General features: G+C 46.4%; 1 protein-coding gene and 1 pseudogene across 2 annotated transcripts; one reads left to right on the forward strand and one right to left on the reverse strand.

Annotated features, from left to right (window-relative positions):
- Positions 1-17,963: 17,963 nt before the first annotated feature.
- Positions 17,964-18,441, forward strand: LOC146811972 (small ribosomal subunit protein uS11 pseudogene; annotated as a pseudogene).
- Positions 18,442-75,218: 56,777 nt separating this feature from the next.
- LOC146811973 (uncharacterized) lies at positions 75,219-486,045 on the reverse strand. 2 transcript variants are annotated; one of them, XM_085618947.1, is made up of 8 exons: positions 485,617-486,045; positions 354,372-354,704; positions 334,142-334,441; positions 319,590-319,883; positions 317,986-318,069; positions 244,212-244,580; positions 94,842-95,207; positions 75,219-81,821 (listed from the first exon to the last, which is right to left on the reverse strand). In XM_085618947.1, exons 1-8 carry the CDS (start codon positions 485,681-485,683, stop codon positions 81,730-81,732), a joined length of 1,905 nt encoding a protein of 634 aa, XP_085475073.1. In that variant the 5' UTR covers positions 485,684-486,045; the 3' UTR covers positions 75,219-81,729. The 2 variants fall into 2 exon arrangements, with proteins under 2 accessions (XP_085475073.1, XP_085475072.1); XM_085618946.1 differs by lacking the exon at positions 485,617-486,045 and adding an exon at positions 473,650-473,980 and having other exon boundaries at positions 75,220-81,821.
- Positions 486,046-487,587: the final 1,542 nt, after the last annotated feature.

Genomic DNA, 487,587 nt, shown 5'->3' on the forward strand with positions numbered 1-487,587 from the left:
AGGCCCGCAAATACAAGGGTTCGCCCTCCTGTAACGAAAGCTAGAAGGAAGTTGGCACGGAAACTGCAAATACAAAGGCAGAGTTTATTAACCCTTAAGGGTGGTCCTACAACCTACACAACACTCTTCAGTATTGTATAGAGTAGCACAAAGAACTTGCGTACACGGTCCCCTTTTATACACAACAGAGGGGTTCATAAGTGGGTGGATACAACATAGAGCAAAATTCATTACCATTTATGGACATTTTCGATACAGGATCAATATATGGGCGGAGTTAACAATTTCCTGAGCCCGCGAAAACATGGTCAAGCAAGGACTAACTAATAACAGATGTGGTCAAGTCTGGGCATGCGCCAGACGGACAAAGGAGCTATTTATAGACTGTTACTAGGCAGATTACAAGAGCAACTAGCGAAAAGGTAGGACTCTTCTCATGCAAAGCACGTGGAGACATGACAATACAAAATGGACTCCGGACATTAGTCAACATAAGACAAGAAACACGTTTTAACTGTAGAGAATTCATGTCTTCAGTGAATGCTTAATCATATCGCTGTTTTAGTTTTCAACAATACAATGAATCTACGTGGAATGTATTTACACCGCTAGTGAAGCTTTGACGTGTCTGACGCCCTACCGTGCCTAATCCCGGAGCCCACGCCGGTGAGAACTCTCCAAGTAGACACCCTTGTCGTTTATTTATACAAACATGGGTAGCTATTGACGGGCACATTTATTACACATGCACACCAAGCCATTCAAAGGGGATTCGACTAAAATTAGACCAAAACTATGCAAGAAACCCCCCTCACGGTTAATAAAACACACATCCACCGCCGGATGTGTAATACTTTTTATTTTACTGTCTGGAAAGGAGACGAACCTCACTTGAGAGTCACAGCGCGCTCCTGGCTGAGCCCAATGCTGTGTTACACCCACCAGTGCCCGCTGAGTGCCACGCACCTCTGTGTTGTATTCCACCAGCTAGTGCGTATGCTATGACACTCTCTAGCCCATGTGCACTGTAACACCACCCTGTGAATATGTCATGCCACACTTGCCTTCGCACGGGTTATATTGCCCCATCTAACGTGCCTTCCTCGATGCCTATGTTATAATGCACAGCGCTATGCCATACATATTACAATCTGGGATCCATATCTTTGTCACAGTGTATATGCAATGGTACACTCCCCAGCACATATTTTATATCACAACTTTAGAGACTAGTTAGGTTACACAACACTGCCCTGTGCATATTATACTCCAAGGTGCATATCGCATAGCACGCGCTAGTGCCTGTGCTATCTTGTGCTCTCTAATGAATCTGTCATTGCGCACAATGTATTGCATATTATATTTCACGCCCCGTTCATCCTATATCACACTTTTTGGTGCATAGTTTATTCCATACACTATATCTAGTTTTCATTTTCAATCATGCTCTCAGGACTATATTCTATATAACACTGCGTTCACCTACCCTTTTCACGGGCATTACATTTTGCGATGGGGGTGGAGGGTCAGGGGGTGTTTCTGCCAAGTGAGCCTGGAGTCACAGTCACAAACATCCTCTTCTTCCTGAATCAAAGTGAGATTATGCTGCATACTTGTTCATATTTTAAGTAGTTCGCACAGACACACATTTTAAAAACAATACATTTCCTAATACCCGCCTTCTCTGAACAGTTAGCTTTCTGCCCGATCCACCTCCTCCCTATCCTTTGTTGTCTGAATCCATGGACTAGCCTCCTCCCTCCTGCCATGCATGCTCTGATGTGCTGCCACTGCCCTCCATTTAGTATGATGTACCAGTCCACTCCTCCTGCCCTCCATTGCCCAATTATATGCCCCATCATTGACCTCCTGCTTAGCCTCTGTGCTTAGCTTGCTGCCCCTATTCTCCTTACCCCTGCCCTGCGATGTCTTTGTGCATGCCCCTGCTCCATCCTTTTTGCCCACCATGTTCCATGGACCTGCCACTCCTATCTACTCTGAGTGTTCTGTTGAGCTGCCACTCCCCTCCCACCTACCTAGCATTGTCAGATGACTGTAACCTGTCCCTGCCACCTCCACCCTGCCTGTCCACATTCCATGCCCCTATCCCCTTCCTCCTGTCCTCCATGGTCCATTTTACAGCCACACCCTTCTGCCTTCCCTGGTCTGTTGTGCTGCAACTGCTCATCCTGCCTGCCCCGTGTGGTCTGTTGTGAGGCCCCTTCCCCTGAACTCTCTTGTCTGTGCCCAGATCCTGACCCTCCCTTCTATCCTCCATGGTCCTTTGTGCATGCCCCTGCACCCTCCTTCTTGTCCATCATAGCCATTGTGCTGCCACTAACCCTCCCGCTTGCCATGCATGGTCTTCTGTGCTGCCACGGCCCCTCCCACCTTCCCTGTGTGGTCAGCTAGCTGCACCTGACCCCCTCCCACCTTCCCTCCATGGTCTGTGTTTATGCTGTCATAGTCTCACTGCTGCTCTCCATTGGTCGTCTTGCTGCTAGTGCCCATCCTGCCTGACCACCTTGGTCATCTTGCTTCTTCTGCCATGCCCCCTTGCCCCCAGCCCTCTGTTTCCATGTGCAGTCCCCTATTCCCTCCCTCCTGGCTTGTCTGTTCCATTGCAATGCCCCTTATCCGTCCCTCCTGCCCTTTATGGTCTGTTATGCTGCAGCTTTCTCTCCTGTCTGTCCATTATGGTCAGCTAGCTACCATTGCCTCTTTCCCCTCTGTTCTCTGTTGTCCATGTGCCTGGTTCTGTCCCTTCCCTATTGCTTTCTATGGATTGTTGTGCTGCACTCACGCCTGCATGCCCCGTGTGGTGTATTGTGCTGCTGCAAACCCTGATGCCTGCCCTGTAGGGTCAGTTTGGTACACCTCTCCATGTCCCTCCTGTCCTCTGTTATCCGAGTCCATGTCCCTACCCCAATTCCTCCTGCCTTCCATGATCCAATGTACCATACTTGCGAACATTTTGAACTTGGTAAGAGGTAGATTTTGAAAAAAAATGAGGTATTGATTTTCCCCTTTGAGTTACATTGAAAAAGAGGAGATTGTAGACAGGAGACAGATCAAATAAAGCCCATTTGAGCTTAAAAACATTGGACGTTTCCTGGCTGAATCGGGTCTATTGGCATGTATGGTTGTACTACCACTGCCTCTTCCTTCTGCCCACAATGGTCTATTATATTGTCACAGCCTCTCTTGCCAGTCCTGTATTGTTGATTTGTTGCCCCTGCCCTCCTTTCCACTGCCCTCCATAGTCTGTTGTGCTGCCACTGCCCTTCCTGCCTGCCCAGTGTGGTCAAATTGTTGCCTCTGCACCCTCCTACCTGCCTTCAATTTTCAGAGTCTGTGCCCCTGGCCTCTGCCTCTCAACAGTATCCTAATGAACAACTAGATTGCTAACATTCTATATTTATTACAAAGGTGTGGAACGCCTGACGCCATCTTGATGTAAGCAAAACTGTAATACCTAGAGCATTTCCTTTAGAAATTACATATAAGAGAGGGTCTTATTTGCATCAAAATTATGGTTAGTGCTCTAAAAAACTAAAATGAGGACATATTTTCTGAGTTTTCAAATAGCGACAAAGCACTTTTAAATTATTTGTTATCTTTATGTTTTTTTATCCAGTTGACCACTTGATTAAATGTTGCACTTAGGGGAGAGGATGTGGTGTTACTTCCAGAGCTGCAGACTTTGCAACTGGGGAACCAGGTTGGAGTGTCTGCTTCAGCTCGGCATTCTGTGATTCTGGTCAAATCACTTAATCTCCCCAGGTCTACAACCAAAATGAATTTGTTCTTGTGTGATGTAAACAATCCTCATATAAAGCACTCCAATACCTGACAAGTCTGCACTATATAAAACTGCAAAAACACAAAAAATAAAAAGTGTTTTGCACACTTCTGTCATTGGGCTACATGTGGGCTACATCTGGGTGATATTTGTGCTACATTTGGGCTCTTTTGTCTCTGGTGGCCATCTTGGGAGACTTACTTGTTATGAAGTTTCCTAATTTCCTCATTTACTGCAGTCTCCTCAGTAGGAAATACTTTCAGTTTTTTACTTTGGTTCCATCAATAAGGAATTCAGATGTGTCACACATGTTATGTTATGTTATGTTATGTTATTTATATTTTTATAGCGCACAGCTGCCCCAGCAAAGGGGCGTCCTGGCGCTATGACAGATGCTACAACATAACACACGATAAAAGAAAAGGAAATTAACCAGACACGGGAAACAATAAAGTTTTAATCGCCTGCCTGAAGGCGAGCAGGTCTTCAAGAGCTCGGATGTGTACCGGGAGCGAGTTCCACAAACCTGCCGCGAGCACCCTAAAGGAGCGGCCACCCATTCTACTCAATTTAAAGCGCGGACAGACCGCCAGGTGAAGCCTCTCCGATCTCAAGGATCTCAAAGGAACATAGGGCGTGAGTAGGTTAGCAAGTGCCGGCGGCGAAGAGGATTTCAAAATTTTAAAGGTCAGGCACAGCGCTTTGAACTGAATTCGCTGTCTGACCGGGAGCCAATGTAAGGCCGCGATGGTACCAGACACTGAGCAATGTCTAGGGAGGCCCACAATGGCCCGGGCCGCGGCATTTTGCACCCTTTGGAGCCTAGAGGCCTCCTCTTGATTCACCCCTAACAGCAGTGAACTACCGTAGTCCAGCCGAGATAGTATAGAGGCCTGGACCACAAGCTGTCTGGTGGGGGGATCAAAGTACTTTAAGACCGGCCTTATTCCCCGCAGAATGCCATAGCACGTGGCATCCACCTTCTTAGTGTGGTCCTTGAAGGTGAGCGCAGAGTCCAACCAGATGCCTAAATTTCTCACTCCAGAAGCTGGAATTGGAGTGACACCCAACTCTGATGGCCACCACTGGTTACCCCATAGCTCAGCATGCTTCCCTAATACCAACACCTCTGTTTTGGTGGCATTTAACTGAAGGCAGTTGGTGCGAAGCCAGCTTGCTACTGCCAACAAACCCGCTCGAAATTTGGGGGCCTCCACCTCAGGGTCTCCACTAAGTGTCACCGCTAGCTGTGTGTCGTCCGCATATGAGGCCATCGTAAGACCCCACTGTTTAACGACACCAGCCAACGGTTTCACATAGAGGTTGAACATAGTAGGGCTCAACGAGGATCCCTGTGGTACCCCCAGCTCCAGGGCATAAGTGGCGGATTGGCCAGGTGGTATGGCCACTTTAAAAGAACGATCTGATAGAAAAGACCGAAACCACTGGAGAGCGAGATCAGTCACTCCCGCCTCCTGTAAGCGTTGGATCAGTAAATGGTGGGACACAGTATCGAAGGCAGCGCTTAGATCTAATAGTAAAAGCGCTGCAGTGCGACCTGAGTCCAAAACCTGGCGTAGATGTTCCGTGATGTAAAGTAATGCCGTCTCGGTACTGTGTCCCGACCGGAAGCCGTTCTGACTGGAATCCAATATCTGGTTGCGAGCCAGATGCTCAGACAGAACAGAGTTGACGTGGGCTTCTGTTACTTTGGCAATCCAAGGCAGCAGGGATATGGGTCGATAATTCTCTGGCAGCCGGGGGTCAGAGTTGGCTTTTTTAAGTATAGGAGTAACCACTGCCTGTTTCCAAGCCGTGGGTACCATTCCGTTGGACAATGACATATTGATAAGATTCAATATGGGGTCACGGCAGAGTGGGGAAAGTGTATTATTAAAGGCTGGCTTTAACGGGTCCGAGGGAGAACCTGACTTGACCCTGAGGCTAAGCCTATCAAAGGTCTCAATAGTCAGTTCAGGTAGCATTGCAAGGGTCTCATATCCCAACGTATCGGGGACAGTAACCTCTCGGTTCTGGTGGAGTGTGTCAAAACTTTGATAGATTGTTTCCACTTTCTCCACAAAAAAGGAGGCCAGCTTATCACAGTGGGAATCTGTGCAAATCACCTCTGAGGTGGATCTGTTTTTCATAAGATCCTTCAGTATCTTAAAAATCAGTTTTGATGGGTGAGGGCTGGTGGCAAATTCTTGAGCGTAAAATGCAGCTCGTGTTCTGCAAATAGCTCTCTGATAGAGCTTCAGCTCAGTAAAATACCGAGTTTTCAGAGCAGGGCTGTAGGATCTTCTCCATTCCCTCTCTGTTTTTCGGCAGGCTTTTTTTAGTTCTGCGAGTGACTCATTATACCAAGGACTAGATGTTTTTGTCCGGCCTTTCGACCACCGTAAAGGTATGAGAGAGTCCAAGGCATCGGTGATCCAGGCGCAGAATTGTTGGTAACCTTGTTCCACGTTAAGAAAGATGCTCAGAGGTTTCTGTTCCAGTATGCTATAAAACTCTTCAAGCCTAAGCTTGTGCCAAGGCCTTTTTAGAATGGGTCTGTCAACAGCTTTAAAAGGCTTATCGTGTACCGGACAAAAGGCTTCTATAAGCAGATGATCAGTCCACCCCATCAGCTTCGGATCTGACAACCTTACCCCCTCAAGTGTGGAAAAAAAGGGGTCCAAAATATGGCCCCCTGAGTGGGTTGGAAGGGTGACGAGCTGAGTGAGTTGAAGAGCTTCCAGGTTCGCCAGCAGAGTGCTCACCGTAGTGGATGACCCATTATCAAAATGGATGTTAAGGTCCCCCACGATGTTGAAATTGGCACAATCAAGTGCTATAGGACCGATCATATCAGCCAGTGCGGACCTGAAGACAGAATCATTGCCCGGAGGACGGTAAATAAGCATACCACTGAAAGTGAATTGGTGGGAAAAAGCAACTTTGAAAATAGCACTTTCACATGCAGGTAGTCCCGACGGTTTCCAATCAGCTGGAAAACAGGATTTGACTGCCATAGCAATACCACCTCCTCTTGTGGTTCTATTTGAAGTGAAGACGGTATAATTCTGAGGGAATGCAAGATTCAATATGGCAGAATCCGAATCCTGCAGCCAGGTTTCTGTCATTAGTAAGACATCGGGGTCCTCTTTCTCTAGCAAATCATAAATGGACAAGTGATGTTTTACCAGCGACCTAATGTTTAAGCACCAAATACGAAGATCTCGAGATACAACACACGTTCGCGTGACAGGAATAGCATCCTCCAGGGAACGGATTTTAGTAGGGCTCTTGAGAGACCAGCCTTTGCAGGCACAGCTATAAGGGCCGAATAGAGGGTCCACAGGCTTGCAGGCACTTCCTCTGGACAATCGCCTTATGGACAGCAGCTCGGACCGTGTGTAAGACACCATACCTACCAGAATCGGCGATACAACACCACGACGAGGAACCGAGCCTGCCCAGCCTCGCGCTGCCTCCACGCGGACGAGCGCAGACGGGCAGGACTCTGGCACGACTCCGGCTAAGCGACGGCGTCCACACCTGCGCGTCCCGCTGCGCGGGAGAGGGGAGCTTTAAATAGGCTCACCAATCCTAGCGCGAGCGCGAGGACGCTCCAAGATGGCGCCCGAAGTTGCAATTACAGCCCTACCCAAAATGGCGCCCACAGTGAACCACCCCCGAGATCCAGGCCCGCCAAAACGGCAGTGAGGGAGCCAATTATGTGCGGAATGAGGAGGGGGCAAGACCCAGCTAAAAACAAGGGAGAAGTGCAGCAAGGTAAATTAAAACAAAATAGACAAAAACGGGATTTTAAAAAGCGAAGCGCCAGCAGCAGCGCTAGCAACAGCAGGTGCGCAGTAAAGTAAGCATCTGTCAAGGCCGCCTCAGAACTGAGTCCGCCTTAAATAGGCTCACCAATCCTAGCGCGAGCGCGAGGACGCTCCAAGATGGCGCCCGAAGTTGCAATTACAGCCCTACCCAAAATGGCGCCCACAGTGAACCACCCCCGAGATCCAGGCCCGCGAAAACGGCAGTGAGGGAGCCAATTATGTGCGGAATGAGGAGGGGGCAAGACCCAGCTAAAAACAAGGGAGAAGTGCAGCAAGGTAAATTAAAACAAAATAGACAAAAACGGGATTTTAAAAAGCGAAGCGCCAGCAGCAGCGCTAGCAACAGCAGGTGCGCAGTAAAGTAAGCATCTGTCAAGGCCGCCTCAGAACTGAGTCCGCATTAAATAGGCTCACCAATCCTAGCGCGAGCGCGAGGACGCTCCAAGATGGCGCCCGAAGTTGCAATTACAGCCCTACCCAAAATGGCGCCCACAGTGAACCACCCCCGAGATCCAGGCCCGCCAAAACGGCAGTGAGGGAGCCAATTATGTGCGGAATGAGGAGGGGGCAAGACCCAGCTAAAAACAAGGGAGAAGTGCAGCAAGGTAAATTAAAACAAAATAGACAAAAACGGGATTTTAAAAAGCGAAGCGCCAGCAGCAGCGCTAGCAACAGCAGGTGCGCAGTAAAGTAAGCATCTGTCTGTCATTTGCCATAAATTCTGAATGTTAGCACTCTAGTTGTTCATTAGATCACTGTAGTAAAGCTACTGCTCACCAGGGACGTTTGCTGCTGGTATTCAAAGTGCATGTTTCAGTCTGGATGTCAGAATTATTTTATGAAATAGAAGAGGATTTGAGAAGTCAAAATGTGCCCTAATTTTTCTTTCTGCAGCACTAATCATAATTTCTATGGCAAAATGAACCCCTCCTTTTGCTCCTTTGCAAATTAAATGTTTTAAGTATTACCACTTTATTCCAATCAAGATGGCTTCAGGTGTGCCATACTTTTGCCATAAGTAAGACTGTTAACGCTCTAGTTGTTCTTTAGAACACTCTGGAACATTCTGTCATTGTGCTATACTTGGGCTACATCTGGGTGATATTTGTGCTACATTTGGGCTCTTTTGTCTCTGGTGGCCATCTTGGGAGACTTATTTGTTATGAAATTTCCTAATTTCCTCATTTACTACAGTCTCCTCAGTAGGAAATACTTTCAGTTTTTTACTTTGATTCCATCAAGAAGGCATTCAGATGTGTCACACATTTGCCATAAATTCCGAATGTTAGCACTCTAGTTGCTCATTAGATCACTGTAGTAAAGCTACTGCTCACCAGGGAAGTCTGCTGCTGGTATTGAAAGTGCATGTTTCAGTCTGCATGTCAGAATTTTTTAATGAAATAGAAGAGGATGTGAGAAGTCACTCAAAATGTGCCCTAATTTTTCTTTCTGCAGCACTAATCATACTTTCTATGGCAAAATGAACCCCCTCATTGTGTTCCTTTTTAAATTAAACATTTTAAAGTTACCACTTTATTCCAATCAAGATGGCTTCGGGTGTGCAATACATTTGTCATAAGTAGGACTGTTAGCGCTCTAGTTGTTCTTTAGAACACTCTGGGAAGCTGCAGTGGAACACAAAGGATTCAACTGACAGTCTCTGCCCTTGTTGGATGTACATGCTTTACTGAGAATGTCAGACTTCATTCTCACATGATTGAGAAAGATAATGTGAATTTACAGAAAATATGCTCTCAGTTTAGCTTATAGATCACCTTCCATACCTCTGTGGGAAAAGCATGAGAAAATAGTTTTCTCTCAAACATGATTCATGATATCTCAGCAGAAGGCTTTTTCACATAGTAAAATCACCTTAGAACACACCACAATTCCTAAAATGAGAATGGTACCATCAACAAATGATTTATAGTGTAAATAAAGTCTTAAAATCTTCTATTAACTGCAATGCTTTTCAATGAGGTGCTATCATGTATATTGGTCCCAAGATGGCTGCCAACCCTTCTTGGATGAGATGTGTAGTTAGGCTCCGCCCAGATATATATGTGAGTTTACTTTTGATTTTCTCAGGAACTACTGAACGGATTTACACCATTTAACCAAAAGGCACGACTCTGAACCAAGGGCTACCTTTTTGCCAAATTTGGTGTAATTCCGTTGAGCAGTTCAGGCTGTAGCTGCATTTACTGAAGACATTCGGCTTATTAGGATAATCATCATATATGTAAATTTTCATCATCTCTTCCACCTCCTTGTTTAAGCTTTTCTGATAGGTGACATTGGCAATAGCTTTCTTACCAGGAATACAAAATGACACACATAAAGAACAGAGTAAAGGACCACACTGAACACAAACGCAGCAGGAAAACAGAACTGCTACAATAATACAGAGACCAGTTAAAACTTTCCATCCCCATGTAGTGATCAATGCCCAAAACCATCCAGAAAAGGTCCAAGTGCCATTTTCTGTATGGATCTCAGCTGCAATTTTATGCAATTTATTAATAGCGTTATAGACTGATGGCGTGTGGTCAGGAATAAATACACAACAACTACTTCCAATAATCCTACATGCTCCACCTCTGTCGGCTAACATAACATCTAATACCATACGATTCTGTAACGCAACAATTCTAGTGATTTGCAATTCTTCCGTAAGATTCCCAAGAGCAGCAGCAGCTTGATTCGTTACAGCCTCTACAACTCTTGTTAATCGTCGAACCTTCCTACTATTTAGGGCAGCTCCAACAAAGAAAAACAATCGTAAGTTAAAATCAACATACTGCTGTAAGCTAGTGTCAGTTTGGTCAACATCATCAATAGATTGAGTACGTTTATACCTATTTACAGTTACATTATTCAACAACTTCAAATCTTTATGATAGGATGCAGGCGCTAAGAATACAGGGGGTAATAAGAATGCTACATAACATACTCCGGACCAGCCGGCTGGTAAGCGATAATAACCTTTATTCCCACATACGAAGTACGTATTATGGGAAGCTAAGAAAGTACTATTATTTAATCCATCTATGTTCAAAACAATAATACAGTCACTAACACCAACAGGAATATGACCCACACTCTGAACACACAGGTCCGCTTGAGCTTGTGCCACTTGAATTACAAATTTTTCATTTCCGATAATGTCTCTAGTGTTCTTGAAGATGTAGGGGATTGATTCATTATCTGGTCGATATTCTTCCCACTCCCATATTGTCCCATTCGCTTGGGGATAGCCTTCTTTATCTTGATGACATTCTTTATTAAGTCTAAAGAGTAGTTGTCCCACTGTAGGTTTCCGTGTGGCAAAAAGCAAAGTGTACCATGCTCTACAAGAGCCATTATGAGAGAAAGGAAGAGGTATAAACGGAGTTCCTCCTTTCTTCTGATGAGCTGGCATCATACCACATATCCAACAGTTCGTAGCATTTGTAGCAACATGGGTATGATGCAACATCTGGATAAAAGTATTATTCAAATAAGACTGACGATGCTTCAATTCTTGATACGGAAGGGTGTAAAAGTAGTGCTCCTCAGGCACTGGAGTAGTCAAAACAAACAACTCACGGGCAGGAGTCACATCCTCAACAAACCACGTGGTTATACCAACAATAGCTACAATGATAATAAAACTTGTCGCACAAAAAATCTTCTTCTTCTCCATTTTGTAGTAAAAGTCAATATCTTCCTGAAACTAAAAGGGTTGTCAGAACTCTTCCCCTTAGGCAGCCGTTGATTTCTTCACCAGCGGGCCAAGACGGGTGTCACTACACTAATGCAGGGCTGATCCCCCATCCTTGCCTCATTGGCTCTCCATTTCACTAACCTAAGGGCCGTTCTGACAATGTGTCCTGATACAGAAAGAAATCACTTCCTCGGTCTGAGATGATATCTTCTACCTCCAGGAATCGCTTGGTCCGGGAAGAGCTCCTCAGTGTCGTTCGGTTCCACAGCACGGCTTGTCTCTGCAGTCAGGATTTCTCAATGGTCGGTCGATACAGCAGGCTCCACTAATCCAGGTGGCACTTTACGACAGTGCAAGGAGTGGATCCAGTTCTTCCGATTGGCGACCCGCACAGCTGTCCTCGTCGCGAGCAAGACTTGCTCAGGACCAACCCATCTCGGCTCCAGACTGTTCGTCCTTTCAAACACCTTGATCATAACATAGTCTCCAGGCCGGAGGTTATGTCCTTCACCTGTGGACCGATCAGGGAGCGCTTCTCGAACCTGTTGATGAATAGAAACCAAATTATCCGTTAACTGTGCCAGATAATCATTCATTATTACACAACGTACATCATACACTGACTTCGGTTTCGGTGGACCCCAAATATTCATTGGGTGTCCGAACACGATCTCATATGGCGTGAGACCGGTCCGAGAATGCGGTATCGATCTAATTGACAATAATGCCAGCGGTAAAGGGTCTAGCCAAGTCAAAGAAGTCGAAGCTTGGATCTTAGCGATCTTAAGCTTCAAAGTACCGTTATATTTCTCAACCAATCCCGCAGACTGAGGGTGAAACACTGCATGAAATTTCTGGGTAATTCCCAGTCCTTTCCTGACATACTTGATAACGTCTGCTATAAAATGAGGTCCGTTATCACTCCACAACAATCTACAAACACCATATCGAGGGAAGAACTCCTTCAATAACATCTTGGCTGTAGTCATTGCAGTATTGTCTTTCGTAGGGTATGCCTCAACCCATTTACTGAAGGCACAAACCACTACTAGAACATACTTCAGATTATTACAGCACTCAAGCTGAATGTAATCCATCTGCAAAACCTCAAAGGGTGCAGTAGGTGTTGCAAATCCTCCTGCTGGAGTTCGTGTACCCTTTCCTGGGTTATACTTCAGGCCTCTTTGCCGTGCTAGCGATCTCCGGATGCTCCCAAACTCGTGTGAGTAATTTTACAATTGCGGAAGCTCCGACATGCGCTAGTCCATGTGCCATCTGAACCATAGGTTGTAAAAAAGCTGTGGGTAACTTCCATTTATCCATCTGCTTATTTCTCCAACACCCTTCATCATCTAATTCTCCATCATTGGACCATTGCTCCCGTTCCTTATCGGAAGCGGTCCTCTGTATCTCCAGCACTTCTCTCCTAGCATCGTGCCATCTTTCTGCCTGTGACTTCACAACATACATTGCAGTAGAGTCAGGCTGCATTGCAGTCTCTCGTGCCACCCGGTCTGCCAAAGCATTCCCTTCTCCAACTTTATCAACCACCTTTTTATGGGCACTACATTTAACTATAGCAATCTTCTTTGGATATGTTAATGCAGTCAAAAGGTTGTGAACTAACTCTCCATACATTATCTGCGCTTCATGTGACGTTAGAAACCCTCTCTCCTTCCAGAGTAGGCCAAAATCGTGCGCTACTCCGAAGGCATAGCGGCTATCTGTATAAACATTCACACACAATCCTGCACTGAGCTCACATGCTCGTGTTAATGCTATCAGTTCCGCTGCTTGAGCTGATTTCTGCGGTATGCGTGCTGTCTCCACTATTGTTTGTAATGTGGTAATTGCATACGCTGCTGAAGTCGTACCATCTGGTAGCTTCAGGCATGATCCGTCCACCCATAGTTCTCCATCTACATCTGTAAAGGGCGTATCCTGGAGATCAATACGACCCTTTGTCTGTTCCTCAGTCACAAGAATACAGTCATGTGCCTTTCGTGCTTCAGACTGAGTTTCCGGGAACGGTAACAATGTGGCTGGATTTAACGTTGCACACCTCTTCAACGTAATATGAGGAGCCAAAAGCGTCAACTCATATCCCGTTGAACGAGCACTGGTCAAATGCTGCGTCTTTGTCTGATTAAGCAGGGCGTCAACAGCATGGGGAACTAATACCAACAGCTTATGAGATAACACAATTCCCTCACTTTGGCGTATTGACACAGCTGTCACCGCAACCGAGCGAAAACAACCAGACAATGCTCGGGCAACAGGATCAAGTACGGCCGAGAAATATGCACAAGGGCGCTGCTTGTCGCCGTGCATCTGCACTAAAACTGATAATGCACATCCATCTCTCTCATGTACAAATAATGTAAAAGGCTTCGTATAATCAGGGGTACCTAACACTGGTGCTGTGCAAAGGGCTTGTCGCAATTGCTGAAAGGCAATTTCACAACTATTTGACCAGGGAAGAGGAACTGGGGTATCTTTTGTCAAAAGTGCTAACAATGGCTTAACTATATGTGAAAACCCCAATATCCATTGCCTACAAAAAGAAGCAAGACCCAAAAATGCACGCACGCCCTTCTGTGTGGAAGGTACTGGCGTGTCCAAAATTGCTTGAATACGATCTGGTGTGAGTGCACGCCCCTCCTTAGACAAAAGGTGACCCAAGTAAGTCACCTTTGGTCTACAGAATTGCAATTTCTTCTTCGACACTTTGTGATTGTGAGATGCCAAAAAGGAAAGCAAGGATAATGTGCACTTCTCACATAGCTCAGGAGTGTCGGCCGCCAACAAGATGTCGTCGACATATTGTCTAAGGGCTACACCATCAGACAGAGCAAAGGAATCCAATTGTCTTTTCAATGCTTGACTGTAAATGCTAGGACTCTCTGTATAACCCTGAGGGACTCTACAAAATCTGTAGGACCGATTATTCAAAGTGAAGCCGAAAAGGTACCGGCTATCAGGATGAATAGGAATAGAAAAGAAAGCATTTTTCAAATCGATAACCGCGAATGTGGTCGCCGTTGGCAGGACCAAAGTAAGCAATGTCGTGATATCAGAAACCACTGGATACTGAGGTATCACTATCTTATTCACCTCCCTTAAGTCAATAATAAAACGATAAACCCTAATATCGGTATCTTTCTTCAAAATGGGTTAAATAGGACTGTTGCAGACATTGTATGGAACTTCCTCCACTACTCCCACCTTGATCAAATCCTGCACAATCTGTATGAGTGCCTCCTCCCCCTCTTGGGAAATACGATATTGAGGGAGGCGTGGCAACACAGCACCCTCCTTGACACTAATGTGGACAGGCGGAATCACCATCTGTCCCACATCAATATCTGAAGTGGCCCACAAAGTACGAGGGAGAGAAGCTAATGCAGTATCCTCTGCAACCACACACATCCGTTCTGTCATAGGGTGATTATCGTTTAAGATCACACGTACTCCAGTAGGGGAGCAGCGGATCGTAGCTCTGAAGTGCTTAAGCATATCAAGACCCATAATGTTGTCAGACGTGTTCGGGGCAAGCAAAAACGGACAGGGTGCAGAAAGTTGGTCAACATGAAATGCAAGGGGTTGGGATAGAGGGCTTCGAGAGAGTGTACCATCAAACCCTACCGATGTAACCATTAAGCCAGATGGGGGAGCCCTCGGAACCAATTGTTTGGACAGCGCACTGCGAGTAGCTCCTGTATCAACTAGGAACCGATCAGTAGAACCCAGAACATTTGCTGTAACATAAGGACCCTTCTGATCAACTGGCACTTCAACTGATTCCAACCCCCACCCAACGCAATCCCTGACGAGGTGCATATAATACCGGACAATCCCTGGCCCAATGACCCAACTGTTTGCAATACCCACATTGATTTCTATTAACATCCGACCGACCCGGAGGGGGACCATAAAATCCTCCTCTACCTCTCTCAACACCCCGACGAGGCAGACCATACACTTGCGCTAACATCACCTTAGTTTTCAAATCTTTCGATTTCTTCTCCTCATGCCCCTTCGCTTCTTGTTCCTGACGCTCATAATACTGAGCCATAGTCAGGAGGGATGCCGGAGACAAGGTGGACCAAGAACTTTCACTCGCTTTTAACCAAGCTGCTATTCCCGGTAATAAATTCGCCACATATTTATCAACAAAAAGATGTCGACCCGTATCATCCGTGAGTGACTGACCACTGAAATCATGAAATGTTTCCTCAAAACGCGTAAAGAAGTCTGAAACTGGTTCATCAACCTTCTGTTTACACGAGGCTAACATATTCCAGTCAATCTTTTTAGGGGGAATAATCGTTTTCAACTTAGTCAAGATAGCAGCAGGAAGATCTAAAATAAGCTGGGGCGGTTTTTGCGCGGGCTTTCTCTCCCTATCCTCATCCTCAATCTCAGACCATTTGGCCTTAAAAACGGCTTGATCATCCACCTTCCGCACAGATCGCCACATATCCGGTGGTAAAATGAGCCCAAAGAACAAATCTATATCTGCTAAAGTCATAGTACAAGAATTCAAGGCCCCTTCGACCTCTTCATAAAAGGCCGCTGGATTCTTGCGGGGGTCAGGCTATGCATTCTTCAATGCCATAACATCAGTCCTATGCCAGGGAGTATAAACCCAATTATACACAAAATATCCCCTAGCAGCAGGGGAAGACATGTCTGAACTAGTTCCCGCTCCTTTAGGAGGAACATACAAAGGTGCCGCCTCTCGCATGGGTTTAGCATGCACTAGTTCACTCTTATCTGAATGGGAGGTAGACGACTGTTTCCCGCCGACATGTGGATTCGATTGCTCCTCCTCCCCTGTCTTTTGGCGCGCTTTCTCTTTAAGTTCAAACATCGCGTCTCACAATGCAAACAGCCGCCGAACCGCATCGGGTACCTTAGAGGGAGAAAAGACACCGTTACGTAATGCTTTAGAATCTAATACTATATCATCAGGCTCAAAAACATCAGAATATTTCCGAAAGGCAGTAACCACTTCATCAGAAAAAGTTTCAACAAAATATAACTTTTCCCTATCCTGCCAACTTTTCAAAAATTACCAATGATTCAGGAAGAGATAGCTTGCCCTTAAGCGCACGAAAAGAAATTTTCCGAAGCTCACCCATACGATCAGTTGATAACATGGACCGCGTGTCTACCTTATCCGAAACCGATCCAGAATCCTGTGACCTCGGGGCAGACGCGCCAACATAAGGGGGCGGAGAGCGATCTAATAAATGAAAATCATCTTCAAGATTAGTAAGGACAGGATAAAGTGGCTGGCGGACAGCATATTGACCCGATACTTGCAACCTACGCTCTTTCTCTTGTCTCTCCGCCAGTTCTCTTTCCTCCCGACGCTTCGCTTCCTGCGCTCTCACATGTTCATTTTTCCGTTGCTCTTTATCAATCAGCGCTTTCTCACGTTTCTCTCGCTCACGCACTTCCTTCACCCATAACCGCACACATTCAAACATGTCTTGCCTAGCACGCCGTTTACACATACACTGTTCCACATACTCAATCTTACGCATATCAAACGATCCATACAAAGGCCATCGTAACTCAGGATCCTTTTTGGTGTATTTCCTCCACACTGTGCTGTACATTATAGAGGAAAGACCATGCTTCACATACATATACCTATTAGGAGTCCCCTCTGGGGGGGCTGGAGCAGATTCCTCAAGATTTAACCGGTTTCCAAAGCAGCAGCACCACTTACGGAGTGCGCTAAAAGCAGGCATGCTCAAAAATAATGCAAAATATGCAGTATTATCAAAAATGGCACTTAAACGTTGCGCCGTTCAAATTTAAACGACTCCGGAGAAATATCTCCACATTACCTGCCTATATGTGTTGCAACGCATATATTCCACAGTAATCAATACAAAATATGACCGGTCATCACAAATCAAACTCAAATAGCCAACCCAGGCTTCAAAATTTGGAGCAAGTACCGTACAACGGTTCTTACCAATCAAGAGCGTCCAGATTCCAACTGCCAAGTTCCAAAATTCGCCCAAACGGCTATCACGCGGCAAACCGACAGAAGAGGTCTCAGTCGAGGACCGGCGCCACCCAGATGGTCAGCTCGGAAGGGAAGGAAGAAAAACCTCGGGATGCCAGGACTAAAAGACGCCGCTGGCAGTGATCACATCCCCGGCCAAATTCCTCACCTTCGTCACGACCAATCCTTCAAGCATCCGAGTCGCCGATGAGCCACACGTGACGGGCGCCAATTGATGAGTACAGGCCCCAGCTAGGCCCGCAAATACAAGGGTTCGCCCTCCTGTAACGAAAGCTAGAAGGAAGTTGGCACGGAAACTGCAAATACAAAGGCAGAGTTTATTAACCCTTAAGGGTGGTCCTACAACCTACACAACACTCTTCAGTATTGTATAGAGTAGCGACCACAAGTAGGTAATATATATAGATATATATATATGCCATTTTGACAAACCACAAGTGAAGTTATAGTATACCCCCACCATTCCCTATGTTATGTTGCTCATCAAACTCTTTGGGGGCTCTTGATACGTGGATTACTGAGGCCCTTAAATTTTTTGTTCAATAGAAATATACATTTATTTGCTGACTCGCTAGCAGAAAAATGGCTCCTCGTAAGGGCAAGGAAAAGAATGAAGAGCAGGTCATCAGCCTGGGACCTCACGTTGCGGAGGGTGAAAATGTGTTTGGAGTGTGCCATATATTCGCTTCCTTCAACGACACTTTCGTCCATGTCACCGATCTGTCTGGCAAGGAAACAATATGTTGTGTGACTGGTGGAATGAAAGTGAAGTCTGACAGAGATGAATCCTCCCCTTATGCCGCCATGTTGGCAGCTCAGGATGTGGCCCAGCGATGCAAGGAGCTTGGCATCACCGCCCTTCCTATTAAGTCACGTGCAACAGGTGGAAACAGGACCAAGACACCAGGACCAGGTGCCCAGTCAGCCCTAAGAGCCCTGGCCCGTTCTGGAAGGAAGATCGGTCGTATCGAGGATGTGACCCCAATTCTCTCCGACAACACTCGCAGAAAGGGCAGTCGCCGTGGTCGGCGTCTGTAAATTTAGTTTGTCAAATAAAAAATATATATATATAAAGCCACAAAAAAAAAAGAAATATAGATTTATTCACATTACACTTGATTCAATATGTAGATTAGTATTTTGTGTATATCAATGTACCATTTCAAGATAGCGCCTGTCTGATATAACAAGAATCTTCACATAAACCTTCTTTTCCTTTTGCAATATATTGAGTATGGGCTTTCGCAATTCTGTCATGTGATCAAGGCTGCTTGATGGCTAAAATGCATCAGAGTTGTTTGCTTGCAAAAAGATTTACGCTGCAAGATCCAGCCCTGAACAAGCGTATTCTTTGTTTGTATTGGCGTGTGTGCTGCCGGTGTGGTCCCCTGGCTTCACACTCCACTCCACCACAGTTCGAGAGTCTGTTGTCAGGAGTCTGTCTGGAGCAATGTGCATTTGTGTGTGTGTGTGCCTGTATACATATTTTTTTTAATAAATGCTTAAAAATATTTTTTACTTTATATTATTTTCAAAATAATTTACTGTTTTAAATAAATTTCTTTAAAGTCAGTATTACCTCCTTTTCAGGCGATATTCTCATCCACAAAATGTTTGACAGAATTTTCTTGCAATTTACATTATCATCAAGTATTGAACACGTGGTCTGGTGGTCGATAGACTCTTGGACGGGAGGACTCGAGTATAGTGTAGCCATAGCTCTGCTGAAAACCTCCCGCTGCTCGTGGTCAGTTCTTTCCTAAACCATCTCTGACTCTGCTTCCCATGTAGTACTCTTCTTCTCAGTGTAGTGCAGTCCTTGCCCTGCAGTAAACTTCTCAATATGGCAGCTGTGCCTTTCTTTTGTTCTTCACGCGCAGCTCACCTTAAAACCTGAGCATGGTGCTGGAAAACTGGCGTCACACTTCATATTTTACTTGTTATCTCTCTGATCTCTGTCTGGGTTTTGTGTTTTGTTTCCAGAGGCAGTACTGTGCTCCATACCACAGGGCAAGCACCAGAATCAACTGCAGCAGGCTGCAGGCAGAGGTGATAACTGCTGCATCTCTGCCCCTTGGCAAGGCAGAGACTTCTCCTGGCCTCAAGCTACATTCAATGAATGCATGTGCCTCTGCAGCAGCAGGGCGTGTTGATGCACTTTACTTTATATATGGCGTTGTGCTGCAGTGTTACCGTGGATACGAGGGCAGTTCAATAAGGACTTCAAAAATAAATTAATTACTTTTGATGATTCCATACCGCTGTTGTGCCATTTCTAAGCGCTCTAAATAAATTGTTAGTTACCCAATTTATGATATGTAGTTCATGACCTTAGGAAAGATGCAAGACTGAGTGTGCTAATTCAGACTTGTGACCTGGCAACACTGCTTTGTTCGAGCAGTGACTGTTGGCTAATGTAAAACTCATTAAGCTACCCCAAGTTTATTTGAAATTATACGTCATATCAGCCCATCAAATGATAGAGAAAATTTACGTTACCTAAGCAGCAGGCTTTTTCGATGGGAAGTCGAGTCCATTTATCCCTAAATCTTGGCATCGTAATAATTGAGGGAGAACGGAACACTTGTTATTTGTAATCTGTACGTACATCCTTTGGGATTCCCCCACAGCATTTTAAGTGACACCATCTGTATTTTAGAAAATGGATGACTAAGGAACTACTCCATCTGATGCATTCTACCAGCCAAAAGAAACCCCTGCTTCTGCATCTATTTCCGCAGGGTTGGGATTGGAATGCAATGGCTGTCAAAGCCATTCAAAGTACTTCACTTGTTTTTCACTTCCGGATCTGCTCCCCTATTAAGTCTGCGTTTTCATCCTGTACATCGATCAAGGAGTCTGAGACAAGAAGCTGGAGAGGGTATTGTCTGCAGATGTTGACTGCTACAGAATGCTCTCCTCTTGGCTCATTGCCTTCCACATTCAAGGAACGACTGGACAACAACGCCCGCAACAGCAAGGAACTCTTCAACATCGTCAAAGAGCTCTCGAACCCCAGCGCCGGAAACAACGACATCACGCCCTCGCAAGACCTCTGCAACTCACTCGCCTCGTTCTTCCACAGCATGATCGCAGACATACACAACAGTTTCAGCACACAGCCAACGCCCCCCACCACCACCCTCTGCGCCTGGACCCCAGTCAACACCGAAGACACCATCTGCACGATGAACTCCATCCACTCAGGATCTCCAACCGACCCCTGCCCTCACCACATCTTCAACAAAGCCGACTCCGTCATCGCACCCCACCTGCGGGACATCATCAACGCCTCCTTCGACACCGCCACCTTCCCAGAGAGCTGGAAGCACGCCGAACTCAGCGCCCTACTGAAGAAACCATCAGCGGACCCCACCGACCTCAAAAACTACCGCCCCATCTCGCTCCTTCCTTTTCCGACCAAAGTCATCGAGAAAACCATCAACAGACAACTGCCCGCCTTCCTCGAGACGAACGGATCCCTGGACCACTCGCAGTCCGGCTTCCAGGCCAACAACAGCACCGAGACCGCCCTCATCGCAGCCACCGACGACATCCGAGCTTTGCTCGACAACGGGGAAACAACGGCCCTCATCCTCCTGGACCTCTCCGCGGTGTTCAACACGGTCTGCCACCGCACCCTAGTGCAGCGCCTCAACAACATCGGTATCCAGGAGAAGGCACTGGAATGGATCATCTCCTTCCTCGCCGGAAGAACACAGAGAGTCCGCCTACCCCCATTCAGATCCGAGGCCACCGAAGTCATCTGCGGCGTACCACAAGGATCATCACTCAGCTCCACCCTCTTCAACGTCTACATGAGCCCCCTCGCAGCCATCGCACGCCAACTCAACCTCAACATCATCTCCTACGCCGACAACACCCAGCTGATCCTCTCCCTCACCAACGACCCCGCCACCGCCAGAACCAACCTACATGAAGGGATGAAAGACGTAGCCGAGTGGATGACGAACAGCCGCCTGAAACTGAACTCAGATAAGACGGAAGTCCTCATCCTGGGATCATCACCCTCCACCTGGGACGACTCATGGTGGCCCCCTGCCCTTGGCAGCGCACCCAAACCAACAGACCACGCACGCAACCTGGGCTTCGTCCTGGACTCCTCCCTCTCCATGACCAGACAAGTCAACGCCGTCTCCGCATCATGCTTCAACATCCTACGCATGCTACGTAAGATCCTCCGGTGGATCCCCACCGAAACCAGGAAGACGGTCACCCAGTCCCTCGTCACCAGCCGACTGGACTACGGCAACTCCCTCTACGCCGGAACCACAGCCAAACTCCAGAAACGACTCCAGCGCATCCAGAACGCCTCAGCACGCCTCATCCTGGACATTCCCCGACACAGCCACATTTCCGTACACCTGAGAAACCTGCACTGGCTCCCCGTAAGCAAGAGAATCACGTTCCGACTCCTCACCCACGCACACAAAGCTCTCCACAACCAAGGCCCAAGATACCTCAACGACGACCGCGTGACCTTCTACACTCCCATCCGCCAGCTTCGATCAACCAGCCACGCCCTCGCCGCCGTCCCCCGCATCCGAAGAGCCACAACAGGAGGAAGATCCTTCTCCTACCTGGCTGCCAAGACGTGGAACTCCCTCCCCATCCACCTCCGCCTGACCCAAGACCACCTCTCCTTCAGGAAGCAACTCAAGACCTGGCTGTTCGAGCAGTAGCGGACCCCCCTCCCCCAAGCGCCTTGAGACCCTCCGGGTGAGTAGCACGCTATACAAATGCTTGATTGATTGATTGATTGATAGGCCGAAGAACAGTGCAAACAGGATAGTCTAGGTGGAATCACCCTGCATGTCTCTTCCTGGTAAAGAACCTGAGTGCACATCGATTGAACATTTCCGTCCCTGTAAACAGTAGTCCAACTCGTATAACATCTCCTGGTGGCACAAAAATACAAGTCTGCCTATGTCATCGGGAGCATCTTTATCCATTTTTGGTCAAAGTTGATTTTGCCTGCTAAAAGGCCTATTGTGAGCTTATACTAACATGGAGGGGCTTGAAGCCAGCCTATATTGGCTTTATTGGCACTCTCTATTTCCTGCTTCTTATTTGATGTTTTTCCTATCAAACTTCTATTTGTTCCTCCTATCAAGCTTTACCTCCTTATTATATGCTTCATGGCCTGGTAATCAAAACATTTTGGTGCCGATCACGATCCGGTAAAAAAATTGCCCGTACGACTCGTATCCGGTCTTTTAACCGTACGAATCGTACAAGTGCCGTACAAACTGGCAATTACGATTCGCATGGTAAAAAGTCCATACGAATCGCATTGGGAATCATTCCCCACACGTCCTCGGGTCAGAAAATGTGTCCGACACGTCCTCGGACGATTTACCGTACAATCGTGAAAAGTCAAGTCCGACCGAGGAATCACGATCCCACCCGTGCGTCCGAACTCTCAACCGTATGGTAAAAACACCGTCCGCACCGAACTCCCATTGCAACCATGGAGATATGTGCCCGCATACGCGCCAAACACTCCCCCCAGCACCCATACGTTCGAGTCGTACCCCCGTTCAATGTACACCCCCCCTGGATGTACACCCGTGTACGTGTCGAACCCCCACCCGTGTATGTACACCCCAGTACGTTCGAGTCCTACCCCCACCCCTGTACGTGTCGTACCACCGTCTAAGTACACCCCAGTACGTTCGAGTCGTACCCCCACCCCTGTACGTGTCGTACCATCGTGTACCCACACCCCAGTACGTTCGAGTCCTACCCCCACCCCTGTACGTGTCGTACCACCGTCTAAGTACACCCCAGTACGTTCGAGTCGTACCCCCACCCCTGTACGTGTCGTACCACCGTGTACCCACACCCCAGTACGTTCGAGTCGTACCCCCACCCCTGTACGTGTCATACCCCCGTGTACCTACACCCCAGTAGGTTCGAGTCCTACCCCCACCCCTGTACGTGTCGTACCACCGTGCACCCACACCCCAGTACGTTCGAGTCGTACCCCCACCCCTGTACGTGTCATACCACCGTGTACCCACACCCCAGTACGTTCGAGTCGTACCCCCACCCCTGTACGTGTCATACCACTGTGTACCCACACCCCAGTACGTTCGAGTCCTACCCCCACCCCTGTACGTGTCGTACCACCGTGTACCCACACCCCAGTACGTTCGAGTCCTACCCCCACCCCTGTACGTGTCGTACCACCGTGTACCCACACACCAGTACGTTCGAGTCCTACCCCCACCCCTGTACGTGTCATACCCCCGTGTACCTACACCCCAGTACGTTCGAGTCGTACCCCCACCCCTGTACGTGTTGTACCATCGTGTACCCACACCCCAGTACGTTCGAGTCGTACCCCCACCCCTGCACGTGTCGTACCACCGTGTACCCACACCCCAGTACGTTCGAGTCGTACCCCCACCCCTGTACGTGTCATACCACCGTGTACCCACACCCCAGTACGTTCGAGTCGTACCCCCACCCCTGTACGTGTCATACCACCGTGTACCCACACCCCAGTACGTTCGAGTCCTACCCCCACCCCTGTACGTGTCGTACCACCGTGTACCCACACCCCAGTACGTTCGAGTCCTACCCCCACCCCTGTACGTGTCGTACCATCGTGTACCCACACCCCAGTACGTTCGAGTCGTACCCCCACCCCTGTACGTGTCATACCACCGTGTACCCACACCCCAGTACGTTCGAGTCGTACCCCCACCCCTGTACATGTCATACCACCGTGTACCCACACCCCAGTACGTTCGAGTCCTACCCCCACCACTGTACGTGTCGTACCACCGTGTACCCACACCCCAGTACATTCGAGTCCTACCCCCACCCCTGTACGTGTCGTACCACCATGTACCCACACCCCAGTACGTTCGACTCGTACCCCCACCCCTGTACATGTCATACCCCCGTGTACCTACACCCCAGTACGTTCGAGTCGTACCCCCACCCCTCCCTGTACGTGTCGTACCATCGTGTACCCACACCCCAGTACGTTCGAGTCGTACCGCCACCCCTGTACGTGTCGTACCATCGTGTACCCACACCCCAGTACGTTCGAGTCGTACCCCCACCCCTGTACGTGTCGTACCACCGTCTAAGTACACCCCAGTACGTTCGAGTCCTACCCCCACCCCTGTACGTGTCATACCCCCGTGTACCTACACCCCAGTATGTTCGAGTCCTTCCCCCACCCCTGTACGTGTCGTACCATCGTGTACCCACACCCCAGTACGTTCGAGTCCTACCCCCACCCCTGTACGTGTCATACCCCCGTGTACCTACACCCCAGTACGTTCGAGTCGTACCCCCACCCCTGTACGTGTCGTACCATCGTGTACCCACACCCCAGTACGTTCGAGTCCTACCCCCACCCCTGTGCGTGTCGTACCACCGTCTAAGTACACCCCAGTACGTTCGAGTCGTACCCCCACCCCTGTACGTGTCGTACCACCGTGTACCCACACCCCAGTACGTTCGAGTCGTACCCCCACCCCTGCACGTGTCGTACCATCGTGTACCCACACCCCAGTACGTTCGAGTCCTACCCCCACCCCTGTACGTGTCATACCCCCGTGTACCTACACCCCAGTACGTTCGAGTCATACCCCCACCCCTGTACGTGTCGTACCATCGTGTACCCACACCCCAGTACGTTCGAGTCCTACCCCCACCCCTGTACGTGTCGTACCACCGTCTAAGTACACCCCAGTACGTTCGAGTCGTACCCCCACCCCTGTACGTGTCGTATCACCGTGTACCCACACCCCAGTACGTTCGAGTTGTACTCCCACCCCTGTACGTGTCATACCACCGTCAATGTACACCCCAGTACGTTCCGGTCCTACCCCCAACACAACCTCCTAAGTACGGAGCGCACCCCAGGCCCCAACATCACAACCGCATGTACGAGTCGTACCAACCCACACACAAGGACAGCACCGTACAACCAAATGGCCCATGTACACACCGTACACACGCTCAAAACGCACGTACACAACCAGGACAAAACAAAACAACACAAGAATACACCATACGAATGGCACAAAGCCACTAAACATGGCCAACAAACACTACAAAAACACCTTCACTGACCTGCAACTGCCAAAGACAAACAGAGGCCCAAAACACCACCACTACTTATAACACACCCACCCAAACTTCAAACAATGCCACACCCACCCATGGACCAATAAAAAGGGCCCACACACACAAACCATGAGCCTTTGCAACAGACTCACTGCTGCCAGACACCACAGCACCATACTACAAGCTTCACCACACCTTACACTTGCACACCTTCACACAACCACCTTCACAAACACACCCTCATCACATTCACACACACACACCCACAACCATCCACACCCCCCCCAACATCCACACCCCCCCCCACCATCCACACCCACACCCCTCACCATGCCCACTACCAAGAATCCAAAGTTCAGTAACCGAGAGTTGGAGGTCCTTGTTGATGAAATCCTCAGAGTCGAGCCACAGATCTTTGGAACATTGGTCAGAAACACCAGCCTGGCAGCAAAAACAGCCATGTGGCAGACTATCGTCGATGCTGTGAATGCTGTTGCGGACACCAGAAGGACCAGGCAGGAATGCCAGAACAGGTGGTACGATCTGCGGAGGAGGGTCCGAGCCAAGAGGCAGGAGGAACACGACCAGGCCAACGCCACAGGAGGAGGGCCCTCCCGCAGACCCGTACACTACCAGCCCTGGGAAGAGAGGGTGATGGCCATACTGCCGGTGGAGGCAGTCGAAGGATTAGAGGGACTCCGAGACCCGGGTGAGTACACAAACAACGCACCTCACATGGGGGGAACGGCATCCACAACCAAAATCACTAACAGGCACGCAACCACCACAAGCCATCGCATGACTCAACCACACTCCATGAGCACGCACATGCCACTGCTGCCACCATGCCCCATGCACCCAGCTGGACAATGTCAAGTCACAGGCCACAGAAGACACCAACACATGACACGGTAACCCGGATGGCGGGAGGCTGGGCCCCAAAAATCACATAGTGCAACTCCGAAGCAGACAACAATGCCCTCTGCCCATATGGCCTAGGTCACAGCCAGACAAACAGTGTGTCCCAACACAGGAATGACTTGCCAGCAAATGGCGGACGCCTTGCATCAACACATGGGGGTGAAGGCACTGTTTTGCACATGACAGCAGCTAATGAACAGCCAACATTGTGAAAGAGTGGCAGCACACACCACCACAGCAGCAGCGCACAGACACACATCACACCCAATGGGTGCCTGGAGATCAGAAACAAACTCACATCAACAAGCCAAGGGCCACTCAAAGATCTGCTAACAGTGTGTGCCCAGGAAGCTGGGCTGAGGTGACAGAGGGTGACACACGGAGGGAGGGAGAGGGGGACACAGAGGGAGGGAGAGGGGGACAGAGAGGGAGGGAGAGGGGGACAGAGAGGGAGGGAGAGGGGGACAGAGAGGGAGGGAGACGGACAGAGGGAGGAGGCTGACACACGGAGGGAGGGAGAGGGGGACACAGAGGGAGGGAGAGGGGGACAGAGAGGGAGGGAGAGGGGGACAGAGAGGGAGGGAGAGGGGGACAGAGAGGGAGGGAGACGGACAGAGGGAGGAGGCTGACACACAGAGGGAGGGAGAGGGGGACACAGAGGGAGGGAGAGGGGGACAGAGAGGGAGGGAGACGGACAGAGGGAGGAGGCTGACACACGGAGGGAGGGAGAGGGGGACACAGAGGGAGGGAGAGGGGGACAGAGAGGGAGGGAGACGGACAGAGGGAGGAGGCTGACACACGGAGGGAGGGAGAGGGGGACACAGAGGGAGCGAGACACAGGGAGAGCAAATCAGCCGTGTGGCGTGTGCGAATGTCTGCTCGTCAGCAGGTAGACTGCGTGCATGTAGACAAGGGTGGCCAGTCCCAGAACCCCCCTCTTCACCATGGCAAAACACAGGGCCATGTCACAACCTGTTCACGAGCACAACAACAGCTACCTGGATCATATAAGTGTGTGGATCCACTCCATGTGCACATGTACAGTGCTACACGGAAGGCGCCAATGCATGGCTCGCCACACCTGCCCACTCCACTGCTGACTGCAGTCACACTTGACACAGCAAGTAAGACCGTGCCACACATAGTGAAAAGGGCAAAAGTGGTGCACAAGGGACACACCCATGCACAAGTGCACTGTGAGTGGAATGCAAGACAGATCCCAATTCCAAGAGGAAAAGTGCCAACTTTGACACTGATGAAACATGGATGTTGCATGGACCAAAATTAACATTGTCTCTCTCACACACAGGTCAACGTCGTGGTGCACCCCCCCAACACTGGGGGGAAGACTCACAGGACCCGGATCTGCAGGAGCCCGATCCCACCGGCAGCGACCACTCTCACCACTCTGTGGACGACCCCGACCGACCTGGCCCCTCTGGTGTCCAAGCACCTGCAGCACCTGCGTCAGGTACAACTGTGCCAACCACCACCCCCACTCCTGCCACATCCCAGGAGACACCCAGGATCCCTGCCCCAACACCACAATGCAGCCAGGCTCTCCAGGAGGGACACGGTGTCCCGGGCACCCAGGAGGAGGCAGGCGACAACGCCAATGCCACCCCTCAGGGGTCCCGGAGACCCGATGTGCCCACAAGGGCAGGCCAGGCGCAAGTGGGCAGGGGTGGTGGGAGTGGAGGACGGCGGAGGCGCGAGCCTGACCAGTTGGCTGGGGATCCGGTATTTTCCCATGTCCGTAACATCCTGGACTCATACCGGCAGGACACCACGGGCATGGCCCAGGTTGTGTCCGTCCTCGAGGGGATCAAGGCCCAGCAGGCCCAGCAACATGCGGAGCTACATGCCTGTCTACTGGTACACCAACGGAGGATGGAGGACAGACAGGCTGAGCAAGTGACGGCATTCCAGGGGATTCACGCTACACTCCGTCGGATGGCCGACAACATGGCCGATCCTCCCTGTGCCAGAAGGCGGAGAACATCACCACCCACAGGGAGGGATCAGGAGGAGGAGGAGGAAACATCCGATGGAGCATCCCAGACGTCGTCACGGCCTGCTGCTGAGGTTCCCCGCAGGAGGGCGGGTCGTCCACGGAAAGGACCGTGAGGGTCGGCGCTACATCACCATCTCCCAGGACACCTGGCCTGGCACCTGGCCCACTGGAGCAACAGCATCACAGCATCAAGAGACATTCTCTGCCACATGGCCCTGCTGGTCACTGGCTGACCAATGTTGACAAAGACTGTGGCATGGACTCTGAGGATTTCCAATGGCAAGGACACCAACTCCCCTACTGAACTTTGGATTCCAAAATCCCGGAAAGCCCCTCACTTTGTCCCCCCCCCAATAATAAATCACACTATGAAGAGTAGATGCCTGCTGGTAGCATTATTACCTAACATGTGTCTTGTAAAGTCAAAACATGCCTGAGTCATCTTTTGTCTTCAACCATCCACACCCTGGGGCCTGAGTCTGGCACAGGACACATGGGTCACAGTGTATTAGGCAAGACAGACATGGAGCACCATACACACCCGTGATGGGCACAACCAGCTGAGGGGGTTGCCGAACAACCGTGCTGACACATACATTGAGTACACCAACAGTCATGCGCAGAGGTCAGGGATCCAGTCCAGTGTCCTGGGGGGCACCCAGGTATGTGTAGACAGGTGGCAGAACCATGTCCTGCAAGCTTGAGTCCGGTGGATGCAGAGAATGGGGGCCTGGCCAACGTTGGATGCATGGGGATGGCACATGTCACAATACCCACACAGTCATGGACATCATGCCCAATACACAGTCTCAGCCCACACACACAGCTTGCATCTTGCCACTCGACACATTGACACATAGCCACAATCAGGGAATACCATGCCAGACATGCAGGATGCACCATGGCAACACACCAGCATTGACTGAGAAGAGGCACCTTGGAGGCATAGGGACACCTTTATTAGTCATGTATTCGGGATTGCAGAGGCAACTCGAAGTACACATGAACACATCATGTGGAGTAACATGTGGGTCCAACACTGGCACCCCCCTTCTGCAGCACAAATGCGTGTTCGCCATGGAACTGGCACACAAGCATCGGCTAACAGCTAAATACCCACAGCTGCACACGGAGAGCCTGCCATACACCATAGATCCGCTGATGTTGAAGTCCCACACCATGTCAAGCCAATGCTAACCGTATGTGGCCGAGGGCAGTGTCACACACATTGATGCCATCATCACAATCCCCTATCCCATCACTGATGACTGTCAACCAGGCAGACCATCTATTCAGGTGTACACAGCTGCATGTCGTGTCCCATGGGGATGCGACATGGCTGCAGAGGAACCAAACATCGACAGGGGCAGTGTGCATACATCGTGAACAACTGCCACACCCAATACACCCCAGATGCATCCCTTACCCCATGGAGACTTCCAAACGTGTCCGTGCCTGTAACGCTGAGTCAGCCCACGATGTCATGTCCATGAGGAATAGCAGTGCCACAACAATGCAAGCAGCAGACGGCATGCGCAGGTACCTGGGGAAGAGAGACACACAAGAAGTCAGCCACAAAAAGCACAGCCACTTGCATGTGCATTTACTCGACACATGTATGGATGACAACATGCTAGGTCACAATTATGACTGGGGAAGTACAACCATCACTGGCACCATCACTCCAGTGACACACCCACACACACCTCTGACTCACGTGCCATACATGCAGGTGGAGACACACATCACAACGCATGCCACACGGGGACCAATGCGTGCACACTCAGACACTGGTACTCACCACTAAGCAAAGAAGTCGCGTATGAGCCGAGTCCGGATGTCCTCTTGCGGCTCCACATCCTCCACATCACTAGCCCCATTGCCAAGCCCTTCGTCCTCCACGGGTGGATGGTCCTCGTCATGTTGATCCAGGATGAGTGGCACAGCTCTTTCAACTGCCATGTTGTGCAGCATGCAGCAGACCATGAAGATCTTGCAGACCTTCGCCGGGGCATATGGGAGTGCGCCGCCGGTCTTGTGGAGGCACCTGAATCGGCTCTTCAGCATGCCAAACGTCCTCTCTATCACTCGCCTTGTCCGGCCATGGGCGGTGTTGTAGCGGAGCTGGGCCGGCGTGATGGGGTTGCGGAGAGGTGTCAGCAGCCAAGGCATGTTGGGATAGCCAGCGTCCCCTACATGGGAAGCACATGGTCATCGTTAGAAGTGGTGAAGCGGTCGTGCTGGTAGGCTATACAGAATACAGGACAGACAGACTGTACCCACCAACAACACATGCCCGTTCGTTGCGCAGCTGCATCATCATATCAGGCATCCCGCTACATCTCATGATGTAGGCATCGTGTGCTGATCCTGGAAAACGAGCACAGACATGTGAAATCACCATGTTGGACTGACACACCACAAGGGCATTGATGGAGTGGTAGTGCTTTCGATTGCGGTACGCCACCTCCCGTGCGTGTGGTGGTACCAAAGCTACATGTGTCCCATCTATGGACCCAATGACATGGGGCATCCCTCCCAGGGCATAGAATCCATGCTTGACCTCAGTCATCTGTTCAGGGGTTGGGAACTTGATGAAGTCATCCAGGTGAATCAACATGGCCTCTAAGAAATCATGCAGCACACGGCAGAACATGCTCTGGGACATGCCACCAACATTAGCTATGGTATATTGAAAGGTACCTGTGGCAAGAAAATGTAGGGCAGCCATTACCTTCAGCTAGGGTGTCAGTGCCGTAGGATACCTGTGCTGCGGTTGCAGGTGTGGTGCCAGTCTCGCCGTCAACTCCAGAATCAACGGTTGGGTGAAGCGGTAGAGCCGGATGCTGTCATTCTCCTGCATGGCAGCCAAGTCTGGAATTCTTCGGGCAAGAGGCGGCGCTCTGCAGTAATTTGGAAGTGAAAAGGAAGAGTGAGTGCACTACGACAACAAATCATGTGTACTGAGCACATGTTAATCTGTCAATACACACATGCTACATAGGGAGTCAGGTATGTGCTACATGGCCAGGACACGTATGGATGCAAGGTGACACTCCTACCAAGACCCAGCTACACACGGAGATTGAGAACCTCCCCATGCCACGCCATGGGAATAGCTGTGTCCCAGTGCAAGTGACCAGCCAGACGCAACACAGGAGTGACATACGCCCACACATCAGCAGCAGTAGGATGCCGATTGCAGAGACTGGTAGCGGAACACTGGAGCCACAGGTCACATGACATTACACTAGGACAGCCCACACACCTTGCCATGAAGGTGCACATGTCATGACTCACCACACATTCCTTGTGAGGATGCTGACATGTCCTTGTCACGCTACTCCGTGTCCCATGCATACATGTGCACCTCACATCCGATACCACATGTGGCATGGTGTGCGGAACAGTGTGCAATGACAATCTACACACAGACACATGTTGGTTGCTGCAACGGCTGCAGCTTTTGAGGGTGCTCCAACATCAACCTGATGGGAAGCCCCCACACATACATGACATAGTCACATTGTGCACCGTGGGTAGTGACAAGTCAGGTGTCATAACCCCTGTACCGGGCATCAGGGGACACTTCCGTGTGTTGGTGTCCGTGCCATGCCAGTGACGCTCACCCCAAGTGCGCAGTACGACATGCACACATGTCAAAGGAGTCAAGGGCATGCCTGGCACACATAGCACCATCACACAGTACATCTGTACACATCTCATCATACATCTGGTGCCTTCTCGACTCAGGAGTAATGTTCCACATCACAGGCCGTCACACCTGTGCCCCACACATGTAGTGATGCACAGACGATGCCTTGATGTCAATTAATGGACAAGTATGTCCATCCATGGACAAGTATGTCCGCCCTATCCCTACCTGTGTGCCGCCTGTCACCACTGTGATGTGTGAAAACCGCTGTACTGCTGCCAAGAGGGCCTGTGTACGTTCCCATATCACTATGGGAGTGCTGCCGTATGTGTACCCATCGTGATGGCGAGCGTACAGGCATGTGTACGGCCCGTACCACTACGAGTACGCATACGCGAGGACACCCATAGTGGTACGGGCCGTACACACGCCTGTACGCTCCCTATCACTATGGGTGTCCTCACGTATGCGTACTCGTAGTGATAGGGAGCGTACAGGCGTGTGTACGGCCCGTACCACTATGGGTGTCCCCGCGTATGCGTACTCGTAGTGGTACGGGCCGTACACACGCCTGTACGCTCCCTATCACTATGGGTGTCCTCACGTATGCGTACTCGTAGTGATAGGGAGCCTACAGGCGTGTGTACGGCCCGTACCACTATGGGTGTCCCAGCGTATGCGTACTCGTAGTGGTACGGGCCGTACACACGCCTGTACGCTCCCTATCACTATGGGTGTCCTCACGTATGCGTACTCGTAGTGATAGGGAGCGTACAGGCGTGTGTACGGCCCTTACCACTACGAGTACGCATACGCGAGGCCACCCATAGTGATAGTGAACGTAGGCACGCGTGTACGGGCCGTTGCAATGCATTTGGGGTGCCCTAGCGCCCCGGAACGCACCGTACCTGTTGTGAAGCTCCAAATTACATAGGGGACACATGAGGGACAAGTATTAAGGCCTACATGCATGCTGGTTGTCATGGAGACCAAGTTCAAAATTCGATTTTCTTCTGGAAGGTGAACAGCAGAAGTCAGTTGGAATTAATCTACTTTGTTGCAATGTGTTTGTGGAGCTGACATCATGCAGGAGAATGAAACCGATAGAGTACACACAGACTGCTAGGTTTGAAGGGATTGGTGGAAACATAGGATGCAAATGTGAGTGACCAATCACTCTGTACTCCTGTGCATGAGACCGGGCAGAAGGGCACATATAAGGCAGCCAGGTCCCATGAGGGAGTACTTGCCTGCACATCTTTGAATTCGTCGACCCAGCTGCTGCTACTGATTCCCTGGAACCATGTCAAGGGCTGTGGAGAGGACACAGCCATTCACCCTGGAGGAGAACATGGCATTGCTGGATGTGATCCTCCCACAGTACCCCATGCTGTATGGGTGACCAGGGTATCAGGTGAGTGCATAGGCCACTGGCACAGACTGTCCCTATGTTGTGACTGTGACTTCTGGCATTGTGTCCTGGTGTGACACACATGCCATGTACTGTAGGGGGGGTCCCAGGGGGGGATGCCTGATGTCTCCCAGCAGTGCCCTGAGACAGGAGGGGTGGGTCGGGAGTGCTCCCAGCAGTGCCCTGAGACAGGAGGGGTGTGTGCCTATCACTACCAGCAGTGCCCTGAGACAGGAGGAGTGTGTGCTTATCACTACCAGCAGTGCCCTGAGACAGGAGGGGTGTGTGCCTATCACTACCAGCAGTGCCCTGAGACAGGAGGGGTGTGTGCCTATCACTACCAGCAGTGCCCTGAGACAGGAGGGGTGGGTGTGGAGTCCTCACAGCAGTGCCCTGAGACAGGAGGGGTGGATGCAGAGTCCTCCCAGCAGTGCCCTGAGACAGGAGGGGTGGGTGTGGAGTCCTCACAGCAGTGCCCTGAGACAGGAGGGGTGGATGCAGAGTCCTCACAGCAGTGCCCTGAGACAGGAGGGGTGGGTGTGGAGTCCTCACAGCAGTGCCCTGAGACAGGAGGGGTGGGTGTGGAGTCCTCACAGCAGTGCCCTGAGACAGGAGGGGTGGGTGTGGAGTCCTCACAGCAGTGCCCTGAGACAGGAGGGGTGGGTGTGGAGTCCTCACAGCAGTGCCCTGAGACAGGAGGGGTGTGTGCCTATCACTACCAGCAGTGCCCTGAGACAGGAGGGGTGGGTGTGGAGTCCTCCCAGCAGTGCCCTGAGACAGGAGGGGTGGATGCAGAGTCCTCCCAGCAGTGCCCTGAGACAGGAGGGGTGGGTGTGGAGTCCTCACAGCAGTGCCCTGAGACAGGAGGGGTGTGTGCCTATCACTACCAGCAGTGCCCTGAGACAGGAGGGGTGTGTGCCTATCACTACCAGCAGTGCCCTGAGACAGGAGGGGTGTGTGCCTATCACTACCAGCAGTGCCCTGAGACAGGAGGGGTGGATGCAGAGTCCTCACAGCAGTGCCCTGAGACAGGAGGGGTGGGTGTGATGCACAGTGTGAGCCTTGATCATTGATTGTGACATTGCCATCATTCCACCTGTGTACCCACAATGGCACGTACTGCTTTTTCCCTCACCAGAGGATCATGTCCCTATGACAAAGGTGCAATGCGTTGGCTGCATGACATGCCTTGTTGTAACCAGCTAATTTGTTCTCATATGTCTCTCTGTGACATGTGGCTGGTGTATTGATGTGGTGTCACTTGTTCTTCCTCACAGGTAGGCGCCACTGCCAAGGAGCAGATCTGGCTGACCGCCGTCAGTGCCGTGAGGGGTGTGGATGGTCGGAGGCGGAGCCTGTCCCAGGTGAGGAAACGCTGGCAGGATATCCGGTGCTGGACGCGGAGGATTGCACGGGTCCTGCTGGGGGACTCACCTGAGAGCCACAAGAACCGCGGGCGCCGCCGTCTGAGCCACCTCCACAGGCGTGTGCTGCCGGTGGTCTTTCCAGACTTGGAGAGGCGCTTACAGGAGATGCAGCAGCCGGAAGGGGGTAGGTACATGTGTGTTTGTTGTGTGTCACTGGCATTTGTAAGGGCACAGTAGCATGAATTCACTGCCAGGGTTTAAAGGTGCTGTGCAGATCCAGTTTGCCCCAGTATAGCGCTGCGCCCCTGCCACCCTTCCCCTCCTTGCAATGTGTTCCCTGGTCTGTGTGTAGTCACTCCTTCACAAGGTAATGTAGGCTGGCGCTTTGTCCATGAGAACTATGCCTGTAGCATCATGTGTGGGGGTGGTGTGTAACAGGTTTTGGGACCTTGGCTGTGCCCTGTCCAGTTCACTGCATGTGGGTTCCATGTCAGTTGGCACTGATGCTGAGTCCAGACATGGGAGTTAGTCTCTCAAGTGTCATGCCTTACAGCGCGCATGTCCTATGTAGTGGCCTGTGACATGATGTGCATGAGTGTGCGATACGCATAGTGCAGGGATGGTGGCGTGTGTTGCAGTCATTACCATTCAGGAGCATGGAGTTGCGTGGCCACTACTGTCCCCTGGGGCACCTTTTCCTCAGTGTTGTATGTGTCATCACAAAACGTGGACACTCTCAGTGTCTACAGCGTAGGTTGTGCTCTGTGCCATTGTCCCCTGGCACCATGTATACAGGTGTCCACTGTGCAGCCTGACCTGAATGTCCTTCTTCATACTCACAGTTGCCAGTGCCTGTGTGTCTTGTTATACTCATCTGAGGATGGGCACTGGTACCTCATTATTTGTACAGGCGCACCTTGGGTGTTTTGCGTCCAATCTTGCATTTTGCCTGCCCCTGTGTTTATCACCCAGACTATGAGATGTTGGTGCCACCTGTGTCTCAACAATTTGCCTCGTGTAGGGGGTGGTTGGGGCGGGCAAAGCCTATATGTCAAATCCTGATTTCTACTTGCTGGGTCTGGGCAGTGTGTGATGTTTGTCTGGACACACACGCAAGGTGCAGTGACCCAGTCATGTTGGGCATGTTTTCAGCATTTCCTATGCAGCATGTGTCTCAAGTTCATGGATATGGTCCCTGGTCATCCGTATTTTCGCCAACGCTGTGTGGTGCAGATGCAGTGCTGGATTGTCCCCAGGGCCTGGGTGCTATGTCAGACTCCGTTTCCTGTCTTTTGCTATTGTCTCATGCTCTCCATGGTATTTCAGTGGCATGGTGGCTCAACCAACTGTGTGTTTCATGCCCTACATCGGTACCTTGTTTAGTAGATGTTAGGGATCTTCCTTTTCAGGCTATGCAATGTTACCTATGTAGATTGGACTCATGTGACAGATGTGTACAGGTGTCTGATTAATTTCTGTCTCTCCACCCTGCCCACAGCATCGTCGGGGGACACAGAGGGAGACATGGACACAGCCCAGGCGGAGGGACCGAGCACCAGTGCCAGCCGTGACATCGGGGCTGGCACATCGAGTGGGACAGAGGCGGAGGATAGTGCGGCCGAGGACCTGTCGACTGGCACATCAGAATACGAAGCTGACAGGTCCGAGGAGGATGTCTCCGAGTGGGCGGAGGCTGCACCAGCAGCTGACAGCGGAACAACACCTCGCACCGCCCCCTCAGTTCCCATCAGCCGCCTCCCACTTGCTCGTGTCCCTTCCCAGCGTGCCCGGTCACCGCATGTCTCCTTCATGCCAGGCACCGCACCCCCTGCCCCTGTCTCCACTGCTGCCGCCAATGCCGAGTCTGTGGACATCCAGCGGCAGCTGCAGGTTAGTCAGGCTGCGATCCTTAATGTCCTCCATGCCCACGGCCAAACCCTCACCAACATCGAGGCATACTTGGAGGGCATTCATTCATCGCAGGCTGACCAACGCAACTTGCTGAGGTCCATAGACTCAACACTGACTGCAGCAGTGGGTCTCCTGCAGCGAGACCTCCCCCCACCTACCCCTGCCCCATCCACACTTCCCACTCCCATGCCTGTCCCACGTACACCCAGACGTCGGCATGCACCCACATCAACAGACACAGGCACCACACCAGCAGGGAAGGTCCACCGCACTCCTCCTGACACGCACACACAGGGTGAGGTAGGCACACCCACTGGGTCGGGGGGCAAACGTGTGACACGTAGCCATAGTGGGAGTCCGCATTCCACCCAGTCCACTCCCTCCAAATCCCCTCCCCTCAGCTCTCCTGGCCACATCTCCCCCAAGGACTCCTTCATGGCCGCTCGGTCCCTGAGCCCCACAGTGACACCACCACGCAAGCGGTCAAGGAAGTCCTCGGTCAGGGTGGTTGATTCTCCCCCCCTGTCTCCACCCTCCCCCGGTGGCGCTGCGACCCATCCCTCTGACCCCCCCCCCTCCTTGGGGCCTGTGGTTCCTTCGGGTGCAGGGGACTCCCTGGAGGACCTTGCAAAGGTGTGTAGTGCCATCCTGGCCTCCGCCTTTGGCCCTGCCCCACCCCCTGTGGTGGAGTCCTCCATCCCTGCACCCACAACGCCTCCCCTTTGCCCTGATGTCCCTGCGGTGCTTCCCCCCCCCCATGATGCCCTCACCCCTGCGGAAGACGATGGCATGTAACTGTGCAGGCAAGGTAGGGGACACGCATCCCACTGTGTCCCCCATCCAGCTGAGACTCATTGACTGCCCTATGGGCTTTGTGAATATTGAACTGCCTGCGATCCACGGACATTGTGCTCATGCTGAATAAAGCTTAAGTTTCTTTTCATTATCACACTACTGCTATGCTGGTATTGGTGTTGGTGGGGCTGCTACATGGTTTTGGGTGGTGTTTATGTGTTGGGTGTGTGGGATATGTAGTAGTGTGCTGCTCATTGGGGGGACCCTGGGATCTGTGTGCCATCACAAGGTGTTAGCTAACTTTCTTTGTTCATGTAAGCAGTTGCTGCATGGTGCAATTGTCCCAGGGTGTATTCCTTCCTCTGTGTACCCTGATATCTTCCCTGCAGGGTGTTCCCAATGTTTAGCGCAGAGCTGTGTCTACATGAGCTGTGTGTGTGACGGAGCCCTTCTACTTTGGCCATGCATGCAGGGCCATGTCTCCACCTGCAACATTCGTGGCATCCTTGGTGATCACTGTACTTGTGTGTGGAGTCTGTTGACATGAGTTCATGGGGACATGTTCCCTTGTAGGCAGTATGCATGTGTGTACTTCCAGCCTCACACACATGTGTTACACCCCTCCTGTCTCAGGGCACTGCTGGGGGGACTCCACACCCACCCCTCCTGTCTCAGGGCACTGCTGTGAGGACTCCACACCCACCCCTCCTGTCTCAGGGCACTGCTGGGAGTGATAGGCACACACCCCTTCTGTCTCAGGGCACTGCTGGTAGTGATAGGCACCCACCCCTCCTGTCTCAGGGCACTGCTGGGAGGACTCCACACCCACCCCTCCTGTCTCAGGGCACTGCTGTGAGGACTCCACACCCACCCCTCCTGTCTCAGGGCACTGCTGGGAGTGATAGGCACACACCCCTTCTGTCTCAGGGCACTGCTGGTAGTGATAGGCACACACCCCTCCTGTCTCAGGGCACTGCTGGGGGGACTCCACACCCACCCCTCCTGTCTCAGGGCACTGCTGTGAGGACTCCACACCCACCCCTCCTGTCTCAGGGCACTGCTGGGAGTGATAGGCACACACCCCTTCTGTCTCAGGGCACTGCTGGTAGTGATAGGCACCCACCCCTCCTGTCTCAGGGCACTGCTGGGAGGACTCCACACCCACCCCTCCTGTCTCAGGGCACTGCCGTGAGGACTCCACACCCACCCCTCCTGTCTCAGGGCACTGCTGGGAGTGATAGGCACACACCCCTTCTGTCTCAGGGCACTGCTGGTAGTGATAGGCACACACCCCTCCTGTCTCAGGGCACTGCTGGGAGGACTCCACACCCACCCCTCCTGTCTCAGGGCACTGCTGGGAGGACTCCACACCCACCCCTCCTGTCTCAGGGCACTGCTGGGAGGACTCTGCACACACACCTCCTATTTCTGGATATGTACGCTTGGAACATACACGGTGGGGGTACGCTCCATGCATTCGAGGTGAGGGTACGAGTCGTACTTACACTGGTGGGGTGGGTGTACGCTCCATACGTACAGGGTGAGGGTTCGAGTCGTACTTACACGGGTGGGGGCACGGTCCGTACGTCCGCGGGTGCGGGTATGAGTCGTACTTACACTGGTGGGGTGGGGGTAGGCTCCATGCATACGCGGGTGAGGGTACGAGTCGTACTTACACTGGTGTGGTGGGGGTACGGTCCGTACATCCGCGGGTGAGGGTACGAGTCGTACTTACACTGGTGTGGTGGGGGTACGCTCCATGCATACGGGGTGAGGGTACGAGTCGTACTTACACTGGTGTGGTGGGGGTACGGTCCGTTCGTCCACGGGTGACGGGACGAGTCGTACTTACACTGGTGTGGTGGGGGTACGCTCCATGCATACGGGGTGAGGGTACGAGTCATACTTACACTGGTGGGGTGGGGTACGCTCCATGCATATGGGGTGAGGGTACGAGTTGTACTTACACGGGTGGGGGTACGGTCCGTACGTCCGCGGGTGCGGGTACGAGTCGTACTTACACTGGTGGGGTGGGTGTACGCTCCATACGTACGGGGTGAGGGTACGAATCGTACTTACACGGGTGGGGGTACGGTCCATACGTCCGCGGGTGCGGGTACGAGTCGTACTTACACTGGTGGGGTGGGTGTACGCTCCATACGTACGCGGGTGGGGGTAGGGTCCGTACATATCCGTCCCCATGCTATGTGATGCTTGTGCGGGCCGTACCCAGGCCTTTGCCACGTGGGTGCGATCCGTCCCGCCATTGTTGGGGTGACGTGGGTGTGGGCGTGGTACGTCTCGTACCCACGCTCTTCAGGCGTGGGTACGGGACGTACCGGTCTGGTTGTGTTGCCGGTTCGCGTGGTGACGGACTTCCGTTGTGGCGGTCGCTGGCTTAGCTGGACACGCCCCCACCACCTCGTAGTGACCAGGGCATGGGTGTCAGGTATGTCCTGGGCATGTGTGGTGTGTGACTTTGGTGGGGGTTTTGTGGCCTGCCCTGGTCCTGCCACCCCCACCCCACCCCACTTTCCCCCCTCCCTTAGTTATTCTGACCTTCTGCGGCGTCTGCGGCGGAACCTGTAGAGGAGGTGGACTGCTATGAGGGCCGGGATGACACGTAGGTTCGGGTCCATGTCTGTCCGTCGCGTACGGGTCCTCCTTGTTTGCGTCGTCCTGTGTGTCCGTCGCGTACTGGTCCTCCTTGATCGCGTCGTCCTGTCTGTCCGTCGCGTACTGGTACTCCTTGATCGCGTCGTCCTGTCGCGTACTGGTCCTCCTTGTTCGCGTCATCCTGTCTGTCTGTCGCGTACTGGTGGTCCTTGTTCGCGTCGTCCTGATTTCCCGGCAGTTTTTGGCAGCCGGAAAATATTCACCGTGCGGGATGACGTCGGTGCGAATCGTAATTCCTGGGTCGTGAATGGCTGGCTGCGAGCGTCCCGATGTCAGGTCGGCGCTTTCCCGGATCGCATTGGTAGGTTTATTTTGTTCGGTCGGGCTTTTTTACGAATTGTACGGAAATGGTGTTCCCGTGCGAAACGTAATTCCTTGTTTGTAAATTTTGACGACCGGGTACGCGTCGGACGGAGAATATGCTCCGTCCGACGGTTCGTACCCGGTTTTTACCGGATCGTGATCGGCACCTTTGTGTATGCACTTCATGAGAGCACATGTGTTTTCCATCTCTCTCCCTTATGTGATTCCCTTTCACTCGCTGTTACCTCTTTTTCCCACTCCTGCCCTCCATATTGCTTAACCTTCCTGCACCCTCCTCTCTTGCCCTTTGCTTCTCCTCACTACCCCCACACAACCCCATCACCTACCCTTCCCCTGTGTGCTTCTCCCTCTTGCTCTACATTGCTCACTAGCTCGTTGCTGCTGCTCTCCACCCTGCCCTCCATGTTGCTTTCCCCGACACACAGTCTCTTGTTGTCCATATCTTCTCCTCCCCTACTCTCTTGAAAGTTGTTTTCCATCCCCTGAATGTTGACCCCACCACCCTGTTACTTTTACAGCACTCTAGCCCTTCATGTTGCTTGCCCTGCGATCCCGCAATTGGAAGGGAAAAAAAAGTGCTCGTCTAAATTTGTAGATACACACTTAAAAAATAATACAAACGTCCTGTCACTGAAGCTTTTTTCCCTCTATAGCAATGTTGCACAGCATCATGGATGCTGTATAGCATGGCTACCTACCATCCAGAAGGAGTGACCAGCTGGCTTTGCCACTGCTAGTGTAACGTTTTAGGCCACATCACTTTGCATTCTAGGGCTTGCAGACCCGGAATTAAAGTGTGAAAATAGAAACTGCTTATCGCAGGTTGCAAAGTGAAAATGAAGTCAAAACACGATAAAGGCACCTCATGTCAGATGGCTTCATTTGGCAATTCTGGTTGTGGGATTTCTTGTTTACGTATGGAAATTTCCTTCCTCCCTCCCTCCCTCCCTCCCAAATGCCCCTCACACTACCCCCTTTCTCTCTCTTTTTCTTATGCTCTCTCTCTCGCACCACACTCTCGCCCTTTCTCGCAATAAACCAGCATTTCTCATATTAGTTCACTTCAGGTCTTTCAGCAAGTGTTAAAAAATCCAAATCGCAAACTCACACTTTCCTCCTCTTCTTTTGGTCTCTTCTGCATACACAAACACAGCTTCTTTATACATCCATAACCTTCTCTCCCCTTCTTTCTCTGACACTATTTCGGGTACTCCATCTAAACTTCCTTCACCTCTTCACACACAAACTACCTATCCCTTTCAATCTTACTTTCTATTTTATACACCTTTTCACCATACCACATAAAACCACTACACAAATACATTACACACCACACAATTCCAACCCACACATTTCCACAACTAACAATTCCAATTCAAACCACATAATTCCATAAAAAGAATACATACATGCACTTCACAACAAACATTTTTTTTTTAAAGCAATATAATTTCATCAATAGCTCTAACTTTCACATATGCGAGAACGATTGCATTGCAAATGCTTGTTTGTTAATGGGACCAAAATGATGCCTGCTCCAACCTTTCCATACCTGGGAATGCTTTTTGTTAGGTGTTGCAATGGCTGCTAATTTTGCCAGATGTGTAGAGGCACTTTTTAAGTTTACAAAGAATCTAGGATGTAAACATCTTCGGGAACTAGTAGAAGTGTACACAGCTAAATGTTTAGCAATAGCAATTTATAGATCTGATCTTTAGGGGATTAAGGTTTACCTCACTATACAGAGAGTTAAAAATTGGTGCCTCAAGAGATTGTTTGCAGTTCCTCAAAGCACTGCTATCCATTTGTGCATTGTGGAATTGTGCCTTGATTATGTCACAGAATTTATTAAAATTGGGGCTGTCCATATGGACTAAGCAAGCCTGTAACTGAATTTAATTGGAAAGTGCTTATGGATTGCATGAATTTGGATAAGGCGACCAAGATCTCTTGGTTGGTATATTACGAGTGTATGTAGTAGTCTGGGTATATCTGAATATTATAGCACTCCAGAGGTGCTTTACCATCATTTAAACAAACTGACGGATCCCTTCTGGACTTGGAGTAGACAGAATAATGGCTATATAGACAATACCAAAAGCACAGTAACAGAGCATAGCCTGCTGAAGGAGAAACCAGGCATGGGAATGTATCTTATCTAGGTTAGGAATAATTATAATCAGGCTCTGTTGACAAGATTGAACCAGGGGCCAGATGTATGACTGTTTTTTGCGGTTGTAAATGGGAAATCAGCCTGTTTGCGGCCGCAAAATATGTCTGCCCTATATACAAACCCTATTTTGTGAGTCGGTAACCTGAGACGGTCGATGCCCGTCTTTCTTGCTGCATGCCCCGCTGTCCTGCAGTACTGAGGGGGGACCAGAACCACAAGTCTCAACCTCCAATGCGGCTGCTGCCGCCCACGGCATGTACTACGATCCAAAGTGACAAATCTCTGACCAGTTGGGCAGAAAACGAGTAAACTTGGGTGTTTTTTGTTACATGTCCTGTAAAACTCCTAACAATGGGTAAGCGCGGGGCATGGCTTGGCGCGCGGCGAGATGGCAGCACTGTAGTGCGGCTCTGCCGGTCGCCACACTAATCCTTCAATTTATCCTGTGCTGCTGGAGCCCTTCCGCAAGCCCGGCGCGGCGAAACTCACTGTGTATACCCGGTGAGCAGTCTATATATCGACTTTTTAATATCGAGGGACAGAAATATCGAGTCAAAAATATCGAATGTACAAAATATCGAAATAGATAATATCGATGTGAAAAATATCGTTTTTTTTTTTTACTTATATGTCGATGTAAGTAATATCGTTAGTAATAATATCGACATGTGAAAATATCGTCATTGTATGTTTAGTAAATATTTTGAAGTTGTTTGTATAAATAGTTAAAATGTATATAATATGAGAAATATTTATATTGTTTTAGGGGCGGGATGTTGGGTTATAGGGGATAAGGGTGGGGAGTGTTTTAAAAAAGTTAAATAATTTTTTTAATATATTGTAAAATTTAATTCGAAAATTTTATTTAAAATGTGAAATGTATATTTATTTTAGGAGCGGGATGTTGGTTTATAGGGGATAAGGGTGGGAAGTGTTTTAAAAATGTTTATATATTGTTTAATTAAAAAAAAAAAAATTTAGAAATTGTAAATTAAATTTAGAATTTTAAAAATAATTTTAGGAGCGGGATGTTGGTTTATAGGGGATAAGGGTGGGAAGTGTTTTAAAAATGTTTATATATTTGTTAATTTAAAAAAAAAATATTTAGAAATTGTAAATTAAATTTAGAATTGTAAAAAAATTTTTAGGAGCGGGATGTTGGTTCATAGGGGATAAGGGTGGGAAGTGTTTTAAAAATGTTTATATATTTTTAAAAATTTGTAAAAAATTTTTTAGAAATTGTAAATGAAATTTAGAATTTTACAAATAATTTTAGGAGCGGGATGTTGGTTTATAGGGGATAAGGGTGGGAAGTGTTTAAAAAATGTTTATATATTTGTTAATTTTGTATTAAAATTATTTCGAAATTGTAAATTAAATTTCGAATTTTACAAATATTTTTAGGAGCGGGATGTTGGTTTATAGGGGATAAGGGTGGGAAGTGTTTAAAAAATGTTTATATATTTGTTAATTTTGTATTAAAATTATTTCGAAATTGTAAATTAAATTTCGAATTTTACAAATATTTTTAGGAGCGGGATGTTGGTTTATAGGGGATAAGGGTGGGAAGTGTTTTAAAAATGTTTATATAATGTTTAATTTTTTACAAAAATTATTTAGAAATTGTAAATTAAATTTCTAAATTTACAAATAATTTTAGGAGCTGGATGTTGGTTGATAGGGGATAAGGGTGGGAAGTGTTTTAAAAATGTTTATATATTTGTTAATTTTTAATAAAAATTATTTTGAAATTGTAAATTAAATTTAGAATTTTACAAATAATTTTAGGAGCGGAATGTTGGGTTATAGGGGATAAGGTTGGGAAGTTAATTTAAAATGTTTATATATTTTTAAATTTAAAAAAATAATTATTTAGAAAATTTAAATATAATTTAGAATTTTACTAATCCCATAATTAAATATAGATTTCAGTCAGAATAGTAAATTAATTAAGAATTAAGTTCAGTGTCCAGCACTCATCTTAATTAAATATAGAGTGGAGTGGGAATAGTAAATTAATTAAGTTCAGTGTCCAGCACCTACTCTAATTTAATATAGGTTGGAGTGAGAATAGTAAATTAATTATGTTCAGTGTCCAGCACTTATCTTAATTAAATATAGACTAGAGTGGGAATAGTAAATTAATTAAGTTCAGTGTCCAGCATCTACCCTAATTAAATATAGATTGGAGTGAGAATAGTAAATTAATTAAGTTCAGTGTCCAGCACTTATCTTAATTAAATATAGATTGGAGTGGGAATAGTAAATTAATTAAGTTCTGTGTCCAGCACATACTCTAATAAAATATAGGTTGCAGTGAGAATAGTAAATTAATTAAGTTCTGTGTCCAGCACTTATCTTAATTAAATATAGACTGGAGTGGGAATAGTTAATTAATTAAGTTCAGTGTCCAGCACCTACTCTAATGTAATATAGGTTGGAGTGAGAATAGTAAATTAATTAAGTTCAGTGTCCAGCACTTATCTTAATTAAATATAGACTGGAGTGGGAATAGTAAATTAATTCAGTTCAGTGTCCAGCACATACTGTAATTAAATATAGGTTGGAGTGAGAATAGTAAATTTATTAAGTTCAGTGTCCAGCACTTATCTTCATTTAATATAGACTGGAGTGGGAATAGTAAATTATTTTAGTTCAGTGTCCAGCACTTATCTTAATTTAATATAGACTGGAGTGGGAATAGTAAATTATTTTAATTCAGTGTCCAGCACCTACGCTAATTTAATATAGGTTGGAGTGAGAATAGTAAATTAATTAAGTTCAGTGTCCAGCAGTTATCTTAATTAATTATAGACTGGAGTGGGAATAGTAAATTAATTAAGTTCAGTGTCCAGCACCTACTCTAATTTAATATAGGTTGGAGTGAGAATAGTAAATTAATTATGTTCAGTGTCCAGCACTTATCTTAATTAAATATAGACTAGAGTGGGAATAGTAAATTAATTAAGTTCAGTGTCCAGCATCTACCCTAATTAAATATAGATTGGAGTGAGAATAGTAAATTAATTAAGTTCAGTGTCCAGCACTTATCTTAATTAAATATAGATTGGAGTGGGAATAGTAAATTAATTAAGTTCTGTGTCCAGCACATACTCTAAGAAAATATAGGTTGGAGTGAGAATAGTAAATTAATTAAGTTCAGTGTCCAGCACTTATCTTAATTAAATATAGACTGGAGTGGGAATAGTTAATTAATTAAGTTCAGTGTCCAGCACCTACTCTAATGTAATATAGACTGGAGTGGGAATAGTTAATTAATTAAGTTCAGTGTCCAGCACCTACTCTAATGTAATATAGGTTGGAGTGAGAATAGTAAATTAATTAAGTTCAGTGTCCAGCACTTATCTTAATTAAATATAGACTGGAGTGGGAATAGTAAATTAATTCAGTTCAGTGTCCAGCACATACTCTAATTAAATATAGGTTGGAGTGAGAATAGTAAATTAATTAAGTTCAGTGTCCAGCACATACTGTAATTAAATATAGGTTGGAGTGAGAATAGTAAATTAATTATGTTCAGTGTCCAGCACTTATCTTAATTAAATATAGACTAGAGTGGGAATAGTAAATTAATTAAGTTCAGTGTCCAGCATCTATCCTAATTAAATATAGATTGGAGTGAGAATAGTAAATTAATTAAGTTCAGTGTCCAGCACTTATCTTAATTAAATATAGATTGGAGTGGGAATAGTAAATTAATTAAGGTCTGTGTCCAGCACATACTGTCAACTCAGTGAATTGTGGTGTACCAGAAACTCACCTCAGAACCCAGAACCCAGTATCCGGCTAGTATTAGTGTCCCATTCGTTATCCGAGATTAGGCTCAGAGATCCCAATGAAAAGACAACCCAGAACAAGCGACTCAGTATACTCTCAGGAATGGTGGGAATCGAAAATACCTGTTCGTATATTATTCTCACATCAGTCCACAACAAGAATCAACAGAGACACGGTGAAAATAAAAAGAGTTTATTTTTATAGACCACGTGTCCTAAGATGCAGTACTTTGGCTAATACAAGCAGACAAATGATTAAAATCAAAACCATCAGCATCGTTACAATACCATAGAATATAAAAGGGGTGATCATATTATAATGACAGTGGTTAATACCACCTTCCCTTTACTAAGAAGCTAATATTATTATTATGCTAATAGAAGGTCTCTTAGGCTTGAATAGGGGACCCCATACCTCAAAGATCAGCTTAGTGAAATCACATCACAGGAGCATCAGAAGTCTTCTCGCAGGAAGGCTCGTCTTCGGTCTGAATAATAAACATGATGTCTGTGTTATTAAAAGCACCAACTTTCAGGTATTTACAGCTGCCTGTGTGTTATGTCTAAATAGTGGGTCGATCAACCTAGAGTAGAAAACATGCATTGTCTAACAAACCAGACTGTTTTGTCACGCCATGTACAGACCAAGGTCGCTGCGCAGAGCTCGGGATGGTAACAACAGATTGCTTCCGTGTGAGGCAAAGATCGAGTCAGCAGTTTGTTTAAGCAATAACATGTAAACGCAGTGTCGTGCGCAAAAGCGGCAAGATGGCTTTCTAACATCTAACGCGGTTATGCTAACTTAACAATGTATGTACGTATTAAGGGAGTTCTCACTACATGCCCCCTTGATCGAAGCACTATACAGTAGGCAAGAAAAAAGAGAATGCAAAGTTCAGTTTCGACAGAGCAGAACAAGGCGTATTCAATTAATAAACAATTTATAGTTCAGGCAAAAGCTAAAAACATGAAAACCGAAAAGGGGAGAAAAAAACAAAAAACCACAAACGTGTGATGGGAAAAATTTAAAAATGTTGCTGTGGACAGCAGTCCAAAGGCACGGGAGAAAAAACCTAGAGGACCACAGTTCACTCAATCCATGAACGTATATGCAGCATACGTGGCCACTGCTTCCAACAAGAAATCGTTTGCAGAGCCACGAAAAGTTTCAGCCATCCAATTAATCAAAGAAAAGGAACATACATGTTCTTCAATGAGCGGAGCCTCTAGCACAATCAGAGGGCAACCGAATTGTTCCTCCAGATAGCTCATATTCAAGAAATCATAGGCTGCTCTTGCGATGTCCCAATTACCCAGGATACCATGCGCCGCACCACAGGCCATAATCCGAACACCAGAACAGGCAAACTCGTGAGACACTAAGGGCCTCATCAGTCGATCATAATCCGGCAACTGAGACACCGTGTTGGTTAAGCACAAATCCAAAGGCCATTCAAAGGGACAATCTAGGCAGTGAAAGACTGGCTGTACGCAGGTGAAGTAGGAATACCGGAAGGATAATCCATACGCCAGGCTCAAAGTCGCCAATGTCAGCGTACCATAATATTCAAGCATCCTGTCACGGAGAAGATGCAGACGGGACAGGTTGTCGTGTGGCACAGAAAGAGCAGCCATTTCGCAGTATGAAAAGTAAAAGCAGCACTCCTGCCACAAGCGCCAGAATCAGCGGGACACCTCCAAAGATGCTCGAGAAAATAGAATGAAAAAATGCCGGAATCACACCAAAAATAGTTTGGAAAGAGGTCACGAGGCCCGAGCCCACAAGCTTAAAAAAATGAGCCAGGCCGGTCGTGGACGAGGCATTGAAAATTGTTTGGATCAAAGCACCAAAATGTAGGGGGAGGTCAGTATTCAAAAGCGCCTGTACCTCAGTACGCGTATTTGCAACGTGAAGGACAAATGTTTCACGGGAGGAAGTCAATGGCACCTCCTTTTGGGACAATAGCGCCCTTATTCTGCTCATCTTGTTGAACTCTGCCTTCAAGGTCGGAATCGAAGGCCAGATGGAAACATCCAGCCGCCCATGCGGGGGTGGAAATAGAACATTATTGCAGCAGACAACCCTCTGCGATACAGTCACTATGTAAGGGATTCCCACTAACATCCCGCAGCAAGCTTCATTGTTCAAAATTAAATAACTACCGTTTGCAAGCAGCGTGAAAGATGGCGTAATCACTGGCACTGGGATACCTTTCAGGACGCAGGCCAAATTTGGAGCTTGTACATTGCATGCACCGTGTAACTGAATGTGCCTACATACTACAGAGTGATCAGGTGTCGTTGTACATTCCTCACCCGTCAGATAAACCTCAGTACCGTCCCTTGTACATCTATACATAAAAGGGAGGGACCAAACCTCATGTATGAAAGCGGTGCCCAGCTGTTCATATCTACCCAGAGCATAGTGTTTCATACAGGACGTAAACTTGAAAAGCGCGAACGGGAGAGTGATCAACCCATGTAATAACCACACGGCTGTATCCAATTCCGCTACAGAGAAAGGTAAAGGTTCTAATTTTTCAATATGTAACAATGAATATGTAGCATCTTTCATGGACATGAACTGCTGTTTTTCAGTAAGGTTAAAGGGAAGAAATAAACATGTTGTATTCAAATAGTCCCAGGGGACCTTCCCTGCCTTTAACGTTTGTAATGTCCATGCAAACTGCATAACAGACCGCAACTGGTTTTGACCATGATACAATACAGACACATCATCATGCACAATATCAACAATTGAAGAAACAATATTGTCCAATGTATAAATACGGGAAGAAAGAGTGCTAATGCTGTTATCAATAACTGCTAATACCTTTTCCATATTAGCCTGATCAATAGCTCTCAATCGTGACGCTGCCTCTATTTGCGACAGTTTCCATACTTCGTTGTAAATAGCATACGCCCACCTTTTGGATCTGCCACCCACAGGACCTTTAACAAAATCATTCAAATCTATTTTGTCATGTAATCTTGATAAATGAACTTTGACAGATGCCAAGGTGGAATGTCGCAGCCAGGATTGACATAACTTTCCTACAGAGTATGTAGTTACGGTATGTGACGACTCAAACCGAGGGTCCACTCGTTGCTGAGTATACCCCGGTTTCAGACCTAGAAAACGACGTTGACATGTATCTGAACTGCTTTGCCAAACTAACCATCCATCACTACTAAATTTCGAAATATTGAAAGATGTATTAGAAATCAATGACTGCAAAGCAGGAAGGGACAGATCTGTGTGGTTATCCCAATTGGGGTAAGCACCCAGATCCGGCACAGAAGGTGACTTTAGTTGTTTAGAAGTGTCCAATCCGAAACAGGTGGTTCGGAAGATGGTTGAATTTAAAAACAACATATGATTTGGTACAAGACAGGCACGATGCAAAGCTTCAGTTCCCTGAACCTGCCACGGTTTGGAACCCCAAACCGATTTAAGATCAATAGTAGCCTTCCATAGATCATAACATTTGATTGACAACTCGTCCATAAAGGACTTAGAATAAAGTAACTTGGTGTGTGTGAGTCTAACCTTTGTGGCAGACTCAGGCATAACCTTAAAATAAAAGGAAGCCGGGTTGGAAACACTGAAATCAGCAAAATAAGTATACTTATCAACTAATGTAGGTGAACTGCCGAAAGAGGGAGTGGGACAGTGTTCCCATTGGGTAAAATTTTCAAAATTATGAAAAGTGTTTGCTTTATGCAGAAAGTGATTGCCATAATGTTGAAAACAATATTGTTCCGCATAATTAGCCGCATTTTCATATAAATCTTCAGCATCAAAAGCGGCATAATATATCAAATCTGAAAACAGTGCTTCAATGGCGTGAACATCCCAATCATCAGAACGTATGTTTTGCTTAACCACATCACCCATAGAAACACGAAATACATTAGGTACAATATTTTCTTTAGGTGTTTGGAGTAATATCTGTAGTGGAAACAAAAAGAGATGGAATATATACGTTAGTTATTTATTTGAGTAAAGATAAATTAGTGTTTTAGTTTAATTTGGCAGTTTAGTTAGAAAATAATATTTACTTACGTTTTTAGAATAGTAGTAGGATGTAGGTTTCTTCTGTTTAGCAGAGTTTCTTCTTCGTTCAATGCTTTGGTTTAAGGCACAGTAGAAGACTTGTTTTAATTGGTTTATATAGTGGTTTTAAATTGTTTCTTGAATGTTATTGGTTGTTTTCTGTATGTGGCCTTTCTATTGGATGGTTTGAATTTTTTTTAGTTAATTGGTTTCCTTTTATGGAAAATGCTAAGTAAGAGTATATTTAGTTTTAAAGGAGGAGAGTTTTAAATCATTATATATAAAAAGATTGTTTATAATGTGTAGTGAATGTTTTTTAACCCCTTGCATGCCCGCCCCTTTCCCCGCCCAGTGCCGCGCTTTGCATTAGCGGGCGGAGTTCATGACGAGCTGGACTCGTCATGGGCACAGCGCCACCGCAGCCCATGACGAGTCCAGCTCGTCATGGGCACTGAAGGGGTTAAATGTGTTCGAAATGCCAATGTGATAATTATTTCAGTGTTTTTTTATTATGTTGTTAAATATTGAGATCGCTATAAATGTTATGTTTATGTTTAAGTAGAATCTCATTTGAAAAATGTATGTTTTGGGAAAATATTGTCTTTATGTTGTTTAAAATATTGGTTTTATTAGTGTTAGAATTGTCGATATATTTTAAAAAAACGATATTATTGATGTCTATATTTTGGTTATCGATATTTGTGACATGTGTCATATTTATTTACTCATGTCGATATTTAGTATTGCGATATTTATGTGTGCGATTTTTGTGTGATCGATATAATTGTATTTGGATATTGTAGTGTCGATATTAGTGTCGTTTTTTAAATAAGTATACAATGTCGATATTTTTGATGTCGATATATTTGATGCGATATTTGTGTAGTTCGATAATGTGTCTGTCGATAATATGTCAGAGATCCGTATACCCAGAGACCACACCGGTTGCGATACTGACCGGGCGCAGCTGTCCCATCACCCCGATTTGAGACGACCTCCGGAGACTGTGCGCAGGAAAAATGGCGGCGGACTGAGGAAGAAGACGGCTGTGGGGGCGCTACGTGGAACGCTGGACGATTGCTACGCTGTATTGCCTGCGATTTGAGGCCATTGGTGAGCGGTGTGACCTCCGTTGGGGTCACCGGGGCTGTGTCGCTCCTTTACCGCGCCGACGCCGAGGTGCGTTGCCGGGTGCGGGGGCTGGCGGATGCAACTAGCTCCACTGCCGGGAGCGGGTTGCACAAGAGCGCCTGGCTCGTTGAGGTGCACCGGGCCGCGCGGTGAAGATCGTCTGCCGGAGCTCGGCGGTGGAACATCAGGAGAACTCAGCCGGCAGCGTTGTCAAGGTGAGGGGCTAACAAAGAAATCTCAGCGGCTTGCTTCCCCCCCACCGCTATTACTTTGAATATCTGGGCCTGGGAGCTGCATTACATACCTGGGACCTCGTGGGGTGCCTAGAGCCGATTGTCATCGGTCTCCAGTGCCTGTTGCTCATACGTTATCCCCCCAAACTTTGTCAAGTATAAAGTGCAAGGTGCTGGTGGCGGCGCATTCTTCGCAGGAGGCTGGGTGTTCCTCAGGAGACGGAGACGCGGAGGTCAGATCTGCTGGTGCCATTTGGAGCTGCTAGGGGTGCGGCGGTAGGAGTGTGGCTGACTGCAGCGCGCATGGGTGGACCCGGACCTCGAAACTATTGAGTGTGCGATAGTGGAAGCGAGCGGACTCTCTTTGGCGACAGACCGCCCATAGACGCGATTCCTGGGTGCGCTGCGGCGTTTCCTATTTGGTGGACTGACTGTGGACCACGCTGGGGTAGCAGACTGTTTCTGGTAAATGGACTGCGTGCGCTGCCTCTTTGCTCTGTAAATCTGTAGTTACTTTGTGGGCTTGCTGTATGTGCGGACTACCAGGCTGCACAACACAACAAAAACAATTGAAAAAAGAGACAAAGCTTGCTAATTTAAAATAAAAACATGGGAAAACCTGACAAACATCAACCTCGCTTAAACTTTGAGTCACGCAAGTCTGGCAAGGGGGCGCAGAATGCACCGTCGGACTCAGAAATGGACGCCACTGAGCAGGTCCCTACAGCGTTGGAGAAGACATTGGCGGCGATTCAGACAAGCTTACAATCTATCGACAGTAAAATCGAGGCGCTTAATGGCCGCATGGACAGCATATCAGCTAAATTAGATAAACAGGTGGCGCGGATGGAGGCGGCGGAGCAAAGGATTTCGGATGCAGAGGATGGTTTACAGCACGTGGCTGCCAAAACAAAGGACATTGAAAAAATACTGGCGCTCAATAAAGATAAGAATGAGGATATTGAAGCGCGCTCGAGGCGTAACAATATACGCATCCTAGGCTTGCCGGAGTCAACAAATGTGGGGCGACTAGACGAATACATTGAAACCCATCTGTGGGAAGTATGTGGGCCGGAAACCCTCTCCAACATGCTGGTAGTGGAGCGTGCGCACAGATCTCTGGCCCGCCTCCGGGTGCTCCGCCACGACCCATTATTGCGTGGCTTCTCAACTTTAGGGACAGAGATGCGGTGCTACGTGTGGCCCGCCAGAAAGAGAAGATACACCTTCAAGGGAATTAACTCTCGTTCTATCCAAACTTTACAGCTTTGGTCCAGGCCACGAGAAAAGAGTTCCAAGGTGTAAAGAAAATGCTGCTGCAGGAGCAAGTGCCGTACGCTATGTTGTATCCTGCGCACTTGTGAATTGGAGAGGATAGCGCGGCGAAGATCTTTAGTAACCCGAAACTAGCTATGGACTACTTGCGGACTCTGCGGCGCCACAAACGGGCACCGGGACATACTTCTGATGTAGAGTAGTAATGTTGTATTCTGTGTTCCGCTTGGTTTCTTTTCTTCCCTGTCATCCTGGTTTGCGGACTAGTGGAGGTATGAGCAATGCCATGTTTATTTAATGGGTACTAGGGAAACCCTAATTGTTCAACATTCATGGGGCAATAGTGAAAATTACGATGATTGCGATAATGACGACGAGGATTATTTGCAGTGTGTGGTTGCAGGCGAACGATTGGCCTCCACTGGGGAAACATGGGGAGGTGCCATTCACTGCGGTACACTATGCGATACTGTGCGGGAGGATATTCTGTTGATCCAGTTTGCTGATGCTGAGTGAATAATGGGTGGGTGTTCTGGGTGTTTAAATAGTGTTAAGGTCAATATGTTTTATGAGGGCTCGGGAGGGTGTACCAGCGGCGGTATAATTGTTGGCAGCCCTCTCCCTCTAGTAAGGGAGAGAGAAGTGCGCCACTACGATTCCCCCCATGGGAATACCCCATCTTGATTTGGGTGTGCGAAGTTTCTTGTTGGATGGGGAAGTTACAGCAGGGATTGTCTTTGGCGTATTGGGGTTGCCAAAGTGGGTGGGGGGAGGGGGAGGGTACTGGCCTCTTGTTGGGGTTGTTGAAATTTTGTATGTAATGGAAACAGACACAGATCGGCCCGGGTTGTTGGGATGTTTGTCAATGCCAGAGATTCAGTGCAGATAGACGCGGGGCAGCAGGGGCAATGGGTGAGAGATACAACTGTGTCACATGGAATATTCGAGGACTAAATACTCCGAAAAAAGTTAGACAAGTGTTAGCGTACCTAGATAGGCATAAAATTCATATTGCTTTGTTGCAGGAAACACATTTATCCACGCAGAGAGAGACCAATATTGCACGAAAGTGGGCAGGGTACCGGTTAGCGTCTTCATTTTCTACATACGTCAGAGGGGTTTTCACTCTGATAAAGAAAGGCATACCATTTTCCCCAATACGGTCACAGACTGACAGCAAAGGCTGATGGGCTCTAGTGCAGGGCAAGTTGGGAAATACATTGATTATGCTTATTAATGTCTATGGTCCGGTGGTGGACGAACCGCAACCTTATGTACAAATGCTGGGAGTGCTCCGAACGTGGCCGGATGTGGCGACACTATGGGGGGGTGATTTTAATACGCACCTCAACCCGATCCTAGATAAGTCCAATCCCCAAGGGGCACGTACTGTCAGAGTCGCGCAGTGTGTGCGTAATGCTATGGTAGAAATGGGCTTTGTGGACGTGTGGAGGTTGCACAATGCTGCCGAGAGAGTGGGTACACATGTGACACCGACGCTTCAAAGCTGATCCAGATTAGACTATTGGTTACTGAATGAAGGTGCTAACAGATGGGCTATAAATGTGTACAATTTACCGCGCACGCTTTCAGGTCATAACCCACTAATGCTAGAAATCCAAATACCAACTAACACGCACTTTCCATTTACCTGGAGATTCAGAGCTGATGCGTTACTTGATCCTATGTACGAAGACACCATAAGGCAGGCAATTACACAATATTTCGCACAGAATGTCGGGTCAGTGGATAGCCCAGCTATCTTGTGGGAGGCATTCAAGGTCAAAATCCGGGGGGTTTGCATGAGTACATCTTCAGGGATTTTGAGGGACCTCAGAGGTCAGCTGGCGTAGCTTGAGGCGCAGTTGAGTGAACTTGAGACGCAGTATATCGCAGATCCGGCGACCACCCCTCTCGACAAGATTCATGCTTTGTTGAAAGAGTACGATGAATTAGCGGGCTCCGAGATACGATACAAATCAAGGCGACAAGTGGCTAGAGCCTATGGAGAGGCTGGGCGCCCAGGCAAGAGGCTGGCCGAGACCATTCGATTTAGAGCTCACTACCATCATATTCATAAGATAGTAGATGGAAATGGGGAGGAACACTATCAACTTCGGGATATAGTGGAGCAGTTTAGAACTTTTTATGGTAAACTATACGCCTCTAGAGGCACCTGTGAGGAAGCGGCTCTGTCCGAATATCTAGAGGGAGTCGCGTGTGTGTGGCTGGTGGATGGACACCGTGAATACCTCGGACGGCCCATAGAGGAGTCGGATATTAAGGAGGCCATTAAATCTCTACCTAATAACAAAGCCCCTGGTCCAGACGGGCTCACTTCGGAATTTTATAAACAATACATGGACATCGTCGCCCCATATCTCTTAGAGGTGTACGCGGAAGCTCATGAGTCAGGGATACTACCGCCCTCACTCCGGCAAGCGCTTATTATCACACTTCTAAAAAAGGATAAGGACCCGGCAATGTGCGAATCGTATCGCCCCTTGTCACTGATAAACTTAGATGCAAAAATACTGGCAAAAATATTGGCCACTAGACTGCAACCATTGCTTCTGGTCATGGTGCTGCCGGACCAGGTTGGTTTTGTTCCAGGGCGCTCCACTTCCAATAACCTTCGCACGATATTTGCCATGTATCACATTTTAAACCCTGACCTTCAAGCTGCTGCGGTTATGCTTGACGCCGCTAAGGCCTTTGATTCCATTGAATGGGGATATATGTTTCATATACTACGGAGAATGGGTCTTCCTAATGTTTTCTTACGCTGGCTGCAAATACTTTATACATGTCGGCGAGAGTGAGAGTTGGTGGCCTTACTTCAGACCCTCTATGTATAGACCGAGGCACAAAGGCAGGGATGCCCATTATCGCCTTTCCTGTTTGCTCTTGTGCTTGAGCCGCTTGCCTGTATAGTTCGTCAGCGTCACAGACAGACAGCGCTTAATTTTAATCAACGACCGGTTGAGATCTCTATGTACGCTGACGATATGGTCCTTTTTATATGGGAGCCGCAGACCCACCTTTCGCAGGTGTTGCGAGAGTACATTAGGTTTGGTCTGTTTTCTGGTCCCATGATTAATTGGGAAAAATCAGTTATTATTCCATTAACATTATGCACGCGCCCCCATCCGCCTTAGAATATCCTTTGATCTGGACGACTGAACCAGTTAAATATTTAGGGGCTTTGGGTATATCGAGACCCTGAGGTAGTTATCAAGGAGAACTACGGTAGAGCGTTGCATCATTTGGAAGAGCAGGTGGAAAGGTGGGTGCATCTCCCTTTATCTTTGGCAGATAGGGTCGCAGTGCTCAAAAGGGTAGTCCTGCCTCGTTTTTTGTATTTGTTCTGTAACATTCCACTTCCCTTAACCAGACATTTCTTTGCTACGATCAGGACACAACTGTTAAAATTAGTGTGGGGAGGGAAACAGGTGAGAATCAGCTGGGCCACGTTGACGCTTCCGTACGCCATGGGGGGGTTTGGTGCACCCGATCTATATATTTAATATTTATGTGCGCAGGCTCAAAACGCTTATTACTGGTTTCGGCCACATGACTTTACCCCTCACTTAGCAGTGGAGGATGGGGATGCACATCCCATACCACTGTCGGGAATACTTACTCATGTAAACAGGGGTACACCTAAGCAAGAGATTAATTCAATAGATGCGACGGTGGGCGCGTGGCAGGCGATCGTCGGATGGCAGGAAAGCTCCCTCTATACGCGCCGGCATTGCCACTCGCTGGTCAAGCGGCGTTGTCTGTAATGAAAGAGACTGGTCCCATCAGGGCGTTAAAAGAAGTAGGAATAACGCATATGCGCGACGTATACTCAGAGGGCAAGTGCGCGATAGATACTGAATTAGAGTTTATCAGCAATCCCACGCCGCTATTCATATACACTACACACCGCCTAAGGCGTGCCCAAAAAGTCATTATCCGGAGCTCCCGGCCAAACCGCAGACTCTCCTCTCTCTGCAGTTGTTGCTGGTAACTCCCACAAAGAAGAAATTAATCACAAAACTGTATAAATCGATACAGGAGGAAGCACAGAGAGGGGTGGATGGTGGTCTGGAGCGTTAAAATTCCGCCTTAGAAACACCTCTAACAGTGAAAGACTGGGAACAAATATGCAATCTGACAGGGGCACTCTCGCCCAACGGCAATTTAAGAATTCTACAACTGAAATTTATACACCAGGTTTACCATACTCCTCTTAAATTGTACAAAATGGGACTTCAAGATTCAGCGCAGTGTAAGAGGTGTGGACGCGGCGACGCAGACTTCTGCCATCTTGCGTGGGATTGCGTAGCAGTGTACACATATTGGAAAGAGATACTCAGTCATATAGATAAGATGACAGGCGCTGAGATACAGTGCATGCCGACGGCGTGCTTGCTTTGCTACGTACCACAGTTGAAGGGGGTGTTGGGCAGATTTGTGCGTGTCGCTCTTTTGTTAGCCAAAAGGCGAGTTACTATGACTTGGGAGGGCCGCCTCAGCCCTCGGATTGCAGACTGGATTAAAGATTAAATATATTGTAGGGAAACTCTTGCAACCTACACGGAGGAGCTACCTGCTACATCTAGGCCTAAGGATATTTGGGAACCACTTAGGCAATATTTGCTGGTTTATACCACTGCTGATGTTACCTTATCTTAAAATACCCATTGTAGGTTGCTCTGTTCACTGTGCTTGTAAAATTTGTTTGCACGACAATGATTTGACTGTAGATGGAGGGTCAGATGTGTACTGTAAAGCAATTGCATTGGGCCTGCATCTATCACCCGGGATTGTTTTATTTTCTCTTGATTTATGCGCCCTGCGAGGCGAAAATGTGTGCTGTTTTCATTGACTTATTTTGAAATTCAATAAAAAAACTTTTTAAAAAAAACAATGGGTAAGCGCACCACCAACGCAATTCATCCTGCACCACAGCCCATACCCCCTCCTCTTCCGCAGACTTCTATTGATAGGATGCTCCAGAGGGCCATTGGGGTGGTGGCCACAGAGATAGAACTCACAGAACGTCGGCTGTCACTAACCCCGACCTTCGACAAGCCCATTCTGATACGGTGTCGCCTTCCAGCTATAGTGCACTGGAAAGATCTCTGGTGTTATCACCACAAGCACCCGTTGCGGACACAGGAACAATACCCAAAGTAATCACACGGAGGAGAGGTGACAACAAGGGCACAGCCAAGACCAGCAAAACTAAACAGCCTATAAAGGCAGGGGCTAAGCGTAAAAAGTCCAACGACGAAACACCAGTCAATATGGGAACTGTGAATGACCAGGTCTCGATTGAGGGGCCCAGCTCGCAATCGGACATGTCCCTCCCAGCCTGGGTGGCTCCCCTGATGGAAGTTTTAAGAGGTCAAATTAGAGATATTGTGAGAGATTAATTTGTTCCAGTGCTTGCTCGACTTGATATACTGTCCAACTCATGTACTACCAATGAAGGAAAATCTCCTACCAATCCTCTACCGGCTAGAGAGAGCAGAACTGACTCGGTTGGCCCCTTAACCTCTGGCATTGCTGAGACCTTGGAAAGGACAAACGCACCCTGTGTGGCGACTCTCTCATCCTCGGATCCGGCTATTAACACCCTAGCTGCTGGTCTCAAGCTAGGGGGCACCATGAAAAACAGTCTAGCCAAAGATGGGCCCCTGAGACAGGGGGTGGGACTGGGGTTGTTCTGCCAACAATCAATCTTCCCCCAGCTTCAATCGCTTATGTTATTGTCCTTGCAGGAGTCCCAGATGCAAAGGAGGGCCAGAAGGAAACTCAGTTTGAGCTCAAAAACAAATGTCTGCACTGGCTTGTTAGACACTGCCAATATACTTACTCAAATGCCAATTAAATTCTCATGACTTGCAGGGTAGATTAGGTGGGTAACAGTCCTAAAGATCTTCGTGAGGATTGTGTTATAATCAATTTTAGAAATCCACGCTTTGAACAACATCTCCTCCAATCGAACCACTATCCCCATGTGTCAGGCACCGCAATTAGACTTCTTCCGCTTACATATTTTTACATCTCAAAATCTATGACCCAAACCTGGGCTGACACCAGATTCCTGCAGAATGACTGGCACCAGAATCAGTCAACGCTGGGACAGGGACCACATTTCAACGGAGACCACACATTTTCAACCTACCCCTGGCAAACAGATTTGGGGTTTTAGAAGAAGTCGATTGACTTGGGGCTGGGAGGGATCCTTGGATGGTAGGAGCGAGAGAATTCTCAGTGGAAATGGCTGCGGATGCTATAACTGTAGTACCTAGGCCCACTAATCAAGATCTTGATACAAACCCTGTGGATGTCTATCCTGGCGCTGTTGCACATCCCAAATAGCTAAGCGGCATATTAGTGACTTCAAGCCCTAAGTACAGCCCACTGGCACCGGAGAATGATTCTCTTATCTCCACACTCTCTAATGCCCCTACCCTGCCCTCTGGTACCCTAGAAACTCTTAGCAATCCAGACAACAGGACCAATCTAGCGGCTTCTACAGATACATTGAGTAAGTGCCACTTAGTGCCATCCGAGTTAGTTGTTTTCAATAGTACACAAGGTCCAGGGAGGTAACCCAGTTAACCCAAATGCTCCGAATAAACTCAAGATACTATCCTAGAACGTAGCAGGTCTCAAAAGTAAGCTTGGTTGCCCGGACTGGGGGGGTTTCATGGATACCTTTGATATATGCATGTTCCAGGAATCCTGGGCAACGGAGGAAGCTACATGTCTGGGGTTTGCTTCATTTGTAATACCAGCTATTTCCAGGGGATGGGGCAGACCCTCTTGTGGGCTATGTACCTGGGTACGCTCCCACCTAGGTTGTACAGTCACCCCTGTGGTGTACGGCTCACCCGATATACTGTCCATTATGCTGACATTTGCAGTGGATTTTAAAATAGCTTTAATCAATGTCTATTTGAGGCCGGTGAGGACTGGCCAAGAATCCTCGACCCTAGATCAACTTGATTGTTTGATCTCTAGTTTTTCAAACAATGCTTTGGTGGTTCTGGGGGGTGACCTCAATTGCCAATTTGAGCCTATGAAAGATCTCAATGGCACACCTGTCACAGAGGAGGATGAATAGTGGGCTATCCCTGAGTCCAACACCCCCCCGATTAGGGCTTGGACACCGCTGGCTCTTCAAATCAAAACAGTTACCCTAAAGCACTCTCTGCGTGCATGCAATGGTTGAACCAGTTCTGATTCTCCCGGGAAGCACACCTACAACAGAGTTGGCCACTTTTCTAGCATAAATTACATCCTAGTAGAAACCAGGATGTGGGGCAGGGTTGTGGATTTGGCTGTCAGGCCACGCCACAATAGCGACCATAAAGCATTAACACTCGAAATGTCTTTGCCAAGCATCGGGGGAATCCCCGACCTAGCTTCAGTAACTGATAATAGATTGACACTCACAAATGACAGGCGAAAAGTCAGGTGAGCATGGATAGAACAATCGCCAAAAAAACTGGCCCTTCTATTTGAAGCCATTATACCCAGTTTTGCGATTTTGGCAGAGTTTGTAAGATCAGCAGGTATCGCTGCATCTCTTGCTGATGTTTTCAAGATTAACGAGTCTATAACTGCAAAGCTGGTGGATAAGTTTGGCCAGTGTGTACCTGGGGGTGTGGGACGAAGCTGAAGCAGACATGGTTTAGTGGTAGCTGTTGGCTGGCAAAGAAAGCCCTGATCGAGGCCATAAAATCTAAGTGCAACCTTAAAGTTAAAACAGCAAGGACCTCCTAAAAAAACCACCATTGCATTTGCTAAAGGTGCATGGGAAATGGATCAATGGGAATGTCTGACACTAGCCCTCGTGGCGAAAGACATGAAAACATTTTGGAACATTGTATCCACAGGGAATATGTGACGTTACAACGCATGCCATTACATAGTATGCCGTTGCAACGCAAACCTTTACTCCGACTTTCTGTCGGGGGGTGCTGGAAGTTGGAATAGAATAATTTTCCATTCCAACTCCAGTGTGTGCAATAGTAGGGAAGGTGTTGGAGTTAAATCCAACACCTTGTACCCACTGCTGCACACCTTTTGCGTTGCAACGACATGCGATGTAATGGCATGCGTTATAATGGTTGTGTTGTGAAGGTTGTTTCCCATCCACAGGTAGTAGCAATGGCAAGACGGCTTTAGAGCCAAACATAGCGGCTGATCACTGGAAGGAGCATTTTCTGGCTCTTTACGCTTCACATGTGATTGAGACTTGTAGCCAGACGCTAGCTATCCTGCCACCCTTGGATCCCAATCCAGTTGCCCCGAAGATACCAATGCCCTTAATAGAATAATTACCGGTAAAGCAGCTGGACAAGATACCAGGGGATCTTTTTCAGGCTGAACCCAACATCTGGGGCCCCTATTTACGGGTAGTTTATAATGCCATTTTGCTAGGGATACCACTCTCTGCTACTTGGGCAGGAGCTGAGATCCTCCCGGTACACAAAAAGGGAGCTCCTCTATTACCCACTAACTACAGACCGATCAGTCTGATTGACGTATCACAAAAAGTCTTTGCTAGGATCCTATTAGATCGGCTGCAATCCTGGCTGGTGGAACATAAGATCCCGAGTCCCTTGCAAGCTGGTTTTAGAGAAAAAACATCAACAGTAGACCAGATTTTTAGGCTCTATCTCCTCTATTGAAAATCTGTGTATTTAGAAGGCGGTAGCTTGTATCTGGTCTTCGTGGACCTTAAAAGTGACTTTGACCTGGCTCCCAGAGATGCTCTCTGGGTGGTGTTGAACGAACTAGGAAAACACCACTTCTCTTGAACACACTGAGAAGGCTACATACTGATAACTATGCCCAAATAAGGTGTGGGAAAAAGGGGGAACTCATGTTGCCAATCCCCATCATTAGGGGAGTTAGACAGGTCTGTGTGCTCGCCCCTACCTTGTTCTGCATTTACATCGCTAGACTGTTAGATGCGCTGAGCGTATTGAAGGACATAGATGCCCATAAGCTAGCACACAAGCGAATTCCGGCAATAATGTTTGCCGACAACACCTTACTCCTCTCTAAGTACCCTATGGGCATCCAGAGAATACTTGATGGGTTCTGTGAGTTCTGTAGGCACAGGGGGTTTGGGTTCAACATAGAAAAGACAAAATATATGGTCTTCAACCCTGGTAGATCAACTCGCCCCAACCCGCATATGAATGGCACTCCCTTGGAGCGGGTATCCGTATTTGACTACTTGGGCTTTACTTTAACCGAAAACATGGCGTGGGGGCCACAAACGGACAAGTCAAGCCTTAAATTGGCTCAGACCGCTGGTGGGCTGGCCAAGTTTTATAGAAACTCTATTCACAAGCCTGTAAGCCCAGTTATAGAGATCTATAAAACTCAACTCAGGAGTGCTGCCTTGTACGGGGCTGAACTCTGAAGGCACTGTCACCCCAGGTCTATTATCAAAACAGAGAACAGTTTTCTTAGGCAACTATTCAGTGTACTGGCGAGCTGGCCACTAGTACCACTGCGTCTGGATTTAGGGGTGAGAGGAAATTGGGTGCAGACCTTTATTATTTTGGCAATGCCTATGGGCGACTCCCGAACTGGCCGAGTACAGGTCTGAGCTCCAAGAACTTTTGGGACTCCCTGGCATAGGTAAGCTGGCTTGGTTTTCACATATCAGGGAAGCTCTTAGTACCATTGGCAGAGACAACCTATGGTACAACCCTGAGTCAGCCTGTGCGGCAATCACGCCCACACTGTTAGTTAGAAGTTATAGGGGGCAAACTTGCCAAACTCCATGAAAATTCCGCCACTGGATACCTCACTGTAAATTTCCTGGCAGTCAAGGACATGTACTCTATAGAGCCATGCCTAGATGAAATACGACTGGCACTAGCCAGGAAATTGTACATGCATTTTCGGCATGGATCTCTCCCCCTGCGCACATTCACTAATAAATGGTCCAGTAGCGCCACTCTGGGGTGTCCAGCTTGTTGTTCGGTAGTGGAGACTGAACTCCATGTTGTTGGACTTGGCCCTTTTCCCGAAATTTTTCGCTTTTTCTGGGAAATCGCATAATGTGTGAATGCAAAGCTTGAATGCTGTGTGATAGTGCACGCAGACTGAGTTTTCCCCATTTTAAAACATAGAACTTAAAACGGATGCCATAGCTGTGTGGTTGCGCAGTTTGACTGAGCTGGGTTAGCAGTCTAGTGGTTATTTCCTAGCAACCCCAGCTTTTGGAGGGAAGCCTGGCACCCAGGGTGCTCTACCCCTCCCCCTAGGCCAGTTGAAGCCAGTTTCCCCAGACGCTTCTAGAAGCTTCTGGCGCTGTCTGGAAGGTGGAGTGAGGGGCGTATAAAGGGCGGAGCTGGGTTGCCATGTGCTCAGTCAGAGGGTGGACCTGAGAGAGAGGGGACCTGCTGCCAGGGGTTACCGCCACATGGGCCTGTGTGCTGGGCCCTGAGCCTACCTACCCCCCCTCCACTGTCCCCAGGGTGAGGGAAAGCTATAGTTGGGGCAAAGCAGACCTGGAGAAACCTCCGCAGGAGTTTTAGGCGGTAGGGTTAGTCAGGGACTTATGCCTCTGAAAGTGACAGGGTTTAGGTGCTGCCTTTCAAGTGAGTGAGGGATCCTGAACTACCCACTGATCTGGCCCGGCGAGAGGAGAATCCAGGGACGACAGGCAGAGACGAATTAGTCCGCCTTCAGCCACCAACACAACTTCCCCCGCCCCTCCAGAAACCCTCAACCAAGGGGCAGGAACCAGAGAGCGCTATTTACAAGCTGCTTACAGAGAGAGAGCGCTATATCCAAGCTGCCCCTGGAAGGAGAGCGCTATATCCAAGCTGCCCCGGGAAGGAGAGCGCTGTATTTGGTGGGCGCTACATTTCTAATGGACTGTGCCCTGCTGGTGAGTGTGGGAATCCCAGCTGCCTGCTACCCAGCGCCTGGGAAGCGCTATATCCACGGCCCCCATAGCGTTGGGGAGGAGAGGAGAACTGATTTATTTGGAAATTCCCGCGTCTCCAGGGAAAGCGGGTGCCCACCCCGCGGTATTGCCGCCCTGGTGCTGATTTGAAACTCACAGCGGGTGCCTACCCCGCTGCATGCATATTTGATTAGCGGGGGCCTACCCCGCGCCGTGCACCCTTATCACGGGTGCCTACCCCGCGTTTGAGTTGCCAGGAGGGCGAGTGTACTCTAACTGAAGGCGGGAGCCCACCCCGCACTTCAAATCCTGGAGGAGCCGCCACGCTGCCTGCGGTGACCCGGAAGGTCTGCGGAGTGCCTGGCGGGGGTGGAGCCGAAGCCGGAAGTGATTGCCCAGTCGAGCGGGGCTCCCGGGAGTCTGGGAGAGCCCCGCGGTTGTAGCTGAGAGGTGGAAGGTCAGGGGCCCGAGGCGCATTGTCGGCGCCTGCCCCCACCGCCCGGGTGAAGTCCGGTGAGGAACTGGCATCGGCGGGGGCTCCTGGGAGCGGAGGAGAGCCCCACGTGAAGCCTGCACTGCACTGAGCCTCGCAGGCTCAAGAACGAAGACCCGGGTCCCAGGAGGGAGCCCGGGCGAAGTCGGAGGACGCGCTGCTGTGGTCGGGGGTTCCTTGGGGCTGAGGAGAGCTCCGCATGCTGCGCCTACGGCAACAGAGGCCCGAAGCCTGCCCCGGGAGCTGGTGAGTGGGGCTTGGGCGTTACTTGGTGGGGGTGTGTCGGGGCACATTGCCGGTGCCCGCCCCAGAGACAGGGACTCCGACGCTTCCCAGCGGCACCGCCGAAGCGGGCCGCTGCAACGGTGGGCGCTGTGATACTCTTGGGGCCCAGAAGGGGCTCCGCCGTGGCCCGTTTTAGTTCCTGGGACACCACTGCACCGAGGGGGCAAGACTGTTGTTGAGTCCAGGAGAGGGACGCCTACCTAGCCCATAACTGGTGGACCTACTTCTGCATGGTTACAACGTTGGGGGGACATGTAAAAGGTGACTCCTGCTCATGGGGTTGTGGCCACTGCTGTTGTTGTCATGCCCCAGGGGATGCTCTATGTCTATGCCTCCATGCCCATATGTTCCCCTGCTCATACTGTGGTGTTGGTTTGATGATGCAGGGACGTTTTCTTTCTAGACCTTATGTGTAGGTCCCATGCGAATGGTGTGCCCTGTATAGTCATGCTGGGGCTTGCCAAATGTCCGGGAGGCTCCGGGATTGTGGGATAGCCTATATTGATGCCCAGAGGTATTGTTGTGACCCTGGATGGCCCCAATGCCCATTGTGGGAAGCGTGATAGGTCTCCCCGGCTGCGGATTAGTAACTAATGCTTTTGTGCCTAATGAGATGCATATTGTTTTTATGCCATGATGTCTCCGAAATGCATGTGGTTATAGGGCGAAGGGGTTCTTTTCCCTAGGGCCCCAGCGTTGGTGGTCTGCATGACGTGTTCCTCATTCGAAGTAAGCCAAATGGTTACATGTTTCTGTCACAGGTGATTGCCTAATGTTTTCCCCTTACAGCTTTCCTGCCTCAGGGGATGCCCAGGATGTTCATGTATATTGTGATGCCATGAGGTTTCCGTTACAGTTGTTCCGGCCTAATGTCTAACGTCATGCCCTGATGTATTTTATTGCAGGATTAATGTGGATGGACTTTACCTTTATTCCTCTCACGTACATTTATTTTATCTGTGCTTCGCAATGGTTCTGGCAGCGGCCCGATTGTCCCTGCCATGTATATAATTCCCCCCTGTAAATTTGAACCGAGCGCCAGTTGGCGCAGTGTAGAGATTACCTGACACCTTGTGGTTTTGACAATACAAAAGTTCTTTTTACCTAAACTGGTGTAGTGTCTCTTTTTGTAGTGTGCCTTGTGTGTCGCCTGTGTGTACTGCGTGGATGCTTTGCACATTTCCTCCGGAGTTTGGCCCGCCCGCTCTGCACCACGCTACCCGTTTCCAACACATGTATTCTTCTTTTCTCCGGGATATCACAAAACCAGACACAGATGGTTGATCCAATTGTGTAGGAATCTTGGTACACGCCACTGCAAAGAAGTATTCAGGCTCCTAAAATATAACATCGAACTCCAAATTGTCTATGCTGTTTCCCGTTTTTTAAGCTCTATGTTCGTGGGCACGGATGAAATTTCTTAAAGATGAAACATTGACCCTTAAGTGATTGAGTTTCTCACTGTTTTAACGTTAATGATCTTTTTAATCTAAACATTTTTTACCATGACCTTTTAGCCTTTTTACCTGTTTTGTATAGATTGAATACATTTGTGCATGTTCTTTTATGGTACACCAACTGAAATAAAGAATAAAGAACGGGATGGAGTCTGTAACCTATTACCGACTCGCAAAATAAGGTTTGTCAATCAATATTAGGAACGGGCGTGCCAAGAACGTACCTTCCTAATAGCGAGTCACACTTCAATGTACGATTGTTTTGCGACCGAAATTGTGGTTGCAAAACATTTGCAGTTTACCACCTCCTTAAAGTAGGTGGTAAGCCACTTGCAAACCGAAAGGGTTACCCAGGGGACCACTTTCGCCTTTGTCACTGGTAGCGAAAATATTTTTTAAGATCAGGCAGTGGTCCCACGGGCCACTGCCTACTCTTAAAAAATGAAAAAGAAACGTTTCATTTTACTTTTTTAAATGCAAACCGTTTTCCTTTGAGAAAAACAGGTTGTATTTTTTAAAAAACTGCTATATTCAAAAAGCAGTCTCAGACATGGTGGTCTGCTGACCCCAGCAGGTCACCATCCCTGGGAGTGCTAGCTATTCCCAATGGGGTCACAAATTACACCTGTCTCATTAATATTCATGAGACAGGCAATTTGCAACCCAATTAGGAATCGCAAACAGTGTCTGAGACACTGTTGTAAATTCCAATTTGCGAGCCGCAAATTGCGAGTCTTAAAACGACTCAAGTTGGGACTCGCAAATTAGAAGGGTTGTACATCTGGCCCTAAGTACCTTGCAGTTTATGTTGCCCTTTCCAGAACCAGTTAGCAATGCAATAAGCCTAGTTGTGTGCCCTTGTGATGGTCCCTCTGCACAGTTTACTTTGCACTTTATGTTGTTTTGCAAATATTATATATTATATAGATATCATTTTTTTTATTTTATGACCACTTTTAAAGAAGACTAAATTTGGATAATATAGGCCAGCCATGTTTTACTTACAATCGCTGCCTTCTTTGAGAGTTTTCCTGACTGTGATGAATTTTATTCAGCAGGCAATTAAACATAAGAAAAACTTGGGCACCCCAAATAAACCCTTTGATGTAGTTTAAAAATGATGCATTTATTATAATTTTAACTTGTTTTTCAACTTGTGATTTTGCTAAATAAACTCGTAGTACTGTCTTGCATGCAATGCATTATGCGTAGGGTGGATTTACCATATTTTCTGCAGGGCGCAGTCACATATGTGAACAAAAGAGGTCCCCTTTTGGCCACATGGTACTGCAAACTGAAACATGGCTAGGTAAAAAAATTACCATTTATAATACCAATAACTCAAACAGTGCTGGTGCCTTGCTCACCAGGGACCTCTAGGAGCAGCTTGCAGTACTGCACCGAGACATGCAGTCCTGGTGCCTTGCTCACTAGGGACCTCTAGGAGCAGCTTGCGGTACTGCACCTAGACATGCAGTGCTGGTGCCTTGCTCACTGGGGACCTCTAGGAGCAGATTTCGGTACTGCACCCGAACATGCAGTGCTGATGCCTTGCTCACTAGGGACCTCTAGGAGCAGCTTGCAGTACTGCACCAAGACATGCAGTGCTGGTGCCTTGCTCGCTAGGGACCTCTACGAGCAGCTTGCGGTACTGCACTGTGACATACAATGCTGGTTCCTGGGTCACTACGCAAGCATTTGTAATGCCCTAGGTCTCACATTACTGAAAGTATGAAAGTATGAGCTAATGGAGTTATTATTATTATTTGCAACGCCAATACTTCAAACTATCAGTAATGCATTGCAAATGCTTGTTTGAAGACATAGGTCAAGAGGTCTGCATCCTTCCTTTCTCGTCTTGGTCACATGAACTGAGTGTGGGAGTACCTCAAGGCGCTGCTTTAAGCCTCACTTTATTTAATATCTACCTTCCTCCTCTTGCCTTACTCGCTGAGGCCCTGGGAGCAAAAATAGTCTCTTATGCTGATGACACCCAGCTTTCGTTCTTCTGGGAGCAGGATGCAGATCTCCCGGGTGAAAACATTGAATGTATGATGTTACTACGCATACATTCTCCGATTTATAGCCTTGCATGAAATTGAGTGTTATTAGTACCAGACAACAGGTTGTTTGTTCCAGGATATCAGAAATCTCAGTAAAAGCAACTCTTTTTAATAGCTTTCCTTACATTAGGCCAGTCGGTTCAGCTCTGCCGAGGTCTGACATGCAAGTTGCATCTTTTTGACACCGATTATCACTCGCCATTCCATAAAATACAGTCCCCTGATTTCAGGGATGCCATTCACCCGCCTGCAAATATAAATTGCTTACTTGCATGTAAACCTTATAGAACATGAGCGACTTTTAATAGGGGGCACTGCAGGGACACATTTCTTCTTCCTTGCACTGTTGCGAAGTATATGCATCAATATAAACCACCTTTCAACGTACAAAGTGCAGTCGCTTTCTGCCAATAGCAGCATGAACTAGCCAGTTGCTCGCCACAACAGCAGCAAAGAATAAGGGACATAATTGATTCTGAATAATACATTTGAACAAGCCCAATATTAGCAATCCACCGGATTTCCCATATGACTAACGGGTAAGGTGCATCTCCCCCCGTATGTCGCTAACTATTCATTACCGTCCGAGCAAGCAGCTGGGGGTTCAAAGTGCTTGAGAGTGGAGTGTTCTCTGCCGCCATGTTGTGCCTCCTCCACCAAGACGCTTCACAATCAGCGCCATTGTTTCCACATGCAATCATCTACCATCTTCATGTGCTGGCACAACACCCACCAACCAGGTCCGCATACCTTTATTTCTTACCTCACAAGCTTCATTTTGACGGCTAAATTGGTGAAGAAATAGCAGCAAAACTGTCAGACGTGGAGAGTTCCCGCCCAGCGAGCGGAACAAAATAAATTGAGTGCGGAAGGGACAAGGCCACAATAGCACTAGCCTCCCCGGCACGAATAGTTGAATTGTGAGAAGGTTTTCAAACTGGAAGTGACGTTCACACGACGAACCTGCGTTGAAGGTCTGCTGATGACTTGAAAGAAACAAGTATATGCAATGCAATAGGACTCGCATTTACGCGAGACCTATTACATTGGTAATGGGACTGCGGGTGGGCAAAAAGGCACGAACAGGAGTGGGGGGCTGAGAAGTCACGGACTGCAGGAGGAGAGGGGGAGACACGGGAAGGAATTAGTGTTGAAAGTAAAACGGTCAGTAACCATGGATGGATACAAATGAAGACATGCTCGTCATAAGGAGGGACTAACAAGCCTAAAACCAATCGGAAGGCAGCATTTAAGACCTAAGCCAATGAAAAAGATGGGCAGAGAGTGGGCAGAGCTTCCATGAAGCTTCCACGTTATACTGAATACTGCATGCCTCGCAAAGCGAGCAGCGCATGCGCTGCAATGCTAGGCTTGACCTAAAAAGAGACTTCTATTTAAGACCCTTTTCTGGTTCATAAGGCCCTTAACCAGACAGGCACCGGATGTCTTAGGGCTAAGATTAGTTTCTATACTCATTCCACATGTCTTCGCTCTGTCAATGCTTTTTTGGCTAGAATCCCTAGAATCCAATGATTTAGGGCCAGAGCAGATCCTTCGCTTTACTAGGGCCATCTGCCTAGAATAAACTGCCTCCTGAACTTCAGACCACCTCGGTTACCACTGTGTTCAGAAAGAAACTAAAGATATGGATTTTTAATCTAGCTTAAATCTGCTTTGGTCGCTGGTGTAGTGATTACAGACGTGCAGAGTGCCAGGAAACTCTCCGGAGTAACAGTGCGCTATGCAAAGGCCCTTTCATTTATTCATTCAACTACAGACCACTTAAGCGTTTTGCTAGTATAGGGATTCAAAGATTCAGTAAAGGTCCTGGATTAAAGAAGTTGTTTTCATTGGCCATCAGGAACATGATTTATTGTTTCCGGATGGGCATTCCATCACAAATTTGACAGATATTAGGATGTAATTTATTTATAATTAGGTAGACAGGAAATCCATCACATTTGTGACAGAGAATCCATCGCCAAGTTCTACATCAGGCTCCAAGATTTAAATAGGACATTTTCCTTTTACAAAAGGATTATGCATCTTGATTTTCAGCAATGAAGTGTACAACCTTTTAACTCCCCAGCAGCAATAGTACTAGATAGTTTTCGTATAATCTGGACCAGAAAACTCCAGGGGTAATAGTGTGCTTTAGAATGCTTCAATCAAATAATCTATTACAAAGTTTTATTGAGCTGCTTTTGGTCCAGGGATACTTTATTCTACACATTTATTTGAGAACATATTCCTTCTTTTTCCCCAATCAATTCACAAGCACCAACAATGTATACTTCACAGTCTCAAGTTGAATTTAAAAAAGTAAGGGTTAAAAAAAAGGAAAACGGTATGTATTTATTTGTTCAGTTGAAAAATTTCATTACACAAGATAAAACATCAGAATATATGTCTGTGAATGTGAGGATTATAGATGTATTTTGCAACATACATACAAAAGCCAAATACATATTTCCAAATGTCTGTACAGCTGCCAGGTAGCCCCATGCCATGTGTGATATCTTTAGTGAGTCTGGGCTTTGAAGTCAATATAACTTTACTTTCCGGGATTTCTTAGCTCAGATCTACAGTGTTAAACGTGAAACTACAAGAGCTAGAATGCAGCATGCGAATAGATAAAAAGGATTATGTTACTTACTCTATAGTAATCGGTTTGTTGCATGTAGTGCTATAGATTTACATGTTCTGCTTACTTCTGCCATCTAGTGTTCGGCTCAGACACTTGCAAGTTGTTCTTCTTTGAAGAAGTCTTTAGAGTCACATTGTCTCTGTGACTTCCTCTGGTCATGGATGTGCATGGGTACCAACTCCATTGTTAGATTGTTTTATGCCCAATGGGTGAGAGTAGGAATGGAGTAGTGAGTGGGAAAAGAATAATGTTTATGTGTGTTGAAAGTGAAATATGTTAAAGTGAACTATATTTGTAACAAACACTGGCTTTCCGGGAAGAGAGAGGACGCATGTGAATCTGCAGCACTACATACAACAAACATATCCCTTCAGGCTAAGTAACATAATCAGTTCATAGTATGTGTGGCTGTGGATACACATGCTCTGCATCAACTGCATTGGAGTACAACCCTAGGTGGTGGCTAACCAGTGGATGGTGCTGAGGCCTGGAACAGGGTGCTGAGTAGAGTTTGCCCAACCCTGGCTTGGTGTTTTGAAAGGATGCCTACACAATAAAGTTTTGAAAATGTGTGTGAAGGGGAGCATGTGCCAGCTTTGCAAATATCTACTTTGAGGATGTTCCCTTGAAAATTCATAGTAGCGCCATGTTTGCGGGTGGAGTACAGTCTGGGGTAGGCTTTAGCGTAACAGGGTTGAACACATTTGTCAATCCACATTGTGATCGCTGCCTTAGAAATGACATGGCCTTTATGAGGATGTGAAAAAGTTAGAAATAGTTGGTGTATTTTACAGAAGAATTAGGGCTTATCTATACCACATAATTGCTCAACATCAAATGTGTGGAGTGCTCTTTAAGCTACCAAGTCATGACAAGAAGACTGGGAGCTTGATTGTCTGATTGAGATATAATAAGTAGACTACCTTAGGTAAGAATTTAGGACTGGTTCTAAGAACCGCTCTGTCATTGTGGACCTGTTCCTACAGTGTGAGGGCCTGTAGTTCTTGCAAAATTGCAAAAGGCATAAATGCATAGTCTCAAAAAGAGGTCCCATAAGTCTGGTAAGTACAATATTGAGATTCCAGACTGGGATTGGAAACCCCCTTGGTAAAATAATACATTTAAGGCCCTCCATAAATGTTTGAACTACAGGGATTTTGTAGAGGGAATAGTGTTCCCTGTTCTGCATATATACAGCAATGGTGGTTAGGTGTAGCCTAATTGATGTGTAGGCCAACCCCCACTTTTAGTATAGGAGGTAAAAAATAATGTTTTGTATCATAGGGGCAAGAGGGTTTATGTGGTTTGAAGTACAATAGTGGACATAATGCTTACACTTAGCAGCATACCAGGAGCAGCAATGGGCCCACAGACTTCTCTAAGTATGTCGATATGCTCTTGAGGAAAACCAAGGTATCCAAACTCTAGGACCTCAGAAGCCAAATTGCCAGGTTGAGCTGTCTGTGGACTGGGTGTCTGACTTTGCTGTGATTTCGTGTGAGAAGGTCTGGGCTGTTGGTGTGCTTCTAGTGAGGGGCACTGGACATTTCAAAAAGGGATGGGAACCCTAGTTGTTTGGCCCAAGATGAAGCCACCAAGATGAGGGAGAGGAATGTTTGCTTCAGGTTCCTGACCATGAACGGTATTAGTGGGAGAGGCGGAAAAGTGTAGGCAAAGATCCCTGACCAGTTCATGCACAGAGCATTGCCGATGGGCAAGATGTGTGGAAATCTGGAAGTGAAGTCTGGGCATTTTGTGTTTTGTATATGGCTAAAAGGTCTATGTCTAGGGTTCCCAATCTATGGAAGAAAGGTAGAAGGGCTTGTGGGTGGAGTTTTCATTTGTGGACTTGTTGCTCGGTCTGCTTAGCAGATCTGCAAAGTTGCTGCCCCCTCCGAGAAGATACTCTGCTAGGAGTTTAACTTAGTGATGAATGGCCCAGCATCCGATTTGCTGTGCTAGGCTTACAGCTGAGGGAAATGTGTGCCTCCTTGTTCTGAAGATAGAATATTGCGATCATGTTGTCTGTGCACACAAGGACTACCTTGCCTTGAATTTGTTGATTGTGAGATGATGGCTAACAGTTCTAAGTCATTGATGTGGCAACCCCATTGATGGTGGTGATCACAGACCTTGAACTGTCATGTCGTTGAGGTGTGCTCCCCAGCCAACTAGAGATGCGTCTGTGATAATGGTCACCAGCGGAACTGGGTTTGCGGAGGGCCTGCTCTGCAACAGATTGTTCTGTTACTCCACTGCAGAGATTGAGAAGTGCTAGCCCTTACCAACACTAGATACTCTAGCTGATCCTCCACTTGTGACAACTGGCTTGAGAGGCACTCCTGAAGGGGTAGCATATGAATACTGGCATTGGGCACTATGGCAATGCATGAAGCCATCATTCGTAGCAGATGCATAACTATGCAGACTGGAAGTGGGAGGAGTGGCTAAAAAAAGAGGTAGAAGATTTTGGAATGATTACACCCTTTGATAGCTGGGCAAAGCTTTGCTTACAACTGAGATAAGGACTGACCCTAGGAAGGGTTAGATTTGGAGTGGTTCCAACTGAGATAGTGTGCATTTCACTGTGAACCCTAGGCTGTGTTGGGGGGGAGATTGCAGCCAGGGAGTGGGTTAAACATTGCTGTCTGCTTGCTGTTGTTATCAGCCAGTTGTCTAGGTAGGGAAAGACGCAAGTTCCTCCCTTCTTAAAGTGAACGGCTACCGCCACTAAACACCTAATGAAGACCCTTGGTGCTGATATGGCACTGGTTCTATGGCTATTTTGAGTAGGAGCTCCTAAACCTCCCCTTGCAGTAACGTGATATGTTCTGGGCTGAGGGTGTGGGTGTAAGGTGGGATGTTTGGTGAGGTTGAGATGTGCTTTAGGCAGCAGCCATGCTCGATGACGGATTGGAACCATCGGCATCTGGTGATCTCCTCCCAAGGGGGAAGAAATCCCTGAAGTCTCCTCCACGACAGGTGTTGTGAAATCGAGAGAGATGTGGGGCAAATCAGTTTTTAGAAGAAGAGGCTTCTACTTCTGCCTCTGCCTCGGCTTTTGGAACTATTTCCCCTAAAGCAGCTCCAGTAAAAGCCTCTGCCATCATGCTTGTGATAACCCTGCCGCTGGTAGGACTGACTTGGTTCTGGGGTAGTTGCCTTGGTCCCACCTCTATTTTGTTGTTTCCAATAGCAAACTCTGCCAGAAGGGATCTGGAGAGCTGCCATCGCGTTAGCAGACTTCGTGTCCTTGATTTCTTCAAGCACCATGTCCACCTGAGGGCTGAACAGGCAGCATTTAAGACCTAAGCCAATGAAAAAGATGGGCAGAGAGTGGGCAGAGCTTCCATGAAGCTTCCACGTTATACTGAATACTGCATGCCTCGCAAAGCGAGCAGCGCATGCGCTGCAATGCTAGGCTTGACCTAAAAAGAGACTTCTATTTAAGACCCTTTTCTGGTTCATAAGGCCCTTAACCAGACAGGCACCGGATGTCTTAGGGCTAAGATTAGTTTCTATACTCATTCCACATGTCTTCGCTCTGTCAATGCTTTTTTGGCTAGAATCCCTAGAATCCAATGATTTAGGGCCAGAGCAGATCCTTCTCTTTACTAGGGCCATCTGCCTAGAATAAACTGCCTCCTGAACTTCAGACCACCTCGGTTACCACTGTGTTCAGAAAGAAACTAAAGATATGGATTTTTAATCTATCTTAAATCTGCTTTGGTCGCCGGTGTATTGATTACAGACGTGCAGAGTGCCAGGAAACTCTCCGGAGTAACAGTGCGCTATGCAAAGGCCCTTTCATTTATTCATTCAACTACAGACCACTTAAGCGTTTTGCTAGTATAGGGATTCAAAGATTCAGTAAAGGTCCTGGATTAAAGAAGTTGTTTTCATTGGCCATCAGGAACATGATTTATTGTTTCCGGATGGGCATTCCATCACAAATTTGACAGATATTAGGATGTAATTTATTTATAATTAGGCAGACAGGAAATCCATCACATTTGTGACAGAGAATCCATCGCCAAGTTCTACATCATGCTCCAAGATTTAAATAGGACATTTTCCTTTTACAAAAGGATTATGCATCTTGATTTTCAGCAATGAAGTGTACAACCTTTTAACTCCCCAGCAGCAATAGTACTAGATAGTTTTCGTATAATCTGGACCAGAAAACTCCAGGGGTAATAGTGTGCTTTAGAATGCTTCAATCAAATAATCTATTACAAAGTTTTATTGAGCTGCTTTTGGTCCAGGGATACTTTATTCTACACATTTATTTGAGAACATATTCCTTCTTTTTCCCCAATCAATTCACAAGCACCAACAATGTATACTTCACAGTCTCAAGTTGAATTTAAAAAAGTAAGGGTTAAAAAAAAGGAAAACGGTATTTATTTGTTCAGTTGAAAAATTTTATTACACAAGATAAAACATCAGAATATATGTCTGTGAATGTGAGGATTATAGATGTATTTTGCAACATACATACAAAAGCCAAATACATATTTCCAAATGTCTGTACAGCTGCCAGGTAGCCCCATGCCATGTGTGATATCTTTAGTGAGTCTGGGCTTTGAAGTCAATATAACTTTACTTTCCGGGATTTCTTAGCTCAGATCTACAGTGTTAAACGTGAAACTACAAGAGCTAGAATGCAGCATGCGGATAGATAAAAAGGATTATGTTACTTACTCTATAGTAATCGGTTTGTTGCATGTAGTGCTATAGATTTACATGTTCTGCTTACTTCTGCCATCTAGTGTTCGGCTCAGACACTTGCAAGTTGTTCTTCTTTGAAGAAGTCTTTAGAGTCACATTGTCTCTGTGACTTCCTCTGGTCATGGATGTGCATGGGTACCAACTCCATTGTTAGATTGTTTTATGCCCAATGGGTGAGAGTAGGAATGGAGTAGTGAGTGGGAAAAGAATAATGTTTTTGTGTGTTGAAAGTGAAATATGTTAAAGTGAACTATATTTGTAACAAACACTGGCTTTCCGGGAAGAGAGAGGACGCATATGAATCTGCAGCACTACATACAACAAACATATCCCTTCAGGCTAAGTAACATAATCAGTTCATAGTATGTGTGGCTGTGGATACACATGCTCTGCATCAACTGCATTGGAGTACAACCCTAGGTGGTGGCTAACCAGTGGATGGTGCTGAGGCCTGGAACAGGGTACTGAGTAGAGTTTGCCCAACCCTGGCTTGGTGTTTTGAAAGGATGCCTACACAATAAAGTTTTGAAAATGTGTGTGAAGGGGAGCATGTGCCAGCTTTGCAAATATCTACTTTGAGGATGTTCCCTTGAAAATTCATAGTAGCGCCATGTTTGCGGGTGGAGTACAGTCTGGGGTAGGCTTTAGCGTAACAGGGTTGAACACATTTGTCAATCCACATTGTGATCGCTGCCTTAGAAATGACATGGCCTTTATGAGGATGTGAAAAAGTTAGAAATAGTTGGTGTATTTTACAGAAGAATTAGGGCTTATCTATACCACATAATTGCTCAACATCAAATGTGTGGAGTGCTCTTTAAGCTACCAAGTCATGGCAAGAAGACTGGGAGCTTGATTGTCTGATTGAGATATAATAAGTAGACTACCTTAGGTAAGAATTTAGGACTGGTTCTAAGAACCGCTCTGTCATTGTGGACCTGTTCCTACAGTGTGAGGGCCTGTAGTTCTTGCAAAATTGCAAAAGGCATAAATGCATAGTCTCAAAAAGAGGTCCCATAAGTCTGGTAAGTACAATATTGAGATTCCAGCCTGGGATTGGAAACCCCCTTGGTAAAATAATACATTTAAGGCCCTCCATAAATGTTTGAACTACAGGGATTTTGTAGAGGGAATAGTGTTCCCTGTTCTGCATATATACAGCAATGGTGGTTAGGTGTAGCCTAATTGATGTGTAGGCCAACCCCCACTTTTAGTATAGGAGGTAAAAAATAATGTTTTGTATCATAGGGGCAAGAGGGTTTATGTGGTTTGAAGTACAATAGTGGACATAATGCTTACACTTAGCAGCATACCAGGAGCAGCAATGGGCCCACAGACTTCTCTAAGTATGTCGATATGCTCTTGAGGAAAACCAAGGTATCCAAACTCTAGGACCTCAGAAGCCAAATTGCCAGGTTGAGCTGTCTGTGGACTGGGTGTCTGACTTTGCTGTGATTTCGTGTGAGAAGGTCTGGGCTGTTGGTGTGCTTCTAGTGAGGGGCACTGGACATTTCAAAAAGGGATGGGAACCCTAGTTGTTTGGCCCAAGATGGAGCCACCAAGATGAGGGAGAGGAATGTTTGCTTCAGGTTCCTGACCATGAACGGTATTAGTGGGAGAGGCGGAAAAGTGTAGGCAAAGATCCCTGACCAGTTCATGCACAGAGCATTGCCGATGGGCAAGATGTGTGGAAATCTGGAAGTGAAGTCTGGGCATTTTGTGTTTTGTATATGGCTAAAAGGTCTATGTCTAGGGTTCCCAATCTATGGAAGAAAGGTAGAAGGGCTTGTGGGTGGAGTTTTCATTTGTGGACTTGTTGCTCGGTCTGCTTAGCAGATCTGCAAAGTTGCTGCCCCCTCCGAGAAGATACTCTGCTAGGAGTTTAACTTAGTGATGAATGGCCCAGCATCCGATTTGCTGTGCTAGGCTTACAGCTGAGGGAAATGTGTGCCTCCTTGTTCTGAAGATAGAATATTGCGATCATGTTGTCTGTGCACACAAGGACTACCTTGCCTTGAATTTGTTGATTGTGAGATGATGGCTAACAGTTCTAAGTCATTGATGTGGCAACCCCATTGATGGTGGTGATCACAGACCTTGAACTGTCATGTCGTTGAGGTGTGCTCCCCAGCCAACTAGAGATGCGTCTGTGATAATGGTCACCAGCGGAACTGGGTTTGCGGAGGGCCTGCTCTGCAACAGATTGTTCTGTTACTCCACTGCAGAGATCGAGAAGTGCTAGCCCTTACCAACACTAGATACTCTAGCTGATCCTCCACTTGTGACAACTGGCTTGAGAGGCACTCTTGAAGGGGTAGCATATGAATACTGGCATGGGGCACTATGGCAATGCATGAAGCCATCATTCGTAGCAGATGCATAACTATGCAGACTGGAAGTGGGAGGAGTGGCTAAAAAAAGAGGTAGAAGATTTTGGAATGCTTACACCCTTTGATAGCTGGGCAAAGCTTTGCTTACAACTGAGATAAGGACTGACCCTAGGAAGGGTTAGATTTGGAGTGGTTCCAACTGAGATAGTGTGCATTTCACTGTGAACCCTAGGCTGTGTTGGGGGGGAGATTGCAGCCAGGGAGTGGGTTAAACATTGCTGTCTGCTTGCTGTTGTTATCAGCCAGTTGTCTAGGTAGGGAAAGACGCAAGTTCCTCCCTTCTTAAAGTGAACGGCTACCTCCACTAAACACCTAATGAAGACCCTTGGTGCTGATATGGCACTGGTTCTATGGCTATTTTGAGTAGGAGCTCCTAAACCTCCCCTTGCAGTAACGTGATATGTTCTGGGCTGAGGGTGTGGGTGTAAGGTGGGCTGTTTGGTGAGGTTGAGATGTGCTTTAGGCAACAGCCATGCTCGATGACGGATTGGAACCATCGGCATCTGGTGATCTCCTCCCAAGGGGGAAGAAATCCCTGAAGTCTCCTCCACGACAGGTGTTGTGAAATCGAGAGAGATGTGGGGCAAATCAGTTTTTAGAAGAAGAGGCTTCTACTTCTGCCTCTGCCTCGGCTTTTGGAACTATTTCCCCTAAAGCAGCTCCAGTAAAAGCCTCTGCCATCATGCTTGTGATAACCCTGCCGCTGGTAGGACTGACTTGGTTCTGGGGTAGTTGCCTTGGACCCACCTCTATTTTGTTGTTTCCAATAGCAAACTCTGCCAGAAGGGATCTGGAGAGCTGCCATCGAGTTAGCAGACTTGATTTCTTCAAGCACCATGTCCACCTGAGGGCTGAACAGGTGGTCCCCAGCAAACAGCAGGTTGACAAGGTGCTGTTGCACCTCTGGCTTGAACACAGATACACGGAAACAGGGATGTCACTGGAGAACGATGGAGGTGTTCACTCATCTGGCTGCTGTATCAGCCAACTCTAAGGCACACCTAATAGTATCATTGGAGATGACTTTCCCTTCTCCGAGTTCTTTCCCCCTCTCAAGATATTGTTCAAGGAGGTGCTGAAGGGGCCCCTTGATCTCCTACCAATGAGCCATATCATAACGGAAGAAGAGGCCTACACAACTGGTGATGCACCAATGTGTAGCCATACCCACTGCTGCTCTCTTCCCCACAGCATCAACCTGATTGCTCTCCTTGTCATGAGGCGGAGGGTCACTCAAGGCCTGGACTGTTGCCTTTTTCATAGCAGTAGTGACAACTAGGGAGTTTGGGTGGATGTAACCGCTGGTGCAGAGTAGGTGGAAGGGGGCGGGCTTGTCCTTTTTTCTATAAGAGGTGTGACTACCCAGGATTTTATAGGATCCTTAAAAATCTCAGGGGTAGATTTGTATCATGCCCATGAGCTTGGGGCGGTATTGTACAAAACGCTTTGCCTTTGAGAGCATTTTCACTCAAAAATCATTATCCTTGGAGGGTGATGTATAGGTCTACTTTATGGTAGGCTCCACAAGTTGAATAATGCTGTGGTACACTGTCGTATCATCTGGCGAGGAGGCCCTGACTGGGACGTGTTCTAGATCTGGTTCTGTCTGAGGGTCCATATCATAATCCTCCCAAGGATCTTCTGAGGGGTACAGGGTAGACTGGGACAAAGTCCTCAGCTGGGGAATGAGGGGCTAGGACTACCCCTGCTGGACTATGACTCTGATGACCCCCTGAGGAGAAGTAATTGGAGGTGATGGTAGAGGTGGTGGGTGAAGGAGGTGAAAGTGAAGGTGGAGGTGGGGTTGAGTTGGAGGAGGAGGAAGAGCAGCAGCTTTTTCCGTAGGTCTCTTGGGAAGCAAGAGAGGTACAGGAGTGTCTGGTGGTGGGATTTCCTAGAAAGCAAGCCTGCACTTCTTTGGCAGCATCTTCTCTGAGAAAGAGATTTTGCCTGTGCGAGGGTAGATGATGATACTACTATGTCTTTCATTCAGCTTACGCAGCAGTCTCTTGAAGATTGCCTTTAACTCAAAGTTATGAGTGAGTGGCTTTGGAGCCGATGGTGCTGTCGGTCTCAACAATGGCTACTTTGGCACAGATGGCACTTTCTGCTTTGATGGTTGAGCAAGCCATGAGGGTTCAGTGCCAATGGGAGCACTCGAACTCGAGGCAGGCAGAGGATTGAGGCCTCTAGAAGGGTCTGTCCGCAACTCAGAGGCCTTGCTTCGTGTTTACCAGCACTCTGATGCGATGACACACCAAAGGGTAGCAGCGGCTTAGGCTCAAGGCTGGATGCCCATCCCCTTGCAGGGCAGTGCTCGGCTTTGATGTGCAATCGTTTTTGGATGCCCTATCTTCAAAACTTCATCCTCCTCTGGCTCTGAGACTTCGGAGTAAATGATTTCTGGACAGGGCCAGCGTGCTGGGAGGTCGGGTGACTCACCTGAGACCTCTTCTTTGGCGTGAAGAGGGTCAGCCTTACTCTAGATGTCTGGCATTACCGAGGAGGATTTCGGCATTCTGCTGTGGGCCCACCATGTGTCTAGTAACTGATGCAGAGTTTTTTGTGCTGCAGAAGATAGAACAGGAGTCGCACCACCTCTTATAGTGCTCTGGTGAGATGCAAAGATTGTAAACGGTATGTCGAGATCATCTTCATTCTCCATTTGTAGACTGGAGCACTTGGTGGCCCAGAAGTCCTTGAAAGCCGAGCGGCTAAGTTGCTCGACGGCAATGTATTTCAAGGAATGGAACATGCCCTGTGAGAAGGAAGAAGCAAGTCAGAGTATTCTCACAACAGGATGGAAGGTAACAAACTCCGAGGCCATGATGGTGTTTCATGACCGAACCAGCGGAGTAAAATATTCTGCAGTGGGTGCCCATGAGCATCTACAACCAGAGGAGGAGTCACTGAGACATCGTGACTCAAAAGAATTCTTCAAAGAAAAACAACTTGCAAACGTCTGAGCCCAACACTAAATGGCAGGAGTATGCAGAACATGGGTAATTACAGCCACACATACTAAAAACAATGGAACTGGCTGAACGTGTCACACATGAATGGGGGAAGCAATGTATAATACAATTCAATACATGGAAAGCCGCACAGACAAAACAAACAGATACAAGAAGCAAGTAGGGTTTGGAAGAGACCTGAGTGCATGGAAAAACACAGTACATAGACCAGAAATCGACAGGAGTTACAAAGATAATCTTACACTATCCTCAGGGTCTGCACGCCCATGGGACACTTATTGAAGGCAATCTTGGATTTCCCAGGGAGGGCGTCCTGTAATATTGTTTCAGTGTCTGCAGAAGTCTCTGCTAAACTCATCAGGCCTCCTGCTCTCACAGGACTCTCTGGGTCCCAGCCAATCTCCCCCATCAATGGGAATCTTACAGAGTTTTCACAAGGAGGGGCAGGAAAGGGGTGGGAGATGAGGTTGGTGGGGATCTCAGTACAGCTACTGTGTTTTGTCCATGTCATAGACCTGACTCCTCCTGGGTAACCCCATTGGTGGACTCGAAGCCCCAGTCTGATGACAGACAGAAGTCTGGCTTCCTCTCCTTGGCACCTGCCGAGAAGAAACAACAGACTTACAAATCAAGTTACAAATCAGTACAACTGTAGGGTACTTTCGACCTACTGTTAGGAATGAAAAAGTAACCCACTACATGACCACACATTTCCTATACCCTCTTGATCAATAAAGTACCCCAATTTGCTCCAAGTTGTGACTTTCAGTCAGTCTCGATTAATTAGCCAACAGGACCAAAGGCCCAATTAGCGGCTATGAATTCTAATGACGATGTAACCGGAGTTAAAATGATAAAAAGCACAGCTTACAAGTTTTTTACTCGGACATTTCATCAAAATGGGTGAAAAAGTGGCTTGCAAATGAGAAATTACATGTGTCAATTGATACAGAAGAACTCATTCCTGATGTTATTGCAGGTATTCAGACAAAATATCAAGTCAGTAATACTGACTGACAAAATGATCAAGTAGGAAATATAGTAACACAGAAATATCGCGAGCGAGAATATGTATTTTAAGGTAAGTAATATCGATGTTACAAATATTGTTGTTAATTATATCGATTTTTTATTATTTGTGTGTATTTTAATATATATGTGTTTTAAAATATTTGTTTAAATAGTGTTAGCTTTTTAATATGGTTTGCAGATTATATTGTTTTTTGTTAATTTATTACCGTAGCCAGTTGCGAGGTTTATGGAGGAATGGCGTGGGCAGTAAATTAATTAATAACTTTTGAAAATAATATTAATGTTAAATGTATAATAAAAAGATTTGTAGCTACGTTTTAGGTGTGGGTTTTGTATGGGTGTAGGGTGGGAAGTAAATTAATTATAGTCAATTAACAAATATTTTTAAATGTATACCAATTATTTAATTGATAATTATTTATGTTAATTCTATCATTAATACTTTTTGTTTTTAAGTTTTAGGTGTGGGTTGTAGGTTTTGTAGGGGATAGGGTGGGAAGTAAATGAATTATAATTAATTTAGAATTAATTTAGAATTATTAATTTTTTTAATGATAATTATTTCTGTAAATAGTATTTTTTTTAAGTTTGAGGTGTGGGTTCTGTGTTTTGTAGAGGTATAGGGTGGGAAATTGATTATAATTTAATAATAATTAATTTATTATTTATAATTATTTAATTGATAACCATTTAGGTTCATTGTATAAATACTTTTTTTCAATCTAAATCTAATCTAAATTTAACATGCAGGTTTTAGGTTTTTTTTTTTTTTTTTTTTGGAAAACCTTTATTTCAAAAATCAGGACACAGCTATTCAGCCGACAGCCCGAAGGTTCGGCAGCATTGAGAGTTAGATACAGTGATGTGTCCCCAGTACAGTGCAAAGAGTAGTGCAAAGGTCCAATTTTGAGTAAACACAGAAAAAACTCACAACAAACCCCAGCAAGGCAAAAACATTGAAAGCTCATGGTGAAAGCCCCCAGGGGAGGCCGGACCCCACTCATCTACTAATTACAAGACAGTGTACGGAGGAAGAAGGGGGACAGCAGAGGCCCAAAACGGTTCCTAAAACCAGACTGTGCTGGAAAGAGGGTCAGGGGGAAAGCTGTTCCTCGGGAGGTTCCAGATCCGGGGCAAGACATATTCCCCCCCTGTATTGGTTCCACCGCCCCCAGATGGCATGCCACTTCCGGGGGCGACCTCTGGAGCAATAGACCGTCTTCTCCCTAAACATGCTCCAGTCCATGTTCTCTTTCCACGCGGTCAGTGTAGGTGGTCCCGAGGAGCCCCACAATCGCGCGATATCCCTTTTAGCGACCATGTTACCCAGGGTCACCCATTGGGTCTGCGCCTCATCGAGGTCAGTGGGCCCCCAGACGTTCAGGAGGCAACACCGCGCCTCCGGCTGCACAGCAAGGCCCGTCACCTCCCCCATAACTGCATGGACTCTCCGCCAGAATTCCACAATGACACCACATTCCCAAATGATGTGCAGGAAAGTACCCACCATACCACATCCCCTCCTGCACAGGCCGTCCTCCGAGAATCCCATGTGGACCAGCCTTGGCCCCGTCACATACACCCAGTGCAGTATTTTAAGCTGCACCAGCCTCAGACGCGACGGGATCGCAACCTCCTTAGGAGAAGAAACCGCTGACTGCCAGTCCTCATTATCCAACTCAAGGCCATCCCTAGTCCACTGTTCTCTCAGCCCCAAAAGCATGTCTGCCCGGACGTTAATCAATTTCTTATATATGAGCGAGATCGTGCTCTCGGGCATATGACCATCAAGGACCCGGTCCTCAAGGGGAGAGGACTCCGGCACCTTCTCACCCTCCACGAGGACAGATCGGAGGGCGTGGCGCAGCTGGATATACCTGAAATACTCGGAGGGCCCCAGCTCATACTCAGTCTGCAACTCCTCGAAGGACTTCACCCTCCCCTTATGCAGCACATCTCCCACCTTGGATATACCTATCAGGTCCCACTTATCAAAGCCCTTCGTATGCCAGAGTCTTCCCAATCTCTCCGATTCGAACAATGGGGAAGCGAGGGTGAGCCTATCCTTCCAGCCCAGCGAGTCAGTCGCCATCTTCCATACACGCACCGCCACACCTGTGGGCCCCGTGAGGGACGAGTCTAGGGACCGCGAATACAACGCCCTGTAGTAGTTGCCACCACGCAGCAACCACCTGTCCATGGCATACCCAGGGCTGAGGGCGGGGCCATAAAACCCATGGTTGATCGCACTCAACTGCGTGGCCCAATAGTACCGTCGGATGTCTGGAAGCGCAATGCCCCCATCGTACCATGGGAGCGTCAACTTTGAAATAGCTATTCGCGGCCGCCCATCCCACAGCAACGTCCGTTGGAGGCCTTCGACCTCCCGAAAGTATTTGGCCGGCACCCAGTCCAAAGTGTTCTGGAGGGCGTAGAGGAAGCGGGGAAGAGACATCATTTTGAACAGGGCCGCACGCCCAACAAGGGAGAGCGGCAGCCTCCGCCAACCTTCAACATCTCGCCTCAAGCGTGCCAGGGGGGGGAGCAGATTCTTCTCATAGCGCACAGCAGGGTCCATGGATATAAAGATCCCCAAATACACGAAACCCTGCTGGGCGACCTGTATCGAACATGTTCTAGGGATCGGTGGGACCTCGCCACTAAGAACGTACAAGTACGATTTGCCCCAATTAATAACGAGCCCCGAGTTCCTACTGAACGATGCGAGTACGTCACAAACCACTATAAGTGACTTCTTAGGTGAGGCGAGATACAACAGGATATCATCGGCATAGAGCGAGATACGGTCCTCGTGATCAGGCGACCACCGAAGGCCCCGTATATCCGGGTGCCAACGTATCCACGCAGCCAACGGTTCAAGGGCGAGGGCGAACAACAGAGGCGACAGGGGGCAACCCTGCCGAGTACCCCTACCAAGCTGAAACGGAGAAGATGCCCGACCATTCACCACCACATTCGCTAGCGGCCCCTCGTACAGCAACCTAACCCAACTCACAAAACCGCGACCAAAACCAAAGGCCATCGTGGCATCAAGAGATGCCACAATAGCCGGTTCACGCAGCGTGCCCGCCCTGGCGATGACGCCATGAAGACGCCTAAGGTTTAGTGCCGTGTTTCGATGCGGGATGAAGCCGGATTGATCCGGGTGTACCAAGTCGCCAAGTACCCTAATCAAACGGGTCGCCAGGACTTTAGCCAGAATTTTCGGCTCAGCGTTGAGGAGTGAAATGGGCCGATAGGAGGCGCACCTATCTCGGGGCTTACCCTCTTTATGTATGACCACGATCGACGCCAGCCGCTGATCCATCGGAAGGATCCCATCCCCCCGCGCCTCCAAAAACATGGCGCGCAGGTGAGGGGCGACCCTATCCGGGAACAGCTTGTACAGATCTATCGGCAAACCGTTCGGTCCAGAGGCCTTACCCGAGTGTAACGCGCGAATAGCCCCCGCCACCTCGTCGACCGTTATATCACCATCCAAATCGTCCCTATCTATGTCAGAGAGGCAGGGCAACTCGATATCACGGAGGAGATCAGCCGAGTCCTCGGGCGGTCTGTCCGACACAGAGGAATAAACCCTACGAAAGTACTCCGCGAAACACTTCACAATCCCCTCAGGTTCCACAATCGCCTCCCCCCTCTCTCCCATCAACTCCGGCACCACTCTATTGACCCGTTCTTTCCTGTCCAACCACGCCAGGAGTTTCCCTGCCTTATCACCAACATCATACAGGCGGCCCTGTTGTTCCCTACTGAGGGTCTTAGCGGCGTCCGTCACCAGGTCTCTATACTCCGTCTGCTTCAAGCAAAGCTCATGCAGCGAGGACTCTGTAACCCCCTCCTCCATAGCCCCCTCAAGGGCCGCGATCTCCTCCTCTACCTGCCGTACCTCGCCATCCCTCCGGCTCTTGGCAGCCACCACCAGGGAGAGGGCTTCCCCCCGAAGCACGGTCTTAAAAGCTTCCCACAGCGACACCGCCGAGTCCACAGTTCCCAGATTGTCCTTGAAGTAGTTATCTACCTTCTTTACCAGGGCGCTGCGCATCTTGGGGTCTCGGAAATACCATGGGTTAATGGGGGCCACCCTCCCTCCTCCCTCCCGACCTAGATCCAGCCGGATCCACACTGGCGAGTGGTCAGAGATACCGCGTACCATGTGCCTCGCCTCGGACACCAACGAGGCATGTGCGGCCAGAGTGAGCAGATAGTCAATCCTGGAGAGGCTACCATGCGCACCGGAGTGAAACGTGTATTGACTCTGTGTGGGGTGCCGGAGCCTCCAGCAGTCTATAAGACCAAGCGTGTCCAGGAAATCCGGAAGCCATTTCTGAGCCCCCCCTGTATCCCTGGGCGGGTATCTATCCAACAGTCCGGAGCCCACAGCGTTGAAATCCCCTCCCACTACCAGCATACCCCCCCGGGAGAGTCAGCAAAGCCCTGCCCAGATCAGCAAAGGTGGAGGCCTGCAGGGCCGGCGGGACATAAACCGAAACCAAAACCAGAGTCCTTCCTTCCCACCGCCCCGCCACCGCCACAAACCTCCCCCTATCGTCAACAATGGTGGAGTCCACCTCAAAAGGCAACGATGCTCTAACCAGGATGCCCACACCCCTGGACCCAGAAGAGAATCCCGAGTGTGCAATGAATTTATACCCCTTCCTATTCAAGGCATAGCACGTATTACCTATGAGATGCGTCTCCTGCAGCAGGGCAACATCTGGCATTGAGCGTTTCAAAAATTGCAAAACAATCCCCCTCTTGATGCGATCCCCCAAACCATTAACATTCCAGCTTATAACACTTAAGCCTCTACCCCCCATCCTCAAACGGAAAGAGGCCCACCCCACACCCGAGGAGCCACCATGGAACAGCCCTGAGGATAATCATCATGCCTTGCAGAAACAAACCCCCCAACAACAAACTCCAAATCCCCGAAACTCCCCCCACCCTGCACCCCTGCTGCAGCTTACAAAGCCCCCCCAACTTGCAGTGTGCCTGTTGCCCTACAAAACCAAAAGTCTACAAAAAGTACCCTAAGGGAGGAAAAGAGCACCCCTCGTCCCCCCGCAACCCTCCACAGTTACTGCACTCTGTTCAAGTTCCCAAATATAGTCAAATCGAGTCAGGCCGGCTCTGAGATATCAGCCCTGTCCATCCCGGCCACTGTCTCCATGCTCGGCTGTGTCGTCCCCCTTCCGTCGCCGGGGCAAAGCATCCAGCCATTCGTCGGCCATAACAGGAGAGTCAAAAAAGAATGTCCGATCTTCGTGCACCACCCTTAGTCTGGCAGGGAAAAGCATGGCATACTTCAGATCCAGTTCCCGAAGCCTCCGCTTCACCCCCAGGAAGCTCTGTCTCTGTCTCTGCACCTGCTGGGTGAAGTCCGGATAAAAATTAACCGACGCATTCTGGAAGGGAACTGGGCCCGTCACCCTCGATGCTTGCAGGATAGCGTCCCGATCTCGAAAATGAAAGAGCCGGGCGACAATCGGCCGCGGCGGGGCACCCGCCTTGGGCCGCCCGCCCGGCACCCTATGGGCCCTCTCCACCGCAAAGAACTTTCCAAGGCCCCTAGGCTTTAGATGATTAAGGACCAAATCCTCAACAAGCAGGTCCACCGAAGCCTCATCCGAGGACTCCGGGACCCCGATGACGCGCACGTTGTTGCGCCTGGCCCGGCTCTCGAAGTCCTCCAGCCGGCGGGCGACGAGGTCACTCTCGGCCCTTAGCTTACGGACCTCGGTCTGCAGTTCCGTTACATCGTCAGTGAGGCCCGTGGTCTTGAGGTCCAGGTTCTTAACGCGCTCGTTCGTCTTGCCCAGGTCCGAGCGGATCAGGTTGACATCCACCAGGATGGCATCCACCTTATGCGCCAGGGCCTCGAACTGTCTCCCCATCGAGGTCTGCATCCCGTCGAGCGCGCCAATGACATCCTGTAGGGAGAGCTCCGGTGTCACAGGCGAGTCCTCCTTCTGGGCCTCCGGCGCCTGGCTCGATCCACTCGGTGATGCTTTCTGGAGAGCGTAGCGGTCCATGCTGTTGACTTGGGTATACGTTCCCCGCCTGGTAGACTTAGTCTTCAGCCGATCCCCTTCTGCCTTGCCCGACATAATGGACTCCAGGCAGTCCAGTGCAGTTAAGACTGATCCCTCTCAGGGAGAGGAAGAAGGAGTGAGCAGTTCTGCCTTATGCTGCCAGAGTAGCCCGCCGAGCGTCCTTGGGGTAATAAAGCCACCCAGAGCTCTCCAGTGTCCGGGCAGACAAAGGGAACGAAATCGAAAGTGAAAGAGCGGGGACCTCCGTCCGACCGTTCACACCTCGCCTGGCCGTTGTTGATCAACTAGGAGCCGGGCAGCCTGCCAACTCTGGCCCCTGGCATCCCCGGGAGATAGGCCGCAATCTTCCGCCAGTCGTAAGTCCGGTTCCCGATGGGCGATCCGACCACGGGTGGCATCAATCGCCTCCCTGACAACTCAGCAACACGATGCCATGCATACCATCAGGATTAGAGACAGGATAGTCGACGGAGGGCGCGAGGGTCTCGGGAGCTCTAAGCTCACGCGGCCATCTTGGTCAAGCGCTAGGCTCCTCCCGTCAGGTTTTAGGTTTTGATGGGTATAGGGTGGAACGCAAATAATTATAATTATTTAAAAATATTTATTATTATAAAGAATTATTTAATTGATAATTATGTCAATTGTGTAATATAAACTTTTGTTTGGGGGTGTTTTGTGGTTTTTGTATGGGTAAAGGATATGCAGGAAATAATAATAATTAATAAATATTGTTCATTTTTAATAATTGTTTAAATGGTAAATAATTATGTCAATATGTAATTAAAATATTGTTTAGGTCATATGCGTGAGTTGTATTTGTAGGGCTAAAGGGTGGGAAGTTAATTAAGTATAATTAATTTGTTCTTGGGTAATTAGTAATAGAAATCTCCAAACTCGCACTTGCTGAAACCCCTCGCATCCACAGAGCCAGAGCAGGTGGAAGATCGTTCTCCCACATTGCAGCTAGAACCTGGAATGAGCTACCAGCAAATATTCAACTTGCCCCCAACCTGAACACCTTCAGGAAGACCCTCAAGACCTGGCTCTTCAGTTGAACGGATCTACACGCCCACTCCCCCTCAGCGCCTTGAGACCCTCACGGGTGAGTAGCGCACTTACAATTCCCTGATTTATTGATTGAATTGTTTAATTGATGATTAATTATGTAAATTCCGTAATACATTTTGTTTACATTTATATGTTAGGTGTGGGTCATTTGTTTTGTACAAATAAAGGGTGGAATGGATAAATGATTATATAAAATGTATAAATATTGTACTTTTAAATACGTAGTTTAGATGTGTGCCATGTGGCTTGTAGAGATATAGGGTAGTAAGATATGTCAGTAATGAAAAAAATGACAAAGAGTACTTTTTTATTGTAATGTATTATTGTATGTGTTAATTTGTTATGCTTTTTAATTTTACATAGTATTGTATTTATTGGTTGTTATTATCTTGATAATAGATTTTGGTATTTTGATAAAAATAATATTTGTATTAATTTATAATATGACTGGAGTGGGAATAGTACATTTTACCCCCCCCCCCCCCCCCCACAATCCAACACTTTCTCTACTGTTCACTGACTGGAGTGGGAAAAGTAAGTTTTGCCCCTCCACAATCCAAGACGTTTCCTACTGCTGCAGTGACTGGATTGGGAATAATAAATGTTTCCCCTCCGTAATCCAACACTTTCCCTACTGTTGCACTGACTGGGGTGGGGATAGTGCATTCCCCCTGCAATTTAACACTTTCCCTACTGTTGCACTCATTGGAGTGGGAATAGCAAATTTCACCCCCCCCCCCCCCCCGACAGCCAACACTTTACCTACTGTTGCATTGACTGTAGTGGGATTTATAAATGTAACACCTCCTGAGTTTGAAACCTTGTCTACTATTTATGAGTTGTAGTGGGTATAGTATATGTATTCATTTTAAAAATTTGTAGTTTACTTTAAATTGTTTACATTTATATTAATATGTTTTTGGGTAATTAAATTATAATATTTGTAATTATTAATGTTTCTAATATTTCATTTAGTTTTAGTAAATTCAAATTTTTTTTATTTTGTTTGAGTTTTTCCATTGCAATTAAAATGGTTTATTTTTTAAATATTTTATGTTATTGGATATACATATTTATATTTATTTTTTAAGTTATTACATTAAAAAAAGTATTAAAACATAATATAAATTAAAAATATTAATTGTTACATTTTTACATTAGATATATGTAAATAAAGATATGCATATTAATATATGTTTGTTTTACTTTCTTTGAATAATAATAATTGTTGTATTTTTCTAAATAATTATTTGTTTTTATTTTCATAATATTAGTATTAATATGTAATTCAAAATTTCTATTAATTACATTTTTATATATTTAAAAATCGATATTTTAGACAACGATATTAGTAAAAACAATTTTACCCCCAATATTTTTGTCATTTTAGTATAGGGAGTCAATATTTTTAAATTTGATATTTGTGAGTCAATATTTTTGTATGTAGATGTTTTTTGACTCGATATTTTGACACTGAACCGTTATTGCACATTTCAAAGGGGCACAGTCAGAAAGGACAAGTATTTCCAATTTCTAGCGGTACTGATACATGCAGGTTCTGTTCTTCAGGTTCAGGAATCTGGAAGCAGTCTGTACTTGAGGGTCAAAAGTTACAGTCTCATAATGAAACAACAAGTCCCAGCATATTTCATGCTGTTAACCGAAAGCTGAAGGACACACTATTGTTCAAATTCTCTTACTTTAATTCGTTCTGTGGAGGTTCTCCTTTACCCTGCCTTTTTCTTCAGTTCAATCTTTTACACTTTCTCTTTCATTAAGTCTCTATTCTTCCACACCTGAAGGATCTACAATCGATCCAGATACACAAAGGTACTAATTTCATACTCCTTACTGTGACACATTCAAGGCACTACACAACATTGGCCCCATTGATCTGAACAGTTGCATCCCCTTCCACCAAACTACCCAGAGCTCTTACTCGCACATACCCCACGCTTACACACAACGAGAACAGGAGGATGGGCTTACATCACTCATAAACCATGGAACGACCTCCCACTACACATCAGAGTCTCCTTTTCAATTCTTGAGTTCCACAGTAAGCTGAAGACCTGGGTGCCGATCACGATCCGGTAAAAACCGGGTACGAACCGTCGGTCGGAGCGTTTTCCCCGTCCGACTCGTACCCGGTCGTAAAACTTTACAAACATGGAATTACGATTCGCACGGAAACACCATTTCCGTACGATTCGTAAAAAACACCGACCGACGAAAATATACATACGAATGTGATCCGGGAATGCTGCGACGTGACGTCGGGATGCTTTCAGGCAGCGTTTCACGAACCAGGAATTACGATTCGAACCGACAGCAGTCCGGACGGCAATATTTTCACGGCACCCAAAAAGTGCCGCAAAAGCGAAGTACGGTGCGAATCGACCAGAGTAGGTGGCCCGGTACGCACCGTACCCCCCCCCCCAGCCCCCGTAGGTACACGCCGACCCCCCCCCCAGCCCCCGTAGGTACGCGCCGACCCCCCCCCCAGCCCCCGTAGGTACGCGCCGACCCCCCCTGTGTGTACACCCTTGTACGCATCGAACCCCCCGTGTACGTTCGAGTCGCACCCCCACCCGTGTACGTTCGAGTCGAACCCCCACCCGTGTATGTACGGTGCGTACCCCCCGTGTACGTTCGAGTCGAACCCCCCGTGTACGTTCGAGTCGTACCCCCCCGTGTACGTTCGAGTCGAACCCCCCGTGTACGTTCGAGTCGTACCCCCCCGTGTACGGTCGAGTCGAACCCCCCCGTGTACGTTCGAGTCGAACCCCCCGTGTACGTTCGAGTCGAACCCCCACCCGTGTATGTACGGTGCGTACCCCCCCGTGTACGTTCGAGTCGAACCCCCCGTGTACGTTCGAGTCGTACCCCCCCGTGTACGTTCGAGTCGAACCCCCCCGTGTACGTTCGAGTCGTACCCCCACCCGTGTATGTACGGTGCGTACCCCCAGCGCTACGCGCTGGGGGTACGCACCGTACATACACGGGTGGGGGTACGACTCGAACGTACACGGGGGGTTCGGCTCGAACGTACACGGGGGGGGGTACGACTCGAACGTACACGGGGGGGTTCGACTCGAACGTACACGGGGGGGTTCGACTCGAACGTACACGGGGGGTTCGACGCGTACAAGGGTGTACACACAGGGGGGGTCGGCGCGTACCTACGGGGGCTGGGGGGGGGTCGGCGCGTACCTACGGGGGCTGGGGGGGGTCGGCGCGTACCTACGGGGGCTGGGGGGGGTACGGCACGTACCGGGCACCTGTTTGGACGTCTCCGTGGTCGTTATGGGAGTTCGGTGCGGACGGTCTTTTCACCATACGGTTGTACATTCGGACGCCCGGGATGGATCGTGATTCCCCGGTCGGACTTCACCTTTCACGTTTGTACGGTGAATCGTACGAGGACGTGTCGGACACATTTTCCGACCCGAGGACGTGTGGGGAAATATTCCCAATGCGGTTCGTATGGACTTTTTACCATGCGAATCGTGATTGCCAGTTCGTACGGCACTTGTACGATTCGTACGGTAAAAAGACCGGATACGAGTCGCACGGGGATATTTTTAACCGGATCGTGATCGGCACCCTGGTCTTTCAATTTACCAGCCTACCCTCAGCAGGGTTAAGCACATACACATGCTTAGCACCGGGTATACCCTAGTGGGTGATATCATGCTTTACAAATACGCATAACATAAAATAGATAGGTTGACTTAGACAAATATAGGAGTACTGTGGTAAAACAATGACTGTTCATTACAATGCATGGCTTTTTAGACAATTCAGTGTCAAAATTGTGGCGTAAAATGCAACCATTGGAACAGTTGTCAGAAGCTGAACCTTCAGGAGAAGGTTGGGCTTCGTCTGCCAGTGCCATTCGCAGTAGGCATTTACTCTCCCACACCTACCAAAGTTTAGCAGTCAGCCCTTCATCTGTCCTGTCTCCCTTTACCTTTTTTGTCTAGCCATTCTCTCCAACTTCCACTTTTCCCACCATTCTAACCTGCATGTTTGTATAGGTGCCCTACACAGATACGCACACACATGCACACTCTCGGTCCCTTCCATTTCCTACATATTCCTTCCTTCCCTCCCTCTTTCTGTCACTCCTACACTCTTTCCTCATCTCCCACAACCTCTTTCTCCCTCTCTCTATGTCCAGTATCTTCTTACATGGGTAGGTAGTCACTGTTCTGGGTTCTACTGATTGCTGGATGTAAGCAGAGAGACACAGGTGTGGTGCTGCTCACAATTTTTTGATTTGAGTGAGGAGACAGCAACTCCTACAGTAGGCAGCATGCAGCAGCTGGAGCCTAGGCTGGATTTTCTGATGCTGATGCAAGGAGCCAACCCTTATTTGATATCTGCAAAGCCAAGAGCTGATAGAGACTAGTGGAGAGAGTAGATAGCACCCTGATTTGTATTGTGTACTCCTCTTTGGCATGGAAAAGTAGCACTACATAAAGCTGCCTTAAAAGAGAAATGTTATACTGACAACCAGACTAACAGCCTCATTTAAAGCACTTCACCTAGTACTCTATACAAGGTAGTCAACTATGCAGTCTTTGATTGTCCATGTCTATTGAACACCCCATTTGTCTATAGTGGAAATAGTATCCGTACACTCCAACTCCACTTTCAACAACTCTGTAACTTTCTTTCACATTTCCAGTCCCTTTCTCTGAGCTCTGTAGAAAGAGAGGAAATTGCTCCAATATCACTTTTCCACATTCCCTTTTCTACCATTTTTGCTCTCCTATATTCTTTTCCCCTAGCACTTTGTATAAAAGCATAGCACTTTTGCTTCCACTCCTCCAAGTCCCCGCTTCTGAGCTCATATTTAAAGGATTTCTTGACCACCCTCTCTTGGCTTGGCCACATCCCATTTTCTGACCCCAGTTTATTAAGCCTAAGCCCACCTGCAAAGATGAAGAGGAAGAACCACTCATCTCCTCACCCCTGTCTACTTAGAAGTCTCATCTGGTAGGTGACTGATGCAGTCTAGGCTTACCAGGATTTCTGAGGTACACACCAAGCATGTTTCAATCCTACTTTCCAGGAAAGTGATTGACTCTGCCTCAGAAAGGACCTTTGAGATGTGCAAGCCTAATATGTGATTGATTCAATCCTAGCTTTTTAGATGCAGCTGTGGGACAGGTGATTGTCAGTCTTTCCAAGTCCCACCAGTCCTTTCAGAGTAGAGCAGTGACATATTTTAGACTGCTTGCACACACTAGTGGCCTGATATGCCACTGACTCCACCTCTGGACTTTTTAAGGCACTGGCTTAAACTATGATTCAATCCTCACTAGGTCTATGGAGCATTCACAGCTACATACATCACTTGTATCTAACCACTTGTGTATCACAGTACTCGTCCTTTAGAAACCTTCCACCCTACCTTGAGACTGTCATACTTACGGACAACATTGAGGGGTTGGGAGCGGCGTTCTGCATTCACTCGCCCACCATCATCAAAGAACCGGCAACATAACTGGACCTCATGATCCTGGAGAGATGGAACAAAGGTTAAAAACGTAATAAGGAGGTTTTCTGAACGGTTCTCTGTGATCTGATAAAATGGAGTAGAGGGATCCTGGGCAGGAACAAGACCACCAAAAGGATATCTCTGGATTGGCATCCGCTTGTCTCCAAGCATCTTCTCCCAAGTCATCTCAGTTTTTTGGGGAAAGGCCCCTTTCAGGGAGCAGGACAGGATCAGCAGCTCACCAGCAACGCACTCTTTGGGAATATCCAGACCCGACACGGAGTAATATGTTTTATTATCTAAGATAAAAGTGAAAAGAGACAGAGAGAAGTGAATCCTTCCCTAAGGAAGTTATTTCTGTTTTCAGGAGTATTCCCTAAAAGCTGCTTTTCACAGCCCCTGACTATTCATCCACTTGGCACAACGGATTCCTGAAATAAAAAATCAATACCTAAGAACATCTCTCCACGCCTGGAGTGTACCCATCACTAATTAAATATTTCTGTGGGAACAGCCCTTCACTGCTCTCCACAGCTGAACCCCAAATAAGTGTTTTCTGTTATAAGAATGTTCCTGACAGCAACTTTTCTTGATAGACCCAGCATTACCATATTAGAAATAATTGTGGTAAAAATAACATTACACTCATAAGAACATCTCACCATACCCTTTTGTGGACCTATCTTTCAGAAATAACCCACGTTTACAACAAATTCCCTTTGACTACAGCTGTGGTGTGTCACTTCCTTTGAAGTAATGCCTCTAAGACTACTGTGCCTACAAAACAACCTAACTATGGAGGTGTGGTGAAAGGAACTGCCCCTTTTCGGCCCATACCAAATATTATAATTTCAAACATTTCGCAAAATAGCATAATCTCCGATTTAGCAGCATTGAGTTGGAGAAAATTGGCTTTCATCCACTCTGCTATGGCCATCATTCCTTCTGCAAAGGTGTTCTGAATGTTGGAGTTGCATTTGTCAAATGAAAGGAGAAGTTGGGTATCATCTGCGAAAGATATGGGGATAAATCCCAGCCTCAATATTCTTGCCAAGGCAGTCACTTAGATGTTAAACAAGGTGGGGCTCAGACATGAGCCCTGTGATACTCCCTTGGTCACCCTGATAGTCTGTGAGTGGAATGGGTCTAGGTTAACGGTCTGAGTTCTATCGGCTAGAAAGTTAGACAATCATTTCAACGCGTTCCCTGAGAGGCTGATGTCTCCCAATTTTAGAGTAGAGTCTGGTGTGAGATGGTATCGAATGGAGCGGAAAGGTTAAGCAGCATCAATAGTACTGCTTGACCATTATCCAGCAACATCCTGTTATTGTCCGTAACTGCCACTAGTGCGGATTCGGTTCTATACCTAGGATGGAATCCCGATTGGGAGGGGTCCGGGCAGTTTGTGGATTCAGTGAAATCTGAGAGGTGTTTATTAATGTGTTTTTCTAGGATTTTAGTGTGTAGGGGAAGTAGGGAAATGGGGCGGTAGTTAGTTAAGTCTTCTGCGGAAATTTTAGGATTCTTTTTAACTGGAAGTATCTGTGCAGCTTTCGAATCGAGGGAGGGTAACTTCCTCCATGGACCTGTTTAGGATACAGCAGATGGGGTCGGCGAGTTGTTTGGACAGAGTTGCGGCTATTTTAGCAGGAATGAGGCTCAGTAGGGACCCTGATTTAGCTCTACTTAATATACCTTTTGTCTCCTCTGTCGTGAGTAATGTGAACGTCTCCAACATGTGAGGGATGGGTGGGGCAGGTAGGAGATCCCGCTCCGGGTCAGTCGGAGGGCCATTTGTTGAGGTGATATTATTATAAATCAAGTCAATTTTCTGGGTTAGATGGCTGGCTATATTGTTGCACATTGTTTGAGATGGGGCAGATACAATGTCACAGGCCTTAGGGTTTGTAAATGTTTTTAGAATCTGGTAGAGAATATTCGGAGAGCTCCCTGCTTGTTCAAGTGTGGTTGTGATATGAGTTTTTCACGCGTTTTTTAGGTTATTGTGGTATTGAGTTAGTGCATACTTAAATTTTTCTTTATCAGTTAGGTCATGTGAGCGCCACCACTGGTGTTCAGGTTTTTTACATAGACTTTTTAAGAGCCGCAAGGTGGCAGAATACCATGGTGCCTGTCGTCGTTTTATGTATGTTGGGCATTGTCTCAAAGGAGCTAAGATGTCTATAGTGGAAAATAGGCTGGCATTGAAGGAAGCAAGGTGTTCTACATTTTCTGATTCAGAGTATTGGGGTGGCCAAAAAATGTCTTGAAAGTGTGATGGCGTACGTTTATGCCAGTGTCTGTAGGTTTTTTAGGGTAATACCTGGGGACAGTCTTTGCTTTGGGGCTGTTGACCCGGGACTCGACCATAGAATGGTCTGACCAAGTTAAGGGGAGTGTTGCGCCATAGGAAATATCGGGGGAGTTTGTTAATATTATATCCAAGGTATTGCCTGCCTGATGGGTGGGGTCTTTATTTATTATAGTTAGATTGAGTGAGGACAGTTCTGTCACCAGTGATGCCGCCTCGGGATTGTCTATGTTTTTGCTGTGTATGTTAGAGTCTTCAAGGAGTAGAAAGTTCCTGGCTGAAATGACATGTGGAGCAATGAGTTCCATGATCTGTGTAGTGGTGTTGGAAAGTGGTCCCGGGGGACGATATACTAAAGCTCCTTTCCAGCTAAGACTCTGGTGTAGGTTCATTTTAAAACCCACTATTTCCAGCTGGTCGTTGCATACTTAGTCTAGGATGGAGAATGTGATAGGGTCTTTGTAAATTATAGCTATTCCTCCTCCTGCCCTGTGTCTGTCTAGTTTTTGTATGTGGTAGCCATCTGGAAGTGCCACAGCGATAGCCGGGTTGGAGCATGGCTTCGTCCAGGTTTCTGTCAGGAACCCTATGTGAAACTTAGTGGAGGACAGCAGGTCCTATATATTAACTGCATGTTTTGGCTAAAACCTAACATTGGCCAGAAAGCAGTTCCAGCTTTCACTATTATCTGTCCTCGGAGAGCACATACTGCCTATGGGATAGTGGAGGGATCTAGTGCCCTGATCAGTGTCAGAATTGACTCTCTGAGGCTGAGACTGTATGCTTTGGAATTTACAGGTTTTGCATGAAAACGGTCCCACTACTTCAGTGGGCATGGAGCATGCCTTAATTGCTGTCCATCTGTTAGTAAAGTCATTATTAATCATGATCAGTTGTCGACTGGTATAGATGTGAGAAGTCCTCACCTTATTTGTGTGTTTTGGGGGAAAACCAGCAGAGGTTCCTGCTCCTGGCGATGTCCAGGCACGGACGGGCGCAGACGGGCTTGCCTTTGCCGCGCGCGTGTCCGCTGCGCATCTTTCCAGGCATGTATTAATATAGAGAGGTAAGCTAAAGTGCTAACCTCCCAATCGGTGTTGGGCGGAAGTGATCAAACCTGACTTCCGGTAGATAGGTAGGTGGCACCTTCCTCCAAACAAACAGAAGAATCCGCGCTGGACTGGGGAGGGATGCCGTATCCAACCAACAGGTGAGCAGCAATAGAGGGGACACAGTGGCAAATAGTACAACAGTAACGTGCTAAATGCGGCGATTTTTAAAACAAGTGAGCCCTTTCCCAGGCGCTCACCAGGTGCTGTGTTAAAACCAGGATAAGTGAGTAAGTTTTAAGCTAAAATTTCCAGGAGGATATACGGAGCCCTTTCCCAGGTGCTCCACGAGTAAAGTGAGTGAAAGCAGGTTCTGCCCGCTTTGATAGCCCTAAGCGCGGCCGCTGTGCATCTGTCCAGGCATGTATTAATATAGAGAGGTAAGCTAGAGTGCTAACCTCCCGATCAATGTTGAGCAGAAGTGATCAAACCTGACTTCCGGTAGGTGGCAGAATCCACGCTGGACCAGAGACACAGCACCTCACCAGTGCACGTCTTACTGGTTGTGAATTGACATTGTTTGCTAAACACATTATGATCAAGAGATGTGCTACTCTGAATCCAGCAACGTTACTACCCCTCCCTTCTGAGAATGATGCAGTTGACAAACATGACTGCATTTTTCAGACGGAAGAAGAGATGAAAGGATGGGTAGACCTGACTGATATTCCCTTATCTGACCCTCAAGGAGAACTATAGGTCGATGTCTCTTGTTTTAAACTACCAGATGGCACCACCACTGCAGCTTATGCTATCACTACATTGCAGACGGTGGTAGAGACATCACAGGTTCCCTATCAGTCGGCTCAAGCTGCTGAGCTTGCTACCCTTATTTGAACTTGAGAATTGAGTAAAGGACTGGGTGGCAATATTTATACTGACAGCCAGTACGCATTTGGGGTCGCGCATAATTTTGGTTGGCTTTGGGCAGAGAGAGGGTTTCTTACCTCCGATGGTACCAAGATTCAGCATGGGCACCTTATATTGCAGCTTTTTTCTGCTTTAACGCTCGCCCAGAAATTGGCAATAATCAAGTGCAGTGCCCATAGGAAGGTTACAGACGATGTGGGTAGAGAAAATGCGTTTGCAGATCAGGTAGCTAAGGAAACTGCCCCAAGTAAAATGAAACGCATGTTTGCTGCAGGTCCAGCTGTGTGGTATGTTTGAAAATACCCTTGAGAGTGTAAAGGAAATACAAAGTGAAGCAACGATAGAGGAACTACCGAAATGGCAGGAGAGTACAGCACAGTTGAATGAGGAAGGGTGTTGGATTGATAAATCGAGGCAACAGAAATGGATGCTACCCGTTGCATATGTTTTTCCCATGAATACTATGGCACATGGTCCAGCTCATATTGGTGCATAAGGCATTTGTGAATTGTTATCCCCTGTGTGTCATAATGATAACATCTCCAAGGCAGCTGCACATTTAGTGAAATACTGCATGGTCTGTATGATGCATAATCCAGGGAAGGGCACCCTTACACCCCCTGATAATTTTGAACCACCCACTTTTCCTTTTGAAGTCCTCCAAATGGACTATATCAAATTAGAGAGATGCAATAATCTTAAGTACGTTTTGGTGGTTGTATGTGCATTCACTAAATGGGTTGAGGCCTACCCCAAAAAAGATAATGCGGCTATTATGACTGCAAAGGTACTCCTTTAAGAGTACTTTCCCAGAGTCGGCTTGCCCCGAGTTATCAGGAGTGGCAACAAAAGTCATTTTAATGGGAAAGTGATTAAATTGATTTGTGAAGGTTTCCATGTTAAACAAAAATGTCATGCTGCCAATCAACCACACTCAGCGGGCTTGGTTGAGAAGTACAATGGTACTCTCAAACTGAAATTGGCAAACATCCAGGACACAACAGAGTTGAAATGGCCAGATGATTTGCAGTTAGCTCTACTGTCAACAAGAACCACAGCCCATTCTAGAACAGGATTGTCACCCTATGAGGTTGTGTTTGGACACCCGGCAAATATCTGGGGCGTCCTGTGTCCTCGTAAGTTTTCATATATTGAATATCCTGTGTTGCTTGATTATCTTGGCCAGTTAATAGATAGTTACATTCCATTCAAAAACAGGTGCGGGAGTCCCTACCCCCTATACCAGAGGGACCCGGCCATGACAGACAGCCTGGAGATTACATTCTCCTCTGGAATTTCCAGCAAAAGAAAAGTTTGTGGCCACGCTGGGAGAGCCCTGAGCAGGGTCTGTTGGTGACATGGACGGCTGTAAAGGTTGCTGGTTGAAAGAACTGGGTCCACGCCACCCATTGATGGAGGATTCCTTTGCCGTTGCCAAATGATCAGTGGGTCAAAGAGGGTGTGGGCGATGCCGAGTGTGAGCAGGTGCCCAGGTTTGTTCCCTTCAGTGACGCCCAACTGATCTGGAGGCAAAGAGATTAGGAGAATGATGATGTCCTGATTGAGGCTGTTCCCTAGAGATTCAAGCTATTCAGGAACCTTTGTTTATTGATCACACGGTGCCTGGGACAAACAGGTACAATTTGCGCCCTCGGCTGAGGGATACTGAGTCCAAGGAGAAGAAAGATTAGGGATGGGCTGCACAAGATAGGTAGTACTGAGTTCCGTACCAGCAGAATTCACGGAAAATGAGTGGAGAATTTTGTACTTACTTTGCTCTTATCATTAGAACATTAGCTAAGGATAACAGAAGTATACCCTTCAGGTATTCCATCTTTATCGATGTGGGATAGATTAAAAGAGCTTAAGACAGGAGGACTGAGGAAAAAAACCTATATCAATGGAATGGAATGTAATGTGATGCTAGAAGAATTCATTGTGACAGAGGTTGAGACCCTGTAAACCTCATAGCGTGATCCAACTGCTATGATGGGTATACTACATGGTTTGAGGGCGCAGTATGTTATACAACTAAAATTGATTGTAGGATTTACCTGCTAAGGTTGTGTCTCTACTTCTAAATGACAAACACAGGACTGCTGACCATTACAAGCACATGTACGGGTACCTGAGTCTAGGGGGGAGGGAGGGGGGTTTAGGAATGTTGTGTTGAGATTTTCTGATGAGAGAAATAGAATGCTTAGTTTCCTATTGTTGGATGTGTGAGCAGAACTAATGCATATTTGGAACCACGGACGTATATTGCATTATGAGCGTTAAATTTACTGAATCACGATACTGGCTTATCACATTTAGTACAATAAGATGGTGGATATATATCTATTATTGTACGGCTCCGATGGTTATTGAAGACTCATGGACTTGTATAACTAAATGTGTATACGATGTACTGTATATAAAATTAATAAAAATATGTTAAAAAAAAAGAGCTTAGGACAGAGCTAGCTCCACCGCTGGTGCTCAAAAGTGCCAACTTATTGATGGACGATAGAAGCCTGTACCAGTGAGGCTCTGACGGACACTGGGAACTTGTACGTTTTCATTGTATTCTTGCCTCTTTGCAATTCGTTATGCAGCCCTTTGGTAGAAAGGTTGTTGAGGAAGAGCAGCCAATGATTCTTGTTGCACATCATAATAGGATGTGGACCCGGAAAAGCGAAATATTCTGTATTGTTCTTTTGCTTTTACTGATAATAATATTGTGTGGGGTATCATGGGTTCTGGAAAATGATCAAAGTGTACCTTTACTTTGAAAGGGTAAGGTTATCTAGCTGAAAAGAAACAAAAGAACAGCCCAGAGTAATGTATTTTTGGAGACACGTAAGAGGTTGTTCTGAGAGGGGACAGCTTGTTACCCCACTCAATCTGTCACTAGTCTGTGGACTGCATATCCATCATCACTTGTGAATTATACATATACCCGGCCAACTGATTTTGCAGATGTAAAAGGAGTGTTTGTTTTGGTTACCCGGGGCCATGTCTATTCCAAAGAAAGCCACTGGGGTGGGTTATCCAGGTTGTGATAACAATACATATTGTGATAATTTTTATATGAAGTAACATTGGTGGGTTGGCCTTACAAGGAATTGACAGTCCCCTGGGAAGTCGGTTATTACCCCGCTTGTTGCCCCATTGTGAACAGTACGAATTCTTCATTGTATATCAATTGTTCAGGGATAGTCTTGTACAAACACATGTTCTCCCTAGCGAGTCAAGAGGATCCAAGCACTTTTGTAACAAATTCCAGGCATGCTGCAGTAGATTATGAGCGGCCAATTTATGCACACCCAGGTTTTTTCTTTTTGTCCAATGGAACATATTCCAATGTGTATAATGGTACAGATGGTATAGCCCTTGGAATGGTATTCCCTTTGGGTGCGCCCTGCAAACATGCCAAAACTAAAACATGATGGGTTAAAAGAACGTTGACAAAAGAGTTCTGTGAGGGTGCGACGGATATAGAGGTAAATAATTACAGCAATGGTATTTCTTTTGGATACATTCTTTCTTCTATTTTCACATTGGGTGGTACTTCCATGGCTAGAGGTGAAAAGGCCAGGTCACTGACAGAATATCTACAATCATAATATCGAAGTTCAGAATATTAACATCCCATCTACATCATGGTAAGTACAAAAATATCGGAAAAAAAAATATTGTTGTTAAAAATATCTTTTTTTTAAATGTGTAAAAAATAATATAAAATAAAGTAAATACATATGATTAAAAAACAGTTATAATTATTAGATTGTTTTTAAATTAGAAATAATAAATATGATAAAAAATTAACATACATATAAAATATAATGTGGATATATTTACTTAATATTATTAATAAACAAATTATTATTATAAATTATACAATGTTAGAAACATATTAAAAATTATAAATACATGTATATATATACATATACCAGTAAAATAAAAAATTAAATAAAATATACATATAAAAAATTAAAATATTAACATATTTTTATTTTTTTACAATTATATTTTGCACTACATTAACAGCAATAGTAGGGAAAAATATTGGATAGCGGAGGGGAGAAAATTACTATTCCCACTCCCGGGAGTGCAACAGTAGGAAAAGTTTTGGATAACGGAGGGGAATAATTTACTATTCCCACTACAGCAAATACAACAGTAGGGAAAGTGTTGGATAGCGGAGGGGTAACAATTACTATTCCCACTCCACAAAGTACAACAGTAAGGAAAGTGTTGGATAGCGGAGGGGAATCATTTACTATTCCCACTCCAGTGAGTGCAACAGTAGGGAAAGTGTTGGATAGCATAGGGGTAACAATTACTATTCCCACTCCAGCAAGTGCAACAGTAGGGAAAGTTTTGGATAGTGGAGGGGAATAATTTACTATTTCCACTCCAGTGAGTGCCACAGCAGGGAAAGTGTTGGATAGCATAGGGGTAAAAATTACTATTCCCACTCCAGCGAGTGCAAAAGTAGAGAAAGTGTTGGATAGCGGAGGGGTAACAATTACTGTTCCCACTCTAGCAAGTGCAACAGTAGGGAAAGTTTTGGATAGGGGAGGGGAATAATTTACTATTCCCACTCCAGTGAGTGCAACAGTAGGGAAAGTGTTGGATAGCATAGGGGTAACAATTACTATTCCCACTCCAGCAAGTGCAACAGTAGGGAAAGTTTTGGATAGTGGAGGGGAATAATTTACTATTTCCACTCCAGTGAGTGCCACAGCAGGGAAAGTGTTGGATAGCATAGGGATAAAAATTACTATTCCCACTCCAGCGAGTGCAAAAGTAGGGAAAGTGTTGGATAGCGGAGGGGTAACAATTACTATTCCCACTCTAGCAAGTGCAACAGTAGAGAAAGTGTTGGATAGCGGAGAGGAATAATTTACTATTCCTACTCCAGAGAGTGCAACAGTAGAGAAAGTGTTGGATAGCGGAGGGGTAACAATTACTATTCCCACTGCAGCAAGTGCAACCGTAGGGAAAGTGTTGGATAGCGGAGGGGGGTAACAATGAATATTCCCACTGCAGCAAGTGGAACCGTAGGGAAAGTGTTGGATAGCGGAGGGGTAATAATTACTATTCCCACTCCATCAAGTACAACAGTAAGGAAAGAGCTGGATAGCGGAGGGGAATAATTTACTATTCCCACTTCAGTGAGTGTAACAGTAGGGAAAGTGTTGGGTAGCGAAGAGGTAACAAATACTATTCCCTCTCCAGTGAGTGCAACAGTAGGGAAAATGTTGGACTGCATAGTGGAAAAATTTTCTAATCCCACTCAAGCAAAATAATTACAATTAATAAACAATTAGGGGTCGATTCCGATCCTGTCTTTTTTTTCCCGTACGACTCGTATCCGTATATTTTTCCGTACGAATCGCACAAGTCACGTCCGACCCGTGAAGTACAATCCGTACGCGAAAAAGTACGTACGGATTGGCCCTATCCGTACGACTCGTACCTGGAAAATTAGTACGAGACGGCCCCGGACACTTCTCCGTACAAATCGTATAAATGAACTCCGGACCGGCGTTACAATTTACGATTCGTATGGAAAACGTCCCGTACACGGGGAATGACTTTGGCCGCTATGAAGCGAAGTTTGTACGCACCGTACCCTCAGCACGAATGTACGGTGCGCACCCCCCCGCGCGCAGGTACGCACCGTACCCCCGTAGGTACGCAACGTACCCTCATTGCGAACGTACGGTGCGTACCCCCAACATCGTGTATGTACGGTGGATGTTGCGGGTACGCGTTGTTGCGAGTACACACCGTACAAACGCGATGGTGGTCTACGAGCCCGCACCGTATGGGGTGTATGCACCGTACATAGCAATGTCCGTGTACGCGCCGTACATACACAATGCATGGGGTGTGTGGCCGTACGACTCATACCCCTGTAGTATACTGAAACACGGACACTGTAAAACAGCAGAAGGAGGGCCAATTCGACTCGCACAACACCACAAAACACGTCTACACTGCACAAAAAATGAAAAGGACTGACCTGGACACATCCAAAAAGGCAAACAGAGGGGCAACCTCACAACCACCCCTTATAACACACCCACCAAAAATTCAAAATGAGCCCCACCCACAAATGGACCAATAAAAAGGGACCACACGCACAAACCATGAGCCTTTGCAACAGACTCACCACTGCTACAGAGCACACACAAACCACTGCACCCATCCACCTAAACATATACACCTACACACACACCCCTTCACACATACCCCCTCTACACATTCACACCCACACCGTCACATTCAGACCCACACACCCACAACCATCCACACCCTCACCCCACACCATGCCCACCGACCAGAATCCAAAGTTCACAAGGGAGGAGCTGGACATCCTTGTCAATGAAGTCATCCGAGTCGAGCCTCAGCTGTTTGGAACATTGGTCAGACAGACCAGCATAGCCGAAAAAACACGCCTGTGGCAGAGGATCGTCGAGGGGGTGAATGCTGTCGCACCCATCAGAAGGACCAGGAATGAATGCCAAGCCAGGTGGTATGATCTGCGGAGGGCGGTCAAGAGAAAAATGAATGAAGAGCACGCCCAGACCAACTTCACTGGAGGTGGCGCCCCCCGCAGACCAGTACATTACCATCCCTGGGAGGAGAAGGTGATGGCCATGCTTCCGCCGGTGGGACTACATGGACTCCAAGGACCTCCAGAGCCTGGTGAGTACACAAACCACTTACGTAACATGGGGGTAATGGCATCCACACCCCAACTACACCTAATGCACGCAACTACCCCCAAGCCCTCACCCGCCAGAACCACAGCCACAAACAACGCGAAAGACAATAACATGTGTATGCCCCATTGAGAAAGCAAGGCCATGCCATGTCCCATGCTACACGAAGCACCAACTCAAGAATGGATGTCCCGTATGCTGGGAGGGTGGGTGCACCAAAACCATGTTTGAATTCCAAATCAGACACAATTGCCCTCATCCCATATGGCCCAGCTACATACCCATTCACCATGCGCAATGCACAGGGATTGGGAAAGTACTGACAAGATAGCCCACACTTGGCCCTGGTGTAGGCAGCACAAGGCCCTCCTGTGACCAGTGCAAACACAAACACCAACACAACAAGGTTAGATATCTAGGGCAGGAACTCACACTCACTGTCATGGCAGCATGCTCCATGGGGGGACAGCTACATCACCTGGGAGCCCCAGGGCCAAATCACACTACATCCACCAGCAGGCCCTGTCACACACACCCCTTACACAAGCACACACCACCAGGACAGGCAATGGATTTACCCACTGCCACAATGGACATGTAACACAACAACACCAATACATAGCCGAAGAAGCATCCAAGCCACAAATGGACATGTCAAAGACTCAGGAGAACATATCAATCTGTCCCCCGCAACATACCCATACACAAGTGAACATTGAGGAGAATGCTAGGCACATACAACTACCTGGAGGAACTGTGCCAACTTGAATGTGTATGAAACATGCATGTTGCCTTAAACATCTTTAACATTGTCTCCCTCTCACACACAGGGCAACGTGATGAACATCCCCCCAACAAAGGGGGGGGAAGATTCACAGTCACAGGCTCAGCAGCTACGCCTCTCAACACTCCGCGGATGACCCGACCGACCTAGACCCTCTGGTGCCCAAGCCCCTGCAGCACCTGGTTCAGGAACATCTGTGCCAACCACCACCCCCATTCCTGCCACATCACAGGAGACACCCAGGAGCTCTGCCCGCAGTGAACAGAGCCAGTCTGACCAGGAGGGACAAGGTGCGGCGGGCACCCAGGAGGAGGCACACAACACCGCCACTGCCATCCCTCAGGGGTCCTGTCAACCCGATGTGCCCACAACGGCAGGCCCAGCTCGTGTGGGCAGGGGTGGCGGGAGTGTAGGCAGGCGGAGGCGAGAACCTGACCAGCCAGCTGAAGGGACCGGTATGTCACACATCCGCAACATCATGGAGGCATACCGGAGTGACACCAGGGAGATCAGCCAGGTAGTGGGGACCCTCACAGAGATCAAAAACTAGCAGGCCGAGCAACACACCAGTCAACAACAACACCAAGGACGGATGGAGGCAAGACTGGCTGAGCTCCTGGCGGTGCAAAGGGACACAAGCCATTCACTCCGTCGGATCGCCGACAACATGGGCAATCCTCCCTGTGACACCAGGTGCAGACCAGCACCAGCCACAGGGAGGGAGGAGGAGGAGGATTCGTCCGATGGAGCATCCCAAACATCGTCAAGGCCTGCATCTGAGGGTCCCCGGAGGAAGGTTGGTTGTCCACGGAAAAGACCGTGAGAGGCAGCGGGCCATCCACATCTCCCAGGTCACCTGGCCAGGCACCTGGCCTTCATGTGCAACAGCATCACCCCATTGACTGACATCATCTGCCACATGGACTTGCTGGTCACAGTCTGACCAATGATGCCAAACACTGTTGGCTTGACTCTGATGACTTCAAATGCCAAGGATCCCATCTCCCCCTGTGAAATTTAGATTCTATGGTCCCTGCATTTACCCAATTTTCTGTGCACAAATCCCGCCCCAGAGCTCGAAAATAGAAATGTAATACTTGAATTTACATGTTGCACTCATTTAGCATGAGTCCACAACCTACGTGTGGGGATATGTAAAAGTATACCTGAATGTGGAACTAACTCCAGCCATTCATACACTTGGATCTGAGTCTGGTCGAGGTCACACATGGCTCACAATGTATCACAAAATACAGACATGGAGCCTAAGGCTCACCCGTGATGGCCTCAAGCTGCTGAGGGGGGGGCTTGCTATATTGCTCTGACAGACCAATTTGGTAGAGTTACATGAAGGTGTAGAGGTCATGGGTCATGTTGATGTGCCCGGGGACGGAGTACCAGGTCTGTTTTACAAGGTGGGAGAACTATCTCCTGCATGCAGAGGTTATGTGGATGTGATGAATGGTGGCCAGGGCAAGGTGGCCTGCATGGAGTAGGGCCAACGGGGTGTTGAATGACACACGTCCAAGGTGGGTTCGGGTCTGGGGTTGTGGACTGCCTCCTGAGTGTGGTTGAGGAGTCTGAAGGTGATCCTGCAGCACACAGTGAGCCATTGTACCTCTCTCAGGTGGACGGTGATGTGGCTGGGGGGGATGATGCAGATGAGGTGTGCGGATGCACCCTGGATGTGGATAAGTTCTCCAGCATGTTTGCTGTTGTCCTCTGAAGAGGCCGGTGCTGTATTTGAGCCGGCTGGCGTCCTGGACCAGGGGGACGGTCTGTCTTGCCTTGGAGTGGATTAATCTGGGGGCCATCAGCAGCATGTGGAGGGTGTTGCATCATGAGGTACAGATGTTGGTGAGTAGCATGTTAATTGTGAGCGATGGGTCCATGATGAACACCAGCTTGCCTGCGTGGCCACTGGGTGCTGGTGCGGTGCACAGACCAGTGGGACGCAAGGAGTTGACCCAGACGTAAGGGGACAATCCTCAGATGATGACCTCAGTCCCGTCAAAGTCCAGCCTCAGATGGCTGATGTTCAGCCATTCATCAACCGATCTCATGCCTTCTTGAAGTTTGGATCTGGCAATGGCTGGCTCTTTGGTGAGTTCGAGGAGCAGCTGGGTGCCAATGGCATACCAGATGATGATGAGGCTGTGTGTGCATGTGATGGTGGAGAGGGGGGTCATGGAGACATTGAAGATCGTCACGCTGAGAGAAGAGCCCTGTGGCATGGGCCAGATGACCCCAGTGTACTACATGTTGCAGGGTGGAGGCAGACTCCCTGGGCCTTGCTGGTGAGCTACTTCCTGAGTGAATCCGGGGCCCTCCTCTGGATACCAGTGTTGGAGATGTGTGAGCTGACAGTGTGGTAGCACATGGTGTAGAATGGCGTTGAGAGGTCAAGGGTGGTGGCCTCACCATTGTTGAGCAAGGCAAAGTAGTCGTTGGTGTTGGCAATGATGACAGTTGCAGTGGTGTGATTACTTTGTAAAACGGTCGGGTGCCATTTGGCTGGAGCTGGTTGCATGTAGGAAATTGGTCAGTTGCTAGTTGAGCTTCTTCCTGGTGACATTTGCTGGGTAGGGAAGTAGGCTGATGTACCAGGAGATCCTGCGTTACTGCCGTCCGTTGTTTAAGAATGGCCTGGGGCTCTGCATGCCTCATGCACACATGGAATGTGGCTAACTCAAAGGAGACATTCATGACGCGCAGGACGTGGGCTTCAAGGATGGTGAAGGATGTGGTTGAGATGTTGTGTGGGAAGGGGCGTGATGGAGAGCCAGAGTGGATGGTTCACATGATCCTGGTTGTGTACTTGCTGCTGATGGGAGTCCATGACCTGAGGGGGGTTTGTCCAGCGGAAAATAGTGATGTCTGCCTCTGTGTGCCAAGGCTGTTGTCCATGGCCATGAGCTTGCAGTGGTACAAAGTAGCAAGGGATGAGATCTGCCTTGCAAGGGTGGGGTGTCCTGGATGGAGATCTGCTGTCAGTACACTCACAATGCAGATGAGCTCCTTGATGTCCTGTGCTTGGGTGTCTCGGCACTATCTGAAGGATCTCCACTTGGCCTTGCTGATGATATGGTGATGGCTGTGTGTGGTGTTTTACAGGGCTGTAAGGAAAATTATGTCTCTTTGTGTTGCAAGGTTTGCACAAGAGTCCAGCTCGGTCTGTAGGAGTCCAGTAGGTCTGCCTTGTCCCAGGTGCCTTAACTGTTGTTGTGCTTCACAGGAAAGTCCGTCAATGTGGCAAGATTGATGGATCTGTTGCTGATCCAGTGTGTGAGTTTGCAGGGTGTGGCGGTGGTGGTGTTGTTTTGAGTGTCCCACACAGCTTATCTGTGGTGACTTACATCCTGCATCTTTGAGGGATCGGTAGCGGGGTGAGTGGCACTGTGTTGCTTGTTGGAGACGTGGATTCAAATGTTGATGGACCAATGATGGATGGTGGTGTGTGTCCCCTCCAGCAAGAAGTTACTGGCACCCAGCCACATGTAGCCTGTGGAGGTGAGGGCCTGCGTGCAGATGTACGTGGTGATGGCTTAGCGGAATTGTGTAAGTAGGCCTGCAGATCTGTAGATGAGTGTTACTCCGAGGGTTGCTAGGGAGTTGCTGCGAACCCGGACTTGTGACTCTGAGGGTGTACTTGTCAACATTTACCAATTCAGCCCCCGGGAGTGGTGTTGGCGTCCCTGCGGGTGATCTTGGATCCTTCTGAGATGGCAATGAAGACGTCATGTGCAGAGGATGCTTTTGTCCAGGTTACTGTCCTGAAGGTGATGTGTGGGGCTGTAGTGTTGAGGAGTTAACAGAGTCCAATGGTGTGCTGGTGGATGGAGCGGGTGTGGAGTAGAAGGCACATAACCTGGTTGGAATGACAGGGTCTGGTAGGCTGGGCAGCGCTGTGTAGGCAGTTGGAGTAGCACACTCAGCATGCAAAGGTGTTGTGTCTGTGCTTAGGGGTTGCCTGATGGCAGGAGGATGATTGTCACAAGGACATTGCCTGGAGAGTGGCTGCAACATGAGCCTGTTGTGTGATGTGGGTCATGCAAAGACTAGAGGGTCGTGCACTGTGCATGTTGCAGGCGCAGACGGTCCGGCCTTTGGTACGGCGCTGGGGCTACAGTGGCACAGACAAGCTGCTGGCTGCATTACAAATGGGTGTAGGGGGAAGGGCTGAGCATTTCTGAGGTGTGGGGTTACAGATTCAGGGCACTCGGAGTGGCGGGGCCGCAGGTGAGGCAGCAGCAGGCGGAAGGGGTTAGAAATCATGCAAAAATCAACACACAAAGACAAGGAGGTCTGCAAGGCACAGTGCAACAGGTGTATGTCAAGGAAGGAGTGTCAGCTCACTCATGGGTCACTCCCAGAAAGTGTATGATCAATCACCATAAATGACAGCCACTGTGTCAGGCAACAAAATGTGGAGATGCGCATTCACGTCCCGTTGTGGGCAGCAACCTGCACAAATACATACACAACCAGGCACGTCATGCACAATAGAGATCATTAGCCATGAAGCACTGCATGCATGTTGCCAAAGTACACATACACTCATATGCTCAATCTTTCTCAATTCACCCATAGATGAGGCATGCAAACTGGTAAGAGATCTGCAGTGACCGAGATGAGGCACTTTGGATTGGGCTGAACACCTTTATTCCACATACACACACAAAGGGATATGCCTCCATATTAACAGACTTACAGGTCAGTTGACATAACATGTGGGACATACGCTGGACCCCCCCTTCACAACACGGATGATGTCAATCCCAAAGAACTGGCACACAAGGTAAGGGGATGAGCCAAACACATCCTGCTGCACACTGAGAGGCTGCAATTCCCCATAGAGCATGTTGGTGTGATGTCCCCCACTATGTCCACCCGTAGCATCTTCAATGTTTAAGAGCCAAGGTACACACACATTGAAGCCTTCATCAGACGCCATATTCCACTACAGATGACTGTCAAGAAGGCTGACTATCATGTCATGGGAGTGATGCTACATGTCATATGCTCCATGGTGAGAAGACATGTATGCATGGTACCATAACATGCACAGAAGTAGTCACCAGACCTTCCCAACCAGTATCACCACAAAAAAGCCTTGCTGCAATACTTACCGAAACTGACATTTCCACATGTCCGTGCATGAAACGCTGATTCAGCACACGTTGCAATCCACACGAGGAATAGCAGGAGGACAACGATGACACAACCAGACAACAGGTGGCAAATACCTGGGAATGACAGACACACGAGAAGTCACCAAAAATAGATTCTCAACGCACACATGGAAGTGTACTAAACAGCAACAATGTTGGCACATGTAAATTGCCAGTCAAGTCTCTCTGCAAAACTGTGTTGCATGAAATCATCACTCGAGTGACACATCAGAACACACATCCAAGTCACTGTGCATTCAGTCAGCTGGACACACACATTGCAGCACATGCCACTCAATGCTACAAGCTTGCACACTCATACCCAGTGACTCACCATTATGAGAAGAAGTTGCGTATGAGCTGACTCCGGATATCATCCCCCTCCTCCTCATCATCACTAGCCTCGTGACCAAGCCCTTGATCCTCCACGGGTGGATGCTCCTGCTCATCCGGATCCAGGATGAGTGGCACTGCCTTCTCAACTGCCATGTTGTGCAGCATGCAGCACACAATGAAGATTTTGCAGACCTTCTCCGGAGCATAAGGGAGGGACCCGCCTATCTTGTCCAGGCACCGGAATCGGCTCTTCGGGAGTCCAAACGTCCTCTCAATCACTCGCCTGGTCTGGCTGTGTGCATCGTTGTACCGGTGATCTGCAGCTGTTCTTGGGTTGCGGAGAGGTGTCAGCAGCCATGGCATGTTGGTTAGCAAAATTCCCTTACATGGAAACATCATGTAAATAAGTGGGTCACAAGATGCCGTAAGAGACAAAGCTACCGCAACACATAGGACAAAAAGACTATACCCACCAACAAGACATGCTCGTTCGTTGTGCAGCCGCAGCATCATTTGTGGCACCCTGCTACGCCTCATGATGTAGGCATCGTGTGCTGATCCTGGAAAACGTGCACAGACATGGGAAATCAGCATGTTTGCAAGACACACCACAAGGGCATTTATCGAGTGGTAATGTTTGCGGTTGCGATAGGCTTGTTCCTGTGCCTGTGGTGGTACAAAAGCCACATGTGTACCATCAATGGACCCAGGGCATAGAAATCCCCCTTGACATCCCTCAACCCCTCTGGAGTTGGACATTTGATGAATTCATCAACGTGCTCCAACATGGCTGCTAGAACATCACGCAGGACACGGCTGAACATAGTCTGGGACATCCCACCCACATCAGCTATGGTGAATTGAAACGTACCTGTTGCAAAAAAATGTAAGGCTGCCATCACCTTCATCTTGGGGGTCAGCGCAGTAGGATACCTGTGTTGTGGTTGGAGGTGTGGTGCCAGCCTGTCAGGTCCTCAATCAACTGTTGAGTGAATCCGTAACGGCAGATGCAGGCACGTTCCATCATGGCACCCAAGTCTGGCATTATTCTTGGGACCGGTGGTGCCCTGTAAAACATAGTTTTGAGGAATGAAGATTGAGATTGGGCAAACATCAATGTCAATGAACATAGCACATGCTACACTGCTAATACACATCAAGTAACTATGGAGTCGGGTGGGTGCAATGCATCCAGGACACAGATGGCAGCTTGCTGGCACTCCTACAAAATGCATGATACACCTGTTGATTGTCAAGTCTACATGACATGCCCTGAAAAGATTTGGGGGCCAGTGTGAGTGAAGAGCCACAGATATCACCGGAGTGACACACAACCACATAGCTGCATTTGAAGGATGTCATCTCATCCAGACAGCTGACTGCAAGACACACGCACAGGTCACATGGAATGTCAAATGTACATGTCAAACACAGTCCGATGAAGGGGTACACGTGACAACACAAAGACACAGCCATTGAGACAACAAACACATGTATGACAGCAAAAATATGATGTCCCATGCACACAGACCCTATAGCCTTGGGAATCCACATGTGGCATGGTGTGCGTAGATGTGTTACATGCCTATCTCCACACAGACCAATGTTGGATGCACCAACAGCAGATGCCGTTGACGGGACACTGACATCAAGCTCATGTGAACACATGACACACAGCCGACATAGTCCCAAAGGGGCACGCAGATCGTGACAGGTCAGTTCATTAAGTGTCCCTGTCCCTGGCATCAGGAGACAGGTGCGGGTGTTGATGACTGTGCCACCCACTGCTGATATGCACGACACAGTTGGACTACAGACACACATGTGGCACGTGTCAAGGTGATGTGTGGTACATCATGCCCCATCACACATGACATGTGTCCACATGTCAGAACACATCAATTGTGCTACGAGATGGAAGGACCTGTGCAAGATCACTGGCTAACACACCTAGGGCCTGCACCAGAAAGTATGCAATGACAAGTACTTGATGGACATCCATGTGCGACTCGTAGCCCTCCATTCCTGGAATGTGTACGGCTGTATAACCATTGTAAGCGTGTGAAATGCGTACCTGTACGCCATGGTAGTACACGTACTTGTACACGTATGTGTATGAACTAGTTGTACTCGTACGTGTAGGCACTGGTAGTACACGTATGTGTACTACCAGTGCCTACACATACATGTACTACCAGTGCCTACACGTACGTGTACACGTACGTGTAGGCACTGGTAGTACACGTACGTGTAAACACTTGTAGTACACGTACGAGTACAACTGTTGCGTTAACGTACGTGTACTACCAGTGCTTACCCATACGTGTACTACCAGTGCCTACATGTACGTGTACAACTGTTGCGTACACGTACGTGTACTACCAGTGCCTGCACGTACGAGTACAACTAGTGCGTACACGTACTTGTACATGTACGTGTAGGCACTGGTAGTACATGTAGGCACTGGTAGTACACGTACGTGTAAGCACTGGTAGTACACGTACAAGTGAGCACTTGTAGTACACGTACGAGTACAACTGTTGCGTACACGTACGTGTTCTACCAGTGCCTACACGTACGAGTACAACTGGTGCGTACATGTACCTGTACAACAGTTGCGTACACGTACGTGTACTACCAGTGCTTACACATACGTGTACTACCAGTGCCTACACATACGTGTACAACTGTTGCGTACACGTACGTGTACTACCAGTGCCTACACGTATGAGTACAACTAGTGCGTACACGTACTTGTACACGTACGTGTAGGTACTGGTAGTACACGTACGTGTAGGCACTGGTAGTACACGTACGTGTAGGCACTGGTAGTACATGTACGTGTAAGCACAGGTAGTACACGTACGAGTACAACTGTTGCGTACACGTACGTGTACTACCAGTGCCTACACGTACGTGTACAACTAGTACGTACACGTACGTGTAGGCACTGGTAGTACACGTACGTGTACAACTGTTGCGTACACGTACGTGTACTACCAGTGCTTACACGTACGTGTACAAGTACGTGTACGCACTAATTGTACACGTACGTGTAAGCACTGGTAGTACACATACGAGTACAGCTGTTGCATACACGTACGTGTACTACCAGTGCCTACACGTACGTGTACAACTAGTGCCTACACGTACTTGTACACGTACGTGTAGGCACTGGTTGTACACGTACATGTATAACTGTTGCGTACACGTACGTGTTCTACCAGTGCCTACACATACGTGTTCTACCAGTGCCTACACGTACGTGTACAACTAGTGCGTACATGTACTTGTACACGTATGTGTAGCCACTGGTAGTACACGTACGTGTACAACTGTTGCGTACACGTACGTGTTCTACCAGTGCCTACACGTACGAGTACAACTGGTGCATACACGTATGTGTACAACAGTTGCGTACACGTACGTGTACTACCAGTGCTTACACGTACGTGTACTACCAGTGCCTACACGTACGAGTACAACTAGTGCGTACACGTATGTGTAGGCACTGGTAGTACACGTACATGTAGGCACTGGTAGTACACATATGTGTACGCAACAGTTATACACGTACGTGTAGGCACTGGTAGTACACGTACGTGTAGGCACTGGTAGTACACGTACGTGTACGCAACAGTTGTACACGTACGTGTAGGCACTGGTAGTACACATACGTGTAGGCACTGGTAGTACACGTACGTGTAAGCACTGGTAGTACACGTACGAGTACAACTGTTACGTACATGTACGTGTTCTACCAGTGCCTACACATATGTGTCAAATGCACAGTGCAACTGTGTGTGGCTTTCAATTTAACATAGGGGACACATAAGGCACAAGTATTAGGCCCTAAATGCATGCAGGTTGCCATGGATACCGAATTTTCTCTTCAAATTTTTCCAGCAGGTGTCCTGGAAAAGTCAGTTGGCCACAAAATACAATATTTCAAAGTGGTTGTTGACTTGACATGATGCTCTAAATTTGAACGATGTTAATGCTGTCACTGGTGTATGTTTAAAGGGATTGGAGTAAACGTAAGATGCGAATGATTCAGACCAATCACTATGAATGCCCCACAGCAAGACAGATATAAGGCAGCCAGAAGCCATGAGAGGGCACTTGCCTGCACAACTTTCCTGTCGACAATATTGCTGCTGTCTGTGCTTCCCCGGACCATGTCTCGCGCTGTGGAGAGGGCCCATCCATTCACCCTGGAGGAGAATGAGGCCCTGCTGGACGTCCTCCTCCCACAGTACACCAGCCTGTATGGGAGACCAGGGGAGCAGGTGAGCTCTGAGTCCACTACCTTTGCCTATGCACCTGTTGTGTGACGGTCAATATTGTGTCCAGGTGGGACTGACATGCACTGTTGTTCAGAGTGTGTCCCGGGGGGGCATGCTTATGTCACTCATGCAGTGCATCATGTAGTTCCTGTGTGCACTCCTCGCTTGCATGGTGCTTACTGTGACTTTCACTGCATAGTGAATGAGACATTCAGCCTGGCTAATCCTTGGGTGTGACAGGTGACTGTACCCACAGATGTGTATGAGTTGGGTGCACCTGTGGTGAGAGTGTCCAAATGACGTGTACGACCTCATGGACATTGACGTGTGTGAATGTTCCTTGTCATGTGGGTGAGTGTCTATGTGAAGTGTTGCACCACAGCTGCATGTTGAAGGCTACTGATCTAACCATCTGATGTGACAAGTGAGCCGTGCTTTGTGTCTGACTTGCAGAGCTGGCACGACACCTGTGACTCCCCCCTGTCAAATGGCACATGTGCAGAGTGAGGGTTGTATCCGCTGTAGTCAATGACAGGCCAGTGATCAGTGGCTGGGTGTGTCTGTCTAGTCTGCTGAGGGTGCGTCAGTGGAGTGGGACATGTGACTGCATGGCACGTGCTGCCCATCAGCCTGCTGTTGCATGTGCTGCACAGTGTGTGGCATGTTCATTGAGTGTTTGCACCCCTCATGCCACCTGTAGACTTTCAATGCCATGTACTGCATTGGCGCTTGCACACAGGCCACTTGCATGTTGTGAATGAGGCTATTCCTGTCTGCATCCTATGCCCTGTTCAACATTTCAAAGATGTTCTGATGTGTGTTTCTGGGACATGGAGCAGGTGTATTGATGTTGTGCCACTTTGTCATCCTGACAGGTAACTGCCTACGAGAAGGGGGTCATCTGGACCAACATCGTCAGGGCCGTGAGGACTGCGGGGGGGGCGTGATCGGCAGCTGGCCCAGGTCCGCAAGAGGTGACAGGACATCCGGTGCTGGACCCGGCGCATCGTCCGGGTCCAGCTGAAGCTCTCTCCACCTCGCCGCCACGGAAGGCGCCGACACCTGACCCACCACATGAAACGTGTCCTGGCGGTGGTCTTCCCTGACCTCGATAGGCAGTTAGAGGAGGAACTGCAGCAAGGAGGGGGTAGGTACATGGCTGTTTGTAGTGTTATGTGTCGCCAGCTTTAGAAAGTGCTATTTTGCATGAATACAATCCCAGAGTTCATATGTGCAGTGCATTTTCTCTTTCAAAATGTCACCGGGGGATCTTTTTCATCCCTTCCTCTCCTTGACATGTGTCCCCTGGTGTGTGTGTGTTCACATTTGCACATGGTCATCAAGGGTGCCAGTACATCTAAGTGCACATTGCTTTCGGCATCATGTGGGAGGGTGGTCTGTGACTTGTGTCGGTACCTTGCCTGTGCCATGACCTGTTCACTATGTAGGGGGTCCATAGTTGTTGTCACTGATGCTGATTCTCAACATAGGAGTGTGAGCTTTCAACTGGACACCCTTGCAGCATGCATGTGCAATGTTGTGGCCTCAGACATGATGTGCATGAGTGTGAGATATCCATAGTGCCATGACGGTTGTACATGGTAGAGTCATCTCAGTCCAGGACCATGGAGCAGTGTGCCCACTACAGTCCCCTGAGACACCCTGGCCTCCTAATCATGTGTGTCATCCAACACTGTGCACATTCTCTGTGTGTGCTGCATAGGTCTGCCTCAGTGGCATTGTTCCCTGCCCTACTTTTATTTGGTTAATGTGTGCTACATGTGTCCACTGGACAGGGTTACAACATTTTGCTTGTGCATACTCACACTGGGCAGTGCCTGTGTGGCTATTCACAACAATCTGTTGATGGTTGTTTGTCACAAATATGTGTTGTCAGCCCCACGAGGTGATGTGGTGTCAAAGAAACAATTTTGCAAGCACAGTTGTTGTAACCCTGAATAAGAGGTGTCACTTCTTGATCTGTATAAATCACATAGACTCGGGTATTGGGGGAGGGGGGTGCGGGAGAGGCATACATGTGCAACTCTGAATTTTCAGTGGCAGGTCTAACTTGTGTGGGAGAATTGCCTGTACTAAAATACACTGGGCAGTGCCCCTGTGATGCTGGCCAGTGCTCAATGTACGTGCTTTGCAGCCTGTGTCATTTTTTTACCAACAAGAATCCTGCTCATACATTTTTGGCACTTGTGTGGTTCAGATGCAACGCAGTTTGGACTGTGAGTGCTGACATCTGTGTGTACATTCAGGCTTGCCCTGAGGGTGTCCCCACAGTACATCTGGCCCTTTTTACCACCCAATTGCAGGCCCATTAGCTTATGCATTTTCCTGGGTGTTGACATGGGTGCCACTCCAGATGACAGGCAGTAGGTCATATGTGTAGCCAACTGTGTAATCAGGTGACGGATGGCCTGGTGACAACTGACATGATTCAAGTTGTTACTCTTCATGATTTGTACCTTGGCACTCACAGCACTTGTCAACAGTTGTTCATGTTTCACATGTGGAAATTAGTTGATTTGTGTTAAGAACACTAATGTGCCTGCATGCAATATGTCGCACATGGCAGTGCACACAAAACTACATTGACACTGTCATGGAATGAGCTGGCACATTTTCAATGAAGCCACTGTTATAAATAAATGTTGTCACAGATTCTCCATATACATGTGCCCACGGTGGTCTTGATTTTGTGAGGCTCATTAGTTGTCGGTGATACAAACTAACGAGTGTCAAGACGTCCAGACCTCCTAGGGCCCATGTATATGTACTTTCTGCAACACAATCTATTTCTAACAGTGGCTCCTCCGAAAAGGTGCCAGCTTCTTCAATGACAGTGTCAATGTGCTTTTATGTGCACTGCCTTGTGCAACATCTTGCATGCAGGCACATCAGTGTTCTTTTTACAAAATGGCCAATTGGCACATCCCAAACATGTAGATTGGTTGCAGTTGTGTGAGTCCCAAGGTACCAACATTAGTTCGTTTTGTGTTCCAAGGGACTTACAGGTCTCTGAGTGTGGTGACACCTTGAGTATTGAGGTGTGTTAGTTAAGCTTGAGTGCACCACTCCTGTTTATTTCAGGGTAAACAAGAGGTGTCATGACTTCATTGTATTGCTGTGCTCACCGGTTCGCAGACACTAGCTTATCAGTGTTTTGCTCATTCAAGTTGTGGCCTTTTGTGTATTGAGTTTCCTGGTGTCAAAGTGGCATGGTGGGTCTACCAACTGGGCAGTACAGGGCTTACATATGTGCGGAGTAATCCAGCTGTTACTCATGATGCATTGCGTGATATGCACTGTGACCTATTGTTCTTGTGCTCATATGTCAGATGTATACAGGTGACTGATGCTTTCTGGTTTCTTCTCCTTGCCCACAGCATCATCATCCACACGCGAGGGAGACACCTTGAGGAGGGACCCAGCGATAGTGCCACCCAGCGACAGTGCCACCAGTGCTGTGGAGTCAGCAGGAGACAGTGGCACGGAGGGCAAGGGGAGTCAGTCGGAGGACCTGTCCGGAGGCGAGAGCATGTACGACACCGACGGGTCCCAGGCTGACATCCTTGAGGAGGTGGAGGATGCTACTACATCTGGAAGCATCCCACCATCTGTACCCGCCTCCTCCATTGCCATCTCCGCCCTCCCAGTTGCTCCGGTCCCTTCTGTCTGTGCAGGGTACCACCGTGTCTCCGTCGGACCAGGCACCGCAGCCCCTGCCCCTGTCACCCCTGCTGCCCTCAGTGAAGAGTCTGTGGACACACTGCACCAGTTGCAAGTTGGTCAGGCATCAATGCTGCATGTCCTCCATGAACACACTAGACTTATCACACAGTTGGTGTCGTTCGTGGAGGTATGTCATCAACGATGAATGAGCAACGCAGGTTTCTGCAGTTCATGGCCTCTTCACTGACGGAAGCAGTGTCTCTCCTGCGGCGCTCCGTTCCCCTCCCTACCCCAGACCCATCCACACTGCCCTCTCCCATGCCTGTCCAAAGCACACAACACAATAGACACATCCAGCACCCACCCCTCATATGTCTGGACACGGCTGGGAGTCCTCTGCACCCACCCCTCATATGTCTGGGCACTGCTGGGAGTCCTCTGCACCCACCCCTCATATGTCTGGGCACTGCAGGGAGTGATATGCACACACCCCTCATGTGTCTGGGCACTGCTGGGAGTCCTCTGGGCCCACCCCTCATGTGTCTGGGCACTGCTGGGAGTGATATGCACCCACCCTCCTGTGTCTGGGCACTGCTGGAAGTCCTCTGCACCCACCCCTCATATATCTGGGCACTGCTGGAAGTCCTCTGCACCCACCCCTCATTTGTCTGGGCACTGCTGGGAGGCCACTGCACCCACCCCTCATATGTCTGGGCACTGCTGGGAGTCCTCTGCACCCACCCCTCATATGTCTGGGCACTGCTGGGAGTCCTCTGCACACACCCCTCATATGTCTGGCCACTGCTGGGAGAACTCTACACCCACCCCTCATATGTCTGGGCACTGCTGGGAGGCCACTGCACCCACCCCTCATATGTCTGGGCACTGCTGGGCGTCCTCTGCACCCACCCCTCATATGTCTGGGCACTGCTGGGAGTCCTCTGCACCCACCCCTCATATGTCTGGGCACTGCTGGGAGTGAAATGCACACACCCCTCATGTGTCTGGGCACTGCTGGGAGTCCTCTGCACCCACCCCTCATGTGTCTGGGCACTGCTGGTAGTCTTCTGCACCCACCCCTCATTTGTCTGGGCACTGCTGGTAGTCTTCTGCACCCACCCCTCATGTGTCTGGGCACTGCTGGTAGTCCTCTGCACCCACCCCTCATGTGTCTGGGCACTGCTGGTAGTCCTCTGCACCCACCCCTCATGTGTCTGGGCACTGCTGGGAGTCCTCTGCACACACCCCTCATATGTCTGGCCACTGCTGGGAGTACTCTAGACCCACCCCTCATATGTCTGGGCACTGCTGGGAGTCCTCTGCACCCACCCCTCATGTGTCTGGGCACTGCGGTAGTCCTCTGCACCCACCCCTCATATGTCTGGGCACTGCTGGGAGTGATATGCTCCCACCCCTCATGTGTCTGGGCACTGCTGGGAGTCCTCTGCACCCACCCCTCATGTGTCTGGGCACTGCTGGGAGTCCTCTGCACCCACCCCTCATATGTCTGGGCACTGCTGGGGGTGATATGCACCCACCCCTCATGTGTCTGGGCACTGCTGGTAGAGATAAGCACCCACCCCTCATATGTCTGGGCACTGCTGGGAGTCCTCTGCACCCACCCCTCATTTGCCTGGGCACTGCTGGGAGTGATATGCACCCACCCCTCATGTGTCTGGGCACTGCTGGGAGTCCTCTGCACCCACCCCTCATGTGTCTGGGCACTGCTGGTAGTCCTCTGCACCCACCCCTCATTTGTCTCGGCACTGCTGGGAGTCCTCTGCACCCACCCCTCATATGTCTGGGCACTGCTGGGAGTCCTCTGCACCCACCCCTCATTTGTCTGGGCACGGCTGGGAGGCCACTGCACCCACCCCTCATATGTCTGGGCACTGCTGGGTGTCCTCTGCACCCACCCCTCATATGTCTGGGCACTGCTGGGAGTCCTCTGCACCCACCCCTCATATGTCTGGCCACTGCTGGGAGGCCACTGCACCCACCCCTCATATGTCTGGGCACTGCTGGGAGTCCTCTGCACCCACCCCTCATATGTCTGTCCACTGCTGGGAGTCCTCTGCACCCAACACTCATATGTCTGGGCACTGCTGGGAGGCCAGTGCACCCACCCCTCATATGTCTGGGCACTGCTGGGAGTCCTCTGCACCCACCCCTCATATGTCTGTCCACTGCTGGGAGTCCTCTGCACCCAACACTCATATGTCTGGGCACTGCTGGGAGGCCAGTGCACCCACCCCTCATTTGTCTGGGCACTGCTGGGAGGCCTCTGCACACACGCACGCACCCCCTTGGAGCTGTACACTGCTGGCCAGGACCTACACACACAACAATTTGTAGGTAACATGCTGGGCCAGTCCTCTATGGCCACATTCCTTGCGTGTGTATGCCTCGTATCCAACATTTCCTGCTGCCGTAACGGGGTACGTGTGGTGCGAACCGTACCCACGCATGTATGCGTGGGTACTGTCTGTACCTGATTACTCATGTGGCCATAGGAGTACGCACCGTACCCACGCATTCATGCGTGGGTACGGTCCGCACCGGAGTACTCATGGGGCCGTAGGGGTACGCACCGTACCCACGCATTCATGCGTGGGTACGGACTGTACTTGAGGAGTCATGGGGCCGTAGGGGTGCGCACCGTACCCACGTATTCATGCGTGGGTACGGTCCGTACCTGAGTACTCATGGGGCCGTAGGGTTACGCACCGTACCCACACATTCATCCGTGTGTACGGTCCGTAACTGAGTACTCATGGGGCCGTAGCGGTACGCACCGTACCCATGCATTCATGCATGGGTACGGTCCGTACCACTGTTGGCATGGTGCCGTAGGGGTACATATGGTATGCACAGTACCCACGCATTCATGCGTGGGTACGGTCCGTACCTGAGGACTCATGGGGCTGTAGGGGTGCACACCGTACCCACGTATTCATGCGTGGGTACGGTCCCTACCACTGTTGTCATGGCACCGTAGGGGTACGTGTGATATGCACCGTACCCACGCATGTTGTTCTCACCTTCTGCGGCATGTGCGTCGGGTGCGGTGCACCAGGTCGTAGGCCAAGAGGACCGGGATGACACGTACGATGGGGTTCATGACTGTGCGTCGCGTACCATGTCTCCGCGGCGTGGGGTTCTGCTTTTCCGGCAGTTTTTCGCTCCCGTAGTCACAGCGAGGTACGTAGTGACGTCGGTACGAATCGTACTTGCTGGGCCGGAAAACGCTGCTGAAATACGTGCGGACGTCGCGTACAAGCAGTTCCGGATCGGAATCGTGGGTATTTTTTTGCTGTATGGTCTTTTGTACGATTCGTACAGAAAAAGGCTTTCTGTACAAATCGTACTTCCTAGGTTGTAGAATGAGTTTACCTGTTATGAGTCGTACGGACAAAACGCTCCGTACGACTATTCATATAGCCTTTTTCCATGATTGGAATGGGCCCCCAAATAATGTTTTTTTTTTTGCCTCCCACCATATTCCCCTATAAATGACACCACCAATATTCTATAACATAACACTATTACCATAATTAATTAATATTTATCTAATTATTTAAAATAAACCAGCAATTTAAAAATGTTGAATAATAATTAAATTCACACAATTAACAATATAAAATAATTTAAAATACATTTTATAATGCATTAAAAAAAAATATATATTAAAAACAAATTACTTCTCAGCCAACTCCCCTATCAACACAGAACACACTCTAAAAAAATGACACAAATACCATAATTAGTTAATAATTAATAATTATTAATAACAAATTAATAAATATTTAACAATATATTATTTACTACAATTTTCAATATAAATTTTAAAATACATAATATGTGTTGTTGTTGTAAAATATTATTCGATATAAAAAATATCATAAAAGTAAGTACATTTACAGCATCCTAAAATACATTTATACAACAATGATTTAAAAAAGGATATAAAAAGTTTTAAAAAAGTAATTGTAGGCAGATGGTAAAACATTGAGACAGTTCAAGATAAAACAGGGACCAAAGCTCATGATTCTTCAATGACCTGGCTCCTATGAGATTTTAACAGTTTGCAGCGGATCATCCAGGCGCATCCCAAAAATTTGGCTACCCCGCATACCACCACCATGGACGAGGCATCAGTTGAGAGGAAACGGAGTGCCACCTTGTAATTCTCAAACCCCAGATTCCTACAAATGGGTCTGAGCCACTTCCTCCTGGCCGCCCTATACATTGGGCATGCAAAGAGGAAATGGGGAATGGATTCACTAGGGGCAGGGCACCCCGGGCAGTCAGCAGTTGTTGGGGACTGACAGTTCCACCCTGCAACCCAAGAATTAAGGGGGAGGGACCCAAACCTAAACTTCATATAGAGCGTTCTATCGCGGGGGCATTGGATAAAGTCTAGGTAGTGCTCAGTTTTTGCCACCAGCTTGTGCTCAAGAAACAAGTTAGTGAGAGAGCCTCTCTTGGGGTATCTTGCTTCCTCTCCCTTTACCCAGACCCAGTATGCTTTTTTGATAACTTGCTTTGGCGGTGGGGTCTGGTTAAGCCATGCCTCGCCATAGCCAATATCAGTCACCAATCGCTTAAGGTTGGAGATCCATTTGATCTTGGTGCCTGTGTTTATCTTGAGGATCTCATCCAAGGCGTCGGCATAACTAGCCAGTTCGGGGTACGTCTTAGGCGGACCCAAAAAAGCAATGGCCGTAATCTTGCAATGTCCCTAATGGGATATTTACCCAGATCCATACGGAGCGGTAGCAAGGGAGTGGAGAGAGGGAGAGAAACCAAGCCTCTCAGAAAGTGATTCTCTGATTTCTTCAGATCGGATAGGTTCTCAAACCCCCATAGCTCCGCTCCCTACAGGGCTGAAGGCAGTGCTTTCCCATCATAAATCTCAAGTGCCGGGACAATTGGTCTGCTGAAGGAGAGCCGCTGTTTTCTTAAAATAGCTCCCGCCACCCTCTTGTGATTGAGGAACATTTTAGCTATGTGATCGTTCCATTTCATCGACTTATTGATCCTGATTCCCAAATAGTCAAAGGAGTCTACGATGTCTAGTGGAGTGCCATTAAGAGAGATGTTATTCTTAAAACGTTTGGATGGGGAGAGTGTCATTAGTTTAGTTTTGGAGGTGTTGATTACTAAACCTCGAGCATCACAGAACTGGCAGAACCTATCAAGCAGCTTTTGTAGGCCGCTTGGGCTTTTTGACATCAAGAGGGTGTCGTCGGCAAAGAGGAGAGTAGGTGTTTTTTCCCCCTGCTAAAGTTGGAGCGCCTGAAGGGATCTCTCTCAAATAGTCGACCACCCCGTTTATATAGAGAGAGAACAGGGCTCGGGCCAGCACACAACCCTGCCGGACTCCCCTGTCTACCGCCACCCTGTCTGGCAACTGGCCCTGGTTGCCCCACCTGATCTTTGCGTAGTTCCCCTCATGGAGGCGCATGATGATATCCAGAATCAGGGGAGGAAAGCCCAGGTCAGACAACACTGACCAGACTTTGGAGCGAGGGACCAGGTCAAAAGCAGTCTAGGTCAATGAAGGCCAGATATAAACTGCCTTTCCCAATGACAACCGCTTTCCAGTAGATTGTAAAAAACCGGAAGACCTGGTCCATCGTGCCCACTCTTTGTCTAAAGCCCGCCTGAAGATGAGCGAGCACACTTGCTTCGTCCAGCCAAGTCCTTGCCCTCATAAGGAGGACCCTGCCAACCACCTTCTGAATGACATCTATTAGGCTTATCGGCCTATAGTTGGCAGGCTCCTCCCTATTTCCCTTCTTAAATATCGCTACAACTTCGGGGCCCTTCCAAGAGTCTGGGACAGGATGACCTCTAGCAATCAGATTCATTAAAACGAGAATGAAGTCTGACCACATTTTTGGATCGTGAAGAAGGAGGTCACCCACAATGCCATCCGGGCCTGCCGCCTTCCCGGTGGACAACCCTGAGATGGCAATAGAGACCTCATTGGGCTTAAAGAGATCCGAGTCCATAACGGACACAGAAATCACAGCTGATGGAAGGGCCTCAGGTGGTATAGGAGGCGGGGTAGTTGTCAGATGTGGCTGGGGGTTAACCGCACTATACAAGCTGGTAAAGTGTGTATGCCACTGATGCGAGGAGATGTGGTTGGGAATTGGGGCCTCACCCATACGACTACCTTTGTCAATGAGTTCCCAAAATAACGTAGCGTCCCGCAAAAGGGCCACGGATCGGAGATCCTGCCAGTGTGCTTCCTCCCATGTACGCTTGGCTTTCACAATTATCTTTGCGTACTCTTTCCTCGCTTGCCTAACCATGATGATGTTATTACTTTGGAGGGCAGCTGTTAGCTTACGTCTCATCACCCTGCATTCCCTAGAATACCAAAGGTTGGTGGACCCGCTAATTGGTTTGTAAGTATGGGAATCTGGGATACTGAGGAGAAGACCCATTTTATCGATGAAATCTTGGTACTGAAGCAAAAAGGGGGAGTTCTGTGCACCCATAGGGGGCTGTTGGAGGATACCAAGCTCCCTAGACTTCTGCTCAACTAAGGTTTTTATTTTGCACAATTTCTCTTCGTCTTGGGCAACCTTATGCCATTTAAGGCGTCTATTGCAATGAGAGGGGACTACCTCTTTTGTTGTCAGTTTCATTTTATACCAGCTTTAGGGACCGACCAGGAATTGGTTAAATACATAATATATTAAATAATAAAAAATACAAATAAATTAATTATTATTAAATTACTTCCCACCCTACTCCCCTATAAACCCACAACCCACTCCTAAAAAAATAACACAATTTACACATTTACAAATTAATTTTAATGATTAACAAACAATTAATGACTAATTAATAATAAATTATTTACCACATTTAGCAATATAAAAACATAAATACTTATTTATTAATTAATAATAAATTATCATTAATTAGTTCCCACCCAAATTCAAATTCAAAAGATCTTTATTCTGTTACTGTAAAAAATAACCATAAAAGCACAATGCATTTGGCAAATAATTAAAACTCTATTATAGAAAACGTAATCATATCATGGCTACATTAAGCACAAGTTAGATACATAGATAAAATCACATTATAATGGATTGATGATAATTAAAAACATTTTTTTAAAAAAAAAGTAGTAACCGTGGCAATAACAATTTATTTTTCTAGGAATTGCAGTGCCAAGAATGCAGGGCGACATTGTCTCAATTCAAGTTTTTTTAGTACAGGAATAATCCATCTACTTCATGGTATAATATAATATTTACGGAAGAATAATATATGTATAGTTGACTGTACAGAAACATCATCGCACATGCATTTAGATAGCACTCTTGACCATTCATTTAATTCGGGGAAACTTAAGGATTTATATAAAATATTCAGTCTGAAGCGTGTCAATAAGAATCGGTCAAAATTGCCAGTAATTAGAGAAATATATGGCTTGAACCGTTCAAATTTTTCATTTCGGTTGTAGCCCTGGTTTCACCCAGAAGACACATGCAGCTAGCTTTAGGATCTTTCCTGGACACATTGCACATAGTATGAGGCTCATTAACATATTCTAAGTGTCCTAATTTTAATAGAAACATTTTGACATATTCTAGCCATCTTATTTGTTTGACCCCATCGATCCCCAGGGCATCTGTCAATATATGGCGATTAAAAGCAGTTTCATCTGCGGTCCAGATTTTGTGCCACAAGTGAACGGGCTGAATCTTAATCGTGTCCTCTAAGTACAGCACACCCAATTCCGAGTGACAGATATAAGTTGAACTACTATCCGGTACTGCCAGAAGAAACTTCAAAAACACATTTTTCGCAAACTGCAATGCATTTACATCAGCATAACCCCAGATTCCAGCTCCATAGGCGGCTTTTGCCACGCATTTTGCCCTATAAATGCGTAGCAATTCCGCCGGTGGGCGTCTGCCTAATTTTCGACTAAAATTTGATAGTGCCCTCAGTGACTTAATAACCAACAGCCGTCTGGCTTTAACTGCCAGAGCCCATGTTCCTGACTGATCTAATAAAATCCCAAGATAGGAAAATATTTTAGCACACTCTATTAGCATCGAGTCTATAAAAAGGGTATTAATCTTCTTGTTTGATCCTACCCCACAATTAATTGCAAACATTTTAGAGCAATTAATCGTAAGCTCCAAATTTCATATAAAATTAGAAAATGAGTTAACGACCCTTTGAAGACCGAGCGGCGTACGGGCCATTAAAACTGCGTCGTCCTCATACAGGAGTGCAGGATAGGGCGCATCTGCTGTCTGCAGATCCCTGCACTCCTTAACTAAAATAGTTTCTAAACTATTTATATATAATATAAAGAGGAACGGGGCACAGCCTTGCCTCACACCTTTTAACATTCTAAAGTGCCCAACCCATAGCGAACCTTCGCCTTTGCTCCTGAATGGAGCTGCCTTAAAAATGCACTTATTAAAACATCCACACCCATGCCCTCTAAAATCAAATACAGCTTATCATGAATGACACAGTCGAATGCCGCTGTTAAATCAACAAAAGTCCAAAATAATCTTCCCCTTTTTGCCCTAGTGTATTTATCCAATAAAATGTGTAAATTAAGGCCCTGTTCGACTGTGCCCATGCCCTTACGGAAGCCATATTGTAGGTCACTTATGATGGCCTGTTCCTCCGCCAATGCCTGCATTCTGTCTAATAAAACCCGCCCAATAACGTTAACTGTTGAATCCAGCAATGAAATTGGCCCGTAACAGGCTGGGTTAGTCCTATCACCTTTTTTAAAGATTGGCACAATTACAGATTCGTACCAGGTTGATAGGAAGCCTCGTGAACTACATGCATTAAAAACCTGCGTTAAAAGTGGTCTAAATTGGATTTAAAAAGGTCCATTGGAATACCATCGGGCCTTGGAGCATTGCCGCCTATACTTGAATTTTTTGTCGTATTAACCTCACTAAGGGTGAAATCTAGTGGTAATTCTAAAGGTTCAAAAAGAGGCACAATGTAAGCTATAATCGACATGGTACCCTGGTCATCTGACACTGAGGGGCCGATTCCGATCCAGGTCGGAAAGCACTGCGACTGAGTCGGATCCGGAGTGTTTTCCGACCGAGCTGGACCCCTACAGTCCGACCGAGCGAGTACGATGCGCACGTATGCTGTCGGACTCAGTTCGGTCGGACTCCCATAGAAGTCAATGGGAGCGAGTTGTACGACGCGTACATGTGCTCCCATTAACTGAATGGGTACGTCTCGAACAAGTGCGCTCCCTACAGTGGGTATGCATCGGTGCCATCCGCGCCGTACATGCCTGTGTGGGGGAGACCAGAGGTCTCCTCTTGTGTCCGAGTCGTAGGGCTGCGGGTGTCAGGGGGTCTGACGCGGACCCCCGAAGTCCGACTCCGGGAGCTTTTGTGAGCCGGACACTCCGGCTCGCACAGGCTGTTTAACGCGTGCATCGTACTGGCTCGGTTGTAAATCGCATCTATTGCACGCCACGGTTAGCTTCCGACCGAGACGTACGGAGAGGTTCGGACCCGAAAACGACTCGGTCGGTGAAACTCACGTAGCTCTCATCGTACTTGGTCGCTCGTACAGCTGTACAAGTCGGCCGGAAAACACGCGTACGGCTTGTCGATTTACCGGCCGGATCGCGTTCGGTGCCCTTCCGACCCGGATCGGAATCGGCCCCTGAATTGTTAAACAACTTTGAATAATGTAATATCCACTCTGATTCGGTAATAACAATCTCTATTGTCGCTATACCCTTATCGGCCGGAAAGGGCGCATTTACAGCCTTCCAAAAGTCAGAAGAATCACAGTTTACCGAGGCATCATGCAAGTCATGCCAGGCTTCCTCTTTTAGTGCCATCTTTCTCTCTTTTAATGCCCTCTTATAGTCTCTGCTTGCTTCTCTGATATACTCCTGATTTTTCACTGTAGCGTGTAGGGAATGTTTGATTTTAGAATAAGCCTTTGTACAGTTAGGGGTCGATTAGGATGTAGGGCGTATCGTCACCGCCTGCATGGCGGTGGCGATCCGCTTTACATCCTTCCCCACCCGCCACCCATTTCCCCCCGCCATATTAGTATGGCCGGGGGGACCCCGGCGGACGGAAAGACCGTTCACCGGTTTTCCGCCAGTCGACCGGGCAGAAAAGGGGCTATATATGGTGGCGGTGTCTGGTAGACACCGCCATCCATATTAGCATGGGCAGCGGTGCATGGCTTTCCATGGCGGAGACCCCGCCATGGAAAGTCATGCGGAGTCTGCTTTCGGGGGCCCGTTGTGGGCCACCAGGGTATTGGGGGTGTGGGTGGTGCACATGGGGGGTACCTAAGGTACCCCCCTGCATTGTCATGGACATGGTAGCAGGCACCTCGCGGTGCCTGTCACCTTGTGCATGACAATGCACACAGTGCATTCCCAGCATTGTGGCGGGTGGTGCTGTCAGCACCGCCCGCCACAATGCTGGGAATAGAGAATGCCACCGCCACGGTGGCATCCTAATTGCAGGTGCGGGACCGCCCCACCACTGGCGGCTGGTCCCAGCACCGCTAGGGTGGCGGGCGGACTAAAGTTTGCCCGCCATCCTAATCGGCCACTAAGTGTCAAACCATCCTTGTTTATGGGTGACTTTCTTTTTTGCTTTAACAAGGAGTGTTTCTTTAATGTATTTTGAAATAACAGAAACGTTTTCTATAATTAGGATGAAAACATATTTTTACAATTCAGCACAACTTTTCTGATAAATTCCTCAGAATCCAAGTTAGCCAATCTAAGTGCATATCCATTTTGCCTACTCAAAGTAATTTTGTCTACAGAATAAGAGGGATTAACTCTTGCGTTGATACCCTGACTATACACCGCCACATCTACACTTAAGGGAAAGTGGTCGCTTAGAGCAATCTCATGAGTATTAAAATCCTTGACACGTGAGAAATATCTACTCAATGTTAATATAAAGTCTATGGTAGAGGAGGTATCTCGGCCGTTAAAGGTAGGACAGAAAGGGACCATAGGTAGTCACAGATTGTTAGCAAAACCCATATCAGATGTAAACATAATGGGGCCGATTCCAATCCTGGAAAAAGGCTGTACGAATCGTTGTATGGAGCGTTTTCTCAGTACGACTCGTACCCGGTAAACTTTCCGTACAACCTAGGAAGTACGATTCGTACAGAAAGCCTATTTCTGTACGAAAGACCGTACGGGTAAAAAAAAATAACGATTCGGATTCGGAACAGCCTGTATGCGACGTCCGGATGTATTTAAGCAGCGGTTTCCGGCCCAGCAAGTACGATTCGCCCCTACAGTACTCCGTACGGCTCTTTTCTTACGGGAGTCAAAAACAGCCATAAAAGCAGAGTCCCCAGGGGTGCGAGTCGTACAGGGGTACGATCGTACAGGGGTACGTGTCGTACAGGCATACACCCCCATGCGTTGTGTATGTATGGTGCGTACCCCAACATTGCGTATGTACGGTGCGTACCCCAACATTGCGTATGTACGGTGCGTACATACGCGATGTTGTAAGGTGCGTACATATGCATGGGGGGGCCTGTACGACTTGCACCCTGGGAACAACTTTTCCCGGGATACGAGTCGTACAAAGTTTGCTTCGTAGCGGGTAAAGTCATTCCCCGTGTACGGGGCGTTTTCCGTACGAAGCGTAAATCGGCAAGCCGGTCCGGATCGTACTTGTACGATCGGACTGTATTTTTACGATTCGTACAGAAAAGTGTCCGGTTCCGTCTCGTAAACCTTTTCCCGATCCGTATGTATTTTTCCCGTACGAATCATACTTCACGGGTCGGACGGCACTTGTACGATTCGTACAGAAAAAAATACGGATACGAGTCGTACGGAAAAAAAAACATACAGGATCCGAATCGACCCCAATATCGTTCAAAAGGTCAAAAATGATTAATCAATTTATAATTAATTATTAATTAATTCACAATTGACAATATAAATTATTAAATACAACAATATTAGTTAATTAATAAATTTATTAATTAATTAAAATTAAATTACTTCCCATCCTATTCCTCTATAAACCCACAACCCGCTACAGAATAAAATTACACAAAATGTAATTAACATATAATTAATTAATTCAAAAAAATTCTTAATATATTATAATTAAATTACTTCCCACCCTATTTTCCTATTAACCCACATCCCGCTCCTAAAAAGATAACATAATTAATTTCTTTAACAAATATTTAAGAGTATTTAACAACCAATTAATAACTAATTGATAAAATAATTAATTACCACAATTAACAATAGTAAATATTCAATATATAAATATTAATTAATAAATAATATAAATTAATTAAATATAATTAAATTACTTATTCTCCTATAAACCCACAACCCGCTCCTAAAATAATAACATTATTAATTTTTTTAACAAATATTTAGGTGGCGATTCCAATCCGTTAAAAATAATTTGCGTACGACCCGCATCCGTATTTTTTTACGTACGAGTCGCACAAGTACCGTACAAACTGGCTAGTACGATTGGGACGTGAAAAATAACTACGAATAGTGTTGGGAAAAGTCCACGAGTGGGCGTCGGAAAGTGTCCACGTCCGAATATCGTCTGGAAAAGTGTACGAAGTGATCCGGAAAGTTTAACTTACAAATCGTAAAACACAAGTCCGAGCGTGCAAGTACGATCCCGACCGCCCGTCCGAATACACAATCGCACGTAAAAAGGCCCGTACGGAGCCAACGCTGAAGCACACATGTACACGGGTAAACTCATGCCTGTGTACGAGCCGTACAGCCCCCCCAATATGTCTGCACCGTACACCACCCTGTCCACACTGTACCCCCAGCCCCCCACCGAATTTACTTGCCGCACACCAACACTGTACCCCAGCACCCTCACACAGCATCGCGTATGTACGGATCATACCTACGCGAAAAAGACACACACAGAACTAGGACTGTGGAAAACAGCACAAGGAGGGCCAAAGCGACTCGCGCAAAAACACAAAACACATCTACACGACAAAATACAACTCAATGACTGACCTGCCACATCCAAACTGGCCAACAGAGGCCCCAAACACAACCACCTCTTATAACACACCCACCAAAATTCAAACACAGCCACACCCACAAATTGACCAATAAAAAGGACCCACACACACAAACCATGACCTCTTGCAACAGACCTACTGCGGACAGAGCTCACACACAAACCACCCCACATAACTCATACCTTAGCTACACCGCCACTCACACACCTTCACACAACCTCCCCCACAAACATCCCCCTCTTCACATTCACACACACACACACATTCACACCCACACACCCACAACCGCTCACACCCACACCCAACACCATGCCCACAGACAAGAATCCAAAGTTCACTACGGCGGAGCTGGAGCTCCTCGTCATCAGAGTCGAGCCACAGCTGTTTGGAACAATGGTCAGACAGACCAGCATATCTGAAAAATCTGCCATGTGGCAGAGGATCGTCGACAAGGTGAATGCTGTTGCGCCCGTTCGAAGGACCAGGCATGAATGCCAAGCCAGGTGGTACGATCTGCGCAGGGCGGTCAAGAGGAAGATGAATGAAGAACATGCCCAGACCAACATCACTGGAGGTGGGCCGCCCCGCAGACCCGTACACTACCATCCCTAAAAAGGAGAAGGTGATGGCCATGCTACCGCCGGTGGGACTACACGGAGTGGAAGGAGTCGCAGAGCCTGGTGAGTACATAAACAACTCACGTAACATGGGGGGAATGGCATCCACACCCCAACAACAACAAATGCACGCACCTACCCCCAAGCACTCACCGCACACAACCACACTCAATAACCACGCCCATGCCACGAACGTCACCATTCACCCTTCACAAATCAAGGCAAGGCCATGTCCAAGGCTACAACAACCACAAACACAAGACTGGATGTCCGGGAGGCTGGGAGGCTGGGCCCCACACAACACATCGTGAAAATGAGACACAGACACCAATGTCCTCAGCCCATATGGCATAGGGACATACCCATGCACAATGCACAGGGACTGGCAAACTACTAACAAGGTCGCTGACACTGGGCCCTGCTGTATGCAGCACAAGGCCCTCCTGGGACCACTGTACACTCAAACACCAACTCCACAAGCACAGGCATCTAGCACAGGAACTCACACACACTGTCATTCCAGCATACACCATGAGGGGACACACACATCACTTGGGAGACCCAATTACAACTCACACAACACACAACAGCACGCCCGGTCACACCCCCCCCAACACAAGCACACACCCCCGGGGCAGGCAACGGATACACCCACTCCCACAATGGACATGTGACACAACAAGACCAATCCGGAGCCAAGTAAGCATCAGAACCAGGCGGGCAACTAGAGCCAATTTCCGGGGGGGCAGAAACAGATTTCGGGGGGGGGCTAAATCTACCAGGCATAGGCAGACTGGATGTAAGAAGGGGTGAAAACACAACAAAAGCCTCATTTACGAGTAAATGGTCTACCATACACCTGTGAAGTACTCGGGTCCGGCTGCAATAAGACGGACGCCAGCCCGCGAAGCTTTCTCAGCCGGGCTGACACACATGACGGGAGGGCAGAAGCCTGGTGAGCCCAATGGGTGTTGCGCGCCTGATCAGAGCCAACTATCTACAGGCCACACACTCAGGAGAACATCCCAATCTGTCCCCCGCAACATACCCATCCCCAAGTGGACAATGAGAGGAATGCAAGGGACATCCAACTACCTGGGGGAACTGTGTCAACTTGAATATGTATGAAACATGGATGTGGCATGAAACAGCATTAACATTGTCTCTCTCTCACACACAGGGCAACGTCGACAATCTCCCCCAACACTGGGGGGGAAGAATCACAGTCCCAGGCACCGCGTGAAGACGATCCCACCGGCAGCGACGACTCTCACCACTCCGTGGATGACCCCGACCAACCTGGCCCCTCTGGTGTACAAGCACCTGCAGCACCTGCGTCAGGTACATCTGTGCCAACCACCACCCCCATTCCCGCCACATCCCAGGACACACCCAGGATCCCTGCTCGCACTGAACAACACAGCCAGTCTGACCTCGAGGGACAAGGTTCTGCGGGCACCCAGGAGGAGGCAGACAACCCTGCCGATGCCATCCCTCAGGGGTCCCGTAGACCCGATGTGCCCACAACGGCAGGCCAGGCTCGTGTGGGCAGGGGTGGTGGGAGTGGAGGCAGGCGGAGGCGCGAACCTGACCAGCCAGCTCAGGACCCCGGTATGTCACACATACGCAACATCCTGGACACATACCGGCGTGACACCAGAGGCATCGACCAGGTCGTGTCCAGACTTTCCGGGATGCAGGGGACCCTCGATGAGATAAAGAACCTGCAGGTCGAGCATCATGCCAGTCACCAACAACACCAAGGACGGATGGAGGCAAGACTGGCTGAGCTCCTGGCGGTGCACAGGGACGTGAGCCAATCACTCCGTCAGATCGCCCAAAGTCTGGCAAACCCTCCCTGTGCCACCAGGCGTAGACCAGCACCAGACACAGGGAGGGAGGAGGAGGAGGAGGAGGATTCATCTGACGGAGCGTCCCTAGCATCGTCAAGGCCTGCATCTGAGGTTCCCCGGAGGAAAGTGGGTCGTCCACTTAAAAGACCGTGAGAGTCAGCGGACCATCCCCATCTCCCAGGTCACCTGGCCTGGCACCTGGCCCTCTGGCGCAACAGCAGCACCTCACCCAATGACATTCTCTGCCACATGGACTTGCTGGTCACAGTCTGACCAATGATGACCAACACTGTGGTCTGGACTCTGATGACTTCCAATGCCAAGGATGCCATCTCCCCCAGTGAACTTTGGACTCTATTCCCCCGGTAGAGCACCTTAGCACATGTACCAAAAGACTCACCCCACCAAAAATAAATTCACATTGTTATGCACAGGAGATGTTGCTGTCATTTTGCATTATTCTACGACATATGTGTGTGGAAATGTCTAACTATGCCTGAGTGTTGAACCAACTCCAGCCATCCATCCCCTGGGAACAGAGTCTGGTACAGGACACACATGGGTCACAAGTATCATTCAATGTAGGCATGGAGCACAACACTCACCTGTGATGGCCTCTGGCTGCTGAGGGGGGGCTTGCTAACTTGTGCGGACAGACCTATTTGGGAGATCATCATCAAGGCGTAGAGCCCATGGCCCATGTGGAGGTACCCGGGGAGGGAGTCCCAGGTATTTGTGGCCAGGTGGGAGAACTATGTCCTGTATGCTGAAGTACAGTGGATGTGAAGAACGGTGGCCAGGGCAAGGTTGGATGCAGGGAGATGGACCAACGGGATCTAGGATGACAGACGTACAAGGTTGGTGTGGGGTCGGGTTTGTGGACTGCCTCCTGAGTGTGGGTGGGGTGTGTGGAGGACATCCTACAGCAGACAGTGATCCATTGCAGCTATCTATGGTGGACGGTGAGGTGGCTGGGTCGCAGGGTGTAGAAGCTGAGGTGTGCAGATGCCCCCTGGAAGTGGACCAGTGTCCTTGGAGTTTGGATGTACTTGCTCCGTAGAGGGCAGGGCAGTATATGAGATGGATGTCGTCATGGACCTGGGGGATGGTCTGTCGTAACTTGGAGTGGATCTATCTGTGGATCATGTGCATGATGCAGAGGGCGTTGCAGCATGAGGTACAGATGCAGTGGACTAGCATGGCATATGTAAGCGAGCCAAACATGATGCACAACATCTTGTGTGTGTGGCCACTGGGTGCCTGTGCAGGGCCTGGAACAGCAGGCGCCATCTCCCTGCCAAATGGCCCATCTTGCACACAAAGACTAGGATGTCAGAAGGACAACTGCAACAGGCGCGTGTGTAAAGTGAGGAGTGTCCAGTGTCACATGGCACACCCAGAGACAATGCATGCACAATCACCAAAGAACCATTACACCGGATCAGGAAACTGAAGGCCGACCTGCGCACTAGAGACACACCCTCAGCAACTGGTGATGGCCCATTGTGTGGTTGACCTCGCAAAAAAACACACACGACCATGTACTACATGCCCAATAGGGAGCCTAATCCATGAACAACTGCATGCATGTCGCTAAACTACACATGGACTCCTATGCATTATCTACAGCAAGTATGCCACAGATGCCGCATGCCAAGTGGCAAGAGACCAGCATTGACAGAGACGAGGCACCTTGGAGTATGACGAACACCTTTATTACTCATCCTCACACTAATGGAATTGCATCCATTGGAACAGAATCACAGGTCATTCGGCTGAACATGTGTGACCCACACTGGACACCCCCTGCAACACACAGATGTGGTAAATCCTACTGAGCTGGCACACAAGTGAAGGGGTTGAGCCTTACACCCCTTGCTGCACACGGCGAGTCTACAATTCCACATTGAGCCTCATATGGGGATGTCCCACACCATGTCCAGCATGACCATCCTGTATGTTCCTAAGGGACGTTAGACACACATTAATGCCTTCATCAGAATCCACAATCCATGACAGATGACTGTCAGGAAGGGTGACTATCAATTCATGGGAGCCATGCAACACGTCAAGTGGCCCATGGTGAGTCGACATGTATGCATGGTAACACAACATGCACAGGAGCAGTCCCCACATATCACAAACACGAACCACCCACAAAACGCCTTGCTGCACTCCTTACCCAAAAAGACTTTTCACCATCTCTGTGCATGTAACTCTGATCCAGCACACGTTGCAATAATCATGAGGAATAGCACAAGTGCAATGATGACATGAGCAGACGACATCTGCAGGAACCTGGGGAGGACAGACACACAACAAGTCAGCGAGGAGCTAGTAATCCGCAGACATGTACATGCACTCTACAGGATTGATGTTGTCACCATGGAAATAATGATTTTTGTGTTCCTGCACAAATATGGGGAATGACATTAGCACTTGTATGACACATCAGAACACACCTCCAAGTCACTTGGCACACAGTCAGCTCGACACACACATTGCAACACATGCCACACAAGGCACTAAGCGTGCACACTCAGACACAGAGACTCACCATCATGAGAAGAAGTTGCGGATCAGCTGACTCCGGATGTCCTCATCCTCATCCTCATCCTCACTTGCCCCGTGCCCAAGCCCTTCATCCTCCACGGGTGGATGATCTTGCTCATCAGGATCCAGGATGAGTGGCACGGCCTTCTCCACTGCCATGTTGTGCAGCATGCAGCACACAAGGAAGATTTTGCAGACCTTCACCGGGGCATATGGGAGGGCGCCGCCGGTCTTGTGGAGGCACCGGAATCTGCTCTTCAGGAGTCCAAACGTCCTCTCAATCACCAGCCTCGTCTGCCTATGGGTGTCGTTGTACCGGTGTTCTGCGGCTGTTCTGGGGTTGCGGAGAGGCGTCATCAGCCATGGCATGTTGGGATAGCCAGCGTCCCCTACATGGAAACATCATGGACAGAAGTGGGTCAGGAGAAGCAGTAAGATATGAAGAAACAGCTAAATACAGGACTAACAGAGTATACCCACCAACAAGACATGCACGTTCGTTGCGCAGCTGCAGCATCATTTCAGGCACCCTGCTACGCCTCATGATGTAGGCATCGTGTGCTGATCCAGGAAAACGGGAACAGACATGGGATATCATCATGTTAGCAAGACATACCACAAGGGCATTGATGGAGTGGTAATGATTGCGGTTACGGAAGGCTACCTCCTGTGCGCGTGGTGGCACCAAAGCCACATGAATTTAAATTTGAATTTGAAAGTAAATTTGTAGAGCGCGAATTGCTGCCCAGGGGCGTCCAAGCGCTGGAGAATAACAGAGGAGACCTCGTAGAGTGATTAGCAGGGGATTAATGGGGAGAGTTGAATAGGAAAGTCTTTAACTGCTTGCGAAATGAAGAGAGGTTGGAGTTGGCTCTAAGATGTAGGGGAAGAGTGTTCCAGGTCTTGGAGGCATTGTAGGAGAATGTCCTGCCGCCAGTCATCGTCTTTTTTATTCTAGGGGCCTTAGCCATAAAAGTCTGGCTTGAGCGAAGATTTCTGTTGGGTTGGTAGTGGGTGACTAAGTCACGAGTAATCACAGGACCTGTGTCCCAGAATGCCTGATGGGCAATGCACATGGCCTTGAAGAGGATTCTTTGACGCACTGGCAGCCAATGAAGGCTGACCAGGCCGGCTCTCACTGATTGCCTGCGAGGAAGTTCAAGCAGCGAGCGAGCCGCGCAGTTCTGCACTATCTGGAGTCTGCGTAAGGTGTAATCTGGGGCGCCAAGGTAGAGCACGTTGTTAAAGTCTAGGCGAGACTGTATTAGGCCCTGGATAGCCACCTGCTTTGCCTCCATGGGTAGAAGAGGGAAGATTTTTTTTTTTTGTGTTCTGAGGAGGCCGAAACAGGTGGCTGAGAGTTTTGTGGCCTGAGTGTTAAAAGAGAGGGTACTGTCAAGCCATACCCCAAGGCTCTTGATGTTGTCTTTGGGTGCTGGAGGGGTGCCTAGACAGGGTGGCCACAAGGAGTTGAAGAAGCTGGGGTTGGAGGGGCCCAGGAGCATCAGCTCCGTTTTGTCCCCATTTAGTTTAAGGGATGATGAAGACATCCAGTTCTTTACTTCCTCTAGGCACTCTCCAAGTCCGCCTGATATTGGCGTGTTGGTCTCCTGCGCCAATGAGACCACCAGCTGGGTGTCGTCTGCGTAAGAAATAATCTTAATCCGAAAAGGACGGACAACCTCAGCCAATGGCCTCATATAGATGTTGAAAAGTGCGGGGCTTAAAGAGGATCCCTGAGGGACTCCACACCTTAGTGGTCTACTATTGGATACAGACTCGCCATCGAATACTTGAAAGGATCTGTCCTCCAAGAAGGATTTGAACCAAAGCCAGGCTTGGTCCTTGATTCCGACACTAGACAGGCGGTACAGCAAGGTGTCATGGCTGACCGTATCGAATGCCTCGCTGAGGTCAAGGAGGATCACTGCCACTGATCCTCCTTGATCCAGGATCTTTCTGGATTCCTCGGTGACCATAAGGAGGGCGGACTAGGTTCCGTGTTTGGGTCTGAAGCCCGTTTGGGTAGGATCTAACAGTTGGTGGTTTTCTAAGAAGTTCACCAGTTGGAGATTGATAAATCTTTCCAGGATTTTACTCATCCATGGGAGCAGGGAGATGGGCCGGTAGTTGCTGAAATTTAAGGGGTCCAGATTGGGTTTCTTTAACAGTGCTCGGACCTTGGCCCGTTTCCAGACAGGAGGGACAATGCCGGAGGTGATGGATACGTTCAGGACATCCCTAATGGTTGGCAGCGTGATCTGGGATGCTGACATTATGATGTCTGGCGGGGCTGGATCGTCAGGGGAACCGGATTTTACTTTCCGAGCCACGGACTCAAGGGTTGCAAGATCAAGAAGGGGGAAGTGGTCCAGAGTCGGTGAAGGCTGAAGGGGGAGGGTTGCCATGGTAGTATTGATCTGGACTGCAGGAGTGATAGATATGGGGAGGAAGGATGAGTAGATTTTGCTAATTTTTAGGTGGAAAAACTCAGCTACGTTATTGCAGTGAGTAGTGGATTTTGTTTCGTACAGGCTAGGTGGGGGTTTGGTAAGTTTTTTCACAATTTGAAAAATTTCTTTTGGTTTTGATTTTGCTAGGATAATTCTGTTTAAGAAGTATGTAGCCTGAGCAGCTTTGACTTCAGCTTTATAATCATTGATTGACTCTCGATAGCTACTTTTATTTTCTGGAGAGTAGTCTAAACGCCATCGTCTTTCGATTTTCCGGCAGTGGCGTTTCTTTTCTCTGAGAGCCTCCGTGTACCAGGGGGCAGTTTTGTGGGAACGTTTCAGTGAGGTTTTACTTTGAGGGTGGGTGTCTTCCAGAGTTTGTGTGATCCAGTCTTCGTAGGCCTGGTTGGCTAGACTAGGGTCCTCGTTATAGAGGGGTTGATTACTAGCGAGTTTGACGGACCATTCATCGACTGAAAGACGAGACCAGGCTCTGGTGAATCTTGTAGTGGGTCCAGTTGGAGGGGGCTTAGGTGTGGTCCAAGTGAAAGGGACCAATAAGTGGTCCGTCCATGGGAGCAGACTTGGTAGGCCGGCTACCAGATCAGCACAATTGCTGAACACTGGGTCCAGCAGGTGGCCCTTAACGTGAGTTGGGGTTTTGACATGTTGGGTTAATTGTAGAGCAGCTAAGTCATCCACGAGCGTAGTGACTGTATGGTCCAGTGCAGAATCAAAATGAAGGTTGAGATCACCTAGCAGAGTGAAATTAGAAGTGGTACTGACGCGTTCCGCCACAATCGAAGGGAGAAGATTGTGGAATTGCTTTAGGGGGCCTGGAGGACGATAGATAAGTGTACCTGAGAAACAATTATTGGGGGAAAGTTCGAGACTGAAGGCAAGGCTCTCGCAATCAGGAATGGTTTCAGAAGTAACCCGGCAGTGAAACTGTTCTTTATAAATAATTGCTAGACCTCCTCCTCTCCCCTCAGGTCGGTCCTGCCGAGTGATTTGGAAGCCTGGAGGGAGGGCGGTTACTAGGGCAGGGTCGGAGTCTATGGTGAGCCATGTTTCCGTCAGGAATACTATGTCCGGCATTCGTTCTTCTAAAAGTAGGGCAATTTCCACTCTGTGTTTCGGCAGGGATCTGCAATTTAGCATAAACATACGGTAGTCGTGTGTCGGTTCTTTGGCCATCTTTGGTTTGAGAGATGATTGGCATTGTGGACAGGTTTGTGGAATGCATTCGGCGTGATAGCGATGCAGTAGGCAGGTCGTAGCAGAGGGTCTAAGAGTATGAAGGGTTTCAGCACTGTAATACCTGGGCTCTTGTAGCTGCGGTGTAGGGCGTATGGCCCTGGGCCCGGACTCGGCGCGGACGAGCGCAGACGAGTTTGCCTTATGCGCGCCTGCGGCGCGCTTTCGTCGCGCCCGCTGTGCTCGTCCGCTGCGCTTCCGGTAGATACACATGTTTATAGGGCTGGGAAAGGGTGCAATGGGCGTGGCCTCAAGTGGGCGTGTCCTGAGGCTGGGCGTGGGTGATGGCGGCGGAAGTTAGTCAGGGATTCTCCCTCTTCAGCGCGGATCCGCTGTTGTGGGGGTGCGTGCACCAATCGACTCGGGTGCCTGCAAGCCTGTGAGTGCTTTTAAAAATGAATTCCACACAAGTTTAAAAGGTGAAAGAACGAGCGCAAAAGATGTGTCCCATCAATGGCCCCAATGACATGGGGCATCCCTCCCAGGGCATAGAACTCACCCTTGACACCTGTCAACTGCTCACGAGTTGGAAAAGTTATGAATTCATCCAGGTGTACCAACATGGCCTCTAACACATCATGCAGGACACGGCTGAACATGGTCTGGGACATGTAACCTACATCAGCTATGGTCAATTGAAACGTACCCGTGGCAAAGAAATGTAGGGCTGCCATCACCTTCATCTTGGGGGTCAGTGCAGTAGGATACCTGTGTAGCGGTTGGAGGTGTGGCTCGAGCCTTGTGGTCAAGTCGTCAATCAACGGTTGGGAGAAGCGGTAGCGGCGTATACAGTCACATTCCCTCATGGCAGCCAAGTCTGGAATTGGTCAGGGGAGAGGCGGTGCCCTGCAGAAATTTGGAAGGAATAACGAAGATTGAGTACAGCACTACACCACTGACAATGGACTGAGCACATGTTCAACAGCTACTACACATATGCTACATACAGAGTCTGTACTGTGCAATGCATCCAGGACACGTATGCCAGCCAGGTAACACCCCTAACAATAGTCAGCTACACACGTGGGTGCGCAAGGTCAACATGACATGCCATGGAACTAGCTGTGGGCCAGTGTAAGTGAAGAGGCTGACGCATTACAGGAGTGACAGGCATCTACATATGTGCATAAGAAGGATGTATTATAACACAGACTGGTTGCGGGACACTAGAGGCACAGGTCGCATGTCCTTGAAACAGGACAGTCCACACATCTTGCCATGAAGGGGTACATGTCAGGTATGATGACACATACATTGAGACTACGCAGATATGTCCTTGTCTCGCAAGTCCATGTGCGATGCATACATACACCCGTTACGTCTGATTCCACATGTGGCCTGGTGTGCGTAATAGTGTGCCATGCCCATCGACACACACACACATGTTGGATGCAGCAAATGCAGATGCATGTCACGGAACAAATACAGCTAGCTCATGGGAACACATGACACTCACATGACATAGTCACAACGTGCAACGCTGCTAGTTACATGTGAGGTGTCATTATCCGTGTCCCTGGCATCGGGGGACAGTTGAGGGTGTAGGTGACTGTGCCATGCCAGTGATGCAGTGCTCGACTGTCCCCAGTGAGTGGCTCCTCTGTATCGATTTAGAACAAGTAATTTGCTGTTGTGTCATGCTCCCCATTGTTTCCCAGTGGCATGGTGGGTAAACCAACTGTGTGGTGCAGGGCCTACATATGTTTGTAGTATTGTAGATGTCACTCATGTTGCCGTTCATGCTATGCGCTGTGTCCTATGTAGATTGGACTCATGTGTCATATGTATACAGGTGTCTGGTCATTTCCTGTCTCTTCACCTTGGCCACAGCATCGTCGGGGTAAACCGAGGGAGACACTGGCACGGAAGTGGGGGAGGTAGCCAGCACCGGGGCCACCAGTGCTGGGAAGTCTGGCGCAGCAAGTGGCACAGAGGCCGAGGGGAGTCAGGCGGAGGACCTGTCCAGTCCCAACACCGACTATGACACTGACGGGTCCGAGGCCGAGCTCCCAGAGGGGGCGGAGGCTGCTCCCAGAGCTGAAAGCAGCACTCCATCTCTCGCCGCACCCTCCATTCTCATCACCGCCCTCCCAGTTGCTTGGGTCCCTTGTGTCCATGCTAGGCGACAACAGGTGCGTGAGAGACGGCAAGGAGGTGTATTTAAGAGTGAAGGGTGCACTTCCACTCCGGATCATTCTGTGGTGTGTAGGCACATTCAATTGCATGGTGCTTGTTACATGCACGCTCATGATGTAGCTTGTATTCTGTAAGGGATTCATGACCCCGTCTTTTGCGCTGCTTGCTAACGGTAATTATGTGCTAAAGAATGATGAAGCTTGCTGTGGGATGCTTCCGGGAATTCCTGACATCGTGACTGTATCACTACGAGTGGTTTTCTGTCATTCCGTTGTTTCCCACCCCTGCATGGCCGGCTGGATATATCCATCTGGCCTTCCATTCCAACCTTGAAAGCTGAGTCCGACAAGATGAGCAGAATAAGGCCTCCATTGTCTCACAAACAAGTCGTGTTGACTTCATCCCGAGAAACATTTGTCCTTCACGTAGCTCACACGTGCAAAGAGGTGGAAGCGCTTTTTAACACTGATCTCCCACTACATATTTTGGATTCGGATTCAGACTATCTTTCATGCCTCGTCAACAGGTGGCCTGGCTGTGTTTTTTCTACATTGTGGTCTCCGGCCTCGTGACCTCCTTCCAAACTCTGTTTGGTGTGATCCCCGCATTTCATCATTCGATTTTGTCTAGCGTCTTCGGAGGTGTCCCTTTGCGTCTCGCCCTCGTAGCTGGGGTGCCATAATTGATCTGCATACTACGCTGTGGCTTCACAACTTGCGTTACAAGACAGCATGCACCGGCTGCTCCATCTTCGGAACAAGATGCTTGAATGCTACGGCACTCTGCCGCTGGCGACCTTAAGCAGTGCCTATGGATTGTCCTTCCGGTTTCCGTTCTTTACCTGCGTGCAACCTGTCTTTCATTGCCTAGATTGTCCATTCAAATGGGCTCTGGATTTGTGCCTGTCTAACTCGGTGGCTCCTGACCCGGATTTTGATAGACTGATGGGCCCCTTATTGGCTCATGAGTTGGACTGTTCCGGAGTCAGCACCATGGCCTGTGCTGCTGCACATGGAGTCCTAGGCAATTGGAACATCGGAACGGCTGCAAATAAATTCTTATCCAGAAGTTATCTGGATGTCCCCACCTGTTGTCCACAAATTGTGCTGGATGCCCCGATTGTTGAGGAACACGTGTGTTCTTTCCCCCTGCTGAACTGGATGGCAGACAATTTTGCTAAACGTTCAGATGATTTCCTCTTGGAAGCTGTTGCAACTTATTGTGCTTATACCTGGATGGGTTGTATGACATAATTTCGAAAGACAAAAATTCGACCTACAAAAATATCGCAACAAAAATATCGTGGTCAAGAATATCGACATCCTATCTACAACATGGTAAGTACAAAAATATTGATAATTTAATATCGATTTCAAAAATATCGTAATTCAAAAATATCGTTTTTTTTTTAGTTTAAAAATATATGTAAAATAAACCAAATACTTATAAATCAAAGAAACATAATTAAATATATTTTATAATATGTAAAATTTATAATAAATATATATAATTAAATGAAACTTTAATTAAACATATATATATAATATATAATATATACACTTACTTAATAATTACTTTTAATAATAATTTCTGTAACATATAAATTATTAAATATTTATTTAAATTACCAGTACATCTATACACATAAAACAATAACATTAATAAATATTAAATAATTACATATAGCAAATAATAATCAATATTTTTAATTTGAATAATTTTTATTATTAATTATATATTACAATAGCTAAAATATTACAAAACATATTAAATATCAGACACAATAAAACTACTAGTCCAACTTCAACAAAAACAACAGTAAGGAAAATGTTGGATAGCGTAGGGGTAAAAATAACTATTCCAACTCCCGAGAGTGCAACAGTAGGGAAAACATTGGATAGCGTAGGGGTACAAATAACTATTCCAACTCAAAAGAGTGCAACAGTAGGGAAAACGTTGGTTAGCGTAATGGTAAAAATTACTATTCCCACTCCAGAGAGTGCAATAGTAGGGAAAGTGTTGGATAGCGTAAGGGTAAAAATTACTATTCCCACTCCAGACAGTGCAACAGTAGGGAAAACGTTGGATAGCGTAGGGGTACAAATAACTATTCCAACTCCAGAGAGTGCAATAGTAGGGAAAGTGTTGGATAGCGTAAGGGTAACATTTACTATTCCCACTCCAGAGAGTGCAATAGTAGGGAAAGTGTTGGATAGCGTAAGGGTAAAAATTACTATTCCCACTCCAGACAGTGCAACAGTAGAGAAAACGTTGGATAGCGTAGGGGTAAAAATAACTATTCCAACTCCAAAGAGTGCAACAGTAGGGAAAACGTTGTATAGCGTAGGGGTAAAAATTACTATTCCAACTCCAGAGAGTGCAATAGTAGGGAAAGTGTTGGATAGCGTAAGGGTAAAATTTACTATTCCCACTCCAGACAATACAATAGTAGGGAAAGTGTTGGATAGCTGAGGGTAAAAATTACTATTCCAACTCCAGAGAGTGCAATAGTAGGGAAAGTGTTGGATAGCGTAAGGGTAAAATTTACTATTCCCACTCCAGACAGTGCAACAGTAGAGAAAAGGTTGGATAGCGTAGGGGTAAAAATTACTATTCCAACTCCAAAGAGTGCAACAGTAGGGAAAGCGCTGGATAGCGTAGGGGTAAAAATTACTATTCCAACTCCAGAGAGTGCAACAGTAGGGAAAGCGCTGGATAGCGTAGGGGTAAAAATTACTATTCCCACTCCAGATAGTAAAACAGTTGGGAAAGCACTAGATAGCATTGTGATTCTATGAACATTATAACCAATTCAATAATTTCTTATAAAAAAATTGCATGTTAACAATGTTTTAAAAAAATAATTATTATTAAATACCAATGATGTAAAATAAATATTTAAATAAATACATTTAAATTACATCCCACACTATTCCCCCTTTAACACACAACACACTACACATACAAAATACACAATAGATTTAAATATCAATTTATCTCTTATTTACAATTAATAATACATTATTTATAATTAATATAGTTATTAATTGACTAATTAATACATATTAACTACGAAATTACAAATATTCACCTATTAATTATTAATTAACAATACATTAATTAGCAATAACAACAAATAAAATACAATAATCAATTATTTATATTTACTATATTTAACTAACTAATAACAATTAATTAATAATAATTACAAATAAATAAAATATATCATTATTTATTTTATTTTAATTACATCCCACCCTATTCCCCTATAAACCCACACCCCACTACACATAAAAATTCACATAATTAATTTAATTATGAATTACTCACTTAATAAAATTAAATCACCAATTAATTACTAATTAACAATTAATTAATTAACTATAACAATAAATAAATATTAATAAACTAATTAAAATGTATATAATTAACCAAATAATAAAATAATTTTACAATTAATAACGAATTAAAAATTATTTAGTCTATTAATCAAATTAATTACCAATTATTAATTAATTACCAATTAATTAATCCTAAATACCAATTAAACAATACATATTAATTCATTAATTATAATTACATTACTTCCCACCCTATTCCCCTATAAACCCACAACCCACTACACATAAAAATTCACATAATTAATTTAATTATGAATTAATCACTTAATAAAATTAAATGACCAATTAATTACTAATTAACAATTAATTAATTAACAATAACAATAAATAAATATTAATAATGAACTAATTATAATGTATATAATTAACCAATTAATAAAATAATTTTACAATTAATAATTAACTAACAATTAATTAATCAATTAATTACCAATTAATAATTAATTACCAATTAATTATTCATAAATACCAATTAAACAATACATATTAATTCATTAATTATAATTAAATTACTTCCCACCCTATTCCCCTATAAACCCACAACCCGCTCTGATACTAAAACGCTAAATTAAATGTAAAATAATTATTAATCTCTAAACATTTATTTTTAAATGTATTAAAATACATTACAATAATCTTTAACATACAAATAAAATACATATTAAATGACATTACACTAAATAAATATCGATATTATTGACATCGAAATTTTTACTTACGATATTACTTACATCGATATTAATTACTTCGATATTATTAACTTCGATATTACTTACCTTGGGATCGATATTCTGTCCATCGATATTCTTGACTTCGATATTCTGTACCTACGATATTAAAAACACGATATTATTGTAGTTCGAAATTTAAAACTCGATATTTTGGCTAAACACCACCTGGATGGAATGACTTAAGCCCTGCTCATTTCATGGTGCATCCGTCGATGTGATATTTTTCCCCTTTTACATGGGTAATTGCCCTTCAATATAGTTCATAATTGACATTTCTTTCCTGACTTTTTCGCTTCCCTTCTATGGACTTCCAGTTCATGCCCTTGGTTCCATTCTATCACACATGAACTCTGCGTTCTCGAATTTGCACCCCTAGTGGTTAGTGGTACGAACAAGGGGGGGTGTAGTGACGATTCCTATCTCCCTATGTACAATGCAAAGTTGGCACCACCGCGTTAGTTGTTGGTAAGCCATCTTGCCAATTTAGCAGCTTTTGCACGCGACACTGTAGTTGCGTGTTATTACTTTTGAAATGCCTACTCGAGTTTACTTCACATGAGGACTGTCTGTTGATTGACATCCTTCACAGTGAGCAGCGACCTTGTACTGTACATTGTGTACACACACAGTCTGGGTGACTAGACGGTGCATGTTGTTGTGTGCAGGTTGATCGTCCCAGTATTCAGCCATGACATGCACGCAGCTGCAGATACTTGATGGATGAGTGCTTGCCATATTGCAGTGCAGCACGTTTTCGTTTCATTGTGATGGAGGACTTTAGCAGGAGATGGGACTAGATGATCCTGTGATGTGATTCCACTGAGCTGATCTGTACGGTGGGGGGTCCCCCGTTCAAGCCTAGAGACCTTCTATTAGTCGACTGATACTACTATTAGTTTCCTGGCGACAGGATGGTTGGTGTTTCCACTGTCAGTTTCTTATGATTGCTCCTTTCATTGGCTATGATATTGCTACTATGCTGATGCTTCTGACCTTAACCATTTGTCTGCTTATGTTAGCCACAGTCCTGCATCTTAGGACGCGAGGTTCATTGAATGAACTCTTTCAACTTTACCTTGTCTGTGTCTATTCTGTTGTGGACTGATCTGAGAATAATTACGAACAGGTATGTCTGATTCCCACCATTCCTGAGAATGTTGTAAGTCGCTTGTGCTGGGTTGTCTATACATTGGGACCACCGAGCTCAACCTCGGCTAACGAATGGGACACTTAGCTAGTCGGATGAGGGGTTCTGGGTTCTGAGGGGAGTATGTGGTACGCCAAACATGTCTCCTTCGTGCAAGGCACCGCACCCCCTGCCCCTGTCTCCCCTGCTGCCGTCAATGCAGAGTCTGTGGACATTCAGCGCCAGTTGCAGGGTGCTCGGACATCGCTGCGGCGTTTCCTCCATGGCCACACCAGACTGCTGACACGGATGGTGTCGTACATGGAGAGCATGTCATCAGCGATGTTTGACCACCGGATGTTGCTGAGGTCCATGGACTCGTCACTGACGGCAGCGGTGGGTCTCCTGCAGCGCTCCGTCCCCCCCTTACCCCTGCACCATCCGCACTTCCCACTGCCATGCCTGTCCCATGCACACCCAGACGTCCCCATGCATGCACCACACCAGACACAGGCAGCACACAGCGTATTACTGGCTTGGCGGTTGGACGCGTAGGTGTAAGAAGTACAGGCACCTGCTATCGACAGTTATGTTCAGGAGCAGTACAATTGGCCCGCCCTGACATATATTGTGGGTATTTATGTTTCAATTTTATATTCACGCACACACTCATGTGCATGTCACTACCTTTTGCACTTCTTTGGTCCTGATGAAGCGCCAACGACTTGAATAGCGACAGAGGCGCGAAACATGTTGACCGTTTTTAATGACACCGAGGTACAATGTGTCCTTGGGGACCATACTCTAATTTAGAGTTTTTTATTTTTGGCAGGAGGGTCACTACATCAATATAACCCCCAGCCATTTTTAATCCACTTTACACACATTCTAGCAACCCTCATTTAAAACCCACACCCCACACACCCTCATACACCATCCGGCATGCCTCAAAAGATCTCCGAGAAAGTGACCCTTCGGGGGGCCCGTTGGGAATTGCAGCGCCGGCCTGACGAGGAGCATAGCCCGATGATGAAGCATGACACCCCTCGGGGTGTGTGAGGGCATCAAGAGGCAAGACATGTGCTTTCCCCCTTGTGGTGGGTCTGTTTAACCTGGGACTCCCATCTTTTCTTTTTTGTCTTCTGTATAAGACATATGGGTCAATCTCTGGACCCTATCTTTGGAACAGTGCCCAACCTTTTTTGTGGTAACAGGCAGCACACAACCATGGAAGGCCAAGCGCACCCCTCCTGTCACGCACACATGGGGGAGAAAGCACAGGCACTGGGTTGGGGGGCAAACAGCAGCCACGCTGTCACAGTAGGAGTCCGCATTCCTCACGACCCACTACTTCCAATACCACTCCCCTTGGCTCTCTTGCCCAACAGTCGGACAGAGAGTCCTTCATGGCCAGTCTGTCCCTCAGCCCCAGTGTGACTCCACCCCGCAAGCGTTTGAGGTATTCCCCGGGCAGGGCAGTTGAGTCCCCTCCCCTGTCCACACCCTCCCCCAGTTGCGCTGCGACCCATCCCTCTGACCCCCCCCTCCTTGGGGCCTGTGGTGCCTTCGGGTGCAGGGGAGACACTAGAAGAGCTTGCGGCCGTGTGCAGCGCCATACTGCCCTCCTCCTTTGGCGCTGCCCCACCCCCTGTGGTGGAGTCGTCCGTCCCTACACCCACGACACCTACCCGTGCCCCTCCTGTCCCTGCGGTGCCTGGTTCTTCCCCCCACATGATGCCCCCCCTTCTGTGGATGATATGGTACAGTGTACTGTGCAGGCGAGCCTGGGGAGACGCGTCCCTACGTGTTCCCCCCCCCCGGGACTTCGCATCTGGTGTGGCCTATGGGCTTGTTGAATGGTGTACAGTCGCTACTTTTCTTCGAGATGCTGAATGTGGTTGTTATTTTATCGTTTGCACACTATTTCTATTCTGGTAATGCTGCTGGTGCTGCTGCTCCCTGAGTTGGGGTGGTGATGATGTGTTGGGTGTCTGGTAAATGTTGTTGTGTCCTGCTCATGGGGTGGACCCTGGTATCGGCATGCCGTCACAAGGTGTCTGCATATATTCGTAGGTCATGTTGGCTCTTACTGCATGATGACATTGTCCCAAGGTGTGTTCCTTCCTCTGTGGCACCTGTCATCTTCCCTGCAGGGTGTTTCCCAATTGTTGTGCTGAGCTGTGTCAACATTGCCTCGGTGTGTGACACATCCCTTCAACTTTGGCCATGCATGCTCTGCAATGTCTCCACCTGCATCGTTTGTGGCATCCTTGGTGGGCACTGTACTTGTGTATGGCGTATATTGACATGGCTTCATGTGGACATTTTCCCTTTTCCACACTTAGCATGTGTGTACTCCCTGCCTCAGACACATGTGTTACGTGTTCTGCAGGGTATTTGAGCACCTGCCTGACAATTCTGGGCATTGTATCTGTGTGTACTCCACCCTTTCACTTCCATGGGGGGCAACGACTTGTTGGCTGCGCCGGCACCTGTACATTCCTATCATTCGTGGAATGTGGGTGACAGTGTGTGCTCCCTTTGGCTCTCTTTATTTAGTGGTGTTTGACATGAGGGTGCAGTCTTGTGGCATGATCTCAGTGTGTGTATTGTGCTGCCTCCGCCAGGGGTGGGTATGCATGTGTAATTTGTCCTCACACCCACATGTGGTGTGTCATGCAGTGGGGGTAGGACGTCCATCCTCATGGGAGTGGGACACTGCTGTCAGTGATGTGTTGTTATGGCACTATCATCATTGTCCTAAGTTAGGGATACGTACATTCACCCATGGAGCTGTGGTCATCTAAAAATGATGTACACCCCCCATGTCTCTGTCCACTGCTGGGGGTCCTCGGCACCCACCCCTCATATGTCTGGGCACTGCTGGGAGTGATAGGCACCCACCCCTCATATGTCTGGGCAAAGCTGGGAGTGATGGGCACCCACCCCTCATATGTCTGGGCACTGCTGGGAGTGATAGGCACACACCCCTATGTATCTGTCCACTGTCGTGGTACGAGCCGTACCCACGCGCTGATGGCCTGGGTGGGGCCCGTACCCCTAGGGCACCCCAACTTTGGGGGTGCGGCCCGTAACCATGCCTTTGGGACGTGGGTACAGGCCGTACCGGCGTAGCTGGTGTGACGTAGGGGTGGGCGTGGCATGTGCCATACCCATGCGCTGATGGGCTGGGTGGGGCCCGTACCCCTAGGGCACCCCAACTTTGGGGGTGCAGCCCGTACCCATGCCTTTGGGACGTGGGTACAGGCCGTACCGGCATAGTTGGTGTGATGTAGGGGTGGGTGTGGTATGTGCCATACACACACGCTGATGGGCTGGGTGGGGCCCGTACCCCTAGGGCACCCCAACTTTGGGGGTGCGGCCTGTACCCATGCCTTTGGGACGTGGGTACAGGCCGTACCGGCGTAGTTGGTGTGACGTAGGGGTGGGCGTGGTATGTGCCGTACCACCATTGTGGTGGTGACGGTTACGCGTCCAGGTCCATGGTGGTAATTGCTGTGCATGATGTTGTAGTTATTTGTGGGGTGTGGGTTATGTTTCCTGACCCTTGCACACACACACCCCCCCCCCCTTTGCCCCTGGGGGTTGTTCTGACCTTCTGCGGCATCTGCGTCGGTTTCTGTATACGAGGTGGTAGGCTATGAGGGCCGGGATGACGCGTAGGTTGGGGTCCATCGCTGTCCCTGACGTCGGCACGAATCGTACTTGCTGGTCCATGAAACGCTGCCTGACTCCGTCCGGACGTCGCATGTGCGCCGTCCCGAAAGAGATTTGTATGTAAAAATTTTGCCGGTCGGTGTTTTTTCCGACTCGGGCGGTAATGGTATTTCTGTGCAAATCGTACTTGCGAGTTTGTAAGGTGTTTTTCCCGGGTACCAGTCGGATGGAAAAAACACTCCGTCCGACCATTCGTACCCGGGTTTTACAGGATCGGAATCGACACCCAAATAATAATTAACAACCAATTAATAACTAATTGATAAAAAAAATTATTTGCACAATTAACAATATAACATAATAAATATATATATTAATTAATAAATAATATGCATTGTAATTAAATTACTTCCCACCCTATTCCCCTATAAACCCACAACCCGCTACGGAACTAAAACGCAAAATTTACTTTAAAAAAAATTAATACCTTCTTAAAATGTAATACATATATTTAAAAATACATACAATACTTAAACAAAAATATAGAACCATACATTCAAAATGCATACTAGAATACATAACACTAATATAAACATCGATATTATTAATAACAATATTTTTACAAACGATATTACTGTATTTGATATTAAAAAAAAATCGATATTTCTTACCTTACTGGTCCATGATATTCTTGCTGTCGATATTCTTGTACCTCGATATTTACAACTCGATATTTTTGTACTTTGAAATAAAAAACTCAATATTCTGTCTGTTTACTGAACAGGTCAGAGAATACTCGGTTGGAGGGTATGCAAATATATTCAGAACAGACTAGATATGCAGTGGATTTTATTCTGGCTAAGAGCGGTGGTGTATGAGCAGTATTCAGCGATCAGTGTGTAGTCGGGATAAAGAATATGGAAAAGGATATTACCAAGCACATTCTGGATATTCTCGAAACATCAAGGGAATGGAGAGTGGGAATTGGAGTTGGTTTCTCTTTGGCAGCTGGGGCTGGATTTTTGAAAAATTGATTTATCTAATTGTGATATTGGTGCTCTGCTGTGTCCTTCTTTAGTGTCTTCCCTTCTGCTGTTTTTATTGTACCACTATTCTCACCCCAAAAAAGCAGATATCCATTCATGACACCAATGCTGCTATAATGATTCAAAAGGATATTGAGGATCTGATTAATGTAGATGAGGGAATCTTCAAGAATTCCTCCCTCCTTACTGTTTCATTTCCTGATGTTGATAATATGGATGCTCATAACTGTTTATTAATGCAATCTCTTATTACTGTTTGCAGTTTTGTTTCCTCTTGTTGCCTGTTACAAAATGTTTTAGCTCATGTGAAAAGGAGGGTCTGTTAGAATAGAAATTTTCATGATTACGCAGTGCTCTATGTAAGTTACCATTTGCTGTGCCATTTTGTATTAAAACGCCATTTCAGGCTGTTTGAAACTGATCTTGTCCTATTACGAGAAATGCTTCCCTCTAAGTTTTGTTTCTTCTGTTAGGTTTTGTTTTCGTAATGAGCATACTGTTCATGTCAGCACATAGCTTTCTTACTAGATAGAGGCCCTCTCCCACTTGTCTGGTGGTGGGCTACGGATGGAACGACCTTGGACTATGATACTTTGTGTAAGATATGAGCTCTGAACTGTTTTTTTCTGTATTTTGCTGTTTAACTGCACCTGCTTGGAAAATTTCACCGTGGGCATGTTTTCGCTGACTATGAAACGTACATAATGTATCTCTATGCTTGTTGATTTCAGTTCCCACTGTAGCACTCCTAGTGACTGGGCCGATGGGGCTCCACTCTGAGTGTATTATAATAAACAGTTATTGGTTTGTATTCTCTACTGTCTGACCGACTCCTCATTTATAATACCACTCTGAGTGTATTATATAAACAGTTATTGGTTGTATTCTCTACTGTCTGACCGACTCTTCATTTAGTACAGAAGGCTGAGAGGTGTTCTTTTGTGACCCGGGTGTCACTTCCTTCACTACCCACACAAGTGAAGTGCCATTTTCATTGGGAGACTTTGGGGAATGCTGGGTGGGAAGAAGTTTGTGGATACACGCAGATTACAGAACTTACCATCACAGAAATGTGACGAAAATGCGGTTTTATTTTCTTACAAAGTTTGAGGTTTGCAAGGTATTCTGGGAAACAGAACCTAGTGAGAACCACACAAGTCACCCCATCTTGGATTGCAGTGGGAATCTTCTTTTAAAAAAATTTATAGATTTGCTAGGTTTCCCTAGGTGCCAGCTGAGCGAGGGTTCAAAATTCACAGCTTGGCACATTGCAAAAAAGGGTCAGTTTTCACTGGAAACGTGTTGTGTCCACTCTACATTTTGGGCCATTTCCTTTCGCGGGCACTAGGCCTAACTACGCAAGTGAGGTACCATTTTTATCTGGAGACTTTTGGGAATGCTGGGTGGGTGGAAGTTTATGGATCCACGCAAATTCCAAAACTTTTCATCAAAGAAATGTGAGGAAAATGTGTTTTTTCTTTACAAAATTTGAGGTTTCTAAGGGAGTCTAGGTAACAGAACCTGGTGAGAGCCACACAAGTCACCCCATCCTGGATTCATCTGGGAGTCTAGTTTTTAAAAATGTATAGGTTTGCCTAGGTGCTGGCTGAGCTATGGTTCAAAATCCACAGCTAGGCACATTGCAAAAAAAGGGTCAGTGGGGCAAGATTGCATCCGAGTAACTCGCCCACAGTCTCCACTCCTCACTACACTCCTCGTTCAGCAGCGTTTCTACCGCAGGAAGAGAAATAGACCCCAGCTCAAACCCGCAGTAATGCCGGACCAGTGGTGGCATACCTACTCCCCCCCACAATCACGCTAAAGGACTCATCGGGCGCATAAGTTGACACGCAGAGAAATGGAGTAATCTTTGACCTTTTTCCACTTATGTGCAACACAAAATTGGAGTGCAATGAGAACCTCGCTGCTCCCTTGTCTACAACTGCAGTTACCCCTGTACAGTCGAATACACAGTTGGATGACACTGCCAGGGAGAATCCCCATTTGAATGAGAATCTTAGTGACGGCGGGGACAAGACTCTTAAACAGTCTAAGAGTAATCACAGAAAATGAATTAGTTTCTATTACAACTTTTAAAAATGCACCTTCTAATGCTATGGTCATGGAACAGGATGGACTTAAATGTTGGGGAGGGACCTCTACTACTCTCCTAGGTGCTGCTGGCATTATTTTGTCAACACTGGCTTCTCTGAGGGATACAAAGGCGATTCCATCTCCGGATGCAGCAGGGGGGCGGGGAAAAAAATCTTCAATACCGGACCTAGAATCCTCAACCCCCACATTATGGGGTCGATTCCGATCCGGTAAAAAGGCCCTACGAATCGTCGTACGGAGCGTTTTCTCCATACGACTCGTACCCGATAAACTGTCCGTACAACCCAGGAAGTACGATTCGTACAAAAGACCGTACGGGTAAAAAAAACGTACGAATCATCTCCGGAACAGGCTGTACGTGCCGTCCGTACAGATGTTAGCAGCGTTTTACGGCCCAGCTAGTACGATCCGTCCCTAAGGCACTCCGTACGGCTCTTAATTTATGGGAGCAAAAAACAGCCATAAAAGCTGATTCCCCAGGGGTACGAGTCGTACAGGCCCACCCCCCGTATGTACGCACCGTACTCCCACCCCCGTATGTACGCACCGTAGTCCCCCCATATGTACACACCATGCACCCACCCCGTATGTACGCACCGTACCTCCACCCCCCATATGTACGCACTGTACTCCCACCCCCGTATGTACGCACCGTTCTCTCACCCCTATATGTATGCACCGTACCCCCACCCCCCTTATGTACGTACCATACACCCACCCCCGTATGTATGCACCGTACCCCCTCCCCGTATGTACGCACCATACCCCCACCCCACCCATATGTACGCACCTTACTCCCACCCCGTATATACGCACCGTACCCAGCATGTAGCGGGGGGGAGTACAGTGCGTACATACGGGGGGTGGGGGTACGGTGAGTACATACGGGGGTGGGGGTACGGTGCGTACATACGGGGGGTGGGTGTACGGTGCATACAAACAGGGGGGTGGGCAGGTACGACTCGTACCCCAGGCTACGAGTCGTACAAACTTCGCTTAGTAGTGGGTAGAGTCATTCCCCGTGTACGGGCTGTTTTCCGTACGATTCATAAACCGGATAGCCGGTCCGGATCGTACTTGCACGCTCGGACTGTCATTTTACGAATCGTACGGAAAAGTGTCCGGGTACGTCTCGTACAACTTTTCCCGCTACGATTCGTACAGAGTGGGCCGATCCGTACTTACTTTTTCCCGTACGAATCGTAGTTCACGGGTCGGACGTGACTTGTACGATTCGTACGGAAAAAAATACGGATTCGAGTAGTACGGACATAATTTTTAACGGATCGGAATCGACCCCTATGTGTTAATCTAGCAGTGATTCCCCGGACAAGTCTATTATCCATCCCAAGCGTAAAAGTTGCTCGAGAGGACGAAGAGACAAGAGGAAAGGAAATCTACGAGCATGGGAAAGTAATATGCAGGGAGTGGCGAGAACACAGAGACCCGACATGGAGGCTCACCCAGGAAAGATACCCCCAGGCTGGGATGGGACTACTTATCAATACAACTACTCAATCGGCAGGTGGTAGATCTGAGTGCTCAGGACCAGTATCTAGTGACACCAGTGAACCGTCATCCTCTGTTATTCTGGAAGCCATCAAACAGATGCAAGAGGAGGTCATGAGCGATAACAGGCATGCTAGTAAGGCCACGAAAAAGTTACAAAGCCCTGCCAGGAAAATAAGCAAAACCTGTTCTGAGATCTCTGTTAGGATGGCTATGGTGGAAGCACACACACAGACCCTCAAAGCAGAGAAAGCTGAAATAAAAATGTTGCATATCTCTCAGGACCCCAAACTCACTGACATGATGTGGAAACTTGAGGATCTGGAAAACATTCAAAGGAGGAATAACGTGAGACTGCTGGGCATTCCCGAGGGGGTTGAAGGAGGAGACCCTAGAGCCTTTGTAATCAGGCTCTTGAAAGGCGGCTTAGCCGGGCTTGCGGGATGGGACTGGAAGAAAGAAATTCAGAGGGCGCACAGGTTTCCCCTGACCCACAAGTCACCACAAACCAGCAATAATGCATAACCTCGGGTGGTCCTGGTGTAATTTGGCAGTTTTTTGCTAAGACACAACCTATACTATCAGGCACGTCCTAAATCAAAAAAGAGTTTGAGGGAGTTTCATTTTTTGCCCAGACACATTTTGCTTATGCCACCGTTGAGCGCCAGTGGTGATTAAGACAGATATTTTCTCCCTGTCAGAAGCTAGGGGCTGAGGTCTATCTACAAAACCCAGCAAAACTGGAAGTGATCTTTAAGGGGCGTACAGGAAGCTCCTTTTCAGAGTTGCAGGCACAGGAATATTTGGATGAGCTGAAGGGAAGGTCTCATCCTAAGACATAAAAATAAATGAGGTAGAAGGGAAAAGGAGCATTAAGAGCATGGGTAGTTAAACTTGAGGGGCAGGAAGGGGGAAGGGAAAGAAAAAGAGAAAGGGCGTGGGGACAAAAAAAGAGGGGGGAAAGGAAGGTAAAGGGGAAGAGGAGGGAGAATAAAAAAGAAAAGAGAAGGTGGAAAGGATAAGAAAAAGGAAAGGGTGTTTCTTTTTCTTCTGCTTTTATTTAGGTATCACATGAACTTAGCGCATCAAGGTTGAGCAATGAGCCCTGTATTGTGAAAAAGGGAAGATAGGGGTTCATGAAGGAAAAAGAGTGACAATAATTTTAATGGAGGTCTTTATCGCGACTTTAGATGGAGAAACGGTTTCTGGGACTCTCAGACCAGGCCTGGTTGCTTATTGGATGGTTAAAAGTTCTGGGTGGGGTTTTTTGGGGATGGGGGTTGGGGAGGAAGGGAGGTGGGGGTGGCTGGGGCACCCAAATGCGCTCAGATGGAAATTGGGTAGAAATTATGAAATATTTAGGAGAATGAATAAGTTTGGGAGGGTTGTCACTTTTTTAACCACAAACTAGGGACCAGATAGCTCTCTTCTTTTGCTCAATAGATCTAATGGGTGATATACAGAGTGTATGTATTGCCTCCATTAATGTCTGTGGCTTGATCGATCCTAGAAAAAGATCAAGGGGCCAAGCCCGCCACCCTAGCGGTGCTGGGACCGGCCGCCTTTGGTGTGGTGGTCCCACACTTGCAATTAGGATGCCTCCGCCACAGTGGCATCCCCCATCCACAACATTGTGGCGGGCGGTGCTCACAGCATCGCCCGCAACAATGCTGTGGATGCACCTTGTGCATTTGTATGCACAACGTGGCAGGCACCCGTGGTGCCTGCCACATGCCTGCAAATGCAGGTGTTCACCCCCAACATCCTGGGTGCCCACAACGGACCCCCCGTTCAGGAACCGTATGCCTTTCCATGGCAGCAACGCTGCCATGGAAAGGCACTGTCCCGCCTGCATTGTAATATGGATGGCAGTGTCTTGCAGACACCGCCACCATATAAAGCCCCTTTTCCACCCGGTTGACTTGTCGACTGGCGGAAAAACGGCAGACGGTCTTTCCGTCCGCCGGGGTCGCCCCCCTCCATAGTAATATGGGGGGGGAGAAATGGGATGCGGGCGCAGGGAAATGTCGGGCGGATAGCCACCGCCATGCGGCCGGTGGCGATCCGCCCAACATACTAATAGACCCCCAAGAGTTGCAATAGGAGTACAGGTCCTGAAGGCAGACATCGTTTGTCTTCAAGAAACACACATTGAAGTCTCACAAAGGGATATTCTAAACACAATGGGATACAATCTTATTGGTGCAACCTCACGACGGGCACGTATGGGAGGGGTTGCAATTCTGGCTTACAGGTAATTGGTTGAAATTTACACATGTGGCTGTGGATACTCAGGTCGATGGGTGGTGGTCGCTTGTCATACTACTAGTGGAGAGAAATGTACCCACTGTGCAGTGTATGGGAGTATTCTGGATAATCCCTCTGTTATCAACCGGATATCCAGGGAATTGATATCTCAACCCCTACCCATGCTTTTATGTAAGGATCTGAACATTAACCTCCCAAGTGACTGGAATATTTTGGCTCAGTATTCATATGCCGGACGAAAACCCAAAGTTTTTAAAGCCCTAGAAGGGCTGTCTAAAAACATGGGTTGCTTGATGTTTGGGCTAGAATGAAACCAGCAGAACATGGTTATACGTATTATTCTGACCACATATTAAACATGCCCGTCTGCACTATTTTTTCATCTCAAATCAGCTCCTTTTTGCTTGTAAAATCAAGAGATACCCCCAGTTCCTTTCGGATCATAACCCATTGGTAGGCTATCTGGTTTTAGGTTTAAACCTATAATAAATTATAAAACCCCACCACCGAAAGGTACATAGCCATCACCGGTGTAAACTTAAAAACACTGAAAAAACACCTTTGCAACCACAAACTAAGTGCCATTCAAAGAAAGAAAAATATGAGTGAAAGAGACATTTTTATTTCTTTCTGAAGGGGCCAATACAATGTAACTTTGTTATACATGGTAGCATGAAGAAAGACTGGGCTAACATTATTCTGCTTGAGTTTTGTTGTTTAGGGATGTCCCTAAAACAGTGTCTCTTCTTCCTTTTGCTTTTTTCAGTTGTGTGGTCTTAGGTCTAAAGATGCAGTGTTTAGAAGCATGTTTTAGGTCTTATTTAGTTATTTTATAAACTGTAGAGAATAGGGAAATATCAAAATCATATTTGATATTTTCGCTACATTTGATTTCTCTGATAGGTAAAATGGCTGGTTTCATAAGAATCTTTCCTAATATGTACCATCACATTTACCCACAGACAGAGAAAGGGTGAAATCCTTTGATAGTATTGATTGTAAGTGAATTGCCAAACACCCCAAGCTTTAAACATTCAATACAAGATGTAGTGACAGGTATATAAGAAAAGAATGTTGTCACCAAGCATCTCAGATAGTGGTGAAAACATGACACCAGACGTTTGGTAAACATGGAATGCAGTATCACTTGGAATGTTGCTGAAAAAAGTTCCTACCATTTTCAATTAAGATTGGATTGGTGTTGTTTGTATTTGCAGTAAGCCTAGGCGAAGCACTACGCTACGCTCGCGTAGTTTGCGAAGTTCGCGCTACTTCGCACTACGCGAACTGCACGTAGCACAGTGCGAACACGCGTAGCGTAGTGTTGCGTAGTGCTGCAGTAATTTTTTGCTTGCTCGCGGTCCTCAACGTCAAGATGGCGACCGCGAGCAAGCAAAATGACATCCCGGCGAGACTTTTTCCTTGTTCGCGATCAGCAACATCAAGGTGCCAATTCCGATCCGGTAAAAAAATTCCCCGTCCGACTCGTATCCGGATTTTTTTCCGTCCGAATCGTCAAAGTAGCGTACAAACTGCCAAGTACGATTCGAACGGAAAAAAGTCCATACGAATCGCATTGGGAAGATTTCCCCACACGTCCTCAGGTCGGGAAAAGTCACCGACACGTCCCCGGGCGAGAAACCCACCGTGCGGAAAAATAAAGTCCGACTGCGCAAGTACGATCCCTCCCGTCCTCCCCATTTCACAACCGTACGCAAAAAACACCGTCCGAACCGAACTCCCATAGCAACCATGGAGACATGTGCCCGCATACGCGCCGAACACCCCACCACCCCCCGCCCGCGTATGTACGCCCCGAACCCCCACCCGTGTATGTACGCACCAAACACCCACCCGTGTATGTACGCCCCCGAACCCCCCCCAGCCGTGTATGTACGCACCGAACCACCAGCCGTGTATGTACGCCCCCGAACCCCCCCCAGCCGTGTATGTACGCACCGAACCACCAGCCGTGTATGTACGCACCAAACCCCCCCCCCAGCCCTGTATGTACGCACCGAACCACCAGCCGTGTATGTACGCCCCCGAACCCCCCCCAGCCGTGTATGTACGGACCGAACCACCAGCCGTGTATGTACGCCCCCGAACCCCCCCCCAGCCGTGTATGTACGCACCGAACCACCAGCCGTGTATGTACGCCCCCGAACCGCCCCCAGCCGTGTATGTACGCACCGAACCACCAGCCGTGTATGTACGCACCAAACCCCCACCCCAGCCGTGTATGTACGCACCGAACCACCAGCCGTGTATGTACGCACCAAACACCCACCCGTGTATGTACGCCCCCGAACCCCCCCCCAGCCGTGTATGTACGCACCGAACCACCAGCCGTGTATGTACGCACCAAACACCCACCCGTGTATGTACGCCCCCGAACCCCCCCCCAGCCGTGTATGTACGCACCGAACCACCAGCCGTGTATGTACGCCCCCGAACCGCCCCCAGCCGTGTATGTACGCACCGAACCACCAGCCGTGTATGTACGCACCAAACCCCCACCCCAGCCGTGTATGTACGCACCGAACCACCAGCCGTGTATGTACGCACCAAACACCCACCCGTGTATGTACGCCCCCGAACCCCCCCCCAGCCGTGTATGTACGCACCGAACCACCAGCCGTGTATGTACGCACCAAACACCCACCCGTGTATGTACGCCCCCGAACCCCCCCCCAGCCGTGTATGTACGCACCGAACCACCAGCCGTGTATGTACGCCCCCGAACCCCCACCCGTGTATGTACGCCCCCGAACCCCCCCCCAGCCGTGTATGTACGCACCGAACCACCAGCCGTGTATGTACGCACCAAACACCCACCCGTGTATGTACGCCCCCGAACCCCCCCCCAGCCGTGTATGTACGCACCGAACCACCAGCCGTGTATGTACGCCCCCGAACCCCCCCCAGCCGTGTATGTACGCACCGAACCACCAGCCGTGTATGTACGCACCAAACCCCCACCCCAGCCGTGTATGTACGCACCTAACCACCAGCCGTGTATGTACGCACCAAACCCCCACCCCAGCCGTGTATGTACGCACCGAACCACCAGCCGTGTATGTACGCACCAAACACCCACCCGTGTATGTACGCCCCCGAACCCCCCCCCAGCCGTGTATGTACGCACCGAACCACCAGCCGTGTATGTACGCCCCCGAACCCCCCCCAGCCGTGTATGTACGCACCGAACCACCAGCCGTGTATGTACGCACCAAACCCCCACCCCAGCCGTGTATGTACGCACCTAACCACCAGCCGTGTATGTACGCACCAAACCCCCACCCCAGCCGTGTATGTACGCACCGAACCACCAGCCGTGTATGTACGCACCAAACACCCACCCATGTATGTACGCACCCGAACCCCCCCCCCAGCCGTGTATGTACGCACCGAACCACCAGCCGTGTATGTACGCCCCCGAACCCCCCCCCAGCCGTGTATGTACGCACCGAACCACCAGCCGTGTATGTACGCACCAAACACCCACCCGTGTATGTACGCCCCCGAACCCCCCCCCAGCCGTGTATGTACGCACCGAACCACCAGCCGTGTATGTACGCCCCCGAACCCCCCCCAGCCGTGTATGTACGCACCGAACCACCAGCCGTGTATGTACGCACCAAACCCCCACCCCAGCCGTGTATGTACGCACCGAACCACCAGCCGTGTATGTACGCACCAAACACCCACCCGTGTATGTACGCCCCCGAACCCCCCCCCAGCCGTGTATGTACGCACCGAACCACCAGCCGTGTATGTACGCCCCCGAACCCCCACCCGTGTATGTACGCCCCCGAACCCCCCCCCAGCCGTGTATGTACGCACCGAACCACCAGCCGTGTATGTACGCACCAAACCCCCACCCCAGCCGTGTATGTACGCACCTAACCACCACCCCACCAGGGAATGTACGGACCGCACCCCCACCAGTGCATGTACGGACCGTACTGACGCCAAAAAAACACGTACTGAACCCGGACAAACCATATTTACACAAGGAGAGTCAAGTAGAGTTTCCCCACACCACCAAACAGGCCCAACAACCCCACAAACATCACATACACTCACCTGCAACTGCCAAACTGCCAAACAGAGGCCCAAAACTCAATCACTCCTCATAACACACCCACACAAATTTCAAACACAGCCACACCCACAAATGGACCAATAAAAATGGACCACACACACAAACCATGAGCCTTTGCAACAGACCCACTGCTGCCAGAGCCCACAGACGACCCACACCACCATACTTGAACCTCACACTTGCATACCTTCACACAACCACCTACACAAACACCCCCTCATCACATTCACACACACACCTCCACTACCACACCCACACACCCACAGCCATCCACACCCACACCCCCACAACCACACCCCACGCCATGTCCACCACCAAGAATCCAAAGTTCACAAAGGAGGAGCTGGAGATCCTTGTCGACGAAATCCTCAGAGTCGAGCCACAGCTCTTTGGGACATTGGTCAGACAGACCAGCATATCCGAAAAAACCGCCATGTGGCAGAGGATCGTCGATTCTGTGAATGCTGTTGGGACAACCAGAAGGACCAGGCACGAGTGCCAATCCAGGTGGTACGATCTGCGGAGGACGGTCAAGAGGAAGATGACTGACAATCACAACCAGGGGAACATCACTGGAGGAGGGCCGCCCCCCAGACCGGTACAATACCATCCCTGGGAGGAGAAGGTGATGTCCACGCTGGCGGTGGAGGGACTACACGGACTGCCAGGACTCCCAGACCCTGGTGAGTACACAAACAACTCACCTCACATGGGGGGGATGCCATACACAATCAATCATGCATGCCACCCCCCCCAAGCCACCACCGGACACAACAACACTCCACAAACACACACATGCCACTGGCACCTCCATGCCCCATGCATCAATCAGGGCCATGCCAAGTCACAGGCCACACAAAACACCAACACAACACAGGATGTGGTCGATGCTGGGAGTGGGGGCAGCAAAACTAACATTGAGCAACTCACAAGCACACAACAATGCCCTCAGCCCATATGGCCCAGGGCACAGCCATACAAACTGTGTGTACCCACACAGTACTGTCTTGCCTGCAAATGATGGCTGCCATGCAGGATGCCATGGGTCTGAAGGCACAATTTGCACATAACAGCAGACAATGAAGATGCATCGCTCTGATAGAGTCTCACCACACACCGCCACAGCAGCAGCCTACACTCAGACACACTGCCCAATGGGTGCCCGGAGAACAGGGACTAACTCACATGAACAAGCCAATGGCCATTCAAAGACCGGCTAACTGTGTGTGCCCAGGAAGCTGGCCTGAGGTGACAGAGAGTGACAAAGAGAGGGAGGGAGAGGGGGAATGAGAGGGAAGGAGACAGAGGGGGGACACAGGGAGACAGACAGAGGGAGGGAGTAGGGTGACAGAGGGAGACCGACAGAGGGAGGGAGGAGGGTGACAGAGGGAGGGAGGAAGGGAGACACAGGGAGACTAAATCACCCTTGGGTGGTGTGGCCATGTCCACTCGTCAGCCGGTGGACTGTGTGCATGCAGACCAGGTCTGGCAGTGCCTCAACCCCCCCTTCCGTAGATGAAGACCGGTCCATGTGTCAATCTGTGCACGAGTCCATCCGTGCTGCAGGCACAGACCTAACCACACACCCAGTATACCCACCCACCGTGTCGGTAAGAACCCTGTCACAAATGCTTCAGTCCCCTACCTGCAACATCAAATTGCCTTGCCAAAACACCATTTGGCCACGTACAGTGCAACACGTAAGGCGCCTCTGCATGGCTCGCTACGCCCGCACACCACACTGCTGACTGTGTACCCAAATAGATGCATCAACTAAGATTGTGTCTCACACATGCGTAAAGCCCTGACAGCTGTGGCCAAGGGACATAGCCATGCACAAGTGCACTGTGAGAGGAATGCAGGACAGATCCAACTACCCAGAGGAAGAGTGCCAAATCAGAAATGCATGCAACATGGATGCCACATGTGACACTGTTAACATTGTCTCTCACACACAGGTCAACGTCGACGAACACCCCCCAACACTGGGGGGGAAGTCACACAGGACCAGGCTCCGCGGGATGATGACCCCACCGCCAGCGATGACTCTCACCACTCCGTGGATGACCCAGACCAACCTGGCCCCTCTGGTGTCCAACCACCTGCAGCACCTGCGTCAGGTACAACTGTGCCAACCACCACCCCCATTCCTGCCACATCCCAGGAGACGTCCAGGAGCCCTGCCCGCACACGACCACCCAGCCAGTCTGCCCAGGAGGGACACGGTCCTCCGGGCACCCAGGAGGAGGCAGGCGGCAACGCAGATGCCATCCCTCAGGGGTCCCGGAGACCCGATGCACCCACAACGGCAGGCCAGGTGCACGTGGGCAGGGGTGGCGGGAGTGGAGGACGGCGGAGGCGCGAACCTGACCAGGCAGCTCAGGACCCGGTAGTGTCCCAGGTCAGCAACATCCTGGATACATACCGGCGTGACACCAGGGGCATGGACCAGATTGCGTCCACCCTCAATGACATCAAGGGGACCCTCCAGGAGATGAAGACCCTGCAGTCCCAGCAACATGCCTGTCAACTGCAACACCAAGGAAGGATGGAGGATAGACAGGCTGAGCTCGTGGCGGTGCAAACCCAAATGACCGGTGTACTCCGTCGGATTGCCGACAACATGGGCAACCCTCCCTGTGGCACCAGGCGAAGGCCATTACCAGACACAGGGAGGGATCAGGAGGAGGAGGATTCATCCGACGGAGCGTCACAGACATCGTCACGGACTGCTTCCGAGGGTCCCCGCAGGAAGGTGGGTCGTCCACGAAAAAGACTGTGAGAGTCAGCAGAACATCACCATCTCCCAGGTCACCTGGCCTGGCACCTGGCCCTCTGGCCCAATAGCAGCACATGACATTCTCTGCCACATGGACTTGCTGGTCACTGTCTGACCTATGTTGACGAAGACTGTGGCATGGACTCTGACATTTTGCTACGACAAGGATACCAACTCCCCCAGTGAACTTTGGATTCTACACTCCCGCTGTGCACCTCTTGTCATCCCCACAAACCCGTACCCCACCACAAATAAATTAATCACACTTACAAGATGATGCCGTGATTCTACATTATTACAATACATGTGTGTGTCGTACAGTCAAAGCATGCCTGATCTCAGAATTAACTCCAACCATCCAAACCGTGGGGTCGCAGTCTTGCCCAGGACACACATGGGTCCCAATGTCTCATCTGATACAGACATGGAGTAACAAACTCACCTGTGCTGGGCCCAACCAGCTGAGTGGTTCCCGCACAACTGTGGCTACAGACACATTCAGGGGAGCAACAGTCATGCGCAGAGGTCAGGGATCATGTGGAGTGACCTGGCTTGCCGCTCCCAGGTATGTCTAGACATGTGTCCCTACAATGTGCAGCATGCTTGCGTCAGGCGGATGTTGAGAATGGTGGCTAGGCCAAGGTTGGATGCATGGAGATGCCAGAATGCAGTTTAGGATCACTGTGCCACATGGTTGTGTTGGGGTTGTGGGCTGCATCATGAGTGTGGGCGTGGATCTAGAAGGTCATCCTGCAGCTGGCTGTGAAACATTCCCCCCATCCCGTTAGGACGTTGATGTGGCCTGGTTGCCCGACGCAGTAGCAGAGCTGTGCAGATGCACTCCGGATATGGACAAGTACCATGGGAGTCGTGAGGCACATGTCCGTAGACTGCAGGGTAGGATTCTACACAGATGTTGTAGTTTCCCTGGGGGATGGTCTCTCTTGCCTTGAGGTGGATGGAACTGTGCATCTTGTGCATAATACAGTTCCCACTCCCTGACAAACCCCTAGCATCTTGTCACTCTACACATAGACACATATGCACCACCTATGAAAACTATGCCAGACCTGCGGCACGCACAGTGGCAACAGGGCACCATTGACAGGGAAGAGGCACCTTGGAGACAGAGGGACAAATTTATTAGTCATGTGTGTTGGAATGACAATGATACTCTGTCAACACATACACAGGTCATGTGGATGTACATGTGGGAGCAACACTGGCACCCCCCATTGCAACACAGATGCTGGCATCCCATTGACCTGGCACACAAGTGACGGATAACAGCTAAACACCCCCTGCTGCCACGGAGAGGCCGCTATACACCATTGAGGCACTGATGGGGCAATCACACACCATGTCAACCCGGTGCAACCTGTATGTTTCCGAGGCCAGTGTTACACACAATGATGGCCTCATCACAATCCCCAATCCCCTGCCACATGACAGTCACCAAGTCTGAGCATGGCTCCAGGTGAAGCCTGCCCCATGTCATGTTCCCCATGTAGGATCACCATGTATGCAAATGGAACACACATGAACCGGAGAAGTGCACACAGACTACAAACAATTCACACACCCAAAACGACGTGAGGCATCCCTTACCCTGAGGAGATTTCAACACTTGCCCGTGCATGTGACGCTGAATCAGCACATGTCGCTGTGTTCATGAGGAGTAGCAGGAGCACAACAATGCCACAAGCAGACAGCATGCACATGGACCTGTGGAAGAGAGACACACAAGGATTCAGCACAAAGGAGCACATCCGCAAGCATGTACTTAACACGTATCATGTTGTTAACATGACAGGTGACAATGATGACCCTCAGACAACATCCTTCCATTGCGCCATCACTTGAGTGACACTTCAATACACACCACTGACTCACTTGGCAGACATGCAGATGGACACACACATTGCAACACATGCCACACACGGCCCAATGCGTGCACACTCAGACACTGGAACTCACCACTAAGCAAAGAAGTTGCGTATGAGCCGACTCCGCATGTCCTCCACAGCCTCCTCCTCCTCCACATCACTTGCCCCGTCACCAAGCCCTTCATCCTCCACGGGTGGATGGTCCTGGTCATCTTGATCCAGTATGAGTGGAACAGCTTCCTCCACTGCCATGTTGTGCAGCATGCAGCAGACGATGATGATCTTGCACACCTTCACCGGGGCATATGGGAGTGCTCCGCCGGTCTTGTGGAGGCACCGGAATCGGCTCTTCAGAAGTCCAAACGTCCTCTCAATGACTCTCCTGGTCCGCCCATGTGCGTTGTTGTAGAGGTGCTCGGCAGCCGTGCTGGGGTTGCGGACAGGCGTCATCAGCCATGGCATGTTGGGATAGCCAGCGTCCCCTACAAGGAAACATCATGGACAGAAGTGTGTCAGCACAGGCAGTGAGATTGGAAGATGACGCCAAACACTGAACTGCCAGAGTCTACCCACCAACAATACATGCTCGCTCGTTCCGCAGCTGCAGCATCATTTCTGGCACCCTGCTACGCCTCATGATGAAGGCATCGTGTGCTGATCCTGGAAAGCGAACACAGACATGTGAAATCACCATGTTGGACAGACACACCACAAGGGCATTAATGGAGTGATAATGTTTGCGATTCCTATACACCACCTCCTGTGCCTGTGGTGGTACCAACGCAACATGTGTCCCATCTATGGACCCAATGACATGGGGCATCCCTCCCAGGGCATAGAACTCACGCTTGACATCTGTCAACTGCTCACGATTTGGGAATTTAATGTACTCATCCAGGTGAACCAACATGGCCTCTAAGAAATCATGCAGAACACGGCTGAACATCGTCTGGGACATGCCCCCGACATCAGCAATGGTATGTTGGAACGTACCCGTGGCAAGGAAATGTAGGGCTGCCATCACCTTCAACTTGGGTGTCAGTGCACTTGGATACCTGTGGCGCGGGAGGAGTTGTGCTTCCAGCCGGCCAGTCAACTCATCAATCAACCGTTGGCTGAATCTGTAGCGGCGTATACAGTCCCGTTCATGCAGGGCAGCAATGTCTGGCATACGTCGAGGGAGAGGCGGAGCCCTGCAGTGAAATGGAAGGAACACCTAAGAGTGAGCACTGTACAACAACATCGTCAATGCACTGAGCACATGTTACACAGCCAATACACATATGCCACGTTGTGAGTCAGGTCTGTGCCACAGTTCCTGGACACGAACGCCAGTCAGGTTACACTCCTACCAAGGGACAGCCACTAACGGAGGGGGGCAAGATCACGATGACATGGCATGAGACTAGCTGTGGGCCAGTGTAAGTGAACATGCACACGCATCACAGGATTCACAGACATCCACACATGTGCAGAGGTAGTATGCGTATGGTACAGACAGGTTGTTGGATGCGATATGCACTGGTCACATGTCATAGGAATAGGACAGGCCACACACATTGCCTTTGAGGAGTACATGTCGAGACAGAACATACATAGGGAGCATGTGGATATGTACTTGTGTTGATACTCCGTGTAGTTGGATACATACACACCTCATGGCAAATCACATATGTGGGCTGGTGTGCGGAACAGTGTGCCATGCCCATCGACACACAGACACATGTTGGCAGCAGCAACTGCTGACACATTGAATCACACACCTACAGCAAAATCATGGAAAGACATGCCACACACATGACATGGTTGCAGCATGCAACGCAGCCATACACGTGTCATATGTAATATTCCGTGTACCTGGCATCAGGGGACAGGTGCGGGTGTCCGTGACTGGGACATGCAAGTGACTCATGGCTCCACTAGTGTGTACGACATGCACACATGTCAAAGGAGTGCAGGGGATGTGTGGTACAATGCGCACCATCACACACGACATGTGTACACAGCTCATCGTACATGTGCTTTGCCCACACCTCAGGGGTAAAGTGCCACATCACATCCTGACACACCTGTGTCACACACAGGTGGTATTGCACAGACAATGCATTGGTGTCCACCCTTGGCAATACCTGTCCGCTCCATTCCTGTCTGTGTGCCGCCTGTCACCACTGACAGTTGTTATACGCACCGTACATACGCTCGGAGCGCGTGTATAGGGTCCCTGGGCCAATATTGCCGCTGGCGTATGCGTACGCCACAGTAGTACGGACTGTACACGCGCTTGTACGGTCCGGATCACAATATGGGCGCTGGCGTATGCGTACGCCACAGTAGTACGGACTGTACACGCGCTTGTACGGTCCGTACTACTGTGGCGTACGCATACGCCAGCGCCCATATTGTGATCCGGACCGTACAAGCGCGTGTACAGTCCGTACTACTGTGGCGTACGCATACGCCAGCGCCCATATTGTGATCCGGACCGTACAAGCGCGTGTACAGTCCGTACTACTGTGGCGTACGCATACGCCAGCGCCCATATTGTGATCCGGACCGTACAAGCGCGTGTACAGTCCGTACTACTGTGGCGTACGCATACGCCAGCGCCCATATTGTGATCCGGACCGTACAAGCGCATGTACGGTCGGTATCACTGCTTGTGGGGTGCCCTAGGGCGTGGAACGCACCGTACCTGTGTGTAAATGTATGAAAACACATAGGGGACACATGAGGGACAAGTATAAGGGCCTAAATGCCTGATGGTTGCCATGGAGACTGAGTTAAATTTTTGAATTTGAGCACCAGGTGCACAGCAGAAGTCAGTTTGAAAGAATCTACATTGTTGCAATGTGGATGTTGACTTGACATCATTATCAAAACTGAAACCATGCAAAGCCACACACTGGGGTAGGTTTGAAGGGATTGGATGAAACGTAGGATGCTAATGTGACTGACCAATCAATCTGTACTCCTATACATGAACAGGCCAGCCAGGCATATATAAGGCAGCCAGGTCCCATGAGAGAGCACTTGCCTGCACATCCATTCATCCATGACCACTGCTGCTGATAGTGATTCCTCTGGCACCATGTCCAGGACTGTGGAGAGGTCACAGCCATTCACCCAGGAGGAGAACCTTGCCCTGATAGATGTGATCCTCCCACAGTTCCAGAGCCTGTATGGTCGACCAGGGGTTCAGGTGAGTGCACACTCCACTAGCTTAGACTGTGCCCCTTTTGTGTGACAGTGACTTCTGGCATTGTGTCCATGTGTGACAGACATGCACTGTTGTTTGGAGTGGGTCCCAGGGTGTGGAAGGCCTCATGTCACCCATGCAGAGCATGCTGTGTTTCCTGTGTGCACTCCTCACTTGCATAGTGCCTACTGTGACAATGAATGCAAGGTGCATGCCACATTCTGCCTGCATACTCCTCCTGGGGATGTTGTTTCCACAGTCCTGATGTGATCCTGTGTTCCCCCCAGTGTGACAGGTGTCAGTACCCATGGATGTGTGTTTGTTCAGTGTACCTGTGCTGTGAGTGTCCAAAGGCCGTGTTCGTCCCCTGCACATTGGTGTGTGTGTTAGTCCCCTGTCATGTGGGTGAGTGCATATGGGGAGTGTTGCACACAAGCAGCATGAGGGATGGATATGGCCTGGCCATCGGATGTGAGCAGGGAGCAGTGCTGTGTGCATGCCGTGCTGAGCCAGCCCCACACCTGTGACACCCCCGTCTACTGGCACATGGGCAGAGTGAGGTGTGTACCCGCAGTTGGCAATGCCATGTGATTGTCCTGTACCTGTGTGTGTCTGTGTACTCTGCTGAGGTAGCATCAGTGTGCTGGGGCAGGTGACTGCTGTGAGGTGCTGTACATAATCCTGGTGTAGCCTGTGAGGCACAGTGTGATCCCTGGTCAGTGAGTGTGTGGTACCCCTCATGCCACCCGTGTGCTTCCACTGGCACGTAGTGCATTTGGCCTTCCACAGTGGATAATGTCCCTATGACAAAGGTGCAATTAGTTGCATGCATACCATGGCCTGTTCATAATGAGGATTGTTCTATATGTGTGTCTCTGTGTCTTTGCTCATGTGGATTAATGTATTCTCTCTTTTGCATCCTCACAGGTAGGCGCCATTGCCAAGGGGGAGATCTGGAGGGAAGCCGTCAGTGCCGTGAGGGGTACAGAGGGTCGGAGGCGGAGCCTGTCTCAGGTGAGGAAACGCTGGCAGGACATCCGGTGCTGGACGAGGAGGATTGCACGGCTCCTGCTGGGGGACTCACCTGAGAGCCGTAAGAACCGTGGCCGCCGTCGTCTGACCCACATCCAGAAGCGTGTGCTGGCGGTGGTCTTCCCCGATATGGACAGGCGCCTACAGGAGAGGCAGCAGCAGGAAGGGGGTAGGTACATGTGTGTCAGTTGTGTGTCCCCAGCCAATGTAAGTGTGCAGTTGCATGGATACACTGCCAGGGTTTGATTGTGCAGTGCGTCAACTTCTCCACAAAGTAGCACAGTGCTGTTCTCACTCCCTCCCTTCCCCTCCTTGCAATGTGTTCCCTGGTCTGTCGCCACTCTTGCACAAGGTTATTTATGCAGGCAGTTCATGCAGGTGCCCTATGCTATCAGCATCATGTGTGGGGGTGATGTGCCACAGGTATGGGGACCTTGCGTGTGCCATGGCCAATTTCAGTCATTGTGGTGTCCATGTCACTTGGCACTGATTGTGAATCACGACATAGGGGTGTGTCTCCAAAATGTACAGCCTTCCAGCATGCATGTCCAATTGTGTGCCCTCTGACATGATGTGCCTGAGTGGGAGGCCTGCTAAGTGCAGGGACGGTTGCTTAATTTGCAGTCATGTCCATCCTGGACCATGGAGGAGTGTGTGCACTACTGTGCCCTGGGGCACCTCTTCCTAGGTATCATGTGCGTCATCCAACAATATGGCCATTCACTGTGTCTTTGCCATGGGTTGCGTAGGGTGGCATTGTACCCTGGGCTCAACTGTTAGGACCTACAGGTTGCTACATGTGTCCACTGTACAGGGGGACCCATTTTGCTTGTGCATACTCACAGTGGGCATTACCTGTGTGTGTTGTTGAGACAATCTGATGATGTTTGCCTGTCAATGATGTGTGGACATGGCCACCAGGGGCTGTGTGTTTACAGTCATGAATTAGTGGAGGCCATGTGTTTCCATCCCAGAGTAAGAGGTGTACATACTTTCTCCGTCTCAATGAGATTGTCTCAGGTGTGGGTGGTTTGTGCGTACAAGGCCTACATGTCAGAAGCTTCATCCTCCTTGCTGGGTTTAGCCTGTGTGTGATGTTTGACTGGACATACGCTCAAGGTGCAGTGACCCTGTCATGTGTGGCCTGGTTTCATGTATTGCCTTTGCAGCATGCGGCAAGAGTAAATGGATATGATTCATGCTCATCCCTTTTTGACGACGCAGTGTGGTGCAGGTGCTGTGCACATTTGTCCCCAGAGGCTGACTCCTCTCTAAAATTTCAGGTGCAGTGATTTGCTGTTGTGTCATGATCTCCATTGTGTCTCAGTGGCATGGTGGGTAGAAAAACTGTGTGTTCCATGGCCTACATGTGTACATTGTTTTGTAGGTGTTACTCCTGTTGCTTTTCAGGCTATGCAATGTGACCTATGTATATTTGACTCATGTGACATAAGTGTACAGGTGTCTGATTTTCTCCTGTCTCTTCACCTTGCCCACAGCATCGCCGGGGGACACGGAAGGAGACACTAGCACGGACCGGGAGGAGAGATTGAGCACCAGTACCAGCAGTGCTGTCCTGTCTGGCACATGGAGTGGCACGGAGGCCGAAGGGAGTGAGGCGGAGGACCTGTTGACTGCCAACACAGACTATGACGCAGACGGGTCCGAGGCTGAGCTCACAGAGGTGGCGGAGTCTGCCCCCCCAGCTGATGGCAGCCCTCCACATCCCCCCGCCACCTCAGGTTCCATCACCGGCCTCCCACATGCTCGTGGCCCTTCCCTCCGTGCTCGGTCCCCACATGTCTCCTTCCTGCCAGGCACCGCACCCCCTGCCCCTGTCACCACTGCTGCGGTGAGTGCGGAGTCTGTGGACATCCTGAGGCAGTTGCAGGTTGGTCAGACTGCGATGCTAAATGTCCTCCATGCCCACACCCAGGTGCTGACCCAGATGGAGGCATACATGGAGGGCATGTCGGCTGCGCAGTCTGACCAACGGCAGTTGCTGAGGTCCATAGACTCCACACTGACTGCAGCACTGGATCTCCTGCAGCGCTGCGTAACACCCCCTACCCCTGCCCCATCCACAATTCCCACTCCCGTGCCTGTCCCACGCACATCCAGACGTCAGCGTGCACGCACCCCAACAGACACAGGCACCACACCACCAGGGAAGTCGAAGCGCACACCTCCTGTCACGCACACACAGGGTGAGGAAGGCACACCCACTGGGTCGGGGGGGAAACGTAGAACACGCAGCCACAGTGGGAGTCCGCATTCCACACAACCCACTCCCTCCAAATCCACTCCCCTTAGCTCTCCTGGCCAACAGTCAGTGACAGCATCATCCACTGCGAGTGTGCCCCCCAGCCCCAGGATGACACCACCCCGCAAGCGGTGGAGGCGGGACCCGGCCAGGGGAGTTGAGTCCCCCACCCTGTCCACACCCTCCCCCAGTGGCGCTGCGACCCATCCCTTTGCCCCCCCCCCCTCCTTGGGGCCTGTGGTTGGATTGGGTACGGGGGAGTCGCTGGGGGAACTTGCCGACGTGTGCAGCGCCATTCTGTCCTCCACCTTTGGCGCTGGCACCCCCCCTGTGGCAGATTCATCCCTCCCTGCACCCACAACACCTACCCTTTCCCCTCCTGTCCCTGCGGTGCCTGTTTCCACCCTCCCCCCTGATGCCCCCTCTTCTGTGGATGAAATGGACTTGTGAACTGTGCAGGCAAGCTAGGGGACACACGTCCCGATGTGTACCCCCCCCCCGGACATTGCTGCTGGGCTGGCCCATGGCCCTTGTACATAGTGGACATTTTCTCTGATATATTTTCCTGCTGAATAAAGCCTTTTCTTTTTGTTTTGCACACTGATGCTTTCCTGGACTTGCTGTTGGTGCTGGTGCTCCCTGCGTTGGGGTGGTGATAATGTGTTAGGGGTCTGTGAAATGTTGGAGTGTGCTGCTCATGGGGTGTACCCTGCCATCTGCGTGCCATCACAAAGGTCTCTGCAAATGGTATTTGGTCATGTTTGCTCTCACTGTATGGTGACATTGTCCCAAGGTGTGTTCCGTCCTCTGTGGCCCAGGCCATTTTTCCTGCAGGGTGTCTCCCAAATGCTGTGCTGTGCTGTGTCTACATTTCCTGGATGTGTGAGGGTTGCCTTTCAATATAGCCATGCTGGCTCAGCGATGGCTCCGCCTGCATCTGGGGTATCACCCTTGTAGGTCACTGAACTTGTTGATGGGGTATATTGTCCGATGTCTGGGCACTGCTGGGAGTGATAGGTACACACCCCTCCTGTGTCTGGGCACTGCTGGGAGTGATAGGCACACACCCCTCCTGTGTCTGGGCACTGCTGGGAGGACCCTGCACCCACCCCTCCTGTGTCTGGGCACTGCTGGGGGTGTTTTGCACACCCCATTCTTATAGCAGGTTCGGTGCGTACATGCACGGGTGGGGGTTTGGTGCGTACATACACGGGTGGGGGTTCGGTCCGTACATACACGGGTGGGGGTTCGGGGCGTACATACTCTGCTGGGGTGGGGGTTCGGTGCGTACATACACGGGTGGTGGTTCGGTGCGTACATACACGGCTGGGGTGGGGGTTTGGTGCGTACATACACGGCTGGTGTGGTGGTTTGGTGCGTACATACACGGGTGGGCGTTTGGTGCGTACATACACGGGTGGTGGTTTGGTGCGTACATACACGGCTGGTGTGGTGGTTTGGTGCGTACATACACGGGTGGGCGTTTGGTGCGTACATACACGGGTGGTGGTTTGGTGCGTACATACACGGCTGGGGTGGTGGTTTGGTGCGTACATACACGGGTGGTGGTTTGGTGCGTACATACACGGCTGGGGTGGGGGTTCGGTCCGTACATACACGGGTGGGGGTTCGGGGCGTACATACTCTGCTGGGGTGGGGGTTCGGTCCGTACATACACGGGTGGTGGTTCGGTGCGTACATACACGGCTGGGGTGGGTGTTAGGTGCGTACATACACGGGTGGGGGTTTGGTGCGTACATACACGGCTGGGGGGGGTTCGGGGGCGTACATACACGGGTGGTGGTTCGGTGCGTACATACACGGGTGGTGGTTCGGTGCGTACATACACGGCTGGGGTGGGGGTTTGGTGCGTACATACACGGCTGGTGGTTCGGTGCGTACATACACGGCTGGGGTGGGGGTTTGGTGCGTACATACACGGGTGGGGGTTCGGTCCGTACATACACGGGTGGGGGTTCGGGGCGTACATACTCTGCTGGGGTGGGTGTTAGGTGCGTACATACACGGGTGGGGGTTTGGTGCGTACATACACGGCTGGTGGTTCGGTGCGTACATACACGGCTGGGGGGGGTTAGGGGGCGTACATACACGGGTGGTGGTTTGGTGCGTACATACACGGCTGGGGTGGGGGTTCGGTCCGTACATACACGGGTGGGGGTTCGGTCCGTACATACACGGGTGGGGGTTCGGGGCGTACATACTCTGCTGGGGTGGGGGTTCGGTGCGTACATACACGGGTGGTGGTTCGGTGCGTACATACACGGCTGGGGTGGGGGTTTGGTGCGTACATACACGGCTGGTGTGGTGGTTTGGTGCGTACATACACGGGTGGGGGTTTGGTGCGTACATACACGGCTGGGGGTTCGGGGCGTACATACCAGGGTGGGGTGGGGGTTCGGGGCGTACATGCACGGGTGGCGCTTGGGTGCGTACATACACGGGTGGGGGTTCGGGGCGTACATACCAGGGTGGGGTGGGGGTTCGGGGCGTACATACACGGGTGGCGCTTGGGTGCGTACATACACGGGTGGCGGTTCGGGGCGTACATACACGGGTGGGGGTTCGGGGCGTACATACACGGGTGGGGGTTTGGTGCGTACATACACGGCTGGGGTGGGGGTTCGGTCCGTACATACACGGGTGGGGGTTCGGGGCGTACATACTCTGCTGGGGTGGGGGTTCGGTCCGTACATACACGGGTGGTGGTTCGGTGCGTACATACACGGCTGGGGTGGGTGTTAGGTGCGTACATACACGGGTGGGGGTTTGGTGCGTACATACACGGCTGGTGGTTCGGTGCGTACATACACGGCTGGGGGGGGGTTCGGTGCGTACATACACGGGTGGTGGTTCGGTGCGTACATACACGGCTGGGGTGGGGGTTTGGTGCGTACATACACGGCTGGTGTGGTGGTTTGGTGCGTACATACACGGGTGGGCGTTTGGTGCGTACATACACGGGTGGTGGTTTGGTGCGTACATACACGGCTGGGGTGGTGGTTTGGTGCGTACATACACGGGTGGTGGTTTGGTGCGTACATACACGGCTGGGGTGGGGGTTCGGTCCGTACATACACGGGTGGGGGTTCGGGGCGTACATACTCTGCTGGGGTGGGGGTTCGGTCCGTACATACACGGGTGGTGGTTCGGTGCGTACATACACGGCTGGGGTGGGTGTTAGGTGCGTACATACACGGGTGGGGGTTTGGTGCGTACATACACGGCTGGGGGGGGTTCGGGGGCGTACATACACGGGTGGCGGTTCGGGGCGTACATACACGGGTGGGGGTTCGGGGCGTACATACACGAGTGGGGGTTCGGGGCGTACATGCACGGGTGGGGGTACGGGCCGTACTTCCACGGGTGGGGGTACGGTCCGTACATACCCCTGCCCACGCTCTGCGTGCCTGGGTACGGGCCGTACCCATGCCTTTGGTGTGTGGGTACGGTGCGTCCCACCATTGTTGCGGGCCGTGGGGTCCGCACCGTACACAGGCCTTGGGGGCGTGGCTACGGGTCGTACCACGCGTACCCCTACATGACCCCAGCAATGCTGGTACGAGCTGTACCAAGGCCTTTCTGACGTGGGTACGGGCCGTACCGCTATTGTTGGAGTGACGTAGGGGGACGCGTGGTACGTTCCGTACCCACGCTCTTGCGGCCTGGGTAGGGTACGTACCGGTTCGCGTGACCATCCACTTCCGTTGTGGCGGACGCTTGCGTTGCTGGCCTTGCCCCCACCCCCTGGAAGTGACCAGGCCCTGATGGTCAGGTATGTCCAGGCCATGTGTGATTTGGTACCATGTGTTGGTGTTGTGTGTCCTGCCCCTGCCCCCCCCTTTGCCCCTGGTTGTTGTGCTGACCTTCTGCGGCGTCTGCGTCGGTTCCTGTACGCCAGGTGGACTGCTAGGAGGGCAGGGATGGCACGTAGGTTCGGGTCCATGTCTGTTCGTCGCGTCCAGCTGCTCCTTGCGTGTGTCGTCCTGATTTCCCGGCAGTTTTTGGCAGCCGGTAAATATTTTCCGTGCGGGATGACGTCGGTTCGAATCGTACTTCCTGGTTCGTGAAACGTAGGCTGGATGCGTACCGACGTCACGTCGGCTCCTTTCAGGATCGGAATTGTGTTTAGTTTCTGTTCGGTCGGTGTTTTGTTCGAATCGTACGGAAATGGTGTTTCCGTATGAATCGTACTTGCATTTTCGGATGGATTTCGCACCGGGTACGAGTCGGACGGAGAAAAGGCTCCGTCCGACGGTTCGTACCCGGTTTTTACCGGATCGGAATTGGCACCCAAGTTGGCGATCGCGAGCATGGAAAATAAACCTCCCGGCGAGATTCCCAACGCGAGGAGGTCAGGTTTCTCATTGCGAGGGTTCGCGTATGCTCGCGACCGCTCGCGATGAGAAACTACCAGTTCGCGTTGAGAAAGCTGCCGCTCGAGTAAAAATCTACTCGAGCAGCAGAAAACTACAGCTCGCAATGTGCAAGATGCCATTTTCAATGATTGCACAGTGCCGGTTGCTTGTCCGCACTGTGCAATCATTGAAAACAACATCTTGCACAGTGCAAACATGTTACTACGCAGTTCGCGAAGTGCTACGCGTAGTTCGCGTAGTGCGAACTTCACTTTGCGTAGCTTCGCGAAGTGCTACTTCGCGAACTACGCCCACGCTTAATTTGCAGTAATTCAGCTACATATGTGAAAAAGTTGTATGATGGTCTGTCAAAATCAATACCTGAGCTTAAGTGCTTTCCGTCTAAGAGATCCTTGTCACTTGCTAGATGGTATGCTGAAAGCATCTTTACAATCTTCAGAGTTAATGAAGAATGCTATCAACTTTGTAGTCCATTCTGGTGCATTAAAAATGTATTTGGACCTCATATACCCTGTGCACACGCTATCTATACTGATGCACTATTAGTGCCGAAAGCAAGCAATAATTTAAATTAAATCAAAATTCCATAAACACAGGAAAAACACTTTATCTGCTGTTTTTAATGGCGCGAAAATGTGTAATTACTGATAACCACTGTTTTTTAAGGTATTGAAAAAAGTGAAAAAACCCCACCAGAATTTACCAAAAATAGAAACTGAATACAGGAAAGCCTACCCATTGGTATTAGAAATACAGGGAATGGGGGTAAAACTAGAAATGCATGGAGCTTTGAGCGTGCTTTACTCACTAACGAAGACTATTGTGCACATATCAGTAAGTGGATCCCAACATATTTTAAAGAGAATGTTGGTAGCACCACATTGAGTATTATCTGGGATGCATTTAAGACTTGTTTAAGGGGTGAAACGCTTTCATTTTTATTGAATAGGACAAAGACAGAGAGGCAATATGTGCAGACCAAACAAGATAGCCTAGCCATAGCGGAGGAGAATTTGATAGGAGTGAAAGAAGCCCAAGTTAGAGTATTTCCAGCCAGGGCTACGATAGATGCAATTTTTGCAAATTGAGCGGGAGAGCAACATAGGGCCTAGAAGAAGAGGACATTCGAATGTAATGAGCAAGCCAGCCATCATCTGTCGGTCAGAGCTAGGCAGAAAGGCGTGAGCAATGAGACTCGAGAAATTTATGATCCTAATCTCGGGTTAATCTCAGATTTAAATAAAATCAGAAGAGCTTTTTAAATTTACTATCAAGCCCGATATACTGAAGATATTGAGAGCAGCTCACCATACATTGAGGAATTCCTTCAAACAGTACCCTCAAATAGCCTGTCCATTACCGAGGGGGAGTCTTTAGAAGAAAAACTATTATGGGAGGAGATTATTTTAGCTCTTTCCAGCTTCCCCTCTGGTTAAGTGACAGGAATGGAATCTATCCTCTACGAATTTTATAGAATATTTGCCCCTCAACTTAAAAATCATTTGACTGCATTATTTAACCAAATATACAACAGCGCTACTCCCCTGCCTTCATGGTCTGTGGCTAAACTTGTAATAAAAAAAAAAAGAACAAACCAGCAGCAGAGCTGAGGTCATATTAGCCTATAACACTAATAAATTGTGATTCAAAATATACTCTAAAGTGTTGCCCCTGAGATTGCCCAGGTCATAGCAAAACTGGTGGCAAACCAACAAAACGGATTTACTGCGGGGAGGGATACCACAGACCATACTAGGTGTGTGATTTCTCTATTCGATGCAGTACAAGTGTTAGGAGACCCTATGGCTTTAATATTACTTGATGCTGAAAAAGCGTTCAATAGGGGCTCCTGGCGGGGTGTGGCCAAGCAGGCTGCCATGGCGGACGTGTTCTGATGAGACTCCACGCCCACTTCATTGTGTCAAATCTGGCCTTAAAACCGACAACCAGATATCGGACCATGCAGAGCACCAAGCGGGGAATGTTACATTCAGCCATTGCACGGATTTCTATAGGAAAACGCAACATTATTGACCCCAGCACTCAGCAACAAGATGGCGCTCGCCCGTACCTGATCCCAACGAGCCCGTACCTGAGGACTGGCTCCAGCAGCTTGCTCTGTGGGGCAAGTCAACCAAGATTGGCAGAGTGTGAAGGCGACACCACCCAACGATAGACGCAGTCGACCAGCAGTGCAGGATCGAGGAAGGTGCCGGAGACCGTGGCAGCGCCTGGAAGGTGCCAGCGACTCGCACTTCAGTTAACCCCAATCTGAATGCAGGTCTGACAACCACATACTCGTGGACAACATTGAGGGGAATCAACCCGGCATCTGTGGCCTGGCAGAGGTGAGGCGGCCCACTTCCCTCCATGCCTTCGGCTGCGTGGTTGCACGCCACGCTTCACCAGGACTGCCTGGTTTCAAAATGGTGCCAGAGGAGTGCCGCAACTGTCATTAACGGCGAGGGGAGGAGGAATCCAACGACGGAATACAGCGGCGCACGGGAGGTGGTAGGCGGCTGACTCTTTCGAACCACCCGGTATTACTCCTGCTGCCCCCCCATTGCTACTAGTGCTGGCCGGATATAGCGCAGACAATCTCTGCCTGACCCTAACATGGCAGACTGAACATGTGCACTGCAGTAACACTGAGGATCCCACCTTCCTCCTCTTTAACACCAGTGACACTCACCTGAGGTCTCCCAATGCCCGTGCTGTGGGCTACGGCCCGCAGAGGAAGCCCAGCACCAGCAATCGGACCAGCCGCCACACAAACTGGGGACTCCTCCTGGCAGAGCTCACTGCCGACTGTGCCCCCCTGACAACAGCTGCCCGAGTGGCCCTGCAAAGGAACCGGTTACGAATACAAGACGACCGTTAACAAGACCGGGACACTTCTTAGACGGAGGCTCTACCACACGCGTCCCAGACGCAGGCAACACCTGGCATGACATGACTGACCCTGAGACGGCGCCGGAGAATCAGCCGAGTACCCGCACATTGACCAAGACAACCATGACACAGTCGGATCAATCCATATTGGATAAACTCGACCAAGTACTTGCCGCTATTAAACTCTCTAGGATGTCCATGGAGGAACGCCTCGGCACTCTAACGATGGACATAAGTCTCCTCCGCGATGATCTTCGCAAACTAGCCGACAGAGTAAAAGATGGAGAGAACCCCATGACAGATATGCAACCAACCGTCAACGCCCATCAAAAAGCCTTCCAGACCATCCTGGGCCGTCTAACCACCATGGAGGAGCGCATGAACGATCTCAAACGGCGCACGAGGCGCTGCAAAATTTGTGTGCTGGGACTTCCGGAGGGAATTGAGGGTACAAATCCAGTAGAGCACATGGAAACATGGGGGAAATCCTTCACTTCAACGATAGACCGCATGTGCCTATTTCTCTATTGAACGCGCCCACCGGGTCCCAGCTGCAAACCTTCGCCTGGAGCACCACCCCGACCGATGCTGGTGAAATTTCTACACTTCCGAGATCACGATACGGTGCTGAGGGCCGCCAGACAATCAGGCCCCATTCGGGTTGAAAACAAACAGATCATGATTTTCCCTGATTATGCACGAGCAGTGCAAAAGCAAAGATCATTGTTTCTAGCAGTAAAACAACGGTTATGGGCTAACAATATACAATACTCCCTGTTGTTTCCAGCCCGACTCAAAATTATACATGACGGCTCCACCATCTTCTTTGAAGACGCTGAAGAGGCACATGATTGCGCACAACTCTCCAGAGACGAGACCACACGAGATCAAAGATCGGGAGCACCACAGCCAGGAGGCATAGATCAAAGCAGCGACGCATCAGGGGGACGCGACAGCAGTGATTCACACCCTGGAATCCCCAGATCTGGAACTAATCATGCAGGAGCGACGTAAGGTCTTGCAGGCGGTGGTAGACCTGCAGGCCTCCCCACCCACAGAAGACATAGACCGAGCCCTGTGCCTCTTCTCTTTGGATAGGGACAGCGAAGGGACTCCTTCATGGGCAGACTCAATCACCCTGCCCCTGGTTACCCCCCAGACTGCCGACACCATGATTTGATGAACTGATGAAGGCACTAGTAACCTCTTGGAATGAGGCTGCCCTGCCGGCAACCCCGTGCAGCCCTGCACTGTCAACCTTACCCACACTATACACATAGCATGTACCCGATTGTTCACAGTCCAGACGACGAACACTGATCCTGCAAAAGCCCCTGCGCGGACCCACTTTGCAGACATGCACCACCACCCCCACGTAACGTATTAGCACTCTCCTCTGTTATGGGAGTCAGTTTGGGCATATCGCCCCCAGCGATAGGTCCTCGGTATTAGGACTGTTTCCCTATCCCTGTTTTTTGTTCACCTTCCTCGTTGAATCTAATCTCCTCCTCACATGGACATATACACAACAAGGTAACTACACCACACGGACGGGCGACATCGAGCTATACCTATGACTGCTATACTGCGGGGCACTCCACGGGCACTCTGTTCCAGTCGGGATAGATTATATCAGTATGCATAGACAACACAAAATGGCCGCCAGAACACAGAACACAGCACACAGACGTCAGTATTTTAACATTAAACGTGAAAGGCCTTCATACAGCGAGCAAACATTACGCTGAATACTCCTACACAAAATGCCAGGGCGCATGGATCGTTCTCTTACAGGAGACACACTTAACCATACAGGAAATAGATAAACTGTGGGCCAAATGGCATGGAACCATATGTGCCACGTCCTACTCCGCCTATGCACGTGGAGCCTGATATGGATCAGGCCAGGAACCTCATTCCAAGAGGTCAGGGGAGTGATAGACAAGGAGGGAAGGTATGCCCTAGTGGAGGGGCTATTAGACAGGCAACCAATACTCTTAGGTAGCATACAAGCCCCAAACATTGAGCAGGATAGGTTCTGGGACTGCCTTACAGGAATTTTGGCCCAATTCGCATCCTTACCATCGATATTAGGGGGCGACTATAACTGTACACTAAGGTGCCGATTCCGATCCGGTAAAACCCGGGTACGAATGGTCGTACGGAGCGTTTTTTCCATCCGACTCGTACCCGGGAAAAACAGCTTACAAACTCGCAAGTACGATTCGCACAGAAATACCATTTCCGTACGAGTCGTAAAAAACACCGACCGGCAAAAAAATACATACAAATCTGAATCTGGACGGCGCACACGCGACGTCCGGACGGAGTCAGGCAGCGTTCTACGGACCAGCAAGTACGATTCGTGCCGACGTCCCTCCGCACGCAGCATTTTTTACGGGAGCCAAAAACTGCCGGGAAATTGAGGACGACGCAACGAAGGAGCCCCGGTACGTGACGGACAGCGATGGACCCCAACCTACGCGTCATCCTGGCCCTCATAGCCTACCACCTCGTGTACAGAAACCGACGCAGACGACACAGAAGGTCAGAACAACCCCCAGGGGAAAAGGGGGGGGTGTGCAGGGGCAGGAAACATAACCCACACCCCACAAATTACTAATACATCCTGCACATTAATTACCTCCATGGTCTGGTCACTTCGGGGGCCGTGTCCACCAATCCCACGTCCCGCCACAATGGAAGTGGACGTGGACGCGTACCCGTCACCACCACAATGGTGGTACGGGACGTACCCACGCCCCCCAGAGCGTGGGTACGGCCCGTACCACCATTATAGTGGTGATGTAGGGGTACGCGTGTACGGACCGTACCCACGCCCCCAGAGCGTGGGTACGGGCCATACCACGCATACCCCTACGTCACCGCCACAATGGTGGATGGCCCGTGCCCACACTCTCCAGCGCGTGGGTACGGGCCGTACCACACGTACCCCTACATCACCACTACAATGGTGGTACGGCCCGTACCCACGCTCCCCAGAGCGTGGGTACGGGCCGTACCACGTGTACCCCTACGTCACCGCCACAATGGTGGTACGGCCCGTACCCACGCCCCCAGAGCATGGGTACGGGCCGTACCACCATTGCAGTGGTGACGTAGGTGTACGCGAGTACGGACCGTACCCATGCCCCCAGAGCGTGGGTACGGGCCGTACACGCGTAGCCCTACATCACCACTACAATGGTGGTACGGCCCGTACCCACGCTCCCCAGAGCATGGGTACGGGCGGTACCACGCGTACCCCTACGTCACCGCCACAATGGTGGTACGGCCCGTACCCATGCCCCCAGAGCATGGGTACGGCCCGTATCACCATTGCAGTGGTGATGTAGGGGTACGCGTGTACGGACCGTACCCACGCCCCCAGAGCGTGAGTACGGGCCGTAGACGCGTACCCCTACAGCCCCAATACATGATGGATACAAGGCGTACCCACGCCACGGATGTAGGTGTACGGCTTGGTGCAGCACATCAGCTGTAAATTGGGGGTGGTGTATGGCCAGGACAGCAGTGTACCACAGCAAGGGCGCAGGTGGGTGGGTGGGTGCAGAGGACCCCCAGCAGTGCCCAGACATATGAGGGGTGGGTGCAGAGGACCCCCAGCAGTGCCCAGACATATGAGGGGTGTGTGCCTATCACTCTCAGCAGTGCCCAGACATATGAGGGGTGGGTGCCTATCACTCCCAGCAGTGCCCAGACATGTGAGGGTTGGGTGCAGAGGACTCCCAGCAGTGCCCAGATATATGAGGGGTGGGTGCCTATCACTTCCAGCAGTGCCCAGACATATGAGGGGTGGGTGCCTATCACTCCCAGTAGTGCCCAGACATGTGAGGGGTGGGTGCAGAGGACTCCCAGCAGTGCCCAAACATATGAGGGGTGGGTGCAGAGGACCCCCAGCAGTGCCCAGACATATGAGGGGTGGGTGCCCATCACTCCCAGCAGTGCCCAGACATATGAGGGGTGGGTGCCTATCACTCCCAGCAGTGCCCAGACATATGAGGGGTGGGTGCAGAGGACCCCCAGCAGTGCCCAGACATATGAGGGGTGGGTGCCCATCACTCCCAACAGTGCCCAGACATATGAGGGGTGGGTGCCCATCACTCCCAGCAGTGCCCAGACATGTGAGGGGTGTGTGCAGAGGACCCCCAGCAGTGCCCAGACATATGAGGGGTGGGTGCCTATCACTCCCAGCAGTGCCCAGACATATGAGGGGTGGGTGCCTATCACTCCCAGCAGTGCCCAGACATATGAGGGGTGGGTGCAGAGGACCCCCAGCAGTGCCCAGATGTATGAGGGGGGTGCAGAGTACCCCCAGCAGTGCCCAGACATATGAGGGCTGGGTGCCCATCACTCCCAGCAGTGCCCAGACATATGAGGGGTGGGTGCCCATCACTCCCAGCAGTGCCCAGAAATATGAGGGGTGGGTACAGAGGACCCCCAGCAGTGCCCAGACATATGAGGGGTGGGTGCAGAGGACCCCCAGCAGTGCCCAGACATATGAGGGGTGTGTGCCTATCACTCCCAGCAGTGCCCAGACATGTGAGGGGTGGGTGCAAAGGACTCGCAGCAGGGCCCAGACATATGAGGGGTGGGTGCCTATCACTCCCAGCAGTGCCCAGACATATGAGGGGTGGGTGCCTATCACTCCCAGCAGTGCCCAGACATATGAGGGGTGGGTGCAGAGGACTCCCAGCAGTGCCCAGACATATGAGGGGTGGGTGCCCATCACTCCCAGCAGTGCCCAGACATACGAGGGGTGGGTGCCCATCACTCCCAGCAGTGCCCAGACATATGAGGGGTGGGTGCAGAGGACCCCCAGCAGTGCCCAGACATATGAGGGGTAGGTGCCTATCACTCCCAGCAGTGCCCAAACATATGAGGGGTGGGTGCCTATCACTCCCAGCAGTGCCCAGACATGTGAGGGGTGGGTGCAGAGGACTCCCAGCAGTGCCCAGACATATGAGGGGTGGGTGCCTATCACTCCCAGCAGTGCCCAGACATATGAGGGGTGGGTGCCTATCACTCCCAGCAGTGCCCAGACATGTGAGGGGTGGGTGCAGAGGACTCCCAGCAGTGCCCAGACATATGAGGAGTGGGTGCCTATCACTCCCAGCAGTGCCCAGACATATGAGGGGTGGGTGCAGAGGACCCCCAGCAGTGCCCAGACATATGAGGGGTGGGTGCAGAGGACCCCCAGCAGTGCCCAGACATATGAGGGGTGGGTGCTCATCACTCCCAGCAGTGCCCAGACATAGGAGGGGTGGGTGCCCATCACTCCTAGCAGTGCCCAGACATATGAGGGGTGGGTGCAGAGGACCCCCAGCAGTGCCCAGACATATGAGGGGTGTGTGCCTATCACTCCCAGCAGTGCCCAGACATGTGAGGGGTGGGTGCAGAGGACTCCCAGCAGTGGACAGAGACATGGGGGTGTACATCATTATCAGATGACCACAGCTCCATGGGTGAATGTATGTATCCCTAACTTAGGACAATGAGGATAGTGCCATAACAACACATCACTGACACCATTTTCCCACTCCCAGGAGGAAGGAGGTCTTACCCCCACTGCATGACACACCACATGTGGGTGTGAGGACAAATAACACATGCATACCCACCCCTGGCAGATGCAGCACAATACACACACTGAGATCATGCCACAAGACTGTATAGTCATGTCACTGCCTAACAAACTAAGAGCGCCAAAGAGAACACACACTGTCACGCACATCCCAGGACTGATAGGAATGTTCAGGTGCTGGGCTAGCCACCAAGATGTTGTCTGTCATGGAAGGAATAGTGTGGAGTTCCCACAGATACAATGCCCACAATTGTGAGTCAGGTGTTCAAATACCCAGCAGAACAAGTCCCATATGTGTACTAGGCTGGGATTACACACATGCATTGTGCGGAAAAGGGACCATTTATCCATGAAAGCATGGCAAAATACTCTACAAGTACAGTGAGTACCAAGGATGGCACAGAAGATGCAGCCGGACACATTGCTGAGCAGGCATGCCCAGAGTTGAAGGGATCCATCACCAACAAAGGACATGTAGACACAGGGCAACACAACAATTGTGCAACGCTCTGCAGGGGAGATGTCAGGTGCCACAGAGGAAGGAACACCCCTTGGGACAATGTCTCCAAACACAAAGAGCATACACGACAAAGAATCTTTGCAGAGATCGCGTGATGGCACGCAGATACCAGGTTCCACCCCATGAGCAGCAGACCACCACATTTCCCTGAAACATAACACATGCCCACAACCCCAACTTCTGTAGTATCAGCATCAACATCAATACCTGAAATGCAAGACTTTTCCAAACAAAAAGAAAAAGCTTTATTCAGCATGAAAATAATAATGTGTAAACGAGACTATTCACAAAGGCCAATGGCCAGTCCATATCAGCAGTCCTTGGGGGGGGGGACACATGGCCATGCGTCTCCCCTAGCTTGCCTGCACATACTAAGAGTGTTTCATCGACTGGGGGGGGGGGGCATCATGTGGGGAAGGACCAGGCACCGCAGGGACAGGAGGGGGAAGGGTAGGTGTTGTGGGTGCAGGGACGGACGACTCCACCACAGGGGGTGGGGCAGCGCCAAAGGTGAAGGCGAGCTCAGCGCTGCACACTTCTGCCAGTTCTTCAAGCGTCTCCCCTGCACCCAGAGAAACAACAGGCCCCAAGGAGGGGGGGGTTCGGAGGGATGGGTTGCAGCGCTACTGGAGGAGGTGGTGGATGGGCTGGGGGACTTTACTCCCCTACCCGTGGAGTGCCATGACCGTTTGCGTCCAGGTGAACTAGTGTGGCTGATGCCCAGCCCAGCAAAGTACGCCTCCTTCTCCGAATCTGGGGCAGGGGAGCCAAGGGGAGTGACATTGGAGGGACTGGGGAGTGAGTCATGTGGATGAGGACTGTGGCTGCGTGCCTGCCTGTGTGCCCCAGACACAGTGGGTGTGCCTGCTACCCCCTGAGTGTGCGTGTCAGGAGGTGTGCGCTTGCCCTTACGTGGTGGTGTGCTGCTTCTGTCTGGTGGGGTGCGTGTGTGTGGATATCTGGGTGTGCTTGGGACAGGCATGGGTGTTGGACTTGTGGATGGGCCAGGGGTAGGGGGGGAGGCAGCGCTGCAGGTGACTCGCTACTGCAGTCAGTGACGAGTCCAGGGACCTCAGCAACATCCGTTGGTCAGACATCGCTGATGACATGCCCTCCATGTACGACACCATCTGGGTCAGCAGTCTGGTGTGGCCATGGAGGACAGTCAGGATCGATGTCTGCCCAACTTGCAACTGCCGCTGAATGTCCACAGACTCTGCAGTGAGGGCAGCAGGGGGGACAGGGGCAGGGGGTGCAGTGCCTGGCACGAAGGAGACACGGTGTGGCCTAGCATGGACAGAAGGGACCCGAGCAAGTGGGAGGGCGGTGATGGGAATGGAGGGGGCAGCGAGAGATGTACTGCTGCTTTCAGCTCTGGGAGCAGCCTCCGCCCCCTCTGGGAGCTCAGCCTCGGACCCGTCTGCCTCGTAGTCTGTGTTGGTACTGGGCAGGTCCTCCGCCTCACTCCCCTTGCCCTCCGTGCCACTAGATTCCACCGACACCACAGCAGTGGTGGCACCACTGCTCGATCCCTCCTCCACGTCCGTGCCGGTGTCTTCCTCGGTGTCCTCCGATGATGCTGTGGGCAAGGTGAAGAGACAGGAAAAAATCAGTCACCTGTATACATCTGACACATGAGTCCAAACAAAATAGGCAACAGTGCATATCAGGAAAGGCATCATGAGTAACATCTAGGATACTCCCCACATATGTAAGCCCTGCACTCCCCAGTTGGTTGACGCACCATGCCACTTGCAAACAATGAAAATTAAGACACAACAGCAAATAACTTGAATTCACAAGATCATGAGAAGCTAGTGTCTGGGATCAGTTGAGCACAGCAAGACTATGAAGGCATGCCACCTCTTGTCCACTGGGAAACAAACAGTATTGTCGCACCCAAGGCCAAATACCACATGCCAATGCAGAAGGTGTCCCCACACTCAGAGACCTGTGAGTACTTTTGACACCCCAAAGAAATACATTGTGACTCCTGGAGAATCACAACCCTTTACAAAATGGACATGCTAGCATGTGTGAATGTGGCACTCTGTGAACACAACACACATGTGTCTGTATAGCAGAAGTCACACTAGGAGGTGCACACCAAACTACATGTACACAGTCATTGTCTGAGCTGTCAGACTCATTCAAATCAGGCACTGTTAGGCAGAAATGGCGTAGCAGTAAGAACATATACATGGCACCAGGGTGGCTGGATGACTTGACACTCGTAATTTGGTATCGGCAACAACCAAGGACTAACCCAAATGCTAGCACACTGTGGGAACATGTATATGAATGAACTCCAAACAAGTGTTGTCCAAACTGTGCATTACTTTAAAATGTGCCAGCGTGTCCCTGGAAAGTGTAAAGGTGATGTCTTGTGCACTTCCCTGGGAGACATCTGTCATGCAGGCACATCATTGTCCTTCACAACCAAACAACAAGGTCAAGCATATGAAACATTGAGACATGTTGACAGGTGTAGTGAGTGCCAATGGACATTTTCCCAGAGTAACAACTTGAATAATGTCATTTGTCACATGGCTATCCGTCACCGTATCACACAGTTGGCTACACATATGACCTACTGACTGTCATCTGGAGTGGCACACATGTCCACACCCAGGACAATGCATAAGCTAATGGGCCTGCAATTGTTTAACAAAAAAGCCTAGCTGTACTGTGGGTTCCCCCTCATGGCAAGCCAGAATGTACCCACAGATGTCAGCACACAAAGTCACAACTGTGTAGCATCTGAACCACACACACGTGCCAAAAAAGTCTAAGCAGGATACATGATTGCCAAGAACTGACACAGGCAATGAAGCACCAACAGCAAGCACTGGCCAACATCACGGGGGCACTGCACGATGACTTTCTGTACTGCGAATCATCACACACAAGTCAGAACTGGCAATGAAACATCAGGGTTGAACATGTACGCCCCTCCCGCGCACACCCACCCATACCTGAGTCAATGTGACTGATACCAATCAAGAAGTGAGAGCTCTTATTCATGGTTACAATAACTGTGCTTGAAAACTAGCTTCATTAACACGACATCACCTTGTAGGGCTGGCAAAACATATTGGTCACAAACATCAACAGATTGTTGTGAATAGCCACACAGGCACTGCCCAGTGTGAGTATGTACAAGCAAACTGCTGTATCCCTGTCCAGTGGGCAAATGTATCACACATGTGAAAACTACTACCTAGGCCAGGGAACAATGCCACAGAGGCAGAGCCATTATGAACCCACAGTGAATGTGCACAGTTTTGGATGACACACATGAGTAGGAGGGCAGGCTGTGACAGGGGACTGTAGTGTGCACACTGCTCCATGGTCCTGGAATGAGCTGACTGTTACAGGAGCAACCGTCCCGGCACTATGCATATATCCCACTCATGCACATCATGTCTGAGGCCACAACATCGGTAATGCATGCAGCAAGTCTGTTCATTTGAAACCTCACACTCCTATGTTGGGACTCAGCATCAGTGGCAACAAATATGCACCCCCTAATGACTGTACAGGACAGGGCACAGGCAGACCCCCCCCCACACATGATGCTGAAAGCAGTGTGCACCTTGATAAACTGGCAGCCTAGATGACCATGTGCAATAGTGATCACACACAGACCAGGTAACACATGTCAAGGAGGGGAAGGGAGGAAGAACAGCACAGGTTGACTGTGTGGGAACAGGATATGCACTGCACATATATACCCTGGCAGTGTCTCCAGGCGAATGAGCAGCAACAAAAGCTGGCGACACACAACAAACACACATGTACCTACCCCCAGTACACGCCACATCTGGTGGGTCAGGCGCCGGCGCCCGCCATGCTTGCGAGGAGCCTCCTCCTTCAGCATGACCCGGGCGATCCTCCGGGTCCAGCACCGGATGTCCTGCCATCTCTTCCTCACTTGTGGCAGGCGCCGACTGCGACCCTCCGCCGATTGCACGGCCTTGACGGCGTCCTTCCAGATCTTCCTCTTGTGGTAGGGGGATACCTGTGTGGATGACAAAGTGGGACAACATCACTACACCTGCACCATGTCACAGAGACACACAGTTGAACATCTTAGATTTGTAGAACAGGGCATAGTATGCTGGCAAGTAATAGCACCTTAGTCATAGGGACTTTTTCCACTGGGGACGCAGCAATGCACTACATGGCATAGTAAGTACACAGGTGGCATGAGGGGTGCGAACCAAACCCTGATCATGGCACACACTGTGTATCCCAAGCAACACAAGGCTGATGGACAGCAAAGCAAAGCAGTCACATGCGCCAGGCCACTGACGAAACATCAGCAGAGTACATAGACACACACAGGCACACATCAATCACCTGCCATTGGCAAACGCGGATGCAAACCTCACTCTGCACATGTGCCACTTGCCAGGCGGGGTCACAGGTGTGGAGCTAGCTCAGCAAGCCAGACACACAGCACGGCTTACTTCTCACATCAGATGGATTGAGCAGTTGCCTCCTCCATGTAGCTGTGGTGCAACACTCCACATAGACACTCATCCACATGACAAGAAACATTCACACACATCAATGTCCAGGGGGCGTACACATCATTTGGACACCCTCACCACTCTCACCACAGCTCCACTCAACTCTCACACACATCTGTGGGTGCAGTCACCTGTCACACCGGGGTGACCACTGAATAACCGCAGGACAATAGAACAAGAATGCCCAAGAGGATTTGACTGGCGGAATGTGCCATGCACTATGCAGTGAATGCCACAGTAAGCACAATGCAAGTGAGGAGTGCACACATGAACTACATCAAGCCCTGCATGAGAGACATAGGTCATCCCCCCCCCCCCGGGACCCACTCCACCCAACATTGCATGTCTGTCACACCTGGCCACAATGCCAGAAGTGACAGACACAATAAAGGTGCACAGGCAATGGTACTGGAGTCAGCACTCACCTGCTCCCCTGGTCGACCATACAGCATGGGGTACTGTGGGAGTATCACATCCAGCAGGGCCTCGTTCTCCTCCTGGGTGAAAGGCTGGGCCCTCTCCACAGTCCTTGACATGGTGCCAGAGGGAGACAATACAGCAGCAGTGGTAGCGACTGACATGTTGTGCAGGCAAGAGCCCTCTCATGGGTTCTGCCTGCCATATATCTGCCTTGCTGGCCTATTTCATATACAGGAGTACAGAGTGATTGGTCAGACTCATTTGCATCCTACGTTTCCTCCAATCCCTTTAAACATACACCAGTGACAGCCTTTGCATCTTTCGATTTTGCAGCATCATGTCAAGTCAACAACCACTTTGCAACATTGTTAAATGTGGCCAACTGATTTTTCCAGATCACATGGTGTAAAATTTTGAACTTGAAACTCGGTATCCATGACAACCAGCATGCATTTAGGCCCTAATACTTGTCCCTCATGTGTCCCCATTGTAAATCTTAAATCCCCACACAGGTACGGCGCTTTTCACACATACCCCTAGGGCACCATCACTACAGTGATACGGGCCGTACTCATGCTTGTACGGCCCGTATCACTAGGGCCTACGGTACCCCCAACGAAAGTGATAGGCACGTACTCACGCGTGTACGGGCCATACACGCCTGAGTACGTGCCGTATCACTAGGGCCTACGGTACCCCCAACGATAGGGATAGGCACGTACTCAAACGTGTACGGCCCGTACACACATGAGTACGTGCCTATCACTATCGTTGGGGGTACTGTAGGCCCTAGTGATACGGCACGTACTCACGCGTGTACGGGCCGTACATGCGTGAGTACGTGCCGTATCACTAGGGCCTACGGTACCCCCAATGATAGTGAAAGGCACGTACTCAAGCGTGTACGGGCCGTACACACGTGAGTATGTGCCTATCACTATCGTTGGGGGTACCGTAGGCCCTAGTGATACGGCACGTACTCACGCGTGTACGGCCCGTACACGTGTGAGTACGTGCCTATCACTATCGTTGGGGGTACCGTAGGGCCTAGTGATAGGCACGTACTCACGCGTGTACGGGCCGTACACGCGTGAGTACGGGCCCTACAAACGCCCTCAGAGCGTGTGTACTGCGTTTCACTGCTTACACTGGTGATAGGAGGTGCAACTGAAAGGAATGGAGGTGTCAGACTCGCACAAGGCTGTACATCAAGACATTGTCAGTGCAGTCCTTCATGTGCAGGGCCTAGGTGTGTCAGGCAGTGATGTGGCACATATCTCCTCATGTTGTGGCACAATAGATGTGTGATTTGCTGCTTACACATGTCATGTGTGATGGGGCACTACGTGGCACACTTACCCTTCACACTTTGCACATGTGTGCATGTGCGACATACGTGTCAAGCACTGCATCACTGGTATGGCACAGTCAGCAACACCCGCAACTGTCCCCTGATGGCAGGTACACGGATAATTACACCTCACATGTGACTCGCAGTGTGCCAGGATGTGACTATGTCTTGTGTGTGACATGTGTTCCCATGAGCTTTCCGTTGGTGTTCCGTCAACTCCATCTGCTGTTGCAGCATCCAACATGTGTATGTGTGCATTTGTGCATGACACACATATACGCACACCATGCCACATGTGGACTCACACGTTACATGTGTCATGATGGTTCGAAGATGACTTCCTGACATCAGGCAATGTCTGCGTTGTCTCAATGTCTGTGACATCAGTTTTAGACATGGACCCCTTAATGGAAATGTGTGTCATCTGTCCATTTCCAGATCACATGCGAGCTGTGCATCTAGACTCCCGCCAGCTGTCTGTATGAGATGACAACCTTCTAATGCTGATATGTGGATGCCTGTCACTCATGAAATGTGTCTGGCTTGTCACTTACACTGGCCAACAGCTATTTCATGGCATGTCACGTCAACATTGCCATGCAACTATTGTGGCTGGCTCTTCGTAGGAGTATCACCTGGCTGGCTCACGTGTCCTGGATGTATTGCACAACACAGACTCTGTATTGAGCAGATGTGTATTAGCTGTTGAACATGTGCTCACCTCAGTGACATTGGTGTGGTAAAGTACTCACTCTTCGTTATTCCTTCCAAATCTCTGCAGGGCACCGCCTCTCCCCAGACGAATGCCAGACCTGGATGCCATGCGTGAACATGACTGCATACGCAGATACTGATTCTCGCAAGAGTTGATAGAGGACTTGACCCGCCGGCTTGCACCACACCTCCAACCACAACACAGGTATCCTACAGCTCTGACCCCCAAGGTGAAGGTGATGGCAGCCCTACATTTTTTTGCCACCGGCACGTTTCAATTGACCATAGCTGATGTCGGTAGCATGTCCCAGACTATTTTCAGCCGTGTCCTGCATGATGTTATAGAAGCCATGTTGTTGCACCTGGATGAATTCATCAATTTTCCCACTCGTGAGCAGGTGTCAAGGGTGAGTTCTATGCCCTGGGAGGGATGCCTCATGTAATTGGGGCCATTGATGGGACACATGTGGCTTTGGTACCAGCACAGGCACAGGAGGTAGCCTTCCGTAACCGTAAACATTACCACTCCATTAATGCCCTTGTGGTGTGTCTTGCTAACATGCTGATTTCCCATGTCTATGCACGTTTTCCAGGGTCCGCACACAATGCCTACATCATGAGGCGTAGCAGGATGCCAGAAATGATGCTGCAGCTGCAAGCGGAACGAGCATGTCTTGTTGGTGGGTATACTCTGTTAGGCCTGTGTTCAGCGCTATCTTTGTATCTTACGGCATCTCCTGACCCACTTCTTCACATGATGTTTCCATGTAGGGGACTCTGCCTATCCCAACATGCCATGGCTGATGACACCTCTCCGCAACCCCAGAACACCGGTACAACGACAACCATGGGCAGACGAGGCGCGTGATTGAGAGGACGTTTGGACTCCTGAAGAGCAGATTCCGGTGCCTCCACAAGACCAGCGGCACCCTCCCATATGCCCCGGTGAAGGTCTGCAAAATCTTCATTGTGTGCAGCATGCTGCACAACATGGCAGCGGAGAAGGCCGTGCCACTCATCCTTGATCCGGATGAGCAGGATCATCCACCCGTAGAGGATGAAGGGCTCAGGCACGGGGCAAGTGAGGATGAGGATGAGGACATCCGGAATCAGCTTATCCGCAACTTCTTCTCATGATGGTGAGTCCCTGTGTCTGAGTGTGCACGCTTTGAGCCTTGTGTGGCATGTGTTGCAATGTGTGTGTCGAGCTGACTGTGTGCTAAGTGACTTGGAGGTGTGTTCTGATGTGTCATTCAAGTGATGATGTCATTCCACACATATTAGCTGGGACACTAAATTTGTTAAGGGCATGGTGACAACATCATTCCTGTAGAGTACATGTACATGTCTGCGGATTACTAGCTCTTCGCTGACTTGTTGTGTGTCTGGCCTCCCCAGGTTCTTGCGGCTGTCGTATGCTCATGTCATCATTGCCCTCCTGCTATCCCTCATGAGTATTGCAACGTGTGCTGGATCAGAGTTACATGCACAGACATGATGAAAAGTCATTTGGGGTAAGGAGTGCAGCAAGGCATTTTGTGGGTGGTACGTGTTTGTGATATGTGGGGACTGCTCCTGTGCATGTTGTGTTACCATGCATACATGTTGACTCACCATGGGCCACATGACGTGTTGCATGGCTCCCATGAATTGATGGTCACCCTTCCTGACAGTCATCTGTAATGGTGTGTGGATTCTGATGAAGGCATCAATGTGTGTATAACGGCTCCAAGGAACATACGGGATGCTAATGGTGGACATAGTGTGGGACATCCCCATATGAGGCTCAATGGGGAATTGTAGACTCTCCTTGTGCAGCAAGGGGTGTTAGGCTCAACCCCTTCACTTGTGTGCCAGCTCAGTAGGATTTACACATCTGTGTGTTGAAGGGGGTGTCCAGTGTAGGTCACACATGGTCAGCCAAATGACCTGTGAGTCTGTTCCAATTGATGCATTTCCTTCAGTGTGCGGCTGAGTAATAAAGGTGTTTGTCACACTCCAAGGTGCCTCATCTCTGTCAATGCAGGTCTCTTGCCACTTTGCATGCGGCATATCTGGCATAGTTGTGGAAGATTATGCATAGGAGTCCATGTGTAGTTTAGCAACATGCATGCAGTTGCTCATGGGTTAGGCTCCCTATTGGGCATGAAGTACATGGTCGTGTATGTTTTTTGGCATGTTGGTCCGCACAATGGGCCACCAACAGCTGCTGAGGGTGTGTCTCCTGTGCGCAGGTCGGCTTTCAGTTTCCTGATCCGGTGTCAGGCTTCTTTGGTGATTGTGCATGCATTGTCTCTGGGTGTGCCATGTGACACTGGACACTCCTTACTTTACACATGCGCCTGTTGCAGTTGTCCTTCTGACATCCTAGTCTATGTGTGCAAATTCTGTCATTTTGCGAGGAGATGCCGCCTGCTGCTGCGGCCCCTGCAGCAAGGGCCAACAGAGTATCCAGATTTGGCAACACACACGCCTCCAGGATGCTCATCACTTCCTCCCTCCACCCATTCATTTTGCTGTCCTCAGCTTGTCTATGCCACTGTTGCCGCCACGCGGTGCTAAAGGCTGGACCATCAGCACATGCAAGGTGCACATTGCACCACCATCCTGTCCTTGCATTACCCACATCACACTACAGTCTGATGTATCAGCCACACTCCGAGCTATGTCCATCCGCACATCTAACGCCTGCTGTCAGACATACCCTGGGCACACACACGACACCTTTGCATGCTGAGTGTGCAACTCCAACTGCCTACACTGCGCTGCCCCGCCTTCCAGGCCCTGTCACACCAACCAGGTCACGTCCCCAATACTCCCCACCGGCTCTGTAGCCCAGAAAGGGCATTGGAGTGGGACTCAAGGCTTCAGCATGTAGTATAGTGTCATCGTCTGGGACATGGCACAGGTATCATCTCTCAGCATGTCAATCTACAGAGTGTCCAGGACCCCCCTCTCCACCATCACATGCGCACAGCACCTCATCATCAGCTCGTATGCCATTGACAGCCAGGTGCTCCTCACCCTCAACAAAGACACAGACATTGGCAGTTCCATCATTCAAGTATGCATGAGATCTATTGATGGATGGCTGCACACGAGCCACCTGAGGCTGGACTTGTACAGGACTTAGGTGAACATCTGAGGATTGTCCCCTTCCAGCTGGGTCAAGTGCCTGTGTCCCAGCCGTAAGAGCCCTGCACAAGCACCCAGTACCACACACACAAGATGGTGTGCATCATGTTTGGCTCGCTCACATATGCCATGCTAGTCCACAGCATCTGTACCTCATGCTGCAATGCTCTCTGCATTATGCACATGATCCACAGATAGATCCACTCCAAGAAAAGACAGACCATCCCCCAGAACCATGACAACATCCGTGTCAAATACTGCCCTGCCCTCTACGGAGCAAGTACATCCAAACTCCGAGGAAACTGGTCCACTTCCAGGGGTCATCTGCACACCTCAGATTCAACAGCCTGTGCCCCAGCCACCTCACCGTCCACCATGGATAGCTGCAATGGATCACTGTCTGCTGCAGGGTGACCTCCACACTCCCCATCCACACTCAGGAGGCAGTCCACAATCCCGACCCCAACCAACCTTGTACGTCTGTCATCCTAGATCCCGTTGGGCCATCTCCGTGCATTCAACCTTGCCCTGGCCACCGTTCTTCACATCCACCATACTCCAGCATACAGGACATTGTTCTCCCACCTGGCCACACATACCTGGGACTCCCTCCCCGGGAACCTCCACATGAGCCATGACCGCTACGCCTTGATGATGATCTCCCAAATAGGTCTCTCCACACAGTTTAGCAAGCCCCCCCTCAGCAGCCAGAGGCCATCACAGGTGAGTGTTGTGCTCCATGCCTACATAGAATGATACCTTGTGACTCATGTGTGTCCTGTACCAGACTCTGATCCCAGGGTATGGATGGCTGGAGTTGGTTCAACACTCAGCCATAGTTTGACATTTCCACACACATATGTCGTTGAATGATGCAAAATGACAGGAACGTCTCATGTCCAAAGTGAAATATTTATTTACAGTGGGGTAAGTGGTTTGGTAGATGCAATTGGGTGCTGTACCGGGGGAATAGAATCCAAAGTTCACAGGGAGAGATGGTATCCTTGGCATTGGAAGTCATCAGAGTCCAGACCACAGAGTTGGTCATCATTGGTCAGACTGTGACCAGCAAGTCCATGTGGCAGAGAATGTCATTGGATGAGGTGCTGCTGTTGCGCCAGAGGGCCAGGTGCCAGGCCAGGTGACCTGGAAGATGGGGATGGTCCGCTGACTCTCACGGTCTTTTCCGTGGATGACCCACCTTCCTCCGGGGACCCTCAGATGCAAGCCTTGACGATGCTGGGGACGCTCCGTCAGATAAATCCTCCTCCTCCTCCCTCCCTGTGTCTGGTGCTGGTCTACGCCTGGTGGCACAGGGAGGGTTTGCCAGGCTTTGGGCGATCTGACGGAGTGATTGGCTCACGTCCCTGGGCACCGCCAGGAGCTCAGCCAGTCTTGCCTCCATCCGTCCTTGGTGTTGTTGATGACTGGCATGATGCTCGACCTGCAGGTTCTTAATGTCATCGAGGGTCCCCTGCATCTCGGAGAGTCTTGACACGACCTGGTTGATGCCACTGGTGTCACGCCGGTATGAGTCCAGGATGTTGCGTATGTGTGACATACCGGGGTCCTGAGCTGGTTGGTCAGGATCGCGCCTCTGCCTGCCTCCACTCCCACCACCGCTGCCCACTTGAGCCTGGCCTGCCCTTGTGGGCACATCGGGTCTACGGGACCCCTGAGGGATGGCATTTGCAGGGTTGCCTGCCTCCTCCTGGGTGCCCGGAGAACCTTGTCCTTCCTGGTCAGACTGGCTCTGTTGTTCAGGGTGAGCAGGGCTCCTGGGTGTGTCCTGGGATGTGGCAGGAATGGGGGTGGTGGTTGGCACAGATGTACCTGACGCAGGTGCTGCAGGGGCTTGGGCACCAGAGGATCCAGGTTGGTCGGGGTCATCCACGGAGTGGTGAGAGTCGTCGCTGCAGGTGGGATCATCTTCACGCGGTGCCTGGGACTGTGATTCTTCCCCCCCAGTGTTGGGGGGAGATCGACGACGTTGCCCTGTGTGTGAGAGAGAGACAATGTTAATGGTGTTTCATGCGACATCTATGTTTCATACATATTCAAGTTGACACATTTCCTCCAGGTAGTTGGATGTGCCTAGCATTCCTCTCAATGTCCACTTGGGGATGGGGATGTTGCGGGGGACAGATTGGGATGTTCTCCTGAGTGTTTGACCTGTAGATTGTTTGCTCTGATGCTTATTTGGCTGTGAATCGGTCTTGTTGTGTCAAATGTCCATTGTGGGAGTGTGTAAATCCGTTGCCTGCCCCGGGTGTGTGTGCTTGTGTTAGGGGGGGTTGTGACCGGGCCTGCTGTTGTCTGTTGTGTGTAGTGTAAGTTGTCATTGAGTCTCCCAGGTGATGTGTCTGTCCCCTCATGGTGTATGCTGGCATGACAGTGAGTGTGAGTTCCTGTGCTAGATACCTGTGCTTGTGGAGTTGGTGTTTGGGTGAACAGTGGTCCCAGGAGGGCCTTGTGCTGCATACAGCAGGGCCAAGTGTCATCTACCTTGTCAGTACTTTGCCAGTCCCTGTGCATTGTGCATGGTTATGTACCTATGCCATATGGGCTGAGGGCATTGGTGTCTGCGTCTCATTTTCACAATGTGTTGTGTGGGGCCCACCCTCCCAGCCTCCCGGACATCCAGTCTTGTGTTTGTGGTTGTTGTAGGCTTGGACATGGCCTTGCCTTGATTTGTGAAGGGTGCATGGTGACGTTAGTGGCATGTGCGTGGTTTTTGAGTGTGGTTGTTTGCGGTGAGTGCTTGGGGGAAGTTGCGTGCATTTGGTGTATATGTGGTGTGGACCCCGTAGCCCCCATGGTACGTAAGTTGTTTGTGTACTCACCAGGCTCTGCGACTCCTTCGACTCCGTGTACTCCCACCGGCGGTAGCAGGGCCATCACCTTCTCCTCTCAGGGATGGTAGTGTACGGGTCTGCGGGGCAGCCCACCACCAGTGATGTTAGTCTGGGCATATTCTTCATTCATTTTCCTCTTGACCGCCCTGCGCACATCGTACCACCTGGCTTGGCATTCATGCCTGGTCCTTCGGATAGGCGCAACAGCATTCACCTTGTCGACAATCCTCTGCCACATGGCAGATTTTTCAGCTATGCTGGTCTGTCTGACCAATGTTCCAAACAGCTGTGGCTCGACTCTGATGACTTTGTTGACAAGGAGGTCCAGATCCGCCGTTGTGAACTTTGTATTCTTGTCTGTGGGCATGGTGTGGGGTGTGGGTGTGGGTGTGGATGTGGATGGTTGTGGGTGTGTGGGTGTGAATGTGACAGTGTGTGTGTGAATGTGAAGAGGGGGATGTTTGTGGAGGAGGTTGTGTGAAGATGTGTGAGTGAAGGTGTAGTGAAGGTATGAGTGATGTGGAGTAGTTTCTATGTGGAGTTGTTTCTCAGTGGGGTCTGGCAGCAGTGGGTCTGTTGCAAAGGCTCATGGGTTGTGTGTGTGGGCCCTTTTTATTGGTCCATTTTTGGGTGTGGCTGTGTTTGAATTTTGGTGGGTGTGTTATAAGTGGTGGTTGTGATTTGGGGCCTCTGTTTGCCTGTTTGGACGTGCCAGGTCAGTCATTGAGATGTATTTTGTCATGTAGACGTGTTTTGTGGTGTTGTGCGAGTCGAATTTACCCTCCTTGTGCTGTTTTACAGTGTTCTGGTTCTGTAAGAGTCATTTTCGTGTAGGTACGATCTGTACATACGCGATGCTGAGTGAGGGTGCTGGGGTACGGTGTTGGAGTGCGGCGCGTACATGCGGTGGGGGTTCGGTGCGTACACGTGCGGCCCTGGGGTACGGCGCGTACATGCCGAGGTACGGCACGTACATGGGGGGAAGGCGCGTACATGGGGGAGGGGGACGCGTACATGGGGGGGCGCGTACATGCGGTGGGGGTACGGTGCGTACAGGTACAGCCCTGGGGTATGGCACGTACATGCGGAGGTGCGGCGCGTACATGGGGTGGTAAGGCGCGTACATGCGGTGGGGGTACGGTGCGTACACGTGGGGCCCTGGGTACGGCGCGTACATGCAGAGGGATGGCGCGTACATGGGGGTAAGGCACGTACATGCGGTGGGGGTACGGTGCGTACACGTGCGGCCCTGGGGTACGGCGCGTACATGCGGAGGTACGGCGCGTACATGCGGGGGTGATGCGCCTACAGGGGGGGGAACGGCATGTACATGGGGGTGTACGGCTCGTACAGGTGCAGGGCTGGGGTACAGTGCAGACAGGGGGGTAAGGCGCATACATGGGGGTACGGCACGTACATGGGGGGGTACGGCACGTACAGTTGCGGGGCTGGGGTACAGTGCGGACAGGGTAGTGTACGGTGCTGACATATTTGGGGGTGGGGGGGCTGTACGGCTCGTACACGGGCATGGTTTACCCATGTACATGTGTGCTCCTGCGTTGGCTCCGTACGGGCCTTTTTATGTGCGATTGTGTATTCGGACGGACGGTCGGGATCGTACTTGCGCGCTCGGACTTGTGTTTTACGATTTGCACATAAAGTTGTCCGGCTCACTCTCGTACACTTTTCCCGACGATATTCGGACGTGAACACTTTCCAACGCACTCTCGTAGACTTTTCCCGACGCTATTCATAGTTATTTTTCACGGACGAATCGTACTTAGCAGTTTGTACGGTACTTGTTCGACTCGTACGTAAAAAAATACGGATACGGGTCGTACGCAAATTATTTTTAACGGATCGGAATCGGCACCTAAGTCTCGCCCTAGACTGATTCCACCCCCCGCCCCCACATTCTCCTGCCCGTAAGCAAACGGAACGCTTTCAAAACTGGGTCGCACAATGGGCACTCATAGATGCATGGAGAGCACACCACCCACAGGCCCGGCTATACTCGTTTCACTCCATCCCACACAATTTACGGGTCAGACTAGATAGATTCCTCTGCACAGCATTGCTAATTCCCACAATTCAGCATGTGGATTACCTCAGCCGGGTCATTTCCGACTATGACGCTCACATAATACACCTACACTGGAGACCTCACATCCCCCCGTTCCCACATGGAGACTACCGCGCCACTGCCTGACAGATCACATTTTTAAACACGAGCAAGGGCTAAGTATACAGGAATACTCCTCTCATAACACGGGCACGGCAACATCTAAATTAGTAGAGTGGGACGCATTTAAAGTACTGGCCAGGGGAGAATGTATAAAACAAATAGGGGTGAAGCGGACACTGGAACAAGCACTAACACTAGCTGAAACAACATTAGCCACACTCACCAAACATGAAGACGCAAATGAGGCGACAGTTGCCCAAGTAGCAAAGGCAGACCATCTGGCAGCCATCACAGACTTAGGCAGGTACAACTTTAAGGCTTACGCAACCCGGGTGCACAAGGAGAGGGATAAAACAGGCACACTGCTCGCATGGCTGGCTAAAAAGGACACAGAAGTAGAACCTATCACCAAAGTGCTAGATCCCCTCGGAAATATACTGCGCTCACAAACAGAAATCCTATTGGCATTCCAACAATATTACACTAAGGTATACCGCAATCCAGAACAGACTGGACTAGAAGCGATTAATCACTTCCTTGACCCACTGACAATCCCGCAAATTATGGAGGCAGAGCAAACTGCGCTAGATACAGAGATACAATCTACTGACATCACCCAAGCAATCCGCGCAACCTTCTCTGTTATCTTAACCTTCCCGAAGTCCAACCGTGACCCACGCCAGATGACCTCCTACCGCCCCTTCAAGCTGCTGTCAGCCGATTGTAAGGTGCTAGGGAAGATACTGGCAGACCGCTACACGCAAATTCTACAACCCCTCTTCCACCCAGACCAATGTGGTTTTGTTCCAGGCAGAAACACGTCTCAAAATATACGCCGATTATTTCACATTCAAGATCAAGTGAGCGCCACGGTCTCTAGAGTGGCCTGTCTCATCTTAGTCCTCGAGAAGGCCTTTGACACTCTCACATGGCCATACCTATTCTCAGTTCTAAATCAGACGGGTATAGGTCCCATCTTCCTGGCATATACGCGACTCCTGTACATCAAACTCACCTCACGCATACGCATGGGTTGATACATATCATCACCCTTTGCGGTAGAGAGTGGCCCGAGGCAGGGCTGCCAACTCTCGCCCCTGCTATTTGCCCTCGCGGTTGAGCCCCACGCCATACGACTGCGCCGGGAGGGGGAAAACTGGGGCATTCCCATAGCGGACACTGTGCATAGTGTCTCCATGTACGCAGATGACCTATTATTATATATCCAGGACATCACCACGGACCTGACATCCATATGGACAACACTGGCGGAATATGCAGAGGCCTCCTGCCTTAGAGTAAACTGGGAGAAGTCCACAGTCTATCCACTGCACACCGACCTCGCCCCTCAGGACGTTAGGATGGGCGAGAAGGGCCTACACTGGAGAGTAAGCGCCCCCTGCTACCTCGGGGTACGCCTGTACCATTCCCCATCCGACATATTCGAGGGCAATCACCGCACAGCGCTGGCTGGAATCAGATCGGCGGTCGGGTCCCAGAAGAACCTCCCGCTGGCCCCGATCGGCCGAGTGGCCTTAGCCAAGATGATAATAGTTTCTCGGCTATTGTATCACTTCACGAATCTGCCGGTAATGCCACCCAGAGCATTCTTCTGTGATTTAGACTTGCTCCTCAGTACACTAATATGGGGAGCAGGCAGACACAGGATAGCACTTGCCAAGTTACAATTGCCCACCACAAAGGGAGGAATAGGTGCACCCTCTTTTGAATTGTACTTCCTGGCGGCGCAACTGCAGTGGTTGTCCTACAGGACGGCAGGCAGACACATGGGTGAGACACATATGGCGACCGGCCGGACTCCCATCCCAGAACTCCATCGTCTATTACTACCAGGTACCAAACCGCGGCGCACATACCCAATATAAGTGTCGGTGGCCCGCAGGTGTATGCAGAGGATACATCGGATGTCGGCGGGGGCACCACTATACTCCCCTCTACTACTGCTTGTTGGCTGACCCAGACGAGAAATGTGCTATACACCAGGCATGCTCCACATCTGGACAGAACACTCTCTGACTGAGATAGAGTCCCTGTTTGGGGACGGACAGCTGAGACCATTTCGTCAAATAATAGATGAATATGACCTCCATCCTGGCCAATTTTTACTTCACAGACAGCTCATAAAAAGCTTTCAGCCATATCACGATCTGTCGGCAGGAGAGCCAGCCACCCAACCGGTCGTTCACATGATCATGCACATGGGGGTGGGACGACACCTAATCACCTGGCTTTATAAAGCCATACGGGAACTCATACACAAACCCCTAGAAGCCCTGCGGGTCACATGGTAGGAAGAGTTGGGGCGTCAATTGCACGACAAAAAATGGGAAATGGGCCTTGAATACCCTAAAAAGGTATCCAGAAATGCATGTTTTAAAAATATCCAATTATATATCCTACATAGAGCATACCAAACACCCGCAAGTCTCCAATGGTTTTACCCGGACACCCAATTCGTATGCCCCAGATGTCGGTCACTGGATGTCAACGTCCGCCACATGTTCTGGAGCTGCCCTACACTACAATCATACTGGCAAACGACCCATGAGACACTCAGAGATCTTACGGGTCTACCACACATGAGCACTTGGGAGGCCTGCGCACTAGGAGTCTTCCGGAGACGAAAACAGCACAAGGTGTCCACCCGCTTCATATCACTAGCAACGCTCCTAGCAAAAAGAGGCATTGCAATGTACTAGCGGTCCCCTACGGGTCCCCCGATAGCAGCATGGGTGGGAGCAGTACACAAATGTGCGGCAGCGGAGGAGGAAACACTTAGGGAGGGATGTGCAAATATATCCATGGAGTGGACCCTATTGTTGCATCAATTCAAACAGCATCCCACACGTGATGAGTCAGACAACTCCACGCAAGCCCCAGTTGACTCGCAATCACAAGTCCCGACTGAAAGCACACACATCGCCACTTAAACTGCAATAGACACGTAACGAAGAACGACACAGCAATCACGTACCACACAAGACAGCTAGACGAATAACGACGGCTGGACAGATCCCCGTAGCAGAACTCTGTCACACCTGCCAGCAGGATTACAATAGCCCCGGCACCCCGTCTGTCCCATATGCCCATGGTCCTAAGAATACTACAGGAGCAAACGTGTTTTGCTATCACCTTATGGGAAACTTGAAAGGAGAGTGCACAACTGTTGTAGAAAAAACCCCTCACCCACCTACCTAGTAGGTGGCATGCTTCATCATTGGGGCCCAACTGGATTGCCTAGTACAATCCAGCTGTGCTACGACGCCTGAATGACAGCGGAGCAGGATATTAAAGTTGAGCAGAAAGTGACGTGCTATGTGAGGTGTAGCTATAGGTTAAAAATGTCTCTGAGGAATGCCCTTTTTAAAAAAGTTTTATTAGAAGGGTCCCAGGACCAATGTTAAAAAGTTATGCGGGATCTTTAGTTAGGAATATTATCCCTTATAGATAAGGTCAACTAGTTACAGTCTTCTGGATGGTTCTAGAGGCTTTCGTCAGGACCAGAAAAAAAGGTGACTGGCTGTAAAAACCAGGCCAGGTGAAGTGTAAATATCAGCACACGCCCTAAAGTGTGCTGTGAGTGTAGTGGTAATTTACTCACAATATCTCCGTTTGAGAGTACCTGAAAATAAAAGGTTAATTAGTAAGGACACATCAAACAGTTGTAAACATGCATATAAATTGAATGCATGCTCCTTTAAACTTGTAGATAAGGTCAACAGAAGGCTGAAACTAGTTGACCTTATCTATAAGGGATACTAAGGAAAATAATATTCCTAACTAAAGACCCCGCATAACTTTTTAACATTGGTCCTGGGACCCTTCTAATAAAACCTTTTTAAAAAGGGCATTCCTCAGAGACATTTTTAACCTATAGCTACACCTCACATAGCACGTCACTTTCTGCTCAACTTTAATATCCTGCTCCGCTGTCATTCAGGCGTCGTAGCACAGCTGGATTGTACTAGGCAATCCAGTTGGGCCCCAATGATGAAGCATGCCACCTACTAGGTAGGTGAGTGAGGGGTTTTTTCTACAACAGTTGTGCACTCTCCATTCAAGTTTCCCATAAGGTGATAGCAAAAAACGTTTGCTCCAAATCATCAAAAACTTGTCCATTTTGTTTTGCTAAAGTTATTGGGGAAGAGGACAAGTTTTTCTTTTTTCCTCGCTCTCTTTTTGTTCTTATTTATTCCTAAGAATACTACCCCAGTTTCACCCCCTAGTTCAACGTTGACATTGGTTACCGAAACGATCGTATTGAGTGCAAGATAGATGTCAATCCAGAGAAAAGATTGTGCAGCCCAATGTCGATTATCACATGAAATGACGTCAATTTCACATGTAATGCAATGCAATGAGTTTCTATTACAGAAATGTTAATAAAAACATTTCAACAATAGGGTCTCCTGGCAATATCTTTGGAAGGTTATGCAAACAAGGGGTATCAGTCCAAGATTTATACAAGGAGTGAAAACTTTATACTACAGCCCTGTGGCAAATGTTTCCATCTCCAAAGTTATAACGGAGCCGGTGCCTTTCACATGTGGGACACGGCAGAGATGTCCAATTCTCCACTCCTGTTGGCTCTGTATATCGATCTGTTTATAAGAAAAATCATGCAGGTTATCACAATCCCACCTATAATCCTTCAAGGATTTGAAAGTAAAATCTTAGTTTATGCGGACGATATGGCAGTAGTAACTTCCAACCCGGAAATAGCCATTAAAGCAATTGAGATGGAGGCATCCCTTTTTAGGGGCATCTCGGGCTTCTCTCTGAATAAAGAGAAAACTCAAATCGTTATCAATTATAAAATTGCATGGGCAGATAAACGAGTATGCAGCCAAGCAATATACTTAGGTGTCTGCATATCCTCTAATGTGGAGAAGATCGTAGATTTAAATCTAGAGCTGGTGCTAGTTTAAACTAAGAAAGATCTAATAAGGTTGAATAACTTACATCGTACCATGATTGGCCGGTGCAATATTTTGAAAATAATCTTTTTTCCAAAAATTCTATATTTTTTTTAGATCAATCCTCTTGGAATTTTCCAACAGCTGGCTTAAAGCATTTTACGCTATTTTCTCAAGATTTTTATGGGCGTATACTAAACCTAGGAGAGCACTGAGGTACTTATTGCTTCTATAGGAAAGAGGAGGGTCGACTCCCCCATAACTTAAACTATATTATTGGGCCACAATGTTGCAATACAGCCGTATTTTATTGACGGATTCTCCATCCCCTTCTCCATTGAATGATTTCCTACAAACCACCCCTACTATTTATGAACTATTAATAGGACAAAAAGCACAGGGATGCCTCTGGAGGCAAATAGTACTGATTTATTACAAAAAAGTATGATTTATGTGCCTCCTGGATGCCTTTAAGGCATGGTCAGCGCTACAGAAGCTGCCTGGCCTTATTTTTATATCCAGATTCGGAACAATTTGAGTTTACCCAAAATGTTTAGGGACGGTTATATGCAAAAGTGGGTATCAGCTGGTGTAAATAAACTGGGTGCTTTTTTCTCCCCATGGCCTGGCTACGTTTGATGAATTGAAGATAAGAGTTTGCCATTGATAATAGGGAATTTTTTAAGTAACTACAAATAAGGGATTTTTTACAGCGTAAAGTGGGTGGGCCTATTGGTTTTGATAAGAGAGAGCTGTTGGAAAATTTACAGGCACAGACTCATATAGTATCGGGACATTATATCAATTATTAAATAATGAAATGAAGGATGACCTTGATAGGGTCTCCCGAAAATGGCAAGAGAAGATGGTAATTTTAGAACCTGATCACTCAAAAGCCTTAGGTACATCACATATAGTTTTAATGTCTGCCAATTTACAGGTGCACTTTTACATGACTTATTTTTTACTATATTATACACCTGTGAGAATTGCAAAATGGGGCACGGGTTGTGGTACAAGGTGCCCTCGCTGTGCATCGTTTTGTGCCATTGTAGTTCATATGTTTGCCACCTGTAATTTATTAAGCCGTCTCAAAAATGAAATTCAAGAATTTTTATATGGTAAAATAAATATAGAAGTTGTACTGACCCCGTAATTGATTCTATTTGAACTTCCTGATGAGGGACAAACACATGACATGGAATTATTTCTTGCGGTAGCAATGGCGATCTTAAGATAGGCAATTGCCTCTGCATGGCTCGATCCACAACCTCCACGGTTCCAGCTATGGCTGGCTCGCTTACTAGCTGTCTGTAACCTTAAGAAAGTGATCTATGCAAGAAAAGGGCACAAAGCAAGGAAAAAAGGTTATCAATCTGGGCTCCTTTAGCAAGGTGGGGTACATGAACTAATACATTTTGCCATGTATTTTGTCTGGCAAAGGTTTTAATAACATTCGCTGTCCTAATGCTTGCAATTTCTTAATATGTGTGGTATATTTATTCGTAAACCCAATAGTTATGAATTGCACTATCTTCGGTTTTTTATGATGTAATTTCCAAGCTTGGGGGCAAGCGTGGGTGGGGGTTAAAGATGATTTGATTTGCTCTGTATTGGTTAAAAAGATAAAAGTAATAAAGATACATTTTAAAAACAAATGTCAGTTTTCTCTGGAAAATTGTAATGTGTTACGGTGCGTTTTGTGCAGTTTCCTTTCGGGGATATTAGGCCTACCTACACAAATGAGGCACCATTTTTATCGGGAGACTTTGGGGAATGATGGTTCGGTGGGCGTTTGTGGATTCATGCCGATTCCAGATCTTTCCATCACGGAAATGTGAGTAAAATATGTTTTTTTTACAAAGTTTGAGGTTTGCAAGGGATTCTGGGTAACAGAAACTGGCGAGAGCCTCAAAAGTAACCACATACTGGATTCCCCTGGGTGTCTAGTTTTCATAAATGTATAGGCTTACAAGGTTTCCCTAGCTGCTGGCAGAGCACATTTCAAAATCCACAGCTAGGCACATTGCAAAAAAAAAAGTCCGTTTTCACTAGAAAAATGTGATGCGTCCACATTGCATTTGGGCCACTTCCTGTCACAGGCACTAGGCCTACACACACAAGCGAGAAACCATTTTTATCGGGAGACTTTGGGGAATGCTGGGTGGGTGGAAGTTTGTGGATCCATTCAGACTCCAGAACTTTCCATCACAGAAATGTGAGCCACACTATCCTGGATTCCCCTAGGTGTCTAGTTTTTATAAATGTATAGGTTGGCTAGGTTTCCCCAAGTGCCGGCTGAGCTAGGGTTAAAAATTCACAGCTAGGCACATTGCAAAAATGGGGTCAGTTTCACTGGAAAAATGTGATATGTCCACGTTGCGTTTTGAGACGTTTCAGGAGCGGGCACTAGGCAAACTCACATAAGTGAAGTACCATTTTTATCAGAAGACTTTGGGGATTTCTGAGTGGGTGGAAGTTTGTGGATACACACAGATTACAAAACTTTCCATCACAGGTCCATGCTAGGTTTTCCTTGGTGCGGGCCAAGCTAAGGTTCAAAATCCACAGCTAGGCACATAGCAAAAAAAGGGTCAGTCTTCACTGGAAAAATTGGATGTGTCCACGTTGTGTTTTGGGCCATTCTCTGTAGCGGGAACGACCTAGAGAAGTGAGGTACCAATTGTATCGAGACACATTGGGGAATGCTGCGTGGGTGGAAGTTTGTGGATACACACAGATTGCAGAACTTTCCATCACAGAAATATGAGGAAAATGTTTTTTTACAAAGTTTGAGGCTTGCAAGGTATTCTGGGTAACAGAACTTGTAGAGAGTCACACAAGTCACCCCATCCTTGATCATCCTGGGCGCCTAGTCTTAAAGAATGTATAGTTGTGCTAGGTTTTCATAGGTGCCGGCTGAGCTAAGGTTCATAATCCACAGCTAGGCACATAGCAAAAAAAGGGCCAGTTTTCACTGGAAAAATGTGATGTGTCCAAGTTGCGTTTTGGGACGTTTCCTGTGGCGGGCACCAGGCCTACCCACACAAGTGAAGTACCATTTCTAGCGGGAGACCTTGGGGTATGCTGCGCGGGTGGAATTTTGTGGATACATGCAGATTGCAGAACTTCCCATCACAGAAATGTGAGGAAAATTTGTTTTTTGTTTTTCAAAGTTTGAGGTTTGCAAGATATTCTGGGTAAGAGAACCTGATGAGAGCCACACAAGTCACCCCATCATGGATTCCCCTGGGTGTCTAGTTTTGAAAAATGTATAGGTTTGCTAGGTTTGCCTAGGTGCCGGCTGAGCTAGGGTTCACAATCTGGTTTGACACCTGTTCTCAAAGCAGCTTGTGCTTTATTGTGCAACCTTTGGAATCTCTAAACCCATTCTGGCCCCAATAGTGAAGATATTTATTGTATGACTGGACACAATAAAACAAATTGCACATAATGAGTGTGAGGAATTCCTGATCCGTAATATTTAGTGCCAGTATCAGGGCTTTCAGTTCTGCCAGTTGTGCCGTGCAATCTCCTAGAGAATGCATCTAGGTATTGCTAGGAGGGAACTTGCCATCCTGCATATGTCCTTTTACAATCGCACATGCTGCACTGTATTGTTGTTTACATCCTACGGCAAGCTGGGCAGATCTGTCAGTATAAATAATATATTCATACTGATTGAGAGGCAGGATTTTTATTCAGGAGACGATATTCTTGTTGAAACTGCCAGAATGCTTGTGTTTTTAATGCAGAATTAAATTTGTAGTCTACATCTGTTGCAGTGAGAGAATTTGCCCATTGTATCCATCACGGATGCAGTGCTTTTGCATTTGGAATGCATGCTTTGGTACTAGGGTTACGGCAATTATGTGTATCCCCTGTGCTCTTTCTCTAACTACAGCAGTTTGTATTGTTGTCAGTATCTTTTCCGTGGATGTGAAACGCATTTCAGCATTTGTGTACAAATGTGATGTGTATGCTATGGGCACCATTTAGCTTTCATTGAAGGTGAGGTAAGTGTACGCAGATTGACACGCGAGTACACGGATCACCAAATAAGTAGTAAGTATTTGGAAGCTATCATGTCAGCTTGCACCGAACAGAGAATTTCTGTGTTCCTGTGTTCAATGTTGGACTGAAAAATTAGGTCTGATTAGTATTAGAACGGTTTAACCCTTTCTCTGAAATCCAAAATGTATGTTCTGCCAAAATTTAGGAATCCTAAAATGGATTGTTAACCTTTCAGAGTCTTTGGAGATTGGAGCAGCGCACATGTTTCTAAAAAATTAGCCAGCAGGCTTTTCTCTTCACTTAATTGCTCAGATCCCAAAAATAGGACATTGAGGAGGACGATTTTTGATTTTTTAAAGTTACAGTTGTAGCCCACATTGGCAAACCCCAGAATTATGTTGTTCACCCTGTTCAAGTGTTCCAATGATTCATCGTCCATCAGATAAATATCATCTACGTAGGACAATGCCTCCTTATCACAAACTCTGTTACTCTTGTGAGAACAACCTGGGGATATTCTTATACCCTTGGGGCAGTCTACTGAATTGGTGCTGAGAGCCGAGGTCGGAGAATGCTGTCAAATATCTGCTTTCAGGGGCTATATTTTGGCAGAAGAATCCATTTTAGATATCTAGTGTTGTTTTGTCGTTTCTCTGCACAGATTTCATTAATGTGCATTTTTTACTGCAAATGTTCCTGTGCAAGTAGTCTAAAACTACAAAGTTAGAATTGTCGGTTTTCATTATAGGAAACAAAGGATTATTCATAGAAGAGGTGCAGTTTCTGAGATCTCCTTGACTTGTTTCTTTGTGTCATGTTTTATGGGTACTGCCTCTCTGGAGTAGGTCCCAGGATGCTTGTTTCCGGTCCAGGGAAAACATGGCTTGGCAGTTCGGGCTGGACTGTTCCCATGAGGCACAAGGTCAAGACTGATTTGCATATAGCTGTGCCTGAACTGGGGTGGTGAAATGAGCTAAAGAACAATGATGGATTCAACCCAGATCTGTGATTGGGGATGAGTGTCTGAAAAGTTTCAGCGCTCCGTCCATCATCTCCTTGTGTTTGTCAACCAGAAGAAGAGGTCAAGAGGCTAAAAAAAAAAATAATAACAAGAAAGTGAGCGAAAGCCGGGAAGACCACCCATTGAAAGAAGCCTCAAGGCTCAGATGGGACTATTCTGCCATTTAGCTCTTTGATAATCAAGAACAGCACCGGAGCCCCCATCCTCCTTGATCCTAGCAACGATCATGCAGATGGAGGCCGAGATCAGAACGGATAGCAGACGGGCACGTCAAGCCTCTAAGAAAATACAGGGGGCAGTTAGGAAAATAAGCAAGACCTGCAGCGAGATCTCGGATAGGATGACCAATGTGGAGGCGCGGACTGATACCCTAGAACTAGAGGTAGCAGATTTGAAAACTTCAAGGTGTACGCAAGACTCTAAACTCACTGACATGATGTGGAATCTGAAGGAGCATGAACATAGGCAGAGAAGAAATAATTTGAGACTACTTGGCATTCCAGAAGGGTTTGAGGGAGGAAATCCCAGGGAGAATGTGGTCAAACTCTTAAAAGGAGCATTCCCCGAACTTTCGAGCTGGGAATGTGAAAAGGAAGTACATCGATTCCCCCTAACCCTTGGGAAGCAACAGGCAGATAGCAATGCCTACCCCAGGGCAGTTGTGATTTATTTCGAAAACATCCTCCTAAGACAAAGCATTTTTGACCTAGCACGCTATAACCCTAAAAGGAAATTTGATGGAGTTTCTTGATTTCACCCATGCTATAGTAGAGCGAAGATGGCGGTTAAGGCAGTTTTTGCTCCTCTTCAGAAGCTGGGTGAAGATGTATTGGCAAAATTTGGCAAAGTTAGAAGTGATATTAAACGGGCGCACCCGTAATTTTTTTTCGGAGGTTTAGGCCCAAGAATATTTAGCTGAACTTCAGGATGAGGTCTGACTTCTCCCCTTTTTTTTCTATTTTAGGAAAGTAATCCTAAAGTACTAGATTAGGAAGGTAAATCTGAAGCACTCCCCTTTGAGGACACAGGGGAAGAACTATTGGGGGGCATGTAGGGGGATTTGGGGAGATGTCAAATAAAAAAAGGGGGCAAGGGAAAAGAAAGGTAAAAGGAAAAACTTTTGAATTTGTTAGAATAGGGTAGCTGATGGGTGAGGGGGTAGCAATACCCCCAGATGAGTTTCTAGATCGCATTTTAGCGTTTTGAGCTTTAGATCGTCTGCCATGATTGCGGGCCATTTAAGTCGGCGTTTGTCATTTGAGGGGGTCACCTCCTTGGTGATAAGAGTGGTAAGTGCTGCCCTCACCTTTTCGCCCAATAGATGCTCAACAGTTAGGCTGAGAAGATTATGGTCAGGTTTCGCAAGTCGGAATAATGACCATGTCTTGTACTAATGGCCATAATGTGAGGTCCAAACATACATTATCAATCCAACTAGACCCATTTGGCCCGGTAAAGGTCATCCCCCTCCTTTATCGGAGCTAGTTCTACCACTGGCAGCCCAAAGCCTATGTTTCAGGGTTATGGCATTCAACTGCAGGGCTGTTTGTGATCACTTTTTTATAGGGGGAGCTCCAGTGATGGTATCAGCCCATCCAGTCAAGTGGCTCAAAGGTGACATTAAAATCACTAACGACAATTAGGTTGTGACTAGCTTGCTTGGCATCCAATATCCCATCCAGAACATGAACGGCTGGCGAGTTACCTACTCTGGAGCTCCTGGCATAGACGTTAAAGATGTCAATACTCTTACCCATGCCACTCTTTAGCCTAACCCCAAGAATATCTGGGCTGATGGAAGCTAGCTAATCAGAGTCACAATTAAGTGAGATATTAATCAAAGTAAGGAGCCCTCCTGACAGCCGGCCATATTTGGAAGAAATTGCCAGTCTATGGAATGTCACAAATCTCGGAATTAATATGGGAGTTAGGCTCCAGGTTTCCTGCAAAATGCAGATCTCGTGCTGATTAATGAGCTCGAGCCAGAGGGGAAGATCATGCTTCCCCCTTTTGCCCGCCACGTTCCATGATTCTATTTTCAGCTTCCTAATATCTATGGTATGGGTAAGAACCTGAGGCAGGAGGGAAGTGACTGTTTCAATCGCGTGGATAGCTGAATGGATACCTATGTTTGTGTCAACGGCCTGAGAGAAATATCCCATTTGTGGAGTAATGACTGCATCTAGAACAGGCTGTAAATTAGATGTCATTAGCACAGTCCCTGAAAAAGGACCCTCCTGTTGGGTATGCAACGTGGAAGAGATAAAATCTGAGTCAGTATTAAAGGGGTGTGCAGGTTCCTGAATGAATTTTGAGGGTAGTCAGTCGTTCTGAGATAGGGTCGAAAGAGGGACATCTCTCAGGGGAAAGAGGGAAGTCCCAACAGGTTCCGCAAGACTAGGGATGTTTAACAGCTGGATGTTAATTAATTAATTGAATATTAAATATGGAAATTGTGTAATTAATTTTAGGTGTGGGTTGTAGGGCGTATAGGAGTAAAGGGAATAAAGTAATGTATGTTTAATCAATTAATAATTAGTTGATCATTAACATTAATTAATTGATTTTTAATTAATTGATATTTAATTAGGGTAATTAATTATTTTTTGTGTGGGGGGTTTACTTTTATAGGGGTAAAGGGTGGGGATTAAATATATTTTACTTTATAATTAGTTGTTAAATACTATTCATTTTTTAATTGAAAATAAGTTTTAATTGTGTGATACATTTTTTACAGTTTAATTTTAGCTGTGGTTTGCGGGGGTTATAGGGGTAAAGTGTGGGAAGTTTATTCATTTTTACGAGTTTTAATTAGTTTTTTACACAATAATATTTCTTTAATTGCTAATTAATTATGTTAATTATGTGAGTAAATGTTTAAAAGATTTAGGTGTGGGTTGTGAATTGTGTAATGTTATAGGGTAGGAAATAAAAAAAGTAAATGTATGTAATAATTCGTGTTTTGTTTCTAAATAATTACTAATTAAAAATATTTATTTGTTTGAAAACTATTTTTTATTTTATTTCATATATTATTTGTAGATATTTGTCATATGCATTTAACAGATATAATATATATTTTTTAATTTGTATAATTAAATATATTTGTATTTTACATTTTAAACATATTTAGATATATTTTTATTTAGTTTGTTTTTTAAATAATTTTGTTGTTAATATTTTCTTTTTAATTTTGAACTGACTGGAGTGAGAATATTAATTGTTACCTCTCCACAATCCAACACTTTTCCTTCGGTTGCACTGATTGGAGTGGAAATAGTAATTTTTACCCCCCCCCCCGCTATCAAACACTTTCCGTACTGTTACACTTAACGGAGTGTGAATAGTAATAGTTACCCCTCCGCTATACAACACTTACCCTACTGTTGCACTCACTGGAGTGGGAATAGAAATTTGTATCCCTCCACTATCCAACACTTTCCCTACTGTTACAATATTGGAGTGGGAATAGTAAATTTTATCCCTCCGCAATCCAACAATTTCTCTACTGTTGCACTGACTGGAGTGGGAATAGTAATTTTTACCCCTCTACTATCCAACACTTTCCCTACTGTTGCACTCATTGGAGTGGGAATAGTAAGTTTTACTGCTCCGCTATCCAACACTTTCCCTACTGTTACAATATTGGAGTGGGAATAGTAAATGTTATCCTTCCGCAATCCAACAATTTCTCTACTGTTGCACTGACTGGAGTGGGAATAGTAATTTTTACCCCCCCCCCCCCCCCCCCCGCTATCAAACACTTTCCGTACTGTTAGACTTATTGGAGTGCGAATAGTAATTGTTACCCCTCCGCTATACAACACTTACCCTACTGTTGCACTCACTGGAGTGGAAATAGGAATCTTTATCCCTCCACTATCCAACACTTTCCCTATTGTTGCATCCCCATCCTACTCAAGGAATTTAATGTGCTTTTAATAACAAACATCCACTGAACTTACGTAAAGGAAATAATTGCTTGCAATATGGTGACTACATGCCCCATCAGGCATTGCAGCAGCACGAGTTGGGAGGGGCTGCAGCAGGGACATGTGATGATAATAAATACAGAGAAAGGAATCATAGCAAGCGTCAGTGTTGTTTGTGAGCTGCCAAGGAAGACGGGGCCGCAGTGCCCTGAAATGTGTTGGCGAATAAGGAAAGATTAAGTGGGAAAATCACGGCGAGCTGCACCATATGCCGGATGGCAGGGGTGATGTTGAGTGCCCTGTTAAATGCTTCGGGCAATTTTGTTGGTTCATGTTGCCACACGGTTGGTCCCTGCCGTGGATGGAGCACCATCTTGAACAAGGAGAGGCTGGGAGAGGAACTTTTCTTCGCCATCAGCACATCGCCCCAGTTGTGAGAACAAAACAACTCGTCAATGAAGATCCCCATCCTACTCAAGGAATTTAATGTGCTTTTAATAACAAACATCCACTGAACTTACGTAAAGGAAATAATTGCTTGCAATATGGCGACTACATGTCACATCAGGCATTGCAGAAGCACGAGCTGGGAGGGGCTGCTGCAGGGACATGTGATGATAATAAAAACTAAGAAAGGAATCATTGAAAGTGTCAGTGTTGTTTGTGAGCTGCCCAGGAACAAGGGGCCGCAGTGCCCTGAAACGCGTCAGCGAATAAGGAAATATTAACTGGGAAAATCAAGGCGAGCTGCACCATATGCCGGACGGCAGGGGTGATGTTGATTGCCCTGTTAAATGCTTCGGGCATTTTTGTTGGTTCATGTTGAGGCACGGCTGGTCCCTAACGTGGATGGGGCACCATCTCGAACAAGGAGAGGCTGGGAGAAGAACTTTTCTTCGCCGTCAGCGCATCGCCCCAGTTGCGAACAAAACAGCTCGTCAATGAGGATCCCCATCCTACTCAAGGAATTTAATGTGCTTTTAATAACAAACATCCACTGAACTTACTTAAAGGAAATAATTGCTTGCAATATGGTGCCTACATGCCCCATCAGGCATTGCAGCAGCACGAGTTGGGAGGGGCTGCTGCAGGGACATGTGATGATAATAAAAACTGAGAAAGGAATCATTGCAAGCGTCAGTGTTGTTTGTGAGCTGCCCAGAAAGAAGGGGCCGCAGTGCCCTGAAACGCGTCGGCGAATAAGGAAAGATTAATGGCCCCATTAGGATGGCGGGCGGATCGCCCCCGCCGGTCCGGTGTTAGCCACCGCTGCACGGTGGGGGCAATCCGCCCGCCATCCATACCTAAAAGACCCCCCCGCCATATTAGGATGGCTGGGGGGTCTGTGGCGGACGGAAAGACGGTTTGCTGCTTTTCTTCCGGTCGACTCGTCGACCAGGTGGAAAACATGTATAATATGGTGGTGGTGTCTGCAAGACAACGCCATCCATATTATGATGATAGCGGCTATTGGCCTTTCCATGGCGGTGATGCCGCCATGGAAAGGCATGCGCTCTTCTGTGTTGGGGGCTCGTTGCGGGCCCCCAGGAGGTTGGGGTGGTAGGGGGTGCATATGGGGGCTATCCCCCCTGCATTGGCATGGACAAGGTGGTAGGCACCACACGGTGCCTGTCACCATGTGCATGGCAATGCACACCATGCATTTTTGTGGGTTGATATATAGATATATATAGAGATAGATAGATAGATAGATAGATAGATAGATAGATAGATAGATAGATAGATAGATAGATAGATAGATAGATAGATAGATAGATAGATAGATAGATAGATAGACATTTTTATATAACTTTAAAAGTATGAAATAAATTAACATTAATAGTTTAACAATTGTTTTAAAGTAAATATATATATTTATTATTATGTATTTGTGTTTTAACTTTTTTAATTAAGTTTGTTATATTTGTTAAAATGTATATTATATCTACTTCATTTTTTTAAATTAATTGTATTATTTAATATATTTAATAGTTATAATTTTATTTCATATATATATATAAAAATTGATCTTTTGTACAACTATATTTTTAACATCGATATTTTTGGGGGGATATTGCTGTACTTACCTGTTTAAGTATAGGGAGTCGATATTTTTGCATTCTATATTTTTTCATCTACTTTTTTTACATCGATATTCTGTCAGTGAACCCCAGCAACACCCATTGCATGCTCCTTAAATGCAGGAATCTGCGTTAAAGGGGAAAATATTCATGAAGCAGAATTAAGCAAAAAATAGTGGCTTAGTGCTGCCAGGTCTAAACTGGGTTGGCATGGTGAGCAAAAGAATAATGGATTTAACCCAGATTTAACCCAGATCTCTTGACTGGGGGTGAATGTTTTGATTTGTTCTGCATTCCATCCATCAATTGTGTGTCTTTTGCTTTCTCGCCCTAAGTGCGCCAGGTATGCCCAGACGTGGGTTCTCGGCTTACTGTGCCACTGGAATCAAGCTATCCTGGCTGAAGAGGGGTGAAACCCCGAAACCGGTCCTAGCATGCTTGTTTCCGGTCCAGGGAGGACCTGGCATGGCAGTTCGGGCTAAACTGTTCCCATGAGGTACAGGGTCAAGACTGATTTGCATATGGGCAGGTCTAAATTGGGGTGGCATGGTGAGCAAAAGAATGATGGATTTAATCCAGATCTCTTGACTGGGGGTGAATGTTTTGATTTGTTCTGCATTCCGTTCATCAATTGTGTGTCTTTTGATTTCTCGCCCTAAGTGTACCAGGTATGCCCAGACGTGGGTCCTGGGCTTACTGTGCCACTGGAATCAAGCTTTCCTGGCTGAAGAGGGGTGAAACCCCGAAACCGGTCCTAGCATGCTTGTTTCCGGTCCAGGGGGACCTGGCTTGGCAGTTCGGGCTGGACTGTTTCCATGAGGTACAGGGTCCAGACTGATTTGCATATGGCCAGGTCTAAACTGGTGTGGCATGGTGAGCAAAAGAATTATGGATTTAACCTAGATCTCTTGACTGGAGGTGAATGTTTTGATTTGTTCTGCATTCCATCCATCAATTGTGTGTCATTTGCCTCGTAAATATGGTGCAGACTTCTGCGCCACGGAACGTCACAAAAAGTGGATACTGGTGTTTATATCTCTGGCAGAGGTGTCAGCTGCATCTAATGCACATTTAATGGAATTATTGGTAATGAGTTTTACCTCATTAACAATTTCCTGTCCCCTTTTTCTGTGCTTTTCTGGAAGGTGTTGGAGGAACCCCTCCAGTCCGTCCCAGTCGGCTCTGTCTTATCTTGCTAATAGAGCTTGGCTGTGGCTATACATCAATGATTAGCTGCTTGTGCAGTAACACGTTTTCCAGCAGCATCTATTAATTTAGATTCTTTCACTGGAGAGTTAGCCCTTTTCCTTGCGTTTGAGACAACTAGAGTTGGGGGTGACCTGACCTTTAATAAAGGTAGGATCTGATGATACTGCTTTGCATTTTTTGTCAATGTGTGGTGTTATAATTCTCGCTTTCACAGCATCTTTAAAAATGCTGTCTATGTAACTTGTCATGCCTTGAAGGAGTGGTAAATATTGTGCCCCTCTTTGGGCATCAGACAAAGTCTCAAAAAGAAAATCCTACTCTATTGTATCTTTATATAGGGGACCTGGTAGAAAGTTGCTGCCCAAGCTATTAAATCCTTATATGCAGAAGCATCATAAGGTGGTGATGGTTGTGTGGGACATAGATCAGGGTAGGCATCCCCTTGTAGTTCAATGTCATAGTCATCCCAAGCATCCTCTGGGTGTATGTTTTTTGGAATGTCTTGATCATCTTCTACTATTGGTGAGTGAGGAGACATGTCACCTGCCACAGATAATTGGGGTGAGTGAAGTGCTGGAGTAGATGGTGGAGGTGGTGTTTGTGGGGTAGGTGAAGGTGGAATAGGGATCTGCAATGAGCTAGTAGCAGTATCCTTCCTCTTCTTCTTTAAAGGTTGAATAGGAAAGTCTTAATCCTCTTCAAAAGACAAGTGCTTCTAAGAAGAGTGATTTTTTGCTGGTTGGAGAATTATTATTTTTGTTTCCAGGCTGAATGTGGAGCCTTTTTTGTTTCGGGACGAGCTGTTTTTGAAATTGTTAGAAGATCGGCTCCAGTGGAGATTTTGGTCAGAGAATTAAGCATTCCGGTGGCGGAAGCTTCATTTTAGTTGGTGCTGTGGTGGGATCCGAAATGGACTGGGTTTTTTTCGGTGCCAAAACCGAAGATCCAGGGGCTGCAGACCCGGATGTTGAGGAGATGGTGGCCCCTGCCTCAGGCTGAAGTTTTGGAGCCAAGTCGGAGGGCTTCCGAATCAGTTTTCAGTGCCGATGTTTTGTAGTGGTGGACTGTGAGCAGTCCTTTCGGTCAGAGCCAATGCTTTGGGTTTCTGATCAAGGGTTTAAGTACTCACTGTCCAATGCTTCTGTGCCAGCTGAAGAGTGGTCGAGTCATCATCGGATTGGGACTCGAAATCCGAATCTTGGATCGATAGTGATTCCTCTTGTGCTGCTGAAGCTTCTTCGTCTTCCTTCTGTTGTCAAACGAAGATGTTCAGTACATCGTCCGCTTGCTTGCGCTGTATTTCTTGGCATTGAGCATGTCGCTCTTGAAGAGTCTTTTTAGATCTAAAAGACTTGCAGGTCTCACAGCTCTCCCCTCGATGATCGGGCAAGAGGCATAGGTTGCAAACTGAGTGATGATCGGTATGAGGATATTTGAAGTGACAATTCAGACTGAAACGGAACGGAGTGCATTCCATTAGCAGGTCATTCTCCGAAGGACTTGGAAGTGTCGAAAATATGTCGGGCCAGGCATGGCCCATGGCCCAAGGAAAAGAACCAAAGACCAGCTACACAGAAGGGTGATCGCTTAGACTAAATAAACGAATCAAAATCGAAACAATACTGTTGAGTGGAGATACTAAAGAACCTGAGGGAGCCTGCAGGAGTCTCAAACCAGAGTGCAAGATATTACCCTGAACCAGTTGGTGGAAAAAAACAATCTGAAGATGGCATCGATGACCATGCGCATTACAGAGAGAAGAAGTCACATAGCCTTGTGACTCGAAGAAAACTTCTTGGAACAAAAACAACTTGTTATCATCTGTGCCCAACACTAGATGGTGGACTTATCCAAAGCATGTGTATCTACAGAACACATGCCTCAATCAGAACATTTCTTCCTGTGGAAGGAGAGCCCGCTATCCACTAGTCTCTGTAGGGTGGCTCTGAGGCACGTGTGGTGATCTTCCAGTGTGTCAGTGTAGATTAGAATGTCAACACCTAAGCTGATCAAACCTGTCAGTCGAAATAGTGTTTTTCTGATTGTGTCTTGGAAGACCTCAGCTGTGGACAATACAGTCGAGTGGAGATACTAAAGATCCAAAGATGGCATTGATGACCATGTGCAGTATTACCAAGAGGAGGAGTCACACAACCTCGTGACTCAAAGAAAACGTATGGGAACAAAAAAAAAACTTGTAATCATCCGAGCCCAACACTAAATGGTGGATTTAATGCAAAGCATGTGAATATACAGCACACATGCCTCGAACAGAACATTTCTTCTTGTGGAGGGTGAGCCCTCTATCCACTAGTTTCAGTACGGTGATTAATGTTGGGAGGTTTGAACAGCATATTTGCTTACATCTGCTTGATCCTGCGGGTGTCCGTTTCTGAGCGGAACCGCCATTTTAGTTAGGTTAGCGGTCCAGCTTCTCGGGCCCACACCTGCATAAAGGAAATGCTGCCGCGAATGCGCGCAGTGGGCGCGCCAAAGGCGCGCCTAAGGCAAGCCCCTCTGCACCCGTCCGCGCTAAGGACGTGCTCAACGCCAGCCATGCTGCCCCGGTCGGAGAAAGGTTGGGATCCGGTGGAGACAGACGATTTGTAAGATACACCAGTATGGAATTATGTACCATTGGTGAGGCTGGAAGGGGTAGGGGTGAATTTACATTTGAGCAGATGGCTTTCCCTACTTCAGCCTTTCTAAACAGGGTATTCTTACCTGCGGGCTGCTTAATGTAAGATCATTTCCAAGCTTTGCGTGGAAATTCAGTTGCTGCTGGAACTCCAAGAATTAGATGTATTATTCATGACAGAAACGTGGACCCGCCCAGAGTGTGAGGTAGATCCAGGTTGGGCTTGTCCACCTGGGTACAACATTTTCCACAAACCTAGACTGAGTGGGAGGGGGGGAAGAGTTGGTGTGATCTACAAAGCTTCCTGGAATTTTGTGACAATAGATATTGATGTAATTGAAGGATTTGAATTACTCAGTTTTGCTATTAAGGACACTCATGGTCATATTTGAACTGGGGCTGTCTGTTATAGACCCCCGGGGGCGCTGAGTGTGCAGCAGCAGCAGTCACTGTTGGAGACCATCACCAATCTGGCTGCCACTCACGCTAGATTAGTGCTTCTGGGGGATTTTAATCTGTGGCTGAATGGTACCCTTGATCTTGGCTATAATAATGTCCTCCAGTTTTGCGAAGATCTTGGCCTCTACCAGAGGGTGGCCAAGGCAACACATAAAGGTGGACATACACTCGATTTAATCTTCTGAGGGGACCAAGTCCTCAATATCGTGGACATTTTGCCGATGGACTGGTCTGATCATTTTTTGATTAAATTCTTAGTGCCTAGTCCTAGCCATAATACTCAGATAGCTAGTACCGTGAGCAATTATGTTAGCAGGGACTTGAAGGCCCTCTTAAGAAAGAGAGGACCAGTTTCCTGTGTTTTACCTGGAAGATTGTTTTTCGCCAGTTAAGCAACTGGAGGAGAATTATGTTTCCCTCTGCTCACAGATTACCTCTGTATTAGACTTAACTGCCCCACTAAAAGATCATAAGAGAGGGGACAGACCTTCGGCCCCCTGGTTTAACGATAAACTAAAAAAACTGAAAGTTGATTGTAAACAGGCAGAGAGAAAGTGGAGAAGGGGATATGTTGATAAGGACAAATTTATTTGGAAAAGTCTGATTGGGTGTTATAAGAAAGAAAGAAAAGTGGCCAAAGCAGACTATTATTCCAATACTATCTTGAATGCTCATAATAGACCGAGATGCATTTTTAAAATATTGAATAATTTAATTAGTCCCGACTGCACTAAGAATCAGACACCCCCCCCTCCCAAGATTTATGCGATAGTCTGGCAAGATTCTTTCATGACAAAATTAAAAGTATTATTGCTGACCTGGGTGCGGATCCATGGCACTCTGAGTTAGAAAGTCCAGAATTCAACGGTTTTAGTGGCTGCTCTTTGGGTGGTAATGAAATCATACCTAGAGGCTCGGAGAGTCAGCCTTTTGATAATCTAACTGAGTTTGCGATACTCTCAGCAGAAGACTTTGGTATGGAGGCCGTAGGGATTTCTTCGGGTTCACCTTTGGACCCCCTGCCACATAAATTCTGGAAGGAGTTTGAAGCATGGCTGTTTCCTACACTTCGGCTGATCTGTAATCAGTCTCTCCTTAGTGGTGTGGTCCCGTCTCAGTGGAAACAGGCATTGGTGACTCCTCTGTTAAAGAAGTCCACTCTGGACCCTGCCAGTCCCAACAACTATAGACCTATCTCCCTCTTGCCTTTTACGGCCAAAATTGTAGAAAGAGTGGTTGGAAGCTACCTCTCAAAACACATCGAAATAAACAAAACCTTAGAGGATGTACAATTTGGCTTCCGGCCTGCGCATGGCACTGAGACGGCTTTGGTGACCGTGATGGACAAGCTTCGGATGTGGGCAGACAGAGGGCAGGCAGCAGTTCTTATTCTGCTTGACCTGTCTGCTGCATTCAATACGGTCAACCATGTCATCCTGTTGAGGAGGCTGAGGGAGGTTGGGGTGACTGGCCTCGCTCTGAGCTGGTTCCAATCCTTTCTTTCACATAGGAGTCAAGCAATGGCCCTTCCTCCTTACCAATCTGCCTTTACTAACATCACGCATGGTGTACCTCAGGGTTCTGCAATTAGCCCTTTTCTTTTAAATATTTACATGTTACCCCTGATTGCTGTCATTAGGGCACATAATATTAATCTAGTAAATTATGCCGATGACACGCAACTGATTCTCTCCTTAGAGGGAGATCAGTCGACTTCTTTGGAAGTGTTTCATAGCTGCTTGCAGGCCATGGCTCACTGGTTGAGGGGAAACTCTTTGCAATTTAATGCTGGAAAGACCGAGGTCCTTTATTATTCAGTCGGGAAGGTTCCTTCTGTGCTGCCTGTAACCTTTTGGCCTTTAGATTCACCTACCGCATTACGACCGGTGGAGAAGGTTCGAAACCAGGGCGTTATGTTTAATAACAAACTAACGTTGGAGGCTCGGGTTAACCAAACAGTGGGAAGTTGCTTCGCCATTATTCAAACTCTGCGAAAGATCTTTCCATTAATGCCTTCCCAGGTACGAGCGCTAGTACAAAGTACTATACTAAGCAGATTAGATTACTGCAATGCGCTGCTACTCGGGTCCACGAAATATCTTTTAGATAGACTTCAGCGGATTCAGTCAACAGCAGCCAAGTTAGTATTAGGCTGGCCTAGAGATTCCTCGTCCTCACTGGCTATGGCAGAACTGCATTGGCTCCCAATTAGACAAATAATCCAGTTTAAATCTCTCTGCTTAGTGTTCAAGGATCTGCATGGGAGCGGGCCCGTCTCCATGCAGAGAAAGTTTGAATGGTACACTCCAGGGAGATGCTTGCGTTCCTCCTCAGCTAGACTGGTGAAAATACCTAGAGTCAAGAAAGTCAAATCAGCCCGCAGGGCCTTTGGTGTATCAGCTGCCAGACTATGGAATGAGCTTCCGCTGGAACTGAGACAAGTCAGGGACCTTTTCCCTTTCAGGAAGAGATTAAGAACCTGGATGTTCCCCAATATCTAGTTTGTTGTTAGCTCCTCGGGGTTTACCCACAATTCGTGCACTCGTGTTTGTCAGCGCCAGGATGCCTGCTAGGTGATAGTGCGCTTTACAAGTGAGATAAATAATAAATAAATTAATAAAATTTGAGGCACGTGTGGTGCTCTTGTAGCATGTCTGAGTAGATTTGAATGTGATCACTTAGACTGATCACACCTATCAGTCCCAATAGTGTTCCTCTGATTGCGTCTTGGAAGACCTCAGTTGCGGATAATATCCAGAAGTTTAGGGGCCAGAATTGGTGGAGCCCAATGTGGGTTGAGAAGGTGGTGATGTTCCTACTCGCTTCACCCACCCCAGCTGGTGGTAGCCGGCATTCAGATCTATTTTTGAAAACCAACGAGTTCCATTGGGTCTGCCACAATCTCATCAATGGTGTGGGTGATGCGTCTCTAATGGTGGATTGCCTTGTTTGGCAGTCTCATATCTACGCATACCCGGTTGGCCCCTGTTTGCTTTGATTTGGGGCTATGACTAGGGCTGACACCCATGGAGTGGGTCCGGCCACTTTCTTGATGACTCCTAGCTGTTCGAGTGGGTCCAGTTACTTTTCTGCCAGTGAGCACAGGTAAAAGGACACTCTTCTGTGCCAAAGCGCTGTGGGTCGGACGGTTTTATTGTTGTGCAGTTTGACTTTCCAGCCTTTGAGGAACCCCAGGCCTCGAAACAGTTGGGGGAACTTCTTGAGGATGTCCACTGCATGACAGTCGTGCACTTGGCGGGCAAAGAATTCTAGCGTGAGGTCTCCGCTGGGTAGTATCCGAGTAGGGTGCCGGTGTTACCCTTGGTCACATGGAATCTGGCATGCGTAGTTTAGCTTCACTTATGGCTGTGATGTTGATCACACCTTTCAGGGGTAGGGGTTCCATCCCTCTTTACATGGAGTTTCTGGGCGTTTTATTGGTGCTACTTGTGGGCGCCACAATAGTTTTCTGAATCGGGTGGTGTCCATGACATTTCATGATGTGTATGTGCATATGAGAGCGGTGATTTTTGCTTTTCCGATGAGTACTTTGCAGATCAGCGCATTTCCGGTGGTTCTCCCTGCCTGTGAATGATATTGTAAAGACTTTGGTATGGCATCGTCTTCAGGTCGGGCTGCTGGTTCCTGGTATTGCGAGAGACACTCGCCTTCGTCATCGTGTATGAAGAGTTGGTAGAGAGTAGGATGCCTTCGCCCATGTTGTCCTAACCTGTTGGCCAGAGTGTAATTGTGGCATACTTTGGAGAAGTGGTTCATATTGCCATATCTTGAGCAGGATTTACCTTAAGCTGGGAATGTGTTCAGTGTGGCAGACCACAGTCCCCGAACCCTCTTTCGGGCTGCCTCGTGGGGCAGCGGTATGCAGGCACTCAGGGGCTCGCTGGATGACGCCAACTCGCTCCTCATTTATCTTAACTGTGCATGTGTCTGTGGATGGGGTTGCCCTACATATGAGAGCACCTTCCATGTCTTCGGCCATGGCATCAGCCAGTTCGTGTGACCTGGCAAGGATTACGATTTAGTTGATGGAGATGCCTGACTGGTAGAGAATTAGTTTGCGCAGGGTTGAGGATCAACAGCATTGGATAATCTGTGCCGTGATATCATCAGCGAAATTGATACTGGTGCAGGTGCTTGCCAGCTTGAGCGGGTGCGTATAAATTGTATCTACGTACTCCCTTTTTGTCCAGCAAACCTACAGCAGTTTGAATCTCTCATAGTCTGGGTTTAGTTGTGGGTCAAAGTGCCTGTTGCCTGTTGAGGGTACCTACTGCTGCATCAAAATCATCGTCCCCCCCGGTGTTAGGCAAGTCCTTACCTCATGAGCTTGTTCTAACTACTGAAAATAATAACATTCATATATCAAAAAAATGAGGGTCTCAAAGGCCAGAATCCCATATGTTGGAAAATTTTGAGGCCCTTCACTCCTGCAGTTTGGAATATTCTAGGGTACAGCCTGCCATTGTCTTTGCAAAGAAGGGGCAAAGTGTGGGTTTCTCTGTACTTAGCAGCGGTCAGGAATCAGGGAGCTGGCAAGGCTTGCTTCCCATGTCCCTAGAAAATATTCCTGCTCTAAATCTCAATAAATGGCGCACTTTGAGATAACCTAATGTTTCCACTATAGCATTCATGTTGTTCTGCCATTTTAGATAGGTTTTAGTTTTTAAAGTTTGATAATATGCATTACCTTTTGAACGAGATTTCTTTATATATGAGCAAATTAGAGCTTACGTATCCACTAACCTTAAGCCAATGCCGATGATGGGGGAAGAGGGTGTTACGGCATCTGTCTATTCCCTGTTCCTGTCTCTGACCTCCCTCTTATTACTAAACCCATACTAGATCTTGAGGCTGTTTCGACATCAAATATGCAAAGGCTTGACGTGTTTAAAGCGTGGGCAGGATCCCCGTTAGTTCCCCTATGCTAGCTGTGTCTACTCAGCCTTCTGCTCTTTGAAATCCCCTGCATGTGCCCTCCATTGGGGCGAATCATCATTGTTACCCCTTCATAGTGTATCCATTAGATTACATCCTGAGCCACCATTAGCGGTCCTTTGACCTTAACCTATGTGGGGGAGGGTAATAAAATGTAAAGAAATCTCACTCATTTGTTAAATCCCAGGTCTTTGCCTTTTCTTCCTTTTCAGACAACACCTTTCGGGCCACTCCAATGGATGTCCTGCCATGAGTTATCACTCAAGATACATTGACACTCATTAATTCTTTTTTGCATTGAATAAAATAGAACACTCAAGCTAAATTTCTTAATCAAGGTTACATTTGAATAGTAAATTATTGAATGAGTGGGACGCAGACCCAAATCTATAGCTGGGGATTGCATGGTAATGACACTGAGATCTCCGAAAATTACATTGCAGGCCCTCTCACTGCTGGGAAAATGGGGACCATGGACCCCTTTAAGGGTGGATCATTGGGTTTTCTCATAAATACCTTCCAAATGACATTTCTGGTTTTCTTGACATTCCTGTTGAAACAACAGTTGTACTTCTATGGACAGAAAGGCTTTAAACAAAACCATAGTACAAACTCTGACACTCTTCATGTCAAGGATGACATTCTCCAGAAATTAGGCAAATGCTAGTCTTGTCTGCTAGTGCTTTTAGACCTGTTGGCAATGCTTGACACCATCAAATAAGTATTTGTGGTGAATGTCCTATCACCCAGAAAGAGCCTTTAATGATCGGTCTTAATTTGGTTCCAATCAAATTAAATATTCAGAACCCAATTCATAATGCTGGACTCTTTCAAGTAATTCACCTCAAATGGTGGTGTATCCAAAGGATCAACACTCTCTCCAAATCTCTTTATTCTGAACTTGGAGCCACTGACTGTAATGGTAACAGGTTTAAACACAGAAATACACTAATAATACTCAGGTTGACCTCACAGCCACCAATCCTTTGAATATGTTTAATCTGAAAAACTTCCTATAAATATTAATTGAATGGATGCCAACCTTTTTGTTAAAACTGAATCCTCACAAGACCAGATTCAGCCTTTGTGATTCCAAAGCTCTCACTCACCTCTTTAAAAATTAATTGAAACTCTACCCCCTTAGAAATTCCACCCACAGTTGCCTCAGTAGTGGCCAAGTACTTGGGATTTATGTTAGACAATAACTTAAATTTCATTGAGAACAACTACATGTGCTTGCACCTCTAAAAAAAAATGAAGAACTTCATCTCACCAGAGACTTCAACTCATCAGTAGAAGGTCTGGTACGTTCCAGTATAGAGCATCGCCTTGCCATTTTAACAGGGCATCCAAATCCAGAATAACACACCTTAAAGCTACACTGCATGCTGCAGTATGGTTGATCACAAACGCAAAGAAATCAGATCAGGTAACTCCAATCTTAAAACACCTCTGTTTGTTAGAAGAACGTATCAATTTTAGCATCACCCGCATAACAAATACGGAAGTACTGTCAGGGCTCCTATGCTAACAGCAAGAAAAATTCCACACTACAGGAAGACAGAAAGTAACAAGACAAAATTAGAGACTAACACTGGAAGGCCTAAAAATGAAGAGAAAAAAAACGATGAAGCAGGCTATTTCCTGCCTATCACCAAAACTAAGGAAACATTTTCCAAAATAACAAGAATATCCAAACCTCCTTACTTTCCCCAAACATACATTTTCAGGCTCTTTTTAGTGTTGTAGCTAAGTCACAGTGACACTGATATCCTCAGAATGCAGTTGAAGGCTGAAGACAAAGATTTTCTATTGTCACTGAATTGTTATATGTAAAGCTTTGCACTGCCCCTGTGGATAGGGTATCATAAATGTTACTTACCATGTAAGCATCTTTTCGTAGCATGTAGTGCTGTGGATTTGCAAGCTGTGCCTACTCCTGCTATCTAGTGTTGGGCCCAGAATGAACAAGTTGTTTTTCTTCAAAGAAGTCTTTTGAGTCAAGAGGTATTGGGATTCCTTCTTTTCCTGGTAGTGCGCATGGGCATCAACTCTATTGTTAGATATTTTTCCCACACAGTGGGTGAGCATGAAATGGAGAAAAGTGATATATGAATAGAGAAAGAGATGTCCATGCACAAAAATATGTAAAAAATGTGAAAGGGTGATTACTGCAACGGCCACAGGTACCCGTGGTGTAAGGAGGGTGCATGAGAATCTACAGCACTACATGCCATGAACAGGTGCTTACATGGTAAATAATATTTTCTGTTCGAGGCATGTGTGGCTGTAGATACACATGCTGTGCATAGACTGTCAAGCCGTCCCTCCTAAAAAGGCGGTGGCTAGCCTGTGGGTGTTGCAAAGGACTGAAACAGTGTACAGACATACTGCATGACCAACGTTAGCTTGTTGGCGAGTCAGCAAATCCACACAGTAGTGTTTTGTAACAGTGTGTAGTGTAGAGCATGTAGCAGCTTTATAGATGTCAGCTATGGGAACATTGCCTAGGAAGGCCGTGGAGTCCCATTTTTTCCTTATGAAGTGGGTTTTAGGAGGAATCATCAAAACCCTTTTGGCTTTCACATAGAATTTTCAGATATATTTGTCTCTCGATCTAGCAATGACTGATTTGAACAAGTGTGGCTTAGAGAAAGCAAAAAAAAAGAGTTGTTGTGTTTTCCTGAAAGGTTTTTCCTATTGATATAGTACATGACGGCTGGCTTTACATCTAAGCTGTGGAGAGCCCATTCGACAACCGAGTCAGGTTATGGGAAGACCACATGAAGGTCAATGGATTGGTTAAGGTGGAACGAGGAGACTACCTTTGGGAGGAAATTAGGGTTGGTGCAGAGGACAACCGTGTCCCTTTGTACCTGAAAGAAAGGTTCTTCTGGTGCTGATGCCTGGCACTCACTTACACGCCCAAGTGAAGTTATAGCAACAAGGAATGCCAACTTCCAAGAAAGGAATTGAAGGGAGCAGGAGTGGAGAGACTCAAACGCAGGACCCATGAGTCTTATGAGGACAATGTTGAGGTTCCACGCCAGGGCAGGGGGAAACCGGGGTGGAATGACTATTTTGAGCCCGCCCATAAAAGCCTTGATGACTGGAATACCGAAGAGGGAAGTGTTGTCTGTTCTGAAGGACAATGCAAGTGATGGCCAGACCACATGTCTGCAAGTGTAGGAGGTAGCAGACGATGTCATGGACTCTGGGAGTTAAAGGGTCTATTTGCTTAGAAGGGCAAAATGGACAAATCGTTTCCATTTAGCAGCTTAACAAGGACGTGTCGTAGGCCTGCACACTTCTTTAAGGATGCTCATGCATTCAGGTGGAAGGTTTAGGCATCCAAACTCTAAGAACTCAGGAGCCAGATCTCAAGATTAAGCAACCTGGGTGAATGATTTCTTTATGGTTCTGCATGAGAAGGTGTCGCCTATTGGGAGCTTCTCATGCAAAACCACTGAGAGTTCCACTAGGGATGTAAACCAGGGCTGGCGGGTCCATGTGGGAGCCACCAGGATGAGGATAAGGGACGTCTGCCATAGCTTCAGAACCACAACAGGAAGTAGGAGGAGAGGCGGAAAAGTGTAGGCAAATATCCTTGACAATTTCATCTATAGTGCATTGCCCTTGAACTGTGGATGTGGGACCCAGGAGGCAAAACTTTGGCATTTGGGTTTCTGACAGTGGTGAAGAGATTTTCCTGAAGATACCCCCACCGCTGGAAGTAAGGGAAGAGGGCTCTCGGTGGAGTTCCCACTCATGGACTTGTTGCTGCGTCCTGTGGGCAGATCGGCAAAGTTGTTGTCCACTTTCGGGCGATACTAAGCCAGGAGGTGAATCTTGCAACAGAGAGTCTCCCGCCAAATGTTCTAGGCTGAGAGAGCTGGGGTGACCAAGTGCGTCCTGTTTCTGAAGATAGTACATGGCCGTCATGTTGTCCACCCGGACGAAGACAACCTTGCAGGTTAGATGGGGTAGTAAAGACTCCAATGCCAGGTGAATGGCTAACAGTTCTAGGAAATTGATGTAGAAGCCCTAGTGTCTGTGCTCCCATTGGCCTTGGACAGTCAGGTCCTGCAAGTTCATACCTCACCCTGTAATGGAAGTGTCTGTTGTTATGGTCACCTGCAGAACTGGGTCAGCAAAAGGTTGCCCCTGCAACAGGTTGTTATGTTCCACCAGTGCAAAGAGAGACAAGTGCAGTGGCCGATCAACACTAGATCGTCCCACTTACCCTCCGCTTTGGACCATTGCTGCGCTAGGCATTCCTGTAATGGACATGTGGTGTATATCGTGGGATTAATGGAAAACCCCAGCTCTTGTAGGAGGTTTTTCGTGGCCTGTGCATGCTTGCGGCATTGTTAGCATTGATGGTCTGGATCGGCCAGTCGTACAGGTAGGGGAAGATGAGGACATCCTGTCAGCACAGGTGAGCAGTAACTACTGCAAGGCATTAGGTGAATAGCCTGAGTGCAGTGGTCACCACGAAAGGGAGCATCTTGAATTCGTAATACCTTCTGCTGATCACGAACATGAGAAAACTGTGATGGGACGGGTGTAGGCGGCCTTCAGGTTGAGTGCAGCCAAGAAGTCACCTTTCCACAGATGTGAGATGACACCCTGAAGAGTGCCCATGTGAAAGTGTTCTGAGAGGATGTATTTTTCTAAGGGCATAATGGGTCTGAGGGAACCTTCCTTTTTGGGAATCAGGAAGTACAGAGAGTATACTGTGCCCTGTTGATAATAAGAGAGGGGTTCTATGACTTCTTTGAGGAGGAGTGCCTGAACCTCTTCCCTGAGAAATCTTAGATGTTTAAGGAAGAGTCTATGTTTGTGGGGGGCATGTTCGGGGGCATGGAAGTAAGCTTCAGACAACATGTGAGATAATATCCAACAACAACTGATCGGAAGTGGCAGTACGCTAAGAGTGGAAGAACCATAGCAGATGTTTTGTGGTTGGAGGGGAAGAAGCCAAAAGTCAGGGATTTTCAGTGGTGGGATCAGCCACTTCGGGTGAGCTACCTTTGCCTGTCCTTACCTTGTTGGTACCGCTAAAGGAGCCTCTGAAGTATCAGCTGCCAGAGAAATGATGGGCCTAGTAGTGTCAGCCTGCTGTAGAGTCATCGGGGCAAGTGGTATTTGAGCCCCTACGGTATGGCAGGGACCGAAAGGACCTGGAAGGGTTGGCATTTTGAGTCCTCCCCATAACCTTTGCCATTTCCATTACTTTTTCAATCTTTTCCAACATTTGGTCAACCTGTGGTTCGAACAGATGTTGGCTATCGAACGAAAGGTTGAGCAGATTTTGTTGAACTTGAAGCCGAAAATGCGCTGCCATGTGTGCCTGCGCAACAGGACGCTGAAGTTGACAACCTGACTGTAAGCAACATCAGGGGCACAACAAATGGTGGTACTAGCGGTGCTTAATTTGGGCCAGTGGTTTCCCTGGTGCTCTGCACCAGCACTTAATTGTCAGCACCAGCTCTAGTGACAGTCCACTACATGGAGGTGCTGTCTATTTAATTTTGAGATGAGCACAGTGCTCAGGCTAGAGACACAGAATAGACCTGATGGAGATTGGTCCAAGGGTATTTCACGTGGCAGTGATGGCAGTAGCAGAAGAGCATTCATTCTATCATCTTGGAAGCATGGTAGAGGAGACAAGGCAAGAGATGGTAGGAGGACCCAAAGGGCGAGGCCCTGACACAGGGCTAATCCTGACTCAAAGAGTCACTCAGGCAAAGCTGCCGTCGCCAACTCGAGATGAAAAGGGAAAGAAATGTGATTGATACACAATACCAAAGGAGGGAAGGAACCCTTGTAACAAAAAAGGAGCACCGTGATGGTCTCAAACCGGAGCACAGGAGAACACGTCTGTACTCAACGGTGGAAAGAAAACTATTTAACAATAGAGTCAATGCTCATGTGCATTACCAGCAAAAGGATGAGTCACAATACCTCGTGACTCAAAAGCATTCTTTGAAGAAAAGCAACTTGCACACATTTGCGCCCAACACTAGATGGTAGAAGTATGCACAGCATGTGTATCTACAGCCACACATGCCTCAAACATAAATGTATCCTCTTGCCTTTATCAGAAGGATTTACTGGGAGTAGGTTAACATCTACAAAAGGCAGACACAACCCCCTGCTATGGAGGTCCAGAAACAAATATGGGGTATGAGACCCTAAGGTCTCGATTGGTCTTAGTATCCTGGAAACAAGCCCAGTGTGCCAATACGGCCCCTCCTTACCCACCCAGAATCGATATATATTTTTATCCAGTCTGGATGCTAATCAGTGACTAACCCTCCGTGCCATGGAAAGCGACTGTTCTTACAGAGAGCATAGTAAGCAGCAATCTCTCTATGGAGGCTGAAATGCCTTCTGCTGTTAAAGAGGTCCAGGTATTTACAAAAGCTCTTGACCTATTTACTCCTTTGTGACTAGATTTACTTCAATCTGGGAGAGATTCCTCCTTATTTTTAAAGATATGATTGTGGAATATAGCTGGAAACATAGACAATATTTTGTAAATATAATTTTATTTTTGTAACATTTGTGATGTTTTTAATTTGCATAATACCTGGTTAATGGAACCTTGTCTGCTTGATGGATACAATATATTTTTTCTCTCAGCTGTTAGAAGGTGATAATGGTAAACCATCTTGTGGTTTACTCGCCATGGTTCCGTAGTTTGCCATATACATTACCACATACCGAAGAATGCAATACAATATTTTATCAAAAAAACTTCGCTCCAATAACAGGGTTTATCATTAAGGGGCCGATTCCGATCCGGGTTGGAAGGGCACCGAACGCGATCCGGCCGGGAAAACTACGAGCCGTATGCGTGTTTTCCGGCCGGCTCGTACAGCTGTACGCGCGAGCAAGTATGATGCGGGCTACATGAAATTCACCGACCTAGTCGTTTTGGTCCCGAACCGCTCCGTATGATTCGGTCGTAAGCTAACCGTGGCGTGCAATGGATGCGATTCACAACCGAGCCAGTACGAAGATTGAAAAAAGGTGAACATTTTAATATGGCTGTCTTGTACAAAGCATTGAGTTATTTCATCAAACTCTTATTGGCCTGTACCCCCTACAATCAGGGATGACAAGATGGAGCAGCATTTTTATACATTTTATTTCACCTGTGCTGCACACAGTACAGAGCACTTTGCCTTTCGCGACTCCTCAAATGAAAAACGTATGATATGATCGTGCACTTGGTGGCAGCAGCAGTAGGTCAATGAAGAAAGCTGAGTAGTGGAGTTATTGTATCGAACCATAATTGGCCAGTTCCCCCTATAAACGCTGTGGAAATGCATGAGCAGTGCAACAGTGACTCGCACATGGTATGCAAAGTGCTTGAAGTGTTTTGTGTTGTGCCATCTGGCCAGTAGGCAGTAAGCCAGTACACCTGTTAAGCAGGTTCCAACATGGCTGAGGCTGGTCTGTCTTCAATAGGTGCTCACTGCAATTCAAAAAATCACAATTCAATCTACCCATGCATTGAGGGCTGTTTAGAAAGAAGACTTCACACAAACCAAGTATGCCTCAATCTTTGTACAAAAAAAGGGATGAAATTATTTTACTTAATATGATGTTACCAACTTGATTCATTTAAATGTATTAAATAAAAAAAAAACTATGACCGGCTAAATTTGAATAGGACTGAAGTTTTAAATATTTCACAATGTTCTCCTGCCATATCCTCTCTGACTTCTTCAGAATCTAATGTAAAGAAGGCTAGGGTGGATCCATCAGCAATCAGGGGAAAATATGAATTGGTTGGTCTGATTTTCAGTGTTAACAAAGAAAAGTCTGCTTAAGATTCGGCAGGATACGGAACTTATTCTAATCCCCTGTTCATTAAAGAAAGTGTTACAAAGTGGAGCTAAAGGCTCTCCCTACTACTTTGATTGGCCCTGGTGATTGGATGCATTATTCCATATCCGCTCACGATTGGTGCATTTCAGCGAAGGAAATGCTGGAGGCCATCACTGAGTGATGACACTGTTTGAATGGAGGCTGCATACATGGACATCATGCTGCGCTGCACCATGCTGGTAATGAGCTACGATTCCCAGTAGGCCTCAAGTTCTTGCATGTTCCAGTGAGACTTTGGCCATCTTGGATTATCGAGTATAACTTTCTCATTGTACACACTGTCTTTTGCTAAGGCAGTCATGTTACTGCAGCCAGGACTTCACTTCAAGGATTCTCGATTTTCCTCGCAGAGACCTGTTGCTTCTTAAAATATTATTTGAGTGGGCCACACCAGATCACCAAAAATAACCCTAACGTTGTGTTGTTAATGAAAGCTAAATTTGAACTATTCTCTTTAAAATGTATCTGATTGACAGAGTTTATAGTCCAATAAGGGACTAAAGAGAAGTATTCTGAAGTTGTGTTGTTGATGTAAATCAATTTTTAACTTTTGTCTTGAATATTTGTCTGAGCTATAAGTCTGTGATTATATTCTACTAAGGTACTCTGTCAAGGAAAGAAGGACTCTTAAACTAGAACTGGAATGTGTACTTACAAATGCCACGCATAGGGTATTAGAGTGTCAGTAAGTTTCTACCATTTTTAAGGTTGAAGAACAAGTGGGTATTAACAGTATTGTGTATCTTTCCAGTTTTACAGAAGTCAAGTAGAAACTAAAACTCATCTTTCACAATTGAGTGTGTAGTGATAACGCTTGTAAATTAACTGAAACAAGTGATCAATATAAATATTTGGGGGCTGGCCCATTAAACAATGAAAGATGCCATCAGCAATTAACCTTAGTGGACATGAAAAGGGATTCTCGTATATAGGTATTCAATCAGCTGTTTAAAAATGGCATATCCATCTTTATCTCCTATGTTGCAGATGATAAACTACAAAATATTTCCAAGTATTGCTTATGCCATTGAAGGTTTCCCCAGCCAATAAAAAGATTGGTTAGAACTTGGTCAAAGTAAAGAATTCAATTTTCTATTTAGTCACCAGCACAGTTAAGATTGGAATGCAATGAGGTATAACAAGAAAGAGCATTAAAAACTGAAGTTGAGGTACAGACTAAGAAATGCTAGTCTTGGAAAATTAAAACCTCTTGTAGGGAAAGAAGTGTAATTAGCCAGAAAAGCGATCAAATGCATAGGCATGTTGTTTAGAGAATTGGATTCTCAGTTTGAATATACAAAAGTATTGGAATGATCACTAACATTTAATTAATTTAAAAACCTCCTCAGTGAACAAATAATATATCTCTAATTTTATGATGATGTAGCTGCTTCTGTAAATGGAAACATGGCTATGTAAGTAAAGCCCATACCACAAAAGAAATATAAGCTTTTCGTACTGACTTCTTTTGAAAAGTTTAATTTCCAAACAATTGTCTAATACTGGGGAACACGTGCTACAATGGAATGTTGAATTTGAGGGTTCAAGAACTAAATGTCAAGTCTGTCTTTACTTTCAGCTATTGGAAAATCTGGAAAAATGGCTATGTCTTAAATTAGATATACATAGAATTTGTTCATATGCAGCAGCCATCAAATAAGTCTTAGAGGGCAATGTGCCACAAATGTAGGTAAGATTTGTTGCATTAATTTTGATAGTGGAAAAGAAAATAACCCCCACCACTTTAATTAGTAAAAAGAGACTAGTCCCTTCAGAAACTCTCTGCTGTGATTAACAAGTTCTTAACGTCTCTGTAAAGGGCCAGTAGATTATAGATAGAAATATACCACTGTCTTAATTAATTTTTATGCAGAAAATGAGTTATAGTTTTAATTAACTAAACAAATCTACTTAATTTAATTTGGTTTGATTTGAGATTTCCTCACCATTTCTTTACACATGTAAATTGCTTAGTTATTATGGCTGGTATGCCAATGAACAGGCTGCCCTTACAACTTTTAAGGGCTGGGGGATTCACCCTGAATTCTAAATCATATGATGCTATTTAGACCCTTTCTTATGCTTATGCAGTCGTTTTAGCTCATTATGAGTCAGTTTAGCGTCCATAATTTGTTGTTCATGGTATCAAGCCCTAGTGTAAACTCTAAATGTACATCGTTCTTGAGGTCCCAGACGATATTTGAATGCCCTTTGTTAATAGAAGGAGACTGTCTTCAGTGCAAGTTGACCCTGTTGATCACACAAATAGCATAGTGAGAGAGGTTTTAATACCATTTCGGCATTATTTAGATCCTATTTTAATGGCTTGGGAGACCACAGATGAATTCCAGAATATTACAAGAGTGACTGCACAATCATTTAGGGGCCAAAGTGGACTACTAATAAAGGGGTCACTAGATGCTTTAATGTTACTTGCAGCAAAACCATGATGGAATGTCTTAAAAAGTTACTTGAAGGATGATATAGGCAAAAATACAATTGTTAGGCAGCCAACACAGGAATTAAAGCCTGGAGTTCATAGTGGATGACTTTCGTAGTCAATTACTTTGGAAATTAATAGCACAGTGGACTCAGAAACAAGCACTGAATATGGTCATATCAGGGAAGAGCTAGCACTGACATTTTAAAAATGTGTGTGCTTTAACAAAGGAGAATATGGAGTGTATCTCACCTCCCTTTCACTTTAGGGAAACAAGAACAATGAATCTTGGTGAGGTTAAATTTATTAACAATAGTCCCGCATATACTGAGCTCATGCTCAATAGAGTTGCAGTATATATTCATATGTACAATAGTTCCCTCTTGGACCAACTTTTGACTAATTCTTTGAGATTCTGAGGCCTCTCTATCATTACTACCATCTATAAAATGAGGAATAGGGACTGCCGTAGTCCGAGCTTACTCTTGGATACATCATTCAATAGCCTTTGGCAGATCCAGATTGAGATGGGAGTCAAAGATGGACTGGTGCCCCTCTACAGAAGTTGCATACTACCATGCAATCAATGGTTTGTTATGGTTGTGGGGGAGAACGCACCCATTTAATTAGACAAGGAGTTTTTTATTTCCACTTTCCTCTTCACCCTCTATGCAGACCCCCTGGTTGAAGCGCTCAGGCCTGTTCATCCAATATCTCTATAATTGGTATTAGATGTGCCCTTTTCTACGATGTGTTATGTTATGTTAGAAAAACGTATATAGCGCACAGCTACCCGAAGGTGTCCCGGCGCTTGCTACAGTCCTCCTAAGGTTTGGCCAGAGAGAATTAAAACAACCATGTTTTAAGCGCCTTCCTGAAAGCAAATAAATCATTGCAGTTTCTTAAGCCAACAGGAAGTTTATTCCAGGCCTTGGCTGCCCCAACGGAAAAGCTTCTGCCTCTCCATCTAACTCTCTTAGAGGTGGGCACTACAATGAGTTTAGCTCCTAATGAGCGTAGAGATCTTCCAGGCACATACCATTGAAATTGTTGCTTCAGATAGAATGGGCCCTTTATCGTGGAGAGCTCGAAAAACCAAGCAGAGTGATTTAAAAAGTATTCGTTTTTTTACTGGCAGCCAGTGAAGTTTTTTTATTGAACTCGAGATGGAAGCAAATTTCGGAGTCCCCGTAAGCAACCTGGCAGCTGCATTCTGGAGCATCTGAAGTGTTTGTAAGCTGCGCTCATGAATATTTAAGTAGAGGCTTTTGCAATAGTCAAGTCTTGACATAATCAAGGCCGAGACCACTGTCCGCTTGCAGTCAGCCGGCAAAAGGGGCAAAACTTTCCTCATGGTCCTGAGAGTGTAGGAGGTAGCAGAGACCACGGCATTTACTTGATCACGCAAGTCAAGGTGTTCATCCAGCACCACCCCCAGATTCCTAACTTTTCTGGAGGGTACTGGGAGAGTACCCATGGCCTCAGGCCACCAACCAGGGGTCCAGAGATTAACATTGTTCCCAAACCGAATCACTTCTGTTTTGCCAGCATTCAATTTTAGACAGTTATGCAACATCCTGTCTCCCACTGCCCCCATAGAGTCGTGAAGCCTCTCACTCGTTGCCTCCTCCTGACCTGGTTGCAGAGAGATGACAATTTGAGTGTCATCGGCGTATGATGTTAAGCCAAAGCCGAAGGATTCAATCAAGGGGGCCAAGGAGGAGACGTATATATTAAAAAGCGTAGGGCTCAGGGAAGACCCCTGAGGCACCCCACAAGGAAGAGAGAAAGGTTTGGAAACAAACTCACCTAATGAGACAGTCTGGCATCTGTCTGAGAGGAAGGATTTAAGGAGAGACCAAGCTTTATCTCTCACTCCGCAACCCCATAAACGATCCATCAAAACCCCATGATGAACCGTGTCAAAGGCAGCGGAGAGATCAAGCAAGATCAGCACCGCCATTCCTCCCTGGTCCAGCGTTTTCCTAATCTCTTCCGTGGATTTAAGGAGGGCGGTTTCGGTACTGTGACCCTCTCTAAACCCAAACTGGGTGGGATCCAGAACCTTAGCTTCCCATAAGTAAGAACTCAAAGTAGTGTTCATATATTTTTCCACCAATTTAGAAGACAAAGGTAGGCGTGAAATGGGGCGAAAGCTGCTTGGGTCTTTACTATCTAGGCTAGGTTTTTTTAAGAGTGGCAGGACAGACGCAGTTTTCCACAATTTAGGGAAAAGCCCTTCTACGAACATAGCATTAAAAAGAGTAGTAAGCGTCCAAGCTATTGGTACATAAGCCTTTTTTGCAATTGCTACTGGGCACGGGTCATAGGGTGAGCCTGATCTAGCGGAAAAAAGAAGCTTAAAAGTATCCGAGTAGATTATTGGAGGAAAACTAGCCATGGTAAATTTTGATCCAGGTCCTACCTCAACATCATGGGCCAAGTCTCCTAACGTACTACCAGCATTGTCCTTAAAAGTGCTATAAATGGCTTCCACTTTAGATTGAAAGAACGTGGCCATTTCTTCACAGAGAACCTGGCTGGTTGAGATGATAGCCGGTGGAGGGTGAGCGAGCCTAGTAACAACTTTATATGATTCCTTAGAGGAATTACTGGCTAGTTTAATCTGTTCAGCAAAAAACTCGCATTTAGTATTAAAAAGCATCTGTTTATATTGTAGGAGGTCTCGTTTATATGAAGCTCTATTAGTTGGATGATAGTCCTTCCTCCAGGAACGTTCCAATTGTTTGCATTTCAATTTTTGAGTCTTTAGTTCCTGAGAATACCAAGGGGCCGTGGGCTGTATCCTCTTTGGAATTATTACTTTTTAAGGAGCTAAAATATGACAAGCATCCTCTAACCAAGTAGTGTAGGCAACTGAAGCCTCCTCCACCTCCGAGGGCAGAGAAGCCCAAGTCAAAAATAGCAACTCAGTGAGTTCTTTCTCTCCTACCCTATTCCAAGCTCTAATCTCCTTTGCTTTCCTAGAGGGGATCCCTACCCCGACCTCCATGAATGGTCAGTTCAAACATAATTGCAGCGTGATCGGACCAGGGGAGAGGTAAAACATTTACAACAGAGAGGGATAGGGAATTTGAAAAAATCCCATCTAACGTGTGCCCAGCCAAATGCGTGGGTCCCTTCACTAGTTGCTTTAACCCAACACTATTCATTAGATCTAAAAGATTTAGCGTATCTTTATCTGCATCATCCTCTAGATAGAAGTTAAAATCTCCCAATATAGTGTACGAGTCAAGGGTCAAGCCGGCTTCCAGAAGTGTGCCGACCTCAGCTAGGAACGGATTCCTAGGACCGGGAGGTCTATACACTAGAATTCCCCTGAACATCTAATGATCAGAAAGGCTGAGAGAGAAGGATAGCGCTTCATACAAGGGATTAAGCATTATATCGAAACTAGCGTTGATGGAGCTATGATGAATAACTGTTAATCCTTCACCTTTTTTAAGAGGTCTATTAGCAGTATAGCATATGAATCCAGGAGGGGTTGCCTTCACAAGATCAGGGTCAGAAGCCTCATCAGTCCATGTTTCCGTTATAAAGGCAATTTGAACATTATTGCCCTCTATTAAAGATGCACATTCAATGCTATGTTTCACCAGAGAGCGTGCGTTTAAAAGAACACAATTAAAATCTGGAACAACCTCTTTATTCAAACCCATCCTAAAGAATTCCCTGGCTGGATATGTGATATCTAGCTCTGGAAGGGCTGTTTCACACCCCGTGTAGATCTTTATTGTTGATCCAGACATTATACTAGGATCCAAACAGACACAACCAAGTGTACTTGTGTGTCTGTTTAAAGCCAGTAGTTGTTCACTAGAATAAGTAAAAGAGGGTTTCATGCCTGTAATCATACCTCCAAGGGTTCCAGCGCAGAGCGCAGTCCGAGCGCGGATGGGCGCAGACGGGCTTGCCTTAGGCGCGCCTTCGGCGTGCCCACGGCGCGCCCGATGCGCGCACGCGCTGCGCTCTTGTATCATGTGGTGTTTAAATATAGTCAGGGCCAAAGAAGCTACAGCGCCAACCGCGATTCCCCCAAGATGGCAGCCCCTGCCACCGAGTGGATGCTCCTGGAGACTCTGGTGAGTAAATGCAACTGGCAACAGTTCCTGCCCAAAGTTAAAAGCCCAGTAAAAATGTATTTTAAAATGTACAAGTCTTAAAAATATAGCAGCAAAATACCTTTACGTTGTGGAAATATGCAAATGTGGAAAGTGCAAGTGAACAGCGTGCCGTCTCCCTGCTCAAGCCTCAGGAGGTGCATGCACAGCTCTCCTTATTTCTATGACAGAGATTGGTCTGGGACATCGAGTTGTAAATTCAATGGAGCCAGCCATGCTGGGGGCTCTGATGGCCATTTGATACAGCGGACTGAAACATCTATAGACATAAGTCAACTTGTATTAAATAGCTAGAAAAGGAAGAACTGTGAACGGACATAGATCATTACAGACAACTCTGAGCTAACAGAATTTAAAGCTCACTTTTGGCTCTAATAGTCAGGCTATTCAATTGTAACACAATAAGATTAAATGTAGCCACTGCCAGCTCCAATGTAGCAGAACCATAACCAATTGACCCAGTATAAGACCTAATGTAACTGAATCATAACAAATGTACCCATCACCGGGCCCAATGTAACTGAACCATAACAAATGTCCCCAGAACCAGGCTTGGCTGGAAGAAGAGAAAACAAACATACTCAGATGCAAGTCCAACGCTGATAATGATATTAGGCTTACCCATCACAACGCCTGCCCTGGATTTCTCAGCCAGCACCTTGTCAGCACTGAGGAACCTGCAGATGAACTCAGCGCCGTCATCCTCACTTTTGGATACCTGGAAGACCAGCGAGGATGAGAAACTCCTCTTTACACCACACAATCCACCCTTCACCAAGGTACTTCTGCATGAATAGCGGTTACGGTTCACCAACTCTGTGTAATCTTCAGACCATCGGTTCACCTTGGTCTCTCGAATCTCCTGCTCTTGGTCGAGCCTTTTGATCACCCACACAGCCAAGATGTTGCCTGGCACCCGGCCCTTCATCTGGCAGTCCAAGGTAATGATGCTCCCATCGATCCAGTCATTCAGGGATACAATGTCCCCCACTGTAGGAGGGAAAACAGGGAGAAACAAGAGCAGGGACAGGTGGGATAAGAGTGTAGCACATACCAGGACCTCACAGTGGACCCCATGTGAGAGATGACAATGTCCCATATCAGTAGACACACGCAGTGCCACTCCTCAAATTCACCACACAAAGACCCCCATGAACCAGAAGGTTCCTCTGTATGCAGCTAAATTGAAAGATATTGTCTTTTAACCTTGAAGCAACTGTTCAGATTCAGATATGATCACAAACACATTCATTACAATACACATTTACGCCTTTTCTGCCATGCCCCCAACATTTTTACTTTTATATGTCTCTACCTGTACCCACATTCTTCATATCAGATACTCTTAAAGAACTAAATAAAATAGGCCTGCATTCACAGAGACCTCTCCCATACCCTTGACCTACACCACCCTCCTTGACTTTGTTAGAGAAGCCTTTCAAATGTGACATACAAGTCCAATCTATCTGCAACACATCAATTCTTTCTTTATTCCACAAAACCTAAGGCCTGAATCTTTGCTCTAAGTTATCAACTATGTGTGCGACATGATGTCATGCACCTCATCCTGTAAAAAGTGCCCAGCAACAATGCTGGCCATGGTTATCAGGTGGTTGTGACTCGGTTGAACATCCGTAGTTCAATCCAATTTCTACTACCATGTTAGTTCATGGCAAAACCTCTTTATGGTCCCCAGACCGTGATAACGCAATGTCACCATCAATTATTTGTGCTTAATCAAATGTAACCTGTAACACGTATAACCATTACATACAAGTACACACATTATTTTTCACTTCGATTTAGTGAAACAAGTGATTTATATGTTTGTTTAAATTTAGATAGTGCATAGGCATCTTAACATTGATAAGAATAGGTCTAGGCACCTTACTCCATTTTGAAAAGTAAAGGTTGCATTTCTATTTGTTGTGAATATTTCATTCTCTTTGTTTCAGGCACCTGAGTTGCCATGTTCTTGTTAGAAATTGTTGCCATTACCTTATTGTGTGAAGATCATGTTTTTTACAAATAATTTGTTTAACAATGTTTCTTAGCGCCTGCACGGGATGGGAGGCAGAGGAGGTGAATACACCTTTGTGCGATATTGTGAAGTTCACAACAATGTAAGAAGCTGGCATTGTATTATCTATAGGAAGGAGGCTGACACCAAGTACAGAGAGAACACTGTGTTTTTATTGGGTCTTACTCAGTGGGAACCTGTAGGATTTATCATTTGGTTGTAATTTCATGTTTTAACTGTGTGAAGCTTGTTAGGTAGTTAGAACACTGGCCACAGTCCACCTTTGCTGGCAGACATTTCTTTCCTTCTCTCTCGAGATCCAATGCTCCCTATATTTTTGCTTATAGACTTACCTTCTAGAGAAAAGACATTTCCTCCTCTTCTTAATTGGAACCGTCACGGGGTTCTTCCCTTTATGGGAAGAAAATGTTGCTTATTTTGAAAATGTTATCTTTAATAATGTGTACTTGCATTTGCCAATTTGATTTACCTGGATTATATTCATACATGCTGTATTCAGGCACACAATGTTATTCTTAATTAATTTGATTTCAGATTGTAACTTTACTAATCTGCTTAAAAATCGTAATGGTTTGCAAACTTACTCCTCGCTATCATTACTGTGGGGCAAAATCTATTCACTGTCATTGAAATTTAACTGGATTTGTAAATTTAGCCTTAGTTTGAGAGAAATGTCCATCCTAGTGGACATAGCAGAGGTCAAAGTTTGCACCAAGTTTGTGCAGTGCAAATATAATTGTTTTTTAATCCGCTACCAACAATACCATAGAACTGAGTCTAAACACACAGCTGATCAAGCCTGGTAAATGTAAACCGGACAGAGGAATTAACCTTGTCATGACATGGGAGTAATGGCATGCTACTAGAAGTGCAGAATATTTTACTAGTATAACCTGAATTGAGGTTTATTCTCATCACAGCATGCATTCCAAAATATCAAACTTAGGCATATTAACACGGTTGATTATAGCTTTTTCTCAAGCTATCTCTTACCGGGAGCAGAATGTTCAGAATGTAAAAGAGATAGAGCTGCCATTGCTTGTCTCAATGTCAAAATATACTATAGTAAAATTAAATGCTGATTACCAGCTGTGGTATCTGTCCATCAGCTATGTTGCTTGCACCGTAGAAAATACCAGAAACTGTAGAATAGACTAGAACAGGGGAACCTTGCGGTCACAAAGTTCTAGAATGTAGAGTGAGGAGCCTGCGTGCTCCGGAATTTGCAGTTGGTATGCTGTGGCTGATATGTATGGAATAAATCTGATGCTGCTCTTCACTCCCTGGTCTGCTTATTGAATAATCCTCTTATCCGGCATTGGACACTGGCAACGAGGATGGGATACATCCAGGTACACCTCAACAAGCACTTGATGCAGCAGGAAAATGGAGTGTGGCCACTCTCAGGAACTGAAAGCTATTCAGGGAAGTACTCTGGTCCCACAATTGAGTCCAGGATTGTTGAGTCAAATGGACTCTGGTATGCAGTGAGTACATTTGCAGATGGTTGCTGGCTATGAGCCGGAGCAGCATGTATGTGGCTACTGGCAGAAGTCGCTGTGGTAACTTAACAGTCATTCCGACGTGACCACAGATCACTGCTTGAGCTATTAACTTGGGAGAAAATTGAGTGCAAGAGAATGAGGTGATTTTAACCTCCGTTGAGAGTGTTGACATTTTGAGAGAGTGGTGACTGTCTGACACAGGTCTCTGCTCCTGACGTCAGCATGAGGGGGCCTATAGCTTTCTGAAGAGGGTATGCACTGTACATGAGGAATCCCCTCCCATTGTACCACTGAACTTAAGCGGTTATGAACTAGTGGGAGTGTATTTGATGACGGGTACACACAGCAAAGAACCGTTGTTGAGTGCAAGGGGTGCCTGCTGAGCATGAGAATTCACCACTTTTAATGTTCCTCACTCACTAGGGGTGCACACTGAACATAAGTGGCTACAAACAGATGTCAGCATGATTGAACCCATGCACAAGCAGCTATGAACTGTTGTGGGTGTGAGCCACCATGAACTCATTTCAATCGCAGCACAATGAGGAGAATTCAGCGCCAAGAAACCAAAGTAGGGTCTCCCTTCTGTAGGACCACTAACCTGCCTTTTTAGGTGCAATCAGCATCCCTTTTCCCTGGGGTTCTGCGAGAGCCTGAAGGGAAGAGCATTTGGGAGGAGTTGTGGAAAGCCTTTCTGTGGTACGCCACCTACTGCCCAGCGGTTGCCACGTTTTGTCCTAAGCCTGCAAGGAGCACTCACCTCATCGATTCCCGTGCTTCAGAGCCCTCTGTCTAAACAGAGCCAGTGCCTCCTGAAGACAGTTGAGAAACACCACACCGATGTTGGCAGTGATAAAAAGAGAACAATGAGTCAGTGTGTGAATTTGTTGTGCTTTGCCATATATTGAGAGACCCTAGACCGTAGTTGGTCGTGAGGGTAGAGGGGTTGGAGAAAGTGGGTTGGGAGATATTTAATGTGACATCAGAAATAAGAAATTAGTATGCAGGGTGGTACTCCTCCCCCTTTCTTTTTAACATCCCCTGGGGAACCACCAATTAAGTGGAACAAATGGAAAAACATCTTTCACAATTATTCCATTATTTGTGGGCCCAATTTGGGTCTAGAGAGGAAGACTGCACTATTGCAACATTGTCTAGGAGCATAGGGACAAGAACTCCTAGAGCATCTACCTAATCTGAATGCTGAGAATCTAGCGGGTTAAATGAATACAAAATAAGCAAGCAATTAGATAATCATTGCCTTCCATGGATCAGTACAATTATGGAGCGCTATCATTTTGGGAAGTGCTCATAAAAAGAAGGAGAAACAGAGGAATGTGTCTTAGTTGCTTAAATTGGCATCCTCATGTAAGTTTGAAGCAAAAAATGATGAACGCATCAGTGACCAATTTGTGTTGAATTGCAAAACTGAAAGGATACGGGAGGAACTTTGGCTAAAAGATGATCCTCTCTTGGGGCATGTGTTGATTATGGCAACATAAGTAGAGTACATGTTGAGATGTGTAAATGAAATTAAGCAAAACACGGATAGCAAGGAAAATGTACAAATGATTGAGGAGGAGAAAATTGAGGTACAAAAATTTAAGGGCACTCCTATGACAAAGAGCAGGTGGAGTGTTTGCACCTTCAAGGGACAATGCTACAAATGTGGGAGGGTTGGCCACATGAGGAACAGTAAGTAATGCCCAGCAATTCCATAGGCAATAAGTGTGGGAGGAAAGGACATTTCATGGCGTGCTTTAGAAGTAGCTCTGGTAGCAAGAAACCTGACAAACAAGGTATATCTGAGATGTGCAAAGAAATTGTACTGACGGAGGGTCTAGAAACCCGAAAGAGGTGGTAAGGATAGAAGACCTTGAGGTTGAGGTTGTTTGATTCATGCTCTAATGGCTAGAGCAGTCAACCTCGAAGCAGGGGAACCAGGTTCAAGTCTCAGTAGGGACACTCAAAATCCTTTGATTCTGAAAAATCACTTAATCTACTTGAGCCTAACAAAATGGATGTGTCTGTCTGTAATGCAACTGGTGCTCATGTAAAGCGCTCTGATACCTACGGGTCAAGTTCATGCTATATATAACTCCTCCCTCCCCAGAAACAACAATCTCAGAGGAGGTATTTAATAAACTGTTCAAGAAACAGATGCATCTATACAAAATGGATATACACCCAGGAGGGTATGGTGGTCAGCCAATTATTTACTTATTTATTGAGTTTTATATAGCGCTGAATAGACCCAGAGGTATCAGAGCGCTTTACACGAGGAAGAAACATTGTTTCAGAACATGGTTACAAAGTTACATCAGTTACTGGAGCATAGTTACAGGAATTACAAGAGCACAAAAGCACAGCATAAACATGAGGAAAAAAATGGGCAAGGGGAGAGATGAGGGGAGAGAGGGAAGAAATAGGGGAGGTAGAGGGAGAATAATGGAGGGAAGAAGAGGGGGAGGGTGTAGGAGGCACAACGGGGAGAAGAGGAAAAACCTCCGGCTGGGTAGGTGACGGTCGAGAGGTGAACCAGAGCCAACCCCTTCAATAGCTACGTGGGACAGCTCCACTGGTCATCGGCCAAAGGTTGCTCGGGCACCGCAGTACATACAGAATGGTTATAGTTTCCGCCTAGGGGGGCATAGTCAAAAGTTCCATCAAGCTCAATGGTCATGGTGTATGGTGCTGTGCTCCCAGCAGTAATGGGATAAAAAACCAGGCCTCCGCTGTGTGAGACTCCCTTGGCGCTGTGGACTCTCTGAGGGGTCTCTGAGACTCCAGGTCATAAATGCTGGATCCCTCCCCAGCAAGGGGAGAAGGAGTGCTTTGGAAAGGGGCCCACTCATGGTGGCAATTATTAGAAAATTGGTATCAGATGTCCCCAGAGGCAGCCATCTTAGAGTCAGGCACCCACACGCAAGTCAGGGCTCTGTGTTGTACTGGGGTGATCCCTGGGGCCGTGTACCCCGTGGGGTGTGGGGGTCTCTCCTCTGTTTTGGATATTGGTCACTGGTATCAGCGAGCTCTGAGCCCCGCTCTTCGACTTCATCAGTGCTGCTTGTGTCACTGGTTAACTGCTTTCTGTTCTTCCTGCAGCTGGGTGCTGGCCCTTTTGTCTCCTCTCATCCACGTATAGCCCCCTATGTGTGGTTTCCTCCGTTACTTGCCGGTCCCTCGACCCTTGCGCCCCGCGGCCCGGTGCCGAGCCCTCCAGCACTTGAGTGTTGTGGGGTATGGGGGGCGGGGTGCATCGGGTTCCTTGGCTCATATTTTGTGCGGTTGTGTTCGGGGGAAGCTGGGGGGGTTCTCCGCTGTTCCCAGTCTATCTGTGGGTGCTGCGTTGGTGCCGTGTTCACTTCTCTGGCTCGCTCCCAGCCGGCACCATTGTTCACTCTCTGGGCGTGGCCATGTTGTGAGTAGTCTCTGTGGGCTCCAATTCCTCCGGTGCCCTCTCATTGCCAGCAATGTCCCTTCAAACTGTCAGGCTCTCTCTTGCGCCCATTGGAGAGGTAACCCCTCTAACTGGCCGCGGCAGGGTGCTCTTGTAGGGCCGGGGGCGGCAGCTCTCGTCAGGGCTCTAAACAATGAGGGTACTCACACGATCACCCCTGTTGCACTCGCCGTCACGGGAGCCCAGCCTCACGCTCCAGTGGTGTCTCCAGGCTTTATAATCTTTCCGCTCGTCTGAGGGGCTCCCTCAGCATCGGGCCCGCGTCTCAGAGGAGGCAGACATTTTGCTGAAGCTGAGGTGCAGACCGCGATGCCTGTAAGCAGCCATTGCTGCCTCTTCTTTATGCGCCCTCAAACTGCCGGTCTACCCCTTCCTCAGAAGGGCCATCGCTGCATTCTCGCCCCTGACAATCTCCAGGTAGGGGCTCGCTCTCTGGAGCGTAGCGGAGCTAGCTGATACTTTCTTTTGTGGGAAAGATTGAGTACAAAAGCACAGAAACAGTATGCAAAGCTTATGTTTCATGTAAAGGAAATAGGATTTTAGGATGGCCAATACGAAATGGCATAGAGGTTTATCTGAATCCCAATGCTGAACCTCAAATACTGATCCAGAATGTTAACAAGGATATAGAGGTCGGATTTGATTTTGAGAAAGAATATGCTGAAGTATTCACAGAAAAGTTGGGATACCTCAAGCAATGTGTGCACAAGATAAAATTGAAAGAGAAAGCAGTTCTGGTGTCAGTTAAAGTACATAGTCTTCCCTTAAGCATACAGAACGCAGTGAGAGAGGAGTTAGAAAAATCGTGCAAGCTGGATGTAATTGAACCTGTGGAAGCAACTGAATGGTTAGCAACCATTGTAGTGGAGAGAAAAGTAAACAACACGATTTGCCTATATGTTGCGTTTAAAGCCCTCAACAAAGAGGTAGTTGTTGACAAGTTCCCTTTGCCAAACATAACGGAGATGGTCACACAGTAGTTGGAACAAAACCCTTCTCAGTATTAGATCTAACATCCACCTATCACCATATCTGCCTACACACAACTCTCAACAGCTCACTTTTTTCATTACACCCATGGGGCATACAAATTTAAACGCATCCTGTTTGGTCTGGTAACGGCAATATCAGTCTTTCAGAGAGCAATGGCTAATGTACTGTCTGGAATCCTGGAGGTGTTCTGTTATCAGAATGATATGCTGATATTTGGGAACTTTTAGACACAACATAATGAAAGACTTAGACAGGTTTTGGACAGATTCAACGAGTATGGTCTTATTTTAAGGAAATACAAATGTAAACTCCAATTTACTGAAATAAACTATCTTCAGCATTAATTCACTTTTGAAGGGGTACAACACAAAGCAGATCCGGTGAACACCATATTGAAATTAGTGGCACCCAAAACTGAGAGACAATCTGAGATCCTTTTTAGGAATGATGGAATTTTATAGTAATTTAATCAGCAACTTTGTCAGATGAATTTGCCATATGATCAATTGTTAAACAATAGGGTGACCTTTGAGGGGGGGGGGGGGGGGTACGGCATTGCAAGAGAGAATTAAGAATGCCCTGACCAGTGCAGCAGACTTTAAAGAGTTTGTTCCAGGGAACAAAAATCATCATTACAACAGATGGTAGTTCAAAAGGGCTAGGGGCTGTACTTTTACAAGAAAGTGGAAAAGGTAATGAAACCATTGCATATACCTCAAGAGCACTCAAGCAATCAGAGGTCAACTATTCTGTAATTGAAACAAACATTGGCAGGGTACCGGGCCCTAAACAAATTCAAGAATTTTACATGGGGGACTGTGTTCAAGTTAAGGACAGCTCACAAGCCACTTAAGGAGGTGTTTACAAAAAGAGGGCTGGAGTCAATTTCCAGTAGAATTAAAAGATGGGTCATTAATCTACAAGAATACACGTTTGACGTAGAATAGTACACGTAACTTTGCAGCAGATTGCTTGTTCCAATTGGTTGATGACGTGGAAAAGAAAGAAAAAGTCTGAGACAACCAAAGTGAGGATAAAGAATTACACAAAGAAAATGTGTGTGTGATCACCAAAGGGATGGTTGAGGAGTACAATTGAAAAAAAGAGTTAGATATTTGTTAATCCAGGGTTGGGATGATGGCAAATGAATAAAGAGCAGCTAAGGCCATATTAAATGGTCAGAGAAGAATTATCAGAAGTAGATGGATAACTCTTTAAAGGCAAACAATTGATACCCCCTGAAAACCTCAGGAGAAAACTGACTGAAATAGCACACTAAGGCCATCTGGAGATCACCAAAACCAAGCAAAGGTTGAGGTTAAACGTTTGGTAGTCTGGGATGGATGTACTGGTAGAAAGCGAGTTAAGGAATTGTATAGCCTGCTCCACCAGTGATAAGGAACCAAAATTACACAGTCCACTCTCGCACTGTCGCACCCTACCTGAAGGTCTTTGGACGGATGTAGAAATGGACATCATTGTTCCACTGACGGGAGAGGGGAATTCCCCATATATTCTAGTTTTAGACAATGTCAGCTTGACCTCTCCTGATAGGGGTCTTCTTACGCAGGGGACTACCCAATACCCTTTTAACTGACAGAGGTGTTCAGTTTTGCTCCTGAGAAATGAAGGAATATATGCACTGTAATGGAATGGTGCCCTGTATGGGGTGTGGAGGCAAATAGAAGCTCATCGCTTAACTCTTCATGAGTCAAGAGGCCTGACTCCCTTCTAGTTGTTAAAGAGTAGGAAGCCCAATTCTAGACAGATACCTAGGTGGATGAAATTGCACGAAGGCTAGGTGAGGGTTGATGTAGGCCAACAGTAGAGTAAAAGGAGTTAGACTTGCAAAGAGCACGCAAGGAGAAGTTTGGCAAATTGCATAAGACCAAAGTTATCAAGTTGGGTGATAGGGTAAGAGTGAAAGCTCCAACTGGCAAACAATGGTCAAAATGTACTGAACCCATGAAAGTCATAAAGTTCTTTCACAATGCGGTTAAGACACAGGATGGTAGAATATGGAATCTGGGGAGGGTGCTGAAACATTACTGGCCTGGACACAATGGGGAGACATGTGGAAACAACGGTGAAGAAGGTCAAAAAGTAGACATATGAATGATACAAAAGAGGAAAAACACTGTACTTCGATTCAAATCAAGTGGAGGGGTTACCCCCCCCCCCCCCCCGGGTTTCTTAAAAGATTCCTTAGTCAAGTAATACAGCCACAGTTATTATATTGGTAATTTACCCCAATCTCTGGAAGTGTAATGCGTTACTCATGTCTAATTTCAACTCTGTGAAGCCATAAATGAAAATCCTTTCTTAACATATTTTTATATTTTGCTTGTTGTTTTCAAATACGTTATTCACTGTTATGTGTATCTATGCTTTCTGGGATGGGAATCTTTGGAAAGAAAAACGCTACTTATCCAGTATGCATCTGTTCTTGGCATGTATAGCTGTAGAATCTCATGCATGTGCATAGATCTCCATCTGGTGTTGGGCACGGATGTTTGCACTTTGTTTTTCTTCTAAGAAGTCTTTCTAGTCACGAGGTAAGTGACTCCTCCTTTCAGTGATAGTGCGCATAGTCATCGACTCCATCTTCAGATTGTTTTCCCGCAGAGGGTGAGAGAATGGAGTAGCAGTAAAGAATAGGGATGGCCATATGTATGTATGAATAGCAACAGAAGAACTACAGCTGCTACAGGTACCCGGTGGGTGGGCGCATGAGATTCTACAGCTCTACATGCCAAGAACAGATGCATACTGGTTAAGTAGCATTTTCCGTTCGAGACCTGTGAGCTGTAGATCACATGCTTGTGCATAAACTATACAGCAGTCTCCCCTAAGTGGTGGCTATCCTGTAGCTGATGGAGTTGTTCTAAGTATTGCTTGTGCCACTGTGGTTGGGAACCCTCGGCCGTCCGTTACTCCCTCCCCTCCTTATCCTCAAAGTATTCTCAGGCAGTCTATGGTTTGCTGCTGTTCTTCGTTTGTTTATTGGTTCAACAAGTTAGATAATAGGTATTCAACAGTGGGTGGCAATAACACAGGTGTGGGGTCCTCCACGTCAGACTCCTCGTCTCTCTCTTGCTCTCCTCCCAGCTCCGTTTTTGGTGATAGGCGAGCGTGGACCCAAAAAATAAAAAGAGAACAAACTGGGTTTAGGCTTCTATAAGTATGAAGCAGCATGAAAAGGGGGGGGCAAGTGTACCGTCACCAGTCCCTAGTGTTTGTGCCTAACGTGGGGGAAGAAACAAGTGGTGACCTTTAGTGACGTCCCCTTAGACGAGCCCACAGCCCCTGAACAAGTCCTGACTGGATTGTAGGTACTTGCCTCGTGCCACGACCCTCCAGGGCCGTGGTGTTGGGAGACCAAGCCTCCTTCTCGTCGGGGAGTGCAGTGGTCCCGGGCGCAGTGCTCCTGGAGCTGTTTTCTCTCGCTTTGTCCCCGGTGCTGGGCTCTTGGTCGGTACCTCCGGCTTCTGGCTCCTCTGTTCCTCCCGTCGTCCTCCTCGTGGTCGAGTTTCCCCGGTCGTCCTGTTCGGCTTCGGCCGCGTCCTCCTCCGGCTCCGATTCTCCTGCACCACCTTTCACCTGTTGTACGAGTCTTTTAAGTGGCTCGTTCGCATAGCTCCGACCAGACGCTAGAGCGTCGACTTCGCTTCCGGGTTGCTCTTCGGCGGCGGCCATCTTGGAATGGTCGGTGCCGTTTTCAAAGGGAACTTCATCACAGCCACATTAGCGTGTTGTCTGGCTAACACATCTACACAATAATGCTTGGTGAAAGTGTGTGGTGTGGACCATAATGCAGCGTTGCAGATGTCAGTAATAGGGATGTTCCCTAAGAAAGCCATAGTAGCCCCTAGATTATGAGTGGAATGGGCTCCAGGGGGTATGGTTAGAGTCCTTTTGGCTTTTGCATAGCAAATTTGAATGCATTTAACAATCCACAAAGCAATACCCGATTTGGATATAGGATTACCCTTGTGAGGTGGTGCAAAAGCGACAAAGAGTTGTTTGGTCTTACGAAAAGATTTCGTTCTTTCAGTGTAATACAACAGTGCTCTCCTAACATCCAATGTGTGTAGAGCTCGTTCTGCAACAGAGTCAGGTTGAGGGAAAAAACAGGTATCTCAACCGACTGATTTATGTGAACAGCAGATACAACCTTAGGTAGGAATTTGGAATTGGTACGAAGAACCACTTTATCTTTGTGTAGCTGGAAAATAGGTTATTTTATGGTTACTGCCTGAAGTTCGCCCACTCTCCTTAATGAAGTGATTGCAATGAGGAAAGCTGTTTTCCAAGTAAGGAATTGTAGTTCACATTTGTTCATGGGTTCAAATGGTGGACCCATTAACCTTGTGAGGACTATATTAAGATTCCAGACTGGGGCAGGTGGAATTCTTGGTGGTATAACTCTTTTTAGTCCCTCCATAAATGCTTTAATTACAGGCACTCTAAAGAGGGATAAATGTTGTCTATTTTGAAGATAGGCTGCAATTGCAGCGAGATGCAGTGTGATGGATGAATATGCCAATGATGACTGCTGCAAATGTAACAGGTAGCAGATAATGTTTTATATAGACGCATCAAGAGGGTTGATCTTATTGGTATTGCAATAGATCACAAATTGTTTCCATTTGGCTGCGTAACAGGCTCTTGTGGTAGGCCTTCTGGCCTCCTTAATATTGTTCATACAGTCTGGTGGAAGATTCAGATAACCAAACTATGACTTCAGGAGCCAGATCGCGAGGTTCAGTTGTTTGGGATCTGGGTGTTTGGTTTCTCCATGGCTCTGTGTGAGGAGACTGGGAGTTAAATGTAATTTTTGATGTGGTACCTGAGAGAGTTCCAACAGGGTTATGAACCAGGGTTGACGTGCCCATGTTGGAGTTACAAGGATTAGTGTGAGAGATGTTTGCCTGAGTTTCTGAACCACTCATGGAATGAGTGGGAGAGGTGGAAAAGCGTAAACAAATATCCCTGACCTGTTCATCCATAGAGCATTGCCTTTGGATAACGGGTGTGGATACCTGGAGGCGAAGTTTTGGCATTTTGCGTTTTGTGGTGTTGCAAACAGGTCTATGTGAGGGACTCCCCAAGCTTGAAAGTAATGTGGAAATATACCTTTTAAGGGGCTCATCGGTGCAGGGTTCACCCTCAAGTTTGTCCACGGGTCCTTAGATTAACAAAGAAGAGATTGGCACTGAAGCTGGAATTCAAAATAACAAGTTTATTCACTCATGAGTGAGACCACGTCCATACAACACCCTCAAGTGTTCCAGGAGGTAGTGGCTTGAATACACAGACCATGGTGCTTTCATACAGAGTCATCTGCACTGGTAAGCATGTAGTTACAAATAGAAGGTACAGGCCTACATAGGAATAACTATCGACAAACATGGGCAAATAGGAAATCACTTAGTCAGCAAAGTGGGAGGGGGAGCAGGAGTGCTTATGGCAGCACTAAGAGATTGACAGTTGAGTCTGAGACCAGGTGTTCTGGCAGATACAATCTCTTTAGCATGCATATTGCTTTTAGCTGAGTCAGGAAATTAACTAAAATAGACAGGACAGACAGGGAAAAAGACGAGCAGCAGAGGATGGGAGAATTACATAACTGACAAAATGGATAACACAAACAAGATGGTTTCAGCTTATGCTAACAGAGATTATTTGTGATTTCCACAGACGGCCCTTTTAGCATATGCTGAAGACATCTTCCTATACTTTTGAGGGAGTACTGAAAACATCGTGCACATATATCTGCATTAATTATTTGGTCCATTGCCAAGCGAGCATTTACATTTGGAACATTTCGTTTAGTCAGTATACATGAGGTACAAGTGGAAATACATAAGGAACAGAGCATCGGGCCACATTGTATACAGAGGCAGCAAATGAAGAGAATAGCAAGAAATATACATAGGGCTGGCAATAATTTCTAGCCCCATACAGTAAACATAGTCTATAGCCATCCAAATAAAAGTTCATGTTCTTGAATCCTGATGGATTTCATTGGCTATTTTATGCAGCTTAGAAGTTGCCACAAAAACTGAAGGGGCGTGGTCAAGGATATAGACACAACAACTGCTTCCGATGATGTGGCATGCTCCACCATGGTCGGCCAAGACCACATCCAATACCATCCTATTTTGGAGCACCACAATTTTGGCTATTTGCCGTTCTTCCGTGATATTTCAAAGGACCATGGCTGTCTGATTGGTTACAGCCCCTACAACATGTGTCAAGAGCCTGATTTTTCTGCTGTTTAAGGCCACTCCAACAAAGAAAAATAGCCCCAAATTAAAGTCAACGTACTGATGCAGTGCAGTATCAGCCTGATCCACCTCATCATGATTTATTGTCCTCTTAAATCAACTCTTAGAAATGTCATTATACAGTTTATAGTCTTTGTGGTAGGATGTAGGTGCCAAGAACACAGGTGGTAGCAAAAAGGACACATAACAGCTACCTGACCACCCACTAGGTAGGTGGTAATACCCTTTACTTCCACAACTGAAATAGTTGTTATGTGATGACAAAAAACTGCTATTGTTCGTTCCAGTAACATTTAATACCATAGTACAGTCACTTTTCTCCACATGAATACTGCCAATACTGCTCACACAAAGGTCTGCTCGAGCTCTAGTAACAGCTATAACAGAATATCCATTACCCTTGACAGTTTGAGTGTTAGGGAAAACATAGCGCGTGGAGGAATTTCCTTGGCGATACTCCTCCATTTCCCATACAGTTCCTTTAGCTTGTGGATCTCCTTCCTCATCAGGGTAACAAGCTCTATTCAGCTGGGAATTCAGTCCACCTAAATCCGCATAGGTAATGTTAGCAACTTCAGAAGCCCACAACAACGCAAACCACGCTTTGCAGGAGCCATTGTGTGAAAACGCCAGAGGAATGAAAGGCGTTCCTCCCTTTTTCTGATGAGCTGGCATCATTCCACACACCCAACAGTTGGTAATGTTTGTAGCATTATGGGTGTGATGCAACATTTGAATCAACGTATTGTTGAGGTAGGACATTCTGTGCTTCTGCTCATGATAGAGAAAAGTAAAATATCGGTGCTCAATAGGGACAGGATTAGTAGCAGTCAGTAGATTTCGAGCAGGAGCTACTCCATCTACAACCCATGTTATTGTAGCAATCAGAACAATAATTGAAGTGAGTCCAAAAAGTAACATACTCTTTTGATCACAGATTCTTGCAGTAATTGATTTCTTTTCCACAGGCATGTTCATCTCGACGTTGAACAACAGAACAGATGGTGCCCTGAGGTCCTGAGCAGACGTTGGTTTCTTCGCTGAGATTGAGACAAGTAGCCACTAAAAGAGTACCCCCCTTTGTAACTCAGTCTTTCACTACCCAGGACAGTGGCTCAAACAGTCTTTTTCAACAACAAAGTGTCTCTCTTCCGGGGTCGCAGCTGATATCGAGATGTACCAGGGATCATGTGGTCCGGGAAGACTTCCGCAGGTTCTTCAGGTGACGTGGCTTGTCCTTTCTCTGTGTCTAGGATGTCGCGATGATCTGCCAACACAGTTGGGCTCACGAAGCAATGCGGAACCTTTCGGCAGTGGGTGGCATGCACACAGTTCTTCCGGTTGGTCACTCGCACTGCAGTCCTGGTAGCCAAGAGCACCTGCTCAGGGCCTCGCCATTTGGGTGCTGGGGAGCTGGCTCTCTGGAAGGATCTCGTCAGCACCCAATTTACAGGGTGCAAACAGTGGCCCTCACCTTATGACCTGTCTGGAAGAGTCTCCCAAACCTGTTGATAAATTGAAGACAAACTGTCAGTCAATTGAGACAAGTAGTCATTCATCAATACATGGGGTACATCATGTATAGGACGTGGCTTAGGAATCCCACCAAATATTCATCGGCCTCCCAAAAACCACCTCATACGGTGTGAGGCCAGATCGTGTATGTGGTATCGATCAAATAGATAGCAAGGCTGGGGGCAGTGCGTCAGGGCATTTCAAAGATGTGGAAGCTTGTATTTTGGCCAATTTTATTTTGAGGGTAGAGTTGTAACATTCCACTGGCCCTGCTGATTGTGGGAGAAAAGCAGCATGGAACTTCAGCTTAGTTCCCAATCCTTTCATAAGGTAATCGACAACTTGCCCAATGAAATGGGGTACGTTGTCATTCCACAAAACTCGACAAATGCCAAATCTGGGGAAAAACTCCTTTAGGAGCACCTTTGCTGTAGTAAGCGCTGTATTATCTTTCATAGCGTATGCCTCTATCCACTTACTAAAGGCACAAACCACTACTAGGACATACTTTAGATTTTTACACCATTCAAGCTGGATAAAATCCATTTGCACAACAGAAAAAGGTGCAGTAGGTATGGCAAACCCCCCTGCTGGAGTTCGTGTTCCCTTTCCAGGATTATACTGGAGACAAATCAGACAAGACTGGACTATCTTTTTAGCTGTGCCGGCAATATCTGGATGATCCCAAACTTCCATAAGTTGCTTCGTCATTGAGGATGCTCCAACATGTGCTGGCCCATGTGCCACGTGAATCATAGGATGTAAATGGGATGTGGTTAACTTCCATTTTTGTCATTTCTTTATTCCTCCAACAGCCCTCATCATCCAGTGTTCCTTCCTTAGACCATTGGTCTAATTCCTTAACAGAAGCAGATCATTGCATATCCAGTACCTCTTGCCTGGCATCAAACTCAGCCTGTGACTTAACTACATACATGGATGTAGTACTTCGCTGCATTGCAGTCTCACGAGCTGTGTGATCCGCAAAGGCATTGCCTTTTCCTATTTTATCAGTCACTTTCTTGTGTGCGCTACACTTAACAATTGCCACTTTCTTAGGAAATGTCAAGGCAGTAAGGAGATTGTGTACTAATTCCCCATGCACTATTTGCATCCCATGTGAAGTAAGAAAGCCTCTTTCCTTCCAGAGTTGCCCAAAATCATGAGCCACTCGAAAAGCATACCGGCTATCGGTGTAGATGTTAACAAATAGATCTGTACTAAGTTCACATGCTCTTGTCAGTGCTATCAACTCGGCTGCTTGACCTGACCTCTGTGGAATGAGAGCTGTCTAAACTACAGTCTGAAGTGTTGTGATTGCATAGGCAGCGGATGTCGTGCCATCAGGCAACTTCAAGCAGGACCCATCAACCCACAGTTCCCCATCAACACTAGAAAGGGGCGTATCTTGTAGGTCAACACAACCCTTTGTTTGAATAGGGGTAGGGTTTTTAGTAAAGACGGGAAGAATGGCGCTCAAGCTGGTTCGTGTTGTGTATATATGCCAAAGTATGTACGATGCTGCCAGGTCAGGGGAAATACCCTGTAACCCCCGTAAGTGTGTGAGTCAAAGAACCCACACCAATAATGAGAACACTGTCCCGGGCACACGTGATGTAGGATAAAACAATGGTTGAAAAGTCTCGTATTGTACCAATATCTATGGTCGACACCAGAGTGTTAATCAAATGAATTTAATGCTGAGAAAACAAAAAACGAAAAACAACCAGCCAACATGTGTTTCGTCACATGAAGGAAGTATCCCGTGACTTCTTCAGGGCTGGGGAAGATACAAAACCACGAGTAAAAGAATGTCAATAAATGGAAAAGGTTGTTGCCAACCTGAGCAAAAGCACAGTTGCGGAGAACGGTGGATTCGAATCACCAGTAATACGTGGAAACCCTAAATAAAAGTGTGAAAAGATGCATATAAAAGTGACTTGGTAAGTGGACAGGTACCGTGGTTTGATGTTGGTGACGGCGCAGGGAAGGGAAAACTGGGAAAAAAAATAGTGACACAATCTTAGCAAGTAGTGATTATTGGTGTATGGATGATATCACTGGAGTAAACTGTATAAAATCAAAACCAAGTATAATTGTAGCTAGAGCAATGATGCTCGCATGGTAGGCATAGAGGTTACAACATAAGGTAAGTGGATTTCATCAAACATGTTCAAACATTTCTGAGACATTTAGGCACCAAGAACGTGGGTAAATTGTTAGTACAAATGGAATGGGCCAGAAAACGTATAAGCGGGAAGACAATGGCCAGCTAAGTTGATGGACGGAAGGCAAAGGGACTGTAAGTGTGATTGAGAGAACTGTACATACCCAGAGGGGCAAAGGGAGTATGTCGCCCAAGAAGTGGAGACTGCCATGAGAAGCTATATGTGACACACAAAAGGATCGCAATCAGTGCACATGGTGGCGGCTGGTTGGAAGGAGAAATTTACCTGTATAGCGAAGCCAAGTCATTGACGGTGTCTGTGATAGAGGAGAGAAAAGAGGATACTGGCATGAGGGTGTGTGTGGGAGTTTCACTCTCTACTGGTAAGACCAAACCGCACCATCCTCGTTAGTCCACTCCTATCCCGTCACCATTGCCATCATCTTTACCATTCGCCCTCTTTTTCCAGCGTACGATTCATCGCAGCTTCTTACTCCGGCGCACTTACTTGTCCATTTCGAGACGGGACATACTCCACACAGAGGTAAGTGTCCCACGCCCGTAGTTCAGGTGGCTTGCTTCACCTTTGGGACTCCTTGTCCATCGTTTCCTTCTGCCTCCTAAAACCCTCCCACCCTCCTCAGGGTTAGCTATGGAGGGATCCCAAGGATGAGAGAACCCTGCAGGATAGGGTTGAAAGGAAGGTGGTATGCCAACAGGATGTACGCGGACCTATAACAAGGAGAGGAGGGTGGGGGGGTTTAGGGGGCAGAAGGAAACAATGGACAAGGAGTCCCAAAGGTGAAGCAAGCCACCTGAACTATGGGCGTGGGACGTTTACCTCTGTGTGGAGTATGTCCCGTCTCGAAATGGACGTGTAAGTGCGCCGGAGTAAGAAGCTGCGGTGAGTCATACGGTGGAAACAGAGGGCGAATGGTAAAGATGATGGCAATGGTGACGGGATAGGAGTGGACTAACGAGGAAGGTGCGGTGTGGTCTTACCAGTAGAGAGTGAAACTCCTGCACACCCCCTCATGCCGGTATCCTCTTTTCTCTCCTCTATCACAGACACCGTCAATGACTCGGCTTCGCTATACAGGTAAATTTTTCCTCTCACCCAGCTGCCACCATGTGCACTGATTGCAATCCTTTTGTGTGTCACATATAGCTTCTGATGGCAGTCTCCACTTCTTGGGCGACATACTCCCTTTGCCCCTCTGGGTATGTACAGTTCTCTCAATCACACTTACAGTCCCTTTGCCTTCCAACCACCAACTTAGCTGCCCATTGTCTTCCTGCTTATACGTTTTCTGGCCCATTTCATTTGTACTAACAATTTACCCACCTTCTTTGCGCCTAAATGTCTCAGAAATGTTTGAACATGTTTGATGAAATCCACTTACCTTATGTTGTAACCTCTATGCCTACCATGTGAGCATCATTGCTCTAGCTACAATTATACTTGGTTTTGATTTTATACAGTTTACCCGAGTGATGTCCCCCATACACCAATAATCACCACTTGCTAGAATTGTGTCACTATTTTGTTGACCAGTTTTCCCTTCCCTGCGCCGTCACCAACATCAAACCACAGTACCTGTCCACTTACCAAGTCACTTTTACATGCATCTTTTCACACTTTTATTTAGGGTTATCACGTATTACTGGTGATTCAAATCCACTGTTCTCCGCAACTGTGTTTTTGCTCAGGTTGGCAACAACCTTTTCCATTTATTGACATTCTTTTACTCGTGGTTTTGTATCTTCCCCAGCCCTGAAGAAGTCATGGGATACTTCCCTCATGTGACGAAACACGTGTTGGCTGGTTGTTTTTAGTTTTTCGTTTTCTCAGCATTAAATTAATTTGATAACACTCTGGTGTCGACCATAGATATTGGTACAATACGAAACTTTTCAACCATTGTTTTATCCTACATCACGTGTGCCCGCGACAGTGTTCTCACAACCCTTTGTTCTTCAGTAAGGGATATACAATCATGTAACTCTTGTGACTGAGACTGAGTGGCTGGAAATGGCAATAATGTAGCAGGATTCAGAGTCGAGCATCTTTTCAGTGTGATATGAGGAGCCAAAAGTGTCAATTCATATCCTGTCAAGCGGGCACTAGTCAAATGTTGTGTTTTCGTTTGATTTAAAAGAGCATCAACTGAATGGGTACTAGCATAAGCAATCTGTGTGACAAGACTATACCCTCACTTTGACATATGGACACAGCTGTCGCCGCCACCCCTCGAAAACACCCAGTCAGCGCACGGGCGACTAGATCAAAGACAGCTGAGGAATATGCAAAAGGACGCTGCTTATCACTGTGTGTCTGTGTTAAAACTGAGAGAGCACAACCGTCACTCTCGTTTACATAGAGTGTGAAAGCCTTAGTGTAGTCTGGGGTTCCTAATACTGGTACAGAAAAAAGAGATTGACTCAACTGTTGGAAAGCATGCTGGCATTCAGTAGTCCATGGGAGGGGCATCAGAGTGTCTTTAGTCAAAAGGGCCAACAAGGGTTTACCAATGTGAGAAAAGCTAGGGATCCACTGCCTACAGAAAGAAGTAAGGGCAATCAGTGCACGAACATCCTTCTGAGTACGGGCCACAGGCGTGTCTAAAATAGCTTGAATGCGATCTGGTGTAAGTGCACGTCCCTCCTTAGACAGGAGGTGACCTAAATAGGTAACCTGCTGTCTACAATATTGCAATTTCTTCCGAGAGACTGTGTGATGATGAGAGGTAAGGAATGATAGCAATAACCGTTTTCCTTCTTCACACTGTTCAGGGGTATCGGAAGCCAACAAGATGTCATCGACATATTGAATAAGAGCCACCCCTTTTGGCACAGGGAAAGAATCAAGCTGCCTTTTCAATGCCTGGCTATAAATGTTAGGGCTCTCTGTATACCCTTGTGGAGCACTACAAAATCTGAATGATCGATTATTCAAAGTGAAGTCGAACAAATAACAGCTGTCAGGATGAATAGTTATCGAGAAGAGTGCATTCTTCAAATCGATCACATTGCATGTAGTTGCATGGAGGAACCATAGTTAGAAGTGCTGTGATGTCAGAGACTACCGGATATTGGGGCACTACGATCTTGTTAACCTCGCGCAAGTTAATAATTAATCTATAAATCTTAGAATCAGTGCCTCTTTTTAAATTAGGAAGAATAGGGCTATTACAGGTATTGTAAGGGACTTCTTCCACAACCCCCACCTTAATCAAATCCTGAACAATGTGTATCAATGCTTCTTCGCCTGCTCGAGATATTTTATATTGGGGCAGTCGAGGCAAAGAAGCACCTTCTTTTACTTGAATATGTACTGGTGGGATAACCATTTGTCCCACATTGGTATCTGATGTAGCCCACAAGGTACTAGGTAATGATGCCAAAGCAATATCCTCTTTAATAAGACAAGACCTCTCAACCATTGGATAGTTCTCATTTAAAATAACACGCACACCCTCTGGGAAACAACGTATTGTAGCACGAAAATGTTTAAGCATATCGATACCCACAATGTTACCCGGCGTGTTAGGGGAAAGCAGAAATGGACATGTTACAGTGAATTTATCAAGACTAAATGCAAGTGGCTGTGACAGTGGCTATGTGTAGTTGTCCCATCGAACCCTATCGATGTTATCATTTTATTTATTTATTTATTTATTTATTTATTTATTTATTTTTGATATTTATAAAGCGCAGCATATACCCTAGGGCGTCTTGGCGCTAAGAAACCAATTACTTGTGATGAAAAACGTGAGGATGGAGGAATCATTGATCGAACAACCAAGTTTTTAAGTTCTTACGGAAGTGAAGGAGGGAGGGACTCTGCCTGATGTTTAGGGGTAGAGTGTTCCAGAGCTTTGGGGCTGCTACCAAGAAGCGTCGATCACCCCAGGATACCGTCTTTGTACGAGGAATGACCAGTTGGCCGAGGGTGGCTGAACGTAACGTTCTGCCAGGTTTGTACAATTGCAGCTGCTCTTTCAAAAAGTGAGGTCCTTGATTATTGAGCGCTTTGAACACGATACAAAGGGACTTGAAATGAATTCTATTTCGAACAGTGAGCCAATGGTAGTCCTTTATACTTCTTGATATTGGTTCATATTTTGTTTTTCCTGAAAGCAGGCGTGCTGCTGCGTTTTGGATAGTTTGTAGTTTGGTTATTACTCTGGATCGAGCGTTAAGAAAGAGGCCGTTGCAGTAATCCAGAGCGGAGAATACTAGGGAAGTGACCAGAGTTTTGATGGCAGACTCCGGAAGAAAAGGTCGAATTTTTCTAATCATCTTTAGTTTTAGATGTGCTGTGGAAACTGTTTTATTGGCGTGATCCATGAAGTGTAAACCTTCATCGAAAACAATACCGAGGTTCCTAACTTTGGCGGTTGGAGTAGGAGGGGTACCGAAGGCATCTGGCCACCAACTTGATGGCCAGGCTGGGAGAAGAGGTCCAAATATGACCACCTCAGTTTTATCTGAGTTTAATTTGAGGCAATTAGTGGCCATCCATTCTCCTATGTCGATGAGTCCCTTCTTAAATTTTTCAGCCATTTGATCTCCGTCACCTTTGATAGCCAGTACCAACTGGGTATCATCGGCATAGGAGGTTAGGCTCAACCCGTGTGCTTTGATGGTTTTAGCAAGGTCCGACACATATATATTAAAAAGTGTCGCACTAAGGGATGAGCCTTGAGGAACTCCACAGGGAGATGAAAGTTGTGCCGATTGAAATGGGCCTAAGATGACAGCCTGCGTTCTTTTGGCTAGGAAGGAGGCAATGAGATTTTTAGCGGAGTGGCAGATTCCAAGTCCCTCGACACGATCGACCAAAATTGTGTGGTCAACCGTGTCGAAGGCTGCTGATAAATCCAACATTACCAAGATGGCTGTTCCCCCCTGATCCCGGATTACCCTGATATCATCGGCAGCCTTAATCAAGGCTGTCTCTGTCCCATGGTATTTCCGGAATCCAAATTGCGTGTCATCCAGGAGATGGTGTGTCTCAATGAATTCAGAGATCTGAATGTTCATGGCTTTTTCAATCACCTTAGCCACGAACGGGATACTCGCAATAGGCCTGTAGTTTTTTAGGTCATTTTTATCCAGAGAAGGTTTTTTTAACAAGGGTTTTAGTAGGGTGTTTTTTAAGGAGTCTGGATAAGTGCCTGCAAGTAAAATTGAGTTGCATAATTGGGTGAGTATTGGAATGATGGAGTCCATTACCGGCAGAAGCACTGAGAGTGGACAAGGATCCAGGGCCGATCCTGATTTAATGGTGGACACTATGATTTTGATTTGGTCCATTGTAACTGGTTGAAAGCTGAGGAATGTGTTGGCTGGAGGTAAAAAGAGGGAGTTGACTATCCTGGGGAGTGAGGTGGCCGAGAATGCCTGATAGATATCGTCAACTTTGGTAAAGAAAAAAGAGGCTAAAGAGTCACATAGTGATTGTGACGGGGGGGGAGTGAGATCAGGGGAATTGCCTGACAGAGATTTTATGATTTGGTACAATCGTCTGCTGGAATTTTTAGATTTTTGAATTTGGTCAATATAGTAGTCTTTTTTTGCCTTTGTAATCATGGCTTTATAGAGTGCCAGAGATTCCTTATAGGTTGCTTTGCTTGCTGTATCGTAGGTTTTCCTCCATTGTCTCTCCTTATTCCGGTTAATTTGCTTTTGTGCCCTTAATTCTTCATTATACCAAGGAGCAGTGGGTTTGGATCTATTTTTGGATAATTCTTTAGTCGGGGCTGATTGGTTCGTGGCCAGACCCAGCCAGGAGTAGAATTGAAGTAGTGCTGAATTGGGGTCAGCAGATAGTACTGGGCAGGTTTGATCTAGTTTTGACCTTAGATCATCCCAATGGATATTTTTCCAATCTTTAAAAGGCTTTTGGGGGGTGGGAATGAATTTGTTATCACAGGGAGTTTTAATGGTGATAGTAGCAAAAATAACATGATGGTCAGTCCATGGTAAGGGAGATATATTAGTTATTTGTAGGCCTTCTAAATTGGAAAATATGGGATCCAGGATGTGGCCAGCTAGATGAGTGGGGGAAGTGACCCTTTGTTTTAACCCTAATGTTTCCAGATCGGAAGTTAGGGAGACTGTGTCAGTTAGATGGAATTGGTCCAAATGAAAATTCAGGTCACCTAGGACCGTAAATGCACTTTCAGTGGCAACTGATTCCAGCATTGTGTTAATACTATTGAGAAAAGCTGTTTTTATTCCAGGTGGACGGTATATCAATATTCCTTTGAAATTAAACAAAGGTGATAACTTGATGGCAAACTGCATGGCTTCACAGGATATGGATGGAATGGGTATCGTTCTGACAGGATATGGGTCTCTGGCTATTATAGCTAGCCCAACCCCTCTTTGTCCAAATCTATCCTGCCGGTATGCTTTGTAACCATCCGGTACTGCTATGACTAAGTCTGGCTCTGAAGATTCATCAGTCCATGTCTCAGTTACAAACAGGACGTCCAACTTAAAGTCAGTAATGAGGTCTGAGATCTCTTGCCTATGCTTAACGAGTGAGCGCGCATTAATAAGGGCGATTGTTCTGACAGCTGTTTTTCCATTCCTAGCAGATACCGTTTTTACAACAGGTAATCGTAAAGGTATTATGTGGTTACAATGGGGGCAGTGGGTGGCAGACTGGCTATGTAATTCTGAAGGTTCTATTTTTGTACAGCGAATGTTAGGCGCTGGCTGAAGTGCCAGTAAGTCGTGGCTTGTATACGTCCTGTCGGTATCTGACATTGGTCGGGCAGGGGTTATGGCCCTAGGCCCGGTCCCGGCGCGGACGGGCGCAGACGGGCTTGCCTTAGGCGCGCCTTCGGCGCGCAAACGGCACTCCCGCTGCACTCGTCCGCTGCGCTTGCGTGGGAAGCACATTTAGGGAGAGGGGAGGTGGGCGTGGCCTAGCGGGTGGGCGTGGCCTCACGCTAGCGATGTCGGCCGTGAAGCAATGCAGGGGGCAGCGCTAAATCCGCTGTATATCAAGTGCTTGCAAGAATTTAAAAGCAGAGAAGATCTCTGTCTGGAACACAAAGTTATTAAAAATAAGGTAGCACAAAAAAAACAATTCAAAAGACACGAGTCTCACCACCTCCGGCTCACGCCTCAGAGGTCTTCGATTTCTATGGACGCGCTAGTAATCAGCGTTATTCATAGGCTGTGGAGGTGGGCGTGGCCTAGCGGGTGGGCGTGGCCTCGCGCTAGCGATGTCGGCCGTGAAGCAATGCAGGGGGCAGCGCTAAATCCGCTGTATATCAAGTGCTTGCAAGAATTTAAAAGCAGAGAAGATCTCTGTCTGGAACACAAAGTTATTAAAAATAAGGTAGCACAAAATAAACAATTCAAAAGACACGAGTCTCACCACCTCCGGCTTCCGCCTCAGAGGTCTTCGATTTCTATGGACGCGCTAGTAATCAGCGTTATTCATAGGCTGTGGGGGTGGGCGTGGCCTAGCGGGTGGGCGTGGCCTCGCGCTAGCGATGTCGGCCGTGAAGCAATGCAGGGGGCAGCGCTAAATCCGCTGTATATCAAGTGCTTGCAAGAATTTAAAAGCAGAGAAGATCTCTGTCTGGAACACAAAGTTATTCAAAATAAGGTAGCACAAAATAAACAATTCAAAAGACACGAGTCTCACCACCTCCGGCTTCCGCCTCAGAGGTCTTCGATTTCTATGGACGCGCTAGTAATCAGCGTTATTCATAGGCTGTGGGGGTGGGCGTGGCCTAGCGGGTGGGCGTGGCCTCGCACTAGCGATGTCGGCCGTGAAGCAATGCAGGGGGCAGCGCTAAATCCGCTGTATATCAAGTGCTTGCAAGAATTTAAAAGCAGAGAAGATCTCTGTCTGGAACACAAAGTTATTAAAAATAAGGTAGCACAAAATAAACAATTCAAAAGACACGAGTCTCACCACCTCCGGCTTCCGCCTCAGAGGTCTTCGATTTCTATGGACGCACTAGTAATCAGCGTTATTCATAGGCTGTGGAGGTGGGCGTGGCCTAGCGGGTGGGCGTGGCCTCGCGCTAGCGATGTCGGCCGTGAAGCAATGCAGGGGGCAGCGCTAAATCCGCTGTATATCAAGTGCTTGCAAGAATTTAAAAGCAGAGAAGATCTCTGTCTGGAACACAAAGTTATTAAAAATAAGGTAGCACAAAATAAACAATTCAAAAGACACGAGTCTCACCACCTCCGGCTTCCGCCTCAGAGGTCTTCGATGGACAGGGGAGCCCTAGGAACCAATTGTTTAGACAGAGCACTACGAGTAGCTCCTGCATCAACCAGAAACTGATCAGTAGAACCCAAGACATTTGCATCAACATAGGGACCCCTCTGATCTACTGGGACCTCAACCGGTTCCTTACCTCATCCTAGGCATTCCTATGCATAATCAGAATCCTTAGGACCCTCAGCCAAATAATCAGACATTTGGTATTGGTTTCGTCTATCAAAGGTATTAAAAGAATTAGGATTGTGTTCAACTGCCTCAATTCTGGTAAGATTATCCATGCCTCCCCTATTTCCTGTGTTCCCTGGGCGGCTTCTCATACTTCCTCTACCCCGCTTATACAGCTGACCTTGCAAAAGGGGGTACGCAGCACGCCAATGTCCAATTTCTTTACATTAAGCACACTGATCAGAAGACAGAGTTGCTCGAGGGAAAGGGGGTACACCAGGGCGATACATCGCACGTCCACTTCTACCACCACCTCTAAATGAGGGATCATAGACTTGAGCCAACATAACCTTCGTTTTTAGATCCTTAACCTTTTTATCCTCCTTGCCTTTTGCTTCTAATTCCTGTCGCTGATAATACTGAGCCATAGTCAAAAGAGAAACTGGGGAAGACGTAGTCCATGAACTCTCGCTGGCCTTTAGGCGACTAGCTATTTCTGGCAACATGTTAGCGACAAATTTGTCGACGTACAGATGCTTACCCATGTCATCTGTCAATGACTGCCCACTAAAATCATGGAATGTCTCTTCGAAGCGTGTAAAGAAATCAGAAACGGACTCATCTGCTTTCTGTTTACAAGACGCTAATGTAGTCCAATCTGTTTTCTTAGGGGGTATAAGAGTTTTTTCAACTTAGTTACAATAGCTTTAGGAAGATCTAATACCACCTGTTGTAGTTTCTGCGCAGGTTCTCTAGCAGCATCTATTCCCTCTAATTGCACCCAAGTATCACCATAGGCTACATTATCATCTACCTTCCGAATTGATCTCCACATATCAGAGGGTAAAATAAGTCAAAAAAACATGTCGATATCAGGCAATGTCATAGTGCAGGAGCTAATAGCTCCTTCTACTTCTTCATAAAAAGCAGCCAGATTTTTTCACGGGTCAGGCAAAGCAGCTTTTAGAGCCATAACGTCTGCTCTACTCCAAGGGGTATAGACCCAATTATAAATAAAATATCCCTTCGCATTATCTGAAGTTTTATCGTCACTCGTCCCTGCTCCCTTTGGAGGAACATACAAAGGCGCAGCTTCACGCATCAGTTCCACAGTAACTACAATATCACTAGCATCTTTATATGTCCCTGTAGCTCCTTCTTGTCACGCCGGAATCTGAGCTGTTTGTTCAGCTGTAGCTGTACCAGCTGCCTTTTTCTCCGCTCGCAGACGGAATGCGTCAGTTCGCAATTTAACCACTCGCCTAATTAGATCAGACACCTGTGAAGAAAGAAAGGCGCCATCACTTAACTGTTTATAATCAGAATTTATATCAGAGGACTCTAGATCGACAGAATGTTTTCTAAAACTGAGTATTACTTCCCAAGTAAGCATCTCTACAAAATATAACTGCTCTAAATCTGTTTATTGCTGGACCATTGCTATGAGTTCTGGGGCGGAAGCACTCCCACAAGCAGCTTTACGTGCAGCGGATCTAAGAGTAGCCTTGCATTCAGTAGTTAAAGTAGAGTGAGTCTTCTGCCCGTCTTGTTTATCTTCATCTTTTTCATCTGAAGACAAATGCTCTTCATCAGAACCTTCATTCTCAGGGGCACTCGGGAATTTATACGGGGTGGAGGTCGATCTAAAAAAATAGAATCATCTTGAGGTCTATTAATTGGGATAAATGGGACTGGACAGTTACCTCTAAACGACACTCCCTATCTTCTTTTTCTTTTATTTCCTTCATCTCCTTATTTTTCAATTCCAATGCTTTTTTATATATTGTTTTTTGCTGTTCTTTTTCTGCTTTAGCTTCTTCTTTCCTCACTCTCTCATGCACTTATTTCTCCCACATTCGTACACAATCAAACATATCTTGTCGACTCTTTCGTTTAAACAGACACTGCTCAACATACTGAATCTTTTTAAAATCAAATGACCCATTTACTGTCCATCGTAGATCAGGATCCTTTTTCGTATATTTGTTCCACAGTATACTATACATTATGGAAGAAATACCGTATTTAATATACATGTACCTATTAGGTGTCCCCTCTAGGGGGAGCCGGCTGACTACTTTCTAAATCCATTTTGGTACCACCAAGACAGCAACACAACCTACAAAGTGTGCTAGGAGCAGGCATGCTACCAAATTGTAGTAAAATATTACTTATCCCAGATATATCAAAGTAGAGAAAAATCTCCACATTACCTGCCTTTATTTATTGCAATAAACAAACAAACAAAACCAGAATCTTGGCCAAGCAAATCCAAAATCAAGAGTGTCACTTCAGCGACCTTACCAAACAAAAGTTTCCAACCTCCAACTGCCAATCTCTTGGTTGACCTAATGGTCACTGCAAAACTTGCGCCAAAGGAGATCTTAGTCGGGACCGGCCACCACCTGGAGGGTCAAATCGAGAAAACCAGAATAGCACTTTGGTCTGCAAAGACAAAAGGTCTCCTCGTGCAGGACGTCTCCTCAGTAAAATTCCTTTCCTCAGTCAAGACCAATCCTTCGGATGGCCGTGTCTCCGATGAACCCCACGAGTCGGGTGCCAAACTGTGGAAATGTGCCTTTTCAGGGGCACACCGGTGCAGGGTTCACCCTTAAGTTTGTCCACGGGTCCTTAGACTAACAAAGAAGAGATTGGCACTGAAGCTGGAATTCAAAATAACAAGTTTATTCACTCATGAATGAGACCACGTCTATACAACACCCTCAAGTGTTCCGGAAGGTAGTGGCTTGAATACACAGACCATGGTACTTTCATACAGAGTTTTCTGCACTGGTAAGCATGCAGTTACAAATAGAAGGTACAGGCCTACACAGGAATAACTACCGACAAACATGGGCAAATGGGAAATCACCTAGTCAGCAAAGTGGGAGGGGGAGCAGGAGTGCTTATGGCAGCACTAAGAGATTGACAGTTGAGTCTGAGACCAGGTACTCTGGCAGCTACAAACTTTTTAGCATGCATATTGCTTTTAGCTGAGTCAGGAAGTTAACTAAAATAGACAGCACAGGCAGGGAAAAAGACGAGCAGCAGAGGATGGGAGAATTACATAGCTGACAAAATGGATGCCACAAACAAGATGGTTTCAGCTTATGCTAACAGCGATTATTTGTGATTTCCACAGTAAGGGTGGAGAACTTGAGGGTGAAGTTCCCTTTCGTGTATTTGATACCTCTGCCTGCAAATTGGTTGTTGACTCCTGGGAGGTGTTCCGCTCGGAGATAGATATTGTGGTGAATAGCCCACTTCCAGATGTCTTGGGCTAAACAGGACAGTTGGAGCTAGTGTGCCCCCCCTGTTTCTGTATGTAATACATAGCTGTCAATTTGTTGGTTCGAATCAAGACAGTTTTGCCAGACAAGTGATCTTGAAACACTTTGAGAGCTAGAAAGATTGACATTAGCTCCAAATGATTGATGTGGAGCAACCTTTGCTGTTGGGTCCACAGACCTTGCACTGTGTGTTGTTGGAGATGAGCTCCCCAGCCAGTTAGGGATGCGTCTGCTGTTAATATGGTCTGTGGAACTGGGTCTATGAACGGCCGTCCTTTTGAAAATTTTGTGTATTCCACCACTGCAGAGAGCGATGAGTACGGCCGCTTACCAACACTAGATCGGTTAATAGACCTTGTGACTGGTTCCACTGAATGTCCAGACATACTATCCCTTCTGAACCTGTCCCTGGCAACAGGGATGGTCCCACACAAATCTGAAGAAGCCATGGTAATCCTGTGGAAAATGAGCCTTTTTAGGGGCTCACTGGTGCAGGGGTTCACCCTTATCTGTTCACAGGTCCTTAGACCAACAAAATAGAGATTGGCATGGAATCTGGAATATCAAATAATACGTTTAATAATCTCTCATGAGTGGAACTACATCAATACAGCACCCTCAGGCACTGTAGGAGGTAGTCCAAGTAATAAGAGACCAAGGGTCTTATATACCCTGTTTACAGCTGAGTAAGCATGGAGACTCAAAGGGGACGTACAGGCACACACAGGAATAGCTATTGACTAAAATGGACAGATAGACATCACTTGGTCAGCAGAGTGGGAGGGGAAACAGAACTGCTTATATCAGTTGAAACAGCCTGACAGTTACACTCTAAGACAGGTGCATTCTGGCAGCTACAGGCCTTTCTGAGCATACACAGTGCTCTGGCTCAATACTGAATGAGTTAACTACCGTTGATGACTCAAGCAGAATAGAAAGACAAGCGACAGTGAAGACGGAAGAAGCACATGGCTAACAAAATGGACGCCACAACCTAAATGGCTTCAGCTTATGCTAACGGCAATTTCTGCAATTTCCACAGACGGCCTTTTTAGCATTAGCTGAAGACATTGCTATACAATAGAAGGAATAATGATCACTAACCCTTTTGGTTGTTTCTACATATGAAAAGCAAGCCTCATTCCTTTCCTTTTGTCTTTAAATGCATTTATTTATAACACTTACAAAATTTCTTTTGAAACTAAGCACTGAAGCTTTACTGAAACATAGAAAGTTTGTTTCACTCTTTCGAAAGTAGTAATTATTTACCATCAGATCCACAAATGTGCTTCTTAGAAAAGCAACAGGAAAGAAAGTCCTTACTTTTATCCTTTCTCTTTTATCCAAAATGATGAAGCTGTATTTCTAACTTTCAAAATTAGTAGTCTTTAATGCACGTGCTTTTATGCCATTTTGTACTAGCTTAAAACCTAGTTGCCACAGTGTTTATTTGTAGCTTGTGCCTGGGTAAGGCCTGTCTTATTTATGTAGCTGTGTTTTATGACCGGCAGGTGTTAGCTTCTACACTTTTCAGGAGAGAAGGCAGCAGCTGGTGCTGGGAATGAGGCTCAGTTCATTCTATTAAAAAGCAGGCATTCCAAGCCAGTCAAAATCTATCGTTTGCAGTGTGGTAAAAGGAGGACGCTTTTATTTTAGCAGCAACCAATTACTCATATAATGTGAATGCCTTTTAATATTAAATATGATGTATCTAAGGATAGTGCTGTAATATTTTGCACAGCTGATAGGCAGTACTAACAAAATGTTGGGCACCTATTTTAAAAAAATGTTAAGTCCTAGTTGTGTAAAACACACACATTAATTTTTCTCTGTGAGGCCTACTTTTTCCTATTGAGTGCCTTTTTCTAGGTAAAGATAGTTTTAACATTATATAGTTCTAGCTATACCCAAAGGTCTCAGAGCGCTTTATTTGTTGTGAGATAACATTTACAAGTGGCACATAAACATAAACAATCCTTAATACATCAATTATGTACAGAAACAAACACAAAATATATTCTATGAAACACAGGACAATGTATGCAAAGTCCATTCTCTTTTTATATGGAATGCTAGGCAACTCTGCCTCAAGTCTTAATTCAAATTTTTTACCATTGTGGCAATATAATAATTGAATGTTCATACATCTATACTTTATTACTGCTTTACTTTTTAAAGTAGCGTGCAGCTACTTAACATATTTTATATAATACATTTTTAATCAATAGTATCTTTATTCGATTCGAGGAATCATAAAAGCATAAATACAACAATGACATAAAAACAAACAAACAGTCTATTTACATGTGCGAGGGGAATTTTTCCAATCCATCCATTGATAATTTTTACATTTCAATAAATACCTTGTTCTTTCATTAGCAGCGGCATAATAATTACCCAAAATCAAGGTGCATAGTGCATAAATACTTTGTCCATCATTAGACTTTTAACATATGGGTTGCTCCATAGTATTTCTTGGCAAGGTTTTCGCGAAAGCCGAGGGGTGATTTTCCATAAAGTGCAAAGTGCGATTATATCTTTTACATGACATCATATAATCATAGTTCTTCAAGAATATATTGATAAATATATCCAATAAGACAGGGTCATCCAAACTGCCTTATGGCCAATACGTTTTATGCCCATGTCAAACATTAAAGGGGTCACAGGTGTATTTTGGGGGAGAGCAACTAATTTTCTCAATATCTTATTTTCACTCGCAGTTAAGTTCGATAAAGAACCCCCCTCCCCCCCCCCCACAACTCTGAGCCATATATGGCAGCGGATTGAGCCCTAGACTTATAAACTTCTAAGGCTGGAGTGACGGCCTTTGACGTGGTTGCAAAAAGTTTCTTTAAAACTGGTGCTGAGTTTTGTATTAAAACTGATCTTGCTTTCGTTATCTGTCGGTTCCAGGAGAGTTTGGAATCGATATTCACTCCTAAATAAATAAAATTAGAGATGCGCTCTAGACTCACTCGATTTAGCTTAATGTCGTTCTTAAAACACTTGTGGGGCCTTATCGACATGTATTTAGTTTTTATAGGGTTAATTTCCAGGCCTTTTAATTTGCAATATTCATCAAGTGAATTTAAGAGACATTGCAAACCCTTCGGTGTTTGTGACAACAATATTGTGTCATCAGCAAAAGTTAGTGCACAGATATGATTCCCCCCCAATTTTGGGGAATCATGATTAGATTTTTGTAGGAACTCAACCATGTCATTAACATATAAAAGGAATAGTGTTGGCGCCAGGACACAGCCCTGACGCACACCTCTTTTAATTGGTATCTCTTCAGTGAGTTCTCCCCCTTGGCCCCAACGCACTCTTGCAAAATTGTTTTCATGCAACCTGACCAACTGCACTAAAATGTTTTTAGGTACCCCCTGTTGTAATAAATTTGGCCATAGGAGGTCTATGGGGATTGAATCAAATGCAGCCTTTAAATCAATAAAGGCCACATATAAATGGCCAGATCTTAACCTTGTATTTTTCCAGGCTATCGTTATCAATCTAAACACCTGGTCTATTGTGCTTGTCCGTCTTCTAAAACCTGCTTGGCATGGGGAGATTATGTCATTTGCTACGATCCATTCGTTCAACCTATCCAGCATCTGTTTAGCATAGACCTTTTGCAATATGTCTAACAAGCTAATGGGTCTATAGTTAGCGGGATCGTCCCTACTGCCCTTTTTATATATAGGGACAATCTCCGCTCCCTTCCAAGATTCGGGTATAGGCTGCCCTCCTGCAATTGCGTTACATAACAAGTTAATATATGGCGCCCACACCTCCGGTGCATGTTTAAAAAGATCGCCCTGTATTTTATCAGGGCCAGGTGCTTTTGATGGTTTTATAGCAGCCAGGGCCAATCTGGTGTCTTCTATACTAAAAGATAGCGGGTCAATTTCATCTGATGACATGAGATTTTCTATACTGCAATGATAGTCACACTCCGTAGGGGCCAAGGAAGCATACAAAAGAGAAAAATGCCTATGCCATGTACCAGGATCCAGATTATAATCCTGGGCTTTATTGCTTGATTTACTGCCGTTTGCAATAATCCGCCAAAACGAAAATTGATCACCCAATTTTGATGCTAATATCAGTTCTTCCCAGCTTGCATCTTCCCAATTTCTACGGGCTGCATTCAGAGCCTTGTTATGCATTTTCCTTGCTTCCGTAATAGCAATTGGATCCTTATCATGCAAATCCTTTATTAGGGATTGTTTCATTTCAGCACGTTCTTTATTATACCAGGGATTAGTTGGCCTTATCTTATTAGTGTGTTTAGACTTCACAGTCCCCGGTTTAGTTAAATAAGGTTTTATCTTTTCAACCAGTTCTAAATGGATCTGCGTTATAGATGTAGTCCCAGGGCATTCATTTAAATAAGACAGTAATAGATCGCTAAAAGTATTGTAGATGCAGGTGAGTGGAACTATCTTCCCCATTATGGAAGGCCATTTTACTGCCCTTCTGTTGTTACTCACTACAGGCTGTATAACTTCCATTCCAGCTCCAGAATGGGTCAGAGAATGGATTTGGAAATGTTCCTCTATAAGATCTAGACATAAGGGGAAGTGATCACTTTCTCTTCTGTCATCTACTTTAAAGTCTTTCACGTAAATCCAGTAGGCAGCGCTTATCATAATGTAATCGATCCGGGATGAGGAAGAACCTCTTGAGAAGGTGTTAGAACAACCAGGATCAGAAAAGGTTCTGCCATTACATGATCTTAGCCCTTTCGCTACAGTAAAAATGAGTAGTTGTAATGCGGAAACAGAGCACCTAGGGACTTTTTCCGTCCTTAAAGATGGAATACCTAGTGCTATGTCTTCTTCCTCAAAAATCTCATTTAACACTGGCAACGGTTCTTAACAACAATTAAAATCACCCCCAATTATAATAAGCCCATCACGTGGTGTGGAGTCTAGGTCTTCTTCCAAATATTGTAATATTATTGATTCTTTTGAACTTTCCCTTTGCCTTATGTATACATTAAATATGTGTAAACATAATTTCTTTGTAAATTTAAAATTTAGGCCCAGGATATCCTCTGTGTCAATGAGTATAATTCCTATAGAGGCATTTATATTATTCCTTACCCAGATTAAGAGTCCTCCTGATGGTCTTCCTCTAGTTGGCTGTCGAGCCTCCACACTAAATGTTCTATAGCCCACTCTGTGTAGAGGTTCTCTAGCCCACATTTCTTGGAGGAGACAAAGATCAAATGTGTCCATATACTCCTGCCAATCTGGTTCCTGGAACTTTTTTGTAAGACCCGCTATATTCCATGACACCATTTTCACACAATTTATGGTCGTGCAGATGGATTTACTAGAGGAACCACTACAGCCCACTGGTGAGTGAGTTGGTTGATTAAGATGGTGACCATCATCCTTGATACCATCAAAACCTTCAGATTCCACAGGTTTGATTCTTTGTCTTTCCTCAAGACATGATATCTCATGGGGTGTATCCACCTCAGATGATTCAATAAGTACACTTCGAGCCTCAGGCGCTATAGGGAATATCCCTCCCCCAAAGGGATACTGGTACCATGCTTGAGTCAGTCAATCTATGGATTCGAGATTCCTTTGCCCGCCACTGGTGTGTTGTTCAGTATCTGTAGTGTATATGCAAGTTCTTTTCTGCCTAATACCAATTCTTGATTTAAAGAGGGAGTGAGATCTTAAATTCATGATTATTAGGTTGTCAGCCATGATTTTAGAATAAAATGTTAACCTTATATCATTCAGGTCTCCCCCATTCTGGTGGATTCGTTCCACATTTTTTATGTCTGATCTGATTATGGAGAGGCACTGCCATTCATTTCTAATCCAATTTATGACTTTGTTTGCAAGGGAGTCCTTATCCTCCCTGCTACCCAACTTTAATCTAGGGACATTTGTAAGGAACACACTACAAAAATCCCAATCCTCCCTAATTGAGGAGTGAGAAGCCCTACCTGGGCCTTCTTTTCGCTCTGACCCCTCGGACCCCCTCCGGGGATCCTGGGCACTTTGTGATAATCCATTTGTATGTGAGGTTCTCAAGTTTGGGTAAGTACATTGTGCCTGGTGTTGCAAAGTAGGTATGTTGGAATGATCATATCTATTTACCAAGTTTCTTCCAGTAGTAAGTTGGAGATTTGACCTTAGAACTGTGTTTTTCCTCAAAATTGGGTTCTGGGTCTTTGGATGGTTTAGGATTACTCCAGGTAAAGGTTTAGTTAAATGACTCTCCATACTACTACGTGGGGGTGTCTTTTTTGGTTGGTAGTTCTCCTCCAAAGCTAAAGTTGGACCTCTCACATATCTTGATGATTGGAAGGTTAAAACCTCAAGCATTCTTCTAATCGTCCTAACCTCTTCTTGGACTACATAACGTTTGTTATAGAGATCTACCACAAGAGTATGTGTATCATGTGATTGTACCTGGTTGTAATCCTCAGTCATTCCAAGATTTGTTGAGACAATTTCATCCTTCCTGCTCATGTCATCCATATGAACAACCTCATTGTTATCGTCTAAGGGTGAGTATCTATTTGAGCATTCTACATTAATCACATCCCTGCAAATGGTGCTTCCTGGATTCTTATCTAGCTTTTCAGTATTGTCTAAACTAGGGGGGCGAGTCGTATCAATACCCATGCTTGAATTCAAGGGCAGCATGGTTATCATTTGTGGCTGAGCTTTGGTATGGGTTTGATGGACTATGACAGTAGGACTAGTGGGCTTTGCTGGCGCCACTTTTTCACTTCTGCCATAGTAAGATGAAATTTTATTTTTCCCCTTGTTATTGATCTCTTTGCCACATGTCAACATATTTTCAACTTCTTCAATCAAGTCATCAATAGCGGCCAAAGTACAATTTTTTGCCGCAGATTTATCCAGCTTTTGCGTCTTTGCCATCTTTTTTTTCCCTGTCATTGGTTCGGCAGCTTTCCTCTTCCCTATTATTATTCTAAGAGTAAAATACACAATATACAATTATTACTATTGTTGCTCCCTTGCTATGGCGGAATGCCACAAACCAGAAAACAAAAGGGAGCCGTACCTAGTAGTATAACCAGAAAGCATCCACAATTAGCACCACAACCGAATTTTCAGCTATGTTCAAATATTTGTGCCTTAATACAGCATGTACGTCCTAATACTAAATCAATATACGGTTTCTAAAAAGATACTAGAGTAAAACAACAACAACAATCACTCAATCGATTATTGCACGGCGTTTAAAAATGAAGAAGGATGGATCGTGTCCCTCAGGAATCTTTGTCACTGTATTACCGGTTGTAAGGAATGTCTTACTGCAAAAACACGAGGGGTGGCCCAGCCCAGTCTTCTCCGGTCTATGACGGGCGCTGACGGGCCCGCCCTTGGCCCGGGCTTCGCCCGGGCATGGCCCGGGCACGCCCGCGCGCGTCCCGAGCTGCGGGATACGTGCGCGGTTTATGTAGCGCGTCACCGCTACGGGGCTGCTGGGACGTGTAGTCCAGTGGCTACAAGTTGGCCGTTCCCCTCACGGCGTGGAGCAACTGCACAGATTACAGGTGAGCCGTTCCCCTCACGGAGTTCGCGGGACCCGCGCTGCGGGATACATGCACGGTTTATGTAGCGCGTCACCGCTACGGGAGTGCTGGGAAGTGTAGTCCAGTGGCTACAAGTTGGCCGTTCCCCTCACGGCGTGGAGCAACTGCACAGATTACAGGTGAGCCGTTCCCCTCATGGCGTTCGCGGGACACGCGCTGCGGGATACGTGCGCGGTTTATGTAGCGCGTCACCGCTACGGGGCTGCTGGGAGGTGTAGTCCAGTGGCTACAACTTGGCCGTTGCCCCCACAGCGTGAAGCAACTGCACAGATTACAGGTGAGCCGTTCCCCTCACGGCGTTCTTTTTTTAAATTTAAAGTGTAATTCTTCCAATGGCATCTGCCGAACACAATGATGACAACAAACCAAATTGAGCTCATTCCAAACATTTTCAAGAAGGGGCCACACACTCATAACACACAACACAGCTTGCTGAGGCAAACCATCCTTACACAAAGAGCACAGTCGCTACTCACTCAAACAAGTATTTCACAAACATTACCCCCGGTGTCAGTCCACAAACCGCATAGACACTCAAACGCACAATCAAACCACAAATCAACACCAGGACAAAAACAAGAGGCAGCCCACAGACTGTACTCAAACCAAACCAATTGTAAATCATATTTACAAACAAGAGCTCTCAAAAGCAGTCCAGAGACTGCACCAAGACAAGTAAACAGCCTAAAGACTGTTCCATATTCAAGAAGACAGGCTCTAGCCCCAGACCTTTTTCTAAAATACACCGAATAACCAGTTGGTCTAGCAGAGTGTTCGCAAACACTCTGTGTCTTTACCAAATCATACTTATTCCAGAAGGCATGCCTATTACAGTAGATCAGGATCCTTTTTTGTATATTTGTTCCACAGTGTACTATACATTATGGAAGAAATACCATATTTAATATACATAAACCTATTAGGTGTCCCCTCTAGGGGAGCCGGCTGACTACATTCTAGATCCATATTGGTACCTCCAAGACAGCAACACATTCTACGAAGTGTGCTAGGAGCAGGCATGCCAAAAATATTATCGTAAATATAATATTTTAACTAAAGTAGTACTTATCCCAAATATAGTACTTATCCCAAATATATAAAATGTTGAGACAAAACATCTCCTCATTACCTGCCTTTGTTTATTGCAATAGACAAACGAATAAAACCAGAATCTTGGCCAAGCAAATCCAAAAAAAGAGTGTTGCTTCAGCGACCTTACCAAACCAAAGTCTCCAACCTCCACCTGCCAAGCTCTAGGTCAACCTAATGGTCACTTACGCCAAAGAAGATCTCAGTCGGGACCGGTCAACACCTGGAGGGTCAGATTGGGAAAACTGGAAAAACACGTTGGTCTGCAAGGACAAAGGGTCTCCTCATGCAGGGTACCTCCTCAGTAGATTCCTGTCCTCCATTAAGACCACTCCTTCGGATGGCCGTGACTCCGATAAGCCCCACAAGTCAGGCACCAATTTGTTGAAAATGGGCCTTTTTAGGGCCTCACTGGTGCAGGGCTTCACCCTTATCTGTTCACAGGTCCTTAGACCAACAAAATAGAGATTGGCACGTGAGCTGGAATATCAAATAACATGTTTATTAATCTCTCATGAGTGGGACTACATCAATACAGCACCCTCAGGCACTGTAGGAGGTAGTCCAAGGAATACAGAAACCAAGGGTCTTATAGATTTCCACAATCCCACTGCTAAAAAAAGCAGGGGCGGACCCTAAGAATCAGAAATTTTTTCGACCGATCTCCAGACTTCCATACCTGGCCAAGGTGCTTGAGCAACATGTGCTTAGAGTACTTTCATCCTTCTTCGAAGAGCATCAGCTGCTACATGCTAAGCAAGCGGGATTTAAAGCTCTCAACAGCACTGAGTTGGTGATGCTCTCAGTACTGGATGAGCAAAGGCTAACAGCTGATAAGAAGATCCCCTCAGTGTTGATCTTATTGGACCTCTCCGCCGCATTTGACACGGTGAACCATGTACAATTGGTGGCCTGTGTCCGTCGGCTGGGAGTTACTGGGACATTCCTCCAATGGGTTGTCTCCTTCCTGGAGGATCGGTCCCAAAAAGTTCAAATAGGGGAATGTACATCTAGGCACGGCGCCTTGCCATGTGGGGTTCCGCAGGGCTCTGCGTTGTCCCCCAGGCTTTTTAATATCTATCTCCAGCCCCTGATAGAAGCATTGGCCAAACTGGACTGTCAGGTGCACAACTATCCCGATGACACCCAGCTAATCATTCACACTGATAATTCCCCCCAGGCACAGCTTAAGGTACAGAACATCCTTCGGTTTACCATAAACTGGATGACTTTGAATTCACTCAAAGTAAACCCAGACAAGACGGAGGCCCTTGCTATCGCCACAGGAGCTAACTCCTGGTCCAGCCTCATCTGGCCACAAGAGCTTGGCACCACTCCAATACTGGTGCCAGTTCTAAAGAGCCTGGGTATTAGGTTAGATTCCATGCTAGTGATGGATCAGCAGGTAGCTGCTGTAGTGGGAAGTTGCGTGGGATTGATGAGGCAATTGCGGAAACTTGTACCCTTGCTGTCATTTGCGACTATGTGTACTGTGGTGGTGGCTTTAATCCGGTCACGCCTGGACTACGGCAATGCAGTATATATAGGACTCCCCGATAAACTTTTGGGGAAACTCCAGGTGGTCCTAAACGACGCAGCATGACTGATAATTAAATTGCAGAGAAGAACTCATGCCACTCCCTTGTTACAGCAGCTACATTGGCTACCTATCAAGCTGAGGATCAGATTCAAGAGCCTGAGAATTGCACATAAAGCTAAGTATGGAGCAGCACCCAGCTACATTAAAGACCGTTTGATGCCTTATGTGACTGGTCATTATCTGCTTTCATCAGAAGCACACCTGTTGACTTGTCCACGTTTTAACAGAACAACCTTAGGGGGACATGCCTTCTCGGTTGTGATTCCCCAGCTTTGGAATAAGCTCCCAGAGAGTCTGCGTGGTGAGGTGACTCTCCTCCGATTCAGGAAGAAACTTAAGACTATTTTGTTTACTGAGGCGTTTGGATAAACTCACCCCAAGCTTTGCTTTTGCTTTGTTTGCAAGCATTATGGCACTCCCGGGTTTATGGTTTGAAGCGCTTAGAGACCCTTGATGATTTGGTGGTTTACAAATATAAATTAACATAACATAACATAACATAACTGGCTAAGCATTCTTGAAGTGGACGCATGTGCAGCCTGGCATGGGGAACGATCATGATGCAAGACGCCATCATTTCCAACAGCTGTATAAAATCTCGAGCTGGAAGTGACTGATTGCCTTCAAACTGGAGAATTAACGCCTGCATATTTCGAATTCTGTCTGTGTTGGGAAACGCCAGAGCCCTTTGAGTATCTAAGGTGGCTCCTAGGTAGTTCTGAGTTTTGGCTGGCTGAAGATGTGATTTTAACACATTGACTGTAAACCAGTTGGTGAAGTAACTAAATGGTTACAGAAGTGTGTTTGTGGCATTGTTGGTACGTGCCTTCTTTGATGAGCCAATCGTCCAGGTATGGAAAGACATTAATGCTTTGTCTTCTTAGATGAGCAGCTACTACCGCCAGACACTTTGTGAAGACTCCGGGGGCAGTGGTGACTCCGAATGGGAGTACCTTGAATTGGTAATGTTGACCTGCTACCACAAACCTGAGATATTTGCGGTGAGCTGGGTGGATTGGAATATGAAAGTATGCATCCTTTAAGTCGAGTAAACAGAAAGTCATCCTTTTGCAAAAGAGGTAGTACCTGTTGAAGTGTTACCATGTGGAAAGGGTCTGACTGTATGTAAAAATGTAGTTCTCTGAGATCTAATATTGGTATGAGAGAGCCGTCCTTTTTGGGAATTAGGAAGTAAAGGGAATACACGTCCGACCCTTGATGTTTTGGTGGTACAGGCTCTATGGCTCCTTTTCCTAGAATGGATTGTACCTCTTGTTTGAGGAGGTGTAGGTGATCCTGTGAAAGTTTGTGTGACTTTGGAGGAATGTTTGGAGGAGTGCTGCTGAACTACAGGCAGTAACCAGAATGGATAATATGGAGAACCCACTTGTCGGTTGTTATTGACTGCCACTTTGGTAGAAAGTGTGACAGTCTTCCCCCCACAGGAGTTAAGTGGTCGGGGGGAACTGTGGGCAAGTCACTGTTCTGTATTAGAGGGGGAACCTCTACCTCTGCCCTTGCCGTGGTTTCCTCTATAACCACCCTTGAAGTAAGTCTTGGAACCTGAGGGTTGGTTATTGCCCTTATATGTGGATCCAGTGTCTGAGGACATGGTTTTGGATCCTGCTCGATAGAATGAGCGTCAAAAGGAACCACGGCCTTGTTGAGACTGAAGGGCTCCCATTGATTTAGCCACTTCTGTATCTTTCTTCATCTCCTCAAGTGAAGAATCTACCGCCGGCCCAAATAGGTGTTCTTTATCGAATGGTGTGTTTAATATTGAGGTCTGAACCTCCGGTTTGAATCCTGATATACATAGCCAGTCATGCCTTCTTAAAAGGACACTAGTGTTCACCGCTCTGGCCGATGTATCAGCTGCATCTAAGGAGCACCTAATTTGATTGTTGGAAATTAGTTGCCCCTCATGTACCAGGTCTTGCCCTTTAGATTTATGTTCTTTGGATAAAAATTAGATAAGTTGTTCCATTTCCTCCCAATAAGCACGGTTAGATCTGGCTAGCAGCGCTTGTGTGTTAGATATGCACCAGAAGTTAGCTGCCTGGGAGGCTATTTCCCTGAAGCGTCAAGGAGCTTTGACTCTTTATCTGGGGGTGGTGCATCTCCAGAAGTCTGGGAGCTTGCCGTTTTGCGTGCATGAGAAACAACTAATGAGTCTCGGGGTAATTGTCCTCTTATGTAGACTAGATCAGATGGTGCAGGTATGTATTTTTTATCCACTCTGGGGGTAAGGATACGTGCCCGGACGGGATCCCTAAATCTATCGTCTACATGTCTGGTCATTCCTTCAAGCATGGGCAACATATGTGTGGATTTTTGTGTGCTGTTTAATGTTTCAAAGAGAAAATCCTCTTCAAGGGATTCTTTAGGCAGCTGAAACCCATGATAATTAGCAGCCCTGCCTAATAGTTCAATATATTCTACGCTGTCATCTGGTGGAGAGGGCTTGGTAGGTTATAGGTCAGGGTCATTGTCGGTGGGTGAATTAGTGTTATAGTCATCCCATTAATCTGTAGGTGCAGGTTGGTTGTCATTATTATTATCATCCCCGTTCCATTCACCCTGATCATCAGGTATATATGGTGGTGAGTGCTCAGGTGAAGTGGGCACAGACAGAGGCTGAGTTAAAGGTGGAGAAGGAAGAGGAAGAGGAAGAGGAGAAGGAGAGGAAGGGTTTGTCCCAACAGTTCTCTTCTTAAATGTAATATGGCATTCCTCTTCAGTAGTAGGCACTCTTTTTAAATTCACTTTGGTAGTAATGTGGACAGTTTTTGGATGTATGAACAAAATCTTCTGTTTTGGGTCCGGTTTTTCCAGCGGATCGCTTAAACTATGCTTCTTTGGTGACTTTGGTGTATCAGTCTGTTTCGGCACTGAAATTTTCCATGCCAATGGTTTTGGGCCTGGTGTTTTCGGATTCGATTTGGTTTTCGGTGGCGAGTGGTGATGATCGGAGCCGGACTTGGTCTTCGAACCTGAAGGCTTTGGCTCAGTGCCCAACTTGGAATGGGGCTTTTCGATGCTGGAGGGCTTTTGGGTAGGCTTCGGTGCCGAGCCATGTTGGCTTGGGAGTTGGGGCGAAGAGGGGACTGTACTTACAGTACGTTGTCCATGAGGGATGTCGTCATCCTGGTCGAAGCCCTCCTCCAAAATGGCAATGGGATCCTGCTGTTCCTCTGCCCTGATTGCGTCGCCGGCTTCTTCTTCAGATTCAGGTCCAAAGAGGTCCGGAATGGAGTCTGTGCGTTGGCTCTGCATGTCGCGTTGTTGAGCCCGACTTTCGCGAAGCGTCTTCTTGGAACTGCAGAGCCTTACACGTGTCGCAATCCTGTTCTTTGTGTTCTGGTGACAGACACAAGTTTCACACTGCGTGTGAGTCAGTGCGAGGGTATTTCACGTGGCACCGATGGCAGTATTTATGGGAGTTTGTTCCATCGACTGCAAGTTGGATGGAGGCGGTTAGGCTGGACGGCCTACCACAAGCTGTTGGATCAAAACAGTTTTTTTTCTAAACAAACACGACACGCGAAGAATAGAGTACACGATCGGAAACAATACCGTCGAGGGTGAGTTGTCTACGCACCAAGGGAAACCGAAGGATCGGTGTCGAAGTGGAGCGCAGCGAGTAAAATCCGAACCCGATGGCGGAAAAAAACAATCTGAAGATAAAGTCGATGACCATGTGCACTATCACCGAAAGGAGGAGTAACCTACCTCGTGACTAGAAAGACTTCTTCGAAGAAAAACAAAGTTCAAACATCCGGGCCCAACACTAGATGGCGATCTATGCACAAGCATGTAATCTACAGCTCACATGCCTCAAACATATATTATTTGAAAAAAGGGAGATGCATGGTATTTGTCTGTCACCCATGTCACTTGCAGTGCAGAAAATACCAGAACATTGTAGAATAGACTAGAACAGTGGAACCTTGGGGTCACAAAGTTCTACAATCTAGAGTGAGGAGCCGGCACCTTGGCACTTGGTATGCTGTGGCTGGAGTGTATAGAATAAACCTGATGCTTCTCTTCACTCTCTGGTCTGCTTATTGATTAACCCTCTTATCTTGCATTGAGCACCAGCTCCGTCAGTTTCAATGACAAATAAAAGCATTGTAGTGTAAATAATAATACCATGATGAAAAACACTCCAATAGCTCCTAAAAGGAAAAACATCTTCCCTGAAATACCATTTGATAGCCTCAGAACATACTGCTCACTTATCAATCATACAATCCAAACAAACCTGATTCATTTTATTTCCTGGAGCTCAAAAATAAGAGACTAGTTCACATTATGATATCTACATTACATCTATAGAAGTTTCTGCTTGTCAACTGTGAAAGTGGTAATGGAAGTCCAACTAAAAACAAGAAAACAAAAAACAATAATTCTATGAGGCCCCTGTTGAAAACCTAGCCATAGTAGGCAATACAATAGGGCATCTGATGAAAACCTATTAACAGTAGCCAAAAATGTTCCATGATTTTTCGCCTCCACCAAGCAGATCTACAGGAGGTATAGAAAGTAGTATCTCAAAACAGTTATGAGTGTTGGGAAGAAAGTGTTCTGTGTGGCTTAGGTAAGGTGTTTGGCCCACACGTGTACGTTTTTATGAACAATTATATATTAGTATAGTGAGCTCGACAATCACTTAATTCTTTGCATTTGCTGAAATGAGGGCTGTGTTTTTAAGGCAAGGGATAACCAAAGTCTACCCCCATTCAGAATAAGCGCAACTACTGCCCTCAAACCCAGGGTTTGATGTGACTGGCAATGGTGGCCCATGTTCCTCACACTCAAACATCCCATTTGCATGCCACTCCTTCCTTTTAATTGCCAAGAACACATGACCCCGTGTATATTCATGTTGTCCTTTGCAGTATTCTCCTCTAGCACTCTATGGCCATATTATGCTCATTCCCATCATGCCTCATACCACACTGTGTGAAATGTTACACTATGTTGTATGTCAGTCTTTGAAGCAGTCTGACCTCTGCCCCTCCCCAGCCTTTTTACTTTCACCACAGTGCTCAATGCAATTACCTCGAGGTACTCTATGAAAGTAAACTGGGAGTGAGGTAAGTATATGTGGCCAAGGGGCCACAGAAGCAGAGGGAACCAGCTCTAGTGTGGACCCCGGGGGTACGATGGAAGCACTGGCTAACTTTCTACCTGTTAGCCAGCACACACCCCTGGTCACAACCAGTCCTGTTAAGAGGAAAGCAGAGATGCCATATGGTGTGCATGGCGAAGGTGACGGGAGGAAGCAGCACTGGACGATGGAGGAGGAGTACAGTGACTGAACATGGAGGAAAAACAGCGTGACCTGAAGAAGCACTGAGGGAGCAATTGAATAGAGGAAGCAGCAACACTTGCAGAGAGGAGCGATAACAGCCTGCTGAGAACGGAGAAGGAGACAGGGCTGAAGAGGCAGAATCAGCCGTTGCCAGGTGTCCAGATGGAGCTGAAGGTCACGGCCAGAGAAGGAAATGGTGTGTTTATTCGACCCAGTGGAAAGGTGCTACGGACCAGGCTGCTGTGGCTCTATATCAGAGTCATGGCCTCAGACAAGTGGCAAGAAGGAGCTCGCTAGTCATTGTTTGGTGACCGGTTGCACGGGGATACCTGATTGGGCTATAGGATTGTTGTGGAAAGCACTTGAGGTGAAACAATGAACAGTGGCAGTGTTTAGATGACACCTGGGTGAAACAGGATGCTTAGAAACAAGAGGTGTTGATTTACTGGACCATTTTCTTCACTGTGGCTGATGTTTTTTCCCTTAGAACTGCGTGTCACATAGTGGAATTTTTACTGTCATGTCTGGGTGTAGGTGATGGGATACTAAATAGAATTTTGGCCTGAATACTAAGGTCTTCCTTTACTTTTCCCCAAGGAATATTCTGAGCCAGCAGTGAGAAGCGGAAAAGGGGTCGAAGACCACAGGATAGCCGATCTAAAGAAATCCAAGCAACCAGAAGAACCTTATTGCAGATGTGGCATGTCTTTAAGTTGTTTTTCAATAAAGATACATGAGAATTGCCACTCTGCTTCCCAGTCATACCTGAGATCCTGTTGCAGTGGTGTCAGATGTGGGATCTTTAGTATATTCCTTGACAGGCTGTGGATATAACTCAACCGGTAACCATGGAAGACATGATTAAGCAGCTTGCAGAAGGGCAACAACACCTGCAACTAGTAGAGGAACTGACACAAGCCACACAGCAAGACCAGGTAGACGTACAAACTGCCATCAAAATCCAGCCACAGTCATTGCAGACAATCAGCAGGTGCAAGATACAGCCATCCAAAGACTGACCAATATCATTGCCAGTACGAAGGTACACCTAAAAATTCCCAGTTCAGTATTACAAAAATGTCAACTAGGGAAAGACCCAAACGTCTTTTTTACCAACTTTGAGAGGGTCGCTACCACAGCAGCATGTTTCACAGAACAATGGGGTCAATATATCACACACCTCTTATCAGGAGAATTGGAAACGGCTTACCATGCCACCAACCCTGTGGGTACCTCCTCCTACAAGAATATTAAGAGTATTATACTAGAGCAGTTAGGTTTTGACAATTAATTTATAAGGAGAAATTCCGAAAAGAAAAATGGAACCCCCAAGCTAGCCCTAGAGTGCTCTTCTACAGAATCAAGGATTTAGGGAATTGGTAGCTGAAACCCCGAGTACATTACTTGAAGAAGTCTTGGATAAAGTCTTTTTGGAACAATTCCTGGAAGCCCTACCAGGACGGTCCTGGATAAAACAACATCCTAATGTCACCATCCTGGTGGCTATAGAATTGGATTGCGCTTTTCATAGGTCACCCCATTTTGGGTCAGCCAAGCCTGAGTCACTCCCGTTTTACCCCATAGCTGGAGAGATCCTTCTTCAAAGACAATTCCCAGGCCTATACCTGAAAGTAGGAAAGCACCAAGTACACTAAGGAGGGACTCCAGACAGGAACCACAATGTTTCCAGTGTGCGGAATGTGGCCATATCGCACGCAACAGTCTCTAAAAAGTACCACAGGTAGAACCTATGGAGGTGGGGTTTTCAAGAGAGAGGGTCCTTTGGGCTGAAGGCAGCTCTGACAGGTACCGGAAAATGATGGAAGTAAATGGTGAACTGTTCATAGTTCTAGTGGACTCAGGGTGCCGTCATTCTGTTGTTAGCCAGGAGAGGGTCAGGTCACAACAATGGCGTAGCAGTGAAACAGTGGCGATCACATGCGTTAATGGGGATAACAAACTGTATCCCATCGCAGAGGTCTCCATAAACTGGAGAGGTTGTTCAGAAACCGTGAGAATGTGGGCTACACCATGATTGGTGAAAGAAATGAATGGAGAGACTGACTATAATGTTTTTTCCCTCCTGTTGTCTTCTACTGAGAAAGGGATACCAAGATGGATTGAGAAAAACGTATTCAGAACAGGCTATATGTGCTGGCCGGAGAGACTAACGATTCTCCTATTTCTTCATCCACAACAGATGCATGGCGTGAACAGTGTAGCTTTCTAGCAGCTCAGAAGGATGATGCCAACCTAGCACAGGCATGGGCCGATGCAGTGATGGACGAGAATGGCCAGGTAGGATCTGTGTCACCAAAGGGACCCATTTTATGTTGAGACTAATGGCGCAGGTGTGTAAGGTACTAGGTGTTAAACAGATACGAATGTCTGTATATTTCCCACAAACAGACGATCTCATGGAGCGATACAATTGTGCTCTTAAAACCATCCTGAAGAAGCTGGTTTTGGACACCGGGAGGGACTGGTACAGGAAAGTGTCGCTAGTACTATTCGCTATACACACACACCCAATCTTCCAAGGGACACAGTCCTTTGAACTAGTCTTTCGGAGACAACCTAGAACCCTGTAACACATGGTAGCAGAGCGATAAGAAGACAAGAAAGACGAGGACCTAGGTTTACTGGATTATGCAGCCAGCTTGAAGGAAAAAGTCATAAGCTCTGGGAGGACGTCAGACACAATATGGAGAAAGCCCAGGAGACGGGGTACTAAAACAATACCAAGATTAGGGAGCTACAGGTGGGGGAAAAGCTTTAGATCTTCAGCCATCCTCGAATAATAAGTTACTGGCCTGGTGGCAGGGTCCATATGCAGTGATCTCCCAATTCACAACTGTGACCTATAAGCTGGTGATACCCAATAGCACGACTAAAGGCCAGATTTATCACATAGATTTCCTTAAGAGATGGGATTGGGATAGCACCCCAGGCAAATATACACAACCAGCTCTGTTTATGACGGATTCACAACCTCCCCTTCGTACCTGAGGAGACAAGCTCCGGGGTGGGGGAAGTTCAACTGGGGGTCTGTCTGAAAGTCACCCACGAAGAACAGCTACAAGCACTCATAGCCAGCTATAGAGATGTCTTCTCTGTAAAACCAGGTCTAACACTGATACAACATTGTATAATTACAGACGGTAACCAGGTAGTCTGGTTACGACCCTACAGGATCCCTAAAGCTAGATGGGGGGGCAGTTGAAGGGGAAGTGTCCGACATGTTAAAAGAGGGGATATTGGAAGCATGTAACAGTGTATGGGGTTCCCCCATTGTTCTTGTCCCAAAACCTAATGGGTCCATCAGGTTTTGCATCGATTTCCGCCAGTTGAACAGCAAGTCCAAGTTCGATACCTGCCCTGTGCCCCGGGTGGACGAATTATAAAAGAATTTAGGTAATGCCACAGATCTCACAACCCTCGACCTTACAAAGGTTATTGCCAAATTCCGCTGACCCTAAATGTCAGAGAAAAAACAGCCTTCTCTACTCCGACAGGCTTATATCAGTCATGAGTATTACCGTTTGTACAATATAGGGCACCTGCCACAATTGAAATATTATTGGATTTGCTCTTAAGACCCCATCACCGCTATGTAGCAGCTTATCTGGATGGCATAGTAATCTCTAGAGCCCTTCCCGGGCTTACCAACTCCGTGACCTAGAGGTGGTCTTCTTAACCCTCCGAGAAGCAGCAATCACTGCAAACCCTGAGAAATGCACCTTAGCCACCAACTCTATCCGATACCCAGGATACCACAAACAGGAGGGAAGAATCAGTTCCCAGGTTGATAAAGTGAAGACAATCCGAGACTTACCACGGCCCATGGATAATAGAGGCATCCGATCTTTTCTGGGGCTGGTAGGTTGCTACCGCCGGTTTATCCCCCACTTTTCTAAAATGGTGGCCGCACTGACTAACTTGTTACTAAAAAAATCGCCCCACCTGGATTACTGTATGGTCAATCAATCAAGTAAACTATATTCGGTTTCACAGAGGAGAACCATAAAAGTTACAAACATACAATTACATAAAAACCGTAATTCATTAAAAATACAAGTTAAAAATAAAATAGGTTACACAGCTTCCCAATGTAATCTTAATCACAAAGTGCAATGTGCCATAAAAATCATCACTCCTCTGAGGATTTAACCTTCTAATGTAGTCTGAGCCTTCACAACTTAATAAAATCCCAATGATGCATACGTTAACTATACATCCAAACAAGCCCTGGTTTTCACAGTGGATTTTAGATATCCCACAATGAAGGGTAAACAGTCCTCTTTCAGCAATCGCAAGTACAAATGGGCGGGGCAATCCATCTTCTTCAAAATTGGAACTAGAAAGTGCCTTTGAGGAATTACATAAAATTTAAATATAAACAAAAAATGCAGCAAATCCTGAGGAGACTGACCGTCGCAGCCACAGGGTGCTAGCACATGACCTCTACTGCATCCCTTGAGCCTTGCTAACAGGAGATGGAAAAGGTTCATCTGAAACCTAGTAAGTAAAAACATCTTGTGTGTAGATAGGGGCCCCATAAGATAAGGCTGCGTCAACGGAGTTGTTTTAAGCATTAACAACTTACGAACACTTAACTTCTGCAACTCCTGTTCATCCCTATCCAATTTTCTTTGGATTAAAAAGGCTTCCCTTATTGATTCCACATCTTTCTTCACAATAGTTTCAGGCTTGAAGAATAAATCAACACGCCATACCCCTTCAAAGCTACTTTTAATATAATTTAACCAGGGGATTCGGGTTGCATTATCAAGGGACATACATTCTCGTAATATCAGATGGTTAAGAGTTAGTTCCTCATTCAACCAACACTTCAACCAAAACACAAGAGGGCGTAAGGCCAAGGTATCACTTAAAAAAGGAACCCCCAACTCCTCGTGAGCCGCTAGGTTGGATAGACCACGTGGGACACACAGCAGGCGCTTCGAGAAATTATTCTCGATCACCTGAAGAGAATCCACAGTGACATGTCCCCAAATTCCACTTCCATAGCTAGCTGCTGCCACACTCTTGGCTTGATAAACTTTTAACATGGAACCAATCGGTGTCCTCCCTATTTTTGATGCAAAGTTAAAAACTGCCGCATCCACCCAGGTCAGATCTCCTCTTTTCCTCAAAATTTGTAGCCCCCACACTAACTGATCGTCCATGAGAACCCCTAAAAATGAAAAAACATTTGTACGGGGTATTTTGGCCAGACCAACACTAAAATGAAAGCTTTTTTTTTTAACATTGTCCCACTTGCATTATATAAGATTTTGCAATATTTATTGCCAGGTTCCGGCCCAACATGATTTTAGAAAATGCCTTTAATAAAATTTGCATACATAATGCGGTCCTGGATAAATGGACGGCATCGTCTGGATAAAGTAAAACAGGTATACCACGCCTCCCTACACAAGGGAAATCTACCCCGTAGCTCTCAGTACATTATCTAGCTCGTTAATATAGAAACTAAACAAAAATGGAGCCAAAATACAGCCTTGCCGTACTCCCCTCTTAATTTCCAGGTCCCTGGTAACCCTGAGATCCTTAGAGAACCTAACATTGGGCGTAGTAGACTCGTGCAAGTCCTCTAAAAAGTTAACAACACTGTTGTCCACCCCCATTACCCTCATGGACTGCCACAATTTGACCGTGTTGACACAGTCAAAAGCAGACGACAAGTCCATGAAGGCAAGATAGACAGTACTGGGGTGGGCAACTGTGTATTTATTCAGTAGCATAGATAGATTGAGGCATTGGGCAACCGTTGATCTGCCCGGACGGAATCCAAACTGAACATCCAACATCATCTTATGTTCCTCTGCCCAAGTGGATAATCTCTCAAGGAGGATACGACCTACAACCTTGACCACAGAGTCGAGGAGGGAGATAGGCCTATAACAATGGGTACTATTCTTGTCACCCTTCTTAAAAACAGGAACTATAGTGGAAGTGGCACAGGACTGGGGGCAACCACTCTTTGCGGCTGCATTAAACACCGCCATCAATACCGGTGCCCAAAAGGAGGGATCGGACTTAAACAATTCCAGGGGAATGCCATCTGGGCCTGGCGCTTTGTTAGAGGATAGCCCTGCAATGCCAACCTCAACCTCGCCTTGTTTGAAAGTCATTACAGAGGCATGTATAACCCGCCCTTCTAAAAGAGGGCAAGGGTGATCCATTGGACTATAAAACATTGATTTAAAATGGGACACCCGAGGCAAGATGCCGGCCGTGAGCGCGGTCGTGTGAGCTCGAACTCCCGGAGTCTTCCCCCCTGCCCCACTTACCGCATTGTTAGCGGTGGCTCCTTGAGATTCACTGTAGCCATGCGGGATTGAGAGGAGAGTCCAGTGCAGCTGATCTGGAGTACGCGACTCGGTGGAATGCTGTGGAGCACTTGTCGGGCTCCTCGGGTGGTTATCTGGAGGCTGCTGCTCTTGGCAAAGCAGGCTTCAGGGTATGCGGATGGCAGATTCAGTGTGCGCGGAGTGCGGACGAAACCCGATGCTGTCCCAGAGACTAGGACGCGAAACGCTGCTATGCCCCCGAAGGCAGGACGGGGAAGGGCGGGAAAAATCATGGAGACATCTGCAAACGGAGGAGCCTGGGAAGCAGAGAGGAAGAAACCCGACCCAAATGCTGAGAAAACCCGTGTGGAGGGCGGTAAGAAATCCATTCCCACTCTGTTTCTTTCTGGGAAGCTAAAGAAGCAAATACCCCCTACATCCATAACTAATGCTGATGCGCAGAGTAATGAAACTGGCGCGCTAGAGGAGAACTCTTCCTCTGACCCAACATCAGATAAGGAGGGCACAGTAGGGGTCAATCCCCGAGATACAGCTAAAGAGGGGGAGAAAGGCGGGAAAAGTGTTGAAATACCCTCGGAGAGTGCTGAGAGAGGGGTGACTGGAAATAAAGCTGACAATCAGGACTCCACAAAGGAGAGTGATTCAGGGGACTGTCCTTTCTTTTCAATGTCAGATCCTTCTGACACCTCGGGGGACGACACAGATTTGTTCACTCAGATTAAACAGAGGGGCGGCCGCCCTAGTACAGTTTGGTAGAGGGGCGACTCAGGTGTGGGTGCAGATAGCGGAAAGTACAGATTCCTTCCAGTGGGTGTTCTCATTCATGGGCGAGTCCGGGACTAATGGAGCGGCCAGTGGGATACAATCTGATCTAAATACTATGGAGAACCCTGAAGACATTTCTTTGGCTCTTATTTATCAGAGTATAAGGGCCCACGGGGAGGAGACCAGCACCAAGAGTCAGAACACAGGGAGCATGTCGTAAACTCCAGAACTCGGTGCGGAGGATTGCAAAATCATGCTCCGAGTTCGTTGAGAGATTTAATGGGGCTGAGACTCGCATCTCGAACCTAGAGGATGAGCTTGCTGCGCAAAAAGCAACAACAGAGGCGCTGCGCACTGCAAAGGATGACACCCTCTGGAAGATTAAGGACTTGGAGAATCGCCTTCGGTTCAATAATCTCCATGTATTGGACATTCCTGAGGGGGCGTAGGGGCAGGATGCACTGCATGGAAATTTGTCATTGAACTGTTCTCTGAGGCTTTTCCTGGGCTAACCCAATGGGATTGGGAACGGGAGATCCAGCAAGCGCATAGGTTCCCCTTCACACAGCGCAATAGATCAGGCCAGAATACTAGTAGACCAAGGGCAATTTTAATATCGGTCAACAACTACTTGGCGAGAGAGGCCGTTTATGATTTGGCACGACCGGATCGTAAGAAAAGTGGGAAGGCGATAGAGTTCTTTGTGTGCCCTGATTATTGCCCCCTTACTGTTGAAAAGAGATGGCAATTGCGTCAGCTTATTACTCAATTCCGCGATAAAAATGCGCAAGCTTTTCTGCTGAACCCAGCAAAGCTCAAGGTTATCTATAATGAGCATGTGCGGTTCTTTACAACAGAGTCAGCTGCTAAGGAGTATCTGCACTCTATGTGAAGGGGATGAGGGGAGAAACCTATGTAAAGCGGTGTGGGTTATAGATCATCCACTTTAATCAAGTGTGTTAGATATGTTTGGATCAAATTATTAGATTATTAGATTTAGTGGCAAAATGTTTTTTTTTCTCTGTGTTGATTTTGTGCTGCTTGTGGCTTAATTGTAAAGCCTGATGTTTTTTTAGGTGGTGGGGCAGAAGCTCATTCCATTTTGGAGGGCCTGTGTCTCCAAGCCTCTTTTTTGGGGAAAGGGGGGGAGGCCACGGCTTTGGCTGAAGCCGTGTTGGGAAGGGTGGTGGAGGGGTTGGTGAGGGGGGTTACTGGTAAAAAGAATCCATGATGGTACAGTGAGACTAACTAAGAAATTCAATAGTTTTAGACATGTGGTCCTTATGCTTAAATATGTTGGGAATATAGATGGGGGATAGGTGTAAAATGGGAAGGCCCTGCTCTCTGAATGTTTGCGGGTTATAATAAGAGACGAGTCTTGGCAGGATTACGGTTGTTCCAACCAGACCTGGTATGTGTACAAGAAATCCACATCCCATGGAGCAAAAGAAAATTATTGGCAGAGCTGGGGTTTAATCTGCTGGTATGCACAGAGCAATCCACTACTATGCGGGGGGTAGCGATATTGGTAAAAAATCATATACAGGGGACCGTAAGAGTACTAGCAGATAAAGCAGAGAGGTGGCCCATTGCAGAGTGTGTGATTGGTAGCTCAAAGTGCACTATTTGTTCAATTTATGACTCAAACTTTGATGAGGCCTCAGTATTAGAAAGGCTTAATGTGGAGTTAGCACTATGGTCCACCCCACTGATTATATGTGGAGACTTAAACATACACCTTGAGTCAGGGGTGTTGCAGGATGCTAGTAAATCTTATAGGGGGAGGAAGCCTAAAGTTTTTAAGGCACTTAAGTCTTTATTGGCAGATCATGATCTTTTGGACGCATGGGTGGCACTGAGGGGGTCGGACCCCGGGTATACATTTTGCTCACACCCGCACCAGAAACTGGTAAGATTAGATATTTTTTTCTTATCCAGGCTTTTACTGTCGGGTGCTAACATTCAGGTACACCCACAGATTTGGATCACGGCCCCCTAGTATTGAATCTTAGTATGCTCAGGACGAGCACTAGGCCGCGCAAGTTCTCATTTGACAGAAAGTTGCTTTTCGATAGTGAATATGTAGCACATATGAAGGTGTGGATTGAGCAATTTTTGGCTATAAATCGCAACACGGCTCGGATTGGGTCTGTGTGGATGCTTTAAAGGCGGACTTTTGGGGTGAGACTTTTAGCTTTGGGCTACATAAGCAGAAGCAGATGCAAGCAGCCTTACAGGAATTATGTGGTAACCTGTCAATTGCGGAAGAAAAACTGATGTAGGGGATTCAGGCTGGACTCGAAATCTCTGATCTGCAGATGTAGGTAGCCAGGGGTAAGGCTAAAATGAATCTACACTGGAGTAAAGAAATAGCCAGGAAGCATTCTATCAACAGGAACCAAAGTTATGAATATGGGGAGGCAACTGGGCACTGTTTAGCGCAAAGGTTGCGATCAAGGGAGGCGGCCCAAAGAATCAGACCAGTAGCAAATGCTAGGGGGAATATGGAAGATACGGATGAAGGGATTTTAAAGGTGTTCCACGAATATTATGAGGCACTTTATACTGGGGATCTTGTGATGTACAGGCCGGTGAAAGGCTGCTACAGAGCCTTAATTGTAAAAAAGTAGACCTGCTAGATGCAGAAACGCTTGAGGAACCTATTACGATGGAAGAACTAGAAGGAGCTATTAACAGTTTAGGTCCTGGCAAAGCAACAGGGCCCGATAAGCTACCCCTGGAAGGAATATGCTACTTACCAGTATGCATCTGTTCTTGGCATGTAGAGCTGCAGATCTGCACACTAGCATAGTAGATCGCCATCTGGTGTGGGCTCGGATGCTTGCACCTTGTTGTTGTCTTGGAAGAAGTCTTTGTAGTCACCAGTTAGGTGATTCCTCCCTTGGACGATAGTGCGTATGGGCATCAACTCCATCGTTCCAGATACAGGTCCCAGGGAGGTGGGTGGGCGTGTGTGGGTCTGAAGCTCTACATGCCAAGAACAGATGCATACTGGTAAGTAGCATATTCCGTTCAAGGCATATAAGCTGCAGATCACACTCTAGCATAGACTATACAGCAGTATGTCCCCTAGCGGTGGTCACCTGTATCGGTTGCAGTGGTTTGAAATAAAGTTTTAAGGACAGCTTGGCTCACAGAAGCTTGTTGTTTTGCTTGTACATCAACACAATAGTGTTTAGTGAAGGTGTGTGTTGTAGACCATGTGGCTGCCTTACAAATGTCCTCTAAGGGAATGTTCCATAAGAATGCCATGGAAGCCCCTAGTTTGCATGTGGAGTGCGCTCTAGGGGGAACTGTTAATGTGTGTTTAGCTTTTTGGTATCATATTTGGATACATTTAACTATCCATCTAGCAATTCCAGATTTGGAAATGGGGTAACCCTTACGTGGTGGAGAGAAAGCTACAAACAATTGTTTTGTTTTGCGTAAAGATTTAGTTCTGTCAATGTAATAAAGAAGGGCTATTTTAACATCTAAGGTGTGAAGAGCTCTCTCCGCCACAGAGTATGGGTTTGGAAAGAACACTGGTAACTCCACTGACTGGTTAAGATGAAAAGGAGATATAACTTTTGGAAGGAATTTTGGGTTTGTTCTAAGAACCACTTTGTAACGATGTAGTTGTAAGAATGGTTCTTGTATGGTTAAAGCCTGGATTTCACTTACTCTTCTAAGCAATGTGATTGCAATAAGGAAAGCTACTTTCCATGTGAGGAACTGTACTTCGCTTTTATGTAGAGGTTCAAATGGGGGGTCCCATAAGCCTAGTAAGAACAATGTTTAGATTCCACACCGGAGAGGGTGGTAATCTGGGAGGAATAATTTTTTTAAGTCCTTCCATGAAGGCTTTGATCGCAGGGACTCTAAAAAGTGACAAGTGTTGTCGATTTTGTAAGTAAGCCGCGAGTGCTGCTAGATGCAGATGTATGGATGAATATGCTAAATTACATCTTTGTAAATGTAGTAAGTAGCAAATGATGTTCTGGATGGAGGCATCCAGTGGGTGTATATTATTGTTCGTGCAGTAAGTGGCAAATCTTTTCCATTTTGCAGCATAGCAAGCTCGAGTTGTAGGTCTTCTGGCTTCTTTGATAATGTTCATGCAATCTGGTGGAAGGTTAAGGTAACCGAACTCTAGGACTTCAGGAACCAGATCGCCAGATTCAGTTGACCTGGATCTGGATGTCTGATCTCTCCATGGTTCTGGGTTATTAAGGACGGGGAGAGACGTCGTTTTTGGTGTGGAACTAGTGAGAGTTCCAGTAGTGTTGTGAACCACGGTTGGCGTGCCCATGTGGGAGCTACTAGGATCAGTTTGAGAGATTGCTGCTTGAGCTTGCGTACCACCAGTGGAATGAGTGGGAGAGGCGGAAAAGCGTACGCAAATCTGCCTGACCAGTTCATCCATATCGCATTGCCTTTTGACTGAGGGTGCGGAAACCCAGCGGCGAAGGTTGGGCATTTTGCGTTTTCATGTGTGGCAAACAGATCTATGTCTGGTTGGCCCCTTTTTTGGAAAAAAGGTAGTAGAACTCGGGGATGTAGTTCCCATTCGTAAATCTGGTATGTCTGTCGACTTAACAGATCAGCAATCTGATTATGAACTCCTGGAAGGTGTTCTGCAAGTAGGTATATGTTCTGAGGAATGGCCATTCTCCAAATGTTCTGTGCGAGCTGGTACAGCTGCAGAGAATGTGTGCTTCCTTGTTTTTGTATGTAATACATGGCTGTCATGTTGTCCATCCGGATGAGGACAGCCTTGTTCGGTACATGTAGTTGGAAGGATTTTAGTGCTAGGAATACTGCTAGTAGTTCTAGGTGATTGATATGGAGCACTTTCTGTTGAGTGGTCCATTTGCCCGGAGTTGTGTGTCCGAGGAGATGGGCTCCCCATCCTGTGAGTGATGCGTCTGTTGTCAGCACTATTTGTGGAAAAGGCTCGAGGAACAGCCACCCTTTGGACAAGTTTGTTATGTTCCACCACTGTAGAGAGCGATGTGTGTGGCTGTCCACCAACACCAGATCTGTAAGTTGTCCTTGAGCCTGGTTCCACTGACAGACGCGCTAGACATTCGTGTAAGGGACGCATTTGAAGTCTTGCATAAGGCACAATGAAGATGCAAGATGCCATCATGCCTATGAGGTGCATGAACACTCTGGCTGGAAGAGAGTGTTGGTTTTGAAATTTTGTGATAAGAGTTTGTATACTGGCTATCCTGGCTAGCGCTGTGGAGGTGTTTATTGTTGCTCCTAGATATTGGTGTATATGCGAGGGCTGGAGTTGATCGTGAACCCCAAGTTGTGTAACATTTGGATGGTTTGGTGAGTGTGTAGAACACATTGGTCGAATGATTTTGCTTTTATTAGGCAGTCGTCTAGATATGAGAAGACATAAATTTGTTGTCTTCTGAGATGTGCTGCTACTACCGCAAGACATTTTGTGAATACTCTGGGTGCGGTGGTCACTCCGAATGGAAGGACTGTGAACTGGTAGTGTTGTCCATCCACCACAAACGTTAGGTACTTCCTGTGAGCAGGATGTATGGGAATGTGGAAGTAGGCATCTTTGAGATCTAGTGTGGCAAGGAAATCGCCTTGTTGCAGCAGTGGGAGCACTTGTTGAAGAATGATCATATGGAAATGGTCTGAGTGTATATACAGATTTAGGGGTCTGAGGTCGAGTATTGGTCTCAGAGTCCCGTCCTTTTTGGGGATTAGGAAGTACAGTGAGCAGACCCCTGTTCCTTGATGTTCTAAGGGAACTGGCTCTATTGCGTGCTTTTGAAGCAGTGAGAGAACCTCTTGTTTGAGGAGCGTAAGATGGTCTGCGGACATTTGGCGCTGTTTGGGTGGTATGTGTGGGGGGTAGCTTTAAGTTCCAAGCAGTAACCATGCTGGATAATTTGTCTTACCCACCTGTCTGTTGTGATGGAATTCCAGACAGGTAGGAACTGTGTTAGTCTGCCCCCGACTGGAGTGAAATGGTCTGGGGGGAGCGGAGGAAAGTCACTGTTGTGTGGCAGGAGAGGTGCGAGTGTTGTTATTACCTCAACCTTTTCCTTTGTTGTTGTTCCCTCTGTATCAGCCTCTAAAATATCCTCCACTGGGGGATATTTGTGTAGTGGCTTTAAATGTAGATGAGGTGTCTGCGCCCATGTTTTTGGAGGCTCCTCTGCAGAAGGAGCGCCGAAAGGAGCCACGCGTTTGTGGAGACTGTAACGCTCCCATGGACTTAGCAGTCTCGGTGTCCTTTTTCATTTTTTCAAGGGCAGTGTCCACAGCCGGGCTAAAAAGCTGTTCTTGGTTGAATGGCTGACTGAGTATGGTAGTCTGGACCTCCTGCTTAAAGCCTGAAATGCATAGCCAGGCATGTCGTCTAAGGAGTATACTGGTGTTGATTGATCTAGAGGCAGTGTATTCTGCGTCAAGTGCACATATAATTGACGCATTTGAAATTAGCTGCCCTCTTGGATAAGGTCATTTGCCTGGGTTTTATACTGGTCAGGCAGATGCTGCAATATATTTTATAGCTGGTCATAATGTGCCCTGTCATATCGTGCCAGCAGTGCTTGGGTGTTGGCAATACGCCAGTGATTAGCTGCTTGTGCCGCTACCCTTTTGCCAGAAGCTTCCAGCAATTTGGATTCTTTATCCGGGGGCGGCGCATCCCCGGAGGTCTGGGAGTTGGTGCGTTTTCTAGCATTGGAAATGACTAGAGAATCCAAAGGCAACAGTCCTTTGATGTAAGTAGGATCTTCAGGGGCAGGCCTATATTTCTTTTCTATTCTAGGGTTAAGAACCCTGGCACGGACGGGATCTTTAAATACCTCAGGGGCATGCTTAATGACTGCTTTGATCATTGGTAATATTTGCACTGACTTTTGGGATTGTTCAAATGTATCTAAGAGGAAATCTTCCTCTGGTGCGTCGGAGTGCATTGTAACACCATGATAAAGTGCAGCTCTATTTAATAATTGGCCAAACCCAAGGTGATCATCTGGGGGAGATGGTTTTGAGGGATATGGCTGTGGGTCTGGGAGGTCTGTTGGGATAGCGAATGCCCAATGATCTAGTGGTGAGGTATCTGGATCCGTGAACAGGTCATTAGGATCACCCCCCCCAGGTCATCATCATCATCATCTGGAGGTGGTGCATGTGGTGGAGAAGTTACAGGTAAGGGTGGTGTAGGCAGAGGAGGTGGGTTAGAAGGCAGTGTAGGAGAAGAAGGGGGCATAGGCGATGTGGCAGAGTCCTTCTTGTGTACAGGAACTGGAGCAGATGGTGTGTCCAGTTTTAATTTTTTACATAGCACAGCCGTGACATGTCCTGTTTTTGGGTTTATATAAATCTTTTTCTGCCTTGGATGGATAGGATCTGGGTGAAAAAGTTCCTGTTCCTCGGTAACGGCTTTCAGCTTCGAGTTTTTTGGTTCGGAGCGAGGCTGTGGTTGATCCTTATGGGTTTTGGCTTTAGGAGGCGTATCAGAGTCCTTAGGCTTCTGTTTCGGAGCTGAGGATGTTGGTTTCGGAGCCGAAGCTGGATCATTAGGCTTGGGAACGTTCGAAGCCAGCTTATCTAGGGACCTCGGCGTTTTTGGGGCCGATTTGGAGGTGGAAGGCGTCGGAGCCGAGTGTTCTTTTGGCTTCGGTGCCGAAGGTGCCGGCGGGACAATTACATGCGGTTTGCTCGGTCCCGAACTACCGGAAGGCTTGTCTTTTTTCTTCAGAGCCGAGCCCGGAGGCGGGGCTTCTGAAGGATGATTTCGGTCTCGACTGGGGCCAACAGGCGAAGTCTTGACCACTGCCTTTGGTTTTGGAGAGGTTGGGGTAGGGGCCGTAGTACTCACACGTTGCCCAGGAGTGATGAGGTCGTCTGAGTCTTCTGCCTCTGAGACGATTTTGAGATCCTCGGAATCTTCCTCCGGGACATCGGGGCCTTCATCAAAGATGTCCTCTGGTTCCGGAGCTGGTCTCTGTGCCATGATGTGTCATCAAGCCCTTCGATCTCGAATAGTCTTCTTCGATCGAAAGGATGCCCAGGCTGGACAGCTGGACTCGTCATGTTCAGGTGATAGGCACAGGTTGCAGACCTTGGGTTGGTCACTGTGCGGAAATTTTGCTCCACGCTGGGGGCATTTTTTAAATGGCGTCCTTTCCATGAGCTGTAGGCCTTACGGCGTGAATAGGCCCAGCGGCCCGCGTCGACGTCCAGAATCGAGCCGATGAAGTCGGGTCGAAGATGAAAGTGATTCGATGGTTTTTCTGGAAGTTTTGCGCTTCAAAAAAGTTTGAAATTGAGATTTTAAACCGGAGCAGAAAAGTTGCATCCGCACCCAATGGCGGAAAAAAACAATCTAACGATGGAGTTGATGCCCATGCGCACTATCGTCCAAGGGAGGAGTCACCTATCTCGTGACTACAAAGACTTCTTCCAAGACAACAACAAGGTGCAAGCATCCGAGCCCAACACCAGGTGGCGATCTACTATGCTAGTGTGTGATCTGCAGCTCATATGCCTCGAACATATATAAAACTTTTTTCAGTGAGCTTAAAACCGATATGCTCACCACTTTTCTACGGGCACAAGCTGGAGCTGCCCCCTTGTCCTGGGATGAGGCTAGCATAATAGTTTTTAAAAAGAAAGATAAACCTGCCGAACAACCAGGTTCGTATCATCCTATATCATTATTAAATTCAGATGGCAAAATTTATGCCAAAATCCTCGCGACCCGGCTGGCTGATGTAATTACCCCAATAGTGTCAATTCGACAACATGGGTTTATATCTAAGAGGGGGACGGCTAATCACATTAATCGGGTGGTAACCCTGCTAGATATAGCTAACACCATGGGGAATAAATGGAGTTTGATTTTATTAGACACCGAAAAAGCATTTGACCGGGTCGCGTGGGAATTTTTATGGGCAGTATTACGACAGGCAGGTTTTAAACAAAACTTCATCTCAGCCATTCAAGTTTTATACAGACACCCAACTGCTAAGATATGTATCATGGGTCTTGAGTCAGACTCGGTATATATAACACGGGCACAAGACAGGGGTGCGGTCAACTGGGGCAATATTTTAATATCGGTATGGAAACAGTTAGACCAGTGTGAATGTTTACATCTTATACTCGTCGGACGGTGCAATGTTCTTAAAATGTTAATTTTACCCAAAGTCTTATATTTTTTTAGATACGTTCCGCTAGAAATCTCTTGTGTCCAACTGGCAGCATTACAGTCGATATGCGCAAGGTTTCTATGGGCGCAAGGGAAATCTCGAAGAGCTATGCGCTATATGATCCTGCCACGGGAGAAAGGTGGATGAGCAGTGCCCGATTTTACTTTATATTATCTGGTGTGTATGTTGCAATGTATGAATATTTTATTAACGGGGGCAGACCTGCTTAGCACTACCGAAGCCCCCTCGATATATCAAATGCTGTTGGCTAGCGATGCAAAAAATTTACTGTTAGCCTTGAGCCTAGTTACTACAAAAGAAACAGGTTCAAGATTTTAAATGCTGTCTATAAGGTATGGAAAATGCTGCGAAATTGTTATAGGTTCGAGAGGGTCTCCCAGTATACTCAGTTTGCTGCTACCACACTCTTGCCCCCTATATTTTGGGATAGGACTATAGACAGATGGAGGACAAGAGGTATTCAATGCATCGGGGATTTATATGTTAATGGGGGCTTGATGTCTTTTGAGATGCTGGTCGAGAAGTATCACCTCCCTAGTTCCGAATTTTTTAAATATAAGGGTGGGGATTTAGACAGACACAATACTAAGTGGGACAACAGGCTTGGGTTTCAAGGTCCTCGGGTGGAATGCTCGATTGAATTGGCGGGGAGGTTATTGATGTCTGCTAATCTTCGTGCACAACACTGTAAGACCGTTTTTAACCTTTATCACACCCCGGCCAGGTTGTTAAAATGGGGTGAAGTAAATGACGGCAAGTTTTTCCATTGTGGAGCAAATTATACGAAATTGTGCACATTTTCTTTTCGTGTGGACACTTAAGCAGTTTTTGGGGACACCTAGAAAAGTTTTGAGCGGAATTTTTAGGGGGTCTAATAAAACTAGCTGCAGCTCATGTGTTGTTGTGGGTAGTGGAGGGCGATGGACGAGACCCGCTGGCATATAGATATCGATATTTGATCTTTGTTGCCACAGCTATAGCTAGGCTTTGTGTTGCCTCAATGTAGTTTCATAAAGATGCTCCGTTGTTTGAGCTATGGAGGGCAAGATTTTTTACCATCTTTACTTTAGAACATAGCCTATATGCATTAAAAGTGGCTCTAAAGAGGATATTAGGTAGGGAAATTTGGGGGCCGGTGCTCTCCTATATGGATGAGTGATTTATCATTTGGCAGAAAAATAAGAATTCGCACTTTATGGATCCATGATATACTATGATATACTTCGCATGTAGCTTGTTGCACTTTGCACTTTTGAGCTGCAGCAATATTTGATGTACTTTGCACATTGCACTTTAGAGCTGCAATAATATTGGATGTACTGTAAGTGACAAACCTGCTAATCTCTATCTTTTGTTTTTACCCAGCTTCTGCTTTTATAGGACCATGTGCATGTTTATTGGTAAAATAATTTGATGTTCACTTTATACCACTGATTATATAACTGTAAGGTACTGCAATGTATTGTAACTTTCATGGATTAATAAAAAATAAAAAAAATATATAAAATGGGACACCCATTCCTCCTTTGGTGATATGCGCGTCTAAGGCCCCCCCCACTTCCTGTGCAAGAAGAGGGCCGTTTACAATGTTCCAAAACCTGGAGTTATTCCTGAGGATACTTGAATCAATCAACTCCCTTCAAGCCTCCTCCTTTAAGCACCCTTCCGTCTAGCTAGGGATAATTTATATTCTTTACTGCATGTACGCACTATGGTTTGATTTCTTGGTTTAAAGGCCAGAGCTTCCCTCAAGTGCTTTGCAGCCTGGGAACAAGGAGTATCGCACCATCTAGGGTCAGGACTAGCCGTTCTTCCTGCTGGAATACTTAAAATGTTACCAACTTTATAAGAGATAGATTCATAGGCACCAATAACCTCACCTGGGGAAGAATCTGCCGAGGTACACCGTGCTAGCTCCTGAGCACAGGAGTCTCTAACTGCCTGGTAAAATTTATCTGGAGAGATCTGGGACCATTTCAGACGATGTTTACTATCCGTAGGCCTAAGTAATCCCCTGGATGCTATCTCACCAATACGTGCTGACAATGGGCCCCTCATGGACACACAAAGGGGATTATGGTCACTATATTCAGTCTCAACAATATTAAAACCACAATGAGGATTATAAGGAGGAAGAGATTAAAATAAAATCAATAAATGACCCCCTGCCTCTCCCTTTAAAAGTTGGAACAGGGTATGTGATGTGGGGGGCGGTTAAGGACATCATGGACATCATGTCATATTCATATGCAAGGTTATTCAACAGTTCCCCCTGGGCAAGATGTTCAAAATGAAACCCCTTAATTTGCGGACAGCCCATTTCAGATATACAAGTTGACATAGGGTTACCAAAAGGATGGATATTAAAATCACCAAAAACCATGAGGTTATGTAAAATAGAGCCAAAGGTCTGTCTAATAAATGTGCCCAGAATGGTGATGTTACAGGCACCAGGAAGATCTGCCACGGAGTTACAAAAATTAATGAGACCCCAGCTGGTATCTCCCTTTTTTACTCTCAATGCCAATATTCTCGGGCATGAGGATGGCACAACCCAGATCTGACAGTCAACAGCCAAGGATAAATAGGTAACTAAACCACCCTTTGGTCTTCCATTTGCCACAGGAATAGCTGGAACAAAGAAAGCCTTATAACCCTCCGGGAATAGATCACAGCCCAACAACAATGTTTTTGGAAGCTGATCACATGAACTTGTCTCACAAATTGCAGCCATAGTGGATCGTTAAATTTATTTGCCAATCCTGCGATATTCCAGGACATGAATTTATTAGTTGTTACACCTCGGCTTTCCTCAAGTTCTTCTAATAGAGGCTGCTTCAATGCATCAAGCTCATTATCATGGGGCGTACTGTTCCTTAGTCAGTCACACTCTTCCAGCCCTGTTAGTGGAAAGAATCTGTAATTTAGTTCCACCGAGGGACAATCTTCATGCGATCCAAGCGTGTCAGATGATAAATGGGCCGAGGGAATTAGCTGTTGTGCATATGGTGTTTTAAATGACCACCCATCTCTGGCATCTCGAGGATCTTCCATAAGGGCATTGGAATGCAATTCCCTTGCTAAATCGGGTTTATTAAAAAAAAACAATGGGAGGGCCCTGATAACAGATCCTGGTTTATGGTGACGATTATCCCTGAACAAAATTCTGCCCACAATATGGGGGTTATCAAAATTAACAATTACGCAATCACTGGTGCCTGTTTTTTGCGAGCTCCAAATCCAGCTAACCCTGCGGGCCATGATGATGTTTTTAGCCACACGGGCACCCAGGACGGTGTTATGTGTGAGTCAATGAGTTATTTTATTTTTCAACTGCCCAAAATCCTCATTGGTCCCCCTAGGAAGAGATGGAACACTCCTCAAAACTACTACATAGGGAGTGGAATCAGGTGGTAGGTCTATTACTGGAAGACTCGTTAGCACCTCACTTATCTCCAACCTCCCATCCCTATGGCGGTGACTAGCAGCTGAGCCGTTCCCAATTACAGGGGGGACTTTCCTTGGCCCTGCTGCTGGACTCATGTCCCCAGGCCCCACCTGTACTACAGGCTGCGTTAGTGAAGAGGTTAAAGGCTGATCTGGGGGATTCAGCTGATTGATCCGTAACTCAGGGACCCGTACAACTATCTGGCCTGGGACAACACTGGGGGGTCCTATTGGAGGTTCCGCCTCCGCAGCGTTACTTGACGCTAAGCAATCCTCAATTCGAGACAGCCTCTCAAAAATAGGACTCAATTTTAAGCCTAACATTTCAGACAATACTGGCTGGAATGTTAATAGTGCCCCAGGGAAATCCAGAGTAGGGGGGATGGTAGAAGAAACTGGGTCATATACAGGGGTTTTAGGAACCAGATTGGGTTTTGCTTTCTTTGCTTTACCCCATTAGCTTGAATTCATTTTTCTTTTGGTTCCAGTACCCTGCCGCGGGGTCCCACTGAATACTGGGGTTTCACCTACACTTAGATGAGCTGGGGGAGGTAACAATGCATTATTAACCAAATAAGTACCATTTTCCTGGTTATCTGTAGCATCTGTAAAATCAACACCCTCCCTATACATATTACAACAACCGGCGAGAGTGCCACCGGCACTAAAGTTCGGTTAGAATCTGCAATTAAGGTATTAGAAGGCCCCGTGTCGCTCTGTAAGTTCAAATAAGTCCCAGGGCTGTTTGTCCATCCTGCTTGTTCATTCGTGCCACCTTCCTTAGGCATACAAGATTCCACAGGAAGGAAATAGGGAGGGGTGCTAAGAGACCCCGAGAGGTGCCTGTTCACATCTCGATCTCCTTGTCCAGTACAAAGGCAGCCCTTTGTAAAAAAAGAGTCCATAGAAGAGGCTGACGAGACAGAACCTGTCTTCCTCTTCACCGAGGCAGTGGCAGGAACAGAAGTTGACGTCGTAGCTTTGCACCTAGCCAAGACAAAAAAATCCAGGGGTAACAACAGGGTTTTAAAAGACAAGGCAACACTAGGGGAGCCTAGCAAACAGACACAGTCCGCTCAGCTGCTAGGCAATGATGTACAGACAATCTCAACGTGGACTTGACTGACCAAGCGTCCCCGGCCACCTCATTTTATCAAGTGATCCAAACTTGTTGAACAATAGTGTCACTGATGTAAATTCCCAGGCCAGACAACCCTCAATGAAAAACAAACTCACCATGGCTCGATGAGAGTAGGGATAGCCCCCTCAGCCCCCGAGCACAGATCACAGGGGGAAACCCGGTCTCGTACAGTCACGGATGGGCTCAGACGGGCTCGCCCTTGGTCCAGCCTTGGTCCGGGCGAGGCCTGCGCGCATCCCGCGCAGCGCTGATCCTCCCTCAGCTATATCCGTCGAAGACGGTGAGTGTCGTCAGCTGTGCAGAAACGATGCAGGGGAGCCTGGGAGAGTGAGTCCCGTAGCCTGGCTCCAACCCCGGTTCTGTAGAAGCGCGTCCCGCGCAGCAGTGATCCTCCCGCAGCTATATCCGCCGAAGACGGTGAGTGTCGTCAGCTGTGCAGAAACGATGCTGGGGAGCCTGGGAGTGAGTCACCTAGCTTGCCTCCAACCCCGGTTCTGTAGAAGTACTTCATGGTCTCCAACACATTAGCAGAGTTATGATTTGTTGAAAGATATGTTGTGTGGGGATCCTGTGTTAATATGCCCAGACTTCGAGCGCCAGTTTGTTCTACAGGCAGACACCTCTGAAGGAGGGATTGGAGCTGTTCTGTCGCAGCCAGACTAGGACGATTGTCTTTGTCCTTTTGCATATATTAGGAAAGGAATATGCTACTTACCAGTATGCATCTGTTCTTGGCATGTAGAGCTGCAGAGTCACACACTGTGCATAGGTCACCATCTGGAGGTGGGCCCGGATGATTACACTTTGTTGTTGTCCTGGAAGAAGTCTTTGTAGTCACGAGATAGGTGACTCCTCCTATGGACTATAGTGCGCAAGGGCATCGACTCGATCTTCAGATTGTTTTTCGCCATGAAGGGAAATGATGGAGTTATGTGTGAACAGAAAAGATGTCCATGTATGGTGTATCAAAGTAAGAAACTGGAACAGATAAAGGTAGCCGGGGATGTGGCTGGGCGTGTGTGACTCTGCAGCTCTACATGCCAAGAACAGATGCATACTGGTAAGTAGCATATTCCGTTCGAGGCATATGAGCTGCAGATCACACACTGTGCATAGATTGCATAGCAGTTCTCTCCCTTAGCGGCGACCACCAGTATCTGTTGCAGTTGTTTGAAATAGTGTTTTGAGTACAGCCTGGCCCACAGTAGCTTGTTGTTTTGCTTGAACATCTACACAATAATGTTTTGTGAATGTGTGAGGTGTAGACCATGTAGCTGCTTTGCAAATATCATCTAGTGGAATGTTTCCTAAAAATGCCATGGATGCCCCTATTTTACGGATGGAATGAACCCTAGGGGGAATGGATAAAGTACGTTTTGCTTTGTGGTAGCAAATCTGTATGCATTTTACAATCCACCTTTCAATACTTGTTTTTGAAATGGAATTGCCTTTGTGTGGTGGAGAGAAAGACACGAAAAGTTGTTTTGTTTTACGGAAGGACTTTGTCCTATCAATATAGCAAAGAAGAGCTCTTCTAAGGTCTAGTGTATTCAGAGCTCTTTCAGCCACTGTTGTAGGTTGTGAGAAGAATACTGGCAACTCAACAGATTGATTGAGGTGAAAAGGAGAAATGACCTTTGGTAGAAATTTTTTATTAGTTCTTAGAACCACTCTATTTTGATGTATTTGTAAGAATGGTTCTTCAATTGTTAGTGCCTGGAGCTCACTTACTCTCCTGAGTGATGTGATAGCCTCTAGAAAAGTGACTTTCCATATAAGAAATTGTAGCTCACATTTGTGTAGGGGTTTGAACGGAGGACCCTTAAGTCTAGTGAGAACAATGTTTAAATTCCACACTGGTGAGGGTGGTACCCTGGGAGGAATTATTCTTTTGAGGCCTTCCATGAAGGCTTTGATGGCTAGAACTCTGAAAAGCGACAGATGTTGTCTGTTTTGAAGGTACGTTGTTATAGCAGCTAGATGTAACCTGATGGATGTATATGCTAACTGACATCTGTGAAGATGTAGTAAATAGCATATAATATGCTGGATGAAAACATCTAGTGGATTGATATTGTTATTCTTGCAGTAGATAACAAATCTTTTCCATTTGGCTGCATTGCAGGCTCTAGTCTAGCTTATTTGATGACGTCCATGAAATCAGGTAGGATGCTTATGTAGCCAAATTCTAGGACCTCAGGAGCCAAACGGCTAAGTTCAGCTGCATGGGGTCCGGATGCATGATCTCTCCATGGTTCTGTGTTAAGAGGTGTGGAGAGAAGCGTAGTTTTTGATGTGGTACCACTGATAGTTGTAGTAGTGTGGTGTACCACGGCTGTCTTGCCCAAGTTGGTGCGATTAAGATGAGCGTCAGCGAGTGCTGCTGCATCTTCCCTACCACTAATGGAATGAGTTGGCGAGGTGGAAAAGCGTATGCAAAGATGCCTGACCAATTCATCCATATCGCATTGCCTTTGGACAATGGGTGTGAGTACCTGGCGGCAAAGCTTGGGCATTTTGAGTTCAGGTGTGTGGCGAACAAGTCTATGTCAGGATGTCCCCAACTTTGAAAGAAAGGCTGAAGAACTTGCGGATGCAGTTCCCACTCATGGATTTGTTGTCTCTGACGACTTAACAGATCCGCAACTTGATTGTGAACTCCTGGTAGATGTTCTGCTAGGAGAAAAATATTTCGACGAATGGCCCATCTTCATATGCTCTGCGCTAGCTGTGAGAGCTGTAAGGAGTGCGTCCCCCCCTGTTTTTGTAGATAGTACATGGCTGTCATGTTGTCCGTCCGGACTAAGACAGTCTAGCCTGAGAGATTACTTTGGAAGGATTTTAGGGCTAGGCATATGGCTAGTAACTCCAGATGGTTGATGTGGAGTAGCTTTTGTTGAGGTGTCCATTTGCCTTGTACTGTATGGTCTGTTAAATGGGCTCCCCAGCTGGTGAGCGATGTGTCTGTGGTTAGCAATACTTGTGGAAGCGGGTCCAGGAACGGTCGACCTTTGGAAAGGTTTTTGGTGTTCCACCACTGCAGAGAGTGATGTGTCCGACTGTCCACCACCACCAGATCTGTTAGCTGACCCTGGGTCTGATTCCATTGGCGTGCTAAGCATTCCTGTAAGGGGCGCATATGAAGTCTTGCATGTGGTACTACGAAGATGCAAGAGGCCATCATTTCAATGAGTTGCATGAACACTCGAGCTGGCAATGAGTGTTGTGGTTGGAATCTTTGTATAAGAGCTTGCTTGCTGTTTATCCTGATTGGGTTGGGGGTTGCAAGTGCTTTGGAGGTGTCTATTGTGGCACCTAGATACTGTTGACAACGGGACGGCTGGAGATGTGACTTTGTCTTGTTTATGGTAAACCCGAGTTTGTGTAAGAGTTGAATAGTTTGGTAAGTGTGCTGTATGCACTGGTGGTATGACTTGGCTTTTATTAGCCAGTCGTCCAGATAGGGGAAAACATGAATGTTCTGCCTCCTTAAGTGCGCCGCTACTACTGTGAGGCATTTTGTAGAAACTCGGGGGGCTGTGGTGACTCCGAATGGGAGGACTTTGAACTGGTAATGCTGACCGTCCATCACGAACCGAAGATAATCCTGTGAGCTTGGTGAATGGGAATGTGGAAGTAGGCGTCCTTGAGATGTAAAGTGGTAAGGAAATCTCCTTGTGTTAACAAAGGAAGGACTTGTTGCAGAGTGACCATATGGAAATGGTTTGAATGAATGTAAAGGTTTAGTGGTCTGAGGTCTAGTATGGGCCTGAGAGAACCGTCCTTCTTTGGTATGAGGAAATAGAGTGAGTAAACCCCTGTATTTTGGTGATGCAGTGGAACTGGTTCTATTGCATGCTTTTGTAGGAGAGCATCTACCTCTTGTTTTAGTAGTGTGAGATATTCTTGTGACATGGGACGCTGTCTGGGTGGTATGAGTGGAGGAGTTGAAGCTCCAGACAATAACCTGAATGAATTATTTGTTTTACCCACCTGTCTGATGTGATGGAGTTCCAGACAGGTAGGAACTGTGATAATCTCCCCCCGACTGGAGTTGAATGGTCTGGCGGGAGGGGAGGGAAGTCACTGTTTGGAAGTGGAAGCAGTACGAGTGTTGGTGCCTCTACCTCTACGTTTGGTATTATTGCCTCAATAGCCTCCTCTGTAATATCCTCTGTTAGGTGAGGACTGGGTGGGAGCTTTAAAAGAAGAGGAGGCGTTGTCAGTGTGGAAATTCTTGGACTCGCTTCTATAAGAGGAGCGATAAAAAGACCCTCTCGCAGTTTGGGTTTGCAAGGCCCCCATTGACTTTGCGGAATCAGCGTCTTTCTTCATCTTTTCTAAAGATGTATTGACACTGGGTCCAAACAAATGCTGTTGGTCGAAAGGCTGATTTAAAATAGTGTTTTGCACCTCTGGTTTAAATCCGGAGATACGCAGCCATGCATGTCTACGTAAGAGCAGACTAATATTTATTGCCCTAGATGCTGTGTCTGCAGCATCTAGAGCACAGCGAATGGAGGGGTTTGTGATAATTTTACCTTCTTGAATTAGGTAATTAGCCCTGGTTTTATACTTATAAGGGAGATGTTCTAATAGGGTTTCCAGCTCATCATAATGAGCCCTATCAGGCCCTTGACAGTAATGCCTGTGTATTGGCAATCTTCCAAACATTAGCCGCTTGGGATGCCATCCGCTTACCTGAGGCATCCAATAATTTAGACTCTTTATCAGGGGGTGGGGCATCCCCTGAGGTTTGTGAGTTGGCTCTCTTTCGAGCGTTAGAAACAACTAATGAGTCTAGCTGGAGCTGGCCTTTAATGTAAGCTGGGTCAGAAGGGGCAGGCTTATATTTTTTCTCAATCCTAGGATTGGTAACTCTGGATCTTACAGGGTCTTTAAAGACCTCTGGGGCGTGTTTGATGACCCCCTTGAGCATAGGTAGTGTTATTGTGGACCTTTACGAAGATGTGATTGTGTCCATAAGGAAGTCATCATTTACGGGGTCAGTGTGCATATCTACCCCATGAAACATCAGCCCTGTGAAATAGCTGTAAAAATACTATGGTGTCATCTGGAGGGGATGGCCTAGAGGGATAAATGTCCTCCTGAGGCACATCAGGTGCACCTGGTGCTTCATAGTTTTCCCAGGGGTCATGTGATGGTGAACTAGGGTCCCTGGGGTCTTCGAATGGTTCATTATCTCCGTCCCCAAAATCGTCATCATCATCTAAAGGTGGAGTGTTTGGGGGTAATGGGGAACTTATATGAGAAATATCAGGGTCAGGCACGAACGGAGGTGGTGCGATGTCCCTTATGGGAGAAGTTTGTGCATTTTTCTTCTGAGGAACTGGAGCTGGAGGGGCCAGTTTCCTCTTCTTAGGCTACAGTATTATTTGACCTGTTTTGGGGTTTTGTAGAAGAGTCTTTTGCAATGGGTCCGGCTTAAAAAGTTCTTCACCAGCAGTGTCCTTTTTGGGAACTGACTTTTTCGGGTCCGAGCGTTTGTCTGGTGTAGCTTTTGGAGGTGTTTTTAGCTCCTTTTGCTTTTGATCGGAACCTTGCTTTGGTTGAGGACCAGAATCTTTTTTCGGTTCTGAAAGTTTAGGTTCCGAAGGTTTCTTCGGTACCAGTTGTATAGGTTCCAGATGTTTTTTCGGCCCTGGTTGTTTCGGATCCTGATGTTTCCGTGGTTCTGGTTGCTTCAGGTCCGAAATGTTTCTCTGTTCCAGGTGCTTCGGTTCCGAGTGTTTTTTCAGTAGGGGCTTGGATTCCGAAGATTTTCGGTTCCTGGTGGCTAGGTTCCGGCACCTTCTTCGGTGGGAGTCGTTTCGGGACCGGAACGTGGTCGGAGTGGTGGGAAGGTTGACTCGATTCAGAGTCACCTGAAGGCTTTAGTTTTGTCTTCTTTGCCGGGCCAGAAGGTGGGGCGACAGACGTGTGAGAATGGTGTCCACCTAGGCCCGAGGGTGAAGGTGTTACCATAGCCTTGTCCGACATGGAAGGGTGAGAGGGGTCAGTAGGGTCGACGTCTGTACTTACGACCCGTTGACCTGCCGGAATGCTGTTGTCATCGTCTGCTTCGTCATCGGCCTGCAGATCAACTTCGGAATCGGGGTCTTCGGCTTGAGAGTTGATGACCAGCTGCCCCTCGGTGTCTTCTGACTCCTGTTGATCTGGAGTCTCTGGGACGATGTTGTCGACTGGAGGCGCTGAAGCTTGAGCCATGGCCCTTCGAGCCTGTCGATCTCTGATGGTTTTCTTCGACTTGAAGGAGATGCAGGCCTGGCAGTGTCGACTTTCGTGTTGTGGCGACAAACAGAGGTTGCAGACTTGGTGTAGATCAGTGTGGGGGAATTTGTGTCCACACTGAGGGCACTTCTTGAAAGGTGTCCTTTCCATCGGCCAAGGGCCTGATGGTGCAGGTGGGCCCGACGGCCCGCGTTGACAACCGGAATCGAAATGTAGGTTTTAAATGATGCGTGTCGAAGAGGGATCGCGATCGAAAAACAATACCGACGGTAGGGTTAATGATTGCGCGTCGAAAGGTCGATCTGTGACAAACTCAACCGGGAGCACGACTAACACATCCGAGCCCCATGGCATCGGAGTCGATGCCCATGCGCACTATAGTCCACAGGAGGAGTCACCTATCTCTTGACTACAAAGACTTCTTCCAGGACAACAACAAAGTGTAATCATCCGGGCCCACCACCAGATGGCGACCTATGCACAGTGTGTGATCTGCAGCTCATATGCCTCGAACCTGCTGCTACACGAAAACTACTATTCCACAATAGAGAAGGAGTGCTTGATTATCAAATGGGCCATGGAAGCCCTTCAATATTATTTGTGGGGCAGCCCTTCATTCTACTCACCAATCATACACCCCTTGCCTGGCTTGCTAGGAATAAGGATACTAATTGCAGAGTATTGCATTGGTTCCTTTGGTTCCAGGCCCGTCATCATCCTGGGAAGTTGCAGGGCAACACTTTCTTTCTGCGTTTCATCATGGCCCAATCGGCAATTCCTAGATGGTTGTGTCCAAGGGGCTGGAGAAGCAGAGGGAATCACCTCTGGGGTGGACCCCGGGGGTACAAGAGAAACACTGGCTAAAGTTCTAGTTGTTAGCTGGGACACTTGTCACAACCAATCCTGTTAAGAGGAGGGTAGAGACGGAATATGATGTGTGCGGTGAAGCAGCACTGGACAATGGAGGAGTGTCACGACTGAACACGAAGGAGAAACAGTGTGACCCAAAAAACCACTGCTGGAGCGAATGAGTGGAGGAAGCAGTGAGACAGCCGGAGAGGAGCGATGAGGGCCTACTGAAACCGAAGAAGGAGATGGGACTGAGGAGGCAGTATCAGCCATTGCCAGGTTTCAGACACAGCTGGATGTAGAAGCGGAAAAGGAGATGGCGTGTGCTCAACCCCGGGGAGAGGCAGTACAGACCAGGCCACCACGGCTCTATAACAGAGCCGTAGCCTTAGGCAAGTGGCAAGAAGGGTCTCTAGCAATTGTTTGGTGGGGGTTGCATGGGGAAAACTGATTGGGTTATAGGATGGTTGTGGGGACCACTTGAGGTGAAACAATGAACGGTGATGGTGTTTAGATTGGTGAAATAGGGTGCTTATACACAAAAGGTGTTGGTTTACTGGATCATTTCCCCCACAGTGCTGATGTGTTTTCCCTTAGAACTGCATGCAACACAACTGAGTTTTTTTACTATTATGCCAGGGTGTAGGTGATGGGATTCCAACAAGAATTTTGACCTGTCTACTAAGGCCTTCTTTTACTTTTCCCCAAAGGGTTATTCCGAGCCAGCAGTAAATAGAGGAAGAGGGGTAGAAGACCAGAGGAGAGCCAATCTAAAGAAAGTCAAGCAACCATAGAAACCATAACGCAGTGGTGGCATTTTCTTAAGTTGTTTTCAATACAAATACATGGCAATTACCACGCTGCTTCCAAGATATAGCTGGCATCCTGTTACAGCATGTATGTGTATATATCCTATTTCTATAAGGGAAACCTATCCAAAAGGCAGTGGAGAGCTGTACATGGTCAAAGGCAAGCTTAAAGTCAGCAAGTAATAGGCAAGTACACATCCATCACTGATTCATTGCTTCTGACTCATATATACTAATCTTATTATGCTAGACAGGAGTTTTTTTGTAAACTCCTTTTCTCTCACCTCTTCTACGCAGGCAGCTGAGGCCTAACAGCAGCAGCAATCCAGCAGCAACGTACCACATCCAGTTTGGCAGATGGGGAGAGACTGTGCAAAAAGGACATTGAAGTTAATGAGGAAGAAGAAGAGGAGATCAACAAATGCAAGAAAAAGGCCTAACAGATAACAGTAGAGAAACCTATTTGATTATACTAAAAAAGACGTGGAAGTCAGACGGATATTGGTGTGACTCAGTTGATGCTGGTGGATTGGACTGATGCATGCTCGTGGAGGCGTCCAAAGGATATTGGCCAATCAGTATAAGTGGAAGGGCTCATGAGACGCTAAAGGAGTGCCACTACTGGTGCAGTAGAACAACAAATACTGGAGGTCGGTGTCATTAATATTACTACAGGGGGGCACTGGTAATTCTGGAGGAGTCTAAAAAAGCCCAGAAGATACTGTGTGAGAAGTTCAAATAAATAATAGGTTGTAGGCTCCATTGAGCCTGGATAATCCTGTACTTATATTTGTGGAACCAACTGGTACTGGTGTAGTGTGCCAGGTCACAGCAGTAGAAGGGCTAAAGGACACCTGTGTAGGGGCTAATTGGACTATGAAGGAGCAGCCCAATACCTACCATTGTAGTGATATGACAGAGACTATTGTAGTGCATTAACAAACATTATTCAAGAAACCTAATGGATAATTTAGAAGTGGATTAATATGTACAGGTGCAGAACCACAAAAGACATCACTCCTGACTCTGATGTCCAGTGATGGAGCCATGTGCAGAGCGTAGGAAGGTTAGCCTTCAAACCTAGTGCAATACCTGCCCCCCATAGTGACAACAGTGTTCCCTCATTACCTGTACACTACTTGGCCCTCCCCTCTTATGGTGCAGAGGGTAGTGCCCCTTTATCCCCATATAATACTTGACCCTCCCATCACATACTGTCTGAGGGCAATGCCACCTCACCCCTTTACAATACTTGGCCCTCCCCTCCTGTGTAGTCTGAAGGCAGTGTCAGTACAATACTTAGCCCTACCCTCACATGCGGTCTGAAGGCAGTATCCACTCACTGCCTGCACAATACTTCACCCTCTCCTCTCATTCTGACAGTTGACAGTGTCCCCTAGGATCCTGTACAATAGTTGGCCCTTCCCTATCATGCTGGCTATGGGCCCCTCACTCCCTGTTGACTGCTTAACTTGCACCCCCTTTTGCCCCATGATGACTGACGAAGGCAGTCATCTATTGATCTTTCCACAACGCTTACCTCTCTCTCTCCATTCCATCTTTACTTGCTAAAGCCAAATGCCCATGGCACCATGTACACCATTTGCTTTTCTCAAATGGTTCATCATGCTTGCTGATGGCAGTTGTCAAAAAATCAAATACAATTTTGACCATGCTGGCTAGTGAAGTCACCTCACACTCCTTATGCGATGGTTACTTCACTATCCTCCCCAACTACACAACATGAGGGTCAGAATCTCTCACTCCCTCAGCAATGGTTGCAGCACTTTAATCTTTTTTCCTACCCCTACCCATGCTGAGGCACAGTGACACACAAGTCTGATACAGATGAACAAACCCAATGCTGCAGTTCTAGCCATGAACTTACTGACAAGTTTTATGCTGTCTCGTGCTGTGCCCTGGATGGTGGCATGTCGCACAATGCACGAGAAGATTGCCCCATTGTGCCTGGAGTAGGGCTCAAACAGGTATGACTCCTCCAGACTGAATGTGCCATCCTGGTTGTGCCACCTCCTTGCAGGTGTGGGGATGTCAGCAGGATACCCATTGACAGTCCACAGCACTGAGATTTCAGGTGGGTAGAAACCGGTCACATTACACAGGAACAGCATGAAATGCTTCTTAGACCATCCTTTATCCAGGGCCTGTACTGTAGGGCGAACTGTGAAAGCAAAGACAGACAAGAATGAGTACAATTTCCATTACAGCGGTCTGCGAAGTGAGAGAGGTGATGGTTGAATGAAGTGAGGGTTACTGAAGACATTTAGACAATCTCTGGGAGGAATGTAGCCATAAATGCATTCAGGCCTAGCTCTCCCATGCTGCTGCAATGCTCTGCTTCTGTCTCATTTTTCTGAGTGCTCCTTTTTCACATTTCCCTAATTTTTACTGTTTTCTCCTGCTTTCCCATTGTTTTTTACTGCTTCTCCTTGTTTTTTTCCCTCTTTCCCACTCCCACCTGCCGCCCATTTTCCCACCTCCCACTTAGCCCCACCTACCACCTCCCAGAGTCCCTCCCTCCTCCCAGGACCTACTTAATGGAGGCCACGGCGCAACCCCATTGAGCAGGCCTCAGGTCCAGCTCTCCCGTGCTGCTGCGCCTCTTTGCTTCCTCCCTGTTTTTCTGAGTGCTTTCTCCTGCTTTTGTATAATTTTTTACTGCTTTCTCTGTTCCTAACTACTATTTTTCTGAGTGCTTTCTCCTGCTTTTTTTTGTTTTTAAATCTTTTTATTAACAGTCATCAGCATACAGAGTAATAAAGCAGTATCAGTATAGGCATGACAAAATAAGTCAGTGATCCTTCACATTGTATACAATAAAGACAAATCATAAAGGGAGCACGTCATCCAAGGTCACAGCTTGAGGGGGGGTACAAATATTCCCACGATACAAGTTCCAAGGCGTCCATATTCGGGACCACTTTTTTGGGCAGCCTTGAGCAACATATACTGTCTTTTCCCGGAACATGCACCAGTCCATACTTGACTCCCATGCCTCCAGTGTGGGCAGCGCTGATGCCCCCGAGGCCTGAGCTATTTTTCTCTTTGCTACCATGAACTCCAGGGTGGCCCACTACATTTGGTGTGTGTTCAGATCGGTTGGTTCCCATATGTTTAATAAACATCTACGTGCCTCCGGGTGAATGACGGATGTGAGTACTGCCCCCATCACGTCATGCAGTGCCCTCCAGTATGACTGGATGTGTGTGCATTCCCAGATTATGTGCGTGAAGGTGCCTGTATGCCCACATCGCCTGCGACAATTCCCTGCATCCGCCTTTCCCATCCGTACCAGTCTGGGCCCGGTCATGTATATCCTATGAATGATTTTAAGCTGTACTAGCCTTAGTCGTGCTGGAATCGCCACAGCTCGGGGGGGACACCGCCTCCTGCCACTCCTCATCGTCCATTTCAATACCATCTGCTACCCATTCGTGCAGTAGTGAGGAGAGAGGATATGACATATTATATATTAATTTGTTGTAAATTAATGAAATGGTCCTCCCCAGTAAGTGGCCATCCAGTATTCTATCCTCCAGTGGGGAGGACTCTGGAGGAGTGGAGCCCTTTGGGAGGAGGGAGTGTAGCGCGTGGCTCACCTGTGCGTAGCGAAAGCGCTCAGTTTCAGCCAGCTCATGTTGGCTTTGAAGTGCTGTAAACGTTTTAACCTCTCCCTTTTCCCACATATCTTTAATGTGCGAGATACCGATTATGTCCCACTTGTCAAAACCTTTTGATGTCCAGAGGTTGCCCAATTTAGCTGAGTCCCATAAGGGGGTGGCCAATGTCAGCCTATGCTCCCAGCCCAGGGATTTGTTTGCAGCATGCCATACCCTTACTGAATGACCAGTAGGGCCTGTGAGGGGAGGCCGGCCAGGTTTCGAATAGAGCCCTCCCGGCAGAAGCCACCTATCCATCCAGTAACCTGGATCATCGGGCCTACCATAGGTGCCCTAATTAATAGGTGCCAAATGTGCCGCCCAATAATATTTCTGTATGTCAGGGAGGCTGATGCCTCCGTCATACCATTTTAGCGTTAGTTTCCTGAGGGCTATACGTGGCGTGCCATTCCACAGTAATTCTCTCTGGAGGCATTCAATATCTTTAAAATATGTCAGGGGAACAGGGTCGAGTGAGTTTTGTAGGACATAGAGAAAGCGGGGGAGGGACATCATTGTAAAAAGGGCTGCCTTACCCAGGAGGGAAAGGGGAAGAGATTTCCAACTGGCTATGTCTCATTTCAACCGTAGTAACGGGGGGAGAAGGTTATTTTCGAGTGTGGAATCTAAGGAGAGGAATATCCCCAGGTATTTGAATCCAGAGGCACTGATCTGGATCGGACAATTGCAAGGTAAGGCTGGCAGGTCTCCCTGGAGAACATATAAATGAGATTTAGACTAGTTGATCATGAAACCCGAGTATCTCCCGAATACTGCCAATATGTCTAGAACTGCAATTAAGGATTTTTGGGGGTTAGCTAAATATAGTAAGACATCACCTGCGTAAAGCGAGATACGGTCCTCCCATTCAGGTGACGAACGCAGACCACCAATAACTGGATCACGTCGGATCCATGCCGCCAGTGGCTCCAAGGCTAGGGCAAACAGGAGGGAGGACAGCGAGCATCCCTGACGGGTACCCCGGCTCAAGGCAAAAGTATCTGACTTTTTATTATTAACCACAACCTGCGCTAACGGCAGTGAATATAGTAGTCGTATCCACTGGATAAATTCAGGGCCGAACCTCATTTTACGGAGCACAGCAAAGAGATAAGGCCATTCGATTGTGTTGAATGCCATGGTAGCATCCAAGGACACCAGAATTGCAGGTTCCAGTATCATGTCTGCCCTTCCAAGTACCCCATGGACTCGGCAAAGGTTCAGTGCTGTATTCCTGTGCGGTACAAAACCGGACTGGTCCGGGTGTACAAGGTTCGGTATCATTTTAAGCAGATGGTTAGCTAGTACCTTAGCAAGAATTTTGGGTTCTGCATTGAGGAGGGAGATCGGTCGATACGATTTACAGTCTGATTTGGGTTTGCCTTCCTTATGAATAGTTACAATATTAGCTATTCGTTGATCCCTCGGCAACTCCCCCTTTTCCCTGCTTTCCTCAAACATGGCTTTGAGGTAGGTGGCCAATTTGTCCGGATTAAGTTTATACACTTCGATTGGAATGCCGTTAGGGCCCAAGGCTTTCCCCGAGTGGAGCGATCTGATTGCCTGTGCTACTTCATCAGCCGTTAATGAGCTATCTAGTAGTTGCTGTTCTGTCAAGGAGAGGGTGAGCAGCTCTATGTCCGTCAGTAGTTCAGCGGAGTCTCCCTCGTTGTAGGGCGCTACCGCTGTATATACCGCCGCAAAATGTCTAGCAAAGTGATTTGCAATTACTTGAGGGTCAGTTATGCTGATACCATCAGCGTCCTGGAGAACCGGGACTAGTCTACTTGCCCATTCCCTCCTATCAAGCCAAGCTATCTGTTTCCTGGCTTTATCCCCCAAATCATAGATTCTACTGAGTTTCTCTCTACCCAGTGTTTTAGCTTTGTCTGTAGCTAAGGCCCTATATTCGTCCTGTTTAAGACGCAACAAGTGGAGCGACTCTGGCGTGATCTGAATTTCCATTTCCCTCTCTAGCCGGTATATTTCATCCTCGATAGTAGCCGCCTCAGCTTGCTGTTCTTTCTTATGACCCGATATAAGGCATAAAGCCTCCCCCCTGACCACAGTCTTAAAGGCTTCCCAAAGCATCTGGAAGGAGTCCACCGTGCCTGCGTTTTCACTGAAATAAGCGTCCATAACTTTGATGAGATCCTGACGGATTTTAGGATTACAGATATACCAGGGATTAATCGGGATGACTCTGCCCACCCACACCTGATCCAGGAGTATATGTACCCATAGCGGTGAGTGGTCGGAAATGCCCCTAGCTAAGTGTCTGATTTCATGTATATATGCGATTTGAGAACCAGGTAGTCTAGGAAGTCAGGAAGCCACCTGGTAGCGGGCCCCATGTCTCGTGGGGGGTGGCGGTCCAGCCCACCCGAGCCCACCGAGTTAAAATCGCCTCCCAGTAACAGTAGTCCCTCAGGTAGTGAGAGGAGAGTGGTGCAGAGATCCTGAAAAGTAGTAGTTTGGAGACCAGGTGGGACATAAATGACATTAGAGTAATAGTGCGCCCCTCCCAGGTCCCAGCAATACCCACGTACCGACCTCTGTCATCGACCCAAGTGGAATCTATACTGAGAGGGAATGTGTTTTTCACCATAATACCTACCCCTCTCGAGCTTGTCGTGAACCCTGCTCCGTCACCGTCACTCTTGATCATGACGGTGGTATTAAACAGTAGACCCAGACCACACCAAGTTTCAACTGACTTTTTGATCGCTTTGGCCAAAATATGTCTTAAAAACAATTTCTTCAACTTCAAAGAAGACCTATTCCTACAAGTAAAAGGCGTAGCAATGGGTTGTAGCTTCGCCCCTGAGATAGCGAATTTGGTTATGGATCACTTTGAGATCCGTTTTATCTTCGATGAATCTGGCCCATACTTTGCACATATTGAGAGATGGGTCAGATTCATCGATGATATATTCTTGATATGGAATGGAAATGTAGAAGATCTGGAATCATTCCACAATTGGCTTAATACACGGACACAAGATCTAAAATTTACCAAAAGTGTAAGTGACAGCCAAGTTAATTTTCTAGATGTTTGGGTAAAAAACAACGAAGGAGTTCTAGAAGTGAGTCTATTTACCAAACCCACCGATAGAAACACACTATTGGCATACAGCTCAGGACATCCCCAACACCTTAAGGATAATTTGCCTTACGGGCAATTCCTTAGAATTCGTCGCAATTGTTCAAATAAAAGTGATTATTTTGACAATGCTGCCATCCTGAAGACCAAGCTATGTAACAGAGGATATCCAAAGAAATTAGTCAGGAATTCCCTTAAACGAGCTTGGTTTACGCCTCGGGAAACCCTACTTGTACCGAAAAGTAAGGTTAAGAATGATCTGCTTACTTGTGTGCTGACATATAATCCGAAAGCTAACAAAGTGAGACAGATTATCCAGAGAAATTGGCGGTTGGTTGAGCACTTGGGACTTGGTACACCTTTGTTTGCTTTCAAGAAAGGAAAGAACCTGAGGGAACATTTAGTTAAAGCGTCCAGACCAATACCCCCAAAAGATGTAAGAGCTATGATGGGGTTGCCACCAGTACAGGGACACTTCAGATGTCATAACTGCGTGGTGTGCCCACAGACAAATGACTCCAAACTTACAACTATTGGAGATAAAAAACATGTGCAACTGGCTTTCTCAAATTGCAACTCCAAGAATGTGATTTACTCAATTGAGTGTCCATGTAAAAAAACTTATATTGGCCAAACAACTCAAGCAGTTAAATTACGAATTCAGCAACACAAATCACGGATACGGTGCAAAATTCTCGGTGCCCCATTGGTCCAGCATTTTCTGGAACTGAGACACGAGGAAGACGAATTGAGGTGGACCGTTTTAACGGTCATGCGCCCCATGAATAAAGCCTCGTTACAAAATACCCTCAATCGCCTAGAAGCGCGGTTGATTGAGAAGTATCGCACAGCTATTGATGGTCTAAATGATAGGGACGAAATATGGGCCTTGATACAATAAGATCGGTAGAGTTGAAGATTTTCATGTACGATCTGGCAAGGTTATTAGATTCAGTCAGCTAATACCTGACATATGCAGTCACTATGTAGATAGGTATTTATGTAAAATGTTTATAATTATATGTTTTGTTCAGAATGTGAGCCGTGATGTCTACAGGTTCTCTAACTCTGTTTCTTTCACACATGGGGTGTAATTGTGGCGGCTTTTTATATTTATAATTATTTTATTTGATTTAGAGTTGATTTTTTATAGTTTGATTATGCTTGATCCTTCGAACCAGTAACTACTTGATTCAGTTAAGTTTTTGATCCTTATTATATTTTTTTCAATCATTTCTGTTCTAATTAATTTTAATTATTTTTGTACATAATTATTTTCACCTTTAAATCCTTTTTGTAGTTTTCTTAATTCGATAAATATTGTTGTCCCTATCTAGGGAGAAAGCTATGTATATAACTAGTGGGCCTGCACTCTCACTCCACTTCAAAATGGCCGATTCATTTCACCCCACGCTGGGGAGATGCGTTAGTCCCTTGTCACTGTTGATCTTTAGAAATATGGCTCCGAGTACACTCCCGTGTACCTCGGTTCGAAGTAGGACAGCAAACTTGGACAGACGGTAATTAGACCTTACAGAAAAGAGAAGAGTCATAAGGTAAGAGGAGTTGGTATTCAGCCCTTTGTCTCTGAGATTTATTTTAGATTCCTTTATTTATCCCTGCGTGCTTTGTTGTGCGCTTTTCTTCCATGTAGCGTGTACACCACGGCGGTTGGAACTCACTACAGTGGACCTGACGTTAGCTTAGCGATAAATCACCCAAGCAAGGTACTAAATTCGATCATTTGGGTGACAGGGCAGTTCTTTGCTTGATTTTATTTTATTTTACTTTTTAAAGTGAGGCTGACTTGTACCTTTTTTCCTTCTTTATAGTTGGGCCAGGGGTAGACCCCCCCACACTCCACCGCTAACAAGCAAGTTGGTTTCATGCAGGATGCTCTGAGCGAGGGGCTATAGCTAAGGTTAGTGTAGAGCTTAACAGATTGCAGAATGAGAGACCCTCGAGATTAAAAACGCTAGTATATGTGTTTTCGGTTAGCAGACACACGGGAGTATCATGAGATTTTCGTCACATATGGTGCACTCACACGCCTTTGAAAGTTGAGGAATTTTAATTTTCTTTGAGATTCACGTCACACTGGATTCGGTGATTTTGTTGTGGTGGTGGAACTTTCTGCATGTTGTACTGTGGTTTGGGGAGTGAGACCTGTATATATATCGGCAAGGATAATTGTTTGGCGATTCTGTATTGTATATGTCATTAGAGTTTATTTTTCTTTATGTAGAGTGCTGCTGTTGTTTTTGTCCTGAAGAGGCCAAAAGAAATAGATCGGCTGAAACGCGACCGCGTCGACAGTTTTGTTGTACAGAAGGACCACAAATCAATTGAACTTTTTGTGGATGTAACAGTCTCACATTGCTTCTTTGAATTCTTGGAGAGTGATTTTCCTATACGCAATGTATGAGCCTTCTGGGTAGTCCACACTATTTAAAGGTGGCTCCACAATAGGAAACATTTCATGGTGGACAGTAGCGTTAGTTTGTTTTTGTTTTAGAGGTGTTATTTGTAAATATATGTTCTTTTTATATGCTCAGCGATAAAATAACAAAAAGAAAATGTGAATATATACACATATGACAGGATAATTAAAGGTGTCCTTGTTTAAAAATATTTCTCTATCTTTTCCTCCTTACCAATTTTCTTCAAATTGTGTTTCAGATACCCAGGTAATAGGAGGGTTATTGATGGGTATACCCCTATCCAATAGAATTGTATTTTTACACTTTTTCAAGTGTGAGGGCTGTAGTACAAATACAATTAATACACTTGGTGTAAGAATATAAGTAATGAACGAGCATTGTATATATGTTGTAAAGTTTTTTGTTTTTGCTTTAGTGACTGCACACTAGGAGGGTAGTTATTGAGATCCCCTTGGGGTTATGGCACTTCCTCATATGGTGAGTTTCTCGGAAGATGAGATTAATAAATTGATTGAGACTCCTTCTTTATTAGGAGGGCAGATAAGTGATTCCACAAACATCACTACAGACAAAGGAGAAAAGCTAATACAACTTAGAAAGAAAAATACCAGGACACAACTTCATGCACAGGTCCTACTTGAGTATCTTAAATCTAACACCATTCCAGTAGGTCTGCAGGTAAAAAACATCCCGATTATTTTTGTAAATGATAAAATGTATCTCTTGGATTTTAGTGGAGTTGGTACAAAGTGCTCCAGAGATTGGCTTGTCTTATCTATTCATACAGCATTAAGAATTAGCGAAGAAGAACTGAAAGAAATACGAAAGCTAGAGGAAGAAATTTGTGGTGACAGCACTATCCAGGATGCAAAAACACTCCTAGATTCTATAGAAAAAACACTTGTTGACTTCAAAAACCAAACCATCAGTGCAAAAACTTCAAAAGTCACTAGAGATATTAAGGGGTTTGACAACTTAACAGCTTACCCTTACCTCAAGGAAGACTTCTATAAAAATAACAACCCAAGCACATTGAACCTTCAATATAGAACACGGTCACGGTCTAAATTCATCACTTTTTCTGATTCTTCCTCAGATTCAGACCAGGGGACTGGGCCCTATTTCCCTCCATACCCTCAATATTACCAATATCCACGTGCACCTCCTCCTTTTTTAGGCAGAGGCAGGGGAAGAGGATTCAGAGGCAACTGGCGAGGCCAACAAATATGGCAACCCCCAGCTCCACAGCAGATTCAAGAACAAAATTACTTCCGGACCAGACAAAGGGCTTACCGGAGATAGATCCATCAACATCTACTATATCCGTAACAACGCATGAAGTAATACCGATTTACAATCTGTCTAAGCATCAGTTATCTGAAATCGAGACCCAAATGCTTAACAAAGGGTTGTCATTTGTTCCACATGCTATACAGAACCCAATTGACACCAAAAAAGAGGTCTTACGGTTCCTCCGGAAAGTAAGATTGAGAGTTTTCTTTTCAGAATTTAACGAAGCCTCTGAGAGTAATATTAGCGGACTAAAAAACAAATCGACTTTTTGTCCTGAAAATGCAGCTATGCCTGATCAAATCCTTTTGTTTGAAAATCAAATACTTAGGGAGGTAGATGGTCTGCACTCCAAACGATCTTTCTTTAAACCTAATTTCTCTAGAGACGAACAAAAGGCACTTCTTGATTTAGCCAATAATCCCCTTGTGGTAGTAAAACCCGCCGACAAAGGCGGAGGAATCGTGTTATGGGATGCGGAAAACTACGATGAGGAAATCACTAGACAACTAAGTAATCAATTACATTACCGTCCTCTGGCAAATAATCCCACAGCGCGACTGAAAGCTGAAATATTGCACTTGATCAATACAGCAATCGAAAATGGGTTCCTTTGCAAAAAGGAATTCGAGTTTTTGAACATTACAATCCAAAAAGTCCCCACATTATATGTCTTGCCTAAGATTCATAAAGATGCCACCAAACCACCAGGGAGGCCGATTATTTCAGCCTGTGGTTCCTTTCTGGAACCTTTGGCTAAATATGTTGATCATTTTTTAAAACCATTTGTCCCCGAAACAAAAGCATATGTACGGGACTTTATTGCTAAGGTTGAGGGTTCGATGTTTGATAGTAACCAAAGTTTTTTGGTTACTTTCGACATCGAAAGCCTCTACACAAACATCCCCCAAGATGAGGCACTCTTGATCATGATGGTGGTATTAAACAGTAGACCCAGACCACACCAAGTTCCAACTGACTTTTTGATCGCTTTGGCCAAAATATGTCTTAAAAACAATTTCTTCAACTTCAAAGAAGACCTGTTCCTACAAGTAAAAGGCGTAGCAATGGGTTGTAGCTTCGCCCCTGAGATAGCGAATTTGGTTATGGATCACTTTGAGACCCGTTTTATCTTCGATGAATCTGGCCCATACTTTGCACATATTGAGAGATGGGTCAGATTCATCGATGATATATTTTTGATATGGAATGGAAATGTAGAAGATCTGGAATCATTCCACAATTGGCTTAATACACGGACACAAGATCTAAAATTTACCAAAAGTGTAAGTGACAGCCAAGTTAATTTTCTAGATGTTTGGGTAAAAAACAACGAAGGAGTTCTAGAAGTGAGTCTATTTACCAAACCCACCGATAGAAACACGCTATTGGCATACAGCTCAGGACATCCGACACCTTAAGGATAATTTGCCTTACGGGTAATTCCTTAGAATTCGTCGCAATTGTTCAAATAAAAGTGATTATTTCGACAATGCTGCCATCCTGAAGACCAAGCTATGTAACAGAGGATATCCAAAGAAATTAGTCAGGAATTCCCTTAAACGAGCTTGGTTTACGCCTCGGGAAACCCTACTTGTACCGAAAAGTAAGGTTAAGAATGATCTGCTTACTTGTGTGCTGACATATAATCTGAAAGCTAATAAAGTGAGACAGATTATCCAGAGAAATTGGCGGTTGGTTGAGCACTTGGGACTTGGTACACCTTTGTTTGCTTTCCAGAAAGGAAAGAACCTGAGGGAACATTTAGTTAAAGCGTCCAGACCAATACCCCCAAAAGATGGTGGACAGTAGCGTTAGTTTGTTTTTGTTTTAGAGGTGTTATTTGTAAATATATGTTCTTTTTATATGCTCAGCGATAAAATAACAAAAAGAAAATGTGAATATATACACATATGACAGGATAATTAAAGGTGTCCTTGTTTAAAAATATTTCTCTATCATTTCCTCCTTACCAATTTTCTTCAAATTGTGTTTCAGATACCCAGGTAATAGGAGGGTTATTGATGGGTATACCCCTATCCAATAGAAGTGAACCCTGCGTGTGCCACGAGTCGGTATCCCCATCTGCACATTGCTTTGCAGGAGTGTCCTATCAAGTGTGTCTCCTGGAGGAGGACGATGTCGGGGGCCTGTTTCCTGATATACTGAAGAACTATACTGCGTTTAACCTTGTCCCCCAGCCCATTGACATTCCAGCTTAGAATCCTGGCACTTTTATCCCACTGCGTATGCATTAAGATAGATGGAAAACCTCGGAGCCTCAATCACGCCCATCACATTGCTCATTGAAGAAAAAACCACCACAGAATACACATTGAAACTAATGAGACACTGCAAAGCCTCAGTCACGCTTTTCACATTGCTTGCCGATGTAAAAACTATAACAAGAAACAAACTAAAAACCCCTTCCCAACAACCCCCCTCCCTGCTTCCCTGCCCTCTGGACTTGAAACTGCCCATACCAAACTGGCAGAGTGCCTGTCGCCCAACTTCTGTACTAATCGAGGAAAATTGGGATGCGTGGTGCCCCGTCTCCCCCCGCCCCCCCACCTAGAAAGAAACAAGTTATATGTCCCTGAAAGGAAAAAAGGGGGCAATAAGTGTCCCGGCCTGCAGCCTAAATGTACCCCCGTTACCAGTCTCATAATGTCTCAATGGATCCAACGATGTCTCCACCCTTGTCGATCGAGTCTCACGTGGGGGTCTGATGCGTTCGGTAACAGTGGCTGTTACCCCCACAGCACGGGGACTCCTACCATCGATGCTGCCATCCAGACCTCATGCTTTGCGGGTCTCCAACGAATTCGCCGCTATCTCTGGGTGATCGAAGAACCAAGCCCTTCCATCTGCTTCCACACGGAGTTTAGCCGAGAAGAGCATGGCATACTTGAGGTCCTTATCCCTCAACATTCTCTTGACACCCAGAAAGGATCTCCGCTGCTTCTGGACCATCTGGGTGAAGTCAGGGAAGAAGGTGATATCAGCATTCTCAAGTCTAAATGGAGGACCTGATCTGGCTCGCTGGAGGATTGTGTCGCGATCCCGGTAGTTGAGGATCCTAGCTAGGATTGGGCATGGGGGGCCCCTGGTTTCGGGCGGCCCCCCAGGACTCCGTGGGCCCTCTCAATGACAAAGAGATTGCTAAGTCCTTTGGTTTTAGATGTTGAAGAATGAGCTCCTCCATGAACAGGTCCGCGGAGTCTCCCTCCATCTTCTCAGGAACCCCTAGTATGCGCACGTTATTGCGCCTAAGGCGTCCTTCATAGTCGTCCAGTTTGGTTTCTGCGAACTTCCGGAAAGACTGCAGTTCATTAATGTTAGTTTGGAGTTGTGAGGTATCCTCCACCAAGCTGTTAGTCTTAAGTTCCACCTGTTTCAAGCGTTAGTTGTTTTTATTGAGATCCGCATGGATGAGGTTCACCTCAAGAATTATGGTGTCTATTTTGTGTTCAAGAGAGGTTTTGATCTCATCTATTGCCGCCATAACATCTTTAAGGGTGGGTTCTTTGCTCGGGCTCCCTTGCTCTCCAGTATTCTTATGTTTAGGTGAAGGTTCCAGCGCACACTCCTTTGAATACGCCTATTTGTCCAATCTATTAGACTGCGCTGTCTTGAGGCCTCATGTGGACGCCATGTTTATTCCTTCGGTGCCACCCTTTACTGCCCGACGGTGTCCCTTATCTAGTCTGGGGACGTACACCCTCCGCGTTGTGTCCATATGGGTTGATCACTGTAGGCACAGGGTGACCCCCAGGTGCAATATTCTCCGGGTAACATTCAGCAATCCCGCTCTTTTGGGGATTGAATCGCAGTCAGCACTCACGCTGCACCCCCTCCACTGATCACAATATGTTGCATCCTGCGCTGGGGGGGAGCCTTAACAATGACCGAGAGTCCTGCGTCACCCCCGCGTGTAAGCCTTAATCAGGGGAATGTCCGCGCAGTGCTACCTCCAGCGGCAACCACCGCGTCCGGAGCAGCACCGGCAGATGCGGGAGGGGGGAGCAGCCCCCGCCACACCGAGTCCGGGATCTCTGCACTCACCGCACCTGCCACTCATCTCAGCGCCGGGGCTCTCCACCGATCCGTTGTGCAGAGGTCGATGTCCCTGGTTCCTCACTGATGATCCGTGGCCCCGCCAACGATCCTCTCTCACGATGGTTGGTGCGGTGGACCGCCGCTTTCTGGTGACGATTAGGGGCGGTCAGCTGGGCATCGGGTTTAGGCTCCCATCGCCGGCGTAACCATGCTCTTCACGCCTCACCGTAATAGAGGGCCCGGTGTCTTGCGTGCTGCAAGCCAGATACTGCCGATGAGGATATTTTGGCACAGAGTGCAGTGACAGGCTCCGATCTCACAGCCTCGCATTCCGCGCACTCTCCGATTTCTGATTCCCTCCACGGACGTACCGAATAAGTGGTCGGATATGTGGGTTAGAACAGGTGATCACGGAGCTCTACTGAACAGTGGCTATTTCGTTCCGCTGCGTAGACACGCCCCCGCTTTCTCCTGCTTTTGTCTAGTTTTTTACTGCTCTGTCCACAAAGCAGCTAGCAACTCCAGGGATTTGAGACCCTCACGGGTAATTTAACATGCTTTATAAATCATGAGTGATTGATTGATTGGGTAAGGACGCTTCAGTCAGGTGGAGCAACGTTGCATGGGTCACAAGCAGTTCAGGGTGGAATTGTGGAATGTTAATGGTTGTTGGTGTAAGAAATGGAGGCTGACAAGCCATGTAGAGTTAAGATTGGCATAGGTGAGGGAGTTTTCTTGTTGCCAAGATTGGCTGGAGATGCAAGTGGTGGCAGCAGTGAAGCATGCATAGTAAAAACATCCATGGGTGAGTGAGTTGGGCATTGGTTTGGGGCATGGAGGCGATCATGCCTTAAAAATATATGGTTGAACTGGCCTATGTATGCATGAAAAGAATGTGGCCCCAAAGAATACCATGTACTAGGCACACAGGAAGGTCTACAATACTTGAGCCTTTTTAAAATAGTTTCACAAAACCCCCAACTTGGTTTTATACTTAACAGCAAACTGAAGACAATGAGAACAAAACATTAGTACAGATCCCATTCAAAATTCTTCCCCATGGCCCAAAGAATAAAACCCTTCTTCCACTAAAATTTCAGTCTGTATACCTTCCAGGACTTCTTGTTATCTGCAACCTTCTAACTTGTGCTGGGAGCAGTCTGGCTACCTTTGGGACCGCCCTCATGAAGTCTCGACAGTGTCTCTAAAATGCACATTATGTTGACCATTAGCTAGTCCACCACCCAGTTCTACGTATTCCCTCTGGAATGGGGGGGGGGGGGGGGGGGTGTAAAATTGATACCGTATTATGATCCACGGTTTTATCCACAAATATTCCTCATGCAATTACTTGGTGGGAACTTGGCATGTGAAAAAGTTGGATGCATGCAAAGAAACCAGTTGATAAGCATTATTAAACAATGATGTCATATTAGGACCCCATAACCCAACAGTCTTGGAAAATGCAACACAGACACATTGCTATAACTAATGCTATCCAAGACATTAAAATAGAAACCAAGAAGTAGAACCCAAAAGACAGAAACATAACATTGAAAACTTTAACACCCACACAACTGCAATGTGGCTTTCTCTTTCAACTTCTCATTATGTTTTCAGAAGGAGAACAGAGCTGGGGACTTGACCTGGAGGCTAGCCCAAGACGTCTAATTATCAAGGAACCCTGCAGCAGGAATTCTGGTTAACTGCCGTCTGGTGGGCACTCACCCAATAGGATTAGTCCAAACGTTAATGAGGAGCCAGCCAATACTCAGGATGAATGTGTCATTTAGGGAATGACCGTCTGGGCACAGACTGCATAGACACAAAAAGAAATGAGGATAAATGAGTACCCAGAGACACTCACCTCCTAAGACCAGGCTGAACGTCACTTCAAGTGGTGATGTCAGAGAATTATGCAGCGCCTGGCATTTATAGATAGCCGTGGTGTCCTTCTCACGAGGAATGAAGGCATAGCTGCTGGTTAGGCTGGGCTCACCATCCGTGCTGTTCCATGTTGGGTAAAGAGTGCTGCCCTCCAGCACCTTCCCGTTTTGCAGCCACTGAACTGTGATATTGCTGGGGTATTGACCAGTTATGGAGCAGCGCAGCTCGCTGTACTCATGTAGGACCACCACTTGGTTTTGAAGGAAGAGCTGCGGCCGGGCTGTGAGGAAAGAGGAAACACTGAACATGGGTGGGTTAAGTACTGTGATGTGAGGGAAAAGCAGCAGAGAGGGATAACAGACAGGTGATGGGGACAAGAGAAGTACAAGAGAGTGTGACAGTCTTTATGCCATGAGAGAAGGGATGAAAAGTGCATATGAAAAATGAGACAAAGTGAGCATGCAAAGGGCAATAAGTTACATTTTTAACAGGGACTTTCACATTGAGTCTTCCACATGAAAAATCCCTGCTTTGGCAAACAATTGTTTTCTTTCTGCTTTCTTAATACAAATCCTCCCTGTTTTTCCTAATGGCAAAGTCTTAAAATGTATTTATATATTAGTACACCAAAGTACACTGCCTCAAATAACCAATACATTGGAGACATCATTTTGCCTGACACGGTAAGTATTTAATTAAAATGTACCACCACATATTAATTAACCCCTCAATTTATCTCTAATGTTAACCATAGACCTAAATTACACCTAATTAAATTTAATAAATAATCTTAACCTAACTGTAATGCTAACCCAAGCCTCAACTTATTGAAATTATTTTATATGTAATTAAATTAAGACATGACCATTCAAAAACTCTAATACCAACCTTATTAAATTAAATGGGTAACCTTAACTTCTCACTAATACACCCACTGAGCCTAAAATAACTTAAAAAGTAACTATATTACAACACATAATTAGCCTTAAGTTAAGTTAAGTTAAGTGTCAATTGTATAGCGCATAATCACCAACGGTCTCGTAGCTCTTGTGAGAAAATAACAAACACCACCAACTGTTACCTGCCACAATACCCACTCGATCATAACTTCTCTTGCCCGAAAGCCTGCATGAACAGAAGAGTTTTCAGTGTTTTCCTTAATGGAAGGAGAGTGGCTTCCCCACGCACATTCTCTGGCAGCTTATTCCACAACTGGGAAATCAATACTGAAAAGGCTCTTCCACCCATGGTGACTTTGTCAAACCATGGATAGAACAACAGGCTTGCCTCGGACGACCGGAGGCATCATCCCGGAACATATCTACTTAGACGGTCTTTGATATATCCCAGTACCATCCCATACAGGGCCTTATGTGCAATACGTAGGCCCTTAAACCTAGTCCTCTGCTTAATAGGAAGCCGATGCAGTTATTGCAGCAATTGATGGAGGAGTGTTTATTTGTGTTTAATTGGGGAGCATGACCCACTCGTCCTCCAGCTAGCTGAGATTTCTGTGCACAGAGGTGAGGAAGGGAAAGGAGAGAGGTATTGGCCTCGTCTCTGGGATTCAGGACACTTTGCGTTTAAAAAGACATTCAAATTGATTTCAGCAACACTTCCCTGAGCAAGGACTCTAATGTTATGAAAGTTGCATATTGAGTTCCATTTTAAAACACATGACTATGATTGCTTTTATATTTGAGCAATTTGCATTTGGAAACGTAATAAACCTGTAAAGCAATAACGCTATTGTAGCAGTAATTAATACTATGCACTACGGCTTCCAGAAATTAATTTTTCAATCCAGGTGCATTGTGGGCATAGTAGGATGCCACGAGCTCAAAAGTGCATGAGTATTGCATATGCCACCTGCTCACCTGTGATAAAGGCTTATCAGAGAAGCCGAAACGCAGCAGGAGGAAGAGAGTGTGCCTTCTTATAAACATAAACGCTCTGCATGTTTCCTGGAATCGGGCTTCAACGCTGCTTCTGTGTGCATTGAACTTGTAACAGGATGCTCCGTCCCTGTTTACAGCTGAAGCCACCCTGTAGGGCTGGGGCTCCGGTCGATGGAGCAGTGTTACTTTATATACACACACACACACGCGCACGCACACACACACACACACACACACACACACACACAGATAGATATAAACACAATGGTGGTCGCCACTATGTAGTTGTAGTTAGGTCAGGGTTTTCATAGGAAGAACATTTTTTGTTATGCTAATAACTTTGGCACTGTTTCACGAATCTCCACAGAACTTTCCAGAGAAAATTCATCTACTTCAACTCCATCTTGGAAATCTGGAAAGCTTCAGCAGAGTGATCCGTCTAGCAGGGTGTGAGAAAATGGTGGTGTCCCAAACATCGTATTTCCTTGTTAATTCACGTAGTAAATGTTGAAAAGCGATACAGAAAGAATAGTGGAACTAAATTACAGCAAATTGGTAATTTCAATCCATTAGGAACGGATTGAGAGATCTGATTGACTTGCTGCAACATGAAGAAATATTTTGCAGCTGCCATTAGAGGAACTCATTACAGGACAGGGGGTTATGGCACTCCCGGGGCCAGAGGGGGTTGGGAGGGTCAAGAGAGACCTCACAAGGGGACAAAATAAAAAAAGTGTAGCTGGGACTGCAGTACTCCTGTGGGATTCACTGCAGCCCTCACATTTACCACCATGGGACTGAGGTACCATGGTACCACGAAACCATGCAAGATGCTTGGCCTTGCTGTACCACAGTCACACTTAAGCAGCGGTACTACAGTACTCCCATGGGAGCCGTTGTGCTACAAGAGCAAACAAGCTTCAACAAGCAAAGCTTGCACTGTCTTGCAGTACTGTGGGCGGCACTTCAGTTGTAGTACTGTTAAAAAAAAGGAAAAAGGAAAAAAGGAAAAAAATAAACAAAGAAAATGTGGGGTGGGAATCCGGGGAGGGGGGGAGAGTGGTCGTCCATAGGAGGTTTGGGCGCAGGGCTTAGCTGCAGACCAGGCCTTGTGATCAAGCCCAAAATGCACACAGTAAAAATCTATGCTCAGTGGGGTAGTTGGGTGAATATGGTCCAAAAAATACGGAATTCACTGAAAAAACAAAGGTTAAAGTGTTGTTACAGTTAGGTAAGGTACTTATATTTTATATCACATTAAAACAAAAAAAAAGAAATTCACTGCAAAAAACCAAGGTTACAGTGAAGTTATAGTTATGTTTTGCAAGAATAAATAAGTATAACATCAGATATTACTTCACGCATGACATGTCAAATTACATCCCTGCTGACATCACTGATGACACCTCAAATGACATCACTGATGACACATACCCAAAAAAAAGTCTCATCAACCTCAGTTCCTTCATGAAGAGTTTTGGGGTGATCTATCAAGCAGAGCCGACAAAAAGGGTGGAGCCCAAAATACATTTTCCCCATTCATATTCCATAGGAAAATTAGATGCAGGTGCAGCCAAAACAGCTGAATGGAATTACATGAAATGTGGAAGAAAGTAAGATCTTAATTTAAAAAGTGAGCTTTCTGTGATTGGGTGTAATTCTGTTCAGTAGTTTTAGAGAAATTGAGGTTAAAACATGTAGATATTTCATGCCTCAAAGGATATGCTGAGCTAACAGATCTAGAGATAAGATTTGATTGGCTGACCACATCAGCAAAGATGTGATGGCAGCCATTTTAGGACTCAAGCACTCAGTCGCCTGTCCTGAAAAAAGTAAAAAATGTCATATAAGGGGCAGGATAGGGATACCCTGCCCCTAGGCTTGATGGGGGACCCCAGAGAGATACCCGTGCCCAAAACGTTTTTCTTTTATATTTATCACAAATTTGTGGTTGATCCATGATAAAATTGCCTGCTTTGAAAAAACAAACTCGGGGTAGGCCTTGACCAGGGACTGGTGAGGCAGCACAATGTATTTTAAAGGGGATGGGGCGTGCAGCACTTTTGGCCCCAGGGACCCCATCCCTTGTGGCGTTATGTTGAATTAAAGGGGGGAAGCACCCCCTCCCAAACTTTCTTGAGGCCCTGGGGACCCCATCCCCTGGAGCGGATGTTAAAATTGGTGGTGTCTCCCCTCCCAAAAACTCCTTGAGGCCTTGGGGACCACATCCCCAGGGGCCATTTAAACTTTATTTGGGAGGGAGTTGTGTGGACCCCCTCCATGAGCCATGCTATGGCCCTCCATCCCGAACCTTCTTGAGGCCCTGGGAACTCCATCCAGTAGGGCTGATTGAAAATTGGGGGGGCTTGTGGCTCCCCTTCCCAAACCTCTTTGAGACCTTAGGGACCCCATCCCCAGGGGTCATTTAAACTTCATTCAGGAGGGGGTCATGCAGCACCCCTCCATGAGCCATCCTATGGCCCCAGGAAACCCATCAACCGGGTCGCATCGATTGCGGTGTCCCGGGAACCACTCTTCCGGGACACTGTGTTTTCCCTACCCCAAGAGCATGGGCAGGGAAGTCTTCTGTGCTCCCATGCAGCGGGAGCAGAAAGGCTCCCGATAGGTGGGAGCACAGACATTTGTCCCAAGCCATGAACATAGTATTTCAGGAGCAGGAAGAAAAGCTGCTCCCACTGGGTAGGACCAATGCTGGCTCCCACTGCAGCCGGGATGAGTGCTGGCAGCTTTCTCTGGTAGGACAGCGGGGGGCTTGAGGTTCCCCCCGCAACTACCCACCATAAAAAATGATGTATGCCACCTGGAGTGGGCACCAGGCACCAGCCCATGGGGTTGCTTGCAGGGAGACGTGGTGCTCACCTCCCATCCCCCAACTTAAACAAACATGTGGGTGTCCCGGGCAGTGGTGGCCTGCAGGGATCAGGGGCGGGGAAGGGGGTTAAAAGTAAGAAAAAAATGTACCTGATTGCCAGGTCTCTCCTCTGCCGCCCCTCAGTTGTCTCTCCAGCTAGAACAGAAAAGCAGCCTGCACGGAGATCATGCAAAGTGCGCATGACTGTTTGGCTGGCCTGAGAGGGACGGCCAATCAGTCATGCGCACATAGGGAGTGCAAACCACTCCTTCCCTGCTCTGTAAGCAGAGCAGCCCGCTCGCCCACAAAGCTGCCGCAGCAGGGAACCATAAAATGATAATAACAATTTATTATCATTTTATGTTTCCTTAATTTCACTGCTGCAAGCAGTGGGGTGATGCTCCTCCGCTATAGTGGAGGAACCACCACAGGTCCAGGGTGGACACCGGGGCACCCAAAAATAATGTATTATTCACTGCTCCTGCATGGAGCACCCATAATGCCCTGTGAAGGATTGTTGTTTAGATTTTTGAGATTCTGGTGGTTCTCCTAAAAGGGAGGGCAGCAGCCTTACAACTACATAAAAAATAAACAGGAAGCCTCCTGGATTATTAAATTATTGACCCTGGGAAAAATTACTATATTTTTTAAAGAACTACGAGCTGGACCCCTAAGTTATTTCAAGAAACTACAACTCTTGCCCTAAGGTAACTCTAACTCACGCCCTTGCAAAGCAAAGTTTTCTCATCAACAATTTGTATTGTAAATGTTGCAGGGATTATATCAACGGTGACATAGAAGATGTCATTAATGCTGTAATATGCGGGGTAATTAGATGTGCATTGCGAGGGTCCAAGTTATAGTCATTTTTAGCTCACAAGTTATAGTTACTTGAAATAACTCTAACCATAACAGCTGAAATTGGATAACATCCCTGTAGCATTTGGCTTTTTCAATACATTTGTAAGGTTTTTTAAATGCTAATTCCTAACTATAAAGTCCCTTTAAACTTTTGTTTTTTCAGTGAATTTCTATGCAGGTTTTTAATGCAGAGGCTAGGCCCTGCACTTAAACCCTATGAGCTGCCAACCACACGCTGCGCACGACCTTCAGCCATTCACAACAGGGGGTTGGCAGCAGGGACTGGTCGCCCACGCGAGGTTGGTTGAGTGAGTGTGTGTAATGTTTTTTCCCATTGGGCTATGCATCCATAGATCTGCCACAGATTTACACTGGGGTTCGTGCTAAGCCCTGCATTGGATCTGTGTATCGGCCTCCCAAACAAATTGGGCCCAATTTTTTGCCCATAATGGGTCCCTCAGGAACCCCACCCTCTGTCCTATGGGGTCAAGATAACTCAATCCGACACCTTTATGTTACTTTTCCCTTTTTTACACCCCCCCCCTACACCGAGCCAATACACAAAATGGCAGCCAAAACTTTTCTATCAGGTTACGGTCAGCCAATCAGGGCTTTGCTTTGGTGCGTAGATCTGGGCATTCCCCGTTGCGGAACTGCAAAAGATTTGCATCCCTAGATATATATATTTATTTTTCCTTTAATAACCCATAAACTACTAAACACATTTACACCAAATCACAAAAACTGCTCTTTCTGAACCAAGAGCTAGCTTTCAGCCAAATTTGGTGTAATTCCAGGCTGTAGTCGTGTTAAAATCACTATGGAAAATTGCATGAGGAAAAAGTGTTTTGGGACCCACCCTGTTTCTCGGCCCCCGCTTGATGAATTTAAACTTCCCGAACTACAGCTGAAGCAAGTGGCAAACTAGTTTTGAAAATTCCATAAAGATTCATCAAATGGCACCAAAGTTATTGGCAAAACAAAAAACGCTTTTCTTAATGAAACTAGTTCCAAACTATAACTAACTACTGCCAGTAGGTAATATATATATATAGATTCAATGAAAAAACCATAGGTTTCACACATGTTATAGTTAGCTGGAAATTTTACTGATAAAAAACCAATGAAATTCCCCCGTTATAGTTACTGTAGGCAACTATAACTCACGCGACCGTAATCCTCTGCTGATGCTAATACTGTATTTAGACACTTATTTGCCCATGTCTTCTTCCATTAAATTTTAGCTATACATATTTTACAATTTTTTTTTTTTTCATAAAGACACATATGTCATCAGCAGAGGATTACGGTCGCGTGAGTTATAGTTGCCTACAGTAACTATAACGGGGGAATTTCATTGGTTTTTTATCAGTAAAATTTCCAGCTAACTATAACATGTGTGAAACCTATGGTTTTTTCATTGAATTAGCAAGGTTTTTTAAATGCTAATTCCTAACTATAACGTGTGTGAAACCTATGGTTTTTTCAGTGAATTTGTACGGTTTTTTAAATGCTAAGTTACTTTACACCATTCGTGGCGTGCACGCCCACTTTACGCAGTTAGTGCCGTACACGCAAGGTGGGCACGCAGTGCGCTACGCGCACCGCGTGCCCACGTTACGCACCATGCGCACATGGAGGACATATTATGCGCTTCCTTGTGATAGGTAATCTGTTAAATTTAATTTGTAAGTGATGACAATAATATGCCATGCACAGAGAGTGTTTTTTTTTTTTTTATTAAAATTTTTAGCGTAAGCGCACGCGTACGGTAAGCGTAATCGGCGAAATTTTCAAAAAATAAAAATTTACCGTTTTTGGCCTTGGGGGATCTTTGAGGACTCAACTAACATGGCTATGTGCATGGGCGCTGTCTAAACAGCCCCTTTATATGTTTTTTGCCTTTGTTTACAGCCCCCCCCTCAGAGTGCGAGAGAGAAAATGGCGGCCGCCGCTTCCTGGTTTCGACCGATTCGAATGTTTACTTAGATGTAACAGCCAATCAGAATCGCGCTCGCGCACGCCACCGTACGCGTACGGTAAGCGTACCGTAAGCGCACCGTAAGCTGGCTCAGATATATATATTGATTTAAAGGCTATTTTCTCAGAATCTACTGAACAGATTTACACCAAACCTACAAAAGGCACTTCCTTGACCTGAGGACTACCTCTCTGCCAAATTTCTAGTAATTCTGTTCAGCCGTTCGGGCTGTAGCCCTGTCTAAAGGTCCTATGGAAAAATGCATGGGAAAAACGCGTTTTGGGACCCCCCTTTTATCTCAGCCCCCGCTTGACGAATCACCTCGAGACTTTCAGGGTAGGAGCGTAGCGTAGCGCCCCACCTATTTTGAAAAATTCGCGAGGATTCGTCGACCGGCGCCAAAGTTATTCAAAATAGAATGTTGCGGATTTCCTATGGAAACGTGGTCCTAACTATAACTACCTACTGGCGACCGCCAGTAGGTAATATATGGATTATATTCCTAGGTCAAACTGTCCTCAGAACTCCATTTTAGACCTCTTCATCACCTACTGGCTAGCTACCTTTTAAGTGAGTTCTGCTTTACAATCAACTCCATTTTAGACTTCTGCATCACCCACTGGCTAGCTACCACTTAGGGGAGTTCTGCTTTTCAGTCAAAGCACAGCATATGTATGCACAGCCACACATGCTATGAGCATATATTACAGCAGCTGTTCACTGCATTTAGTGCTGTAGGTGGGAGTGGATATGGAGTGGTGAGTAGAATGAAATAGATGCCAAGCGTGTAGAGTAAGTTATTCTGAAGGTTGAAGATATTTGTAGCAAACACTGGCTTCTAGAAAGGAAGATGGGCGCATATGAATCTACAGCACTGCATACAACTATGTTAGGTTACAATGAGCACGGCGCTCGAAGGTCCAGAGTGTCTCGCTTGAGAGAAAGCAGTCCCACTGAGGTGCGGCATTAAAGTCCCGTTCTTGTTGAAACATCCAGAGCGTCTTGCGGAACCTGAGCGACGCGCTGGATCTGAACAACACGTTGAGATCACGTGATTGCTGTGGAGTGATGAGTGTGTGAGGACTGTTCCCCTGCGGTCAGTGTGACTCCCCCTGCTGCCTTTGCCTCCTGCCAGTGTCAAGTGTGGTGAAAGAAAGACGGGCATGTGGGTACAGATCTACCCACTTTCCTGCCCTAGCTCGCTTGTTTGCCCTGAGCTCAGTTTATTACAGGATGGGCGCCCATTTTGTTCGCCTTTATTAGTCTCTTGATGAGGTTAGGTATCCATTTTGGCCCCCTCCCTCGAGAGTTGAAGAAGAGCGCCCCCTTCCATGAGCATTTGGTAGGCCTGTCATGGAATGAGAAATGGGACTGATCCATTCCCAGCATTTGGCGGCCATCTTGGAGTGGGTTCTTCCTCTTGGATCCCACACAGGAGCTGGCTTAGTTCGCCTCATCTGCGCAGAGTGGAGATAGTTATTTCCCCTAATGGCTTATATGAAACAGCACACCTGTACTGCCTACCTGCTGAAGATGTAAACTCCAGGATTCCCTTCTATCCACTACGGTCCAGGCTAATGTCTATTGTCTAATGTCTTTGCTAGGATAATCTGACCTTCCATATTGCCCTACCCAAAGGCACCCGAGTGTGTGTAGCCTGCAAGTGGGTCTCTATCGCGAAGTGAGCAAGTGGGATGCAATTGCACACCAGCTTCCTATCTTTCAGCCCTGGTTAGCTGGCTCTCATAGGTGTTAGTACACCTGTATGAATCCGAGGATGCGTGGCTAGTAATATCATGCAATTGCTCATCCCAACATAACCCCATGACACTCTCCCTCGGCGTACACAGCTAACCATCTTGATATGACCATGACCTCTGCCTAGTCTAGTGGCCTCCCTGCGCCTCTTTTGGTCAGCACACACATCTGCCCAGTCGATTTTCTTATCTAGACTTCCTTGGTGTGGAGACATGGCGGGTGCGGTTATGGTGCCGAGACCTCCGAATCGCATCTCTCCCAACCTAGAGCTGGCTAGCCAGAACGTGTTCAGAATCATATATCCCCCGAACCGCTAAAATAATGCTGCAAAAAACTTTAAACAGACTACTTAAAACCCATCCGGAAACCCTGATCTCATACCTCTTCTTCTCCATTAATAAAAGTGCTACCATAAATGATCTCATCTTATACACTAAACGGCATGCTCAATGGCGGAAGGCCATTTACTCTCTCCTCAAGATCTCCACCTCCCATAAAACTCCTCATGGTCTTAGATTGTTAGTTGCGCCCTCCTCAGCCTTTAGAGCTGAAGCCACCATCTTGCTTTACAAAAATGGAACCATCCTTATCCAAGCTTCTGACTTCAATCTTGTGTTGTTTGATAACCTTTTCCCCACCCTCTTGAAGACAGTCGCCAATCTCACTGCCGCCCCCCTTGGAGTTGATGACACCCCAAGGGTTCCTCTGACCATGCAAAATTTCTATCTCCCCCCTCTCCACAACCAGACGCGAACCCTACATCTGTTCCGGAGGGCCCCCTGTTAGTTACCTCCACTCAAATAAACAATTCCACTGCTAACAAGCTGAGACAGCAGTCTTCACAAGAGTACATATGCTACCACCCCCTCACAGTTAGAGGGTCCACAAGCCACGAACCCTACATCTGTTCCGAAGGGGCCCCTGCTAGCTCCCTCCACTCAGATTAACAATTCCACTGCTAACGAGCTGCAACAGCAGTCTTCACGAGAGTCCACATGCTCCCACCCCAAGGTTAGATGGTTCTAAATATCCTAGCTCCACTGTACTCAACGCTGCTAGGATTCTCCGTTGGATCCCCTCCCCCAGCCCAACCCGCAATCCTGTCACGGTCCGACAGGCTGACAAGGGTCCCCTGCTGCCCATCCCCTCCTCACCTATCCTACACATTCCCCCAAGCACACAGTTCCATTTCCATGAATCCCCTCAGGGGCCAACTCAGTCACCACCTGCCCCACTCTCCCCTTCCCTCACTAGCTATCCTCTGCCGCAGGGTTCCTGGGACCTAGCCTCACATTCCCATTCACACACTTCATTGGAAGCCCGACTTAACGAAATTGCACTCTCCCTACTACAACTTAAGGCAGATGTTCGTAGCCTATCACACATTTCTGAGGATCTGTTAGTTAACTCCCGACTAAGCGGCTCCTTTTTGACCAATCTCCATCTACGCTCACTCCCAGACTGTGGTTGTTCCTGGCGCACTTCCCCCACTACCCTAGGCAAACTGCATCCCACTCCACACACTCAACCCCTAGTTGTCCCTCTGCTCCGCACCCTAATGACCCCTTCGATCCTTAAAGTGTAAAGCCTCCCTGTCTGATAGCGATATTCATTCTCTACTACTTTCATACGAGCTGGCACTTCCCTCCCCCCTATAAACTTGCATGCAATTAAATCAATCCCTATGGATCCCTTCAGGGTACCTAGTCCAAACTTAAGAACATTAAATGAGAACAACCTCACGATAGTCACCCCCACTCTACCGCCACCAAAGGACACCCCCGTCAGTCTCAAATGCGTGCTCCTACACTGCAGATTGGCTGTTAAACACGCTGCAGATATTGCCGATCTCATTCTGGTCCAGGATCTTGACCTTGTAATCCTGATGGAAACCTGGCTAAATGACTCAGCCGCTCCCATCCTTGACCTTCTAATGCCTCCCAACTTTGATATCATTAGGTTGGACAGAACCAGTGGTCACAGGGGACGCATTGCATGCTTACATCGTAGTAATCTACTAGCGAAAGTCATTCATGCCGACCTCCTGCCCACTTGTGAATACCTTTTTCATTGAAGTGACTGGGGGCAACAATCACTCTTGCTAACTGCACGCGTTCTACCACCCCCCTCGCAACAGTCTTGTCCACTTGTACTCTTGATCAGCCAGTTGTTATAAGTAGTGGAAGACATGAATTCCCCTCCTTCTTAAGTGGGCGGCTACCACTACTAGACATTTAGTGAAAACCCTTGTGGCCGTGGTGACTTCAAAGGGCAACTCTATGAATTGGTAGTGCAGTCCATTTACCATGGAGCGCAGGTACCACCCATGAGCCTGATGGTTTTGGATGTTGTAGGAAAGTGGGTTTCTGTTGCAGTAACCCCCCACACTTTTTGCCAGACTACTGATGCACTTTTTCTTGGTGTGCCCTGGGTCCCTGGTTCCCAGGCCTGTGTTCTTTCCCCAAAACTAACCCAATTGGCATCGCTGGCCACAGGTCAGCCCCTGGTAAATGGTACCACAGGTACCCAGCGCACTGTGACCAGGGAAGACCTCTAAGGGCAGCAGCAATTATTGTGCCACCCTTAGAGGCCCTATACCTTTACACACACACACTGCCTTTGCAGGCTGCGTGTTGTGGTGCAGAACAAAGTGAAGAATCGACATGGCACACATCCCTGTGTTCTATGCCTGCAACCCACTACCCTCGCATAGATCAGTCACCCCTCTAACTGGGTGCCCTATGCCAGTGGTGAGGGTACAGGTGCATGGGCCCTGAACCCCTACAGTTCCTAAGTCCATTCTTAGACATTGAAAGTACAGTGCTGCCATTAAGAGTATATGGTGCAGGGAGCTTGTCATTACGAGCTCCACAGCACCATAATGGCTACACTGAAAACTGAGAAGTTTGGTATCAAACTTCTCAGCACATTAAACCCACACTAAGGCCAGTGTGGGATTTAATGAAAAATGCACACAGAGGGCACCTCAGAGATGCCCACTGAAAAGTAACCCACCACTTGTGTTCAGGCTGAGTGGCTGCTTTCAGCTGCCACCACCAGACATGTTTCTGGACCCCTGGGTCCAGAGCCTGCTGCCCTCTGGGGCTTGAAACAATGCACATGCTGGGACGAGGTGCCAAGCCTCCTCCCCCAGGATGGGCAGGGTGCACGAAGGGGAAGCTTCAAAGGCATGCTGCCTTTGGGAGCCTCCCCAGATCATTTGCTGCTTTCAGCAACTGGTCCCCACTTGTTCTACCCCACTTTGGGCGAGAGAACTGGCGGGAAAAACAAGTGAGGGAGAGAGGTGTGCCCACTGTGCCAACTCCACCCCTCAGGTGGGGGAGGCGAGGTGAAGTACAACTCTGAGTCTCCGCCATCTTGAGGACGGGGGGACCCAACCAACCAGGGACAGGCTCCTGTGCCCCTCCCACAGGAGGGTGGCACAATAGGGGGTGTACCCACCCCAGGGAAGGGACCCATAGGTCCCTGCCCTTTACCTACCTGTAACGCCCCTAATCTAGTATTTAGGGGGCACCCTGAACTTTGCTTCCTCAGATCCAGCCTGACAAAAACAAGAAAAGAAGAAGAAGCCAGCTAACAAGAGGAAAACGCCAACTGACTTGGCCCCAGCCCTACCGGCCTGTCTCCCCTCGAACCTGCTCCTGCGAAATCCCGGTGTGTCCTGCAGCCAGCAACCTCAAAAACCCTGGAGGACCTGCCTGCCTTCACTTCTAAAGACTGCTTCTCGCGTGAACACCGGATTTGTTCAACTGCATCCTCTGGCAGCAGCCAGAGACCGTGAATCCAGCCCACTCTGCACCCGCCGAACCCGGCCCGAGCTCGAGTGGAAAAACACCAGGAGGAGGTCACCCAGGTGATCCTGACCCGAGATCCAGCAACCCCTGACCAGCCTCAAGCCTCCGGCCAACGCCTGCAGCCTAAATCCAGAAGGTCCCCCTAACCGCGACCCGCAGCTGGTAAGAAGATCAGACCCCAAAAGGCACCCCTGCACCCAACGCCCCACACGGCCTTGTATGCCCAAACCGACGGTGCCTAACCAACCCCTAACTTACCTCTCCAAGTGGTGGTCGCACCCAGATGTCCTTCGTCTCCCTGTCTGCAGTGCTTTTTGCAAACCGGAGGTTCTCCATTGAAAACAACAGGGCACCCGACCTCGAAACAGCACCCTGCACCCGGCCGCCCCAGTGCCACTAAGGGTGCACCTTTGGTGCTACTTTGTTTCCTCATTTGCCCTGACCTAAATCCAAGGAGCTTTGCTCCCACAACCCAGTGGCCTGCTTGCCAGCAGCCACCAACCGGAGGCCCCCTGTCCCCCATTGGATAACACTGGGCCTCAACACTCTGCACCCGGCCGCCCTAGTGCTGCTGAGGGTGCAACAAGAGTGCATCACTGACTCTGGAGGACCCCTGAGTCTAACCCCAGAACCTTAACTCCTACAGTCCATAACTTACCTGTAAACCGATAACCTGTTTTTCCTCCATAGGATAACATTGACAATTTTCTTCCAAACGTTTTTAAGTATGGAGTTTTGAAATCTAAAAATATTCTTTAAAAATCGCACAAATAACCAAAACGCGTTTACTTACCTGTTTCCAGGAAATGTCCCAGTGCTGAATCTAGGTATCCAGCACTGAGTTAGAAAAGTAACGTAAAAAGTAACTTACCTGCAATTTACTGAAAAAGCCTATTCATTTCAATGGACTGTATTTGCTAAGTGTTGCATACTACTGCTCCCCTGTAAATCAAACAAAGCATAATTTCTATTGCATTTTCAAACTGTTCTATATTCAGTAACTTATTACTGAAAAGCATTTAATGCTTACCTGTACCAGGCTTGCTTGGTTCTAAAAATAAACAGTATACTTTTATACAAACACAAGTGGCCTAGAGTTTAGTTGCAAAACTCACCTTGGAGATCCCATTCTAGACCAATGTGGTCCACTCTGGACAATTACTTTGACTCTCACAAACCCCCGTGAGCTTCCTTGCAATCCTCTTGTATACCCTTGTTGTATTTCATAATGTTGAGCTATGTGTATGTGTGGTTTCCCTTATCTGCACAGGGTACATATGATATAGCTGGATTATCCTGTTGTCAAGAACTTCAAGGAAATTTCTTATGTGTGAACTCTTGCTTCTCCTCTGTTCATATTTCTTTTCTTTCTTTTTATTCATTCCTTTCTTCAACTTTCTTCTCTCTTTCAGGAACGATTGTTAGAGATATCTCACAGGTTTAAATTTTGTGCAGCCAATGTATTTTTGCTTTTCCAATGTCGACCTTTTGGCGTATGCACACCATGTCCTTATCTTAACATTGTTACACACTCATGGGTTGTCCCTGATTCTCTCTCCATTTCAAAATCAATAAAGCATTTGAAATCAAAAATCACACAAATAACCAAAACGTATTTTCTTACTTATTTGCAGGAAATGTCCCAGTGCTGAATCTAGGTATCCAACACTGAGTTAGAAAAGTAACATAAAAAGTAACTTACCTGTAATTTACTAAAAAAGTTCATTCATTTCAATGTACTTTATTTGCTAAGTATTGCAACCTGCTGCATCCCCTGTAAATCAAACAAAGTACAATTCCTATTGCATTTTCAAACTGTTCTACATTCAGCAACTTATTACTATAAAGTATTTAATGCTTACCTGTTCCAGGCTTTCTTGGTTCTAAAAATAAAACAATATATTTTTTATACCAAAATAATTGGCCTAGAGTTCAGTTCTTGACTGTGTGAATTTATTTGCTGACTGAGTGTGTACATCAAATGCTTAACACTGTCCTCTGATACTGCCTTACTGTTCGACCAGTCTAGCACAAATAGAGAGTAAGGTTCTATTTAACTTTAACCTCAGCCTCCCTATGGGGTCACCTGGACTCTATACACACTATACCTCATTTTGGTGTAGTACATATAGAGACAGTTTCCTACGGATGTGGAAATGGGTGTCCTTCAAGCTTAGTGTGTTCATTAAATCATTTAGTTGCAGCAAAGAGATAACATCCTGTAGGGTGACCATATGGAAATGTTTCGATGGGATGTACCTGTTTAGAGGCCTGACATTGAGGACTAGCTTGATTGAGACTTCTTTTTGGGGGCTAAGTAAGTAGAGGGAGTAGAAGCCCTTGCCCCAGTGTTGAGAGGACACTGGCTATATGGCTCCTTTGAAAAGGAGCACCTGAACCTCCTCTTGCAACTTGTTCTCAGCTGAGGGCGTGTATGCAGGGAGGGATGGTTGGTGGGGTTGAAATGAGCTTGAGACATTAGCTGTGCTCCATATGGATAAAACCTACCGATCTGCAGTGATATGCTACTAACATAAAATAAAGCACTGTAATGCCCCCTGACAGGTGTAGTGTGATGGGTGGATGAAAGGCAAGTCAGTTCTTAGAGGTAGAGGCACACTTGCGGGAGTGTCTTTGTCTCGACCTTTAGAGCTGTTACCTCTGAAAGACCCCTAGTGTATCCTTTACCGCTCTGTTGGTGATAACCCTGTTGCTGCTGCTAGTAATTCTGCATGGTTCTGGTGACAGGGCTTGGGACCCACACATTGCATAGTGCCTTTGAGAGGAGACCCTGATAGAAGGAAGCTGAAGGGCACCTACGGCTTCAGCGGTGTCGGTGTCCTTATATTTTGTCCAACAGTCATACACCTGCAGGCCGAAAAGTTGCTCCTCGTTGAAGGGCAGGTTGATAAGATTTTGCTGCACCTCCAGTATGAATCCAGACACACACAGTAAGGAGTGCCTGTGGAGGATGACACAGTATTCACCTGACTGGCAGCTGTATCACCTAAATTCAGGGCACAACTGATGGTAGTATTGGAAATGGCTTTCCATTCTTTGACTATCTTCTACATTTCTTCCTACTGTGTCCTGTCATACTAGTGAAAAAGCCTACTGAATTAGCAATGTGCCACTGTGTGGTGGCACTGACTACTACCCTCTTGCCAGCTGGGTCCATGCACGTATTTGCCCTCAGGAGGGAGGGTGTTGCTGGTGATCTGGGCTGCCACTCATTTCTGGGCAGTGGAAACAACCAAGGGGTCCGATGAGATGAGATGCCTGATGTAGAGTGGATCTGAGGGCGTCAGCTTGAACAACTTTTCAGTCCTGTGTGTTACTATATGAGTTTTTACTGGATCCTTAAAGATCTCAGGGGAAGATTTAATCATCCCCGTAATCATGCAAAAATACTGGAGGGAGCCTTTGGTTCTGGAAAGCATCTCTACTAAGAAACCATCATCGTCTGGGGTGATGTACATATTCACCCTGTGACAGGCAGCTGCTATTTGGATAAAGCTATGGTGCGAGGTGGTGTTGTATGGAGAGCAAGGCCTACCATGGACTGGGTCAAGATCTGGGTCCTTCCAGAGAATCAACATCATAATCCCCCCCAAGGATCATCAGGGGGATGCAGGTAGACTGGGACTACAAAGTGCTATGCTAGGACTATTTGTGTCTGAGTACAACTTCAAGCGACTGCTGAGAGGAAGTCGCAGGAGGTGAGGGAAGAGGTGTTGAAGAGGATGGAGGTGTTGGAGGAGGAGTAGGGGCAACAGCGTTGTACCTAAGCCTTTGGGGGGGCAGTGGTGGCGGAGGAATGTCTGAAGATGAAGCTTCCTCAAAGGGGAGTCTGCACTTTTTAGGCAAAGTCTCTTCTAAGGTGGAGATCTTGGCTGTGGGTTGGCAGACGACTATGAACAGCTGTCTTTCGTCCAACTCCTTTTGCAACTTTTTTAGGATAGGCATTTCCTGAGAGTTAGGTGTCGACAGCCTTGGAGCCAAAGGAGCTTTCAGCCCATGCGTTCCTTTCAGCATCAATGGAGGCATCAGCTTCAAGACTTCAGTGCCAACACATGGTCTCAGACTCATGGGCTGTTTGGGTTGAAGCTCTTGGCTGGAGCCATCTCAGCTCAGAGAACTTGCTTCTGTGTCAACCCAAGCCCGAGGGTGGTGGTGCATCTGAGAGTGATGGTGGGTAATACACGGGGCTTGACACCTGATCCCGAGCGGGGACACGCAGCTCGTTATGTGGCTTAGGTTTGGGTGTCAACTGTACTCATATGTCTCAGTGTGGTCGTCAGATGAGGTCAGGGTCAACAGAGGTAAATGGGGCATCCTCGGGTGCCTCTTCTTCCTTTGATCTTGAGATTGGGTTGGTGGGCCAGAAGAGCAGATGACTCACCAGATTTTTCGTCTTCTGCTCCGATCGGGTTTGCCTCACTGAAGATGTCCAGCATCTCTCAGGATGACCAACATTTTGTTGTGGGACAACTGCCTGTCTCTCCACTGCTGAAGGGTCATTTTGCTCCTAAATGCTTAGCGTCAGTCGCAGAAGGTGTCGTCGTGTTCCGCTGAGAGGCACAGGTTACCAACAGCGTGGAGATGGTGCCAAGGGTACATTGAATGGTACTGAGGGTATCATTTGAAGGGCTTCTGTTCCATTATCTTCTGCGCATCCCCATTTTCTGGCATCTCTAAGGAGGATGTGTTGCCCAGTCATTTTGTACTGTTAATGTGACATTACTTTTATTCATCCAACAAGTAGTGAGACACAACACTAAAAAAGGTTGAATAATTAACTTCAGGTATTGTACTTTGTATACCCCATAAAACAAGGTGCAGCTCCTTTGCAATGAATCGAGTTGTAGTAACAATCATTAGACTTAGAATAGCTGTCAAGCAATAATGACTGATGGGGCATCATATGGCTACTCACATGCTGTTGCAGTACTAATCTGCAAATAAACACAAAGGAACATTTTGAAAAGTGAACATCCAGTAGCTCTTGTGTGCATGAACACTTGAGATGACTTTTTATTTTAAATAAGATGAGCTTCTACAATGAATGTAAATGATTTGAACTGATGCACAGAATGTAGTGCTTTTTCAGATGAAGATTAGAAATCCTATTCTGGGCAAAAAACGTCTGTCCCTTTCTTCAAATACTGCCTTACCACCACCAACATTCTTGAACTTGTTCCATTGGACTGTCAGCCTGTTACAGTTGCGGTGTTCATCTTAAATCAAGTTTGCTGCTCAATGTATGCCTGGCAAACTTGCTCTCTGATAAAGTATGTATTTTCTTTAGTGACCTACTCAAAAAGCATTGGACAAGCTGCATGTCTACTCTGTTGGCACCATCTTTGAAAAGAACATGGTCTTAATTGATCTGAGCCTTCTCAAGTTGAATCCATTTCCCTTTTGCATGAGGCAGCTAAGAATATTGAATTTTGTGTTCAATCAAAATAGCCAGATAGACTACTTTTGTGCTGTTTTTTTTTTTCTCTCCGACACAGTACTAGGATGGCTTTGGATATCTTTCATCTAATGGCACCTGTTCCTTATTTCTTCTAGATCAGTCAAGGGCTTTTGATAAAATACCACTGTTAGACATGTTCTCCTAAAGATCACAAATAGAGGCAATTCTTTGCAGTGGGCGCATTTTCTTGTTTCAGTGGGTTTAAATGCTCTACGTACATTTTTATCAGCTATTTATGTACCTTGATTTGTGGTGTTGCTCAGTCTTCTGTACTGTCACATTGTCTGTTTCTCACTTATATTGAAACTCTAGAGCACCTCATCCAGTTGCATGGTTTCTATTTTCAGCTGTATGGTTGGACCCTTGGCACCCTGATGAACTCCAGCTGCTAAAGAGAACTTTGAATTTCAGAGACAAAGATGAGAAATGCACTGTAGGGATACTCCTTGCCCACTTCTACCAAGACAGATCAGTTGTACGACGTATTTTATTTATCTATGTGTGAACACAACGCTTCTACCACTGAGAAGGGGTGAGAGGGGATATTGGTGTGTGCTTAAAAATCTTCAGTTCAGAGGATGTTCCTTCAGACTTGAAAATGTCCTGATTACCCTGATGCCCTTACTCTGCCACCTCTATAAGCAGAATCATAAGTGCTCTCCAGTGAATATCTGGAACTTCTGATACTATTTTGAATCACCTGGCACTGTTCAACTCTAAATCAAAATTCTGTCTTGCTCTAACGAAAACAGTATAATCTTTGGGATGGTCATTCTTAAACGGAGCAGTCATCAACACCGTCCACCCAGCTGCAAAGGTAGTATAACTGGCTAATATATCCACAGCACAGATCAGATCTGTGCAAAGAGTAGCTTGAGAGATTCTTTGGGCAGAGAGCTGAAGCCTGTGGACAGACCTGTGTGGAAGGGTTGTATGACGTTTCAACGCATTCCGTTGTAATGCATGCCTTTTCCACGCACGCGTTACAACATGAATGCCTTTTCTACAAATATCCTTTACATCGAAAATCCTTTTACCACGCATACCTTTACAACGATTTTCGTTGTATAGCTATGCATGATAATGGCATTTTCATGGTTAAGGTTTTAAATTAAGTATAAAATTATACACTCACCGTTTTTCTTTTCTTTCTATTGACGGATTTATTTTTCTTTCGCTGTTTTCTTTTGTCCTTTTTCTATTTTTTGTTAATGCATTATGTAGACACACGTACGCAATAACGTTGTTAATGATGCTCCTCGCCCAAGGACAAGAAGCTCAGAAGAGCGTTGATCAGGTAAAATTTTTCTGGTTTTTTTTGTGGGGGGGAGACCCCCCCAACCCCCCTTTTTTATTTTTACCTTTAACTCACATTCCTTTACTACGCATCTCGTAGTAAAGGAATGCGTGGTAAAGGTTATACGTGGTAACCACGCATGCGTTGTAAAGCATGCATGGTTTGGTGTATGCGTGGAAACGGCCGCGTTGTAGTGGCCGTTTCCCGTGTGGAAGAACCCCCCTGACCAGTGTCTTTTGTTCTACTCACCTTCCACATGCAGCATCAGATCATCGCTCCTGCTGTCCTCGCCATACAGGACCTCGCAGATGTAGTTCCCGTTGTCAGCGGCTGTGGGCTCTGCCAAGGCCAGCGAGGCATTCCCTCTCTTCAACTCGTCGGGGCAGAGACGGGCCCGGGGCTCATAGGCTGTCACGGACTCATTATATATCACCAGCACGTGGTCGCTAAGCTTCCAGGTGACCGTCAGGAGGCTGAGGTCTACAGGCAGATCCTCCACTCGGAAGAGACACTGCAGCAGCGCATCCTTCCCAGGCGGAGTCACGTAGGGAGAAGGGCCCATAGAGAGATGGAGCCGGGCAGCTGACAGAGAAATAGGCAAATCATGAACCTCAGTGGAAAAATTAGTAGTAACATTGTACAACATACCGTGACATAACAAAATGCAGCATCACATATCATTTCAGTAGCACGTCATAAAATATCACAACACAGTGTAACCTAACAGTAACAAAGCGATGAAAAGATTGTGCAACTTTCAAGATCAAATGGTTAAAACAAACGGGCGGAGGTCACTGATAATGTATTCCACTAAAATATTTGCTTAGCCTGACGATTTAGTTAATGTAGTCTGAAAAAAATGTTTGAAAATAAAAAAAAATAGTACTTCAGGCTGGTGGTGCCCTATATGCACACAGAGTAAAATAAATGTATCTTACTTTATAAGAACAAAATATGTGCTTTCAGTACATTTCAACTTAACAAACACATTGCGTGTCGTTTTTATTAATAATTTGTAAATCACAGAAAGGGACCTTTATTTTCTCTACATCACTCCGTGTTAAGACGTCTTTCACCAAAGTTCAAATGACAAAATACCTTCTTTTTATTTTTTTTGCAGAGTTTTATATAGCACGAACTTGACCCGAATCCGAATCGGGTATGAGAGCGCTTTACATAGCACCAGTTACGTTACATTCATTAGGTCTCGCTGAGCCAAAGGCTCGAAGAGACATTTTGTATGTGGGATTTTCAAAGTGCTACCCACAGTCTTTTGGCTGGCCTAAACCTTGAGTGCACAATCACATGCACGTGCACAGCTGCTCCCACTCCCCCCTCCCTTCTCTATAGCTTTCTTTCACTTTAGCCGCTTTGACCCTTGCATTCCCCCTCCCTTCTCACCCACCCCTTTGATGCTCTGCTCGATTACTTTCACTTTCGCCGCTTTGATGTTTGATTTTTATTGCCTTTGTTTATGTGACGGAGATCCATTGCATTTGGCAGAACATTTCTGGGACTGTATTGCATGAAATACACCAGGTGGCGCTAACGTGTTTTACAGAGCACCATTCAGCATTTTGTTCTGCGTTAAAAAAAAGACGCTTTAGGAGCGGAAAGGAGTTATCCCTTTTACTTGTATTAAAATGTATTTTTAAAGGTGTCTCAAAGGATCCTGAACATAGTTTATACTAGCATGCTCCAATACTGTCCGTATTTCACTCCTGATTGCACTGGCCTTCCAGGTCCTAAGACTCAGACTCATGATTTTACTGTTATTTCAAAACCAATCTAACATTTGTTTTGTTTTAGGAATTACCTTAGTAAAGCATACCTATGTGGTCTTATTCTCCTTGGTCAGTGTTTTTATTATGGATGACAAGATGTTTTCTCATTAGGATTCGCACCATAAGCCTCTCTCATTCCAAACATCTGGAAACGCATTCGTCTCTGTAACTATATAGTAATGGCTTTCAGTTACAGCTGGGGAAATTATGCTACACACCTATTTATTGCCTTCACCAAACGATTCTGCTTTCACTGGTGTGACCATAACTTGCCAAAATATTTTACTGATGCTTTCGGCAGTGTCTCCACTTCTGTCTGATCACTCCTCAAATGACACCTTCCTTAATACCACCCACAAGCAAGGTAAGCCACTCAATTTTATGCTAATTTCAAACACTTTATCCAAATCTAAACCCATCATCGCTCCATCTGACATCACACATTTTACATGCAAATCAGTTCGCCTCCTTGTAGATCGCTCTCTCATGTACCCATCTGCTGTAGAAAACAGGACCCCACTGCTCTCACTGCTTTCCACGTGATCTTCATAAAGACCTCACTTCAGTCTTGCACTACAGCTCATACAACTTGTACCAAAGATAGGCCTCAGCCATGAATTACACTTGAAATAAGAGCGCATAACAGTAAATGAGGTAAGCAGTACATAAATGGCGAAAGCACATATTCACTGCTAACTTCTTGGTTAATAAGCAAGCCCTTCATACACTGCATAATGATCTAGGAGGTGTCAAATCTATCTATTTCCAGGACCTCATTACCTCACCATCCACAAGCGCTCTGTGCAAACCTTCAGCTCTTTACTCTCTCCATCATCTTCAATTATCAGTATTCTATTGTTCATCCTTACCTGCTCATGACTTCACCCTGCTACATCTGCTCCAAGATTAACACTATAATTAGTCCACAGTGCTCAAGTCCTCACTCGCCTCAACCCTGCGCAGTTACATTATTACGATTTAACACAACATCCTCCTAACAAACGTTTCCTCTTATGAAAGTAGCTAATCCACCCTGTGCCCCCCCCCTGTAACCATTTCGTCCTCCCTTCATCAAATCTTTGCCTCTTTCATCCAACAGTTTCCCCTGCGTTTCCCTTCGCACTGACTGCCTGCCCTGTAACCGACTACTCAACCCTCTCCTGTGTTCGGGACCCTTCATTCCACTATCCTATCCTCTCCTCTGTTCTTGTCTATGCTCATACTCTTAGATCGTTCTGCCTCTCCTTTGATATTGCTGGTCACCCCACACTTTTCTCAATGAGCGCACGGGGCATTAGCTGGGTACCAGCCCTTATGTTCCTCAATAAGCAGCAGCAATCGTTGCAGTTTCACCAAGGTGAGTTTAGTAAAAGTTTATTTTACTACTTTCGATAACTGGTGCCTTTCGCAAACAGAAAAGGTAATGACAATGTATGGCACATTACAAGATGGCATGTTTTAATACTAGGGCTACTGATTATATGCATAACGTTTGATCTAGCAGACATGATTGAACATATGGTGAGACCCTTAAATGAAGGCTTAGGGCTCAAATCACAAAGGGACTAATATGCAATAAAGTTACGTGTCTCTTCACTCATGGCAGAATCTCCGCACTGCAGTGCGCTGGACAGAGAGGCTGCCCAGAGTGCAGAGACTCCACACTTGTACCTTTACTACACGTAAGTCCCTTTGCAAATCAGACCCTTAACCTCTACTTCTTTGTGATTTTTAAAATAAAGAGAGGGAAGCATTTATAGTAAAAATGGAAAACTCGTGTCTCTATTTACAATGCAGTTATTGGTTGTTTTTAACTTTCAAGAAAATAACACATTTGTTCTTAAACGACATCCATATCTTAAATCACACATTTTATGATTTTGACATTTGGAATTTCATGTCATACCCTTCACTTGTGCCCATTCCCGACTTCTTATACCCTTGTTATCTAGCAGTGCTTTCAACACCACAGGCCATCAAATTCTGGACGGAACGGCCCTAAACGGTTTCGCCCATACCTCTATAATCACACTCAAATGCTAACAAGCATTGGCATAGCCAATAGGTCTCGCCTTTGGGACCGTTTAAGTGTTTAGTTATCCAGCACAATATCCTTGGTGCAGTAACATGAACTGTTGCATGGCTAAACACTTATAAGGTCCCGAAGGCGAGACCTATTGGCTATGCCAATGCTTGTTTTTTGTTAGGCACGGGGAGATTAAGTGATTTGCTCAGGATCACAGGATGTTCAGCGTTATTACCGAGACTCGAACCCAGTTCCCCAGGTCCGAGGTCGAGCGCCCCTAGCGTTAGGTCAACTCCACTCCCCTCACCTTCGCTTTGCAGTCAGATGAATGTGAACCCCATTTCACCTGTTGAAGATTAAAGATCAATGCTCTGTAAACCTTCTTTGCTGTACTAAGTTTAATTACGATTGACCTTTGACTTTATGTATACAGACAGTTAAAGCTACTTGACAAAAAAATACCTAAGGCCTGTTCATCTTTTGAGCTCTCTCCAGGTCATGTCAAGATGCTGCAGCACCTATCGCACCCCTCGTTTCAGCACAACTGTAATACACTGTATGAAAATGTCAAGACTGCAACCAAACGCTGTTTGAAGGCTCAGTATAAAGGCAGAAACTGTATGATGTTAAACAAGACTGTAGCCATGGGCATACCGTTGTCAGACAGCAGACCATTGGTAATTTAGGCATATGCTATAGAAAGCTCATAAACTGTTTCCTGCAGTTTACAGATTTCAATACGACGAAACTGCTCACAAGGTTGAGCTTGTGTTGCAATGGGCTGTGTGTAAAAACGTTCAGGGTAGTTTCCAATGCCAGTAAGACAGTTTGGTGGGCTAATGCACGTGCGCAATACAAATGCCTGATGTTTGTGTGTGAGCCACATCAAGGCTATATATATTTTTGTTTAACTTTTTTTGCTATTTGATATATAGCATTAACTTAACTCAAGGGATCAGTAGGCTTACTTTTCAGAATCCAATTTTATTCCAGGGGTATCTCAAGCTTGAGAGTCTGTTCATAAATCAGCATATTCTGCTCTTGGAGGCTAAAAACAGAATGTCATGATGAGGTGGAGGACAGCAACATCAAAGAAACCAGTGGGTAATTTGCATGCTAGGTATTCTGCTACTCAACTTACCAACAACAGAAAAATGTGCTTTTCAATCTTTGCCCAATTGATTTTTATGAAGAAATGACGTGCAGTTAGTTATTCATATTTGGAGCTAGAGGATTGCCTTCCTAGAAAACCAGCTGACGTGTTGACGGGATCTAAGTCTTGTTACATTTGCTACTCCCCACTATAAAATATACAAGTACAAGGGAGGAGATTGTGTAGTTCTGTCCTACTCGTTTGTTTCACACCCCAAATGAACAGAGGTCTCCTATTGTGGCAAAGAGGTTTTAATTTGGTCTAGAAGCCTCTAATTACTTAATAAAATATAGGGATCTTCTCTTAGGGTCCATTGGAAGAGAATCACAGATCAATTCCTTGAAAGGATGAACTGCATCAGATAATGTTAGAGCTATTAGGCCTCAACATAGCCAACTAAAGTTTCTGTTTATCCTTGCCATACAGTGAGTCACAGTGGCGGCTGTTGAGATTTGAAAGTGGTGAGGCGTAAAATAATGATTGTACTGCACTGCAGCGAGCGAGCCTGAACAACCTAGAGAGGGTTCGGCGGGGTTCTCCCCTGGAGAAATTTTTGAAAAAAGAGTGGACAAGTGGTGCCTTTTCAAGCAAAGTATTAGTGACTATGTAGCACACACTACACTAGAATTCAAATTGTCTGTAGATGCTCGACTGAAACATATTCAACCTCAAAAGTCAAAGGGCCAAATATGGTTATCATCATAATTAGTGAATTAGCCCAAAACAGAATTGCAAACATCTAATGTAGTACAGTTGTGTGAAAAATATATTCTGAATTATAAAAAGCAAACCGAAACATAGTGTGACAGGCTGATGAGGGTACTGTAGAGGGAGGGGGCTCACTCGAAGCAGGAAGATATAATACAGGCAGAGAGGAGAGGTTACTATCTGAAATTAGTGGGTGAATGAATGAAAGCGGGTGGGATTCTTATATGACGAGAATGAGGGTGCAAGGTGCGACAGGCTGAGAGAGGGGGAGAGATTACATGCTGGGAGTGTGGATGGCATAGAGAAAAGGCAATTAGGGCCTGCCAGACTGAGAAAGATAAGAGGTTACAACCTCCGAGAGTTGTGGCTGTGGGGTGACAAACAGAGTGGGGAGTGAAAAACGGTATCAAGCTGAGAGGGAGGGGTGACATGCTAACAGATGGGCAAAATGGATGATCTACAAATAAAGGGCACGGGTGGGCATGCTGACACTGAGAGAAGGGGGGAAAGCGGTGACAGAACGAGAGGGGGTTTAGAAACACTGAGAATGGTAAAGGGAGACAGGCAAAGAAGAGTAAAGGACCCTGGAATTGAAGTTTATTCGGTTTGTAAAAATGCCTATTTCCTATTTTAATTGAAAAGTGCTCAAATATCGAGAATTTTTCAAACAACATGCCCAATCAACAACTACATCAGAAACAAACAAAAATATAATATTATGAGTATAGAGTGAAAAAAACGTAACGACTCCAGGATGTGTCTCCCGTCTGCTGGGCGCAAGGCTCAGCGCCGGCGGGACCGTAAAGCTGCCTTTGACCCAGGATTGATTGATGGTCTCTTGCAATTCCAGCCGAGAGCCACCTCCCCTCGTGCCCTCCACCCCCATAGCACAGCTCTCAGAGTAACAGACAACTGGGCGCTTGGATGATCTTATAGACAGCATTATAAAAATAAAAAAAGGAAAGGCAGCTCAGTTGGTCAATGCTCCTGCTACACTGATCTGCACTCTTGGCGCTGTTAGCGTAAGCCTACAAAAGGAGATACCGACTCCTTTTAGCGACTGAGCCGGGTTCAACCCCTTCACTTCCTAGTCGGCAATAACTTATTTTTCATACAGCGCCTGCTACTGTAATGTTGCCACTTCTTTGCACTGTAAACAACCTATGCTGCTATCTTTAGTAGGTGCTTACTACTGCATCGCCGTCGTTTCTTACCACTGTAAATAAACAATGTTGCAATTACCAAATTCAACACTGCACTACTCGCTTTATCAAGCTCTGCAGGTTGTAAGGATCCGAACCTGAGGCTTGCCGCTTACACATTGCACCTAACACAATGCAAGTAAAGTGAAACAGGAGAGTTGTGGAGACCACCAAATTGGGTTCCACTCAACGTAAATCAAAGATAAAAAGCACCGAGTTTATCTGCAGCTCAGCAGCTGAAATGCCAGATTGATGCATTCCCTATAAGCGTTGCGGTGAGGCAATTTGTCATGAACCACACAGTTTGGTCAGGTGGGCTAGCCAGGATTCAAATGGGGGGCTTGTACGAAATCGACAACGATGCCGCAGAACCAGGTAGGGCACACGTTGAACTAAAAATAAAGTGCAGCAGTGGCAGTTTTAGTCCGTGTCTGTCACTTCCATGGATAATCCCTGAATGTGTTCACTGAAGAGGGAACAGTGGGCGGGCCGTCAAGTTCTCTCAAGCTGCACAAACATGGAATTCCAGCCCGAGGCCAACACACAGCCCTGTGCATGCACCGCCACCGTTGTGCAAGCAGGTGCATGGCACAGAGGCCGGGCCCTTACTGCAGGAGGCACAGACACCCCAAACTACCATCTTATGTCATCACACTAACCCCCAATCCACCATCTTCCATCGTCACACTAACCCCCAATCTACCATCTTATGTCGTCACACCAACCCCCAATCTACCATCTTACGTCGTCACACTATCCAGCGCCCCAGAGACAGGCGGCTCAGACACCCCCAATCTACTATCTTATGTCGTGACACTAACGTCAAATCTACCATTTTACGTCGTCACACTAACCAGCGTGCCATAGACAGGCAGCTCAGACACCCCCAATCTACCATCTTACGTTGTAGCAGTCACAGCCGGTGGAACACGGCAGTCACGGGTAGGGGACTCGAGGGTAGGGGTCACGGGGGGGGGAGTTATAATTAAAAAAATAAAAACACCTTCTTACCGGCGGTCCCGAGTCCCACGCCGCATCAGCTCCTGGCAGTGGCCGGGTCTGCGTTTAACTCCCAACAGGAAGCAGCCACAGGCAGCCTCCATCCCCGGCCCAAAGCCAATCACAACGCTACAATGACAGCGTTGTGATTGATGAGGAGTAGCGGAGAGCACCCCAGCCGGGCCATTTTCTCTATGTAGGCTGCATGCAGCAGCCTACATAGAGAAAAAAGGAGAGTTCGCATGACTGGGTTGGTCGGTCCTGGGGCCAACCAAACAGTCAGTACCCACAACAGTGGGCAAGCCACGCACACCCTGCCCTCGAGCAGGCCCGCCCACCCGCCCGCCCACAACCAGGCCCTCCAGGCACTTCTGCTTTCTCACAGTTCGAGAAGCAGAAACATTAAATGGTAGTTTTACTATTTTATGTTTCTGCCTTCTTGCACTGCAAGAAAGCAGTGGGGCAATGCCCCCAAACCCCTACGGAGGAGCCGCCACTGGTGAGTTGAATTGAGGAGGTGCAGGTCTAATAAGAGTCTTCTAGATGAAAAGGCACATGAACTTTTAACTGATGCATAAAACCGGTTATGACACATTTGAGAGAAAAATTATAAAATGGGAACCACATGTGCTAACTGTACATTGAAGAAACATGAGAAAGTCTTGAGAAGATTTATTTACTGCATCGTAAAAGCATGCAGACAAGAGTTAATTAGATGAAAATGTGTCATTTGAATAACATAGATTGTACCCTATTTACTCGTATTGGTGTATCTTTTAAAAACATAATAGAAGATGTTAAGTTTTAAATGTACATAGTCTAAGATTTTCCTAATTGCACTTTTGTGATAATAAGTGTGTGTGAAGACTTTGTGAAAATGTATGTATTTTAGATGACATTGCGTGTATTTTGGGAGTCTCATCCTAAACCCCATGTTTTGCAGATGTGAAATTGAGCACCAAGGTAGAAAAAAAAGAAAATGGTGCAGCACATTTATACTAAATCCAAAGGCTCTGAAATTTTCAGGGAATAATCTTTATACATGTACTAATAAGAATCACAAGAAACAGAATTATTAATTTATGTTTTTGAATTATTTTATAAATTGGCACTTTGGAAGTGCACAAACCTGTCATAGTTACAGGTGCCATTTATAACAAAACTAAAATGCTTTATGAGTGCAAATAAGTTGGAGGAAGTATATTGAATACGAAGGAATATGAAAGAAATGTGTATTCCCAAATTTTACATTCTGTATTTCATGAACCAAATTAAATTTAGGACAGCATTTTTCTTACTTTGATTGAATCTGATCTCATGGAATGCTTCATAAGCTTGTAATGTGAAAGGGAACTATGTCTCATAGGGAGAGTTCCCATTTGCATACTAGGACTGGTTGCAACAATTTTGCTACTTTGGAAACATCTGCCATGGGAAACTGCCCTCTTGAACTCACCCATGCGCTTTTTGCAAAAGGACTATTGTTTGAAAGTTTTATATAATGGATGGTTAGACAACTTACGTGATGATCACCACCTTTTTGCTATAATATATGTCTTCTTTATGCTACATGACAATCAACCTATATAAACTGACCAATGGACTGAGTGGTCTGAGCAGATGAGGTGACCCAGGAGGTGTCACCCCAGAACTAGAGGATTATATTAAACATTGATGTGATGGAAAGGGAGCTCTTGCCCTTCTTCTTCTCTTGGATACGGACATACACTGTTTCTTTTGGAACTACCTTGCGCACTCTGCTATCTGGCTCATACACTTTGTGTGCTATTCCCAGAGATCTTTCCCTATCCAGGGATAGTGCTTTTAAACTGCCATGGTTCGTGTCCCGTCTTAAACTTTAGTGAGCTGTTGGTGATTAATGACCAACCCAAAATTGATTTGCCTAATTGCACTTCTAGACCTTAAATGCCTGAAATTGATTTAATTACGCCATTAATAATTATGATAAAACTAACCATCCTCAAAGCATGTTTCTGCCTCTCCATGATTTGTCTTCAATAATTGATTGTGCATTCCAATTGGGTTATTAATTGTTGGAGGTAATTCTAATAGAGAGATCTCAGGACAGCAGATACTACTGTTATTACTCTACATAGCTCTAACTGAATTATTGGTTTGTGTTTTTCTAGTTAGACTGAATTTCTTCAGGAGATTTGGTATAGCAGTGATAATACTTTACTTGTATACCCTAGTTCTGTGGGTAATAAATATGAATGTAAGTACAAGTTTGTAGGTCAGTTATCCAATTTCTGGTCCTCATTGGATAACTGGAGTTGAATCCACTATGTCTGACACCTCTCGACATAAAACAAGATCCATCAGAGGACCAAATGAATGAGAGCCAAGGTGAGTGATAAATGATAAAGGTTAGTGATCAAAATGGCCCAGTGGTGCTACAGCAGCTCGTGAAAAGTCCAAGGGAAACCCAACAAAGACACTGACAGACCCGAGAGTCCCTTATCCCAATTTTCATCCGGTAAACCCACATTTTATGGGAAGGTGACACTTCAAACACCCCCTTAGCTACCGCCCTGATTGCATGTGCCCACGACAGGCCCAGAAACAATATGAAATTACAAAGAATGCTGCCACACACTGTCTTAGTGTTGGCACACTCCTTGACTTGTATCTGGTTTTCAATCTTGTTTGTTTTCTTGCCTCTTCTCACTTCATGTGCCCTAATGTCTTGTTTTCCCACCTGGTTCCGTGTCCTGTCTCACGCTTAATTCCCCTTGTATTCCTTGTACATCTGACTGAAAAGACCATTAGCTCCAGCTTGAAATGTAATGCATCTACAACAAAAGGTTGCAAGAGAATGTTGTTCTAAAGTCCTGACTGGTGTTCATTCTTGACTTAAATCTGGTGTGACAGACTAAGCTCATCTGAATGAGGCCACATTTGAATGCTCCTTCACTGAAATTTACTGGTGCAACACAATATATACATTGGGAGTTTTTTAATGCAGTAGTGTGTGGAACTCTGGACTTCAGTGATTGTCTCCAGGTGACACTAACCCAGCATATGACCCTACCTCAGTATCCTGTGCCCCAAAGCCACTTAATTACCATACCACAATGAATCCTAGAACCACAGTACATCTTTCTCTAAGCATTCACGACGCTACACTGCATCGTAGTGAACAAATGCAGCATGCTACAACTTCCTAGGAGCGCTATCTCGCCACACTGCACACTAGGGGAACAAGGCCCCTACACTGCTCCTCAGGTACTCTATCCCTCCACACCATGCTCAAACGGATGGACACTGTTAGAAATGGGGGTCTCTAGTTGGCAGAGGTAGGTACCTTTGTCCAACTAGAGACCCTTCTTCCTAGTCAGGATAAGGGAGTTACACTCCTAAAATAACCCCTCACCCCCTTGGTAGCTTGGCATGAGCAGTCAGGCTTATCCTAGAAGCACTGTGTAAAGCATTTGCACATAACCCACAGTAATACAGTGTAAGCATTACAAAAGAACACCACACCAGTTTAGAAAAATATTCAATATTTTTATATACTTAAGACAAGACAAAAAACGATAGAAATCCACAATACAGTACTTACAAATCTCCAGTTATCAAAATAACCTTGAAAAACAGTTCCTTGATGTCGATAGCTCCCTCTGGGGCTATCACGGCATCGTGAACAACACATCTAAACAGTTTTGGCTGACCACGGCATCGGCGGCCAGCTACGATGTCGGGAAGACCTGCAATACTGTACCGATAGAGATGCAGGGCGTCGGCGACCTCTTGTTGAGCTTCCAAAAGCACGGCGTTCGCAGGCGTCGGTTCCGGAGGTTGGTGCAGGAGTCGTCGGGCCCTTGAAGTCTCACATGTTGCATATCGAACTCCTCACGGTTGAAGTCAGGAGCGCTGGCGTTGGCAGGCGTCGGGTGCTGCAGTGAGAAGTGCAGCGATGTGGCGTGTGGTGCCCTCAGGTCGCGGTGCGAGCAGTGGCTCGGTGGTGATGTCAGATGGCGTCATCGGTGAAACCAGGGGCGCGGCGCGAAGTGAATGCGGTGCTCGTCACAATGCTGGCAGGTCATCATCGTTGCTGAAACACAGTCATCGGCGGACGAACTGGAGTCGATGGCACCAGCGTCGGTAGGCCAAGGCTGCGGTGCGGGATGAGAGAGGTGCATCGTGTAACTTTACGAGCGGTGCCCATTGAACCACGGTGCAAGCAGTAGCGTAGATTTTGGCATGGGGCGGCGGCGTCGGGGATACCAAGGCGTCGTCGTGATGCGAGGTGGTGCGGAGTGCGGTGCCCACAGGTCACGGTGCAAGCAGCAGTTGGTGGCGACATCCGCAGACATCGTCGGTGAGACCAGGGTCATGGTGCAGCATTGCGGCGGTATCCTCTGGGGTGCCATCAGGACACGGAGTCGGCAGCGGCGGCGTAGACATCGTTGGGTTGCTTTCCTTCTGTTGCAGCACAAAACACACAGTTCCCAGTGCTGAAGGCAGAAGAGCTTAAAGTCTTTGCTGTTCCTGAGACTTCTTGAACAGGAGGCAAGCTCTACCTCAAGCGCTTGGAGAAACTCACAAAAGTAGATTGCAGAAAGTTCAGTCCAGTCCTTTCACTGCCCAAGACAGAAGCAGCCACTGCAGCCCAACACAGCAAAGCACACAGCAAAGTGGTAGTTCCTCCTCACAGCTTCTCCAGCTCTTCTTTTTGGCAGTCTTCTTGGTCCAAAAGAGCTCTAAAGTTCAGGGGTCTGGGCCCCAATATATATATCCCAAAATCCTTTCATCTCTTAGGCACAGAGTGTCTGTGCCCAGCCAGAACCAGTTCTGCCTTCTCTGGTGTGGCTTTCCTGGCAGGAGGTGGAGACGGCATTGTGAGATCAGACCAGGCCCATTCAGGTGCAAGGAAATCTCCTCCCCCTACTCTAATTGCAGTCCAGGTCTATTCAGTCCTTTCCTGAACCACCTAGACTATCCGGAGCCACTTTTGCTCCCCAGCCCTCTGTCATCCAAAACCCAGAGAGTCAATCCACATTCTAGCAGAGGCACACTGGACGACTGAGCAAGTGGTATTTTCAAACACAGAATGTAAAAATCACCTTCACTAAAAGATGCATCTTTAGATCCTTAGTTCAGGCATACTAAACTTTATTTTCCTAGCTAATTCCCCAGGCCAGTTATGTTTATAAGATGTTATAAACAAACTCCCTAGTCTGTCCTATGGGGAACAGGTAGCCTTGAAATGGTGAAAAATTAAATTGACAGTAATTCACTATCAGGACATGCCACACACACCAGGGCATATCCCTCCTTTCACATACACTGCACCCTGCCCACAAGGGTACCTTGGGCCTAACATAGGGGTGGCTGATATGTAAGAAAAGGGAAGGTTAGGGCCTGGCAAGTGGGTGCACTTGCCAAGTCAACATGGCAGTACCAGGCTGCACACAGGCTCTGCAATGGCATGCCAGAGTCACATTTACGGACTGTTTGCGTGGGTGGCACAATCCAGTGTTGCAGCCCACCAACAGCATTTGATTTACAGGTCCTGGCACACACAGTGCACTTTACTAGGGACTGACACATAAATCAAATAGGTCAATCAGGGAAACACTAATCCATAACACATTTTATCACAGGAGCACTTGCACTTTACCACTGATCAGCAGTGAGAAAAGTGCGCTGAAACACTAAGCCAGCACAAACAGAGTCAAAACCGGGAGGTCAGAAAGCAAAACCTCAGGGAAAACGCCAAAAGATACCAACTCTAACACACACACTCTGCACTGCCATGCTGCCTTTCATACTTGGAACACCTAGCCACCAAACATCACTATAAAGGTACTAACTCACTGCACTACATCATAAGGTCAAAGCCTAACTGCATCACATCCTATGCACATCAAGTTACCACTTTTATATCTAAAGGATGCTAATCCACCACCGTCCACTACATCCTAGGACAGTAACTTACCACACAACACATTAGGGATGCTAATACACCACACTACGACAAGATGTTGCTTATCACCAAACTGTAATGTATTACAAGGACAAAAACATAACAGTGAACTACATTTTAAGGGACACCGACCACTACAAAGCAGTGCATCAAAAGGTCAGGAACCAACTTCAAAGCACTCTTTCAAAACTAACCCATCACAGGGTACTGAAATTCCAACAACCTTATCACACTATGCTGCACTACAACCTAAGGACTTTAACACAGCACACTGGTGCACATCTCTTAGACGATAACAGACTGCAGGGCATCCAAGAGACACCAATCGACCATGCTACACTGCATTTCAGAGGTCAGTAATCCACTATACTATCGAGTATTCTAGAACAGTAACCAACTACACTGAACATTAGGAACACTAAAGCAACATAGTGCATTGATCTCCAAGAGCTATCATCCGCTGCACTGAAAGCCATCCTGTGGGCGCTAAGCCATCACACCCTTGAATATGACCCACTGCACGACAGTCCATACTGAAGATGCTATCTCATCACATGGCACAACACTCTAAGAACATTAAATCACCAAACTGCAGTGCAGCCTAAGGAAACTATCTCAACACACTGCAGTCTATGGTGTTGAAATATGGGGACTCCTGGCAACCCACACTACACTGCTCCTCACAAACACAAGTGGCGAGCCTCTGCTCAAGTCAGAATCACGGCCCGTACTCACCGAGGAGTGGCAGTACCAGGGTTGGAATGTGGAGCTGCACTTTGTTTCCTTCATAGCCGTATTGGGGGCATATTTTGGCAGTCGCTGTCTGCAAGTTAGCCAAGAGTGGCATAGAGATCTTCACTAGCATCGCGATTGGTGCCAAATTGTATTTACGATCCGCATTAGTACTTGCACTATGGACTGCATTATTAATTGCTTTTACGATCTGCATTAGTACTTGCACTTCTAACTGGATTAATAATTGCTTTTACGATCCACATTAGTACTTGCACTACGAACTGCATTATTACTTGCTATACGAACCGCATTAGTACTTGGATTAAGGACTGTCTTATTTCTACATTATGAACTGCATTATGAACTGCATAGCATTGCTTTATGACAGCATTAGATCATCGTGAACTGCTCATTAATACCGCAAGAACCTAAAAATGATTGTTGGCCTAATAACCAGCCGAAATATTACAAAAACGCATATGCTGGATATTTTTATCGTATGGTCTCATCGTATTTCTTCTTGATAAAGATACCGCTATTTTCCTAAATCAGTGTGGTGTCCATTTCTGGTGTTATCACTGTGTTACTGGGAGTGTGGTTGCAAATACTTTACACATTGCCTTGGAGATAAGCCGGGCTGCTCGTGACAAGCTACCGGTGGGTGAGCAGGGGTTATCTAAGAGGGTGTCCCTCCTTTCCCTGACTAGAAGCATGGGTCACTATTTGGACTAAGGTACCTAACTCAGTCAATTAAAGACCCCCAGTTCTAACATTGGTGGTCAGCGGTTGGGATTTGAACTTGTATTTACAATTGACTCACAGTGACTGGTGTACATCACTAGTTTTAGCGCAGACCACGACGCAACCACATATTGTGTTTTTTGATTTTTGGTTCTATTTTGTGAGCGACCTTTAAGCCACATATCATGTCTCAAAGGAGACAAGTAGCCAGTGAGGCTGCAGAATTGGAATTCGACATTGAGGCATTACTTACCAACAAAGTTGATCAATTGAGGCAATTCTGCAGAGCTTTGGGATGTCCCATGAAAAGTAGCGCCAAGAAGGAGGAGCTGCAAACGGCCTTGAGGGCCTGGTGGGAAGCCAAAGAAGCTCAGGAGACAAGTGGTGCTGGGGTGGATGAGGATGACCCAGGGAATGGATTTGGTTCACAGGATTTGCCGGTGCGAGGACCAGCCTCAGGGGCTGGTAGTAACCATGCAGGGAGGAGCTTTTCCCCAGAGGAGCTGGAGGAAAACCAAAGGGTCAGAGAGCATGAGTTGGGGGTTTTAAAACTTAAAGCTCAAGCAGAGGAGAAAAAGCTGTTCATTGAAAGTGAAAAGCGAGCAGAGGAGAGCAAGAACGCTCTCGCCTTGGAAGATAAGAAGATTCTCTTAGCTCATGAGTTAAGCATGAGGGAACTGGACATTAAGGCTAAACAGGTAGAGTCCAGTTCGAATGGTTGCAGCGCACAGCCAGTGCCAGCGGGTAAGGTGTACATTCCCAAAGACTTAGTGCAAGATTATGAAAGGTGTGATGATATTTATGCGTGGTTCACGGCATATGAGATTGCACTGAGGATGAATGAGGTGCCTGAGAAGCATTGGGGGGCGGGCCTGTGAAAACACTTTGAGGCATCTGGGAGGGATGTTTTACCACCGTTAGAGAGGGCAGGAACCCTGACCTACGCCAACATGAAGGAGGCTTTATGCCTCAGGTATGGTCTCACTCCAGAACAGTACAGGCAGAAATTCAGGAACTTCAAGAAACTGGAATCCAGTCCCTGGGGTGAGGGTGTGAATACATACACGCATGCACTGGATGATTGGGTGATGGTTAGCCTGGCGAATGATTTCAAGGGATTGCTCAATTTGGGCCCCAGGGAGCCCCGGCTCAGTAATTATTTTCCAGAGTTGCGCCAACACCTGCAAGAGTGTGAGCTCTTTGGTTCTCTACAGCTTGACCAGAGACAGACCTCTGGATAAGGGGCAGAGGGTCTGAAGAGGCACTAAGGGGGAATTCCAGCAGCGACTCAGAGATCTTCTGGTCCCGTGGGAGAGAAGAAGGGCAGAGTGGCACAGTCAGGTCCCAAAGAATTGGGGAGAGCGTGCAGGCTAGCACCCTGTCTCAAAGGAGAGGGAGAGAGTGTGAGTAGCATCCCCCGGGGACCGCAGCCCCACCCCAGAGACTGGAGGGTTCCTTAGGAGAGAACTGGTTGGAGGCCTAGAGCCTACTTGCCAGCTGTGCGAGGAAGAACACCTAGCGTCAGGAGGTCGTGGGGCGTCTGTAACCAGAGCTCCCGCGGTCCTGAAGTTTGTTGGTGTCATTCCTAGGTGGCAGGCCCAGAAGTCTAGATGGAAGGTTGAGAGGGGGATGTGGTCCCCAATTAGAAAACAAGGTGGGTCAGGTCCCAGCCAGAAAGGCAGGATCCCCTAGAAATCACCAGGGTAACCCCGCCTCTAACCTGAAGGGCAGGATATCTGTAAACAGTGCCCTGGCCGCTGGGTCTTCCAGGGGTACCGCTCCAGGTGGTAGTTGGCAAGGGACAAGCACCCCTAGAGGGCCCCAGACTGCCTGGAAGTATCAGTGGAGTAGCTTAGTTGGCCCAGGGAGTTGTAACCGAGGGAACCCACTGGGGTCAGGAAGGCATAGAACGGGAGGGTGTCCCTGTGGTGACGGGCCTGCGTCCGGGGTCTATCGCCCCAAGCAGGGGAATCCATCAAGGTAGTTGATTGGCCTACCCTGGCTTTAGGCTGGGAGGGGGTTGTGTTGGACTTGGCCCTTTTTGGCTAAAGTTCCTTAAACTTTTTGCCTTCCTCCTAGACCTTTTTCTGACATTGTGTTGCCGACTTAGATGCTTTGGGCACTTTGCCACTGCTGATCAGTGTCAAAGTGCAACTGCTTCCTGTATAAAGTGTTATGGTAATTGGTTGTCCATAATTGGTATGTTTGTCTTACTAGTAAAGTCCCTAGTAAAGTGCACTTTGTGTGCCAGGGCTGGTAATGCAAATGCTACTAGTGGGTCTGCAGCACTAATTGTGCCACCCACACGAGTAGCCCTAAAAAGAGATCTCAGGTCTGCCAATGCAGTGCATGCGCGCACTTTGTTAACTGCCTTGTTGTCCTGACAACATTACCCTTCACTTTTTATGTACATCAGACACCCCTATGGTAGGCTCAAGGTACCCCCATGGTCAGGGTGCAGTGTATGTGAAAGGCAGGACATGTACTGAGGTGTGTTGAACTCCTGTGAGGTCTGCCTGGTTGCATATTGACTGTCTGAGTTTGGATGTGACAGGGTCTGGGGAGGTGTCCTGACACTTAGGAGGAGTGGGTGAGACAGTAACACGTTGGACTGCATTTGGTGTGGTGGGAGGAGTAGCCCCTTTGATGCGAAGAGAGCTGTGCTGCTGCCACAAAGAAATAGCTCCACCTCCTGAGGAGTGTCTGAGGCCCAGCCCTCACTATCAAAGAATGAAGGTGTGCACTGGCAGGAAGACACCCAGAACTGGTTTGGACCGGGCTCAGAGCCCCCTGAACACAAATACTTCAAAGGCATTTAGGGGTATAAATGTGAGAGCTGAAACCCCTGCACTCAAGACTGAACTCAAGCCTGAACAAGCATTGGCATAGCCAATAGGTCTTGCTTTTGTGACCTTATAAGTATTTAGTTATGTAGCACAATATCCTTGGTGCAACAACATCAACCGTTGCATGGCTAAACACTTATAAGGCCCCTAAGGCGAGACCTATTGGCTATGCCAATGCTTGTTTAATCAATCCATTTAATTTTCTTCTTTTTCTTTTTATAATGTTTATATCACACTATCTTCATTTTTTTATAGCCATTGATATTCACATGATTAACAGGGTTCCCAATGCATTTCAGGCATTTGCCCTTCTTCAGGGTTTTTTTCCTAGAACAGAAAAGTAGCGCTCAATTACCTGTCTAATCCAAGACCTATGTACCACATTATAATAATACACAGAAAACTCAATTTAATCTTCAGTATGTTCAATCCCCGTGAAATTTAAAACAGAGCAACTCACCATAGTGATCGTAACCAGATTAAATGTGTCTAATTGTAGTATGCTCAAAAGAAACGAAATCCCATTTATCCAACAAGTGGCGGAAAACACATGCTGTAGCACGAGGAAGATGTTAGACCAGCAATGTAAAACAAAAATGAAGCGTGTCTTTTACACGTAGTGTCTCTCGTACTCGTACTAGGTGCATAAGTAATAGCAAGTAATACCCGTGAACATTCATAAACGGTGACAAAAAAAGTGCAAGAATGCAGTTCTTAATGGATTACATGATGCCGAGTGCCGTGTGAATGACTGGAATCACAAACAGTGCCCGTAAGTTTTCGAAAGTGTTCACAAAAATAAAGCGTGTCTATTACACGTAGTGTCTCTCGTCCTCGTAAAAGTGCATACGTGATAACGAGTAATCCCAGTGAACATTCATACGCGGAGACAAAAGTGTGCAAGAATGCAGTTCTTAATGGATTACATGATGCCGAGTAGCGTATAAATGACTGGAATCACAAACAATGCCCTTAAGTTTTCGAGAGTGGTGACAAAAAAGTACAGGAACGTGGTTCCTAAATTGTACACCAAATCATGTGTAAATAACTAAAAATCCCAGTATAGTGAAAGGTGCCCTTATACCTGCAAAATGTATGTGGAGACGAGTGAATCCAGTTGCCAGAGCGTATCTGGAGAGTGTTGATTTCGAGCTGGGAGAAATGTTATATCTTTACAAAACCGGAATTCCACCCAAGTGCGCGTGTGGGTAAAAAAGGTGAAAGAAAGACTTAACGTGAGTGCAAGACTAGTTTCTCTAAGTCAGCGCACATGCGCTGCTTATCAGAGACTAGTAGATGAGTTTTCAAAGTGCTGCTGAAGGCTGACGGTTCGCGCGTGCACGCTCGCGTGAACGCAAGCTTGTCGCCAGCCAGCTGCACTTTGAATACTCACCTATTAAAGTCTCTCCGAGCAGCGCATGCGCGAGGACTCAGCGAGACCTAAAAAGGATTGAAACTACTTTGTGATTAAGAGGAACCTCTGCCAAAGAAGAACAGCTGAAGAAACAGAAGAGAAGGACTGCCCTTGCTGTATGTTCTGGAGCTGGCCTACAGTTTGCTGATTTGACTAAGGAGAGGACAAGGGACTTTGCTGTGTGCTGTGTCCGCCTGCTTGAAAGGACTTTGCTGTGTGCTATTTCCTGAAGTGACTTGTCTCCAAAGGCCCAAGAGGAGCTGGCTCCCTGTTGTGGAAACTCAGGAACATCAAAGCTTCCAAGTGTGTCTCAGCGACGCTGTGTGCATGTGCTTTTTGCAGCCTCAGACATTCGTGAGAATTGCCCCGTGACCGTTGGGGGAACACGCCTGGTAGGTGTAGCAGTGTGCGACCAATCTGGTTTAACTTTATATTCAGGCTCCCTTGAGCCGGTGGAGTCGACGGACTCATGGTTACGCACCTGCGCGCAACGAGAGGTACTAGACCTGATAACGATTTTAGCAGCTTACACAGCAACCCCACACATTTTCCTACTCCCTGCTGACGAGAGGCAACTACCTCGAAACACGTGTCCAGGGATGGCACACGCCACGCATACTTGCATTCACACTCGAGCATAGGTGTATCCGCCGACGCTGACCTTCAGGGACCATTTTCATTGGGGGAACACGCCTGGTAGGTGTAGCAGTGTGCGACCAATCTGGTTTAACTTTATATTCAGGCTCCCTTGAGCCGGTGGAGTCGACGGACTCATGGTTACGCACCTGTGCGCTACGAGAGGTACTAGACCTGATAACGATTTTAGCAGCTTACACAGCAACCCCACACATTTTCCTACTCCCTGCTGACGAGAGGCAACTACCTCGAAACACGTGTCCAGGGATGGCACACGCCACGCATACTTGCATTCACACTCGAGCATAGGTGTATCCGCCGACGCTGACCTTCAGGGACCATTTTCATTGGGGGAACACGCCTGGTAGGTGTAGCAGTGTGCGACCAATCTGGTTTAACTTTATATTCAGGCTCCCTTGAGCCGGTGGAGTCGACGGACTCATGGTACGCACCTGCGCGCTACGAGAGGTACTAGACCTGATAACGATTTTAGCAGCTTACACAGCAACCCCACACATTTTCCTACTCCCTGCTGACGAGAGGCAACTACCTCGAAACACGTGTCCAGGGATGGCACACGCCACGCATACTTGCATTCACACTCGAGCATAGGTGTATCCGCCGACGCTGACCTTCAGGGACCATTTTCATTGGGGGAACACGCCTGATAGGTGTAGCAGTGTGCGACCAATCTGGTTTAACTTTATATTCAGGCTCCCTTGAGCCGGTGGAGTCGACGGACTCATGGTTACGCACCTGCGCGCTACGAGAGGTACTAGACCTGATAACGATTTTAGCAGCTTACACAGCAACCCCACACATTTTCCTACTCCCTGCTGACGAGAGGCAACTACCTCGAAACACGTGTCCAGGGATGGCACACGCCACGCATACTTGCATTCACACTCGAGCATAGGTGTATCCGCCGACGCTGACCTTCAGGGACCATTTTCATTGGGGGAACACGCCTGGTAGGTGTAGCAGTGTGCGACCAATCTGGTTTAATTTTACAAGTGATTGTTGGCTTAATAACCGGCCCAGTGAAATATTACGAATACGCATATGCTGGATATTTTTATCGTATGGTCTCATCGTATTTCTTCTTGATAAAGATACCGCTATTTTCCTAAATCAGTGTGGTGTCCATTTCTGGTGTTATCACTGTGTTACTGGGAGTGTGGTCGCAAATACTTGCAAAAAGAATAATTGATGGACAGAATGCAAATACTTTACACATTGCCTTGGAGATAAGCCGGGATGCTCGTGCCAAGCTACCGGTGGGTGAGCAGAGGTTAAGAGCGTGTCCCTTCTTTCCCTGACTAGAAGCAAGGGTCCCTATTTGGACTAAGGTACCTACCTCAGCCAACTAGAGGCCCCCAGTTCCTTCATGGAACAATTGATCTTTCCTGCATCAAACATTCAACACCTATACCTGTGCAACTTGATACATTCTGTTCATCAACATCGAACAAGATGGACTTGGAGATGTTAACTCGCCAAAACATCACTGATGCTTCAGTGAACACTAAATTTCCAATTATTGAAAGTGGAATGATTGTGAATGAGGAGTTGGTGCCTGAAGAGACATATTCAAAAGATATGGGCCATATTGTTCAAGAACTTAACAGCAAATTGGAGAAAATTGGAGGAAGCTTTGTGATGTGCCACATGTTGAATGGGCTGTTCGAAATTATTCCAATTGAGTCATTGTACTGTCAAATAGCACAGATGTTATTACTGTGCTACTTAGATTTGGTACAATGTTCATAAGTCAAGGATTGTCAGAGTTATAGATACGTTATGGAACAGGCGAGAAAAGACACTTAATCCCGCTTCATATTCTGTACAAGAGACTTGACCCAGAGATGCCCAGTGTCCTTATCAAGGCACATATTCTTACAGATGATGAGTCTGACACTATGAGAAAAATTAGAACAAAGCTTTAAGATTTAACTGCTGAACCTGTGAAGTTTCTGAAGTTTCTAAAAGGATTTAGTGAGACAGAAGAAGAATGTGACTTTAAAAACGTGGAAAAATACCTTGCACGTGTGTGGAAAACAAGTTCTGACTGTCACATGTCAGTCCCGCTAAGTGACTTTCCACCACGATAATATTCTGCGAATGGAAACATTAAAAGAGTGTTCTACTTGATCAGATGATGTGTAATGTTTTGGATCATGCATATGTAGAGAAAGATCTGAGTAAATTTGGTTGGGAAGATATTGATGGGGTGCTAAAACCTACAAACATTTTAAAGCCTCTACCCACAGAACTTACACGTACATGTACTTACAAAACCTGTGCTACAAAAAGATGTCCCTGTCAATATGCTCTTCTCAAATGTTCAACATTCATCAAATGTACCGCAAGCGATTGCCGAAACAAACGAATAAAGTGAACTATGAAACTGTATCTAAAACAGGAATGATAAACATTATTTTTCTTCATATTCAGATCATAAATATTGTTTGTTAAAAGGATTAAAAACCATTATCATTTATTTCATTTCTATACACGTCTCTTCGTCCTCTATTAGAGCTGCCATTTTCATGTAAGGGGTGCTCTAATGAGTTACTTTCTGTCTCTATAAGACTACTTGGTCCTCAAAATGTATGTTTTGACACCAAAATGAAGCATATAGGTCTCATGGTTCAAGAAATTTTACATCATCCCTGAAACACATCTGCCATTTTTAAAAATGTCATCCAGAAAACTTCGACCCAGATCAGCAATGTCTATCCAAGATAAATTACTTCCTAAAGATCCAAAAACACAAATCAAAAATGAAAATCTCTGGACAACAAGTTTTTTATGGAGATATTTTAGGGGGCCAGGATTACTACTACAAGAATCAGAGAGAGTGCTCCACCCGCTGTGTTCTTCCTAGTGAGGTGTAGTGTTCTGGCACCAAAAAGTGAACAGCCTAAGCATTCAAAGGGCACGCCTGTGCACTTCCCACTAGTCTATTCGTAAGTGCAGAGATAAGACCACTTAAACCAATGAGTGTCAGTTCCAGGCAATTGTGCCCATACTCTCCACGGTGTGGTCAAATCCCTGCACTCAGGGCATTGGAATGTAAATGTTGTCTAAGGTAAACAAATATATAAGTCCTACATGAGTCACTGATTCTTAAATTAAACCTCACACTTAACACTCAGGAAAAAGAAAAGCGACAATCCAGGAATTCGATAAAAGGTCTAATGGTTCTTAGGGAGTCCATCAGCTTGCTGGGGCAAGATGGCGTCTGTGTGAGAAACCGTGGCGGTCGCTCCCCTGCTGCTCTGGGTTATTGATGTAAAAGAAAGCATCTAAATACTGTCTTTTGCAACACTCATTATCGGCAAGTAAACGTGGGATGTAATACACCCACCTTATGTTCAGGCTAGTTTTATTGGCACTCAAGTGCTTTCCAGTGCACGGATGGCACTGGCAGTCCTAGGAGCCTTGCTGTCTGGTTGGGCAAAGATTACACTTCAGACTACCGCTTACTTCCTGAACTTGCGTGCTAACAGGCCCGGGTGGCTCACCGCCTGGATCTGCGATAAGGTTAGGATGCCCCCAAAGTCAGCTCGCATAATCCGAGATTGGAGCACCGAGGCTGCGCTAGGAGGGCTGGTTGCCCCAGGCTCCAGTCAATCTCAACGCATTAAGGTGGCAAAGCCGTGCCTACAGGTGTGAGCAAGGCTACCAGGTAGGGAAGGAAGGGCTCGGAGGCCGTACTTTGCGAAGATGCTGCAAATGGAAAAAGAAAGGCACTGGGATCAAAGTTGGACCCTCCACAACAACAGGCTATAATAGAATTGTTTTTCCCCCATGGCCGCAGAAGTTGGAGGACTACAACCGACCCCCACAATTGAGGTAGCAGGAGGAGGGGGGCGGCCAACAGCCAGAGGCTCTGGTGAGAGAACCAGGGCTTGTAAGCCCAGGAGGGGACCTGATACTTAATGACCCTGGTATACTTAGGGAGGGTGACCTCGGGCTATTTATAGGGGACATAATTTGCCTGAGGTAATGCTCCCAGGAACACAGAACTGTGCAGTCCCACAGATCCTGCAGGAGCAGAGTATAACCCCAACAGAAGAAGGGGGGCAGGCCACTGACAATAGAAATGGTAAGCAGGTGATATTGGGACCTCCAATTTTTGTAGGGGTAAATCCGGAAATCAAGGCTCCCATGGAGGGTGCTATCGGTCCCAGAAGCTTAGAGGACTCTCTGGATCTAGGGGACAAATTATTTTCTTTAACCAATGGCTCCGGTATACGCTTGGCTGAATCTGACAGGGCGAGTGTTTTGCTGACTTACAGCTTTAGTGCTAGTAACAAGTATGATGGCCCAGGGATGATTGTCTGTAGGCGATGCAAAGAAGGTATCCCTCAAGGACACACTAAGGATGTGCTGAAAAAACAAGCACCCACAGCCTTAAATGTGATTATTCAGGTACGCAACAAACCTATGAAGAGATCAATATGGCGGCTGGGGGGGGGGGGGAGGCAAGGCGGACAAAGCCCAGAGGACCCAACTTTGAAACTGATATATGAATCGACAAAACAGCATCAAGAAGAGACACGGGTGGATGATAAAAAAAAAGCGGCTGGCAACAAAGAAACTCCAAGGCGCCGTGAGAAAGGTGGGAAGATTAACCACAGTTGAAAAATGGACGGCAGGGCTGGAGAATGACATGGCTAGAAACCAAACCCAGATAGAGGCTCAAGGATCACAAACAATGGATATACAGTGGAAACTTCAAGATTCGGTAAATTGGCTACGGAGCAATACTCTGCAAATTTTCAGGCATTGAAGATGGGGCAGAAGGGGGTGATATTAGAGCCTATGTACTGAAGTTGATGAGGGGGGCTTTTCCGGAGCTCCAACAATGGAACTGGGACATGGAAATTCGGAGTGTGCACCGTTATCCATTTACACTTAAAAAGCCAGGACAGGCCCACTCAGGTGTAATGAAGCAGCCAAGAGCCATAATAGTTTACTTCGGGAACTTTCTTCATCGTGAAGTGGTGTTCATTAAAGTCCGCCCGAATTGAAGCGGTCTTGTGAGGGACAATCCGTCTCTACTCGCCCAATTTTGCCACGTAACAGTGGAAAGGCAATTGCAGCTAAGCCAACTGATTCAACCATGTCAATCACTAGGTGCTGAAGCTTACTTACATAATCCAGCCCGCCTAAAAAGAATATATAATAACAAGGTGAGAGTTTTCACCTCAGAAATAAAGGCGAAGGAATTTATTGACAAAATTAAGAAATAGAGACTGGGAAAGAACACTGAATCAAGCTGAACCTAGTCTATAATCAGCAAATTAGGAGAGGGTATTAGGTGTAGTAAAAGTAATATTTAAGGGTGATGTTTTCTGTTATGTGGGGTGGTTGGTAGCTAAGTGGGCCTCGAGTGGCGGGGAGGCACAGATTTAATCATTCAGACCTCTCTTGGTCTGTCTATTTGTATCACGGTTTGGATGGTGGGATGGGATGTGGTGGAAGGGGGGCTAGGGAGGATTGGGGTAGAGGGAGGGGACGCCGATCGGGAAGGGGTGAGGGAGGGTAAAACAGGGAGAGAAAATTGGGCATGAGGAGATCCATGAGGTTTCATGGCAGTGTAGCGGTATTATTTTGGGAAGGAGGAGTAAGAGTCTTGATGAGGTGGGTAGTCATGTTTGGAAAGAAGCAGATTGTTCAACATGATTAATTTCCTAATTGCATTAGTAAATATCTGTGGCCTAAATGATCAGGGCAAAAGGCGTAAGGAGGCAGAGGATCTAAAAATGCTATGCTCCGACATCCTCTGTCTGCAGGAAACACATATCGAGGGGACAAATAAAAGGGTTTTAGAACAGTTAGGGTATAATCTAATAGCCCATACTACGTAGTGTCCTGTGTTCTAAGGAGTCCCCCAGGACCTGCGCGTTTTTGGGGGCCTAAACTGAGGGCCTGGTGTCCCAACCGCTTCTGGACGCCCCCACAGGATATGTCAGCCATTAGACCAGCTAGCTCTACAGTGCCACTACCACCCCCCTGCATCTTACAGTGGTGTAGGTAGTTTCTGGCAACTATTAAACATGACAACCATGATTCCTCAGGGATCGTGGAAAACAGTACAGTTGGTTTCGCTCAGACACTCATGCTTGCTTTCTCTCAGAAAATACACAGGATGGCGATTAGGACATTTCAATAAGTATTTATTGGCTCAGCGGCAGCCTTGTGTAAAACATATGTGCTGCGAAAATCAGGAGACAGAAGCATACAAAAGAGATTTCTAGTACCAATAGAGTGAATAGTAGATACATTTCTACCATAGTGCTAATAAGATAAAAATAAGCAGTTCAGATAAAAACAGTAGCACTTGCATTTCCTAAAATGAGCGCCCTAAGTAATTTGCATAAATGTACCTAGCCTAGATCTGTATGTGTAGCATGTACATGTGTGTGTATGTCTGCATGTAGCCAAGAAACACCAGAGAAGAACCAGCCCCCTAACCTGTTTGTTGAGAATGAAGGACCCCGTCTCTGCTTCAAGGATGACAGCCCGTAAGGCATGTCAGACCACTGCATATCGAAGACTCAGCATGCAGGACCCCGTGTCAGCTTGGAGGGAATTCTCATCTCCTTTGTTGGGGGGAGTAAGGGTCTTCATTATTAAAGTGGTTACTTCAGCGCTTCTTCTAGAATTGATATGTTTTGAAAACAACCATAAATGTTTTGGAAACAATCATGAATATTTTTCCAAACAAATGCGATCATGCACAGCTGGCTGTGGGCCAAGGATTAAAAAAAGTGGTGCCCCTTATACAAAATAATTATACTGTGCCTGATAACATGTTTATGTACATCAGGTACAAGGATTATGAGCCTGGTGTCGAATAGACAGGAGCAAGTTACTGGGTAAAAGGTCACCTGTTTAGAATCGTTATTGGCGTGAGGATAAGACAATGTATGTAAAATGGGGTATACAGGAGAGGACTATCCTAAATGACATGACACCCACTCCTCATCAAAAGGTCAACAGAGTCAGCTAGGTAATGATAAAGCTATCACTATTAAAAGTCATAAGAATCATTTACAATAAAACATACTAAAAGCCCTTTGAAAGCCTGAATTGGTTTTCATAAAAGAGCAGTCATTTTTCCTTAGAAAAGCGGTTCAGAAAGGTTCTCTAAACTTGGATATGTGGTTGGCATTACACTGAGCACCTCGAAAGCCATTATGCTTGGTTAGAGCAGAGAAGGATAAATAAAAAAGTCAGTTTCGGCCTTCAATTTAGTAAATGTTTTAAAAGTTGCCAAACAATTCCCAGCACAGGAGAGACCAAATTGTTTAGGAATCCTGCGCTGAAGACTCAACGTCATTGAACATCATATCTGCAGGTGGCAATCCCTCCAGAACTTACAGTATCATGTCGATTGAGCAAAGATGTTCATCTCAGATTCCTACAGCAGACACCGGGGACGAATTAGATGCCTGCACGCCTGAACCCACAGCCTGTACGTATGGAGCAGAGCTGATTTTCCTTCCAACAGGAGTGAAAGCATCCTTTGGAGGTTCTAGAAATGCTGTCATCATCATGGGAATACGCTGTGGACAACTGTACACATGGGCCTGCAAAGGCTACAAGAGCACTTCTGTGTCTGGCGGCGTCAACAATGGAAGTGTCAGACACAGATCCAACATGCAGCCAAATAAACAGAAGAGGCAACGGAACACAGGCAGGACACAGTCTAGCTAGACCGGTCTGAAAGATAGGAACCAATGCTCACTCAGCTCTCGAAGCCGGGGCATAGTCAGGTAGGACACCATACGCTCAGGACAACTTCGTTCCAGCAGTGTTCTCTCCATTTCTTGAGGGAATGAGATGTCCATTGCACAGCAATAGAATTAAAATAAGGATGCCGGCCACTGATAGCAGGACCAAAGGAAGCCCTCCAAAAACGCTTCCAAGTACAGAGTGTATGAAAGCTGGAAATACTCTGAAGATGGTCTGAAAGGTGGTTAAGAGTCCTTATCCAAGCCGCTTAAATAAGTGTACGATCCCACTCATATCAGACATGTTTTTTTTTCTTTTTATTGACCAGAGCAGAGCAACGACATAACATCCATATACAATATACAATTTATGTTGACAAGGCATTACAATTACAAGCACACAGTTATTGAAACCTCTAAAACATATTAAATAACCTTCCCATCTATGTTCCTTCCTTCCTTCCTTTATATTACTAAAAGTAATAATCAGAGATCTCAACCATGTTTAAGAAGGGACATGATGTACTAAACAACAGCAATAAAGTGTAAAGGGAAAGATATAATATCTGTAATAGTGTGCAGCAATTGCATAAAAGAAAGTGCTGGTGCTTCTCAAGTATAGTCACTTAGAAAAAAGTGCTAGTGCATCCATTTACAGCAGGGGTCTCCAACCTTTTCTGTAGTGAGAGCTACTTCTGATCAGTGAAAATCGTCGTGAGCTACTAAAAGGCCAAGCAACTCGCGCATTTTTTTGAGAGACGCCCCACGCCCAGTTTAATTGATTTTAAGCCTTTCTTTGGAGCCCTTACTGTCGTTTGAACATAAGGGGCTGCACTCCCTCTTTTGAAGTGACAGACAGCCGCAGGTTGTGCTACCTGAAGCAAAAGCTTGTCTTGCTTGGAAGCATACCTGGAAAGTATAACGAACTACTGCGGGATACAAGCCTATGACCTCCTTTTGTGATCATCGATCAACTTGTTCACAAACTGCAAAAGTTAAACCTCAACATATATTGCTTACCAAATGTGATTTATTAAAGTCTAACTTAGATGTGGTCATTAGTTTTAAAAAAAAGAGACTCATTTTAGTAAGAAGAACCTCAATTATTTCCCCTTCACTACATACTCTTTTTTTTGTAAAGTTTTAAATTTTATTATACTTTGCATTGCATTGGTATGGTTTGTTGGGCCTCATCAGAACAAGATAAAACCACAAATATAAATTAAATAAATACCATCACCTCCACGAAGTCGATGTTCCCCGTAATGAACATGGTTTGGAAAGTTCATTTTCTCCTCATAAGGCGCATTGATATTGCCCAGCCCCAGTCCCTTTGGTGATCAGGTGAGAATCGTGGGGAGAGGGAAGATGGGACAAGTCATTCTGATGAATGTGTGGCGTGAGGACATGTTTGAAGGTGCACAGTGATACAGCAGGCCTTAAGCCAGCCTTAAGATGGAGAGAGTGTCTTCTGGTGAAAAAGTGCCAGGAGGGCAGCGACCTTTAACCTTGAGGAGGTACAGAGGGGTTTGTAGGCGGTGATCTGGATTAATGGTCACTGGTGGGCGCCAGCAAGAAAGAGGCAGATGAATTTGGCATGATATGGGTAAAACGAGGCTGCACCTGGGTGGCAGCTGCTATGCTGTGTTACCCCTAGTAGAACCCTCGCTGGGTTACGACAACAGGAACCGTTCCTAACAGGTGCTTGAAGAACCCTCTTAAGCTCTATAGCTTGCATCCCATACTCTTCCTTTTACACATCCTGAATGAGATGCTGATTATAGACCAGGGGTCAGCACTGTTACTTGAAACAACTCGTGAATTACTGTCCATGAGTGGATCAAAAACACCATGCACCAATCAAGGACTCCGTACAACACTGCACACCTCAATGAGATGTTGCTAGTAGCACTTTAAAGCACGGCAGAAAAGATGCACTCACAATTACCATCCATACACTTCCTGTCCCCCTGCAGTATTTTATCAAGGCTATGCACCTGAGTTCAGGGAGCACCTTACAATTATGAGCTAACAAAGCTTTTCTTTTGCGACCTTTGTACAATCATATGGACCGCTTTGCAAATGTACCTACACTATTTTTTCACTTTGGCGTTTTAGTAATCGCACATGCAACTTTTCAGTGGAGAAAACTATGTGCTTTATGAAGTGAAACTTATCCTGCAAGTCGGGGAAAAAAACTTCACTCAAGAAGAGAGAAGTGGGAAAACTTGCAACCGCCACAAAGTGCAGAAAGCTGGACCTGCCAGAATTTCGCTAGTGGGAAATATTGCATAAATATATAAGGCTGCAGGTGGGCCGATGGATGTGCAGATTTACATTGTGTGGGTAATGTTTCATGCAATTTCCATAAAAATGATTCTTTTGATCGAAACAGAATATCACATATTAGAAATGGGACAGCATCACAGAGACTGTGCAGTAATGTTAGTGAGCTGCTGCTGTGTTAAATATTGAAAACACACATCACTATCCCTGAATATTGGATATGGTCACTCAGCCGATATGCGACTGAACCAAACATGCACTGTGGCGCCATGTGAGTAACACTAAAGTCAGGATTCACTTCATTTACGCACGCCCCACAATGAGAACCACGTGAGGGCAAAATCACTCCCCTACGACTGCAGCTGGCTTCCCCTCGGACACGTGGTGGACAGAGCCCCACACGGTCAAGCACGGCGTGTCATCACATCCGTGAAACAGAGTGTGGGATTTTACGGGAGGGGGTCCTTTGTTAGGCCGCATCATCCCATTGCGAGTCTCCCGAGACACCGGCTAAACTGGGAAAAGGAACAACACACACCACTTTACACTCGAGAACATCACATCCAGTGCTGCCTGCCCAGCGCTCCGTCATGCATTTCCCATCACCCGGGAGGGTTTTTTTCTTACGAACAATACTATGCATGCACGGATTTCGGGACCATAATTACTATGTTAAGAGCATAACTCATAGTAACACAAGATGGTGTGATCTAAAGACCCGAGGGTGACTGCGGCATGGAGTGAATCGGTAGTTTTGCGGTTTAGAAAGCTACAAACACATGCATAATTTGGATGACCGTGCCTGTGCTCTGTCAGTGACCTGGTCACAGAGCGTATGAAAGAGTTGAAACTGGATCATAAATTCACAGCTGTTCTCAAGAGTGGAACAATTACATTCTTTTTAGGAGCGCAGACTGCAAGAGCTTTCTATCTTGTGCCTTAGGTAAAGGAAACTTGGCAACACAAGGGTTCTCCTGATTTATAATGCAGAGCTGGAAAGCGGGAAAAAAACATTAACAGTCTTTCAAGAGCCCGTGGCAACCAGCGGCTAAGTATAGAAGGCGCACATCGCAGCTCCAGTCTAGAGAACAGTGCATTATGGTGTTACTGGCCAGGCCAGCGCTTACCATTTAATCTGCTTCTGATGAAATATGTTCCGAATCCAGACAGAAAAAGGCAGGTGGTGCGGGTTTGTAGCAGTTCAATACTGCTTGCGCCACCTGCATGCTAGCAGGCTTTACGGGACCTGCTCCTCCGATCCGACCCGCCTGGTGCTTGCTCCGGCACCACGTGTTGCACAATCAAGACTGCGGTGCCTGGCTGTGAAAGGCAGGTGGCGAGGTAACCAGTTCAGGAACAGCGTCATCATCTTTGCCCTGCCCCGCCCCAGCTGAGCTCAGTTAGGCCAATCTGAGCAGCTGGCTTTGGAGATGGCAGGCAGCGGCTATGGAAAAAGACCTAAGAACAATAAATGACAATAACAGGCTACAAAATTGAGATGCGAGGCGCGAGCTACTCATGGGGGTTCGGCGAGCTACCGGTAGCTCGCGATCGACCGGTTGGAGACCCCTGATTTACAGAGACTACTGTAATTTACAACAAGATATAATTCAATTTCCTATGCTGTACCCTAAAATGCCACAGCAATATATATAAATTCTGTTAATAATATGCAAAAATCGCAGGAAAACTAAACAGAAGTATTGATATTTCATGAGTATGATCACAAAAAAAAAAAAAGTACGAGTGCTCTTAATTGTAAAAGCTACTACAATTTTAACAACACAACCAAGACATTGTTCAATTTCCTTTATCTTTTTCCAGATCTCTAAAATACTTCCAGTTTTTCTCAAATTTCTTAATGGCCCCCACCCGGCTTGCATATGCTTTTTCAAAATTACAAGTTCTTCTCATTTTCATCCACCACTTCAAGTGAGAGGGAGCATCGGTAGACTTCCAATTCTGTAGGATTAAGGAACGGGCAACCGTACAAGAAATAAATACAAAGGTCTCTTCAGCCCTGCTGGATATTGTTCTATTTTTAGAGATGCCAAACAAAGCTAATTCGGCCTCGGGCTGCATATTCTTGCCTAATGCCCTTCCTAAATCCGCAAAAATTGTATTCCAGAATAATTATAGTTTCGGGCAGGAAAAGAAAATATGATGCCAGCCACCCTGACCATTAGCAAGACATCTAAAACACTTATTTTCAACTTCCGGGTATCTTTTCCCCAGGGCCTCCGGAGTCAGATAGGCTAACCAACGGGATAAAAAGGCCATCCTTTTAACGTTAGCCGCTTGCAATGCTTTATTACCTAGATGACAAATCATTTCCCAATCCTTACATAAAAGACTGCATTGTGTCACGTGGTCTATTTTTCTTAGGTGGCTTTCAACCAATGGCATTTGTTTCTGTCGATGTAACAGCCTATACCAATTCCCTATGCCCCTTGTTTTGACCCCATATAGGGCTACCACTAGTTCAGATGGAGAATTAAAAAGGCCATGCATTTTCCTTATAAAATATACAATTTGTAGATATTCAAAAAAAGTAGGTCTATTCGGGCTATTTGCTCTAGTCATCACCTCTTGCCACGAAATCATTCTGTTCAGAATAAAAAAGTGTCTTAATTCTTTTAGCCCACACTTTTCCCACTTAATTAGATGAGTTTTGTTCAATTGGAGACCGAGATCGAAACATTCCCTCAAACTCAGAAATTGCATGCCAGAGGAATCTGTTTTTTAAAAAAAAAACTGAAGTCTAAAAGAATATTCCCTTAAAGTCTTATATCGGGTTTTTTGGGGATATTTGGAAGTTTTTAGAAACACTTGTAAGTTAGAGCCGTTTTCCTATAGCATTTTATCCAAAAAGAAACTATCTTGCTTATATGTCGAACCCATCAGTCCCGCCACTATGTCTAAAAAGGCGGCCTCATAATATATTTTCACATCTGGTAGGGCCAAGCCTCCCTGTGCAGTACATAGTTGTACTATTGGCAATTTAACCCTGGAAAATTTTCTCCCCCATACAAAACTTCTAAACATCGTCTCTATTTCTTTAAAAAAGGAGAACTTGATTTTTATAGGGATATTACTAAATAGAAATATGAGCAACGGTAGTATTGACATTTTGATTAGGGATACCCTGCCCACAATTGAAAGTGGTAGTAAAAGCCATTGATCAAAAAGTTTCTTGATTTTATCTTTCATTCTGATGTAATTTAATTCATACAACTGATGGTATTGAGAGTTGATGTAGATTCCTAAGTACCTAATCGGATCTTTATTGGCAGCTTGTGTCCTCAAGCCAGATGGAAGACAATTTAGATTGGTATTTAATGCGAGTATTTCTGTTTTACTAGAATTTATTTTGTAGCCACCAATTTGCTCAAATTCTCTAAATTCTCTCAACACACTCTCAATATTTTCTTTATTGGGCATCAAATAAAAAATAATGTCGTCGGCAAACAATTTTATTTTGGACATTCGGGGAACCGGGGATCGAATAGCAGCATTGTTTCTGATCTTAATTACTAAAGGTTCAATAAAAAAGGTAAACAGCAACGGCGAAAGAGGACATCCCTGTCTAGTCCCTCTATTAATTTTTATTGAGCCAGCTGTTTTAGTATTAATAAAATCCTGGGCCGAGGCACCTTGATAAATGTTACGTAACATATCAACGATCTGGGCAGGGAATCCGAATTGTCCTAGAGTAAAAAACAGGGTATTCCAATTAACTAAGTCAATCGGCATCTACCATAACAATACATGCCGGAGTCGAGTTAGTATTAAAATAATCTAAAGCTTGTATTAGGAACTCGGTGTTTGCTGCCATGGATCTACCGGCTATGAATCCGGTCTGGTCACTATTAATCACCTCTTGAGCCGCGAATGTAAAACGTTTGGCCCATATTTTCAATAAAATTTTATAGTCGGAGTTTAAAAGACTTATGGGCCAGTAGGAATTAATATCTTCGGGATTTTTGTCTTTCTTTACGAATGACACGATTATCGCCTCTTTAAACGTTGCCGGTATATGACCTCCCTCTTTGATGTTATTAAATAATCGTTTCAGAGGAGTCAGCAGTTCTTTTAAGAATAGCTTATAAAATTCGATGGGAAATCCATCTTGCCCACATGCTTTCCCCCCGGCTGTTTCTTTTACAGAGGTTGATATTTCTGCTGTTTCAATCTCTAATTCGAGTTGGGAAAACCGACTCTCAGAAAGTTTAGGAATTGCCACGTTAGAAAAATAGTTAGAAATCATATCGTCGCCTGTTAAATACTCCGTTGAGTAAAAACTGTGATAATGTTCAACAAAAATCTGTGAGATCCTTTCCCTATCAACTTCATCTCGGCCGGACTGAGGGTCTTGTATCTTTAAAATGAATGCTGACTCCTGGTTTGTCCTTGTTGTATTTGCTAACAATTTGCCTATTAACTGGTTTTCTTCATAAACCTTTTGCTGGTACATTTTAGAACTACAAATCTCTTCTAAGACGAAAAAATCCCGCAAGACGGTTTTTGCCTGTTCAAATTCATTGGGACATTTCCGGTCCCGAAGAATATATTCTTTTTCAACTGCAACATGAAGTTGAGTTATTTTGAGCAATCTTACTCTTGCCTGGGCCGCCGTATAGGCGATAATCTGACCACGGGCAGCAGCTTTAAACCCACCCCAAACCTAAAACACATCAGCGGTGTTTTCATTTAACTTAAAAAATTCCAAGATCCATTCCCTAAAATCCTTTACCCAGTCCTGATTTTGGAGGAGAGTGCGGTCGAGCTGCCACCTCGGCCGCTCCCCTTTCCCACCATCTAATACAATCGTGAGTTCAATTCTGGCGGTATCAGAAAAAGGATTACACCCACTATCAATTTTTAGAATTTGAAGGGATCTTGATATGAGATAAAAATCGATTCGAGATGCAGTTGAAAAGCGATATGAATAACAAGTAAACTTTGTTTCTTCGGGATTCCTAAGTCGCCAAGGATCTACCAATTGACATTCTTTTTTGAGGGCCTCCACAATTCTTAAAGTATTTGGTTTTAGTTGTTTTTTTATTTTTATTTGATGTATCTTTCTTCAAATCTTGAATAAAATTAAAATCCCCTCCTACTATAATCTGCCCTGGTGCTCTCCTCAAAAGCTCGCGAATTTTGATCAGGCTTACAATCTCATCCGTAACCGGACCATAATAATTGACCAGGTTTATAATTTTCCCCTGCAACTTAACCATTACCCATATCCATCTCCCCTGTATGTCTCTCTGGACTTGTAGGACTTCCCAAGGTATTTTTCTAGAAAGATAAATTGCGACTCCCCTCTGAGCCAAACCAGCTGATGCAAAAAAGGCGTGGGAGAAAAATCTAGGTAAAAAAAGTTTGGGAAAATTTGATTTTACGTGAGTCTCTTGAAAATATACCATTTGGGGGTCGGATGATATTAACCATTTTGTGAGAGCGCCATACTTTTGCTTATTTAACATACCATTGGCATTGACTGATAAGATCTTGCAATTGCTAAAATTCATTTAGATTTCAAATTACAGATGACCTTAAGTTTCTAATAATGTAATTTCTATGTCGTTTACTCCTGCTCCTTTTCTTTTTTGCTCCGATTTCCCTCCTCCCTCCCCTCCACCCCTTGAAATGTGGATACACCCAACCCAACCACGCCAACCACATTCCCCCCCTCCCTTCTTTATTCATGGGTGTCATGGTGCTACACCCTAGTGACCCTGCTACCCCTATGACCCCCCGAAAAGCCTCGAAACCATGAAGAAAAAACAAACAAAAAAATTCAGATTTATAAATGCCATTGTGCCTTTCTTTTTACCCTCTTTTCTCACCTCCCCTCCCTATTTCTACCCCTTCCCTACTTCTCACCTTTCCTTTATAACGGGAGGTTTCTCTTCAAATTATTAACCCTGCGAAATTTCCTTTAATAACGCCTGGGCCTCCTCCATATCTGAGAAAATAAAGAACTTGCCCTTAACTAGCACTCTTAATTTTGATTGCTGTGCTATTGAGACTTGGGCTCCATGGGTTTTAAATAACTGGGGGAGTTTTACAAATTCCTTCCTTCTTCGTGCTGCGGAGGCAGTCATGTCTGCAAATATACGACACTTTGAAGTTGCGTTAACAAAAAACTGTCTCTGCTGAATAGCTTTCATCAATATTCTCTCCTTGATTCGAAAATCTGGGAAATTCAACAGGATAGTTCGCGGTATTGTAGAGTTCGGAAAGGGATGTGCAGGGACCCGGTGGGCCCTGGTAATTGTGAGGTCCCCTTCAAATTCTGGAAGCACTGTCTTTTTGATAAATGTATTTACCCATTGTAGCATCTGCGAAACTTCAATGCCTTCCGGAACCCCCACTATTCTTAGATTTGATCTCCGTGAATGACCCTCAATGTCCTCAAGTCTATTTTCCAGATATTTCCTCTTTTTTGTCGCTTCCTTCACTTCACACATAACCATGTTGACTTGGTCCTCCAACACTGAAATCCGGGCTTCTGCCTCCTGGAGTTTGACAGGGAATCCAGACATTACCTCCTCGATCTTCCCCAGACGTGCATGTAAGGCCGCGATTTCCAGTTTCTGGGTCCTTTTAATTTCGTGAACTTCATCTAGTATTAAATTCAACATGTCCCTGACATCCAATTGATGTGTACTAGCAGTATCAATAGTCTGATCAGGATGACTCTGCCTTTCGGCTGTAACAATAGTTGTCTCCCCAATTGTGGCTTTTCCCGGACGCTTAGGCAAGGTTGCATATTGTAACACTGGCTCTGGCTCTGGGGAATTTACAGCTGCCGGTGGTGTACTAGGTTCATGATTTTGGTAACTTGCCTGGCTTTGATCTTGATCCTTTGCGGCTTCTGGGATGACTTGATGGACAATATCCTTATCAATTTGAATTCTTTCTGCATTTGGGGAGACTTGGACTGCTGAAAGAGGCGCTGATTCGACTGGCCCATTTTTAGATAGATCTAGGATTGACTCTATCAAGGGCGATGGGGGAATAGCCTTTTTGAAAAATAATGGAAACTGTTTAGCCCCACTAGAGTTGGCCCTTGGGCAGTCTGAAACCAAATTGTCTGGATCAGTCCCTATCACCTCGGTTTCCGGAGATACGGTAGAAGATTGTTCTTCTTCTGAGCTTTCCAAAGTGCTGTCAAGCCCTTGAGGGTTAATATTAATTTCTCTGATTCCTTTACTGGCTAATCGTGAACTTTCTTTTGCATCAGACATGTTAAAGATACGATGAACCATGTCTCTGAAATGGATCAGGAAGTTTGTATGGAACAGGGCCTGTATGAAGACCTTGCAATCTGGAGATTAAAAGTCTCTCGGGCTGAAATTAAGGACACATTTTGTTGAAACACCATAGCTTTCAGTCTGCTCAGCTAATCAAACCATAAACTGGAAGCATTCACAGTGGTGCCTCCCTAACTGTGAGAGCCGGGGGAAACACTACTTGCTTACAACAAACAACCCTGAGGCTTACTGCCACTAGATATGCAATGACTGGTGCCATTCTGCAACAGCCTTGATCATTCAGTCTTAAATAAATCCCATTCAAAAGTAACTCGAAAACTGGATGATTCACAGCAGCTGGGGAGCCTTTCAAGTAGCAAGATAATTTCGCTTTCGAAGAATTACATGCTCTGTGAATCGAGACCTCCTTACACACTAAAGATCAACTTAAAGCCCTCTCACAGTCTGTTCCACTTAAGAAAACTTCAGTGTCCTTATGTCTACACCTATATCTTTACCTTAAAGCCCAGGTTTCCTGTATGTACCCTTCACCCAATGCTTCATACCTGCCTGCTTGAATGTCAGGATTGGCAGTGTGATATAGCCATGAATTAACAATTCCGTAGATGGTGACTCTGCTACAGTAAAAGGTAACTTTTCTAATTTTTCAATGAGCAGCATGGTGTACCTTGCATCGCTGCGTGCCATGGTCAACTGTCTGTCGGTTAGATTATAAGCCGAAAACAAATTGGTGCTGATAATGTATCACCATGGAACGTTGCCAGAACGCAGTAATTGGAGCGTCCAGCCAAAAAGTAAAATGGAGCGCAATTCAGATTGCCCATGTTGTAAAATAGATAAATCTTGTTCCATTATGTCAATTGCTGAGGACACATGTTACTCAGTGAATAAATACGAGAAGAAAGTGTGGTCATACCATTGTCTACCACAGCCAAGGACTTTTATAGGTTAATCCTATCAATCTCATGTAATCTCTCAGCAGCATCCTGTTGGGAGACTTTCCATAGTTCATTGTAGATGGCATATAAGAGGTGTTTCTCACGCGGTTTCTTGGGTCCTAGCAAAAAATCCCTAAGATCCATGTTGTTAGCTAGAAGGGACAAGTGTTGTTTCACCTGTTGTAGTATTGAGGTTTTTACCCATTCCAGGCACAACTTCCCAACACTATAAGAAGTCACTACTGCTGGGTCATCTCTGTGTACATAGCGTGGGTCAGGCCTACGGATACTAAACCCGCCGGTGGTACCCTTGAATCTTGACTGACACCTATTTGTGTCGATAGGCCAAACCAACCATCCCTTCCAATTGGGAGCCGATTAATTGTATGTACCATTCTGTATCATTGCACCAAGCATTTCCTCACTTATCAGTGTGTCATTTACTAAACGCTCAATAGGTATGGGTAAGGATGCATGGTGTTTCCAGGTCTTTATTTGTAGCAAACAAGCAGGCAGTCTGTTGCACGGTTTTGTTCAGGAATATTATCTCTAATGTTATACAGCAAGCTCCAAATAAAGCTTCTGTTACCTGAACCTGCCAATCTGTTGTCCCCCAGATTGATTTTGTGTCTACTGTGTCCCTCCAGTAGTTGAAACCTTGTATAGACAGTTGGGAGATAAAATGTGCTGAATATATGAGCTTAGTCAGCATCATTTTCTTCGCAGTTGAAATTCTCTGTAGTAGCTTATAGTAGTATGACATTGGGTCTGATGTATTGGACCCTGAAAGGTATGCACATTTCTGTGCGAACATGGCAGAACTACCTTTCGGTTTTGTCGGGCAATGTTTCCATCGATGGTAAGTGTATACAGTGCGTAAAATACTAGTTCTGTGCAAAAAGTGATGACCATAATGCTGGTAACAATACAAACTGTTGAAGTCAGGTGTATCTTCATACAAGTCCCTGTAGGAAAATGCAGCAGATTGTTCTAATTCGGAGGGCATGGTAAATACAGTCTCAATGACCCAATCATCAGAGAGTGTACTCGGGGTAATGAAATCATTCATTGAAATTTTAAATGCGCGTGGAATTTTCAAATGCTCAGTAGGACCAAATACATCATATGAAACTCCATCCCAAACTATAGCATCCGGTACTGGAACTACGGTAATGTTCACTAGGGACAAGTCTCTTTATTCACGGTGTGACGACCTATGTGGCTTCAGGAGTAAGTTCACAGGTTGTAATGCAGAGTGTTGTGGGACGTAATGACCATTCAATAGTAGGAAAAAGACATTTACTGTCCCAACCCAAATTAACTGGAACAGGATCCCTATTACAAACCAAAGAGGCAGCCAAGGAGGCACAAAGTAAGTCTTTTTCACCCAGGGATAGAATTGTAAAAAAAATTATTTCTAGGAATTGGTGGCGTTTACTCAGGTTCACTTGGATCTAAAGAAACTTCATCGAAGTTGATGAAGTAGCCAAACGCAGTTCCATCTATCTTTGGGAGCTCAGCAGTGTTTGTAGAACTGGCAGTTGCTTCTTGTGAAGGCACATTGATGTAAACATCATTATTGAGTCTAATTGCAATTTGCGTTTCAGTTTCATTTGGATGTTGGTCAGTTTCAACTGGTGTAATTCGAGTCTTAAAACATTATGAGACTTTCCATCTGAACTTCCTGTATAGTAGCGAGAGGAGATCTGCGGCTACTCAGGATTCTAAGTGGCCTACTGTTGAGAATCAGCCACATAGTGTGGTTTGATCAGATCAATGGAGACAAATCTTTTTATTTGCCGGCAAGAGGGGGAAGAAATACTGTTCTTGTTCTTTGAACTGCCAGGACAGGTACCACGGTTCTCTAAGATGACCCAACCTCCTTCTTGTCCACGATCTTTTCTCTGACTAGGTCCCCTATCTTCGGGACCAAAACAGGTCTTGCCGGAACCGGTTTCACTTCCCCAGTGGCAGTGCGTTTTACTTGGACGTTGATTTGTAATGCCCGGAATTCACTGAGTTCCTGTAAAATATCCAAACAATCATTCAAATCAAATGGTTTTACATCCGCGACTGTGCTGGCACAATCGAGGCCAAGTACCCACATTTTTGCCCCAAACAGGATCTCATAGGGGGTACATCCTCCCAAGGATTTTCTTGGCATATTGTTTAGTGCCTTCTGGACCCCATATAGGTGATTTACCCAACTACAGCCCGCATCTAATATCCTCGTTGTGAAGGATTGCTTTAGGTCCCATTTTTTCCTCTCTACCACTAAATTTCCCTTGGGATGGCAGGGGGAGGAGTACTGCAAGGCCACACCCACACTTTCCATGGCTTCCTTGTAAGCCTGTGAGCTAAACGCAGGGCCAGGGTCGGAATGTAACGTGCCAATTGCGCATGTCCTGATAAAAACTCGCAAATACTTTATAACAATTCGAGTGTCAGCCGAGCGCTGAGGCCAATCCCATAGAAATCTAGAGCATGAATCTACTGCCACCGAGATGTACTTGTCAGCCCCGTCTGAATTTGAGGGGCCGCAGTGGTCCAAATAGACACGTGAGAAGTATGTCTAAAATGAGTAATGGTGTTTGCGTTGGCCGTGCTACAGTGGAACCTTTGATCTGCTGGCAGATGTCGCCCTTTAGGACATAACCCTTGGTTTGTGTAGACAAACCTGGCCACCAGTATCGCCGCTTCAGTAATTAAATTGTTGCAGTGACTCCTGCTTGTGCTGAACCCAGACCCTCGTGTGCAGCTATAATTAAACCTAATCTGCGATCCATGTTTGGTATAACTCTATCCCCTACTCCTGGAATTTGAGCATACGGTGTGGTTTGTGCATCTAATTTATAGGAATATTAGAGTGGAAAACCTTTTGGGATGGTAGATCTGTTCTTTGAGGCAATGACAGCTATTTGTATGTCTCTGTCTATCTTTTTGCTAGAACGAGTGATTGCAGCAACAGCAGCAGTTCGCACAGTCGCCTTGGCGGCTTTATCAGCCAGTGAATTCCCTTCAACGTGTACATCCACACACTGATGACTCAAGGTATGAATAACTTGAGCCCAAGGCAGGCATGCTTTCAGCTTTGCCACTTGTTCCCATAACAATTCATGCTTAATTGTGCAACTCTTGGAGACTCTAAACCCATTCTGGCCCCAGTAATGAAGATATTCATTATAGGACTGCACACAGTAGAATGAATCGCACACTATCAGTGTGGGAAATTCCTGATCCATATATTGTAGTGCTAGTATCAGGGCTTTCAGCTCTGCCAACTGTGCTGTACAATCTCCTAGAGATTGTGTAGACATATTGCTGGGATGGAACTTACTGCCCTGCATACGTCCCTTCACTATAGCACATGCTGTGCTATACTGTTGTTTACTTCCTATGGTAGGCTGAGCAGAACCATCAGTATAATTATTGTTTTCATATTTCTGTAGAGTCAAGATTTCATTCGGGAGAGGGTATTCTTGTTCTTACCGCAGGAACGCTTGTGTTAATGTAGAATCGTATTTGTAACCTACATCTGTTGCAGTGAGAGAATTATCCCATGTATCCATTGCGGCTGCAGTGCTTTCGCATTGGGAATGCTCACTTTGTAACAGCTTCTAAAGTTGGTACCGGGGGCACCACAATAATGCTTTTCGCCTGTGCTAGTGCTCTTTCTCTTACTACAGCAGTCTGTACGACTGTCAGTATTTTTTCAGTTGCTTCAAATCTCATTTCTTCATTTGTGTATAAATGTGATTTGTATGCAATTGGGACTGTCTCACCTTCATTGAAAGTGATGTAGGTATATCCTGATTAACGCAGGACCCAAATCACCAAGTTGGTAGTATTCACACAAGGGCACGTTTTGATACTATCATGTCAGCCTGAACAGAACAGAGAGTATCTGTATGTTCCTGTGGCCATTGATGTGTGTGAATCCAGGTCTGATTAAATTGTAGAAAGGTTTTACTCTTTCTGCATAATCTAGAATGTATGTTCTGCCAAAGTTTAGGAATCCTAATATGGATTTCAAACCTTTTAGACTCTTTAAAGGTTGAAGCAGCGTACACTTTTCTAAAAAGTTGGCTGCCAGGCTTTTGCCTTCACTTGACAGCCTGTATCCCAAAAATAGGACATTGAGATGGGCAATTTTAGATTTCTTAAAATTAAATGTGTAGCCCAAATTGGCGAATCCCACAATTATGTTTTTCACCCTGCACAAGTGTTCAAGTAATTCATCGTCTTTCAGATAGATGTCATCTACATAGGACACAGCCTCCTCATCACATGTTTGTAATAATTCTGACACTCTTGCCGAGAATAACCCCGGGCTGTTCTTATACCCTTGGGGCCAATGATAAAAATTTCGCTGAGCGCCGAGCACAGAGAATGCTGTCAAATATCTGCTTTCTGTAGCTATATTCTAGCAGAAGAATCAATTTGAGATGTCTAATGCTGTTCTGTATTTTTTCCACACAATGTTATTCATTAATGCGGTACTGTGTGTTTTTTGAACTGCAAATGTTCGTGTGCCTGTGTTCATGTGTCAGTAATCTAAAACTAGACAATATGAATTTTCAGATTTCGTTACTGGAAACAAAGGATTATTCAGTGGGGAGGTGCACGTCTCAAATAGACCTTGGTATTCGAGTTGGTCTAGAATGTCTTTGACCTGTTATTTCGCATCTTTTTATAGAGTACTTGATTTGGAGTAGATTTTAATGGGATTTAGTGGTGGGAAGACTCCACGTCCCACCCTACGTGGTTGCGGTATAATTCCAGAGCTAGCTAATGATTCAGGAACAAGGTCGGAGAAAGCAGGCAAAATTATGCTTTACCCCTTTGGGCAATCCATCACAAACTGAGGAGGCCAATCTTTTTCTGCAAGCAGTATGTCATATTCATATGTTAAGTTCTCCTAAAAGAGACCTTTAACTTTTCTTGAGATGTCTCCCTCTATTTGGAGATGTAATTTCGTAAAGTCTATGCGGGACACTCACTCTGGTATCAGGTGTCTCCACCATGATATGTTTATTCAATACTGCTGTCCCCAGAAAATACTTCAGGTTCAGGCGAGCTATTGTTACTTCTGCACTGTCTAGCATCATCAGAGCCCATTCCCCGTTCAGAAACTGAGTCCTCATTAACCTTGGCATGTCTAATTTTTAAGCCAGCTACTTTCTTCTTTTTGAATTGAGGTTTTTGCTTTAGGTTGCTTTTCCTGTTTGATAATATAATCTAAATTTCAATGTGTTTCCCTTTTTGTCTTTGGTCGATCGTCTTGCTTTTGTTCTGATCGCCTGTCCCTCTCAGAACTTTTTGATGAACCCTGAAAGGAACAAAATGAACGTGTATCAGTATCCTGATACCCGTCAGGTTTCCTAATGTTATCACGATTCCTAAGGTTATACCTTGTTTCAGGGGACTCCCGTTGGGGAGACCCACCCCATGATCATTAATTCTTTTCTGAATTGTTATTTTTAGAGTTTTTCTTTTCCCATTTCTTTTTAGAAGTGGGTGCTTGCTTCGAGTTGTCCTTGACGGGACTACTCACCATTTGTGTTTTCCCTGCTTTAGTTCCCAGATAATCTCTACATAATGCTGCATAGGGGTCTTTGATAATTTCTGGTAATTCTCGCTCCTTATTTCTAGTTGCTATTTCCCTTATGCGGATGTGTATGGCCACTGCTGCTGCCTCCCCTTTTATGTTGCTCCGCATTATCACAGAGAGATGGGCAAAATTACCTATCAGTTTCATCCCTAAATCAAGGGCAGGTCCTGCCCCGTACTCCTTCTGTATCTGTGTCAATACTTCTGGAACTACTGCTATGGAATGGGTACCGTGCATTTTAATGTATACGCCAGCAAAGATTGTTCCCCAAGTAGTACAATCCTCAATTGAGGGATCCATACCCATTGGCAGGCAAATGGTTACCATTCTATGTTTCTCCTGCGGACCCATATAGGGAAATACTGCTTCCAGCTGTGCAATATTTTGTGCTATCGAGAACGGAATTTGCTCCCGTTTGGATGGAATTGTCCCTATTACTGATTTCAGTGTCTGTGGATTAATGGTAGATGTGGTCTGATGAGGACCGACTGGAGCATTTCTTGCAAGTTGGACTGCTAATGTTCCCATGACGAACTGGAAAATGTGTCTATCTAGTTTAACTGTCTTTGTATATTGTACAGACTTCATCCACTGGTAGTGTATCAATCTGTGGATGTGGAGGATGTCACTAAGACCGGTCAGGTCGCTCCTTCCATGCTGAGCTGACCGAGTCTCACAACGGATGTTGTGTGTGTGAGGGCGCCTTTAAACCAGTTTTCGTGTTGCTGGTAAGTTATCGGGACTTCAGTGTCTTCGTATGGAATGTATTCTTCTGGTGGTTCAACCACAATGTATGTGTGGAACTATTTAGTCTGTGGATCTGCAGGTGAGAACTGAACCCAAGAATAGAATACCTCTGATCCGAACACCTTGTGTGCCTCACTCACGGTGGTAACACAGCCACCTGTTAAGGGTACACCGTGACCTAGCAATTTTATTGTTACTGCATGGCTGCAATTCTCTGTAATGTTAAAAGCATTTGCAAATTTGTCTTCCCCGAGCTACTCATGGAGTCAGTCATTTTTAGGAGAATAACCAAAGATCTAGTAACTAAGGATTTTTGCACAATGTGAGAACTTTTTATCCTTACAAGCTTGCTAAACCTCCAGCCAATACACAGAAGATATCTGCTCAGCTGAGACGGATTTCCCTTCCCACTCCAGACATCCCTGAAAAAGTGTGAGTAGGGCTTTCTGAGAAGCATGACTGAACTACTCAGATTCTTACTGTTAATATAAGAACCAAACCAAGGTTGGTGGCGCCATGTCGTGTAGTTCCTAGGAGTCCCCCAGGACCTGGGCGTTTTGGCTTGCTTGGATCGAGGGGAGTGGCCCATTCAGGGCGGACCATTCAGCAATATAACGAGCTGGTTCACGGGGCGTATATTTTCAGCAGGTCCTCGCCTCTGAGGAAGAAGTTTCTTTATACTTCGAAACGCGTCAGGCTTTTGCACTGGGCTGAACTGTTCAAGCGTTCGATATCTTTGCCACCCCTGTACCAATAAATGGGTTTTTGACCTACGAACAGTTTCAGAGTGCTTCCCCATGCAGGGCAACCAAGAAGCGACAATTTAGTGACGGCGGGTCCAGCCGTCGGGAATGCACCACCCCATTATTGGGGGCCAGGAGGACGGATAACTATCTGACCTCTTTTGGGGAGACTGTGCTGGATTTAAGGAGTGATACAGACATCGAGGCCCATCAACGGGCTGAAAAGTGCGGCAGTTCATCATGCGGGAATCCGAGAACCACAAGGCCCAGCATTCCTCACTCCCAGTGTGACAAGCGGCCAATCTGGGCCGGATGTCTGGAAATATTCATGACCCAGCATCCTTGCTTGGATCGAGGGGAGTGGCCCATTCGGGCCGACCATTCAGCCATATAACGAGCTGGTTCACGGGGCGTATACTTTCAGCAGGTCCTCGCCTCTGAGGAAGAAGTTTCTTTATATTTCGAAACGCGTCAGGCTTTTGGACTGGGCTGAACTGTTCAAGCGTTCGATATCTTTGCCATCCCTGTACCAATAAATGGGTTTTTGACCTACGAACAGTTTCAGAGTCCTTCCTTATGCTGGGCAACCAAGAAGCGACAATTTAGTGACGACGGGTCCAGCCGTCGGGAATGCACCACCCCATTATCGGGGGCCAGGAGGACGGATAACTATCTGACCTCTTTTGGGGAGACTGTGCTGGATTTAAGGAGTGATACAGACATCGAGGCCCATCAACGGGCTGAAAATTGCGGCAGTTCATCATGCGGGAATCCGAGAACCACAAGGCCCAGCATTCCTCACTCCCAGTGTGACAAGCGGCCAATCTGGGCCGGATGTCTGGAAATATTCATGACCCAGCATCCTTGCTTGGATCGAGGGGAGTGGCCCATTCAGGGCGGACCATTCAGCAATATAACGAGCTGGTTCACGGGGCGTATACTTTCAGCAGGTCCTCGCCTCTGAGGAAGAAGTTTCTTTATACTTCGAAACGCGTCAGGCTTTTGGACTGGGCTGAACTGTTCAAGCGTTCGATATCTTTGCCACCCCTGTACCAATAAATGGGTTTTTGACCTACGAACAGTTTCAGAGTGCTTCCTCATGCAGGGCAACCAAGAAGCGACAATTTAGTGACGGCAGGTCCAGCCGTCGGGAATGCACCACCCCATTATCGGGGGCCAGGAGGACGGATAACTATCTGACCTCTTTTGGGGAGACTGTGCTGGATTGAAGGAGTGATACAGACATCTAGGCCCATCAACGGGCTGAAAATTGCGGCAGTTCATCATGCGGGAATCCGAGAACCACAAGGCCCAGCATTCCTCACTCCCAGTGTGACAAACGGCCCATCTGGGCCGGATGTCTGGAAATATTCATGACCCAGCATCCTTGCTTGGATCGAGGGGAGTGGCCCATTCAGGGCGGACCATTCAGCAATATAACGAGCTGGTTCACGGGGCGTATACTTTCAGCAGGTCCTCGCCTCTGAGGAAGAAGTTTCTTTATACTTCGAAACGCGTCAGGCTTTTGGACTGGGCTGAACTGTTCAAGCGTTCGATATCTTTGCCACCCCTGTACCAATAAATGGGTTTTTGACCTACGAACAGTTCCAGAGTGCTTCCTTATGCAGGGCAACCAAGAAGCGACAATTTAGTGACGGCGGGTCCAGCCGTCGGGAATGCACCACCCCATTATCGGGGGCCAGGAGGACGGATAACTATCTGACCTCTTTTGGGGAGACTGTGCTGGATTTAAGGAGTGATACAGACATCGAGGCCCATCAACGGGCTGAAAATTGCGGCAGTTCATCATGTGGGAATCCGAGAACCACAAGGCCCAGCATTCCTCACTCCCAGTGTGACAAGCGGCCAATCTGGGCCGGATGTCTAGAAATATTCATGACCCAGCATCCTTGCTTGGATCGAGGGGAGTGGCCCATTCAGGGCGGACCATTCAGCAATATAACGAGCTGGTTCACAGGGTGTATACTTTCAGCAGGTCCTTGCCTCTGAGGAAGAAGTTTCTTTATACTTCGAAACGCGTCAGGCTTTTGGACTGGGCTGAACTGTTCAAGCGTTCGATATCTTTGCCACCCCTGTACCAATAAATGGGTTTTTGACCTACGAACAGTTTCAGAGTGCTTCCTCATGCAGGGCAACCAAGAAGCGACAATATATATATATATATATATATATATATTTTTTTTTTTATTATTTCTCTGTTTATGCTGTAAGGGGGAAGGTGATGTAGTATTCTGTACCATGTGTTATGCATCCTGCCTTTGTTAGGGTTGCTAGGCTATGATGTAATTTTGAATGTTCCCCTTAGTGAGAGAATGTTGTTTTTCAATGTTTTGGCAATTGATTTGGCTGCTGGTGGCTGAGGACTCTTATATATGGATGTACAATAAACTTCTCCTGACATCCTACCTACCTACACCAAGCGACGTGGAAGCTCACGGACGAAGATGCAACATGGAGGATTAACACGGATGGGTGACAACAGTGGGGTGCTCTTCCCCAACCCACTGAGGTTTTATTTTCAGACATTTGGAGGTGACTAACGCCGACTCACATGAAGTATCAAACTTAGGCACCACGAGTACCAGCGGGCCACGGGGGTGGCCATGCCCACCTGGGCGGAGCAAAAGATGTTTAATCAACAGGTGCTTGAGTACACTGGCGCAAGTTCACACTCGAAGAGAAGCCCTTAGCCCATGAGGAAGTGCGAACAGCATGAAACGCGTCGGGCTGGACTTTACTTTTGTGGAAGAACTCTGCTTCTGTCACGCTGCTTCCTGCATGAAATAAATTTGCTGAATACTTACTCTTCGTCGAGGCTGTCTCTTTCCAGGCAAACTTTGTTGATGGATATTAGCGGTACCGCCTGAACCGCGAGATGAGCCCAGCTGCTTTGTGCAGTCCGGCTGCTACGCCAAGCGACGTGGCAGCTCACGGACGAAGATGCAACATGGATGATTAACACGGATGGGTGACAACAGTGGGGTGCTCTTCCCCAACCCACTGAGGTTTTATTTTCAGACATTTGGAGGTGACTAACGCCGACTCACATGAGGTATCAAACTTAGGCACCACGAGTACCAGCGGGCCACGGGGGTGGCCACGCCCACCTGGGCGGATCAAAAGATGTTTAATTAACAGGTGCTTGAGTACACTGGCACAAGTTCACACTCAAAGAGAAGCCCTTAGCCCATGAGGAAGTGCGAACAGCATGAAACGCGTCGGGCTGGACTTTACTTTTGTGGAAGAACTCTGCTTCTGTCACGCTGCTTCCTTCATGAAATAAATTTGCTGAATACTTACTCTTCGTCGAGGCTGTCTCTTTCCAGGCAAACTTTGTTGATGGATATTAGCGGTACCGCCTGAACCGCGAGATGAGCCCAGCTGCTTTGTGCAGTCCGGCTGCTACGCCAAGCGACGTGGCAGCTCACGGACGAAGATACAACATGAAGGATTAACACGGATGGGTGACAACAGTGGGGTGCTCTTCCCTAACCCACTGAGGTTTTATTTTCAGACATTTGGAGGTGACTAACGCCGACTCACATGAGGTATCAAACTTAGGCACCACGAGTACCAGCGGGCCACGGGGGTGGCCACGCCCACCTGGGCGGAGCAAAAGATGTTTAATCAACAGGTGCTTGAGTACACTGGCGCAAGTTCACACTCGAAGAGAAGCCCTTAGCCCATGAGGAAGTGCGAACAGCATGAAACGCGTCGGGCTGGACTTTACTTTTGTGGAAGAACTCTGCTTCTGTCACGCTGCTTCCTGCATGAAATACATTTGCTGAATACTTACTCTTCGTCGAGGCTGTCTCTTTCCAGGCAAACTTTGTTGATGGATATTAGCGGTACCGCCTGAACCGCGAGATGAGCCCAGCTGCTTTGTGCAGTCCGGCTGCTACGCCAAGCGACGTGGCAGCTCACAGACGAAGATGCAACATGGAGGATTAACACGGATGGGTGACAACAGTGGGGTGCTCTTCCCCAACCCACTGAGGTTTTATTTTCAGACATTTGGAGGTGACTAACGCCGACTCACATGAGGTATCAAACTTAGGCACCACGAGTACCAGCGGGCCACGGGGGTGGCCACGCCCACCTGGGCGGAGCAAAAGATGTTTAATCAACAGGTGCTTGAGTACACTGGCGCAAGTTCACACTCGAAGAGAAGCCCTTAGCCCATGAGGAAGTGCGAACAGCATGAAACGCGTCGGGCTGGACTTTACTTTTGTGGAAGAACTCTGCTTCTGTCACGCTGCTTCCTGCGTGAAATAAATTTGCTGAATACTTACTCTTTGTCGAGGCTGTCTCTTTCCAGGCAAACTTTGTTGATGGATATATATATATATATATATATATATATATATATATATATATATATATATATTACCTACTGGTGGTCGCCAGTAGGTAGTTATAGTTAGGACCCTGTTTCCATAGGAAAACCGCAACATTCTATTTGGAATAACTTTGGCGCCGGTCGACGAATCCTCGCGAAATTGTCAAAACTAATGGGGCGCTACGCTCCGCTCCTACCCTGAAAGTCTCGGGGGAATTCGTCAAGGGGGGTCCCAAAACGCGATTTTCCCATGCACTTTTCCATAGGACCTTTAGACACAGCTACAGCCCGAACGGCTGAACAGAGTTCCTTGAAATTTGGCAGAGAGGTAGTCTACAGGTCAAGGAAGTGCCTTTTGTAGGTTTGGTGTAAATCTGTTCAGTAGATTCTGAGAAAATAGCCTTTAAATCAATATATATATCTGAGCCAGCTTACGGTGCGCTTACGGTGCGCTTACCGTACGCGTACGGTGACGTGCGCGAGCGCGATTCTGATTGGCTGTTAGATCTTAGTAAACATTCGAAACGGTCGAAACCAGGAAGCGGCGGCCGCCATTTTGTGTGTTTCACTCAGAAAAAAAAGGGTGATAACTTGAAAAGGGGGCAAGGAAGAGAGTTACAGACCCCCTAACATTTGAAAGGGGGTCAAAGAAGGACAGAAAAGTACAAAAAAAACATTTATTAATTTTAAAAAAAATCGCGGGGTACGCGTACGGTAAGCTCATCGTACGCGTACGGTAAAAAAAAAAAAAAAAAATGAAATGAAATGCAGATTTAAGTGTTTAGATATTAGGGGGCTCTAAAAAGAGCCGTTGTGTTTATTAAGTGATTTTTTAGTGGTACCTACAAGTAAGTACCGATGCAGAGTCTAAGGTTCAAGAGGAAGACTCTGTTCCCTTCATCAGTGAAGTGTACACCATCTCCTCTATAAATGTCTTGCATGTCGTAACGCAAGTTGTTGTGGTAAATGGAACCCATACCATAGTCACGGAGGAAAGCAGAAACAGATTTGTTGACGTGCTTTCTTGCTTTGTCAATCTGTGGACAAAAATGATTGGACCAGTTCCATTTTTGCCTTTGGCATATGTTAGAAAACACAAAGGCAGTTTTAGAGAAAAGTGAAAACAGTTGTGCAAAGGTCTCCTTCATAAGCATTTCCAGACCTACCCCAGTCAAAGTGCCTAGGTCATTGACACCACAGTGCACTATTATGAGGTCAGGGTGTTGGATTTGCATGAAGGATTTCACCAATGGCATTAATTGGTGCCACTTTAACCCTCTCTGACCAATCCATTTAATGTCTACATTTGGCAAAGCAAGGTCTCTCACCATACCTGTTTTCTCTGCAAACTTTTCACTCCAGAAAACATAGCTGTGCCCTACAATCCACACTGTGAACATCTTCCAAGGAGATCTGGATGCACTCAGGAGGTGTATTTCAGTAGAATGGGAAAATGAAATGAAAGACAGTTTGGAAATGGAGGCATACATATTTTTTTCAAATAAAATGAACTCATTGGCTGTTTCATACCATTCTACACTAAAAACTAGGCTGTGTGTGTCAATTTATAGAAGCATGATTTGTATTGGTACAGAAAAATGTGTTACCAAAGAACATTAGTATGGATTTAATGTTAGGTTAGAAAAGTCAAGCACTCTTGCTCATTGAAAATGAAACATTGTGTGGTGAACTTCTGACCTGACTGTAGACAGCAGTGTTCCATGAGCTGTTGCTATGGTAGCAGGCAGAAGTCAAGTTGGGGGAAGGGTACTAGGCTGAAGTCAAGTTGGGGGAAGGGTACAGTTGGAAAAGTGTTGGTTTTCAACCAATAGAAATGTGTGATTACATTTGGAAAAAAAAGGGGGAAGCACTGATATTTGAACCTAACATGTATATGTGTGGAAAAAGAGAGGGAAACTTTGCCATTATCTGGTTCTGCTGAGAGGAGAGAGGTGTACAGAACAGAGATCCTGGCTCTGATAATCTGCTGTTTGAGTGCCACATTTCTTTCACAACTAACTAATATTAAAGGTGAGTTAAGAGTTTGAGAGGGGATGTATATGGTAAATTAAGAAATGAATAATAGCATTGGAATTCCTTTTGTTGAAGTTGTGTTTATCATTTTGTGTTTTGGGAGAAATTTAAATGTGAGGAACATGTAAAATAATATGGACTATGTTTTCACCATAAATTAAGGTGTACTGGTATAAATAAGGAATACTTTTAGGGTTTGAGGTTCCAGTCAGTAATGCAAATACATTCAGCATCACTAAGGCTGGTTGCCCTTGCTGGAGTGTAGTCAGTCACCCAGGTTACACATGTTGCTGGTCTCAGAAAGCTGTTTGGTATTGCTCTGGTGATTTTACATTTGCATTAGATGGAAAGGGGGAGCTATTTTTTTATGCAGAAGCAGACTCTTAGCACACAGCCAGCTGCTTATCCTGTGGAATCATGCACAGTATTCACAACCGAGTGGGGTTTGAGGTTGCAGTTAGTAATGCAAATATATTCAGCATCACTAAGGCTGGTTGCCCTTGCTGGAGTGTAGTCAGTCACCCAGGTTACACATGTTGCTGGTCTCAAAAAGCTGTTTGGACATGTGATTTTTTAAGAATCTGAAAAGTGGATTCAAAATGTGTCAGACTGTAAAAGTACTTATCACTTGCCAAAAAAAAGAGTAGTAAGTGTGCTTTCAAATTGGCAAAGAAATTTCGTTTTCTGACTAATATGAAAACATGACTCTGTGTGCAAAGAGGAATTACAGGCAGAGATTTATTGCGTATTGCTCTGGTAATTTTACAGTTGCATTAGTAGGAAAGGGGGAGCTATTTTTTTTATGCAGAAGCAGACTCTTAGCACACAGCCAGCTGCTTATCCTGTGGAATCATGCACAGTATTCACAACCGAGTGGGGTTTGAGGTTGCAGTCAGTAATGCAAATACATTCAGCATCACTAAGGCTGGTTGCCCTTGCTGGAGTGTAGTCAGTCACCCAGGTTACACATGTTGGTGGTCTCAAAAAGCTGTTTGGACATGTGCTTTTTTAAGAATCTGAAAAGTGGATTCAAAATGTGTCAGACTTTAAAAGTACTTATCAATTGGCAAAAAAAAGAGTAGTAAGTGTGCTTTCAAATTGGCAAAGAAATTTCGTTTTCTGACTAATATGAAAACATGACTCTGTGTGCAAAGAGGAATTACAGGCAGAGATTTATTGCGTATTGCTCTGGTAATTTTACAGTTGCATAAGTAGGAAAGGGGGAACTATTTTTTTTATGCAGAAGCAGACCCTTAGCACACAGCCAGCTGCTTATCCTGTGGAATCATGCACAGTATTCACAACCGAGTGGGGTTTGAGGTTGCAGTCAGTAATGCAAATTCATTCAGTATCACTAAGGCTGGTTGCCCTTGCTGGAGTGTAGTCAGTCACCCAGGTTACACATGTTGGTGGTCTCAAAAAGCTGTTTGGACATGTGCTTTTTTAAGAATCTGAAAAGTGGATTCAAAATGTGTCAGACTTTAAAAGTACTTATCAATTGGCAAAAAAAAAGAGTTAAGTGTGCTTTCAAATTGGCAAAGAAATTTCGTTTTCTGACTAATATGAAAACATGACTCTGTGTGCAAAGAGGAATTGCAGGCAGAGATTTATTGCGTATTGCTCTGGTAATTTTACAGTTGCATTAGTAGGAAAGGGGGAACTATTTTTTTTATGCAGAAGCAGACTCTTAGCACACAGCCAGCTGCTTATCCTGTGGAATCATGCACAGTATTCACAACCGAGTGGGGTTTGAGGTTGCAGTTAGTAATGCAAATACATTCAGCATCACTAAGGCTGGTTGCCCTTGCTGGAGTGTAGTCAGTCACCCAGGTTACACATGTTGCTGGTCTCAAAAAGCTGTTTGGACATGTGCTTTTTTAAGAATCTGAAAAGTGGATTCAAAATGTGTCAGACTGTAAAAGTACTTATCACTTGCCAAAAAAAAGAGTAGTAAGTGTGCTTTCAAATTGGCAAAGAAATTTCGTTTTCTGACTAATATGAAAACATGACTCTGTGTGCAAAGAGGAATTACAGGCAGAGATTTATTGCGTATTGCTCTGGTAATTTTACAGTTGCATAAGTAGGAAAGGGGGAACTATTTTTTTTATGCAGAAGCAGACTCTTAGCACACAGCCAGCTGCTTATCCTGTGGAATCATGCACAGTATTCACAACCGAGTGGGGTTTGAGGTTGCAGTCAGTAATGCAAATTCATTCAGTATCACTAAGGCTGGTTGCCCTTGCTGGAGTGTAGTCAGTCACCCAGGTTACACATGTTGGTGGTCTCAAAAAGCTGTTTGGACATGTGCTTTTTTAAGAATCTGAAAAGTGGATTCAAAATGTGTCAGACTTTAAAAGTACTTATCAATTGGCAAAAAAAAAGAGTTAAGTGTGCTTTCAAATTGGCAAAGAATTTCGTTTTCTGACTAATATGAAAACATGACTCTGTGTGCAAAGAGGAATTGCAGGCAGAGATTTATTGCGTATTGCTCTGGTAATTTTACAGTTGCATTAGTAGGAAAGGGGGAACTATTTTTTTTATGCAGAAGCAGACTCTTAGCACACAGCCAGCTGCTTATCCTGTGGAATCATGCACAGTATTCACAACCGAGTGGGGTTTGAGGTTGCAGTTAGTAATGCAAATACATTCAGCATCACTAAGGCTGGTTGCCCTTGCTGGAGTGTAGTCAGTCACCCAGGTTACACATGTTGCTGGTCTCAAAAAGCTGTTTGGACATGTGCTTTTTTAAGAATCTGAAAAGTGGATTCAAAATGTGTCAGACTGTAAAAGTACTTATCACTTGCCAAAAAAAAGAGTAGTAAGTGTGCTTTCAAATTGGCAAAGAAATTTCGTTTTCTGACTAATATGAAAACATGACTCTGTGTGCAAAGAGGAATTACAGGCAGAGATTTATTGCGTATTGCTCTGGTAATTTTACAGTTGCATTAGTAGGAAAGGGGGAGCTATTTTTTTTATGCAGAAGCAGACTCTTAGCACACAGCCAGCTGCTTATCCTGTGGAATCATGCACAGTATTCACAACCGAGTGGGGTTTGAGGTTGCAGTCAGTAATGCAAATACATTCAGCATCACTAAGGCTGGTTGCCCTTGCTGGAGTGTAGTCAGTCACCCAGGTTACACATGTTGCTGGTCTCAAAAAGCTGTTTGGACATGTGCTTTTTTAAGAATCTGAAAAGTGGATTCAAAATGTGTCAGACTGTAAAAGTACTTATCACTTGCCAAAAAAAAGAGTAGTAAGTGTGCTTTCAAATTGGCAAAGAAATTTCGTTTTCTGACTAATATGAAAACATGACTCTGTGTGCAAAGAGGAATTACAGGCAGAGATTTATTGCGTATTGCTCTGGTAATTTTACAGTTGCATTAGTAGGAAAGGGGGAACTATTTTTTTTGTGCAGAAGCAGACTCTTAGCACACAGCCAGCTGCTTACCCTGTGGAATCATGCACAGTATTCACAACCGAGTGGGGTTTGAGGTTGCAGTCAGTAATGCAAATACATTCAGCATCACTAAGGCTGGTTGCCCTTGCTGGAGTGTAGTCAGTCACCCAGGTTACACATGTTGGTGGTCTCAAAAAGCTGTTTGGACATGTGCTTTTTTAAGAATCTGAAAAGTGGATTCAAAATGTGTCAGACTGTAAAAGTACTTATCACTTGCCAAAAAAAAGAGTAGTAAGTGTGCTTTCAAATTGGCAAAGAAATTTCGTTTTCTGACTAATATGAAAACATGACTCTGTGTGCAAAGAGGAATTACAGGCAGAGATTTATTGCGTATTGCTCTGGTAATTTTACAGTTGCATTAGTAGGAAAGGGGGAACTATTTTTTATATGCAGAAGCAGACTCTTAGCACACACCCAGCTGCTTACCCTGTGGAATCATGCACAGTATTCACAACCGAGTGGGGTTTGAGGTTGCAGTCAGGAATGCAAATACATTCAGCATCACTAAGGCTGGTTGCCCTTGCTGGAGTGTAGTCAGTCACCCAGGTTACACATGTTGCTGGTCTCAAAAAGCTGTTTGGACATGTGCTTTTTTAAGAATCTGAAAAGTGGATTCAAAATGTGTCAGACTGTAAAAGTACTTATCACTTGCCAAAAAAAAGAGTAGTAAGTGTGCTTTCAAATTGGCAAAGAAATTTCGTTTTCTGACTAATATGAAAACATGACTCTGTGTGCAAAGAGGAATTACAGGCAGAGATTTATTGCGTATTGCTCTGGTAATTTTACAGTTGCATAAGTAGGAAAGGGGGAACTATTTTTTTTATGCAGAAGCAGACTCTTAGCACACAGCCAGCTGCTTATCCTGTGGAATCATGCACAGTATTCACAACCGAGTGGGGTTTGAGGTTGCAGTCAGTAATGCAAATACATTCAGTATCACTAAGGCTGGTTGCCCTTGCTGGAGTGTAGTCAGTCACCCAGGTTACACATGTTGGTGGTCTCAAAAAGCTGTTTGGACATGTGCTTTTTTAAGAATCTGAAAAGTGGATTCAAAATGTGTCAGACTTTAAAAGTACTTATCAATTGGCAAAAAAAAAGAGTTAAGTGTGCTTTCAAATTGGCAAAGAAATTTCGTTTTCTGACTAATATGAAAACATGACTGTGTGCAAAGAGGAATTGCAGGCAGAGATTTATTGTGTATTGCTCTGGTAATTTTACAGTTGCATTAGTAGGAAAGGGGGAACTATTTTTTTTATGCAGAAGCAGACTCTTAGCACACAGCCAGCTGCTTATCCTGTGGAATCATGCACAGTATTCACAACCGAGTGGGGTTTGAGGTTGCAGTTAGTAATGCAAATACATTCAGCATCACTAAGGCTGGTTGCCCTTGCTGGAGTGTAGTCAGTCACCCAGGTTACACATGTTGCTGGTCTCAAAAAGCTGTTTGGACATGTGCTTTTTTAAGAATCTGAAAAGTGGATTCAAAATGTGTCAGACTGTAAAAGTACTTATCACTTGCCAAAAAAAAGAGTAGTAAGTGTGCTTTCAAATTGGCAAAGAAATTTCGTTTTCTGACTAATATGAAAACATGACTCTGTGTGCAAAGAGGAATTACAGGCAGAGATTTATTGCGTATTGCTCTGGTAATTTTACAGTTGCATTAGTAGGAAAGGGGGAGCTATTTTTTTTATGCAGAAGCAGACTCTTAGCACACAGCCAGCTGCTTATCCTGTGGAATCATGCACAGTATTCACAACCGAGTGGGGTTTGAGGTTGCAGTCAGTAATGCAAATACATTCAGCATCACTAAGGCTGGTTGCCCTTGCTGGAGTGTAGTCAGTCACCCAGGTTACACATGTTGCTGGTCTCAAAAAGCTGTTTGGACATGTGCTTTTTTAAGAATCTGAAAAGTGGATTCAAAATGTGTCAGACTGTAAAAGTACTTATCACTTGCCAAAAAAAAGAGTAGTAAGTGTGCTTTCAAATTGGCAAAGAAATTTCGTTTTCTGACTAATATGAAAACATGACTCTGTGTGCAAAGAGGAATTACAGGCAGAGATTTATTGCGTATTGCTCTGGTAATTTTACAGTTGCATTAGTAGGAAAGGGGGAACTATTTTTTTTGTGCAGAAGCAGACTCTTAGCACACAGCCAGCTGCTTACCCTGTGGAATCATGCACAGTATTCACAACCGAGTGGGGTTTGAGGTTGCAGTCAGTAATGCAAATACATTCAGCATCACTAAGGCTGGTTGCCCTTGCTGGAGTGTAGTCAGTCACCCAGGTTACACATGTTGGTGGTCTCAAAAAGCTGTTTGGACATGTGCTTTTTTAAGAATCTGAAAAGTGGATTCAAAATGTGTCAGACTGTAAAAGTACTTATCACTTGCCAAAAAAAAGAGTAGTAAGTGTGCTTTCAAATTGGCAAAGAAATTTCGTTTTCTGACTAATATGAAAACATGACTCTGTGTGCAAAGAGGAATTACAGGCAGAGATTTATTGCGTATTGCTCTGGTAATTTTACAGTTGCATTAGTAGGAAAGGGGGAACTATTTTTTATATGCAGAAGCAGACTCTTAGCACACACCCAGCTGCTTACCCTGTGGAATCATGCACAGTATTCACAACCGAGTGGGGTTTGAGGTTGCAGTCAGTAATGCAAATACATTCAGCATCACTAAGGCTGGTTGCCCTTGCTGGAGTTTAGTCAGTCACCCAGGTTACACATGTTGCTGGTCTCAAAAAGCTGTTTGGACATGTGCTTTTTTGAGAATCTGAAAAGTGGATTAGAAATGTGTCAGATTGTAAAAGTACTTATCACTTGCCAAAAAAAAGAGTAGTAAGTGTGCTTTCAAATTGGCAAAGAAATTTCGTTTTCTGACCAATATGAAAACATGACTCTGTGTGCAAAGAGGAATTGCAGGCAGAGATTTATTGCGTATTGCTCTGGTAATTTTACAGTTGCATTAGTAGGAAAGGGGGAACTATTTTTTTATGCAGAAGCAGACTCTTAGCACACAGCCAGCTGCTTATCCTGTGGAATCATGCACAGTATTCACAACCGAGTGGGGTTTGAGGTTGCAGTTAGTAATGCAAATACATTCAGCATCACTAAGGCTGGTTGCCCTTGCTGGAGTGTAGTCAGTCACCCAGGTTATAGATGTTTCTGGTCTGAAAAAGCTGTTTGGACATGTGCTTTTTTGAGAATCTGAAAAGTGGATTAGAAATGTGTCAGATTGTAAAAGTACTTATCACTTGCCAAAAAAGCAGTAGGAAGTGTGCTTTCCAATTGGCAAAGAAATTTCGTTTTTTGCCTAATTTCAAACCATGACTCTGTGTGCACACAGGAATTGTTTTTAGATATTTAATTTGTGAAGGTGTTATTGTGATTTTCACTTGTAGGAAAGGGGTACTTAGTATTTTAAGATTTGTAAAGATCATAAAAAATGTAGTAATATATTTAAATAAAATAAAGAATTTTTTTTTTAGTTTTTTTCAGGTATTGCTGAAGAGCAGTGAACAAAATTTAAGATGCCTACAAAATCCAGACTAAGGAAAAACCACAAAAAAAACTATATTTGAAGACAACTGGAGGACCTAAGTTAGCTGGAGATGCTCATGTTGGGAAAAAGAGAAAGTCTTCTGGTAAGCAGACAAAAGATTTTTAAAGAACATCTTCAAAAAAAGGAAAAATGTACAAAATGTCTGTACTGGAAAGAATGTTTTAAATAGAAAAGAACAGGAAAAAATTGAGCATTTAGTTAATGCAAATATACCTTCAGAAACAATAAAGATTAACTTAAACAGAAAAACAGCGTTTAAAGAGATACGTAGAAAAATGTTTCAGAGAAGAGTTATGTCCAATTTGATAAAGGATGTGAAGAAATATAAGCAAAAGGCTAAATTTTATAAGAGAAAAAAAGAAATTAAAGCCATTGCAGCTAAGGCATTAGAATTAAAAAGGAAACTATTCATTTTAATTTTGAATAGGATGCGTACATTAGATAAAATGGTTAATGTACTGAAATCACAAACCAAAAGGAAAAGAGAAGTGAAAAGAACAAACTTTTGTAAAGTGTTTTTAGGAGAATGGATGCATAGTTCAAGTAGAGAACCTTTTTTTAATGAAGAGAGTTATTTTCAAAGTAATAGTTTGCTGCATGCAGTTGACACCAGAGGTCGTGCTTACGAAGTGAAAAATGGTTGTATAATGGAGAAGGAGAAAATGGTTCCAAGAGATGAGGTACAAGTGATGGCGGATGAGGCTATGGGGAGACGTCCTAAAGCCCCAGTGTACACTTGGAATTGTAGTAGTATTTGCACTGTGCGTCAGGAATCTATTGATAAATTTCGTGAGTTTCTAAGAGAATATAGTAAAAAAAGTGTAAAACAGAAGATTAAGGTGCTTCAAAGTCTAGATCCATGCACAGTGAGAGAGAATACTGGTTTGCAGGGTCATTCTCTGGCTTGTCTATCTAGAAAAGTGTGTAAAAGTGTTTTTCATCATTTTAGGATGCTGGCTGTTCATCATACTGAAATGAGAAAGTTTGTGAGACGGTTGTATTTTGCTAAAAGTCCAGCAATAAAGTTAGATTAATTGAATAGGGCTCTGTTCCGTGGATCGGTATCAGATGTAGAGAAGGTTATTGATGAAATTCAGTTTTGTTACTTTGGTCCTGAACAAGACAGTGCAGAAAAGGACACAGTAAATGAGGAAGAAGTGGAAGAGAATGTAGAACCCTCTGTAAGTAAGACATTTAATGATCACATAACAAAATTTGCAATAATCTCTAATGAAAGACCAAATATTACTTGTATTTGTTGCCGCAGAACTCATTATAGAAAACAAACCAGGTATGTTGATCTCTACAGAAAAAGTGAAAATGAAGATAATTATAAGTGGAAGGATTTTGCCACATATATATTTCTTGAAAATTGTTTTGAATTGGGTGAAGATCAGCGTATTTGTAAATACTGTTACAACAAATTAGGAGAAAATAGAATGCCGACCAGAGCTGTACATAATAATTTAGAATTGGATGCTATTCCTGCCGAACTTTCTGAATTAAATACATATGAGTCTATACTTATTCAATGTGTTCATCCGTTCCAGACCATAGTGCGTATGGAGCCAAAAACTGGTAAATTACCTCCTTCAGATTTAGTAAGAGGTTTAAAAGGAAGAGTGGTGTATTTGCCCTTGGATTTGAAAACAAATATGGAAACTATTAATGCAGATACTTTGGAAACTGAACCATTAGTTATTCTGGTTAATGGTGTACCTACAAAGAATATGAAGATTTGGCAGGAGCTGGTAGACGTACGGAAAGTACAAAGAGCAAATTTGTATTTGAAAAGGAATAACAAATGGTATGAATCAATTTATATAGAAGAAGAAGAAGAAGATTTACAAGAAGACACAGAAACACCAACTGGACAAATTGAAAAAGTGGACAAGTCAAAGGAAGAAGAAGTTTATGAACATTTTAGCATACATCGTCTTCATTCAAAAGAAGTTATGGGAGACAATATTGATCTGTTTCAGATGAAGAAAGCAAAAGGAACTCCTGTGAGTGTATGGGAGGAGAGCTTGGAAGCTCGATGTTTTCCCCAGCTGTTTCCTACAGGAAAAGGAAGACGATACGATGAACGTCCAGAACAGATTCCAGCTTCTGAGTATCGGACTACAAGACTATATGCAGAAGATCCAAGATTTCGACAAAGTATTCCTTATTTATTCCATCTTTTATTTGAAAGCGACTTGTCTGCATTATCATATGCAGTAAATCACATTTTAAAAAGTGGAGTACATTTACAAAATGTGTCTGCTAAGGATTTTATGGAGAAAGTGCAGCACCGAGATGATCATTTGGAAACACAACTGATCAATCTGATGGCTTGTCAGCGTGGGACAAATGAATATTGGTACCGACGCCATGGTGAATTAAAATGCATGTTACGAAATTTAGGAACACCAACATGGTTCCTTACTCTAAGCTGTGCTGAGTACGCTTGGGATGATTTACTGGATTTTCTACGAGAGGCAAATTCAAACATTAAAAACATCGAATACAAGACAGCTGGAGAACTGTGCTCATTGGATCCGGTTAATGTTTGCAGATATTTCAATCATAGATTTGAGGCTATGATGTCCTTCATCTGCAATAAAAAAAATCCACCTCTTGGAGAAGTAGAGGATTTCTTTTGGAGAAAAGAGTACCAGGCAAGAGGTGCTCCTCATATTCATATGCTGTTGTGGATCAAGGATGCCCCAAAGTTTGGAACAGATACTGATGAAGCAGTGTTATCTTTCATTGAAGAATATGCAACATGTGCTATACCAAAAAGCACAGAAGAGAAAAAGTTAAAGGAGCAAGTTTTACGTTTCCAAAGTCATCGGTGTGGAAAATACCGTCGACGGAAATACAAGAGCAAAGATAAATACTACACTAAATGTCGATTTGGATTTCCTAGACCTGTTCTTTCAAATGGAAGAGTAAACAGTTTTATGTCATCTGTGAGACATACTATTACAAGAAAATCACCTAAGAATACCTACAACCTTAAAAGAAAAGAAGAATCAAAAAATATAAATGACTACAACCCAGTCATTTTATCCATGTGGAATGCTAACATGGATATACAATATGTAGCTGACAATTCCATTGCTGTTGCTCGATATGTAACGTCTTACATTACTAAATCAGAAAAAACTGAATTGAAGGAAATGTGGGAAGAGATTTCTCACGAGAAGACTGTCAGTAAGAAGCTGTACAGTTTCAGTTTAAAGATGTTAACGCATCGAGAAATTGGATCCTACGAATGTTCAGATAGGTTATCTTCTGCAAGTCTCTACTCGAAATCAAGAAGAATAATTTCGGCAAGTTTAGGCCTTGCAGCAATGAGAAATCGGGTACTGAAATCTGTTGGAGAAATTGAATATTTGGCCGAGAATGACCCAGAAAGTACAGATATTTTGAAATCAAACATGTTGGACACATATTATCCCAAGAGAAGTCATCATCTGGAGAACATGTGTCTCTATGAAGTGCTGCAGAACTACATTTATTCACGGAAAGCCGCAGAAGACATCAACAATGGAAAATATAAAGTCATTGGTGAGGAAGGGTGTTTGGTGAAGCAAACAAAAGGAAGTTTGATAAATCACAGGAAGCTGAGTTGCGACACTACTGACAAAAAGGAATTTTACTACTTGGCTCTTTTACAGCTGTTTAAACCATGGCGTACAGAGGACGAACTACTGGGAGAATTTCAAAGCTATGAAGATTAATTTAATGCTTGCAAAGACAGCATACAATGCAGTACATTCACAACTTATGTGGAAATGTTAAATGAAGAAATTGAACAGGAAACTACAATTGCAGCTGAAGTAGCTAGAGACAGTTCTCAAGACAGCCAAAGTTCAGGAACTCTCAGTCAAGATCCTCTAGGACAACCAATCGTTGAAAATGAAGCTGCAATAGCCATGAATAAAGTGGAAACAGCTATGAATCAAGCTCAAGAAGAATTTATAGACTTACCAAATTTGGAAAGACAACTGAATGAAGAGCAGCAACAAATTTATGAAGAAACCAGAAACAAAATTGATCACGGATTACTACATGAAAAAAAAGAGTGCTCATGCACATCATTTCATCCAATCAGGATGTATGTAAGCGGGCAAGCTGGAACTGAAAAAGTTTCCTAATAAAAGTCATCAGAAGCTACCTACAGCAAAAAACGGATTCTACTTTGTCTTGTGTGGTTACTGCTCCAACTGGGTTAGCAGCATATAACATAAAAGGAATCACCTTACATCGTTTGCTAATGTTACCAGTGGAGCATGAGAACAAAATACAATACCACAAGCTAACTGGAGAAGCATGCTTGGAAGTTTCAAGAGTATTGAAGAAGATGCAAGTTCTCATTATTGATGAGGTGAGCATGGTATCAAACTTAATGCTTGCCTTTGTACATTTAAGAATGCAGCAAACTCTAAGGACAGACTATGACGTGTTATTTGGTGGAAAACATGTCATAGTTTTTGGGGATCTTCTACAGCTTACTCCAGTTAAAGGACAACCAGTGTTTAATACTGTGACACATGAAGACACAAAGAAGTCATTGGGAAGCATCGGTAATGCAAATATTTGGTCCTTCTTTGAGTACAAGGAACTTACTACTAATATGAGACAAGCAAACGATGAAGAATATGGAAGTATTCTGAAAGATATCAGAATTGGACTACTCACTGAAGCTGGCACAAAAGCATTACAGAGTCGGTTGCTACATAATTTATTTCCAAAGGAAGAAATAGTTGCAGAGAAGATATACAAGAACATTGCAGAAAAGAAAAGTGTTATCTGCTTAATGCCAACTCTACGTGAATGCTCAATATTCAATGAGGAGCTTTTGAAATTGGAAAAGGAAGATATCAGGAAATTGGAAGCAGTGGACAAAATTCAGGATGGAAGAATTACTATCACATTAACAGGCAAACTGAAAAATAAATTGGATTCACTAGAGAAGAACATTTCCAAAACTGCTGGATTAGAAAAAAATCTATATGTTTGCATGAACTGTAGAGTATTTTTAAGGAGAAATTTGGATGTTGAAAAAGGTTTAGTTAATGGAGCTATGGGAAGAGTTGTGGGTTTTATTAATTATCAGAAAAAAGATGGAATTGAATGTTTAAAAATAAAATTTGATCAGATAGAAGAAGTTATAGACATTTGTCGTTGTACAGTTCGTTTTATGCTTGTGAAAGACTTATATGTACAAAGGAAACAGTTTCCGTTTTCTCTAGCATATGCTGTAACTATTCACAAGTCTCAAGGATTGACTGTAGATTGTGCATTTGTAAACATTGGTTCAACTGTGTTCAAAGAAGGTATGGCTTATGTAGCTTTGTCACGAGTGAAAACATTATCTGGTTTATTCATGATAGACTTTGATGATTCAAAAGTTAGTGCTGATGCAAATTGTGTAAAGGAGTACAATAGATTAAGAAGAACCTATGCTCCTCATTTAGGTCAGTATCCTGTGTTAGAGAAACGTGTAGTTTCTCGTAAAAGGAGAAATGAGAATATCTGTAATGAGGATGTAGAGAGGAGGAAAAAAAAGAGGAGTGATGTAATTGCAAGCAAAAAGAAAAAGGAAAATGAAGAAGAGGTTGTAGGTTGTCATTTTGAAAATAGCTCTGGTGTCAACTGCTACGCTAATGTAGTGCTGAATGTTGCATTTTATCTGGAAAGTTTGCAAGAGCAGATAATAGTAAATCAGAGAAAAAGATTCTGTTCTGAGTTGAGTCTCCTTTTTCAAAAGCTGAGTAATGATAAAACTCAAATAGAAAGTGCTACTGAAATTAGAAAACTTTTAGATGTATGTTCAGGATGTACACAGTTTTCTCAAAATGTACAGCAAGACACACAGGAATTCTTGTTGTATTTTCTTCAGGTACTGGAAGAAGAAGGAGTACACATTGAAAATTTGTTTGGTCTCTCTTATAAATGGGAACATAGTTGTGAAAACTGTTTCAATACATGTGGCTCTAATGTTGATTCTGAAAGGTTTATTTATTTAACATTGCCAGAGAGTAAAACAGTCACTTTTGCTAAATTAGTTAAAGATGCTAATCATAGCATGCAATGCGGTGAGTGTAAATCTGACATGTTTTCAACGTTAATTTTAAAGGAATACGGACAGTATGTAATTTTAATGATGCAACGATGTAGAGCTGATGGTTCAAAATTGGATACTTTAATAAAGAAGTTTACAGGACAGCATTTATCAATTTCAGGAAAAACTTTTGTAACAGTTGCAATAATTTTCCATGATGGACCTACTGTAACTTCTGGTCATTACACAGTTTATCTAAAATGTAAAAAAGGCTGGACAATGTGTAATGATTGTCAATTGGTTTTTAAGCAACGTTTGCCGTTTGATTTAGCAAATTCCTATCTAATCTTCCTGAAGCCTAAATTTTAGAGAGAATTGGCAACATCTGTACAAAACAATTTTACCATTTTATTGGATTACCATTGGAATTTTCAAATTTAAAGATTTTTAAAATTATCATTTGGCCTAAAGGAAAGGTAACCAATTGTATTGTGGACTTATATAATTCTTAATTAATGTTTCGGAAAACAACATTTTAGAGAGAATCGGTAACATCTGTACAATTAAAATTTTTGTATTTTATTGGATTACCGTTGGAAATTTAATCAAAAAAGATTTTTAAAATTACCATTTGGCCTAAAGGAAAGGTATCCAATTGTATTGTGGACTTAATTAAATCCTAATTAATCTTTCGGAAACCAAAATTTTAGAGGGAATCGGTAACATCTGTACAATTTAAATTTTGAAATTTTATTGGATTATCGTTGGAAATTTAATCAAAAAATAATTTCAAAAATTAACATTTGGCCTAAAAGAAAGGAAACTAGATGTATTGTGGATTTATTTGAGATATATTATTTTTGAGATTATGCTTCTGTAAGAAAATTGTCAGACGGTATTTTTTAGAAATAGTTTTTGTTATTAGATGATATTTTTAATGAATAATATTTTGCATTTCGATAATGTTATGTTTAACTGAGAAGAGATTCTGGGCTTTTTTAAACAATCTTTGAGATTGTTATTTTTTTTTTGCCCGCTGTTAAGTGATGAATGCAATTGCTTTCACGATTTATAGTGAAATGCAATATATTCTGAAAACAGCAAAAAAAAGGCACAAAATTGTTTTTGGAAAATATGTAAATATGTGTACTGTATTATAAAATGTTTTATTAAATATTAATACTTTTTTTGTTTTTTTCAGATTGAGAAAGAAAATTTTCGAAAACTTGAACCATTTTTATAGCAATTAAAATTAAATTTTAATTAATAAATAATTTTTTGAGTGGGTATGGTAAGTCAGAAATTTCATGGTCCCTTTTTTCCACTTCTCCACAATCACATTTTCAGTTTTTCATTGTAATCTCTCAAGGACCTTGTAATGTGATGATTGATTTTTAGTGTTTTTTTAAAAAAAAATCAAAAAAAAGTTTAAAAAAATATATAAAAAAAAGTTGAAAGGTAAGGTTGGCTCTTAAAAGAGCCGTTGTGTTCGTACAGGGACAGAGGAAAGAAAGAATGGGAATATTAGTCGGTAGGACAAATGTGCTGGTCTATTTTATTGTTAACTAGGGCAACACTGGTCTCCCTATGAGCAATTAGACCATGACAAGTGGCGCACCGCATTGTAACCCTCGCAAACCGATGGTTAGTTTCCAGAGGACAAGAAAAAGGAGATGCTCCCCCCACAGATGAAGGGCTCAGCTGACCTGCCGAAGATGGACTCGGCCCTGCAGATGATGGACCAGGCTGAGCTGCTGTGGATGTGCTTGGTTGACTTACTGAAGGGTTTCCTCCAGTATGTCGAGCATATGTCCTACCGTGTACATCATGAAGGTGTCTCAACATAGTGTGATTCCCGAAGGAATACTTCTTGTTAGGATTCCCTCTTGAAAGTACACGGTCACAAAGCTTACAAGTCACTAAAGGTGCATTTACCTTTTTCTTGCCCTCTGGAAAAGAAAAATACTCCCATATGAAAGAGCTCTTTTGTTTCCTCCTTCTCTGCCTCATGGTAGTGCTGCTAGCCTCACTCTCAGAAGAGGTCTGCTGTTCTGCCATCGTATCACAAAGACAACTCAGCTCCTTCTCCTAAGGGATCACAAGCAGAAATGAGGGGAATGGGTGTGGTGTAGGAGAGTTCTAGAACTGAAAGTAGTAAAAACCAATCAAAAGTGTTGTTTCTTGATCACATGACCCAACGTGCGCGTACGTTACGCTTACGGTGCGCTTACGGAGCGCTTACGGTAAAAGTACGCATGCGCGTAAAAAAGACACGCGCGCATGCGCAAAACAGGCACGCCCCTTCACTTCCGCGTAACATGCGCGTGCAGCGTACGCGTTACGCGCCGCATGCGCGTGACGCACGTCTACGCAAATTGCGTAACTGAATGCAAACAGCGTAGAAATCTAACGTACTAAAAGCAAGACGTGCGCTTACCGTACGCGCACGTTAAAAAAATACTAAAAAAAAAAAAGAAAAGGGAAAAAAAGATTCACTATGTTATACTACTAAATCTTACCTGTTTAGTTTAAAAAAAAGGTAAAAATAAAAAATATATTGTTGAATTTTTAAAATTTAACCATAGTCTTTAAAGAGGATATAAATTTAAAATAAAAATATGTAAAAAACATTGCAAAAAAAAAAAAAAAGGTAAATATAAGAATTAGCATTTAAAAAACCTTGCAAATTCACTGAAAAAACCATGGGTTTCACACACGTTATAGTTAGGAATTAGCATTTAAAAAACCTTAGAAATTCAATGAAAAAACCAAAGGTTTCACACATGTTATAGTTAGCTGGACATTTCACTCGTAAAAAACAAATGAAATTCCCCCGTTATAGTTAGTTCAGCTAACTATAACTCGCGCGCCCGCAATGCACTGCTGATGACGTCACATATTACATCGCTCATGACATGGTCAGTGACATCACTCATGACATCACTGATGACATCTCAAATGACATCACTGATGACATCACTGATGACATCATCCTTGTGATAGAGTGGCAGACCTCCTCTCACCCTAATATAACCTTTGATACACACATTCAAAAATAGAGACTAAAATTTTCAAAACAATGGACATACCAATACCAGTTACAACAACCTCTTCAGTAATTCTAAGATCCACATACACATCCACTCATTCACCAACAGTCCTATACAGTCACTCATACATGTACTCACTCATCATATGTACTCATACACCTATACATCCTGTTACACAATGCCACTCATCCATAGAGTTACTCACACACATAGTCACTCATGCTAATAAAGAATCAAACATACATTTACTTGCATATACAGTTATACACACACCACCCCACTTACTTCTACGGAAACTTACACATACTTAGTCTTTTAAACAATCACTTATAGAAACACATACTTATTCATACAGGAAATCTTTCAATCTCTCACTCTCACATATACTCGCTTATATACACCAATAATCACATATACTAGTTTAAAACATATGTAGTTACTCATAAAGACACTATTGAGACAGTCATTCACTCACTAACACACCCATACACACACTCATCCACCCATACAGTCCTGCACACATGCTGTCTTCAACACATACAAACAGTGAGTCACTCATTCATGCACCTATGCACTACGTAATACCCCCACCGAACCATGCAGAAACTCAGACTGATACTCAAAAAACCAACTAATAACCTATATAGACACCCATGTAGCTACTCACCAACCCATGCAGCCACTTATACACAAAGTGAGAGACTGATACAGATATTTACATATTTAAACATTACTCACTAAGCCATGTATTCACTATGATACACTTAATCAGTCAGTTACACACTCAATTTTTCAAAAACAAATCATCCATTTAGACACTTATATACCCATTTATTCTTCCATCGACCTTGAGATATACATATATAAAACATACTTAATTGTCAGAAAAACACACATTCACTGGATGATGTCATCAGTGATGTCATCAGTGATGTCATTTGAGATGTCATCAGTGATGTCATGAGTGATGTCACTGACCATGTCATGAGTGATGTAATATGTGACGTCATCAGCAGTGCATTGCGAGCGCGCGAGTTATAGTTAGCTGAACTAACTATAACGGGGGAATTTCATTGGTTTTTTACGAGTGAAATGTCCAGCTAACTATAACATGTGTGAAACCTTTGGTTTTTTCATTGAATATATATATATATATATATATATATATATATATATATATATATATTTTAGTGGACACAGTCTTGCAAACAACAAGGAGTGATTCTCATGCGCAAAGATCCCCTCCTCACTGCTTGAGACACGGGACAATCCTCAGGAACATCAGCACTTTCAGAATCATGAGGAGAACACTGGGCAATCCTACCAAGATTCCATATTTTATGTCACTGGTCTTGACAGCATTGTTATACAACTTAATGATGTGCAATGGTTTACCAAACCTGGAAATACAGACACCCTTCCTTGGTAACTTCACTCTGACCCAGTCACCAACACCTACAAGTGTCTTCTTTGCAGCCTTTCTCACATCAAACAATTCCTTCCTCCTTTCCATACACTTCAACTCTCTTTCTTTCCACGCACCAGTACTTTCAACATTGCTGTCAGCCATTTTCCTACTAGAGGCCACCCACGACGGGATCATGTCCGTGATGGCCGCTCTTCCTTTACACAACCTAAAAGGAGCCACGCCAGTGGATGAATGGGGTGTAATTCTATACTTACAGACTTTTCTTTTGATCGTAGCTTCCCAATCGTCACCAGATACTACAGCTAACTGCATGGCTTCCTTCAGCACCTTGACAAATCTTTCCACAACACCATTGCATTCAGAATGGTATAATGCAGCCTTTTTATATCTTATGCCCCTTTCCTCCAAAAAATTCTCAAGGGAATGAGAAGTAAACTGGACACCATTATCAGATAACAAAGACATGGGAAACCCTTCTCATTCATAAAGTTCCTCCAAAAATACCATGACAACTTGGGATTCAACAGAATTAACAATCTTTACCTCAGGCCACCTTGAATGCAAATCCACACATACCAAAACATAACAGTCTTGAGACCTCAGCTTCACAGGCCCTAAAATATCAATGGTGACATTAACCCACGGACCACAGGTTTGCTCCCTGACAATCATCGGCTAAGTCCTACACTTCAGCACTTTGTCACCGCTAGCACATTGGGAATAATTGCAAACTATTCTCTCTATGTACATATCCATGGCCAGCCACCATTAAGCCTACCCAATCCTTTCCTTGGTTTTGGCTATACCTATATGGCTCACATGAGCATTGGCCACCAGCTTGTCAGGAATCACCAACTTACCTCCACGCATCAAAATACCATTCACCAAGGTCAATTCATCTTCAACATTCCAAAACCCTTTGAGATTCTCATCACAATATTGCTTTTTACCCCAACCATCTCGTACATTAAAACATAACAAGGTTTAAGATATTGTCATGATTGAGACTTTCACTCCGCACCTCTTCCGAGATGAAACCTTCAGTAATGACACAAACATTCACCTCTTCCTCCAAATCTAGTCCAGAAAAGAACTCACACTCCTCAGACAAATCACAAATTTCATTTTGACCACATAGCCCGGAAAGACAGTCAGCCCAAATGTATGTTTTGAGCCAGGTAAGCAAGAAACATTGAATTGAAACTCTTGCAAGGCAACAACCCATTTTCTTATTCTATGAGAAACAAAATCAACACCTTTCTTGCAGAAAACACCTTTAAGGGATTTATGATCAGAGATCACTTCAAATGGCTTTCCCCACAAGAATTTTCTTAGTTTGCGAATGGCCAAGTAAACACCAAGAGCCTCCTTCTACACCACCGAGTAATTACACTCAGCCCCTCTCAAAAGCCTAGAAATAAATAACATGGTCTTTTCAGAGCCACCGACCTTCTGTAGTAAAACAGCACCCAATCCTTTAAACCTTGCATCCGTCATGAGATATGAAACTAAAGAAGGATCAAAGCACGATAAAGAAGGTGCATCATTCAAGCATTGCTTGATAACATCAAACTCATCACTGCAAGCATGACTCTAAACAAACTCACACCCTTCTTCAAACGACCACGCAAAACCTCAGTTTTTTGTGCAAAGTTGGGAACAAACTTATTGTAAAATTCTATGATCCCATAGGAATTTTACCAATTCTTTTTTATCCTTGGGATAGTCTAAGTTAGAAATAGCTTGTACCAAGGAAGGTTTAGGTTTGATACCTGAGCCAGAAATTAAATGACCCAGGTACTCATTCTCTCCAACACTGAACTTGCACTTCAGTGTGAGACCAGCAGAAAGAACTCTTTCTAAGACCAGGGCCAATGTTTCATTATGTTCTTCTAGATTAACGCCATGAATTAGTGTGTCATCATGATAGTGTGTCATCATGATACAATTTAATCCCAGCAACACCCTTCAGAACCTTCTCCATCACCCTCTTAAACATAGAGGCTGCGAAGATGAGACCAAAGGGCATCCTGAAAAACTTGAAAGCACCAAGAGGTGTTATAAAAGTAGTGAGGTCTTGGGAAGCTTGATGGAGTTTGACCTGATGGTATGCTGAAGAAAGGTCCAGCGTTGAAGAATGCTTCACTCCACCCAAGGAGGACAACATTTCCGTGATGTTAGGAATAGGGTAATGGGCAACAATAACTTCTTTATTCAACTCCATCAATGCATAGCCTTGCCTCTCCATTGGCTTTGCGAGCAACAACAACTGGAAAGATCCACTCAGTTGCCTCCACCTCTTGAATGATCCCATTCTTAAAAAGCTTATCCAACTAATTCTTCATACTGTCTTTGACTAACAAACGTACACCCCTGACTTTTGCTACCTTGTGTTTAGCACCTGGCTTCAATTTTATATGATGAATATAGTTCTTGAGACAACCCATTTATTTTTTTAAAAACCTCTGGAAATCTTGCAACCCAGATATCAGTCCCTTCATTTACTGCTTTAACAGCGTGTAAATCCTTCAGACACACAGAGGGCATCTGATTGGGATCTAAATACTCAAAGTCATCATGCTGGTGAAACCAACTAATTAAAGAGTCCCCATTCATAGAGACATAGATCTTACCAGGAACAATTCTCCCTTTGTACTCAATAGTGACCCAAAAATACCCCAAGAGGTCAATGATTTCTCCTCCATAAACCTCTGGATTTGATGTCCGGCTTAACCAGCTTGACTTTGTTCAAAAGATGTTGATCATAAAAAATCTTGGGAATGAGGGTGATCTTTGCACCAGAATTAAAAAGCATTCTTACTGATTGATCATTTATAAATACCTCCTCAATAGGACCCTCATTGCTTGAATTATTTACCTGGCAAATCTCAAAAACCTCACTATCTTGATCATAAATGTCAACTTCCCTGACATTCTTTTGTTCCTTTTTAAAACTACAGCATCGTGAGATATGTCCCTTTTCATCATAGCCTAGCAACCCTAACAAAGGCAGGTTGCATAACACAAGGTACAGAATAACACATAATGGCTCTGTCAGAGATCCTTGTGACACACTGACTCATGGTGATGTCAGATAAGTGGACCTATAGCCAGCGATAATTGTTACCGCAGTATCTAGATATATGAGCACTGCTGTTAAGTTAAATTTAATGCATCAGTTCCTACCAAGAACTTGGGTATAAATCACGACTGTCAAGTGACAACGAAGCTCTATAGTTATGAATGTTATTATGTTGACACAAGTACATATTAGAAATACGCGGCCCCCTGGAAATCCCAACCCTGGGGTTGCCAGCTGGCTGCTCCTGCTCACATGTGTACACCACACCAAATTTACCTAGTAGAATGGGAAAGGTTTGGGGGAGAGAGGTAACTGGGTTTTGGGGATTGTCTCCGTTGCAATTAGGGCAATGAAGTGGGTGGGGGGAGGCAGTGGGGAAAGGGGGAAAATAATGGTCAATGGTACAAACACAAACATCACAATCACTGGTATCATTTGGTCACCTCAAATAGAAAATGCATGCAGCGTGACCATAGCAAAGGGCTAGTATCATGACACAAATAGTTAGACCTTTAATGCTGCTGACATGGAACGTGCGAGGCCTAAACATTCTGCAGGAGACAAGAAGTGAACTAGCCTAACTCGAACGTCATGGGGTGGTGGTAGCCTGGCTCCAAGAAACAAATCTTACCAACTCTTCAGAATTAAGAGTGGGTGCCCGTTGGACGTCCACTCGGATAACATCCTCCTAATCTACATATGCTGGAGGAGGGTTAATACTTGTTAGGCGCAACATCCAATTCACATTGCTGCACTTCCTGACGGATAACCAGAGCCGCTACATTATAGTCAATGGGCACTATATTAACTCTAGTTAATACATATGGACCAAACACTGATGACCCAGTCTTTTTTGCACAAGTCTGGGCAAAACTACAGACTCTGGGATCAACAGAAATAATTTGGGGAGGAGACTTTAATGCATGCTTAGCTCTAGCAATGGACAGGTCCACGTGTAACGAAAAATATGGCTAACAAGCAGCCAAGATGCTCAGGGATGTTATGGAGGAATGGGGGATGGTAGGCCTATGGCGGCTGCAGAACCCAGGGTGCAGAGAGGGAACCTGCACTTCCACAACCCATAATACATGGTCTAGAATAGACTACTGGATAGCAACTCGCACAGTTAGGACATGGACAAGTTCCATAGACCATATGCCTAAGATATTATCTGATCACGCATCTGTTTGTCTGGTGCTAGCACTCCCCACACATACTCCCAGACAGTTTGCATGGCACCTCCAGGCACCTGCAATGCTAGACCAGGTGTTTAAAATGGAGCTGAGACAGGCAATAATGGAGTACTTCGTACATAATACAGGGACAGTCGATAGCGCCCAATCATTTTGGGAGGCCTTTAAGGTGACTAGCTGGGGATTTCGCATAGGCAACACGCGGGATACTAAAGTACATATGCCAGCAATTGAGGATATTAAGACGCTAGAAACAAATATGCACAAACTCTGCACCCTACACTGCTTGCAGAAATCAGAATTAAGATGAACATATACCAAGAGTTTGCAGACAGTGGGGGAAATACCTATCATGTAGGCACACAGCGCGTAACTATGGGGAGGGAGGATGCCCAGGCCAGACGCCAGTGGGTAGGATTCAAGCATCACGCTCTCCCTCACATATTACACAGATCACGGAAGCGTGAGGCACACCACAATACAACACACCCTCTATCACAGACAGATTCTCGGACTATTATGCGCAACTGTATTCCACACAACTGTCCGCTTCTGAGGATGGCATAAATAAATACCTAAATGACATAGCCCTAGCTTGGCTCTCTGATGAGCATCGGGAATACTTTAGTCACCCGATAACTGAAGATGAAATAAAAGAAGCCATTAGGTCTCTCCCTGATAAAAAAGCCCCAGGAACAGACGGACTCCCGGGTGAATTCTATAAAGAATATGGGGGCATATGTATCAAGCGAATTTTTAGTCGCAAACGCTGCGATTCGCAAAATACCGCGTTTGCGATTAAAAATTTGCAAAACGGGATGTATTAGGCTAATTCCCAACGCAAATTTAAGGAATCGCTAATTTAGCGATTTCTTTAGTTTGCGTAAGCATTTAAGAAATCGCAAATTGCGATTTCTTAAATGAAATGTAACACTCACCAAAGGATTGCGATTAATCCTTAAGAAATCGCAAATTACCACCAACTACTAGTTGGTGTTAATTTGCGATTTCTTTTAAAAATGCACATTTAGTAATTTTACTAAGTGCCACGTGACGCACATACATGCCCTTAGGGCATGTATGGGCGCCATATGACCACACATGCTAAATTCAGGGGTGTATCAGGGTGTCATCTTGACACCCTTGCACCTTTGAAATTATTCTCAAATTACGATTAGCAAATTGCGATTCGCAATTTGAGAATTACTTCCCATACATTCCTATGGGTCTCCTGGCCCATAGGAATGAATGGGCAGGTATTCCTTAATTGCGATTTCGCAATTTGCTAATCGCAATTAAGGAATTTTAAGAAATCGCAAAAAGTTTGCAATTTTTTAAATACATCCCGTTTTGCAATTCTCAAATAGCGATTCCTTAAAAATCGCTATTTGAGAATCGCAAATGGTGATGTTGATACATATGCCCTATAGTGACTTGCTCATCACCCCTCTGACATCTATGTACTTGGAAGCATATGAAAAGGGGGCTCTACCACCATTTCTAAGGGAGGCAATACTAATCACACAATTCAAATTGGAAAAGGACCCGACTCAGTGTGACTCCTACGTCCCCTGTCCCTTATTAACTCAGATGCCAAAAAACTAGCAAAAATATTAGCCGTGCGACTAGAACCCCTAATGCAGATGTTAGTGTTACCAGACCAATCTGGATTCATTCCAACATGTTCAATGACAAATAACCTGCGTACCATTTTTGCACAAACCCACCAATTACAACCAGACCTGCCGGCAGCTGCTGCCCTTACGGACGCAGCAAAGGCATTTGATTCAGTGGAATGGCTGTTCATGTTCTCTGTCCTACGAAGAATGGGATTCCACAACCGTTCCTGCGCTGAATCAAACTGCTCTATACAGATCCATGCGCAAGGCTCAGAATTAACAGCATAACAGCTACTCCCTTACACATCTATAAAGGGACACGGAAGGGGTGCCCACTTTCGCCACTATTATTTACCTTGGCACTTGAACCACTGGCGTGTAAAAACCGGCAAAACAGGCAAACACAGCACTGCACTTCCACTTACGGCCCGTTAGCGTATCGCTCTATGCAGACGATATGGTCCCATATACACGCCACCCGGAAGATAACTTAAATCCACTAATAAGAGAATATACACGATTTGAACACTACTCGGGACTGAGTATAAATTGGACCAAATCCATGGTAATTCTGCTGACACCTGCTACGGAACAACCCCCATTAGACTTTCCTCTACAGTGGCGAACAGAGCCTGGTCAAACACTTAGGGGTTTGGATACATCAAGACCCCGAACTGGTAATACTGGAAATTATGGCACTGCCCTCACAAAACTGGGAAGACAGGTTGCCAGATGGATTTGATTGCCATTGCTCATCCAAAACCCCTAGCCTATTTTTTTTCGGAGCCGAAGCAGTACACTCCACGTGCCGAAATTAACCCGGTGCACAACACAGCTGCAGCATGGTACGCAATATTAGGATGAGCAAACAAACTCCCGGTGTATGCGCCGGGTCTGCCACTACGACATCATCATCAGATAACAGTAACGCAGGAGAACAAAATGCAAACAATCCTGGGCGATATGGGAAAGTGTACAATGGGTGATATATTCCCCAATGGCCTATTCGTATCACAATCAGAAGTCATGTCGGCCGCTAACCGCTAATGCTATTCGCTTACCTTAGATTACGAGTGGCACTGAAAGATATATATCCTCATGAGCCCCCAACACACAATGCTCTACAAACATGGCTCATATCACACACAACACAAGTCAGCGTCTCATAACTAGGCTATACAATGCAGCCCAACGGGAGCAATTCCGAGAACATGAGCTGGCTCTAGAAAGATGGGAAAACACACTAGACTGTCCACTATCTAAAGAAAACTGGGAATATTGCTGTGCACTTACACAGGCACTTACACCTAACTGTAATCTCAGGATTATTCATTTTAAATTTATGCAGCAGATATATTATACACCAGCACAACTATATAAATATGGCCTCCATGAGGATGATAGATGCTCACGCTGCAGCGCTACACAAGAAACATCATACATGTCGCCTGGGCATGCCCTTAAATACAAACCTACTGGCAGAAAGTGACAAACGCCTTGGGAATAATGCTAGCAGAACCAAATACCCAATACACGGCAAGTCTGCCTTTTAGGTTTATATACATTGAAACAGGCCTAGAGGCGTAAATTACTAGCTGTAGCTCTACTGCTGGCAAAAAGGTGAGTTGCTACAAAGTGGGGAAACAAACGGGTGCCACAGCTCAGAAATTGGATTACGTACATGACATATTGAAAGGAGCAGTTGGAAGACTATGCAGGGGACCTACCAGAAGCCGCCTCTCACTTAAGGACGTTAGGGATCCTCTCATACAATACTTACGGTCCGAGAAAACAGAGTGATGGACACTTCGTGCGGAATAAGGTGCATTGGCCAATTATAATACCCCGATACTTAATGTAACTGTGTTAGATACAAAAAATCGAGGCTTCTGCTGCGTTCACATGTATACCGATATACCAGCACAGAAAAACGATACTTGTCAACAACCGTGCGTTGTTTTTATGTTCTAGACACAAGTTATATTGACCTTTTAAGTTGTGTATTTGACATGTGATGTGATCTAAGGTTCTGTTCATGATGTGCCTGATTATCAATAAAACAAACTTTTTTTAAAAAGTTACCTGTTTAGAATTGTTATTGCCATGTGGATTGGACAATGTATGTAAAACAGCGTATACAGGACAGGACTATGCTAAAGGACATGACAGTAGGGGACTAGAACAAGAGGGGTGGCCATCTTAACTCGCAACAAAGAAATCAAGTGTACAAGGCAATTGACAGACAATGTTGGGTCATTGCGGAACTACACAACATCACACTTACCTTTGCTCAGTATTCAGACCAACTGGTGACGACCCAGAGTTAATCCGATCATAATGTGTGGAGATCTGAATGTCAATGGGATTGGAGGATTCAGGGGCAATAACTCAGGAAAATACACAGGCAGTAAGCTCAAGGTTTACAGAGCTCTTACTCATCTAGTGCAGGGCAATGGGCTTATAGATGTTTGGCAGCACTTAAAGACCACTTTTCCATCTCCCAAAACATAATAGCGAATTGCTGTATTAAAAAAAAGCCCGGGTAATGTTAGATCACAACCCTCTGGTATTAGGAGTTGTACATATGGGGGATGAAAGCACACAGCAAAACTGAACATTTGAAAGGGCATTGTTGGTCGACCAGGGATAGATTACTCAGAAGAAGGAATGGACTGAGTATTTTATGGGAAGAAACAGGGGTAGTGCTTGCACAGGCATGGTCTGGGATGCCTTTAAGGCAGGTGTAAGGGAGACATTGAGTTATAGCCTCCACCGCCAAAAAGAAAGAACAACAGAAAAATGAGCTTTATAATATATTAAGGGAAACAGAAGAATAGCTAGTTGAGTCTATAGATGCCAGGGGGCCCATAGAGAAAATAACAGCTAGTCTGGCTCTGGTCAAAGCAGCAATTGGGGAGGTAACAACAGCAAAAGCAACAGGGAAGTACATGGCATGGAGAACAGATTGTTATAAGTATAACAAGTGGGCGGGGCACACACTGGCCATATACATAAGGCAGAAAACGGTTCATAGTGAGAATGTGGATATCAACAACGAAAGGGGGGATCCGGTAACAACTGCTTCGGGTATCCGGAAGGAATTCTGCAGATTTTATGAAAAATTATATGACTCGGAGAGAGATGTCGAGGAGAATACAACCAGGGAATATCTAGGCTCTGTTCATACAGAGAAATTTTCAGAGGAAGATCAGGAAATTTTAGAAGCCCCCTTTACGGCAGATAAATTATTTAGGGGACTTAGCAAACTATCTGCGGGTAAGGCGACAGGACTCGACTGGATACCCCTTGAATTTTATAAAGTGTTTTGGGCTTCCCTTGGGCCCGACCTTATTCATACCCTACACCAAGTGTGCAAGGGGGAGCCCCCCACAAACTCATGGGCCCCAGACTAGTATTATTGTTTTCTTAAAAAAAGGGATGCCGGATCCAGTATCATACCGGCCAATTACACTTAAGAATAGCAATGCTAAAATATACTCTAAAGTATTGGCGAATCGGCTGAGCCCTATTATAGGGAAAGTTATTCCCCCTAGACATCATGGGTTTATGCCAGGCAGATGGACCACAGATCACGTAAGAAGAGTCATTACACTATTTGAGGCTGTCTCGATCACAGGAGACCCTATAGCACTTATACTTTTAGATGCAGAAAAAGCTTTCAATAGGGTCTACTGGGACTATCTGTGGGCTACTCTCGATTGGTTTGGGGCAGGAAGGGGTTTTATTGAGGCTCCGCGAGCAATGTATGTGGCACCTAAAGCTAGCCTATTAATGATGGGAGGGCAAATGGAGGAACTTAAGATTAAAAGAGGGACCAGACAGGGGTGCCCCTGCTCTCCGTTATTGTTCGCCTGCTATACCGATCCAATAATACACAAAAGTGAGGTGAGCTTAGGTATTAAGCCCATATGTTTCCAAGGGTTTGAGAGCAAGATTCTGGGCTATGCGGATGAGTTAGCAGTTGTAACACTGTTTCCCGGGGTGGCACTGATAGAAACTGGGAAAGAAGCAAGCATTCTGGTAGATCCCGGAGTATTAGCTTAATCAACATAAAACTCAAATCATTATAAATGGCCAAGTGAACTTAGCTAATCCCCAGGTAACACAGTCAGCAACATATCCAAGGGTGAATATATCATCTAACTTGGACCAAATGGTAGAATTGAACTTAACCCCAGTTATACAGAAAGCAGCGCAGGACTTTAGCAGGATGAATAGTTTAAATCTGTCAATAGTCGGCTGCTGTAATGTTGTCAAAATGATCTTCCTACCTAAAGTCCTCTACCTGTTTAGATCAATCCCTCTGGAAATTGGAAAATCTTGGTTCAAGCAGATAGAAGGTATGGTTAAAAGATTCATATGGGCGTACAGGAAGACCAGGAGGGCCCTAAAATATATGACTTTTCTTAGGGAAAGAGCTGGATGAACCGTTCCCGACTTTAACATGTAACATCTGACAGTGGCCCTCCAATACATGTGTAAATTAGTCGGGGAAAACCCCTTGGACCAGGGTAGGGTGCCAGACTCTTACGAACTATTGGCGGGTGATGATGCTACAACGTGCTTTTTAAGTTTGATGAACCGAGCTACTATAAGACAATAAGGTTTAAGACCCTCTAAGTGGCATTTCGGGTGTGGGTGACGGTTAAGAGAAAGATTGGGATCAGAAGAATGAACCACTACACCCCGCTCTATATGAATCCATAATTTCTGGAAGTCTTTCATGATAATGTAATGAAACGGTGGGGAGACTTAGGGGTGAAGACAAATGGGGACCTGCTTGGCACTGCAGGATTTAAGTTACTGAGATCCAAGATCGCCATGGGGTTGACTGGAAGGACTTCTTCAAATACCTGCAGATATGCAGCTTCCTAGCTAAGAAGACTGGGTGCCAAGCAGGATAATTAAAGATGCCAGTATGGAAAGGGTGAGAGATAAAGAGAGCTGCACAATTACTGGATCTATAGTGAGTTGCGTAGTTGGCGACGGATGACCTCCAGAAGCAAGCTGATAAATGGGATCAAAGGATAGGCTTAAAGGGATCTGTTTTTTTAGAATCCCTAAACCTTGGCAAGACAATATTATGTTCATTAGGTTGGCAGGCACAACATTATAAGATGATTTGAGACCTCTACTATATGTGGCTAAAATCGTAGTCGGCACAAGATGCCCCCGTTATCATAGCTCCATGGCAGACGTGGTTCACACGTTCTCTACCTCCCAACACCTGGAAACTTTGAAGAGAGACATAGAGAAATTTTGAGAGCTGTCCTTGAAGATGAAAGTAGCTTTGATGCCAGAGCTAATGTTGTTGTGGGTTAGTAGTTCTGGGACGAACGGAGTCCAAACACACTTTATATTTCTGGCCACACAGTGGTCAGAGTTTGCATCCTCACAGCCTGATTGGAACTGACTGCCTCTTCTTTTCACCAATGGCTTGCGCGGCTCCTATCTACTTTTAACATGGAAAAAGGGGTCTACAAATGAAAGGGCTAGGAAATTAGGAAAGAATACATGGGCATCGATATATCAGTGGAAGACTGAGGCTGAGGTGGATCCTGATGAACTAGAAGAACTGTTTTATTGTATTTAATATGATGGTCTTTATCAATTTTTAATGCTCTTATTCTCATTTTTTAGTCTTGAATCTCCTCCCGCATCTATGTACTTACCTATGTATGTATTTATTGATGTGTGCCCCTATAAAAATCTCTAATAAAAGTATTGTTTTTAAAAGGTCTGATGGTGCCAAACCTAGTGTGGGTGAGGGGCTTGTAAGAGAAACAAAATATGAAAAAAGTAGATTAAATGGACGAGTAAAGAGTACTGTTCAACATAAATATAGGGAAGCCTTGTTTGGGGGGCTGTTTGATAGCCAATACATTTGGGAAATAGTGCATTGCTGCACTTTTCGGTGCAGGATGTCTTCTACGTCAGCACAGAGTGCAGGAGTTAAAAGCATAGCTCCCTGTGGACATGCAATTGAGCTAGAAGGTTAGAAAAACCAGTTCAAATAGTTAGAAGTTACAAATGTATGACTGCTTACTAAGTTTAATGATGAGACAGCAAGTTAGGACCATGTTACGTGATAATACACACACATTTCATCAGATATCAACACCCTTGTGGGGTGAATGGGAAAAAATGTAGTCAGTCACTAATATGGATTTTTTTTATTGTCCTGGTTGCTTTAAAAGAGTTAAGGGTCAAAAAATGTTTCTCACAAGTTCATAGTTCCAAGATCCCTTGTGGGTTCCACAGTATCTAACAGTTTATGCTGCATATCCTAAGCTGAGGAAGAGAGAACTGCAATGAATAGTTACGTGGTACACAACTAGGAGAAAAGAACCCACACAAAAGGGAGAAAGTAGTACACCACAGCTAGTACACATTCTGTACAACAGAAGTATTGGACAAGGCCAAATACATTTTAATACTGCAATTGAAACAATTTGAGATTTTTTTTACATTTAGTATTTTTATAAATTGTAGACAGTGCTGTCAAGGCCCAAGTCCCAATAGGGGTAAAAACTTAATTTCAGGGAAGGAAGCAGACTAGGCACAGGGTTCAGGGCTTTTCCTGTCACAGCCATGGATAACAGTCGTGCTTAACCTTATGTTCCAGCCTGGGATTCCAAATCAATGACCAGATGAATAGCAAATTATAAGGGCACTGTAACTGCAAGCAGGTACCTTGAAAAATAACAGACTGTGTTGGCACACAAACTCCTGAGATTTAATGACGTTTGAGAAAAATACTAAATTGCGTTTGCAAACCAAATTGAAGACATAATTTTGCAACCAATTCAGTCAACTTACTCCTGCCTAAACATGTCTACTTATACATGATCGGGTTTTGATTCACCTTAATAAATAAATATGAGAAATGTATTTTCTTTTAAACTATAATACTGACTAAATTTTATTTGTAAGTGAAGTTTGGTTCATAGGGTACCTTACCTAATACGAACCTGGAGGGGTGCCATGGCAGCTTTCAGGGCTTGAGCTTGTTGCCTACACATCACTGAAAGCAATTTTGTGGCCTGTGGCCCACACTGGTAATGCCGGTGTCTTGTAAGGTTAGGTTCATGTTTCCCTCTTCTATAACATGCATCCTTTTAGGTCCAGGTGCATGTGTCTTTCTCATTACTGCTATGTATTTCACAAACCAAAAAGCACAAATCAATTTTGAATTTTTGTACTGAATTTTTATAGTCACTACTCAGAATTTGCTCTCATGCCAAGTGATCAGTTTTTACTGCGGAGTTCTCTAGTATTAGCAAAACCTTTGCCTGCAGTAAGCACAAATGTATATAGTCTCCAATACCTTGCAAAACACTCTACAGAGTTTCTTTACAAGTTTAAAACTGCCCTGATTTACAGGATGTGGGCCACTTTTTTAGCTTTCTAGTGTCGTGTAGTTCCCATAAAAAAGTATACAGGATCTGCGCATTTAGACAACATACACCATTGGATTAGTGTCAGACGAACTCGGATCACCCCCACCGGGTATGTTGGCCATTTGTACCAACTAGCTCACAGTGCCAGCAGAATCTCTTTTTACCAAGAAGAGAATAGTTCCTGGCAACCATCGAACATGACAACCCTGGTCCCTCAGGACCGTGGAAGCAATATACTACCTTTCGCTCAGTCACGCGTGCTTACTTAGTCTGTTTCAGAGAAATACACAGAATAAACAGGCTGGGCGTTTTCAATAAGAATTTATTGAACAGTTGTTATTCTGGTGTAAAATAGATGCGCTGCAACAACGAGTTAGGCAGTATAAGATATAAATGATTAGCAGTACTATAAAGGTAAATGGATGGTATAGCTCTACCATCTTACAATACTCATGAATACATCAGAGTATATAAAACACATAATGAAAAGATGGCTACTCCTATGATGCCTCCCTAACCAGATGTACCTAAGTGTACCTAGCATGTATGTAGGTGTTAAGCCAAGAATCCCTCTAGGATTTAGTCAACCCCATTACCTGAAGTGACAGACTGTAGGACCCTGTCCTGGTCTCGAGTTGGAAACCCCCGCAAGGAATGTTTAAGACCACTGTGAGCTGGAGTGTCTGCATGCAGGAACCTCAGCGTCTCTGGTCAGAGTGTCAGCAGGGAAATCTCAGTCTCCTCTGTCTTCGCAAGATGTGATCTATATATACCCATAGGTCTCCCCAGAGATCCTACCTTGCGGTGCTACTGTGTTGGCCTAACGATGATGTTGGGCATGAACTTTGTACATAGATTTTATACAGGAGATGGTAGTCCTGCTGTGCTTCCAAGAATCCTCATGCATAATCTACGAGATTTCGAACTAGGGAAAACCTGTGTTCTGAATGCAGTGTAGTATCCAGGTAAAAGGTCAGTCCCTGTAAGCCGTGACAAGTATGTAGGGAAGAATATAGGTGAAGGGTAATGAAGTTACCAAGGCCTATATTACGGTACCGCTATGGAATACAACACTAGATTTGCTAATTTTTATTTTGGTGCTCAGATCTATTTTCAGTCCCAGTCTGACTTTATATTCAAAATCTGTACTTAACGAGACGAGTGGTGACAACAAGATGGCAGCTGGCTGATCACAGCCGCTGGGAGCCCTCCTGTCCGGCCACCCCCTAACCATGTTTTCCAGCCCTCCTTGTGTGCAGTATGCTGTGGGGAAAAGCAAGCGCTACTGCCAGACGGGCTGAAAGTTGTGTGAGGATTCTCAGCTCACGTTCACTCTGGGCGGTGTTGGCCTGCCGTGTATGGAGCCGCCCTGCCTGTTGGGTGGTCTTTTTTGGGAACAGTGTTGCTGCTGCCGGTTGCAGACCCCTCCCGGCTGACACTCTTGCAATGCCTCCAGCCAAGGCAGCGAAGACAGTTAAAAGCCGCTCGGAGACCAGTGCAGTTGCTGAAAAGCCCTCAGCAAAGGTGGTCCTGGGCTCTTCATCAAAAGGACCTGCTGCACTAGAAACAGAAGGCACTTGGCCTAATTTTTTTAAGAAGCCCCCCGCACCACTATGAGGGAGTCAGGGAAGACCCCTAACAGGAAAGCTTCTTTGGTGCCAGATCAGCACTCCCCCGCAAGCCTGGCCCCACAAGACCAAGATAATGGCTCCAGCAATTCAGAAAGGGCGCTCTCTGGGACACATCTACATCTGACTCCCACAAACTCTGAGGTGAGCCAGACTTTAATTCTTGGTAATACATAGGGGCAATGGGCAGCGCAGACTCCAGACGGATGTGGTGGTGAGGGGAGGTTATCTCTTCAACAGAATGAAGATGAGCTACCCATGGCAGGGGGGACTGAAATATGCAAACAGCCCGGTCTCACTGCTAAGGCGGGTGGTTTAAAGGGAGAAATTGTTGTCAATCGGGAGCCTGAAACAGAGGGCAGAGATACATTATTTTCCCAATCAGACATTTCAGACTGGTCTGACTCAGACAGTCAGGGCCATGTATCAGACTCTAGCAACTTGAATGGGGGGCAAGATTAAACTTTGGTTGATGCTGCCACAGTAAAGAAGGGGAGGAATCCTCATCACATGGGCAGTAAAAAGGAAAAGAAAAACCCTGGCCTTTTCTGGGGCTACTTCATCACCCAGTACTAGAAGGCAGCATGGCTGCAGTTGGAAACAATGCAGGTGAAATGGAACCTGTCTCTTTGGAGTCTATATTGCAAAGAATTATGGTCCACCAAGAAGAAATACACATAGAAAGCCAGAAAGTCCAGATAGCTTGCAGGGAGATGCAGGGAGCCATTCATAAGATCTCTAAGACCTGCTCTGAGTTTGTGGGAAGATTGGATGAGGTGGAGAGCAAAGTGAACATGCTGGAAAATGAAGCCTCAATCCATAGAGAACTGACAGTGACACTGGAAAATCAAATGTCAGGCACCCGATGGAAGCTGGAGGACTTTGAAATTTGAATGAGACGTAATAACTTGAAGGTCTTGGGCATTCCAGAGGGAGCTGAGGGGTGCGATGCCTAAAATTCACTGACGATCTCCTCAAAGGGGCTCTTCCTGAGCTGGGAAATTGGGACTGGGCTCAAGAAATACAGCGTGCACACAGGTTCCCATTCAAGCAGAAGAAACCTTCATCATCAGCAGGGAATAAACCTTGTGTTATTTTGATTTACGTGGGGAACTTTCTCCTTCACCAAGCAATTTACGAACTAGCCCACCCAGACCGGCAACGCTCTTTTAATGGGCATACTTTTTTTGTTAGGTCTGATTATTACCACTCCACAGTAGAACGCAGCTGGTGACTTCGTCAGCTGATACACCCTTTCCAAGATAAGGGAGCTCAGGTGTTTTTATTGACTCCTGCCAAACTTAAAGTAATCTGAAGGGAAATCCCTAACTTTTTCTCGTCAGAGATTCTAGCTAAAGAATTTCTACAATCCCTTGATTAAATTCTACGAATGCTGGGGTGGAATCAGTTATGGCTCCATTTTTTCTTTTGCCATATTTCTGTATCTCCTCTTCTTTATTCTTTGCCTATTCTGGGATTTAATGATAGAGTTCGAGCCGGGGCGGGAATGCAGGAGGGCTCCCACTCCATCACTGGACCTGGAAGATCAAGCTGTTAGTGAAGGGTGGTGGGGGCAAAGGGGGAGGCAGATGGGAAGGGAGATGGGAAGGGAGATGGGGAGGCAGGTCAAGGGGGAGGGGTAAGAAAGGGGAAGGAGGGGGAAGAATTTGCTGATTTGTTTTTTTTCTAATATATGTCACAACGCTCTTATGTACTTAAGAAGGAATTAAATGATTTCTATGAGTAATTATACCCTAGGGTATTCGATGGAGAGATTTGGCACTAAGAATTGTAAATACAAGGATAGTGGGTAAAATCCGTATTTGCTCATTAAATGTATGTGGCCTCAATGATAAAAAAAAGGGCATGTTGGCTAAGAACCTTCGATACATGCAGCTTGATTTAGTCTGCCTTCAGGAGACCCATATACCCTGGAGCAAGAAATGGTGGTTGAGGGACATAGGCTTTGATATGTTAGCATGCACTTGGAAGGAGACAAGAACCAGAGGGGTTGCGATCCTGGCAAGACATCGTACGGAAATTTGCAAATGAGTTAAGGAAGACAAGCTGGGGTGATGGGCTATAGGAGAATATTAATTACCAGCTAAAAACGCCCCGATTTTGATCTGCTCTATCTATTGGGCTAATTTAGACGATTCCCGTATATTTAATTAAGTGTTGAACTTGCCTTATGGCCACATCACCTTATCCTCTGTGGGGACTTTAATATCCACTTAGACAGCAATTTTAATGTAAATGCCGATCTACCATACCAGGGCAGGAAGGTAAGAATCTTTAAGGCCCTGCAATGCCTGGTGAGAGATCATGGTCTGGTCAATAGTTGGTACAAGCCTAGATCAGCGGATCCAGGGTTCACCTTCTATTCGACCCCTCATAATAAACTGGTCTGGCTGGACTCTTTTTTTTATCTTTGACCAACTGGCCCAAATAGTTAAAATGGAGAGCTTTCTGAGGGTCATTTTCAGATCATAATTGTTCAGTAGTTGAATTCTCATTGACCGGTGTTACTAGAGTTCAGAGGCCTTGGACCTTTGAAACAAAACTTCTTTGTTATCAACTATATTGTGATCATATGGCTAAGTGGATTGTGGAATTTTTTTTCATATTAATAGAGGCTCAGCTTCTAAAATCATAGTCCGCGATACTTTTGGAGCAGGGGTTCAAGGGAAGACCCTGAGCTTCTCCATCTCCTGACAGAAAGCACTACAGAAGGAAATTGGGAAATGGTTTGAGCAGTTAAGAACGGCAGAGCTTTAAATTATTGGGAGAGTAATTGAGGGACAAAACATCAAGGATTGTCAACTGGCAATTTCGATAATTAAATCTAAATTCCATTAACATTTTTGATCAGAGGTGGTGGCCAAATATGTACAGTATAGGTCTGAATTATATGAATTGGGGGAAAATACCTGTCGGGTCTTGGCAAAACGTCTGCGACAACTAGAGGTGACTAATTGAAATGGTAAAATTAGAGATCATCCAGACCAAATTCAAGATTCTCCAGTAGAGGTATTAAAAGTATTTAAAGATTATTATTAACAGCTGTATACTGAGGGAATGTCTCCCCGGGGGGGGGGGTAATCTCTGGAAGATTTCTTCAAGGATCTAGATTCAATGGAGATCACATATGCACAAAATGAAATTCTTGCACCCCCGATCACCACCTGGGAAGAGCTGGAGATTGCCATAACTTGTTTAACTCTCAGCAAAGCTACCGGCCCTGACAGCATTCCCCTAGAATTTTACATGGCATTCTCGAAGTCTCTGCGGTGAGAAATGCTGCAAATTTTCCAGCTGGCCAAAGGGGACAAGTCCACCGGTTCTGGACAGAAGACACCTACAGTTGTGCGCCACAAAAAGAAGGTGCACCAGAAATGTATTCAGTATAGCCAATGTCAGTTCACCATCTTCTTTTATTAGTAAAAGTTATTGCACGTAAGTTAAAAATCAGCCATCAGCCAACGCGTTTCATTCCTGTCACAGTAGGAACTTCATCAGGGCTTCAAGTATTAAATAGTGTGTTCACATTAGTTCATCAGAGCCGATATAAAGTCATCAGGATGGTTACCCCAAAATGAGGGTATGTAATCGATTTGTGTCCCAGCTCAAGATCCGAGTCCTAGGGAATACCGGCTCTCGATCAGATCGCCTATAATCACTAATTTTAGGGTTTACATTTGACTCACCTATTTATTGCACATGCACTTTTCCTTTGTAAATATTAACTCTTGAGGCGATCTGAGCTGCTATACCTTGTTTATATTGAATGAATTATATATTTTATCTCCCCTCTCCCCATATACCTGATGTGTAATGTACTATATATGAAGAAATGTCATGAAATGTATTAATTAATTTTCTCTGAATATTGCAAATGAAAAAATCTATAAAAAATATTTTTAAATAAACAAAATCTGTACTCAAGAGAAATCAACCCCTCGCTCAACTGTGCTTCTTTTTTTTTTTTTTTTTTCCTTTTTTTTATTTTTTATCCCGTTTTCCTCACAAAATACACATTGTATTACATATCATACATTAGTACATTTTCCAGTCAGTTTTAAATCTTCGAATATTCTACATTGACTGGTTTGAAGTTTAAACAATACAAAATAACATAAAACACATTTTAGACAGCAGGTACCTTCTTTGGTACAGCTATGTTTCATATTATGTTACATTAACCTATAATACCATACTCGCTTTCCATTTCGCTATCGGTTCCCAAATTTTTAAACCAAGCCTTCTTCCCCTTTTCCCCTTACGTGCATATATTGTTTTCTCAAGGTTATAACAAAATAATAGATTTGCCAGCCATACTTGCATTCCCGGGGGTATCTTGTCTAACCATGCTCTTGCTATTGACAACCTCAAAACTGCAGCAGCCATGAACACAAATTCCTTATGTTCAGATCCAACTTGATTGTCTATCCCCAACAAGATCATCGTAGGTGACAATTTTATTCGTATACCCAATGTATTACCGAGAAAATCTTCTACGTTTTTAATCAAGGTATACAACTGAGGGCAGGTAGCAAACATATGGATTAAATCTGCGTCACCTGCATTACAACGAGGGCAAGTAGTGCCAGTGGAACCTCCCCATTTAGATATTCTCGCGGGAGTGTGATACAATGAGAACAAAGTCTTATAGTGTTGTGATTGCAGGGGGCCCGAACACAAACTACTACAACCCAAGTCCAAGGATTCTTGAAAACTTCCGGGCTCCACCCCCAATTTTCCAACCCACTTATTACTAACTTTTTCAATATCATCTAGCTTTCCTTTTACTAGACATGCGTAGAAGGATCTAATTGTGCAATCTTCTACAATTTTTATTTTCTCCAATATTTCGTTAGTGTTAAATCCCATACTCCCATCTTGCTTTCGACAAAAAAAACTCCTTACCTGTAGGTATTTAAAGAAGTCCTTGCTCTCAATGCCATACTTAAGGGTAAGGTCTGCAAACTGAACTATTCCCTCCTTATCCATTAACTCCCCAATCTGTACTATCCCTTTTTGAGTCCATCTCGCCATTGTCGAATCAGCAAAAACTTCTGGAGGGAAGGACTTATTCTTATAAAGCCTGACATATCTATTATATCTTCCCAGTCCCATTCTTTTAAGGAAAGTATTCCAAATCCTAATTGCTGCCCCTACGGTCTTAAATCTAGTCCTTTTGTGATATCCGAACTCAATTCTATTTAAAAAGTTATTTTCTGTCTCTGCCCCCAATACTATAGAATAAACCTCTATGGGGAGGGTCACAGCTCCTGTGTCGAGTCCCCAACCCCCTATCAAGCCCTGCATGTATTGTAGTGCTGCCGCAATTTGATATAACCTAAAATCAGGGGTCCCCCATCCCCCTCTTTCTCTTGGAAGGGTCATATATCTATAGGCCCGCCTGGTTTTCCCATGCGCCCAGATAAACCTATTCAAAACTCTCTCTAACAGATTAAACCATTTACCTTCAAAAACCAAAGGGATAGCCCGAAAAAAGTATAAAAATTTGGGCAGGATCAGCATTTTAATCACGTTGGTACACCCCATAAGAGAGAGATGTAGGTTATTCATCCTCTCCAGTTCCCTCTTTACCTTATCGATCAGGGGGGCCAGGTTCAATTCTACAATCTTATCTAGGTCCGCCGTTAATAACACCCCTAGATATACTGCTGAGCAAGCCACCCTATCATCATTACATACTGTATTGCTATTTTTAATAATCTGCGTCTTTGATCTATTTAAGCTATAGCCCGATATCTGTCCAAATGCCTGGGCCTCAGTCTCAACCTCCGTTATAGCTTGAGTGGGGTTCGGGGTCAAAATAGCTATATCATCTGCGTAAGCCAAAGTCTTGACACTGCAGCCGTTTACCCTCATTGGTGGTATCTCTTGATTAGCTTCGAGTCGTCGTAGTAGCGGTTCAAGATATAATGCAAAAAGGAGGGGGGAAGAGGGGCATCCCTGCCTAGTCCCCCTAGCAATTTTTACTGTATCCGACAACCCACCATTCACTCTAATTCTTGCTGTTGGGGTGCTATAGAGTACCCGCATAGCTTTAATAAACGGTTCCCCCATCCCACACCACCTCAGAACCTGCCAAAGGTAATCCCAGGAGACCCTGTCGAAAGCCTTCTCAGCGTCTAAAAAAAGTGCTGCGACAGGACCCCCTAGGACACCTACAGCGTCAAACATAGTGATAACAGTCCTAACGTGCTGTGTTGTCCCCTTACCAGGAATGAACCCATGCTGTGTGGGTGTTACCAACTGCTCAATAATCCCCGCGAGCCTCTTTGCTAAGATTTTAGAGTATATTTTAACATCAGAATTCATTAATGTGATTGGTCTATATGACCCTGGCATTTCTGGCGGCTTACCCTTTTTCAAAATTACAATTATGTCAGCCCCTCCCCATGATTCCGGACTGGATTCCCCTAGCTGCGCTTGTTGCATTATTAGGAACATGTCTGACAGGAGTACATTTTTGAATATTTGGTAAAATTCGACCGGAATTTGATCTGGCCCTGCTGCTTTGCCACCTTGTAAGTTACCGAGGGCCTCATTAAGTTCTTCCATCTGTAACGGTCCATCTAATAACTCTTTATCTTCTTCGGACATTATCGGAGGGGGGATATTACACAAATAATTACCGACCTCCACCAAACTCACTGGTTCCTCTGGGGTATACAGATCTGTATAGAACTTTCTGAATTCTTCCCTTATTAAGTTAGTATCCGTAACCATATTCCCGCATACATCCCTAATTTCATTTATTGCAGCTGCAGCCACTCTCTGCCTAGTTCTAGTTGCCAACACACGCCCCACCTTCTCACTAAGTTCATACGTTTCTTCCTTCTTTGTTAGAAAGTTATCTGCAGCTTGCCTAGCGAACCCTTCCACCACTTCAGCTTTTAGAGCTATAATTTCCATCAAGTGTTCTTCTAAGGGTAAATTCTGTGCTATGGCCCTGCTGAGGTTTTCTTCCTTTCTCAATAATCTCTGCCCAACCTGCTCTCTCTTAACTCTCTCTCTCTTTTGTCTACCCCCAACAAAGTTAATTGTTTCTCCCCGTACTCCTGCCTTAAAGGTGTCCCAAACCACTCCCAAGGCTGCTGTCCCCCTATTAACATCCCAAAAACATTTAATCCAGGCTGTCATGTGCTCCCTATATGCAGGATCCTTTAATAAGCCCCTCTCAAAAGTCCACGCTGAGGGTGCCCTTGGTGTTTGTCCAATTTTAAGAGTAAGAATCACCGGGCTGTGGTCTGATATCACCCTAGGCAACTTCTCCACTTGTGACCCCGAGAGTAGACAGTTAGAAATCAAAAAATAATCAAGCCTGACCATTGATTTATGCGGGGCGGAAAAGAAGGTGCTTCCATCTAAGTAGGGATGTAGCTTTACCCATGGGTCCACCAGGGCATTATGTGTAACCATATCAGCTAGTGCCCTAAATACTTTCCTCTTTCTACCCCGGTATATCGCATCTTGGCGTGTAAATGAGCTGTCTAAGTCATGAATGTTAAAATCACCACAACATACTATGGGCTCAGGCCACTGGGCTAACTCCATATCTAAGAACTGGAATACATCTGGGTCATCCTCCGTAGATCCATAAATTGTAACAAGAGTTATTTTCTGCCCCCTAAAGCATACTTCCAAATAACCCATCTACCCCATTGATCTTCCTTCTTTTTCCCTACAACCACGTCCCTTTGTCTGCCCAAAACTGCCACCCCTCTCGTCCTAGTCCCCTGTTTAGTACTTGCCAACACCTTGAACCCTAATTGCTCCAAGAGGTATGTCCTACCTAATTCTATATGGGTCTCCTGTAGGCATATCAGATCCAATTGCTTAGATTTTAAATACGCTGCCACTCTCATCCTCTTGTTCCCCTCGTTGAGACCACATATATTGATTGATGCTATCCTGCACGCCATGATGCTAATATTTGTAGATGCCAAAGATAAACATTATTTACCATCCTCAAACCAGTTTGTGTACAACTAATATTTCCTGCATACATAACAATGTGCCAAATCTTGAAGTATACCAAACAATAATTGTTACTGTTCCCCCCCTCCTGAGACCACCCCCGCCCTTTCCCACCCTGCACAACCCCCCCCCGCCTCCCTCCCCTTTACAGGCAAATAGGCCAGAGACCTATGTGTGCCCGCCTTATGTTGCGCGAGTCGCATCCCTCTCCCGCAAGGTGCCTTAACATTTCTGTGCTTTACTGTGCTACCCTTTTCCCCTGATTATCTATATTCAGGTGACACTTTGATACGTACAAGTACTCTAACCCCCCTTCTGCTTCCTCATTTCCACCAAGAAGAGCTCAGCCTTGATCTCAGAAGTAAACATCCATATTTTCCCACTCACAATCACCTTAAGCCTGGCAGGGTATAATAAATATGCTTCCAAGCCTAAGGCTTGAAAGGGAGCAATCATCTGCCTTAACTTCCATCTCCTCTCTATAGTAAAGTGACAAAAGTCGGGTCTAGCGAAGAAAGAGTTACCTTCGAAAATCCTTCTGCTATCTGGTCTTGCCTTACTCAAGATCTCCTCCCTGAGTAAGAAGCTCCCTAAGTACACTAGTATTGCCCTCGGGTGGTTCTGCTGTCCATCCCTCCCTGCTCCTCCTGTGGCCTGAGCTTTCTTCATAGTGAATGGGAACCTGTGCGCCCTCTGTACTTCTTAACGTTCTTTTCTGTTGATCACATAAAGTCAGGAGACATCTGTGTTATCAAGCTAAACCTAAAAAGGAAAACCATCAAAAGAGGCAAGAGAGGTGAGAGAGGAGAACAAGCATTGGCAATGCCAATAGGTCTCGCAGTGCAGTGGAGTTTAGTGTATAAATAATAGTAAAGAGCAGTGTTATTCTAGAATGTTGTTGTATATAGTATAGTGGTGTGTAGTAATAATGGACAAGAATATATTGGTAAATACTTATTGTAATAATAATGTTTTAACATTTGTAATATCTGGTAAAAAAAAATACGACAATTCACTTTGTAGTTAACATTGTTATAATTGGGTGTAACAGTTTTCATCAAGCTACCCTTATATTTGAAGCTCTGTGAAGTACACACGCACGTAGATGGTAAAAGAAAGAAGGGTGTGTGCGCCAAGGAGTCGGTGGCAGCGTGAGCAGTTTGTTTTCATGTGCATTTTATTGGTGTGAAATGTAACAGTTTCCATGAGGCTACTCTTATATTAGAAACTGTTGAAAATGCGCACGCATGTAGTTGCTAAAAGAAAGAAGGGTACGTGCGCCAAGAAGCCTATGGAAGCGGGAGCAGTTTGTAGTTTTGTAATTCTGCATTTTTTGGGCGAGAAAACTAACAGTTTTTACCAGGCTACCTTTTTAAAGGAAGCTCTTTGAAATGCACATGCACGTCGTAGATGCTTAAAGAAAGAAGAAGGCGTGCGCCAAGGAGTTTGTGGCAGTGGGATCAGTTTGTATTGTTTGTTGCTGTGTTTGTAAAAGTGTGACTGCGTACGTATTTTGTTGGTAAAACAAATAGAAGTAGCGGAGACAATAAGCATTAAAAAAATGCAATAGGTCTCGCCATCATTAAGTTAAAGCCATTTGCTTTGCTATACAATACCATTAGCAAAGCAAATGGCTTTAACTTAATCAAAGGCAAGACCTATTGCATTTTCAATGCTTGTTCTGTCTAGCAGCTCTATTCCTGTGGTCCTGCATTTTGTTGTGTTCAGCCTGTTTGATGGAAGACAGCACCACTGTTTGTAGATGAACTATTCTGAGACTTTTAATTTTTTTATTACCAACAAGCATAGAACACATATTAGTAGAGTGCAAGTTCAACCCCTAGCGTTTGTTTCTGCTGTTGGATGGTAATACTTTCTCAGCTCAATTGTATTCATTTCATCGACCTCAGAAGGATGAAAGGCTATATAAACCCATGTGGATTCGAACATGTGAGTATGGATGGGGGACATACATCCTTGGATTGGGCACATTAGCTCCTTGAGCCACCGGTGCAACACATAATTGTTATTATACCACGTGTTCCGGTAAGATAATGGTGTTCAGACACAGAAAGAGTAGAGTATTTAGCTGCTATTGCTAATTATCGCTGCAAAATTGCTAATAAAAAATAATCAAGCAACAGTAAGGGCAGGACCTGCTGGGGGAACGGATGGCTAGATTCTGTTGGCGTTGCGGACTGGCTCCCTATTTTGCTGGTGTGCATGTCCTCAGAGCAGCCTGAGACCACCAAGAGGGCACTCTGAAAACCCACTGACTTCCTGGAAGTCACTGCAAGCCATGCTGACCTCATCTACTTCTTAACCCCTGCTGACCTCTGACACTCTTCAAACCCACTGACCACAGTCCACTCTGCGGCGACACCTGACACTGCAACCCTAACCTACTCAGTAAAAACACATACCTTCGACATACTCTGCAAACAAGCCAACCCAGAACATATTCTGCAGATCTCACCAACCTAAAACACAATGCAACCCTCATTGTGCACGCAATATATTGCAAGCATACACAGCAAACAAGGTACAATACAACAAAAACTGTAAAATTCATTTGTAATGGCAGAAATAAAGACCTATTTGGCAGCCCTAGTGCAGTATTGAGGGCAAGAAAGAAAATGTCTTAGGTAAAACAGAGTGCAGTGCTTTAAAAGGTGGGTGTTTTGATTTATTTCAGGCTGAGAGGTGTGAGCCCGAGGCTGTGATCTGCAGGAGGAGGAGGGGACAATCTTTGGGTGCTCTGGGCTTGCTTGGGTTCTGGCCTAAAAACTGCAACCATTGGTGCTCACCTTCGGCGGTTTATATGTGTGTTCTGATGGGGCAGCAGTGTTTGGTTGAAACCTTTCCCTGCATCTGCAGGTACAGTAGACACTTAGAAAGAACAAACGGAACCTCGTAAAGCTGTACCATTCTCTGGCAAAATAACTTCAGATCAAGAAGGACTGCAGCCCTCGCCCAGTAAGCCCAACCCAGGGGGGTTTAAAAAGCCCTGTTAGCCCTATGGTCTTTGCACACCTGACATATAGCTATAATACATGGACTGCCCCCTCCTAAATGGGCTGGCCCTCCCATTCTGCAGTAATTCTTTTCCATGGTAGTTTTGTCTATTGTACTATGCAGTGAAACTCTGGAACACTTTATTTAAGCCCGCCCTTTCCTAGAACCAGTGTAATGTGGACATTTTGGTCAGTGGAGGCGAACCAAGACTACCATTCATAGAAAGTGCCGGACTGTTAAATGAAACCCTGGTACTGAGAAACGAGTGATGCTGCCATGTTCACCAATTTTCCCTCAGACGCTCCTGCGCCAGATTAGATTTCACTATTCACCTTATGTCCAAAACACATAAAAATTAATCCTGACATAGTTAAACACTAAAATGTTTTTGCGGTGTGGTGGCAAAACATTGCGGCTCTAAAAGAGAGGGATCGTAGTGGAGACAAAATCATAGGGTATTTTTACCAACACTTTAAATGGGATGAATACATTATTGTGCAGATTTACAAATTCTGCAATGGTGGCCTGACAAAAGTCTATCAAAATATGGTGGGGACATTCCTCCCTTCCGAGAAATACAACAACAAAAGCTTCTTCACCTTGTTGTATGGGGTGCTAGTATGGGTGACGGAAGTGTGCCCCACTGGGACTCCCTGGTGATTCCACATTGGAAGGATATGTACCTATCAGACCTCTCCCATGTAAATCCCTCCTCGTCTTGGTGAATGTACCCTTAACTAACCCCACTGCTGGTTAGCAGCTATCAAGATGGTCCAATTGCTCTAAAAAAACCTGATGGACATTTTGGCTAGACTTCCATTTGTCTGCTGTTCCCGTTGCTCTGATAGTGGTATTGTAGTATCTTCATGCAAGGTTATTACTGTTCTCCTGTATCTTGTAACTAGCTGCTCAGCCAGTGTGAGAGTTCCATGTGGAATGTTGACGTGACTGGAATGTTGGAGGTTGGTGTGGTGTGAGGCAGTTCAGAGGATGGGCTGAGCAGCTAGCAGGCTGCTCCTGGTGGGCGATTCTATGGACTTTACTAACTTAATAAATACGCTTAAGATCTATCCTGGCTACATCTGCTGTGTCACATCAACCTATGGAACCAGGTCACATCAATTGGTGACGAGGATTGGATACGAACCCACGCGTGCAAATAGTCCCACCTATTAAATTGTTAATGGGTGTTAGTCCCATATACTTAGCGTTTAGGGGGTGTTAGTCCCACCTAGCTCATTGTTAATGGGTGTTAGTCCCATATACTCAGGGTTTAGGGGGTGATAGTCCCACCTACGTTTTAGTGTTGGTTTTTATTCCCATTTACTCATGTAATCGGTGTTGGGTTCCAGTGCCTTTTATAGTCTGTTTTATGGGTTTCTGTCCCATTTTGGGTGTGATTCTTCCTGTATGTTTCATCAATCTGTAGAGTACTTGTTGTCGTTTTCTACTGTGATTATTTGCTTTTTGTTCCATATGTATCTTATGTGGTGTCTTTTCTATTTCTGTTTGGGAGTTTAGCGTTCTTTTCGTGTTTTATTAAAGAGGAGGTTGGTGATAGTGAGTGAGTTTAATGTTCTCTTTCGTGTCTTATTATAAGAGGAGGATGGTGATAGTTTATTCTTGTCTTTTCATCCTTTTTCTTATCCTTTTTCTGCCGTTTTATAGTCTGGGTCCCTTTCGTGGTATAGTTTATTCATCTTACCCTTGGGTTTTGGACTTTTTATCTCTTGTTTATATTTTGTGTTTAGTTGCTTTGTTCTTTTAGCATTGTTTGTTTTATATTCAATTGTAAAGAAGGGAGATATTGTAGTATCTTCATGCAAGGTTATTACTGTTCTCCTGTATCTTGTAACTAGCTGCTCAGCCAGTGTGAGAGTTCCATGTGGAATGTTGACGTGACTGGAATGTTGGAGGTTGGTGTGGTGTGAGACAGTTGAGAGGATGGGCTGAGCAGCTAGCAGGCTGCTCCTGGTGGGGCTAGTCTATGGACTTTAGTAACTTAATAACTACGCTTAAGATCTATCCTGGCTACGTCTGCTGTGTCACATCAACCTATGGAACCAGGTCACATCAGGTATGTGTAAGGTTACCAGACACCTCCATGCCACTGGGTCCGGGGGTTTTCTTTTACAGTTCATTGTTCTCAGGTGCTTTGGTTCGATTGGTTAAGGACAACTCTCAATTCCATTGGTTGGTACTAACTCTCAGAATGTAATGATTTAGTATGGAAAATCCCAGAGCGGAAACAAGGAGGCCTGATATGGAGCTCGTAGCTAAACCTTCTTATGTGCAAACAGGGTGAGCATGGGCAAGTTCAGCCAAGGCCCAGGGCGACAATATTCTGAGGGGCGCGCGAGCTGTGTGCATTAAGGTTATGTCAACAGCAGTGCCCTTCTTGTTTTGCTCCAGGCTTGTCGTTGTCCCTGCCTGCTCATTTCTGAGTTGCGAGTTTAAAGTGGTTTTTGTCCTATCATACGGCAGGGATGTCTTTAACACCCCTTTAGCACCCTCCCTTTCTGTCCCTTCACCCTCTGACCCCTGCTGACACATATCAACAAAACCATCATCTGCCCGAGGCAGCTGATCTATCAGTGATTGAGGTGAACTGGGGGAGGCCCAAGAATGTTCGGCTTCAGGGGCCAGTCCCTGCTCATCCAGTGACTGACCAGTGGACACAAAAGGGACCCCCTGCTGCCGCATTTAATTCACTACTTCAGCATGGGCGCCAAATGTCTCCCCGCCCAGGGTGCCGTCTTAGCCAAGGCCCGCTCTGTACAAATCACAACAGAGAACTGCAGTGCCCGTCTTCAAGTTTGCGCTTGCTGCGTCCTTCCTGATACAACCCTTAAATAAATCTGTTTTGTGATTCTGTTTGCTCCTTTAGTGCCGATCTGAAATGTTTCCACAATGTGCACGAATTAGCTGGGTGAGATGACATCAGTGGCGGCGTGTGGTGTAAAGTTAGTTTGTGTATGTCATTAATGTCCGCCTGCAGGCGCTTCTACATCCTGACCTGGTATTGGAAGTTACGAAGTCCGACATTTGCCTCCATTAGGAGCGCACAAGGCCAACTTCCGCCCCCATCTCCCGCTACATCTGTGCCTCGAGGTTTCGCCTGGAAAGTGCCACCCCCCCTGCTTCTGTGTGCACCACCCAGACCAACATCCGAATCTCCAACCAGGCTTGCATCTCTCCTGCCCTTACTGCCCACTTCACCTGCCCCGTGTCCGTAGGCGCTATGAGAGCTCTAAGCGTGGCAGGCAGTGCCCCCACCACTGCACTGCTGATGCCTCGACTCTAACTCGGTGCGAGTGGGAAGCTTGCACTGCTACTGCCACGGATGTCGAGGCACCGCAATGCCAGGGGTAGCAAGCGCCCTTTGACCCTCAGTGACATTATACGTCTGGCTCACCTTTAACCCCTCAGACCATATTTGCTACTGAGGTGTGAGAGAAAAGACAACGCATGTAAGGGAAGCTTGCAATGCAGACGGTGTACAGCCGAAGCCCAAATAGCAACTGTGGTCTCTTTTTCTCTCTCTCTACGTGCTTGTGGCTGCTTATAGTGTGTAGCCAATGCACAAGTGGTACTCTCTCTACGTGCTTGGGGCGTGCACCACTGTAGCCTGTGTGGTAAGAGTGACAAGGAAGGGAGTGTGAGAGAGACGCTTGCACTAGCGATGCCCATGTAAGAGGCACCTAATGTCCATGTGAGAAAGCTTGCACCGCTGATGCACACGCGGCCACAAGCAACACGATGCCTAAGTGGTATCTGTTATGGATGCGAGAAAGCTTGCATTGCTGAGGCAGGTGTGGTGCGCCCATGCCTGTGCACTGTGGTGTGTTTGTGAGATCGACGCTTGCACTGCTGAGGCAGACATGGTGTGCCTGTGAGGTGTGGTTTGTTTGTGAGACGGACGCTTGCACTGCTGAGGCAGACGTGGTGCGCGCCTGCATGCGTGTGGTGTGTTTGTGAGACGGACGTTTGCACTGCTGAGGCAGACGTGGTGCACCCCTGCCTGTGAGGTGTGATTTGTGTTTGTGAGATGGACGCTTGCACTGCTGCTGAGGCAGTTTTGGTGCGCCTGTGCGTGTATATTGTGGTGTGTTTGTGAGATGCATGCTGGCACTGCTGATGCACCTGTGGAATTCGTACTTCATAGAAGCTCGAGGTAGGCTTTCATGATTGTTTCAGTCTGAGAAGGAGGCACAGGATCTGCTTCCAGGACAGTAAGTGTAAGCCGCACATCGTCTGTCACACTGTACAACACCACTCGGGAAGCCTGTCTCCTCCTCACTGCCAAGAGGCCTGCGAATGGATGTGCGGCCGCATGAACTGGCCTCCTGCAGGCAGACAGTAAGGGTGCCAATGACTCCTGTATGGACACTCTTGTCATGCAAAGTCAGAGCACCAAGAAGACATTCTGTTTTACGGCGTGGTGCACTCTGGGAGGAAAGATAGCTCAGTAGCGAGAGTGCCTGCTGCAGAGAGCTGTGCGGACCCTTATAGTGTCACTGTAAAATAACCAGCACGGCAGACCCACCACTTCAAATTCCAGAAGAACAGTTTTGCGACCAGGATTAGCCCCTCCCATTGTCATGAGAATGGAGCCATTTTAGTTTATGGGGACAGTGTGACCAAATGATGACAAATTACTGAAAGCTTCCATGATCCCCAGGTGTTGACTCAGCAATGTGTGAGGTAGAGCAATGCTAACCTGACCACTGGGTATTTAAACTTCTTGTAGCAGTGGGAGCTGGGAGCTGGAAGAAGGGCTTGTTTCACAGATAAATAAATAAAAAAGTGCCACACATTTCCAGAGAAATTACAAGATTTGTTTTTTAGATTCACTGCACATGAGAACAGCGTTTCCTTTCTTTGTTGAAAGGTGAGAGGGTGCAGGAACTTCAGCATATAAATAGAGTATTACAGCGTTTTACTTCCGTATCCGACAGCTCACCTGTAGCCCGGGAGGGGAAATAACTTCAAAAGACCTTTTTTGAGAGGTGCCGTAATCAAGGATGCCGTTTTAGAAAATTACATTGTAGGAAGGTGGAATCTGACTAATGGTTGCCCCAACTTTTTGCCTGGTATTGGAGTGGTTTTTGACTAGTCTGGCTGGGATCCTGCTATCCAGGACCCCAGCCTATCTGCTTTCTCCTTAAAACTGATGTGAGTTCCCTAGGTACAAACCCAATTGGATGCTGAGGATGCCCTGACAGTCCCTTGTAGATGGTACCCTAGGTACCCAGGGCATGGATCCCTCAGTAGGCCTACCAGGGCTGCAGCACTTATTGTGCCACCCTGGGACAGCCATACAAACTGAAACCACCAGACCACTACTGTAGTCTGGGTAAGGTGGTGCTAGCACCCCTTACAGGGATATAGGTACCCTATATCCCACCCCATTACAACACATATACTCTCATAGGTCACCCCTATAGCAGGCCTTGCTAATCCTACAAGGCAGGGTGCTGAGGTATGTGTGAGGGTGGACCCCTACTGCAACCTTCGTAAAATCATTGCTGGGTTGTTTGTAGTGTAGCCATACCATATACTCTTAACCGCATTATAAGTCTATCGCGATAGCGTGATAACTTGAGAATGGCTACACAGAACCATATCGTGTTTGGTGTCAAACATGTAGGAATCCTACCCCCAGTCCAGCCATGGACATGAGGGCACGATTCCCCCCTGCTAGAGGGGCGATATGGGAAAAGCGCCAGAATTTACACACCAATTTAAAAGTGCACACGTAGTACAAAATGGCTACTACCCGCCACCCACACGACTCTGGCTGGCTGTTGCTGGGGAAATTCCCAGCCTCGCCAGCTGGACAATAGGGCTCCTGTGGCAGGGAGGTGCTAGCATCTCCCCAGACGGGATATGTGGATTGGAACTGGGTGGGTGCACCATATGTTGCCTTTCAGAGTTGCACGTAGGCAGCTACAGCGCCTACATTCTGCATACACCGCCTGGAACCGGTTCAGGGGCATCCTGCCCATCGCCCAGGTGGGAAACACACAAAGGGGAGAGGGTGTAGCCACTCTTTCCCGCCTCACCTCTCATTGGTGGACACTACTCTGGACACTCCCCTAATCTTGGGGATAAAGGTGAATAGCTTGGCACGAGCAGACAGGCTTATCCCCAATGCAATGTGTAAAGTATTTGCACCAACACCCACAATAACACTGTGAACCACCACAGATGGACTCCACACAGGTAGTTATAAAAAATAGATATCTTTATATAGCTTAGATAAGATCAAAAACACCCAAAAATGCACATACATAAATTACTCCTTCATTAGAAATGGTCTCTCGAAAAATTATTTCCTTGTAGTGTTCTTTTCAGGTTTCAGTTCAGTTAATGTGCAAAAAGGATCTTTTTAGGAAAGAGGTAGTGCCACTAGTGCAGCTGGTACTTAAAACAACCCGCTGCCCTTGATGTCCACACGGGACTCAGGACTTCACTCCAACCCCGCGGCCCCTTCTCCGTAATCACTGCTGCTGACGAGTCCCTCTCAGGGACTCCCTTACGTTACTGAAGAAATGCCCCCAATGCGGTGATTCTCCCTCGTTGCGGCTCCCTCTCCCCGTTGCGGCTCCCTCTCCCCGCAGCGGCCTCAGTTCACAACTGAAGGCAGATTACCTGGCACACGCGGGGTCAGGAAGCTGTGTCTTCCGAGCAGCTCCTAGGAATGCTGCTCCCTCGGGTATCGTTGGCTGTGGTGTCCTTCTCGAGCGCTGGGCCAATCCCAGCGCGGCGCAGCAGTCGAGCCCCCGACCACGTGGTGCTTCTCTCCTTCTTGGTCTCCTTCTTGGTCGGGCCCCAATCGCAGCACGGCTCCTCAGTCGAGCCTCCGGAGAGGACCAATTACAGCGCTGCCTCTCATCCCGTTGAACCCCAACCACAGCACGCTTCGGCGATGACGTCAGCAGGCCCCGGATCGATGGCGGTGATTTTCTCTGGCTGTTCTTCGTCCCGGGCAGCAGCGGTGATTGGTATTGGTGATGATTTTGGGGCAAAGCAGTCTCCATGCAGGTTTACACGTTGTAGACAGGATCGCCTACTGAATACAGGCACACTCCCGTGAGGTGGGGCTCGAGGCCACGCCAAACCTCACGGCAGGAGTCAGCTGTGTGCCCAGCGCACACTGAGATTACCTCGTGGCAGGATTCTGCTGTGTGCCGATGAGCACACCGTGTCCACCACACGGTCAGGTAGCTCAGAGAAGCACAAGGTGAGCACAGCGACTGGCACACAGCGCTTTAGCAGATGATCTTCTTGGGGACTGTTATAACCCTATGTCCCAGAAACAGGAGGCCAGCTCTTCTCAGGCCCTTGGAGACACTTATTTCTGGACACAGCACACAGCAAAGTCCTTTCTTCAAGCAGGTGGAGGGGAACACAGCACACAGCAAAGTCCCCTGTACCCTTCCTTAGTAGTAATAGCAAACTGTAGGTCAGCCCCAGAACACACAGCAAGGGCAGTCTTCCTTTCACGTCTCTTCAGCTGATCTTCTTTGGCAGGGATTCCTCTTGTTGGCAAAAGTAGTCTAAATTACAGGGGTTTCAGGTCTTACTTTTATACCCCAAAAGTCTTTGTTCTCCATGTGTGAGGGGTCCAAGAACCAGTCCCAAACAGTTCTGGGTGCCCTCTGCTAGGGCATGTCTTCTTTCTCTGTGAGGGGAGGCCAAGGCCATCAGACACACCACAGGAGGTGGAGCCAGCATTGTGGAAAGCAGGCACAGTCCTATTAAGGCCCAGGTGCAACTCCTCCCACCACTCTAAGTGTAGATAGGTCTATTCAGCCTAGTGCTGGCTCCCCCAGCCTCCTGCAGCCATCCCCAGCCCCTGTCACTCACAAACCAGACAGTCAATACACAACCAGGCAGAGTCACACATAAAGGTTGAACAGGAAAGTAGCCACTTAAATTTAAAAACCATCTTTCCTAAAAGATGCGTTATCAAATTCTGAGTTCAGGGATACCAGACTCCACATGTCTATCTTGCCGCTATGGGAAGATATGCAGGTAAACATGGTACCCAGCATTCCCCATGTTAGCCTATGGGCAAGATAGCCTTTCAATAGTGAAAAACGAATTTGGCAGTATTTCACTATCAGGACATGTCACTCACACTAGTACATGTCCTACCTTTCACATACACTGCACCCTGCAAAGGGGGGTACCTTGGGCCTACCATAGGGGTGACCAGTGTGTAAGAAAAGGGAAGGGTCAGGCCTGGTCAGTGTGTACACTGGCCAGAACAACATGGCAGTTCACAGACTGCGCACAGGCACTGCGGTGGGTGGCCTGAGACACCATTTTAGGGCTACTAAGGTGGGTGGCACAATCAGTGCTACAAGCCCACTAGTAGCATTTGAATAACCAGCCCTGTCACACTTAGTGCCCGTTACTAGGGACTTGACAGGTAAAACAAATATGCCAATCATGGATAACCAATCACAATTTAATAGAGAGCATATGCACTTTAGTACTGATCAACAGTGGTAAAGTGCCCAGAGTTCTATTGCCAACAACCACAGGTCAGGAAAAACAAAGGAGGAAGAAGCGAAAAGTTTGGGGATAACCTTGCAAAAAGGACCATTCCCAACGCAAACAAATGTTTCACATCATCTTGTCTCCGAGGCATCAAGTAATCAGTATTAGTGGTGAAACTCCACCCATTGCATTTCTGTTTGTTTTTTTGCTTGCCATTGGTTAAATCTGGCATTGCTCTTCTTATCTCGCTCATAGATTGGCTGGTGGTCCGATACCTCACTTCCGTTTTGCTTCAGTTTTGCAGGAGGCAGCACCAACCATCTACAGTGTAGTTCCACTGCTGGGCTGTTATCTTTTTAGTTAGGGACTATTTTCCTTGTTTTGTACGAATGCCGGCCCGTGTTCGCGATAGAACGGCGGCATTCCTCCAGCCGAGCATGCTATTTTTAAGCCTGGTGTGGTGCGACAAATCCAGTCAAATAAACATGCCCTGCGTTCAAAATCGTAAGATGCTAGACAAAAATGTAATGGCATTCTCACTGTACTGTGTCTTGTTGTTACAGAGGCACTCTCGGGAACTGCAAACCATGCTGAGCAGATGGCTCCTTTTTCTTTTTTCAGCACGCTCACATCAGAGTGGGAGATTCAAAGTCTTCCCCTTTCATGCAAAATTGCTTTCCCCCTCCTGGTTCACATTAGAAGCGTTACACCCAACTTCCGAGACCAAGCACAGCGTTTCCCTCCCCCAATCCTTTCTGTGTGCATTTTGTCCACGCGCTTGCTAAGCATCAGAGCTCAGCTAATGCCTGCCTTTCGTTTTATTATAAAGAAACAATGATCCTGGACCAATTATTCAAGGAAGAGTTAGATTAACAGAATTAACAACTTATTTGAGTTTACATCAATCAGCTCCCAAACGTCTGTAAATCGTGAAAATAAATGTGCAGAGAAAACCACTAAGTATTATTACAGTATATTTATTTGGTCATTTAAAGGAACAATCATTAGAGGGTCAAGAAGGTAGGAAAATGTTCTAGGGAACGTGTAAGAAGGAGTGCTCAAGTGTATATATAGGAGTCAAGAGAGCTCAAAGTGTACGGAAAAGTAAAAGGGCATATATTTACAAGACTGTACAAAACTGATAATCAATAACCATTTAGATGCAACCTGGCCACATGCAAATTATTCATTTGAATTTGTAAGGAGAGTTTCCTTAAATCTGTAAAAAGGGGTAATGGGGAAGGGGAAATTGGTCCAGGTGCGGTAGGGTGCAGCGTCGATGTTTCGATCCGGCTTATCGGCAAAAGAGGGACTTTAATACCTCAGCTATGCGGATCTTCCTCAGGACAAAGGGAAGGGTGAAGTGACCCTCATCACTCTTGCAATGCTCAATTAGAGTCCAAAACCTGGTTACACGAATGCCCGTAACGTGGCAAGGGCCAGCTAAGGACAATTCCCATTATTCAGTAGATCTAGACCATGGCGGTGGTGCCCAAACCATCCATGGAACGTAATATTCAGATCCGTATTTGTGGCAAAAGTTGGCTGAATGAATCAGGCAATCCAGGGTACAGCGTGATCTTAACAACTGGAGACGATCTGATTGACGTCCTTACTTTATCGCGGTAGCAGCCATCTAACTGTTTATTGATTATCAATTTTGTACAGTCTTGTAAATATATGCCCTTTACTTTTCTACACACTTTGAGCTCTCTTGACTCCTATATATACACTTAAGCACTCCTTCTTACATGTTCCCTAGAACATGTTCCTACCCTTTTGACCCTCTAATGATTGTTTCTTTAAATGACTAAATAAATATATTGTAATAATACATAGTGGTTTTTTCTGCACATTTATTTTCACGATTTATAGACGTTTGGGAGCAGATTAATGTAAGCTCAAATAAGTTGTTAATTCTGTTAATCTAACTCTTCCTTGAATAATTGGTCCAGAACCATTGTTTCTTTATAATAACTGAGACCCAGGTCCAGGGACCATTTGGGAATACCCCATTGTTTATAATGGCTGCCTTTCATTTTAAACACACGCCGCTTCGAAGCGTTACACCCACCCTCCAAGCCCAAACACAGCGTTTCCCTCCCCCAACCCTTTCTGTGTGCATTTGTTCACGAGCGTGCTAAGCATCAGAGCTCAGCTAATACCTGCCTTTCGTTTTGTTAAGCACACGCCTCTTCATTTTTATTGCCACCACAGGAGCTCACCTGGGAGCTTCAAAGTTGACCGCTGTCATTAAATATTTATTTTTGCCTCCCGATTCGCTTTGAGTCCTCCCCCCAACACAGACCCAGAGTTTTCCTCCCCTACCGTTTGCATGTGAGGCGAGGTTAGTGACCGTGGGAAGGTGCCGTGAGGCTGCAGGCTTACTTCTTAGATGCAGCGATTTATCGTGGAGGGGTCTGTGTTCATACCAGCAGTCAGTATCTGCCCTATGTGCTGCTTTTTTGTTGGCAATGCTTTTATGCACTGAAAGCTGTGAGCTTCATTTAGCTGATGTTAATCTCCCTGTGCCCTTTCCCACTCCACCTCACACAACAGTGCATGCCCGCCCACAACACCCTCTGAGGTCCCTGCTTCTTGTTTTGCATTTGTCCCCGAGCCACATTGCAATCTTTCCCCGGGTGCTTTCTGCAGGTTGTGAACTCTCTCCCAATATTAATTGCTTTTCCAAAGTTTCAGAATGTTTAAATATATGTTCGCTTTTATTTTACAAGGCTCCTTTTTACGCATGTGTTAGTGATGCATTCAATAACGGATGTGAAATAGAATATATGACACAAGGATTTTTAGCTTGGGGTGCCTTTATAGTGTGATTTACTGCATTTTTAGCCTCAGTGTCCTGGTTTCTTGTGATGGTTCAAGACACTTGTTGAGATAGTGTCACTATACCGTGTTTTCCCTAAAGTCGAGTCCAGAGACACTCTGGGTAGCACATGCACATGGTGTTCACAAATCATTTTAGATAGCATCACGTTATAGGGCAGAGAGATTTCCAAATGAGGACGGTTTTACATGAGAATTTGGTTTGTTCTTGGAAGGTATTTTTTTCCTGTCTGGAGCATTCTTGGTTTATCCCCCAATATTGATCAACGAAGAACAGACACCTGGATGAACTCCCTAAATCTTGTAGTCCCTATGTTATGGATACGGGCTCCTGGTGTTATGGTATGTTTTTTTACCATTTCCACCTCTTTATCTATATTTATTTTTTGCTTAGTGTAATAAGCTGCAGTGAGTATATTTCCTCGTGTATTTAATCGACCCAGCCGTACCAGTCTTTTCAGCACGTTTCTTTCCTTGTGAGGTATCGGCGACATAACCAAGGGAGTCTCCTTTACTGCTCCATTCCTCACACCAGCAGGAATGTGTGATACATAAAAAGAACACTCCCATTAACCAGACAATGCAGCCTCAAGCACCAGTGACGTAACAAAACTTGAGTAGGGCCCCCCTGCGAAGTACATAAAGGCCCCACCCCCTGGCAGCCCGGACCACCACTTAACACTTAGCACCACAGCCCAAAAATCTGATCTATTTTGATTTGAAACCTCCAACATTTAATGATATGCTTCTATATTGTCTTGTTCAAAGTTCTAATAAGAAAGTGGGAAACATTCTTAACATATAAAATACCCAATTTGTAACATTCCCAAGAGTAGATTATTTAACTGAGACAGCAATCAGAGCAATGCCAAGGAGCGATCCTATTGTCTCAGGAACTGCCTACTGCTAAAGAACAAAGAACAACCAAGAAGGGTCTGTGTTAGAATTTATATTGATGGACAAAACTTGAAACTTTGAAAGTCTAACCTGAACCTGCAATTTTACAGACTCGACTGAAAATATACATGAGTACACAAGCTATAAAACAGTATCCTGCCAACTCCAAGAGAAATAAATACAAATTATCTGCATGCCACACACTTGTGACTGTCAAGCGCTGCGCATGATAATAACGTCAACTGATTGTCAACTGAGGAAGCAATTTCAATTTCTACCATCATGTCTTTATGAGTAAGAAGGACAACAACAGGCAAACAAGAGGCATAGGATACAAACTGCTTGGATGTTTCAGAACATTGTTGCAGGTGTTTTTCAGTTTGAAGTTATTATTTCTAATGTAAGCAATGCTAATTACAAGATTTAAGGACTACGTATTACAAGCAAGTGCAATCAACACCATAAATAGCACAGAATATAGAATAAAAACAAACCTAATCAGTAAGTACCTAATTACAGAATCTATACAAACGGTAGTTGGTAAAGCAAAGGAAAAAGTGCAAATACTTTCAAAGTGCATAATAAAGCAATCACAGTCCAGCAATATACAAAAAAATCAAGCATTTTTTGTAAGGCAATCCCCCTTTCTTCTTGCATCAAGATGACCCAGGGTCTTCCCTTGTCTGTGTCTCCCAGTGTTTTCCCAGGTTTTTGTCAATCCATGAATCCTAGGGCAGGTGTCTCCTAGTGTCTGTTTATGTCTCCCAGTGTCTCTGGCTTCCAGTGTTTGTGTCTGCCAATGTCTGTGTCTTCCAGTGTTTGTCTCCCCCAGGGTTTTCCCTTCTCTGTGTCTCCCAGTGTCTCTCAGTGTTCATGTCTCCCAGTGTCTTTCCTAATCTGTGTCTCTCAGTGTTCGTGCCTTTCAGGGTCTTCCCTTGTCTGTGTCTCCCAGTGTTTTGCCATATTTGTGTCTATTCATGAATCCTAGTATAGGTGTCTCCCAGTATCTTCCCCAAACAGAATTCACAAATATTTGCTGGAGTGGAGCTTTCATTGGGCACAGCAGGTGCATTGACACCGGGGCCCAAAGGTCTGAAGGGCCCACTGAACCCAGATTATTGCCATATTTCACAATTAAACAGTGTCCAGGGGACCCATTTTTTCATTGTACTTGGCCCTTAACACACTGAGTATGGCAGTACTTGAGTGCATGGTGAAGCTGTTCCACAGTCTTCAGATCTGCATAAATGCACATCTCTGTGACTGTGCTGTGTGATGTGTTATGTATCTCTGAGATGCTCACAGGCATTGCCTGATTGTCTACAACGAAGGGTGGGGGTCATGACCTCTAGGGGATATGGGCACTTCTCTTGATAGTTACAGGAAGGTATTTTTTTGAGTATTTGGATCCGAAGTCCCCTCTTCTCTCTCACTATTGCCTGATTTTCGACAGGGGATTCTGAAAAGACATGTGACGCTGCAGCTAGTTCAATCCAATTAGCAAACAGCGCGGGTAGTTTTGTGTTTCCTGTCACACACCCGGGCATACCTCTCCCTACATGCAAAATGTTGTCTTCCACTGATTGAGCTCTGATGGAGCGGGCCACTTGGCAGTCATGACATTAAATTTCTAAGAGGTGTCTGTCCCTGGGTGAACTCACCCTTCAGGTGATTGAAATCAGGAAATCTACAAGCCTTAGTACTGGAAACAGAATTAAGCAAAAGCCTTAATCTGTGAGATCCAATGCACACGCTGAGCACTTACTGTCCAGAGGTTTCGAGCACTTTCTTTCCACTCATCATTTACATCCCTAGATCTGACCTCACACTGTGTATCGGGCACAAAGATCTGGAGAACAATGTGAAATTATCTCATTCTGGGACCTCGTGGCCCAATGCTGTACAAGATAATAGCCTACATTGGATAACATCTCTCTTTCTAGTCCTACCTCGGAACAGGTGGACACAATACATAGAGAAGGAATCTTGGGAGGCAGAAGTACACGTGCACAAGGTCACCCAAGGGGCATCTTGGCACTGAATAAAATGTGTTTGTTGGTACCTGACTCAGTGGTGCTCATTTTAGTGACACTGGAAGGATGAAAGGATGAGTAGACCCATCGGGATTCAAACCTGCGTCCGTGAGGTCAAATACAGATTCCTGGCATGAATTCACTGAGCTCCAGACCAGGTACATTTAGGCCATGTCTAACAGACACACACACTGATAGGCCACATGGCTGGTGCTGGCCTGATGGAAAGAACACAGTCAAGACATTCCATTCTGGCTGCCTCACATCCAGCCCTTACTTCATTCTGGGGGTCTATAGCACAAACCGACCCCGCATCCCTTTGTTTGCTGAATCTTGCTATCGAGGACGATACCTGTAGAAATCACTACATTTTATCCTGAAATTGTGCTTTTTCTTTGCTGAAAAAAAAAACCACGCGCTGGCAGAAGTAAAGCAGTTTGCTGACACTGACGTAATTTTGCAAGTCAGAGAGTGAATTAAATATTTTGCACAAACCAAAACGCGCTCCTGGCAGTAAGTCTGAGTCTGCAGGAGGGCAAGATACATTCAAACTACATTGGAGGTTTCATAAAATGAGAGCGAGAAAGATGTAACGTACGCTGGTAGAAGTAAAGTAGTTTGCTGACGTTTACCTGATTTTGCAACTTGGCCCCTTAATGCATTGAAACATTGCAAAACTGCCATCACACTCTACACTATAGCGGTTCTTCTGCGCCTGAGCAGGTCGCATTGAAAAGACACCCGGACACTTCTAGAGATGACAGGGAGACGGAGAGAAAGAGGGGGTCGCGCGAGAAGGATCTAACTCCACCTGCAGCTGGTGTGGGAGGGCACGCAGGACAGGCTATACTGATGGATTATGTAAGTTACCAAGACACGAGCACAAAAAGGACACATAAAGGAAATCCATTTTTTAAGATGAAAAGAAATTCAATCACGTTAACTCACAAGACCACATTGAAGCCATGCCAAGTCTTTCCTATGTTATCTGGAAAGGTACTGGAGCGATGACAGACATCTAAGAGCATTCAATCATCGTCACACCAAAGAGTCCAAAGTGTAATGTTGGTGGCAATGTGGAACACTTGTGGCCAAGGAGACCCTCACACCTTAGGACTTTGCACGTTATCTTTATTTCATGTGCCATACACGGGAGCGCCGGAGCGGTGCTCCGTTCTCTTACGAATCGGCGCGCCTAATGCCGAAAATGGCCACCGCCGGAAGTCCGCTGACGTCACACGCAGTGTGCGCCAACAGACTAGACCGCTACACCACATCTCCCCCTTTATAACCAAAACAACAACATAACAACAACCCCCCTTAGAACTTATACAGTCTTACTTGCTGTCCATAATGAACTCCCCAAATCTCCTGGGCAGATTGATTCTCCTGCCCCACCATGTCCACCTACTACGATCGCCAGTACTCGCATCATTCCCCGAGCTGGGTGCATCTCCGCCGTCCCTGTGTTCTTCTTCTCTTCTCCCTTCCAGATCTGTCCCCTCCTGGGTGCTGACCGCCTGTTCTCTCGTCTCCTCTCTCGCTCCTTGCCCTGTTCCCGGTTGTGAACTGCTCCCTGCTTCCTTGGAACTCTCCGGGTTTACTTCCTTGCTCCACTGGGCGCTAGCCGCTAAGGTGTTATCTGACTCCACTACATCATTACTCGAGTCTGTTGACGTACATCTCGCCATGCGATCTTGCGACCATATCTTCCCGTCGCTGAGGAGAGCTGACCTGGAGTATGGTTCCATCACTTGAAGCGGGGGGTGAACTTACTATCTCCCTTCTTCCTTTGTGTAGGTAGTTTGATTCTCACCCACTCGCCCTTCTCAAGTGTGGCCTCCTTGGTGTTGTGCTTCGCATCGTAGTGCTCCGTGTACACTGTCTGGGCTTTCTCTAAGTTCTTGCGTACCACCGCTGAGGACCAGTGGCTTTGCACCGTAAGGCGTTTCCATGCCACATTGTCCTTAGTGAATGGCTCCCTTCCTCTCAAGACTCGGAACGGACTGTACCCCGTGGTGGTAGGTGTTATCCGATAGGCCCACATCAGCCGTTTCAGCTCCTTCTCCCAGTTGATGCCTTGGCTGATCGCTGCCTGCACCGACCCCATGATCACCCGGTTAAATCTCTCCGCTGATCCATTTCCTGCCGGGTGGTATATCGGTGTATGTCGTACCGCGATGCCGTTCCTGTCCATGAAGGCTTCCCATTTACTTGACGTGAATTGCGGGCCATTGTCACTCAGAATCCCCTTGGGGATCCCTTCTCTTATAAAGACGTCTGTTAGGAATTCCAGTATTGTTTCCGTTTTGTGTTATCAGCCACTTGGATCTCCAGCCACTTGGAGTAACGATCTATTACCACTGTGATGTATTTCTGGGTGCCGTTCGTGTCTTGTATAGGTCCCAGGATGTCAATGGAAATCTCTTCCCACGGGTTTTCCGGACAGTTGTATCTCCCTAGGGGCGGGCGTAATAATTTCTGGGTCTTGTCCGCATTGCTGCATTGTTCACACGCCCTTACATGTCTTTCTACCATCATGTCCATCCCTGGCCACCAGTAGTCTTCTTTTGCTCTCCATTTTGTCTTTACGATCCCTAAGTGGCCTTCATGTGTGATGGATACAATACGGTGTCTCAAGGTGTTCGGAGGGACGACTTTAGTGCCCCTTAGTAAGAACCATGGTTTGTCCCCTACAGACAATTCTTCTCGGACTTCCCAATACTGTTTCAATTCTTCCTCCAACAACCTCTTGTCCGGCCATCCGTTAGTCACATACGTCTTTACTGCACTTATTTTCTCGTCCTTGTCATATTCGGTTTCCCATTCCTGGGCGCTTATGGCTCTTTCTAGATCTCCTGTAAACGCAACCGCGTAGTCCTCCCATCCTCCTTCTTCTTGGACCTCCGCGGTCTCTTTGGATGCTGCCCTGCTCAAGAAATCCGCCACCTTGTTCTTGTGTCCTGGTAGATACACCACATCATATACATAATCTAGTAGCCTTAGCGTCAGCTTGGCAATCCTCGGGGTGGCATACTCATGCCCTCAGGACGTGAGGACCTTCACTAAGGGTTTATGGTCGGTGCGCAAAAGGAACCTTCCGCCCCACAGGAACTGCCAGAATCTCTCCATTGCCCACACTGCCGCGAGCATCTCCTTCTCAATGACGCTAAATTTTCTCTCGTTGGGAGCTAATGCCCTGGACGCAAAACTTATCGTGGTGATTCCTCCTTCTGTGGACCTTTGCGCGAGCACCGCCCCTAGTCCTTGGTCGCTAGCGTCAGTGGTTAACATGGTTTGCGCATCTGGGTCGAACCCATGTATGGGTACTGCCTCACTGATATTTCTTTTCATGTCCTCAAACTCTTGTTGTTGCACTTCAGTCCATTGGAACGTGGATTTGTCCTTCAGAAGTGACCGCATATTATGGGACTTGGATGCAAAGTGTGGAACGAATTTACTATAAAACTCTGCCATACCCAGGAAGGTTCGGACGTCCTCCCTGTTCTTGGGTGTGGGGGCATCCCTTATTGCTGCGACGTTGGACGCTTTCGGTTCGATGCCGTGTTGACTTATCTCGTGCCCTAAATACGTGACCTTGTTCATTCCGAACCTGCATTTGTTCAATTGGGCGGTGAGTCCGTTTTGCATTAATACGGTTAGGACTTCCTTCAACTTCATGTTGTGGTCCGCTTTGGATGCTCCCATTACCAATATGTCGTCCTGGAAATATTGGATGCCTTCTTTCTTGTGGAACAACCTGTGCATCAGTTTTTGAAATACAGCGGCCGCTGAGGCCAGTCCGAATGGCATCCTCAAGAACTTATAGCATCCGAACGGTGTGATAAATGATGTCCAATGGTTGCAGGATCGATGTAAGGCAATCTGATGGTAAGCGGATGTCAAATCTATGGTGGAGAACCATTTTGTCCCCTGGGTTCTGGCTAACATTTCGTTGATCCTGGGAAGCGGGAACTTCTCTACCACAATGTTTTTGTTAAGTTCTCATAGGTCAACACACAACCTCATCTTCCCATTGGGTTTCTGCGCTACAACCAAGGGCGCCAATCATTCCGCATTGTCGATCGCCTCTATCACTCCGTTGTCCTCCAGTCTCTGCAACTCTTCCTGTACCGCTGTCTTGGTCCGGAATAGAATGTTGCGTGCCTTGTGGGACACCGGTTGGGCCCCCTCCCTCAGATGAATTCTATGCGTGAACTTCGCCATGCGGCCAATGGAGTCTCTGAAGACTTCCGGAAATTCTTCCTTCCATCGCTGTGCTTCGTATTCTGGTCCCTCTTCGGTCATGAGGGCCTGCGTGTGTCCTCCTGGGTTCAACTTCATTCCCAAGGCTCCTTGGTCTTTCCAGCCCAGTACCGACGGTCCTTTTTCGGCCACGTAAAGTTTCCCTTCGCATGTTCTGCCCTTGAACTCGAAGGATAAAGGGCAAAATCCCACCATGGGAATGGGCTCTCCGGTGAATGTCACTGGGTGGATGTCTGTGGGCCTTAGGTGATAACTTGTTCTCGTTACAAACTCCTTCTCCCATATTTTCCTCTGGATAATCGTGTAGGGTGACCCCGAATCTGCTACCATGGTCACTCGTACCCCACCAATCGTCATCTCACACTTTGGCTTCTTGTCAGCGGTGCACTCTATGCCTAGAACTTGCTCTTCCACTATCAAGATCTCGTCTTCCTCCTCCTCATTCTCTTCTTCTTCCTCCTTGCGCGGCCCTTGTGCCACATACTTTACTTCGTTTCTAGGGGACTTCCTCCTGCACACTTTCTCATAGTGTCCCACTAGTCCACAATATGCGCACTTGGCGCCGAATGCAGGACAGCCTTTGTCTTTGGCGGTATGAGTGCCGCTGCCGCATCTATAGCAGGCATTCTTACTCCAATTCCGTTGTCCTTGCGGTCTTGCGGTTCTTGAATTGTACTTTTTGTAGTTCCGCGCTCCTTGAGGTCCTGGTGGTTGCTTACTGTCATGTGTCTTCCGGTCCTCAACTTTGTACACCGCTTGCTCTTGATTGCCTTCTCGTTTGGCAGCTTCTGCGCACCTCTTGGACAACTCCGCCTTTTTTACTAAGGCCACGACTACCTTCAAAGGCGCATCGCCATTGGTCCACAGCTTCTCTTGAATGGAGGAATTTACCGTGTGCATGATAATTTGATCTCTTATCAGTTCTTCCTGCAAGGTTCCAAATTTGCACATTAGGGCCAATTTCTGTAATGCCGCCACGTATTCGTCGACCGATTCCCCTTTGTTTTGCTTCCTGTGGTAGAAATTATACCGATCTATCGCTGTGCATACCACGGGGCGGTAGTGGGCGTCAAGGTCTTCTATTGTGTGTCGGAACACATCATCATCCGTTGCTGGTCTTTCGTCTTTTACCAGGTCTTGGTATACTCTTTGTCCCGCCGGGCCCAAATGATGAAGGAGAATTTTCTTCCGCCGTGTACTCGTGAACTCTGCTTCTCCCTCTTCTTCTAGCGCTGAGAGGTAGTTCAGGAAGTACTGTTTCCAGTCCTCCCACGGCATCTCGGCTTCCCCTGCTTTTGCCAGGAATGGCACTGGGTTCGCCAGCGAGAACGTCTGAGATCTCATTTTCTCGCTTCTTTATAGGGGTAGAATTGTTATGGAGCTCTGCCTCCTGGGCGTCCCTGCTACTCGTGTCATCCTCCTGGCTGGATTCTCCACTCTCCGAGTGGCTTCTGCTTGTCTCCTCCAGGTTGCAGGACACCCCTGCTGGGGACTAAAGGCTGATGGGCTCTCTCTTCCCCTTGGGCGGCTTGGGGACATTAACCCAGGGGCCCTTACTTGCAGGTTGGCTGGCACCGGGGTTAGTAGCTGCGCTGTGTCCCTGGGCTTGCTTTGCTGTGGCGCACGCCGGAGCTGTGGCGCTCTTACCGCTGCTCTGCCGCGCTCCCGTCGACGTGCTCCTGGTGTGTGTACTGCCGGGATCACGACCTCCCACGTGGGCTGCTACTGGAGTGCAGGTCGCCTCCTCACCACCTCGTCGCCATTGTAATGTTGGTGGCAATGTGGAACACTTGTGGCCAAGGAGACCCTCACACCTTAGGACTATGCACGTTATCTTTATTTCATGTGCCATACACAGGAGCACCGGAGCGGTGCTCCGTTCTCTTACGAATCCGCACGCCTAATGCCGAAAATGGCCGCCGCCGGAAGTCCGCTGACGTCACACGCAGTGTGCGCCAACAGACTAGACCGCTACACCACACAAAGGACCTCTGAACTTTGTGTCTGCAGCTGATCCCATGCGGAACTTAGCCTGGAAGAGCCTTGTAACTACTAATGCAATTTTAATTCTGGCCTCACTCACCATCTCAGTGCCCCCTGCCCGTCGGCGCCACCTCACCTGCAGTTCACACTGCGCATGATCACTCCAGACTAGCTCTGCCCCACCCTGAGGCTGAAGACTACGAAGCTGCGCGCTGCGCAGCATTTGATTTATTTCATTGGTCTTGAGCGCGCGGCGGCGTAACGTTTAAACTACGTCTACGTCCCTGCTCTCAATGACTACTGGTGGCACAATCTACTGCATGATTTCGAGTTTCAGTCGAGGCCCCCTCAGGACACAGTAGTCGCTGTATTGGTTTGACTGTACTCAAACAGCATTTGTTAAATAAAATATTTTTTTTTAAACTGTCTAAACGTTCCTTTATTTAACAAATGCTGTTTGAGTACAGTCAAACCAATGCAGCGACTGCTGTGTGCTGAGGGGGCCCCTCGAGCTCGGGGCCCCTCCGCAACGCGGGGGCTGCGGGGGCCTTTGTTACGCCCCTGTCAAGCACGAATAGCGGGGGAAGGCCGTATATTTTCCTTTATACATAAGTCAGTTGTTTTCGAAGGTTCCTACTTATGAAAACACAATGCAGCAGTGGCTGGAAGGTAAACAAGAAAATACATACATCTAGGTAAACAGTGGTATCTCAAGCTGCAGGCAGATTGGAACGGTTTTGCTAATCTTATCATGTAATTTCCTTGTAATGAAAAAATGCTATGTGGGAAATGAAGGAAACAGTTTTTCAATTTACCTCGTTCTGTTTTTTGGGGTGGGCGGGAACATTGCATTGTAGGATTTGTAGTTTTGTATTTACCTTTTTGATTATGTGCTTCTCCAGTACAAACACAAACATCAATAACTGGCTGAGGGGATGCTGCATGGCGTTCATCCACTTGGCAGTTATTAACTCTGTGTGCCAACGAGCTTAGTAAAACGTCTGGTGAAATAACTTACTGCACTGAGCAACTTGTATAGTGTGTAAACTGGGTATTTGTTTAAGTGCCATTTTATTTTGTAACTTTACTTTAATGTCTTAGTCCTTTTCAATACAAGGAAATATTACTACGGGTATACTGCAGATGAACCTTTTACAAATGCAAAGATCTGCCCGTCTGGCGGCGTCTGTCAGAGGATGTAATCTGCAGGGGGTGCGGCATGTCTCCCGAAACCATGGAGCATATAGTTTGTCTTTGTCCGTCTTTTATGTCACAACGTAGACGCAAACTGAAAACTGAGTGGAACAGGCTGGGAATCCGAACGTGCAGACAAGCAATTATTGCAGCATTAATGCCAGAAAACACAGGTTTAAATATTGCTTTTACAATTCTTTTACGACATGCCTACCGCTCTCTTAACCCCTTCCCCGCTCATGACGGAACTGTTCCGTCATGAGCCACGGTTGCCGTGTGCTCATGACGGAACGGTTCCGTCATGCCACGACCGTTGGCGGCCGCTCCGCCCACGCGGCGCTGTTTCCCCGCCTGTGCGGGGGGACAACGCAACTGGGCGGAGTCATGACGGAACCGTTCCGTCATGAGCACAGCTCAACCGTGGCTCATGACGGAGCGGCTCCGTCATGAGCACAGCGCCACCGCGCTGCCCCCCCCGCACCCCCCCACGCCGCGGCGGAGTTCCCGCCGCGGCGAAGGGGTTAAGCAGTAACGGGTTGGTTTGTTTTTATGCTTTTTTAAGAGCCACTTCATTTTATTTTGCTGCTTACACTTTCTTATCTGACTGTTGCTTTGCACAATTGGATGTCATTTTATGGTCCATGGACTGTATTCACGGTCTTTGTCAAATACTTGAATTTAAATGCACTTTAAACGTTATACTGGTCATTGCACTTTGCACACTAAGTCTTCATTCCATTGATATATCGGTGAAGTTTTTTTATTGTAATTTGAAGTTTCTATCAACTACTGTTTTTATGCTAAGGTTCTGTTTTTAAAATGTATTGCTGTGTATCTTTGAGGTGTTCTTTTAAGGATATTTTTATATCTAAATAAAGTTACTTACTTAAATGCAAAGGAGGTGTGTAGTAAGCGCACATAATTCTTTGTATATATATATATATATTTTTTAAATTAGTGGGAGTCTTGTTTAACATCCATTGATTACACACAATCCCACGGAATATAATTCCAGCACATTTACTACCACATAATTACTGCATAGTTCCACTGCACACCATGCCACATAATTCCAATACACAAATACCCTCTGCACCACACTATTCCACGCCACACAATTCCACAACTAACAATTTCAATCCAACCTGCATAATTCCGATCCACACCACATACATCCACTCCATAAACATAAGTAAAAAGCATTGTCATTTACAATGTCAATAGCTCTGATTTTTACAAATGCAAGACCGATTGCATTGCAAATGCTTGTTTCCTTTCCGTGCAACATAGGTTGTGTATAGTGCATACTGTGAGCATAGTTACTTGTCGTTGTCTCAGTACGTTTGAGTTTTGGGTCAGTGTTCATAATGGGCACTATTGGGAACTGTTGAAGAGACTGAAGGCAGTGCGATTAATGCCTATCGATGGGTTTTGGCGTATTCAGACTATATGTTCATCCAGTCCTTGGCCTCTCTGCAAAGAGCACACGGAGGTGGTCATATATGTGACAAATGCAAATGCCATTATATGAGATATTGTGATTGAGGTATACACATCTGTTGAAATATGGACAGCTAGAACAGGATACGAAAATGCTTTCTTAACAGGTGAGGAGAGAGAGAGAATGAATGGCGATCGGAATGTGATGCAAGGAAGTGCATGCTTAAGAACAGAAATGATGAAGAAGCTAACGTGAGAGATATGCAGATGGAAAATTCGGAAAGATGTGGGAAGAAAAAGGGTGTTTCTAAAGAAGCAGGAGATAACAGAAGAAAGTTGTTTGAAGGGGAGAGCAGGAGTGACAATCATACTCTAAGTACACTCTCTCTTCCACAGATCTTTGGAATGTTTCTTCATCGTGTCATATTTTCAAGAATGAAACATTATCAATTCCACCTTTCCACAATATCATTGTTATGCTTCATTGGCCACACCCCTGGATAACCACCACCTTTGTCAACGCACTTTGAAGACTGCATGTGGTGAGGCTCACGCGGCACCTCCTGTGATGCGCATCATCGGAGGCTCGGCGACAAGCGGATATTTACATGGCGCTCGCACTGCACTCATGGTCATAGACAGACATGCGCAATCGGAGATATCTAGAACATGCTTACACCTATAAGGAGGCCGCTGACGAAAGCGTGTGCTAACACAGCATCCTAACGCACACAGAGATACGTGCATGGAAGATGGTAACAATTAGAGATGCAGTCATAAAATACATACGCCATCGATGCTAAAAGCCAGTTGTAACGGTATGCAACCGATACCCCCCACGCACCAGCCCGCAGTGTGTCCTGTATTGAATGTGTACTAGGAAATACTCACTGGCTCCTCTTAGCACCAGGGTCATCACCACGGGCAGCAGATACATCCTCATGCAGAGGCGCAGCCTTCTCCTCGTCGTCGCACCTTCACCTGCAGGTCTGCGGGCGTGTCCTTCGCTTACGTCCCGCCTGCAGGGGACTGGGCGCATCTCTGCTCAACACCCCCTCCAGAGGGGTGGAGCGTGTTATCTTCTTCGACTCTTAAGACCCACGGGCCTCTCTTCTTCCTCACAAGCGACCTTGGCGACCTCCTAATAACACCCCATCCTAGAGCAGGAAAGGCTCCTCTTCCTCACATTCCTTCCAGCAAAGGAGAAGGGTTTTCTCTCTCCTTTCTCCCCTCCCCTCTGCTATTTTGTCAATCAGAAAGGCTTTTCTATTCGTTGAGGAGTGAGGGGCCTGAGAGCAGGAAGGGGAGGGGTCTGTGAACAGGGCATGTGGAGAAGGCACTAGATGGAGGCTGGGAGGGATAATATGGAGGAGAGCTTTCACAGGCAACATCACGTTTCCACGGCAACCTCATTCCGGCATCAGCACCAAGGCTCAGCATTTAAATGACAGCAATGCACAAATAGAAGATTGGCACGCTTGGTTCCACCCGGCCTATAAATACACAAGTTGCCTTTTACACATACCATACACGTGTCCAGGTTTACCCATGCTTGCCAATACGATTTCCTCTTGCTCGTGTCGATCCCATGTTTTTTTTTAAATTGTTTCTATTTCAACTACATTTGCTGACGTCTGCTGCAGACCTAGCGCACCTTCCACTATTCTATGAAAATTGGATATTTTACTCCTGAGCCTTTTCCTCGGGGAACAACCTTTACAACGCAACTTTTACAATGCACTACACTTACAACGCATTTTTACAACGCACAATCCATTACAACGCATGACATTACAACGCATGACACTACAACGCATTTTTAGAAACTACCTTTACAACGCATTCCATTACAACGCATACTACCATTACAACGCATACCATTACAACGCATAATATAGTAATTTTTACCCCTATACTATCCAACACTTACCCTACTGTTGCACCCCCTGGAGTTAGAATAGTAATTTTTACCCCTATACTATCCAACACTTACCCTACTGTTGCACCCCCTGGAGTTAGAATAGTAATTTTTACCCCTATACTATCCAACACTTACCCTACTGTTGCACCCCCTGGAGTTAGAATAGTAATTTTTACCCCTATACTATCCAACACTTACCCTACTGTTGCACCCCCTGGAGTTAGAATAGTAATTTTTACCCCTATACTATCCAACACTTACCCTACTGTTGCACCCCCTGGAGTTAGAATAGTAATTTTTACCCCTATACTATCCAACACTTACTCTACTGTTGCACCCCCTGGAGTTAGAATAGTAATTTTTACCCCTATACTATCCAACACTTACCCTACTGTTGCACCCCCTGGAGTTAGAATAGTAATTTTTACCCCTATACTATCCAACACTTACCCTACTGTTGCACCCCCTGGAGTTAGAATAGTAATTTTTACCCCTATACTATCCAACACTTACCCTACTGTTGCACCCCCTGGAGTTAGAATAGTAATTTTTACCCCTATACTATCCAACACTTTCCCTACTGTTGCACCCCCTGGAGTTAGAATAGTAATTTTTACCCCTATACTATCCAACATTTACCCTACTGTTGCACCCCCTGGAGTTAGAATAGTAATTTTTAACCCTATACTATCCAACACTTACCCTACTGTTGCACCCCCTGGAGTTAGAATAGTAATTTTTACCCCTATACTATCTAATACTTACCTTAAATGCAATTTAATATTATGCGCTGTAATGGTATGCGTTGTAAAGGTAGTATGCGTTGTAATGGAAATGCGTTGTAAAGGTAGTTTTTAAAAATGCGTTGTAGTGTCCTGCGTTGTAATGTCATGCGTTGTAATGGATTGTGCGTTGTAAAAAATGCGTTGTAAGTGCATGCGTTGTAAAAGTGTGCGTTGTAACGACATACATCCCTTTTCCTCCAATCTCACGTTTTGACTCTTACTTCTGATCCTACCTTCATGTATCCTTATTCCAAGTCTGATATTTCATATTGCGACCCCCTACTCCAGATTCCCCAAACTTAATGACCTCTTACTCCTAAGCCTTTCGTCTTGTGTACCCCCTAAGTATCGAATAAAGAATATCGATGGGGCAGAATATCGCAAAAAAGGAGTACATCTGTATTAGTAGAAGCACTACAACAAACAGTTTGCCATTTTCAAACATTGCCAGTACTACAACTGGAAAACTGGAAAACTGCTAGTCACATGCGTACTGCTGGCACTGTCATGTGACCTTCTTACATGTTGCTAGTCCCTGTACAATATGTTTCTGCACTATGTTTCCACACTGGGAAAAGGTAACCCCACTGTTAAACTGTACGATTTTTTCCCCTTCACTGGAAAATCCTTTTCCCCATGGATACACCACCCCTTCTGCGGCTGCTCTGGCACCAGCAAGGCACCAGCCCACCCCCTTCTTCTAGGGAACCCCTCGGGGAGGAGTCCCCCCACTCTGTTAGCCAGTGGCTGCGGCGTGCAGGGCGCGTCACTTCCGGGGCACGAGAAACGGGGGGGGGGGGGGTATATAGGCCTCCCCCACCCTCTGACCTTCCTCTTTTCGCGCCCTGGACGCGCCGTCTTGTGTTGTCCCGTCTCCCGTTGTCGTCCTCGCCCTCAGGCCTGGTAGTGCCTCGCGCACTCTTGCGTGACATTGCTCACGGTGAGTGCAGCACCTCCCCCCCGCCCCTTCCCTGGGCCTGTCCCAGGTTGTACAGGGGCCATGGCACAGGCTGCCATGGGGGGGGGGGGGGGGTGCGAGCTCGTGCATGCATGTGTGGGGGGATGCAGGCACTTTCCCTGTGCTAGGCGAGTGCGGTGCTGGGCCGGTTGAGGTGTCCTCTGGGACTACCCCTGGTGTTTGGTGGTATGGTGGGCGGTGATCCGGGGACTGCGTTGCCCCCCCCACGATGCGATGTGGTTTTGACCGCGGGTTTGTGGGCGATGCAGGTTTTAGTGCCTGGGGAGGGGGGTGCACCCCCCTCATGCACAAGCTGGAACTGGGTCAGACACGCCATCTACCCTTGCCGCCGTTTTGTGCTGGTCCCCCTGGATTTCCGTCGAAGCGCTCGTGGCATGAATGCTGGTGCCAAAAAAGATGCTCTCCTTGACATATTATAGTGGGGGGAGGGGCTCTTAAAAATGTAGTTCACTAAAAAGGACTGCAGTATATATTCGCGAGTGCCCGACACCCCCCCCCCCACCCCCAGCAGGGTTATGGCCGCTGGAGACCCCTGCCCCGTGCTGGCAGTCCAGGGCAGCCTGTCACCGGGCCGGGGGGGCCAGAACTGAGGAGGAAAATTACCGGGCCTCCCTTGACCGGGCGGTCCTCTCCCCTACCTCCAGACAGGGGACAACCAGCAGGTGGCTGCAGAGTAGAGAGTCCCACCCGTTTCAGGGGCCCTCTGCCCTCGCGGTGAATGGGGCCCCCGGCCGGAGCGGCCCGTCGCTCAGGGGCCGTGGCGGGGGAAGCCATCATCAAGCGAATCCATCCGTGGGGGTGGGGGGGTCATCATGGCTGAGTGGCTCCATCCTTGGGGGGGCTCCATGTGCCAGTGATTGGAACCGGGGTATGCCTCGGTGATCCTTAAGGCTGAGTGTCCCCAGGCCACAGTGGCACACCTCCTCCTCGGGCATAAGCGTTGGGTGCGAGGCCTGCTCGTGAAGCTGCACTTGTGTGTACGGCACTGGGGGAAGGAACAGACCCACAAGGGCTTCATGCTTGCCCCACTAACCCCCCACCCCCCCATTTCGGCTAGCAGGTCATTTCTGGTTACCCCTTGTCGCGTCCCGTGCCCTCGTGATACCCAGAGCTGCGCCCCCCCACTTCGGTTGTCAGGGGTGTGGTAGTTCTTGAGGGCGGAGAGCTTCACCGGAAGCCGCACCTGGGTTCAAACTAAGCCGCCGGCAGGATGTGCATCACCTTTCAAGATGTAGAAGGCACATCTACCCAGTCGCGCCGCGATGGGCTTCGCATGATCTTGTCCCCCTCCCAGTTAGCTGCTAGTGCAGGACAGCAGGCGCAGACCAGACCCCGGCATACATGAGTGCGCAGGGGGGGGGGTTGGTACGGGGTGTATGCATTTGGCAACCACTCCCCTCCGGACAGGCTAAGCGTGGTCGTAGGCTTTGTTTTCCAAGCCTTCCATCCCACCCTCGCCGGCCAGCTGTTGCATGGGGGGGTGAGCGTCAATGCAAAAGTTGGCTTTGAGGACAGCTATCTCGTGCAAGTGGCCCCATCGCAGCATTTGCAAGGAGTCCCATTTCAGATCCCGAGGCAAATTCAAAGCACGAGGCAGGAAGATTTTGACTGTTGATGAAAATACTATTTGTGGTGCAAGCATTTTGAGAGTCAGTAGGGAGAGAGACGCTCAAGTTAGCGCAATGCAAAACCTGCACTGCAACCTAACACCTTTGTGCACGAGGTACCTCATCTCTTAATCATCAGGGCGTCCTATTCATCTTCCTTGCTGCGGGTTGAATGGGGGCGACGCGATTGCTCGCGGGTTACTAGGAGCAGTGGGCGAGGCTCTACGAGCATGTCTTTGGTAGAGAAAAGGGCGCGGCGCGCCCACACCAGGTGCTTCTGGGCAAAAGGCTTATCTCCCAGGCCTGTATGTACTATGCAAGCGTTGCGCAGGCTAGCGCTCCTATATCGTGCTGTGCTCCGGGGCAATGCACCTATCTTCTATGCCTGAATATTATGTAAGGCGGTGCTCTCCCACATCGAACTGTGCGTTGAGCAAATCAATTTCTCCTGTTACGGTGTGGGCAGTGTAAAGCCGGGCGCATGCTTGCGCTCACATGCCGTTTTGCACCCCCGGGCAATTCACTTATCTCCCGGGCCCCTTGTCCAATGCAAGCGGGGCACTGCTAGCGCTCCTAGGCCGCACTGCACTGCCGGGCATACTGACTCATGTGCCCGACTGGGCATTATATGGTGGTCGCTCGTTAGCGCGCCAATACAGCCCGTGCTTCTGGGCAAATCACCTATCCCCCGTGCCTAGGTGCAATATGTTATGCGGTGGGCCGGAAGTGTGTAGGTTCAGTCCCTGCAAGCATTGTGTTAGATAAGTGTGTAGATAATTCCAGTCGTCAAGGTGCTGTTTAGGGTCCTGCACCCATGTGTGCATTGGCAGTGACTGCGATCACTGTGTAACTTAGGCGTGTGTGGCCAAAATATGGATCCATGACACGGCCTACCAATGTTATACCCAGCAGCAAGTTTTCCTGGGTAAAACTTGATGGGGGGGGTCTGGGTGCGCGGCACCGGCACGTTTTTTTAACACTAGGCACCCTGACAGCCTGCCACAAGGGCGCTATCCATTTTAGAGATGACCACCCCAACAGGCATCAATCAACTTGTTAGGCACTGAATGTCGATTGCCTGTTGCCCAAGCCATGGTCCCAGCATCAGGGGCCTGGTATAGTCTGATGTCCACTTGCACTTGCTCAGGGATAGCAGGGATGCTACTTTGCTTGGCAGCACGGCAGGAGCAAGGTGTGGGGCAAACGGAGGTGGCCGCCTGAGGTGAGTGCAGGCACATAGTTGCACACCTGGCTGCAGCGGGCCGACAAGGGGCTTGGGAAGTTCCCGGTAGGGTCTCTGTCATTGAAGGCCAAGGGGATGCTCCATGGATGACAGGATAGAATACTCACATTGCTTGGGGCATAAATGTAGCACACAAGTTGTAGTCTTGGCAACGATGCTAAACATCCTGGAATTCTGGGCAAATCACCTAACCTTCCCACGTCTTACAACCTGTAGGGTCCCCAGGTTACGGAACTGGTGCTCATGTAAAACGGCCGGATACCCGTCCTCCCGGGTCGTAGTTTGCGCCATATAAAAACTCTATAAAGAAATTAAACAAATAAATATTCTTAGTCCAGCCCTGATGGCATGCAAAGATCCAGTGACCCAGCTGCCACATGAAAGGCAGAGCTAGCACATAGTGGATATATGCTACCTATAAAATGCAGGGGTTTGTATTGTTCCAGTCAGGGACCTTAATGTATGCTGCAGCTTAGCACTGGCCATCCGCCAAAGTCCAAAGAACGACTAAAGGCAGTTACTTGGGCAATATATACAAAATAAAATAAAAAAAAACGTGTCTTTGGCTCTGGCGCGTTTAACACAGCATTTTGAAGGTTTGAGGTCACAAATGCCTACTTGTGGACAACAGCACATGCGGTAGTATTAGCAGCTGCCCTTGGTAGACACTTATTTGAGGGCCCATTTTTGGAACAGCATTGGATTTGATTCAGTCCAGCTCTTCTATGTTCACTTCGGGAAAGTTACTGACAGTGCACGGGTACACTCTTCCAATTTCTAAATGAGTTTGCATACAATATTCAGGGAGGGTAGCGTGTTTCCAACACGGTTACACAGCAGCAGCTCACTATTATTACTGAAACAATAGGTGACTATGCCACTTAACATATAGGAGGATCTGTTTTATCAGAGAAACCTTGTAGTGATGTTGTAAGTGTGGAACACATGGCCCATGCAGCGCATGGTGAAGCTTTGCAGGTAGGCATACCAGGGTCGGTAATTGGAGCGCTTTGGGTCAGTAGTGCGACCATTGATGTTAGTTTTGCTCCCACAGGTTGAGAAGAAAAAAAAAGAAACCAGTTCTTGGTTGGCACCAATTTGATAAGGGACTGTGTTCTTTGCAAGCACATGGAGGTGGCTAACCGGTGGGTGGCTAACATACAATCTAGGGACCATTCACAAATGTGGGCAATTCCAAAGGTGGTCTAAGCAGCCTTCTGCAGCATAGCTTTAAAGCATTCAAGAAGGATATTAAGGGATCATTTTGGACATGCTCTGGTATCCTAAACGTGTCGATTGTCTCAGGACTTCAGCTTTGCGAGTATACACTCCTGAGGAGTTACCTCGGTCACTGGTCTTCAGTTAATTAGCTTTCATGGCTGCAGTTCCAGAGTTTTCATTTTCTGTTAGGTTCAGGGATAGCTCTTCACCAGCCTAGGTCACATGAATGCAGATTATGCATAGGCAGGTAAAGAAAGCGCCTTATTTGAGGTTTCCTTGTATATCAAGAGCCTTTGCAGCGCGGGGAGCTGTTACAGTGTTATGCCTTCTTTAAGTCACCTGGCATTATGTTAATGATTATCAAGTTTCAGATAGAAGAGACAGGTTGTCTAGTATCGGTTACGTCTCTACAATGCCCCAGATAAACTGCTTCCATGGTTTCGTCTGGCTATGGCTGGGTTTCACACACACGACTGGCTTTGCAGGGGGGTATGGTTGATTTCCGTTGAGGGGTGGTGTTGCTTAGTGTAATGGTCCCACTTGCGCTTGAGCTTGCTATTCATTGAAGGCGCTGTTCAGGGGTGGATCCTTCAGCGGTGCCTTGGTGAGTGACTTGCGCAGGGGGTTGGGTTTGTGGTGCCTTTCCTTTGGAATCGGGATGTTCGGTGTAAACCTCGGTGTCCTGTTTGGCGTCTGGGTGACGTGCGCATGAGAAGACTGTTTCGTATTATTGCATTGAGCGAAGATTTCGCTGCTTGGCCAACAAGGTCCTTTGGCCACCAGGAGTTATGCATGTGGCCCTTATCAATGTCTTATTGATGTATGTGCTACTGTTGACAAAGGGTAAAATGGTTGTCGGTTTTGGCCGGAGCTCGGCAAGTATGGTTTCATCTTTCTCTCCTAACACTTGTGCATTATCGGCCTAGAACCCAAGTATACTTCACGGGGCTCTGCTCACACCAAAGTGGGCCAAGATCACACAAAGCACAGGGGGAGAGTGCGGTGACAGCCGTATATGGGAATTATGAGAAATATGCCAGAGGTAGCGTATATGACATCACAGACTTGATCAGTGATATTATCATGGTTCATCCTTTGTCCCAATATATACAAAAGTTACGGACAGACTCTGTTTTGGCAAAGGATAGTTTGTTGTCTCCGCATGTGCCTCTCTCGCAGTACAACGAGGTCAATTTTGTCTCCAATGCAGGGATTGTGCGCCACTATTCCGTTTCCAAAGGGCTCCTGCTTTCCGCTTTCGGCACCTAGATTACGTGCAGGTGACCTGTCTGGCTGTTGCGGAAGTTGATTAGCGTAATGGTCCCATTTGCGGTTCAGCTTGCTATTCATCGAAGGGAGACATTTAATGAATGTTCAACACGTTAAGGTGACAGTCCCACCAGTTCAGAATGGAAGCGTTCTCAATATGCTACGCAGGGAAGCCAGAATTTTGGCTTCAGCTATCTTATACAACTAACAAGCATTGCTAAAGCCAAGGGTACTGGCGTGTAGTAAGGTACTGTGGCTTGTGGTATATATCCGGATGCAATGTCAGGAGCCGCAAAATAACAGTCTGCCTTTGCCACCGGTTAACAGCCCAATGGTGGGAAAGTATAATTTTACACTTACTCAATTAATTTCAATGCAAAGAGAGGCACTGCGAAATACTAGAACTGCATTGCACAATTGGCTATGAGGACCTTCATGGGGAACACCTGCGGGCACCATATAGAACCAGGTACCATGTACACTGGGTGGGCAGTCCCCTGCAGCCAAGGGCCGATATCAGGTAGCTTCAGTAAGACATATTCACCCGCGCGTTAACCAGGGCAGCAGGCGGGTGGTGGTAGTTGTCAGCTAACAAGTGTGCTGTGGCACGGAAAAGTATGATAAACTCTGCATTAGTGCCAATCGGCGACAGATTATTTTCGACCTTTTGGCATCCCAAAATTCAGGAAAGGGCAGGTATTTGCACACAACTTTCCCCCCTGGTTCCGCAGACTTGTCTGCCCCCCCTGGGTTATCCTTCTGTGGGCTAGAACCAGACAATAGAAGGGGCATCTTTTGGGATTGGGGTCCCTAACACATTGATAGTCGAGCGCTGGGGTAGATGTACCATGTAAGGCAGGTTCACCAATGGGGTTGTCCCCAAGTTCTGGGGTCAAAGTGGGTTGGAGCATTAAGTCTTCAGTCCTGAGGTAGCATCCAGCAACCCCTCAATCTAAGTAAAGGCAGTTAGGATAGATGACTATCAGCGAGGGGGTAACATACACTGGCTAACAGCGTCATCGTGCCCCGGGGGTATGCGCGCTTTACAAATACACAAAGCTGCAACCAGAAGGGTGCCAAGTGGCATAACGAGTAAAGATGTTTAAGAGGTGTGTCTCTGGCGTTACAGCTGGGTGGAGCTAGTCCCACTTAGAGGTACGCCCTGGGGATTATGGTGTGCTCCTTTAGATCCCCATGACCTAGGCAGTGTGTGGCATCTCCCACATCTAAGGTTAGGCACTAGATTACAGACAGTGCGCCCTGTATTGAATCAGCAGATTCTCCAAGCGGGTATGCCTAGGGGACTTCCCAGAGGGAGCTGAGCAGTCGAAATTCCTATAAAGAATAGGGGATGCAGGGCAAGCGCTGGGGTGCAGCCGTGCTCAATGTTCATACGCCGTTAGGGACATCCATGTGCGCATTGATTTAGCAAGTTAAGGGACGGTGCCAGGTTAAGTATAATCCTTCCCGCCCTAATAGCCTAGTTGGCTAGCGGGGGTAGGAACGGTCTCCTAACAAGTGAGTGCTGTCCCAGAGATCGGAGACACATGTGTCCAGTCACACACGGTGCCAGAAGGGCGGCATCCAGTGTGATCAGCAAATAGGTGGGGCATCGTGAGCCAGGGTGTCTGAAACTGTCCCGCCCTGTGTGGGATGGCGCTGAGTCATGTGACGCAGTGGAACTTTGCGGCGTGAGGTGATTAGTGCTTGGCACAACTTCACAGGCACAGGGCGTTTGTTTCATCAGACACTAGCTGATCCAAGCTAACGTCTAGGGCTATTGAGATATAGATGGGGCATCGATAACCAGTAGGGATGTTCTTTCATCTAGATTTGCAGGAGGCTCTAGACAGTAGATCTAGCGGGCAAGACTATAGCTATTTTGGTGGGGGGCTCTGGCGGCGACAGTGGCCGCCTCCAGAGCTGTGGCAGAGTTACAGGGCGATCTGGAAGCAAATGGGAACCAAAGGGTACCTCTGCGTGGCACCATGGGGGTGCCAGAGCCCAGGAGCCTCATGGAAGGTTCCTGGAAAACCATGTTGGCGCCCCGTTAGTCCTTCGGACGGTTGTGGGTCTGAACAACTGGGGGCTTGCCTTGCTACGCTCCACCCTGAAAGGGGCGTGAGTAATAAGGGATCGTGATCCGGGTAGAGGATCACCGAAGGGGCAGCACAGACGGGGTTCGCCCCAGTGCTGCTTGGCTCATCAGGCGGGCAGGCGGCCCAGTTGGTTGCCTGCCCTTGGATCGCCCGTAAAATAACCCACCATATTACATAACGGTGTATGTAATAAACCTGCAGCAGTTTCTTACCCGAACAAAAAATTGTGTGGTGGGTTTTATTTATGCGTAGAACATGCATGCTCTTGTGGGGGTGGGGAGTGTTGCCTCCTGCTGGCACTATGCGGCTGCCCTGGCGCCCGCAGGGTGCTCTAGAAGGGTGAGCCTCTAGTTTCAGCAAAGCACTAGCCCACCCCCTTCTTCTAGGGGACTCCTCGGGGAGGAGTCCCCCCACTCTGTCAGCCAGTGGCTGCAGCTCGCAGGGTGTGTCACTTCCGGGGCGCGAGGAACGGGGGGGTATATAGGCCTCCCCCACCCTCTGACCTTCCTCTTTTCGTGCCCTGGACACGCCGTCTCCCACCCTACCGCTTACCCGGCGTGGAAGCAGCGGGGGAGGCATAGAATGTTGTAATGTTGTTCTTTTTTTGTTGCAGGCGGAGTTACAGGGCGATCTGGAAGCAAATGGGTACCGAAGGGTACCTCTGCGCTGCACCATAGGGGGTGCCAGAGCCCAGGAGCCTCATGGGAGGTCCCTGGAAAACCGTGTAGGCGCCCCGTTAGTCCTTCGGGCGGTTGTGGGCCTGAACCACCGGGGGCTAGCCTTGCTATGCTCCGCCCTGAAAGGGGCGTGAGTAATAAGGGACCATGATCCGGGAAGAGGATCACCGAAGGGACAGCACAGACGGGGCTCGCCCCAGTGCTGCTTGGCTCATCCGGCGGGCAGGCGGCCCAGTTGGTTGCCTGCCCTTGGATCGCTCGTAAGATAACCCACCATATTACATAACGGTGTATGTAATAAACCTGCAGCAGTTTCTTACCCAAACAAAAATTTGTGTGGTGTGTTTTATTTATGCGTAGAACATGCATGCTATTGTGGGGGTGGGGGGTGTTGCCTCCTGCTGGTACTATGATACAACCCCAAGACGCTTAGGAGTGCATGCCCTTCACACTCTGGCACGGAATGGTGGTGTTCAATTACACACTAGCAAATTCGTTTACACGTGCTAGATGTATCTTTTTTGTAGATAGATGGTAAGTGTAAAATATGTTTACAGACAAAAATGGCTGTGTGAAATGTATCCAGTAACTTTACGCTATTTTCCTTGCTGTGAATAAAATAGGTGTTGCCAGGTCGTGTTTGCCATACACTATGACCAGCCAACTTATCCACAACACAGCATGTTATAGTAATACAAACACTGCTACTTAAAGGCACTTCTTAATTAAGAAACTGGCAATTCTTTGTTTCCAAGAGTTGGCAACTGTGATAATCATGGTAAGGGGGGAAAGCAGAAAAAACAAGCTTGTGGTGATGCGATCTGCCAATTTAATTGGGTTGGAGCAAGTCGTAATAAGAACACTGCTTCGGGAAGATTATATAAACACTATTAATCGACTCACATTGGGTGGATATAACGTGTCCCCTAATTCGATGACCTCTGCACCTTAGCTGTCTGACATGACTGTACAGTACTAAGTCAGTCACGGCTCTGCCTGGTGCTTAGCGCGTTGCCCGTTGGATTTAGTAACTTAAGTAACACTGACTCAGACTTACTTGAACTAGACGAGGAGTTCAGTCTGCTCTCTCTTCCCGGTCCGTGACCGTCCGGCGACCGCGGCATGAGCTGCACAGCAGAGACTCACGGCCACACAGCTGCAGCAGCACACTGCATGATGGTGCACTCTGCAGCAGTGAGTCTTCTCCCAGATACTGCCTCCACCTGGATCACTGACTCGTCCCCCGCCCGGCCTCACTACTAGTACTTTGCGCCCGCGATCACCGATGCCTTTTGCGCGGCGGGCAGCCATGAGTCAGTGTCCGGTGAGTGACAAATATTCACTCTGGGTCTCGGGCCGCCTCCTCGACGGTCTGGCAACGTGAATGCAGCACGCCGGGGGTTTTAATATTGTGGAGCTGCGCACCGCAGACTGTAGTCGAGTGCACCCGGCCGAGGACCCACTTGTCGACTCAGATTGAGTTCCCCACCACTTCTACCTCACTTTCTCTTCCTCCGGACGTGATGGCACTGTTACGGTCACATCTAGATTAGCCACAGCCACTAGCAAACACACTATGGGCAGGCCCCCCCCCCGTTGGTAATTGGCAGCAGACTTGTGTCAAAGCCGTGCGGCACCGCAGGAATTAATCATGCAGCCTGGAGCCAGGCGCAACAGGTGGGCAGATTAATTGTTACATTGCAGCACTCTCAGCCACTCAAGAGCTGAGAGCAGATGGATCTTTAACTATTTAGGAACTTACTGAGTCCAGCAAGCAGCTGCTAGCAGCACGTCTCAGCAGTACATTACACAAAATGGTCCCAATGCACAATTCAACAACACCAAATATACAATAATCACAAAAAAATTTAGATAAACACGTACTGTAATTAATAATCAGTGTTATTTAATCACACTGATTATGCATATAATAACATTATTTTAACAATATCAAAAATACAGTGCACCTAGGTGTGAGGGGGAGAGGGTGTGGGTACTCGTGATTGGAGTGAGGATAAAAGGGTAGATAGAGAAGATAGAGTGCAAATCATATAAATCGTCACTTTCAAAAACATAAGGCTCATGTCTTAAGCCACACGTTTCACATTATAATCACGAAAAAGAAATAGCCATGGTCAGAGATAGTGTCACAGTGATTAATTACTGTTGGTCTAAACTGGTAAATAGTGCAAATGTCGACGTTTTGACCCCTACAACATGGAAGATTATTCAATTCCTTACGTCGGGGTCTTCGTCGGGACGGGGGTAGAAGGGATGGGGTACCATAAGCCACCCTTCACTGGGGCCTGATTGTTGGGCATGGGCGCATAGGCTCCAAAGTAGCGAGAGGGAGGGCTATCACTTGTATGATTATAAAATTCTTCCAAAAGGGGGGTACAAAGCCGGGCTACTCAGCCAGGTCCTGCATTGTATTGTGTCCTGAAAAGCTTCTTAAGTGAGGCAGAAAATGCTTCGTAGTTGTCACAGTCGCTGCTCTCAAAACACGTCTCCTCCATCTGCAGAACGTCTCGGAGCAGCAGTGCCGGTGGCACGCGCTGGCAAGGGGCATTAAATGCGGGACAATGCATTTCAGTGCGGTGATGCGGAACACCACACTGAAATGCGTGAGCGTCACACCTGATGTGTGATACTTGGCAGGCATGTTCAGTAGTACAATCCTACGTCTCATATTATGAATTCATACTGCTGATCCTGCCCCTGTGTGAATCCTTACTCTTAAGAACTAGATCTCATTTATTCTATGTACCTCCTGGGTCCCACTCTCCAGCCTCATATTGTGATGCCTACTGTTGAGGCCCAAGCCTCAAATTATTATTTTTTTCTTCTACTTTTGTGGTTTTATACATGAGGGGTAGGCAAAGATGTTGTTAACATCACACCACTTTACGTATACAATAAAAACCCATTGCATAACAAAATCAAATCGTAATATATTATTGAATGACGATGGAAAACTGTCCTGCACGTGGACACATTTTCTGTTTATGGATTCCCACTGGCTCACCAT

Source organism: Triturus cristatus, chromosome 7 (genome assembly GCF_964204655.1).
Source record: "Triturus cristatus chromosome 7, aTriCri1.1, whole genome shotgun sequence".
In the NCBI taxonomy this organism is placed as follows: Eukaryota; Metazoa; Chordata; class Amphibia; order Caudata; family Salamandridae; genus Triturus; species Triturus cristatus.

Excerpts from the sequence above, each read along its gene's own strand:
- LOC146811973 (XM_085618946.1), bottom strand. The coding sequence starts at position 473,797 with ATGCGCCCAGTCCCCTGCAGGCGGGACGTAAGCGAAGGACACGCCCGC. Across the intron at positions 354,705-473,649 it reads CCTGGTGCTAAGAGGAGCCA|CTGCCCGGCTCCATCTCTCT; the intron begins GTGAGTATTTCC and ends TTTCTCTGTCAG. Across the intron at positions 81,822-94,841 it reads CCAACCCCTCAATGTTGTCC|GTGCCAAGGAGAGGAAGCCA; the intron begins GTAAGTATGACA and ends TCTTCTCGGCAG.